The sequence below is a fragment of the Lonchura striata genome, chromosome 4A (genome assembly GCF_050655825.1).
Source record: "Lonchura striata isolate lonStrDom1 chromosome 4A, ASM5065582v1, whole genome shotgun sequence".
Taxonomy (NCBI): Eukaryota; Metazoa; Chordata; class Aves; order Passeriformes; family Estrildidae; genus Lonchura; species Lonchura striata.
In genome coordinates this window covers 8,440,168-8,951,120 of record NC_140742.1, presented here as the reverse complement: position 1 = coordinate 8,951,120, position 510,953 = coordinate 8,440,168, and the positions used below count along the sequence as shown (strand labels likewise).

The 510,953-nt window shown below is 41.1% G+C and overlaps 5 protein-coding genes across 23 annotated transcripts; 2 read left to right on the top strand and 3 right to left on the bottom strand.

The window, feature by feature from the left end:
* Positions 1-6,507: 6,507 nt before the first annotated feature.
* LONRF3 (LON peptidase N-terminal domain and ring finger 3) lies at positions 6,508-26,384 on the bottom strand. 3 transcript variants are annotated; one of them, XM_021548342.4, is made up of 12 exons: positions 25,748-26,384; positions 24,427-24,545; positions 23,748-23,870; positions 21,470-21,625; positions 19,814-20,057; positions 19,061-19,151; positions 15,825-15,939; positions 15,293-15,414; positions 14,459-14,617; positions 13,297-13,459; positions 12,336-12,485; positions 6,508-11,498 (listed from the first exon to the last, which is right to left on the bottom strand). In XM_021548342.4, exons 1-12 carry the CDS (start codon positions 26,367-26,369, stop codon positions 11,340-11,342), a joined length of 2,223 nt encoding a protein of 740 aa, XP_021404017.1. In that variant the 5' UTR covers positions 26,370-26,384; the 3' UTR covers positions 6,508-11,339. The 3 variants fall into 3 exon arrangements, with proteins under 3 accessions (XP_021404017.1, XP_085427003.1, XP_021404019.1); XM_085570877.1 differs by lacking the exon at positions 13,297-13,459; XM_021548344.4 differs by lacking the exon at positions 21,470-21,625.
* A 6,337-nt stretch (positions 26,385-32,721) lies between these two features.
* COMMD5 (COMM domain containing 5) lies at positions 32,722-48,827 on the bottom strand. Its single transcript, XM_021548382.3, has 7 exons — positions 48,476-48,827; positions 46,370-46,530; positions 45,265-45,293; positions 41,593-41,643; positions 37,519-37,614; positions 35,763-35,838; positions 32,722-33,252 (listed from the first exon to the last, which is right to left on the bottom strand). The coding sequence occupies exons 1-7, from the start codon at positions 48,810-48,812 to the stop codon at positions 33,151-33,153; spliced, it is 852 nt and encodes a 283-aa protein (XP_021404057.3). The 5' UTR covers positions 48,813-48,827; the 3' UTR covers positions 32,722-33,150.
* FAM199X (family with sequence similarity 199, X-linked) lies at positions 36,707-62,863 on the top strand. 2 transcript variants are annotated; one of them, XM_085571066.1, is made up of 6 exons: positions 36,707-36,768; positions 51,611-51,830; positions 53,927-54,076; positions 54,399-54,560; positions 55,547-55,807; positions 56,649-62,863. In XM_085571066.1, exons 1-6 carry the CDS (start codon positions 36,722-36,724, stop codon positions 56,817-56,819), a joined length of 1,011 nt encoding a protein of 336 aa, XP_085427192.1. In that variant the 5' UTR covers positions 36,707-36,721; the 3' UTR covers positions 56,820-62,863. The 2 variants fall into 2 exon arrangements, with proteins under 2 accessions (XP_085427192.1, XP_021404046.1); XM_021548371.4 differs by lacking the exon at positions 36,707-36,768 and adding an exon at positions 48,702-48,998.
* Positions 62,864-81,371: 18,508 nt separating this feature from the next.
* Positions 81,372-89,139, bottom strand: ESX1 (ESX homeobox 1). 2 transcript variants are annotated; one of them, XM_021548392.3, is made up of 5 exons: positions 88,877-89,064; positions 88,587-88,791; positions 88,463-88,508; positions 83,707-83,993; positions 81,372-82,810 (listed from the first exon to the last, which is right to left on the bottom strand). In XM_021548392.3, the coding sequence occupies exons 1-5, from the start codon at positions 88,974-88,976 to the stop codon at positions 82,585-82,587; spliced, it is 864 nt and encodes a 287-aa protein (XP_021404067.3). In that variant the 5' UTR covers positions 88,977-89,064; the 3' UTR covers positions 81,372-82,584. The 2 variants fall into 2 exon arrangements, with proteins under 2 accessions (XP_021404067.3, XP_085427193.1); XM_085571067.1 differs by lacking the exon at positions 81,372-82,810 and adding an exon at positions 85,113-85,174 and having other exon boundaries at positions 83,856-83,993; positions 88,877-89,139.
* IL1RAPL2 (interleukin 1 receptor accessory protein like 2) lies at positions 83,988-494,810 on the top strand. 15 transcript variants are annotated; one of them, XM_085571056.1, is made up of 18 exons: positions 83,988-86,416; positions 86,563-86,678; positions 105,696-105,825; positions 143,360-143,399; positions 144,068-144,146; positions 144,397-146,793; positions 146,903-147,025; positions 165,770-165,870; positions 302,374-302,409; positions 329,190-329,463; positions 342,539-342,725; positions 348,081-348,234; positions 399,992-400,066; positions 469,040-469,169; positions 473,877-474,022; positions 479,178-479,321; positions 482,848-483,018; positions 491,464-494,810. In XM_085571056.1, exons 8-18 carry the CDS (start codon positions 165,789-165,791, stop codon positions 492,159-492,161), a joined length of 2,097 nt encoding a protein of 698 aa, XP_085427182.1. In that variant the 5' UTR covers positions 83,988-86,416; positions 86,563-86,678; positions 105,696-105,825; positions 143,360-143,399; positions 144,068-144,146; positions 144,397-146,793; positions 146,903-147,025; positions 165,770-165,788; the 3' UTR covers positions 492,162-494,810. The 15 variants fall into 15 exon arrangements, with proteins under 15 accessions (XP_085427182.1, XP_085427185.1, XP_085427181.1 ...); XM_085571059.1 differs by lacking the exon at positions 302,374-302,409; XM_085571055.1 differs by lacking the exons at positions 83,988-86,416; positions 86,563-86,678; positions 105,696-105,825; ... (2 more) ...; positions 144,397-146,793; positions 146,903-147,025 and adding an exon at positions 153,266-153,431.
* Positions 494,811-510,953: the final 16,143 nt, after the last annotated feature.

The following is a 510,953-nucleotide window of genomic DNA, read 5'->3' as shown; positions in this document are numbered from 1 at the left end:
TTAAGTAAAATGCAGTAGGTAAGGTAAATAACATCTATATATAATAGACATAATTTTAAAACAATCTAGCCTTTGACAGATAAGTGACAAAATTAAGACTGAAATCCTCAAAGTTATTTAGGTGTCTCATTAATGCAGTGGAGAACTGGATGTCTGAATATTTAGGAACCCAAAGTTAAATCAGAAAATAATTGATGTCTTGAGCAAAGTATAATCAAAGATTAAAATAGATCAAAAACATCTTCCTTTAAGTCTCACAATTTTAAGGACTCCTTACAGGCTTATTTGTGTTTAGATTAAGGGTAAATAAGATCATAAAATTAAATGTTCATTTTTATATGTGAAAAGCAACTGGTTGCATAACTACCGAGTTATGAAACCTATATTTTTGTCTTCTGCATTCTGAACATCTGTGGCCTATATTTAATTGTAGTTTTCATCTTCAGTTTGAAGAAACAATGTTTAGCCTGAAGACAAAAGTGATCAGTGTAGTGAAATCAGCTAAATAGTGTGGCTGAGTCTCAGTTGCTGATGGAAAAGGCATTTTTATACATGTTTTAACTTAGAAATTTTATTCCTTTGATAGCTTAAATACAGTTTAGACTACTCTGCTATTCTGAACAATGTGAAGAATGAAGGTATTAAGACATGGAGGGATTGTACCTTAAGAGGAACAGGTGCATTAGGATAGAAACATGGGACCATATTGCAGCATCAATTTTTAAGCAGAAATCTGTACTGATTCCAGTAGCACATAATTCTGGTAAAATATTGATGAAATTACATGATATGACCCATGGGCAGGAAATAAGGAAATGTGCAAAGTACAGCAAGCCAGTAGAAGAAGGGAAAATAATAGGAAATGAAGAAACTAAAGGAATGAGCAACTTCAGAAGTAGTAGTCCTGAAAAGTCTGGAGAATGATACAGAAAGAAGGTTTTACATAGGGTGGTAACATGATAATGTCATCACCTTTCCCTCAGCAGTCCATACAATCAGAGAGCTTCAGCCCAGATTTGCAGCTGTGATCTGTGTTTTGCAGTTGGTCCATATAATGGACTGGATGAGGTTTCTGTTTCAGTCAGCCTCCTTTTTTTGATATGTAATTCAAATCCAAATGCTAATCTGCATTTGTGACTCAGAAATCTCTAAGTGACATTCTTACCAAAGAAAGAAAAGATGGAGCCTTCATGTAGAAACAAAAAGGTGATGTTTGAAGGACGTTTCTTACTTTTTAAAATGCAGGTAGTCAAGAACTTCTGAGATGTTTGTGTTCAGTTTGCTTCCACATTATTGTAGCTGTTAAATTCAGGGTCTCCATAGACTTCTTAGTCCATGTCTGAGTTGCAAATCAAGCTATCTTCAAGTATACACTGCTGAAAACAAAGCAGGTTAGGAAGTTTTAATTTTAAAACAAATTCTGTTGTTAGATGTAAATCTCAGGTTTCCCAGGTGCAATCTTGAGGAGAGATCTTGAGGTAAAACTACAATTTTCTCTGAACACAATAGGATTTATTTCCATGGAGGTAAGGAATTCTAAACTCTAGTTTCTGCCTGCACATCTCAAGAAATAGATAGTTGGGTTTTTCTGGCTTGGGATGGGCTGTTCAGTAATGAGGTCTTGTTCTTAGCCTTGGCCATTAAAGAGCCTTATCAATGAGGTATCCCAGTTAACTGAATTGAAGGTGGAAATATTATCACCTGCTATTAAAATGTAACTTCTCATATTCTGACACAGACATAATAAGCATTTTGAGAGTTTTCTAACACATTGCCATTCATTTCCCCACATTGGATCTGTAGATTGAAAAGAACACAGAAAAGGAACCTTCAAACATATGCCAATAACACATGCATATTTATGCAGCCAGCAGTTCCCTTGTTTAAGAAGAATACTCAAAGAATTAAATTTCATAATTTTCTGAAATAGCAAGGACATTTAAAGAGCATCTGTGGATTAGTCTGAGTAAGTTTGTTCTGTGAATTGGTTGAAAAGAAAACAGACTCTTCCTAGGTATTGCAACAAATTGTTCCCAGCACTTCAGCTTAACACAGTAAATGAAAATTCAGAGGAAGCAGCACAATATTGGATGAACCTGCTTCAGAACATTGGCTCAGGCCACAAAGCAAGTAATTAACAAGCTGAATGAAGCATTTAAGCCCACGCCTTATCATTTATGTAACTAACCTTTGAGTTTTGGACGCACTGGTATGCTGCAGTGAAGCCTACACAGTGTTTCTTTTATGTGTGTGTATTGAGCAAATGGGAAATGCATACCCTGCCATTTGTTTTTCACATTTTCAGCACTTATCAGAGTTCTCTGGCTGAGTGATCTTATATTGCAAAAATGTACGCCTCTTGGTCCTTTTTTCTGTAGTGCAGTATGAATCTAGACAAGTCTCAGCCTTGTTGTGTGTGGGGGGTGTATTCTACTTTTAAGGGTGCTTTTGAGCTTGTTTAAAGCATTATTAGTAGCACTAGAAAAGAATTAATTGAATGCCACTTTTCACCAAAGAAGTGAGCAACAAAATTAGTGATGGGGATGCTGAAAAATCCTTGTTTTTGGACGCAGCCTTCAAAAACAGCTTTGAAAACAAATCAGGAATGCTGTGAACCAATGAGGTCTCAAAAGATCTAGTGTCCATCCTTGTCACACATCTGTTTTTCCCATCCTGAGAAATACTGGGCATGTTAGGAATTATGAGACTGCTGCTGACAACATTAGTTTCTTACAGAGCTTGTGAGACAGAAGTGGAGTGTAACATCACCTCTGCACTTGGGAAATGAGTCATTTTGCTTATTAATGCTCTCACTTTTGTCTCTCCCTCCTGTTCTTTTCCCCATCACTTTATAACCAGACTTATTTGGAACTCTTCTGAGACAAATACCATTTCTCCTTGGCGGGAGGAAAATAAAATAGCATACTTAACATGGTTATATAACACACTGCTATGCATGCCTAAAATGAGGTCATTTTGATTAATATATTTATCTGGTGTGCAGCTGTAACAGGACATGTAATTGTGATTAAAAGACCACCGGTTTTAGTCTCTTTGCAATGGCCTTTGGTTTTTGTAACTAATATCCCTGAACCTGATGGGAGTTAGTTGCTGGTTATATCATAATTTGTGCCCTTGGGCTATGGTCCTAGCCTTCCAAACCTCAGAAAATTAGTGTGGAAACAAAGTTTCCTCTCTTCTTTCCTCTGTCAGAAGTTAGGTAAGAATTCTGCACTAATTATATTTAATAGAAGTAATCCAGCGACATAGGCATAGGAAGAGCAAAGAGAATGGGGCAAACTGGAATTCCTTAAAGAAGGAAATGTTGCTGGATGATGGAGAAAGTAACATGATGAGATGAGTGATAAAGCCAGTTACAGTGAGCCAGGAGAAAAAGTGGAGCAGCATGCTTGCTGCAAATGTCTCTAGTATCATCTGTGGGAAAGAGAGAACTGGTAGAATCTGCTTTTGGAATACAAGCAGATGTAGTTTTCTTTTGGGATGTTGAACTGCCATTCTTCAAAGTTCTGACGCATCCGGTTCTATTTCGGTTTGATGACTCCTAACGAGACACGTTAGGCGGCTGCTGCTCAGAAGCCAGCATTTAAAAACACTGTTTTTCTGTTCCTCTCTTTCTGGCAAAAAGCTCGTTATTCAAGTACTTGCTCTAACCTTTAGTTACCCTGGTTGCATAACTGGAAAGCAGCATCCCACCATGCACTTCTGTGACCCAGTTGTGCCTTTCCAGTAGTGACTTTATGAGTTATGAAAGGTGTGTCTGCCACATTGCTACAGAAGCATTTACTCTACTGACCCTGATTTCCTAAATATTATACAGTCATTGTTCACTAAGGAGTAAAAACAATGTAAAAGCGTGTGGAAAAAACCCCTAATTCCGCTATGTTGAAAATCCCTGTGTTACGCTCTTTAGCCTTGATAGTGTTTGGACTTCTCATTGATAAAAAAAAAATACTTGTAGAACCAATTTTAAAATCATTAATGCTTCAGTTATCTTTCAAAATGAATTTTAGATGGTACATTCAGTACTAATAGTCACAGTACAAATCATTGACTCATCCAAGGAAGAGCCTGAATAACAATTGCTTTGTTGAACTGATTTGCAGTCTAAATTGTGATGTGCAGCTTTCACATTTTCTAGACTGTCTGCAGACTTGCTAAAATCCTTCCACATTATTGTATCATCTATTACCCTGTATTCCACTCATGATAAAACCTCCCTGTGGATGAGAATGAATTTCTTATGTCTCATAGAGAAAACTGTTTATTGCTAGCATTACTTCTACAAAATCTTTCTGTAGCTCATAGAAAACACAAAAGAGACATGTGCTTGCTTTTTTTTGCCATCACATAATACAGCATAAGTCAGTTATATAAATAAAGTCCCTTACATAAATAGCTTAATTCTACTTTCATTTATATGGAATTATAAATCATGAGCAGATCTACTGAAACAAAAGATGTTACACTAGCATAAAACAGGTATTGACAGCATGTGCATAATTTCATTATATAGATTCTTCCAGCCAGTGATTTTTGGGCCTTAGCAACTTGAAAATGATCCTGTCCTGAGAAGTAAACTACTTAGTATGTGTCAGCTGAAGGCTGGTCTTCATAGCAAAGCTTGTCCTTTCCATCAGTTTTCTAGTAGCCTCTGTATATTAATTTTTGGTATCAATATACAATTTATCTGTGTAGTTAAAATGTAACATTACTCTTGTCTAGTAAGCATGAAGTAGCCAGTTCTTCTGTTGTGTAGGTTTTAGAGAGCTTGATATTGATGATTGGTGACTGATGATAAAAGCCTGTTTGAAAATCAGGAAGACCTTTAAAAACCCATCCTAGCCCTACAATATTTAGTAAAGCAGATTCTAGTCTTTCATCTGTACATGTGGCCAAGAGGCTGAGATGGCATTCCTTACCTTGTGCTTGGTTGGGAATAGCATGGAGCAAAGACCAGGCAATCCATGGTTCCTACAGTAGAGGCTAAAGAATTGTTGAAAATAAGAAGTCAGCACCTCTTTTGAAGTTAAAAACTGTTGCCACTATGCCTTTCACCCAGTCACACAGAGAACCATGGCACTTTAAGAGAAGTTCCAGGGTTTTGTGGCATTTCATGTACAGAATACAAGCATGTTACTGACAGCATTTGGAAGCTGTGGCAGGTCCCATGTCCCTTTGCCCAGTATGGCACAGGGTCCTGATCCCATCACAGCAAAGTCAGCACAGGCTCTTGTGTCAGGGAACTGGGAGCAAAGGCTGACTGGAAGCAGTGACTTTCCTTTAACTGCTTTATAGGATAGAAATCATCCAAAATTGCTAATGATCATTTTAATATGAAGCATTATGTAAGTGTGGATGACTTTAGCATATTTCAAATACCATTTGAATCAATCTGTGTAGGTACGGTTATAAAATGAGGACATAGTGAGAAAGTAGTTGGGAAATATTTTGCTATCCTATATTTGGATTAAATTCTGTTTCATATTGCATCTAAACCCCATTTTTTTATAACCACTCTTAAAGCTTTCAAAACTAAAGTTATGACTTAGAAACAATAATTTAAATCAACATGCTCCCAAGAAAAGGTCCAGTTTTGGCTATTTACTATTTCCTGATGAAAATGCACTTCAACCAAAATTTCATCTGATCAGACACAAATATATTTTGTTATAGATAACAGAGGCCTTGACATAATGAGTTGTAGGCTCACCTTAGCCTATGCCCTGGATTCTAAACTAAATGCAGAGTCTGAACAAGCTTACATAAGAGGCCAGGAAGGCAACCTATGACCCCAGCAGTGGCTGGGGCTTAGGCAGCAAGTCACAAGCATGCTACAACTTGCTTAAATAAGGCAAATGAAACAGTCCATACATATATAAAACTTGCAAAAAATGTTAAAATTTTCACTTTTTTGTAGAATAAACTCTTAGTATTAGATTTATGAATAAAGGTGTTCTCTAGCTTTCTCTGTGAAGTTGAGTTTGGGAGCCCTATGGAATTTCTCAAGTGGTCATCACTGAAAAAGAGTTCTTTCATCACCACACAGACACAGCTCAGATCTCATGCCTGAGACAGTAAATGAAAAGTTATCCTGGTCACAGGGTTAAAGCACAGCAACCTGTAAAGCAAATAGCAATGCAGCAGAGGAACCAAAGCCCACAGAAGTGCAGGGTAGTGCAGTCAGTAAAAGCCAGGCCTTCTCCAGCTCCCATCCTTTTTACTTTACCACAGCAACAAAGGAAGAGAGAAGGGGAAATAAAACCAAGCCCAAAACCTCCCCAAAAAACAGCAGCACCTGCTGTCCTCTTTCACAACATCTGAGGTTTGAACAGCTTAATTTCTATGGTTTGGCTTCTTGACTTCAAGTGTTGTTGTGTGACTGCAGGATATAGGAGTTGTTCTTTATTCCTTTATCTAAAACACCTGCAAAAAGCAGCTCCTGTGTAATATTTGTTTGCCTCTGTAGTTGTTATGCAAGCCAAAGAGTAAAGAAGACAAAAATTTTAATTAGGAAACAACTCTCCACACAGACTTTGTTGGTACAACATAGTTATAAGTACATCTACAAACACATACAGGTTCTTTGGACTATGATTTTTTTAAAATATATTTTATATGACAATGCAAACAAATCTGGAAAAAAACAAATTACTTCAAACTTATGTAGAGGTAGCTGAACAGTATTCTGTCCAGTGATATGAGAGTATAACTTAAGTTTCATTTCAAGTTCATTACAGTGCACAAAAGGATGTTTTACAAACAAATGGAATATACAAGTCCACAAAACATTTTATTTAAAATGGCTTGATAGATATATTTCTGGCACTCTTGTAACCACATAGCTTGATGGAGTTAAATTGGACAAGTATATGGTTCCAAATTAAGACATCTTACACAGATAGTCTTTTGCGCCTCATTTTTGTACTTCTCCCGTTCCTCATCAGGGAATATAGAAGCTATTACATTGTTTTTGCTACACTTCTGCTCTGTAAACCTTTGTTCTGCAAACTGAATGTAAAGATTAAAAGCTGCATATGTTTTATATTTATAAAATATATGGCTATGACTATTAAAAAGCTCAAGAATGGCAATAACAGAATACAGGCACTTCTATGTGAGGGTTACTTTAGACCTTATGAAAATCCAACATCAGTAAGCACTTCACATGATACCTGGATGAGTAAGTCAATGTAATAGTTCAGGTTTTTGTTATCCACCATTTTAATCCTGTCTAAGCAGATTAGTTTCTTCCTTCTTTCAGACAATATTTATTTAGTAAAGTGTTTCAAGAGAGTGACTTTCTTCAAACTACCATTTTGCTATTGCCATAAGACTTCCAGTGATTTACTGGGCTTTGGAAATGAACCCTAGCTCCTAAACTACATGCTGCACTGTTACAGAATCAGTTGAGAAATGAGAACTAAGCAGGGGTTGAAAAGAGGGATTGTGTTCGTCTGATGTAGGACTTAGGGTAGTGCTCCCCATTTCCCCCAGGTACATATAGGTCCATGGGGTTTTTATGCACAAAAACCCTATAGTTAATTTTAACTTTCTTTTTGAAATAAGTGTTTGTGAACATGTTCTCCATTCCTAAACATTGCATTTAAATACAACTCCTGTCACTGATTTAAACACCAGTAAAACTTCAGCACCAAGTAGAAATCATTAAAAAGAAAAAAATTCACAATGAGAACAATCAGCCATTGAAGTAATCTTCCCAGAGAAGTGTTGGATTTCCCAACACTGGACACTTGTAAGATTTGACTGGATAGCCTGCTGGACCACCTTGTCTAGACCATGCTTTTGCCAAAAAAAGTTGGGCCAGCTGATCCTTGAGGTCTCTTCCAACCTGGGATTCTGTGATAAGACCATCTAAACCAGAACTCAACTCTATGAAGCTCTTTCTCTACAGCACAGATTAAGACAGACCTGCTACATCCAAATCCACTTGTTTTTTAGATTAAAACAATCTTTGGATTAATAAATCCATGGTCGAGGTGTTCTGTCAGTGAGCAGTCACGCAGGATGGGCGAGCCACATGTCTGACAGCTGCCAACTCTTATTGCTACATGGTCATGGAAGATAGCAGCACTTAGAGTAATTACAGACAAAAAGCAATAGGAACTTTTACAGCTAACACCAAAATGCCACTTAAGACTTAGCATAAAGGCCTACCACACCATTTTATCATTTCATTATTACAACTACTGAACTACTGTCTAAGCAGCCTATGCATTACCTATGCCCCCACAATGATTAATCAATACTTCTGACCACACAGGAAATGCAAGTTTGAATCATGATTTGATCCGTTTTTTGTTTTTAGCAGATGAGCAAGACTGGTTATAAAACTGGGTTTGGTGTCTAGAAAAATGTGAGCAGCTTAAATAAAATATTCCCCCAATTAGTGTTGTATCTGATCAATGCTATTTCTATAATTAAACGGAAGGTATTTTTAAATCTGTTCAGCTGTTTATTCATGCCTGTGATAAATGTTGCATTTGCATCCTTGCACTTATTTATGCAACTGAAAAAAATCAGTGGTAGTGTGGCAAACCTAGAATTTTTTTTTTAATTTTAAGCATCATTACTGAAACTTTACCATCTCAATACAATGAAGCTAAGGATACTCCTTGTCCAGTTTTTCCTGGACAGCATATATCTTTCTCAGTATTGATTTTAATTTCTAATGGAATTTGCAGACTTTAGCCATTAATCTAGGACATATGGCCATAGAGCAGCCCCATCAAGAATACTACTGTACCTGTACAGATGGAATTTTGATTTGTTGTGCACATGCAGATCACCTGTGCAGTAGGTCCAGTGTTTCCAGACTGCAACAAATGCCCTGGGTGTTCACAATGCAGGGCATGTACACAAGTCTCTGCTTGGAAATTCTGGCAGCTTTACTCAAGGCTAATAGAAAAGACAATATTCATCTTTAAAATCAAAGATTCTTTCCATGACATCTTTTCTAAAACAACAAATTAGGCAGAATGAGTATGTAGGAGACACAGCGTGCAGGATAAAAAAGTAATTACATCAGTGAGAAAACAGCTTCAATTAGGTATTTAAGCTCCTTTTCTCACAGATAAGAGTAACAACAGTGAAAGCTTTTTTTCCTGTGGGAGCAATACGAGACACTTATGCTCTGCAACAGTACATAATGGTTTGTGGAAGAATTGCATTTAATGCAGCTTCACTTCCAAACAAGTAGAAATCACATTGCTGACTTATGAACACAAAATGCCATAGCAGGTGTCAGCCACCATCACTTGGTACTGTTCAGAACTTGTAGGTGTTTTTATACATTGTTTTCAGCATGCCAAATACCACTCGTGGAGGAAGTGCAGCAATCCAGCAGTATGGAAAGAAGTTACAGCATTTCCAAAGTAGCTCAATGCAAACAGGATACAGATTCTATGTGCACCACAAGGGTGAAACATGTTTGTCTTCCATTTGTTTCTTTGGTACCCTAATAAAAAATGTCAACAGAATTTAACAAAATGGGAACAAAGGTAGCTTTATGGAAACTGCTTTTAGCTAACAAATATTTCTGATGAGATAATGGAAAAACATGCAGAAAAATTACATTAAATTCTACTGCATTTTTTTTTCATAAAGGCATGATATGGCAGTGCTATCCTGCATTAAAAAAATGAAGAAATTTATAGCATTCCATAACATTCTCACTTCATTCTAGTTTGTGCCACTGAAAAGGAGACCAGTAGCTTAGAATAAAAGGCCCAGTTTTGCTCACATTGAAATCAGTGAAAGACAAAAATCAGATGGAGGGAGCAGTCCCAGAAAGTGGTACACTGTAAGCAATACAAGCAGTAAAACAAGTATATGAACTGTTGATTTAAAAAAAAATCAAAACCAAGATACTTCCTGTTCTCATTTCTGCCCTATTTTTACCTGCTTTATAGCTAGAAGTAATCACACTAAAATTCACTTGCCTTTCTTGGGAGATAACTATTATTAGCAACACTACCCAATCTCTTAAGAGAAAAGCAATGGTTGGGTAGAAATTTGAAGCTAACAGAAACCTGAAGATTGGAGTGAAATAAATAGCATTTATTACAATATATTCCTTCTTATGTGACACAATCTACTCTGAGTCCTACAGTTCAAAATAACTCCCCCCTCCCCCTCCCATACACACACTCCAAAGCCAAATCCCACCAAACAATTAAAAGAAATAAAACTCATCTTAACAGCAACAAGAGTTGATGAGAAAAAAAAAAAATCTATGTATTAACCTACAATGAAATGACACCAGTACTTCCAGTTTTCTCTAGGATAAGCCACTTTCCATATATTGCAGCTCTTTCTTCGCAGTTGTTTGTAGCCATTGTCCATTTTTGCAAGAAAGAGTTCAGGTATAAATTCAACTTCAAGTTATTCTGTTCTGTGAAATATTAGGGGTTAGATCCTTCTGCCACCACTGGTATCAACCATCAGCACTTGAATTTACCCAAGCACATAAGCTCATGCTTAAGCAGGTGCTTGGCTGGTTGTATCAGAAACCTCGCCACAAGCATAGGATGAACCTTCAACAGCTGTGCTTGAATTAACTCAGACAATCTGTATTCAAAGACTTCAAGGCAGGATGTTTTGGGGGTGTTCTTAAGCTACAGCAGAACTGGGGATGAGTAGAAAAACATTCAAAGTATTTGAACACAAATAACTGAAAAATTATCAAAGCAGTTGCTTTTGCACTGCAAGAATCATCCTTTTTGCCCCCAGTCATAAATACAGGGTAAAACCACTATAAATAGAGCAGCTCACTTTCCTTTAGTGAATGAACACATAAATAATATACATTTTTAAACAAAAAAATCATAGTGCAAAAATAAATTATCAAACAGAAGTTGTGAACATTATTTTACACAATGCTATATAAAACCTGAACCATTTGAATAAAAGACTTTGCAGTTCACCGAAATAACACGTTAACCTTATTATTTCTGCTTCACATTAAACTGCACAGTTTATCCTTTATCCACTAAAAAATAAAAATAAAATAAATTAAAAAACCCTTAAGATTTTTAAAAGGTTTATGGCAAACAAGATCACTTTTTGTTCTATCACATTTGTTATTAATTTAGCAGTGCAGTGATTGAATACTCGTCTCAGTTCCAAACGGAAACTACTGAAGTATCCATAAACATCCCCTGCTCTTTATAAGTCATTCTCTTTGAAATTCAGGCTTGAAACACCCTGACACTCAGATCTGTAAGACATTATTGCAGTTAGATGAAGGTACAAGAGGCAGCCAAGGACCGCGGGGGCCGCCCCAGCTCTGCTCCTCACCGTCACCGCGCCCTCGCCCGCGACATGAACGCCAGCACGCGTCTGATGCCGCTCAGGCGGTCCTTGAGCGACTTCATGGCGAGGAAGGGCAGCTGAGCTCTGTTCTCAAGGGGGAGGACAGCCAGGACCCACCAGCACCAGGCTGGCCCATTGGGGTTTGCCTGCAGTTGGGGGAAAAAAAATAAATTAGAAGTCAGGATTCATACAGCTGGTCAGGTCCTGGTTTTGAGGATTTGGCTCTGAAAACAGTTTTTGGTAGCAATGCAGCAAGCAGATCATTTCATTGCCAGCCTAATGGCTTGTGATTACTGGTTGGCCTGAAGCAGGTTACAAACAAGTGGCATCTTTCCTAAAAAAAGGATGTTAAAGGCATTTCTGTTACTAGCAACTCTTAATTACTACTACCAATTTATAAATTACTAATTATATAAGTTATAAGTTACTACTACAACTTATAAATTGTTAGCTAAATTTGTAATTAAAAAAGCCTATAAATTGTTAGTTACTATTAACAACTTATAGTCTGGGCCTTCTAGATTTTTTAAAATCTATTTCCTTCCCATGTTATTACTGACCCAGATCTTCAGGAGTCCTTCTCCTTACTTTATGACACTGCCTCAATATTTAGCTCTTGTTGTTATATTCTGTTATTTTAGGACCCCACCATTTGCAGTCCTTTAACAAAAGTAAAAAGTTTCTAATTGCGTGTTTACTCTGAGTCATTTAACTGGGGAAGTAGAGCAGGCAAAAAGGCCATTCAGTCTCCTGGGATTAATGCAGTGAGATAAATAGTCTCAAAGTTACCAACATTAAATATGAACTTTTTCTTTACAACTGTGCTACCACTGGTGTGTGGCAACAGAATTTAGAGGCTCAGCTTACATGGAGTAAATGCAGAGTATTCATATTTTCATCTTAAAACACAATGCCTGCCAGCTTATCGGATATTCCTGCTATTTCTGTCTCTAAAAGTTACATAAGCCACTGATTCTGGATACCTGTGGGTCAGGATCCTTAGCTGGCATTGGACCAAAATGACTGAGAATTCTACTTTTGAGTGCTTGCTTGAGGGAGTTAAACCACGTATAGGCCTGATCATAGACAGAGTCATGGAGAACAAGTAATGCAGCATACTCTTGTCCTTGCACCTGGAATGAGAAATGAGAGGGGAAAGTCACTGTTAGTTCAGTCTGCATGTTGGGGAAGGCATAGGATTTTCAGGGGTGGGTAAGGGGAAAGGAAAAGAGAAAAAAGCATGCCAAAAGAATTCTGGAATAGTGAGAGCTTATTTGGTGTTTCCCCTTCTGATGACCCTCCCCATCCAAATTCTTCACTTTGCCTGTATTCTAAATCAAAAATACCTATTTGTAGAATTTGCAGTTTCTGGATTGTTGCATGAAAAAACTTTTACACAAATATTGCACAAAAACAGGGAAAAAAAAAAGATTGTACAAAACTTTAAAAAAATTCAGTAGAGCTTCAGAGTAGACATTTTATTGTCCCTTTACATACCTAAAGCACTTAAGAATTAATGCAAGCAATTTTGAAGGTTGTAGTGCACCCAACCCTGCTGCTTCTTACCTGAGTGAGAATTATTAAACTGGCTTCCATACAAAATGGTGTAATGTTCCCCCTCCACCCTCTTATAAACTGCAGTTATTCTGTCTAGAAGAGCAGCAAGATCTCATCCTGGATTCACTTAGTCTGGTCCTCTGATAAAGACCAGAAACACTCTTCAGTACATAGGCAGTGTGTGTGCATGCTTGTGTAACTAGTATGTGTTCCACCTTAACCATGAGCAGTTATTAAATACCCCAAATTTGTTTTATTAGAAACATCTACCAAAAAAAACTCACTAAAAACATGCTTAGAACATGCTTCTACTGAAAAAAAGCTCACTAAATACATGCTTAGAATTTCACATGTAATACAGTTTAAATGAAATATTTCTAAATCTACCTTTTGATCCTCAATGTACTCAATATCTGCTGTATTATATCCATCACGCTGGCTGTGCTGGATCACCTTAAATCTCCTCTTGCCAATGCTGTCTACAACAGAGCGACCATCAGCAAAGAATTCAACATTTCTTATCTCCAGAATGCAGCCATAATCTGCAAACCTATTGAAATCAGAACAAAAGCAAGTAAACAAATCTTATTCTCTCCACCCTGAGTTCCACAGAGCTGCCATACAGCCAGTCCCTACCACAAAGGTATTTACAAATGTCAGCTCATTTCTATTGTTCATAGCACTGACCTGCTGTAGTTCAAATTATTCCACAATTGTTTGCAAAACTATCAGGAAGATTCAGACTGTCTAATCTGATTAATGCTAACTGGATGTTTTGGAATACAGGAAGCATCTTATGAAACAGAAAGATACACAGATCAGAAGCAAACTTTCTCCATAATCCTAATATGTTCAGTCAATTTGTACAGAAGGACATGTGCAATTCAGAATATGAGCATTATGGAAGGACTAGGAAATCTATGAAGAAAACAGTTTTTGCACAATTTCAGAAGATTTTACTTTGCAGGTGGGTATTTTCTGCAAATCATACATTTCACAGAGTATGCATACCATAAGTTTATAACATAAAAAGAAAGAAGAAAAGCTAAAAGTCAAACATTGAAGTCAAATTACCCAAGACTGACTGTAAATGCTCAGCCAGTCCTTGTGAAGGTCCTGTTATACCTCTGCAGACTCCACTATAAATATATCAAGGATATAAACATATCCCATGATTTAAGGAAATTTAGCCCAAGAACACACCTACCTGCCATTTTGATTTCTAGTGCCAAAACAACAGATTTAAAAGCAGGAGAAAAATACACTTTCTTTTCACGTATTACAGGAGGTCTGCAGCTCAGTCACATGTTACACACTGTGTTCATTCATTTGTGAGTTACGAGTGTTTTGAGAGAACAGATCATCACATCAGAATCCAAGTGCTTAAGAGAGAAACTTCTGTTCTCTCAATGTCTTTAACCTGCATGATCAGGAAGAAGCTTTCTCTGCTGGAAAACTACCACAGATGCTACAGCTATGGACCTTTTTGCACCTCTCCACTGGCTCCAGACAAAGTGGGTACCCCACATGGTCCAAGCTTTTCACTCACCCCTTGACAGGGTCGCTGATGCACATCCCAAACTGTTTGGTGCCAGTCTCCATGCACCTCCGGATCATCAGCCGGTAGCAGGGCTCAAAGATGTGCAAAGGACATGGGACTGTAGGATAAGCCATTGTGCACACAAATATGGGAACATTCTTATTTAGGCTGTAAGAAGGAAAGGAAAAATCAGATATGACGTTTTACCAAACTACTGAGACAAGTCTCATATTGTTTAAAATTATGACATCTGTAAATAGAAATTATAGCATCTTTAGAATAAAGTTCTTAATGGAATAAAGAAAGCTAAAATTATTGTTAAAAGCTTAATTCTATTCTTACTGGAATGGTAAAAGCTAAAATTATTTTCCCCTTAACTGACTAAATAATCTAGAAAATTATATACCACTTAGTAGCAGATAATTTTTTCATTAAGCTGTCTGGATTTGCTTGTGAAAGCATTACTGACTCTCTAGTATTGCTTTATTTAATTTCCCCTAATCCCACTTCTTCCCTATCCAGTATATTCCAAACCCCATCCTGTCAGACTACTTCTCACTCTGTGTCTTTCATAGAAGTCCACTGAAAGCAGATGCATTGCTTTGTACTTTGTTTATAAAGCAACCTTCTGGATTTCTTCTACCTCTCTTTATTCTTTAGCACAGTGTCCAGTTTTTATGCTCACTCAAGCACAGTTTCCCCTGGACCCTGTGCTCTGAAATCACATGGTACAGAGAAAGAAGCTCCATCAGCATCTCAGCTCGTGCCCCACAGCAGCCAGAGCCACTCATGGCCAACAGCAGCAGAATTAGAGATGGGATTTTACATAAATGGATTACGTACTTGGAAAGCTCTGCTATTTCCTCTTCATAAATCTTTCTCCTTTCAGTGAGTTCTTCTGGAAGATATCTGGCTATTAGCTCCTCCATTAGCACTGTTTTACAGTATTTCCTCATAGCCAAGCACTGCAGTGAGAACACACACAAGCTGTTAGAGAGAACATCCAGCACTGCACAGAGCATGGTGCCTGTGCAAAGGGCATCACCCATTTCCCCCCATTTTCTGATGTCTGTGATTCTATCACCTGTCAAACATGCCACTGAAGAGTTGTTTTTTTAATTATTCCCTGTGTTACAGACATTCACTTAGGAAATCTGGAAAGCAAAAATCACCTACAGATTTCTTAAGTACAGGCCTGTCCTAAGGTTTGAACAGAGACTAGCCATGCTTGTCAACTCACAAGAGCATTTCAAAAGTCACATTCTTCCTGAGTTATATAATATTTCTTTTGTGTTGGGAAATATCAAGGCTATCGAAGGTGAAGTGGTTCCTATCACTTGCACTTGAACTTATGCTGAAAAAATCCAAGTATTACCTCTGAGAGCCCTTCCTTGCACAGGGGACATTTTGGGTTGTGATCCAGGCATCTCTCCAGACATTTGAGACAGAAGGTGTGTCCACAAGGTGTAGTGACAGGTTCATAGAAGAGCCTGGATTGGAGAATCCAAGAGCAAAAAGACAACAATATCGTGTACTAAAGTAAAAGAAAAAAGTTGCTACCAAAAAAAAAAGCTGAATTCATTCACTAACTTAACTACTGACTACTACAGGGGTAAAGTAGCTTCTTGCTTTTCATTTCTTCAACCAACTTTTGTATTTATTCAGCCTACAGACTTTGTTCTTGCCAGCCAACATGAAAGGCAGCCCATGAACTCTGACTTCAGTGTGTGAGGGACAATACTGTCACAAATTTCCAACAAGCCAGCATTTAATTTTCCTCCATGTGAGCAATAAACAGACCCAAAAGTTGGATCATCTGACTTCACTAATGAAATTGAGCAATACTTGCACAACTATTACTGAATTTTTGTGATTACTTGTATGTGTGGAGCTAAGCACAAAATACCCATTTACAGTAATAGTCCACATGAGTAATTACAATAAACTGGGACTTGGCATGATTCTAATATTGCCAGCTCTAATAGGTATTTTTTTTTAATAGAGTTTTTAACCTTCAAGGGACTGCTTTTCTGGAAAATAAGTGACAGGAGGTTCATGTTTTATCTGGAAGAATATTTAAATATATAAGGCCAGGTCTTCAAAGTATCATGGTACCTATTCTCTACCCTTTTAAAGGACTTCTATGACACTTATTTTCATGTAAAGATTTTTTTTCTTATTATGATTATGTAATATTGCAAAGTCATATTTCCTTTTCAATAAAGACCTTAAGAAGATGTAAAAAATACAGAAGTTTATTAAAAATAGAAACAATTCAAATCTAGAAACTAAATTGTTTGGAATGTGCTGTATTTTATAACATACTGTCTAAACATTTTAAGGTCTTAAATACTAGTCTTATAATTTAAGTGAATAATTTTTCTTAAAAGTATTAGTTTATCAAAACAGTACACTATGTTTTGTTAAACACGTGGAAATTAAAACACGTAAACCCACGTTTACTAGCATCTGTAACAAGATGAGTGTATTTAAGAATGCAATTGGCTTTTAACAAGACTGCCACAGAAAACTCATTAAATGTCATTAGTTACTAAAAACATTGACATTTAAGCAATGGAACACATGAAATAGTATCTAAAATGCCACACCTATCTTATTGCAACTTGATGGTGTAATTTAAAACACTTGTTAACTGTTTCATGAACAGAAACCTCACTTAAACTACGTGAAACACTGAACTCAACCCCGTGTTCTAGTAAGCACTGCATTGCATATGCAATTATTTGGTAGGGACTGATTTCATCTGAAATGTAGTATAAAGACAAGATATTCCTCTTAAGATTCCTGAGTCTGCCCTAGCTCCAACAAAAGCCAGCAGCAGCTTTTCCTAACTCTAAGAGGACCTGGACAAGCTCTTGCAGAAAGAAACACTATACACCAACACTTGTCATGACATTATTTTGAGCTACTGTAACACAAACTCAGATGCTGTGGAATAATGCTCCTTCTTTTCTCACTAGTACATTGCTTTGACTACTTTGTATTTTCTGCTTGCTGCTGGAGCAAAGGTAGATCAATAACATTTTTGCCACTCTATCAGACAAACAGGTTAATAACAGCTCCTGCAGTTAATTGTGAACAGGTCAGTAGGTTACTAGGTAATTAGTCCAGAGAATCTCAGGAACCAAAACCCCAAAGTGCTTCGGAAGAACATGGCAGGAAGTAATTATAATGGATCTGCATAAATAACCAGAAAGATCCTAGGAGAGCTTTCCTGAGCACAAGCCCTCCTTGTGCAGTGATGTTACGAAGCTAACATCCTTCTGGAGGCAAGGCCTGCATTTGGGACTACAATTCCAGGCACAGAACCTATACCATCCTCTATTCTATAAGGGAAACAATAATCCTTGAGCTAATTCCTTTACAAAATTATTGTAGTCTAGCTGTTTCTGATTTAACATGGAGAATGAGAAAATGGGATTAATTAATTTTATTTAAAACACCTGAAAAATGCTTTGTGGACACAATGTTAAACAAACAGAATCACTAAGCCATCTAAGTAATTGTGTGGCTTTCTGTTAGAGGAAAGTTTTGCTCTTTGCACTATTGAGTGTTTTGACAGCTGCAAAAACTTTTGGAACATATTTCAGTTGTAGACAGGCAGAGGGGGCAGATCTGATTTATTCCAAGCAGATGTAAATCAGACAGTACAGGAGTTGGTCCTCAAAGCTTTCAGTTTGTCTGAAACAAATTGAAGCCTCCTCTTCTGCATACAAACAACAAAATCCAGATTTCTCAAAACACAGGCCTTCAGAAGTAAATCCCTAAAGAGGCTATCTGCTATTTAAGAATTAAAAAATATTGTGCAAAACTAACACCAACATGAATTATAGATAAATCTGGGTAGTTAAAAAAAACCAAACCTAAGCAACACCCACTGCAGCAAGTGAAACACCTTCTCAATATTTCTAAGTCACTAAAAACCCCCCACATAATGTATTTGCCAAAGTGAAAATGTTTTGTACAAAGCAAGTAGTAAAATAGATGCAGTTGGCAACTCCTACTTGTTTTACTAAGCCACTGCTGTTCCCAGGAATAACTATTGTTTAACTGGAAGAAGAAATCATCAAGCAAATGGAGTGACTGCCTCAGTAAAGTGAGGAACACATCTCTTAGGCAAGACAGTTAAAACATTCTTGCTTACTTGCAAGATCCTCCTGTTGCAATAGCAGCAACACTGTACTTCACATGCAAACTCAGAATACTCATTGGATGTGGTCTCTTTAGGTATTTTGTGCTTTTGTGACAAACAGCTCCACAGATTCCCAGGTTAGTGCACTGTGTCAGTGGCTGGGTGGGTGTCAATGGTGAGAGCAAATCTTTCAGACACCTTCACTAACACACTTACCCCCACATGACTTTGTGTGCCCTTTCCAAAGCAATCACTAGCCCAGAGAAGGTCAGTCCCCATTCATCAACAGTGCTCAGAGCCAAAGGTCTAAAATGCATCACTGGAGTAACAATCACAGTAAAAGCTAATTTCATGTCACAGGCAAAAATAAGTACCAAGCAAGCTAGAAAATCTCTAGGTCATAAAAGGGAGGAAGATACAGCTGGAAAGCTATAGATATCTGTGAGAAAAGAACACACCTCATACACAGGGAGCAGTCCAAATCTGATGGATCCACAACTTCAAATGGAATATGTTGTCCAGTACTATTTTCCCTGATATCAACTATGTCTACCAATAAGGAAAAAAAAACAAAACGCGTAATTGAGCAGAACCATGCAAGCACAATGCCACCTCATGTATTTACACCAGCATCTGATATTTAAATATCTGTTGTATATACTTGCAAATTACTGAACCATGAAGCATCATTACAGTAATTTCTAGGCAAATTTTCAAATTCAGCCTTGGCACAAATCAGCACATATCCCCTTAATTTTGGTCACATTATACCCACTTACAGAGGGATCAATCTGGCCTTGCATTGGCAATCAATGTCAAAACATTCTTTGTTAGTACTGAAAGTCTAAAGGGAGACAAATTCTTCTCTCATACCATTGTAAATACATTCCAAAGCATAAAAACAAGGCCAGATATTAAGAACAAATAGAGTTTGTACTTTAAAACTTAAAATTTTTATAGAAAGTGCTAAGACCGTGTGCAACACTGATGTTCTTTAAAAGACTCAGAACTCTGCTGAGAAAAGCACAACCCAACCTTCTTTGCCCCTATTTAGACTTTTTCTCTCTACACACAGAAAACTTCCAGAACATGCATGCCTTGATTAGGCAAAAGAGAAAATACAAAAGGCAAAGTGTAATTTGGTCCCTCTTTGTCTGAATCTTTGTTCCATGGGTGGCATGCAACAAAACCTGTCCTGTAATTAAACATACCTTTCTTCATCAGTTTGCAGGGCACCTCAGCATTTCGCATCTCCTCTGAGCAGCACTTCCTTTTCAGGAGGCTGCATTTCTCAGAGAGGAGAAAAGTAGACTCTGGCATGGAGGTGAATTTGTTCTCCTCCTCTGAGCAGTCCTTTTTGCTCTCTGTAATTTGTATAGATTTCCTCAAACTACCAGAAGTAGTTACATTTGGTTCCTCTTGAACGGAAAAACCCTTTTTCTGTTCCACATTGACCTGTGTGAAGAGAGGACTGACATTAGATCAATCTTCCAACAACTTGGTAAGGAAAAAACTCAACCTGTCAAAAATCTTTACTATAGATGAGGAGGGACATTGTAGGTCAAGAAGCAAGAGTTTGAGAATTGCTAATCCTAATTAAAAAAACCCCAAAAAGTAAGCAACCAACAAACTTGATTTCCCTTCCCCACCACTGAGGGATTTTAGACCTTTTGTGTGGCTTTAAAGTTCAAAGGTTGTGAAACTGGACTCAGGCAGAAATGTGGCTAGATCTCCTGTTAAGTATATTGTTATCACTGAACCTATGGGAAAATGCATATTATTTACATTATGTTGATAGTATCAACCAACAGAAAAAACCAAAACAATTCAGTTCATTTTAAGGAAGCAGTAAAAACACACAAAAAATTTTTAAGAGAAAATGCCCAGAGCTTCCTCTTGCATGGCAGATTCCTTTCTCAGAGGATAAACCATACAGGGTTTATCCTACTACAGCCACAGGACATCCTATGAGCAGCCACTGCACAGGATATCACCTGTCAGCTTTGCACCATCACCTCCCTGCAAGGACCCAAAACCAGACACTGCAGATTGTGATGTGTAACATGCAGAATGATGAGTGAGCTGTTCCTTGAATCGCTTTGTCAAAGTCATGCAAAAGGGTTTCTTGTCAGAATATCCTAACAGCCTTTCCATGAGGTAATGTCACTGATTGTTTCTTGTCAGTCTCAACAAGGCAGCTCAAAACCTCCACCTCTGTTTGTAAGGACTAGCCAAGTTTTCTCCTAAATATACAATATATGCAAACCCCACCCCAAAGCTCAGGTCCCAGTGAAGCAGAAGTGATCCTTACCAACTTATGAATGTAAACTTCTGCAGCCCTTTACAAAACTACAGCTTTTGTCATGACATTATTTTGTTATGAAGATATGAAGCAAGTTATTTTAATTAAATTAAGTTATGAAGTAGCTACCATATTTTATGTGGCCCTCCAATAGCCTGTAAGTATTGCACAGACTGAGTACAGAATGACTTCATTACTGGCATCACCAGCTATAGCTCAAGTTGAAGCTCTAGATTTTAGCATTTCACAGCTTTTTAGGGTATCTAAATCCAATCTACAGAAGCCCCTTTCCACTACCAACTACTTGAAAGACCTAAAGACAATTACAGGAGTAGAACCCACTCATTTATGACATAAAATTTATCAGAACAGAGGACTTCCAATAAAGAAAAAAGTCAAATAGGAGACTTCAGTAAGTTAACACTATTTTGTATGTTCTGAAACTCGGTTAAAATTTGAGAAAATGTATCCTCCTGTTTCCCAGAGGAAAAAGGAGAGAAGGTTTCCCAATGTGAACACAAAACACACAACAATTTAAGAACCACACATCAGACTTGATCTTTACCTTGAGCAACCTTTGTAGGTTATGGCTGGTGCCTCCAGATCCCACTGAATTTAGGAGATTCCCCTTTAATCTAGAGTGATGTGACAACAGCTGCAGGATATCGGGTAAGTGTTCCTGAGCATTTCCCGGGATCAGTGAAAACAAACTAAGTAGAAGCTGTGATATAAAACAGAACACTTCACTGCTTAGTTCCTTCCTTGCAACCACTAAATGAAAAAGCAAGTAAGGGAATAGCTGAAAGAAGCATCCAGGATTTTGTTAAAACCATTTAAAGAGCCCTTTAAACTAGGGTAGGAACAAAAAGTGCAAGAGCTAATGCAATACAGGCCAAACAGGCAGCAAGAAACATTTTCAGAGTTAAACAAGCCCACAGAGTTATGAACCATACTCTGTGATGTGACACACACATGCCTTTGTCCTCTTTGTCCTGCAGTTCAGGGCTTACCAGAAATTATTAACATCTTTCTTAAATGTTTTTGAGTTGTTGTTTTGGTTTGGTTTTTTTTGCTGCACATCATCTTTCAGTGGAGTTTACTAGTACAGAAAGCACTCATCTCACAGGCTTAATCCAAGATCAGTTGGGTAAATGTGTCTGATATTGTAAACAGTAGCTATTTTTAATTCACTTATGTGAGAATAGAAAGAAGGTAGGCAGTAGAAAAATGCCATTTTTTCATTTGCTCTAAGAAAATAAGTGAATCTGTTTCAAGTAGCAGCTTGAAGCCTCTTATATGGCATAGATTATCAGATGAATATTTAAGGAAAGAAAGACCTAAATAGAAGATTCACACTTCAAAAACTAATTTCAACATACTACTGAGGTGATCCTGCTGATGCCTGAGGAAGCCACATGACAGCTGAGATTTCTATTTAAAGCCAAAAAGGATTTCACAGGATCACACTATGTCCAAACTAACACAGGCAGACAATTAATACAAGCAGAACATCACAACTGCACCCAAGGAATTTGGTAAAATGTAGTATGTCACTGTTATGTGAACAGCCTTGGAAAAGACCCAGTAAAATAATGCATCATGGATGAGCTCTGTGTCTGATGAGTGCACGAGTAATTCTTTCAGTCATAAGAAGTCTAGTTTTTCTCAGAACCCTACTGCCCAGAAATTAAATGTCTTGGAAACAGCTATTTGGAGTCAGAATTTAGAAAAATATCTGTTTGTTTCTGGTCTTTTTGCTCTAGTGCACAGAAAGTCTTCCAGCATAACTGTGAGCACAAATCATGACATAATGACAATGAAAGACTGCATGGAACCCACTGGGGAAAAAAGCAAACAAAACCCTCAAACATCAGTGACAAAAAAATCCTCAGAGGCTGAAATCTCAACCATATATAAAATGAGAATTTTGATTTCACTACAACCGTTCAGGTTATACTCTGTTACTTTTGTGAACAGAGTTTTACTGTAAGAATTCTACTGTGCTTAGAAAGCCTTATGTGCTACAGAATATAGCAACCCTAATGTTCCCATCCCACCCGTGATTGAGAATGGCATAAATACACTGCCATAGAGAAAATAAAACTATTGTATTTTTATTGTCATAAGTAATCACTGCAACACTAAGCTTTTTAGCTATGGCAACAAGAAAAAAATTATCAAATGTCAAAATACTGATTTACAGGCTATCAGAGATTTGAGGGGTGGGAAAAATAGCAGTATTCACAGAAGCCATATAAGAATTCACACACATTGTAGGTTGCATCTGAAGAAAGCCTCACTGCAGATCCTTTTTTTTGCTTATTTAGCATTAATTATTAGCAACCCTAAAAAACTATTTTAAAACTGCTCTTCCGTTTTGACTGCTTCCTCTTTCACACCTCCTGCACACACTGACACTCGGGCAGCATGACTGGCAGTAGGAAGAAAGCTGCTGCTCCCAAGTGGAGTTTGACGAGTGCTGCGTGTTGTGCTCTGCCAGTCACTGGCCTGATACATCATTCAATAGCAACTCCCCCTCTTCTGCACTCCAGCACTGGGAATAGAATGCCAGGCTAGGAATCAATTAGAAATTTGAGAATCACAATAGTCTGTTGGGGGCAACTATTAACTGTTTCCACTGAATGGCTGCTGAGTATATTTTCTTGCTACCTTCCCATCTTCAGATCAGCAATACATGACTCAAATGTGAACAACAGTCTGGATGTGTATCTCCATCCAGCTCTCTGCAGTAATGAGAGAGAGGAAAAGAAAAAAATCATATCCTCCTTTATGAGAGGCCCCTGGAAACAATTGTGCAGTTCCAGATGATTTAGTGAACTCACCTTTTGTGCCTCAGACTTGGCTGTCTTGTTCCCAGTATCTAGAGCAAGGCAGAATAGAAACTCCCTTAAAGCTTCTTCTGTTTTCCCCAGATTAGCTAATGCTTGTCCTTTCCTTAGGTGACCCTGCAAGGAAACATATCCACAGCTGCAGCTTTTGTCAAGAGAGTATGCAATAAAACCACAGAGAAAGTACAAAAGATCTTTCTGAAGAAGGAAAATTTAGACAGGAAAAATCACTATAACCATGTCTTACACCTAGACACCACCAGTGCCTGAGATTCTAAACACAACACTCCTGAAAACTACAAGCATAAACAGGATATTCTTTCACTCAAGCAAGTATGATTCTCACAGCACCAACTGATATTGGAAACATCTACTTCCCCTACATCTATCTTCTAAAACAGTAATTTTGTCCTTAGCATTCAATTTTTAGGGAGTTCACAAAATTGATATTCATCCAAGTCAAAAATAAGAGCCATAGCTCATTCTCCAGGACTAGCACTATCTTTCTTCAACCCAGGAAGCTCAAGAATCTAATAGTTAAATGTCTGTAAATTGCACGAATCCAAGAAGTTACAGGACTTAAAGCCTCCCTCAGATTTCACTGTCTGACCATTGTAACCATTTCAGGGCACTATCAAGGCTTTAAAAAAGTACAGCTGAAGTCAGAACTTACTTTCAACCAGTATGGCTGGAGCCTGCACGCTGTTTCTGCATCGTGCAACGCATCTTCACAAGCTTTCAAAGTGGAGTTAATCTGGGACCGGTTGCTATATAGTAAGTGGTCATTTGGAGCTGTAGGAAATAGAAAAAGTGGTTGATTAGGTAAAAAGAAATAAGTTACATAAGCTTTGTTCCTAATTTTAACATCTTTTTTAAAACACATGTGCAACATCCCCAAGTTGCACAAACCCACAAACCATCCAGTTTCTAAATAACTATGTACTAAATTAAATCTGGAAATCTCTTTGGGCAACTCTAGACAAAATGCCAGCTATGTCTTATATAACTGCAGAGAACATTGCATAAATAAATGCTGAGACACTCACACAATAAATTACCAGCACTGGCTGAAGATCAGATGGTTGGTAGAAACACACAGGAGGCATTTAAGACAGCAGAAGGAATGCTGCTATACTGTAGGGAGGAGTTTCAAAATTGGTAGCATCAAAGTTTTTAAGTGATAAATAAGGGTCTTCTCATGCCACAGCTCAAAACATAGGAAAATAAGGAGCAGCAAGAAGAATCACGTAGCGTTACAATGATCACCAAGTTACACCCACTGCAGCCCTGAGACACACCGTGCGCTGGGGGAAGGCTGGGCTCTTCCGAACATTTTCATTTGAGTGAAACGCCTCCCTATAATTCCGTGCCTTTAACTTCTACATAGTACTTGCAGCGTGACTCACTTTTCCTCAAACGCATGAAAAGGACCGCATCAAAAGTTCTCCCTGCGCAGCCCCGCAGGCGCTCCCCGGCGATGGGGAGGGAGCGCGGGGCCGGCCGGGGGTGCGGGACACGCCCGCCGCCGGGACACGCATCCCCGGCGCCCGGCTGCGAGCGGCTGCTCCGCCGCCGGGGGGGTCGGCGGGGATCCCCCGCGCCCGGAGCCCTGCCCGGGGCGCGGCGGGATGCCCGGGGCGCGGCGCTCCGCTCCCCGCGGGCTCCGCCGGTTACACAACGGCGCCGGCCGGGGGGAGCCCAGCCGGACCGCAGGCTCGGGCTTACGCAACCGCTGCTCTCCTGACCCAGTTTCACCGCGGGCCGAAGAGCCGAGACCCCTCCGTGGGGCTCCCCTCCGGGCTCTCCGGACGCCCGGCCCAGGGAGCGGGCGGCGAGCGGGAGTGCGGCCCCGGCACGCTCCCGGACACCGGGGTAACCCCGGCCGAGCGGGGCGAGAGGCGCCGGAGAGGCCGGCAGCGAGCCCCGGCCGGTGGAAAGTTATCTCTCCCCCGGCACGGAGCCGGGGACCAGCACCGGGGAGAGGGAGCCCTTACCTAGGCTGACCGCTTCGTTGTACTTCTGCAGGGCGGCTTGGAGCTTCTTCTCCTTGTAGAGGAGGTTCCCTTCGTGCCGGAGCTGCGAAGCCTTCACTTGGCAGGGGAACCACTTGGTCAGCAGGTTGCTGAGGATGACATTGACCCGCAGGAGCTGCCCGGCCGCCGCGCCGCCCGCCTCCTTGCACAGGACGCAGCGGGGCTCGGGCGCCCGGTCCCTCTCCAGGCACTTTTTGCAGAACGTGTGTCCGCAAGGCAAGGAAACGGGCTCGAAGAGGAAGCCCTGGCATTTGCGGCACCTGAAGACGTCCCACTCGCGGGGTGCCGCGGGCTGCCCGGCGGCGGGCAGTCCCTCTTTGATCCGGACGCTCTGCGCCAGGCACTCCACCAGCTTCTCCAGCTGCTCGGCGCGCAGCTGCTGGTGGCGGGACGCCAGCTGGTACAGCGGCAGCGCCTCGTGCAGCCGCCCGCCGAAGGCCAGCGCGTCCGCCCGCCCGAGCAGCACCTGCCACTCGGGCCCCAGGCCGCCGCCCGGCGCCTCCAAGTTCTGCGCCTGCAGAGCCCCGGCCGCCAGCTGCAGCACCAGCTGGGGCTCGGGGCGCGGCGGCAGGTGCGAGCCCATGGCGGCGGCGCTAGCGCGGCGGGCGGCGCGGGACGCCGGGCGGCGCGGGCGCGGCGCGGCCCCGCCGGGCCATGGTGGTACTGCCGCCCCGCGCCGGGAGCGCCCCGCGCCGCCGCCGCCGCTTATATAGGGGCGGGCACGTGACGGCGGCGGCGGCGCTCATTGGGCAGCGCCCGCAGGTTGTTACAAAACCAGGCGGTTTTGTAACGCGCTGGGCCCGGCCCGCGCCGGGCGGGGCCGCCCCGCGCCGGCCCCGGGGCTCGCCGGGCCCGGCTCGGCTCCGCCGCGCCCCCGGCACGGCCCCGCGCCCCCGGACAGCCCGTCCCGGCGGCCCTCAAACCCCGCCGGGAGCTGGGGTGCCGGGCTGTGGAGCGCTGCCCACCCGGCACGCCGGGCGCGGAGTTCGGTCGGACCCGCTACTCCGCACGGGCGCCCCGGTGAGACGCGGAATTCGCTCCAGGGCTCGGTGGTTTGGTACCTCCGGTAATGCGAAAGAAACGTGGGTTCGAAGTGATTTTGAAAAGCGAGAATGCCGTTTCCTGCTAGAACTGGGATCGCCAAGCTTTGTAGCTACACAGTTAATCATTTTCTTTAAGGGAAGCTACGTAGTAGTGAAGCTATTTTAATGTCAGGTACTCCCGGTTTTAGAACAACTAAGGAAAACATTGTTGTGTTTATTTAGTTTTTCAGTGTGGCATGCTGCACAGCTCTACCTGTCCGTGCCTAGATTTAGATGAAAAGCACATGCCTTCTGATGTATCTTTGGTTTATTTAAGAGCAGCTCTGTTGACCGTTTCAATCTGCATGTTCCCACCAATTCTTGTTAGATGAGACAGTTGCACTAGTTGTGTAACTGTCTGTGCTAAATGTAGTCTAGGGAGAAAATCACCTGTGCTACTACAGAAAAGAAGCTGTTCTAAAAGAAGTTGTGTAATGCTTTTTGTTTGCAGCTTTATGCATATTTACAGTTACCAGAAATGTCCACGTTATGTATACATACAATCACACTCTAAAAATATAGAGCGCTTTTCACACTGTCTTAAAATCCACTGCAGAATTTGAAATTTCTGATGATATCCTATTACTGATATAATCAGCCTCCTCACAAAGCCCAAAAGAGGGGATGAAAGAATTAATTTCCATTTTCTTACTTGCAGAAGTGTCTGGACTCCCCAGTTTAGACTGCATGAACTAAGCAGGTGTTAAGGGACAAGCCCTGCCTGTGGAGCTTGAATGGACAGGAGAAAAGATGAAAGAAAGGAGATACAACCTGAGTTTTGCAAGACCTTGTTTAGGGAGAATACTTGAGAAAATTCAGATTACCCTAAATTTAAAGAGAAAAATTAGTTTAAAGCTGCTTAAAATCTGGATTATAACTTTTAATAATATACACTCTAATTCTGTGATGTTTGTGTCTGTGTGTAGGCAACATTATGCTTATACAGAAAATCAGATATGTACCTGGAAACAGAAGCCAGCCATCAGACCCTTAAATTGTCTTTTGATTCCTATGATGTGAAGACATTTTGCATCTGCCAAAAATTTGGTCCTTTTCTCTAGGGTTGTCGAATCTTTAAAAAAGAATAAAGAAAATGTTTAATATCTAACGGCTGTTCTCAAGCAAGCCTTTAATTAGAAAAATAATTTAATAAGCACTGGTTTCAGTACTTCTTTCTGCCATCATTTAAATCAGACAATAATCCAAATTATGGCACAGGCTGCCAGCAAGTAAACCCAAGAAAGGTGTGACAGCTGAAGCACTTAAAATTTCAGTTAAGCAGTGCTTCAAAAGAGTTAGAAAGAATGAGCATTTGTGCTCTGGAGTGTGGGGTTTTCCCTCCAGGCTCCAGCTTGCTAACATAGACTTCTTGTTTTCCAAACTTCCGTGCAAGAAAATCTCATGCTATTAAAGAACAAAACCCTTAAGAAAAAGAAGAAAAATGCTTTCTTGTAGCCTTGAGGTCGACAGTTGTCTCTATTGCAAAACTATAGTCTCAGCAACCCCTCAGTGTGTTATTTTATAACCATTGTCCTGAAAACCACTATGAGTCAAAGCCTATTCAAGCGAGGGAAAGTGACATAACCACTGGTTACCAGTAGCAATGCAGTGACAATCTCTATCAGAGATACGCCACCAGTATTTACATAGTTACATAGCAGACACTTAAAGAGATAACTCTTGGTATAAAGAGAGGGTTTCTAGCAGAACATGAATTCAAGATAGGGAAGGGAATAGATTTATCATAGGAAATGCAATCAGCAATTTGTGCTCTGCAAGGAGCTTCCACAGTTCCTATTCTCAATGTATGAAAGAATCTGCAGAGCTGGCTGGCAGTCTGAGCACTCTGGACTGAAAGGAGTCTCAAAAAGGCACTGGGAAATGCACTTCTGGGAATTGTCTCCTACCACCAGGACATGGCTGAAACATTTCAAGGGGAAAGAGCAGCTGTGCTTATGAACTACTCCCCGTGGTGGGAGCTGTGTGCTTCGGAGGGTTCAGAACACAGACCTGACCTTATGACAGATGGCCCATAGGCAGCAACTCTGTGACCCTCTTTTTCAGGGGAGAAACCAGCTGGCTCTGCCTCTCCTGGTTCCTGGTATGTGTGGTGTTTGGTAAATGTTAGTACTCGGTGGGGTGTGACAGGTACAGAGTGAGCCGTACAGTCTCTAACAGCAAAATACTTTAAAGTCAAGATACTAATTTACTGTTCACTAAAAGTCAAACAACTACTAAATATTTGATTCTGACATCAGGCCTGGCTCTGCAGAGACTTTTTTAGCAAAAACAGCTGTGTGAATTGATCATACATAATCTAGATATGCTGGGGTGTTTTTATATAACACATCCTGAAAGCATAGAGTTTTCATACATTCATGCATATATTCATGGACTTGGAGCAGCAGTAGGTCATGAGGTGTACTTCATTAGAAGGCAAAAGGAAAAAAGAAAGGTAAAAAAGCACCCTCCTGCCTACCTGCATTGTTCATGAGATCAAGAACAGATTTATCCTTTACTTAAACAGAAGAAGTTAAAGTGAGGAGGTGACTCACTCTGCAAAAGCACATCTCCCTTGTATGATTTTTCTGCAAAAGGAGGTTTAATTTCTTCCTTTTAGTGACAATGAGCACAATACCGATCTTCCTCCAGCAGTTAATGGCTGGCATAACAGGCAGCATGAGAGCATGACTACATTCCTCAGCCTTCTTCTGAATCCATAAACTGCATCAGGCTTTGAGTCCACAAAAGCCACCAATAAACCTGTGTCTCTCCCCTCTCAAACACAACCAACCCAAGTGTGAAATTCCAAACCACCAGTCACACTGACTGAACAACTTCCCTAGAGGAAGAAGGGATGTGAAAAGTCACATCACAAATACAGCTGCAGATGGCTTTTTATTTCCATGAGCTCTGCACATGCTGTAATAGTCCATAGCAAGAACAGATTTTGACTGATGGCCTGTGCAGTTGAGGCAATTTCAAAAAAAGCACCAAGCAGGAAGCCTGACCATTATGTCAGGAAGCTGCACTAACATATGCATAGGGAACAAGAGGAGAACATGTGTGTTCTTCTGTGTTATTTTGCCACTGAACCTCTGAATGACTTTTGGCAACTATCATTATCTCTTATTTTGCATTCTGCCTATGGTGACTACTCCTTCATGTACTGAGCATCCTTGCTATCATACATGCATGTTTTACTTTGAGAAACTATCAAGTCCAAGTTCTACTTTAAATCTGTTTAAAATTAATTAATCTTGAAAGAAAGGACATAATGTTCTGTCCTCTATAAAGCAAATTAAAGAAAAGGTGTAATAGAGAAGTTTATGTTCATATGCCATAGTTAGAAAATCACTACAATTAAGACAAAAATACATCCAGTTTAAATAAATGCAAGGCACCAATAGAGAGAGCAGTGCTTTCACAGGGTATTGTTTCTCAAGGAAAAATACCAACAGAGCCTGCAAAAGGTTCTTGTTACCTACTGGTCCATGAACTGTGTAATAAGAAAAACCCCAGTGCCCTTCCCACACAAACCCCTGCCTGCCTAATTGATGACTGGCTGGTGATCAGCTTGACAAGACCTCAGGACCGACAAAGCAAGCATCCCACTCAGGCTGTGTCTCTCGCTGTGTGATACTGAAAGGGGGATTCACAATGTGTCCTTGAAGCGTAACCAAACCTAGAGTGACTTGGATAAAGTAATTTCTGTTCAGACATACCCAGATTCTTTGAAGGTTCCTTTTGTTCTGCATTGGAATGAAAGGGCTACAGCCAGAAACTCAGTGAAATCCAAATTCAAGGGTATTTCAGTTGGGAAGAAAGAAGATATTTCAGCATTGAACAAATTTTTAACAAGTAATTCATTATGAATTCTGAAAAACCTAACAATAATTTGAAGAGTCTCATTTTAGCAAAACTGAGGAACTATCTGCTATGCACTCCCACTAGCCATTTTGGTGACAACTTCTGCTTTATTATTCTCTCGGAGGAAAGGCCAAATTAATTCTTAAGTACAGAGGAGCGAACACCCCAAGTTTTCAAGCACCCATCAGCATACATAGTAACCCTCCAATTACAGTAAACTGCTGCTTAATGTGTAGCAAGACAAATTCAAGACTAAGTGGTCCAGAGAACATAACAAATCCAGTCAAGAAGTCTTTCCAGTTCTGGAGAACATGAGCAAGTGTTGTTACAGAACCACCAAATGAATATATTCTGTCTAGAAGGTATTCATGGATTCCTCTGCTCTGACCAGTAAGAAATGACTTTGCAAATGAATGCCTTGAGCAACAGGTCATTTTACCTCCGTGCCGCAGAATTCCCTTTGTCTGAAATGACTTCACTTAGGCTCAGCTGAGATTTTCAGTTTGAAACAAAGTAAACTTAAGCAGCCAGAAGGGAAACATAACGAGGAACACAAGGATGTACGTTTTGTTTCACAGCCTGGTAAAATACAAGGAAGACAAACAAGCTCCATAGAGGAGTTAACGCAGTCTACAATCCACTCGGAAGTTAAAAGACTAAGATGCAGTATGGATCAAAGCTGGGAGTTATTGATGAGTCCACTACAAAGCTAATGGAACAGGAAGCTTCTGAACAATTTGAAATCCTGCTGATGGTTTATTTGAAACTACAGGACACATTCTTGCACAGGTTTTAAAAGCTTTCTGGACCACAGCTATTCAGCTATCTTTAGATTTGTATGGACTGCTGTCAAAGTCTCCTCTTTAGAAGTATGACAAATAAGTCTTACTATGCTTGTTGTGATTTTTAAATCCAAAGGCAAGTCATCCTTTCCTACACAAACATCTGTGGGAGTGTAAAAGGCCTCCTTAACCCACAATTTTAATTTCAGTAGTTTTCTGCAGGGAGTGAGGGAGATAAAGGCAAGTTCTACAACCATAAAACATGAAAGTGACAACAAATATGGGTGGTATTACTGTGATAGAAACCCTACAATTAGCTGGAACAAGCCATGCTTAACAGTAACAGTGGCATGTGCTTTCTAAAGTACATCTGACTTCTGACAAACAGCCTGAGTTCTAGAGCCACAGCCTGCTGTCTTTGGGCAATTGCTCACAGCCTCCCTTTTTTTGCTGCTGGGGAAAATTCATTCAGGCAAGGAGTGAGGAACTCATCCGTTTTTTGGCAAAGCTCTTAGGGACATACATGTGGTCCCACAGCATTCAAATGAGACTTGAAACATGTTTCACATTAAGGGAGTCCTTGCAAGGTAAACTCACAGACCAAAGGAGTAACTTAGAACAGACTATTCCAGTACAAAGGGAGGAACCTACAGTGCCCATCCAGACTAACTGCCTGAGCAATCCAGGACACTTCAGCCTGTGCTTAACTGCTTTCTCAGCCTGGGGGCTTGGAGATCCTCCTGCCTGTGACTTCCATCCCAATTGTAGGCAGCCCCTTCATCCTGGGGTCTGGCCTGCACCACTGATGAGCTGTAGCGGGTTACAAGATCACTGCCTCTTGCTGCTCACCACCAGTGCAGGGCCAGAGGTTTCTGCCTAGTCATGTCAGCTGATTTCATGGGATCAAACACACAGGCAGCACATGAAACAAGAGGCTGGCATTTCCAGTTACGAGATTGTGGCTATTTAGCCCATTCTGATTAACCAGATAAAGAAATAGATTTCACCTTTCCACTGCTGTAATTTCATGGAATTAGTCCTGAAAGCCCAGATGATACTTCTTCCTTGATCCACAGACTTTTGATTTTCTTCCAAATTAGCCTTTAACTATCCATAGTTAAAGTGTAGTCACTTAGTAAGAAACGAGGTAACAATTTTATGCAAAACTCAAGATCACATTTGTCATTCTAGAAGGCAGGAGTGGGTTTGTTATTTTATTTTTTATTTGAAATATTGCAGAGCTTTCTTATGATACATACACATTGATAGGGCTTCCGGTAGCACACTTTCAAAAAAATTAGAATTATGAATCATAATCAGAAATAAATGACTCTTACCTCTATTAAGACAGTTATTTTAAAAAAGTTTTGATGAATCATGCAAAAGTATAATGCTGTTCACAAACAGCATTATACTTTTTCATAGATAAATGTTTTGTTTTTCCTAAGTCTTACAAAAAGAACTTGTGCTTTTAATACTTGAATTGAAAAAAAAAATATTTACAGCAGACATCATAAATGCCATATTGAAGTTCACAGAGGCAAAATGGTGATGGTCCCCTGTTTTGCATTCACCAAACATGCTGGGGGTGGTTTCAGATCTCTTCCATAAACTCCCAATTTAAAAGTGTTCAGTCTTGGATCTTCAGTATGCTTCTCTTCTCCAAATCATTCATTTCCTTCAGTATAAGGGCAACATTGTATCTCAGTTCCTGAAACTTTGCAACTGGAACCTGAAACAGAATGCTCAGGTTAGAAAACAATTGACATTCAGGAACTGGACTACGGCATACCTATGGATATGGAACATTCTGCAGTCTAAGGCCAACCTCTCTTAAAAGACTTAATTTTTGCAGACTTAAGACAAAGGTTAATAAAATTCAGGTAATTCAACTAAATCCACATGAAAAAGGAGAATGGGAAAAAACCCAGGAATAACACCTAGATTGTACATTTTCTGTACTGCCTGATGAGAGAAAGGAAATACTCAAGGATGTAAACTGAGAGCTGCTTGGGTGATATAAAAGTCATGGACAAGAAGGAAAGGCTTCTGGAAAGTTGTGGAGACTACAGAATTCTCAAGCAACAAATCCAAGATATTCTGCTTGTCCAAACTTGCAAAAGAAAGGAATCAAGACTCGAGGCAAGACACTTGGCAGCAACCTTAAGAGCAAATGGCACTTCCACTACATGTGGAAGGCAAAAGACAGGGTTAAACATACAAAGCATTTTCAACTGTGCAGGAGACTCATGGGCTCTCCTTTACCACTTCAAGCCTGAGAAGCCCAGTGGTTGGAAATCTTATCTATGAAGACAGAGACCCCCAGCCAAGTGCAGACACCAACTGTGGCACAGACTGGTGACACAGCCTGGTGGCACCAGTGCAGTGCACAGACACATGCTCACACAAGTGCCCAGTGCAGTCTGGCTGGTCCCACACAGTCTGCACAGCACTGCCTCATTAACTCTTTGACTGCACTGAAGACAGCAGTTCTTTTGGCAGAGACCCTTGTCATCCTTCTGCCCACTCCAGCACAGATACCAATTATATGAGAGGAATCCAAAACCTGATTTGCATCTTCCACATACATCAGAAATGCATAAAAAGGCACTATGTCCTTTTCACTTTTGACATATATACAAGACTCAAAATGCTCCAATTCCCACTGCTTTAAAAAAACCCCAAACTTCTGACTGAAGTCACACTGTGATTTAAATACCAAATGGGGACCAAAGTGTGTAACTTCTCCGTGTGCTATAAACATTTTAAAACTGTTCACAACAGAATTATTCTCTGGACTTATCATCTTACACAAGCCCTGTTAGTTAGCAGGAATGTGTTCAAATAAAGGAAAACTGAAGATCTGAGGACTATATTTACTTGCATATGGTACCTCAAACCGAAACACAAGTTTATTCCAACAAGCTAACTGTGGGAAGACAACTCATCAGATCTAGAAATCCTGTCTGAAATCACACCCTTGGCATTCAGATCCAAGCAGCAGCAACAGCAAAGAGCTAATTCTAAGAAAAGCCACTGTTTGTTATCAGATATCTGCACTCCTGCGTGTGGTGGACAAACACATCTCCACTGCAGCATAACAAAAGGTCTTCCACAGACTCACACTGAGGAAAAAACCACAAAAAACAAATGCTAAAATCAAACCAAACCAGTCAGAAACAATGGCACCAAGATCAACACTGGACATGATATGTCAGGCAATAAAGTGGGAATAGGATATAAACTAGATTTTATTCTCACAAGTGAAATTTATCCTTTTGTAAAGGGTTAACCTGAAGTCCATGGCATCATTTAAGTTCCATGGAAGTCCTCAAATACAGTGTATGGGATGCTCTGAGCTAGACTGTCCAGAGGGGTAAATTTGATCTCCTGTGAAGTGACACCTTCAACAGTTTGCAATGTAGCACAGAATTTATGCCCTTCTCAACAGATGCTTTTCTTGCAAAACAATTTAACAGTAAAATCAGTCTACCTCTTTCAGGCCATAGGGCTTTGGTGCTTCTTCCAGACTACTACTAATGAGGGAACTGAAGCCAAAATCTGTACAGATTTCAAGTGTAATAATGCCTGCTGTACATTGAATTCCTGTACGCAACACCATGCTATTTATAGCACAAATAACATTCCTTTTCAAAGGTTAAAATTATGGAAGAGTTTATGCCATCTTCTGGCAAGCCTTTAGGTACAGTGTCATAAATATTGCCACTGACTAACTCTGTAACAAGCAAAGAGGATTTTTTTATTTTCTAGCAGCCACAACAGTTCTGAAGAAAAGAATAAAACTACCTCTGCCATAGAAAAGAATGTTACCATTCTCTGCCAAATGCAGAAGGTTTAGAAGCGTATCATACATTATATAAACTACCCCAGCAATATTCCTGCCCTCAAGAGCCACCATCAGGTTTAAATGTTACAGGTCATAACAACCCCATAACTTTTAATCAAACCAGATACTATGTAACAGTGCTTTCCAGTAACTAATATTCTTCTAATAAATTGCAGTTCAGCAGAACATGTGTAGGAACAAGGTATGAAATGATTTTGATTGGTATTTCATTAAATATTTTATGTGGCTACATTGAACATGAAGGATCCCAAAGCAGACCAACCAATGGTAACATATCACGTTTACAAAAGCATTAGTATTTTAAGTCATAATACAGTTTTCTAAATGAAACTAGAAGTGGTTTCCTTACTGTTTATTGTGGCAATCAGACTTACTTCGAAGCGATGAGCTGTCCCATCTGAAAGCTTCATCATCATCAGAATGGATGGCTGGAGTGCACGGGCCAGTGAACTGAAATTATTTACATGATTAGTATTACAGCAGTAGAAATCAGCAGTATGATGACTACAGCATTGCACAGCAACAATTTTAGATGTTCATGTAGGCTTTACACAGAACATGAGTAATTTCAGTCACAGAGTCTGGCTGGAAACTCATGAACACTACAGTCTTGTCCAATTTACCTCAGTATTGAGACTTAACATTTTGTTAATAGTTTAGTAACTGCAAGTTTAGAAGCATTTTCATTTTCACATAATTGGTTTAGTAGAACTATGATAAGAGCTAACCAAGTACTGCTAATAATAATGCAGAGTTTTCTTATGCAGTTTACCATGTTGCATTAATCATTTCCGTCCCTTCATACGTTCAACTGCCACCTCATTTGGGGAATCAACCTCTTCCAGGCTTCATCCTAAATTTGTGTGTTATTTTATTTGATGACCCAAAGAAGGGAAGTGAGTCATTCTTGTGCAGCTTCCAACAACTGACATTGCCAAAGCTTGCTCAGGTACCGACAGGCACTACAGCCCAGAGCTCCCATACCTCCCTGCAGAGGCTGTTGCTGGATGATAAACAAAAAATCCCAGGGGGAAGATTAACTGAAAACAAAATTAAAAGGAAGGAAAACAAAACTGGTAATGTATCGCTCCTGTGTTGTTTGGAAAACAAATAATAGGATTTGCTTTCAGCTTGGAAGCATTGTGCCTGAGGATGTTTACCTGGACATTTTGCTCTCTTACCAGCATAGATTTTTCTTCTAGAGAGAGATACCTATGTGGTGCTTACAGCACTGCTCATCAGAAAGTCATCTGAACTAGTAGTTTGTGGTCATTCCAATTTTCTCTTAGGAGACTTTTTTTCTTGATTTCAGGAAGACAATCCCTGATCAGCCATGGGCCTCTCTGGCAGCAAAGAGACAGCATTCTCTCCCAGATGCAGGTATTCAACATGCAACGTGAGGTCACTCATGCTAACAACTGACACTACTAACAAAGACTGGATCATCTAATTCCTTTTAGCTTGGTCTGTCTTGGTTACGACTAGACAGGGACAAAAGAGCACAGACAACAGGTTTCTGTTTCCTTCTGGGTCTAGCCTAAGAGCCATCCCCCACATGCCTCTGTTGTGGCAGATGGTAAGAAGCTGTTCACTGCAGGCACAGGCAGGATGATCCCAAAGGCTTTTACTCCTGCTGTGAAAGAAACTAGGAGGTAGTTCAATGACCAATTACATAACTATGGCAGTGTAAAGGTGCTGAAACTTCTCTTTGTGGAAGCAGAGTACAAGAGATGGAAATTCATTTAACATATACAAAAAATTATGGTCTGCTTGAGAAGTTGACCGGATGAATACCCTACCCTGTTCCAGTAAAACTAAGAGCTTGCCTAGCTGCTTGAGGCTCAATCTGACTAATTTATGCCATCATCACCAGGACTTGTGGATTTGTATCAGCTCTGTTAAGTTTTAAAATAAGAGACTCAACCTTTGAGTGAAATGTTACCAGCAGTAAAGTGTGTATAAATTGACTTCTACACTGTTCAGAAAATTCCACCTGTATCTTACTGTTTAATGCTACCTGCCAATCCCTAATAGCAAGGAACATTTTTACCCCATTAAAATGTTTAAACAGCACAAGAAATCAGTTTAATCTTAGTTCATTCCAGGGATGTGTATGATTCTCTTTTATACCTTGTGGATATAGCTACATCCACTCTCCACTTGAAGTCCTGGATACTTGGTAGGCGACTTCTTGGTATCAGAGCTGTGCCTTCGGAAGTGGGACGCCTGAAGAGAGAATCAGAAATAAGAGACTGCAATGTAAATCCATATAAGAAGAAACAATCTAGAGAAAATAGGATTCCTCAGTACAAACCTGTCCAGAATTTGTTTCTCTCCTACATCTATCCTCATTTAAAGAGATCTAAATAAGCAGAGTTTTTGTGGATTTAAGGCCGTTGTGCTCAGATTATCTCCTTTTTCTATGCTTAACTATGGTGCATGTTGAAAAAAGAGACCAAGTGACTGTATAATTCTAGTAAACTGATGCCACTATAAAGTTTAGTTCAGAGTAATTGTGGTGGCTGGCATACCTATTATTTCAATTGTATGCAACTGTGAAGCACAGATAGGGACTGCAAACATATCCTTACCTTCATGCAAATCCAACAGGAACAAGCAAGCAGAGACAGGACAGGTGACTTAGGCAAAACAGTTGCATAAGGTCACTCTTCTTCTTCATCAAAAATAATCTAGTGTTTTATTTTAAAACATTGCTGCTTACCAATATTAGTGTATTGAGTGTATTTTGAAGCATACTTAAAAAACCCCACAGTGGTTCTTGTTGATCCAACATAATTTACAAATTTTAAGTTCCTTACATAATGTTCACTGCCAACCTCAGCTCAGCCTTCAAGATTTTTGCCTAGTCTAATGTGTAAGAAGCCAAGCATTTAATTTGTTACTCACATTGCAGGAAGAATCAGGCTGATCAAGCCCTAGTTTATTTCTGTGTGGAAATACAGTTAACAGCAATTAAACTTCAGATGGTTGACAATTTTCAAAGTTTTAACAGCATCCTACATCCTAAAATCTGGGTAACTAAATGGCAAATCTGATACTAATACATAACAACCATTCATTCTTAGATATATATGCAGAAATAATTTCAGAATGAGATCACTGTACCGGTCCATTCAGGAGGTGGACTTCTGGACTTTGTGTCACTTTTTTTTTTTCCTCTAAGCATTCCGTGTCCCTAGAATTTATTTTCGGTACATTTCAAGGCTACTCCAGTACTTCCACTAAGGGCAGGATAAGAAACATTACATCCTTTATCCACGGTGCTAGACATAATCTAATTACAGACTTTGCATCAGAAAGGAATCCTCTCTGAACAAATCAAGCACTATAGGAATGGCAGCCTCACATCACTACTGAGATTCTTGTGTGCAAGTTAGAAACTGCCCAGAAAGATTAATGATCTGATAAGGTACACAGGACTCAGAGGCTGAGATCCTCCAAGAGTGCTGCATTTTGCAAAGTGATATAAGAAAGAATTTATCTCTTTGGTGAGGGGAGGTTGGGTGGTGTCAGAAGTGAGACACATTCCTAAGAGCATGGTAAAGGAATGAACAAAAAAAGTAGATCAGCTGGTTCTTACTCATTGTCAACTCCTGGATAGGAAGTAGGTCACCACAGCTGGGTGCAGCCATGAGGAGCTGGAGTCTAGAACAGTCATTAGCAGGATTAAACAGTAAGAACAGGCCTTTCCCTCAGTGGAGAGCTGCTGCCAGAGTATTGCTTAAGTTGGAGACTCCCTAAAAATAGCCACACTGCTACTGTTTCCTTAAAACACTAACTCCCATCAATGGAAGTTGGTCCATTCATGCAGCACCAGCACTCTGGGGGAGTTTTAAAAACAGAAAGGTACTCTACTTAGCAGTGGTGGGAAAGATCAGAAATTGTGACCTCCCAGAGAGGAAGCTTTGAGTACTGTTGAGAGATGGCATTTCTGTGGTCAAACATGAAGCTTTATTTCTGGTCAGGACTGCACTTCTGTACCATTCTCCCAGGAAGAGTCACAGCTCCTATAGCTTAGTTTAAGCTTCTGTCAGGACCTTCCCAATTTGGACAAGACCACAAGGGGAACTGCAAGAATCCTGCAAAGATGACAGAATGTGAATGGCGGCCAACATGCAGACAGAAATTACACAGGCTGCTAATCAAACCATTGATTTCTGAGAGGAATAGCAAAATGGAGCAGAAAAGACTCAATGAATCGTACATCCAAAACCTATATTCTGTAATTATATTTTGTAAACACTCTGTGCCAGCAGCTGCAATATACTGTCAGCACATTGTGCAGAAGGCAGAAGTCAGAACAAGCAAAAGACCATGGATCAGGTAGAGACCATCCTAGAGACCATCCCTGATGGAAAGGATGATACACCTGGTGACAAGAACATCACCTGCTAAAGGATGCAACTTGAAAATGAAACATTAGAGGATTTGGAGCAGCAGTTGATCTACCAGTATCAAAACCAAAGACAAGTTCTGGATGGTTCCCTATGCACATAACAAGACATGCCTAGCAGGCCACTGAATTGGAAGGCTGAACAAACTTGTATATGTCAAATGCTGACAAACAGCACATAGAATGCGCCCTCCTGGTAGAAACTAAAGCTACAGCATTAGAAGAAAATCCAGTGCATTTGCTGTAAACATCCAGAGAGGGTGAAGTTAGTGTTGTCCTTTCCTTTAAAAGACAGTTTTAATTTCATGTAGTTACTTGATGTGGCAAGTTTTTCTTTCAGTCTACATAGCTTGATGGAACTGTGGGGACACAAATACAAACGCCAAATACTTCAGAGCTGTTGTTTAGTGAAAAGAACTCCAAAAATAAGATAAGATGCCAGGAAAAGTATTAAAAATGATTTTTTCTGGGTTATCTAAGCTCATACTGAATTACTGAATTTTTGATCACATGCTAATGCACCTCTTACCATCACAAACATATATATTTACAACTCAATACGCATATGTATGATTCAGTGTTACATTTAAGATTGTAGACGCAGATCTGTCTAAAATCAAACCTGAGGTGTTCTTCTCTGGTCTCAAAACATGGAGCAAGATTACACTCGATAATCACAGCTTTCAAAATGAGAAAAAGCTAAATTTTCCATCATCGTGATTTCACAGTAGAAAACAGACAATCATGCGTGCTTCAAATTACATCTAAATTTATCCTCCTTCCATACTGCAAGCAATATTTCCACTTTGCACCATGAATTTTGCATTCTTAACACCTATAATTCAAACAGAAGAGCAAAGAAAAGATGAGATGACTGAATTTATTTTTACTCTAAGAACCTTTATCTGCAAGCCAAGATCTTAATCAAAGAAACAAAAAGTATTTTTAGCTTTGGTAGCAGCACTCAGACCCTTGAGGGTAACTGAAAAACCACAACTATGATTATTGGGATTCCATGTAGAGAATCTGGAGCAGCATTGGGTTAGTGATGTCATGTGCTGAATGATCTCAAGTTTCAAGAAGGAAAGTTGGCCCACAATGATCAACAGAGTCCAACTCCTCGCCCTGCACAAGTTTGCATATCCAAAATGTTCAAGATTTTAAATTTCTAGATGTAGAATAGGCTAAATATGGTTGAGCAGAGAAAGTTCTAGAAAAAGGGAATCCCAAGAATGGACAACAGAAACAGGCTGTTCAAAAAGCTCTCAGTTTAGAACTTCTTCTAGAATTACTGAGGAATATTGCTTAAAAAGTGAATTACAGTAGGCAGAGCACTTGATATCTTGTATGTGTTGTCATCAGGTCACTCAGTGTGAACTCCCAACTGACCTGTACATTAAGACTTGAGAAATTCTATCTGAGAAAGCTGCCATGAATCAGAGCATGTAGAGAGCTTCTGTAGCCTGCCTCCTCTGCTATAACTTGCAATGATAATGATGGCAAAAGTGAGTAATTCTGCACTGCATTTTTCATCTGTAGGTATTGATTGACCTCACAGTCTATAGAACATTATAAAAACTGATGAACACAGAAAACCTGAAAACTGGCAAGAAAGCTACTTAATGCATGTATTGCCATGCATGATGGACATCATACTGTGCTGAAGCAAACTAATGGAACAAGTCTTTTCCTCATTAATTTGGAAAAAATTGCTGTTTCTTCAATATACCAAGGACTTGTGTCAGCAGAACTCTGTGCAGCCCTGCTGTCTGCACAATGAAGACACTAACCTGTTACCAAAGACTACACTGGAAAAATCCACAATGAAATCTTCTGGTATTCTGAAAGAGAAGAGCAAGACAAAACAGTTAGGGATTTTTTATAACCACAGTTATATGGCCTTACCTGAAAAAACTCTAAATCTATTACAGAACACAAAAAATGTGTCAACCTTTTCCATCTTCCATTGCTTAAAATTGCCAGCTGTTATGTAAGCACTTCAGTATTGATTCAGTCAGGACCCTCAAAAGCACAGCCCATGTTTGTATATCAAGAGCCCTAAAATCTGTGCTACATCTTCCCATCTTACCTTTTATGGCAAGCGTATTTCAAAAGAACCCAGTATTTGCTTAACTTCTCTCAGTAAAGTCAAGAAAAATTTTACTGATGGCTCTGACAAGTGCAGAAGGCAGGCCAGTAATGCATGCTTTCAAAAATCCCAAACTTACATGTTTCATTTCACTTTCACCTCAAGTGTAATGAAGACAGAAGTAATTGCCCCCTCAACATTCAACAGAGGCCCTTGTAGCCAAGGCTACCTACAAAAGGAGCACACATGGGGACTGGTTGAAGAGATTAACACACTCCATCTACCCTACAGCCCTCCACTCCTTCACCATTCCTCTGAAACTGCTGTTGCCTTACAAACAAGCTACTGTTGATTTTCAGTTCAATAGATCAGGCTGTGAATTGCAAAGATCACAGAGCAAACACTATCCATTCAGCTGCCTTTGCCACAAGGACAGTAACCTCCTACAGAGAGGCAAGTTGGACAAGTGGGAGAAGTCACTACTGCTGCTGCCACAGTTAAATCCAGCACTCACCATGAATCAGTGCCCAAAGACAATACTCACCAGTGGCTTGAGACACACAGCAGTGTATCAAAGAAAAATCAAAGCAAACAAGGAAGTTATATGTCCTAAAGAGCTTACAGTGTCTAATGACCAGAGAAAAAACAACTCATCAGCTCACACAGTGGGATGATGAAACAGCAGTTACTACAGCTTGAATTCAGAAAGGAAGAAGTGGGATTAAACCACATTTTAAATAGTGCTTGGATAAAAAGAAATCCATTTTAGCAAGCATTGGAACAGTGCTTTTTTGGCTGCAAGCGTTTGTCTTTCAGAAGAGACAAGACTATTTCTGCAAACATACTTTTGTGCAAGTGCATCATTTAGCCCATCCTGACACTGACTGGATATCCTGACCATGTAGTGGAATAGCTGGAGACAGGGGGCTGTAATATGATTACAATGCTGTGCAGTCCATGATCTTGCTGAAAATTCTGTTCCTGGCTCAAGCAGCACACAAGAGACCAGTCACACACAACACAGATAAGACAAAACATGGCATGGTTCAGCCTGAACTACAGATTGCAATTACTTGTCATTGGAACATTCTGAGGAAGGGACTCAAAGGGCAAGAAATGTTTGAAGATGTCTCAATCCCATGTCATTTACCTGAGTCAAAAAGATATTAAATAATCTGTGAGGGGAGGGGAAAAAAACACCCATAATGTAGTGTGATATTATTCCCACTGGCTCAGCCATTCCCTAAGAAATAGGGAATTGCAGCTCTTTTAAACTAATAATACTGATCTAGTTAATCAGAATTGGGCATGCATTCCAATCTCTCTCTTCATCAAAACCAGAAGCCAAGATCAGGTACCTCACCAGAAAATTGAGAATTACAAGATATTATATGGGCAGAATTAACTCAAGCTTCAGATTCACTGAAAAAAAAAAAAAACCCAACCAACCAGAATGCAATAAGTGAAAAACATAAGGTTACATGGCACAGAGTTAAAACCTTTTAAAATAAGACAGAACAAAAAAGAAGGCTATAGGCCCTTTTTCTGCCTTAAAAGGCAAAATACCTTCCCAAACACTGGATGCCAGTAATGCCAAGACATCGCTCTTCAACCAATGTTAGACATTGTCCTTCATGCACTTGATCACAGGATGGCCACTGCAGCAGGCTGTCTGCATGTAATTAGTAAGTGCTTTGAAAAGAAGCAAGTATTTAATCTCCAAGCCCAAGCCCATTGGGAAACGTAGGAAATGTTTCCTAGAGGAACTGAAGATGCTAAAGGTGCTACCAAATTTCTAAATATCACAGCTTGAAAGTAGAATAAGCTATTTAGTCTTCTAAAAGTTTAGCCACAAGGTGAAGAGAGCTATTTATAGGAAGTAAGACTGTCAGAGATAGAAGTTAGGAAGAGTTTCAATACTGTGAGAATAACAGGACCATAGCAGCAACTAGCAGCACATAAAACACTCAAGTCTGCAAGCAGCACAAATGCAGTTCTGCTGCAGATCAGCCCTATTAACCAGAACAGTAAGATAAAAATATGTATCAAGATATAAAAGGTATAAAAAAGATCATCAAGACTGAAAAGCGTCTGAGTAAAATGTATGAATAAACCATTAAGTGACAAAAACCTCCAAAGGACAGGGACCTAGGCGTCTGCATTTCTAGATACACCCAGCCTATACCAACTTTCTCCACTGCTCAGAAGAGGAATATTCACTCAGACCCAAATAATTTGGCATGGAGCTTTCAGTATTCATTATTCCATAATCAAATTTGGCCCATCTGTGCACACCTCAAAAGACACCAGCTCCCATTGGGCCAAAAGCAACACATCAGTTTCTTACTGACCTACTTTAACCTGGGTGTGAACTCCATGATGTGGCAGAGGCAGCAGCTTGCATTTGAGCTCTCAAGACAAAAGGCAGGCCAAACTCCAGCAATGAGCCACAGACAAAACTGTATCAACTTGCAAGGCACCTTTCACTGTGGCCCAAATGCCACCTTTCATTGATTACACTCCAATTACATCTGCAGTTTTAGTTTGCCTGAAGTTGCTCATAAAGCAAATCATGCTTATAATTTAATTCCTTATGAAGAGAAAGCCATTGTACAGGTTGATGGAAAATAAGGATGAAAAACGACAGAGTCGGAAACATCTATTTCTTCTAGGTAGCAATCAGAATGTTAAAGAAATGTGTGAAAATAGTGTTTTAAAATAGCTAAGCCTTGGTGCAGAAGTTTCACTACAGAGGAAAACATCAACTGCTGTTATTTTCTCATGCTACTGAATATAGAAATAAGGGAAAACCTATAAATACTACTAGCATCTGATCTCTAGCTTTTAGGATATGATCCTTTCAGATATACTCATGGAAGACTGATACAGATTTTGTTGAAGGCTGTAACAAAGGTAATGATTTCTTGGATAATGGGCACAAGAAATCATAGCTGAACATGGTGGTAGGGTTTCATGAACGTTATATCATTGACCTTTCAAAGAAGGACAGAAGTAAGGCAGTTCTTAGCTTCTGAAATGCTTCCACTGTCTTACCAAACGCTTAAAAAAATATTGCATGGCAAGGTGGGGATGGCAGACAGAAGGTCACTCAGATTTGCATAACCTACATTACAGAATAAATCAGACCATTCTCCCCAGCAGCTGACATAAAACTGCTCATGCTCAGTGCTAAATCAAGTCTTGTTTTTTTCCCTCTAGCTTTATGTCATGTTTGGCAATAGATGCATTAAGAGGTATTGACAGGTAATTTTTATACCAACTTTATTGTGCAAAAAAGTTAATTTGGGGAACCAGTTACATAAAAGCTATGAAAAAAAACAAACATTAAATGATCTGGTGTAAACAGGCATACCTGAGCTCCTTCAGATTTTCTTTAAAAACCTGAAAAGAAAGATGAAATGTTACCTGATACAGCCTTAAATGATCCTTTCTCACCTACTGACACAATAATGGTTACTTATTTGGTATCTCTTCCCAAAAATTTTAGACTTGAGTGCCAGTAGTTTTGAAATGACTGGTAATATTTTGAAAAGAATTTTCAGAAGTGTTCAATGAAGCTGTGATTTAAACACCTAAATATCTTGGAAGCCTTTATTTTTCAAAACAATATCTCTGCCACTTCTTTTATGTGGCTATTCAGAAACATTTTTCTTTTAGAGTAACTATATGCCCTCATTCTCAAATACATTTTACAGTAACTTGAAGATAAGGTCTGAATATTAAAAGCATACTTCCACTACATTTCCTGTAATATGGGAGCTTTCCCAGTATGGCTGGGTAAATATGAAGCTGTATCTTAAACAAGAGGTACTGGAAACCCTGAAGTGCTTCACTCACATAAAAACAAGAAAATAAAATTGTAAAGTAAAGAACATGAAAAATTAAGAAAATAGCCATGAAGAAGGGATAGGGATGGGAACATGGTGGGTGTGTACATATTCACACCAAACATCCACAGCATAAGTGGAAATTGCACTTTCTTCCAATATCCACTATATTGTTCTGGCCTTAATATCTTCCTTCCTCTACGGAAGAAATGTGAACAAAGGAGGCAAACAAATATGAGAAATTAAAAGCATGGACAAAAATGAGTGGTATGTGTGAACACCCAGTTAGAGTGAGTGTTGACGCCTGTGAAATAACATTTTGCTATGATTTCTTTAGTGGTTTTAATTTATGACTGAAAACAAACATGCATTGTAAACAAGATGCTGAAGCAGAAGCAAATACAGGAAAATATTTCCTAAAGCTTAAATATTTTTTCAAAAAGCTCACTCTACATCTCCCCAAAAAATTAAATAATAAGTTCCATATTTTTAACAATTTCTTCCAACAACCTTAACTTGGAGAATAATTTTTATGTGCAGCTTCCCACCCAGGCAAATGAGATTTAGAAGGTGACTTGAGTCTGATGCAGCTTTTACCTTATCAAGGTTCCAAGTACTCCCAGAACTTACTTCTTGTTTGAAAGTTGATAAGGGTAGTCTCAGTGCTTCTCGGAGGAGGGTGTACATGCCAGAAATGAGGAAAGCAAGTTGCTCTTCTGAGAGATTAGCACTTTCTGCAATCAGCCTGACAGATTCCCTGCAGTCTTTTCCTTCCAATGCATTAACAGTGACTGTGAATAAGAAAGCAAAGCAAGATCCTTAATTTACTCAACTGTGTAGCTCCTGACTTTGATGGTCGAAGGTGCATTGAGAAAACTCTCACCACAGGGAGAAGCCTCATAGACAAAAATTAAATCAATCATTGAGACGGTGTATCAGAGCCTGCAATAACACTGGCTGGATAACCTTCAGACTCTGTTACATGCAGTTTTTACATCGTGAACTGACCAGGTACATGAAACTGCACCTCATTTTTTACATTAGTCTTTGTTTAGCAATAGAGTAACAACAACAGCCTCGAAAAATGAACCTGGTGCAAGCACGAGAGCAATGTCGATAAACAGTGTTGAAATCCATCACACCTTCAAAGATTACAAAACCTTCAGAGGAAAAACTCCAGCCCTGCAAACCGTGAGTCACGGGCCAGCAAGAGCAGACAGTGATGGGAGATTTGTGCCAGCTCTGCAGAACTGGAGGGAAGCTGTGCCCACCCACTGCAGGGGGATCTGCACTGGGGTCACTGCCCTGGCTCCAGGCAGTTGGTTTTGAAGGACTGTCTGCCCCTGCCTGCTATGGTAGGAAGCATTTATTGCACAACTGAAAGCAGGTGATAACCTACACCAAAATTAAACCCATACAGTCAGGCTTCCTGGCACTGAAAAGGCTTTTCAGTCTCTATGTCCCTGCACTAGACAGCAAATATAGTTCAACATGTGTACTTACCTCTGTCCCAAATGCCTCTGCCTATACACAGCTTTATTATTTCAAGTATTAACCCTGAATACATTGCTCATTTCTGTTACTGTGCAGCGACACATTTAGAGACAAACCAGCTACCAGATGTTTTGAGTCCTTCAAATCCAAAAGGAAATCCCTGACAAGATGTTAGCTGAGAGAACATGCCAGGGTCACACCATGCTGGGCAACAGCTACCCTCCAGCAAGCTGTGTTTTTGCTCCACTAATCACTTTTCCATTATTCCATGATTATTTTACATACCCTAATTTACTCCATTGTGTAACTCTTGATTTTGATGGTCAAAGGTGCCTTGAGAAAATTCTCACTACAGGGAGAAGCCTCACAGACAAAAATGAAATCAATCCTACAGCCTTAACCTCAATAGGACACCTTCACCTTGTGGTTGCTGTATTGTCTCCTGCATGTTCTGTAGGTGCCCACGGGTCTCTGACTGCCACACACAACCTGACAATAACTGGGCTGCTGGCTCTGGGACACAGGGATGAGAGAGGAATGACTTTTACAGCACTCAGCTGACACTGGGGGCCATCCACAGCAGCAGAACTCTGTTCCTCATTACCACAGATTTCACAGAATTGTAGAATACAACGAATCGAGCACCTCATTTTATTTAAAGCTCAGCTCTAGCTTCCTGTTGGGAAACGCAATGGGAAGTGCTCCAGGAAGCTGCAGCCCTCCAGCTGTCACAGCATCACAGAACATTCCGAGTTGTAATGGACCCGGAAGGGTCACCGAGTCCAACTCAGCCCTGCACAGGATACCCAAGAATCCCACCGTGTGCCTGAGAGAATAGTCCCAACACCCCTTGAAATCTGTCCTGCACCACTTTCCTGTTCCAGTGCCCAGCACCTGCTAGGGAAAGGCTCTTTTCCTCGTAGCTAACCCGAGGTGCCCCGACACAGCGTTGCGCTGCGTCCTGTCACTGGTCACCAGCGGCCGTCAGTGCCTGTCTCTCCGCAGCCTCTCCTGAGGAAGCTGTAGCCAGCTTTGAGCTCTCCCTCCGGGCCGAACAGACCGAGGGACCTCCGTCCGCACGGCTCCCCCGCTGTGGCCTCCCAGCACACTCCCGGCTCTCCTCTGGAAGCTCTCCAAGAGCTGTCCTTGCCTTCCCGGGAGCACCCACGGCTTCCCCGGGGAGCGCGGCTCCAGCCCACGGGCTCTGCCCGGGCACCCTCCGCGTCCCCGCACGGGCCCTACCTTTGAGGAGCCGCCGGAAGATCTCCTTGCCCACGTCCTGCACGCCCCTGGCCATGGCCTCCACCTCGGCCGGGACCCGCGGGCCCAGGAACCCGCGGCCGCCGCCGCCGCCCTCGCCGAGCCCCTGCGCCGCGCCGGCCGCCATGGCCGCGCCGCCCGCCCGCCGCGCGCCCTCCCCGCGGCAGGGGGCGCTGCGGGGCGCGGCGCCGGAAGGAGCGGCCGCGGCGGCGCGGCGCGTCCGGCCCCGGCCGCTGATGGCGGCGCCGCCGGCTCCGTGTGCCCGGGGCGCTCCCGCCGCCGCCTGAGGCGCGCCCGCCGCCCAAGCGCCCGCCGCCATGACCGAGGAGCCGTACGAGAAGTTCCTGACCCCCGAGGAGCCCTGCCCGCTGCTCTCGCACCAGCACCCGCCGCGGGGCGGCAGCTTGAGCCTGAGCGAGGAGGGCTGCCTGGACGTCAGCGATTTCGGCTGCCAGCTCTCCTCCTGCCACCGCACCGACCCCCTGCACCGCTTCCACTCCAACAGGTCCGCGGGGCGGCTCGGGGCGGCCGGGCCATGCCGGGGGCCGGGGCGGGCGGCGCGGCGGGGCCGGGGCCGGCCCGGCAGGGCCGCGCGTCCTTCCCCCGCGCCCGCCGGGTCCCGTGCGCTGCCCTTCCCTCGGCTCCTCACCTTGCACTTGACTCTGTCAGCGGGGTCGGCTCGTTAATTTTTCTTTCGTAGAATCACAGAATGGTTTCGGTTGGAAGGGAGCCTGAGGGAGACCTTCCCCTTGGATCAGGATGCTGCTGGCCTCAGTCCGAGTTTCTTAATTTTCGAGATTTTGGATTTTTGGGGGCTGTAGGCAGCTACAGAATGGTGTGTTCATAAGACTTAAAGGCCTTGCATGGTCACCAGACACACCTTTAGAGATTCAGAATGAGTTGGGTGGCTTGGTGACGGCACTGACTCCTGCAGAAACATTTCCACCTCATGCTACTAATTAAGGGTAAATTATCCTGTGTGTAATTTGAAGTGCAAATACAGCTCTGCAAAGGAATTCCAGTTGTGTTCATAAAATCAAAATCCTGATTTCCTAAGAACCTCATTCTGTTAATATATAGTATTAAGCTTGGATATAGCAATAGCTTTCTTTGAGAATGCTCTATGAGATTTCAGTCTCCAACATACATGTCTCGAACATTCCTGTTCCAGTCTTGCAAGATTCTTTTATGGGTTATTACTATTTCTGTGACACAATTATGAAGAGTGAATTTGTATTAAGTCATGGGAACTGCACTTTAAAAGTGTCATTCACAGGGGCAAACTCTTAATTATATATTCATGATTCAGCATGAAGAGCCGTGATCAAACATGATACACTTTCATAATATAGTTCTTAAGTCATAAGACATGAGCAGCAAGATATATTCTTAGAATATCTGTAAATAAATGTGTGATAGTCACCAAATTTGCATTTAATTAATTTTGTACACTTCTCTGTGTTGCCTTCCCCAGTGTGTTGCTCAGGTTTGCTCCTTTTACAAGCCCAGGTTTGTTACCCAGGCATCTCGAGGGTTCTTTGACTTCTCTGGAAAGGGACATGCCCAGTCTTGAACTGATTAGGCCATTGCAGATGTGCAGCTCAATCTGTGGTGTTCACATGAGGCTTCTGTTTTTTGAAGTCAGGAGGAATTTTAATGTAGTTCCCCATTGTTGTTAATCCAGTTCAGCCCAGGGAGCACAGCAGCCCCCCAGCCATGAGAAGGTGAGGCTGACTGCCTGTACCTGGAGTATCTGTGTAGTTTGTTGGTGCTAGAGCCCCTGTACCTCATGCTTTGTTTTGATATATCTGGGAACTTTGTCCACTCTATCTCCAATTTCATTATTGTTTCATGAATTCTGAAACTGTATTCATGTTGAGTAATGTGCTGTGTCACCCCAGTTTTGTTCTGCTCATTACCAATGGATTGCCTTGCCCACAAGAGTCTGTACAAGCAAGGCATTGCACATCGATAGGGGATGCAGAAAAGGAGGCAGGGCAAGAACTCCTGAAGCTGCTACAAGGAAAGTTTTGGAAATGTCTTTAACATTGGATAAATACACATCTGGCCAAGTAGATGTGGCAGTGAATCCATCACAAACACATTTAGCCAGCCTGGTGTGCAGCTTAATGAGATTGAGGACCAGCCTTTCTGGTGATAGGGTTGCTCAGTTGGGTAGAAGAGTGTTTTCTAGTTAGCCAGGCTGAAGTGCACAGGCTGATGGAGCAGGAGTTAATTGTGTGGGTTTGTGTGGTGCATTTTAGAAGCCCTTTTCAAATTGTTTTGGCCATATTGCAGTGCTGTGCTGACTCATATTTGTCTCGACCTACTTTTCTCCAATATGTAAAATAAGTTCCAGATATGGAGACTGATTTCACGAGCTTGTTACATTCTGGCTTACTCTCATTAGAGTAAAAAATCTGTTCTGTGAAATTTGAGCTCTCAGTAGCTTTCCTTTAGCAACAACTTCAACTAGCTTTGTAATAGGGTGAAAAAAGTGTTTAGATCTGGCATGGTATCCTTTTCACACAGGTCACTTCCCCATCCTGCACTGTCTCATTCCAATAGCATGTCCAATGTTTTTGACATTCAGAGTTGTGATCCATAATGTGTTTCCTTATTAAGCCTTAATTTTGTGGAGAACTATCAACCTGAAATTTCTTCTTAACTTCTATTTGTCCTGAAGTCAAATTGATTAATTACTTAGTTCTGTTTATTCCAGTTTATATGGAAGTTTAAATATCCCAATCCATGGAAAAAATTATTTTTAGATCAGCACCAGCACCACACCCAACCAGCAGAAAAAAAAGGGTCAATTTCCATGCTACAGGAGTCATAGTTCTGGGGTACAAACTGGTAATATATGAAAATAAAGGCATAATTATATAACTGGATTTTTGCCTTGATATTTGTAACACTGTGTTCCCTTTGGTGTTGTTGATGTACTTTTAAAAATAGAATACTTCAATTTACATAATTATAACTTATTTCAATAAAATCAATGTGTATTATCACTGAGTGGCAAAGTGGAGATAGTTTAAGAAGTCTTGAAGGAATTTCTTTGGACACATGATACCAAGGTTTGCTGCTCTCTAATTGTGTTGTCCTGTTTTGCAGGTGGAACTTGACATCTTGTGGGACGAGCGTGGCCAGCTCGGAGTGCAGCGAGGAGCTGTTCTCATCCGTGTCCGTGGGGGATCAGGATGATTGTTACTCCCTGCTGGATGACCAGGAGTTCACCTCTTTTGATCTGTTCCCCGAGGGCAGTGTCTGCAGTGATGTCTCCTCTTCTATCAGCACCTACTGGGATTGGTCAGACAGCGAGTTTGAGTGGCAGGTAAACCTGTTCCGCTGGAAATGTAAAATTTTGTGTAGACTGTTGCATGCTGGATTTAGCTGTAGTTGAAATGTGATAGAATAGAATATCCTGAGTTGGAAGGGACCCGCAAGGATCACTGAAGTCCAGCTCCTGGCCCTGCACAGGACAAGCCCAGGAATTGCACCCTGTGTCTGAGAGTGTTGCCCAAACACTCCTTGAACTCTGCCAGGCTTGGTGCTGTGACTACTGCCCTGGGGAGCCTGTTCCACTTCCCGACCAACCTCTGGGGAAAGAACTTTTCCTGATACCTGACTTTAACTTCCCTTGACCTGGCATCCTGCTGCTCCCTTGTGTCCTGTCACTGGTCACCAGAGAGGAGAGATTGCTGCCTCCCACTCCTCTTCCCCTCATGAAGAAGCTGTAGACAGCTGTGAAGTCTCCCCTCAGTCTCCTCTTCTTCTGAACAAACCAAGTGACCTCAGCACTTGTTTCTTTGTGACTACTGAACATAGGAGCACATATCTGAATCTTGATCAATAGAGAAGATGTTTTCATTTTATTCCAACCTCCTGAATCAGGAGGGGAGACTGAAGGTCAGCTCTCCAAAGAAGGTTGCTTATGTATCATGGTTGTTTGGTCTTAGGGACCAGCATGTGTTTCTTGTAGTCATGAGCTTAAACCCTTTGTAATGAGGATCTGCCTTACTAATGAATCTAGTTCTAGATATCTGGTCCTAATGATACTTTCTAGGTAAACTCTTGCCATAGCCTAGTTCTATCCTATCTTTTTCTATGCCAGTAAGAGTACAGAGCTCATTTTGTCTCACCAGAATGGGAAAGTGAATCACATGTTTTTCCCAAGTCTGTGCTGGATGCAGTTCTCATTGGGTATTTCTAGTTTGTGATAGTCTTCCCCGTTCAGCAGTTTTTCAAATGTGTTATGCATTTTTAATGTATTATAGTCCTAAATTGACTTTTGGATTAAAGACTTAAATCAACTATGGATGTATACTTAACTTTGAAATAGGCGACACAGGGCTTTAGAATTTATTGGGGAATACTTTAAAATTTTGTCATAAAGCTTAATCAGAGCATGTAGAGAGTCTTGTAAGGACAGTACAAGAACTGAAAACTGCTTTCAAAAAAGCTCAAATCCTGTTCCAGAAGCTGCAAGTGAACTTGAGATGTGTATGGATATCAGCTTTGAATTTCTGACTGGTTAAGTTCAGCTGCTGGTCTCAATGTATGTTGTATCATTGAAGTTACAAGTGTGTGTTTATAATGCAGGCTGTAGGAACAGGTCAGGTTGGATCCCAAAGATTCAGAGCTTTATTGAATTGTGAAATTTCAATTGCCTGATAAACTTGGCAATTGATTTGAAACGAAGCCATTTCCTATGCTTTAGCTAGCTGACAGTATGTTTGATTAGTAACCAGCTTTTTTATTACTCTTTGTTTTTTAAAACAAGCTTTTCTCAAGCGACTTACTTCATTGGATTTGTAGGATTTGTATGATTTTGGAAAGACTTTTTTGTAGCTCTTTATGGTGTTATCTGGCAGAATCTGAGCACAAGTAATCCAGCTGTCCCACTTTACTGGAAGTGCATTCAGAAATCACATATCAGTTGTATAAATGTAGCTAGCTGAAGTTCACAGTTGCTTCCCGACATACAACAGTGATTTTAATTGATTTTTCTTGTGTAATTACAGAGTTTGTTAGGAATTACAGACCTACTTGAAAATTATCTTTCTTAAACTAGACTTATGCTCCAAAATGGGAGGTTTAGATTTAGGTTTGGATTGTAATGGACAGTTTCCACTGATGGAGAAGGGAAATAGTTGAAATGCAACTTCAGTCTGCTGTTTTCTTAAACACAAATTTTAAAAAAGAATTGATAAATACAGAATAGTGTGAATTGAGTTTGCTGCACTTGTTGTTTGCGGGAAGATTCAAGGGAGTGTTGCAGGTTTATGAGTAATTAGAAAGAGTTTGTTAAAGTACAGAGATAATCAATGCTTTGCTAATTTGATGGTATGTTTTGAATTGTTAATAGTGTTAGAATAATTTACAATCTGTCTATTCTAAAGCTTTGTTCTTCTTTTTGCATGTTACAAGTTGCCTGGCAGCGACATTGCAAGTGGGAGTGATGTGCTTTCTGATGTTATACCGAGTATTCCAAGCTCTCCCTGTCTGCTTCCCAAAAAGAAAAACAAGCATAGGAATCTTGATGAGCTTCCATGGAGTGCAATGACAAATGATGAACAGGTGACTTTTTTCCTATGTGAGAACTGCAATGTACAGAAGAACTTCCAATTAAAAGACACAACTTAAAGGCCATCCTGTTTGCTGTAGGTGTAAATGCAGACCTGTGCAGTACTATTTGATTCTTAAAACTAAACCTTGTCCTTTGGATCTACAGGAGGCAGTTTAGTGCCTACTCAAGTTTTCTCCCTAAGTTTTTAAGGATATTCAAGGGTAGAACCATAATATTTGAGCATGTTTTATTCTGTCAGTTTTTTCTTTTTTTTTTGTCTCTCATTTAGAATCAATAATACTTCAAAATGACCTGCCTTTCTTTGGGTCCTAGGTTGAATATATTGAATATTTGAGTCGCAAAGTCAGTACAGAGATGGGCCTTCGAGAGCAACTCGATATTATTAAAATTATTGATCCTACTGCTCAGATCTCACCTACAGATAGTGAATTCATTATTGAATTGAACTGTCTCACAGATGAAAAGCTGAAACAGGTGAGTTAAGGTTTGTACATTTGACTTCAGGGTTTTAGCATCTGGTTATATATTGCAAAATGTTATGGACTTGCGATCAATTTTTATGCATAATCATTAGATGTAGAGAGAGACACTAGAACACTATACTGTCAGTGACAGAAAATAGAGTTCAAAAGCATATTGTTATGTATTAAATTTTGACATAAAAGACTGGTTGTATATTCTTCATTTGCTCACTGAATGTAAAATAGCATTTAAAACTCCAAAAGATTGGAATTCATTGGGGAAAACCATAAATTTCATGTAGAAAGGGATAGAGAATAATGCATTTTCAAGATGTTCCAAGATATGAAGAAGGGTGCCTGGCTGATAGGATAGATACATTCTACTGTTTTCTCAGTCATTGAATTACTGAGATGTGTTGTTGGGGAGAGGTGCAGTGTTCATACAACCTGAACTCCTCAGTGTGGCACTGATAATGATGAAGATAAAGTTGAAAATGGAAAACATTCACTGCTTTTATGAGCTTGGTCTGTTTCATATTTCAAACATTTTATGTGTCATCTTAAAGTAGAAAATTGCTTGTTTATTGACACAGACTTTGGTTTGAGTATACCTAGTAAAATAAAGGGGTTTGATACATTAAGTAAACAACTTAATTCAGTTGAACTTGACTGATATTCCTGTTTGGTGTTAAAATAATAACATATTGTTACATAGTCACAAACCTGACAGGCAGAAGAGACAAGAACCCTGCAGCCCTTGCTACATATTTTTCTTCCTTCAATAACGAAATATCACAAATGTTAACATAGTTAAGTTCTCTGGGTGACTCGAGATGGCTTGGGATTTATGCAGCCACAAGAAAATGTTTTAAAAGCCTGACTGAACTCACCCAATAACTTCATCATTATTAATAGGCAGATTGTGTTTTTCCCATGAAAAGGAGTATCTCAGTGCAGCATTTATCAAACTATAGTAATTTTTCTGCCTCTGTTCTAAAGGTGAGAAACTATATCAAGGAACACGGACCTCGCCAGCGGTCTGCAAGGGAGAGCTGGAAAAGGAGCAGCTACAGCTGTGCAAGTACCAGTGGTGTGAGTGGGGCCAGTGCCAGCAGCAGCAGTGCCAGCATGGTCAGCTCAGCCAGCAGCAGTGGCTCCAGCGTTGCCAACTCTGCCTCAAACTCCAGTGCCAACATGAGTCGAGCGCACAGCGACAGCAATTTGTCCACAAGTGCTGCAGAAAGAATCCGGGATTCCAAAGTAAACTTTCTGGTCATCTATATCTGTATTAATTAAGCTGTCTTAATTGCTGAAGCTTGCTCAGGCATGGGATCTTGCCTGGGATGTTTGTCCTGAAGGAACAGAGTAACTGAGTTATCTCTCTAAGCCAATGGCCATAAGAAGTTTAAACTTGTGCTCTTCCCATCACTTCTGTGGTGTTTGTATGTAGTAGATATTCTAATCTTTTTTGTTTAGGATAAGTTGAGTGGGTTTGAATAAGGGCTTATGTGTTTAACTTAAGAAAAAAATTGTTTAAGAATGATCACCCTAATCTAGGCATAGTTTCTGGACAGTAGAGACACCCATGATTGTTTTTGGTTTTTTCTCAACTGGAAGTTTCATCAGACTTTTTGAATCTTCTTTATTTTTTGAGCATATCTCATGAGATTCCTTGGTGAGAAGGGACTCTATGAAATGTGTTTCATTTAAAGTAAAACTTTGGCACTCCTTCTGTCCACATAATTAAAATTTCAAGTGTGAAGGCGAGGAGCAGATCTTACTTGCTCTTCAGCATCTTGGGTTTGTTAATGTAAGACTGTAACATTTCTCCAGCAATAAGGACTCCTCCAATCAAAGACGTGACTGTGCAACATCACTGGTTAATGTTATTCCTCAGAATTCAGTTGTGGGCGATGGTCTAGATATTTTAATATTAGATATGATTTTGGATCAATGTTTACACCACTGCTGAGAATTCATATTTGTTATTTTTCAGAGCAGATGTTATTTTAGAAGTTAATTTATATTTGCCAGCATTAGAGGTGTTTTTTCTAATTTACAGAACAAAATATTATGTTTTGTCTCTTCTGTATTTTGACAGAAACGTTCCAAGCAACGGAAACTCCAGCAAAAGGCCTTACGGAAGAGACAGCTGAAAGAACAAAGACAAGCCCGTAAGGAAAGACTGAGTGGATTATTTCTTAACGAAGAAGTGCTGTCTTTAAAAGTGACTGAGGAGGACCATGAAGGAGATGTAGATGTTTTAATGTGACAGGGGTGAATTTATCAGTGTTCTTTCTAAGCCTTAAATGTATTATCCTTATTGTTTACATATATTTCTTGACCAAATTTCAATTAGTATTAACTATACAAACCAGATCTTTTCTCAAGTGTAATTTTGCTAAGAAGGTCTAAGTATTGAGTAACTTCAGCTTTTTGAGACTAATTTTGCAACAAAGAATTCAGAAACATACCTATCTTCTGAAAAGCTGCTGAATAGATGTGGTTTTAAAGGAATTTGAACTTGGCTATCATGCTAACTTACTTGCACGTAAATCTAGTGGTGCTTTTGGATGACACAAAGCATGCATAATTATGTTTTAGCTTTTTTATTTTTTTTCCAGCTTTGAGTTAGTATTATACTTTTTTTCTGAATTATTCTGAAGACTTTTTCTGTCTTCCTTTCCCATTATTAGGAAGATTGTTTAGCATGAGGAAAAATCTTTTTCTCTATGGGGCTTTCTTCAGCCTTGCTCTTTGTTTGTACAAAATCAAAGTACTGTTGATACTTTTCTAAAAGTTATGATTTAACTCAAACTACACAGAAAACAAGAAGCAGGACATCTAATGCAAATCTGTATAGAATACTGCTTGATAATGTAGTTCTTAGGAACCAACTAAAAATTTAAAAAAACCCTCAAAGTAATTGCAGACTTAGTCTTCAGAAGGTTATTTTTCTTCTCAGTATCTTAAGATTGTTACTAATGGTTCACTAGTACATCCCTAGTATTTCTGTGAAAAGATTCCAATAAAAACACATTTATCCATCGAAAATACACTAATTAAGTTGTCAAGGACACTACTTAAAGTAGTTAAAAACACTACTGGAAACAGAAGTGCAAACAAGTGGCACACAGTGGTTTTCTTCCCCAGAAGCATATCTAAATATATTTGATTCATATTATTGACAGGAAAACTTAATTAATGCAGCTGTACTTTTAAAATTGTATGTTTAGATGAGGTTGTCTTCTGTGTGGGTCGTTACACCATGACATGTATCAGAATTCTCCTTTTGTTGTCTATCAACTTTTGAAATTTCTCATGATAAGACAGGTAAAATTGTGGCTTTCAGGTAGGGAAGTGATAGTAATTTCGAACTTTTTCTTAATTCTGACAAACTTTAAGCTGATTTTAGTTTTTATCTTGGAACTACTTTTATGGAACTCCTTCCCCCCATGGCTGAGATAAAAATGATAGTTCTAAATTTTAATTTGAAATTTAAATGTGTATAAAAATATTTTTGAGTTCTGAGTTAAGGAAATAAATTTTATTATGTTGATGCTTCATTACTTTAATTTTGCTCTTGAATTAAGGAGTTTAACAGTTTAGTGTGGCCACTAATTGCTGGATATAGCTCAATCCTGCAGAATGCATGATCAGCTTTAGGATTATTGACATCAATGTTCCATGTCCTGCACAGACTTACTAGCCCTGACAGCTGAAATATTTTTTCTTACAGAACTGGCATTCCTTTTAGCCTCAAAATAAACTGACCAGTAAATTATCTGAACAATGGCCTCTGAAAGGGTTTTGATAAGAAATAAATAAAGTCCATAGTCAAACTAATATGTTTGAACTTAGTGCTGCTCTACAACAGGTCCCCAGGCTTGGCCATTGACTGACTAAAAGCCAGGTAATGTAATTTTAATCTTATATTAGCTATCCTATATGGCCAATTGTCTGTCCACTAACCACAAGTGTCTGTGACCTGTCAGTATTTGCTTGTACTGTGCTGTTGCTGATTGATGCCTTCCTCCTGTATAATCAATACTGAAAACTTCTTAACAGTATACACTTTATAGAGAATTTAGATTGACTTAAATCTGGAGCTTCTTTTAAATATCTTGTATGGAAGATAAAATTCAATTACTATCTATTTGGCTAATTTCAGGGTGTGGTTGTTAAACTCTTGCATGTTAATGGATGAATTCATCATGAAATACTTCACCATGTGTACACTATCACAGTTCAGTACAACCTTTATTTTCTGCAGCGACTTGGAAATATGATTGATTTTTTTTTTCTGAAGAAAAATGCACACTTTGTACTGTAGAGAATTGAAACTCTGAAGTGAATTGTAAGAAAGGTGCAATATCTCAGTGTGGTGGAGCATGAAAGTGTGTCACTTTATTCTGTTTCAGCAGTTATTCAGAGTTTAAAATGCCTCAGGGTTTTGTTGAGAGAAGACCCCATCATTTTGATGAGGTACAGTTCATTCTGGTCACCTGTGTACTAGCTTCCAGAGATCATGAAGTGAGGGAGGATAGTATTTCCATCATAGTGTGAGCATGTAAGTATAAATTATTCTAAGTGATTAGATGGGTCCAGTTGCTCATCTGTTACATTGGACTAAAAGGTCCTGGGTGCCAGAATAGCTGATTGTGCTGTGTTGTCTCCAGCAGGTACTTCAGTCATGGGTGTGACAGTTAAAATGATCGAAGAGAGTGGATTTCCAGGTATTCCATGCTAATAATTTATAGCTCTGTGATCTCATAGATCCAGGATGCTCATAAGAATACAAAGAATACAAAACTCTGAATGTTCTGGTAAGAGTGCAGAATAACATTTTGCTTACCTTGAATATTCTTTTCCAAGTACTCAGAGATAAAATGTTGTCTTTCCCTGATCTCAGAGAATCAGGCCTGAAGTGACTGTGGGACTCAGGAGTTCTCACATACTTCTACATATTTGGGTTTTTTTTCCTTTACCTTTCTCATCTTCTATAGTCCCAGTGACACACTCCTTTTGTGGTGGGGAGAGGTTTCTTGTCAGATTCATGTTTTTCCCTGCTGCATGCTCAATATTTACTCAGGAAGACCCCACCCATGGTGGTTTTAAAAGACAGGTAACTGTGGCACTTCGACATGGTTTAGTGGTGGGCTTGGCAGTGTGAGATTTAGGGTTGGAGTTGATGATCCTAAAAGGACTTTTCCAATCTGAATCTATTAATTTCTATGAAATACCTGTGGTAGTAGTCAAACAGTTGGAATGTCAGTGAAATCTGGTCTTACTGATTTAGGTTTTGGCCTTTGTGGCTACAGGTGTAACTACTGGGTTCTGATGAGGAGGAGTAACAGACAACTAAAATAATGCATCCTTATTGTGTTTTTTCTTAAAAAAAATTAATCAAATCCCTGCTTTTTATTAATAGAGGAAAAATGTCAAGCTTAAAAGCAGCACAGTGACACACAGGAAAAAGCTCATAGTTACATGTCTTCATGGTACTGAAACTGTGTCTGTAGCAACTTTGTCCCCACTGCAATGTGGATACAAACAATTTACATTCTGTAATGATAACAGTTTGCTTCCATGGTAACTTTTTCGCTTAAAAGGCTTAGAAGGAGCACTGAAAGTCTGATTGCAATAGGACTGTAAACAAGAGAGAACATTATTTTCTAATATGATTTTAAATATGAGGAAGAAGGCTGCCTGACAAACTTGGCTGATTTCTGTGTATCTATCTAATGTCATGTTTTGTTAAAATACTTTTTTTTTTTAATCTGGGAAGCTGATAAAAAGATGGTTACAATATGCTCAGTATGGGGTGCTTACTTGGAAGAGCAGGAAAAGCATTTGCAAGGCTTTCCTGGGCTCAAATTTTAGTTCTCATATTGTGGTTTGAAACCTGTGAAGATCATTCTCTGGAGACAAAACAAACCAACCAACCTGCTTGAACTTACATGAATTTACATCAGAGTGCATATACAATACAGAAAGATCAAAATGGTAATATTTACTGTTCACTTATGCTGAATGGCCTGAAGCCATTTCTTTTCTCCTAACACTGTTTCAACTTTGAAATCAGTTGATGCATTAGTCTATAAATATTAATAAACATGACTCTTTTGGGAGCTTTTTTAAAGTTCATTCATATAAGCCAGATTTTCATGGCAGATGTTGTTAGATTTATTGGTTTAATTTTCTTAAGCTTACTGATCTTGTAATTCTTGGGCAAGAAAAGTCAACAGTTGTCCATTTAAGGATTGCAAAGATTAGTTTATTAATCTATCAAGAGCAAATCTAAGTAATATTCAAAGTTTGTCTATTTTGACTGTTAACTCTGATGAATCATATTAGCATTCTCTCTCATCTGGCTAACTTTAAAAATAAATTCTCCAGTGTAAAAAAAAATAATTTTAATATGGAAGCCTTTAGTATAGTTAATAACCAAAGCAAGGGGAAGGTGAGGGGTTGATTTTTTTTTCTTTTTGTTGGTGGGGGAGAGATGAGGGTATAGATTAGAGTATATGGTATTGCTTAAATTGAGTTGGTTTTTTTTTCCAGGTTCTCTGCTAATTGTATTGCTAAAATGCACTTTTGTATAGAAAACTGTTCTCTGTACATTCTGTATCTACTTTACACAATGTTTATAGAGATTTTTCTGAAGTTGTGAAGGATTTACTGAAAGCTCTGATGCTGTTGAATTCAAGTTTTCATTGTATTTGAAAATAGTTATGTGCATTTTGAAGTACAGGTTGGAATTAAAATTAATGATATAGCAAAGATATTCTTAGGAAATGATGTGATGTTTTCTTCAGAGCAGGGGGATTCATGTACAGGACCTGTGAAGTCACTCTTCAAGCAGAAAATACAAATAAAATTGCACATCTTAACTGTTCTTGATGGCAAAAAGCAAACTTGTCCCCTCTTAGCTAAAGGGGTTTGTTAACTGCAAAATCTGGCAAGAATTGTTTCATAGGGAAGCAATTAATTGCTGTGAATTGTATAATCCAAGGTCACATACTTAAAGCTGTCTGTCCTTTGTTTTGATTCCTGTGCCAGAGATGTTTTTTATATATGTGCTGAGCACCAGCAAGGATATGGCAGTCTTTGAATAGGCAAGAGTGAGGACATTTGCCAGCTTATAGAAGTCATGTCCTTGAACAAAATTTGCCTTCTGCAACACTGAAGCTTGAAGTGTAATATTGCAAAACCTCCATTTTCCCTTTGGAATCCAGTAAAAAAATCCTGGAAACCTGAGAAGAGGATAGCTGGCATAAGCATGTATTCCTCAGCATGCAGAAGGTTGCCTGCAGCATCTCAGGGATCTAAAACTGCCTTCTTTGTCTTGGCTATGGCTCATCAAACACTTCTGGGAGTTCTCATCGAACACTGACAGAAATTAAAACTAACCAAGTGTTGCTATCCCAGTTTCTGTAGATGTCAAGTGATGGAGAAGGACAGGGTGAAAAATGTTGCATATCACAGCAAGTCTTGTCAAACTGTGAGAGATCTTTAATTGTTGTGAACAGAAGTGTGGAAGCTCTTGCTCTTGTGGTGCTATGCCTTCACCTGAGCAGCCTGCTTATGTGCTTTTTCTGCTGTCGCCCAAAGGTGGGTGACAGTGTGAAAGGTTATGCAACAAAAACCAAATTGCAATGTTTCCAAGGACCTTGACCCACTGGGATGCTGGCTTGTTGTAAGGGCTGATGTCTCCTTGCACAGCATCCAGGAGCTGCAGGGAAGCTGGTGTTTGCACTCTCTGACTCCCAGAACCCTCCCAGCCTGTCCTGTTGCAGCAGTTCATTGTCAGACCCACCTGTGCACCAGTTGCACAGGTGGGTCTGATCTGCTGGCAAGCAGCTGCCTGTCACCAGGGTTACATGGGCACAACCAGTGATGTTATGAATCTCTTATTAGCCATCCTTAAGCATTTCTTCATTTCTCTCTCAAGTGTAGCCAGTTTCACTGCATTGAGGAAGTCTCATTTGATGGCTGATCACTATTCAGGCGCAAGCTGAATGAAGCAAAACCAGTTGATAAGCTTGCTTTACTTAATTGACAGGGAAAGGTGTCATTGGCTATGGGCTTGCTGTCCTCAACCACTCTTACTATACTGGCCTGAACTGTACACTTCACCCAAACATTTTCCAGTACAAAACTAGTTACAGTTTGGTTTCCTCAGATCCTTTGTATATGTTCCTAAAGATCCCATGCCCTACTGCGTAGAAAACCTTTTTTCACCTCCTTCTGGAACATTCATCCATTGAAAATTGTTTCTCTAGTGTTGAAATAAAATATAAATATAAATCCAAATCCACATTTCTGTTCTGAAATCTCATTTCATGCTTTTCCTCCATGGTGCAGTGACTTACACCTGGCAGCATCACTGGTGTACGAACTTATTTCTGATAATGCAGAACACATTCCTGAAGCTAAAGCATGATAATTCATCGTGGCATTAGAGTCTTTCTGATGCTACTTCAGGGGAAGCAACTGCACTATAGCTACTAAGTTTCTCGGAGGAGGAGGATTTATTGCAGTGGCTGATGCTGGAGTGTGACAGCACGGTGCTGATTCTCACGGCAGGTACCTTGGCTCATCTCTTGTCACCAGGGGGAGCACCGTGGTCATTTACTGGATTTTAAACTACAGCTGCCAGCTTTTCTTTATTCTGTTACACCCTGGTAAAAGATGGTAGGGGGATTTGCTCCTCCTCTTATTCTGTTTTTGAAGTAGAGATCTGTCTGTTAAGGGTCAGTTTTACAATAATAACATTTCCAGTAACCAAGAGAAAAGTTAGCCTTTTCTATTCATGATGATTGCTAATTCTTGTCTGATCATGCTTATTGCAACTGAAAGATGGAAGTACAATTCTGTTTAGTGTTATGTATGCACTGCTTTGCTGTTTAAATTCCCTGGTTTCTATTTTGCGTTCAGACTTCCTCACTGGGAGATGAGAATTTTGCAGCTGAAAATATTAGGTGATGATAGAAAACAAACAGCCAGCTTGTAATGTGCTGGGTCTCATAATGTGCATAGCTGTCTGTCCCTGGGAGGCAGTGCAGAAAGATGTACCTTGACTAGCTTTATTTATTTATTTTAAAAATAATAACCTCTGAATTTGGCTTCCTTTGGAGCAAAGGAAAGTCCTGCTTCAAAGGGAGTTGTTCTGTAGCATTTCTGTTTCTCTCTTTGCTCATCTGACAGTTATTGCTGCCTTTCAAAAAGCTTACTAACATGTGTAACTGCAGAGAACATGTGAGGAGTTCTCCCTGGTATCTTGGGTTCATTCTCGGAAGTCAAGCTTTTAATGGTTCTGTGCATAAGTAGGAAGGCTTTGAGCACTTCTGTGTGATTGCACAGCCATCTCTGTTGTCATTAGCTGTCATAAACACAGTAGCAGGTTCGAAAGTCTTCAACTGTAGGGTATTTCCTCTAGGAAAGTTGTGTGCCCAAATAATCTTGAAAGGAGGGAATAAAGTTTTAAATCATAATCACAGAATAAAGAGATTTAAAATGAGGCAGATAGCTGTTTATTTCTACATAGCTTGTTTTTCTTGACACCTGGTTCCTGTCTGTACCTCCTGAGAACAGTGAGTACAACATGGCAGTTCGTTGCAAGAGCTGCTGAAAACATAGTTTTAATTCATTATATCCTTGTTATTTAGGGAATTCTTATTTCATGGTATTTGTTTCCTTTCTTAGTAGTTTAGAAGTTGATTTAGTCCTTGCTTTCTTCAGTGTAGAAATAAATAATTAGTTACAGGGTTTTGTTTTACTTTCCATTGTGCCTAGTAGGAGCAAAGGAAGAGGTGAAATTAGTTCACTTTAATAGCTGGTCAATTTTCAGGTATGGACAGCATCTAAACCTAGTTCAGATAATTTTGTAGGCTTCATGTCTCCTGCATTGCAGATGCATTTAAAGATGCAGTGGAGCAGTTATGATCCTGAGGAGCACTGGAAATGTACAAGAACTGTGATGATGGGCTTATGCTTTGAGCAATAAATGCTCCTCAGGCAGGGCAGGCTTGTGCATATCCAGAGATTTTGTTCTTGATCTTGTTCCAAAGCCAAGCACAGTGTTGTGTTCACTACCTGCCTGGTACTTTGTGGCAAGAGCAGTGTCAGCTGCTTAGCAGTTACTGTAAATTCTTTTTGCTTCGGATCTCACAGCTCCTGGGTGGTTCTACTTGGCAACTCCTCTCTGCTCTTCTAGCACACAGACCACTTCTGTATCTCATCTCCTTTTTACTGCTGAACAAAGCAAAAACATTGTGTGTTAGGAGGGTCTAAAATGTGATTATGGTGCTAAGTGACTTTCACCACACACTCAGAAGTATTTTTATTATATTGAACTAATTACTCCCTGCTGCAAGCATAATTAAACACTTAAGTTCATCAGATAATCATGTATTTATTTCATGTTCTTTAAAACATTTTGATATTCAGCCAGCTCTGCTTTGGAATAATCCCTCTTTAGGATAGTACAGAGGACCAGGGCCTATCATGTCTAGGACTGGATAACCTTTTGCTCTTGGTAGATGGAAATGATCACTTCAGTGATGTTTTGTATTGACTAATTTGGTAGGCAGATAAAAAAATACATGAGTTTACGTGAGTATTTAATTTTATTAAATTCAAGGTGATGGAGAAAGCACCATGGTGCTAGCAAGCCTTTATGAAGTTGGAAAGAATATTGTTTTCTTCGTAATTTTTAAATAAGGTGAGTTTATTTACCAAATAGAAAGTATTCACAATGTGTGTTTGACTTATAAACATGTTGCTCCACAAATGCATGCACTTCCTCCTGAAACAATTTAGGTCATAAAACTGTTTGTAGAAGTTAAAAATGTTAGCCAAGCAAAAATGAAGCAGTCTGAAATCTTAGCACAAACCCATTTGTGGACTGATAAACCCGTTTGTAGACTGATAAAATGAGTGTTATTTATGGTCGAGATACCTTACTGGCATATGTATTAAAGTTTGGGGATATGTCTATTTTTCTTAGTATTGCATTAGCTGTAATTTCTATGTAATGCTTCAATTCATTTATATATTTGCACAACAGACTGTCAGATAAAAAAGTGCCAAAATGTGTATAAGGAGGTCATCACTTTAGCTTAATTGCACACAAATTTCCTGCAGACTCTGATGCTTAAGACCAATAATGAGACTGCTACAGCTAGAATAAACGCATTAGCCTATAAATTTAGAGCTTCTACCTGCTTTGTGAAGGGAGAATCATCTCTAAATGAGCCTAGTAACATGGATTTGTGATTAATCATTTTACTTGGTGACTCATCTATGATCACAGTACAACAAAAATGTCATGTTTGCTTAGTGGCATTAGCACAATTTATCTTCTCTACATTCAGAGAATTGCCTTGTTGTCAATGTGGGTCTGGGAATACAGCTGAGGAGTACTTTTGTTAAAGGATTTCTGATGTCACTTCAAAGCAGAATATAAACAAACAAAAATTTTACAACTGCTCCTTTCCTTGAAATGTAATTATTCTACTTGGTCAGGCCAAACCATTTGCAGTAATTATCTTGAATTTATAGAACAAAACTAATTTAACCTTGAACACTGGTATTATTCAAGTTGTCTCTGAATTTTTCTTTTTAAGGCCATGCCTGCAAGTTAACTCTGTTTTTGAGACAATTTTACTTTCCTTGTTGCAGAGTAAACCCTGCTCATTACTGGAACTCTCAGGGCCCATGGACTTGTGGATGTCAAGTTTGCACAGGTGTTCTCTAACTCAGTCTTTCTTGACTAAGGGAAAGTTTTCCTTCCAGCATTCCTCCACCCTGGTTTTCTGAGTCAGAGATTCCTGAGGGTTGGTCTTGTCAGTGAAGACAATGCAAAGGTGATAAAATTACTCACTGTGAGTATCAAAACTGAGAAAAAGAAAAGCCAACCGTCAGAGGAAACTTTGGTTTAAAGAGCAAAATGTACAACAAGAAACTTTGGAAAGAATGAAGAATTCACACCTGCCCTGTATTGCCTATTCAGTGTCTAAAAAATCCCAAGTTAAATCTCTGCATTAAGAATTAGGTTAAAAGAAAAATGATTAATACTTGCATGTATGCATATATATAGCTGGTCTCTGGTTATGTATGTACAGCTTCAGGGTTTCTTGTGACTATGGAACTGAAAGTTGTGTTTAAAGGAAGAGACACAGTCCTGCAATTTCATAATGGCATCGGTGAAGCTTTAATAAAAACACTATCTACACTGAATGCTTGCAAGCTTGGAAAATGCATCTGGAGAAGGGCATACATATCTGTGTGATAAAATCTGAATTCAAAGAGAAGCCAGGGGCTTGTTGCTGCTCCCATTATAGTGTTGGTTTTTTCCCTCATCTTTACAACTGAGCCTGCTGCCTCTGTGCTGTTTAGCGATGATCGATGTGAATATGCTGGAACTGTTTGCATGAAGTGATCTGAATCATTCAACCCAATATTCATTTGTTTGACTAAAGCCTCTTTAGAGCCACTTGTGATCTGATGACTAACGTGGCACAAAGATGCTAATGCTCAGTGTATACATAAATCATTAACTACTTAATATGGATTTGTAAATCTGAGGCAACAGAATGCACCATGGAGAAACAACTTATATTTATTTCTCTCCATCCTGAACCACCTGTCTCCAGAGACCTGGAATGCATTAGAAAAATTAATGTAGTGATTGAACTAAATCTAGATCCTCTGTTCCAGAGGAAAGCAGCATTTTTTGCAACTAGAAAAGCATGGAAATCTAGGATCTGTTCTGCTGAGACCCCAAAAATTAACTTTAGCAATACTGCCAGAAAAAAGAATTGAGAAGAATCTGAGCCCAGCTATAATTTTTTAAAAAGTATTTTTGGAGGTGGTCTAGGTAAGAGTGTTTTTGTAAAAGAAAAGGGAGTCTTGGTCCATCTTTAACTCCACAGAATAGAATTTAAAGTCTCACTTTAAATTGAGACCTAAAAGCCCCACTTTGGCAGTATTTTAGCCCATTCCTGAAGGCATATTTAATTACATTTCTTTGGTGAAGTGTTTTGGCACTGATGGGGAAAGTGTATCTTTCAAACTGATAAACTCATTTGCTGGATGCATATGATGTGAACAATTTTCTGCCACTGAGGTTTCTCTTCTTGTCACTCTTGTCTTGTTCCTTCCCCCTGGTTAGTTAATAAACTGTATCCCCCTGACTAAAATACCATAAAGAATATTACTGATAATGAAGCCTAATGGAACATGGGACTCTGTGCTGCTGCAAAGCACTTAAGCTCCAAACTTCATAAAGGGAAATTTGGAGACTAGTTATATTTTTAGATATAAATTGCCAGTGAGAGACACTTCATAATGTCAGTGAAAGAATTCCATTCTCTGTTTATTTTGTGTTACTTAAACAGGTTAGACACTTGCATCTAAGTATGCATAGAGCAGCAAAGCTGCTTCTGCACCAAAGCAAGTGGATCCTGTGTTTATTTCTGTAGGTCCAAGACGTGTTATTGCCCAGTTCTTAGAGAGGAAAACACAATGCTCTGAGCTAACCTGGATTCTGACACATGTTGAAAGGGAAGCAGGACCTTCCAACATTCTTCCTGCCTTAATAATTTTGCTCCTTCTTTAAAACTGCACTGCTACCAGATTGGACCTTTTTTCTTCATTTGAGTTAATTTGATCCTCTTGTGTAAAAGTATGGTAAATGTTGATTTTTTTTTTGAATTTGAGCCATGTTGTCACTCTGTTTTGTTAATGCTGCGTGTGAGTGTTTTCAGAAACAAGGATTTTTTTGCTATTTCAATAGAATGTTTTTTACTTGAATGGAAAGCTCAGCCCTACAAATCTGAATGTTAGACACATTTTTTGTTTAGTAAATCAGACATTAAAATAATTATTTTGTTTTTAATATCAGGTGGTCTGCCCTATTCCTAGAGAATCATTACTTAAATATTTAAGGCAGATTCTCTCAAAGGGTTTGATATGTCCTAGATAAAATGTTTGCTTCAACTTTAAATATAAAACATCTAAACTCTACTCCTCTAGAACTTTTAGGGTACTATAAATTTGGAAAAGTGATATGCAAATAAAGTGTTGAAGGGCAAACAGGAACTATCACATGCTTTAGAGAAATCAAAATCCCTACAATATAAGGATTTTACCAATAAACTTTTATTTAGCTTAAAAGCTGGAAAATCAAGTTTAAGGGGCAAGTCAATGTTCTCACAAGGACTTGTTTTACTTTATGATATAAAACTTGGAGATTACTTGTCAGCTACATTCGTTTATAAAATCTGTTTTTACAGTGAGTGATATATACACTTTAGAAGAAATAGTTCTTTTTCAGGGATAGCATTTTAATTCTATTTCAAATATTGAGTGAAAAAGGTCCAAAGAATATAGTACAATAAACCTTTGATATGTTCAAGACTGTAATATAAGGGTTGTTTTTTTTGTTTTTTAGAGTTGCTAATAGCAACTTATGTGGCGAACATAAGTACAGCAATTTAAAAGGACACTGTGGTAATGTGAATTTCTTCAAGTAGTTAAATACTAATGTCTTTCACCACATCAATGTCAGCTCTGCTCCCAGTCAAAAAGCTAAGGACAAATGAACTTACCATTTCCATTTGCTTTTTTGAATTGCAAGGTTTTCAGAAAACTGACAATAGCCAGTCTGGTCTGTAATTTTAACTTGATTTATTTGAATTAGTGAAATCTTCAGTAAATACATCTGGGTACACTTCTTAAATATTTCCCCAGAGAGATTAAACATCTATTTACTTTAACTCCACAAGTACTCACAGACTTTTAATTGCAGTGCCTGACAAACTCCTCAAGAAAGGAGAAGTGAAGAAAGAGGAAGAGAAGGTCACTCCTTTAGAGAGCTGCTGCCCTGAGTGGGAGCACTGGCTGCCATGCTCCACCTGCTCATCTGAATGCCAGGCAAGTGTGTTTGTGTGGTGGGAATAATTTACTGAATAATTTAGACTACAGGTTTCTTTTGTATGTGTTGATCTGGAGGAACATTTGTGTTCTTCTGAAGAACTTGCCTTTCTACTTTCTACTGTTCCTTGCTACTTACTGCATGTGTGCACCTAAGGGTGGCTGCATTCATGTCTTCCACCTTAATCTCTATTTGAGATGACTGATTAATAGAAAAATGTTTAAAGCAAAATATTAAATGGGAGTCCCATATGTAGTGTCAGCAGAGACCAGACCTGTCAGAAGAGCTTGGCAATAAATTTGAGTAATTGCAATGTACATCCTTGAGGTGGAGTTCTACCCATGTTAAAATCAATGTCAACAGTTTAGTTGATTTTAGCCTTGGGTTTATTTGCCCTTTGCTGCTGGTAACCATGGTATGGCATGCATGGTTCTTAAAGAAGAATATGTGCTGTTGTCTTAGCTTGAGGCTTTATTGCAAAGGCTGTGGAAGGTGACAACAGGATTTTTCCTACCCACAGCAAAGTCTGGACTAGGTGATGTTGAAATGGAAATAAAAAGGCCTGTTCTCTGTCCTCCTTCATCTCTGTAAAATCCCTCACTAGCTCTCTCTAAGCCATCCTGCTTGAAATGGCAGAGACAAGTGCAAGGAATCTCTCTCAGCACTGGCACTGCTGCCCTCTCAAAGATAATTCCACAGGCTAAATGTCTTGGATTGAACCAGAAGTATTTTCCAGAGTCCACCTTTAATTCTCTCTTTCTTTCCATTGCTGCTTCTGTTGTCCCAGGAATCCTCCCTTTAAAGAAGTGGTATCCTGTCTGCCTGTTCCCTGGTAAACTCAGCTACACAAGTAAAGAGAGTGAGACACACAAAAGATGCCTTTTGAAACAGAAACAAATTGCTTAAGAGAGAATACTTGCAGACTGGAGGCTTCTCTATCAATGCCTCTTGTGCAATGCTCTCTCCCTGGTTTTTGGAGGTACATTTAGAGGCTGGATTCAAGGAGTGAGGAGCTGCCCTTGCTGATTCAGTGCACCAGTGTAGTTGTCCTTGAGACATTGCTTGGCTGCTATAGGCTCAGAATTGCCTTCGTGCTCCCTTTCAGTGTTTCTAAACAAATCTGACCATAAATGAGAATATAATAACCTACCCTGGTAAAGTTCTGGGAACTTTACAAAGGAAAAGGTATGGTCAGTATTTTAAAATATAGATGAATTTTCTGCTATAATTAGGTGGAATATGGATATAGCGTTAGAAGTTCAATTAAAAGCATGTCGATAAAAGGCAGTTGTGTGCTACATAAAAGATTCTTTTGTTGAAAACTGGCCTGAGTTACGACTGTTTTATACACATTAATTTGCTTTGTACATACAGAATAGAGCTGATTGAACAGCATGATTGTCTGATGAGAGCTGAAAAGCAGCACTTGCTGTAGGTAATTTAAATTGAGCCCTATTATCATTTACGGATTTATTCTGCTTAGAATCAATAAGATGAAAAAGGGTCTGAAAGCTTTACACTAATGCTAATCACTTCTGGGTCAGTAACTCCTTTTGTTTAAGTTATGCATTTCTTCCCTGTATTCACAGAGCTACTTGGAAAGTGAAATATTTTAAATATCTTCCACTGAAGAGAATCTTCCCACTTCTACTTCACAGAGCATTCAGCATTGATAAATATTTTGTTGTACTGAAAAAGTTCCCTGAGAGGGAAGTGACACCAGCCAAATGAACAAAAGAGATGCTCTGGAAAAAAGCTCAGCACAGAATGCCCTGAAAAATTTGTTGTAAAGCAGCATTCTTGGTGGCTGGAGATTCAACTTGACCCTGGGATGCAGAGCAAAGCTGGGTTTGGGTAGCTGCAGTCACTTTACTTTCTGTTACAGGAACAATTTTATTCCTGGATAATTTATCTTTTCATTTTAGAGAGGTATCACCAGGCCCAAGGCAAAAGAGAAAAGCCAAGAGAGGCCAGAACCAATATGATTTTGGTAAAGATATGCAATTAAGAGGGAATACAATGAAAGGAATGTATGTGTATAAAGCAGAAAAAAAGGTAAAATAACCCTGAAAAATCAACTTGACAAATTGATTTGTCCAGTAAGACCTTGCTTACTCCCTTTGGGGCTTTGCTGGAGGTTTGTGTTTGGCACTTCTTTGTGCTGTGCAGAGCAGCAGGGTGAGTGGTGCTCCTCTCTCTGAGGACATTGTGCTTTGCAGACAGAACAGAGTGTGGCAAATGGAAAAGTGTCTTGCCTAAGACATGTGGAGGGGCAGAGTCAGAAGTAGAATTAGTCTTTCAAATCCCAGGTGAGTGTCCCAGCCTCTTCACCCTGCTGCATCGCTGTTCAGGTATGGGAAGGTTAGTTCTGGATGATTAAACCATCAGGGCTATAATAACTACAGACCATATCCACTACTGTTGGAGCTTGTAGCAATGAGACATGGACCCTCTTGGTTCTTGTTCAGAGAGAATCCTTTATTGCAAAAATCCAGGCCATTTTATGCTGTATTCAGATGCTAAGTTCTTATCTATTTTCATTCTTGTGACAAGATAACATTGTGCATTGGCTGCTTATAGTAAAATGCTGTGTCTGACTGGTGGGAAGAATGATGCTCTGACTCCAGTGATTTCAGAATGTTAATTAATTACTTTATTATACTAAATTATACTGTAACTGTATTACACTATATTACACTAACAAGAGCTATCACTAACTAACTAGAAAACCCATGATTCTGTCCTGAGAGTCACACGTGGATCCAACTGGTCAATGAATCCAAAACACCCTCACCAGGATCCAACCAAGCAATCACCTTGGGTAAACAATCTCCGTACCACATTCCACATGGCCACAAACACAGGAGCAGCGAATGAGATAAGAATTGTTTTGATTCTCTTTTCTCTGCTTCTCTCACAGCTTCTCTCAGGAGAAATCCTGAGAAAGCTAAAATCTCTGCTCAGAGGGCGTGTGAATACCACAGCTGCCTGCCACTGCAGGGCTTGCTGTTGTGTACTTCTAACTCATCACTGTCTGATTGTGCAGTGTTGACGTGTACCCTTGACCAATCTGAACCCAAAACACGAGGTGACCATACCTGGTTACAGCTGTCATGGTTTGACCCTTGCTAAAAGCCAGCCACCCACAACAAAACCCATTCAGTCATTCTCCTCTGCTATAGTTGAGCAGAGCAGGGGGAAAGACGAATTGAAGGGCTCATGAGTTAATGATTAGGAGAAAACACTGAAAGCCAAACAGACTTAAACTTAAAAGAGGATAATGAGAACTAAAATAAACCTTTAGAACACCTTTTTTCCCCCCTCCAGACCCTCCTTCCTTCCCACTGACAGCACAGGGAGACAGGGTGTGAGAGTTTTGGTCAGTTTTTCACTCAAAATCTTTCTTCAGTTCACTTAGAGAGAGGAGTCTCTTCTGCTATGCCATGGGGTCCTTCCCACAGTTCTCTGTGAACTTTTCCAGCATGGCTCTAATTTTCATGAGTAGCAGTTCTGCCTGACCTGCTGTTACCTGAGTCCCTCCCATGAGCAAACAGTCCTCCCAAAACTGCCATGGTGTGGGTCGTTTTAGTTCCTGGGGTGTAGTCTTTCAAGGATAAGCTGCTCTAGTTTGCACTCAAGAGCTCTCTATCTCTGGAAGCAGGGGTCTTCTCTCTCTGTTTGAGTTTCCCACTAGATTACATCTTTTCAGCATCCACCCACTCCAGCATGAGCAGCTTTTCTCACAGGCTGTGAATGTGTCTCTGCATCCCCCCATGGACTTCATAAATTACAGGGACACAGTTTGTTGTATTATAGTCCTCACTACAGTTTGCAGAAGAATCTCAGCTCCTATGTTTGGAGCTCCTCCTCCCTCCTTCCTTTCACCGACCTTAGTGTCGCCTTGTTGTTCTCCTCACGTGTCCTCACCGTTTCCATTTCTCTGACTCAGAAGAAAATTGCTGTCCATAGGTTCTTTTGCTCTCGAGTTCTATCCATTGAAAAGTTCTTGTAGGGTTTTGCAGCACTGAAAGGTTGATTTTGTTTGGGCTCCATATTGGGGAATTGCTTGCCATGCTGTGGGATGGCCCTGGGAGCGCGGAGCTGTGTGTGATTTTTTCCTCTCTCAGATTTGTCATCACGGAGGTGTGAGCAGCTTCTCTAATTGGGCCACAGCATGTTCATCTTCAGAGCCATCAGGGCCCTGCCAGACATAGTAGGAGCTTAGAGCAGCTTCTCTCAGAAGCTGCCTCTGTGGCTTCCCCTGCCCCCCCCAAAAAAAACCAGGCTGTGTTAAACCAACACAACAAGTTGTTTTCTAGGGTATGTAACTTGTTTTCTACTATCCTGTTAGCAAACCTTTTCCAGAGCTCTTCTTGGTGAGCAGAAGTGACAGAAAGGAACAGAAGTGATGAGAGGCCTGTAAGGCCCTCATCCATAAGATTTTTCTTATCCACTACAGGAGCTGATTGTCAAATCTTTGTTGTTTCATCAACCAAGTGGCTTTCCCTCCTTATGCTCAGTTTTTCCAAACACCCAAGAGTGCTACTTCCTAGGTTTAGCGTTTTTTTTAAGTGTTCTAAAAAAACACATGGTAAACTTTATATTAAAACGGGCTGGAGCAGCTAATACAATCATTTTTTGTAGTAAATAGCTATAAAAACATCAAAGGTTTTGATAACTGTTAGATATATATTTTGTAATGCCTATTGTATTTCCATTTTGTTAGTTCTATTTAAAGAGCAGTATTATCATGCCCCATTTCCTGTAAGATAGTTCTATTTGTCTGCTCTACAGGAGGTAGGAGATTTTTGGTCCAAAAGAAATTATCTCTCAGTAAATTACTCCTAACTCCATTATGGAATACTAAGTACTTTCCCCTTACTGTGTGAGCAGCTTGAAGAGATAACACTGCAATTTATTTATTTGTTTTGTCCCACATATATAGATGACACACGAACTCATCTGAGCAGAGACAGTGATAACTGACAGGTACATTAGATCAGACACATATAGCAAAGTTTACTTTGATTATGTAGTAAGTGTCAAGATGTACAGTAGCTGATGTCAGTTTGATCTCTCTTATAGCATATAATGGCTTGTCTTTTTCATGGTTGAATGGACACTAATTTTTGTCTAATAAGTAAGCTATCAGTTGAGTGTTTTAGAGAGTAGGCAGAGTTTTTTATCTTTCTGAAAGGGAAACCATTCGTGAAATTATTTTAAAATTTGTTTGGATTGCTTGTTGTATTCATTTCTCTCCTTCTAAAGTTGCCTGTTTACTCAAAGGTACTAAAGGTACAATATTTTCTAAAGACCTGCTGTGAATCTGTTGCATTGTGTATGAGACCTTTCCATATTGAAATAGTAGCAGAGAACAGAATATTTTCTGTCTGTTTTGCTGTATAGCTGCCAAACTGCAAAGTCTGTATGTAACACTTTCTAAATTTTAAAGGGAGAAAAACAATATTGTGACATAACAACCCCCATTGTTCTCCCCTGTAGATAATGCAGGAATTATCTAAGACTGTAATTTTGTAGGTTTGTGTTATTGTTATCATGCAGCCATGATTTCAGTTGAGTTGTGTTTATGAAAATAACTTTTAAAAGTGTGTTTTGCAAGGTATATTAACTGATTAATATTGGACTTAAACAAACCTAAAAAACCCAGACCCTCAAAATAACACTGGCAAGCTCTGGAAGTGAAGGGTAATATTCTGGGGTGTCTAATACGGCTTAACTTCCTGGCACAAGGCCATTTCTGGGGGAAAAAGATATTTACAGCAAAAAGTAACTTCTAAATTTTGGGGAAATTGCCAGTTAAACCCCTAACTTTCCAGCTACTAAAAGTATGACAGTAATTTTAACATCTCTAAACCCTGTGCTGTTCACAGTATACATCAGTGGGACCAGAAAGTCTCAGTTCAGCATGGTTAGGTCTTCTCATTGAGCTGGTTTAGCTCTAATTCAGATGATGTATGGCTGTCATTCTACAGGCTGCTGAGACCTGTATGCATGGAGCTAGGTGTTTTCTTGTTCTACTTGTTCATATGTTTGTTTTTCAGTCTAGAAGTAGATTTTTCTTTTAAGTAATTCCTAATGTATAGGAAGATTCTGTAAGAAACACTGGTGTGGATGCCAGGAAGATATAACAGTGAGAAGAAACCACCTAGTCAAAAGCAGAATGTGAATAACTAGTTTTTAAGTATTAACAGTGGGGATTTTGAAGGTGCTTTTAGATTTGCTACAATAATTAAAATTACTTTCACTGTCAGGTATGTTTTCCCTAGATATGCATGTCTAGGGAAACAGACTGGGGTTTCTAAATGGCCTTCCCTGTTTTTTATTTCTCTGACCAAAGTGCTCTTCCACAAGCAAAATTGCTGAACACTTCAGTGTTAAGGCTGTGGATAATTTCAAATATTTGACTTCAGCATAGCTATGCATTTTTTTCTTAACAGTTACTTTGAAATGGCACCTTCATAAGGTAGAATTCTGTAAGAGTCAATAGTAATGGCCATGCCTGTGCTGGAAATAATAAATGAGGTTCTCTGCTGCCTTCTCTTAGGATGAGAAATTGAAATGCAGATGGGGTTCTTTTTAAACTGAGAATTTTGTGAATGCTCTAGTAATGCTTGGTCCTGCTTTTTTTTCTTGTCTTCAAGACTGTGTCTTGGCAGTCCTTAGTACTTGCCATCCACCCTGCTTGGGGAAGGTTATTTGTTTTACAGCCAGGGCTCAGCTCAGAGCTCAGCACAGTCCCAAAGCAGAAGCTCTGCTGTTGAGCTGGGAAGCAAGTAAGAATCTGTCCCATTTGCTTCTGTGTTTCCAAACATGGCCCCCTCACTGCTTTGCTTTCTCTTTGCTCAGCCCTGTACAAAGAAGTTCAACGTACACAGGGGCAAACATCACCTGAAAACTTTGTTGCTGCTGTCAGCAACTTCTCTACTAGTTCAGTTTGAGAGAGCACAAACAGAGGTAAGACTGAGATGTTCTGATAACTTACTGATGAGAGTATCTTCAGGCTCTTCTCATACATTAACATTTCAGCCTGCTTCACTTCTCTTCCTATATTCACTTTGGGGTATATAGAAAATAAGGCTATAATAATGCTGTCCTTTCTTGTCTTCTTTCACAAACATTAATCCCGTGATTTTTTATCGGTACAAAATAACCCTGGAGATAGGGCAGTCTGTGGATCAGCTTCTATGAAACTAGAAAACTGAAATTATTGTGTTTAATTGCGTGTGAAAGTCAACTTTTGTCAAAATCTCTAGCTGTGTCTGGGTACTTACAAAATGCAATGTATTCTTTTCTTTAGCAGATCCCTTAAATACATTTCACTAGCAACCCTTTTGAACCAGATGAAACTGTAATTCAAGCTGTCTTGTCTGCTTCTGCTTTAGTTCACAATAATGTCACTATGCTGCTCACACCAAAGGCTGAAGTTTTTATCTGTAACATCAGATATTTTTTCTAGTTTTTCTGCAGGTCATTTCTGATAAGGTAGTTTTTATAAAATAAAGAAATTCAACCAACATCCCAACCAAACCAAACCAACAATCCTCCATTCAGTTATATTTTTAATGTAAAAGTTTGGTTACTCAACCAGTGTGACTTTGCAAGCTCATTCCAGTTTTCCAGTGGCTTCTCACAAGCCAGCACAGTGCAATTTTTCAGCTGAAATATAGGAAACATTGCTCCAGCCAATAAATGAAGTTAACAGAGAATATGATGTTCTTTCCATGTTTTGGTCCCATTGTTTGGTAAAGTCAGTAGTTAATTGGTAGGGGCAGTGTGACCAGAGGCTGAGGAGACAAGCAGCTGCTGTGAAGTCATGCCTGAGCTGCCTTGTGCTGTGGCTTCTCCACCTGCAGCAAGGACAGCCCTGTTCTCAGGCCTGGATGGGGCAGGAGGGATACCCAAAATCAGGGCAGAATGTGACACAACCCACTAGCTCAATTTCTTTACAGTCCATATGTAGAGTTGCTTGACTATAATGTCTACAGAAGTGCCTTGTCCTTAACTGCCTTTTGTGTCTTTTGGGTGGCAGTGCAGCTGAAGTAAGGTGTGTGTGTATTATCACAGGCTTCTTCCCACATGTGCTCTTCATACACTTCCTGGGAAGCCAGAAGTCAGACATTTGCTGGTAGGTAATTGTATTGCTAGGGACACACTGTGCAGAATCTTTCCCTCCCTCTCTGCTTTTTCTTTTCTTTTGGCAGTGTAGGTTTTATCCGGTGATCAATGGTGTTTTATGACAAAAATATCAAAAAGGGGAAAAAAAGGTTCTGCTTTGAGGAAAAATGTCTGAAGTTTGGGGGTGTTTCTCCCTTATGTTCCTTTTTATTTGATTTCAGTCATCTTTCACAGGATGAACAAGCAGATCAAAATTACTACCTGGAGAAGAGAAATCTTTATTTACCTGGTTTAACTTAAAGTCAGTTGATCTCTGCTTCCAAATGGCAGTGCATTGTACTTATTGCTCAAACTAAGGAAAAAAGTAACATCCCACTCTACAGTTGGCAAATTTGCAGCAAGAACCCCATTGAAAGCTGGTGGCTTACGTCTCATATAACTTGAAATAAAGGAGTCACTCACACATTCATAATCAATACAATTACTTCTACTTTACATGAATTAAGTAATTTGTATGGCATTACTGTTTGGGGCATTTGTATCCCTATTCAGAGCACTTCTTCAGTATTTCAGTCCTACTGATGGTAAAGGCAGGTGCATGCCAGTTACCCACAAAACCAAGGCAAAGCTCTATGGGGAAAGTCTTTTATGTCCATCTAGATTTGAATTTGTAGTCCCTTTCCAATTACTGTGCTAATTGTTTAAGAGATTGCTAGACTAAAAAAAGTTTTTAATCACTAATCTGTTTTTGAAAGGAACTTATGGGCTCAAAACCTGAACTACATACTTCTTAAATTAATTTTCTTCATGAATACTTCTTTCTCAATACAGATTTGTGAGTCAGAACACCCTACTGTGCTTGTTTCTTTGTCTTTTCTTCAAACACCTGGCCTATTATTCTCCTTTTTCTTTTCCCCCAACAAAATCGCTCACTCTTTGTAGGCAAGGTTCTGATAATATAATGTCACTGGAAATACGGAAATTTATCCAACTTCCTATGGCACTAGAACTGAACTTGAACCAGAGAACAAACTGAAAAAAATTGAAAATTTAGCCAAATGTGGGTCCTCCAGCAGAAATATTTATCAGTGTTTTCTGAAGAGATACTAACATGCTTGCAAGATCTTCCAGCAAAACACCTCAAAAACTTGTGATGTGTAAGGTAAAGTCAAGAGGTTTAATTTGAAAATAAGAGTATTTTTCCTCAGTAGTTGTAGAAGATGACTGGGGTGGGATTGTATTCAAATTTCTCTGTGGCTTTGGAAATCCTCCCATGTATTTTTGCTTTCAGGAAAATCAGATAAATCCAATAAAACAACCAGGGCTTCAGGCCTGCCTCAGTTGAAATCTGTGCCAGGAAACAATCTTAATGTCACCCAGAGAAGATTTAGGCTGCAACCTTTCTTTTTCAGAAGAGAGGCATAGGGACATATCCTGCAGTCTCAATCCAGGTCAGTGCAGGCTTTGCCTAAATTAGGACTAAATAATTTATTGCACAAGGCAAGATAAAATGTCAGGAAATAATTGCAATGTTTGGTGTGAGACACACTCTGTAAAATGGCTGACTTATTCAGGATATGGGAGGCTGCAGACCCCACTGCCCTGAGAAAGACTGGAAAGCAAGTGTCCCTGCTTGATTAATAGCAAATAGTTGATCCCATGTGCAGCTATGAAACTAGGCTGAAGGTTTTTCAGCTCCCCAGCATTTTTTAAAATGTAACTTTAGTACTATATCCATAAAAGCTGGGAAATAAGCTTTATTTAAAATTTAAACAGATTGAATAAGTAAGCCTTGTTCCCTTGGTGTGATATTTCATTGTAAGGTGTGAATAATTAACACAAAAAACTTTCCGAGTTTTGGTTATGAGAACTTTGTGCTTCCTAACCTGATTTCAAGTGTTGTCCTGCATATTTATTTTCATAATGCCATTAACTCTCACAGCTGGATTTCAAGTCACATGGAAGAATGGAAATTTCTTGGAAGGACTCATTAAAGCAGAAAAAATGAAATCACCTTAAAAAAAAACTTCATTTCAAAGTAAACCCAGATGAAACATCTGGAAGCTGTGTTCTCTACCTGCACACATTGGGAACTGCTGATAATTGCAGACAGTGGCTTCTGCCCAGATGGCACAGGGATGATGGCTTCTCCTTAACCAGGAACAAAACAGGCAATGCACTTACCTTTGCTATTCTGCCAAGTGTCAAATTGGACACAGTATCTTGAAGCTGCAGAGCCACGCAGAAGTGTACACCAAAGGAGACAGTCCTGGCCTCAGTGTGACACTGGGAAGAGTTCACAGCTGGCAGGGGAGTGGTGCCCAGCAGGCTGTGGTCCCAGCAGGAGAGGAGAATGTCTTGGAGAAGCATGCCCTCTTGTAAGGAGAATTAGGACAGAGCAACACCCAAACTGGCAAAGGTTTGGGAGCCAGCCCTGCTGTCCAGCCCTGCAGTTCCCACGCTGGTGCTGAAGTGGCTCGGTGTGCTGGGTGGAGGTAGCAGCTCCCAGCTCTGGCAGGAGCTGTCATGCACATGAGTGAAGTTACTTGCCTCTGTGTGTTTAATTGCTGTCCCTGAAATTATTTATAACCATAACTATTGGAAAAACTTTGTTGATAGATAAATGTTATCTCTGATACAACTGCTGAAATTTAGCTTGTGAATTTGATTTCCCCATACCTGTGTGAGATATCTGTGGCCCTCTGGTCAGTGATAAAGATTTTGGTGGTAACACAGGACCTACTATTTCATGCAATGTATTACATTAGCCTTCAGCTCTTATTTTTCACATGCTGCTTCTAGTGAACTTGTCTACAAATATAATTTGGCAAAAATACCCAAGTTTTATTATCATTGCAGAGTTCTTTTCTTAATGACTTACGGCAAATGCAGGACAGTTTCTGCTACTTTAAATGAAACAGTAAGAACCTCTCTGCATTGCACGAGAGAGACACTTGTGGCAAGGAAAGATACCACAGAACCTTGTACAGAACAGGAGTTGTGTAATGACAGTTTTCAAGCCATTAACCTACTTAAAAGGTTTATTTGGAACAAACTCAACACTTGAGTGGATACTGTGTTGTGCTGCCAGTTGGCAGCCTGGGCCATGAGAGTGGACTGGTGGAAGCAAATAGCTGCTGTGGAAGAAACACACTCAAACTTTGTGTGAGAGGTCCTGCTCACTTCACTTCTGCAGTCTCCTGCTGCTTGACACACAGTGCAGCCCTGCTGTAACTCGAGTAGGGAGCTGGCATTTCCTAACAGCTGAAATACCACCACCTTCCCTGCCTGTGCTACCTATGAGGTCTGTGAACCCAAACAGAAATACTTCCACTCTTATGGAAAGTGATGAGTATTTGTGTTTGACCCAGCAAACTTCCTTCCCTGTCCTGCAGCTAAATACAAGCTTGGTGCAGTCTACAGAAGCAGCAGTGATGTAGCTGGAACTCTGGACCTCAAACTCCAGCTGAGAACTCAGCTGTGTAGTCTTAAGAGTAGGCCCAGAGCTGCCTTGAGAAAGAAATTCTAAAATACACAGAATCTTTTCAGTGTAAATGTGGTTGAGGACAGTTTTGAGAAAGCAGGCAGCATCAGTGGAGGAGTTCCATGCTGTCCCATCAACTACAGGAACAGAGTTTGCTTGGACTGCTGCTACAGGTGTGGGAAAGGTGATCTCTGTGTGCAGCCAATTATTGGGCTTTCTTATGTTGCTGTGAAGCAAAAATTATCACTTATATAACTCTGCCATTTGCACAGTGTTTTGTTTGTTTAATGAGTCCTCACAACAGCCCTGTGAGGTAGGCGAGTGAGCTGCAAAAGGAGCATACAATGACCTGTCCTTGCTTTTCACCACAGCACCAGGAGGATGCTACGTGTTCTCACTTTACACTGAAGCATCAGACCTGTGGAGAATTGTTCTCAGTCCCATGTCCTGGATGGGGAAGTTCAGCAAAGACTTTAAAACAACCTGCCATGGAGTCCAGGATTGTGATGGATTGTAGACTCCTGCTCAGTAAGGCCTCTGTTTTCACTCATTTCAACATTGGTCCAAGGAAGATTTTAACACTTCACATTGAGTACTCATTTAAATTCTGAAACTACTCAAGGCATGAAATGTCTCAAAATATACAAGTAATCTTACTGGTCTGGTAAGGTGTGCCATAAATCTTGCTAACAATAGTCAGCAACCTCATATTTACAGCCATAAACTACTGATTGACAGGTATATACATACACAGAAAACTACAGACAATTTACTGCACACTGCTAACCTACTTTCACAGGATACAGGTCATGTACAGAGGTTAAACTTTCTTAGTTAAGACATTGCCACCTGAACATAAAGCAAACTTTTTAAAAATTTGAAACAAGGTACTCTTTACACAAACCTAGTTCTGAATCAAAAGCCCATACTGAAAATAGTCCCCATCTTGTTCCTGCTAAGTCTGTCTAGAATGTAATATTTCACTGGCATGTGCACTTCAACATGAAGCATGGTCTCCAAGTTACTAACTGTGTACTGATTCTCAAGTACTGCATGTAAGAGTTCCTCCTGAGAAGTTAAGAATTGCTTAGAAAAGTGGTTATTCCTACAAATAATTTTGAGCCTTTGGACTAGCTTCTTGTGAGTTCAGTGATTTCAAAGCTTCAGATACGTGTTAGCCTGATTTACACACATGAGATAATTCCTGCTTCTGTTTCTGCAGTGCAAGAAATGATACAAGCCAATTTACTGCCTGATTTCATGTCGTAATGAAGGAAAACAATATTTAGCAGGTTTATTTCCTTTCAGTCTGTTACTGAAGGTGCAGGAAATACAGCTCTGTGTGTGTGTGTGTGTGTGTGTGTGTGTGTGTGTGTGTATGTGTTTTCTTTTTTTAAATGTGTCTCTCTAATGAGAGCTACTTATTGGAGAAGGCATTCACTTTCCCCTCCGTGGCTGTAGTCTGTGGGAGAGCTCCTAACAAAGTTCTTTGTTAGTGTTTGTAAGACTGGAGATGAGGTTTAATTGAGGGATTTGTGCTGAATGTTCTTTTGCTTTGAGTCTTAGAGCTGCAATGCTTGACGTTTTCCTTTCAACTGCTGCTGGATCAGTGAAGGCAGTGAGAACAGGGTCTGACGGGGGTCCAGGAGCTTTCATTAGTACTGAAGCTGTTGTCATGAGAGGATTTAAAGCATTGAGAAACCTGTATTTGAAAGAAGTCAATATTACCCAAATTAAGAATTGTTTTGGAGTACAAATACTTACTGAGTTGCAACTTCCCCCCACCAAAGTATTAGGAAAAAAAAGTTCCAAATTTTTCAATTTCTTCCAAATGTACAGTCTTTTAGCTTTATTTTGCAGTATAACGCCTTGCCCGTAAAAAAAAAAAAAAAAAAAAGGCAGAAAATCCCACCCAAAATAAAAAACCAAAACACTTTTAAATAAAATGAGCAAGAGATGATCAGACATGGCATGCAGATATCTAAATCAGCAACCATTTACTTAACCCCTCATGCTAAATCCTTTCTAAACAAACCTTGGATGCTGTAGATCAGCCTGTTCTGTGAAAGCAATAAATCACCTCATAAAAAGGCTAAGTTATATAGCTGTTTATGCAGACAATTTGTTCAGATCAATTGATTCCATGTGAAAAGCATTTGTTTGTCTGTTAATGTAGTACTAAGATACAAGCTCTTATTTCAGCAAAGTGCTATCTTCTATTTTTTAAAATATTTGTATATACTTACATATAATATATAATGTATTTGCTTATTTTATATATAATGTATTTATACTTGAGAGAGAGTGAGAGAGAAGGATGGAGCTGCAGCCACACAGGTCACAGCGGTCTTCATGAAGACTAGGGTTCCGTGAGACCAAAATCACAGTAAGTATGCACAATTTGTCTTCAAAAAGCAATTACACATTAAGATTTTATTAGCATGACTTAAACCCAAATCTTGCTGTTCCTAATCAAGTGATCCTACACAGGAACTAAGCCATTTTAGTAAGTTTATTGAGAACATGCAAGCAGCAAAATAATATAAAGGCAGCATTTTTAACAGTTTTGAAATTTAGGAAAAAAAAAATATTCTATACCTTCCAAAATGTGGATTTAATATAGGATTTCTGAAGAGAGAAGTCCAGGTAAGACTGCTGAGGCCAAATGGCCCTAAGGTTGAAGGACTAAAAGCTGGGGACATGGACGGCACAGCCAATGTTGAAAGAGGCATTGACCTCCATGTGTGATCTAGGAGGGGAGAATGACTCAGTGGAACATCCAAAAATAGACCAAGTGGGTGCGTTAAGGAGATTCCTGGAACAGTCCCCAGAATTTCATTTTTTTCACGTTTCCTCCACTTTGCCCTTCTGTTTTGGAACCAGACCTTCAATAAGAAATTATAAAGGCATTAGCTGAACTTAATCTGCAGTTTGTCTTACCAGATACTACAGCACGTATTGATATGGATGGCAAAATAATTACTGTTAAACCAAACCCCACTTCCTTAATATAAAAGATCTTTTAATAAAGGCCTAAGTGGGTTTATTACAAAATAAATCACTTTTAAATATTGACAATTTGACTACTCTCTGACTGAAGTCACATATGTTTTAAAGCCATTGTCATATATTAACCTATCACCTGAAATGCAAGAGCAATTATTAAGAATGATCATTCTTCCTTTCATAACCTATTTATTGAAAGTTAAATTTCAACAAAGCCATTCAAGAGATGGCTGTTATAATACAGTACAAAAACTGTTTTCGAAAAGTTTTAAATAGCATCTACAGCATTTAAAAATCAGGTTTTGAGGGACCCAGCTTGCTTTACCTCAGCCATGCCCTATGACCATTTCCAGCAGTGTGACTTACCTTCAGGTAGCTTGAATGTCACAAAGTGTGTTTGGGAGAAAAGCCCTGCACACACCAGGACGCTGATCCCCAAACAAGGCTGTGGCATGCCCCAGCCTTGCTGTCCTGAGCCTGATGTTGTTTCTCTCTGTCAGTGGACAGAGACACAATTGACTCTCTCAAAGCACTTGTTCTGGGGTTCTCGGGATCCAGCTGAAGAAGTACTGTGCCAGTCCTTTCATTGCAGTGTATTCACACTGGAAAGCTGCTGCTCTCCTGGCAGAGGGATTTACACCCCTCAGGTAACACAGAGCTCTCTCGCTCACAGGCAGCCAGCCAAGGGAGGTGCACTCAGCAGAAAATTACAACATCAAAATTTTGAAGTTGGTACTTGAAATTCTTGAGTGGCAAGACTCAAGAAGTCTTCAGTTTTTCCTCCAGCAACCATTAGCTTTCAATAGTCAAATGTCTTACAAAGGAATATCTGAACCTGTGAAATGCCAGGCAGCTATGCCTGCATGGCAGTGAAGACTAGATAATCCATCAGTCTTCATCCAAGACAGAGGTCTGGTAAGGAAAACTAAATTACTGGGATCAGATGAATTTAAATCCCTGTTAACCACTAATCCCAAGTATTTGCAAGTGGAGCTTACCTAAGATCTCACAGGAGAAGACCATAAACTTCAAGGTTTTAGTGTTTTATATGAAAAATATCCTGTTGAAAAGGCAATAAACATCTCACACTGAGACATGCAGATATACCTTTCCTAAAAAGGATAAATGCTGCAAGGCTGTTCATGTCCTTACTAAATCTTAGCACTGTTCTTCAATCTGTTCTTCATAAAGAAGCCTAACACAAAATTAAATGTCTGCTTTTCTGCTTTCTCTGTCCCAAAGCAAATCCATTTTATCACTCAGATATACACTTTGACTACAAAATATTTTTTTTAATGTTACAGGTAACTTTGAGCTTAACTCCAAAATGTAATAATCTCTCAGATTTTGTATTTCTCAAAATAGAAGGAAATGCCAGCATAGATAGTTAATAATTACCATTAGAAAAAAAAAAAAAAAAAAAAAAGCTGGTTTTCCATTCCTTATTGGTACAAACCCATCAGTTAAAGTGGTAACAGGAGTAGACCAATGCCTCATACCTTAGACTGACATGACAAACAGCTTTCAAAATTTGCTGTACACATTAACATTCAGATTAGTCATCTTGAACCATTTGTTAAGCAGTTTTCCTTTGCTTCCAATAAAAGGCTTAGCTTGCCTTTATTCTATTTTCAGACACTTCTGAGGTGACAAACTAACCATAACAGAAACAGCTATACCAGTCTTAAGATTTTATGACTGTAATATCAATGGCAAAATACTCTAGAGAAAAGTATTACTTAATACTCAAAAATGAGTTTTAAACCATCAAGTTTTGAATTGCATGCTAAATGTTACCCAGATTATATTTGCAATTACTAGCATTGTGCATATCTGACAAGAGATTCAGGTCTTTTATAAAGGAAAATGTGAGCATGAAAATTTGATTGCTTTCTTGCTGTAATTTTCTGTAAAAATGTGTCCTATTTAATTGATGTAATACCTAATGAGACTAGAAAGATACATACGTGTGCATAACTGTATCATGTTTCTGCTGTAAGTGAGTAAGAGGATCATAATGAGAAAATATGACAAGGATTTCTTGATCAGTTATATCTGTAAGCAAGTGTTTTAAAACTGATGCAGTTTATGGCAATGAAATACCCATGAAACCTTTTATACCTCACATTAAACAAGATAAAAGATTCCTTTAACTTTTTCTTATTTTCTTGCCATCCTAACAATAGGAGTAATGAGAAACATGAGTGACAACAACAGATGCAAATGCTACTGAAGAGTAATCCCACCATGAGTCCAAGTTATGAAAAGGTTTTGCAGGCTCTGTGACTACCTCTTTCCCAAGGTAAGGAATCTTATTGGGAAGGAATTCTCTTTTATTCTATAAAAGTAAATAAGGGGGGGTGTTGGATGAAGATATCTCTTTGAAATGATGATGGAATGAGCATATATTTATGCCATTTTTTTCTTATTTGTTCATTTTCATGTAAGACTAAAGGCCAGAGGAGGAACAATGCAGTGGCTGATACCCATTTCAGCTTGTTTCTCCTCAGAGAAGCAAACTTCCATTTGTAAAGCACATGGAGGTGAAGAAATGGCTGAATTGGGTAAGATAAATTTCTTGAGTTTACTTTTGACTAAGTAAAGAGATGCCACTTTCCATGTCAGCTGATTTAGCCAGGTACTGTGGGAGAGGATTGCAAGCCTTCATTTCACACAGGACGCCTTATAGAGCAGCTATGAGCATGGGCATGTGTGGCAAGTGTTTGGTAATTAAGGTAGTTTAACTACAGTGCATCACTGTTATTCCTACACATCCCCTTCCCTCCAGGCTGAGCCAAGTTTCCCACAGGGTGGGAACTGGGGCTTGGCTCTGTGCTCTGCAGGCTCACACTAAACAACTGTGCTGGCTCTGTGCTCCATGCTCAGGAGACTTGTGTTAAGATCTAACAGATTAAGGAGGCAAAGAGGTACCAGGAACAGCTCTTTGCTGTTCCTTCCATCCCCTGGGGATGCATCAACTCTTATTTTGCTTGTTAATTCCTTTTTGGCTCCATCAAACACAAACTTTTCATTTCTTTTTTCCTAGATGAGTCATTAAGGGATGAGTTCCTCTTTGCCATGTACCATTGCACCATTCCTTCACGGGGTCTACAAAGTATGTGCCCCATGAAGGGAATTTGACAGTGACAGTTAAAGCTACATCTTTTCCCCCATGTCTTTTTCATTGTTAGATGCTATGTGCAATTGTCAGAGACTGGGGCATGTCAGTGACTAGAGGTTTTAGTCGTTGTTGATGTTAGGAAGAGTGGAGGATACATGATTTTCCCCAACTCCACAAAAGAGAGCTAAAAAGCTCATCTAGGTGTTCTTTGAGTCAATTATAAAGTACTAGTACTTTATACTTCTAATGCCTTTTTTGAAGATGGTGCATATTAAAATAAAAAGCTAAAAAAGTTACAGTTTTACAGACTGTAACTATGGTGTGAACCATCACAGATCCAGTGACTGGAGTAATGACAAAGTATACAAACAAGGATCTGGCACTAACAGTATCAAAGCTATGCAATAGTAAGCAGGACTGTCACATTGAGCAGCTGCACCAGTTCTCAGTCTTTCACAAGTAGGCACATACCCAGAGTTGTGCTGGAACACTCAATATCTGATCTACAGCACAAGCCAAATTTAGTACAATTGTCATTTGCAGTTTATAAATACTTGAAAGCCTTCGCACCTTTTGAAAAAAAAAAAATCTTTTTTAAAATTTTTTTTCCCCTGTAATTTCTGTATAAAAAGGGGATTTCTAGGTTATCAAGAAATTAATCTAAAGAAAAGGGTTTTTAAGGGATATTGTTGACCAGGAGTGCATAGAGTCAGGAAAAGTTACTAAGAGTCGTTTTTAGTTTAAGCAAACTGCAGGCTACAAGGGATTAGTGTCTTTCTAAGTATGCTGAAGTTCTACAGGCATTGCTGCAATCACAGCCCAGCTGGGCATAAAATTCTCCTGCACAGGACCTGACTGTCATATATGAATGTCAAATTCACCTTCCATTTGTTTTAACCGGTCATTTAGAAGCGTTTTTAGTTTTATTGAGCTAAGTAGACCAAGAGAAGGATGTTAACTCTGCAGTCTCAGTAAATAACTTTGAATACCCCAGAGAACCCCTCATTTTCTGTAAACAACCTAATTTATCCTTTTTTATTGCTGCCTTTCGACCCACGAAGGCGGCGGCGTGGGAATGTCCCCGAGCCGCCGCTTCCCCGCCGCGGAGGTGGCGCGCCCGTGCCCCGCGCCTTCAGCACCACCCGCCGCGGACAGGACGCGGCGGCTGAACCGGAGGGAGAACGCGCTGTGTCCAACCCCCTCTGGCCCCTCGACCCTCACACTCACCTGCACCCGGGCTTCCGTCAGGTCCAGCCGCAGGGCCAGCTCCTCTCTGCGGGAGGAACGCTCGGTTAGAGCCGGAGCTTGCCCGCCGGCCCGGCCCGGCCGCGCCCGCCCCTCCCGCCGCTACCTGGTGAACACGTCGGGGTAGTGGGACTTGCAGAAGGCGCGCTCCAGCTCCTCCAGCTGGAACGTGCTGAACGTGGTGCGGTACCGCCGCTGCTTCCTCTTCGCCGGCCCCGGTGCCTCGGAGCCGGCCGGGCGCTCCTCCGCCGGCTGCTCCTCCGCGGGGCTGCGCGCTCGGCCGGGCCGCGCCGTCTGCGCGCGTTCCGCGCCTGCGGGACACAACGGCGGAGTTACCGGAGCCCCGCCGCCCCTCGGGCCGCCTCTCAGCGCGCCGCCCTCCCCGCCGCCCCTCACCGTGCCGGCCCGCGGCGGGGCCGCGGCCCAGGATGCTGTCGATGAAGTAGGAGGTGAGGAGGTGCAGGGCCGGCGGGGCGGCGGGGGCCGCGCTCTGCATGGCTGCGGCAGGGCCCCCGCGCCGCGCCGCGCCGCGCTTTATGGGCGCGGGCAGCGCCCGGCTCCGCGCCCCGGCATTAGCATTTCATTAACGCGTGGCGTCAAGGCCGGGGGTGGGACGCGCCGTGCCCCGCTCGCCGGGCCGCCTCCGCCGGGCGGGCACAGAGCCGCCCCAGCGGGGCTGCCCTGCGGCCGTCCCGCCGCTCCCTCCCCTCCCGCAGCCCGGCCGTAACTTTCGGAAGCCTCGGTCGGGGCGCGGAGCGGCTGCGGTGAAGTTGTGCCGGTGCGGTGCGGGAGAGCCGCGGCCGGCGCCTCGAGAGCTGCGATGGGTCCGCAGTGAGGGCTGAGGGACCCCGGCTGAGACCCAGGAGTGACGGAGAACAGTCACTAGTGTTTGCCTTTATTGCTCCTCATAACCTTACACTTGTTGAATTCAGCTTTTTAAGGCTGACATTGCAAAGTACCGTGTGCCAGCAGGTGAAGGGGAAGTGCACAAATCCGTGCAAGGCTGAGTCTTTTTTCCTGGAGATCGCTAATTCCACTCCTGCTGTAATTATGTTGTCTCTGCTGTTACAGCAATGGTTCCTCAACAGGAGTCCTGGAAATGATTTCCTGCACAGGGAGACTTCCAGCAGTTCTGTGATCTTTCTGTGGTGTCCTGATAGAGGCTGTCATAAATGAGATGACAAAATGACTTGAGCCTGAGATTTTGATTTTGGGGGATGAGAATGAAATACTACTTTCTAGAGAGTCTTACAGAGAGTACAGCAGAAAAGGGCTAAGAACACCCAAACTCCAAAACTAGTGGCTGAAAGCTGAAGCCATAAAAATTTAGATTAGAAATGAGGAAAAGATTTAAAAATCGGTGTGTTTATATTTAAGTTTTCAAGCAAAAGTGGAGTTCTGTGTTCTCTGTCTTCATATCAAGGCTGGATTAGTTTACCTTCTAGCTGAAGACATAGAGGCTGTCAGTGCAGAAATGCTTCCTGACTCTGTGACCTGTCAAAAAAGTTTTGGTTACTCCTGGCATTGCAGCCCACAGGCAATTTTTTTTTCAGTTTTTTCCTCCTCTCCTTTCACCTCACTGGGGATGTGTGACTGAGTAGTTCTATCTTTATACTGACAGAACTCCTTGCTGTCTCTCTGTTCTGCTGCAGGGCTCTTTGACTCAGACCTTGACTTCATTCCTTTCACTACAATTTGGTTTGGCCTGGAGCAATACCTTTGTGAACCTCTTCCTGTAGCATTCTCTATGATAAGGTTTGGGACAGCACTTTGGGCTAAGTCTCGAAAAAGTAAGGTTCTTGTATGAAAGATGACTCTGGGTAACATTCACAGAAAGTGTTTTTTTTAAACATGGTGTTTTCTTGACATTTCTTAGTTTATTGCCCTATTCGTATCCTGATCCCAAGTTATAAAGCTCAGACTGCCACATTCAACCTTAATTGTGTTCAAAGGCCTAGGGACTCATTTGTGTTGGGGAAAACAATGATTCTATGCATCCTATGGACCAAATGGTGTCAATTCCAGGAAACAAGATTTGAGCGATCTAATTTCCTCTGACTAAAGAAACTATCAGAACTTCATAAGGAAAGTTCTGGATGTGAAATAGCCAGTGATATGCTTGTTTTATAGTTACAAATGTGTTACAGTTGCACATGTGTTTGTGGTCAAAGAGAAACTCCTGCATCTTGGAGAGCATGCCCAGGAATTCCAATGGTATCTCCCAAGAGCCAGAAGGAATAAATTTTGTTACTTCTGTCTTCCATACAAACCAAATCCATGATCAACAGCAGATAAAACTTCTGTCAGGAGCTACAGGGGTGGTTTGTGTGAGAACTTCCCCCACATTCAACAAGCCAGTGTCAGCTGGCTCCAGGATGGACCCACTGCTGGCCAAAGCTGAGTTCATCAGCAATGCTGGTAGCACCTCTGGGACAACAGAATTATGAAGAGGAAAAAATCTGCACAATGGCAACTGCAATCAGAGGGAAGAGTGAGAATATGTGAAGAACAGATCTGCAGACACCCAGGTCAGTGAAGAAGAATGGCAGGAGGTTCTCCAGGTGCCAAAACAGAGATTCCCTGCAGCCTGTGGTGCAAAGCTGTGGTGAGGCAGCTGTGCCCTGGGAGCCTGTGGGGCTCCATGGTGGAGCAGAGATCCACCTGCAGTCCAGGGAGAACCCCTGGGGCAGGTGGATGTAGCCAAAGGAGTTTATGACCCCGTGGGGGCCAGTGCAGGAGCAGGTTTGCTGGCAGAACTTGTGACCCTGTGGGGGACCCACTGAGGAACAGTCTGTTCCTGAAGGACTGCAGCCTGTGGTGGAAGAGACCCATACTGGAGAAGAGCCAGGACAGCTGACCCCACCTGACCAGGTATATCCCAGACCATATGATGTCTGCTCAGCACTAAAGGCTAAGGGAAAAGGGTGTAGGGCATTTATTATTATGAAATTTGTCTTCTAGAACAGCTGCTGCATGGGCTGAAGCCCTACTTCCCCAAAAGTAGCTGGACATTGTCTGCTAATAGGAAATAGAGAAAAAAAATCTTGTGTCTTCTTTTGCTTCTGTGCCTGGCCTCTGCTTTTGCATTATTAAACTGTGTTTATTTTAGCCCATTATTATTTTCATCCTATTTTCTCCCCTCTTTATCAAAGAGGGGAGACAACAGCTTTGTAGGCAACTTGTGTTTAGCCAAAGCCAATCCACAATACATTTGTATTTTTCAGATGTCTTCAGGCTGGCTACATTTACACTGCTGACTGATGTTTGAGTTGTTATTTTGGATTTGTATTGTGTCTTGTCATGAGCTGAGCAACCTATGTCATAGTTGCTGAATAATGCCATTGAAAAATGTCCTAAAAGAGTATGTTTTAAATACATTTTCATTACTTTGTGTTTAACCAACCTTGTTGCTACTGCTTTCTTGGTTTTCTCTGTCTCCCATACAAAGTAAAATGTGATAGATTAATCATAAAGCTGACCTTGTCCATGGAGTGTTTGAAAGATGAAGGGAAGAATATGCATCTATTTGTGGATGACAGCAGAGCTCCAGCTGCATGAGGGGCATTGGTATTTGCTGTGCTTGAAATGTCTCTTGGCATGTTGGTAATGTATTTCAGCATTCTTTAAACCGCCTTAAATATATAAATATATGTTAATGAAGTTTAATATTTAGGCTTAGAAAGCAATCCTGTCCATATCTACATTGAAAAAACGTTCTGAGATGAAATATGTGATGATGTTTACAGGAAAAATTTTTTGAGCATGTCAAAGGAGTTGGTTTGATAGCTTGACATGGATCTTTATTGGCTTGAAGAAGGCAAATAGCTACTATCTTGAGAATTAAGTGCAAAACTTGGGTGAAGCAGAAGAGTTCCTGATGAGAGCTGCATTGAGTGTGGTTGATGTCCTACGTACCAGATGAAAAGTGCTGGAAACCTTTAATGCCAGTACACCTCTTCAGATTGTTCATATTCTTATTAACACAACTGGTTTCTCATTCTGTTTCTGTTTTACACAGAGGCCTGAAGATCTGCATGAACTCAAAGATCAGCACCTCTTTCATTTTATGGGATTAAATCTGGGCTAAGTGTGTGGCAATCCTGTAAATACTGGGAGAATGCAAGACTGAATGTTGTGGTACAGCCTTAGTTGGTTTCTCTTAAGCCAATTGATGCTTATTATAGCAGCTGCACCAGAGTGCAGTAACTCTTTTGTAATGGAATCACAGTAAGCTGGTTTCCCATTTCAGTTAATAACTTGTGAAAATAATGTAAGTGCTTTTTGCTGATTAGGCATACGTGACTGCTTGGAAAATAATGTGTGTGCAGTAGATGGCAATTCAGCTTCCCTTTCTGTGCTGCATATTCAAAAGCAGCACAGAAAAGTAAAATATTAGTTGAAAGAAGAATAAGATAAGAAATGGAATGTTGGTGACTATGGAGAAGGCACTGTGTTGAGACACTGCTGTCACCGTGCTCATTCTGACCAACCCGCCTGGAGCAGATGTTCCTCTGTTGTGTCCTCATCCAAATCTCTTGGCAGTGTCACTTTCAGATCTCTTCCTTCCCCCTCTGCAGATCTTTGATTTTATGCAGACAAATAAACTGAGAGCTTCAGTCTTCCCTTTGTGCAGTTGGTTCTTGAAGGAGATGGATTGTTCTTGAAAAGCTGGTATGTAAGAGGTTCCTGTTGAAGTGACATGAAAGTGTTGCAAGATACCTGGAACGACCTGAACATACTGCCCTGAGTGTTCTCTCAGCACCTGCAGAAGTGCACTGTCTCTCAAACCCTTTAGGTAGAAAGTGAAGAACTCTTCGGTGCACAAGTACTTCTAGCAGTGTCGTTATGATAAATCAATATTTACTGGATCTGCTAAAGCCACCCCTTTGGGGTCACAATTAAATGAGGCTCTCATATCTTCTAAAAGGTAAAAAAGTTGTATGTTTTAACATCTCAGAGTTTCTAGACTCTGCATTTATGGAGCAGAAAGCCAGTAGCACCTAGGGTTCCAGAAGACCAAGAATAAGGAAAAAGGATGCCATATTATTTTATTTTTTCCATAGAAATTGTTAGATAATAGACTAAAAAAACATTTTTTATCTCTGTTTGAGTTCATATTTTACTATTTCTGAGGGGTGACAGTCCTCTATCATGTTTACATATTCCTAGAGTGAAAATTGCTTTTTTTTTCCAAATTACTTTATTTAGGGGCTGACTATGAATGTTGAACTAGACTTGGAAGACCACATTTCTTCTTCCTTTGCTGGCCCTTGACAACAAATCATCACTTACATGTGCATAATTTATTCATATGTGAAATTGGAATGGTCGCACATTCTTTGCTATTAAATTATCTCTGGGAAAGCTGGGTATGTTTAGAATAATGTTTAGAATAAACACAGCTGATGCTTACCCATTTACAATTGTAAAATATGTTGTACCCATAAAAAACACGCTACATAGGGCTTTCTAAGCCCTAAATATAACCTTGTGTTAGTTCCAAAATGACCACTGGAAAATCTGTTTCTGATTACTTTTTTCTGTATTTCCATGATTATTTTAGAAACAGATCTTTGCCAGGTATGTTCTTCAATATTTCATTTATATAAATACATATAAATGTTATAAATTTATATTAATATGTAGAAATAGTCATTTATGCAGATATAAAGCTATCCAGTTCTTCCCAAATGCTGTGGGTTCTGTGAATAATTCCAACTCACTTTATGGACAGGAACCATAGTCAGGAGACTTCAAAGTGTTGTGAACTGTCCGTAATGTGCAAGGGAGGTTCTGCTACAATCTGTGTTATCTATGTCTCAGTCTTCTGCAAATGTAGTAAGTAATTGTTGTTTCATCCTAGTATTTATCACCATTTTGCTACTGCCATTATGGAGATTTGAGGCATGGGGAGGTGGAATGGTGAAGTAAATTTGGACAGTTCTCTGTATTTAAAGCAGTTGCCCATGTTCAGCCTTATTGACTGAACCATCCAATTTTCCTTTTAATATACCCTCTTTAGCACACTAGAAATTTTATAGGAGGCATAATTGTAGAAATCCACAGCATCTGTATCTGTTCCTATAATAAAATATAAGTGAAGCAGTCAGTCAATATATGAGGGTCTGTAGAGGTGTACTGTATAAAAAATATTCTGTAATTAGCTTTTTGGAATTGAAATAGAATGAATCATTAAAAGGAAACAACTAAGCAGTGAAGACCTGAAATGAGCAAACACCTTCACCTCATGTTGGAAACCAATTGTGAAGAGGAGTACAAATACAGCTTGGATTTGAATCAGGTAACACCAGCCCAGAGTGACTTTATCCAAGAGGAAGGTAAGTGTGAATCAGAGAGTTTTCTTCTCCTCCTAGGAAGTTTGTGTCCATCTTTATGAAGCAATGTTTAAGGATATGTAAGCTGCTGTGTTTGATAGGAGTGGTAACAATGGCATGGAGTGTAACTGCTACAAATTGGAAGTCAATGTGCTTAAGCATCTGCTCAATTGCTCTGCTGGAATAGAATAGTAACTGCTGCTGTTAACAGCAGCTTCATAATATTTCAGCAGCCACCTGTAGGTGGCTGGATTTATGTATAATCACTATTACTGTTCAGTTTTGTAATGTAAAAAAGAGATTTGATGACTGTAGGAGAAGGTAGGTGGGGTGAGGGGAGAGAAAGAAGGAAAGAATGACCAGGGAAACCTTCCTGTATTGCAAGCTTTTCCCTCTTTTTTGTCATGTGTGCTACAGAAGAGGAGATTTAGGTTCTTTTTAGGGAGCTATTTTCTGTTAGTGTTTTTATGAGAAGTCACAGCTGCCATTAGAAGCAGTACGTGCAGTCAGAAGGGTGTGTTTTCCTCATCTGCCCCTGCTCTCACATGTATATCTGATATGCTAGGAAAGGTTATAAATTTCTTTCAAAAATCCTATTCACAAAGCTTTTGTGAGCCTGAAGGCTTCTTCCCATCAGGATTGTCTTGATTTTATCCTCCTGTGGCATCATCTGTGCGTCTCTCTTCTTCAGGTGAAATCTGCAGCATTGGCTGTCTTTGAAGAGAGCAATGCAAGTGAGAATGTGAGGTAACATCTTTGTCAAAAAAGAAACCTGATCCTTTTCTTTGTCTGAGCACCGGTGTGCTGTACAAAACCACTCCCATCTCCTAGCCTGACTTCGGTCACAGTTTATGGCTACATCGAACAGTTTTACCTCGTCTTTGGAACTTAAGGAAGGTGAACTCTGCGCTCCCTCTTGTGGTACATGTAGAAATGTGAAGAAAGTTTGGGGAAAAACTGCCCATGACAGTGAGGGAAGCTGAATGTGCTCGTTTTAGTTAGCATCTTGTGACAGAATAAAGTGAGATTTCTGATGTTACCCGAAGTCGTGTGAAAGTAAAAGATTTTCATAGGTCAAAACACAGACCTGAAGCAAATAGATTTCCTAAAGCAAGGCTAAATGCTGGATTTTATTGTAGCTTTCCAATAGTCAGGGAATTCAGAATTGTGAAATACAATTAGGTACATGCTCTGTTGATTGATTTTTATGTATACACATTAAAGAACAGCTTAGGAATATTTACCCCACACTAGTTAAATTTTTATGTTGGTTCCTGCACACCTTTGTGCCAGTTCATTAATCTTCCCATTTCTTTTACTTCTTTGGTGTATTTGGTGTATTTTTCCCTTTCCCTTACTTCTTCAAGTTTGTGATCCAATAGCAGAAATTAATTCATTTGGTGATCCATTAGCCTGCTTGCCCCTAGATTTTACAAAACATTTCCATAAGATGTGCAAAGATACTTATCCCATAGGTGGAAATTATGTGCACTCTAGAGATGAGAAAAGGAATAGCAACAGAGATTACAACAGCCCAGATTACTGCAGGTTGCTCTAACTCTGTAAAGATGCTGTGTTTTCTTGGATTCCATAATGCCACTTGTGATAATTTTGTTTTTCTGGAAATATTTATGCCCTCAGGGAAGATTTTTTAAAAACTTTATCATGAAGCATTATGCAAAGCCATTTGCAGGGTGAGGAGCCTGGTTTGAAGGGGACTTCACTATTTGTTCATGTTTAGCTTCATGTCTTTGCCATGGGCTGCAGTGTTGCTGCATACACACATGTGGGAGTGCCCAAAGCTCCAGGGCCCCCTGGGACCCTACAACACTGAACTGGTGCAAGGTCTGATCTTGAAATTACTGAGAGGCAAGTGAGGAATATCAGAGTTGTTAAAGATGTAGTTATTAAAGATGAAACTGGTGTTACACAGTTACAGGAAAAGAGAAACACGTCTAGCTCAATTATACAGAACTAACACCACAGAATGACTGTGGTTTTGGCCCAATAATAGTTTTAAGGAATGATGGTATCACTGACTAAACAGGCTAATAATATTCTGCAGGTTATATAATGGCTTCCCTTCTCTGTTGACCATAATTGTATCCATTAAATGTCTGCAGCCTCCAGTATCATCCAATATCACCAATAGTCTTGTGGACAGTATGAGCCATTGCTGTTGGTTAGATATGGTGGGATTTTGAGAAGGTGGGAGGGAGTTAATTTTTTCTACAGTAGTTGTTTTGGGCCCATGGTTTGGATTTGTGCTGGCTGCAGTGCTGATAACTCAGAGATGTTTCTGTTACTGCTGAGCAGTGTTTACCCTGAGCCGAGGCCTTCTCTGCTCCTGAGCCCAGCCCAGCAGCGAGAGGCTGGGGGTGCACAAGGAGTTGGGAGGGGACCCAGCCAGGACAGCTGAGCCCAGGGATATCCCAGAGCACAGCGCCTCATCCTCAGCACAGAAACCTGGGGAGAAGGAGGAAGGGGGGACATTTGGGGTGATGGTGCTTGTCTTCCTGAGTCACTGTATGTGTAATGCAGCCCTGCTGTCCTGGGGGTGCTGAGAACCTGCATGCCTTGGCAAAGTGGGAAATAAGCTCCTTGTTTTGATTTGCTTGTGTGTACAGCTTTTGCTTTCCTATGAAACTCTTTTACTCAACAGGTTATTCTCATATTTACTTTCTCTTTTACACATTCCACTGGGTAGCTGTGTGGTGTTTAGTTAGTGTCTGGGGTTAAATCACAATAGTGGTGAAAAATTTTAACATTAATGAAAGATTATGTTTTTGATGTGGCTCACTTGGCAAAATTGCTTTGCATTTCTCTTTGCTGTGATTTAGAAGTTTTGAGTTTGCCTCAGAATGCTTATGTAGATATTTGTAGTTTTACTGCTGGGTAGAGGAAAAACCATGCAAAGAAATCAATAATTACCTTATCTGGATTAGAAGCCCTAAAGTGCTCTAAGCAGTGCAAGCATTGAGTGAGCCACTGGGACTTATTTGCAGGGAGTACAAACTGTTGTAAATGTGGAACACCCTGAAGTATCTTGATTTTAAAAGTCACTTAGGAGCATCATCCAGAGCACATTAAAGTGGTAGGTGTCTTGTATTTTTCAAGGTGTGGCTGTCATGAAGCTGGGGATTTGCAGAGATACAGAAATAAATATTTCAGTGGTGTGAAGTTTTGCTTAATGATGGGATACGGTTCAAAACATACATGAGATCTTCTGGAGTGTCCATGGCCCAGGTAACCCCCTAAAACCCTTTCATTGTATGAGCAGTAGAATATGGATGCTTGAGGAAAGAAGTGGACTACCTATATAAGTGGATGAAAGTTCTCACAGGGAATTGGAGCAACAAAACATAATAAAAGATGTTCTACTTAATTTTAAAAAAGTCAGTGAACCAGACTGAATTTAAATAGTTTCTGTGAAAAATCTATCTCGTGGGTGTTAGAGGTGTGGGCTGCTGTTTGCCTTTGTGGTGCAGTTGTTCCAGCTACTATCAACTTTGGAATGCCTAACTACAATTTGAAGTGTAAGGGACAAATCAGTTTCTTTCTTTTCATCCTTAAATGCCTCAATGATGTTATCCCCAGGCATTTACACCTCAGGGGGAAGAAGCCAAACGATTAAAAGAGTGGCCTGTAGAGCCCTGAGGTTAAAATAAAACCTGGTGCCATGAGCTCCTGTTTCAATACTTTCTGTCTTTGAGCTGTTCAGGAAACACCTTTGTCCACTGCTCCCAGTACCTGCAGGTAATATATCTCTTTTTCCTCTTTAAAATGAAAACCTGAGCTTCTGACGGGATCATGTGAGTGTAGTAATTGGATCTTTAAAACAGACCCATGAAATAGTGCAGCACTTGTGGTGAGTTATGGGAGTGCTGACAGTGCTTTAAACAAGGGCTCTGTCATAATTCTTGCTGCCCATTTCCTGGTGAACACAGACATGTGCTGCTCTCTTTCCTAGGATGGAGGCGAGGGTGTTACAATTATTGAGAAATGAAGCAGAGATTTATTTTTACATTAACCTGCTACATAAATATCTTTTATACTGTTCGGCTGATTCACAGTCCTCATTAATGGATTAAACTTGCTAGTTTGTCTCTTTATCATGTTGATAGACCTGTTAAATGAAACCCTGAGAAATCAGACAGTTCAGTCCTGTGGCCAATGGCAGCATTTCACAGCAAAGATTTCTGGCTGGATTGTACGTGCCAAATGTTCAGGCAGCTTGTGCTTATCAGCATCCATTATACTTTTTGTTGACTTGGACCATTAATAACCTGTCAGATTAGGTAATTAGGCTGTCTCAAGTAGCCAGGGAAAATTGTTTTTCCTAACTGATGGTATGGGTTTGTGCAGTTGTGCAGATAAGCACTTGGTCAAATGGCAGTTCAGGCAATTTTTAACTGGCCTTGCTGATGAATGCAAAAGTAGTGCTGAGACAAGAGGGCCAGATAACAACAGGGGGACAGGCACAAAGACACTGCATACTGTTCTGGTTCTGAAAATCTGCATGTAGGAGCAACTATGTTAATTTCAATGCTGTGATGGTTTTATAAGCATTGTTCCCTTATTCTGAATGAAAACTCATCCCAGACTTGGTGGAATTAGAGGGATTCTCTCAAGAAGATGTCATTTTACCCCTGTAGTAAAGGAGGCTGCTGGTAGTACCCATTATTGTTCTGAGATTCTCTTTCTTCAGTGATCTTTTTTCTTTGTCACTGGTGGAGTCCGTTGTGCCCAGGAAATGCTTCAGCAGTTGGTAGGTGCAGGAAAGGTCTGTTTATTCTGTTGAAGTTGGGATCCCAGCTCTTGGGTGAAGGACATTTACCTATTTCTAGAAGCAATCTTCATTGTGAAAAGGCTGACTGTTTTGTCAACATCCATCAAATAAGTTTAGTTGTGTGAAGACTTTCTGATGGAATAGACAAGAAAATGAATTTTCCTGAAAAGCCATTTGGGTTTTCCATGATCAAGGGCTTATGTTCTTGAAGCTCGCTCTATTTGGGCCAATTTATAAGATGGCTGCAAGAGTGATAGAGGCAACTTTATTCTGTAAGTTTGGTAAAATGAATGAATACATGAATAGAAAGCTGTTTTAAGAGGGAATTTAATATACTCATTCCCCTGACTTGGAATGATGTCTGTGAAGGAAGCAAACCAGCACAAAAATAGTGATTGTTCAGATTGTACTGATGCTGACAGATTCCCACAGTGGGTTGAGATGGTGGCACAGGGACACGCAGACAATTAGTTGTGCTTTTGTGAAGGAGGTGGGTGGATGAAGTGGCAGAGGGATGGAACAACCTCTACACTTGTAGATCTACAGTGAACATCTTCAAAGACATGACTTGTTCTGGCTGACACCACCTTCTGCGTGCTCATCTTGCAGCCCAGGTGGGTGGAGTGGATCTGCACCCTGGCTGCCCTTGTTGAGCCTTGTTCCTCCAGTCCAGGTGCTTGACAGAGACTCATAGCTGTCTGCCATCCTTTGCCAGCTGAGAAATCACTGATATTTATGTGACATAAACTTAACCACCTCAAAGTAAAAATACTTCCTGACAGCCAGCCCTGCCCAGGATATATAGTAGAGGAGACTGAAAGTTAATTCCTCCAGGGAGAGGTCACTGAAAATGGTGTGTTTTCCTTGTTCTCTGATCCCTCCTTAGTAGATATGCACAGGGCAGCAGCCAGGCCAGGACAGGGCAGGTCCTTGCTTTGCAGGTATAGTATAGGAACCCTAAGGAGAGCTATGTGTTCCCTGCTTGAGTGCTGGCACATGCCTCAGTGTCCAGGGAATTATATGCTTTTGCACATTTTTGCAGCACCTGGTGGGATGATGAAGATTTCTAAATGTCACTGAAGAAATTTTGGTGAACTTCTAGCTGATAAAAATAGATGTGTTTAAATGGTCTCATTTTGATTTGCTGTCTAAGGTTTATTGGTGTGGGCTTCAATGCAGCATTAGGCATTTAGAGTGGATTCAAAGGTAGGAGACGGTTGATATGGATAATAATCCATTGGAAGCCAGCTTTATCCAGCACTGAGATGGTCTAAAACATGGTTGGTTTATGGAAGTGAATGGATTTGGTCTATTGAGCTTTTCACTTAAAACAGGATGAAAATCCCCTTGCTTTGAAGTTCATCAATTGGACTTGGACTCCAGCAGTTCTCCTTTTATTTTCAGGACAAACTTGACTTTTCAGTGCAATTTTTCCTTAACACAGCTACAGGGTTTGAGCACCTAGCTCATTCATACAGAGCCTGCACTCCAGCTTCTTTTGCCTTCTCTCTTTCCCCCTTGTGGCAGTCCCTGCCTATTTCCGAGATCCAGCCCAAACCATTCTGTGATTATCTGTGGCCCGTTGTGGCTTTCCCATGACCTGTGCTTGTGCTGCTTGCTGGCGATGGAGAGCTGGGAGAGCCCGAGCCCTGCCCGCTGCCTCGGAGGGGCCGGTGGCCGCTGTGCCCCGGCTGGTGGTCCCGGTGTCCCGGTGCCGGTGTCCCGTTCGCGGTGTCCCGGTGGCTGTGTCCCGGTGGCTGTGTCCCGGTGGCTGTGCCCCGTTCGCATGTCCCGTTCGCGGTGTCCCGGTGCCGGTGTCCCGTTCGCGGTGTCCCGGTGGCTGTGCCCCGTTCGCATGTCCCGGTGCCAGTGTCCCGGTGCCGGTGTCCCGGTGCCAGTGTCCCGGTGGCTGTGCCCCGTTCTCATGTCCCGGTGCCGGTGTCCCGGTGCCGGTGTCCCGGTGCCGGTGTCCCGGTGGCTGTACCCCGTTCGCATGTCCCGTTCGCGGTGTCCCGGTGCCGGTGTCCCGTTCGCGGTGTCCTGGTGGCTGTGCCCCGTTCTCATGTCCCGGTGCCGGTGTCCCGGTGCCGGTGTCCCGGTGCCGGTGTCCCGGTGGCTGTACCCCGTTCGCATGTCCCATTCGCGGTGTCCCGGTGCCGGTGTCCCGGTGGCTGTGCCCCATTCGCATGTCCCGTTTGCGGTGTCCCGGTGCCGGTGTCCCGTTTGCACTGTCCCGTTCGCGGTGTCCCGGTGCCCGTGTCCCGTTTGCACTGTCCCGTTCGCGGTGTCCCGGTGCCGGTGTCCCGGTGGCTGTGCCCCATTCGCATGTCCCGTTTGCGGTGTCCCGGTGCCGGTGTCCCGGTGGCTGTGCCCCATTCGCATGTCCCGTTCGCGGTGTCCCGGTGCCGGTGTCCCGGTGCCGGTGTCCCGGTGGCTGTGCCCCGTTCGCATGTCCCGTTCGCGGTGTCCCGGTGCCGGTGTCCCGGTGCCGGGGTCCCGTTCGCGGTGTCCCGGTGCCGCCGGCTGTGCTCGGCACCGCGCGGTGTCGCCGCCGGCCGCTCGAGCGCCGGAGCCGCGCGGTCGCCGCTGCCCGGCCCGGCTCCCACGGAGCCCCCAGGGCTTCCCAAAACATAAACCCACTGGTGCTTCCCCGTGCGTTTATGTTTTGGCAGCTTTGAAAATGCCGTCGCTGCTGCTGCCCGCCTGCTTTTTGTGATCGCAGGATCACAAAATCTTTGTTTTAATCGTGTTGGAAAACTTTGCTGCAGTGTTGCAGGAAAGCAGCTGAAATTATCTTGTTTTGGGGCATCAAATAGTGTAATAATTAAGAAAAAATCTAAAAGCAAATGGACATAGGGCAAGAAGGGAGCTGCTGTGTCCTTTTTTATCTAAGCTTGTTATTCAGTCTTTATGAAAACTATGCTGTATTTAGTTTCTATGGAATGTCCAAGGAGGAAAAAGACAAAAACAAATGGTTTAGTAGAATCTAGAGGTGAATTTTACATAAAATTTAAAAGATTATAGATAGCTTTTATAAAGGTTGCTGTAGTTTAACACCAGCCACTAACTAACACACAGCTGGGATGTGGAGGAGAATTGGGAAAAGGTAAAACATTAATTGGGATAAGAACAGGTTAAGTTTTGAACAGTTCTGGTCAGGAATAAGCAAAGCTACAATAATTTTAGTACAATAAAGAAAAGTTGTCCCCTATGACTTGGAGGATAGGAAAAAACCTGCAAAGTGCAGCCACAGGCTCAAAAACTTCACAGTCAGAGGTAACAGAAAGTGCTTATCTGGATCATTCACATTTCAGGTCTGCACTTACACCAGAGGCAAATGGACTGACTCCAGTGTGTATCAGAAGTTTGCAGGTATAGGAAGGTATAGAAATCTCTAAAAAAAGATTACTACATGGTAAGGAAAAAATAAACAACATTTAAACTCCTTAATGGATGCTGTAAATCAATACAAAAGGATCATTCAAGGATGAAGAAAGTACAAGAAAGAGCTGGGGCATAATACTGGAACATCTAAGATATTGTTGTTTTATAAGATGTTGGAAAATAAGAAATTAAAATTCTACTGCAAAGAAATGTTAGCCACCCTGGGGTCCAGAACATCCTATGAGATCAACAAAGTTTTGTATGCTTCTTTCTACTGCAGATGGTACCAAGATATCACTGTCCAGGGAAGGGAGGTGCCTCTTGTTTGCAAAGAGTAAGATGACTGAATTTTGGACAAAGAATAAAAATTCAGTCACAGCCTGGACCAATCAATAATTTTAGAATGGCAACATGTAAAGGACAGATTGTGCTGGGGAGAAGAGTTGATCAATGCTTCTTTATTCTCTGGCCCTTGATGTAGAATACTGCAGGATGCTCCTAAATGCATGCATTAAGTGAGGAGCTTTTTGCCACAACTTCTCAGTAAAAAGGCAAAAAGCAACAGGATCCATGTGTAACCTGTTTTTTTGTCAATTATTCTGTCCACTCCTGTTGGTGTTCTAACTGCACTGACAGTTACTTTGTGGTGAAATAACACTCTAAACCACACACTGACAAATCCTAGTCCAGTATTCACTTCCAGCTCTGTCTTGTGGCTGAGGCAGTGGAAGAAATAATTAAAAAATCATAAAAAGAAATTAAATTGAATTATCTCTCTCTTCATTTTTGATTACCTTTTTTAGAGCATCTAAACTAAACAATTGCCATGATCATCCAAGTCACTGACATCTGAAAAGAGGCAATGCAAGCAGCCTCATTTGAGGCTGTTTTGCTTAAATATATTAATGGTATTTCCCACCTTATCTGGTTTTCCTGACCTTATGTTTATCTATCTCTGTGTAACTGCTTGCCTGCTGATAATGTGGTAAAATGTCATTTTGAACACTGGAGGCAGAGAATGTACAGCTGACAAATGGTCAGGCTTGTGCTGAGGAACAGACAAATTTGGGATTAGTTTCCAAGTTTACTGCAATTTTCCTAGTTTACTGCAAGTGTGTTATCTCTTCTTCAAAATTTATCTCCCTATGTGGTTAAACAACAGGTGATAAGCCTTGCCTGTAAGGCCACTTTTAATGATTCTAAATAATATTACAACATGCCATCTTTTTATACATACATGTCAGTATCTAAAAGACTTTCTATGCTTAGAAAGTTAACCAACAGTAATGCCAAATGTACATAAATTCTTGTTTTAATGGTTTTTATCTCAAGTTTTGATCGTTAAAATCTGGAAAAGTGTGACAAAGAAATTTTCATTCTGCTTTTCATGAGTTAACATGTCCCTCCCTATTAATCAAAATGAGTTTTCACCCAGTTTTAGCTCTAGTAAACTGGTTATACTTATGTAAGTCCTCTGTCTTACACTGAAGTCCATTCAGGATCAGGAAGTCAGTAATGACTTCACTGTGCAGGAAAATAACAAGAACACAGGGAGCTGCACCTTGCTTGTGAAAGGTTAAAACTCTCCACTGTTAACTTCACATTACTTTGGAAAAGGCTTTTGACCTGCTTTTTTGTAAATAGCAGTATGTGTTTATACTTGATGTTTTTCTTGGCACCTTGTCTAGACATTTACACCTGTGAACTGGGAGTGTTGAGCTACCACTGAGGAAAAAAGAGAATTCTTCTTTGGAAGAATTACACAGTCATTTTGTGCAGGCAGAAATGAAAATATAAGGGCTGTGGCAAAGGAGAGTCAGACCCAGAAATCTTCTTCAGCTTCATGAAAAGGATCAGGCAGAGCCTTTCCCCATTGCAGAGCACAGCCTGCCATTGGTATGCTCTCTGCATTCATCCACCGAAGGCTTTGCACTGGGCAGCCAAGAAGCACCACAGGGATATGTGTGCCTCAACCCTTGCATCTCTGTTAGCTCCCCTCCTTGTCACCCTGAGAATTATATGACATGTCATTTTCTGTCAGCTTCTTTTCTCTGTCTGGGGCACTGAGGCAAATAATTAATTTATCTTGTTTTAGAGAATGTCACTTCGCTATCTCGATAAATTTCCCTGGCTGCTGTGTCCCTCCGAGCCATTCCAGCTGCTTCACTACTAGCACCCCATGTGCCTTCTGGACTTGAAATTTTTTCTTTATTTGTCTGACTATCTTTCATTATCTTTTATTTGTTTTACCCTTTTGCTTTTCTTATTTGTTCACAGCTTTAAACTTGCCAGTCATCAGCATCTGATGTTTTACTGTCCATATGTGTCTAGGACTTTTTATTGCTTGGTATCAGTCTATATTGTCCTTCCCAATATGTCCAAGGAAAGCTTACAGTGAATTCTGTCCTTTGAGCCCAAAACAGTCCTTACACACCACAGAGCCTGCAAGCCACTTTTCTCTGTCTGCTCTGGCAGTCTTATTTCCATGCAATTTGTTCAGTTCTCTGTGGCTTGGAAGTCTTCTCATCTTAGCAATATGAAGATCTTGAGTCCCATGAAATCATGATCTCACGTGCAGAATATCCCACCGACCCCTTAGCAATGCAAAAATTCCTGGTCCAAGTTTGGATGTTCCTCTAAAGGAAAAAGAGCAAAATTTTCCCATGAAGATCCATGAAAACTTTATACATTTGCTGTTTTCCCACAGCTTTGTTTGATGACTTGGAAGACGGTGGAGCAGGCAGTACTGTGAAAACAGGAGGCTCCACTGATGGAAGATGACATGCAAGAGATAAGGAAGAGGAAAGAAAGAAGGCTGAGGTAGTGGTCGGTATCAGGTATGGAAATCAGAGAGCAGTTTGTCTATAGACAGCTCCTAAAAGCACCACTAGGTTTGGTAACATCTCTCAAAGGGAAGAAGACAGATGTGGTTAGGATGAGTTTTAGGATTAGAGAATCACCAGGTGAAACAGAAGGTTTAGGTCCAGTGCATTTACAGCATTATGACTTTGGTCAATGTATTACTGCTATTTGCAGTGCAACTGTTCCCTGTGCCTATGGAATCAGGTCTGACAGCTTTAGTGATGCCCTCAATTTGGGTTGGATTTTGGCCCTGCTGTTCCTGTGAACAAGGCTGAGAACAGTGGTACCTTTCTGTTCAAAATGCTCACTTCATCCTGAAGAACACTTGGAGGAAGGGAGGCTGGCAGCCAAACTCCTGAGCTGTCAGAAACTTCCCTGCATTTGGTTCTGTTCCCCCGACTCCTCCTTTGAACTGAACATGTCCAATCTGGAGTCACTCAAAGACAATGAGCATAGAGTCCTATGAAAGATTGCATGTCACATTTCAAAGTAGAACCCTAAGCCTGTAAAAGACCAAACTGTGAGTAAAGGATTGAGAAGGCAGAGTGAAAGGTAACTATATTGGGGGAGGTGATGGCAGGTGAGGGTTATGTGGGAGTAAGAGAATGAATTCACATTTAAGGCTCACTCTGACGCTTCATGCCCTGACCTGTGGTGGGTCTAAGTTTAGAGAATAAAGGTAAGATCTTAGCAGAGGGGAAACAGATAAAAGAAACAAAGCACACAGAGAATGTGCTACCCTGGAGGCCTTAATTCTGTAGTACGGAGCTGTGGTGCAGCCAGCAGATATGACAGCTTAAAGGAAATCACTTGGAGGGATCTGAGTGAGCTTTCCCCAGAGCAGCTACTCATTAGTGTCACTAAGAGAGACAGAGAGAATTATGTAAGTCTGTTTCAGGTGAAAGTGATGTTACCTCCCAGCAAGGAAAGACTGTGCTGACAAAGAATATCTGTTTTAAAAGCTCTGCTATGGACTTAAATGAGCTGCTATCCAGACTCAGCAATTATGAGCATCCTTCTGGGATGTGGCTATTTATACATGTAAGGTAGCTGGTGAGAGTAGGGCCAGAACCAGCCTGGTTCTCCTCTTTGCCTGCAGTAAACAAGTGAGCTCTCCCTGTCCCAGTTATGCACAGAGGATTTGTAGCTCTGTTCCCAGGAGGAGCAGAGGCTGTTCTGTCCCAAGGCAGTGAGGATCAAAGAGCTGTGAAGAGCACAGGGTGCTGGATCTCTGGCCACCATCCTAGCATACCAATAGGGTTCTTGGTTGGGAGATACACAGGAGGTGGGATCACTCCCCTCTCTAGTATTGCTTCCTCAGCCAGGTTGCAGAAGTCTTCATTCCACGTCTTACGCTAAAAGGAGCAGCTGCTTTTGAATTCTCCCCTTTTTAAGTACTTGCTTCCCTGAAACATCTTTGTGAACAGCCTTGATGAGGGTACTAGTCGTCACAGCTTTAATGTTTTGAGGGAAACTTGGGGTTTATACTGTTAGCCCAAGGCAAATTCTAGTGAGAATTCAGGTGTTGCAGTTTTAATGTGCACTTTTAATGTGGTCTGGATACACCCTTAGCTCTGCCCCAGTCTTAACCAGACTGCCCAAGCCCATGCATTAGAGCCTGTATTAGCAGCCTTGAACAAACAGTTTATCTGTGGTGTAACAGAGCATTTAAAGACTTTGACAAGAGGTATGAAGAAGGTAGCCACTCATTAGAGCTCTCATCTGAGTCTCTGATTTCCTACCTTGTCTCTTAATGGGCTGGGAGAAGTTATGGTGCTTGCACACTCACAGGAAAAGCAAGATAAATCTCTCTGCTACCAAAAGATGTGAGTTATGGAAGAATTTTCTGAGATTTTCTCAGCAGAGGGCATATAACTTTTTCTAGTTATTTTCTTACACTATGTTTTGGTAGGTTATAGAATGGGCTAAAAATTGTATTCAGAATTTAGTGGCAACTTCCTTTCTTTTATTGCAGCTTTCATTGATACTTGCAATTTTGAAGGACAAAAATAGTGTGAACAATGAAAACTGTGTAGTTCACATCATAAATCAAGAAGCAACTGGAAAGAAAGAGCCAATACACAAGATTTCTGCTTATCTGAATCCTGAGATTCTACTTTAGTCAGATAGACTGAGATACCCAGCATAGGAAAGGTCCCTTTCAACCTCCTGTGAAAAAGTAAGGGCTGGTTTGTACAGAGTGAAATACAGTGCCTGAATATCCTGACTATGACTGTGACAGGACAAAAGACTTAAATTAATGAACTCATTTCTGAGCTGCTCCTCACTAGGTAGATCCAGACTGTCATATGCTGAGAATGGATGTGGATATCTTGGCTGTCAGTGAGACAAGATTTAGGCCAATATATGCTTGTTTTTTTGGTCTATGAGCACTTGGCACAGGATATGTTGCAGTACTCTGAACCATCCAATGTAATGGGATTTCCATATGTTTGTTTTTTTTTTTCAAATGTAGACTTCATAAATACAGTGTTTGGCCCATGCAGCAAATGGATCTGACTTTCCCAAAGCTAAAAGCTTGAGTGTGAGCAAACAGATCATTCCTGGCTGCTGTAGCATCACACAGGGACTGTATAGATCTAAGAGCAGTAGAAAAAGACAGAAGTCATACTGAAATGAAGAGTGAAGGAACTGGCAGATAATATAAAACCCTAGTATAAAAATTCAGACCATTTGGCTCTGATCCTACATGAGAAGTGTTTATTCAAGGACTGTGTTTAATGGTTAGTGATGTGAGGCAAAATAGAGCAGAAAGAGAGGGGCCATGAGAAAACTGGATGCACAACCACTTGTGCCTCTGTGCCAGGCTGACCCCTCTAAATTACTGCTCTGAATATTTTCTCCAGCTTCCTTTGCTCCACATCTGTGTGGAGGTAGGAGTGTCTTGCCCAGTGCAGATTGGTAGCATATACAGGCCATGTTTGTCAGTAGGGGAAAAGTGACATATTTAGTAATCAAACAAAATTGATGAGAATGTCTAAAGAGGTACTAAAACTTTCTGAACAGGCCCAGACATTTGTTTTCCCAGCAGCTTTTATTGACTGGCCTTATTGTAACACCTTGCTGGAACAGTTGTAAAAATATATTTCATGATGGTGGTGAGTTTGAGCTTTTTTTTGGATGAGTTGAGATTTCAATGATAAATGTCATTGCCTTTGAAAACATTGCAGTGCAAGAACACACGCACACTCTGGTAGCTTTTCTTCTGATTACATGGCTTGCTTTGTGTTAATGTGGGTTTTCTAATCTCATGTAAGCAATTTTAATTATGGACAACTTGTGCTCCATGGATCATCTTTCCTCAATTAATATAAGCAATGATGGGAATTGGGCTAAATTACTTGCTACAGTATCTTTTCCTGCTTGACAATAATGCTCCATCGATCATTGCAAAAAAAAACTTATGAGAAATCTGACTACCTCAATGTGCATGTGAAGTTTGTCACCTCTTTATTACCTAGGTTATGTACATAATAGGAATTTGTTAAGTTATTCAACCAGAGAGAGAATTTTATAGTAAGCATACAGATAGAAATATTGGAGCCCGGAGTGTATAGGACCAGGATACAGCTAAGTGTTAAGCCAGTATATAAGTAATTAATTTGATGTTACTTAACACAAAACCTGAAAATACGTTTTGTTTATATAAGAGAGATCTGGTGTTTTGTGAGTTTGTTCTGAGGAAAGAGGGTATTTTATTGAGAAGTCAGAATTTGTATATAAACATTAAGTTGCCTTTGGGATGGTCAATAACATCTTTACTGTAGTTAAGCTATAAGGCTGTAGATGTTTTTGAATATAGAATTTTAATAAGTAAAAGCTGCTAGGTATGTAATGAGTAATACCTGCTGTGGCTTTTGAGGATTTTTGACTGACTCTATTATAGTAAGTTATGGTTGAAACATAAGAAATGAAAAAATAAAGGTTTGAGATGACTAGTTTTCATACTGTAATGAAGCTGGAGTTGTCTTAATTGAAGTGAGCTAAAGTCTATAGCAGCAGCAGAGGGGCTGATGGAAAGTGGACACATTTCCAACTCTTAAAATGACAGTGTAGTTTCAGCAAACAGAGATTATTCCTAAAGTACGACCAAAGAAAGACAAAGGAAGCCATCAAGATGTTACCTCTGGAGAGGAGGGTCTGGGAGAGGAGATTAGATTAGGAGTAGAAACAGCCTAAGTGGAAGGAACTGTAGAGTACGCTGTTTTCTTTTTCTTCCACTGGTCTTCCTTTGTTTGGAAAAGCTTCATGGAGGGGTAGGATGACGATGAAAGTAGCATTGCTAAAGAAGGTAACAAAAAGGAACATAAACAGGGAGTGTACCCACCCCATTCACTGACATACTGTGATAGGACTCTGGAATGGAGGCGTGCCTCACACCTGCTTCTTCCCTTCTGCTTGGCTCAGAACACCACAGAGCAGTCAGAAGCTCTTGTTTCTCACCCTACTGGCTGCTAGTGTATTGATTAAATTAGTCCTCTTTGAGCTGAGACTGAACTACAAAAAGTAGTTTGTAGCCCATTGTTCTAGGTCTTACTGACATGCATAAGAATGTGGCCAGATGTTGACTTAAAGCTGTTTCTTTCCAACTAAGAAAATCTTTATATTAACTTAGTTTTTTACAAGTATTTCTTGTAAAATATTTTATGGCACTTCACACAGAGAAATGTTCTGACATCACAAGTCTCTTGTTTTATTCTTTCCCTTCTGAGTTTCTCGTTCTGTTGTAGATGAATCAGATTTGGAGTGATAGCAGATATTTCAACATAACCTAAACACAATGATGTTGAGGAACTTAACAAAATATCAGTAAATCAAATGAACTCCTGAGAGTGGAATCCCAGAAGAGTAAATGCTGTGCAGGTCAAAATGAAATTTTGGTGTCATCTTGGCTGTGCTCAGCCACCCTGCTGTTCAGTCAGTCATGTGACTTTCCTTTTTTTCTCTTAAGCCAGAATATTCTACGAGCTCATGTGGAGTTGAAAAATGTTGCATTCAGATTTGTGAGCTTGCAACATGAACAGCTTTTATTTGTGACCTTTTATTTTACGGACAAATAGAGCTTCCAATAATTTAGGCATGTTCTCAGACTTGTTGGAGCAGGCTAGGCAGTGCCTAAGAAGAGTTTCTTTGATATGAAATGACATAAAAAACAAGAGAAATTCTTCTAAATCAGAGCCACACACAGCAAAGCTATCTTCTGATGAGCTCAGAGAAAAGGTCTGTATTGGAGAAATAGACCTGGTCTCTATAAGATTTCAATCTCAATTGCTTTGGATTTTCAGCTCTAGTAGAATGGTATGGTTTTACTCTGCATGTGATACCTGATCATTCACACATATCACAGTACTCATCAAAACAGCATCATTTCCTTGTGAGATTTGATTCTTCATGCCCCTAATCTGGTGAGAAACAACTTCATTTTCCTACAGGGTTGGAGGCACATGCAAAACATAAGTATTATGTACAATAAGACCTGAAATGCTTCCCATTTTACTGTTATTCCATGTGATTTAATGACTCATAATGGGCATGTTAATACCTGTTTTGTAAAGTAATTGTATTGCCCATCTAGAATATATATCATAGTACATTAACTTCCCAAAGAAGCTTAATTACAGATTTTAAAAGATCAGTACAAAAGGTGCAGATAAAAATATGTTTTTAAAACACTTAGGTCAATTTAGTGCATAATGTCGAAGGACACTGTGTATTATATAACAAGGTATGTACTCAGGTTACAGAAATAAATTTTTAATTTGAAATTATGAGATCACTGAGCATTAACTGTTTTCCCAGTTTTAGTTAGAGATGAAAATACCTTTGTCTGCATTTTGGGAAATCATTACATTAAAGTCTCCCTCAAGCAAATCTGTTTTTTTGGAGTCACTAGAGTTTTCTGTTTAAGGGGAGAGAAACAGAATTTACAATGTATGGTAGCTACTGTTAAAATTTTAGAATCTCTTAAGGGCCTGGTGTGTCAGCTCTCCCTAGAAGACAGAACATTTTTCTCTGGATAGGGGTGAGTCTATGTAAAAGCTTTGATAAATAAGAGCCGCCTGTGAAGATGGTCAAAGAAAGAGTGGAAAGCAGAAAGACTTTGTGGAAGTAGTTTTTTCAATGGTGGGGGAAAGTGCTTCTCTATTTTTGTCAGTGTTTTGAAAAATGTCATCAGCTCTCAAGGACTGTCAGCAGGTTTTTGAAGCTGGCACATTGGAGAGTGATAGAAAGAGAGCATTTGGCCTGTTCTTCTCACCTAGAAACCCTGCTCCTCTCGCCAACCCCTGACAGCTGAGATTTTGCTTCTTCACAAGGCGGTGAGGAAGGAGGAACAAGACCAGACCTGGAAGGGGACTGCTGATGCCTGCCCTGGCTCAGGGGCAGCTGCCTGGGCAGGGGGCGAGGGGAGCAGCCCGTGACCGCCCTGCCTGCCCCGCTGCCCCAGGCTCCTGATGGGTCCAGCCCTTCCAGCCCCCGGAGCCCATCCTGAGCAGATCTCCAGAGCCCCTGAGATCTGCACAGGCTACAGCACACGTGGCCTTTCCACCTAACACCAGGAGGAAGGACTTCTCTTCAACAGAGATCCTCTGCAGGCACAGAGAGCAAAAATACAGGCCTGACAGACCTAGTGACACGTGAGAACAGAGTAATTAGAGATTTCATATGGGGCAGGCACACAAGTGTCTGAGCTGTGAGTGGATGTTCAGAGATTTGGTCACCCCCGAGGGTGAGTTGAGGCTTCCCCAAAACCAGGACTTCAGTGTGCTATGCACAGCTTAGCACATGGCCCAGTGTCTTTTGGAGGAAGATGTAGACATGTAAGAGGTGGGGTAGAGGTCTTTGAGGAGCTGAAATCCAGACATAAACTATAACTATTCCTGTTGAAAAGGTGGCATGTGTGATGTCCTGGACAAGAGTGTGTTATGAATTCAAGTGGCTGTTGTTGATTTAGGTTAAGCTCAATCTCATGACTGGAATTTCTGCCAAGTACAGGTTTTCAGGAAGGTCTTTGTGAAACAAGGGAGACTCCAGCAAAATGTGCAAGAAGAGAATTCTCTTGCTCTAAATTTATTAAGCTAATAAGACCCTGAAGGATGGCTCAAGGACCCAAGGGATGGGGGAGGAAGAAAACAAGAAAGCAGGTTTAAGCCATAGCCAAGGCAATGAAAGCATGATAAATGAGGTAAAGGTAAAATTGTGTTGCCTTGGCTGCTGCAAGCTGAAAGAATTGCAGATCAGTGTATCCCAGCTGGGGAGGATGAGGAACAAATAGACTTGTGAGTGAGGTTGTGAGGTATGGAAGCCAACTTATTAGGTGTAGCAGCAAAAGTTTCTCTCTTGGATTATTAAAGCCTTTACAGCACTGACTGATGTCTAGGTGAGAATTTGAACTTTTTGAAAGACTTGGTGGAAAGACAAGGTGTTTGTGAGTGTATTACTGCCAGTAGGAGACCCTCTGAGTAGGAGTGCCTCAAAGGACATGGTCACAGAGCTGGTTGGGTCCATTTTCCATGAAATGATTTTCCTGAGCCCAGATCTGGTTGGGATATTGATGTACCCTTTTTGCAGGCAAGTAAATGGGATCCTAAGCACTCTCAGGCAATGTATATTCTTAGGCTCCATGGACATGAATTCTCACTGTTTTGGGCTTTTAAGATCAGAGAGAATGAAAATTTTACTATAGATGTTATCTTTTCTAGGGAAAGTTCTTGGGTGGGACTGCTCATCAGTGGAGTACAAAAAAGCCTGTGACTAAATTTCAGAGTGAAAACAGTTCACTAGTAACCTTTCAGAGATGTCTCCCAAATTTTTGCCTGACTCCTGATAAAATCAGTAGTAGTCTTGATACAAAAAGTAACCTATGCAGTTGGCTTCAGATTTCTGCTAAGCTCACTGTATTTTGTCTATGGTTTTTAAAAAAGTCTGTTAAGCTAAAACAGGTCATTTATTCCACCTTGTCAATGCTGAATTTTTCTGGGGTGATGCAAGTGTGTTTAGCTCTCTGGATATTGAGTTAATCACGTACTCACTGTCACTCCACTAAGTCATCAGAAATGAAGTTACCCTTTAATTATGGAAAGAGATGTGCCTTTTCAATGCTTCATCAAGCCTCACATTGCTGACATTGGACCTTTAGGCATTGTTGGGAATGTCTTATTCAGAATGCCTTGGGGAAAGATTCTGCTTATTTTTATAAATGCCCTTCATTTCTCATACTTTTGAAAGACTTCCTTTTACAAAATATGCCTTTGTCGTAAAATACCACCAAGTGGCACGCCAACAAAGTTGTCAGAGTTTACAGCTTTTAAGAAGTGTGGTTAGTATATGAGTGCCTAGGGGAGTGTCACAGGGGAGTGAGGCTGGTGTGGCAATTGCTGACCATGTGGAAGGCTGAGGGTGATGGCATGAAAGAATATTAACAGGAGATTGCTGCTTACGGCCATCCACATTTCCTCTCCTTTGCATCTTGGTCATGAGCAATAAAGACTTTCATTGCAGCTTTTTTTGTTTGTGCTGGTTTGTGCACTGTACCAGCATTAACCTCATCTTCTGCCTTCTTGTGGGGTCTTGAAGTGTTCAGGTAGTTGCTGCCAGAGTTCTGCTGCCTTGGAGTGTTTGGAGAAGTCTATTAAATCACAGTGCTGCTGCAGAAGGGCTGGAAGCAGTGTAATGAGGCTGTCACAAGATCTAGGACAAGGAGACTGACTTTATGGTATTAGTACACACTGGAGGGTAGAGCTAAACTCCCATCTATGGCCCTGCACAACAGGCTTGTGATCCTGATTCTGGATAAAAATGGAGATTCCTTTGTTTGTCCTGCAGCAACTCAATGTACAGTGATGGCAATGGAACCATTAAAAAAAGCTGGGATTTATACAAAGATATTTTACTTTGAATTAAGTTAAATTTAACTGCAGGGAATTTTCAAGTTGCTTAGAATTAAGCACAGTTCTTCATGTCTGTTTTTCACTTTAGCTATGGCAAAATACCTTGGATGGCTCCTGCATGCCATGTGAGCACTTGATCTCTGTATAAAGTCACTGAACAGCCTGCCGAAGAGATGTGTCAACATTTCATATGGAAAGAATAACTACAGTAGGAGAGCGCATGTAATCAGGCATAGAACACCTTATTTTTTCTTTAAAAACAATTTTTCAGACTTCAGAATAGAATCTAGTGTTGATTACAGAGTAATCAACTAATCTGAACTAATATCTACAGAACTGAATTGGTTAAGAGAGATCTTGGTGCTTGGAAAATGATCCTGGCAAACAGATGTGAAACTCTCTTTAGAGCTGAGAAGAAAAAAGGATGTGTTTTCAGATTTTTCTTTTCTTCTTAGTTTTTTCTCCCCTTAAATGAGCTCAGAAGATGATATCTTGCTGATTTTGAGGTATTGTGCAACTAGAAACTTCTCTATATATGTAAAAGTATATACTTTTAAAAAATAAGTTGCTTCAGGTAGACCTTTTTTCCCTTTTCCCACTGAACCATTGATCAAAAAACTCTGTTATTTACACTTTTTTATTGGTAAGGTGCTCAGGTTTGTCATGGAATTACATTATATTATAATAACTTCTCCTCAGCAATTCCTCTTTTGGGTTTTTCTTTACCAGTTGTCTTAGAAATCTGACTTTTAAAATGTAAGGATCCTGTGTAATCAACTTTACCCTGGACAAAAACTTTATTACACAGTTTAGCAAGAACTTAGATTCCAGAAAGTATCTTAAGGCAGCTGTCTGGCTTCCCCTTAGGCATGTTTGGCTTTTCCTCTGACTCAAATTAGAATGAGGGAAATAATTTCCTCTTCACTTCTGTTTTAGTAACCTTCTCATCAAATACAAGGAATTACATATCTTTTGTCTTCAAATAGTGTTCTCCTTAGGCAGTAAGGTTCTGCCTTGAAAATCCTACCACCTTTCTTTCAGATTCTTCACTTTTTTGTATCTGCCTGTCTGTGAATCCTTTGTGACTGGGCATGTATTGTAACAACATTATTTCTGTGAAGTACAGGAAAGAGCTGTAGAATAAGAGTTCAAATGTAGATAGTAATTCAAGATAAATCAGCATTTATTTTCAGCTGGTTAAAAACTATGAAAATGAAATAAACATTGATTTCTCCCCACAATAATTTTGAAAAATAGAATAATATTTATATTTTAGGTATTTGCTTTGTTTTTAAACTTTAGAAGTACACTTAAATTGATATGGCTATTTAGAAGTGGTTTTTTAATTGTGTGGCTTCCAGTTGGTTTTCTATGAAGAGGATACAGACTTGGGTGTTGGGGTCTCAGTGGGGTAAAAGCAGGTTAAGAGCTCTTGCATACCTGTTCAGGCCCTAAGTAATGGAACAGTCTTTACTTGGATGCAGCTTGCTGGAGAGTCAGTCAGACTTGAGTGACTTGAAGGGAAACAGTATTTATATTTCTTCCCCACCCTGCCCTCTACAAAAGCTTTTCCTCCAGTGCTTGGGTCTGCCTGGTCTCCTGCACAGTCTGTGCTTATGTGGGGAGCCTCCCGTGAGAGTGGCCAGAAGTTACAAATCTCTTGCTGTGCTCCCCTGAATTTTGCCTGCTGGCTGATGCTGAGGGGCAATTTGTTTCTCCAAAACAGAGGTAAAATTTCTGCTTAGCAGGCAGGCACTGGGCAGGGATCCATGGTACCTGGCAATGCCTCACTCCCATGTGTCTTAAATCTGGGTATCTTCTGATACAGCCTTAGCACATTACAGAGGAAGGTGACAGCTGAGTACATTCTGTACCTGGATTGTCATCACTTCTTGCTCCCATACAAAGGACTTGTGCCTGTGAATTTCAGGGCAATACTGAATTAAGAAATCATTTAGCACTGAGAATTTTCTGCTGCCTCTGTTTCGACATTCCTGTCCCAAAAGAAGAGTTATCCAAGAAGTTTGTGATGGTACCATGAAATATTGAATTGGGGAGGCAATCTTAATACTCCACCAGGTACTGTAAGGAACACAGGGAAATGATTAATGAGACCAAACCTTACCTCTGTCAAAATCAGATCTGTTGGGCTGTACAGTTTCTTCTTTTTGGAATATTCTGCTCAGCAGCATGTTGCCACACAGAATCATCAGCAAATGAGTAGCAGATGGAGCAGTGACACATTTTATCATGCAGCAGCAGGGACATTTTATGTGCTATGAGAATTCAGAGAAGTAAGTTTCATGCAAGTAGGTGATGAAAGAAAAGCTGCCGATAGCTTCTTTTTCTCTGCAGAATTGCAGATGGACAGACAGAGAGGAAAGTGGTTTTCTCAAGCAAGGCAGTAACAAAGAATGAAATGTTCAAGAAGTTAAAATTAAACCTCTGCTATGGCAATGATACACAGCTCTGCCCCCTGTGCCCAACTGTTACACCATGCCTTAGTTTTTTGTTTCACAGTGTTCTTTCCATCAGGCCTTTATGAACTGATAGGTAGAGTTACTGTACTTCAAAATTCATATGTTGCTGGTCATCATCAGCAGTTTGGGGCTTTGTATAAATTTATTCCTCCACCACTCATTTTTGTAACGGATAAACGTTGTAAAAGAAAATCTGAAAAGTAACAGAAGTTGAGGCTTTTCCAGGATTGTTTGGTTTCTGTGTTCTGCTCACATATGCCTTTTTCTCCTCACAGCTCCATGTACCATAATGTTTACTAGAATACTTAGAGTGGAAGTTGCTGATTGTGAAGTTGAAGCCTGAGGCTGCATCCTGAAGGTAGCTAGACTGTGAGAAAGAGTGAAGCAGACATTACAAAGCCAGCTCTGTGTTTGTCCATATAATTTCTAACTCTTGAAAATGCAGTCATTGTCCAAGGTTTTACTTATGCTAGGCCTTGTAGTAAGATATCCTTTTTTCTCTATTTGCAGACATGCTGAGGGATGTTTCTGGCCTGGTTTGTGTGGGCAGTGCTTCCCTTTCCTTTTCCCCCTACATTCATGTTGCATCCAGGGATCTGGCAGGTATTTTTTCCCAATGACTGTATTGATCTGTATGGAGAAAGCATATGCAGTTGGCAGCATACTGAGTGCCTTGCTGTTTACCAGGCACAAGGCTCATCCATAGTTGTCAATTTGCTGTGCAGTGCTACACAGTATTGGTGTATTTGAGCCAGTGAAACCCAAAAATATCTCAGCCCTCCCAGGGTCTGCTTATCTTGAAATAGAGCTTGTTCAGATGAAGAGAGATCTGACAAGGTACCGGTAATAGCAGGGAATGGGTCACCATAATCCAACTGTCTTTTTAAATCCTATATCCCATCCATGCAGTGTCTTCCACTATAATTAATATCCTCTTTCAGTACCTAAGTCATAATTAAATAGTTTATTCTCCTCCTGCCCTATCCCATGACATCCTTGATGCACAAAGGGCTGTGATTTATAACAACAGACATATGGGAACCATGTGCTGGTGTGCAAGCTATGGCATGCTGTGCAGAGAGGGAGATGCTGGCAGCTAGAGCCAAGCCTGACACTTCCTGAGTGTAAAGGTGTGACTGCATTGCATCACCAGTCTCTTTGAAGCCTGCAGTGTGAAACAGGAGGGGACAGAAGGCAGCAGGAGTGGGATGTGCATGTCAGCTCCAAAGCTTCTCAGACAGTAAGGATGCTATGGAGAAAAAGTGTTTTCCTCTTTCCAGCCCAGAGTCACAAACATTGGCCAAAGGAAATTCCCAGTTCCATTTGGGACAGAGATTCCTTAGCAGTATCTTGATGATCTTTCTGATGATTGTGATCTAGTAAGAAATAGATGGATTTTATTCAAAGTTCAATACTTTGTTGGAACACACAGAATATTAGCCAAAGTGCCTACCAGACACACAACACTGTGCTTAGTGACCATGAAACCTCACAGTCCTGCTACAGCTGGGCAGAGGTGCAAACAGATGTTTTCTTAGAAGCAAATAGCAGAGACTTTGCTAGTGATGGAGTTTTGAGTGCTGCAATGTGATAAGTTCTTATAGAAAAAGTTGGTGGAAAGGAAGAGGCAGCCCTTTTTATCCAGAGAGTAATGAGAAATCTGCTGGGAAAGAAAAGTTGGTAACTGATTTTTAAAAAAATTGAAGAGTTCCCTTTTTACTGTTTGTAACTCTCCTTCTGTGCTGTGGTGACTGGAATTCTCTGCAAAACTAACTCCTAACATTATCATTAGTGTCTCTGGCATAGCTGGGAGGAATGAAGGATGAGCTTTAGCTGAACATTAATTTCAGAGTAGTCTGGTTTAGTAAAAAAAAAAAGAAAAGGCAATTCCATAATTTCTGAAAACCAAAGGGAGATAGAAAACTATTAATTTAGCTGTAAATCACTTTAAATTGCGTGCTCTGGTTTGGAATATAGTTTATGTTAAATTTTTCAGTGTACAAATGAGGGAGAGAGAGAAAGGGGAGGGCAGAGACTGTTATTGCAGGACTGCTTTCAGAACTCTTATAATCTTGTATATTTAGAACAAAGTGAAATCTTACTTTGTGGTACAACTAAAGATTTCTCTAAAGGAAGAGGAAGGAATGTTTGCCTTCCAGTACTTGCTTTGAAATTAGAGCTCATTAGAGCCCTGAAACAATATTCAGTACAATTTCATTACCAGTTGGGTGAATTTGGATTTTTCATTCAAAATTATTATTTTCCTCCCTTTAGCATTCAGAGAGATTCTTAAATACCCTTTTCCTTCAGAGTGATCAAAATATTAGTGGAGGTTTGTCAAGTTTGGACCTGCTGCTCAGCACCAGATTCAGTAATCTTTTGAGTTTTTGACAGATGTTAACCAAAAGAAGCTGCATGTTAAAACTCCCCCATAGTTATCAACACATAAAAGTATTAGGAATGGGGGAGAAAAGCATAGAATATATTATGTGCTGTAAATGTGTAACTGAAACATATAAAACAACTAGGAAATAAAACATGCAACTACAACTTGGGAAGATTGTTATAATGTTTGAGGAATATCTAGCAATTTAATTTTTTAAATGATTATAAGGGTTTGTTCTGAATTTTTAAAATAAATATGCAGAGATAATACAAAGCTTAGCATTTTATATACAAGCCTGGAATTAACTTGTACAAAATTCCTCTAATAAAAATAGATTTCTTTTATACTCCAGGCACAGATGCTGCCAATTCTTTTGAAATTTCCACGGTTACCAGGAAAAATTATGAGACAAGTCTAATAGATCATGGAGTTAGTCACTTAAAACTGCAGGAAACACATTTATTAGGGTTTAATCTGTACTATCAAGTAATGATAGGGAATTTGCTAATTAAGCATAAATCATCGTCAATCATGATCTCTAAAAAGCAATTCATGCTCACTGTGCTCTTTCAGTGTTCACTGCAGACAGAGCAGGTGAAACACAAGTTCTAAATATGTGTGGGTTCAAAGGGGAACATAGTCAGTCTTTGACCCAAGCACCATTCTTCTCACTTTTGGGGAGTTCTCAGCCTGCAGAAAGGCTGGGCCCTAAGGCACCACATGGGATCAGGGGGAAATTGTGCAGTGGTGCAGCTGTGGCTGCAGGGAATCACTCAGAGGGGTGGCTGCTCCTACGCAGTTCCCTGTAAATGCTGCAGTGGGGAGATGTTGTCCATGCAGGGGGTGGGCACACCACAGCCCACCTGCAATGTGCCCCCAGTGATGACCAAGCACTGATGGGCATTGTCACTTGATCAGGGGGACAGGGGCACTGGCAGTGAGACAGGTGGAAGGTGAGTTTTGGTCATGTGTTATGGGCTGGGGGAGAAGGTGCAGTTGTGAACCCTGCTAAATACTGAAATGCAACCCCTGAGTCAGGGACTCAGGGCTGGCCTTGTGCAATATAATGTGTCAACAGCAGAGCCCCTCACAGGCAGGAGGTTTTGTGCTTCAGACCTCATTCTGCATTATAAAGCCATTATTTCATTATTGGAAGGCACCATTCCTGGAAGGCCAGGGCCTCATTGCCATGAGATTTTTTGCTATAAACAACCAGTAATTTTCAACCTGTGTGTTAATGAAGTAATATATGTCTTAATAAGTGCTTTTCTTTGAAGGCACACTGAGGTCTGGTCTCCCTGGACTTCTGCATGTTATGAGGAAGAAGAGATTTAAATTTGAGTATGAAGAAGGGTTTACAAGAGCAAGTAACTGGGCAGCACTAAGCAGTAAGTGGCAGTGTTAGCTAAGGACAAAATGCTTTGACCAGTGTGTCTTTTTTGACATCATTATTGGCATGAGTTGGATCTTATTTGACAGCTGTCAAGGGCAGCATAACAAGGAAAAGCCTTATGATTCTGCTTGAGAACAAGCAGAAATCTTCAAGAGGGACAATATATGAATATCTTGCTCCTGGCCTGTCCTGAAGGATGGAAATTGGCATTTATGTAATGGCATTCAAACAACACCCTGAGTAATGTTTGAGTTCTGTCCCTAAGACATTTTATAAAATCAGAGTACTACAGAATTTTTTAAGTAGGAAAAGATCTCTAAGGTGATAAAGTCCAGCCATTGCCACAGCACTGCTAAACCTGTCACTGAACCATGTCTGCAGGTGCCACATCTACACATCTCTTCAATATTTTCAAGGATGGTGACTCAATCATTGCTTTGGGCAGCCTGTTTCAGCGCTTGACCCACCTTCCAGTGGTGGATTTTGTCTTAATATCCAATCTAAACTTCCTCTTTTTGCAGCTTGAGGCTGTTTCCTCTTGTCTTATTTCTTGTTACCTGGGAAGAGAGACTGCCCCCTGTCTGGCTGCACCTTTTGTCAGGGAGTTTTAGAGAGCAGTGAGGTCCCCCTGAGTCTCATTTTTGCCAGGCAGAACACCCCCAGCTCTTTCAGCCCGTCTTGGAAATGGGTATAACATTTGCAACCCTCTACTCAGCTTGGACCTCCTTGATTACCCAGGATTGCTGGTAATTGTGATGCTTTAAATTTTAGCTTTTATATTTTTCAGATTCTGTACTGCCTTAGTGTGTGACTCTCATATAGAGTGTTAGCAAGTTCTCTTCACGGTGTAGTCAGACAAAACAATCCTTTTCCAGCCTGAGAACCAAGGACACCATTGCAGCTTCAGGCCCAAAAAGTACAAACAACCGTGAATGGAAGAGAGCAACCTGGGAGGATGGAACTTTATAACCTGGGGTTGTAATTGGACAATTAACCCCAATATGGAAATGGTACAAAACTTATAAAAGAGTGAAAACTCATGACTCAGGGTCCATTTGGTCCATCTTGGGCAGAGCCAGGGCCGGGCTCTTGCACTGCCCAAGGTGTATCTTTTAAAGGCCTTTTAATAAATCCCTACTTCATTCCTTTAACACTGTCTGGCCTTTTTCCAGGTAGCCTCTTTAGGCATCAATTGAAAGAAAATGGCTAGGACAGCTCAGCTGCCAGCTCCCTCAGTACCCATGGGTGGATTCCACATAAGTCATTCTTTTGATGGCATTTTGATTTCATTCTTGTTTGTTTTAATATACTCTGAATTCAATTCTCAATTGCACTAAAGTATTTCCCCTTCTTTGACAGCATGTCAGAGACTACAAAGCATGATCATATTAAGTGCTCTTAGTACTGTAAGAATGACATGAAATGTCTTAGGTTGAGTGAGAAGGTCTTTTCTTGGGGGCAATTTAGTTCTCAGGATTCCACATAAATAAAGTCTGCTGAAATAAATGTTTCCTTTCAACAGTGTCTGGAAAATAAATATCTAGTATGATCATTTGACTGTGGCTGTAATTCACATTTAATTCTCCCACCAGATCCAGGGAATTGGAGACAGAGACTTAAAAGACTAATCTGCAGTCTTTCATCTACAATCTTTTCATTGACTAATAGCAGGATTAAAATCAGTCTGTTACTCCTCCTCTCTCTATTTCCTACAGCCTTATTAAATCTTTCAGATGGCTTCCAGCAGAAAGAATTGAATTTTTTTGTAATAAATAAGAGTAATTCGGAGTTAGAAAGTATAACACTATGTAATGTTAAAAATAGACACAGACCCCTGTGTCAGTGTTGCTTCCAGTTCAAAACTCTACTTCTGCATCTTTCAGAAGAAACCCTTGGTTTAGCATGGTAGGGATGTAATATATTGACATCAGTGGCATGAGCATAACTGAGATGAATTTAATTCTGCTCCTTGCACCACTTCTTTCTTCAATCTATATTTCACTTGAGAAACTTGATTTGGTGTCAAGCAGTGTTGCATGTGGTAAGAGGTTCTGGCATTTTATTGCTTCTGCCTAGATGATATTCCTAATGTTTCAAGGAGTGTTGTAAGGCAGGAAAGCAAGACATAAATCTCTAAAAGTAGCCTAGCTGCTGTAAAAAAAAATAAATGCCAACCATTTGAATGTCCTGCAATGATGTTAGAAAATAACTTGACTATTTGACTGCTAATTCTGCTGATTGAAAATGGGATCAGATACATATCAGCCTGGTGAAATCTAACAGGTAAGTTACTTCCTTGTTCTTAGAGTTGTGCAATGCAACAAGGAAATATAGAAGGAAGAAACACATGCCTAGATTTTTGTGTTGATACGGGGCTATCAGTTGGAGCTCGCCAAAAGGCAGATTTCCCATGCTATAAAACAACTTTTTTTAAATTGTATTTTGTGTCAGTTTGAATCAGACTGCTACTAAATATTTTGACACTCCCTATGAACTGGATATCCTGGCAAAATATCATTCTGTAAATATTGAAATATGTCATTGTAAATTTGCTCCCCTTGGCCCACGCTCCTTTTGGGCAAAACGCATTTCTGAGCATCGGCACTGCTGACACAAGCTGTGAAACAGGCAGGAGGAGCTGGGGGCTGATGCTGCAGTGCTTGCTCCACAGAAGGTGCTGTGAGCCATGGCAGGCTCCTGGGATCAGCCAGGCAGGTGTCAAGGCAGTGCCACCGCTGGCTGAGGCTGCTCCATCTCCTCCTGTGCCTCCTTTCCTCCCCTGTTAACTCCCTTTGCTGGCTCTGGACTTTCAAACCTACTCTGCTTTTGGGAAGCTTTCTTTCCTGTGGGCCTTGTTCCCTGAAATCCCATTTCAGCCTCAGGTTCATCTTCTGTGCTTTGTCCTGTTCATTCACACATTTCCACTGACATTTCAAGCTCTATCAAGAGGGAAGGGTTCTGAAACACTCAGTTGTTTTCCTTAATATATTTACATGATTGTCTTGACCATACTGATGACCTGCAGAGTCTGATTTCCCTGCCATTATAATCTCCATTTTTGCCCATTTGTATTGTGCAGTCTGGCTCATTGCAGCTAGAGCTCAGGGAAGGGTTGGGAACTATAGCCCTGCAATTGAGACTAAAATATCTGACAGGCAGGTGCTGCACTTCACTAACTGGGTCAAGACAGAGAGATTACTTCCTTACTTTCCTGAACATGCTTGCCTAGCTAACTAAAAAAAAATCCAAACCAAAATCAAACACCAAACCAATATAAAAATCCAGAAAACATCCTGAAATGATGTTTGATTACTTTTGCCTCATACAATGTTAATTACTTCAACTGGTTAGTTTGGAATATAAAAATTGTCTTCAATTTTTGATGAGAAACATCCTGTCAATGATAAAAAGCAGAGAAACTGTTCACAGATTGGAAGATAATGGTAGGCTCACTTAAATTCTCATAAGTTACTGAAGGATTCCTGTGCCTACCTCAAATTGTGCTTCCAATCCCTAACTGCCACCACAAACCATCAGCTGCCTGACTTTCAGTGCGTGCCAGAGGCACTAAAAAAACCCAATTAATTGAAAGAGATTTATAAGATATTATTTTGCAAATTTTTCTGTTTTCCTTTTTCATTTTTATAGGTTAGACCATGTTGTCCGATACATTACTGATAGTAACTGCTAATGTTTCACTAATTGTGGCAGTCCTCCTCTTCCCAGGAATTGTAATCTTGATAAGGTAACTCAATAAGGTGGTGTTGATAGTTTAAGATTTAAGATCAAAATATTTAATTTACATGATGCCTTATATTTTGGAAATTATGGCTTTGTGAGCATTGTAAATTATATTAAACAGGGAATAAATATTTCCAAATAAAAAGGGAGATTTTTTTACATTTTTTAGCTTGCTCCAGCTGCTGTGATTTCTGTGCTATCTGACTTTGCCCTGAAAAATAATTTCCCCAGCAGGTTTGGCTGAAAATATTAAGAAATAGTAGAAATTGCTATCATCACAGTCTGCTAGGACATACCTAAACTTTGGCTCAGGTCTGACCTGAAGGTAAGAGCAGGAGGCTGCAGAGCTAAGGATGCTTCAGAGCAGATGGATTTAACTTGTAATTTCCAACAAAGCTAAATACAAGTGGTAAGAAAGGAGAGCACTCGAGACTGCTGAATAAAGCTGCCATTAGGTGCTAAGATGCAAAGGCCAACAACAGCTGCTTTGCTTGTGCTATCTAACGAGCTGTACTCAAAATGGCACAGAGAAAAGGGGAAATTAAATGTATTCAACTTAAAACAATGCAGCTGATTGCACTCTGAATCTTTGAAGTGGTGGAAAACAGAGTAGGCTGAAAAATTTCAGTCAGTGGGAAGTGGGAAGGTATAGGTGGAAAAGGGAGATGGGGCAGGACCTGAAGACAAAGTGTGTCTTTCCAGCTAGAGTGTGTCTTTCCACAAGAAGAAAAAATAAGTGATTCCAAACTGGGGGAAGTGTGGGTCCATGACACACTTGGCATTTTATATATTTGAAAGTGAAAATGCTATTGCACACCATTCCATGATATATTTGACCTAAGCTTTTTTTCCTCTATTATTGGTAAAGTATTTTTAATTTGCCTGCTAGGCTTTATTCCAACTGTAGCACTTTTAGAGCCAGATATGGAACACTGATGTGGAGAGAAAAGTTCCACTAAAACAATATCTGTTCATGGGATAGTTTGCTGTGTGTAAGATTAGCCATGCCCTCAGGGCATGTTGAGATTCTGGATCACAGAGGGTCAAATATGGGCAGTGCTGAAATGAGTGAGAAGCAGGGCAGTGATTTGGGCTGGCTTGGGAGCAAGGCAACTCCCCTCTACTTTTCATCAGTGCAGTGCTGGAACTCAGGAGTTCATTACCCTTTGTGTTTTTCTGCCTCTCTCCTGCTTAGTCTGTTCACATGGCAATGGAGCATTCGTTGGTGCACAACAAAGCCATGACCTTCACTGCTATCTCCATGTGATCCCACTGGCATAAATAATGTATATGGTTTATAACAGCACTACCTACAGCAGTCAGCAAAGACAGGCACTTTTTAAAACCCAAAACAAGAAAAGATACCTTCCCTTGGATGGGAAGCTTTTCAGAGCAAGGAGCTGATGTTCTTCTGGAGTAGGCTGCCCTTAAGGAATAGAAGTGGATCCATATGAATTATTTCAGAACCATAACACAACATTTTAGGTCTGTATCTGTGCTTTGAACTTGAGTCCAGGGTCATTATATGTGGTTCTGTAATAAAATCTACACAAAGAATGCCACATATAGTATTGATTTGAGTAGCAAATCTATATCATCATTGTTGTACCTTGGTGATTTTGCACAGAGAACTGTTGAGACAGAACTGTCAGTTTTCTTAATGATTCAAACTAATGCTTGTAGTAGTGTGAGTTCTCTATGCACACACACATATTTATATACACATGGATATTAGTCCAAGGCAGAAATCTCATGGGTCAAGAAATTCAGAGAATAAAACCCTACTCACGTCAGCTGGCTCAGCAGCCAAGCTGGGAAATCAGCCTGTCTTCCCTAATACTTTTCATAGCCATGTGTGGTTATTTCTGTTGCAACTCTTGCAATTGCAAGGGCAAGGAAAGGAATGGCAATTCCCTTTTACACTTCAGTTTCAACACAAGGTCAAGGGCCATTTTCAGAGTGCCTGCACCTTCAGTGCCTTCAGGAGTTTGTGCTTCAGTCACTGGGCTGGTTCTTCAGCAGCTGGAGATGTAAACATACAGCAATCAATTATTTAATTTAACTTTGTGGGGCTGCATAACTTTGCAATTCAGAGGCAACTGGGATCCCATTAAAGGGAAACACTGATTTTTAAATATACATTCATTCTACCAAAGGGCTGGAGGAACTTTTTAATATTTATAGTGCAATAATTGATCTTTTACCACTGTCAAAAGCTGTTAAAGAATTATCAGCTTGCTATTTCAGCACCATATGTTCTACACAAGTTTCTCACCATGTGTCTTTCCTGCACTTTAGAGGAAGAACATTTGTTGGACTATTAGAACTGAAAATTGCCTTTTCAAGCTATGGTGCCTATGCAGATGTGTGAGACTCCATCATAAACCTTCATTTGTGTCTTGACCTGTTGAGTCATGGAGAGGTTGGAGGATGTACTGTTGGGTCTTTTTTAAGTAGTGTGTTAATATTATTTAATCAGAAAAAAATTGTATTTGGATTCTCTTTAATGCTGGCTACAATAACTTAAAGCAGTGCTTTAAGTGTTGTGATGGTTCTGAACAGTGGCCCTGGATTAAAGCAAACACTCTTTGCACTGCCATGTTAATCTCATTTAGCTCCTATTGTCACTGCTTCAGTCTTGATCTTGCATGTTGTTCCCACACTTTCTGGAGTTTTACCTTCCTGTTGCCTATTATAATGTGAGCTCCTGGGGCCCATGGGGCAGTAAGGATCAAGGTTTTTACAGACCACTGAATCCACCTAAAATAAATCCTTTACTTCTTGTCCAGGCTGCTGCATGCAGATTGATACCCCAAGTAAGGGATAAATATGAAATATTACATGCTAGGCTAAGTATTTGGCTGTTTGCACTTCTGTAGATATCAGGCATTAGGCTTAATTTGATCAGTCAGAAATCTCCTCTGGTAAGGAGAACTCATGTGTGGGACATCATCTACAGAAGTCAGTGGGGAGAGAGTTTGTGCTCTGAAGATCTCAGCCTGGGAATGTGGAGCATGTAGATGTCTGCATTGCATTTTTGCTTTCTAAAAAAGTGAGAGAGAAAAGAGTGAGAAAAAAGAAATAGTGGAGAGGGAAGAAAAGTTAATTTAAACAAATTTCTACTTATTTTATTGTACAGTGAATTTCTAGAGAAAGAGGGATGGAATTAATTTCCATAGTTCATTAAGATCCTGCCTAAAGGGTCAAACATACTGCAGTCAGCAAAGAGGAATAAACTGAGCCTTTGGTGAGTTTTATGTCCGGTCATAAAATAATCATGCTCTTTCTAAAACCCTGAAGTATTGGAGAATTACAGGACTCCTTCAGCTGTGGCCCTATAGTATACCTCACTTGAGAGTCTGGGCTGTGTCCATTTTTTAAGGACTGTGATTTTGTTTTTTACTATGACTTGTGAACTCTGGGGCAGAAAAAAATGCCTGTGGATTTTCAGAGCACCCACCACCAGCAGAGTCCCTGCAGGATTTGGGCCAACATTTAGGCCCCATAGTTTGCTGGGGCTCTTCACCAAGTAAGACCAGATGATGCTATTAGGGATGCCTAATTGTACTCCTCCCTTAAAGCAAGCTGGGAGACACTCAGTTCCTGTTGCTTTTTATCTGTGTGGTTTGGTGCCCTTCCTGTTTCAGGCTCCTGTGAAAAATCCCTGCCAGAACATTTCAGAAGCAGGATACTGTGGCAGCCTTACCTCTTGCTTTCTTGCTGTGCTGCAGATATCATTGTGCCTTATTATGAGACAATCTTTGAAAATTGTGGAGCTTTTACAAATCTGCTCATTCTCCACAGGGAAGAAGTTCTGATGGGTGATAGTGTCTGCTCCAGCAGCTCCATCAAATTCAGAGCTCTCCTTTTAGGTGAAATTACAGCTCTACTTCATTTCCCTGATCTTTCATCAGGTTTTCTTCCTCTCCCTAACCTCTCAGTGACCTATTCTCTCAGAGAGCATCTAAGAGGTTTTATAGACCTCCTGTAACTCCACAGAGCCTTTGAAAACTAGGATGTTAGACTGTGATTTTTTTCCCTGCTGGTTTTCCTCTAAACCTTCCTCTCTGATTTTAGCTGTGTTCTCTGCATGTTCCTTCCCTCTTATGCACAGCCAGCTGTCAGAAACAAGGGACACTTTGGAATCAGCTTGGAAGTAGAAGTTAGCTAGGATAAGCTTCCTGACACCAGTCTGCTGACTGATTTTTCAAAGTCATGTTTTGCTGTGAGGACTCTTTTGAACTAAATTAGATTATCTGAGTGTGAAACAATCTAGCATGATCCTTGATGGCTGGATAGCTCAATGCTGTGAGTGATAGAAGAGATGTAACAAACACTACCCAAAACTATTATGTGTCTATGGTTTTATATTCACCTGTAAATGGTTGGTGTTTATTTATATGCAGGAAAACAAAATGATGCAAGAGTTCTGAGAAAAGGCACAAATCAATTCCAATGCACTAGTGTTTGTGGACTGCTTTCTAACACAACTGGCAAGACCAAAAAATTACAGAAATCTGGGAGGAATTATGATGACCCTTTTACCTCATGTAAATTGAGGTAACACCTGACATGAAGACTGATGAGCTTCAAACTGCAGCATCTGTGTGTCTGGCACAGTGATGTGGTGCTGTAAGCATAGAGCTGGGAGCCAGGACACCTGGTTCTGTGCCCAGCCCCTCTACTGCAACCCTAAGGACATTCCTCACCTTGTGCTGCTCCTCCTCCTCAGAGTCTTGGCTGCTTCAGCTGCTGTCCCTGCACCTGACACAGTGGGGATTTGCTTCCTCATACAAGATTCCTGAAGCTCAGTAATGACACCTGATGCTGAAGAAATTCCACCCTTGAGTAATTTTGATTTGGGGATGAGTCAGTCTTTGTCATATTCCATAGGGTCACAGCAAAGCAGTTGGTCCCATCCGTGTTGCAGGGGAAGGAGTTTGGGAAAGCACAATGTTGTCAGGCTCCACATTGTGGTTCTAAGGGCTGCTTTTGACTAAATGAAGAGGTCTTAAGATTTCTTACAGATGCTTGGATTATTTAGAACTATAGCACAATTATGGCAATCCATCCATGGGAAGCCAGTGGATCTGTGGTACTTGGTGCAAAGATTACAGGTTCAGGTCTGAATCCCTGCCATGATGGACTTCAGGATGGGTTCCTGTTTTTCACAGCAAAAGGCAGAATCATGGAGCAACTGCTGTGTAGGCACACTGTGTGTGTAAGGGAAATGTAACTTGCTCACTCCTGGTTGGTGGCTGGGATTCTTCCCCACCTGTCTTTAGAGGCTTGCTTCCCTTTTCTCTTTCAGAGAATGGAGATTGAAGACAAAAAGGACTTGGGAAGACAGATAACTTATCAGCAAAATAGTTCAGTGGTGCTTTTAGTCATATTTCAGTGAAGGCTGAGCTCATGGTATGGATTTCTCAGACTTAGTTGTGGTATGATGTGATTGAAATCCTCCAGACAAAGCCAGGGCTCCCTTGATCTGGAGAGATCTGGAAATCTGTAAGAATTGCAGGACTGAGCCTTATGGCGCCACAAGTCCTTTATGCTAATAATTTACAATGTCAGGCAGCTCCATGTTTATGTAGGTAATAAATCAATTTATATTTCAATAACATAGCATTTTTAGTGAACATTAGCAGTGCCAAGGGAGCACCAGCTCAGTGTTCTTTCATTTGCTTTGTTTCCTTATCAGACTACACCATTTTTACTTTATTTGAGGTTTTTTCTCCAGAGATGAAGAAAGTTTTGACAAATCCATAGAAGTGCATTGAAATTAGGAGGTTCAACACAAAAGTCAGAGATCACAAACTTAATTAATTACTAATTAGCTGCCACTGTTGAATAAGTTAATTGATTCAATGCCTCATTTATCAGGCAGACCTGGAGAAGGTTTATCCAATGTAGTCCCCACTGCAGGCACTGCAGATGTGGAGGCACTAAATAAAGTCAGCTCCAGTGGAAATGACCAAGATACATCTTAACTTCTCACCTGGTCATTGATATTTGGAATTGTTGGCTGAAGTCAGTGACTGCTTGTTCAAGGACACAACAGCACAGAGCAAGGCAGAAGCCATGCACTTTTGGCATGTGCATTTCTAGGGGCAGATAAAGGTTTGTGACACTGCTTTTGTCAGGTAATTTTTCTAAGTTATAAATTTGAGAGCATGAATCTTTCTTAATTTGCATTTTCTGTATTTTTACCACATACAAAAATGACTATAGTGAGTAAATGGTTGTGTTGGTTTGATTGTTAATCTGAATTACATTAAGCAATAGAGATCAGCATAGGACAGGAAGAGGAATAGGAGAGGATTTGCCCCCAGTATATTATCTTCTCTAATTAAAGTTTGCTTATCTTTTTTTTTTTTTTAATGTCTGTCTTAGATACCTTTAATTTTGCCAAACTTGTAGGAACTCAATATATTTTCGAATTAGAATTTTTCTTCTGAATTTAAATAAAACTGGTCATCAAATGCAGTAATTCCTGGGCTTGTGTGGACAGAAACCACAAAGAGTGCCTGCCTCTTCTTAAGAGATGAGACTAGTAAAAAAATTCATGTTTTGTTTTCTCCTCTCAATTAATAATGTTCCTCATAAAATAAAATCTACTTTCTTAGAAGTATTGTTTTAGAATTTAGAGCACATGGCAAGTGACTTCCCAAGGCAATTGTTTTCCTCTTATAACATCTTAAATATGTGTTCCTAGGTTTGTACTAAAATAAAATAGAGAATTTACTCTAGACAAGTTATTAGATGATGTGCATAACGTAATTACTATGGAAATTACTATAACCAGTACAACTAAATAGAAAGTTTGTTTCTTGCCTTTAGTAATTTACAATTTTTTTCATGACTAGATGATTCTGAATTAGAAGAATTAGATTCAGTTGAACAAAAACCCAAACAACCCCAACCCCCCACCCCAAACCTAATTGCATGCAGTTTTTTTTAAAAAAATACAATAACAAAATGATCTTTATTTTTCTTAAATAACCTCTCATATTTGCTCAGTCTTGTAATATTTTTATAAACTGCTAATACTGTAAAGTCAGTCTGAGTTTTAAAAAAATGAAGGTGCTGTGCTCCTGCAAAACATCATATGTAATTAGGAAAAACTAGTGGAAGTTTAAAGAAGTAGAATTTTGACCCTATTTCATGCTTCTAGCACAGAAAATATGGATTTTTTTCCCTGTGTTTTTTGTTTGGCTTAGTTTATTTTGGTCTTGTGGTTTTTGTTTGTTTGTTTTTCTGCCTTTTTTTTTTTTTCAGAGCCCCACCCTTTCTCCTGGGCTGAACTCTAATAATTTGTTTGGAAAATATGACCAAGATTTGGAGCTAGAAACACACTGACTCCTGGTGAAAGCTGTGGAGTGAATCTCAGGGGTGACAGGAAGGAAGCTTTTTCCTCACTCTTTTTCCAGAGTGCTACAGTGGGTCTGGTTTCATCCAAAGTCTCTGGAGCCCACGGGAATGTCACTGACAGGGAGTGTGAAACCAGCACCTGCATTGTATCAGTAACTCTGAGCAGGTTTACACCAGTATTAAATTTCTACTGATTGACAAACCCAGTGGATTAATTTTTATCTATTCTGTACATACTTAAAGGCTTTCTTGGAACTGCTGGTGAATTTATTAAGACTCATAGCTGGCTTTTCTTTTTGCACCTCAATTATAATTCCTAAAAATATTGGCTTTGTCTGTTGATTGCAGAAAAGATTGACTTTAAAGCTGGTAACTGATAAAATCTGTTGTAGAGGAGAAAATTATATTCCTATCATTGCTTTTGGGGGATAATTTGAGCTAAAAGTTATCTGTTTTCTGTTGGGGAACAGCAATTAGATTTATGGTATTTATTTTTGATCACTGCATCATTTAGATATCATGTTTAAAGCCTGCTCTGTTTAGACATCTGTTTTTCTCATTAACTTGATAAGTTTTGATGCTCCATCATCCATTTCTGCCATAAACAGCTCCATGTCTCATTTTCCTGCTGTCTCCTGTTCATAGGACACATTCTTATCTTCATATTCTACTCCTTCTTACCTTAAATCTCACATGAAAATTAATTTAGGACTACCCAAAGAAAGAAAGTAATAATCTTTGTCTTAGCTCTGGCTTTAATTTCTTCCTGTAGTTTTGGACTTGCTACTCAGCAGAGGAGGTCCAAGGATGGAAATGTTACTGTGTGGGAGAGTCAGGAATGGGAGAGAGGGGATGGGGGAGACATTGAAAGACACGGTGGAGGTGCAAAAACACCTGGGCTGGCCCAGGCTGAGATGCTGCAGGAGATGATGGAGGAAAGGTGACTGAGATGCTGCAGGAGATGATGGAGGAAAGGTGACTGAGATGCTGCAGGAGATGATGGAGGAAAGGTTACCCGGGTGGGGAGGAGCAGAGGGACAGACATGCCACCTCTCATCCTCCCAGGGCCTGTGGCACAGTCACTCAGAGAATGGAGTCCCAGGGCTTTGCACAGGAAGAAGTTGCTCCAGAGATGAACTTTCACCTCAGGACAGATGCCAGACACAAAGGCTGAGACTCCAAGATCTATCTGTGGTCTCCACAAGATGTGCTGGTTTAACTGAGCCCTTTGTGCCGAGTCAAGCCTGGAAGTCTCCTACTTTTCGATTTTTATTGATGTTAAGTCATGCCCAAGGGGGATGTAAATCACATCAAGAAAAGCTCTGGGCTGAACTCTTCCGATGGCCTATCACTGCTAAAAGATAAATCTGTTACATAAGCAGGAAAGCCCTGTGGGACAGAGGATGTTCAATGAAATTTGTACAGATAATCCATAAACACTGTCCTGCTGGGAAACAGAACAGAAAACGCTGCTGCTTTGGCCATGAAAGATCTGAGAAAAACACACCAGATCCTGTAATTAAATGACTTGCAGTGTTCCTAAATGTTATGTTTCATCTAGACTTCTTAAGTAGAGTTAACTAGAAGCTAATTGAAATAGCCCTCTGCTTTCTTGCAATGTATCTGGTACTGACCGTAGAGAGTTTATCTATTCACAGAACATCATGAATCACTCCCCTGTTTAAGAAAAAAATTGATTGCTGTTCTAATACTTATTGAACACCTATAACAGATGTTTAAATCTCTACAAGCATGAAATAATTAAAATAATAAATCTCCCCCTATTTGACAAGACTGTTAGCAGAAATCAAAGATATAAATAATCGAGTGGAGCCATGAGACATTATTCTGCCAAATATTGTGATCATATTATCATGGAAATTTCAGACCTGATTCTACCATCCTTATTTAGGCAATGCTCCCATCAGGTGTTGCTGTTGTGATTAGGGCAGTGCTTAGTAAAGATGCCAGGATTAGGGCTCAGGACAGTACAACAGCAGGACCTCCAGAGCCTGGCTTCCCCCCACAGAATTAATGTCTCAGCACTCAGCTGTCCTTGCCTATATCTTCAAGAACTGGACACAGATCTCTTTTATCCTTTTCTTAGGGTTTGTTTTGCTTCAGTGAATTAATTGTAGTAGTATGTGGGCACCTGCATTTGCCCTTTGCAGTGCTTGGCTGCCTCACGGGCTGGGAAATGTCATCTTACACCCAGCCCATGGGTAGAGATGTGAGAAGGGGCTCAGCTTCCATCTCCCTTCCTTCCTTTGCAGCAGCAAACATGCACCTCCTGTTTCACCAGCAAAAGCTCCTGAGCTCTCCAGGAGGGGCTGGCACAGCCCCAAGCTGCAGTTCTGCGCAGAATTCAGGACTCACTGAGTCCAAGAGGAAGAGGTTATTCTCCTAAAGCTTGGTGGCCCAGGACAGGGCAGTTGTGTGGCCTGACCCAACTTTTGCATCATTGACTATTTTGTGACCAATATCTGAATGGTTCTTGGAACACAGATTGAATCCATCTCTTGCTTCTTCCAGCTGAGTACCTGATGGAAATCCCAAATCAAGGGGTTCCAAAGATTCTAAAAATTCTTGATTGTGGTGAGGAGGTTGTTGTATTTCCATGCTATCCAGTACTCTGGGAATGACCTTTTCTGAAAAGAGTTTCTGAAAAGGAGCTAGGTGCCAGATCAGCAAAAATGCCAATAGGTTATCCATGGCCTTGGATAAATCCTGGGGGTGACTCTGACATGGCCTGAGTTTGCTTTGTTGGCCTTTGGGGCAGCAGCAGTGGAGTTATGTGCCATGGTTCATTCCCCACTGCCATTACCAGAGGGATATCAATCACTGTCACTACACCAGCAAAATTAGTGAATTATCCTGCTGGGCACTGACAATGAAAGCACAGAACACTGCAAAGGCAGGAGGACACTGGCACATCTGTGTACATGGACAGGAGTTCCCGTTGTTGCTTCTCCACCCTGGGTCTTGGAAATTTCTGGTTTCAAAATTTTTATGTGAAGCCCCTGAAGACAGCAGGGTGATATAAATTATTCTCCCATCCAGCCAATCCCTGATTATTGAGCACATCTAACAGAGCTGACAAAGGCTGGGAGAAATGGACATCCATAAGAAAAATGAAAAAATGAAGAGTGATATTAATCCTAGAGAAACCTATAAAACTGCAACATTGTCTTTTTATAAAAGAGCTACAGGACTAGAGGTCTGGATTCACACAACAGGACTCGTATGACAATAACTAGACAAGGAAACACAAAAACCCCTCATCATCCAAAGAAAAATAAGTATTTTCATCTCACAACAGTGGCAGCCTTGTGATTAGTGGTGGCATTCTCTTGTTTTCAGAGTAATGAGTATGTAAAACTGTGTTTTGTATATAATTTCTGGGCACCATGTCAGCTTCTTAAGATCACTTGAAAGGGAGATCAGTGGGAAGGATGCCACAGCAGTGACTGGAAAATAACTTTGCAAGTCTTTCTTGTTTTTCTTCTCCTTCAGCCTTCACACACTCCCCCAGGAATCCTGGCTGGCAGAGGAGACAGAGAATTGTTAAACCTGAGGCAATTCCAGCCTGGGTGGTGTGAGGTGCCCACCTCAGAGCTGCAGCTGGGCATGTCCTTGTGCTGGGCATGTCCTTGTGCTGGGCATGTCCTTGTGCTGGGCTCATCCTTGTGCTGGGCTCATCCTTGTGCTGGGCACGTCCTTGTGCTGGGCATGTCCTTGTGCTGGGCACATCTTGTGCTGGGCACGTCCTTGTGCTGGGCACATCCTTGTGCTGGGCACATCTTGTGCTGGGCACGTCCTTGTGCTGGGCTCATCCTTGTGCTGGGCACATCTTGTGCTGGGCTCGTCCTTGTGCTGGGCTCATCCTTGTGCTGGGCACATCCTTGTGCTGGGCACGTCCTTGTGCTGGGGACATCCTTGTGCTGGGCTCGTCCTTGTGCTGGGCTCGTCCTTGTGCTGGGCACATCCTTGTGCTGGGCTCGTCCTTGTGCTCAGTCCCTGGCAGCACCTCTGTGGTCCTGTGGTTCTTTGCTGTGGTATTTGTGCTTTCAGGTGTTTTAGTAGCACTGCAACTTGTGGTTTGGGTTTTTTTTTTCCCTTTCCACTTAGCTGTGCTAGCAAAAGAAACCTACAAGCCTTTTGTTCATCACTTTTTTTTCCCCCTTCCATGGCAAATATTTACAAGTAAACCAATCAGTCATTGTCAAGGGAACTCTAATGGTATGCTCCTATGTGGATAATTATTACTTCCTTGTCAGCAAAAGGTTATGAAATTTTTTCTTTTGGGAAAATGCAGTAGAGACTTTTTCCTGGCAGGCAAATATTGTACAAATGTTTTTCTCTGGATAATACAGCTGAAAAGCTCCTTGTAGGACTACCTGACATAAATGCTTCTGTTAGGCCAATTTCTATGTCACTGAAAGACTGTTGACTCTTTTCCTAGGAGGAAAAAGAGCTTTCTATGGTTTCTTCCTACTGGGAAAACATTTTTACTGGTTCTGTCAGGAAAATACAAATAAAATCAGCCCTGTTTCTTTTTTTTTTTTTTTTTTTTTTTTTTTTTTTTCTTTTAAATGCATCAGAAGCTTGGTTCAGAAAAGCTGTTAAATACATGATTAAATCGGTATTTACAGGGACAGATTCTTGCCTGCTCATCTTTTGAGTAGCTGCTCATCAAAGATTACTCACTGGACCAGGTTCTTAAGCTTATGAGGGGAGTTGAGTGGAATGATTTACTATCTGACACTGGCAGCACTTGCAACTGGCTTGGCTGGATGGACTTTTTCCTGGAAACAGCTGTCTTGCATTGAATCAAGGCAAGTTATCTGAAAGAAACATAGAATCACAGAGTTCAGGTTGCAAAGACTTTAAAGATAATTGAGTACAGCCAGTGAAAGAATACTGCCAAAGCCCACCACCAAACCATATCCACATGCCACATCTGGACATCTTTTAAATACCTCCAGGGATGGTGATTAAGCCACTGCCCTGGGCAGCCTGCTCCAGTGCTTGGCCACCCTTTCAGCAAAGAAATATTTTTCTACTCTCCAGCCTAAACCTCTCCTGGTGCAGCTTGAGGTCATTTCCTCCTGTCCTGTTGCTTGTGACTTGGGAGAAAGCCCAAGCCACACCTGGCTCCAACCTTTCAGGGAGCTGTAGAGAGTGACAAGCTCTCTGTAAGCATGAAGGATTCTTAGATGCCTTCTGCCAGGTACCTGTAGCAGTCAGGCAAAGAGGGGCCCAGAAAAGTGTGTTGGTCCAGGGCAGTGTGCCTGTGCATGGTGGCTGCTGTCTCTGACATTTATTTCTTGGCCTGGTTTTGTCTAAATTTGTAGAATATATTTTAGAAGGTGTGAGGTTTCCCCCCCCCGCCCTTTTTTAATTCTTCTCTTTTTTACCAATGATGGTGGGGAAAGTTTCTGGCATTTCAGATACTTTTGACTATCAGCTATATAAGGAAAGTTTGAGAATAGAGAAGGCCTTCACTGCTGACATGAATCAATGTGTGGTGCATGATGTGTGTACAGGAGAAAGAGAATGACACACTCTGGAAAATTATTGCTTTTCACCCTCTTAATTACTGCTGCTCTGAGGTCTAGGCTGATGTCTAAGTGCTGTTTCTCAGCTGCTTTTGTGTACAAGACAGAGTAATATGATTCTAAGAATTAAGAGGAAGTAGAAAATGATTTGCAGTTCAAGAGGTCTAATTCAGCCTCATTCCTTTCTGTCAGTCTGTCCCCTCCTGGTGCACTGCCACACACACAGAGGGGTGGTGGCATCCCTGTGCTCCCAGCAGAGCTGAGCAGCAGGGGCAGCTCTGGGGAGGTTGCTGCACAGCTGGACTCACCAAACTTCACACTGATCTTTACAGAAGGACAAAATCTTGGTGTGACTTTGTGAAAGCTGCAGTCCAAGGTGCTCTGCTCCAGTCCCATCCTGGTGCTCAGCAAAACTCTGCCTGTCTCAGAGGAAGGGTAAAACTTGCTGCTGGCTCTCTTCACCATGGGGAAAGAACACTGTGATGAAATTGGGCAAATGTTGAAGCCAGTGGAGCTCACCTAGGGCAAAAGTAACACACCCACTAGCTGAGCAATTTCCTGGAACAGCAGACAAAGCTGCTTATTTAATAGCATTGGACCCTCATGTAATGAACATATTTCTCTGTTCTCTCAATTTTTTGTTAGTTGATTGAGATCAATGGGGATCTTTGACCTGAACCATGAGCAGGGGTGAAGCATGCAGAATTAGAGGGCATTTGGCTGAGCAGAGCCAGCAGGAGTCCTCAGGCTGCTGAGCACATGCAGTGAAGACAATTTATATGCGTGAAAATTAAGTGGAAAAATTAGCCTTTAAAGAAGCAGCACACTAGGGAGAGTGAGGAAGTTTGATGGATTCATGTTGCTTTCCTATGATTATAACAACATAAAATCCCCAGAGGTACTGCAGGAACTGAGAGGCTGTTGAAGCAAATGCTTTTGAGGGAAAATACACTGTTGGTGCAAAACATTAATTTGGCTTTCAGAGTGACCATGAGATCAAAAGGTAGCACAAGGGCACCTGATGGGCAGAGGGACTGGGAAAAGGACATTGCAATTCCTGCTTGTGGACCGTTGCTCTTTCCCCAAAACTTAGAATGAGTATAAATTTGTTCCAGTCTCTTAATTTCCCCCCCTTCTAAGAGCTGTCTCCTCTCTCTGCCTTTCTCACTAGAAATACCTGCCTGCAGACCAGTTTAAAGTTTGTCTATGAATCCTTGACAAAGAAGCATCTTTAGTGGATTATCCTCCCCAGCCAGCAGTGGCATATATGAACTCAAACATATTTGGGTAGTTACAAATAAGTAAAGTTGAAGTTGGAGGAGGAAAGAAAATACTTACTCAATTTCAAGTAAATGGGGGATACAAAGTAAAATATTTTCTCAGGTTTTCAGCCTTTATTCTGTTTATGGGAAATGTCACAACAGGCTGACACCCTGGCCAGCAAACTGCAGGGTCACATTCCTCTCGCTTGTGTGTGAAAATTTCCCTTTTCAGAGCTAAGCTGCCACTTGAAATAAACTTCTTTAAGGTACTGGCAGGTCCTAACTTATTTTTGGAAGGGGCTTTCAGTTTTCACATATTTCTTTTCAGCAGTAGATGGCAGCAATTTTCTTAGTCCTAATCTGATAAGATCTGTGTGCTAATTACTGTAAATGACTATATTTCAAAAGGTAAAATCTTCAGTTGCCCTTTTCAGCAGACATTTTTTAACTAAGATATCGTTCCTGCTGTCCTGCAGTTAGTGCAGTGCTGGGCAGTGGCAGACCAGTGTCTCCCAGGGTGTCTGTGCTGGAGGGGCAGCAGGGCACTGACTCAGCCTGGTGAGGTACCAGGTAGATCAACCTCACCCCTCTCTGGGGTTATTCTCTGGGGATAAAAGAGATAAGGGAAAATGGGGGCCCACAACCTCACCTTCATCTGGGAGGGGAAGTGAAAAGCTTGGCAAATAATGAAATGCAAAAATGCTATGATGAACTGACTGGTTAAAGTCTGAAGAAAATGAAAAGAGCAGAGACGCTCTGGCTCAGAAATAATCAATCTATGCGTATTGCTCTAAACTGAATTTTCCTCTTTGTAAAGGCTGTACATTTATTTCCAGAAAAGGATCCTTAGGAGACTCACTTTTAAATGAAAAGTTTGTGATCAGTACAAAGGTTTACAACAAGAGGCAGAAAGTGTGAGAAATGGATTGAGCAACATTATCATATGAAGCTAAAATATAATGACATCTGCTATGTGAGCACAGAATAATGTTGAAATTAGGGAAGCTTCATCAACTTTGAATGAATAACTGATCTCCAGTGGACAGAAAAAAACCTGATTTTAATGATTGTTTTAAACTAACATTCGGTGAATAAATGTTTAATGCATTTGTTCTAAATCAGAATTAACTGCAGTGACATGTCTTTTCCACAGCTCAAGCACTGCTTCTGTTCAGCTGTTCATCTATCCTTCCTATCTCCCAAAGTCTGCAGGAAGCTGGGATTTTTAGAGCTTATTATCCATTTTGAAATGACTGATAAATATATCCCTTACTACTGCTTTTGATGATGTGTCTGGTAGATTTGGCTGTGTCATGGGAAACGCAAGTACAAAATGAAGAATCCAACAAATTTGTGATGGGGTAATTGTCTTAAAACCATATTAAGCCCTCTTCATCTTGAAACACTGCAGGAATTATTATTACCTGTAGCTTTGCAGTCACCTGTGTTCCATTTCTCACTGTGTGTTCAAACCCACCTGCTATTTCATAATTAAAAATCTGCCCGTGGTATAAAACAGACAGATGAAGGAGACTAACGTGCCCCAAATCAGAAAAATAATTAGAAAGGGCTGGGCATGGGGTAAGAGAAACATCCTTGAGTAACCTGAGCACTGTCACCATTTAAATCATTGTGAATGCTGACCTATTTAGGAAGCAAAGTAAAACTTTTTCCTTAATCATCAAAGAAAATTTGGTGTAAGACGTGACCTTGTTGGAACTGGTAAAAATTCCTTATTCTTGGCTGCACCTTCAGTAAGTGACTAGTTAGTATTATGCCTTTAACCAGAGACAAATAATCAAGGTCTGGCTACCCTGGTCTACTGCAAGGTCTCTTTAATGCCTCAAGCATCTCCCCCAGCTGTGGTTCTGCTCTTTGCCTGCATTTGTGTTAGTCCCTACGTGCACTCCAGGGACAAGGGTGCTTGTGGGATGGGTGCTCGTGTATTGTTGAAGACGTTTGTCCACTTTTACAAGCTCCTTTTTGACCTTACCCTGTTTTTCCTGCTAAAAAGATCACGTACACAATGAGCAGAGCTGCTGTAGAGCCACCTTTATGCTTATTCAGCAAACATCCTGCCTGTTCCTGTGGTAGCAGGGCCACTTCACACACAGTCCCCAGCAGAAAAATGCAGGAAAACGAGCCTGACTTCTTCCAGGGGCTCTTGCAGGGTCTCTAACACAGAGCAGGGATGAGAACAGGAGGCAGCCCTGGCACAGGGCACACGAGTGGAGTGAGAAGATGCAAAGCAGGAACCTGCTGCCAGGTGGGAGAAGAGGGATGAGCTCAGGCACTGACATGGCTTGTCCATAGCTGGGGACAGCAGAAAGCAGCAGAGGTTGTGAGCATCAGGTTTTGTGTCCAAGTCAATTAGGGGTTTCAATTTTTACATTATAATTGAGATTAAAATATTTTATTTATCTGCTTGATGTTTTTGAAGTGTTCTCTCCTCAATGACATTGCCAATGTAAGCACTTAAATTTTCTGGGAACAGGCCATTTAATATCTAATACATTATCCCCAGGGCCTGGATTGGAGTGATTTTGGCCAGTGAAATACTTCATGCTTTAAAATGATAGCTACATGTGGTAGGAGGTCTGTGCTTGTCTTCTCCATGACTGCTCAGCAGCCTGGCTGCTCCCTGGAGTACTGAGGAGTTTTTCTACCCCTCCCTGCTACCAGCAGAGTTCTCTGGTATATGGTGGCCTAATTTTTGACCACGTGCAGATGCTGTGAAGGGTTTGTTTGTAGCTTTGTGGCAAATGTCTTACAGGGATCTGTGACAGCAGGGACCATCTCCCTTTGTAGAGGATGAAATGAAAGTGCTCTCGTTATCAAACACGCACCATGCTCTCACCGAGTGCAGGCTGCAGCTGCTGGGACATCAAAAGGTGATGAGTTTGCATTAGGCAAGTAAACTTGCAATAGGAATTCTCCCTCTCTAAGATCCCTGCATCCCTCATGATGCAATCCTTTGGGCAAGGACTGTCATGTACTACAAGGCTGTGTAGCTTATCACAACAGGACTCTGGCTCAGCTGATGCCTCCAGACACCAACTTAAAATAAATATTAATAACATGGCAGCCTCCATGCTTACTATATTCCTGCTTCCAACCTCCTTATTACTGATCATCTACAGCTGGAAAAATGGATGCAAAATCATCTTCTTTCAAATAAGGCTGTGCTAGAAGTGGAAGGGGGCAAAAAAAGGCAACTGAAATAATTGCAGGCATAAGGGGGCTTTGATTTGAGACAATATTAGGCATTTAATTCTCAGAGCAGACTACTAAATGAAATTGTGATGGAAGGATGTATAATAATGAATGGCACAGAGAAGGTCAGCAGGGCTGACCCTGTGTGTTTGCAGTGTATGAAAGGAATGCCCAATGAAACTTAAAGGTGACAGGTTTGAAACAGATAAATGAGTTATTTTTATGCAGTGCAAATGTAATCTGTAAATCTCAATTCCACAAGAGGCTATGTTGTTATGAGATACCCTTAAAACAGACCTGATGAGTTTTTTACTCACCACTCTTACTAGAGCTATTCAGTTCATTTAAAAGGATTTGAGCTTCATCTTTTAGCTAGAAATCAGAGGTGGCTGTGTTTCAGGAGCAAGCAATTCCAAAATCTTATAAAACCTGAACTGAAGACTGTATCAAGAACATTTAACACTCAGAACTATGTCTTACCCTTTTTTCTGCTAAGAGGTGCTAGGTATGGTAAAGGTGGGTGAGCCTTGTTGAGCCATGTGTTCTGAAAGTACTCTGCAGGCTCAGAAATATTGAATTCACAATTGATTTTTGTACTTTCCTTGGAATCAGCTATCTTGAGAAAGCAAGCTCCCTGTTTTGTTATGATATAGCAAGTGTTTTACTCGTTTTATCAGAGGAGATTGTGCCTAGCTAAACCTTGTTCCTAAATCTTTATTTTGGGGGTCAAAACCAGATTAAAACATCTGGTGATTTTTTTTCTGGAGTGTTTAGTACTAAATTATTTCCAGTCACGCAATGTCTTTGTGGCTGAGAAAATGCAAATACTGATGCAGTGATATTCTCTGTAATCTAGCAGTTTATTTAACTTCATCCCATTAATACAATTAAATCTGAGGTGATGATCACTGCACTGGGCAAAGCAAAAAATTTGTTTTCTCAGACATTGATGCAATAAAAGAGAATCCTTTCTGTCTCTGGAGATTTCTGATGCAGTCAAAGAAATCCATGTTTAAACCAGTAAAGAACGTGGTCCTCTGGCTTATTTTGAGTGAAGACTCTAACTGCAATACTAGTGGAGTACTTACTTCTAAAGCTGTTATAGAGATAAATTTTGGTCAATGAGATGTCTTCAGTCCCACTGAAATGTTTGCATGGAAAGCTATTTTTTTTCTTTTTACTTTATGGTCCCACAGGTGCTTAGGAAAAGAAAAGGACCAGATCAAGAGGAGAAAGGTAAAATATCATACATCTCAATCAGTCCTTCTCAGTATCAAACATGGACATCTACTGAATACAGAAGGCAACAGAAATAACTCTGGTGTTTGTTTTACAAACATCTAGTTTACACAGGGGAGGAGCCAGGGAGTTCAATGTGCTGGCATTTTTAGCCATTTAAATTTTCAAATGCAGCTGAACAGTGAATTTTGATAATTGGTCTCACTAACATTCTTACTAAATACAAATTAAGTCATTCAAAGGACTTGGGTTTGCACCTAATTATTAAAATCACTGAATTGAAAACCAGTTTTCACTCACAGTTTTGAACCTTTTGCTACACATGAGTCATGTCACCCAGAAAAGCCATCCCACAGAGTATTCATCTAATCCATCTGGTAGTGCAAATAGTGGAGGGACTCAAAATAACAAGAAAATTGTTTACATTTCTGAGTAGGATATGAAATTACTTTCTTGCCTCTTTATAGTAGCTCAAACATTTACACAAACTTGTTAAGCTGCTTAGAGAGAGGATTATTTGGGCAGGTAATGCTTCTTTCAGTAAGTTAAGCTGTAAGGAAAGCATATGCTTGACTTCAAGGAATTTGGAGAAATTGCCTCTGGGAGAAATTTAAATAAATTAATAGAGAGCTTCTGCTCTCCTTCCTTCTCTGTCTTTATTTTAGACAAATTATTCCCTCTCTGTGAAGATGGGTCTGTGCAATATGCACAAGGAAGTTGGTTCATTATGTAAAGCTGCACCAGGTAAATGTTATTTAGAGATGGCTAAAAAACTTTGTATTACACTCATTTGCCAAGAATAATCTCCCTCATTTAACAGTTAAAGAAGAGTTGTTTTCAATTGTCATTAAGGTAAGATTGTATTCTCCTGCATATTTTTACCCATTTTGACTGTTATCTTTCGTTGCATTTTTTAATTGTAGCCCTGCAGGCACTGTGCACATAATTGAAGTAACCAATCTGTTTTTGTTTATCTATGTTTTCCATTAATTAGATATGTGGAATCTAAATTTCCTGCTGCAAAACACGAGGTGACGTGCTAAGGGACCAAATCTGCTTTTCCTCACCAGGCTGCACTGCCAGTGTTGGAGAAGATACTTCCAGAGCAGGAGCACAGCAGGGTTTGTAGTCTGGGCTGGCCAGGGAGTGGAGGTGAGCAAGGGGCTCTGGAAAGGGCTGGAGGAGGGATGTGAGAGGCCCCAACTTTTCCTTGGGAGTGAGGCTGAGCCTTCCTGGACCTTTATTTGCTGCAGGCTGGGGGTTCACATCCAAGGACACGGGGGAGCTGCAGCCTTGGCCCTGGGCAGAGTGAAATGGTGCCCCAGGAGTTTCACCTCCTGCCTGAGCTGGGCTCACAGCAGTGCTGATGTGGCTCCTGGATACTTTTCTGTAGCCACATTTCTCACTGCTGACACAGCGGCTCAAAACTTCACTTTTATAAATAACCAATGTGCACCCCCTAACCTGACCCATGGTAGCACAGGTAAGACCTAAAGGTGCTGCTATTTGTTCATCTCAGTGGTTCTCAGAGACAATTTTATTTAGAAATGGCCCAGCTCTGCAGTGCTCACATATTCAAAACAGGCTAGTGATCAGCTGTCAGCTTTACCCAAGAACTGAAGAATTTGCCAAGAGTGAAGTTCCTGGGAACAAATTAGAGAGATCTTCATGTAACAGGCAAAGTCACACTATTTTCAGCCTGCCCACAAATGACCACTAATAAGAAAGGGAATAGGCTCAGTTCTGGGTGTGCAGAATGGCAAGTACGTGGAGAATTCCATAAAGGAATGGGTCAGTGAATACGAAGCTCTAATGTAAGTCCAGAGACAATCATCAGGGAAAAATCTTTGGAGCTAAAAGCAACTTATTGCTGTTTTTTGAGGTTCTTTTGACACTTTGTTATGGATTGACAACATTTTCCTATGTGCTTTGTGAGCGCAGGGTTTGCTGGTTTTTACTCAAAAGGATAAATAAGTGGTTCTTTGCAGCTAAAGGCCTCTTTCACCTGTATATATATGCCATAATTCCAGCAAAATCCTGTAAGAGCCTCCCTGATGTCAGAGTGGCCTTGCACACACATTAATGACTTATCAGGTACTAACTCCCTGCCCAGCCCACACCTTTTCCCTCTTGCCTCCCCTCTGTTGCTCAGTCATTTTTCTTTGCTTGTTGCTTGCCTGCACTGATGGGTACATGTCCTTTTCCTCACCTGGAGTATGGCAGTAAATCATTTGTCTGCTTTTCTTTTTTTTCTTTTTACATTCTGGAGTATCTACTCTGATTATTTTGAAGCAGAAAAAAGACCAATAAATGGTGAGAATCCTGAAGGTAAGTACTTCAGTGAGGACTTAATGTCAAGGTACAGTACACATAGAAGCTTTTACAGGAACTATTTAAAAGCTGTTATCCACTGTATATTTTAAAGGAAAGACATAATTCAGATATCTGATTGACTGCCCTTGAACTTTGATTTTTGCTCTAAGACTTTCAATTTTCAGAAACCTTGATTTAAGAACTTTTTGAAGGCATCATATACTGCATTCATCACTCTGAGTGGATTACTTCTGCTGCCTTAGCTGCACCAGCTTTGTGGGCACAATATGGCAGAAGGAGGAATGTTAAGCTCTGTCAGAGGAGAAGTGGAAAAGTCACCTCTGTAAATTCAGAATTGCTTGAGAATTGTCTTCCCTCTTCACTTGGAAGTACAAGAGGTGCCCCTGGTCCTGGGCAGTTCAGTGGAAGCTGCACACTGGAGGTTTGATGGAGGTGAAAGCTGGAGAGCAACATGTGCCTGGGTGGAGAGGAGATGTCTGTGTACTTCCCTCCACCTGTTTTCTGACAAGGAATAATTATACTCCAAACAGAAATTAAGCAAGTAGTTTCAGCATGCATGTTTTGTTTCCTTTAAGACAGGGTATAGCTGTAATGTGCTCTGCATTTCCAAGTACTGGCATTTTTACATAGGTAAGAAATATTCAAGTCTGAAATACACTTAACAGCTTCTTATAGAAACTCAAGCCAATTTTAGAATATTACCATGTTATCGCCAGCCAAAAACATTGGCAATCAAAGGTGTTTTTAAAGCCATTAGCTCCAGTTTAATTGACTTGTTTTAGTTTTTTATCTTTGATAACATGTTGTTTTTGAGGAAATGAAATCACAGACAGTTTGGAGGGCAGGACTGACTCAGGCATAGTGAGAAAAACTATAACACCACTGTTTAGTCTTTGAGTCTGAAATTAAATCATATCCCTTTATTTCCATAAATGTTTCTCTTCACAGATGTACTGGGAGAGGGTAAATCTGTACCTTGAAATGTGTAGAAAACTGAGGATGACAAAACCTGAAAACAAATGTCCTGAAAAGAATTTATTACCAGGCATTAAAACAGGTAAGGGTGTAAAAAATGTATTTTAGCTACCAAAAATGCATTTGACTGCTACCAATATATTGGACTTATTTATTTCCTTTTTTTTTTTTTAATCTCATCTTGTTTACAGGACATGCTCACTGATGCTTAAAGAAACACTGACACCAGAATTGAATTACTGATGGGCTGAATTGGAGGACCACTTGACCAGGTCATGCTGGAGCAGCCTGCCAGTGAATGGGTGGATGTGGAGGTGTGCAAGGGCAGAGCACCTTGGTCTTGCCAAATGTATTTCTTGTGTGCACCCCTAGAAAAACAAAGCAATGTTTTCTGCCAAATTGCTGCATAAAAGCTCGAGGATCTTTACCCTCATGGTGAAGTGAGGGCTTGAGAAGGGGTCTTGGCACCTGAGCCCCATTGCCATGGCCCCAGAGGGGCCAAGCCAGGCTCCTGCAGCTCCTGGCTCCAGCCCTGGAGCTGGGCAGGAGCTGTGCCAGGGCTCAGCTCACTGACCCTGCCTGGCACTCCCTGGCAGCCCTTGTGGCTGTGCCCCTTGTGAGACATAAATGGGAATTCTCCTTTTCTACATGGCAGGCCAGCCTGGTGCTTCTGCTCGAGTCAAACCCAGTTGTCTTCTTGGGAAGTGAAAGAATCAGACTGTAGAATTTAACCTTGAACTTTACATTTTAGTAATGGAGCCAAAAAAAGATATTTGTTCAGTATGGGATTGAGGTATGCAGGTTTAATACAGAATTTATCTGTCTGTGAACAAAGATGTAAAACAACACTTAAAGTTGATCATTATTATTTTTACCACATACCTCCCTTGCCCTGAAACTCCATTTCATTTTCATCTGAAACAACATTTTCTTCTCCTTTTGTCACATGACCTGGAAAATCCATTATCAACCAAATATAAGCTATCCCAAATACGTGTAACTTCTGTCTAGAAAACTAATTTAGGCTTTTATGCCATCAGTCCAGAGTTTCAGACCATTTGTGATACTCTTCCTTTCATACTTATGATTTGCTCTGTTCTGCAGCCTGAAATTTGATAATCTGGGCAAAACAGAAATGCAAAAGAGGACAATTTTTACAACCAGATTTAAAGCTTCTGTTTTGTGCTACAAACAAAAAGAAGTAAAAAAGGTGTGCTGTATTAATTTCTTCTTTTCTAGAAGCACGAGCAAAAAATGGAGAGGGGAAAAAAATCTGTAACAGAAAAACATAGATCAACATCAGTATTTGTTGATTTCTAGGCTTTATTTCCTTTTAGTTTTTAAACTAGACTTTTCAAACCATTCACTTGGAGAAATTTGCATTTTATGTGAACCAAATGTGATGTGATTTTAGGTAACTTACCTATTTTTCCTCAGTTTGTGGCATCTAAAACCAACCGTGCTTGTCATCGTCTCAGTAATTTCTCATCATTGAAGTTAAAATATAATCTAAGTTTGCACCAAATGAGCTGTTCCAAGATGAGTTTGCCAAACTCTGTATTGCTGTGGGATTTCTGCAATTATGATTAGATGCAAACAAAAATGATCTCTGGAATACCAGTGAATGCAACATTGATTAGCTTCTCTCAATCCCACAAGAGGTTGGGGGAAGCACAACTTGCATTTTGTCTGTGTCTCTGTCTCTGCCAGCCACAGTTGTGCTGGCAGATCAGCACAATGAAAAGGGGATGACGGGAGGAGAAGCAAGGACCTGATGGAGGACTTTTATATTACTAAGTGCTGATGTGCTTTAGGATGTTGGTACTCACCAGAAGTCTCAAATTGATGAATTGATTGTGTAGCTGCATCCCATCCAGAGGACAGAAATCAGCAGTACAAGAGTATGAGAGCCTGTGTGTGCTTTTACTGCCCCCCATGTTTTTTTAGCTGATTATTGGTTCTCCCACCAAAATGTGAAATAAACGGGCAAAGGCAGAATTTGTCTTAGTCTTGCCTGAGAAATTCCCAATGGCAAATAGAAGCATATTTCCACTATCTATCAGTGGATTTTACATTTCTGCTCCATAAACTATTCTCTACCTGAACAAAGCTCCCCATTTGAGCGGTTTCCCTAGCAAGGCTGTTTGTTTAAGGCTGTTTTCTGGATTAAGGCAAAATTATGATTTTTGTCTGATTTTAATTAAACCCAAACAGTGATTCCCTTTCTGCTGATGGCCAGTGAAGAGAAACAGGTAAATAGTCAATATGTTGTATATTTTTACTCTTTTACAGAAATAGAATGCCTACTGCAGGAAGATGTTATCTGTGCTGTAAAGCTGTTGTATTTTTCTTAGAGGAAGAAATTATTTTCCCATCCATATACCTATGCATGTACCTACTCTGTACATGCAAAATGCTTAATAATTTTATCTTCAGCTTTCAAGCATAAAAGTGAGAAACTTATCCTACTCCAAACTTAACTACTTGTGTATGTTGTTGATATCAAATAAGATTACTGCTTGGAAGATGCTGTGTTTATCTTTCACTTGAAATAACCCAGGAGAATGTCAGATGCAAAATGAATTTTGAAATCTTGGCATTTACTGCTGCTTTATACTCTGTGTGTGCAACTTCAGTCAACTGCAGTGACATTATTGTGTGAGTCTCTCCAGCTGAAGGGAATTGGCACTCTATTAACAATCCCTCTTTGCAGACCTGAATGGGAAATACGTTCCTACTCAGGTCTGTGTTTGTCTTCTGAAAAGTGGTGATCAGAATCATGGCTGCCACCAGCCAGGCAGGATTCTTTCCTTGTCAGTTTATTCCTTCCTGTAGCTAATCCTTCATCCAGCATTATCCAGCTGTTGATGTGCTCCTCATTCCCTTCACAACAGACACTCTTTGCTTTGGCTTTTGTCCCATGCAAACACAGCCCTGCCAAGTCCCTCTGTGCTGAGCTCCCTTCCGTGCTCTGCTGCTGCAGCATCAGCATCTCCCCTGCCCGTGGCTCAGTGCTTCCACCTCCCCCTGCTCCAGGGGTGTGGGTGCTGCTGGCAGAGCACAGAGCCCTGGGCAGCAGAGGGGCTGGAGCTGGTGGAGGCAGCCTGGGTGATGTCCTGGAGCCCTGCAGCTTTCACCTGGGCTGAGGCAGCCTGGATGCTTGTGCCCACCTGCAAGGGGATTGTCTATCAGCTTTGCATCACTGCTGAAATTAATGGCTGGGAAGAGTTGATGGTGTTTCCACAGATGGACGTAGCTTTCAGCCTTATTTCTTCTTTCTTATGGTGATCATCACAGGGTGTTGTGTGAGCAAGAACATACACCCACACACACCCACACACACCCACACACACCCACACGTATAGTTTTCATGTGTGGCCATATTTCCCAAAGATCAGACCTGAATCTGTGCTGCTATATAGCAGCATAAAGACTAGACATAAAGTCAATAAATGTGACTCTACACAGCTGTAAATCCTTTCATCCTGTCATCTTCCCATCCAGGCAAGAAATGTGTGAGAATTATGTAGACTCAGAAGCAGAGGTTCATGGCAAGGCTGGGGCTCTCCTGACCATGGCACAGAGGTTGGCTCCTTCTGGAAGTAGCTGTGTTAGTTGTAGGGTTCATAAGGGCAACTCACGTCCCCTAAATGTTCTTCTTCCTGCTGGAGGCTGCTCACTGTACCCCAGCAAGCTGCTCATGTGGAAGCTCCTTAATTTCTGCTGTGTAAAATCAAACTGAACCTTTCTTATTTGACTGAAGAGGAACAGAGTTCAACACAATAAAGCAGCAGATCCATCAGTCCTTGGGAGGTGAAAAAAGAGCAGCTGGGAAAGCAGCCTCAGCTGGTGGCTGTCTGATGAGGATGTTTGGCTACAATCTAATTGTAATGGATGTGGGTGAGTCCACACATAGATTGTTTAAAATTGATTAAGAAAGTCTACCTGACTCTTTCAAAGCTAACTGAAGTCAGTGGAAAACAATCCTTTTCCCTGAATTCTCTGATAGTGACTTAAAGCCCTAGAAATAATTTGGTTGGCAGAAAAAACAGAGACATTTAGGAAATCAAGGACTGGAGAATTAAATTTGAAATTATACATTTGGTTCCTGGCTCTTCACAGGTTTACTGCTTGGCATTGCTCAAGTTCACTGGTCTTTTTGGTCATCCCTTCCTAATATGGACAGTGAGAATAATTCTCTCTCCCATTTTTATCAAGGTCAACTCTCTCTTCTTTTGGTGTGTCTACAACACAGTGCACTTGGGAGGTCCCAGCTGGGGTCCCTGTCCTGCTTCAGCAGACATGATAAAACAACACCAAAAGAGCTCAGAAACAAAGGCCAAAGCAAGTCTCTTTACTTCTTTAGTGGTACATCAGAAACAAGTGTAAGGTTTGGTGCATGGCAGGATGCTCCTACAGTTCATCTGAAGGCTGATCTCTTCTGCTCTGTATTAAACTCCATGAATATCACATTCCTCTTTGCCTTCCTGCATTATTTTCCACAATAGGCTGATAAAACATCAGAATAAAGGAAACAAAGTTACTTTCAAAAATAAATTATCAGTCAGTGATATGTTCCTCTATTTTTTAATGAATGATAGTCATACAGTGACCATAATAATTGTTCTTTGACTTGGTATAAAATGCTAAAGAATGTCTAGTGCATTTAATGTTCAAGTGTAATTCCAAAATATTGATAAATACAGCTTTACCTAACTGTATGTTTCAAAGTTCATGGGATGTTTTATTTCTAAGCTTTAAGTCTTTTAATTAAACTAAAAAGGGACTTTAGTAAATGACTTGATATATAATGAGAGAAATAGCACTCTTACACTGTAATCATGCCAGGAGAAGTGAAAGAGTAGCTGAAGTGTCAGAGGTTATAAATTGCATTGAAGGAATCAGTGTCTTGGTGAATTCTGTGTCACCTGGAGAAGCAAGGTCTCCTGGCAACATTTTGTCTCTTTCAAATTAGTTAAAAGAATTAAACAGGCAGTAAAATGTTTATTGATCTTTGTCACATTCCTGCTCTACAATAATTTTGCTCCTTTACTGTATGTAAAAATACACTGAGTGTGCCTGAGTCCTCCCCACAGCTGGGCCTGGGAAAAGTCACCATGTTTGGTTGTTCCTGGCCTTGCAGGTCAGTGTGGCTGAATGTTGTCTCCTTGAGCCTACAGAGGCTTTAAAGGATGGTTATACTCAGAGAAATGCCTAAAAACACTGCTACTTTTGTTATCCTTGTGTGGTATGTAGTTCAGATTTGCTTTGTAGGTAATGAGACAATGTTTCTAATTGTCAGCTCTGCATATGTGATAAAGACCCAAAAGCAGAGCCGAGTGCTTTCGTGACTTTGACATTAATAATTGCAAAGATGCTGATGCATAGCTTAGGTGAGCAGTGTGCAATTGAGCAGGATCTGACTTTTCTCATCTGCTCTGCTTGAGGGCAGGGTGCTGAGGGGATGCTGATTCCACTGGTGAGGGTCTCCTAAGGAAGACACTTTTCTGTGGCTGGCTGGTGTTTAGGATTTAAGCTTCTCACTGCTGAGTTGCTCAGTGTTTATAGCTTCTCAGTGGTCCTGTGCACATCGTATGCCCTGTGACACAGCACTACTCAGGCCAAGAAGTGGCACTGTAAAGTCCTAAAGTGCCCCTTACAGAAATTTGTCCCATGATTTTTCTGCCTGTATCTCAGCTGCCTGACAAAATTGTGTCCTCCTGTGAATCTGAGCAAAATGCAGTAGATTATAGTCTACATGGAGCTATTCCAAGATATTTAAAAGTGAATAAAAAGCAGCACAGGGAAACTAAAAATAACACTACCATTCTGTGGAAAGCATGAATGTGCCATGACAGAAGCAGAGTTAGGGAGGAGAAACTTAGCCTGGTCCAGTTCAAGGCAGTCTGATTAAATTGATGCTAATGATGGTGTGAAAATGCGAAGCGGGTTTGAAAGCGGCTTCTCCGTGCAGCTCAGATGCTGTAGCCCCCGGGGCGAGCTGTCCCGCTGCCCGCAGTGAAGCCTCTGAGAGTGTGCGGGCGGCCCGAGGCCAGGGCAGCACTGCCCGGGGCAGGGCCGGAATGGCCCCGGGCGATGCTCCAAGTGTCAGCGCTCCCCTGCGACCCTCGGGGAGCCGCAGCCCTCGCTCTGTGTGCGCTGCCACCGTGCAGTACCCCCCGCGGGAGCTGCTCGGTGCCGCCCGTTCCGATCCGTGCCGCGCCAGATCCCCCGGTAAGGCACCGACCCCTCCGCCGCCTTTTGCTGCCGCTCCATCCTTCCCTCTCTTGGCCCCGTCTTCCGCAGAGACCAGAGCCCCGTGCGCGGCCGCACGGGTCCTTGCCGGTGCGTTCCCCGTGGGTGCCTGACGGGGCTCTGGGGGCCGCTTTGCCCTCCGCGGGCGCGGTGCGGGCGGTGCCGGTACCGCTCCCGGTGCCGGTCCCGGTGCCGCTCCCGGTGCAGGTCCCGGTGCCGGCCCGGGGCGGCGGTGCGGGGCTGGGGCCGCAGGGCCGAGGCTCGCCGCCAGGGGGCGCTGCTGCTCGCGGCGCGGGCGGGCGCACCTGGCGCGCGGGTCCCACGGACACGGACACGGACACGGACACGGACACGGACACGGACACGGACACGGACACGGACCGGGACCGGGAGCGGACCGCCGGCCGCCGCTCCGGGCCCCCCCAGCCCGCCGGCATGGAGCCGTAGAGGGGAGCTGCTGTGGAGGTGAGTCCTGCGCGCGGCGCTTCTCGAGGCAGTTATCTTTTTTTTTTATTAAAAAAGAGAAAGAAAAAAAAAACTCCCTCAGAAAAGGAAAAGTTCTCCCCTCCTCGTGCCGCCGCGCGCGGGACGGGACAGAGCTGCGGCTGCTGCCTCATCCCTCCCGGAGCTCCGGGACGGGCGGAGGGACCCCGGGGTCCCGCTGGTGCCGCGGCGCTCCCGAGGGCCCCGGGCAGGGACCGCCGCAGCTCCGGTCTCCGTCCCGGTGCCGCTGTCTCGGAGCGGATGCTCGGGGCCGGATCCGTCCGTAGCGGCGCGGCCGCTCCGCCGCTCCCCGAAGCGAGCCGCGCTGCTGTTGGAGGCGCCGGGAATGTTTTCTGTCACGAACCGGGAGGTCTCGGTTGGTACCGAGGGTCTCTCAGCCTCGCGAGCACGTGTGGGGCTTCCCGGGAAAAGCGTTACTGCCGGGGATTTAAAATAAAAACGCTGCAGCCGTTGCCTTTTGGGATGATGCAGCGCGGTGGAGTCTGTTGAAGTGGTGCCGGTGCTTTGGAGGCTTGGCTGCTCTGAGTTACCGTGGTGGGTGTTAAAGAACGGGACTTCAAACCTCTGCCTCTGAAAGTTCCGCGACAATAAAGCTGCTCTGGTCTCCTTTGGACTCTGGTGGAAATCTGCTGAAGGGCACCAAACATTTCTGAAATGCCTTGGATTCAGCTGCTGTTTTCAGCGAGCCCGTCCCTGGACTGCTGTCTCTGCTAGAATGCAAAGAATCAAAAGTTTCGTAAGCTGCGGTTTCTCAGAGTTATAGTAAGGTTTGTGTACTTTTGGCAGTTTCTATGCCTGTTGGGTTAACGCTCTAACTTGGGTTTGTACCGTAAGGGAAAACCCATTGTGGCAGGAGCCAGCACTTCGTAGTGCTCCTCGGCAGTGTTTACAGTCTCTGATATATACTCTGAGTTTTTACCCTGATTATTTAAAAAACAACAACAAATTTTCAGCGTTTGTGTAAGCTTTGTGGATGTTACAATCTTACTACCAGAGTGTGGGTAGATTTGAGGTTTTTCAGGGGATTGTTAGTGGTGGGGGCAGGCGAGGTGAGCTGCTGTGGGCTCGGGAAGGGCTGCGGGGGAGGGCAGTTCCACGGTGCCCAGGTGCTGTGGGAGTGTGGGGCTGCTGCATTCTCGCCCGAGACAGGCTCTCATTCGCCCTAAACGTGCCGAAAAGAGGATTCTCATCAGGGTTAAACCTCTGCAGCTGCGTGCCTCTCTGTGGTGCCCGTAAGAGCAGGTGGATGCCTGCCTTGCTCCTGGGGAGTTCCCTCCGGAGGCAGGAGCGGGCCAGCCCCGATGGGGACGTGGTGCCTGAGCAGGTTTGCGGTGCCGGACCCGAGGCAGGAGGTAAGTCCGGGGAGGAAGCTGAGAGCGAGAGAAGCGCTTGCTTTGCACTAGGGTGACTGCGGAGGAGACAGTGGGGCACGCAGGGGTTTGGGATTTTGGGCTCCCTAAGCCAGTGGGGTGTAAGGCATGTGTAGCAGCATGAGAAGTGAGAGTTGGGGCAGGTCACCGAGGCACAGGCTGCAGAGGCGAGCCCGTGATGCATCAGGGGCTGTAGCTGGCCCTGTCAGGGTGGCTTTCTGAGGAATTACTGAGGATCGCATCCTTCTGAGGGTGTTTCTCTGGGCACAGGAGACCTCTTGCAGTGGGAGGACGGGGCTTGGGCCGACCTCCCTGCAGAGTGCCGGTGTTGCTAGGCAGCAGCTTGCACCTCCAGCGTGCTCCAGATCCGAGTCTGGAGGGGAGACCTTCCTCTCCTGAACTAAAGCTTTCTAGCTGGTGACCAAGGCTGGAAAGCACATCTCCTGTGGGTGTGGGTGTGCATGCACTTCTTGCTTGCTCCTGGGTATTTGGGAGGGGTGGTCAGCTGGGGAGGTTCAGGGTTGTTAGATGACAGCAAGACTTCTTTATACTCGCCCACCTACTTGGCCTGCAGGTGAGCACAGGAGAGAGAAATAAATCTTTGGATGTTCCATTTGTAAGGCTTAAGAGTTCTCTGCAGAGCACCTTTTTCCTTTCACAGTTCCTGGAAGCTCATTGGAGCTTTCTCTTCAGCTTGTGTGGTGATTGATGCTTTAGCAGTTAAATGGGAAGGGGAGGGAAAAGGGAGGGAGGAAGGCCAGGTGTGCCACATTAATGCACTTAGCCAGCATGAGTCAATTTTAGTGGATGCCCCACAACTGCTGGAGATCATTGCACGAATGGCATCAGCCCATGCTGTCTGAACTGCTCTGTATCTCACAGAGCAATGGAAAGCCTTTTAATTTTCAGAGCTGCCAGTCTGGGGGCTGCACTTTGAAGCAGTGCAGTAGCTGAAGCTATTGGAAACCAGCAGGAGTGGGACTGACCACTCTCCAAACAGAAGTTGGATCAAAAAAGAGCCTGAAAGGGTCAGGAGGGCTTCATAGGCTGGTGTGGTGAAGGTGAGCTCAGCAGAAGGGCTGTTCTTGCAGCACAGATCACTTCTGATCAGGCAGGAATTGGTGGTGTTGGAGAAGGAGGAGAAAAATTCCTGGTTTGATGGATGCTGGAAGCTTGGGCCTCAGAAGAAGCTGGACTTGGCAGACTTAGGCCTGGATGGGGCTGCAGAAGAGTGTGGAAGTGGAGGCAGGTAGGAGCACACTTGCTGCTCTCAGGACCTCATGGGTGTTGTGCTGTTCTGCTGTGGGATAAACTTGAGCCATGCAGGGTTTAGGAGTGGGTTTGTCTGGAGGGCTCAGGCAGCTGCTGGGGGCAGTGTGTGTGTGTGAGAAGCCCAGCAGAGATGCAGATAGGCTGCTACAGAGCAAGAAGGGCATGGGGACAGCATGTGAGGCTCGTACCCCTTGGGATGCTCTGCCTGCTTGGAGAGGAGCATCCAGGCTGTCTGCATGGGATGTTCCTGTAAGGGGGTTTGGTTGGTTTGCATAGGCAGAGTAATTTTTTTCCATGACTGTTCTCAGCTGTTTCCTGGGGAGAGATGAATACATGTTACAGTAATCACTTAAAGCTATGGGGAGCAGTGTGACATTTGGAAGGGGGAGGCAGTTCAAAACTTTCTATGATCTGAGTTATGATGCCCTTGTGGGACCAGAGGTGGAGGAAAAGTTCCAAGGAGCATGTGCAGCTGGTCATCCCTGCTGGCTGAGGTGGGAGGTTGCCAGGGATGGCTGGGGCAGGTGGCCTTGACCTGTGTGTCTGAGGGAAAAGGCTGAGAAGTTGTACTTGCTGTGAGAAGTACAAATAAAGCATTTATAGTGTATGGACTTTTCCTGCTCTCTGAAACATTTCTGCTACTCAAACTGAGGCTCAAGCTGGAAATATCAAGGGATGATAAATTGTGGACAATGTTAAAAAGCCTTAAAGAGCTGTATGGGAAACTGTGTCTGCTCTTAATTTCTAAGCCTTCCACAAACAATGAGAGTCTGAGCTATTTATCAGGAGCTCTTTTAGTGCTGGAAGGGAAAGTGAGCATTTAAAGTGTATCACAAAATAAAGAGGCACTTTAAGAGGCAATTTGCTTTTCAGGATGTCCAACTAAAAATAAATCTTTCTTTAAACAGCCTTGAAAAGAAAAGAGAGAAAAGATCTTGCCCTTGCTGAGAATAAGGAAAATCTTTTTGCTGGCTTTGATGGTGAGGGTTTTCTCTGGCATCTGGTACTAGATCCAGGTAAACCCTCTTGGAATTGGTGGAGAACTGAGGGATGTGTTATATTCAGTAACAAAACTGGTGAGAGAGAGAGACTGCATATTAGAAACTTCTGTAGGGGTTTTGGCTAATCCTTTACACCCCAAAAGCACTTCAGATTGTTTCTTCCATCCCTCTTTTCTTTGTTTTATGTAATAGTTAATTAACAAATATTTGTTAATTAACAAGGAGAGTCATTTCAGGGTGCATAAAATATGTATTTTACTCTTATTTTGGCTGCATCAGAACAAAACCCATTGTTTTCAAGATTTCCATAAAACGTGTCAAAGTAGCATTCTATAAACAGTTTCCCATGGTTCTCCAATTCTGGGGGGATGTTGTTTCTTTGCTTACTTAATTATATTCTTATTTTCACTCAGACAAATCTGGCAATATATGTGTAAAGTCCAGTCTCTGGTTATGTAAGGGGAAAAAGAAATCCCTATTAAGAATCTGCTTATCACTTTAAGGAACAGTGATGCTGCCGAGTTCAGTGAAAGCAACTTGCCTCTGCTGACAGCAAAGTGCCATGTCTGGCTCTCTGGGACTGTTTTCTAAGTGGAAAACTGTAGATGAGTGTTTTAGAAGGAGCCTGACAACTGGTAGGTCATTTTTCCTGTTAATTCTGTCTTCTTTGAGCATTATGTATTAGTTAGGAAAGCATGGGCCTGTGGATGAGCTCAAAGAATGTATTTCTAAGCACATCACATGCAGAACTGAATTCTCACAGAGCCCGTTTCATTAACGTGCAGGAGTGTATTTGGACCAGATTTGCCATGAATGGTGCAAATGTTGTTGTTTTGTTAATATTGCAGAGCTGTGAGTGCATGTAAGAGCAGGGATAATGTCAGTACGGCTGACAGTTACAGCTGTAGCCTCTCTGCTGTGTGGTCATGGAAAAAGGACTGTTTTAAAGGCTCTGTAAAAGCAGGGAACATTTCAGCATGCAGATGGCAGCCCAGTCTAAAATCTAGTTCTGTTTGTGCTGAGCACCGCCGTAATGAGCCTTGAGAAGCACAAGGGGAAGGAGAGAAGTGGTGGGGGGAAAGAGGAGGGATGTGCTATCTTTCAGGGCTGAGACCTCCCTTTGAACTGTCTCTCTCCATTTTTAATAGCTTTTCTGCAAGAGCTGCTTGGGGAGCAGGGTTAGAATGGGTATGAAAGAAGCAAAGCATCTAATCTTTTGGCTTAATAATGCCCTGGCGTAGGCAGCTGTGAATTGGACAGACTTCCTTATTGATATAAGAGCAGAGAGTGAAATTGGTGTGGGTGAGAATGGTCTCATCTCTTTTTATCTGAAATTTCTCCTTTTGTAGTTGAGGCTCTGTAGAGAGGACCTGTGATCGCTGGCAGGGCTGTCTAAAGCACTCAGGAGAAAAAGGCCATGACCTGAGCAGTGGTGTTTGTTCTGGGTGTCAGCAACTGAAGAGCTGGAGTCAAGTGCAGCCTTGGTTTTTCTGGAATTTACAGAGTTTATCAGTGACTCTGAAACCTAAGACTTCTCATCAGCAACTTGTTTTTTTTTTTTCTTTCACTCAAGAGATCTGAATAGCAGGAGCCAAAGTTATTTTTTCCTGTGCAGGGCTTCTCTGAAGCCCAGGGCAGGCTGGCTGGACTTGGTCTGAGAGTAGTCTCTGAGCTTGTCTCAGCCCAGAAGAAATTTTCCATCCTGGGACATTGCCCAGCAACCTTGTCAGCTTTGATAAGCATATGTGGTCACCCATGGCTGGGGCTCCTCTCCCTCCTCAGATGGCTGTGATTGCTGCTGCACCTCACTCTGCATTGGGAGCTTCCTGCTGTAACTGCATCAATTCTAGGATTTAGGCTGATTCAAGGTGATTCTTAAAATCTCTCCCCTTTCCTCACTGCTAGTGTACATGTTTAGCTTTCCAAGTGTAGATTGTCTTCACATTTTCTTCTCTCTCCCAGTGGGCTTTTCTGTAAGCTTTTAAGTACCTCTGCAAGGTGATGAGAGGCTAAGCCCCACTCTGTAAACCTAAACTCTGGCTCTGAGAGTCTTTAAATTTTCTACAGTGCTTCATGTTGCCTGAAGTACTGTATTGATTAAACCACAATCTGCAGGAGTAAATATATGTAGAATATTAATAGCTTCTACTCTAGGGGAAAAAAAAGGCTGTAAATTAATTGATCCATTATGTTGACCTCATAAACCATGAGGGCTTGCAGAACAGCTGTAATCCTCCTCCCACAACATATATTCCACTTTTAATGTCTGTTAAAGGTCTGGACTACTCAAACTTTAAAAGCTGTGATGCTGGACACACATCAATCTATCCTAGGATGTGTAGGTAGAATATTGCAATGTTAAGGCTGAACAATAGTTATCTCTAGAATCCAGGGTAGTGCTGAATCAGTGCATCACTGATGGTGCAGCTGGGCATGAGGCTTATAAAACAGTAGCTAACTTTCCCACTCCTTTGTCGTTCTTGTTCCTCTTTACAGTTGCTTTCTCTGCTTCCAAGTGCAAGAGCTGCTGCAATGGGGGGTGAGTAGGATTTGGGGATTTAAAATCTGGTTTGAAGATATAATGAACTGGAATTCTGTGTGAGTTGCTTAGGGAATCGAGGTCAGTGTGTGGTGTGAGCTGATAGAACTCCATCTGCTAATCAGTGCTGAGTAGTCCTAGTTCTGGCTTAAGATGGGCTGCTTAGGTTTTTATAGAAGTGGCAGCAATTTAGATGCGTGTGTACATAGTATACTCATCACTCTTTAGTGTTTTGATGCTATAGATATTGTAATCTTTATATTCAGAATATTTCAGGGGATTTTCCCATTTCCTGCTTGCCTTTTTTTTTTTTTTTTTTTTTCCTCCATAAATGAGCACTATTTTAGGCAGCTATTGAATCAGAAAATTATTGTAAGAAAATGTTCTTGTGTTAATGCTTACAGGGTTTTCTCTACAGGGCAAGCCAGCAGTTTGCTTACTGTTGAGTCTGACTGCCACTTTACCATAACTAAAATCACTTCTACACTCTGCAGCCAGATATGTTAATAGAGTGTTGGCCATCCACAGTATTTTTCTTTTGTGCTTGGCACTGAAGCCCATTTTTTTTATTTCTTTGTTACACTGTAAGTTTATTTTTGCAACTTTAAGATTCTGCACTTGGTGTCTTCTACAGTTCCATTTGGAAGACATTTAACCTTTTAGTGGAAACATTAAAATATTTTCAAACAAAACCTGCATGTTAGCACCCACAGGGTGATGCTGTTTTTTTCTTCTGAAATAACTGGTAAGATTCTGAGTTTATTCCTTTCACATCACAGAAGATCTGTGAGTTTTAGGTTTCTATTCCTTTACTTTTACACCCAGACATTTCAGCCTTTAGGGGAATCATCACAGATAAGTATTATAACCTTGTCAGTATTTAGCTGTGGGTTCCCTTTGCTTTGTCAGGACAAGACCTTGCTTTTTCCTTGTTTTGTTACTGTCATTTGGGTGATACACTGCTGAGCCAGTAATAATCCCAGACAATTTAGATGTTGTCTCTTTGTTGCTCTTTACTTCGTTTGTGTAACACAAGCACTGTGTTGAGCAGGCACACCCTATTTCCCACATGTCTCAGTTTTAGAGATGAATTTTAGGAGAAAATGCTCTGGAATGAGCACTTTGTCTAAAGAGAAAGGACTTCAATAACTCCCTTTTCTTCTGCCAATGAGAGAAATGGATACCAGGGGATGGAAGTGAAAAAAGTAAAACTGTTTCTTAACAAAGCAAGATACCTGCAAAGAACAGGGAAAAAAATGGAACCTTAGACCTCAGCCCTGCCTCTCCATGTGGCTGAGAGGCAAAGATGAGGCTGCCCTCCTTTGTCTTTGGGAAGGGAGGAGAAAAGGGCTCACAGCAGCTGGGAACTTGCTGGATTTCTGGTGTGGGTCTCCTCCTCACAGCCAAAGTTGGTGGATTTTTATGTCCTTTCTCGTGTTGGTTCAGCTCCTCTGAGGTCTCAGGTTCTGGGCAGTCCCACTGGCTCCTCAAGGGGCCGAAAAGAAAAGCCAAGCCAAAAACAATTCAAGGGAAAAACCCCAGCCAAAACCAAAAAGTTGTCAAAAGGATTTCCAGTACAGCCTCCAGGCTGTAAGGGAAGGGGAAAAAGCTTTTGGTTTCAATCTAGCAAAAACTAATCTGACAAAAGGAACAATGTAGGGTCCCCAGGACATGCTGTCTGGAGCACTGGATAGAGAGTTTGACCAGAGCCCCAGCCTGGGTTTGTCTGTAAGATACAGCAGCCATTTCTGGGCATAAAGCAGATGATTAGGGAATAAAGTGTCATCATAAAATCACCCTAGGACTCCTCATTTTAAAATTTCTTTTTAAGTTTCACCTGAACAAGGAGAATTAGGCAGATGTGGGTTTAGTTAAGGACCTGAGAGGTCCAGTGGAGAATTAAATCCTGCAAGACAAATGCTGAATGCACACTGCCTTGTAGAATTAATGCTCCTTGTGTGTTTAGACAACTTAAGTGGCTGGTTATGATGGTGAAGATGCACGATGAATTAGGCAAAATGAAATATTCTTTGATGCTCATTGAGCAGCAGAGCGAAGAACACTGCATGACCCATATCAAGTAGAGCTGAAGAGACATTATTTGAGCTAGAATGCATCTCTGATCTTGAGTATTTTATCTCTGATCTTGAGTATTTTTTCTTTATGTTTGATGTATCAACGAAAAGGAACTGGTGCCCATTGTGGATTTCTTCCAACCAACATATTATATAGGTTGAAAATCTTTTAGTAATAAACAGCTCAATGCAGTATGTTGGCAAAAGAGGAGACACGAGAGTGAGTTCATATTAAAATTTAAAGCCTTAAAAAGCGGGCTAGGGAAATGGTTCAAAAAGAAATGAACAGGATTCACCATCCAGCCTACTGTAAAAACAATGGAAAAATTACTGTTGCCATTTCATCCTTTTGGGGTGAAAACAGTAATTTATTTTTGTGAGATATCTGAGCAACAAAACCTGACAATTGGAAATCACTAAAGAGGTGGGTTGCTGTTTTTAATGAGTGCCTTCTGCATCACAGCTTCTGTGGAGAAACCAGAACCTACAGAGCCTCGTGGAACATCAGCAAATCTCAGCTGTGCACAGACGTGGGCCTGAGTGCACATGCACTGCTTTTCCTTTCTTGTTTTCTTTCAAAAAGGAGCACTGCATAAACAAAGCTGGTGGTACAAATTAGAGTAAAGCTAAGTTATATTTAAAGCATGAACTTGGGGAGCTCTGTGCTGGAATTTGTGCAAAATATTAATGCTCTGATTTTCTTCCCATTTCTAAGTGCCTCCTTCTAATCTTGTCACTTGAAGTTCCTTTGAGTCTCAGAAGCCACACTAGCTGAAGGGGGTGCTGGAAAGACAGCAGGCAGTACATGAAGGAAATGAGAACAGTTTCCCAAGCTCTGTTTCCTGAGGATTTGGGTGGAAGAAATAAGTTTTTCAAAAGAGATTAGGCAGCATATGGGAATCATGGTGGTTTTTGTTGTGCTGCATTTCAGCCTGGACCCCTTGTAGTTTGGGTGCTTACAGGACACTGTGACAGTTGCCTGAAATCAGGTCTGTAGCACAAAAGGGGTGGAGAGGGAAGGAGAGACATTATTGGCAGCTCAATGATGAAGAATTAGGTTGTCACACCTTGCTTCTCCTATGCTTCTCCCTCTGATAGCAGCAACCTCCCTTTACTTTCTTGGATTCAAATACAACCTGTCTGGTCACAGCAGGGCTTGGACTACTGATTTTTTTCACCTTTGTCAACAAGCACTTCAATTTTGTGTCTCTCTTCCCTCCTTTCAGTGATTTGAGGCAAGTTGGCTGCAATTGGTATTTCTATGTCCTTATTGAGTAAGATGTCTTCTGGGAATGGCATGAACTTGGTTCCCCTCTTATGAAGCGTATCCAGGGAAATGCTGCTCAGTGCCTGTGAGGGGAAAGTTTTGTCAAATAGCAAAACCAGCCCCTGCTTGCAGGGAGGTGGCATTGAACTCTGGCTGGTTTAGTCCAGCTTGTGTTTTGCCAAGGTGGCACAGTTTGTTCGTGTTCTCCATCAGACCATAGGCATCCTCTGGACATTCATGCCCAGAAGCCCAGCACAGGGCTGGCTGCTGTGCTCCATCCCACTGCCTGCCAGGTGAGTGCAAGGCTCTGAGACCAGTCCTGCTGGGGACATGCTGAGAGTCTTGGCACACTCAGCTTCAGACATCTCCTGAGCACATTTAGAAACTTAGTCTTGAACTAGTACAGCCTTTCTTCTTCTGGTTCTTGGATGTTCTTCTGGGGGAAATACAGCTTATTTTGTATCTTGTGTTCTTTGTTAACCTGAATGTTTAAAAAGTCAGCATGGCTAGGGCAGTGTGAACAGCCTGGTTGTGTGGCTGGCTGCTGTCCTAGGACAGACCCCAGCTGACCCACTGGTCACACTGGAGTGCCTGATCCCCCTTCCTGCTGGAATCTCTGCCCTGGTGGAGGTGACAGCCCAGACTCTGATTGTGTTTTCATGCCAACCTCGGTGGAGTTGTGTCAGATGTGACAAACTGAGGCTTTGGACTTGATTATGAATGACTGAGTGTTACTGTGGTTTCTTGCCCTTTTCCTGCTCTATTTTCCTGATCTGTGGAGGTACAGAGACTGTCTGCCTTCAAAAAGTCCAACTCCTATCAATGCTGACAGAACCAAGAATTTTATGTTCTGCCTAGCATTAATATTGATTGGCAGAACTTTTTGAATTTTTAAATGTATTTAATGCAGCCTAGCTTGTTTGGGGTGGAGATGTACAGACCCACATGAAAAAGGAACTAGGAATTCCATATTTCAGCTGTTATTACTGAGGGGAAAAAAGTGGAGAAACTAATTTGCAAAGCTATACTTGAAAATCATTCTAGCATACCATCATCATTACAATTATCTGTCAAAAGATTTAGTTCAATTACTTTTTTAAAAGCCCTCTTGTCAAGACGGTCTTACTGGTTTCAGGATTGTGTTACTCCAGGGAGAGGTCAAGGAAGAGTGAATGCTTATTCTGTCATTAACCACTGTCCAAGAGCCTTCAGTGCATATTTTTTCTTGAAAATGCCTCAGCATTGTTACTGTGAGGAATCAATAGGCATCAAGTGCCACAGAACTCAGGCAGGGAAAAAAATCCACTGCCTGTTTACAGATTGTAGTACAGTAAGGTGAGAGGAAGAGAACTTCAGTTTAAAGTGGTAATTTTGAAATAATTGAATAGCAGCACAATTCCTGTAGTGTAGAAGATTACACAGGGTTACTTACATTTTCTTCATACAACAATAGACCAGTAATAAAATTACAAGGGAAGAATATTTGATGTAATAAACTCAAATTAAATTGAGTGTCAGTGAACAGCAGGACATTAACTTCTTGCTGCTTTTGTCATGTTGGGTAGATGCTCAGAGCTGGAGAGGTCTGGGCTACTCCTGGAATTGAGGGTTTGGGATCTCTGAGCGAGCTGGGTGGGCAGAGGTGTTACAGCATTTATGGGAGGATTCCATTTCACTGGCCTCACTTTTGACTGCTAATGCTGGTAGTTTTGTGCATTTCTGCTTAATTGAGACTGCTGTGAAATGTGTGCTGAATTTTTGGTGCAAATAATACCTTCACAGTGATTTTGATGGCTGCCAGATTTATCTGATAATAAGGGTCCTGATCTAAAGTCTGTGTCTTATATGGAGATGGAGTTTAAATATATCAGGCCACTTAAAGGTCCATGACTTCAAGCTAAACATGTATTTGAGGACTCTAGCTTATAATTAAGCATCTGTCTTTGACAGGGATGGGCTTTGATGAATTCAGATTTCTTCTACCTGTTTTTAAGTGCAGAGAAGCAGCCTCAGTTTGCTTTTGCTGTCTTTTCTCAGCCTGGTAGTTGCAAATGAAAACAGAATTAGTTCCAGTAATTATATAAAATTAAAAATTCGAAACTAGATTTTCCCGTTTTCCTTTTTAATGTGTATAATATAAAGTAAGTAGTGAACTTCACAGGTGAGACTCCTGAGACTTATTGATTATTGATTTCTGAGTTTTGTTCACCTTTACCTCATTGTATAGGAGAAATTTCTGGAACTGCATTAATTGTATACATTGTAGGAGCTGTTACAATGCCACTAATGGGAAAGTAAGGTTGCCAAGAGAGATTGTGTGAATAACTTACTCTTTTCCTGAATAATACGATTTTTTTTTTAAAGTGTGTGGCCTGTTTGTATGGGACAAAGCTAATTATGACCCTCAGGGTTTTCCCATAACATACAAAAATAACATACAAAATAATTAACACAAAAAATCTGCCAGATTAGACCCATACTACTTCATAAACTGTTACATCTTGTGTTTTTTTTTTTCCTTTGAGAGCAAAATTATATTTTTGAGGTGTCATTTAAAAAAAACCCAACCCTTTTGTGTAACAGTAAGAGGTAAATCATTCATACATGGTTACTTTCAACTGTTATATTTTCCCACTCCTGCCTGAACATAAACTGAGAAGTTGTTACATTAAGCCACTGCCCTGTTGTGGTTCTTTGAGAAGTGTTTAACTGTAGCTGTTGCTTTGTTGTAGTGAAAAGCTGTGATTCAGACTTTGTACTATGTTTGCATTTCAGCTGCCACAGAAAGTGAAAGATGAAGCCTCTTGTTTTCTTGGTTCTTGTGATCTGTACTGCAGTCAGCATGAATTTGAAGCTCGTGTCAAAGAGAAATTCTGGTAAGTCACAGAAAATTATTTTTACTTTTGGATCTGGACCTCATGCTCAGGCAATCAAGCATTTTATATAGTTGCATTTTGTTTTGCATGTATACTACTTGTTCTGTTCTGCCAAAAAGAAGAAAAGTCATAATTGGTATGGCTTGCTTAGTAAATGAAAGCTGAAAGTGTCCTTATATTTTCTTTTTTAAAAAAAAAAATGAAAAAAAGGAAATGTTGATCAGGTTGAAACCTCAACTGGAGGTATTACAAAGGTAATAATGACTTTGGCATTGTTCTAACATCTGCTGTTTTACTCATGCTAAGAGATTTTCTTAACTGTGGATATGATCTGTCGTGAGTTTTAGGTCTGGATGCCTTTTTGTATGTTAAAAGATCATCTTTGAAAACGTTGTGTTGGCCTGATATGTGATCATATATAGGGTTAACTGGGAAGGGCTCTCCTGATTTGATAATCTCTGATTATTCTGTCAGTGAAAGAGAGTAGGAGTTGGTTTATGTTTACATCTGGTTTTGAAACCTTCTAGTAGTAACAGAACTCTTCAAAGAAGCATTAGAATGTCTCCTTCCAGGGTAGACATCTCCTCTGGACAATGGTTATCTGCACTTGAGCCTGGAGTGACGTGTGCTCCATGCAGCTTTGCCCTCTCAAAGGAGTGATTTCCTGAGTCTGTTTTATTTCCCAAGGAAGCTGTGAGTTTAGGAGACAGTGGGCAGACAAGTAGGTCAGCTGCAGTGCTACACAGTGGTGTCAGTCTGCTGCAGCCTGGTGTGTGTGTAAGGGTAAAGGCTGCACTCTGAAACTTTTGATGGCATGTTGTTTTTCCACACTGTTTGTGTGCTGTGCTTGTATGCGTGAGGGCTTCCACTGATCCTGCTGTCCTCAAGGTCTCCAGTCTTTTCAGCACTGCAGCTACAAATAGAAATTACTAGCTTCAGTTGGTGTGGTTTATGTTAAGTTTAATTTCTACATTTCTTGAGAACAGAGGAGAAAATTATTGGGCCATCTATTAGAAAGAATTACATGTCACATCTCAGGCTCTGAGAACTGCCAGATGCTGGGCTGAGTTCTTTCTGCTGGCATGGAAAGTGTAAATGGAGGTTTCTAAACTGAACTAGCCTGTAGCCTTTTGTTGTGATTATTGTGCCCAGAGCCCAGTTTGTGCTGTGAGCAGTCAGAGATTTTGGGGTTTAGCTACAGTGCAGTCTTGGTCTAAACTCTGCTATGGGTGATGGTGCTCCTGTTCTTCAAAACTGCTGTCCCTGGCCTGGATGGAAACCCTCTGTGAGATCCACAATCAGTGTACCTGAACAGCCTCTCTTCTCTGATGCCAGGCAACAGCACCTGGCTGCAAGCAAGGGTCTGTGCAATTCCTTTGCCAGGAGCACACAGCTGTAGGAGTGACATTCTGATGGGTCTACCATCATTCACCTGGTAATTTACCTTTAATTAGATTTTATATTTTTAAAATCTTTGACTCTGCAGAACTTTGACTCTTGTGGTTATAGCCGCTGTTGACAGTGTCAGTTTTAGGTTCAGAACAGTTGGGAAAAATGCTTTAATATGTTTAGGCTGTCTCTTCCTAAATATAACCCACTAGTCAATAGGTGGTTATTTTTCATTTCATTTGATTGTGCCAGTATGTGTTGAGAATAAGATGAAGAGGAAAAAATGCACAAAAAGTAAAATTATAGTTTCTTTGCAAATACATAATCATGTAGTTGGCTTTTACCTTCAGTATTCACTCTGGTTGCTGCATGGACCAAACTATTGATTTCCTTTTTTTTTACTTTTTCCACTCTATTGTGTGTGAAATAATTTTCTGTTCCTGTGATATCAGCGTTTGGAGTAAAACTAATAATTTGACTCCTTTTCTGAAAGGTCTTTAAATTTCAAGGACTGTTGTTTGATTGCTTGGGGCTTTACTAAATGTTATGAAGAGAGAAATGTTCCAGGGACTTGTGAACTTTACCTGTTGGTATAGTTTTAGTGGAAGATGAGGGACAGTGGGTGGATGCAGACGGGCAAATGTGCAAAGAAACAATGTCAGCATATTTTCCATAGGGTAACAGAAGCTCTAAAATGCTGGTGCTGTAGTTCAGAGTTTCAGGTTTTTGTTTTTTGTTTTTTTTTTTTTTTTCCTCACTGAAGTTTTGATGAAGGATAATGGAAAGGATAAATTAATGTAATGGTTCTTTGTGGGCAGCTGCACTGCAGGCTAAACTGCAGAATGTCTGGAAGCAGGAATAGTGTTTTAGCTGTAGATGAGAGCTGAGGTGAGGGGAGTGGATGAAGGGCCCACAAGATGCTCTGTGGACAGGATCTCTGCAGCAGTGCCTGGGTGGGTATTGCAGTCTTGGGTCTTGCTGGCTGTTGGTGTGGGGATGTCTGTGTTTGATGAGCATCCTTAAAAAGAGAAGGGAACTTGTGCAGACAGTTATGTAGAGCAGTGTGAAGCAGTGCATGGAAGGTGCTGACACTGATGATAAAGACAGATTTGGGCTACTAGAACAATAAACCAGCGAATTTGGTGTCTTTGCTGACTTATGTAGACTGGCATTTTATTCTAAGCAACACATAGAATTATTGCATGAATGGCCAGAATTGTGATTAGTGTCAAGTACAAAAGCAATTATGGAGTTGACTGGCATATATGAAATATCACATAATGGAATGTATCTTGTTTAAGGGGTAGGGAGGATCCAAAGAGAGCTGAAGAGGAGCAAGCAGAAGGTGAGGTGTTGTTGACAGGTTATACAGAGGCATCACTCAATCGAGGCAGTCAAGAGTGGGTCAGAATGTCCAGAAGGGCTTCATAGGTTGCCTTAAAGAGAGGAAAGGAGAGCATCTTCAGTGGCTGGTGCAGAAATTCTCCTTCAAAGTCAAGGAATAGAAGCCCAAGCGTGGAATGCCTATGTTCCTTAGAGACAGAAATTTGATCTTCCCTCTCTTGTGTTGCTAATAACTCCCCCCTTGATCTGAACCCTAACTCCACCCCTGTGATACCCTATGAAAACCCCATGACCCTGCCTTTGCCTGGTCTTTCTTCTCCATTCCTCCCCTCCTCCCCAGGGGTAATAAATGGATTCTGGAGCTTTCTGAAACAAAGACCCCTCTCGTTTGTTCATGCTTGGTGCCAGCAGCTGCACCCTCCCTGGACACGAGGAGCCCAGTTGCAGCATACTGCAACACTCAAGGGGAGAAAGTTGAGGATGAGAGCTCCAGACAGCAAGTGCAGGCAGTAACAGAGGCTGAACAGGCAAGAGTCATTAAAGAGAGGTCAGGAGTGGAAGATCTAAGATGTTAAACAGAAGGTGATGAAATGGTGCTCCAGCTGCAAGCACAGAACTGTAGTTTGGTGAAGAAACAATCCTCATTGAAGAGAATAGAAAAACAGAGCTGAAAGATTTTTCTTGTGTCCTTTACTTCCCCTTTGTTACAGATTTAGGTGTCTGTATTTCCTATTTGGAAAAGAGAAGCAGGGATGCATATGAAGACTGCAAATAGATTTAGAGTACCCTGCAACGCCGCAAAAATGACACAGAAGCTTGTAGCAAGACAAATTTGGCTGCTTCTCACTTGAGATGTGGTGCCAAAATAATTCAAATGGGTGAGCTAATTTAATTATGCTCATCAGATTCTTCTTTAGAGGCAGCAACTTCCCAGTGCTCCAGAAGAAATCTGTCATGTCTACAGAGAAACGATTGCTCTTTGTGGTGGGAACAGAATAGTTTGCCTCAGGCATCTGTGTGAGTGTAATGTTGACTTAAGTTTCACAGGCATTTCTTAATATTAGGAAGCATTTTGAAAACTGCGGGTCATCCTTTTTGCCTGCTTTAAGAAGTAAAACTGAACAAACAGCAAATGTGGGGACTGCAGCTTTAGCAATATTCTAGGAAGGGTATTTTTCAGGTGGAGGTTATACAAATGAATTGAAGATGTGAGAGTTGCTAGGTTCCCAGCTGATAGGTGATTTCCTTTTAATCGGATTAAGTGACTTCTTTTCCCCAAGTCTTTGTATATATAGTGCTTTAAATAATCATAGCAGGGAATATAATAAAAATTTAAAATCATTGCATTTTTAAAGCAAAACATTTATCAGATTATAGGTTCCATTTGACTTACTAGACATAATTCCATTAGTGAATAATTGATGACATTTATTTTTACTGTATTTGCTGAGCTGAAACCCTGTCTGAGCATGCTAGAGCTTGGGAGGGCATGCCAGCCCTATGTGGAGGAGCAGGGGCAGACATCCCCAAGGTTTCTGTGAGACTGCTGGCTGCAGGGCATTTAGGAGCCTTTCTGCAGGTTAGCACAGCTTCATTGGCTCAGGTTTGGCAGGGTGCAGCAATGGGGAACAAGGACACACAGACCTCCTTCTTGCTTGCTCTGAAGATAATTTATTGCAACAAACCAGGCCTTTCGATGTTGAAAGCTGAACCAAGAGCAGCAGGCACTGCCTGCCTGCCCCGTGGTTCCCTGTTCACAGGCAGCCTGTCCTGTGCTGCAGAACCCACCCAACTGTGCAGCCTGTCCTGTGCTGCAGAACCCACCCAGCTGTGCAGCCTGTCCTGTGCTGCAGAACCCACCCAGCTGTGCAGCCTGTCCTGAGCTACAGAACCCACCCAGCTGTGCAGCCTGTCCTGTGCTGCAGAACCCACCCAGCTGTGCAGCCTGTCCTGTGCCACAGAACCCACCCAGCTGTGCAGCCTGTCCTGTGCTGCAGAACCCACCCAGCTGTGCAGCCTGTCCTGAGCTACAGAACCCACCCAGCTGTGCAGCCTGTCCTGTGCTGCAGAACCCACCTCCCACCCCACTGTCAGCTGCACCTGTCCCAGAGTGCTTTTTGGTGAGAAGGCTGAGCTGAATTCAACAGGATTTCTTATATCCCCCAAGCTACAGAGTCATGTAGTCTCCTCTGTCTGATGGATTTGCTGTGGGATTCCAGCCTTCCTTCTCCCCCTCTTTAGCTTGGGAGCATCCAAAAGGCATTCATGCCACAGGAGCAATTGTATCCTTGATCCTCCACCCACCTTGTCACCCCCCACCTGCATCTGACTTTATCACAAATGGCTTGGGAGGGAGAGGGCTTGACTTGGCACAGGGCCTTGCTGTGTATGGACATAGCCAAATTGTCTTAAATTCTCATTGAAATTGCAGTGCCTTTTAATACATTAATTTAAAACCTATTGGTTTGTTACTTTGTGCCTTTTAAATGTTATGCAGCTGACTTACTCTGGTCTGCTATAGATGTTTCAGAGACCTTCACTTTCCTGCAGTTGTCACTGCTTGTGCCTATGATTTCTGTCTGCTCCCTTCTGTGAAGATCAATCTTCCTGTGTTGCCTGACCACTTTGGCCACAGAAACTGCGGCATACACAGAAGTGGAGGTGTTTGTACTTCAGAGATAACTCATGGATTTATGCCTGGAGTGGGATATTCTAGATGAGCCTAACTCTGAAGTCCACTGCTCCAGCTGGAGTGGGCCGGAGGAGCTGCTGGATGCGTGCTCACACTTGCCATTTGCTTTAGTTTGCAGTTGCATCTGCCTGAAGAGCTGACTTCTGACCCTGATGTAAAATTCATGGCCACGAGCCCTCCCGTGTCTGAGATACAAGGGATGCAAAAGAGGCTTTTGACTTTTGCTGCCTGCAAATACTGTGCAGACAGAGGAGACAGGAGTTTGGCAGCGCTCATCAGTGCATGCTGATCTCTTACTTTTCCCAGAAGATGTGAAGTTATTCACAGCTCCAGCAAACAGAGTCAGAATCTCTTCTGCTCTGAGCTGTCATCAGTGCAGCAAAGTACAGCCTCTCCTGCATCAGCTGTGTCTGCTCAGGGGTTCATGGCTGCTCTCCATCTGCTCCGTTTGGATCAGTGGGAAGCAAGGAGCTGGGCTCCCCTGCTCAGTCAGGTCTCGGGGAGCTACCAGCAACTCAGCTCAGAACCTCTGGTTGCACCTCATTGCAGGGGTCTCAGCCTTGGTTTCTTCTCCTCTAGACAAAAAGTGGCATTGCAGCTGGACAGCCCTGTCTGGAAGAGAGCTGGCAGCATTTCTACAGTCTGTGTGCAGGTGGAGAGGAAGGGACACGTACACAGAACAAGAAGGGAAATAAATAATCTGCTAGAAGTTTGGGGTTTTTTTTAGTGGCCTCAACTTGACAAGCTTTAAATTTTGAACTTAGTTAAGAACTCAGATTTTTAGCTATTGCACACATTTAAAATGAGTTCATATATAATTTAAGCAATTAAAATATTGAGCTGATATTAAATATTAAAGCAAGATTCATTCCCAAAAGGGAAACCTTTTGTATTTGAATAAAATAAATTCATGCAGTTAAATGGTTTTAAGCTGAAGTAAATCACAAAGGTAAGGTCTTCAGAGGATAGGGAGAAATAAGCAAAGCATGAAAGAAATGCCATTTCTTCAGTTAAAGATTTTTAATCTCCCAATTTTTCAATGGGTATCTCTATCATCAGCTGTTTGGATATCTGTTCTACATCTAGATTCAGCAGGTAGAAGGTCATTAATAATATCTGAACTGCTAAAATACATGTCATCATGACTGAGATTTTTTCACCTCTCTAAAACTGGGCTTTTCAAATGGAAAACCCTCTGATTTATCAAGGTGCCTTTGCTTTATTTTCTTTAATATCCTAATTAGAAATTTTAAGAGATGCTCATTTCAATATTTCAGCATGCTTACCTTGAGGGTGAGTGTCTTAGGTTCGTGTCCTTACTCTGAAACTGACTGTCTCAAGGGACAAGAAAAGTTCTTCTGGCATGTTTTGTTTTTCATCTTGTTCATGAAAAAAATTTTGGAAGGTTTGTCTTCCATAATGTGCAAATGAAAGTATGAATAATACAGCTGCAGACTTTTCTTTGAGCTCAGCATGTTGGCTCGCCCTGGAGATGAATGCCTGCTCACCTGGGAACATCTCCTCGTGCTGCAGGGGCTCAGAGGTGACTTAGGGGGACATGGACCTGAAGGAGCTTTAAGGAATCTGTGGTGTAATGGCTTCACTCTGGGCCAGCTCCTGACCAAGAACACTCTGAAGGATGCTTGAGGTTTTCTAACTTGAATACATGTTAAGGCAGGTTTTACACCCTGCTGAATATATTTGAAGGAAAAGAAACAGGGTTCCTTAGATTTAATGAGGTATGAATATTGATACACAATTTCATATCTTTGTCCACCAAATTTAAACTTTTTATTTTTCACTTTCGGAACTTTGCTTGTTGTTTGACTGACCTGCCTTTCAGGTTTGAATTGCTAGTCCCTGCCCTGTAACACAATGTATCAGAAATGTCTATTTTTTTTACCTATTTGCTACTTTTTTTTTTTTTTTTTTTTTTTTGGACAGTACTTGTATATACAAATGTTAACACATGAACCTGTGTGAGATTGTTGTGTGCTGTTGTAATTCACTAAAATAGAAATGATTGCCCATCTATTAGTCAAAAGCAAAATTGATCTGAACTGCAGTGTCACCTCTGGAGGGTACATTTATCACCTTATTAATTTCTAACCCTTTAGAATCCAATAGATTCTTTCCTACAAGAAGCATGATCAGTACTTAAAATACATACTGATATGTAAACATACAGTGCTCTGCCACTGAAGACAGAGACTTAGATTCAAGTTAATCTTCAGACCTGAGCACTTTGCTTTTCCCGACATGGTCACCAGGCTGCCCATGTCCCCCAGCCTCTGCCATCAGTTCCTTCTCACTGGCCCTCCCTCTGTGGTTCCTTGTTCAGGAACAGAGACAGCATGAGGGTATTTCTGTTAGCTTGACTTGTTTCAAACCTCCTCCACTTCTTGGAGTTACAGAACTGTAGCTCTATTTTGCTGCACATGACCTGTGGAAACTCACTCCCAGTTGCTTTTCTCTTTTTTTTTTTTGACACTTCAGTATAAAACAAGTGGAGTTGGTTTGCATTTTTCAGGGATTAGGATTACTTTAAAAAGGTATCTGCTGAGATTTCTGCATGTGTTAATCCAGGTGGAAAATCAAATAGTAACTGAATAAGTAGGAGATTGTATGATCCAGGAACATTGCTCAATGGTTTTTGGTAATGGAACTGGAGCAGTGGCAGTACCTGATGTGAGTTTTTGTATCTGTCTCATTCCTGTGGCTGTAACAAACTGGGAGGAAAAGGAAGCTCCATCAGTCCCTGGCCTGCCAGCCCCTCTGGAACTGAAGGCAGCAGGGAAATTGGTCCATGTCAGCTCCCCTTTCAGTGAAGGGGCCTGAACAGAGCAAAATGGAAAGTCTGAACTTTCCAAATTACTTTCTTATGTTTTAAAATGCAGTATTTTGGGTGTCACTCTTGTACATGTCTGGGGGATGTTGCTGGTGTTTAGACCCCAGTAACCACGTGCACAGTTCAAATGTTTGTTAGGGCTGTATAGCAGAGGCCTTGAAACATGATGGTAGCATTATTTTTTTTTTTGACTTTCCATGTTCTAGTTGTACTTTGTTACCTGGGCAGAGTTTTTTTAAAGTTTCATGGGCCTGTTTTCAGTAAACATCTGCTATCATAGTATTTCATATGAGTGCTTTTTGTCTCTAATGATTGCTTCATAGTTATTCCCACTTTACAGATGGCAGAAAATCAAGAGAGAAAACTGTATTAAGGTTGCCCAGCACACTAAAGGTGATGCAGGGAATAACACATTTAATAAATTAAATGTTTCCCTCTGTTTTGTTGTGTTACTAAGGCCTTAGGCAAGGACAAAGAAAGCAGTCCTGTCTTATAAAAAAAATTTGAGGCTAAATAAGCATGTGCATAAAATGTGGTTCTATGTCCTTGGATACACAGGCTAGAGAAAACCTTGTTTAATTTCTGTTATTTTTCAGTAGAAGATAGAAAAATGTGTCAGCTAGAAATGGAAGAGGAAAAGGAGGAGAGGTATTTGGTTATACCAGGTTTTGTGCACTAGTTTTAGGCTTAGAGCTTTTGCCTTTGAATATTACAAGTCTGTTGTGTATACTATTGGCTATTGGCTGTGCTTCCAGTGAGGAGTGGGGGCACAAGAAGAGGAAGAACCACTTAACACTATAAAATGACACCTGGAATACCTGAGGAACCTCAAGCCCAGCAGGTGCCAGTCACATCTCTTGGGTAACCAAGTTTATGGAAACCTCTGTGTATATTTGCTGCTCTGCCCTAAAGAACATTTGCTGCTCCTGAGCTGCTGGGGCTCTGCAGGCTCAGCTGCACTCTGGGCTCCATCTGTGCTCACCAAGTCACTGCCCTTAGATTTTCAGCAGTACCAGGAACTGCAGTTCTGTCCTCAGATGAGTGACTAGCCCAAAACACCTTTGTCCAAGGACACCTCAGTGTATAGTCTAACCAGATGTTCATGTTTATTGAAGGAAATGAAGGTCCTATCATCACACTGTACAAATACACATAAAATTTGAGGGCAAAGTTGTTTCACAGATTTAAAAAAAAAAATAATTATTTTTTAATATTTGAAATTTACTTTTCTGGCATGTTGAAGATAGAATTGACTCCTTATTTGTGAAGACTAATGTTAATATAGCAGATCAGATTTTTCACAAGGCAGCAAGAGTTGTTTGTTCTTAAATTTAAGCATTACGGTTTTGTTTTGCTGTGACTCTTGATGCACTCTGTGATCCTTATTTGGATCACAAATGTGCAGAGCCACTTCATACACCCTTATGCTGTGTTACATGTGCAGAAAAATATATGCATGGGTGGGCTTGGAAGGAGAGATGCAATGTAATGTGAGATACAATCATTGATGTCCTTGAGTTATTGATAAATGCAGAAATATAATCCCATTCTACAGAATAGAGCTCATCAGAATTTCTTTTCCAGTGACACAATTTCATTTTGGACAATAAATTCCATGAGACTCTTACATTTAATAATCAATGGAAAAGTGCTGGAACGTGAATCAAAGGCAGGGTTATTCCCAGGCTCTGGAGCTGAACAGCAGCAGGTCTGTCATCCTTCAGGGGGGTGTCAGAAGAAGCTGGAAGATGAACAGAGACTGGTCAGGTCTCCACTCTTTGTGGGATTCCCTGAAGCATTAGCCTGTGTCAAATCCCTCAGTTTTCCTGCAGAGGAGGTATGGAAACTGAAAGTGGGAGCACTTCAGTGGAGCTGAGATCCTGCAAGCTTCCTTGGCTTCGTGGTGCAGGTGGATCTGTGGCCATCAGTGCTGCTCCCTGGAAGTCCTCCTCCCTGGTGAAGAACCTCCTCCAGGACCTGCTTCTTCCTCTGTTGTTGCAGGCTCCTATTGCAGAGTGTGTTTTGCTGAGAAAATAAACTAACTTTTAGATGTTTCTAAAACACTTGCTTGTTCTGGTACTTGTGGTTTAGAAAATAAAGCTTGAAACTTAATCCAAGAAAGTAATTATTGAAAATTAGAGGTCTTGAATGTATTATTTGTTTTTGTTGTGACCTTGAAAATCTTGCCCTATTATATAAAGGCAGAGAGGTGTGAATAATGGTTTGGGCTTAGACATAAGGAAGGAAATTAGGATGTGTATCACTGATGACACAGTGGATATAGTATTTCCATTCAAAATGACATCTGTAATTTTAGGGAAATTGGGGACTACAGTGGAAATGCACTTAGGAGTGGAGTGTTTCAGCTTTATTGGAGCAGATTGAAAGCCGAAGCTTTTTGGCTGACTTCTGATATAGGTCAACATAATTCCTATTTGCTGTGACTTTACATCATATTATTTACAGCATTATGATTTTTTCATCTGCATTGGATGATTAAATTTGCTTTTTACCACTCAGAGTTTATTGCAAAGGGTTTTGTTCCAACTGTACAACATACCTCTGACTTACTGCATGAGAGATAAAACCTAAATCCAATGACCTGAGATGTCTGGCTGCAACTGTTGTGGACTTTACACAGGGAGACAGCTCTATTGAGGAAGAAGTGTTCACTATTAAACCCCATTTTAGCAGCATTTACAAAGGAACTGTTCCATTTGCTGTCCTTCATGAAGAGCTATAATTGATAGTTTTCTCTGAAGGATACAGATCCCATGTGAGCAGTTGGCTGTTCAGAATGCTGTTGTGTGGAGTCACTTGCAGAATGTGTCACCAACTTACTTCATGTTGTAGTAAGGAAGACTCCTGATGAGTTGTAGTAATTAGTTGTCTTTTTTTTTTTTTTCCCTAGAAGTGAAATATTGGGTAACATGATAATGAGAACTTAGGTAATAGAAATTCTACAATGTGATTGTAGAATAGCTTGGTAATGCCACACACAGTTGAGATGTTCCATTAAGTCTCTCGTTGGTGTGTAGATATGATCATCCTCAGGAAAGAGAAGTTTGTTTTTTCTGGGGACTGCTGGGTAAAGCTATCCCCTACAGTATTTGAGTATTTTCACAGCTACAGTTGGCATGTTTTTCAGGTTTAGGCAAGACAAGTGCATCCTTTCCTGCACATAGTGTTGCTCTTTCAGAAAGATAATGTGTAATATACTTATTAAAATGAGATCTCCTTTAATAGTTTTATTCTGCATGTGAAAGTTGTGCATTATCAGTGTAGTTACTTAAATAATTTAATGCTCTTTCTATGCTTTACTATGGTGCTTTCCAACAGGGAGCTGTACAAGGTAATTTTGATCTCCTTAAACTTTATATAGATTATTAAGAAATATTTTCTTAATGGCAGAAGAGGGAATTCTATTTTTGCATAATCTAAAAGCCCCTTAAGACCCACCTTTTAAAATCACATTAAAGAGATAAGGGATGAGATGGGAGCAGTCAGTCATCTTGCTAAGTGCTCAGGAGTTTGTGAGCCTCAGCACCCATGGGTGATGTTCCCCAGCTGTGGAGCTGTGCAGCATTTGCTGACAGTGTTGGGTGTTTCCAGTGGTTGGGAGGTGAGAGGGAGTAAAACCATCAGTGGTCCTGTGTCAGCATGGCACTGGCTCTTCCAGTCTGTCCTTTGAGATGCCATTAAAGGTCTCTTGGTGCCCCAGACACTTTAGGGGCAGGGAGGTGGCTGAGCTGTCTCCTTTCCAAGGTCCTGTTCCCTGGCTCAGCTGCACTGGGATGCAGCCCCTGCTCAGGGTGGTCCCAGCAGGTGCTTCTCCAGCTTCTGTCCCACACACGGGGTTTGGGCTCTGCTCTAGGGAGCTGGACTGGGCTCTGATGTTCCATGTTCCTCTCTTTTATTTTCTTATTTGACAAACTTTCTTTAGAGTAGGGTATGCTGTAATATGCCAGGAGAATTAACCACAGGAAGTGTCTATGTAAAGTGAGAGAGGAGCTCATTAATTGCCTAAAAATTAGGCAGTTTCCATCTGAGTAATTGGTGTTGGCTGGCTGGCCAGCCTTCCACAGTCTAAGAAGTAGCTCATTAGTAGAATACACACAGATGGTACTGTGCTCTGAGGTACTTAAAATACACAGGGAGAGAGCTGTGTTAATAAGGCAAACCTGTCCTTAGCCTCTGTGACTGAGTTTTCTACAAGCAGCAGAGGGAATGGTGTCATTTGGTAAATATTATTAGGCAAATGCATTTCCATAAATTTATTTAGTTTTCACTTTTTTTTTTCCTGCAGATAACAGATTATGATAAATACTTAGAGTAATTTACTGTTTCTGGAAAAATTCTATTGCAATAATAGACTTAGCATAACTGCTTCATTTCTTCAGTAGCTGATTTACCCATATAATTGCCTAGAGGGGGAGATGTATTCAGAGCCCAATTTGTATTTGGAATATATATAGATTTTTTGTTCTCAGTTCTTTTGCTGTGCAGGTTGTTAACAGTTAATTCAAAGTTAGACTTTTTCCTGAGTTGAGTCCCTTCTACAAATGTTAATGGATAACAAATAAGGAACTGTCCACCTGGGAAGATGGTAAATGCAGGGCCTGGAGGAGGCTCTGACACTGCTTGGGGGTGACAGGGCACTGTGGCCTCCTCCCAAACTGCCTGTGCCACTGGGCTGCACAGCCCTGGGCAGGGACATCCCTGCTTCCCCTCACTTCAAAGCTCTGGGGCAAACTCAGAGGTGATAATAAGCATGGCTTCATTTTCAAATGGTGGGCTTTCCCTCTGCTCCTCATGCTACGTGTCTCTTGAATGGAGAACTGCTCCATCCCTACTCTGGGCAGTCTCTTTTTTGCCAGAGCAGGGTCTGAGCCCATCTTAAAATTAGTGCACTTGACTGTGGGCAGTGAGACACTTTCTTCACCCCATCTGTAAATTCTGAAGCATATTGACTTTGTGTTTAAGAGGCTTTTACCATTAAAACTGGGCTGGGGGAGAAATGGGCTTCCTTGGGTAACTATTCTTCCCCAAACAGTCTGAGTTTGGTTTCCTATATAGTTACATTTTGTTTAGAGGTGCTTTTTCTATCAGTGCTTGCATGTCTTTGTCATGAGCTATGACAAATTCTTTCTGATGAAAGAATTTAATGTTTCCCTTGTTGATGCTCTGCAAGCACTTTGTTGCAATTTCAGGCGATGTAATTTATGTTGCTGCTGTGCTCTATTTTTCATTTCTCATAGATTGGATGCCTGTTATTGGAGTATATGCTGGTGTTGAAAAGAATGGTTCCACCTCAGCTTGATTAGTCTCTGCATTCCTCTGTGTGTGTAAGATACAGAACCACTTTGGTAGATCTTTTGGGGTTCATTTTTATTTTTGTGGAGTGTATTTTAGAAATACTGTCTGAATGAGGTAACTCAGGAACACATGCAATTTATAAAGAATAATTTAATAGTTGCATGCAAGTGTTTTGAATCATGCTGTTCTTCCCTGAGGTAGAGTACTATTCATTTTAAATCCTGCTTTAGGCTTGGGTTAAATCCTTGGCAGCATGCATAGTTTCCGCACTGCACTGGAGGAAGCAGACTGTAATGAAACAGATTATTTTGTGGAACTCAGACATTTGCACCTGAAAACATTGAAGAAACAATGGAATATACTCATTGGGCCAATGGGATTCAGTGCTTCCAAGGTCATTTAAAGATAAGGAGTATATTTAAGGCTATGAGTAGGAATGCAAGTTAGAGGTGTATGGAGAGATGGGAGCATGGGATAGATATCATATAGGGAGAAGCAGGAAAGATTTTTTGCAAGGATGTGTGTAAAAGAGTCAGGCTTTGGAAGAGAAATCTGAAAATATTTACTAGATTGTAGATTTGGCTTTAATGGGGAAGTGGGGTTTACAAGGACAGGAAACCACTGAGTGGCATGATTTCTAAGGAAATTTCAGGAGTTTGGTTGCAGTGGAATTCCATAAACTGTTCAAAGTGGCAGTGTATGCAGTTCTGAAAGAATAAGGTCTTTTAACTGATTATGTTGAAAAATAGCAGTTTTCATTTTAGCTTTCAAATTTCAAGGTAATTTGATAAGGTTTACTAGTAACCCTAGGCGGTGGGTTTTTTTTTTCCCCGCCGTAAAGCTATTGAGTTTGGTGGAATTAAACTAGAAATTAGAAAACATGACTGTGAAGCAATGTGATTGTTTCTCCCTTCTGTGTGCCAAGCTTCTGCTTATTTAGTGTGATTCTGCAAAAACATCCATTGATTTTGGTTATTCAGCAGCTAATTACCTCATAACCCACAGGATCAAACATCAGAGCTGCTTATTTAGCCTATAACAACAATTCTAATTGTGGTGCCCAGTTGTGCTGGCACTTGCTGCAGGGAACCCCCATTTCTGTCCTGGCAAGGTGGCAGCAGAAAGGTCTCCTCCTCCTCTGGGCAGCAGCTGCCACTTGAGTAGTGAACACCTGATGGGTGTGCTTGTTCTGGAAATGTGAAGCCTTTTAAAGCTGTTTTTTCCCCGTTGGTGCAATTTGCTGTGTGCCGCAAGTTGCTGAGGTGAGAGCACAAGCTGGAGGAAACCAAGGTATCAGTAGAAGGCTCTGACAGGTCCCTCTCCTGCTTCCACCTCAGGCATTGCAGGGGATATAAGTGGAGAGGAAAATACAGATGTGTCAGAGTAAACCCCCAGGAAGAATCTTTGCCTTTCTAGGTAGTGCCATGATGAAAATTATGCTGCATTTATTCTGTAGGGACCTGGCTCTTCATTAAAATAAAAGTCAAGCATGTCAAGAGGTGTGGCAGCAGGAATTCCCCCAAAATGACACCTTGGCTGTAGTTTGACTAAACACACGACAAATTGTTTAGTGCAGGCTGAATTCAGATGTGCTGTGCAGATTCCTTCAGTGCATCCACTTGAAAAGTCCTCTAATGCTAATCCATTTGGATACCAAGGTATTGTTTCCAAACACAAAATCTGAATTTTAATTGCAGTTTTGTGGCCCACAAGAGAAAAGTAATACATATCTACTGTTATTTCAAAGACAAATCCTTTGTGGGGATTGCAATTCCTCAAACATCTTTAAGATTCTCAACAGCAAATCAATACTTTTCTCAACAATTGTCCTTGGAAGCCTTCCAATTAGATATGATATGAAGAAACAAAGCTGTGGTGGTCTCCAGCTGAGCATTGCCTGTGAAACTGCCTTTGCAACTTGAAACCTAAATGAAATTGTAAAATAGAACTTGACTGTATCAGTAGGCAGCTCTCTTTTGTCAAGTACATATGGGTATAAAATGGAGATAAAATAATCTCTGAGGCTGGAATTGTTGACTCATTTAAACTAAATTCCCATGAATTGGCATCGTCTCTCTTCTGTATTTGACTGGAGCTCTGGAGTGCTTCAGCTGTATGAAGGATGAGCAATACTTTAATAGTGCTAATTGGAGAGCTATAGCCTGTCCTAAAGTGGTCTTTGAACATAGTGATAATGATAAAATATTAATCTCTCAGAACATTAATTAAGATTACTTATAGACATTGGGATCACTTTGAACAGAAGAGTAGAAATACTGCAATTCCTGGCAGGACTATGTTAAAAAAATTCAGAAGCAACAACTATATTACTGATATTATTTGTGATTAACTTTTAATGGACTTGTGATGATTTGAGTGACAAAGAGCTACATGAGGGGTCAAGATTGCTTGGTAATTCTTCCACTGTGTTTGCCTGACTGAATCCAAAAATTAACTTAATTCTGCAGGAAAATACATGGAATTGCATGGTCATCTCAGTTCTGGCCTGTTCTGTTTGCAGCAGCAAATATATATATATATATATATATATATATATATATATATATGTAATAGTTATATTTAGAGACAGCTCTTGGAGAAGTTTGTTGTGATGGAAGAACCCAGTACTGTGTAATGAGTGTTCATGTTTTAGTTTCTGGAGCACTGTGGTTGGATGTTGCTAAAATGGCAGCAGTGTGTACATCTGGCCATATAAAGCAAAAGTGGGAATACTCATAAATAGCTAGGAAAAAATTGGTTTTGTTTCAAAAAATATTCACTCTGCTCAACCATGAGTGTGTGAACGATGCCTCTGCCAAAAATATTGTTAAGTCTGCATTGTTAGGAAGAATAAGACTGGAAATATCCATTGTGTGCTGTTGTCACTGTGGCTGTGAAGAACCAGGAAACTCTTGGAGACTGAAGCTGAAAAATAGACTTCTAGAAGCCAGATTCTAGTACCTTCTTCAAGCAGTTTCATGTGAAGTAAATGGAATGAAATTGCCATGGGAGCAGGGGATTTTTAATAAGGTGAGAGAAACCCAGGTTCATGCTTTCAGCAATCACAAAAAAATAATTTTATCTTAATTTCTAAGTTTTCTTCCTGTGTTTAGTCATCTAGTCTGGCTTTGTTTTCAGCTTTCACAGTTTGACTTCAAGTCCGTGTAGTTTGCATTGCTAGCTGACAAAATAAAATGTGGCGGCCTCCTACAGATATTAAAGGATCCCTAAGTCAAGAAGGATTAATGAAGTCTCTGGGTGAGACTGTAAATTATGGCTGCTTTCTTCCATAGTCTTTGATGGCACAGTCAGATATTTGTGCTCCCAAGTGATTATTGCAAAAGCATCACTGATGCTGTCCCTTGGTCTGGTGACTTTTTTGTCTCCCCATGCTGACAACAGTCCTTCAAGCTGCCTCTCTAAACCAGAAAAAAAAGGTCAAAAGCCCATGCCTATGTTTAATTCAGCTGATTTAAAATGCCTGAGTTGAATTCTGTGGTGGTGCACTGCATTGGAAAACTCTGTGAGAAAATGTCTTCTGCAGGGGATCACAGAATGATGATAAAGCACTCAAGGTCTCCTCGGACTTGGTGGGGTCTCTGACCTGTTACACCTCAGCAAGCATTTAGTCTGCTCTGCCAGCTCTGAAGGGGTTAAAGACTTTCTGAAAGCTTCTGAATACTAGAGCAGTTATTTTCCCTGTGTAACAGTGAAAGAATGACTATGCATAATTTAATTTTGTACCTCATAAATTCTCACATATAGAATAATGCCAGAAGCATTTGAATAAGCTTTTTTTACTGAACCTGTGTTAAAACTCTGCCATCATCAGAGAAAATATGTTGATTCAAAGAACTTTTACAAAGCTCCATCTTGACTTCTGCTTTTGTTGTTCTAAAAACACATTATCATGATTAATTTGTTATTCTTCTTAAAATCTTAAGCTCTCCTTTGATAAGATTGTGCTGATAGCAAAGCCTTATATGCTGCTGTGATTTCTCTGTATATTAGTTAAGAGCTATGTAATTAGAAATGTAAAAGTAATTCTCATTTTGTAAACAAATACACTAAAAACCTCTCAATGGATAGTGCAGTTTTGCCATTTAATTTCTGCAGTAGTAACAGAGAGAGGGCTTTGTTGTGAGATCCCATCTAGCAGTACTAATACATAGATCATTGCTAACTAAACAGATTCTTAGAAGAGGGGATAAATTTGGGTTTCAAAATGGTGGTGTGAGTTCCCTGATGTATGGGAAACAGAAGCAAAGACACTCCAGGGAGACTGTGTGTTTTTCCTGTGTTTTGTACATTTTTTGGATGCTCCCTACACTACTTGTGTTTCTCTCCAGGGACATACTTGGTTGTATCTTCTCTTTTCAATTTCTGTAATGAAATGAGGGGTTCCAGTGTTCCTGTCTTTTCTGAACCAGAAGGCAAAACATTAGGGAGAAAAGGAGAAAAAAATCACAGTGTGACTTCTGAGAAGTGCTGAAGGCCTTCCTACCTTTCAAAGAGCAGTAACTCCCAATTTTTGTTGACTGCAATACATTTTGAAATACCAACCCTTTAAAAAAATGTGGCCTTGAGTTCCTAGGACTTGCTGTGCAATTGATGAGAGTTGCAGAACCTAAGCACCACTGAAAATCAGACTTATCAGTCATGCTCACTGGCTTCCTTTGATGGAAACAATATGCCTTGGGGAGTTTAGGGAGCTTTACTTAAAATTCCAGCACCTAAATGAAGAGAAGTTTCTGTTCATTTCTTTGCTTCTGGTGCTGTTACCAGTTTCTTTGCTTCAGGAGCTGAGGCTCTCCTGTGAGAGCAGGCACCATGGGCTCACCTGGAAACCCTGAACCCACACGTGGCCGCTCTCCCCAGTTCTGTGCTGGAATAGATAGCCGAGAAAGTGAGCCCAGCTTCTAATGCTCTGAGATTTATTTACTGGGTGCTGTGACTTAGTGTTAACAAGGGGATTTTCTTTTTCTCTTGAGAGACAACAAAGGTCCTGTTTGTTGTTTTTTTTTTTTTTTTTTTTTTTTTTTTTTTTTTTTTCATGCAAGAAGCATTACTCAGGATGGAAGATCTTAAATTAGCAGGCTGTACCTCCTCTTTTGCTGCTTTGACTTCATAAACCTTCAAATCATATAAATGCACTTTAGGGTATAGGGCTTTGGTAGCTTCTTTATGCTGAAGGATGCTAATACGTGAGGTGTTACTTACTGGAGTAACTAAGCAAAAAAAACCCAAAAACAAACAAACAAAAAAACCCCCAAAATACCCAAACCCCAAACATTAGAGTGACTTCTTTTAAAGGGCCAATGATACCTGTGTTCAGAATTAGAAATTTAAACTTTGAATGAGCTGGTTTTCTTTTTTAACTGCAGTACTACCTGGAGGAAAAAACCCAACTAAGTATGGAGTGTTACATTCTGACACATAAGGCATTTGTTGGAAGGCTGATATGGTAACAAGTGGAATACAAGAGCTTTGCAGGGCCTCTGCACACGTGGAGCTGCAACTGGCTCATTCACAGCCTGGCTCTCTATGTGCTGTAAGCTCCTGCTCAGGAAATAGGAAATAGGGTTCCTGGGCTCTGCACACACTTGCTGAGTTTGGGGGTTGCAGATTATCTTCATTGCAACCACTGGAAAGGTGAACCAGGACATAGCAAAAAACTGGGCAGGTTATAAACTGTATAAAAGAATGATGCTTTCAAAAGTGTGTTTGTTTCATGGGTGAGGGAAGGAAGGAGGAGGAGAAGAATAAAGTGAAAAGTTTTACAAAGATGATGGCTTGCAGACTGGATAGGAGAGTGCTGCTGCACTTGTGGAGAGTAGGAATGTGCTGTTCCTCACAGCCTGGCTTAGAGTCTTGGGCTATGTCCTCACAATGCCTTGGGAGAAGAGGGGAACTTGCTTCTCGGAACACAGAAGCTTTGGTTGAGCCCAGAGCCAACCAAGGTAAACAAACAGCTCCCAGCCAGCCTTGAGCCTTGGCTGAGTATCCCTTTCCCCGCCACCCCTTCTTGTGGAGAACTGCAGAACAAGGTAAACAAGTAGAAGTTGGAACTCCTGTGAACTGGACCCCAATTGGACTTATAAATTACTCTGCACAGAGGTAGAGGAGAAAGCTGGGCTGTCTGTGGACTGAGGAGAGGACTTACTCAATGAAAAGCAAAGAGATACTGAGGAGATTAGAAGGGAAAATGTCAAGCAGATGACAATAGGAATGTCTTGTCTAAATATAAAATAGGGTTGGGAGAGCAACTGAATTTTTCCTGACCTTACAGTTTCCATTCAGAACATTTAATTTTTTTTTCCCTCGGCTGAAGCAGGGCCTTGGTTCAGTGTATCCGAGGCAAAACCTTTATGCAGCTCTTGTTGGCTGCAGGGGGCATCAGGGCACAATTCCTCCAGCTGAGACACCGTAGCGCCTGCGGGGCTTAAGATGCTCTGGAATCCCCACCTGTCTTCATGAGCATCGCTGTATGCCCCCCTCGGGCTGTCAGCAAACACAAATAAAGGGCAGATTCCAATTAAAAATGCACGGGGTCATTGTAATGTAGCTAAAGAGGCTCTCTGGGTTGTACTGCTGCCAGCCTGGTGCCGGCTGCATCTCGGCGAGATGAACTGAATGGAGAAGCAAAGCTTTTGTTGTCTGGGCTTTGCTCTCCGTCGTTCCCAGCTCGCTCAAAGCAGGCTGAGCTCCCGAGGGTTGGCTCGGCAGCTCTGGCCCCCGCCAGCGCTCCGAGCGTCCCGGGCTGCGCATCTTCGAGCAAAGGGCTCCTCGTGTCCCCAGCAGGGCCAGCTCTGCCCGGGATCAGGGACTGCTCCGAAGGGAAAGCGGATTTGCATCAGCAAAGCACAGCAGAGCGCTGGTTCTTAGCCTCCAGCAAGCTTTCCCCGTGTTTGAAGGGTTTGAGCCTGATGCTGGAAGGTCATTTGGCTGGCTCGCACATTTCTGCAATACCTGAGTGCTTGCTGGATTTCACTGTATAGCTGCTATTCGAGGCAGAAACCAAACCCGAAGTATAATTAATATATAAAAGCCTCTTTTCTTTGCCTCAGGCCTGTTTCTAGTTTGTTTGTTTCAGTACGTTTCAATGTGAATTTCTCTTGGTTCACCGACTCCAAACCAATGGCTGGCATCAAAACATAAAGCCTCACAATCACTTTTTTTTTTTTCCCCTCTTTCATCTGTGACTGCCTCAGAAATGGTGGCTCAGAGCACTAGAAATGCCAGCTACAGGCAGTTCTGGGGGCTGCAGCTCTCCTTCTAGGGGTACAGTTGTAAAAAACCTTTGGTAGTGGGATAAGTTGTTTCTCCTGGGTGCAGGGGACTGTAGCACTGACTGCTGCTGTATTGAAATAAGGTTGTCTCCTGGATCTGAACCCTTTGCTGTCTATCACTCGAGTCTATTGAAAAGAGGTGTTTATTCCTTGAGGGTTTTGTGTATTTTATAAAATAAGTAGACGTTTCTTCACATAGGTTTGATTAAAAAGAAAAATCAGAGTGTCTGAGGGTTTTGTTTTTGTTTTTTTTTTTTTTTTTTTGAGGTATTTCACGTGAGTTCACACTTGGTTAACTTAAATACATCTGCCCAGTACTTTTAGATGTAAAAAGTCAGTGAGGTTCACTGTGATTTTCTTCTTGACTTGTTTAAATACATTACTGCAGCTTAAGGCCATCAGTCTTAAATAGAAACTCAGGAAATGAGATGAATGAATGGGGGATGCTGGTGATTCTGCTTTATGGGAGCTTGTGGGGTTCTAGCAGGGCCAGTCTATACTCAGGACTTTTGTTCAATAGTACTTTAAATACTTTATATTTAGTTTAATTTCCAGTTCAAAACAAAACCTCACCTTTCCTCTAGTTAGAATGACGTAAATCTTTCAAAGGTTTTACAAATGGGAAATATGGTTTTACTTTAAAGACTTGTATTAGTAAAGGATTTCCAAATGTGGGATTTCCAAGTGCAGAATTTTCCTCTATGGCTTTTCTTTATGTGCATTGGTTTTATGTTATTTTGAAAAGAGGCCCAACACACTACAAAATCATTTTTAAACAAGGAGGAAAACCAAAAGGCAAAATTCTAAATTTAATCTGGAACTGAATAATTTTTTTAGGACCCAAAGGTTTCCATAAGAGCCACTTGCAAGTAGTTTTCTCAGTAGAATTAAGAAACTGTAAAGGCTTGACTCCATCAGCAACTTCAACCAAAATCCATGCAGGAAAAGCCATCTGCCTGGCTCTCGAATTGCAGTCTGTGCAATGATGCTGTGTTTCAGCAGGGATCAGTGTCAGTGTGAGGAAGGGCTCCCAAGAGAAAGTAAAACGTGATATTAAGAATGTCAATATTTCACTTTCTAAACTGAAATTCTTGGTAGTGTTGAGGTAATCCATATGTCTTAATCAGCTCCTGGTGTTTGAGTGGGAGGAAGCTCACACAGTAACTAGTTGAGGAGGAGGAGCAGTTAGTCAAAATAACTGCTTTTCTCCCTGAGGACTTCTGGGTTCTGGAGATATTTAACAGATGAACTAGCAAGAGCAGCTGTCCCGAGGGAATTATCAGAGAGGCATTTGACACCATGGATCATATAGATTGCTAAATGAGTGTTTTGTCTGCAGAGGGCCCGAGGTGTGATAGCACTGAGTGGGTTTGGGGGGATTTTCCTGGCTGTTGGGATTGCCAGCATGGCAGTGGAGGCTCTGACAGCATGGGCTGGGCCTCCTGCCCTGTGGTCTGGAGGGGGATTTGGGGACAGGAATGTGATGGAGCCCCAGCCTTTTGAAGTGACACTGAGGTACAGGTCTGCAGAGCCAGGGGGAGGGATGCTCTTGTGCCTCTGGGGCTCTTTGCTGCTGTTGGGACTGCAGGAGGGGTAAGCAGAGCACCCACGGCTGTTCAGCTGCCCCTCTGAGGGCTGGGGCTGGGTGGGAATTCCGCTGTGTCCCCAGCAGGTGTGGGGCAGGAGCTGCAGCTCTGCCTTCTCCTCGGGAGAGAGCACCCCTGCATCCCTCACTCCTGCAGCACTGGGTCACTGACTGCTGCTCTCCTGGGCCAGCTCCCCTGCCACACTGCTTCCCTGCACACCTGGGAACGGGCTGCTGCCTCCGAATTAATAATTTAACTGATTATGAAGGCATGTTGGCAGATACCATAGTACCCGTCAAATCTAACTGCCTGTAAATTTAATTAGTGTGCAAAAACCAGCCTTGGAATATCCCAAAACTTAATTAGTCAGCAACTTAAGGTTGTTAGCACACTCTCCAGGGTAATAATATCCAAAAAAGGGTACATGAAGGCTGTGATAAAATAATTAAAAGTGTAAGATCCTCATGGCATGTTTTCTTCAGAGCTCATCTCTGCTGTTTATAAATCAGTATGGAGGAATAAGAACAGCGGCACCTTGGAGCTGAGCTCTGATGTGGATGTCTTCCCTCAGTGGTGGGGAAGCAATTAATTAGCAGGTGTGGTAGCTCAGGTCTGGTCAATCCCATGCAGAGTTGAGCCTGTTCCAGGGAGCTTCCTGTGCCTTTCACCATCATGTGTCAACCTGCTGGTGGGGAAACCCGTGGTCTTCACAAAAGTGTGGACTGGTAATTAACAATTTGGGAACCATGGAATGGCTGGGGGCTTTCTAACTGGGCTGATGGGGAAGCCTGTAGTTAATATATTAAGCCTTTTAAATGAGTAATTTTGGAGCGAGAATAGAAACTCTTCAGGAGCATTATCAGCAGTTTGAGTGGTGGTGTTTTGTCCCAGGCATGTTCCCAGCACTTCAGGTATCACTCTGGGTTACCAGAGTGGCTTTGCAGCAAGGGACAATGGCTTTCAGCCTGGGAGGAAAGCAGGTTTACAGTTTGTCTGCCATGCAGTGCTTGCAGGGAGAGAAGGATGAGTGACTGGCAGCCAGCATTACTGCAGGGAGGTTTTTAGCACTGATGGGGAAGGCATGGTGTAACAGTGACTCACTGCAGGTTGTTTGAGAGGAAAGGAATGGGGTTTAGTAACACTGAGTGTGCCCCATCTGTCACAGCCCAGACATGTACACACTTCTCTTCCCAATGTTCTGTTTCAGCCCTAAGCTGCTGCAAAATGGTTTTATCCCAATTACCTGTATTTTTGTGTGAATAGCCTCTCCTGTGAATGGAATATGGACTAAAATGAAAGCAACAAAATTTTCTTCAAGCATCCCTGTGCCTGACTGTGGTTGGTTGCTAGATGCTTGCCCTCTGAGTGCTGCTGGTCTCTCATTATCCCCATACATCATGGGGAAAGAAGGAAACAATTAACTTTATGATCCCTGAAAGAGTATGTAAAAGTCAACAGTGTCTAAGAAATGTCTGGAGGCTGAAACCACTTATCCACTTACATTCAAAAAATGAAAGAATTAATAAAACATATTTCGGCTCCTCCATTCCCGCTCCACATAGCAAGACAACAAATACAGTTCCTGTGCCCTGCAGACCTGAGGGAGGAGGTATTTTGGAGTCACGTGAAGCTCCCCTGCTGCCACAGCTACTGGAGCCTCCCTAAACACTCGTGGCATCGATCTCGCCTGGCCAGACTCTCCCAGGCAGTGCAGAACAGGGGTGGTGAGTGGGTGATCTGCTCTGGCACTAGGAGAGAAAAAAGCACATTGCCCAACAGTTCTGGGTTGCCAACCTGGACTGATGTCTCCAGCCCCATTCCAGAGTATGGGATTAGTGGAATTATGTTCTGGGAAGGGACCTGGAACCATAGCAAAGAGCCTCTCTGGGCTGGTGCTTCATGGAGTGGGACATTCTTTCACAACAAGCAGCCCGATGGAACCTTGTAAAGTTTTCCTCTAAATCCTGTATTACCATGGGGCAGTGTATCCATGTGAGCCAGGGTTTGGTTTTTGGAAAGTTGGTGTAGGGATAAAACAAGAAGGAGAAGCAAGGCTGGGTGCTGTGTGTGTGCCTGCATGCAAACATACTTTCCTCTGGATTTAAGACACATCTGTTGAGGTTCATTTCACTTTCTGTAGAACCTGAAAGCTCAAAGCTGATTTTTTTCTGCAAAAGCTCTGTACCACAGGCACAAGATTCACTTACACCTCAGCTTGGACCTGCTGAATAAGATGATTTGTTGACAACCCTCTGCCCAGTTGTGTTTGGATCTTGATTACTGCTGTGACTGTCTCATGTAACATCCAGCCACCTTAAAGTCTATGCAAATTTGAGATTGACTTTGGTAAATTAGGATTTGAGGTTTTTTTTTTTTTTTTCATCACAGGCCTGTGACAAAGTGAAGAATGGCTGAGTGGATTCAGTAAACCCCCAGATTTCTGAGAGACAGACTGCACACTGCTGAGTGAGCTTAATTTAATGAACTGAGGGATGCCATGTAATCTAACTGCTTATTATGTTAAGAGGCAGCAGATAATCTAATGATCCACAGGTGGCTATTTTGATTTTACTGCTTCAAGTCAAATATGTGCTTAACTCCACCCCACTGAGCAGTGTTTGTCTCCTGTGCTGAGGTGGTACAGAGGGGGGCTGGCAGGAGCCCTCCCAGCTCCTGGCAGGATGGGGCATCCTCAGGCTTCCAGGATCTTTATTTCTGTGATCAGGAGCTCTCAGTTTTAGCAAAAATGCTAGTGATGATGTACTCAGGAAAACTTACTGAAAACCAGAAGATACTATTTTTGTATTTTTAGGAACACCTGGTAATTTTGTGCCTTTTTATGCATGTATAGGTGCTCTGGAGAAATGCACGTCACTGGTTATTTATATTTGTAGAATGCTTACGTATTTTAAAAAGTACCTATTCACAGCCTGTAATCAGGCTTTAATCATGGCCTGTAATCACAATCAATAAATTAATAGATTAATTAATAAATTAATGCCAATGAAATATGATTTTTCTATTGATTGTATGTTTATTGATTTTGGTGCCTGGAAGTGCCAGCCTTTTTGTGGGGTTTTTCTCCAGAGAAGCAAGATGAGTTTTAATGAAATTTGTGCCAAGAACTTAGAAACACCACTCTTCAGTGTACCCTGCTTCCATTTTTGGGATCGCTGATGTTGTTGATGTAAAACTGTTTCTGATCTTTAATATAAAACTCAAATTTACTTTTAATTGCTTTTGGTTCAGTTCAGTCTAACTGTAATAATTTCATTTTTTTGTTTAAAATTTCCATCATACTTGCCATATGGCAGGCATCATTTATACATAAAAGCTACTTGCTGTTTTACCTTTGGAAATCATCAGGGCCTTCACAGTAAGAGCTTCCTAACCATCTGCTCCCCTCTCTGACCTCGTGTTAATGTGGACATCTGCAGTTGTGACTCCAGGGTTATTAAACAGCAATGCCCAGTCAAATGCCCTTGTGCCTGGCTTTCCAAAATTCAGTTCTGCAGAAAGCCTTAACTGCAGCAAAAGCCCTTCAATTTGCAGCAGTGGTGGGCAGGCCCATGCCCCCCTGCAGGTCCTGCTGCACACAGAGGCAGGACAGTGGATTTGGCTGGGGGGACACGGCCATCCCAATTAGCCATGGGTTCAGATTGGTGTCCTGTAATCCTCTAATGCCAGAGAGGCTCCAGCGTTAGCCCCCATGCTAATCCATTTTTAGAATGTGCTGCATGCATAAAGAAGATTATGCCATTTAAAAATGAGCTAATTATTTGTAGTTAATCAGAGCATCCCTCAAATTACAGAAGAAAGTGCTGTAGGTTGAAATCCTGTCCTCGATTAAGTCAGCAGCCAGACTCTTCCTGGGCTCAGTGATGCAGGATGGGAGTGCTGGAGTTCACTTACTCTGCCCGTTCCCAGTGCTGGTTACCTCAGCTACAGCACGCCCTGCATGGCAGACTTTGGGCTGTTTTGTTTAATTTTGCTTATTTTTGCTTTTTTTCTATTGAAATATTGTATGTGAATGTTTGTCAATGAAGAGGAAGAGGTGGCTCCAAGTAATCTACTATCTTGCAGGACCTGAAGATAATGGAGCTAATCACAAAATTTGAATGTCTTACGTTTCTAGTGTTCTGAGACTTGGCACTCTTCCTTTGGGTGCCGTGTAAATTGCAGATGAAGACAAACCATTAATTTGAGCATATACGTTTATTTAAAAAAAAAGGAAAAGGAAAAGTTAATTCAATGCTGTGGGTAATGTGCTTTTAATGATTATCTTTTTAAAAGACAAATATTGCTTACTAGAGCTGTTAAATTTTTTATATACATTGTTGGAATTGTATTCAGCCATAATAATGACAATTAGACTTAATGCATTTGCGTTAATACTGGTCTGTTTTTCCTAAAGCAGAATGCCTTTAAGCACATGCAATAGTTATGCTATTGAATAGCAAAAATCTTGGTAAATGATTCAGGTAATATCTTGGTCTAAAACTGATTCTTATACACATTAGTCCTTTTAAATCACACAGCAAGAAAACTGTTCTAAGATATATTTGTTTAGTGGATTAAATAGGGCAGTTAAATGCTGGGATTTCTGATAAAAGCCCTCTGCTTTTAATGGTCCATAAGCATAAATAAATCTTGGTGAGGTGGTAGGGGTTTGGGGGAAGAAACCCTGGGCTGGCAGGTACAGCTGCTTAAGGGTTGTTTCCCCAGTTTGTCCCTGTCCCACCTGGGCAGGATGAAATGTCAGACTCACAGAAAGAGAAATACATGTGTATTATTAGGTGGTGGTAATGGAGAGCATTTTCTCCCTCAGTTTCTTTATTTTTCTTAAGTTATCAGTCACATGGATTTGATTTCTGAAGTAGATGAATTTCTTTATGCAAGTAGTCGGTAAGAAAATCACTGTAGGAAGTTACACAAATGATCAATTTGTGTTACCAATGTGTCTGTTCAAGTCTGCGCAGACATGAAAATGTGCATGCTTTCTCTGAAAAGAGATCAGTGAAGACAAGTGTCAGAAATGCTTTTCCATTTTTTTGTTCTTGATCAAGTTTCATAAATACTTTAATATGAAGTATTTGGTTTCCGATTACCTCAATGTATGGATTTTTTAGGAAAGTTGGTGATGTTTGTGTTTTTTGAGAGGATGTGGGTAGGAGGGGGGTGGCAGATGGGAAAGTCAGAAGAAGGTTAGGAGATGCTTTTTAAAGGAAATGCAAATAGAAATGAAACTTAAAAATAAAAATGAAAGGATGAAAGGATTTCTGAGGGATCTGCTGGCTGAGTTGGGATGCTGTGCTCTCAGACAAGGGGTGAGGGGCAGTGGTTCAGCTCCTGTCACGGGTGCAGAGCCCTCCTTGCCAGGGAGGAAGGAGCTGGGGATGCTGGCTGGCAGCAGGTGGCTGTGAGCTGCCTGTGCTGTTCTCCAGCTCCCGCAGCCTGGCTCTGGCTGGGGGCTCTTTAGGGAGCATAACTGACCTTGAAATGTGCTGGGAGTGTGCAGGACAAAGTCTCTCTCACACTTCAGGGATCTTGCTCATTGCCAGTTGCTTCTTGTTCCTAAGCCTTCATTTAATTCCTTTCAAATGCCTCTTTTCAAAAATCCCTTTAACAGCTTCATGTGAATCAGGGGGAAATGGCAGTTCAGGTGTTAGAGGTGGATGCTTGTCTGTGGGGAGGGAAGAGAGCCCTGTGAGCAGGGATGTCCGTGGGGTTTGCCCATCTGGGATGCCCTGTGAACCCAGAGCTGCTTCTGTGGGAGACTGGATCTTCATGGAGCTCCCCTCCCTTCTGTCATGTGGAGACCAGTAGTGGGGCTGGATGGAAAGTGGGAACTGCACGTTAATTTTGCTGTAGTTGTTTTACTAAAGCTTCTCTCGTGTTGATTTGGACTTGAAATAGGTGCAACCACTGTCTCTGTACCGCATAATAAGAGATGAGCGGAGCATGTTTCCAAGCTGGCAGCATGCTCCTAAAAATGGTTGTGAGTGTGAAGATGAGATTGGTGCATGATGTTCTCTTACACATTGAGGCAGATGTTCAAATGATCTGCATGTGATTCAGGAGCCATATCCATTCAAGCCTTTGCTGCTTCTGCTGCAGCTGTTCAGGTGATGCACTACAAGTCCTGTATTCCAGCCCCATGGTAAATTATACAGATTTTGCAGACTACAGTACCTGTGCTCCTTTGGCTCCTGGGATAAGAAAAGAATAATTTGCCTAAAGCTGTGAGGTGGCTGAATACAGCATGATATCTGGAGTGGGATGGGTGAGTGGAATGCCTTGTTCCCTCTAGGAACTCCTTGAGAGCTCTGCATCTGTCTCCTTCCTCAGCCTCTGTCCTTTGCTGTGTACAGGGCTGAGCTTCAGAGTTCTTCAAGTTTTCTGTTCAATATTAAGTCTGAAATTACTTGGCACAAATTTTTAACTGCTTGTTTCCATTATTACATTCTCACTATAAGCCATAGTGCAACACTGTTGACTATTTCAGGATGACATTTTCAAGTGGTTGTGTCTTTTACATTTTGCTTTAAAAGCCCTCTTTGTCTTCACCCGCCAGCTTGTTTCTGGACTAAACCACCCATTTGTACTACGAAATAGTGCCATTTTGTGCAGAATTATTTCATCACAGAGTCTCTTTTGAAATGGTTTAATACAATTTCAGGAGTGGAAGGTGTGTGTTTTGTCCTGTTACTTCAAGAATAAACTGCCACATTGTGTGATGTGACTGCTGGCAGTTTAGTTAAATGAACTTTTTTTTCTGCCTGAGGTTCAGCTCCTCATGTTTCAGCTACTCATAACAAAAACCAACAAGAGAGCTGGAGAGGAACTTTTTGCAAGGGTGTGTAGTGGTGACAGGACAAGGGGACATGGCTTCAAATAGAAAGACTGTAGGTTTAGCTGGATATTAATAAGAAATTCTTTACTTTGAGGGTTGTGAGACACTGGAAGACATTTCCCAGAGAAGCTGTGGATGCCCCATCTCTGGAAGTGTCCACTTTGGGCAGCCTGGTCTAGTAGAAGGTGCCCCCCCATGGCAGGGGGTTTAGAATTAGGTGGTCTTTAGGGCTGCTTTCAGTCCACACTGTTCTGTGCCTCTGTTACTCTATGTGGTGGTCATTGCACAGCCAGAAAATTCAGGGCTGTGAATTTTCACAGCAAAGAGGGAGAAGCAAAGAGACTTGACTATTTCCATTCTGAGGAGGGATTTTGATCACAGTCTACTAAGCAGCAATTGACTCTGCTAAGGTTTAGGAAAGGAGTTCTGTAGAAGTTCTGGGTCCATCCTCTGCTGGAAGCTTGATTTAATCTTTGTGCAGAAGGGAGCAGTGGCATTTTGGGTGTGGCTGATCAGATTTTGTCCAGGAGGCAGGAGAGGTTCCCACCTGGAGCCCTCCTGAGTGGTTCCTGTTCCCAGGGATCTGTGAGTCTGCCCGAGTGCACCTTTGTGCACAGTTGCTCATTTTTCATTAGGTAGTGATTTGATTAGATAAAAATAAAAGTTGCTTGAGCATTCACTTTTGCAGTGATGCATAACAAATTTATGCAGATTCAAATAGGACTAATCTGCATGCAAAATATAAAATGTGATTACTAACCCGTATGCACCTGTACTGAAGTTTAATTGGGTACAAATATGAACAGGAAGAGAAAAACCTAACAAAATGTACAGCCTTGAATTCATACAGGGTATGAAGTAATGCAAAGAGATCCTTATAGTGTTAATGATGATTCAGGTGCTTCCGGAGTAAATTAAATCTTTCAGTAATTTAAGAACACTTATTCTTTAATTTACATTGACTTTATTAAAAAAAACACAGTCTTGTTTTATGCAGACTTTTCACAATTTACTTCCTTTAGCTGTATTGTTCTAATGGCATTCAATTAATGCCCAGGATCACCCTGAAAACACAGACGATTGATTCAGATTGTGTGCAAATCAGTTGACAATGGCTGTAGTTTCCTTGACATAAAGGAAACATTATGAGTGCTAACAGTGCATTGGGAGGTCAGGACTTAAAGTCAGGAGAGCTTTAAAGAACATGTTATTACTCATTTTCATAATAATTTTGGTGATGTTCAGTGATTCGTTCATCTAACACTGCAGCTGGTGTTCAAATATTAGAGCACATCACTTGCCTGTGAAGGTCTCCATGGTCCAGGGAGGTTGGATGTCAGTGGAAGTACATTTCAGCTGATGTTTCATTCTTCCAGGATGCTCTGAGAACACTGTTAATGTTTCATGGTTAGGCAGAGGAAGTGAATTCAGGTTGTAAAAGTGAATGAGTTATGAGAAGAAAAGCTGAAAGTCAGTAATCCCTACCAGCTTCTCATTCTCGGGGCACATATCTGAGGGGAGACTTCAGCACTTGTGGTACCCATCTTCAAAAACAGACCCCATGTAATTTCTGTGAGGAAGTGAATAGAAAGTATTGGGGCTGGTACCATTCCTGCACTGAGAAGGTGGTGTTGATTGAGCCAGGTTTTGTCACTGAAGCTGGTACAGTGCTGGGAAATAACCCCTTGCCTGCATGAGGAGGCCTGGGCAGCAGGAGCATAGCTTGTGCATGGTGTAGTCACTCTGGTCATTAGAAAGTGATATTACTGCCTAATACTTAATTATTTCTAATAATTACTTCCATGTAAGAATGTTCCTGAGTGGGTTTCTTGGGGACCAGGCTCATTTCAATGAGAGAGATGCTGTGGTGAGGAGAGCCATTCTCAAGAAAACCTCCCAAGTGAACATTGCACATTGTGAACACCAGCAATTGCAGCTGAGTTCTGCTGAGCCCTTTGGGTTAAGAACAGCTCCTGCTAAGAGATTTCTGACACATTTTGATGGAGACCAAATGTAAGTAGTGGGAATGCTTTAAGTAAACCGAGCTGACATCAAATAATCAAAACCACTTAACACTGTGACACAAAGTGACAGCATCACAGAATTTCAAAATTTAAGTTGACACTCTGTCCTGTGCATTAGTGGATACAGGAGCAAACAGCACCATGGCACGGGTTAGTTATGGAGTGCCAGGATTTCCTCTGAGTGGCTGTGGCACTGTGAGGCTGGCCCATGACCCTGGTGCTGTTTTATACACAGCAGTGGATTTGTATACAAATGAACAAGGCTGTGAAAAGGTGCCTTGACCAGCAGGCTCCCAGTGGAGCACTGTGTGGGAGAGTGGCTTGGGCTGTTTGCTGGAATGGCTGCTGTGCTCTTTGAAAGCTGTGTGGGATGAGAGAGGGTTTGTTTGTGACTGGAGCCTTGCTATGCAAATCTATCCTTGTTTAATAAGAATATCCCCAAATTACTGTATGGGGAGCCATAGGTTCAGATTTCTCTTGAAGTTATTCATCTGAGACCTCTCCATTTATACCTATTTCCCAGAGGAAACAGCCTCTATTACTTCCTTTAAGCAGTTACCCAGGATATATGCTACCCACAACAGCTGCTACTTGCAAGAACCTACATTTTGTTAATGTTACCTTTGCCAGAAAATATTCAAAACAGAAAATGAAGAATCTGTAGTGGTGTGTTCAACTCAGCAGGAAGCTGCATTGGTGCCAGAGCAGAGCGAGACAGAATAGTAGAGTTCTGTACCAAATAAATTATTAATCTTTAACATGCAATAAGGGGAGCTGTAGGAAGAAAGAATGGCATGATCTGGCAATGCCTGCAAGCACCTGTGAGTCTTGGGGCTGTACTGAGTTTCCAAGAAATATCTTTGTTCTAGGCCCTTAAGAAAATAACAGTGAGGGAGCCATCTGATCCATTTATCCACTGCCAAGCACAGTGCTGGCTTTACCAAGCCTTGCCACGTCTTGGTTATCAACTGTTTGATCAGGCAGATGGGAAAGGGTTTTATTCTGCTCTACCATCTGTGAGGTTTTAGAGTTAATAGTGAACTGAAGACAAGAATAAGTTGTTCCACTGGAAGAGCTGGTAATTACTTATCAACAAATGACAGAGTGACTTGAAAGCAGAAAAATGAGAACATGCAAGTGTTGTAGGTGAATAGGCTCTGAGAGGTCAATGTTCAGGGAGTATTTGTTGGGCCTCAAGTTCCTCTGACAGCACTGGCCCTTTCAGAAGGCATTTACTAGTGTCAGAATGGTATTTTAGAGAGGTTAATGAGCCCTCGAGGAGAATGGAGGAATTTCTTAATGGAAAAGGGGGAGAAAATATACTGATGAGAAAAGGAAGCAAGAAGGCAGTGAGGAAGGCTTGTTGTTTCTGTAGTTTTTCTGTATTTAGGTGGACTCTGCTCTAGTATCTGCGAACAGTCTGTGAGTATAAATGCTCCAGGAAAATGCTCTTGTATTTCAAGACAAAATACTCTGATATTCCTGGCTCAAGTGAGATCATAGTGTATATATAGCAAGATACAGCTTTGACTGTGTCACTGGCACTGCCTGGGTGACGTGGCATCATCCGGCAGTGCTCTAGAACATGTTCAGGCCATGGAGGTGTGATGTGTGGGCATAACAGTGAATGTGTATTTAGAGCTTGACTTTACATTTGGGTAGAGAAAAACTGAGTTTTCCATTTTGGTTTACCTAGGGTTTGGGTTTGCAGGGTGGTGTGGGAGTACCCTGAGCGTTTACAAAAGGGAATCCAATGAAGTGCTAGAAAGTCACCATAGAAACATTAATGTGTATGACAGAAGTGTTTCTGTAGATACTTCCTGAGGTTTTAAAGGCTGCTGATACTTTTCAGAAATGGTAGAGCACATCCAATTAATTGAAATTGGACATTTCAGAATATTAGATTTGCGTAGGTATGTGGAGGGATGGAGATGCTTTTAGATCAAGTCTTCTGCTGTAGTGGGCAAATAGGTCACATACTCTTTTCAATTTTATCAAGATATTCTGCTCATAGGCAGTTTGATCCAGGCTCCCAGTACTGCTGCTCCATCAGAACCACTAGGTTCTGCTGACTAGACACCTTCTCATGCCCCAAAGACTTCCATGGTTACTTTGAGCAGTGTTTTACTACTTTAATCTTGTAAAATTGAATCTCAGTTTGCCTGGTCTTCTAGATCATCTTTCTTAGCACTTCTTTCAATGTAAATTTTTTCAATCAAGGGTGACTGGAACTGTGCAGTTTCCCCCATCAACTTGTCATGTCCCATAAATGCATGAAGTCTGGCAGTAGACATGTCCAGGAGCCAAGGGTACCTTTCTTTTTGGCAGAAGCTTTGAGGTGGTTTTTATTTGAGTACCTTATAAAATGAAATGAATTGTCCTTTACAAGAGGTCAGAATTGTTATTAGTTCACATGTCCAATGCTGTGAGGGAATATTAAGCAGTAATTAACCATTACATCTGTTTAAAATTCCCATGCCAGTTCTTCTTCGACAACAAAAACCTCTTGCTCACTGGCAGTTTCTGTGGTTAAATGATACTTTGTCTATCTTGTTTTGGAAGAGTAGAGAACTCATAGAGCCCTTAAAAGTCATTTTTACTTGACAATTGTTTTGTGAGTGCTGTTGGCATTGCTCTGTAGGGTTGTCTCATCAGGACATCTGGAAGCTCTGGGATGTTCTTGGAGAACAGATGAAGAGCTCAGAGTTTACGAAAGTTCTTTGCTTCAACCAAAAGTTGCTGAGGCAACTGGAAACTTGCACAGGACAGCTGGTGGGAATTGGATTAGGGAGAAGCCCATTGAGATTTTGTATCTGACTTGGAATTTCATCCTGTGTTGCTTTGTTTTGGTTTTTAAAACTGTTCACCATAGGGTCCTGTAGGGCCTTTTTTTGAGGTGTGTTAATTGCTCTAGCCAGTGGCCCTATCTTTGATAGAGCTTTCATCTTTCAGAAATGTATTTTATTATTTCACAATGAAATATTTAAGATTCCACCTTCATAAAAACTTTAACCAAGAAGCTACTTCTTGTCTTGGACAATCACTCTAAGTTATCCACCAGCCTCCTGGTTCTTTTCAGAAGTAATGGCTTGATCCAGTTACACAGTTCATTCTTTGTCATTTTTCCGAGTTTCCTGGATGGTCATTTATTTCCTATCTCATTGAATATCAAAATTACCTGTCCTATATTTTTCTAGTTATTTAGCTCCCAGTGGGTAATGGGAGTTTGTAGAGGCTTTCAGTACTTAACAGCCACATTCCAGTGTGTTTTGTAAGTTCTCACTGGAACTGTTTGGTAAGGGCTTTTGTGTTGTGATGAACTGGTGCTACATGATGCTGCACAGGTAGAAATCTTCATCAGATGCCTTGGTTTTAAGCAACCACTGAACAACATTCTGAAATTTGTTTTCACTGTTTTTTCCTCCTTCCCAAATATTGCTAAATTATCTCTGTGGTAGCTAAATCTTGTTTGTTTTTTTTTTTTTAATTTTAAAAAATGTCTCATTGAGTATTTGCGGCTGTAATGTCATGTTCTCTTATTGCTAATACTCACTGTAGATTGTATATTTCTTCCCCAGTATTGTCAAAACTGGAAGTGGGTGCCTTGATAAATCAGTTCCAATGAGTGGCAGTGGGCTCCCACTCTGCATGTCATCCTTGCTGTGAATTTTGAAATGGCATGCATGGTTCTAATACAAATTTTTTTCTGTGCTGTTACTTTAGTGCTATTTTTTAATGTAACATTTACGAAAACATTGGCAATCAGAGAACATGCTACCATGTGTGCTAATTTCAGGAGATGATCACAGGGCTATGTAATTAGCATTGATTAACCAAGGAGCTGAATGTGGAGAGAGGCTACTTATAAAAGGGAAGAGCAGGACATTTTCACTGCTAGACAAGGAATGCTTTACAGTATGTTAATGAATCACGACAGCTGGAGAATTCGTGAAGGCCAAATCAGAGATGATTGCTTCTGTTACAAGGCAGTAGGTAGGTCACTGGGCATTATAAGATACTTAGAGTGGTATCCTGTTGTACTATGGGGAAAGTGAGAGATTTATGTAATGGAAATCCTGTTTCACAGCTCTAATAAGCTTGTTAATAACAATTCAGTGTGTCACGGCACTTAGTAAGGATTTCAGATTTTGTAATGTAGAATGAGGTGAAATATTCAAGTGGAAAATGAAGAAAGATGTTGCAGTGAACATTTTTTGTGCAGCAGTTTGTGCTGGCAGCAACCTTTAAGGAGCTTTCAGGGACTGCAATTTGAAGTCCAGTTGCAGTGTGAACACAGGATGGTTCCACTTGTGCTGCCTCTGAGCCACCTGCCTACCCTGAAAATATGCCTACAGTAACAGAGAATTTGGTGGTGGGAAAAGTTTCCTTTGTCAGTGTGTGACAAGCCATTGCTGTATGAAATGGCATGTGCTGAAGCTTTTCTGAGCTCTCATGGGAAATGCCTTGTGCAAACAACTCAAAAACGTGTGTGCTTCCTCCCTCAGTTTGTAAACAGGGTGCTGTGGGTGGGGTTTGTTAGGTGTAGGCTGGTTTTCTCTCCTTGGCATTCACCCACCTGCAGATTGATGCTACCACCTGGGAAAGGGGCAAAAATTTAGGGTGTTGAAATCTAGAAATGAGTTTAGTGAGTTCTGTATCCCCTTGCAGTGGAGATCATGCTATGCAGTGGGGTACCTAACTCATTCATACTGTAGGAATGCCTGAGTTACTGTTTGGGTGAATCTACCCTGATGCAGCAGCCATGAAACCTTTGAAGAACTCTGGTTCATCACCCAAATGAGCAGAATGCCTCATTCCATTTCCCATCTAATCCTCCTCAGGGTTGACTGCCCCTGTAAGTTCTTCAAGGGCCATTCAGCTCCACCTTTCTGCTCAGACCCAAAATCCCAATGTCAGGGCAATTCCCAAAGTCAGTTTTCTCTTCTGGCCATCAGAACTTGTCCATGAGGATCACTCTTTCTAATGGATGTTGCATCTGGAACTGACCACTTGTGTATTCTACACCAGTGTGAAAGTCTTACATTTTTACTGTTTGGTGTCATTATGGCACACAACAGCATCTGTATGAATCTGCACAAAACTGTCTGCAGAAGGTGCTTTTGTTTCACCTCTTCACTCAAGTTTTGAATCCTCTGTATAACCACAGTTCTGCCCATTCAAATGTTGGTTCAACACTTCAGTGGTGGTCACAGTTTTTCACTTGTTGGTCTGTCTGGGGCATGATATGACATCTGTGAGACATGAAACCTCTAATAACTGGAGAGCAGCCTGGAGTAAAACCTTGCATGTCTGAACAGCTCCATAGCTGCAGAAGATGGGATGGAATATAAGTTTTCTGGTGGGGCTTTCTGTGACTGATTCTTTTCTTCTGATTAACCCAGCTCTTGGGATCTCACAGCAATTTTGTGTGTCAGAAACCCAGAAACTAGGCTTGTCTACAGAGGCCAAGGGCTGTGTTTTTTGTTAGAACCTGACTTCAGTGATGTAGCACAGCATCTTTGCTCTTGCTTCCAGATCACCTTCTTATTTCTGAACTATACAATGTATTGATAGGGGTGAGCATATATGAGTTTACTCCAGGTTGCTTGTGCATTGTTGTGCTGTGTTTTTCTGCCTTGGATCCAGTTAAAGGAAGAAGTCTCAGGGCTGTAGAAGTTGTGCAGTTTTTGGTCTGTTGCCAGTTCCAAGTAAGGTCTTTTCACTAGGAAAAGTCAAGCTGGTAAATAGTGATCAGCTGTCAGCTTCATGTTTTTCTTTCTTCAGTTCTTCCTTCCTTATCTTTTATTCTCTCCTTCTTGAAGGATTATGATGACATAGGGTTGTTCCCTAATTGCAGCAGAAGCTGAGGTGGGGAATACATTAAAGCACGAACAAACAGGAATCTGCTAGATAAACATTTAATTTTTGCCTGCCTACTTCAATTTTAAGTCCCAGAGGACCAACTTCCTACTATCACTGAACCTCATTATAGTTTTATCTCTGGTCTTATAATAAAATCAAAAGCATTAAGCAACTGGAGCTGTCCTAGGCTATTTAGGATCGATTCAGATAACCACTAATTGCAGTTTGCCTCCCAAATGCTGTGGAAGTTGAAGGTCTTGTTATATGTGGCGGCCAAATATCTTCTTGAGACAGTGCATGAAGCAAAGTTAAATAGCAACCAGGGTTATTTAATATCCTAAATAAGGATACAGAGGAGGAAGTGGAAAGCAATCTGGCAGCGTCTGCTGAAGCTGCTGGCATGGTTTTGTTACAAATTAACTGTATCAGAGTGAATTAGAAAGGGGAAAAAGGGTTGCAAATGTTCATAAGATTTGGACAGTGAATTTAGATTGGCTTGTGTATGTGGCTATTTTCATGTTTTCTGTGGAACTAGTTCATGTGGTTCCAATTATTCATTTAAGTTCCATATTATTATCTTCAGTTTCCTGAGTGCATGATTTATGTATCTAAGACTATTAAAGCCAAATGCACAAATTGAAATTCACTGCACATTGATTAAATTGGCTGTATGCATTACTTAAGTTAAATAAATTACGTATGTTAAAAAATGACTCTAATAGTTACAATTTGCAATTTGAATGACCTAAAAACCAAGGATTATTTGCCAACAAAATGTTTGAATAATATTAAGTAAGAAATATATTAGAGAATTTCATGAGTTCATCACAATGTATGAATAAGGAAAAAATACTTATCAGATGATTTTCCACTGAACAAATACTTACATATTAAATTCACAACGGTCTTTGGAAAATCCAGCTGAATATCAAGGATGCATGAATGAATGAGGTGTGATGAATGCACCTAATTGCACATAATACTGTTTTAAGAAGGTTGGCTTTCTGCAAATATGCACCTTCTTTCTGTGAAGAAAGAGAAAAATTGAAGACAGTGGTCATGCTGAATCCACAGAATGTTGTGTTGGTGTGGTTAAAGTGCTCACTCCTTTTCAGCTCCAGAATTACAACATGATCCAGACTGAATCTTGTCTTGATGGTGCTCCCCTCTTCTCTACAAACCTGATCATGGGCTTCTTGTTTGCTCAAGTGCTGAGGTGTTGGGGACTTCACCCCCCGGTGGGAATGTAGCTATTCTGGGAGGGCACTTCAACTGCTGTGTTGAAGCTTTTTAAAAGAAGTTATTTGCTAAGGAATGGTCTAGTTTCTTTTCCTAAAAGTTGGTTTCTATCAAGACACTTCTGTTTCAGGTGCTGCTGTTAAAGTGAAGTATTGGAATGGGTAGGTCTGGCTTCAAAAAGCTCTTCTCTTATTGTTTGCTCTAGTCCTTTTGAAAACAAAATAGTACCCTAAAACCTGTGGGCTGTTGAATTTTTAGTGTGATGGAAAAATTATACAACAAACAAACCCAAACAAGCACAGACTGTCCCCTCCCAATCTAACCAAACTATTTTTTCCCAATACCAGCTTCTAAATGCCAGCAATCCATCAATATCCAACCTCCCTCTAGCCTCTACAAGAGGAACCACTGTGTTTTACAAACCTTCCCAACAGTTCATGTACATAGCAATAACACTAATGAAAAATATAGCTCTTTTTTTTTTTTTCTATACCAAAAGTTTTAACTGTGAGACATGTGAAAACAGATACTTTAGGAGATTAAGTGCTCAGAAAAATTAACAACAGATTGTATGGGGATCTTGAAAGGTCACACCAGTAATGATTGTATTAAGAGGAAAAGGTCATGTTAGCAGGTAATGGGCATAGATGGATATCAAATCTTGGATGTTAAAGTATTTCATTTTAGCCTGGTAGAGAAATCTCTGTGCATTACTGAAGATGTGGTGTTCCTTATCGCCTTCCATCAGTCCTCATTAATTTCTCAGAAAATGCAAAAGGCAAGATTAGTTCCAGCTGACTGAGGGTGGAACCTTTGGCATTTATTTCCCACTTAATGCATGTTCACCTTGAAATTTATTTGGTCACACTGAGAGACAGACAAGTATGTTAGTGTCTGTTGTGTGCTGTTGACAAGCCACACAAGACCAGTGTGTTATTGGCCTTTTATTTGTTGGGTTGGTTGGTCTGTTGTTTTTTAAAACATCCCTTTATGTTTGTTTATATTTTCCCACTGGGGAAAAAAATGGAAAGAGATTCTGAGCTGTTGCAGTCCTGGATTTTAGGTAGTGCTGCAGGACTGCCTAAGCAGTCTGGGCTTGTGCATCTGGCCAGGAACAAAAGATGCCACAATTGTGTTTCCCCCTACTCTTCTCACTGAATGTTCTTTATTCCCCACCACCACAGTCTCTACAAAAAGCATTGTGGCAGGTCTAAAAACCAATTTATTTGTTGGAATAGTACTTGGCAATATTGCTGAGTTCTGAGCTGAACAAAGATCAGCGATGTGCATATGGAGAGCAGCAGCTGAAATACAGAGTGTAATAAATTGTGGGTAGCATTCTTATTTTCCATTTATTTCCATAATTTCTGTCAAGTAAAAACCTTCTGGGAGGAGTGAGTTAACTTGTTTTTGAAATTTTCTTTAGAACTACATTTTTGCTGACTCTGCAAACCAGGCATTTCTAAATAATATTGCAGTCCTCTTATAGTGAAGGGAATTGTATATCTGTCCTGTGAAGCACCACATGCCTGGCTCTATTTGTTATCTTTCACTGTCATGGAAGTGTATTTCAATAATAGAATCTGCAAATACAGTTTAGGTAGAAGAGAACAAAATATGAATATGAACAGTTCTGAAAAAACCCTTGTAAAATAAATAGGTTTTATTGTAAAGAAAGTGGGGGCCTGATATTATGTGGTGTTGAGCATCAGTGGCAGTCAGCCCCTCTGAATTTTAAATCATAAAGTGACTTGATAGTCAGCAGCTGGGCTGTTATGGGACTGCCAAAGAACCCTGTTCCCCCTATTATATTTAAACTGTGCTACCCCAACAGTGTTGGTGTGTTGTGAAGATTAGGCAGGCTCAACATTTAAAATTAATTTTATTTGTTACATTTAATTAACTATTATAATCCATAAAATGTGCTGTGTAAAACACACAAAATGAAAATAAATGACCATCTGTGGCAATTTAACAGCTCTTCTGTGAGTAAAAAAAAAAGAAAGAGGTAGCTTTTTCTTGAAAAATTACCCTCAAGGCAAAAAAGGTAATATTCCCCCAAATCTGGCTACTGGAAAGGCAACTGTAAACCTTTGTGAATGTGTCCTAGCCAGGGCTCTTTCTCTAATGTGGGGCTGCTTTTACTAAATTCTTAAGAGAAGCCTATTAATTTTGATAAAACTTCTTGTGCTAGGAAGTAAATAAAGATGCACGTACTGAGAAGTCTCATTGCAAACGTGGTCTTTGTCAGAGCCTGCTGGACTCAGTGGAGAAGACTCTCTCTTGTTTTTATGTTGCTTAGAACATATTCTGAAAACTGTTCACAATCTGGATGTGTCAGCTAGTGACTCTCATTCCAGGTGGTTCCAGTAGCACTGCTAGGAACCCAGAAAGCTATTAGGGACAAAACTATTGCAGTTATCTCTGATCATAAGACATGGGATCTATCCTGGCAGAAAAAGATCTGGCTTGTGCTTGTAGTGCTAATTTTATAGCAAATGTTTTTGCTCAGTTTAATGGAGCTTCAGGTACTGAAGGTTTTACAGCAGACTCCAGGCAGATGCTGAATTGTTCACCTCCAGGAAAGTGTGAGAGAAAAGTCTGGGCTGAGCAGGAGATGGGTGACCTGGGGGTGAAATGTCAAGAGCAGATCTCAGTGCTGGCAGGGGAACTGTGCTGAGGATGAGCCAATGTGTCCTGCCTGGGTCAGCTCTGGACTTGCTCTCTCAGGGGACATCCTTGTGTGGCAGGGTCAGAACCTTCAAGCCAGGCTCAGGACTTCAGTGGCTGGCTGATATAAAACTCATTTAAAAAAGCCTTTTCATTATGGGCAGTGGGCTGCCTCTCATGTTTTTGTGTGCTTTGAAGATGTTATAACCTTCAGAGTTATAACACCTTCAGACCACACAAAAACATTAGATACAGATAAATCCTGTATCTAATTTAAGTGTAAGGATAAGGGATATTTGGGTCTGCTGGTTTCTATAAAGTGCAATTTTACTTTAGTCACTCAGTTAATCTAAGTTGCTCGAATCTGCCAAGGCTGATTGGAAAGAGCAGGTAGCTTAAATTGTTGAAAAAACAAAACCCAACTTGATGTGGAAGTTACAGAATTCACTGTCCAAAAGTGACACGGTTGTAGTGAAAAATTGCTTTGTGTGCTGATGCTTTCTAAGCTCATCTGCTCTGCAAGTGTCCCTCTGTGATGGCAGATTTGAAAAAAAAAAAAGAAAAGCACTTTGCCTTTGGAGAATTTTGTGTGTGGAATATGTTGAGCCCTGGCCCCTGTGAACAAAGCGTAGCAGTGCTGGCACCTTGACTGGGCTGTCACATCCATTAGGGGGTGTGTGAGCAGGGCAAGCTGCAAACCTGAGCTTGAGAAAAACATTGACATCAATGTCAGCAGGACCAAATCTGCCCACCTATTAACTTGCCTGAACTGGGAGGCACTTGGGCTGGAGCTGGATTTAGCTCCAAGGCCCTGTCACTGTCTGCAGGAGCTGAGTGCCTCTTGCTTGGTCCTTCCCTTCCAGCACTGCTTGGGAAGTGTGCCCAAGGGCTGCATGTCCTGTCAGGCCAGTGCAACTTTACATCCCTTGCCTTCCTCCTTTGGGTATATTTTCTGAAATTGTGGTTGCTGGCTTGTACAGAGATAAATGTCTGCTGTGCTTGCCTTTTTACACGGGTGTTTCTAGATTTTCCTCCCTTTGCTAGCTCTTGTAGGTTTTATTTTGTATTTGTTCATCACTGGCAAGATCTTGTGTTCCTTTATTATTAAAAAAATACAGATAGGTTTTCAAGTCATTGGAGTAAATTAAAAGCAAGTGAAATTTAATGCTTTTCATTAAATATGGTTTGTCGAAAACCAAGCTGGGTACTTCATTTTTCTCATCAAAATTAACTGTTTTTCTTGACCTAAAGAGGTTATAATATTTAAGCTCCTACTTGTAATAAATCCAGCTTCTGCCTGCTTTTCTCACACTATGTTCAGAGCAATTATTTCTCATGTTTTAGGAAGGCTATTAAAATCCCGCTCTGAGTATATTTTTAAACTTATAAGAGAGATCCCCTTGTTTTCTGTTCTGCTGTGGAGGGGTGTTTCCCGTGCCTCTCCCGAGCTGTGCTGGTTTTTGCGGTTTTGCCAGGCTGAGGTGTGAAAGCAAGGCAGTGCAGCAGGGCAGGAGGTGCTCGGGCAGGGCAGCAGCTGCTGCTCCGCTGTGCCCTCGGCAGCGCCAGGGCCGGGCTGGCTCCGTGGCACGGGACAGGGCACGTGTGTCAGCAGGAGACGCCTCGCTCCCAGCACCAGCTGCTGTTGGCTGTCTCTGCTATCGCATCCCCAGCAGCAGGAGCAGCAAGTCTGACTTCTCACGTGTCTCCCACAAGCTGGAACAACCCAGGCTTGATCCATGGGCAGCAAAATTCAATTTTGCCTGCACGACTGGAGACCTTTAGCGGGGCTGATGTGGCAGCTGCTGCCCACCCTGGCACTGGTGTGAGCTGGAGAAGGAGGCGCTCTACAAATGCTGCTCAGTGGCTACATCTCGTGTAGCGCAACCACGTTCAAAAGGGACCTTGCTAGAATGTGTACAAAACTATAACAACTTGTCCTCACTCTCTTGCTAAAGTATGCTGTTCGTCCAGTTTAATTTTTCTAGACATTTCCAGAAGAGGAATTGGGCTGAATACTGGGTGGCCACATGGAAATCAAAGTGCTGCCAGGCATTGAAGCATGTGAAGAAGCTCGTTCTCTCTTTTGGCTGCACTTTAATGGGGTTGCTCTGGGTGCCTTTGCTCTGGGAAAGTGCACATTCAGGCTGTGACTCAGAGTCCTTGAATGGGTTTGTGGTCTGCAGGGACAGGGAGTAGCTCAGGAAGAGACAATTTTCTTTTTCCTCTTGTGTATTTCTTAGAAAAGCATAACAAAACAACAACAACAAGAATTTCCTGTCCTCAGCTGCACAGTGTGGTGAACTCTGGTTGAAATGCCAGCTGTATTCACTTGTGTTTTCCCTCCTGTGCCATCTCTTCAAGCAAACTTTTACAGCTGCTGATTGCACAAAGAAAACAGACAGAAGCTGATGTGCTGCTGGAGCTGCTGCTGCCTAATGCTGATGGGGTATTTTGGTGCTGCAGCCTGTTGAGTGTATGTGATAATTGGTTTCCCTTTTGGTCTTTGAGGACAGAAGATGCAATTAGCATGTCCGGCATATTTTCTTTCATACATTCTCAAAATTGCAATTCTTTTTAGGAACACCGAGAAATCTTTAAATTGGGATTTGGTTCTTACATTGTAAAGTACCTTTGCTTTCTGAGCATCAGACGAAGTTGCTTGCCCTAGCAGCTGCACTCTTGGTGTGTTTTTTTTGAATTCAGTTGTGGAGTTGCAAGTGCAAGTACAAAATCCTATTGAAATACACCAAAAGCATTAAAGGTATTCTGCAAAGCTCTCGAGATTTACAGCAAAGCTCTTTGGGGCTTGCACCAAAGGATAGGTGCCAGCACTCTATTCGTCTTTCAGGAAAGGCTTGAGGAGCTTGTAGGTGGATGATGGGGAATATTTACATGTTAAACACCAGGCAGGCTTACACAGTATACTGAAAACAACTTGTGTTGTTTACCAACATCTGATTTCTAGCACCTTGCCTCTTTTGAACAACAACACACCCAGCCTACACTGCAATCTGTCCATCTGAGCAGAAAAGAACAAAACACGAGGGATGTATGGATTCAGGTTTGCCCATATCTGTGTACAGGTCTCCATGAGTATATGAGACAGTTTTCCTTACTAGAGAGGCCTGGATGCTTTCCTGGGATGCAGGAGGGAAGCTGGTAAGATCAAAGGCTGTATGCCCATTTCCCACACATCCCAGATTTGGGAGGACACCCCCAAACATTGCCCTTTCAGACCTTGATAACTTCACTAACCTGCCTTTAAAACGACACCATTTAGCAGCAGCCACTTCAGATTTGCTACAGTTACTGTTCTAATTACAGACAGAAACTGTTGTCTGAGAGATAACTGTATGGAAACTGTCAAATGCTGACATTTCATGGCAACCATGAGAGCTGGAGATCTGTTTTGGAGGGGTTCCTAAAAATACTCCATAAAAACTGAGTTTAAGATGCATTACTGCTATATGTTTTAAAAATCTTCTCAGTCAGTGAATTTAGTATTTCATTAGAAACTACATATCCTACAATAAAATAAAAAAGCGAAAAGTAGAAATAAAATATGGTGTTTGTGTTCATTTAGCTGTTTCTTTAGAGTTACTACTAGCAAAGCAAATTTGGAACAAACCCTATTAGGACTTCTAGTCCTCTCTGTAGAGTCCTAAGCCTGGCAGATAGCCATTAATTTACCAACTTTGAAAGGATTTTTATCTAATAAAAAGAGAGATGAGTAAGAGCCTGCACGTCATTGCAGGCACAAAGATGCAATTTTGAAGCCTTTATCTGAAGCCCCTTTGATACAGCCTTGGTGCTCTCTGGAGAGGAGGAGGCACTCGGAGCTTTGCTCCCTGAGCACCGCAGCAAGCCCGCCGTGCCAGGGAGAGGGAGGAGATGAGAGCTGGGCTCTGGCAGTGCTGGCTGGCAGCTTCCTGTGCACAGCTCCTGCTTAGGCTAACGAGAGCCAGTGCTTGGAGTATCAGATGTGTTACCAAGAAGGGTGGCAAGGAATGAGGGAGCAAAGGGGAGCCTTTGCCAAAGGCATGACAGACAGGAGTCAGTCACAGCTGGAGCAGGTTCATCTGGAGCTGCACATGAGGGTTCAAATCTGCCAGGAGTTAGCTGAGCTGAGCCTAAGTGGGCTCAGGGAACTGTGGATTGACTCCAAGGCATGACAGGGATCTGTCTTGCACAGGTCTCAGTGAGCTGATCCAGTGAAAATCCAGAGGAAGTGACACGGTTGGGCCCCGGAGGAGGGTGGTGGTGATGCTGTGTACAGGCTGCCTGTTGGGACACCATCTCTGTTTGCTGTTTCTATTTTCAGTTAGTTTGCCTTGGAAACAAGGTTTTAAACAAGGCAAGCACTGAACATCAAATTGTGCTATGGAGGTGTGTGGTGGTAGGCATGCAGAATCTGGGATTGCCTTGAGCCAGGAGAGGAGAGGATGGATCCCATCAGATGGCAAAGCCAAGGTGCATGTTGGGGAGCAGCAGGTATTGGGTCTGAGAGAGTGGCTGGGAGAATCCTTCTCTGTCTTGGAAGATAGGAAGGAGAAAACCACTTCAATCCAATTTCCTCTCTTTAGCAAGAGAAATGTTATTAAATACAAGAAATGGGTAAGGTAGGGTAAATTATGTCAGAAGAGTGGCTGGGGCTTCTGTTGTGCCCTGGATTTTGTGACTAAACAGGTTAGAAGTGTGGAAAGAGTCTCATTCTGCTGGGCACCCTGCAGGTCATGTTTGTCAGCTTGGCCATATTCAACATAGTCTGGGTTTGAAGATGCAGCATGGTCATTTTTCAGCTGCAAGGAAGAGCGTGTACAGCTCTGCTGGGCCATTTGTAAGAGGAGATCTTTTTTGCCCTGTGTATTTTGTCACCTGGGAGCAGTGACATTGTCAGATACCAGCATGTGCAGTGTGCATGCAGGTGCTTGGTGTTTGATGGCTGCATTCAAGTGTTGGTGCTTTTGAATAATCTCTTGTTGTCTTGAAGCTTTGATGAACCGTGGGTCCTGCACAGGAGATGAATTGCCTTCTGCTCTTTGTAGCATCAGTGTTGTTAAGAACTGTGCTTCCTCACCTTGCAGAGTGGTTGCTGCAGTAGCTTCTTCCTGTATCTCAACTAAAAAAATGGTTTGACCTTCAGTTTAGCTGGCAGAGGGTTAGAATGTAGGTGAAGAGCTGGAGAGGGAAAGGTGGCTTGGAGAACATAGTTTTTGGATGAGAAGAATGGTGACTGCTGTTGCTAGTCTAGCAGTGGTCCAGTTGCATAAAATAGGATAAGGGAGATGTAGATAAAAGTATCATGTAGTCTTCCTTCAAAATTTGTCAGAATGGTGGGATTTAGTATACCAGTTCTTTCCTAATAGAAAAGGATTGGGACTATTTTTCTTCCACCAAAATTATGACATTGTTTAGACCTCTCCCTCCCCCCCCCCCCCAGCCCCCCCACCTTTTTGTGCCTTAAAAAAAAATCTAGCTGTGTGGGCTGGAATACTCTGAAATGCAGCCAACTGGATGGAAGACTGTAAACTAACTTAAAGCAGTAATTTTATAAAGCTGAAATAGTAGAAATTCCAGGAAAAACTAGTGTTTTGCGTGCACATCTTGAGATCTGTGGAGTGTGTGTGTATAAATGTGTTTGTTAGAGCACACCTGCCTGTCCTCTAAATCATGTGAGGTTTGGTTTCTAGTCAGCTCCCTCTGTCCACCTGTCCTGCCCCAGCTGTGGGTCTGGCATGGGGCCACTGGCATCATGGACACCTCTGGCTTTTGTGGCTTTTCAGCTGGTACTGAGCCCTGTCCTGGCCACTGAGGTGACTTCTGTACCAGCCCCCGTCCTCCCTGGCCAATTCCTCTTGCTGAGACCCTCAGCCTTTTCTCCTGGCACTTCAAATGTTGCTTGAAAACATCTCGCCCTGTTTATTCTTGAGATGCATCTGAAGATCCTGCCACTTACATATATTCCATAAATCTCCTTGTTCTGACAAGAGTGTGACCTTTAAAGATGCAGTACATTCTTGCCTTTATTGCAAAGCATTTTTTTCTTTCCTTTCTTCAGTGTTTCTGAAGTTTTCTGTTTGTACTAATGACTTGACACCCAAACAGGTCAATGTCTTGCTGATTTTTTCTGATATGTGTATTCAGCTTTTTCTAGTGAGGAGGTGTGGGGGGGAGGAAATCCTATGCCTCTTCAGAGGATTCTTGGCAGGTGTAATCACAGGATTTGTGATTCATGTCCAATATCCGTGAGAAGAGCTGACATCTTGGGGCAAGTTGCAGATATTAAGGGGGCTAAGTAAAACCTGCTTTTGATGTTTGTAGATTTCTCTCAGCTAGATCAAAAGTGAAGTTGTTAATTCAGTCGATCAAAACTCCAGTCCCTTTCCACACTAGTGCTACTGGGTTAAATGCTGTCTTAATCAGCTCAAATCTCTGCCTTTTCCTTCTGCAAGGTACCACTGAAGTTAGATCAGAATTAGTTTGTTGCAGCTAGAGGATGGGACTGCTAGAGGAACTATAAAGCTTGAGGTAGTAATTACACGTAGTCTATCATATTTAATGATGAAACCTGGCTGTAGGTTTTTGCATGTGGAAGGTTTTTCAGATCTCTGATTACTGGTGCTCTGAAATTTTAGCCTCTTCCTGTGCTAGCAGGTTGCACTTTCTGTCTGGTTCCTTCTGTTGATGCTCACAGTGTGTCTGTGCTTGTCACCCTTTGCCTGAACTTGGAAGGAACTGCAGGACTGGGTCTGGTTCTGTATTACCATTCTTTGTGCTGGAATTAATCTGTGCATTTCTGTTCCACTGATTTCTCTGTTTAGAAATCTTCAGTACCATAAGCAGGTAACTGTTGGAAGGGTTTTGGAGTCCATCTGCATTTCTGAAATTAAAAACATCATGGGGGTCCCTTCTTAGCAGTGTAAGAGTAACAGGAGTCTTGCCTGTATGGAAGGTTGCAGGATCTGTCCTGAATCATCTGGGGTGCTCAGCTGCAGCGGTGGCATAAGGTCGTAGAGGAAGGGAAAACTTTTCATGTGGAAATCACAGCAGCTGCTCAAAACACAGGGGTGTGTTCCTTCGTGGAGGGTTCAGCTTTGGGTGAAGGCCAGCTTTTTTGGCAGATGAAACAGGGTGAAGGGGCCATGAGGAGATAGAGGAGCAGTGACTCCAGAGGGCAAGGGACTACATTTCAGTGGAAAGAATCAGGGTTGTGTGGTAAAGAAGAGGGGATGTATAGAACAGACTTGGAAGCTTTTCTACAGAGAAAATGTATAAAGCCTCAAATCCTGCTCCTGGGATGTTTTTTTGCAGTCTTACTGAAGGAAAATAAAAACCTGAAAAAGTGTAGGATTCCAGCAGTTCTTGCATCTGGTTCAGTGGGAGCTGCAGCATGAGGCAGCTCAGGGGTGCAGGGCAGTGCCTGCCAGCCCCTCTGTGTGGGGACTGTGTGGCCTTCCCTGCTGTGCCAGCAGCTGCAGCATCCCCTGAACATGCCACTGCCAGGGCAATGTGTGCCAGGGCAGGGCCATGCCCAGGCTGTTCATTGCACATTAGAATTTTCAAACAGATTGATTATAGCACACTTTTTAAAAAGAAACAGAACACGCCAGTACTTATTAAAGCTTAAACTAGGCTGTGATGTGACCAGTTTTTATTTTACATTGGTTTAATTTATTTATTTTTTAAACTATAATGCTGTCAGATGATGCATTATCAATACCTAGAGGCCTGCTGTTCACTGTGCAGGTTATCTCCACTATGACAGCTCTGTATCTTCAATGTCAGGCACACAGTTCTTGAGCCAGAGTAGATTTACAGATTCTATTATACTTCTATTGAACAGCTCTTAATCTGGGCAGAGGAAAACATGCTGCAACCAGCACGTTTTATCCCTTGCCTTTAGTGCTAGAGCCCTCTTTGGCAGCGTTGGACTTTGTATTACAAATAGTCCTCTACCACCTCAGTCTTTAAAATTAAAAATCCCATAATCCTGTAAATGCTGGATGTTCCTGTCACTCCCAAGCACAGTCTGAATAAAAACTAGCACTGGCATTAGTTGAAGGTTTTTGTGTAACCTGGGTGTAGTACACAGGTCACCTAATGTTGCTTTCTGCTCTTGTGCTGCATTCCTGTGTTACAATTTCCATATAAAACAAGACAGTTGTGAGCGTGAAAATAGAAGCTGTCTTCAGCCCCTTATTGTTTTGGCAGCTTTATTTTTGACATCAAAGTTTCTTTAGTAATTGAAGATTACATGTGTGAAGAAATGTAACTACTCTGTGCATTAAAAATGACATTTGTTTTGCTTGTATGATTTTGCAGACAGTTACTGCATTATTTAGCTTCTTTGAGCAGGATAACAAAGGGTGATGTCCTTGACCTGTAAGGAATAGCAATGGCATTGCTCTGTGTATGTAGCACCTTGTAATTAGCAATGTTTCTGTTCTCATTGTAAGCAGCATAGTATGAATTAGCAGTAAGTAAGCAGGAGCATAACAAATACTCAAGGAATGTTATGAATGTGAATAGTCTCTTGTGGGTTTTTTCTTTTTATTCTCACCCTTCTATCTTTTAGCTTTCTTCCAAAAGCTGCTTTGACCTTGTATCTACCTTGAGATTCGTGCTCCTTACTACCTTTTTTTTTTCCAATTTATCCCTCCTGTTAGTTATTTGAATGCCATTGGCTCAACACTGAGTGGTTATTCCTATAGCTCAGCAGTTCCACCTTGTTTCAGCTGCTGAAATCTATCTCTCATCTTTCTCTGCTTTTTGTTCATTAAAGAGAAAAGAAGGTGAGTTTGAATCCATCACTGGGAGGGACACAGTTTGATTTCATTCTGTCTGAAGAGGGAGAGGACTGTGGCTCTTCCTTATGTGCCAATGTAGGTCATGAAAATAAATAATCAGCTTACACATGTATCCACATGCTGACAGGAAGTAATCCTACTCAGCATCACTTTATGGGGTTTGGAGTCTTTCTGAATCTTCTAATCCATAGTGATATTTAAATAACATGTTGTGATCACTGTTTGGCTTAATTCACATAGAAAAGATGTATTATACAGATGTACTAGCATGGAAATACACATGTGCCAAGACACACACACAGATGGAATGTATATATTCAACATGCAGAATAATTGCCATTTGCAGACTCTGGGATGTGCTGGGGCAGCTCTCATGACAGGTGCTCTGGGGTGGTTGTGTGTCTAAGAAAGCACAGATCCTACACTGGTGATTGCCACACTATTATTTTTAGACGGAAATTTTGTTCTAAAACTAGAACGGCCATGACTGTCCCATTTCTGCAAATAAAGCTCAGAAAGCATTTGCTACTTCAGCACTCAGGATGAGACAGGTGCATTGTTTTTTCTCCCCAGTTAGCTGGATTGTTAGCCAAAGGGGGTCTGCCTTGCAGATTCGTGATTTGAAAATAGCTGTGCAGTGCTGCTCAGTGAGTCATGTGCAGAAGGCAACAGAAAACATCTCAAACTTGTCCAACACCCACATAACCCACTGCTGCCTCCCACCTGCAGAAACCTTTCCTGCAAAGCACTGAACCCCAGCGAGGTCTAGAAGTCCTGAGGGCACCACTGGTCAGGATCTTGCCAGGAGGAGCTGTTTGTGGTGCCTCACCAGAGGGAATCAGAGGGAGTGTTGCTGGCCAGAGTCCCTCCCTTGCTTCCATCTCCAGTGGTGAACTCTGAATACAAATATTCCTCCTCCAGCTCCCCTGTGTTTGGAACAATCTGTGTTTGCTCCATCAGCTGTAGAGTGGAGAGAGGATACACCAGTCTCTACCTTTGGCTCAGTACTTCCTGAGGAATTTACTCAGCACATGCTCCAAGCATGGCTCCAAAGCCTGCAATTGCTGTTCTGAATGAAGCTGCAGTCCTGTCCTGGCATGCTCCATTGGTCAGTCACATACCAAAAGCTGGACACTGTGCACTGGGAGTGCTGGTACTGACCCTGTCAGAGCTGATTGGCAGCCTGGTATGTTCACTGCCTATAGCCCTACGTTCTTTTTTAATGCAACTCCCACAAAAGGTGCTTGAGAGGTGGACTTGGATGTAGCAAAGCACATAAATGAGTAAATCCACCCATCTCTAAATGGAACAAATGCAAGTGGTTAAGCTGCACCCCCTCTCCTTTGCACTGCTGGCTCTGAAGCCAGCCTGCAGGTAACACTCTGGGTGCCTTTGGAAGGCATGGAACAAACAGGAGCAGTATCCTGCTTGCATCCAGAGGGAAACCAGGTTGTGGTTCACAAACACCAATTTCAGATGCATGGCATGCTTTCCTGATTAGAATCAGGTCCACACAATGGTGTCACCATGAATTTATATTAAAAGTCCTTTCCACTGGCATGAGAAATTGCTATTGCAGTAACACCCATTCCATTGTTAATAAAAATTGAAGAGCTTGAAGTAATAAAATACTAGCTGATATTTAATTATTATCAAATCAAAGTTACTTAGATAAAAGCATTTAATTAATCTGCATTCTATTTCCTAAGCATCTAGATCACCATTCAATAGAGGTAAATAATGCTCCTCTGATTTCCAATACCAGCTAGCATATTCATTTCTTGAAGCATTACTTCAATAACCTGCATTTTAGGAAGATGTGTCCTGCCGCCAGAAGCTGTTCTACTGAGCAGTTGAAGAAAAATTATTAATTTAAAACAAATGTTCAGTTATACAAAAAGTTGCAAATACTGTTGAAAGCTTCCAAGTACTGTTATGTGAATCAAGGTTTCCCTTTTATTCTGAAGTGGTTTTTTATTGTTATGGATATTGATACTTAGAAGTTCAGATGATTTCTTTGACAAAGCAAGTCTTTACTGTGTACTTAATGTAAATTTACATTTCTCTTTGTTTTCGTCTTTTTTTCCCTGTAAGACTCTTGTGACCCTTGTCTGGCTTTGCACTGAGAAGTATTCAGAGAGGTAGCTCATGTCACCATGATAAGCACACTGCAGTCTCTGTCATTTTTCATTGCTGCCTGAAGGACATCTGGGGAGGGAGATGCTGTTCACATGCAGAATCTTTATCCTGAGGAAGTGTGATGATTCAGTGGGTTGTCTGACTGAACTACAGTTCAGTCATAAATATAAAGAAATGGTGTTTAAACCATGTTAAAACTCTGACACACATTGACAAAGGAGAAGTTGGTACTCTTGATTAGGACTTGATCCTAAAAATACTTGATTCTCCTACACTAAGATTGTGACCAGCAAGTGAATATTTCAATTTCTCAGCCCTGCAGCTCAAAGTGCAGATTTCTGCACCTGCCCAGAAATTTGCTGTACTATTTGGAGTAGCTGAAATCTGGAATGTTTCAGGTTATTAACTTGTTTCTTTCTGCATATGGAGAGAGAAAAAAAATCTTTGGCAAAAATGCAAAAGGGTTTTGTTGGGATGATTGCAGTGTTTTTTGTGGTATCCCAATAATTAAAAACCACAATAATTGCATGAATTTCATTTTGAAAAGAGCTGGATTTCAAACACTTAAATCCCATTGATTTCCTATAGATCATGGTCTCAATTCACCAAAGAAATTTTTGATTTTTTGTCACCTTTTCTATGCAAAACTTGCTAATGGATTCCAGTGCATATGTTGTCACCAGCTTTTAAAACCTATAATTAGGTCTGGTTCAAAACCAAACACATTTTTATTAGATGATTATGATCTTCTAGCAAATAATTATTTAAGAAAGCATAACAAATGCAACCATTTATTAAAAGAGTGCTGTTGACAATGTGAGCACTTACTGTGATTACAGAACTGCTTATTTTAGTCTGTGTTGAGCACCTTCAGGAGGTACCTACTCCTGGTAGTGTTTGCTGGCTTGTAATTTTAATTACTGAAATTTCTACTGAGATTAGTGAATATTGGGGAGTAATTTACATCAGATATTCCTTGTTCTACAGTATTTTGAGGTTTTTTTACTTAGCAGTTTTACACATGTTTTGTTTTATCTGTGATAAACCAGATATAATTGGTATATTTTATGCTGAAGATGCTCTGAATTTTTGGTCTTTAGAGAAGGTGCTTAAATGATCAGACTGATAAATTTCATGTTAATGAAATTTTCAGCTATCTAATTAGAAAAAATATAATAAATATATAATATAAAAATAAATATCATATATTACACTGTATATATTATGTATCATATATATAATATATAAAATTTATAAAATTATAATTAATTCTTAGAATAATTGTTCAGTAATACTACTATTAGAAATAATTATTTCCTTCAGACTATGTCTTGCAATTTGCAAAACAGTAAAGAAGTTTAAAGGAGTAAATTGCAGTTTCAGTGCAAGAATTGGCAGGGTATAACAATTCCTGAAGAAGTGTGCTTTCTGATGAAAATTATTTGTTTTTTCTTGCCTCCTATAATTTTTCTGCCATTACTCCTAGACCTGGATCAGAGCAGAATTCTGTGATCCAAATGCTGAAAATTTGAGAGAATTTGGATTGTGATAAATATTTTGCAGCTGACTCATTCTGCTTATGAATGAACTCTGCTAGAAAATCTGGCTCCCACAATTAAAATTTAGAGAGCTAATTGCAAGGCAAAGGGGAATTGTAAGCTCCTATTTTTGTGACAACCAAAGTAATTTTAGATTCTGGATCCAAATGGCAGAACATATGGAAAGTATGGATTCAGATTTGGGCTTACAATGAACTTTGCATGGCAGAAAAGCCCAAAAGCAGTAATGGAGAGGAGCTGATGCACAAGAGCTGAGAATGGCTGAAATGTCAGTGCAGGGCACGGACAGCAAGGAGCTGTACAAATGACAGGGAGCAGGAACAACACTATCCCTTAATTTTATGCTGTTCTTCACTGCTCTCCTAAGTAATTAGTAATTATTCATTAGAGTAGTAGCCACAAGCAGGAGCTGAGATCAACTCACCTCCTTGAGTTTGTACCAGACAGAGGAGATGGGACACCAACGTACTCAGCCTCAGTGGCCATTCTGTGCTTGGCCACTTGTTAATTCTGTTGGTTTTCCTTCACTGTACAGTTGTGTAACACTTCAGGGAGCAGAAGGTGCTGAAGGATGTGTAGGAGCAGAATGGCTCCTGCCAGGAGCACAGATGGTTGGAGAACAAGCCACCCTCAGCAGCCACACTAGGGATTTTGTGTTGGTATTTTCTCCTTTTCTTTCCTTTCAAACCATAGTTTTAAACTGGGAGTAATTGAAACAGGAATAATTGGATCCCTCCCACTCCTTCCTGGGTCTGTCTGTGTGTGTGCTCTCTAGGCATGCGGTGTGATGGCAGCAAAGCCCAGGGGTGCTGTCCTACAGGAGGGAAGGTCTGGTTTTCCCATTTACCCAGAGAACAGGGAGCAGCTCTGCCCTGAGCAATGGCACATCAGATCCTTTGGGGCTGTGCATGGAATTGTGGACGTCGTTCCTGCTGATTTTTATTGTTGTCATAGTTCATAGAATCTGTGCTAAGTATAAAGGCCTGGAGATGAATCTTTTCAGATACTGGACAGACTCCCTCCTTCTCCAAATATTCTTGTGTCATGCACAAGGCTTTGAGCTGTCATAGGACAGCATTAAAAAGACACAGCTCAAGGTTCCTCCCAATGGGAATGAGGAGGCAAATTTGCTCTGGCAAGACCTGTGCTGGTGCATGGAAAGAAAGGGGAGGGAAGGAGGAGAGGCAGGGAGTGCAGCGGGGAGCAGACCTGAGTGCTTGGGTTTGGATTGTCACTGTCTCAAGTGCTGACCCACAGAGAGCCTCTCCTAGTGGGAAGGAGTTGTATGTGTTAATGGAAAGCCAAATGCGATGTGATTATTTCTTAAAGGGGTACAATTTTCCCCTGTGTGTTGGCAGATGTATTTGTGCAGGTTATTTTTCCATTAGCATGTGGGTAGATGAAGGCAGCAGTGCCCTGCAGGTTTCCTCGTGGAGGTGTTGGTACACAGCTGCTGTGTACATAAAATAACTTGGAATATGTATGATACATCCCTGAGTTAAGATGAAATGTGCTGATGGAAAATATACAGTTAAATATTTTATTTTTGTAGCGTAAACTGTATGTGCACATATGTGTGTATGTATATAAGTTGTGAAGATTTTTTTTTTTAATTTTCTTGGTGATGAATGTTTCCATATTGCATTTGTGTTGCTAGACTGAGTAATTAGGAGGTCTGATAAGGAGCTGAGATTCCTGGCTTTTTGTGTTTTATAGCTTTATTTCTGATTTCCAGCACTTCTGCCTCATACCTGAGGTCATGAATGTTCTGCCCATACCTGAGTGGGCTCCTGCCCTGCACAGCAGCCTTCTTGGTGAGCTAGGGAAAGGCTTTGCCTTTGGATGTTGTCCTGTAATAAGCTGCTCATGGGATGGTTCTGTTTGTGAGTTTTGATGCCTGCAGATGGGAATATCCTGTCCTGATGGGTGAGTGGGCAGTGGTTGCTGTCATGTGTGTGCTGGGGAAGGCAGAGGCTGCAGGAGGCTTGGGCCACCCTCTGATTTATCCATCCTGCAGCCTCCTGAAGATGAGGAGGTGCCATCAGAGCTGCTGTGTGTCCCACACTGAGCCTCTGGAAAGGCACCAGTGGGTGCTGGTCTGATCAGCAGCTCAGGAACTGGGGCAAGAGCTGGAGGTGCCCCAGAGTGGTGATGCCTCTGTTCCTCTCCTGGCATCACTTTGCTGTTCCACAGTGCCTCATGAGAATAATGAAGTGTTTCTGGAGGGAGAGCTGGAAGTGCACTGTGGCATTGGAGGGGGCAGAGCAGGGGCAGACAGTCCAAGCATTGACTTCAGCCATGATGTGCCCCTTCAGGAGGGGAGGACAGGGACCAGGGAGGGGGGAGGGAATTTGCCAACAAATATGCAGACATAAAGACGCTGTGGCTGGGTTGACAAATTAGTTCTGCATAGCATTCATTCCAGTGCTCTGTGACTTAATTTTAAAAACAGAAAGCCTCATTGACCTTGGTTGTGGGATACAGAGTTCACAGCCAGCCCCAGGACTGGAGCAGGGCACAGTGGTGGCATTGCTGAATGAGGCTTGGAAAATCTTGCCATCCTCATAGTCTAGAGGATTTATTTGCAAATAATTTGGGGTTTGCACTTGCACTCTGGAAATGTTCAAGGCCAGGTTGGATTGAGCTTTGAACAGGCTGGTTTAGTGGAAGGTGTCCCTGCCCAGAGCAGGGGGATTGGAACTCGATGATCTTTAAAGGTCCCATCCAACCCAAACCATTCTGTGATACTCTCCTGAAATTAGGGAATTCAACCAACACATTTTGAAGAGGAGGGAGGTGGAGTCCTGGGAATTGCCGTTCTAGAGAGCTAGATGTGAGGAAAGGATGTATCCACGTTCTTTCCCTAGTGAAATGTGGAGCCCCTTATTTCAGCTCCCAGAGACTTGGTTGCTGCCAGAAGTCCTTCCTGGGCTCTGGAAGGAAGTCCTTCCTTTGCCAGGAAGAGGCAAAGAAAGGGGCATACTGCAGTGGGAATAGGTGAACTTGCATTGGCAGGGTTAAAACAAGTATAATGTTCCCCCTTTCCTACCTATGTTAGGAGGTTTCCATTTCAGGAAGGAAGTGTGGGTCTGTTCTGTCATACCTGGGGGTGGGAGAGCCCAGTGGTGTAATTAATGCTGCACGCCTCTGCTCCACAGTTGTAGACTGTAAACAGAGCTGATCAAATGATGGTGTGGGAGAGGAATTGTTTAAAATAAATTTTAATAAATTATAAATATGTATGACTTGCTTCAAGTCTACCTAGCCAGGCAGTATTTCCAAGCTTACGAAACACAGCCTCCTATCAGTAATGTTCATGTGAGCAACTACCCTGGTGGTTGGATGCATCTCATCCATGTTAAGTTTAACTGTTGTGAACAATCATAATGTTTTAAGTCCCAGTCAAAGAGCAGGGTTTATTTCTTGTGGCACTCAGCAGAGGATGGTTCTTATCTAGAATTGCACAAAAACAAAATTCAGTGGCCTTTTTGATGTTAGGATGGGGGGAAAGGAGATGATTTCAAGTCCTGCTTTTAACTGCTTTGTTTGTCAGAGGCTTGTGGAGTAAAGAAAACTAGTTTATTGCTCTGGTTCACAATAAACCATTAAAATATTCACAAATAGACCATTAAAAAAGAAGAAATTAGGAGGAGTGAGAGGAGCCAGAAGTCCTTTTGATGAAGACAGCTCTGCTGTGATTTGTGCTCCCTCCCTTGGCTGACCCAGAGCAGGGCTGAGTTTGGGGCCTCAGCAGGAGGGACTGGGGTGAGCACAGCTGGGGATGCATGAGATACCGTGCTGAAGTTAGGCTGCTGCTCTCTTACTGAACTTGGGAATTCCATTCCCAGGTGCACAGGCATTGCTTTCCTTTTGTTGCCAGAGTGCAAATAGTCTTAAAATGCACAGTTAGGCTAAAATGTAGGGATAGCTGGATTCAGGGAAAAAAAAAAAAAGGGGATGTTATTTAGCTATTATGGAAAGGAACTAAATAGCATGAGTCAGACATTTGACTTTAGAGGTAGCTAGACATCTAAGAATCCTTGTGTTTCAGCCATATACTTCTACATTTCCTTCCAGCAGGAATAACAGCTCTTCCCTATCCCCAGGGAAGTTGTGTGGATGAGTATGTAGTGTGATGGAAGCTGTTTAGATAAGCAGACCTACCCAGTGTGGATTTGCTTTATACTAACAAAATCACTATCAGATGGAATACAGAACAACTCACTGATGCTGCGAAAGCCAACAAATACCTTTTTCATTCCCGTAGATGACAGAACCCCTGCTTATTTTTCTTTATTTAAGAGGTATTCAGGAGGCAAAACAAAGCTCTGCTATTGCCTCCCAGCAAGTGACCTAAACCATTTAAGCTGAAACATATGACTCTGAGGAAGTATTTTGCAAAAACAGATGCACAGAAAGTCAATTTCCTATTCATATTTTGTTGTGGCAATTGGTAGTTTCAAGAGATGGCAGACTTAAATTAGCTGGAAAAGTGACATCTTTAATTAGGAAAGCCTCTCTGCCAGCACATTGAACAGTTGCCAGTTTCTCAGCATTTAGGGACCATTGATTGCCAACAATGGCAGCTAAACTGCTTCTGGGTAGAAACTAATTGAATTTTCTCAAGTTAAAACGAGGATCTGAAGTTAAATCAAGACGAACTCCTTTGCTTGCTCTCATTTTACTTACTGCTGTGATATTCTCAGCAGTCCAAGGGCTGTGCTGGGTGTTGGTGAATGGAGCTGCCTGGGGCACAGCTGTACAGATTCCTCCAGCCTCAGCAGTCCTGGGACTCTGCTGTTGCCACTCACAACACAAATCCCTGTTGGTCCTGCCATGCCATTTTGGTGGTTGTGTTCTGTTCTGGAGGCCTTTTTTCCTGGGGCAGGTTGCTTTTGCTTTTCTTCAGCCTCGTGCTGTTGCAATGGAAGCTGGTGGAGCCAGTCTGAGGAGCTGGGCTCCACCCTATTCCTGAGCATCCCTTCCAAGCCAGTGCTGTTTTCTCACTCGGGATGGGTAAATGGCCTGTGGGTGACATGCACAAGCTGTCAAACTGGGTTGCAAATTTGTGTGGGGCTTGCCAACTAGACCTTCAGTGGCATGTGCGTGGTGTTGGTCCAGGTCTGCTCCCTTTCCTGTCAGAGCTGAGGGCTGAGCACACCCTGAGGTGCAGCCTCATGCCAGGCTGGAAAAGACCTGGGCTCTGAAGGATTGCTGCTTTTGCTGGCTGCAGTGTGGATGCTTTAGCTGTATTTCTGTCCCTTCTTTGGCTATTTCCTCATCTCAGGTGTACCTTCTCTGAAGCATTTTTAGCACCTCCTGCACCCATAAGCCCAGGAAGATTTGTCCTCTCTCTGAGCAGGTTCTCTTACTGCTCCTGGTAATCATCCAGGCTGAATTCTGGCACAATGTCAGTTCTAATCCATCCCATCCTTCCTCTGTTGCTATTGTGTGGTCTGAGGAATCATTCCCTGAGCTCTGCTATAAATGCTGCTGAAACCTTTGGCTGCATGGAGAACCTGAGAGGAGCTCTGCTGATAATAATGACAAATCTGAAAAGTTTAGGATTATCTGCCCAACTTGTGTGGAAGCTAGAAATGCTTAGACCTGAACTGTCTGCCTCAGGCCTATGCTTAGATGAGGAACTCGGAGATGTAATTACATGTTTCCCAAAGGGCAACTCAGTTTCTTACTTCCTTTTTTACCTTCATCCTGATTTATCTCCTTTTGCCCTCCTTTTCCTTAGCAGGGGTTTTGGAGGATAGTCTCTGCTTGCTTCCTTCACGGTTTGAAATATAACTCCAGCTGGTCTCAGGGGAAGGAGCCTGCTGGAAGATGATCTTGCTCTAACCATATGTGTGTTTATTAAAGCTATTCAGCTCTGGTAGACTGTGCTAGTGCTGTAAGAAAATGATTGGGGTTTTGGTGTGTCTTCCATTTAGAATCAAGACAAAACTTCAGGTTTTGGTCAAAATGGAATGTTTGTTTAGTTTTTTTTTTTTTTTTTTCCAACCAACCTGTTTTACCCCCAGGTATCTCAATAACTTTGTTTTTCTGTTAAAAAAAATCAGGAAAGATTTGTAGGAAGGGTGACTCCTGCCTTGCTATACTGCCTTACTCCTGCCTTTTCTCCCTGGCAGAATACAAGGAGCAGGAGAAAGGAAGGCTTCTTGGAAGTAGCTGCAAAGGAAGGGTTTATTTGGAGTACTCAAGAAAGGCAACTTTGTGAGGCATCAACTGAGCCTTTGGTGGGAAATGGCTCCCAGCTGTTATCAGGATTAGAAAAGCGTGTTTTAAATGTGACCCAGAGTTGTGGGTTCTCCATCCACACAGCCCTGCCTTATATGTCAGTATTAAAAGAAGTTGTTCAATGTGTCTTCTCATGAATTATGTACATTTGCTTTCTGTTTGAATCTCCTTTAAAACAAAAAAAACCCCACAACTGTCAGAGTGGGAGAGAACTTGAAACAGACTTGAAGATTGCACAGGAAAAAGAATTCAGTTAAATCTTTTGTTAGAAAGAATCCTTTTCTCAGCAGCTAAGGATATTATTCATCTTCTCCCATTGGCTTCCAGCATTAATCCAGAACAGAAATATTTTGCTTATGAAATGCACATTCTTTCAGGTACTTTACAAGTGGTTTATTCCCATTACAAATACAGTGAAAGGAAAGAAGATGCTTACCCCTCTTACAGACCCAGTCAGGGAGCTGCTTCTTTTGTTTCTCTTTCTAGTGGTAGATAGGAAAAGTACAGACTTCTGAAACTATATTCTCTCTGAAAATGTTAAAGGAGATTTTCTCATCACTGTGTGAAATGGCAGCAAACATTGCCCATATTTGGAAGTAAAGTTTAAAGGAAGAGACAGCAAAGATGTGATTGTTCACTTAAGAGAAGTGTTCTGGGAGTCATCTGCATGGAAAGCAAAAAGGACAAATTGCTGGGGAGTGTATGAGGGTTTTAAATGAAGCCTGTGAAAAGTCTGCTCAGCTGTTACTAGGGAATGGCAGGAACAGATGAGTGCCCTGAGGAAATTGAAATTTCCTGTGTTTCTGCCAGCCCAGGCACCAGGATGTGGAAGGCCACAAGAGTCTGATGCCACGTCCTGCAGTTGTGCTGAAGATGAAGAAGAGGATGCACAAACAGAGGATGGCTGCTGATGTGGGGGTCAGAATTGACATTGCTGACATTGAAAGGAGAGAAATGAATGCTAAAAAATCATCATGAGGCAGCAATCCTGGGGAATGTGTGAAGTGTTTCTGCAGGGGAACAGGGAGGTCCTGGGTGGTGATACTCAGAAAGACCCTACAATAAACAAAGCTGTGCAAGTGTTGCTAAAGATGGAAGCCCTGGTCTGTGACGTGGGTCTGAGGAGTTCCCCAGCAGGCAACAGAACTGCAGACTTTTGATTTAATTTGAGATTTTTACTGTAAAAGAGCCACTATTTTAACTGCTAAACAGCAGATTTCTAGTAGTCAAAGCAAGCAAAATGGCCAGATTTTTAAAATAAAACTGAAAAGATGGGGGTGATTAACTGAGAAAAGGAAGTGTTTTCTCCCTCTCATAAAAACGCAGAGGTTTGTTCAAAGAAGCTGTAAAACCCAGCAAAAACTAGTATCAAAAAGCTTGTGGTGCCACAGATAAAGCCTTCCCTCCTCCTGGCAAGGGCTGTGCTTCCCAATTCTTTGATCTTCTGCTTAATTCACGTGGAGTGTGTGGCATAATTCAGATTTCCACAAAGGATCCAAGTGATTTGGTGTAGTCAAAGACAGAGGTTTGGAAATAACACAGAGCACGTAAGAAGTGGTTAGTAAGGGATGGTTTTGATAGGTGTTTTTCTGTGCTCTGAATCTTTTGAAGTTCATTGTGTGGGGGCAGTGGGGAGAGAAAAAAAACAATAAAACTAATCATTGAATGAAACATGAACAGGGGTTTAAATGTCAAAAATCTGAGAAGGCACCTGGGGCTCTCTGTCCATAGAGCTGTCGAAGTTGGCTGGTGAGATAAAAAGAGAGCTCTTGTTAGTCTTTGCAGTCAAAGCTGTTTCCCACAATGCTGATGAAGATTTACCCATTTATTTTGCCAGTTGGATTTTGCTGGTCAAAAATCTAGGATTGGTGCAGTCTTTTAAGAAACTCGCTCAGATTTGAGGTGGGCAGTGCAAAGACATCCCCTGTGTGGACAGCCCTGGTCCTCTATAGACTCTGCACCTCTGTGTGTGAGTGTCCTGTCTAGCGTGTCTCTAGTCCATGTTCAGTGTCTGTGTCCACCTCTGCTCGTTGTAGGAGGAGAATCCGAGCTCTGGTGTCATGCTCAGGGTCTGTGTAGCTCATCACCAGCCTGGAAGCAGCTCTTGTACTGTTGGGACAAGACAGTTTGATCCTGGGCAAGGCTGTTTGAACTAGAGAGGTTTTCCTCCTTTTCTGTACATTTGAGAGATGAGTAATGCACTGCCTAGTTACCTGCAAGGGTGCAGGTTTCCATTATCCTGCTCAATTTGATGCTTCTGTCCAGAACACAGCCTTGTGAATGACCTTTTTGCCTCCTGAGGTTTGCTACTAAGTGTGATGCTTTGAGAAGAAGTTTGCATTTAAGACATACAAAAACCAGACCCTGTTTCAGTGTTCAGCGCAGAAGCTTTTAGTCTTTCTAATATTTTTCCTTGGAAAACTACTGATTTGTATTGCAAATGTGTATGTATAATTCCTTAAAGTCTGGTAAGTTTTCTACACCAAATGGAATTCTTAAAGTATAAATGCAGTTGCTTCATCAGGAGAACTTCAGCCATAGAAGGTCATAAAACTTACAAGAGTCAAGAGCAAATTTTAATAAGGTCCCAAGGTCCCCAATTAATTCTCCTTTTTTTTACATATATTCATCAATGCTGGGACACCAATTGCATTGAGTGTCCATTAAAAATAATTAATACTGTAATCCCTTGAGTACTTTCAAGGTAAATAAGTTTTGAAGTTAATCACAGTTTATGGTAAAGAGATAGAAACTGCTTTTTTCTGTACTTGTTGTATATAACTATAGGCCCATATAGATAATCAAACATTTCTAGGCAGATCTGGATCGATTTAGAGATTACAGCTGAAGCAGGAGTTGAATTGCAGCTGGATGTTGTTGAAATTGTACAAGCTCTCTTCTTGACATTTTTTTATATTCCAGCTTCCTCTTGCTATTTTCCTCTTCCCTATAAAATCTTGTATTATCTGCAGGTTTTGAAGACTTCTTTTTCTAATCTGGGCTGCTTTTTTTGTTTTGCTCCTTAAATAGAGATTTGAGAAAATGTGAGAGTATTACTTGACAACCAAATTATGTTGGAGTGAAGTGAGTTGACTTTGTTGCGTGAAGCATCAGCTGGTCTTCTGGCAAAGCACAGTTCAAGATGAAAGAGTGAAAAATGCTTTATATTTAAACTTCTGGGGAAACACTGGACATGGCCTGGTTGTTATAGTGAAATTCTCTTTAAACACCAGTGTTTAATGGAAACGCATTCTTTCTGCCATCATTTTTAGTTTGGTTCAGGAATGTATTTTTACATGAACCTCGCATGTCCTCACTTTCCCGTTTCGGTGTGCTCTGTAGGATGGACTCAGTGCAGGGGCTGAGTTCCTTTCCAGTGAACACAGATGTGGAGATGGGCTCCCACTGTTTGCCTGGTTCCCCCTGCTGCCAGGCGTTCGGTGCTGGGGCAGGTCAGTGCTGGTCTGACTCAGAATGGCCAGAGGGCATCAAATGTGGGGTTTGGTCCTCAGCACCCTCTGCTTCCCTGCCCAGACCCGCCCTGTCACACTGCACTGCTTACTAACAAACACCAAGCTGCAGATATTTGTTCCATTGGAGTCACGGGCTTTTCTTTACCACTGGGTTAAAGACAGAGCCAGTGTTTCAGTGTCTGCTGGAAACGCCATCCCAGGTGTAGACAGTGCTCTGCTGAGAGCACTGCAGCATCCTACATGCTTTGGTGAGTAGGAATCTGGCTATTAAAAGCAGCTGTTCCAAATGTTTAAAAAGGAGCCTTGTACAAAAAAAAAAAAAAAAAAAAAGTGTGCTGTAAATATTTCACATTTTAATTACTTGTCTAGTTAATTTGCTCTGTTTCCTGCAGAGTCCAGGTTTTTTCTTTTCTGGAACTTTGATGTGTCTTGCTTTTAAGAGGGTCTTTTTACTTGTACATATGCTGCAACCTAGAAATACACACCTGAGAAATTCGTCTATAGGTGAGCAAGGCTGCATTTTTGTATTCTGCAGATCGAATCAAAACTCATTTTAATAATGTGATTTGTCTTAAATTTTCTACTGGGTCTAAACCTTTAGACTTTTCAATCTGCTTTACAGTCATTATAGGCAGATTTCTGTATGAATAATGCATAGTTTTGCTTTAAAAATCAGTCTACAAAATCCACTTTATTTTCACTTTTTATTGATTCCAACTTTGGTGGCTTGCATACATCAGAAATTTCACAACTTAAAAATGTGTCTATCCCTACAAACGAGTCATTGATCAAAAAAGGTTAATTTGACTGACTCCCTTGAATTTTTCATTGTCTCTCTTTTTAGTTTCTATCTAAGTAGGAAAAACAATTTCCATTTAGAAACTTCAGTTTTCAGAAGAGTAGGGTTTTGCTTTCTTTGCTGAATGTATGGGCATACAGTGTATTCATCTAAATACAAATTCATAGAAACAATTCACAAATACAATTCACAGAAAATTTGAACCCATTGCAGTACTTTATTACTATAAGAATGCTCAAGTCATGCCTCCATTCCAAAGAGATTAATCTGTTGCTGGCTGCTAACATTTAATTCATTATAAAGTTAAGTACAAGAGAATTTGATAATTTTTGAAATGGTAAAGGAAACATTTTTGACCACTATTAATGAGATTGCCATAATTTGCCTGTTTTCTCTTTTCCTCTCCTTTTCCTTTGATCTAATTTGTTTTTCTTCTTGAATTTCCTCAGCACTTTTCTTCCCAGGTGCTCTGTCATCCCACTTTTTAATTGCCTTTTTACTTTCTGAGGTGGATGTAGGAGGGACCCAAATGCTGACTGGGAGATAACAGTGGCTCATCCTGGTGGGCTGGGATCTGGCAGGCTGGGAATTCCCACCTGAAGTCCTGGTGAGCTGTCATTGTGGAGACAGGGCTGCTGCTGGGTCTTTGCTGACCTACTGTGATTGTTTGTGGTGGCTAAGGTGTAGTCTGGAACCAGTGTCCTGTGATTGCATGATTTAATACATTTAAAATTGAAAACACTTCTCAGCTTACACAAATCTCTGTTTCACATTGGCAGCAGCCACTTCAGACCAGGTTTTCCCACTCTCCTCGAAGGTGACTGACAAAATCTGCAGAGAAGCTTTGCTGGAGAGATGGAAGGTTTGGGTTCACGTTTCCCTTCTGAGTCCTCAGTAGGAGGTGAAGGAGAATTTCTGCTCTTATTTTAGTAAAGGTGATTTCTGTAAAATTTCTGCCTTTCAGCAGGGATTTTGAAGGATCTTAGATGAAACATAGAATTTTACAGAGGATGTGGCAAAACCTGCCAGTGCAGAAGCAGCCCCTGCACAGGGAAGAGGGACCTGGCAGGCTCCATCTGGGAGCAGTGGGACCAGTTGGGCTCCCCTGGAGCAGTGCAGATGCTGCTGTGAGTAGAAGAACATGTCCCTTTGCTGTTGCTGGTACCTTTCACTTGCATTGGAATAGAAACTTTTTTGATCATGATGCCTGGAGAGGCATCAATCACATCTGAATTATTTGCTGCCTCAGAGGTTTTATTGTGCAACACCTGTTTTTCTCTAAACCCAGGCACTGTGTGATCTGACCAAAGCCTGGAGGGAAGCACATACTGCCATGCCACTTTTATGTGCTGCCAAACCCCTTACAGTGAAGTGCCTTTAAAGCAAGACTGTCAGTGTGGCTGGCTGAGTGACAGAAGATCCGTGCTGACCACTTGTTAGATGCTTGGCTAGCTGTGAAATGCCAAGGGGTTGTTATCCTCACCTGTAAGTTCCTTAACTCAAACGTGCCATAAGGACCCTGGCTCTCCTGAGGTGGCTCTAAAAAACACAGATTCTTTCATTAATATCAGGAGGCCGAGCAGCATCAAGGAAAGCTCAGGCAGTGTTAGAGAAGGACAGTAGGGTGGGGGATGATGCTGTGGTACACAAGTGCTGAAGGAAAGATAAGCTTTCCCATCTCAGTCCATCTGGGGCTAGACCATTGTGATGGATTGCTAACATGTTTGCAAGCAGCAGCTGTGTGACAAAAACCTGTTTTCTGTATGACAGGTTTTGTTTTCCCTATAGAAGGGCTGGCTGCTTGGACACTGCTTTCATGTGGCTCTGGCTGAGATGTCCCCATGGCTGTGTTGATCCCTGTTTTGTGGGTGAGGGGACAGGAACCTTCTTGCCAGTGGCCACAGAGCCCTCCCAGAACACAGAGCCCTGGCACTTCCCCTGCTGTTATGTCTCTCATTGTGCTTGATGCTTGCAGGGCCTGGTACTTAAATATGCTCATGCAGCCCCAGGCACTTTTGCCACTGATGAAGTGGGTGATTTAAATAAAAATGGAAATTGTTCCTGTGTTTCCTTAGTGGGTCAGTGGGTTCTTTGGAAAGCAATGCCTGAGCTGGCCCAGCAGCTGGCTCTGTGCTGAAGCAGAGGAGCTGCTGGAAATGACCCATCCCAGTAGGTGATGCCTGCTTTGAAATGCTCTCAGCCCTCCCAGCTGCTGGGGCCTGATCTCCTGCCCGTGTCTGTGCTGAGCTGCCTGCCTGGCACACAGCCTGCTAACGTGTCCTAGCAGTGCAGGCTCTCCCTGCTTCACAGTGTTATACCCTTCCTATGAAACAGAAATAGCAATGTGGATGTATTTATTCAAAGCATCAAGGGAAGAGGCCTTTAGCAGCTTGACTAGTTGTGTGACATTTACCTTCTTGTGTCTGTCAGGATTTTCATTGCTGAAATTAGGCTGGTGAACTGCTCCTCTCAAGACTGCTTCTTCAGCCAGGGCTGAAGCATTGGGATGCTAGATAATAATCTACTGACTTCATCTTATGTAGTGAGCCACTGTCCTACATATTTGGGACACTTCTGTGGCTTGTTTGTCATCATTCTTCATCTCGTGTCTTTTGGTCTTGTAAGATTGACAAAGGAATCACTTAAACATCCAATTTCATGTACTCTTTCTTAGGACAGCGTTTGAATGAAAAGTTGATGTTTATATTGAGTCCAAAGTAAGGATTTTTTTCTTTCCCTGAACTGGGCTCTAAGAACTGGATGTAACTGCAGACTTCAAAAGGCAAAGATGTCCCATCTCAGTACTGGGAGTATTTGTTTATTTGTTCATTCATTCATTCATTCTGGCAAGGTCAAAAAGATGAAAACACAGGGCTGGATTAAAACCTTTGTGTTATAAGTGAGAAGATATACATTACTTAAGTGGACTCAGTCTATAGGGAATGCTGGATTTGAGGCTTTCTAATGGGCCCTCCTGCCTGTCCCCAGGAGAGGCAGAGCTGGGTTCACTGGGTGCCAGAAAAGAGAAGAGATGCAGCTGGAACACTCTGGGGGTTTGTCCCAGCTGAAGGTACTGCTGCTGTGAAGCACAGGAAGTTTGGTTAGGCATGGGAAAGTCTGGGGCTTGAAAATGCTCTGTGGTGAAATTTCGTGAAGGATGCTGCCTTACTTTCTGTTCAATTTGAGTGCATAGGTGATGAGCATGACTGTAAAAATAGGAGCCAGGATAGAATGACTAGGAGGATTTGTTTACTTTTACTAACATAGTGGAGTTTTCTTTGCTAGTTTTGTTTAGCTTGTTCTTGTTTCAATATGAATCTGCATCATCTCAGTACTTTAGAAATCGGTGCCTTGGAGATGTGATCAACAACTGCCTGATGTTTCATTCTCTTTCTGCTCTTCTAGACACTACATAAATGTGCACCATCATACTTATTTTCTGACATTATAGCAAGATTTCTTATGGTTTCTTCCTGCATATTGCTCCTAGCATTGGACAAGATCCTAAATTGGAAAAGATATTAAAAAATGAACGTAGGAAACAAAGCAAATAAAAATAAGGAAGAAAGTGTAGCACGTAGATTCCATATAATTTTTGTACAAACTTAATTATTTTCCTTAAGCACTGGCAAGGTTTTTCCAGAGAAAGTAAACACTGCTAACATTTTATTAGCACCTTGGTTACCCTGGCCTTTTCAATCTAACAGCAGAGTGTAGCTTGAGGGAGGGTGTTAGAGCTTATCTTCTACTCTTTTGGCACCTTGTTCAAATTAATGACAAAGCCCCACATAATGTGCAAGTGAAAATGAGGTTTTGCTGGTACTTGAAAACCCTATACTAAAACTCCAAAATGAAAATTCTTTTTTCTTGAGCCCCATGACCTAACCCCCTCCTTGAACAACTGGGGGAAGGTGGGAGAAGAAAAAGGGAAGGGGGGAAAGAAAAAGTAATTTTAATTTTTTTTTTGAGATTGTGACTCATTATTCTTTAGCTCTCTGGAATGCCACAAGACTTTTTTAAGCATCCATTATTTGTCACTTGGCAGAAAGAGGCTGATAGCTTGAGATTTGAATTGTCATTTTATACATAACACACTGACAGATCCATGCAAAAACAAACCTACCAAAATTACATTTTAAAATGTATAAAGACACCAAATAAACTTAAGAGAGAGCTTGTCAACACTATTCTTAATTTCATGATAAAAGACAGGACAGAGCAGGACAGAAGGACCTGCTGGGATTGTGCCTTTTACATTTGCACTGATTTTTTTGAGCCTGGTCCTGCTGCTTTCCAGCTGCTGTCTCCTAAAAGGAAATGGGCTTTTCCTAACATCAGGTAGAGGGAGGGAACTTGTATTTTGGCTCTTTGGAGGCAGAACTAGCAAGATTCTTTGGAGAATCCAACTAGCAGGCAACTGCTTGAAATTGGGATCGATATCCCACATTGAGCAAGGTGTTGTGTCAGTAATTTGCTGTCAATATGTTTCTGAACTTGAACATGAATTTGCTTTTGGACATGCCAGCACTTTTTCTTGTCTTTGTCCACACACAGTTGGAGGATTGGCTTTTAATTGTGTGAATGTCAGACTGGATGTTTGGACTCTTAAGAAGCTGCTTTCAAAATGATCTTTTTTTAACAAGGGCTAGCCAAGGTATTTTAGCACAGAAGGAAGAAAGATTTCCTCAACACTTCTTTGTCAAAGCAGATATTGCAATGTGGGGCAAGATAGGGAAGGGTCTCTCTCACCCAATTCTTTGCCCAATGTTTGTACAAACTTGTCAAAATATTATTTTGTGTAGCCAACCTGTGCATTTTATTTTTGACCACTATGGTAAGGAGCTTTACTTTGTTCTGTAGCTCCCCGTGAAGTATCAGAGGTCTTTTTCATGCTGATACTTACGTGTGCAGTTTTTTGCTCTGTAATTCTCCAAAGTTTTCTTACTTGCTCTGGATGGCTTTTGCAATGGTCTGATTGATTGCTTGGGAGTTAAACACTCCCATGAAAGTACTCAATCCACTAAATCTCAAACTGAAGCTGTGCTTCAGTGGCAGTTAATTGGGAGTTATTTATGGTTTTCTGCAGGCAATAGGTACTATCACTATTTTCCTTGGAGTAGCATTTAAAAGATTCAGAGATTGGGTCCCTTCTACACTAAACAACATTTAAAAATATGGAAAAAGGGCTTCTGTTCCAGAAACTTTAGAGGTAAGTTATGTTTTTACCATGAAAAAGCAATCCTGAAAATAAATATTAAATGACTATTTCAGAGGAGCCAGGGAGAAAATTATTGGTCATTCCACCTACTTCTGGATAATGCAGTGCCTCGAATTTAAATGGGAAGAACTTACCTGGCCCTGTTATCAAGGGTGCACCAAACTGAATATTTAAAAAAGGTACGCTTTGAAGTCAAGCTGCAGGTACACACCAGTAGGCTGTATCCACTGACTTGACCCTGGCTGTTGAGATCCCATGGTAACTCTTGGAATATGTATGCATGTATATGAGAGGAATAAACAGAGCTCTCAGATTTCAAGAAGAGAAATCACTGTATCACTGCTTTCTGTCTGACCTTGAAAGTTCTTGAATTATTAAAGAGTCTCTTAAAACTGCAACCTAGTTTCTAAACCCTCTAACTTTAAAATGGCATAACCATTGTGAAATTTAGTTCTGGAACCATTTAGAGCAATTTTTTTCTGCATTACTTTAATTACAAAAATTGGATGTTTCTATGCTTTGGAACATTTTATCATTTTAATTAAAATTAATAATTTTATGTACACTACCGTACTGTGAATTCAGGATACCAAAAGTTTTAACAGCTCCTAATACTCTTGCAAAAATATCCTTGAGTAGCTGAAATACTGGGGGAGTTTCTGATAGCTGAGTACCACCTGAGTTATTTACATGCCTAAGTTACAGAGGGACCTAGGTAGCTTTTAAATACTCTGGGGTACAAAGGTATTGTTTATGCTGCCTGTGAGCAGAAAGCAGACTCCACTGTGAGAACTGAGGTTGGACCAAACTTTGGGCTGCTCAACAAACACACCTACATTTGGGCAGCTTTGACTTGAGCAGATTTTGAAATAATGATCTAAGGACCACCTCCATCCTCTTCCTTGGGTTAGAAGTTTTCATACAAGAAAGAGTTCCCATGTTTTTCTGTGATGCAGGTGGTGATATGTTGTAGTCTTTGCCCCAGATTTGCCCTTGATACAGTGAAGGGGAATCAGGACTACAGCTGTTTATAGCTTATTATTTTATATTTCATTTATTAACATCAAAGAAGTGGCATGTCTCCCCAGTTCTGAGGTTTGGGGTATTTTATGTTCTCTTGTACATAAATGAGTTTTATGTGCTGTAGGAGAAACTTGCAATGGAAAATTCATCCAACCCCCTCCTCACAAGTGTGAATCTGTGTCTGTCTCAGCAGAAAATGCTTCTGCTACAGGAGCCACTTGCAGGCTGTGGTCAAAGCTGAACCTCGGCTGTGGCTCAGCTTTAGGTCTTGCAAATCCCTTCCAGTTCCATCTAACAGGGAGGCCTTTGAATTCTGGGTTATTGTCAATGTTTACAGCAATGTGATTAGAGCCAATTAGTGACTTGTGCTTTGTGTGTGCTGTAATAACAGAGATGTTGTTTTCCCACTTTGCTAAATAGGCACAAGGCAAAGAAACTTTCTCCTCCCTGAGGAGGGAGCCTGTAGTGAAAGTCCCCCTGCATCAAGCACCCATCTCTCCCTAAGGAAAGCAGGGAACGTCCAAGTGTGTGCTGAGAGGAGGAGCAGGGCAGCTCTTTTCAGTGCAGGGTGTGGGCCAGGGTCTGCCACTGCCTGTGTTTTGTGGTTCCACTGGAATAACAGAGCAGGGCAGTGTTTGATGGCTGATGTGATTTGCTGTGTGTGAATACAGATGCACTTACTGCCCTATAGCTTGTGGCCATATAGAGCTCCTGCAGCAAAGGCTGGGGGAGCTGGGAAGGGGTGGCAAGGAGCTATTAATTTTGGCCCTTCAGGAAAGCAGCATCCTGTAGATTCTGCTGTCATCACATCCAGTTTTTCTCCTTGTGCATTTGTCACAGATCAAGCCCTGCTACCCACTTTTAAATGTAATTGCTGTTAATGAGGCACTCTCCAATTTCAGGCTTATGCACCAAGTCAGAGCTATGCAAAAGTCCTACAGGAATCAATCCTCCATGTCTCAGGGACAGAAATACTGCCAAGAAACATGAACTATCACTTTTGTTTCCCCCACTTAATAAAATAGAGACATCTTTCAAAGTTAATTTCAGAATGTTCTTTGTTATCAGAAGTAATTTGGTGGCCTCAAAGGGCTGAAAACCCCATGCCCTGGAGAGTCAAATGCACTTTTGGATATTTGTGTTATGATTTGTGGTGTGTAAACAGACAGCTTCCAGACTCCATGCTCTCTTTATCTGGATCTGCAGACTAAAAACAGTGTGTGTTTTAATTAGGAGATACAGTTAAAACTATTCAGAGATGAAAAATTGAAGAGAGACCTGCTTGCAAGATGCATGTCTCCCCTTTTTCTGACGTGTACTCATGAGCATACCCTTGGAGAGCAGGAGCTCCAGCTCTGGCTCTGTTTCTGGGACTTGGAGCTGCTGGCTCTGATGGCTTAACTTAGGGGTGGCCGAATTCTTCCACTGAACAATCTCTGCTGATGCTGGGGATGAGGACAAGGCTGTCCTTTGTTGGCAGAGATGAAGCTGGAGCAGGCGGTTCCACCACTGGGGTCTGTAATGAAAGCTGCAGAGCTCAAGGCTGTGGCCCCTGCTGGTGGGAAGTGCCAAGGCTCTCCCTGTGCAGGGCAGTGAGTGTGCTGCAGGTGTTGGAGGGTGTGCAGCTCCTGGGAGAGGAGAGGAATGCCTTGTGGCTCTGGACCTGTCCCTCCTAAACCTTGCACAGTAAGGGGGAAATAGTAACAGTCGGTTTCTGCTCTGTGAGAGGAATTAAGCATAATAATGTGTTAGCCTAGACTGCTACCTGCCAAAGTTAGACTCAAGGCTGGGATAAAAAAAGACTAGAATTTGATTTTTCCATCTGGATGAGCCTGCAGTCGTGTCTCGGGGGGCTGGTGCAGAGCGATGCTGCTGCGCTCCGGCCCCGCAGGGGAGCACGGAGAGCGTCCTGCAGGAACACGGATGCTGTTCTGGGGCAAACTGAGATGCAGATCCAAACCTGCTGATGGGAAACAGCCTGAACATACACACAGTGACCGAATGGTGCCTCTCCCCCAGCTTGCTGCTCACAAAACTCAGGTGATTTCATTTTACAGAAAATGTTTTCATCCTGCTTGCCACCAGTTTAAAAATATTTTAGAAAGAAAATGAAGTGGCAGTTGTAAAGTATTCAGCATATAAATGCTAAAATGATATGACCAGAATCCTGTAAAAAAAGGATTTCTGTTTTATATCTAGAAATTAAACTGTATGCAATTATGACAATACCATTTAACCTTTGTCCAGTCTACCTGTCCTTATCTGTTTAGTCAAGCTTCCCTGAACAAACTAGTTTTATAGCAAAACCACAAAAAGTGATTAGCACAGAAACGGTATTTATTCTGATTATCCTCTAGTGGCTAGAGTATTGCAAGAGTTAAACCTCATTTGCATCTTTCTGCAAACAGATGTGGCTGTAGAGAGCTGTGGTGTCACAGACAGCAAGGCTAATGTGTAGGGTGTGTGGTATGTCAGCTTTCTGATCTGGCTGGTTAGGCTTATAATTTCCTGACAGTTATAACAGCCTCTGGTTGTTTGATTGTAAAGGGAAAGGCACTTTGGGGCTTAGGTAGAAGTAGAATTGATTTACCCGAATGTCTTTCATCTGAATGTGATTTGTTAATTTTAGATTTAAAGACTATGCTGGTCTTTCATTTATCTGCTTCAGCCTGTGGTTTGCTTCCTTGTATGTTTTATTTTTAACTGCAAGGTTTTACAGCCATATTAATAAGTCATCCTTCAAATATGGTAGCAGTAAATAATTTGTACTTTTCAAGTGAAATAATTGTCAGAGTTTGTGCAAATAAAATGGTCTGATTTGCTACAAGTGAAACAAATATAACAGAGCATACTCCAATGGAAGAGACAGTCTTCAGAATAGCTTTTCAATGATTCCTTATTGCTTTGTAATGTGTTTTTTTGGGAAACAGGAAAATGACTTCAACTTACAGCCTAACCTGGTCATTATTTAAAATCACCAAGTCATTTTTAGTCTCCAACTCTTCCTCTTCATAAGTAGCTTTTTGGATGGGCAGCATGGAAGCGCTAACTGAATTTCAACTTTTAGGAAGGCCTTTAGTAATATAACTAAGGGTGATAAAAATCCTATTTAATGGGGAGTACTCTTTGCCATGGGCTTGATCAATAAATTAAATGGGTTAATTAAGTTGAGCTGTCAGAACCAAGGACTGTCATGAAGTCAGGCCAGCAGAGCTGGCCATTTGTCAGAGGCAAAAGTTTGTCAAGAAAAGGCAGCCTTTAATGGGTTATTCTGGAGTGCATGCAAATGAGCAAGTACCTAAAAAATCTAGCAAGGAATGTCTGTCATCTAATCACAGGCAATATAAAAGGAGGTTGATACGTCTGTGCAAAGTCATTAAATTTGGTATCAACCTTCTTACTGTGAATTCTTGAACTTCAGGTTCTGAGAAGATGAATTGGCTTGTGAGTAATAGTCTTAGGTATTTCCATTTTTCACTCTTCACTGAGAAATTCAATTTGTTTTATATTTTGAGATACATATACACACAAACATATACCCATATATGTATGAAGTGGTTTAAAATGCAAGTTCATTAAAAAATGGGAAAGCTTTTATTGCTTTCAGAGCATTTGTAGGAATTATGTTCTGCAGGTAGAATTCAGTGCAGGGATTGGAGGCAGACCAATGTATTCCTGTCATTTCAGCACAGGAAACTTCGTGTCATTTGTGCCTGGCTCTGTTTGCTGCCTACAGGAGAGTCCTGGGCTGTGAGGGTCTCACAGCTGGGTGCTGTGGGCATCTGCATGGGGGACCCTGATGAGTGACCCCAGCTGGCTTTGGGCATCATTGGAGAGGAACAGTCAGCAGAGTTTCCGTGTCCACTTAGAGGGTCAAGAGGCAGAAAGTTGAAGGTGCTCCACATCTTTGGTTTTCCCTGTGAGCTTTAGGCTGCAGAAGGGCGACAGTCGGGCACAGTTTCTCTGGCAGCCAAAGGTGTGATGGCTGATGTGCAGCTCTGTGAAGCTGCTGTCTGAGGAGCCCCCCGAGGCTGGCATGGTGTGAACAGCAGAGCAGCAGCAGATCCTGGCTCTGCCCAGACCCCTTTGGGACCACGAGCTCCTCTGCGGATGTGGTAGGAGTGAGCCTGCGAGTGCTTCCCAATGTAGAAAGCGAAGCCGTGCATATAATTGCATCCAAGTTGCATCTCTGTTTTGGTACTTCCAGTTTAGCTCTAAAGCCCTGGCCATATGGATGCACTCCTACAGTCACTCTGGAGGCAAGCTGAGAATAAAATGAGCTGTGTGCAAGTGCTGCAAGCCTGTGTAAATGAAACCTGCCTGACAAACCAGGAACATGCCTTTTTGATGTATAACAAAAATAAAATTCTCTCAAGGCATAGAACTTTTATGTATGTTCAATTCCTGTTGATTAAATAGTTCTCAGCTCAAAACAACAAGGGAGTGAGTCAGGGATGCTGGTACCAGGGCAGTGATTTAGCAGGAGATATGTGAAGATGACAAGGCCAAGGTCTTCACTGTAGTTTGGAGATGTCATGGTTTGACACTGGCAAAATGCCAGGAACCCACAAAAGTCACTCATTCCCCCTCCCCTGCCACAGCTGAGCAGAGGAGAGAAAAAATTAATGAAGGCTTCATGAGTTGAGATAAGGAACAGGAGAAAACACTTTAAGGGCAAAACAGGCTTAAAGGTGCAAAGTGAATTTATTACTGACAGAATCAGAGGAGGATAATGAGAAGTAAAACATGCCCTTAAAAAGACCTTTTTTCCCCCAACACCTCCCTTCTTCCCATCCATGGATCCCAGGGGCTGTGGGTGGATCTCTGCATCCCCCGTAGATCCCAGGGGCTGTGGGTGGATCTCTGCATCCCCCGTGGATCCCAGGGGCCGTGGGTGGATCTCTGCATCCCCCGTGGATCCCAGGGGCTGCAGGGGCTCAGCTGCTCCACCCTGGTCTCACCAGGGCAGCAGAGGAATCTTGGCTTTGGTACCTCCTGCCCCTCCTTCTCCCTGACCTTGGTGTCTCCATGGTGTTTCCCTCACATGTTCTCATCTCCTCCTCTTTTCCAGCTAGAAAAAACTGTGCCCCCTTTATTTTGATTTTTTTTTTTTTTAAGTATGCCATCACAGAGGTGTTACGAACCTATCTGATTGGGCCACCAGCCTGTCCATTTTCAGAGCCATCAGGGATTGGGTCTGCTGGAAGCTTCTAGGGTCTGGTGGAAGTTTCTAGCAGCTTCTCACAAAAGCCACCTCTATGACCCCAAAAACCAGGCTGTGCAAAACAAGCTCAGGACACAAGACCCTCTCTTTGCAACAAGGGTGAGAAGGTGCAAGAAGGAGAAGGGACTTACTCTTTCCTTGAGGTTGTTCAGGAAGGGTAGAGAACAGGGTGTGCCTGACTTGCTGAAAGAGAAGGAGGAATTGTCATGGAAGAGGATGAAGATGAGACAGTGATCGGTGATAACTTCTGGATTGCTTCCACTCCCTGCTTAATGGGACAATAATAATCACTGTCCCATGCTGTAGTCTCAGGTTTTCTCTTGGGGACTTGGGAGAAAAGTTAGAAATGCTCCCAAAAGGCTGAAGTGCCTCAGCCATGGTATGAGCTGGGCTCCTTAGAGGGTAATTTGTGACACTGGTCTGTGGGTTCTTGATGAACATTTTAAAAAGGCTCTGGTACTTCAGCTGTAGGAAAGCCAGGCTTTTTGTGCCTTTTTTTCTTAAACTATTATCAGCAGCTGTGAAGTGATGCAATCCATATGCCGTATGGAGCACCTATATATAAAAATCTGACATATGGATGTTGTGAAGTTCTCGGAAGATTCCACATGCCTGAGATCACCCACGTGCTAAAAACATTCTGTTTGGGAATTAGTTGTTGAGATTTATGTTGAATTCCCATAGTGAAATCAGGCAAATTGTGCTGAGAATATTTGTAGCAGGGAGTCAGGTCTGAATTACTCTTTTTGGTCCCCAGTGGAATACCACAGGTTTTGGGAAGTATGTGTTTGGGCTGAATGTTTCCAAGGTGTCTCTGCAGATAACTTATATTGGATCTCTTAACCAATTGAATCTGAGCTGTTTCTAGCTTGTGGTTCTTCACTGTCACCTCCTGCCCTCCCCTATTTGAGGTTCTTTGTCTCCATGGGCAATGTGGGAGGGGGAGGATGAGGCACAACATCAGTGAACACCTGGTTTCTCAATTAAGTCTTCAGCACTTGCAACTCAGATGTCTTGTTTTGCTGCATAGACCTTAAGGCGGTCTACTGGCTGCTGTTTCTGTGGGACTTGAAGAAAGTAAGGTATTCCAATGGATCCAGAAGTGAAGCACACAATTTGCAAGAAGCTTCTGCCTTTGCTGAGACTGATTTTCTATGCTGCTGTAGCTGATCATGTCAAAATGTTTATCTGGAAGTTCTCCATGGCTAGCTAGCATGAGTTGGCCAGACTTTTTTTCTTGGTCTCCTTTTATAAAAATCTTTTTTTTATCCACTAAGATGGGAATCCACCCTTGTACTGCTGACTTGTCTGGTGCAGTAGGGCTGGCTGCACTAACCTCCCCAGAGATTTCGCCATCGGAGCATCTCACTGAGAGGAAAGGTGGGCATAAGGCATGGTGGGCATGTTGGCTCCACACAGATGGAGACTGAGGATTGAGTGAGCAAATGGTAAGGAGGAAGGTACATATAAACTGAAAAGTCTTTTCAGTTTTACTCACTGTTTAAGAAGCACATAGCAAGTGCTATACAAATACAGACGAGTCATATGTAGTTGGTTGATCCTCCCCTGGCCTCAGCAGAGGCTGATGGAATTGGACCCATTTATCTGCTGGTTTTGGGGCTGGTTCAGGATGAGTGTGAATACAAACTCTACTGTTGCACAAGGATCATGATCTAGGGAGGGCTTATACACTTGGACGTGCTGTGCCCCCAGATATTTGTACCAGTCGCTAAAGTTTTCATGCAAGACATCTTAAATTGCTGCTGCCCTGTCTGTTGATTTTCTTCTTGTGAAATGGCAGAGGATTGGCAGTGAGGTGGATCCTGCTTTCTGAAATGCTTAGTTCAGGGCTTTAGTGATGCAATGATGTGGAGTAGCTGCAAGCAGCACACTCTGGTTATTTAGGGGTCCATGTTACAGATGTATCTAAACCCCTTTCTCCCCAAAGAGATGTCAAGGTGAAGTTAATTCCACTACCAATATATGTTTGTTGTAATGTGTGAAGCAATAGCAGGAGGGTGAGCCTACAGCACGTGCCTGTACATCACTTTAATTTGTAATCAACCTGGAATGATTTCTAGTTCATAGCTATGTCTTAGTTATTTGCACATGCTGTGCTACAGTGGATTCTACTTGCTTAAAATCCTTGTCAGGGAAGAAATTTTTCTGGCTTTTATTTGCAATGAAAGCTGTTCCCTAGAGTCATGTCAGCTGCAGAAATCCAGACCCCAGCACAAGTGTCTGCATTAAAAACTGAGCTTTGGGCTCCATTAAAATACTGTGACTGCACATGTCACAAACAGAGACAGGCAGTGCAGTAGCACAGGCACTTGAAAGATCCTGCTTTGAAACCGAGGGGCTTTTGAAACTGTGGGGCTTTTGAAACTGAGGTTGCAACCCTAGAGAAAAGAAACAGCTATCTCCTCTCTTTGCTTCTTCCAGCCTCTGTCAGCTTCTGGCTTTAAATTTTCTCTGAAATTATGCACTTGTCTCTTGGTAATCTTCCCCCATATTTTAATTGGGGATGGCAGGTAAGGCATAAGGTCAAAGAACTGGAAATGACCTTGCAAAACTGAGACAATGGATCCAGAAAGATGGCCCTTCTGTTAAAACTGGTGATAGTAACTGCCAAATTTTTTGGGAATGTTTGCAAAGTCGTGATTAGATCAAGCAAAATTACATAAAACTTTTGACCTTTGAATATAAACAGGGCTGGAGGACTCTGAGAAGAGAATGGCAAGGCTCCAGTAAAGAGAGACAGTCCACACTGTGTAGGCAGCAGGGCATGCTGATGGGTTAATGCATCTTTTTCACATTTAAGAGAAAAGTACATATCCTCTTCCTTTTTGTACAAAATGTTTCATGTTTATATCTGTGTGTATGCATGTCACTCCCATGCATAGGTGGGGTGCTTGCCCTTCATTGCCTCTAAGACAAGGGTTGCTTGTTCTGGCTAGTTTTTATAGATGGCACATTGCCACGATGTAGAAGTGCCTTTTATTTCTGTAGCAAGCCCTGTGGTCACCACTTGTTCAATATTAAGTCTGTTTTTCCTCAGTTCCTTTTGGAGGAGGGTTGGAGCAGTGTTTTGGTCAGTTTTGCTGCTCTGTTGTGGTGTGGCTGCAGTGTTTCTGTTATTTATGGATGCTCAAACCAAGAGAACTTTTGACGTGGAAGGGTTTAGGGTTTATGGTGAGGTCACAGTTCCTGGTGGAATTAATTCATCAGATCCCTGCCCTAGCAGGCAAGTGTGTGCTCTGCTTTTAACCATGTGAGTAGTCCATGTTGAACCTGGGTTAGAAACTTAGATTGCTTTTTGACAGTGTCAAAATAAATTAGAGAGCAATAATAAACTCCAAAGAAGAGATTACAATTTAAAAAACTGAAGATTCTTACCTTGCTCATCCTCTGCTCTTGTTCAACTCTTTTTAACTATGGAGCAAAAAGAGAAAAGTGCTGAAGGCTGTTCAGATTTTCGGTGCAAAAGACTAATGTTTTGGTGAGATGAGCAGGAAATAATGGCCAGAGACTTGTAGGAGAGCATTGAGATTTGCATTGATTTTTGAATCCCTGTTTAGTACTGCAGGTCATTCAAGATCCAAACTACAACAAAGGGCTTTTCAGAGACAGAAAAACAGAGATCCCATAGTTGCAGAGTGCACTAATCTGCAAGCAGGTTATGAGTGTTATAGATTCTTATTGCTTGATGTGGGACTGTGCATACTGTTGGGTGTGTGCTCTTAGGCAGAATGAACAATTTTCTCAAAGATTTTCCAAGGTGTTCATCTCAGTAACGCTGTGTAAGAGCCAATTAACTTCTTGTAACTCTTTGGCAGCTTGGGAAAGCTCTACTGCAATTCTCCCCTTCCCATCCTCACGAGCAAAGCAGAGGCTGGGGAAGTTGAACCCCAAGGCTGTTGTTGTGTTCCTGCAGCCAATGATGGTGGGATCATTGGAGATGGCAGACAGGAGCCTGTGGCTGCAGGCAGACCTTATGTTGTAGGGACACCCAGGAGGTGAGTGGGAGTCTGAAATTCGTGGCTTAAGGATCTTACACAGTGTCAAAAAACCCCCTAGGGCAAAGAAAAGGATAGAAGGCAGTTCTTCCAGGCCATGCTCAGCTGGTGCAAAGGGTGAACTCCTATTTTGCCAGTCCCATTCCCTGCTTTGGCACCAGGTTTTGTTTGTATTTTCTTCCAGGCCCTGAAGGAAGTGAAGTGAGGCTCAGGAGACAACTCTTTGGTATCTAGACCAACTATGGGAGCAGAGAGATGTCCTGTAAGGAAATGTCCTTTTGGGTGTAAATAGTAGATGATGAGGGCCAGCAGACACAATCCAAAAAGCAGCCTGGACCTGGACTTTCTGAAAGTCTGCATCCCTCTCTCAGCTCAGGACGCCTCATTTCCAAAAACATTAAGAATTTCCGTACAGCTTTAGACTGTCTCCAGATTCCTACCCACTCAATCTCTAATTAAATGTAAGAATTTCCACTTTATGATTAATCGTTCTTTTCAGGGCAAGTTGCAAAATAGTTGAAAAAGTAAGACTTATCTGTCTGCTGCTTTCCTTCTGCCTTTTTAGTTTGCAAATGAATGTAGGGTCATCTTATATCATTCGTCTTCTTAGAACTTTTGCCAGTTTTAATTCTGTAAAATGCAATAGTCATTCCTCATACTTATCTGTAAATTGCATTGAATCTTGTTGCAGTCATATTAGGTGGTAATGATTTATATGCCTTCTAATAATTTATTTGATTATGCCAGCTATGTTCCATTTCTAAAGAATTATCAAGTTAATGCTCTTGCATAGGGAACAAAGAAATATTTTCCATACTTCTTACTTTGCCTTTCTGCACTTTGGTACAGTGCTGCATTTTTGGTTTATTAATACAGTGGTGTGTAAGGATGAGGCTGACAATTTATTGCAGGTATTTAATGTTGTTAGACCCCAGGTTGCACAGAAGTTGCATATCCAGAGGTGGTTTCAGTGTGGTGATTGTCACTGCTTGTGCACACCCCCAGATTCTGCAAATCTCTGATGGGAGTATCTGTGCTGGGCACAGATGGGGTTGATGGCTCTGAGCTCAGTGGGAATGTGAAGGACAAATAACACTGTCAAAAATTTCAGTGGCAAAATATGTTGGGTTTTCCTTTCCTTTTCCTTATGCCCCAACAGTTCTGTGCCAAGCATAAGGAGCTCTCTCACCCCCCTGATCGACAAAGGGCTGAGGGCAGGGAAATAGCTAAGCACAAGGTTTAAATTTAGGATATCCCATAGATTTCTGAGGCAATTGTTTTCTCAAAAAGAAATAACTAGGAAATGGGGCTGCTGGGGAGGGACAGGTAGAGAAAAGCATAGTAGGAACAAAGAAAAATGATTTTTCTATCTGTAATGTTTCATACACTGGAAACTTTCAATATTTCCTTTCTTGATGGACTTTCTACCCTGTCTGTTTTCTCTCCCTTTTGGAAATTTGTGCTTATGTCCTGGATAATATGCCTCCCACACCAGCTGACAAAACACAAAGAAGTAGAAAGAAGCTTCAGCTCTAGGGAAAAACTTCTTTTCATGAAAAAAAAAAAAATGTAGTTTTTCTTTCTTTTTCATTGACTTTAATATTTAGAGAAGCACAGGATGGAACAAAGTATTGCACAAGTGCAAATAATGTCCAAATTTTTATTTTCACTAAAATTTCTCTTTGAAAAACACTAAGTTTCTTTCTGAACATGTTGGCATAAAATATCGATTTGTGGCAGTGTTTGAATGCTGCTTTTTTTGTCATTTGAAATTACTGTGCTGCTGAGACTTTGCACTTTTGAACAGGATGAAATATGGTTACTTCTTAGGAAAAATGCTTGTGATTACTCCAGAAGCCAAATTGTTGCATTTTTCAGAGTTCAGAATACAGGCTGGTACTGTGTATGCATGAGAGTAGTACAACTCAAAGGGACAGAAATGATAGGTGGAAAAACAGGAAGATATTTTACCCAATGCACAAGCACCTGGAATCATGCAGAAAATCAAACAAGAAATTACTTCCTAGCAAGAAATTAAAGCATCCAAATAATGAAATTAATAATCAAAGAGATATATTATACCCTCTCCCTTTAAACTGGGTTTTTCTTCTACTAAAGCACTTGAATTTCTGGACAATTTGAGTCTTGACCCTGTAAACTGCCTTGTTCCCAGTTCTGCTTTTGAGTAGTTCAGCCCCCTCTTATGCATTGAAACTGAGGAGCCAGATCCACAGCCTAGATCACTGCCTCTGCCCATGGTTACAAAAATACACTCCATGTCACCTCAAATGTTTTGTTTTTCTTTTCTTTACCATTACTTGTTATTGCTTTGTATTGCTATTATTGCATTAATTTTACCACTGAGTGTCATTGGGATTGGGCCTCCTTAGCGTCTCTGTGTGCTTTTCAACATTATTTGCTTTTTAGCATTAGTGAAGACAGCTGCATGCACACAGAACATCTGGGGGCCTGCTGAACTGTAAAGCCTCCTGACACTGATGTTTAATTTGCATTGACACATTTTCACTTTTACTTTATACCTGCTTACAGCCTTGCATGTCTTTTGGCTCTTTGCTCTTTTACAGATATGAAGTAGCAGGGAGCTGAAACAGAGGAATACTCTTGGTTTTCTGCAAAGCTGTGGTGTATGAATAAGGAAATTTCCCCAAAATTTTTCCTCAGGTTGCTGAGGACTGTTTGTGTTTAAACAGCCACTTGTTTGCTGATACTCTCTTTTTAAATGTTATTGTTTCATAATGGTCATTTGCACTTGGACAACCTCCTTGTCAAGAGAGTGGTTGATGGTTTGCTAAGAGGCTGATTTCAACCAGATCTTTTCACAGACATGGTTATTAGGGAATGCAGCAATCTTCTGACAGATTTTCTACTCTATTAAGCAGCCACATAATCTCTGTGAATAAAAGTGCCTACTTTTACAAGAGTTGGCTTTGATGTCTTGAGGCCATTTGGGTGTTTACAATCAGCTGAAAAGCAGCTGGTTCTGCAGGTGGCAGCTCTCTGGCTATCCCCAGATGCTTTTTGGTGCAGATCTGCAAACACCATGTCTGGTACTTTTGTCTCCCTGTGCAGAGGGGCAGTTCTGTTAAAAAGGCACAGTAACCCAACCATTCTATGATTCTGTGCATCCCATGGCATTTTCTGGACCTGTCAGATTTGTGCAAGCAAGGACTTGGTCCCCTGGCAGCACGGCTGGTCCCCTGGCTCCGTGACTGCCCAACAGGGCTTTGGGCCCTTCCAGTGGGTGATTCTGTTTTACCCACTACTTCCTCCCGAACCATTGTTTGCCTGTTGGCTAAATCCTTATTTCCTTGGCTCTGTAGTGACCCTTTAATGAAGTTAGGACTATTTATCCCAGAGATGTGTAATATTTGTTCTCCATACATGTTGGCCTTTTGCTTATTCTTGAAGGCGTGATGTAGCTGAATTGCTTCACTGTTTGTTTCTGTTCTGTTGTTGATTAATCTGTTTTTCCACTAGGGCTCTGTTATGAGAGAAGAATAATATTACAGAGAAGATAGTTGTTTGTTTCAAATATTTTGTTTCCTTTCTCTGTTGGGAATACTAGTATAAACACCAAGCAATCTGAATTTAAATAGCTGAAGTATTAGTCTTGCTGTTCCAGTTGCTTGTCATTACACTTGAGGATAAGGTTACAGCTGATTATACAAAATACGGGAACCATAGGTTTTACATTCTCAATCAGCATATTATAGATGAACTATGCAAATCTGGATAGCTTTTTTTTGATAATTGAGAGAGATTTTCCTTGGCGTATGCAAGGCTCTTGAGAGAAGCTGAATTGCTTGTTTGTAATTCTGTTATAAGCTTTACTGGTATTTATTTAACATGCAGTTTATTGCTACTGAATATTTTTCTTATGGCTTGCTGTCAAAAGTGTCAAAATACTCAGAAGGTTGCTCCCAGTTTCGATACCTTCTGCACAGTGGTTTGTTTGTTAGACCAGTCTGAAGCATCCTCCACAAGCCTGACTCATGTGCAAGGCAGCAGTGCACTTAAGTGAAGAAAATGTAAATTGTTATTGCCTGAGTGGGCCCCTTCATCTCCCCACTCGACATTGAGGGTGATCAGCCAGCCCAGGGCCCAAAATGCAAACTGATTTGGGCTTAGATTTCATCAGCCCTTGTACTGAGCCCCTTGGGGCCATCCCAGACCCAAACTGCCAAATGTGGCAGATCCCCCTGGTCCTTGGCTTTGGAGATTTGAGGCTGGGAGCTCTCGAGTCACTTCTACAGGTCTGGGCTCATGTCCTCTATGTCAGCAGCATGGGAAGATTGGATTGAGCTGCTCTTGCCTTGGGGGTGTCAGTACCTCACACGTGTTCCCCCTAGAAAGCCATGTGGGGCAGCCCCAAGGTGCTCCCTGGTAGCAGAACACCAGCACTTCTGGCAGTTAAATGCTTTTTAACAGGATGAGGGAATTTCTTGTGCTGGGACTGTGCAGATAAAGGCCAATCAGGCCCTTCAGCTTGGAAACTGGCTGAACCCACAGCTTGTTCTGGCACCAGGAGGCTGAGCTCTGCCAGGGATGGGGGCTCATGCAAGCACCTGGGACAGTCAGGTTTGGAGACTGAGAGATTTGGAGACCTGGCTCCATCCTCACCATCTGCAGGCACTAGACTTAACCAGAGATTCTGCTGGGTTGTTACAGCCCATTTCATGTCTTCTTCTTCAGCTCTTCCTTGCGATGATTTCAAATAAAAGTGATTTGGGATACAGGTTAAATTCAGTTTCAGAAGAAAAGGTTAAGTATTAAATTCTCTATATAAATAAAGCAAGTGAAGCACTAATGCAGTAAGAAGTTGCTACTCATTTTTCTTTGCTGGCACCTGTGACCAGGTTACTTTATGCTTGGCTGTGTTTTTTTTGTGTAAACTCACAAGCATTAGTTTCTCTATAGGTTAAACTCTCATGCTCATTAGCAGGAGAGCACTGCTGCTCTTGTCCCTTCTCTCAGCATTTTAGTAGATGTTTTCTACAGCTGGATATTGCCAGGCAGGATGGGAGAACTGCCTCTGCCAAGTGGGGTGTTGTGGGGGAACATTGGGGTAGCAGGACATAGCTTGTCCAAAATCCTGAGGAGGCTGAATTTGTATCTCATGTGTTGTCACAAGCGAACTTGATGTGTCATAAAGCAAGATCTGTTCTTATTTGGATTTTATCCTGCCCTGGTCTGTGGCTGCTGGAGCACCTTTGTGCTCCTGGGCAGCCTCCCTGTGCTTCAGCTGGAAGCTTTGTATGTTTAACACAAACATTGCTAAATAGACATTTCAAGGGAGCAGATTTGTAGTGTGGTGGGGGGGAAGGTAAAAGTAGTCTTAAATTTGCAGAAATCTTTGACTGCAGTAAATCTGTGTACCATGATGTTAAAAAATTTAACATGAAAACAACAGGCTGGCAGCCTGCAGTACTGCAGACTTAAAAATTAAAATGCCACCATGTTTAATGGAGCGCCCAAAAGTAATGAGAAAAATGTAATTACTTCTGATGAGACACATATTCTATTAAGTAAAGAATATGGTAACTCTTAGTCACCTTTGGTAGCCTAGGTAATTTAAAATTAGTTATATTTCTTAGAGCTCAATATGAAAATGAATTGGAGATTATATATAGTTAATATTTGCAGGAAAAACAGACAATTAAACAATTTAGGTTGATTATGAACAAACCCAAATCCCTTAGAGTGATTATGGCCACGCTGCTGTTTGGGGTCAGTTTAACTCAGGCTTGACATTGAGACCTCAGTTCTAAAAAGCACTTAGCTGCTAGGTGACTGGCATAAGTGTTTATGCAGTTTTTAATCTCTCGTGTGGCCTGAATGCATTCACACTTTGACTCCATAGATACATAGGCATACAGCAAGAACAGTTAATTTTCACATTTAATACAATTTAATGGACACAATAATAAAGCCCTGACTTTTCTACTGAGTTTCAGACTGTTAATTTTAAGACATGCATCTTTCAAAGCTACTATCTAATTGGATGCTTAACTTCAGTCAAGAACTAACTTGTTTGTACAACAGAAACCATATTATCAAATGACCAGTCAACTGCCATGACGGAAACAAAATAAAGAATGGTTTTCTGTAATTTGTTCAAGTTAGGATTCCACAATTTTCTCAGACTTTTCTCCTTTATATGCATGGTTCAAAAAATCCCAACACCCAAAGGGCTGAAAAACACAGAAAGAAAGTAAACATGCAACATTATTTCTGGCAGGTCTTTTTAAACCACAGAGAAGTCTGATGTGAGGTAAAGCAGGATCAGACATGCTAAGCAAATTTCAGTTGATAAGTGTAACTGGAATGGAATTCGCTGAAGCTGTGTCTGTAACAGGAATGAACTTGGCCGGGCGATTGCACTACATTTTAATAGAAAATAATGAATATTGATTAAGTCTGTGCAGGTGTCACTGCAGCCTGCAGCAGTAGCCAGAGGAGGTGGAGGTGCAGTAGGGTACACAGCAGGTGTACAGCCCTCCTGCTGTACTGGCCTCATGGTGCTGCTCTGCCCCAGGGCTCAAACCAGGCTTGGTGTGAATCTGGGGCTTTCTGTGCTGGGGCTCCTTGGAGTTTGGGATGGGAAATGGGCACGCTGGGACCATCTCTGTGACTGAGGAGGGGGTTCAGTGTTAAAGGCTGGGATTTGCTCTCAGTGTTAGAAATGGGGGGATTAACATCTGAGCTGTCTGTATGAATGGGAAGAAATGGATAGACAAGAGTTGCTTGTAGTTTGGTAGCTCTTGGACATCCTAAGAGAGGTTGACATTCTAATGGACTTGGGCATTAGTAAGAGGAACCTATATGTGTCTGCTATGGAACTGCTGAGCATGGAATATTTATTGTTAGCTGAGCTATAATCAGAGCTATGGAGAGTTTAAAAATAGTATGGCCTGCTGAGAGAAAAAGGTAAGAGTATGTATTAATATATAGTATTTATACCCACAGCATGCTTTTCTTCTGGGAGGTGAGTTTTAATTATAGTACATTACACAAATGGAACAGATTTTGGAGACACCTGCATGGCTCTGAGGATGAGGGACAGAGTGCCATGACTGGGAGAATGCTTGGGAAGGTGAGGGAAACCCAGCAGTGGCTGTAGGCAAGAAAGGGGCAGTGGGTCCCTGCAAGACATTTCTTGTGCTTTAGTGGAGTGGGATTTAAATTTAGAACTCGTATGTGACCCAATGTCAAGTCAGAAATGTGTGGTTGAAAGTGTATAATCAGCTCCAAGTGGCTGCCTTGTAAATCTCAGGAGTGGAAACTGGCCTCGGGCTAGCAGCCGTCTCTGCTGCATCTCTGCTTGAGTGAACTTTAATCTTACTCTTTATCAAGAAAAGCAGTGAGAAAAAGAGGGGAAGAATGATGAACAGAGTGTGAGTTGCCCAAAATAGGCTTTGTATGGATAAAGGTGATTTTACTGGAGACTTTGCAAAGAGTTCTGTGTGCCCTCAAAGAAAAGCAAAGTCCTGTTACAAAGTGTAGTGAGAGAGGAAGGGCCAGGAGAAGCTCAGAGAAATGCTCTGACTTTGGGAGCTGCTTCTGACTTTATTGGGTTGAATGTGTGCACAGCACTTCCAAAAGTGAGGTGATGTCAAACTGGAATTTTCCAATCTGGGGCCAGTCTGCAAAGCACTCTGTACTCTGTGCAGGGCTTTGTTTGCTTAAGCTGCTGCCAAGTCGAGCATCTCTGTGAGCATCCGCAGTGGCACTGATGACCAGCGTGCTGTGAGCATGCAGAGCTGTCCAGGGAAGGGGTAGGGGCATTAAACACTCTGAAATTTTGATCTGCTCCTGGCTAGGGAGGTTTTTTGTGATACTACAATATGAAGTCTTTATTATGAAAAGAGGTTATCAATGTTGTGAAACCTGGAAAACCACATCAGCTCTGCCTTGATTATTTGTGGGTATATTGTAATCTGCCATGCTTGAGACCAGGGAATATTTTGAGCCAGCAGTTTTTCACAAGTCTCAAGACAGTGTAAAATAAAGTTATTAATGACAAATGGAAATTTTATCTCAGGCCTGTTCAGAGTCCTGGGAACTATGTATTTTGGAGCAATGTGCTATTGATTTCAGGAGAAGATGCTTCATTTTGTAGGCGCTAAACATAGACTTATTCAAAGGAAAATGTTCACTATGTCAGTGAACCAACCAAGATCTGAACCTCAATTTGCTCTCAAATGAGTCAGTTACTTTTTATAGTTATGGTCTGGAAATTTGACTTTTTATAATTTTGGGTTTAATATTTGTAATTTAGGAAAGTACAAGTTTTGCACATCTTCACATGTTGACAGCAAACATAAACATTTATATAAAGTAACACTGAAAATCTGTGTTCTTCACACTTTGGAAGGTGTCTGACTCCATTCTATTTTCCCTGAAGGAATAACAAAACCATTTTTTAAAAGGAACCTGGACATAAAAATAGTGGTTAGTGAGTATTCACTATATGTAGATCCACTAGAAAAATTTGTTTTCCATTTTTCCAGGAAAACATGGGTGACATAATCCCACTATTTGCACACATACATTGTTCATGGCCTAGAACCAAAGCATGAAAATAAACAGAAATTCAAGGAGCTCAGTCTGCTCAGCTTTTTAATGATAGCATAGTTTATAACATTCACTCAAAGAATTATAATCTCATCAGTGCTGTAATCTCTTCTCGTGTGGGTTTTTCCCCCTTACGTAGCGTATAATTGTTTTTTCTTCAAATCAGCAAAGTGCTTGAGAAGGCAGAATTACTGAGATTTTCTAAACAGTAGAAATTGTCTGCCTACCTTTCCTGGTAGTTTCAGTTGCATCATGGCATGACCAGTGTTGGTAGGAGACACCTCTGTACTCCATATAAACTTATACACAAGTTCCATCATGTTTGTTTGTATTTCAATTCTTTAATACAACCTCTCCATAGAGGGCCATGGGAGATGTGAGAAACATGGATTATGATGAAAGATTTAACTCATCTCCCTGATACAGATCAATGCACCACCCATTGATACTCCTACTGGTCTACAGTAAGAAGCAGAATGACTTTGATAGACTGACCAATCCTCTTAATTCAGCTTAAACTCTGTTCATGTACCCTAGGTCACGTTTCTCTCGCAAGCACTACTTTCTTTCAGGGCTCTGCCTGTTACCTCTTTGTGTAGCAGTGCATTGGTTTGTGGTTTTTCTGTGTGAAAATGACACCTTCTAACAAGACCAGCAAATCCAGCATTATTTAATATGTATGCTTGAGAATGTGACAAGCTGCCTTCAGAGTAGCACCCACTACTTGAATGGCTTTCCATGGTACCCATTGCCATCTTTCTTTAATTGTAATTGTTGTTTGGAAAGGACTGTGTTGGTTTGTAGATCTAATTATCTTTTTAAAAAGCAAAAGAATATTATGTTATCAGGAATATAAAAATATTTCAGAGAAGAGAATAATGCTTTATGTCTGTTCAGAAGTAGGAGACTGCACTTCTAGCTATGCAGAGCACCTTAAGAGCCTCAGATAGTTAAGAAAGCATCCGGGGAATGGGAAAAGCTCCGGATATCCAGTTGCAGGAATCTGATGGGGTCAGATGTGAGAGCTGGAGTAGTTCTTCATCCCAGTATTATGGGACCTCTGTGCAGGTGACTGAAGAAACTTGCTGTTGGCAGAATGAGTTCTGAGGATGGCAATGTCTTCCTGTCTGTGTCTAGCAAAGCCTGCTTGAACACTAAAATAGGTGAAATGGTTGGTTGTATTTGCTGTTGTTATCTCTCAACTGGCTGTAAAACAAGCCATATGAAGTCATGTAGATCTTGGAAAGTACTTGATTGTGCTTTCTTTATCATTTAAGGAAAAAGGTCTTGTACCTTCTAATAATCAGGCTGTTTGAGTGTGAAAAATGTACCTTCACTAGTCTACTAATAGCTTGTGCTGTTCTTAATAGTCCTTTAATCTTTGCTTCTTGTAGGATTAATGATTAAAACTCTCTTTGTGCTCCTGACTCCAGCTGATATAAGTCTTTGCCTTTGTGTTTCACCCAGCCACTGTGCACATCCTCCCACTCATACACTGCTGTAAGTTGAAAGCAGCCTGTTTTGGGCAATTTTGGACAGAGGGGGATAGGCACCTGCTGTGTCCATATTGCATCCTTGCTGCCTGCTGAGATTCATTGCTTTCAGGGCTGTACAAAAGCTTGGTTTCACATGTTCTGCTCTGGGTGTAGCTTTCCATTGTCTAACAGCAAAGCAATGACAGCTCATGAGATTTTTTTTATGCTGAGAATAATTTTAATCGATTGCAATCACAGAAGTAGAGGGCTTGGGGGCTGGAGGGTCAGTGGTGGTTAGTGATTGTACAGTAATAACCTGGCATGAAGTTCTTGGAAAAACAAGAAAGTGTGAGCTGTGGCAAAAATACTATCAGTGCTTTGGTGTGTTATGGGAAAGATCACTCACGAAACCATCTGGACTGTGCAGAGTTGAGTTTCAAAGATCAGATCCTGCCATAGGGCAGCATTTCAATCTTGACATATGTAAATCCCCATTCTTGTGTAACACCTGTGTGAATCTCCCTGGGAACGATGTAAAAGTCCTGCTGAAATTGAGTGAGGTCATGTTAGCCTACATATGAGGGATTTGAAGATCTCTAGGAGGTGATTCCCCTCCGTTAGAGCTGTGTGCTGCCCACGTTAGGCTGTTGTTCTGAGAGAGTGCTCTCACATGGTGTCTGCTTTAGGACACTCGCAGGAGCTCAGACATCCCAATGTGTGCTTTGAAAAGAGCCATAAACCCAACTGCTTGCTGCTGACGCACATAACCTTGCACAAGAAAGGCTCACAGGGGAAAGTCAAAGAACTTAAAGGGAAGTTATGTCCCAGCTCAGCTTTAGAAGCATTAGACAGCTTTCTTCTTCTTTATCAAAGAGTGATAATCAACTTTCTTCTCAGTGACAGAAGTAGCTGTAAAATAGTTCTGTTCTCTCCCACCCTGCCTTTTTTCTTGTGAGTTTCTTTAAAGTTTGTTTTCCTTGTATGTACACAACTGCTTCACTATGTGACTTGATGGAGAGACTCTTTCCTAAAATAACCATTAAAAAAAGTCTGTAAAGCTTTTGTTGTCATACACAGAACTGTACTTGCTTATTATTTTAATATTTAGCTAAAATTCTGGGATTTTTGTTTTTAAATAGTTCATACAATCAAGATATAGGATAAGGGAATGCAATGTCAAAAATATAATCCTGGAAGGTTATTAATTCTTGCAAAGAAACAAATTTTGTTGGAGTGTTAATTTTTTCAGTGCATTGGGAAATGATACCAAAGAGAGAAATACAGGGTGCAGCAGCTCCTTGTCTAGATCAAGCTTAGGTCATTTTCTTGGGACTGAGAACCAGTCTATAGATTAGAAGTCTAATGTTGTTACCAAAGTGTCAGTGCAGAATCACTGACAATGGTTTCCTGCAGCTTTGAGAGGTGACGGGACAAGTTTGGTATCCCAAGAAGAGCCAGTGTGGCCTAAGTCTGTATCAGTCAGTTGTGACTGCTGATGTTTTCTCAATCCAAATGTTTTTTATTCATCAGCCAAACATTTTGTATTACTGTTTTTTACTATTGACAGTGTTTTATCTATATCTTTATCTGATATGACTCCAGGTAGTTTTGTTTGCTCTGGCACATTAATTGGCGTGAATATTTGTGCAGCAGTTCTTCATCTATTTTGACATGTGTATCTGTCATTTTATCAATTTTTTGCCAAGACCAGACTGTTAGAATCTTCATCACTGTATTTGTTCTGGAATTGTCTGTGTGAACCACTTCACATGAATTCTCTTTCTTGGAGGCTGAACAGCGCTGTATTTTCTGAAAAGGAAGATTTCATTTATTTATATGCTGATGGAGCAATTTATTAAAATACTGGCAGTAGTCAGTCACTTGTTGATTGTTTTCATTTCATTCCAGTGCAAATACCCTGACTGATATCATAAGCTTGGCCAAGTGCTGGGCACACTGAGAGAGCCTCTGCTGCTGTATGCAGGGCAAGTAGAAAAAGAGCAACCAAGACCTAGAGATCCAGAGAGGTTCAGCTGCTTTTGCCCATGGTGACATAGGAAGACTATCTGAGCTGGGAGTGATGTGGAGGTTTCTGACTTTGAGCTCAAAGTACTGCTTTTGTTCATTTCTCAACCCTCCTGATCTCAGAGTCCAGCTCACTCTTCCACAAGACATCATTCTGATTTTGGTTATGAAAGGGTCTGTTAAATTTTTTTAAACTGTTCTGGTGTTCTCCACTATAAGCTTTTCTGCCTGAGTAAGCCCAAACTTTCCTATCTTTGTTTCTGTTAAAGCTGACTGAAAAATATGTGTGGATGAGGAGCTGGCACAGCCCAACCAGATTTGCTTTTAAGGGTACATTTAATGACTTAACCTTTTTACTCCATTCAGAGTTTTTTTAATATTCAGTCCCTCTGAGACAACCAGTATCTCTATAATTTTTCACATCCTCAGTAGAAGGAGTTAAGCAGTCTGAGGCTCTGTCTGCTGGACTTTCTGGAAAATGTAATTTCTGCTTCTTGCACATTTATAAAGATACCATTGGTATGATTTCTGTTAGGTCCTGGGCATTAGTGATTGGGGTTCTGATGATGCTGGACATGGACTTTACCCTTGTAATTTGCTTCCAATAGATGTTCGAAGCAAATTACAAGGGTAAAGTCAATGTCCTTCAGTACTCAATCTTTGGCACTGGGAATAATCAGGCTAATTATCTTGCTCTTGCGTTTGGGCTTCTCCAGCATGTTTGAAGGTTTTGTTCCACTAGCAACACCAACTTTGGTGCTCTGCCTGCAAGAAGGTACCTGTCTGCTTCCTTAGTTGTGTTGGTTTGGAAGGGGAGTACCAATGTGAGCCTTTCTTACCCTTGTACAGCTCCACTGTGCTCCTCCTTCATGCCTCCCTCACCTGCTGCCTTCATCCTTTGGTCTGGAGCTGCTTAGGAGTTGTTTCATGTCTGTCTTCCCCTGTTGCTTTTTCTCTGAGAGAAAGAATAATGGGAGTGTTGGAGAAATAAAAAGCATTCTGGGAACAGAGACTGGGGGTAAAGGAAAGGTTGTAGATCAGACAGGGGAGATGTAGCAGGATACAGCACAAACAGATTCCAGAAGTTTCTTTTCTGCTTAACACATTTAAACCTGTGAAGCTTGCCACAGCTCTAATCTCAGTCAGGTACTTCAGTCATATAGACAAACTCTGAGTTTGTGTATGAGGAGTCTTTCTCTTTTTTGTTCTAAATTATTATTTAGAGAGTTCTAATGAGCCATGATTGTGCTTTAGGCTAATAGCTGTCCAAGGAATTAAAAATCGTGGGGAACAATTATTTGAGTGCATTATTGCTTTATCTTCATTACTGCCAAAATCTGAAGGGTACTATTACTGTAAGATGACTGTAATAAGTTGCATCTGATTTTCTTTTAATTAGTGAATTGTTACCTCCTGAAATACTGGTTAATGCCAATTAAGAAACTGTAGTGTGATAGGTCTGATGTTGTTCTGGTGCAATTCCTCACTGTCTGAATAAAGGGAGGGGGGGAAAAGAGTAAATTATCAAGTTTTTTCTTGATGTTTTTGACTTCCTTACACACTTCTTTATTTAATAAGTGTACAAAGGGATTCAAATTCTGTGGCTGCTGTTGAAGGTTACTTTGGGATAGCTCTGTTCCCTAGCCCTCAATAATTCTTCCTGTTCAAAAGGGTGTAGGGTTTGAGTCTGTCTGTTATGTTAGCAAAGTTGTAGGCAATATGGAACACTGGAGTTTCTATGTCAGTCCTGATGACAGCCTTCAAAGCCCCAGAAAGTGATGAAGGGATAAATCCTCACAGAGACTGACTTCTTAATGCTGAAAGAAAAATTCACATGTTGTCTCTGGGTGTACTTGACACATCTGGTGAGATTTTTTTCTATACTGGATATGGCGTTTATGGTTGATGACCTCTTGAGTCAGTAAACAGGAGGTGGAAAGCAGGGCTTCAGGAGCTACAGTAACTTCAATAAGTTAAGTTAAAATGAGATGCTTCGCCCTAGCAGAGTGATCTTTATACTTTAGAAACAGCAGGCCTCCTAACACATATCAGGGGCTTATGTAACAATCAGTGAAAATAGGTAAAACATACATAAATTTTAAAAATTGACATGCCATTGTCATAATTTTTACATATAATTTGAAAGGCAAATTATGTTCTATAGTCATTTCCTCTATTCTCTGCAGCTTTCATTCTTGGCTGTCAGCAAATGGCTCATTAAGAACTAATATTAAATTCGCTAGTGTATAAAAAGAATGGGCCCCTGAGCCACTGATTAAAAAGCAAGGTAGAGAAGGCCAAAGCATTTAATTGGAAGCATGAGAGCTGTTAATCCTTTTGTTTTTTTCCAGTCAACAAATTGCTGTTAAAATGAAAGAGAGAGAGAGGCTGTGCTTTTTCAGAACGTAAAAGGGTTGTGGAGAAATCCTTCAGGCCCTCCTGCCTTGCCCCTTGTGAATGCAGAATAATTCACTGGGAGGGGACAGTTATGACACACCAGAAGTGCTTCAAGTGTTGCAGAGTGTAAATATGAAGGTTTGAAAATGAGGAAATGACAGATAATGCACACTTGTGACTGTGTGTGTGACTCCTAGCAGTTTTTGGTAGTGACATTAATGTTTTGAGAAGCATTTGACAACATCTCCTGAATTGCTTTTTGGGACAACTGGCAGTCAGAAAAAGTGGCAAGATGTTTTTCATCTCTTGATTCAGCCCTATTTGATGACATATTTTGTTGTGAAAGGATGAAATCACCCTTCCCAAGTTCATGGCTATGCAGGAGGAAGGTGCAGCCACTCTGGTTACTCCAGAAAAAGCCTTTTGAGCATTACCTTTGGTAAATGTCCAGTGTGGCAAAAGGCTCCTGCAAGGCTAAGGCTTGTCTCCAACATGGTTCAGTTGTGGCTTGCACCATCCTTGGCTCTGTTGTGTGTTGTTTGCTGTGTCTTTTCCATGAAGTGACCATGGCTGGGTTGAGGGATTTCTACTCTGAGCACTACAGTCTAGTGTCTGGCAGAATGGTGTCAGCTATAGTTTGGCCTCTAAGCAATAAGTCCATACAAATTTTAAGTACTAATGTGTAGTAGTAAAAGGGATTGAACAAAAATAGGTATGTGGAGAAACAAAGAGGACCTATTCTCAAGGGTTTTAACAAGGGATTCCCCCAGGAAACAAAGGGAGCATGGAAAGGGCATCCTTAAAACAATGACTGCAACAAATAAACTGCTCATATATGAAGGAAAGAAATGAGCCTTGGAGCATGGGAGGGAGATCCATTGAATAGTTCAACTCTGCAGACTTTGATTTTAAAAAAATGAAAAAAAACAAACAATGAGAGAGAGAGAACATGTAAACATATAATGGACAATAAATCACTGGGTTATTCAATTATTCATATCCATACAAAACCCCCTACATTTATTCTAAGAGAGAAAAAAAAAACAAAAAAGGATTATTTCTCATAGCTTTCTTTATTATAAGCAATGAAGAAACAGTGGTAAGTAATCTTTGTTTCTCAGCATTGTAGTGTCCATTTATTTTGAGTACATTACTGAGTCAGTTCACTGGCAAAATTTTTTAAACAATAGCATTGACCTTTCAGCAAATGGCACAGAATAATGGTGGGAAACAATTTTGCTTTTCAAATCATGTATTCCTGGTGGACAGACACATGCTCTGTAACCTTGAGGACATGTCAGAAGTTCTCCCGTCCTTCTGTGGATGCTTTGCAGTATTGTCATGGGTAGGAATTATTCAGTGAATAACTGCAAATAAAAATACTAAGAATCCTGTTAGCATTCATGCTGAAAACTTATGATTAATTAGATAAATATTTCAGTATGAATTATTTGCTTAAATCCTTGTAATGGGACAAAATTTCCTGCTGATGTAGTTTGATTGATTTCAGGGAAGGTGAATCACTGCAATGGAGAACTTGGCCTGTGATTTCTTTATAATACATTATTGGCTCTAATTTACCATCCATTTTTTATCCCGTTAATCCCAAATTAAATGCCTGGCAATAGCCATTGTATGGCAGTGGATGACTGGCCAAGTCTGAGAGCGTGTACAGTGCCAGCTGTCGTGGTGCCAAGCTGACCTGGAGCATGCAGCCTTCAGCAGTGCTGCCATCTCTACAGAGAGGAGTCTGCTGGGAAACCTCAAGAATTAATCCCTCCCCACCTGTAGGAAGTCAGATCCCCACAATGTTTAATTGTTCCTGGTATCTCCCGGCTGATGATTCCTTGTCTTTCAGGCTTTGGTAGAGCTCCTTGTCTCCTCATGCTGGAGCGGTTGAGTAACATTTGCTGTGTTGAAATGCCTCTCTGTGTACCAAGCAGGCCTTGGTACATACCCTGAGCAGGAGAGCGCCCATTCTGTGAGTCTTTGCTGTTGCATAAACAAGATCTTTAATGCTATTTAATGTGGCAATCTGTTTATGAGTTATGTACCTCTACATTTCACACACTCTGGTTATAGTATCTGAATTTTAGTCAGCCCTTTCTAACTGCTGCTACAGATTTTGGTGTTGTAGCGAATACCTCTAGCTCCTTCTACAAATAGGATCAAGTCTTCATCTAAATGTGGGACACATTTTACCCTCTTTGTTTCACTCATCTCAATACTTGATGACCTCTGCTAAGCGAATATCATGCTGAGCTCAAGTATTTTTGATTTTGAAGTGGCATTTTGTTAAGGGTTCTTTCTCTGGCTTCCTGGGGAAACAGCCTTTCTCATTACTATCACTTCAATATCTTTATATGCCTACTTACAGCTTCTTATATTTACTTTTGAGTAATCAAGGACATGAGCTGTATCATTGGAGTATTGTTAACAGGCACAAAGGGGGCTGATTCAGAAATTTTTGATGTCGGGTCAACTCTTTTAGTTGATCTTTGTGAGCCTTGTGTAAGATTGATAGTAATGGAAGTGCACTAAGTAACTCCCTGTCCACACTGCTGTCAGTCTGAATGCTGAATCTCTTTGATTATGGTTGAATCCTGTCAAGTTTTCTAGGAGAAATTACTGTAATGGCCCTTGCAGCTTGGGAGGAATAATTCAGAATTTGTAGCTAAGTCATTACTCTGGGAAACCTGCTGCTTTGAACTTTGCTGTGCAGCCCTTCCCTGATGCCATGAAACTGTCTCCAGTTGATACTTAGCTTGGGTTGCACACTCTTATTCATTGCTCAGTGAAAAGAGCCTAGAGACTAAATATTGGCGTTTTCTTCTTTTTTTTTTTGTGTTAGTTTATCTGTTTTGTTGTTGTTGTAGTACATAAACTGTGTAGAAAACACTCTCAGAACAGGGACTGGCTGCACTCTTGAACCTCGCAGGGTTTAGCTCTGAAAATACAGAAGGAGAGCTTAATTTTTGAAGATGAGTGAGCAGCAATGCAATCACTCACTAGTTATGCACACTTACTCCTGCACAATTGAAGCCTTCAGTCAGAATATTAAGCACTTAATTGAAACACACAAAGCATTGGTAGCATTTTCATTGTTCTCAGCTTGCTCTTCAAGACCTGCTTATTTCTGCCAACAATTGAGTAAACATGAGAAGTCTTTATTTCTTTCAGGTTGAATTGAGGAGTTGTTACATGAGTACACAAACACATCCCTGTGTATCCTGTGTATTTTGTACCCCTTTTCTGTCTTGATACAACAGAAATACAACATTCAGTACATACCTCTGTTGACTTCTGTCACTAATCCTGTCTCAGAGAATGCAGGCAATGTTGTTTAATTAGGATATAAGGAAGGACTTCTAGACTGCCCCTGTATTCATTACTAAAATTTTCAAAGCCATTTCCTCTAAAGTGCTTTGAAGCCTGGTTCTCAACACTCAAGTTAAATATGATGGAATTAATTTTGTAGATGGCCTCATCATAGAATGCATGATAGCATCAGCTCTATGAAGAGTATTCCAGTTAGTGTGTTAATTTTAATTATATGGAAAAAAAGATCTGTTTTACACTGATAAGTTGGTGCTTGTCATTGCTATAGATTTTTTTGGATGTTCTCCAGAGCAGGTAGAAGGTTAGCTATTTCTAACATGAATAGAGAAGGGAATATTGTTCATATCCTCCCCCCAGACAAAACTATTTAACACTGCTTGGACGAGAAAATTATAGGCTGCAAACAAATGATACTGTTCACACCTAGACTTTACATGGGTCTTTGAATACACAATGATAACCACTTTCTTCAGTATTCCCATAGCAACAGGAAAATAGTAACACAGATGTAAAGTGATATATTGGTGACGTTCCTCTTATCTCACCCTTTGGGTAGAGTTTCTCTTGCTCTGTGCTGCAGTTGAGTATCTTCTGTCCTGTGCAGAGGCTCTGCAGCTCAGAGCTGCTCAGGTGTCTCTGTGTGCCACTACTCTGAGGTGTGTCTGAATCCTCCCTGGCTGACCACACGCTTTTGTCCAGGCAGGAGAGGAGCTCAGCCAGTGCAGTGTGTGAGTGGCCTCAGGCTGAGGATGAGTCTTCCCCTGCCATCATGGGCATGAGGAGCCTTCTTTTCCTGGTGACAACTGGGCTGAACCCCTCAGTAAGCTGGGAATAGTGGGAGAGAGGGGAAGTTTACTCCTGTACCTTGTTTAAAACTGGCTTTCCCCTTGAGGTGTATTTTGCTCACTTACAGAATGAATGAATGAATTCACAGTATCCTGTTATGGATGTCTTCCAGTGTGAGATATCTGATATCTGAAGGATTCTTTGTCATCTTTATAATAAGGATGCATTGCCAAACAGGTGCTGCTTGTATGCACCTCTTTGTTTCCTTGTTTGTAGTTAATTCATGTTTGATGCTGTTTCAGTCTCTGTTCTTGGCAATACCAACTTTTTTTCCTACTAAAGACACATAGAAAGTATTGATATTTACAATATTTATGGAAAGGTGCTAGTTGAAATGGGAAGCTAAATTTCTGAAATTCCAGTATTTGTAAATTTATTTTCCTCCACTGTAGGCCACCAAGACATTTAGAAGCTAAATATGTGATACAGATATTTTGCCATAGAGTTATGGACACTAGTAAAATCAGAATGTTTTATTTCACTTTCTGTAGTATTGTAATTTATGGCTGTATGAAAGGTGAAGCATTTTGGTCACCTGGTAAACAGAAAATTAAATATTCTTGATACTGTCACAATTAAAGACCAGGAAAATTCTGTTCTAAAGATCTAAGAAAAGTATTTTATTTGGCCAGGTCAGAACACTAATTAATAAAATTTTTAAGTGCCATTGGAAAATCTGTTTGCATAATGTTCCCGGGAGTTCTACTCGACGTGAACCCTTGACATTAATAATACCACATACTCTTTAAGTTCCACAGGTGGATAATGCATTCTGTCAATTTTGCAGTCTTCTGATAGTCTTGAATGTTCCCTTGATCTTACTTTATGAAAGAGACTGAATGGTAGACCTTGATTTATTTTTGCTGTACCTTTTATCATATTGTCTTCTTTATTTTCATGTCATCTCTACCTTTGCTTTTGCTTCTCTGATCTAAGAAGTCCCAACATCTTCAGTCTCTGCTGATACAAAAGAGTCAGCACGACTTTAATCAATTTTGTTGCCTATCTTTGGGACTTTTATAATTCTACTACGTTCTTTTGGAAGTGGTGTGACCCGAATTAAATAGAACACCTAATTCTTTTTTATGTGCTCTCCTCCCCTTTGAAGTACATTTTGAACATGAGTGTTTCTTTTTCTTCTTTCTTCAGTTGCAAGAAAAAGATGCATTCAGCAAGGCAGAGACAGTATCTCTTTTGAATGGGAAATTTTTCCTTGCAAAGACTTTGGGTATGTCACTTGAAATCAAGTGGAAGACAGTGCCAGTAGCTTGCAAGTATTGCACCCAATGTGAAAGTACAAGTTCCTTTTGAATAATGTATTACTTATCATGTATTAAACTATTAATAGAGTGAAGAGTCTAAGATTGCCTAAGAGAAAAGTTGGGAATTTGGTTGGAAGGAAGAATGCTGTTGTTAAATGAAACTTTGACCCACATTTTTGAGGATTCTGTTGTTATTTTGGAAATGGATTTCAGTTAATTTGGGGAATGGAGGACTGTTTGTCATTTCTATATTTATCTTCAGAGCCTAAATGTCCTTACTAGCCACAGCAAGTGCATACAAGACAACTGGTAAAAATACTTTCCTAGCTTCTTAATGAATGAAGGAATAAGAGTAAAAATTCTTATTACTTTATGTTTTGTGGTTGGAAGTGGCTGTCATTAGCCACTGATACGGCTTTTGCTTTTTCCAAAGCAAGAACCTCCCCCACTTGAGGGAAAAGACTGAGTCCCCTGCAGAATGCAAAACCTTGTAGAACCAGGGAGTCAATGCCTTGCAAGATTAGTCTTGCAAAATGTGCCCAATTTTGCTGTGTTTCAAGTTACTTGCTTGCACTTCAAGTTGAATCATGTTCTGTGGAGGGCCTCAGTTTACCTTTTTTGGATGCTGAATGGCTGTTTGTGGAGATTTATCTAATCATTGAAGTTAAAAGAGAGGAGTGAAGAAAAGTAGATACTTAGAACTAAGAAGGCTGAAGTAAGGTTTTCCTAACACTAGCAACACTGATTTTGCCAGCCTGGAATGACTCCTTGCTCATCAGGGAGGCTTTGTTGAAATGAGACCAAGGAGGAGATGAGGACCCAGCCAAACTTATGGGACTGATCTCTGAGGAGTATCATAAAAGCCTGTGCTTATCCTGTGATTTATCTAGTCAAATTTGAGACTGGTACAAAGATGCTTGAATTTTCTTGTGTCATGATAGTGAGAAGGACAAATGCTATAGTGCAGAAAATACCTATCCTTCTCATCTCATCCATTTTAACCATGTGAACTTGTTTTTAAATGGAAAAAATAGGATTTTTTTTTTTTCCTCCCCACAAAGAGCTTTCAAGTGTGAAGAATTCCTTGTGCATTCCTTTGGTTTGCTTGTTTTGAATTTCCAGTAACTGGATCCAGGAGCATGACTGATGCATCATGTCCAACAGAACCATTGGACATGTTAACTGAAGAACTAGTCTGCACCACTGACTAACCTAATTCTGGGAGCTTTAACTGGTCTGGAAGGAGAGGAATGGAACTGTGAAAACTGTCTTGACACTTGGTCATTTCTTTTTGATGCTAATGGGGTTAACATCCCCCTATGTCACCGTGAATTAAAAATTTTTATCATTTGGTTTTTAGCCCACAGGGCAATTAAATGGATTCATTAAATGCAAATGAAGCCCCTGGTAAAGTCTCTTGAAGTTTTTCTCTTAGTAAAATAATGACACAAAAGTATACATTGAAATGTAGATCACTGGAAGGTAGCAAGAAACAAGAAGCAAGACCAGAAACAGGAAATAGCATGAGTGATAAAAATAGTAGTTGTGGTAGGGAAACAATCTGTTTTCTCCCAGTATCAGTGTGGTATGGAACTGTCCCTCAAATGCTTGAATATTTAGGTACCTACTGTTAGGTATTATATTGCATTTAGATTGGAAAAGACCCTGAAGATGATCAAGTCCAACCACTAACCTGGTACTACCAAGGCCACCACTAAACCATGTCCCCAGGTGCCACATCAACAAGTCTTTAAACACCTCCAGGGATGGTGACTTTATCACTCCCTTGGGCAGCCTGTTCCAGTGCTTGGCAACCTTTTCAGTGAAGAAGTTTTTCCTAATATCCAGTCTAAGCCTTTCCTCTGCATATACACACATCTACAGACAGATTTTTGAGGTACAAAATGTACAATGTTAAATGAAGATTTTTCTAGCTCCAGCCCTATTTTATGTTTCTTTGAAGGTATCTTCCATGCAATGGAAAAATAAGGTGAAACAATATAGCAGCTGAAGTAATTCAGCCTGTCTCACACAGGAATGGCTTGTGATTGTTTGTTTGCTTGGTTTTTGGGTTTTTATTGAGGAAGGTGTGTATGTGAGAGGCAGTTTAATAACACGTCCTGTGGAAACTAATCCTATTACCACCCTTTCCCATAGAAAACAGGCTCAGACATGTGGTGCTCTCATCACTGCAGGACTTCTTCCAGCACAAAGACATCTTCCAGTGCCTGTGGCCTGTGGGTAATCTCTCTCCTGTACTTCTGCCTCCAGGGCACTCTTCAACGTTTTGTACTTAGCATTGCAATTTGGTGAATGCTAATTACCACTCTAAAGATGGCCCTTGTGTGCTGATTAGGACGTGTCTTTATCCCTAACCAAAGTAAGATTGCCTATCACTGTCAGAGCGTTTAAGCTGGTGAATTTGATTGATCATTCCAACGTGTCACTTGGTACCGTGCAGCGTTTTAGTACGCTAAAGCTGATGTAGATGACTGTAGAAACATGATGAGTAAGGCTGTATGAATCTTTCATAATGAAGCATGAAATAGGATAGAATTCTCTTGGACTCCAATCTTGCAGACACTGATTTAATGGAGCAATATCCCCTAGTAAAAGAAAATTGAAGGCAGTAATAAGCACTGAAGCTGACTCAAAATTTGTTGTCAAAACTGCTTTTGAATTACTAAAGAGAAAAAAAAAAAAAGCGGTGTGGACTATAAGTGTATGTGTGTGTGTGTGTATATATATATATATATATATATATATGCAAGTGTGTTTTTGTATTCAAATGTAGTTACCTTTCCAAAACAGGAATTTTCTCCTATGATTTATGATTTAAAGGAATTTTTTTTGTGTTTTGCAGAAGTTATCACAAGAGGGGAAAAAATAGCAATTTCAAAAAATTATTTGGAAGTTAGTTGGGCAAAAACACCTGGTGAAAAGGAAGCTAAAGTGTCTGTAATAGTATGAGTTTTCTTGAAATTTATACTTAGTCCAAAAATGTCAAACGTAAAAGGACACATTTCCATTTGCTTGTGGGAAATATAGTTATGTGAAACATCTCAATTTATATAAAATTGGCATTTGTTTTTTTTGAGTAGAGGAGTCTGAGTGTCAAGTGAGTCAGCTTATGAACTGTGTGCAAGACTGTATTAAGAAGTTATAAAATGAAAATAATAATTTCAAATTATTCACAATATCTGTGGGTATCATATGTGCTCTCACTTGCCAGAGCCATCCTTCTTGTTTAGGAAAACATGGAAATAAATGGTGAGATAAAGAGAAACATGACAGCTGAAGATACTCAGGTTTGTGGCAGATCTGGAAGGCAGCCTCTGCAAGTCTTCTCAAATACAGGTGTATTTGTGGGTTGTAGCTGTGCCCTTATCTGGCCACTCTCCTACCCACACAGCTCTACCTGGCTCTTGGGTGTCCTTGTGGAGTGGCACCAACTTCCAGTGGAGGCTTCTCCAAGTCCCCGTGGAGGGGCTGGCACATCCCAGCCCAGAGACTGACCAGGCTCTATTTTCATTTCCCCTTCCTTTCCCTGTCCTTCCTAGCCCCTGTTATTTATACAACAGATAAGTAAATCTGGAGCTGGAAAACATTCTGTTTTTCCTGCTTGTGTACCAGTCCTTTTAATAAATAGTGCTTCTCTTGTCAGGGATTTTATTAACATCTCTGAACTGCTCAGGCTGTATTTAAAAAAAAAGGACAAAAAACTTGTTATGTTGTTTTTGCTGACCTTCCTCCTTAAAGTGATGTGACTGATGACATAATAGGTAATAGGGAGAGATTGTACATTAATATTTAATAGGGATAGATAGGTTTATTACTGAAACATGTAAAATGCCCTCAGAGCTGCCAGCTGTAATTACTGCCTCTGTCTAGAAGGTATATATGCATTTGTGTGTTTATGAAATTAAGCTTAGAAAGTTAAGATGTTCAAAGTTAAGCACTGAAGTAGCCTGTGTTTGTCAGAGATAGCTATTATGATTGGAGGATTTTGAAAAAAAAACAGAGCATATTTCATAGCATTAGGAATTTAGTTTTTACCCTTATTAATCCATCCTGTTTCAGAAAGATGGAACTTAATGCAGCTTTAAGGATTGATGCTGATTTTGAAGAAACAGCAGGGCTCTCTCCAGGTTACTGAATATTGTCCATAGTAAGGAGAACCCACGTTCATCATGGTCTTTGTCTTTGTGGGTTAGTCTTCAGCTGGGGTTTTCATGCCCCTTAGCATTGAATCCTCTTCATGCCTTGTTTGAGATTCTGGACTTCAAATTCCAGTTGTGCAGGGGGTTTGGCATAACTTTGAGGTACTGCTGCTATATTCTTTGGCAGGTGCAGAATATTTGCATCCCCAAAGCAGAAAAAGGCTTATGAAGTGGCTGAAACAGAAAAGACCTAAACCAGATTCACAATGGAAATAGATGGGGTATTTCTATTGCAGATAAAAAAACCCTGATTTTATTTATATTTATTTGATGTTCAACTGACAGATTTTAGCAGCCTAGAGGTTCTCTTGAAGTGTTTCCATTCCAACAAGCATATAGTAAAATCAAAGCTTTCCAAGCTTTCTGTCACTTCTACTTTCTGTCAACATATACACAATCCAAGATTGTATCCTGTTATTAAATGAGTGAGAACAGTGTGCTGGAAGCATGGTTATTCTCATCCAGTGGGCAGATATCTTATGAAAAAGTGTGTCTCTTCACATAACAATGTTGTTTGTTTGTTTTTCTTTCCCTTGAAATCCCACCACATTGTTATGAAGTTAATTTAGTTGCTGTTGCTTATGATGCACACTTCACAGGAATGTATGGTGTGGCTGTGAAACAGCTTTTATGCTTTTTAAAGATCAGTTCTGTCTTAAAATAGAACTTGTGTTTTGGGAGAAGGAATAGGGATTGTATTTCAGGGACTGAAAAGTTTCCTTATTTTTTATCAGTAATCAAAAGGACTTCTCAAATCAAATTCAGATAATTTTCAGTGCCATCAGGATGCCCACTGCATGGCTGCTGTACACACCACGGTGAGGACTGTTCCCATTTCTCTTCTGTTTTCTGCCTAAAGTCAGCGGAGTTTAATATACACAGTCTGACAGCATTTACCATAACAAGCACATCCCCTGGACTGTGCAAGTAAGGCAAGCTGTGCTTGTCAGCCTTGAGCAGCGCTCAGACACGCAGCTCTTGAGGTGCTCACACTCAGACAAGTATTGCTCTGCATTCCCCAGGGAGTTTTTTTTTAAAAACCTTTAAAAGTGGGAATGAATTAGACATCTCTTCTCTGGTTCCCACAGGTTTGTGGTCCCTGAGTTTCATATTTAAATGGGTCCCAAAAGCAAGCTTTGTGAAGTTTTACCTTCATAAAATTCCCCAATCCCCTATCTTAGCCCTTGTCATTTGGAATGCAGCCCAGATGTGCTACAATGCTCATACACCTTGAATTTCTCCTAGTTTTAAGGAAGTTGTCCTAGTTTTCTTAGGAAATCTTCGTGGTCTTTGCCCAGTGTTGAAATATATTTTAGTCATACAAAAAAGCAGACCTGGTGCTTCTGGATAAAGGGCTGGCCTGGAAGGATATGAACTTTGAGGGGTCATTTCAAGAGTCAATCTTTGCTGATATTTTGTATATGTACAAATATAGTATTCGTATATGTTCCCAGTATCTCTCTTGAGATGCAGAAAATTCCAAATGTAGAGGACAGTCTCGATCTTCAAATGGGCCACATGCCATCCCAGCTGATTGGTGTATTCCAAAACAGCTGGAAGTGCAGTATCCCTGCAGGTCCTGAAGGAGCATTAGAGGAGGGGATTCCCATGCCTCCCACACCCATCACTTTCCCAGACTTCATGGCAGATCCAGAGCCAACATGCTGGCAGCAGGGGTGGGCTGTGGCAGTGTGAGTGTAATTGCTGCCTGTGTGGATTAATCTAATAATCGTGCAATTATGCAATCATGACACTTGCGTGACTGCATTGTCTGCATGGTGCATGGAAATGATATGATGATTACAAAGCCATTATCCAGTATAGCAGTGTGCCTGTGAAATCTAGTGCCCTCCCTGCACTGTTGATAGTATCTGCACTCTGCACAAGGGGTGGCTCTTCCTGGAAGGTTAGTGATGTTTGCTTACTTTTATCTGTTACCCTTTGCTGTGAAAAATGTAACCCGTTTCCTCAATTTAGGCTTTAATGATTTTCTCTAACTACTGGTCTTCTCTTGTAGTGCAAAGAGATTTCCTACAGGATTTCCATTTTAACATGGTCTTGCCATTGCTGCTGTATCAGTAGTGTTTTCCTGTCATCTTTCTATTCACATGTGCTTAGGTAGTGACTTGGAAGATCCATTTATGGACTGTATCTGAATTCACTTGGTTATGGCATCTGAAGAAAGGAAGAGCAGATAAAAGGTTTTCTGTGATATTTTTAAAGGAACTGTAGAATTTAATCTAATTTCTGTAACTTATCAAAATTAGTATACAGCAACATTTCTTGCTGTAAGAAGTCAAAGAGAATCACTTGTTTGAATCACAATTGACTGGACATGGTCATGCCTAATTTTGTCGGCACAGAATTTCATTTATTTCAGTAGGACATAATTTACACATAAAAAGATTGGTCATTTCATATAAAAAGTTTTCAAGATGTATTTTATATGACAAATGGTAATTGCTTAATATTTTTCCATTTCCTGAATTAAGATTTTCTGATGATTTTACTGTAAATGAGCTACTGCTGTTTGGAGCCCAGTGACTGTTTGGAGACTTCCAAAAGCAAATCCAGACTGAGGAAAAACAAAATAAGGCCTGAAAAGTAGTAAATCTTTAAGAATGACAGTAATCTGGTATTTAGAAGAAACTGTCCAGTATGGAGACTACTTTGTGTATTAAACTTAAGTGGGGAAAGGAGCTGGTTGAGCATAGATGTACAGAGGGCTGATTTATTTCAGCCTTGTGATGTTTTGGAGCTTGGGGCCTTTGGGGTTCGGTGCTGTCAGGTGGAGGCATTGCTAGAGGATGCCTTCTGTCTAAAGTCCATGCCTGGTGATTGTGCCCTGCTCAGGCTGTGTGCAGCCAGTGCCAAGGACAGCACGATGGAGGATGTGTGGATGTAGCATCAGGGAGTATGTGCTGTGTGGCCTGATGTGTTTAAGCAAAGAGTTACTGTACAGGAGTGAGACCTGGTCTACAGCAGACAGCTCTGTGACTGCCTGGGTGCTAGACTCGGGGGCAGGCAGAAAAGCAAACAGAATGTTATGGGTTATTAGGACAGAAATAGGGAACAAAATAGAGAAACACTCATGTGCCACCGTATCTATGTTGCTCCAGCACCTTGAATATCTCATGTGGTTTTGGTGCCTTTTTAGCAGAAAGAGTAGGATAGAGTAGGAAAACCTTATGGGAGGGCTACAAGCCAGTTTGGGGCAGGGATCCAAGAGTTGTAAGGATGCGTCCTAGGCAAGCAGGGAGGGAATTAGGAAAGACAAACCTTGGCTGTAATTGAACTGGGGAGATAGATTTCTTCCTGCCATTTTGTCTGTACAGCTGTTGGGCTCCCCTCCCTTATTCCTGTCTGCTGCTCTGCAAGGACACTGCTAATGGTGTCATAGGAAACCAAACTCCCCTTTCTTCTTCTGTTCTTTCCCTCCCTACACTGATTTCTCCCAGCTCAAGCCTCCCCTTTATTGAGTGCTGTGCACTTTCCATACTTTCCCCCATGAAGTTGCCATCCCAGTTGGGGTGCCTGACTGTGGAGCAGCTCTGTAGGGTGCTCTGTGTAAACCCACCCAGGCAGCACAGAAAAGCCATGCAGGGCCACACAGCACATCTGTGCAGTCAGCATGGCAGTGGCAGGAGCAGGTCTTTGTTTCCAGACAGCATGGATGAGCTCAGAAACCTTCCCCAGCCACCCTCAGTCAGAGTCTCGCCAGGCTCTGGGGGACAAATCAGACCCAAGTGGGCAATTTGGCATTTTGCAATGGTGCATTTTTGTGGATGGTCAAATGTACTTTGGAGAAGAAAATGCTTGTGGAGAGCCACATTTTACCCAAGTTTTATAATTGAGTTATTACGGAAGTGTGTAAAAAATGGGGTTTAGAATAGAAGTGCTGACACTAGAACAGCACAAACACAGCTGTTATAATATAGTAAATTTGTAAGAAATTGTATAGCTAACAAAGTAGGTCAACAGCTTCAGAGGGAAAACTATTTCAGATGCCAGGCTACTCTATCTTAGAAATCTTGATGTTTTTTCAACATGAGAACAGAGATATTTTCCCTTCTGTGCTAATTCCTGTCATTTTCTCTTTTAAAAATTTTCATGCTGAAAAGTGGAGCTGACCTCCAACTGTGAGTGAATTCCTATCCAGCACGTACAGGTACAGCACAGTGGATCACAGACCAGGAGACGTAAGGAAGACTGTTCCATGCCAAATCACAGGTATCCCACTGTGACAGTGGCCAGTCATGGCTGGATGTTAACAAGGGTGAGAGGGCAGCTGGCTTTTGCAGCAGTTTTATCAGAGCAGTCTCCAAGACAGAAACAACTCTTATTTCTTAGAGACTTCTTAAATCAGAAGTGCTTCTTTTGTACCTAACAGCCCTTATGGTACCCATTAATTTGTCCAGTATCTCTGTAAACTTTTTCAGACATTCAATAGATTCCTGTGGAAAGCAATACTAGCACTTGGGAAGGGACTTGTGACTTGATTTACCTAATTTCTTGCCTGGGCAATGCCTCTGTGCTCATTCTGGACAGGCAGTCCCTGCCCTGCCCTGCCCTGCCCTAGCTGTTTTTTGCTTTTCCTGCTCAGTTTGGAGTTCTTTGTTCAGCCATGATGGCTTCTGCACTTTGGGGTGGGCTGTTTTTGTCCTCCACTGAGGTAATTCCTGGAGATCATCCAGTTCATGTGCTCCTGGTTCCCCTTCAGAGAAGCTTCTGATTCTCTGAAGGGCAAGAGATCAGTTCTCCAAGAAGCAATTAATGTATTTAGCACTGCATGTCATTTAAGCCTCTGAAGTGCTAGTAGTCTGGGTTTTCCTCAGGTATTCTTTATTGCTGCTCCCTAAATATGCCTTTGCATTTTATTGCATGTTCCAGCTCTTGAAAAGACTGCTCCATCTCCCTTCAGCTGGGGAGTCCCCAGGACCCCAATGCCCTCTGAGGGAGATGTCCCCCAGCAGCAGTGATCAGAAGAGCAGGATGTTTTCTGATGAACCAGAAGATTATTAAGAAAACTCCCCATGATTTACAACTCAGAGCAAATTATTCTTCCCCTGTTTCTCCCTCATTCTTGGAAGTGTTTACATTGCTGTAAGTGAGCTAACCAACATTCATTTCTATTAGCTCATAACAAAGCTGACGACTTGAATACTTTTCTCAAGCCCATTTATCTGGACATCTCTGGTCCCTTGGGACCCACCTCAAGTGTCCACTTTCCAGTTTGCTCTCCTGCTTGCCCATCTGGCTTACAGCCCCATGTAGCTACTTAGACTTACTGGGTTTAGTGAATGATTACTGCCAAACTGTTCTAGGGGACAAGGTTAGTCCAAATACTAAGTACAGCCATTAGACTTTCCGTGAACACTTTCTTGTGATTGCATTAAAAAATATTGCTGCACAAAGGTGGCACTTCTCAGTCTCTCAATCCATCTGCACCTCTGTTTAATTTCAGTGCCTTGATTCTCATCTTCCTTGTCCCATTTGACTTTCTCTAGTTTGCTCGTGGCATAAAGGTTTTGAGGTGTTTTTCTTGCCCTCCTTCAACCTTCCTGTATATTTCCATTGCTTTCCAATGTGTTGCTTTGGGATGTGTCACTGCTGCTGGGAAGGTTCAGCAGGGATTCCTGCCTGGCTCAGAACAGTGTATTTATAGGTGCAGCTCTTCTTGGGAACCTCCAGTTCTGAACACATAAATACCAATGGTTCCTTAACTGACAAGTTTATTACTTAATGTCATAATTCCCATGAGAAGGAACTTGAGTGCTGAAGTGATAACAAGATTGGGACCACTGGTAAGATTTTAAGAAATTCTGCCTTCTCAAAAGTGATCTATTTAATGAGGAAGCAAAATTCAGCTGTTTTTTGATGGGTTAAAGACTCAATGTTGCAATCACTCATGGCAGTGACACTTAATTGCTCTGTGGAGCCTATGATCTTATGATGATTTGGGACTTTTTAAGCAGCATCCAATTTAATTCAGAATTTTTCTTTTTATTTAAGCATTTCAAAATATCTAGTATTTTATGACAGAGGAAACAATGATGCTTGTTGTATTTTCTATATTGTGGCTTGAGCTTGTCATGCCATTTTGAAACAATTTCTTCTCAAAACAAAATTATCTCTTAAAAAAAAATACTGCAGGATTTCCAATTCTTATTTCTTTTGTTGGCAGTCCTTGGATTGCTTTCGTATCTACAAAACTTTCTTTTTTAATTTTTTAAATAAACTGTAAATGACTGTAATTTTGTGATATGCTATGAAAGCTCTGTTCTCTGTGGATAATATTCCTACTATTCACATCTTGTATGCTACCACAATCTGGGAGATTAATATTTCAGTGAAATAGATCTGTTCTTTGCAGAAGCTAATGCCAGTAGGTTTTTTTAGTTTTGTAATAAGCCATTGTTTTGTTTGCACAGAAATGGACCCAGATGTGACTTGCAGTGCCAGTCTCAAAATCCGAATTATTCCATGTTTGAGTCATTTATTTTCATGCTGACTTGCAGTTAGATGTTCACACTATTTTTTTCCTTGGCTTACATAATCCTTATCTAGGCAGCTGACATTGCAATTTAAGTTGCAGCAGTACTTAGCAAGGAGTAGAAAAATGATTGGAATGATATGTTTTAACATTTCAGAGTCACAGGATGTTCAGCTTATGCCGAGTAACTTTATTGATAACGGGAGTGTTACTGAAATACTGACCCTCTTTTTAATAATACAGTAAAGTCATGCTATTATGTGCTACCATGTTTTACCAGTAAAGAATTGGAAAAATTATTTACTCCTTGGTCTAGTAAATAGCTACTATTATAGAGAGAAAAACAAATAGCAAGAATAGAACCTCTTCCTTGCAATGAGATTTATGTTGCACCATCAGTTGTGTTTCAACTTAATGTTCTTTGCTTTGATTTTATATTTGCAAAGAAGTTTGTTCACAGAGAATGTAATTTTATATACATGATGTACAACAGGTAATGAAAGACTAATATTCAGTACATCAAGTACAAATAACGTACTAGAATTGACTCATCAACATGAACAAGCATTTTGGCTGCATGTAAGTTTTAAAGGCAGGCAAGCAGTGGCTGATTAAGAGCTTACTAGAAACCTTACCAAAGTTGTGAGTGAGTCAGTAAACTGGGACCATTCTTGCCCAGACCATCTGGGTCAGGGGCTGCGAGCAAAATGAAATACTTATTTTTGAACTGAACACTCCTTTGCAATGTGTGGAGAATATACCCTTTCATGTGTGAAAGCCTTGAGCTCAGCCTTAGTCATCCATCACTTCACCCTGCCCAGCTGGAGAGCAGCTTTACAGAAAAGGACCTGGTGGTCCTGGTGGGCACCAAGTTGACCGTGAGCCAATAAATGTGCACTTGCCAGAAAGAAGTTCAGTGGTACCTTGGGCTGTGCTAGAAGCATTGCCAGCAGGTTGCAGGAGGTCATCCTTTTTCTCTATTGAGCACTTGTCAGGCTGCACCTGGAGGGCTGTTCCCAGTTCTGGGCTCCCAAGTGCAAGACAGACATGGAGATACTGGAAAGAGACCACCAAGGGGCCACAGTTGAAGGGACTGGAGCATCTTCCATGAGGAACAGCTGAGGGAGTTCAGACAGTTTAGCCTGGACAAGGGGAGGCTTAGGGAGATCTTATCAGCATGTGTGAATACCTAAACGTACTGGCTCTCTGCTGTAGAAGGGGCAGAGCTCATGAGTGACTAAGAAGGTTCAAAATTAATTTTGAAATTGTGAGTATCATTGAACTGTATGAAAGTAATGAATCCAACTTGTTTGGAAACCTGTACATGTCATGCTAGAATCTGTATTTGTGGCTTGAGTGTGTGTTAATGCTGCTATGGACAATGGGCACTCCACTCATTTTCTGAATCTCAGATACTGTACTGAAGTGTGGAGTTTGAGTAGTACTTAATCAGTAATAATCATAATCGAGATTGAATTTTAATGAAGCTCAGGATAATTAGTCATTATCAAATGGCTTTGGTTGAGGGCATGTAAAATGCCTGACAGCCCAAAGCTGTGTTCCTCTAAGTTTCATTCAAGAACATTTAGCACATTACTTAAATGAGCAGTTTTTGGCCTGTAGCTCATTTGCAAATAGATTTTGAGCAAGTTTATGATGGGTCATGTGTAGGTTGGGAGAGGTTTATGTTGTCAGCATCTGATATATTCAATTCAGACCTGAGGTATAAGATGGGCGGAACTCTGAATTTGCAAAAGTACGCATAGTTTGTGTCAGAGGGGTTGTATCCAGGTTCTTTGCATCCCTAGGGTGCTGGGAGAAGATGCAGCAGAACAAAACAGAGACCCACTGAGATTTTTGAATAACCATTTGGATCTGCTAATTGCTGCTAAAATGAAATTTTACAAATAAATTTTTGTGGGACTGATGAATTTGTGAAAATCATTCCATAAAATCAATTGAGAGAGTGCCACAAAGGACACCATGGGAGCTGGGAAGGCGTTCAAAGATGTTTGAACAGATGCCCAAATGTCACCCACATTACCTAGCAAAAAAAGTACCAGGAGTAAGGAAAACAGGTAGTGTATCTGAACAAGGATATGCAAAGTAAGGAAGGGAAAAAAGATCTTTATGTTTATAGCGTAAACATTGCGATTATTGCAGACTAAAACAGTAATGGGAGATAAGTGTGTGCAGAAAGATGGCCAGTGAAGTGTTGGTGTGTTACTGGGATTGTGTTTGCAGATCTGCTGGGGGATGGATCTGTTTGCTGGGTGAGATGCAACATACAGCACTGTCTATGCTTGTTCTGGGGAAAATTATGCCATATTTCAGGGAAAAAAAAAGCCTTCTAACAGGGACAAAGTGGCCTTCTGGTTTCAGTTCCTCAGAAACTGGATGATCTCCCATCTGGTCAGCTGCAAAGCAATTTTGGGAAGTTTTCTGCACTGACTAGAGTTTTGGCTGAAAATGTGAAATGAGCATTCACTGCAAACATGAATCTCTGCAGTCCTTCTGGGTCAGGGAGAGGGTAGATAATGCTGTAAAGAAGCAGGGCTGAATGCCTCTGCATGGCCCACAACCCCCAAATTATTGTTGAATCAAGTACTTGGAAAAAAAGGATTATATAGGGCATTAAGGAAGATGCAATAACAAGATCAAGGGAAAACATGAATCAAGGAGTTGAAATTTGCTGGCCTGTTTGGAAAAGACATTTTTTCCTATTATGGGTAAATAAATTTTTAGGTTTTTAAGTTTTTTTGGACCCTGCATAAGATTAAAAGCCACTAAGAATATTCTTTGCTAAATGAAATCTCTCTTATTTTTCACTGTTGGAATATCTGAATAAACTCTCACTGTGTTCTTTAGATTCTATTTCTCTCATTTTTCTTAAAATATTTCACTTACAAGTTTAGTGGATTGAATAATGTCTATTTGAAATGAAAAATTGAAACCTGCTGCTTGATAAGTGCAGAGAAGCAGTGCTTTGTTTGCATTTTCCAGATAGTTTCCATTTTTTCTAAATAAGAATGTGAAAGTGGATCTGATGCTGTGAAAATCAGCTGTGCATTTGTTCATCTGATGGGAAATGCTACAGGGGAGTTATTTTTGACCTGTTCTGAAGGAGGGGTATGGAGATCATTCAGAGCACGCATGTTTCTGAGGCTGGAGCCTTTCCCTGGGAGCCAGCTCTTTGATTTTGTATTCATATGTGCTTCAAAGGACCATAGCAGAAATGGTAGAGTTTCAAGGATTTTGTATTTATTTTTATTTTTAAAATCATGCTCAGTGTAATCCAATTTGTCTTGTCTGTCTTTGGATTCTTATAGGGCAATGGTGGTGATGTGGGTAAGGCAGGCAGACATTAACTCATCTCTCATTTAAAAGTAGGGATATCAAATGCACAGATGTATTAAAGTCACACTTCAGCATCTTATCTAATTTTTATGGTTAGTTATTGCTGTAACTACCTCAACAGAAAGGAAAGAGAAAATTGGTATGGCTTCTAAAATCAATGAGCCATTAAATAGGTGACAATAATCTTGATATAAACTTGGAATATTTATTTGGCACACAAAATGCCTCTAGAGAGCATTACCATTTCAAGCTGTTCTCTAAATGCCAAGTGTTTATCCCCTGCCCATGAAGTTCAAGGGCAGCCAGCCCTGATGGGCTCACCCCAGCCCTGCTCCCGTGGGCCATGGATCGTGTCTCTTCCTGCACATTTCTGTGTGTCTGTGCTTGCTTTTGGGATTTTCTGTCTTCACTTCTGTGTGAACAGCTGGGGCAGTGACATTCTGCCAGATTATACCAACTGGTGTAAAGGCCCCCGCTTTATTTCTTACACTGCATTTTCAGGTGTGACTTCGCTGTCATGCATAACACAAGGAACATGATCTCCACTGCACTCTGCCAGAGAAGCCTTTTTAGACTGGCTGTGAGCAACAGCTTGGGTTTGGTTTTCTGGTTGGTTTGTCTTTGGTTTTTCTAGCTGATGTTCTTCTTTGTCCCAAGTGCCACCTGTAATAATTTCTGATTTTATTGCACTGGAGAACATCTGTGCCCACAGAGGGTGCTCAGCTGGCACCATTCTTTGGTTTACATTGTAGAATGTATTTCCATTTTGAGCTTGATGTTTCAGGGAAAAAACATCTGGACAAAGAAAAATAGGACAAAATATTGAGATGGCAAGTAGAATGCTATGGATTGTCCAGACAAGTAGAGTTGGTGGAATCAAGGGTGGATCTCATGGTATCTGAACCACTATGACCTGGTGGCCTGACCAAGTTTGATTATGTTGACAGCAAGTGCTGTCTAAGGTTGTTTTCTGTTCTTGATTTTTGCACTGTTGTCCCTGTTTCACTCCCAGTTTACAAACTTGTTTCATATTGATAATAATTGTGGGGTTTATGTTGTTCTTAGTTGGAGCATTGAGCCTCTACATTATGCTGCCTGATCTTCTAGAAGTGAGACAAGACAGCATAACCAAGACTCAGAACTGAAATCATATGCAACTGAGATTGATCCTTTCCCCCCAGAAAATAGGAATTTTAACCTCTCAATATTGTTTACATGGAGATAGACAAAAATGTTTAATGCAAAAACCAAATCATATAAAGAAAACATTATATTTAATTCTCCTACAGTGCTAAGTTTTCAAAGCCTTTCTCCCTTGCCCTGAAAGCATTTTCTCATGTGTTTGTTGTGCTCTGTTGTTGAAAATCTACCCTGGGAACATGCAGAACCCCTTTATTAAGTTGCCAAATCATTTTAGCAATTTTATTTTCCACATCTGGTTTTTAAACCTCTTTGAAAAGCAGCCAGGCCTGTGAAAAGAAGTCATGAATTGCAAATGTGTGTGTCCCTGAAAGTTACCTCACATTTTAAACCTAGCACTGCTGCTCTGGCATGGTGCAAACAATGCCTGCACTGAGTGATGCTGCCAGCAGCCCGGTGCTGGAGGCTGCAGCTGCAGAGCTCTGCAAGCAGTGTGGCTCAGGTAGGAAAATTCACTGCAAGGGCATCTCTGATTAAGTGCCTGTGTGCTGGGGTAACCTCAGAGACAGGTTGCTTTTATCATCTATTTCTCTTGCTGCTTCTACTCACTCCCTGGTCTTCTCAGGGAGGGTTTTCAAATGCTTTTTCTTCAGATACTGGGTTTACAAATGTTTACTTTACAAATATTTAAAGTAAATACCTGCTCATCAATAGTTTCCACTATGATTCCTTCCAAACAAAACCCTCATTTTCTTTCTGTGTCATGAGATGACACAGTGATGCCAGTCAGGCCCTGTAACACACAGCAGAAGATATGTATGCCCACAAGCCCTCTCTGCCACCATGGAGGAGCAAAGGAACAAAACAAAGGACCTGAAAACCCCAATTTCAGCTGAAGTGGCTTACTGATCACCTCCACTGCCTGCCCAGAGCTCCATTCAGAGCTCAGAGAAGCACAAACCTCTCCTCTTGCAGAGTTGATTGTTGTGCCTTTTGATATGTTGGGACAAAGGAATTGCTTCTCGGCTTGCTGTTGTGTGGTATAAATCTGTGCTGTGGTTCGTAGATGATTCATTAAGCTGCAACCATAATAACCAAAACTCTTAAAATCTGAAAGCAGCTTTGACCTCTTTATTACTGTACAGAGGTTGCTAGTACAGCTAGTACTAGTGTGTACATTAGCAATTAAGAAGTCAGAAAAAGGGAGACATGAACAATAGTCCAGCTGTTCGACAGAAATAACTCTTAAGATCAGTATGTATTTAGGTGCTTCTTTAGTACTTAAATTGCTCTAATGAATAATGTTCTTGTGGTAGAATTGCCTTGTTAGGTAATAAAAATTCTTTGGGAAACCCCCAAGAAGAAGACTTATCAAGTTCCAGGCAAAAATTAAACATAGATTATTTTTAATGCATCAAATTAAACTTAATCATACTTTAGGAAATACGTAATGTTTCTCAGAAATAATTTAAATCCCAGTGCTGGTTTTTGTACAAGGTGGTTTCATACTGAAATGAGTTGCAGTACAATAGAAGTTACTGCCAACATATAATTTGTGAAATTCAAAAAAGTGTTAGCATATCATTTAGATAATGAAACCTTTACACCCATCTAGATTTGTAAGTACCAACTTGAGCAGAGGAAATGCTATTTCAGGGCTATTATATTAAATTATATACATTTGCTGGGGGTTTTAGATGGCTGTATGTTTAATTTACAAGCTTTTCATTCCAAGTTTTTCATTTTTTCTTAGCAATTAAGTGGTTTAAAAGATTACAGATAGTAGTGTTAAAATCAAGTGCACATTCACAAGGCTGACCAAGGTCTGAATAATCAAAATAGTCAATAAAAATGAATAATTTCCTAGATATTTTTACTAGCTATTTTTTCTGAATGTTTTAATTGCACTTTCCTCTTTTGAGCCACCATCACTCTCCCCTTTTCCCCCATTTGATTTAAGAGCAGCAGCTGAATATCTTGCTGCAAGTGAGAGCAGAGGGAGGAGTGAAGCCCTCAGCAGTCTCTGGCTGTGGCAGTGCTGGTCAGAGGTGTCAGCTCAGCCCTGCCACTCGTTCTTCCATGGACATTTGTTCTTCTTGGGTCCATCCAGCTCCACCATCTGCTGAAGATTTTTTGCTGGGGGGTTTTCACAGAGCAGCCTTGTGGTCTGACTTCTCCATTCAGTGCCAGGATGTGTCCAGGAGCTGCTGGCCAGATGTTGCAGTGGGGGCACATCTGGCTCCCAGAGGACACACCTGTGGGGCTGTGTGAGTCACAGTCACCCGTGGGGAGCACACAGCTCTCTTGCTGCCATCTGCCATGTCACTGCCCCAGCAGGCAGGCAGCAAGTCCTGCCGCATGGTCTGAGTCATGGGATCTCTCAGATTCAGTAAATACAGGGTTTCCAGGTACAGCTGACACTGGTTTGATCTGTTGTTTCCAGCACAGTCTGGTAGTCTCACAGGCAGCTTTGGAAAGGATCTGTGAAAGATGATACATTTTCAAAAATCTCATGTGTTGAAGTCTATGCTTGGAAAGTACTAAGAACTCAGAACTAAAAAGATAATTTATTGAGTCTTTTCTGTAACTGTTGGATACTTAAATATCCTAGTGATAGATGCCTAAGAAAAAAACGCAAAACAAAGGGTTCAGGAGTTAGAGTCTGCAGAATTGTTTGTAAAGTCCTGGGAGATTCTCAAACACAAGTGAGAATTTGCAGCAGGTTTTGTTTATTGTAAGCAATCTCTTTATGGCCGAGTTTATTTTTATGGACTTGCTGCATTGTTTGCTTGTTTAAAATAGTTTCTGAAGGTAAAGCTGAAGCTTGTAAAGTGGTAGAAAATTTTCAGCCTAGGGAAAAAAGGAGGAAAGTTTCAGCAGTGCTCAACCCTCCAACTCCTAGGGCTTTTGAAGTGAATGGCCACTACTGGGGTCCTGGCATCATTGCAGACTGGTTCTAAAAATGGTAAATGTTTTTGAGATGCCTACACCTCATTTAATGGGTTTTGTGCATGTTGAATGCGAGTAGTTGTCTTGAAGTGATTTGTGATGATAGTCTATTCCATGATCCTCTGCTTTATGCCCAAAAGTATTGTCTGTATCTGAAGACTTGGGCCCAGGAGTGTGTGGGGCCATGGAGGAAGGAGCCTTGGGCTTTTTGGCAGGAATTTGTGAAGCCTCACTGCTCAAGTACTCTGTGATGCAGTGCAGTTGGCCAGCTTGGTTTTGCTGGCCCAGGCAAAAAGCTTTTCCCTTCCTGGCTTAGAGAAGCTGCCTTGAGGTGGACTGAAGAGCTGCTGGTCCAGGGCTGGAGGAGTGGGACTGGTGGGAGCAGGGCTGGTCTGCTCCAGCCCCAGCCTTGGAAAGTCAAACCAGGGAGAGAAAACACAGAGAGGCTCCAGCCAGGCTGCTCTGTCTGCTGTGATGAGGAGGTTGACACCAGAGAGTCTCCAGGTTTTTGCCTCGTGCTGGAACTCCTTCATGGAAGCTCCACTTCTTCAGAGTGAAAGCCCATCTTCCACTACATGTCAAGAAGGGGTATTTCTTCAACACTTTCCACATTCTTCAGGCATTTTTGGGCCTTTGTTCATGTGTGTGTGTGTTCCTCTGTGTGTGTGGGGTGAGTTCTGATAGTTCAGTGTTGAGCATGTTACTTACTATTTTTCCCTTGCCTTGTGGCAATGTGTTGTTAGTAAACCATTGGATTGTTTTTGGGTTTTTTTGTTTTTTTTTTTTCACTTTCCTCTATTAGTATTAATTTTCTATTGGTGGAGGGGGATTGTTGAAACTCTTTAGAGGAGACTACTCATTGCAGGGTGTCTTCTCCTAAATTTGTCCCAAAACTGAGGCAGTAGTGTTAGTGTGTGTTCCAGCAGAGCTAAGAGTTCAAGATTGCCCACAAATAAAGAAACTTTGAAGAATGAATGCAGTAAATGAATGAATGCTGTTTTAGTACCAGAACCAGGTGACATGGCTGTACCTGCTCATTTCTGGTGCTATCTTTGCCTTCCAATGCTGTTAAGAGCCCATCTTGGATGTATCATGGCACTTCAGAATCTGCCCGAGTAGGAAATGGTCAATAAAATGAGAAGGAGCTAATGGATACAGTGCATTTCCACAATCCTCATAAGTTGTCAATTTGAACATGGTTATTTCTGTTAGTATCATTGATGTGCTGTCAGCATTTTTTTAAGTCATCCCCCTTCTAAGGAAGGATTTCCTTCTGTCTAACAGCTAAAATAATTTTGAATCCTAGCACAAACCACAGCACTCTGTTTGAGGTCATTAATTTTTATTTTATTTGAAGAACCATAAGGTGGTCAAAAGATTGAATCATTAAAGCAAACATAGTGCAGAGATATTTCAGGAAAGGATTTCTTGTTCTTGTAATTTCATCTTCCAAGAGAAAAGGAGTGATTTGCAAGGATGCACTTTCCTATTCATACTCAAAGTAAATGCATTGCAGTGTTTCATAGTCAGACATCAGTGCTCAGTGTCTCATGGAGAGAAAAAATGTTGGGAAATAAATGTGGAGATGCAAAGTCCTTTGTCCAAAGATGCACAGTGGATTGAGAGAGCTTCTGGCGTGTAATCAGGTCATGGACCCTCGTGTGGTGTTTTGTCTCTGAATTGTGTATTCAGCTGTGAGCCCTGGACTTGGTCCATCCCTTCCTCCTCCTCTTCTTCATCCACAGCTCCCAGTGTCCTGGTGCTTGAAGCCAAAATGTGGCTGCTGACACTGCAGGGGTGGTGGAAGAGGGGACTGGTCACCATGGATTGGAAGAGAGAGCATGGAGATGCCAGATGCACACATGGCTCATGCCATCATGGCTGGGCTATGCAGTGACATTTTGAAGAACTTACCATCCTGATTTCTCTGTTTAATCTTTATTTTGTTTTGTTTTTTGGAGGGCAATTGTGTGTGAGAATGAATTGGGAAATAAAACTGGCTCCTGCAGAGCACACTGAGTACATCCAGTCTGTCTGGGCAGAGCACCATTGGTAACTACCTTCAAAGAAAGTTATTTTACTTCCTTTTGAACCATCTCTATAGTTGGTCATAAAGAGTTTTTGACCTTATGTCAAAAATCCACCTACCAAACTTCCGAAAGTGCTCCCAGAGCAGCAATGTAACAGGGGCTGTGACAATGCAAGAGGAGGAACTCCAAAAAGGTCCCGAAAGGGTTTTGTGAAATGCATTGTGGTGGATTGTTTGAAGCTGTTAGAACTGATCTATAATAGTTGCACTCTTTAGAAGCTCCTGAAATCCATTCATGTTTACAAGATGAGACATGAATTTCAAAAGTCTTTTTTTTCCTCTTCATTTTAGCTCCTGCGTTAATAAGCACGGCTCCTGCAGAGAGATGAGCACTCCTGAGGTCAATGATATGTCTTTAATGTCACCTGCCAGGATAATCACCTGTGCTGAAGTTCACCTTGACCCAGAGGGGTGTGCAAAGCCCTCACATTAGGGTAGTCCAGTGGAAAAACCCCAACTTCTTTAGGATAATCCGCCACAAAATGCCTGGAATGGCTGGGGAAGAACCACTGCCATGTTATCAGGTGGGAGACTGATGCATTTGGGTAAATTACAAGGTAGTGTTGCTAAAAGAAGTGATGAAGATCTCCACAAATGGGATATCTAAGAGGTATCACACCTCTGGGCTGGGTTTCATAGAATAAAGGGAGAAATTTGTGTAAGATTAGGCTCATTTGCTAGAACTTTGTGGAAAAAGAAATCAGCCTTTTATACATAGAATTGTAAGTATTTTTTCCAGTACTAGCTGAAGGTGGCTTATTTAGCTTGCTGGTACAAGTAGCCCTCTGAGAAGTGGGTTACCTAAACTGTAGGAAAATTACTGGAAATAAACTATCTACTATTATAAAAATCCATTAAAACTTTAATATGGAATTTAAGAACCACTTCAATAATCTTCAACTTTTGGCTTCAGGTATTTGGCAGACTGACTCAAACACATTCTTAGATTCTTAGGCAAATATTTTTCATGTTTGTGTTATTATCATCATTTGCAAATGAATAGTTGGAATCTTGTTTTGTGGTAGCATAGATTAATAAAAACTGTAGTACCCTGAGACAGCACTGACAGCTTTTAAAAAGGTAGGATGTGGAACCAATATTGCAAGAGGAAAGCTAATTACTATTAATTAAAGGTAGGCAAAAATCATAGACTTCAGGTCACAACCTAACAATGTCTCCAAGGCTTCTGTGGCTTTTTCATTAAAATGAAATTTCAGTAAAGCAAAACTGATTCTGCAAAGAAATCTGGTAGTCTTATCCATAGTTCCTCAAGCAAAATTTTCATTAGCTTCACTGTCATGAGCATGAAGACTGTAGTTCATAAGCTAAAAAGTGTAAATATTATTTGCTTTAAATTTTTGTCCTAGATCTAGTAAGTTTGACACTAGGAATAACTGATTTGAGAAGGTGACTAGAGAGCAAATATTTATTGTTCCTCATTATAAAAAACCCAGAAGGCACTTGGTTAGGACTGAGACAGCAGATTTAAATTAGTAAGAGCAGTATGTTTTAGACAAGTATGAGGGTAAATTGTGGTGCTCATTGCCACTGTGTGTTATGAAGATCAAATATATGGAGGGGTTAGAAGTTCATTGGCTGAGTTAATGGGGGATAGATATGTCAAAATCTGTTAAACATGGTGCTCTGAGTCCAGCTCCTGCTTTGGGAAGTCCCAGGGCCTGTAATTCTGGCAGCGAGGAGGCTCTGCCAGTCCGTGCCCACCCCTGGGGCCTGGCAGAATCCTGAGCTGGGGCACTCACAGTGGGCAGCATGTCCCTGTGCATGGGGCTGAGCCCTGCACCACTCAGTGCAGGCTGCTAAAGGCTCCTGTGCATGGGGCTGAGCCCTGCACAGCTCAGTGCAGGCTGCTAAAGGCTCCTGTGCATGGGGCTGAGCCCTGCACCTCTCAGTGCAGGCTGCTAAAGGCTCCTGTGCATGGAGCTGAGCCCTGCACCTCTCAGTGCAGGCTGCTAAAGGCTCCTGTGCATGGGGATGAGCCCTGCACCGCTCAGTGCAGGCTGCTAAAGGCTCCTGTGCATGGAGCTGAGCCCTGCACCTCTCAGTGCAGGCTGCTAAAGGCTCCTGTGCAGCTGCAGACCTGCAGCCTGGGTGGCTTCCCCCCGAGTTGTCAGCTGGGTGTTAACTGGGGCTGGCAGTGAGGGACTGGTTGGGAGGGAACGTTTTGGTTTGAATTGGTCTTGACAACTGATGTGTTCAGCTTCAGCTGAGACAGTGTGCATTTTTTAATTTCCACATGTTCTTACTAATGCTTTTCAAAGGTTTCACTTATGGAAAGTGGTGAAATTCTGGGGAAAATGATGTTTGGACAGTGTATCACTTTAAATGTGTGTTCTGCAATAATTAGCTTATTTAGGTATAGGAACTTACCTCTCTGTACAAACACAAATATTCTGATAATTTGTTGGTGAAGAATACTTTGACAAGCTGTCACAAGAATTTCAGCTTTTTTAGATGCCTTCTATTTTTGTTGCTTCTGCCAGGGGATTTTTTTTAACATGAACAAAATTCCATAAAATGGGGCAGATTTCTTTCTAGAAGATAATTTTAAATGTTTAATTAGATGTAGTGGTTTTCCTCCAGTTGTCACTGCTTCCTTGTTCTTACATTCCTGAGAAAAGATTTTAAAAATAATTAAGTGTGAGTGTATCTGTATTAGCCTTTCCTTGCAAGGGCTTTTGTTTATTTAAATTTGTCAGCTTCTTGTGTTTGTACTGCAGACTCTGCACACACTGTTTCCCACGGGTCACAGACTGGAGGATTATTATTCAGTCCTCACCCTTGGAGTGTGTTTTGGAGAAGCAAAGAGGGCTGTTGGAGATAGACCACAAAGTCATGCCGCAGGTGCTGTGTATGGGATTGCCAGATGAGTAGTGCAAACCACCTCCTCAGCTGCTTTGGAGGAGTAGGAATAGATCCTGACATGGTATCCATCAGCAAGACCATAGGGATGTCATCCAGAGCCTTGATAAATTTAATGGATTTAGGCTGAAAATGCTTCTGATGGAGGTCTGTCTCCATGGGCATGGAGCTATAAGGCAGCAGGGAAGAGAACCTACAGCAGTAAAGCCAGGGCATAGCCTTGGATCCAATTCCTCAGCATTCTCTGATTTGGAAAACTGAAATGAAATGACAAAAAATACATAAATTTCAGTAGCAGTATTATTACAGTGAGCCCATGGGCACTCTGTGCTCCCTTCCCCAGGGCCCTGTGACTCTGATCAAGATAACCCTGGACCCCTCCTTCCTGCCCCAATGGGGTTGGCGGAGAGCCAGGGAAGCCCACCCTGTCCAAAGTCTATATTGACCCCTGACATTTCCTGTTCGTCCTCTTTTGCCCCACTCTCCACAGGACATCACAGAATAAAGAGAGCTGAACCAACATATATTGGGGTAATAGCCTCTTTTGGAAATCTTTGCCATCTCCTGATATTCCTCCCCTCACAGCCTCGGACCTCTGGGCTAGCCTGATATTCAGGGGGCTGTGCGAGGGGGGGAACGTTGAGACGTGTTGCTTGCCCTGTTCCAGCGAGGCTTGGACATCTGGAGTAGTTCAATAATTGACTTTTGCAAGTTTTCCTAAGAGAGGCAGCAGGAGCATCCCTGCATTGCTAAATGCAGATTAGTCAGGGCTGCTCCGAGCACAGGCCCTGGGAAATCTGCTCAGAGCCAGGGAGGTTCCCCACAGCTCTCTGCAGGCACTTCACTGCAAGAGTTTGGCTGCCCCTTTTCTTCTCCCCATCAGGAAAGAACTCACCTTTGGGGCTAGGATGGAAGGAGCAGGTGGGCAGAGCACTCGCCCTTGGGAAGGCAGCTTTGTACATTTGAGAGCAGTGCCTTTCCCTCACTCTGCTGCAGAACAGTATTTCCCTCCTGGTGCTTTTGGCCCTACTTGCCTTGGTGTTTGGGAGCTGTGACCCCTGTGCAGAGCACTTGGGGAATCACGCAGGCATGAACAATTCATCTTTTAAAAGGTCTGTTGCTTGGCAATGTGCCAGGGAAGTCAGTGAAGCCCCACTTTATAATATCAATTTTTCATTATGAGAACTTTGCTAAATTCAGTCTTTGATAAATCTTAGAGTTGGGTTTTCAAAGTTTAAAATCAAATATAATCCAATTATTTCAGTATTTGATTAAACTAAACTGCCACTTTGGTAAAGTGTTTAAATAAATCAGTATTAATATACTTTTCTACAGTAAATAAAGTTATGTCTGTGTAGTTCAGATATGAATATTCACACAGAGCTCCTGGAAATGAAGCAGTGGCAATTTGCACGGAACATATATTAACTTAAGGAAATAAATATTTTATTTTTCTTTAAAGGGATCATGATCTTGGTGATGATGACTAAAAATGCTGGTTTTAGAACAGTGAAGCCACTAGCTGTAAATATGTTTTAGGAAATCTATTGTATTTTATTCTGTGAACTCTGAAGACCACGTGTTGTAAATGCCTGAGGACTGACAGACTCTGGGAGATGAAAATGGGCTTTTTTCACATTGCTCTACTGGCATTGGCATTGCCAGGAGACTTTAAATTCAATTCTCAAACACAAAATAGGTCTTCACCCAGTGAGGCTTCCTGGCTCCAGCTCTGGGAGCACCCTGCTCTGTTTGTGTGCAGGGATATCCCCTCTCCAAGGGAACCTCATCCAGAGCCCTTTTTGCCCCAGCAGGAACCTGCCAAGTGGCTGGGACAGCTTTGAAATGCATCTTTTCAAGAGAGAGATGAGCACCAGGGCCTTAATATGCAGTTGAGTGCTCATGCACACAGAAATAATTCCAAAGAGTGACAATTAGAGGGGCTGCTGAGCCCCTCAGAGCCATCTGCAGAATGCTTGAAACCTGCTCTGTCAGGAGCCATCAGCCGTGGTGGCCCAAGGCCTGTGCAGTTTGAACTTGGCTGCCTGTGGGGTATAAAAGGGCACAACCAGCTGAACTCTGTGCAAAGGTTTCTGAGCTGTCAGGAATTCACTTGCTGACTTGCTTTCAGTTGCTCCTCTCCCAGCTTGTTTCAACATGATCATGACCAAAGACATGATCTTCTTGTTAAGGAAATTATTGGCCTTCCAGAAATGCCATGAAAGGCAAATCTACCTATTTTTGTGGATGATTTCATTTTTCCAGGATCATAAGATTCAGAAAATTAGATCCTTAGTTCCACATCTTAGCTCTTCAGTTCACGGTAATCTGAAGAAGTGGGCTTTGCTCACTACTTTCAGCTTGGCTCAAGGAAGTCATTAGTAAAAATAGACAGCAAGAAGACATTACCCCAAAATTATAGAAAACTATCACTGCTTTTGGATTTGTCTTACAGCCCTTGTCTCTACTGTCACAAAACATGTCTTTATTTCCAGGAGTTTTACTTTGTACTCCAGGAGCAGCTTTCTGCCATCCAGAGGTTCTGGGTGTGTTGTGCTTTTTTGAGGCTTCAAAAGTCTGTTCTGAAATCTTTCACATTTCAACTTGTACCTGTTTCAAGCTGCTTAACCTGGTGTAACCTGTATCCAGGATACCATGGTACTCTGTCCTCTTTTAATTGTGTCTGAAATTCCTCACTGAAGTGTGAAAAAACATCAGTCTTCTGAAGCTAGGTATGCTTCTCTGTAGCTGCCCATTAAAAGCACATCTTCATCCCAGGATGCTGCTGGAACATTCTTTGAAAAGAGACTAAAAGTTGGAGAATATCAAGAGATACTCAGTGAGCCCACTAATTAGAGTTGACAAATGAAAATTACAATAAAGCGAAACTGCACAAATGCAAAAAACTGGGTCTTTCTCTGATTGCTTTTATTGAGAGGGTGATAAAATTATTTCTCAGAGCGGGAGTTTGAGAGACTAATGTGTCATTACTTTCAACTCAAGAGATAAAACTTCTTGTTGCTTTATAGAACATTCAATATTTTAGCATTATTTTATGATGAAAGAACATGTGCAGTCTCAGCTCTTTTCTTATGTAGACTTTTATGCTCACTGCCTGTTTAAAGGTATTTTTTCCGTACAGGTTTATACCATTTCTTTTATTTCCTTGGGCCATCATGGGTAGTCATGCTGGATGAGGTTTCTTACCTGGCTTCCAGTGCTGTACAAATATGCATGAGAAGCTTTTTAACTTAAAAACCAATTCAGTCCCACAATTAACTTTGCAGGAGGGAGTAGAGAATCCCAGAAGACTTGGAACTGCTTGGTTCCTGGGTGCGTTATGGAAAAGATCTCCTGAAGAAGTGTGTAACTTGACTTTTTGTGGTTGATTTAGGAAGTTTCAGTATTTGATATTTCTGTGAGATTTCCCTTATTTTATAGCAGGGGACCTGGAGACGTGTTTGATCCTTGAGATGAGCTGCTGCTTTTCAGCTGCAGTATATGCTGCTTTCCTACGTTGCTTTATTTTCTGCACTACTTTTTCTTTTCCCCGTCCCTGACATGCATATTATAATCTCTTTATGATAAGTTTCAGCCTTATCCTGCTAGAGGAGCATGGCTGTGCATTCAGTTTCCCAGCGTCTGTGGCACTCCAGAGTCAGCTTGGTCAGGGCTCTGAGCAACCTGATCTCATTGAAGATGTCCCTGCCCACTGCAGGGGAGTCAGACTGGATGACCTCTAGAAGTGCCTTCCAGACCAAACCAGCCTGTGATTCTGTGTGCTCTCAGAGGAAAGCCAGTAGTTCTGTTTTGCTGACTGCCATCCCCTGCCTGATCAGTCATGTGAAACTCCTCTTTTCTTCGCTCATGGCTCACAATTAGTTAAATTCATGGAAAAATGTTTAAAAGGCATACACAGCCCTGTAAGGCTAAGGCATGGGGACAAATGGAAAGTCTGTGTCCATTGGGGGGAAATAATAAAGTGGAATTAAATCAATTCAAATGATGGCACTGATGTGTGGAAGGAAGTTTCAGTGAAAGGCTGACCGTGGTGAGTGATGACCTGTCAGATTTTAGAATAGAATTACAGTTATATAGATAAAGGCAGAGGACCATGTGAACAGTATTCCTGTCTAATTGCCACAAATATTCATAGATACAGCCCTGGCCATGCATTTGGGTGTCTGGCAAGCAAGAGAAAATATCTTCTTCTGTGCTATCAGCCAGAGATCTATATATTCCATAAGTAAACACAATTGATGTATAATTTTGCTTCTTGAAGAGTGATACAAATGTGGCTGTGATTCCCAGCACTCCTAAATGTGTGTTGTCTGGCCATTGTTCATTTTAATCTGTGGCAGAAATCACTTACATCTTTTCCAAAAGAGCTTGTCAGCATTTATACCAACAAGATCTCTGGAGCACTCAGGCATACATTGGCTTAAGCAGTTGAACTTCAGGCTTTGACTCTGATTTCAAGTGTTACATGGGCAGCTACAAGAGCTCTTTGTGTTTCTCAGTTTTATTGTGGGTTAAAGCAAATCAACACAGGATTTGAGCCAAAGCTCATTATGGTCAATGTAAGTTTTGTCCAGTTGGTTTCTAAACAATGATTCTGTTCATGTAGCAAGGGCTGTATTCAGGGAAAAAATCAAACAGCATTGTGTAATCTGCAGAAGTGGAGGGTCCTGCTACTTTAGTGACATTAGTTGCATTTCTAATTAGTGTTTGCTATCTTCCCAGGCTGTGAAAAAGTTAGGGCATAACCAGTGCTAGATTTTTTTCCATCTCTTTGCTATAATATAAAACAAAAAGGAGTAGGAGGATATTGCTATTATGATCATACTTTTTATCTCCATAATTAATTTGCACGCCAGATAATTGTTTTGATAGGGTTACAAATAGGCAGCAATGTATACCTGTGCTTATGAATCTGGTGCTCTATGTGTTCCCAGGATTGACAATATTACATCAATATCTTCATAAGGGATCCTGCTCAATAAAAACCCCATTGATCTGGACAGTCACTAATTTAATGTGACATTTTACTGATGGGATATCCTGCGTGAATGATTATTTGCTGTGGTTAATTTGCAAAGTTCAAATTAGAAGTTCTTACAGCTATAGTCTTTAGAGAAATGGAGAATTATATCTCAGATCACAAGTTATGTGAAATAGTTAGAGACCAAAAAAGTACTAATGTTGTGCTTTTCTCAAAGGACCAAAATTTAATGGGGAATAACAAGCAGCTGGGATGTTCTGCAAAAAAAAAACCGTGCTGGTCCTACCACACTTGTTTTTCAGTGAAGTAAAATAAAAAATTCTTCTCATCAAGTTGGTAAAAGGATTAGATGTTGGCAAAGTGATAAATAATGATTGATGCAAGCTCCATCAACAGGGTTACATTAATTTCTTTTGAACAAATTTGAAGATACATCTAAGATTAAGAATGTAGCTTGTGCTTATGTGGGTGGAGAGCTGTGCCTGGAGAGCAGCAGCTCTGAACATGTAAGCTCACATTGGAGAACCTATTGAACATGCACCCAAGATACAAAGTTGTGCTTAAGAGGAATAGCATCAATACGTAAGCACTGAAATACCAAGAGGGGAGAGAGAGAGGCAGCTTGTTTGTTGTATCCATTACTAGCAGTTACTGCAAGATATCCCATTATGGTGCTTCAAAAGAACTGGGATTAATTAGGAAAATAATTTCTAATTAATAAAGCTGCCTTATAAAGGGTTATTAAAGAATCTTGATGTATTTATCTAGCACAAGGAAAAAAGTCAACATAAAAATAGAGGTGCTTACACATCAAGATACATCAGAATATGTATTAATTTATTTGTGGCGACATTATCTGATTATTTGAAAATCACAAGTAGACCTGAATCTGGTCCTTGAAAAGTCTACTAGAAAGCACTTTGCTCTTCTACCACATTATCAGTTTTCCACCTATCCTGTCACATAAGACTCCGACTGAATTAGTGTTAGTCATCACCAGTAGGGTATGAGAGCCAGATCACATTAGAGACTGTCACACTGAATTAGCCAAAATTAATATGGAAAGAATATGACTTCAAAAAGTGCCAGTGTCTCAAATGCTGTATCTTATTAGCACAGGAAGCTTTCTGCTCATAAAGCCAGTGTTTCTTCCTCAGTCCCTCTTGTTGATGTGAGATGAAATGCCATGCTCCATTTACACAGGATGCTTAATGCTCTGCACAGAGGACTTCTCCAGGGAGCTCAAGTGACAGGAGGTTTCAGAGCCTGGTCAGGGTTTGGACTGCTCTTGACCTTAACTTCATAGCATGCAAGGTAGGAATGTAGTTATCATCTACAGTTCCTGACATGCCACTTTACAGCCTGACTTGTTAATGTAGGGCAGCATCAGTTTTTTTCATCCTGTAGCAGACTGTAGTTTGCAGAGTTCAGCAGGTATCACATGGGGACCAGGGGGGACAACTGGGATTAGCAAAATCCTTCTTCCATCCTGGGGAAATAGAAGCCAGAGCTGAATTACAGTGAGAAAACTGCTTGTGGTTATGTAGCATGCCTGGCCTTACACCCCAGTTTCTAAGAGCTAACCAGCATGCCCTGCTTGTAGAAGGGAAGGCACAACTTTTCATGGAGTTGCTAACACCTGGCTGGCTGGTTCCAGGAGCTGCCAGCTTTGGGCTGCAGCAGCTGCCTGGCACTTGACAATGTGAGTCACTGTTCCTGTGTGCTTTAGACATAGAAATCTCTTGCCTCTTTGGATGAAATTAATTAGTTTTTTCCTATAAAATTGAAATAGATTTTGTGGTAATGACATAGTATTTATCTGTATTAGCTGCACAGAAAAATATCCTATCCTGTACCTGATGCACAGTTATTGTTTTAAGGCTATCAATATTAATGCATGACCGGAAATCTTGTTCAGTTTTACTCAGAAGCTCTTTTCTCCGAGACACTTTGTATTAGTGAAACTCATTTCAAAGCTGGACAAAAAGCTTTAAAGAAAAAAGTGAAATTAATTGTGGGAGGGAGGAAGCCCTTAAAACTTAAGGCAGAAAGATTTCCAGGCAAAAATTGGTTCCAGGCAAAAATTGTTTGCAGGCAAAGTGGAAAAGAATTAGTGAGCTGCTTTATCAGCTGCATGAAAGCTCCTACAAGCTGATTGCTGAGATTGGGATCTTCATTTTCCCCTCTGGGGAACCAGTAACTCCCAGCTTCCCTCAGCTGCTGCATGAGGCGCTGGCTGGCCCTGCTCCTGCTCCAGCTGTCTCTGCTGTCACAGGAAAGCTGGTATCGCAAGGTTTTTCTGGTTTGTTTTGCTTTTTTTTCCCTGGAGGTAAGGGTGATTTTGCAAATTGGTGATTTCTTTTGGAATGCCCCAGTGAGGAGAGCTGTGCACCAGCCTAATTCTCCATCAACAGTGTTGTGTTGCCCACAGTGAGCCTGTGGACAGGACTATGGGAATGAAGGAGGCTCCTGTTAAATCTCAGGCATGAGGGGATGCACTTGACTGAAGTGAAGATCTGAAAAGAGACTTGAAAAACCTGTTTCCAGGAGCTTTCTAAATAACTTGTTAGTACAGGTGTGGATGCTGTTCATTTGAGGTGAGGCCGTATGTCAGAGACTGATGTCTGGTCCGTGGAGCCTTTGTCAGTCCGTGGAGCCTTTGTCAGTCCGTGGAGCCTTTGTCAGTCCATGGAGCCTTTGTCAGTCCATGGAGCCTTTGTCAGTCCATGGAGCCTTTGTCAGTCCGTGGAACCTTTGTCAGTCCCTGGAGCCTTTGTCAGTCCATGGAGCCTTTTCCCTTGTCTGGGAGCCAGCCTTTGCTGGTTCTGAGGGGCTGCAGGAGCTGCCCTGTGCCGGGGCTCTGAGGGGCCGGGCGGCCGCGCTGCTCTCACAGTGATCAGCTCCGAGCTCTGCTGGAAACAGTTCAGAAATAAGGAGACACGTCAGTGCATCTTGTAAGGGGAGAACAACTTGCATAAAAAGGCCTAATTCCTGTAAACATCACAAGAGCTCTTCCCTGCATCCTGCCTTTGACTCAAAATTAAACAGTGAAGGGGCTTGGTTTTCTGTGCCCTATTTCTGATGAGAGAGGGTGATACCATAACAGTCTGGTTATGCTTCAGCAACAACGTCCAGTTAAGATGAAGAAAGGTATTCCACAACCTATTTGCATGAGTTTGTGTGGTTGGACTGTGCTTGGACTGCAATTTGCATTGTGCATCCTTTTAAAGTTCACTGCTTGTAACGCTTTGGTCACTGCTAAAATATGTACATTCATTGTATTGATACATCAGCCTTCTGTGTAAACCTCTGGGCTGGCTGCCTCCTCTGCATAAACCCCTACGGACTGAGGCCAGGTCCTGTGCTTGTGCAGCCTGACCTGTGGGAGGGGATATGAAGCCAGTAGGGTTTAAAAGAGCCAGAGCTGCCACGTGTAGGCCTCGTTGGATCTTTCAAAATATAAAATGGGATGAAAAGTGCCAGATCTTTTATCACTCTGAGGCTTGTGTGTAAGTTATCACAGGGACTGTGTTTTTCCATGTAATCCCTGCTGCATTTGTGGCCAGCACACTGAAACATTCCCATCAGCTCACAAACATGCATCAGTTAATTTTTAGGGTATGTATGCCTGTGCTGAGGCTCAGAAAAGAGAAGAAAATGCTGCAGCTCATCTTTAGTAGTTGCGGCACACATAAGTAGATTATGCAAAACTATTAATTTTTTATTACTAAATAGCACTTTAGGGAGTGGAAGGCCTTAACACTCTGGCTAAAGATGCTAGTCACACCGGATTACTATTGTTATACATTAATAATAAAAATAGCTGGGTCTGATTAGCGTCAGTTAAAGTTTCCCGAATGAGAGATATAACTCTTTGAATTAAACTGCTTGAATAGCAGCTAAAGATTCCTGAGGAATAATTTGTATTAAAAAGTTAAGACCTTCACTACTTTTCTAAAGGAATAGCTATGGCTAGTGTGGGAATTGCATACCATTCACATGACAGCATGAAAAGAAAGGATCTTCACAGACCATGAAGTGAAATAAAGGAACATCCAAAATTGATTTTCATTTAAGTGGATTACTTGTGTTTCTTCTAGATTAGGGAAAGCACACTCTAATTGCCATTTACTTTTCATGAGTAGACCTACTGGTTTGATCCAGATATCCATCATTAAATGCACCAGGCCACTCTTTCCAAGTACATGCCTGTGACTTGGGACAGACCTGACAGGGAAATCTGGAGGGAAGTATGCATGGCATGGGTTGCTGGCAGTTTTGAAGGTATGATGACAGACCAGGAGCTAATCCTAATTTTGGGTTCTGTTAATGTTTTTTTGAATTGTTGCTGAGTCCAGTAAACAGACCCATGCTCAAAGCTATTCAACTTTGTAGATGCTTTAGCTGGCTCACTCATATTTGTTTTTAAACCACAAAATTAGCCCTTTGGTATGCTAGCCTCTTTCTGAGGTTGTTCACACTCCCTCTTCAACAGGTCTTTTACTAGACAGAAACATCTTCAGAGGCTGCTTTTATCACTGTAATGAAGATGATTGTACTGACTGTGCAAAGAGCTGGAAATGAGACCATTGCTATTTCCCTGTGCACAAGCAAACAAGTCGCTGTCCACATGAATTTTCCTTGATCTCTCTGACACATCTGCTGTAGGCACGTCAGGAGAACAGTCAGTTTGCCTGGGATCGTGCATTGCAAACAGGTTTTTTTACCCACTCAAAACACAACAAAGGAGACTAAAACCTTTGTAGTGAGGATGCATGCTTAGTACCCATAAAATTCCAAAGAAATCCAACAACTTAAATGGAATATGGTCATACTGTTTTAGAGAGAACATAGAAACTACTTTTACTTGGTTGTAGTGGCAGGATATGCAGGGGGCGGTGAGAGTGGGACCTCTCCTAATCTTATAAATTCCCAGTTCGAGAATAGCTGTAAATGTTTATTTGATGTGAAAGAGCTAATTGTACAAATAATTATTTTCAGCCTGATGTGCCTCTGCCGTTTATTCTGTGGCAGTAATTAATTCTATAATTAGAAAATGTCCTATTAGATAATTTCTCTAGGAACTCGGGCTATTGTCCAGTGCAGGAAACCTTCAAGAAGCTGAAGTGGTTTGGTTATGACCTTGGCAATCTGACTACCTTTATTGGCAAGGGCTAGTTTGCTTCACTGGGGGATCATTACTGAAGAATTTAGCTTTTATGAGTGGGACTGGAGATGAGTCTCTTGATGCTGAGATTTGGTGCTGTGGATGAATGGATTTGCCCTGGCCTTGTCCATCTCTAGAAGGGGACACCTGACCTACTTGTGAATTTGTGTCTGCTTTTGAGCCATCAGCATCTGCCATTCTATGAGAAGTCTGGATGAAATGAATGTACTTCATAAGGTATCAGTGAACACAAGAAAATCAATAAGCAATCTGTGTGATAATTAATTAGCGTGCCAGGATGAATTACTATTTCTTCCCCTTCTGATTTGGGTCACAGTCACATCTGATTTGGGAAGTTGTCAGTTTTTCAATTATGGCTTGGTCTTTGTTCTTGGTATGGCTTTTCACCTTTTTTTTTTATTTGATGTGCCCAGAATGAAGGACTGGCAGAGAGAAACACTGTGCAAACTTGCTTGTTATGGGAAGGAGACAATATTGAGCTCAGCACCTAGCAGAACCTGTTGAGGAGGGGATGTACTGTGGGCTGTTAAAGCTGGCCTGAGCCTGAGTGTTTGAGCCCCCAGGAGCAGAGGTTTTTGGTTGGGTCTGACACCTGCTCAGTCTGCAGGCTCCTGTCTTCTAATTTCCCTGGGACTCAGATGCCATTCCTGGGAAGTAGAGTCTCTCCAGCCCATGTACTCCTGGAAATTCACCCACTGCCATCCCAGAACACACAAGTAGTTTGGCCTGCTCTCAACTAGATTTAGCATGGGAATAACTCCCCAGGGTCAGCCCCAGGATTTTTACTGCCTTCTTAAGGAGGAGGGCTGGTATTGTGAGCTTTCCAGAGACTCCTGTGAAGGCAAAGCAGCTACCAGCTTATTATCAAGCTTCAAGCATAAATTCCAAGCCTTGCTGTCCTGTTTTCTTTCTGTGGTCACAAAAAAGACTAATTATATGTGATAGATTAATAAACTCATTTTGTAAGTACACCAGATAGTGAGATAGATATCCTATTTAACTTTCTTAGTGAACTTCAAGAACCCAGATTTCCCTTTTTACAACAAATTGGTTTCTATCAACAGAATAAAGTCTCTCAAAGTATCTCTGCTGGGTCTCTAATGATAACAAATAACTGCTTTTTACTGGATAGTAGACAAAGCAAAAGCACTCTACATCTGGCACTCTGAGTGTTCAGAAACGATAGGAAGTAAACTGGTGATGATCATGCGGAGCTTTAGAAATTATAATTTGCAATGGAATAGTGGGGGATTTTATTTGGGTTTTTGTGTGTGTGGGTTTGACAACCAATTCCTATGGTGTCTGAAAGAATTAACAGAAAATTAAATTACTCTGGAAATTTCACAAAACCTACTTCAAAAAGCAGTTTTATTTTTATTCTTCATGATTCCTAAATTTTCAAGGATTTTTCAGTTTGCCTTCTCTTAAGTTATTTTCTTTTTGCTTTCAGAAACCTTGGAGAATATGGAATTTATTTCCTGTTTGTGTCACTATTAAAATATTTTCAATATAGCTCTCATGGCACCAGGAACTCATCTTTACTAAGGGTCACATATTGAGAGACACTGATTACCTGAAATTTATGCTAGGGATGGTCATCAGTGTAGAGTAATTATAAGAGAACAGTTTTAGTCTGAAACAGTTTGCTTGATGTGTAAGAAGTTAATGATATTTTTACAGGTTTTTTATGACCTGTAAAAATATCATTTTTACAGGTCTAACCCTAACATGTAGCTGATGTTAATATTACTCCTGCTCTCAGTCCATCTGTGCTATTTCATGTGATTGCCATCCTTGTGGTATTTTAACTACCTCTGCTTTAAATGGACTAAATGCGGTTTCAGAAGTATGACTAACATGTGAGGAAGGGAGATCTTATTTTTCTTTGTCATGCATGGCATCGAAAAGAACATCTTGTGTATACAGTAAATATTCTGAAAGACTTTTACACACATCCAACACTTCCTGGCCATGCTAAGGTACCTCTGTAGCGCCTTAGTTTAAAATTTGCTGTTTTTCCTTGGGTCAATTCAAATGCAACTTTGGGAAGAACCCAGTGGAGGGTTTCTTCCATCAGCAGACCGCAGCTGGTGGCCATCAGAATAATTCTAACAGGGCTATAAATATATTCAGGGAGAAAAACCTCTAGCCCATTCATGCTGTTTCAGAATCAGAGGCATTACAAGGAAGCTGAAGTTTGGCCCTTGGCACATTGTGGAGGCAGCAGCTTCTTACTCAACGTCTGTCTGTTATGTCTGTCACTTTTTCAGGAACTGAAAGCAGAGAGTCACATGCTGCCTACTCAAACCCAACTAAACTGCTGCTCCATTTGTAAGGAGTCATTTGGTTTTAATTAGCAGAACCTCTTGGCTGAGTGTATTGATACAGTTGAAAGTCTCTGGTCATGTGGAGTCAGGTTTTCTCAGGTTCCTGTGTTAGACTTCTTTTTTTTCCCCTGTGCAAGAGTACAAGTCTTATTTATAAAGCAGCACTTGCTGCAAGTTTCTTATCCAACCTCAGCTAGATAAGTTTAGGTTTCTAAGCAAATTGTATTTGGCATAGGTTGGCTGAAAGACATCAGCTCAAATGTGATGTAACTTCTATTTTAGATTGAAGCCAAGTAATTGCTTAGTGTCTCAATGTTAAGAAACAGAGGGTGAAAGACCTTAATAAGAGTAAAGTGCAAAATTATGGTATAAGGTATTACTGTGAGCCAGCTTAAGTGATTGGAAAGAAATATAGAAAACCTTCTAGTTTTCCCAAGCAATGATGGACTAATTATCCTCCAGTTGCCAATAATCCAGGATGAATGAAGGGATCTAAGCAGGAGCTGAAAGCTGGAAGTAGTCCAGAGTGATAGAAGTGCACATCTGTAATGAGCCTCCCTCCCCTGATCTCTGACTGCTGTGGAGAAAAATTGTTTTAGCTTCAGGCATCATGTTCCCAACACGGTAGCAAAAGTAATAGATGTTGGGTAGCTTCTTAACTTCAGAATATCTCCAAGATCAAATTATTAACTTTAAATCATGGCAGTTACTTGTGAAAATGAAGCCAGAATTCTCAGAACTCTGAGTAGTTCAGACATAGCTAATTTTGAACTGAAATGGGGATGCTCTGAATTGAGTTCTGACAGCAGTCCTCAGACTCTTTTTTCCACCTTGACTTTACCTTTTCAGGCACAATTTTCCACCTGAAATTTACTCCTGACCCTTCACATCTTGCCTTTACTCATCATCACTCTATCAGCTCATGTCACAAATGTGAAGTTCTGCTTTTGTTTTGAGTGAGTACTTCCAAAACTTGAGCAAAATCTATGTTTACAAAAAAGCCACAGAGTAGGGTTTTGATGGTGAAAAGGTGTGTAAAGACTCTGGGAGAGCCAGATTCCTGGTCAGACTGGTGAGAGATGTGTAATAAATGGGAGGTGCAGGCCATCCTTCATCCTCACCAGGCAATGAACTTGAGCCATGCATCTGAACAATGAAATAGATTAGAAATATTTTATAAGTGTTTTAGTCCAAAAAACTCAAATTACAAGACTTAAGTAGCATAATTAAATCTTCTGAGGGATCAAGCAACAAATTCTACAGGAAGCAGCACTGATTATCTCCCCACTCCTCTCCCCAGCCTGTGAACATTACTGGCTGCATCCAACTCTGAAACGTGAGTATTATCTCAGTCTTCCTATTAACATGAGCTATTTAAAGTTTTGCTTCAGAATTGTTTTGCTTGTGATTCTTTCATGATAATTATGCAATTAATGTTAATCTAATATTAATGCTGAAAATCCATAAAGTGAGTGAATTCCTCCAGTTAAACATACTAACAGTTTTATTTGGCTTCATTGTGTTTTATAAAAACTCTGCACACTTGATTAGAGATAATAATAAATAAAAAGAGAATTTCAGTAAAGAAAATCGATAGAAAATGCATATTTTTGCAGACCAGTGCTCTTATTATCCTAGAATCACAAAATCATTTAGGTTGAAAAAGACCCTTAGAATCATTGAGTCCAACCATTAACCCAGCACTGCCAAGGCCACCACTAAACCATTTCCCTAGATGCCTTTTAAATGCCTGCAGGACTGGTGACTCTACCACTGCCCTGAGAAGACTGTTCTAGTGCTTGACAACTTTTGCAGTGAAGAAATTTTTCTTAATATCTAATATAAACCTCCCTTGATCAGGAAAGTTTGAAATTCTGTGACTGGAGATCTCCAGTTAAGTGGAAAAAGTGATAGAGTTTTTGACTGGTGATTCAGCATCCTCAACTATCTCCTCATCTTCAAAGTAATATGACCAACCTAACCTCTGGGTCAGACTAAGATGCAAGTTTTTATCCCTCAATTCATGAGTAATAGGGAGAAGGGAAGATTTTTTGGATAATTTATAACAGAGAAAAATCATGTATCATGTAATTTCAGTTAGGATGGATGTATAAATTGTCATTCATTTGAGATATCATGTTTTAATATTTACACAGACTATAATTTGAATAATGTAAAAATGGGGGAAACAAAATGTTATCAAAAAGATTCGCATAATACCAGTGTATTTATGGTGATAAACTTCTCTAGCTGTGAACGCTTTTTGCTAAAATTGAGTTAATCTCAGTAGTGGTCTATTCTGTTTGTATTATCCATAACTTTCATGAAGAGTTGGGAGTGAGTGTGGGCTGCCAGTTCCAAAGCAGCTCCAGCATGGGCAAAGACTTGTCCTGGTGCAATAGCAAAATCCCCATGGCTTCCAGGGGAGAAAAATGGAAAATTAAGGGAGGGCTGACATTTAAATAAGTTTTATAAATACTTACCTTTTTTGCTAGGAGGCTTTGGCTGTGATCTTTTTTTCTAAAGAGCAACTGAGAGATTTATTAACTGTTTGTTCAATGGAAGTGGAGTGAGGTGAGCTGATGGCACCTGTGCTTACATGTATGTTCCTTAGTCAAGTCAGGTCATCCCCAGCAAGGTGCCTGTATTTGGGATGAGTTTAACATTTGGGCTGTTGTTTTAACAAGCAATGATGCTGTTGTGCTGTTCAGAGTCTTCCTCTTCTCCCAGTGTGTGAAGCTCTGTGCTGCTTCACATACAACAATGTGGCTTGATTTGAACCCAAATTCTTGGGTGAATATTTCTATGGAGCTAAAAGGAATGATATTGCCTATTGTACCAATAGCCAGCTTCTTGTAGCCAATTTAATTTAGGCTGTATGTAAGGATGTAGTAGGATCCAGGTCCTGCCTGTAGTAGCAAATAACCTCATCCTGTATTATCCTGTGCAGCCTGTCTTCCTTGTTGTGAAGGATGCAGCACAAGCTGAATCCTGAATTTTGAAATGTCAAACTGAGTAATCTAAAGCATCATTTAAAACCTATGTGGGCATTTTTTCCCTGTGTGATTTTTTATATTTGTCAAGTGGAAACATTCCAATTTTGCCTTGTAAGTTTCTTCTAGTGAAAATGCAGTTTGGCTTCTAATCATAACAACTAGGTGTTAGATAGAAGCATTATATCTTTCCTGCTTAAACATCCCCAAATAATTTCTCTTTTAGGTTATCTAAAAGTCTGTCCTGTGTTCCTGAGATGAAGGAGGAATTATTTGTTTCTTGGGAGAGGCATCAGTGGAAAAATTGCCTTTCACCTGTGCTTTTTTGCTGTGATTGGGAAATATCTCTTTCAAGTTTCCATTTGTCCTTGGGGAGTTGTGGGGGTGTGGAATCACTTCTGGAAGATGTTTTTGACTTGTGGTACTTGAAGCTGACTGGAAGGTTACTGCTGTGTCTCATTAATTGGTGGCTCTTGTTTGTCTTTCAGAAAAATGCACTTCGTTGTGGAAAGCCATTTGGATAAAACAGGATGATATTAAATCATTCCAAGACAAGTTTGACAAAACAAGATGCTTCATACACAAAACATCTAGGTTTTGTATATGAAAGTTGATAAACTTTGACATGAACATTGCAATTTTTAAATGTCAACAAGCATTACAGATTGAAGTAATTTTATAATGCTTAATTGTGACTGTTCAAAATACAGCTAAAATATGCATGGAGTAAGGATTCTGTAATGTATGATCTTGTGAGGGTGAAGTGCAGCCCTCTGTATATAGTACTGGATTTTGTAGGCTCAGAATTCCCAATGAGATTTAGTTCCCTACGTCTTTCAAAAGCCCCAACCATAAGCATTTCAATCTTTTTACTCCTGATTTTTTACATTTAAGTCAAGTAAGTCTTAGTGGAAACATGGGAAAAAAGCTACAACACTGAGAAAGTAGTACCCTCTACAGCCTCTCTCTAACAAAAATGTAAGTATTGAAACTTCAGTTCTGTGTTGTGTCAGGGTGGAAGTCTGAAGAGCAGCAGTTAACTTGGATCTTCACACTAAGGCCCAATTGTGACTTTCTTTGTGTGGGGTAATTACTGCAGCATTATGTGTGGATTCCATGGATACCAGAGTAGATATAAAGGGAGCAGCCAAAACTGACCTCTGCTTTGTCAAAATCATTCAGAGGGGACGTTTCTGTGGTTTTGAGTTATAAACATACAGTACTTAGTTTCTTTTTTCTTCTCAGCATTGGAGGAAGTATTAAATTGCAGTTTTATGTGTGTTTGAGACTGAGTGCAGCAAGAATCTAGGTAGAGAGAGAACCTTGTGAGGAGCTATTCCTTTATATTCTGCTGCACGTGTTCCTCATTTTCTTTCTGTGTTTGATGTTATTTTGTCAGAGCTATTTGATTCTGGTTGTTCTTGGCAGCAGGGCTGTGCTTGCTGTGGATTCAAACCCCATCACTGGCCACACTCTGGTGTGCCGTGGGTCTCAGAGGTGAGGAAAACACTGAGGAGTTGGGAGCACCCACTGGCAGACTCCGTGGCACCTCTGAGCTTGTCCCTGCTTGCCTGTTGGTGAGATGGGGTTTGGTTCATGCCCAGGAAACAAATGAAGAGTGATTGCACACCATCCATCTATTTTCACTAGGATTATAAATTTAAGTAGTTAAACTGCAGGCTGATGGTGATCATTTGATAATGTGGCAGTGTGAGAAACCAGCCTCTTAAATCAGACACTTCAATGTTTTACGCAGTGAGAACTTTTCAGAACTGTTACATTTTTGTTCATGTGTTATTTTGGTTTTTCCATCCTTATTTTTTAAATTTAAGTCAGATTTATCTTTAAGGAAAGTAGAGGGAAGAACAAAAGGTGTCAAAGATGTTATGGGGGTCCTAAGTAACTTTGGAAAGAAATTTGACAGTGTGCTTTGTCAGGTCCAGTAGCTGCATTCAGAGTCCTTTGTATTTCAGGAAAAAGCTGAGAGGTGATTAAAAATTACACAATCTGGTTCAAAACTCAGTTTTCAGAGGTGATATTTCTACAAGAGAAATTTTCTATTTCACTTCATTATGAAATATCAAAGTTAAGCTTTTCCCTGAAATTTCTATTTAGAAATCATAGAAACCAAACACTTTTCTGTACTATTGGTGGTAATTTTTCCCTCTTTCTGTCATTTCAAACTTCTGCCCTGTCCCATTCTGGCTCAGCAGGAAAAAGCTGAACTGCTTAGAAAGAAGGCAGTGGAAATGAACCACTTTCTCTCACAATTTGACAGCTCTGTCCTTTTTCCATTTCCTTCTTTTACGAAAATAGGCAAAGATATTAAATAATCAAGTAGAAGCTGTGGTTTCTGGCTTCCTGTTTTTCATACATTTGGCAGTGATTTGGGGATTCAGTCAAAACATCTTTTGGGCAATTTTAGTGATGGTTCCAGGCCAGTTAGAGTTTGCCTTACCATGATGGCAAATGGTTCTGTAGTTTGTGTCAGCATCTCTAACATATCCTGATATCTGATCTGAACATTGAACAACTTATCAGCATTGCAAATGGAGTGGTTGACATAGGTCACTGCACTATTTAGAGAACCTGAACTACCAATTTCTTTTGGTGTTCACCTTTCCTAAAGAATTTGCAGCAGAAGATAAGAGATAAGTGCCAAGAATTTAAATCTCTTGTTGATAGGTAGTTACTTTGCAGGTGTGAACACTGCAGTGATTTCTGTAAGCCGAGGATTTCAAATGGAGCAGTGCTATGATAAGGTGATAAACCTTCTATGCTTCCAGGTAGTGTTAGGGATTTTGTGTGATCCACTCTTCCTGGTGGACCTATTTTTGCTATATTTGCTAGCACAGCGGGTGTGTTGTGCATATGGGCAGGCATATGCCATGAGATGATTCTTTGGGGTGTGCTAGTCTATGGAATACAAAGCGTTTTTGTCACTAGACCAGTCTGGCATCTCTCATCTCTCCCAGGGTAACTCGATGGGCCTGACATCATTACTGCAGGAAACAGTGGGTCAGTTTAAATACTAATGTTTTGGAAAAGATCTTGTATTTGATATAGAATTTATGTTCTGTGATTCTTTCAACATTAGTGTGGATGTGCCGCTCTTGGACTTGATAAGAAAGTTTGGCCTAGTAATGCCCAGGTAAGAATAATTAAATTCTAGTGTATGTATGTACTGAAGATCAAGTAAAGGCAAATGAACCAGATCACTGAATTTGTGAGAAATAAAGTTATTGGATAAAATTCTACAGTACATACCAACTCCATATGCTGTCTTACTAATGCTATAATTAAGCCAAAGAGTCTTGTCAAATTGGCCTTTTCCATCTGCTCTGTGATCTGCTCAGGGAGCAATTTGGGAAGAATGACAGCTGACCTCAAAACTGACAAGTTCAGTTAATGTATGATCCACCAGAACTGATACTTGAACAGAGCTCATCCATTTTCCTATATGGGTCCTCATTGTCCTTTTTTTAATTGGGAAAATCAAAATAAGGCTTGCCTGATGCAGGCTTGTTCAAAATTTTCGTTTCAGTAAATGCCTCTTGGTATTAGCAGAGCCATTTTATGGCTCATAAAAAAAATTCTTCCATTTTATTTGCAGCTATGCAAACTGCAGTGTGGTGGTACAAGTTTAAAATAGCACTGTTGGGTTTTTCTCTTCATTTTTATAGCTTCTGCCAAAACAAACCTGTTAATAATAAAGTCTCAGAAGTTCACATGAGTAATTGACATGTAAGACACGTGAAATTCAACCTGTATTTATAATACTAAGTGATTTCATTTATTTTGCATCCCCTGTGAATTTCTCACTGCCAGTCTTGTCATTATCTTAATGTTGTTGTTTCCAATAACACTCAGAAAAGTCGTTTTGAAGGCAGGGGGTCTTTCAGCACAGATGCATCAGGTGTAAAGCTTCCTTTCCTCTGAGGTGATCAAATTGGCTAAAGGAAGCCCCGTGGAATGGTACAGCTCAAAAAGCAGGGGCTGTCCATCTGTTTGAATCTGTCTTACCTTGTGAAAATCTGCTTAATGCTCTCTCCCGCGAGTGCCTGCATTCAGATAATGCAGGTAGAGTTTTTTGGTGTGACAGGGAATTGTGAAAAATATTACTGCTGGAATCAGTGCAGTATCTGGAAGGTCATAGTCATGATATACAAACCTAAAACACCTCCTCATATGTTTGTTCTGCTGGCCTGAAATAAGAAAAGTACTCTGAATACTTTGATGGAAAAGTCTAGTTCCCATTCCTGTTTGACAGAGTTAAAATGTAGATTTTATACCCTCAGTTAATGGTGTTTTGCCTGTCTGGCAGGTGGGCTCTGCCTTGGTGTCTGATGGGCAGTGTCCTGGTGAGTTGCCATTCTCAGAGAAACAGTCATCCACAAATTTTAGTATCTGCCAAAATTCAAAGTAATCTTTAAAACAGAATTTGCCTTTAATCAGAGGTTTTCTGAGGTCCCCTCCCCTCCATGCTGCTTTCAGCAATTCTTTGGCTTTGCTATTTACTCTATAGCCCAGTGCCAGTGATTTTGCTGGAGAGAAGTGCAGCTGGCTCAGGGCTGGTGTCCTGGGACAGCTGCAGTGACTCAGACTGTTCTCTACCTGCTGCTCCTCTTGGCATCTCAGAGAGGAATTTTCTGAAGTCTTCAGCAGCTTGACATTGAATGCTCCAAGTCACCAGACACAGTGAGGTTTCACCAAGGGCTTTGTTCAAGGTGAAATTCAGGCAAAGAAATTTGAATGAAGTATGCTTTTTTTTTAAATTTTTTAAGTTTCTGATTTGATTTAATGGACAAAACTTTGGGAAATATTTTCCACTTCTGTTTTCTCTCCTTTTCCTGCCCTTTCTTCTAAAAGATGAATGAACAGACATCACCTGCTGTATCCTCAAGTCTTAGAAGACAGTAAATAAGGACCAGCAAAAAAATTATAGTTAGGAGTGAGGAATATCCTGACATGTTCATGTTTTAAATACCAGATTGAGATACTCCTTTTTCTTTGCCTCATGCTGTCACAGGCTGAAGGGATGCAGGGGGTGGCCCTCCTGCAGCAGTGGCACGATGGGCACAGCAGTGTGTGTTTGATGCTGCCTTTTGCTGTGTGTTGAGAGGGGAAAGGCTCCTCACTCCCACTGTAGTTACCCGGGAAGCCTCAGAGCTGCAGTGTCTCGGAGCAGCTGGGGTAATGTTTTCTCAGAGCACAATTTCCCAGCTCTGCTCCTGGAAAAGCCATGTTGAGCCCCACTCACAGTGGAGACTGCATTAGCAGTGTCATCAGTAATGAGTGCACCTTTTAAGTAACAAGGGCTGAAGCAGCATGAGTGGGAGTGAGCCAAAGCGTGCCTGGAGTGACCTGCTGAGGCTTTCTGGGGGATGCCACAGGTTTGAGTGGCCACGGGCTGGTGACAGCCAGGCAGCAGCCAGCACCTCCATGCAGTGTCCAGCTTCTTTGCTTCAGCATCGATGTGGAAATGGAAGGGACGGGTGTCTCAGCTTCAGGTGCATGTTACAGAGCTGTTAACTCACATTCTGTTAATTATGCTGCACTGAAGCTTTACCTGTTTGAGGTGGCAGGTTTGCACTGAAGACTGTTGTCATGGGTATTATGCAATGGTCTGTTATTTCAATGAAGTATTAAATAAAATTGTTTCCACATCAGGAAATAGGGATATGACCTGCCAAAAAGCCTTAGATAAACTTTCAAACATGCCTGAACCTACTGACCTTCAAGATACAGTGCAAGGCTCATCTTTTCCTTTTCCTTCAGACCTTGGCTAGATGGGATGGCTGGAGGCACCATATCAGTGCACGGGGAAGGGCCTCTTAATGCTGTCCCCATCATTTAAATATTGATCAGGGCATGCAGAAGAACCATGTTGGTTGTGGGAGGTGGGTGAGCACAGTCCCTGTAGGCTTTTCTCTGCTTCTGTGAGCAGGAGCTGTGTGACCAGTGTCTGCTGCCGGGTCGGTGCTGGAGCTGTGGATCACCAGGCCTGTGTGAGGAGGTCGCTCTGCAGATGGGAGGGGAAGGCTCAGCTGTCCCAGGTGCTCGGTGGGCTTTGCTGAGGTGTGCAGGGACGTGGCACAGGCGGTGCCAGCCCCAGTGCCTTGGCAGCAGTGCCAGGCCCTGCTCACGGGAGCACAGCAGGGCTGTCAGCCCAGGTGTAGCAGCTTGCAGGGCAGATCTGAGAGATGTGTATGTGCTCTCATGTGAGGTTCAGTACCTGCATGTCCCCTTTGACACTGCTCCTTCCCTGCTGCTCTGGGTGTGCAGCCTCCTTAGTGCCCAGTGGCTGCCAGGGCTGTGCAGCAGGACCAGGTGGTTCAGCTAAGAGCAGCCAGTGTTGGTAGAGGTTCACAAGCTCACATCAAATTCTCAGCTGGACTCCATAATCTAAATGATTCTCTCTTCATTTGTAATTTTAAAATAGTTTTAAATAGGTAGATTTGTGTAGCAGCTGTCTTCAGAAGCAGGCTGAGATGCAGGAAGTGCAGCTAGAGTATTCTTGTTCATAGTCTGAAAAGGAAAAGCTGGTTGGGAAAAACCAGGGAGCTGGGATCTAAAAATGCCAACAACCCAACCCTGTAAGGGATCATCACAAGCCCATCACACAGCAGACACAGAAGTTCAGAGAGCTCCTGGGTGGGGTGTGAGGGATACTGGTGGACAGAGGAGCCCTCAGAGTAGTTCCAGGCAGCTCTGCTGGGGAGGGCTCCAGCAATGGACTCTCACAGTCTAGAGATCCTTCAGGGCTCAGGGCTTAGCAAAGACCTCTGCGGTGTAAATCTAAATTGTGGCCTCTGCTCTTGGACTCTGACAACTCTGAGGTGAAAATAATGTGGAAAACTGATGTTTTCAGTCTAGGTGTAACTTTGATTATTATTGTTTTATCAATGTGAAGTCTGAACAACTCATGAGCAGGAAACTGTGGACTAAAAATTTTTGTTTGGATCCCTTCACTACCATTACCTTTGACAGGAGCTGTTTGAACAGTGTGGTTTTTTTAAGAGTTGCAGTGTGTGGAAATATTTTCTTGCCTTGAAGCTTCATTATTTCTGTTTTCTTTAGGAAATGGGGATAATTCCTTTTATCTGCTTTTTTAAATCAAACTTTTATGTTCCTGTGGATAAGCCTATTTCTGTCTGTTAGTTAAACACCTTGGCATGGCCTCTGATTTTTATTCATCACACTAAGTGGAGAATGTTCATTACAATCACACAGAGGAGATGACCAAGTGTTATGGGCTGATCCTCAGTGGCTGTACAAGTACCAGTTTGCACGCTTGAATTGCAGAATTGATGCTTTTTGGAAACTCTTGTGCATTTTAAAAATGCTAGTTAGGAAAGGATGGCCATTTTTGTGCCCTTTATAAATGTAGTTCCAGTGTCACAGCAAGACACTATTTTTTAAGTGCCAGAGTTCCTCAAGACTTCCCTTTTCAGCTTCATTTAGGTTTCTGAGCTGAGACTTAACAGCTGCTCTGTGTGCTCAAGTGACTGCCAGGGCATATTTTGTGTGAAAGCATGGAGAAATGACACATGTAGAAATTGTCTTGCCCCAAATGGTTTTTCTAGGATATTAGTTTACTATTTTAATAACCATTTTTTAGTAATAACCATTTTTAGTAATAACAATTTTTAGGAAACCAATAATAAGATTACTTTTCACCTAGCACATTTAGTCAGTTTAAAGTGCAAGTGTATTCTAGGTAAGTCAAAAATGAAAATAAATTAGCACAGTAAAAATAATTTAAAAAGTGACCTCCCACATACTCCCATGGCCAAATATTAGAGGTTGGGAGGGAAATGCTGTAGTTCATTGCTAAGTGGCATAAAAGTACAGAACAAGGGGATTGGAAATGTCATATTAGCATAGTTGTTTTTCAAGTGTTAGTGTTAACAAAGCTCTTTTGACAAAGTCTGTAATACATAATTTTTCTTACAAAAGAAATCAGAGTTGATTAAAGCATCTTTAGTGGCCAATGGATTTTGTTAGCATATTAATCTGTATGGTGGGCAGACTTTGTCTCCTTGAGAAGGCTGTCCTAAGATAGCCTTTACCATCTGGGTGGACACAAGACCAGGGAATGCCTGGCCTTGGCAAAGCTGAAAGAAATGATTTTCAGATGCTTTTTGTAGGAGGACTTCTTTCACTTGCAGCTGATGCTTAAAGAGCTCAACACTTGGTCTCATCTGACTATGAAACTTTTGTCGAAGCTCAAAAGAGACTTGGTAAAGTTACAGGCATAAAAAATGCTTGAATGATTCAGCCACCTCTTTGTGAACACTGCCTTTCCATCCCCAAAGAATTCCCATCTTTCTTGTACATCACTCCACCAGGGAACCTTGGGTCTGTATAGGCAGGATATTTTTTGTTGTTGTCTCCCTGCAATAAAAGCAGCAGTCCTCCTGCTGGCAGAGAGGAAAGGTCAAGGTACTTGTAGGAATTCCCACTGGAAAGTATAAAACAGAGCAAACACTCATCTAAGGGCTCTTGGGGAGGAAATCAAACTTCAAATTCGAAGTCTTGAAGTTTTTACTATTGTACAGACAGCATGTGAACCTGGTTAAACTCTGAAACAATGCAAAAAAAAAATAACCTGTAGGAGACACAAGGGAGAAAAAAAAAATCTTATGGAAGCCTGTTACTTGTGAAAGTTTCAAAAGTCAGAAGGGATGTGGTAAACTTTCTTCATTGAATGTAGGCAATGGTAATTAAAATCAGGAGGATGTTAAGAAGAAGTACAAGGCTGCCTACTGTCAGAGCAGCCTGAGCTGCTCTGCACAAACTGGTTTTCTGGGAAATAGGCTTCAAAATGGGAGTTTGTGAGCCGTGGTCCATAACACACCAGAAAGTAACCTCTGAATCAGCTGTAAAATAACAGAAGAGAAACAGTGTGGTATAAAGTGGAATCAAATAAAAGCAAGAAAAACATTTTGGTTGTTAGGGCTTACATGGATGTGAAAATCACTATGGCAGCAGGGTAAGTAGCAGCTGTTTATTGCTTCTCTCAGACCTAGACTAATTTTTTTTAGTTTAGGACTGTTCCAACTGCCAGCTGATGCCCTCAGTCCACCAGTAATTCTTAGTCCCTTTGGCTGTAACCAGCTGGGGTTACAGGGGACACTGTGTCCATCCCCACTGCTGTCCTGAGCCTTCACAGGGGCCCTGGGGTGCATCTCACCAACCTGCAATGTACTCCAGTCACATTTTTGTGGTGATGGAGGGACTTCCTTCTGTTCTGTGAAGAGTTTTGTTGAACATTACTAAAATACATAGTTTAGAGGAACAAGCAATGATAGGTTAGTTTCTATTAATTATTTCCCTTAAGATCTATTCAGAGATGCAGCTCCTGCAGTTTCAGTTGGTTTTCTCATGCCTTAGGCAATACCACAAATATAATGCTCATGTTTATTAATTTACTTCTTTATTAAAGAATGGGAAGAACAACGTAGAAAACCAACCTAGTGTACCTGAGTTGCCATTTCCAAAATTCCACCCAAAGATTATGTGTTTGAGAGCTGCTTATCTCTGGGAGGCAATCCACTTTATGGATTGGACTGGGAAAGGTGAGGGAGGGTCATGGTAGGATTTGATTCCAAGCTGCACTACTGCTCTGAATTGTGATGACAATGTGAATAGGGTGACCATCAACATGAGAAGGTGGCCACAGCAGGATGGTGAGGGTAAGGGAGGAGATCTGCCAGGGATCTGTAAATCAGCTCAGAAAAAGGCAGATGTAATTCTTAGTTCTGTGAAACAGGTGGATTAAGTTTTATTCAGTTACTTTAAAGAATCTCTTCAAGGCACAGTCTTGTGGCAGGTGAAATTAATGTGTATGAATGTTCTTTATTAAAAATAAATGCATCTCTTTGTACATCTATCTTTTGCTTTAACAAAGCAAAGATGAAGTCCAGCCATTCAGACATGTTTGGACAAGTATTATCTCCCCTGGGAAGTGCTGTCCCAGTGAATTGGATTGAAAGAGAAGTGCTGTGCTGGGATTCTGGTACTTGGTGTACCATATGGGGCACCTTTACATGTTCTTTGTCATCTTGGCATGCACGAGCTTGAAACCTTTGTTGCTTGCTTAATTGAGAAACTGCAGTTACCTTTGTTCCTGGTTTGCTGTTGGAGAGAAATGTTTGTCTTTAGAGCTGGTGAGGAGTTAAACACCACCGTGGTCATCAATAGCAGGTGGAGGGCAGTCTGTGTGTGAGCTGGTGACACACTGGCAGCCCTGGGAGGTGATGCTGAGGCTTAAACTGGGAATCTGAGCAGATACCTCCCAGGGTGGGAGCTGAGGAACCAGGCAGGGGGCTTGGGGTTCCTCCAGGTGAACTTGGTTTCAGCATCTGTAGGGAATTTAGCAATTTAAATTTTAGCACTTTCACATATCTCAGCAAATGAATTGAATGTTCTTGTTGTTCTTATGGGTTTTGTCTGGAGCTTTAATTAATTATGAGGTGAAATTCTGTTTGGACTGAGTCCAGGCATGCTTACTTTTTGTAGAAGTAGTTGGGTTTAAATGTCATTTGAAACTTGCTTGGGGGACCTTGCACTTCATCTGTTTTCTCAGCAGTTCTTGGAGAAGAAACTGTGCATGATCACCAGTGTTCCATATTTAAATGTCATAGGATCACAGTATTATATTCCTGAATTGTAATGCTATGATGAAGTATCTTGTGATGAAATTATGTTTGAATGGAAATATATGAAAACTCTCAGCTCAACAAACTTCCTACCTATTCAGGGAATTTACAAAGAGTCTGTGTATTGCCTTTTCTGGCAGTAATATTTTTGTGTTCATAGTGTGTAAAAGCTGCAGAGCATTCATAGGAGGAGAATTTTTCCAATAATCAGTTACTTAAACTGAAAATATAAACATTTTTTAATGAAGAATAAAGTGAAACACGATTCATTTCCATTTCTCAAATGAAGAATAGATTATAAATGCAGAAACCATATAGGTGTTTAACTCTTCTAGGGAACTGGTACTTAATTATCTTTACAGTCTGGGCCTTAGAAATGGTAATTTCTTTACTACCATAAACAGTTCACCCAAAACTGTGATTAAGGGCTTAGGGAATGTGTAGTTAACTCATAAAAATATGTACATAAATTCTGCTGATTAATTGGACTGTAAAGCACATCCTTATTTATTATTACAAATGAAACTCTAATGTAGTTCATGTAATGTCTTAAATGAGTGCCATTCTTTTTCATTAGGTAGCTCTTTAAAATCAATAGTGTTTTCTTTAAGGGAAAGCTTTGGCTGTTACTAATTTAAATCTCATTAACTTCTGCCTTTTTTTTTTCCTAAGGTTCAATTGGAGCTCCATTTTTCATTTAGATTTGGAGCTGCAGGCTATATGTAATTCCATTTAAAAACCCAAGGTAGATAGGAATAATGTTGGGTTAACAGTTATTCAGAGAACTAAAAATTAATAATATTTAGTATTCAGTCTACACTTGTCATTAGCAGTAAATGTTTTTCCTAGCACAAAGTTTGGAGATGCTTTCCTAATTAATGTAGAGTTTGCAAAACCAGGTTGAAAGTCACTCTTCTTGCATTATATTCTTGTAACCTCAGCCCCCTCTGTCCATGCCTGTGTTTGCATGTCTGTTGGTCTGGTGGAACACTGCTGTCATCCCTCACACCCTCATCTAAGCCGTGCTCTCTGGAGTGCCAAGACTATTTTTAAATGCAAAGAGAAGCAAAGAAGTGCCGGGTCTGTGATTCCTGCTGAGTGGATTTGTCTCTTCTAACAGGAGAAGCTGTTCAATAGCAATTGGACTATTAGTGGTGCTTTTTGTTATCTAAAGATCCTAGCTCGTTAATGAGGTTGTATTTGCTTATCTTTCTTACTGAAGACACACTAATCAGTCCCAGGGAAGAGGAAAAATATCCGACTCTCATGATTTTGGTGGCATACTTTGGAATATTTAGCATTAAAGAATAACAAAAAGAATTGCATTGTAAAGGTTTATGCAGCCCTAGGCAGTCTGGAGATGGAAAGCTTAGTATACAGTTTTTCAAAACAGTGGTTGGCTAGAAGGGTTCTGGCACCATGTTATTCACTGCACATCAAAATTAACACATTACAAGCAGTGGTTATTTTCAATTATGTAAAAGCAGACAAGTCTATGGAGAGATTAAAATGGGATTTGTAATGGCTTAGGAGAATTCTTAAAATTGACAATTTGACACAGCATGATTTCAGATTATGTGAAATCTGGCATGAGGATATTTATATTTCTGTTTGCAAAGATTCTGTTCAAAGTCATCATGATGGAAATATTTACAATGAAGACATAATAATGTCTTTAATATGTAAATCATTCTAATTGCATTTCTTACGCTGTCAACCTCCCAGTGAAATATCATTTATTTCCCAAGTGACACATGAAAAAATATGATTGCATTTGTGATAGTTTTATTTTTAACAGAAATATGACAGTCTTTATCTTTGAAAAGTCCCCTTTATCAGCAGTTCCCTTAACACAGTTTGCATGACGCCTGCATCTCTATTTCTGATTCATATCCCTGCTTCTAACAGAGCCTCTCTCTGTTTTATTCTTCTTCCCCTCTCACAAAGAGGGTTTGCTGTGGGGACGTGCTCCCTGGAGTGTCGTCCCCCAGCGCTGCAGGATGCAGAGGTTGTGTGGGGTGCACTGATCTCTGTGGGAGCTGGATGCCATCCACACCTCTGAGGCTGGAACCTGCACCCTGTATCTTGAGAAAACAAGAATGATTTGTTGCCATTAAATTCTGCTTCAACCTTGATTAGGGCAGATTCAAAATGCTTTTTTTTTTTTTTTTTGTGCCCCAGTGACACGTGTTAGTCTGTCAGACACCTCTCACTTGCCTGTCTGTACCCAAAATCTCTACCCTGAGGTTACATGCCTCCTGTGCTTTTTCCACTCCAGCTGGGAACAGTCATTTTCCTCTTCCTTCAGATGTAGAGCTGGACAGATGACAGCTCTGTCATCCCAACTGAAAAATCTGTCATTGCGAGCTGAAAAAAAGAATGCAGTCAAAACAATAATAAAATTGGGTTGAATTAAATAGAGCATTTTTAATTTGGAATGCATCCATTCACAGCACTGTGTGTCATAATTAATCCTCCCTCCCATCTCCAGCTTCCCCACTGAGAAACTTCCCCGCTATTTGCTGAATTGTGCTTGGGTTTAGCAGAGGCAGTGAGGGAAGGATCAGGGACCAGCAGGAGCACTCTGAGAGGAGCAGGGACAGCCTGCCCTGAGCAGGGATGGGAGTCCCACAGGCACTGCACATTTGCAGCCTCAAATTTACTGAGGTAACTTCAGTCAGGCTTGGAAATGAGCCTCCTCTCTATGAAGAAGATGGAGGGAAAAAGAAGGGATCCAGGTTTGCATTTCTGTCATGTCTTCCCTAATCACTGTGAGGTTTTTTCTGTTTAAGAATTGAAGTACTGATTTTCCAGGTTTCAAAGCAGGGTTTCTTAAGTGGAAAACATAGTGGTTTTCTTTGGGGTGATCTTTACAGTAACCAACCCAGATGTAGTTACATCTGTGCTTTACTGTATTAGTAATTTAAAAATATTAATAAAACAGTTGTCTTCAAGCTATCATGGCAGCCGATTCCCAAGGCTGGGACAGGAAATGATGAAATGTGGGTTAGGATTAAGAAACTGGGAATGAGTGAGCAAATGAGCAATCTCCACATTGCTCACTGAGTATTGGGTAACCAGTGGAGAGACATTAATTAAACATGTTGCTCCAGTTATGTGATTTTTCTGGTTTATCAGTGGCTCAGGTGGAGGTGTTTACGGTGAGTTTCAGAGTGTTACAGTTGTGCTGTGATGATTTAATAATGATGTGCTGATGGATTAGGGGGCTGCAGGGCACTGTTCCACCTGGAGGACGTGTTGACATCCAAAGAAAGGCCTGAGGTTCCAAGAGCTCCCCAGCTCCTCTCCTGTATTCTCAGTTCCCACCTTTGTTCAGCCTCAGCCCTGGAGCTCAAACATCTTCATCTTCCATCCCCTTTCAGTGGAGCAAGAAGCAGCTGCGTGTTTTGCAGAGTTGGGGCCATTGAGGATGACAGGAGGCCCATGAATAAAACACAGACTTGTTTGTTTTGTGCTGTTCTGAGCAAATGATGTATTAGTAATGAAGTATTTGCAGTTTGTTACTTTCGCTTACTAATAAATGGAATCTTCCTGTTGCCAGTTTTGTTTCTGGCTTATGAAGTTACAGGGAAATGTGAGAGAAGGATGAAAACTGGGCTGATTTGGGTCTGTCTGCTTTATGGTGGTTCTCATTTAAAGACAGCCACTGCTTTGTGTCAGCTTGAAGCAGGGCCAGTTTTTGTGGGATTTCAGTCAGTGTTGCCTCTGCTCTGAATCTCCTGAGTAAAGATTTTGGAAAGTGATTTGAAATAGGATGAAGTCCTTGGGAATGGGAGCTGCAGTCCCACTGATGGTAATATGGCCCCTCTACCCCAATAAGGGATGATCACTGGGCTGGGCCAAGGGAGGAGCAAGGTGTCAGGAATGGGAGCTTGGGAAAGGGCTGAGAGGAGTGGTGGTGCTGGTGATCAGTTCTGCTCAGTCACTGCTCACAACTCATCTGGAAGTGGGTGGGGATTTGGGGAACTGGCAGGCCATGGGAGGGGCTGTGATGGCAGTCCCTCCCTTGGGCTTTTTTTTCCAGAAAATGGGTGGATGTGGTCCCATCAACATGACCCTTGTTCTCATTGAAGGCGAGAAGCTGCTGGTGGATGCAGTGCTTCAGGATGTTGCAACTGGCAGCTTTTAGAAAATGGATATATAAATGTAAAGGTGTTCCTAAGCAAATGTGCAATTCTGTGTTCCAGAGCACAGCACTGCATTGCCACTTTACCTAGAGAGACATGTCTGTAGCAGAGGTAGCTCTTGTAATGGCTCATTTTCCAATCATCTCCATTTTTCTTTCTTACATGTAATTATAATGCCTTGCAATTAGAATAACCCTGTTTCTTCTAAATAGAAACAAGTCTTAAGAACAATATTTACTTTTTAAAATCATTTCATCATTCATCACTTACAGAAATTTCAATCAAATAACACACTAACATATTCATAACTATCCTATAAAAGCAAATATTCTTTTGATATGTGAATGTTCATTTTACTGAAACTCTGTCTAGTGTGTTCTGCAGTCAGGAGAGTTTCCTGTTTAAATTCTGCTGCATATATGCAGATAATGAATTAAAATGAGAGGAGGAATTACAACCTAGGTTAGAGTGTGGGTCACAACCTTTTCAAACAGAGGTCCTCCTGTCATGCTAGTGGAAATGGTAATTGGCTCACTGCAGCTGAAATTATCTATGCCAGATAACAGAAAGAATGGCAAATCAATTGTAAAATGGCAAGTGTGTCTAGATATCCAAAGGTAAATATGCAGAGTTGAAGCAAATGACCAATGCTAGTTATTTGTTGCAAGTAAATTAGATGAACTTGACTTGTTCCCTTCTATTTATGTGCATGTCCTGATTGACAATTGGGTGTTCTCTCTCTCCCTCCTTTTTGTTTTTTTTTTTTTTTAACATTGCTATGTGTTCATCCAGTACTTTACAGATATTCAAGCCACAAAACATTCATTCTACCCAGTGTGTTTATGATAGGGAACCAGTTTTGTAATACATTTGGTAATCTTCTGTTAGATTGATTGCATCTTCGTAAGGTAGAATATAAATACTAATGAGTAGAACAGTGCAGGCATGCACCCAGATCTAGATGTTTGTGAGAAAGGCTCCTTTTATGGTTCTGTGGATTGTGGAGGGCTGTGTTGGTGGTAGGACAAACCATAGAGTCAGGTGGGTTGGAAGAGACCCCTGGAGGTCTGGAATTTGGCTCTGCCCCAAGGCCTGGGATGATGGCACAGTTGGCTGTGAGACGAGCAAGAGCATTGGTGAGACACAAGCTGCCCATGGTAAATGGGGAGTCTGGGTTACCAGAAATGTCCCTGCTGAGGTGTCCCAGTGAATGATTGCTTAAAACTTGCACAAACACCACTGAGATCATCCCCAGAATAACTCAATCCCGCTTTCCTCTGGTGGTGCACTCTTTTGATTTCTACTTGCTCTCTTTTCCTGTCGAGCACTCTGCCTCTGCCACAGGGGAGCTGTGGTAGGAGCTCTTACAGCAGACCTGTGTCTCAAGGATTCTGCTCTACAGACAGCAGAAGAAATGAATTTAGCCCTGTTTATTCAACAGGGAACCCATCTTCCTAACCTAATCCAAACTCAAGAGGACTGTGGCCTCAGAGCAGATAATCCAATTCAAACTGTCCACATACTTGAAAAACAGATGCCAGATAAAATAATCTTGTGTATGTACACCAGTTATTCTACCCCACAGGGGCTAACAAGTTAATAGAGATTCATTCTCTTTAATTTTAAATCCTTATTATTCACAATTCTTTCCTACTACTCTCTTCTGGGAATAACAAGCAGTGGATATAGAGTTTTCTAATTTTGAGATTGCTTGAGACTGCAGCTGCTTGATCTGGGAGCTAGTTTTCATTTACTTTACCTTCAGTAACTTTATTCAAAGAAACTAATGAAAAGAGACTCATCAATTATTGAAATGAATTCAGCTTTGTTCCCAAATTTTGCATGGTGCTGAAGACATGAAAACAGAACTGTGTGAAATGTCACATGGTTAATGTAGTTTGTTGGAGAATATTGAAAGTGTCTTAGTGTTCTTAAAGAGTTCACAGCACTTAAAATATAAAGAGTCAACAGTACTTAAAATATTAAATGCACATACCTTCAGATATAAAAGTGTGTCTTCAGTGTGTTGCTCCTTACCTGAAATTGTGTTAGGATAAAACTTTTATTTATAAATGCAAAGGAATATTTCCAGTCTGTTTTACTTGTTATTGGTATCAGTAACTGTTCTCCCTTAGATACTGATTCTTCTATCTCTTTTGCCTGAATATAGTTCTGTGCACCAAAGAAGTATCAGAGATGCTGGGGAATTTCTCTTTGAGTTTTTCCATCATTCATTAATTCCTTCAGGAATCCAAAGAGCTAACAAAAATGGCAACAAGCACCGTGCAACATGCTAGAAAAAAAAAAAAAATTTTTCCCCCATTTTGAAGCTTGGAAAAGAGAAGTATTTTTGTTTACTAAATTTTCTGGACAAGAAAACAAAAACCCATCTTTAGATGGGTTTCAGATCTGGATGAACACTAGTTTAGAGCCTTTGAGTTCATACCAGTGTTTGCACTGACTATTTTTGTTGTCTGAGTTGTTCATTTATAGAATTTAAAGTTTAGGATTTAAACAGGAAAGTTTTGTTACTTGTTCAGTCCAAGAAGCAGATGTAATATCAAGTATCTGTTCTGGTCACTTCAATCTAGAGCAACAGTCTTTCCTTCTTAAGATAATGTTCCCAGGCTACTTTGAAGAAATAGGTATTTATTTCTAGATCCTCAAAGAAGAAAAGAAATTTAGTATTTCAGACACCTTGTTGGCTACAGATTGCCTGCTTGGCTTTACTGCTGTGGAGCAAAGAGGGAGGCTGGGCAGAGGCAGGAGATTTGTCATTGACCACACTACAGCTCTTCCAAATCTGCTGCCCCATGGCAGGAGGGGAACTGGAGTGGGAAGGACGGGGGGCGGGCTGAGCAGGCAGGACAGGCTGCACATGCCTTGAACCCATGGCTGTGACTTCACAAAATACATGAAAGCGTGAGACCATGAAGCATGATTTTTTTATTGCTCGTGTCCTGGCTCTACTGCTGTTGAATGTTCAAGGTGCCTTTTACATTGTTTTCTAACATGGTGACAGTTGCAGAGAATCAACTGAATATTTTAAACCCAACCACTTTTATAAGTTCCAATTTATGTACTGTTTACTTCAACACAGGCTCTTTAAAAATCTGTGATTGAAGTGATTAGGAGATCAAGGTCACCAAATACTCATTTTTAGGGTGAATATGCTGCATTTTAACGAGCTGCTTTAGTGCCCTCCCCCTCTCTTTCTCTGTGCTCAGCAGAGCGATCAGCTGAGCGCAAAGAGCACAGCTTTGGAAGGGCACTTCAGGTTCCATCTGTCTCTGGGAACATCTGACTTGGAAGAGGTAGCAAAGAATATGATGAGAACAGAGATTTCCTTTCCATCACAGAATGTGTCTCAGACTTCCCTGTCTCCAGCAAAATCTTAACCTGCCAGCTGCGATTTGCTCTCCTCTCCATCAGCAAGTGTTCCAGAAAACCCCTGTGATAAGGTGCCACCTGAAAAGCTGGCTCTGACAAGTGCTACAGGATGAAATGCCCCTCTCCAGTCACTTCTACTCATGCTGCTGCAGCATTTTCATTCTTCTAGTATAATTTCTAAGCCTTGACCTCATTAATATGCCATCGCTCCTGGAAGCTGAGACTATGTTCAGGGGTTTTTCTCTCTCTTGAGAATTTTGGTGATCTACCAGTATGTTCTTTCTTTTATATTTTCAATACAAGGCTAAAATGCTCCTGGCTTCATATGCTTATGTAATTCAGGGCAGAGCAATCTGTGGTTATTTGAACCTCTGGCAGTATATATTTACAGTGAGTTTGACCTCAAAGGAAATGATGAGAGTTCGGCTGGAATATTTGACATTTGAGTTGGGTTGTTTAGCTCTGGATCATAAGAAAAGCTGGTTGAAAAAATGAAGCATACACAAGTCTGGAAAAATTTTTAGTTCATCCTTCAGAAATTTGGAGCTTTGATCAAAATTAGGAAAAAAGGTAGTGTATATGGATGTTTAAATTCATTTCTCCTTATTTTGGCCCCGGTTTGGAGAAACATTTGCATGTTAACAAATTTAGTGAAGATTTTTTGTACTCATCATTACTTGACTCAGGAATTTTGGAATATTTGCACTTTTATATGCCTTGAAAGTCCAAAACATTTTCACCAGTAAGTTTGAATAGTCTAATTCTTTTTGGAAAATATTCAGAAAATTAAATCAGAGTAGAGAAAATACAAAGTCTTAGAGTGATCCTATTCTTAGATATTGTGTTTCTACAGCAAAAAAAAAAACCCTTGCTTTATTGCTGAAATAAGGTGTTACCATAATAGAAAAGAATTAGTAAAAGTTACTGACAGGGTTGTAGGAGAAGCATGGCAAAATCCACCCATCGTGAACCACAACAAACTTGGTTTTGCTCAAAAATTGTTATTTTCTAAGTGGTCATATCTCCAACAGATACATTTTTGATTTTGTGTCCCTCAGGACACAGTTTTCAGGGGAAAACTATTTGATTTTTTTTCTAAAATGCATTTTAATATATGGACATAGAGTCAAAACCTAGAACCTACTTGAGTCAAAGGAGGGTAAAACTCACAGAAAAGAGATTTCAGACATTTTACCTGAACTTCCCCCTCCTCCCCTCCCTGCCTGCTCTTGGCAATGTTCTCTGCTGCTGGACAAGGCCACCCTCCACTCCCTCCTGGAGTATTCCCAGCATGGGCTTCTCCAAGCCAGGAACTTGCTCTTCATGTCAGAGATACCAGTTCAGATGTCTCTCAGTAGAGTGAATTTTCATTAACAGTTCTGAGAGTGTTCTTTCATCATCCAGTTTGGTCGGCCAGCTATGAGGGAGCTCCATGCACAGAGCTCTCACCATGCTTTGGAGGTAACATCTGTGATTTTGAACAATGCACAAAGGGTGTGTTTGCAGTGTGTTCTCTGACCAGCAAATATGGCTCTGAGCACTGGAGTATTTCAAGAATGCTTGGAAGGGTGTGGTGGTTGCCAGCAGTTTTTAGGTAGCTCAGGTCCCCAGCAGCTCATGGTGTGAGGAGCAGGGAAGGGCTCTGGGAGGAGACAGGGTACACACACTGGGCTCTGCTGATGTTCACACCTCACACGGCAGTGCCAGGCTGTGATGAGAAGCTGGCAGAGGTCTGCAAGCACTGCAGCAGCATTAGCACAGTGCAGTCAAAAACCCAGGGATGTGAAACCAATTACATATGAGGAGGCTGATCCAACACCCTGACCCTCGAGACAACCACGACGAGCCAAAGCTGCTAAAGGCTTTACTGTGTGTGCTCAAATGCAGGGCATGCTTCCTTTTCTCCAGAATCAAGATCTGAAAATACCAAGTTGCCAAAAATTCATAGGCTATAACTGATTTCTCCCCTCTAAGACTCTAAAAAATTTGCATCTCTCTTTGGACATTCTTAATGGAGTGCATCTATCATTGCTATGTGTCTGCAAACCCCGAGCATGATGGATATCAGTTCCTGGACTCTGCTGTTCTACAGCTAACATATACATAAAAATATAACTCTTGTATTAGAGGAATGGTGGTTTTATTTCTGACTATGTACCTACCGTCACAAGCATTGCCTGCTTTGTGGAGCAATAAATTTAATACATTAGCTAGTGAATTATTTTTTTAATGATTTATTTGTAGATGATTTCAATTTAAAATGAGATTTTTCAGGTAACAAGGTAGGCAAACATGTTTAACAATGCCATGATATAAATTGCTGTAGCTGACAGATCCCTATAAAAATTATAACAGGCAGATGCGCAATGCAAAAAATTATTCATGTGACAGCAATCAGAAAGACAAATTACTTAGAGACGACATACATGCTCCTCTATAATTGCTTATAAATTATTATTGTTCATGTTAAAATGCATCTAGACTCCCTAGACAACTAGATTTATTTAAAATAAGAGTAATGGGAAATTGCCAGGAAATGTTGAGTAGTACATGCTTTGGGTGATTGCTGACATAAAAGTACAGTAACTTATTGTCAGCCAACTCAATCTATATTTTCCTGAATAGTTTTGTAGCCTTCATTTTTCAGTTCACTCTCTGCTCAGGTTGCAGTAGCCTGGGTAGGTGACTGGGATGGGCCAGTGGGGCTGTGCTGTGGTTCACTGCTGCTGTGTTCCCCAGCTCAGGGCAGACACAGTGGGACACTTCTGTACCCTTGCAGGGGAGAGCACTCCTGAGCACTTCCATGTTCTATGCAGTAGGGTTGAATTTGGCCAACTGGGGTAGAAGTTATGCTAAGGGGATGGGAAGATTGACAGATAGGTGGGCAAATGGCTTTTCATTAGGAACGTAGGACAAAAATGGGCGTTTTCCATATATTCTTAGTGTTCAAAATTAACAAAAACCCAGCTTTTTGGAAGTGTGTAAAGTACATCCACAATAGACAGGATTTAATTTGAATAAGCTTTCAGTCAGGCACTTACCAGGTGATTGTAGGGTAGCAGAGGAATGGTGTATATACATTTAAGTGCCTCTCTAATGCTATTATTTTTCTCACCAACCTGATTATATTACACATTGAGAGCCAGCCCAACAAAAATGACAGCAAACTTTGTTCTGGATAATGGAGTGCTGAACTCCACCTAAGCAGCTCTAGTCATTTGTGATGACAGCTTGGAGAATACTCCAAACGAGTCTAACAATGCTCACGCTCCACTAAATGACAGCATGGCAAGAGAAAAAATTCCAGTTTCCATGTGAGTGCAGGGAGCCTGACCTAGATTGTAGCCTCTACAGCTTCAGAAGAGGAAACATTCTTACCTGTGTATTTAATAAGAAATAAAGAGCAAGGGGAAAATGTCATCTCCTGTTTGATTAGTCTTTCTTCAATAATTAAGATTTTGCTTATTCTGTGAGACTTCTCCCCTCCACAGATGTCACCAACATTATAATGACTGGTTGCTTTGTTCCCTGTGTGCTCTTTTCTCTGCAATTACCCCTCCTGGCCTGCTGCAGGGAGAGCTGTCACAGGGGAGCAGCTGGGGCAGACAGGGCCATGGGCAGCAGCCTGCCTGCACCTTCCCCCTCCACCCCTGTTGGGGTCAGCCTCCTGTGGGCTGCTCAAATTCTTTAGTTCAGATAATGTTAATAGGGAAAAAAGTTTCTTGTGTAAATTTCCTCTTCTTTCTTTTCTTCCTTGGGATGTGGGTGCTGTGCTGGGCTCAGGTCACTGTGTCTGGTGCCTCCACTGGAGCACTGGCAATGGCCAACAGAGCCCCCCCATTGTGTTGCTCCCTGGGGGCAGCTGGAGATGGTTTTTAGCCACTCTGATGGCCTGCTTGTAAATTACTGTTCAAATGCTTTTCATCTATTCCACTGTGCTTCCTATACTTCTACAGCTCAAATTTTGCAATTAGAAGAGTAGAAAAGTGCACACGAGAAGGGAAATTTTCAAATGAAAGTGGAAGATGAGGCAGATTAAATGACATGGAGGGTTGCTTAGTGTTCATTTGAGCTGTGCTTTGACAAATTGTTTGATGTAGATATGGGAGAAATTTCATTGGAAGCAGGATATTTTCAGCTTCCAAATTTGGATTTCCATATTGGGTCAGTTCCTAACTATAGAACTCATACTGATTGTGACTCTGCTCTGCGAAAAAAATTAAAACCTGGCACTGCTGTCCTTGATCCACAAGCTTTCCACGTGTGTCTCATTGTTAGTTATTCTTTGGTGTGGTTTAACTTCTTTGAACCAGCACAGGTTTGAAAGCATTAGCTGATGTGACAGGATTCGATTGACACAAGAGTGACAGAATTAATTAGATTGGCTGAATTAATTAGATCAGCTGAATTAGTTTGGATCTAAATTCCAGTTCTGGACACCTGTATTCATTCCAACTTATGACCCTACTTAGACTTCTGTGACTTTGCTAAATCACAAGAGAGAGGTATTCTTTTGAGAATACCTGTGTGTTCTGGAGAACAAGGGATGAGCCTTCTGGAGAGCTCAGCATTGCCTTGCACATCCCATGCTGAGAGAAGGCAGCTGTGAGCTCTGCACTGTCCTTCAATTGTAAATCACACCAGCCTAAAGAGTGGGACTTTAAAAAAGCACAAAGCTTTTCAGAGGAAGATCTGTGTGGAGGACAATGATACCTGCTCAGTGTAAAAATCCTGTCACCTATATAAAATAATTCATGGTGTCAGAACCAGGCATTTAATGTAAAAGTGGATTGGATGAGGTTGTAGGACTGGAAGAACCAGGCTCTTTCTCCAGCTCTGCTGTGGGCTGCCCATGCCTGTGCAGCAGCACAGAGGGAGGTCAGTGTGATGTTTCTTGGGGTCCTGGCAAGGGCATGCTCAGGTTACAATGTGCAGCTTTGGTCGTGGTGAAGGATGTTATAAATCTGGAGGAGATACATTGAGAATAAATGCTTCAGTATAAGATTTTCAAACAATGATTATCCAAACTTGTCCTGTTGTGTGTGGCGCTGTCAGAGGAAGGATACAACAGAAGCAGCAAGGAAAAAGAACATCAGTAAATTGCTGCTGGCCTTTCAGTTGATGTCATTAACAGAAGCCATTAAAAGCAATGAATTTTAATTTAAATCAATAGATGTTGTCAGCAAAATGAGAATTAAAATCAAAACTGAAGTTAACTGAACAGCATGTACATAAGTTCAGGTGAAGGGTTTGGTTTGGGGGATTTTTTGATGAAGAAAGAAGTCAGCTGGCACAAACAGCTGCTGCTTTTGCACCTGCCTGTGGGGTGAGGGGCAGGAACATGAAACACCCTGGGGGTAAAGGTGCTCCATGATATTCCTTCACCTGTCAAAACTGTCATGAGTAATGTTTTGAGTAATGGACTTTCCTTCCCTCCTGAGCTTTTGTTGTTTTTCTTTTTACAAGTTTGCTTTGCAGCAAGATTTACATGGAAGTTTATATACCAGAAAACCATTGAAGTGGACAGTATCAACAAGTTTAACATGTGGCTCATTTGATCACAGTGCACTTAAAGCTGATTTACTGTGATGGGAAAATTAAAACCTTCCGTTTGTCACAGTTACTTTTGAATTATTAAAGCGAAACATGAAAACATGGTAGACATAATTTAGAGGCTGTAAAAGTCACTAATAGTAGTATCAGACCTGATATTCCATGTACGGAAATTTCTGCTGACTACCTTTGTTTAGGAAGAAAGATAAAAAATCACTTGATGATAGAATGCAATTGACAATGTGTATGAAATGAAGAGTGTATGAGGATATCCAACAATTACAGTTTGAGAATTGATACTGTAAATGCAGAAGAAGCAACTTGAGAGTTACCTGCTTGAATCTGAGGTGCTGCAGTAAGGGTAAAGGTATTCCATTTACTTGTAGCTTAATATGATCAATAAAGTCTAAACCCTACATATTTAATGAAGTCTATTAACTTTAGGTATTGTGTTTGCCTTTGATGATCTGCCTTTGAAATTTTTCTTTGGTTTTCTTCCTGGCTGATTTTCACACTGATAGTTTTTTTTTTAGCAATGGAAAATGATTGAATTAAAAGGTCTTTGATATGTGATATGTTGATACGTGTGCATGTGCTAGGGCTGTATTGTAACTAAGATAATAGCAATGGGAGAAAAAATTGTAGAGAGAAGTGATCTTTTATTAAACTGTCTGATGTGTGTTAATTTTGAAGTATTAAGAAAACTGTTCCAAAAGTTTTTGCTGAACAGAACATCAAAAGTGGTCCTTTTTATTTGAATGACTCCTATATTAAATTTGATTGCATAAGGCAGCATGTTGTAATTGTATCCTGTTGTGTATAATACAGACCTCTATAGTTTGAGTAGGCTGTAGGGAAAAAAAACCAACTATGTGGAACTGAAAAGAAAATAACAAATGTCACATCTGTTATTTGGGGATATTTTTTTGCACAACATAATTAACAGAGGTGGATGGAAAAGTTTTAAGGGAGAAGATTGGCATCAGATGCCAATGTACATTTTCTTTCAATGAGGAATTGGAGAATTCACAATTGGTTTACAGAGGCAAGTAGTTAAGGTGCAAAACATTTGGTTTATTTAATAAAGAATTAGTGTTTTGAGGATTAAGATAATGATATTCTAAAGAAGTGGAATTGAGCAAGTTCAGTGTGCTCTATTTGTCACAGCTACACATAATTAAAAAAAGGTGTATGAAACCCCTTAGTTGCCAATAACTGCTTTAGGTTTTTTGTATTACCCTGAAAAAATTCAGCACATGCCAAAAGCCATCTCTTTTAATGTACTGTATTGCATTTCCCAAGCTGCCTTTCACTATATTGGAAAATGTATCTGTGTCTAATATTTCTTTATTATTGTTTTGCTTTCAGTTGATGGTTGCATTGACTGGTCAGTGGATCTCAAGACATACATGGCTTTGGCAGGTGAACCAGTCCGAGTGAAATGTGCCCTTTTCTACAGCTATATCAGAACTAATTATAGCATGGCCCAAAGCACAGGTCTTAGGCTTATGTGGTACAAAAACAAAGGAGATTTAGAAGAACCCATTATATTTTCCGAAGTTAGGATGAGCAAGGATGAAGATTCCATATGGTTTCACTCGGTTGAGCTGCAAGACAGTGGTTTCTACACATGTGTTCTAAGGTGAGTATTGTGTTAAAGTCTAAATAAGAATGTGGGGATTGTTGGTTAAAAATGTATGGAGTATTAGATATTGGTTAAAAAATTAATTTAGAATTTAGATATTCATCCAGTTAATACATATTAATTTTTTTATTCTCATGATTATATATGTCACATAATGCTTTGTCTCAAAATTAGTTTCCCTAGTAATTACAGTTACCTAGTGCAGCAGCTATAATTAATGTGCTTTCACTTAATTACTTCTTTTTTTTAAGTACAACATTTGCAAATTCTCAATTTTTTGTAAACCTTCAGAACCTGATACTTCTTAAATCATGAAGTATTTTAAGTACTGCACTGTTTCAAATCCTCTGAGTTATTACTGAGTTGCAGTTTGAATTATTCTGATGGGATCAGGCCACAGGGAGTTACAGTTCTGTCTGGTTTTGAAGAAATGTTTATTTTAATATACAATTATGATTTATCATAAGTTTAAGCAGACCTCATTTGGTAAGACACAAAAATGCATTTCTCAGAAGTGTCTTGGAACTGTTGGATGCGCCTTAAATTAAACATGTGCTAGAGCTCGTGATTTCCATCGTGTAGATGTTGATGTCATCTCTATGCCTAAAATGAGAAGATAAAAAAAGGAGGACTTTTAAAGAATGAATGAATAAATATTCCTTAAATGATCCAGTTTTGAATGAAAAGTAGTTTGCAGATACTTTGTATCATTTGGTTTTAAACTATTCAGTTTCAGATAATAAGTTTGCTTCATCCTTGTCTGCTGTTCCTACTGAAATTAGGCACATTTCATGAATTAAATAACAAGTATTGCAGCAAATGACAGCACTGTTCAGAACCCAGAATTTACTCTCTGTCCATCTCTGCTGAGTCTTGCTGCCTCAGCTGCCTCAGACCATTGTGATCCTGAGGAATGCTGCTAAAATCAAAGATTGTGCCCTGGATTGTGGTGGTTTGTACTTGGCTCCAATGTCCAGTTTAAATATTGGATATATCTGCCTAATGCAGCAGTTGGATTGTGTTGCAGCCTTTTATCAGCTGTTGTTTTTTTATCAGCTCCTCTCTCGGAGGTTGGGTGTGATGTGAAGGCCCTGATTTTGAAATGTTACGGGAAGATGGTGATTTATATGATTCAAGAGAGCCATGCTTTTTTCATAAGAAGTCATTGTTGTGATAATCAAGTTAACTAGTTTAATACTCTGAACCATTCTAATGCAAATCCTCTGTGAAAAATAAAGAATTGATCTTGGATCAAATTCTGGGGCATATTTTTTTTCTGGGAAATTTCAAAACTCTGCTCATTTACATGACAAAGCAGTTTTGGTAACAAATGGGCAAGTTCTTGAATAATTCATGGCTTTTAATTTTCAGTTAAAAACTATATGACATGCTTATTGGAAGGCATTACACAGCAACAAGATCTTCCTTGTCAATTATGCAGTTTCCTTGCTTTGACTAGAACTTTCTTACATAATTACAGATATTTTTACCTTTTTCAAATTTATGTCAGCGTGCAGAATAATATGTGTAGTGGTTACAGATAAATGACTATATTTCTTCCTTTATCAAATTATTTTTTTCTTCCTAAAGCATGGCAATGTTGTCTTGCTGTTTTTGTTTATAAAACCATAGGAGGCTTAAAATAGTGGAGGATGCAGCAATAGTAATTGATTTTAATTTCATTAAAATTGAGCTAGATGTAATGTTCTGAAATGTGATCACATTTCTGTGGGAGACTATCCACACCATTAACTGTGTAATTTCAGCTTTATTATTCCTTTTTTTTTTTTTTGGGGGGGGGGGGGGGGTGGATAAGCAGATGTTTGTGTTTTACTCATTAACCAGAATGACCTGCTTTATGAGAGTTAAAAGGTCACAAATGAGAGCAGTAATTTTAGAATATTATTTTATTTTCCAGAAGCATTAACAATCTCTGTTACAAATGCCATCTTTTGTAGAGTGAATTAGCAGAAGCTGGTAGATAGAACTTGATGCAGTGAAAATGAAGAGGTGACTGTATCCATCAGTGTGCAACACTGGGTTTAGGGTTGCATGCATAGCTGAGTTTTTTGGTTTGGTAGCTGAAAGAAAAAAATCTGGGAAGGAAAATGCTTTTGATTCGAGATAAATTTAAAACTTTTTCTCAGCAGAGAATTTTTCATTCAGGCTCTTTAGAGACAATCAGAAGCAATTCAATTCTAAATTTATGTCTTCCTAACCACTTACCAGGGACATGTGAAGCTCTGGTACATTTCCCTGTGCTGTCCAAAGCATGAAATTCCACATTTGCATGTCCCAGTGGCCAGTTCCACCACTTCAAGTCACCACTTCCAAGCTTGGAAGAGCTCTGTTATTTGTGCTTGTCTTTGCAAGAGGGTGAGAGGGGATGGGATGCTTAGATGTAGTGCTAGGGACAAGTGGGATGAGGTGTCCTGGTCCCAGAATTTCATGAGTTGAAATGATGGACTCGATCTGGGAAGGCAATAGTGAGAGCTTTAATTTACTCTCCTCCAATTTGTGACTTTTTTCCAAGTCAACACAAGATGACAGATAAGAAAACTGTATGGGGAAAATGTCAGCTGTACTTTTCACTGAATTTCTTATTTGTTGAAATGTTTCTTTTTGATTCTTTAAAAAAAATAAGCAAACCTGTTTTTCAAGAAGCTGCATTTCCTGGTTTCTCACATGTGCTCGTAGGATCAAAGCATGACTATCAGTGAAGCAGTGTGAAGGAATTTTTCAGAACCTGCTTGAAAAGGGTGGGTATAAGCAGGTGAAGGATAGGCTGCTATGACAGTGATTTGAAGATGGGTAAAAATTAAATGTGTCAGTGAATCCTTTCTTATGCAGAACTGTCATTTCAAAAATCATAATGACTCTTTTGTAAAAAAACCTGTAATACTGCATATAATTAAAGAGTATTAGATCAGCCTTTATAAATTAGATTGCTTCTCTGGACTGAAGAGATTTGATATAATAATTTAAATGTTGCCTCTCCTTTATTAACCAATTAAACATTATTCCATAGACAGGTGTGGGGGTATGTGTATAACAGGAGGAAGTTACTGTTGCATTAAAACCAACTTCTCCCTTCTCACAATGCATTTTGGAATTGAGCTCAGATGTAAACTGAAGTATGATATTTTTCTCCAGTGTTAAGCATATGAAAAGGGCCTGATTCTGCAAGGACTTTTAAGAATGCAGAGTCCAGCTGTGTTACTTAAGCCATGTGAATTCCATGGATCTTCTTTGTTCTTGGATGCCTTTATTTTGTCAAATCAGGGCTATTGCTGCTACATCCAGGAGGCATCCTAAGTAATGGATAGCTGTGTGTTTCATTCAGTTCCCAGGTAAATGCTGTGATGTTTGTATCATGACTTTACAGCCCAGTGTGGAAATGCTGTGTTCTGGAGGTCTCCTTCCAGTACATACTCTGGAAATGCCATTAATCTTCCAGCACCCAGCAATGCTACTTTCAGATAAAGCTGTTGGCATTTCTGTTGCAGAGGTTTGATGTTCTGGGATTTTCACATCAGCACTCTAGATTGCAGATTCTTCACTGAAGAATTCAGAGATGAGCTTTAAAATTATGAAGCATCAAATCAAAACATGGAAATTACACTCAACTTAAATGCATAGAGTGGGCCTAAAGTTCTGAGTATGTAGGACAGTCTTTTGCCAGGTCATGATCTGCTTTTGCTCTCTGAACAAATACATCTGTTTTTCTGTGTTAAAGCCTGTTTTTTAAAGACAGAACAAGAACTGGGCCAACTTAGATCATCTTCACCTGGTGAAAGAAAAGATTATGAGCTGAGGAAGAAATCTCAGCAAAATTTAGCCTAAATTTGCCATCACCTAGGAGCTGCTCATGGAAACCTTCTTCTAACTAGGCTCAGCTCCAAACTAAACTGTAGTCAGAATTTAAAGAATAAAACCAGTAAGAGTAAAAAGCATAAGTACATGTTTGGTGTTAATTAGCTGTTGGTGAAATAAACTTGATTCCCATAACATGAATCAGAAGGGTAGAAAATTTGGGCCTCAAGAGGGTACAGGGGAGCAGGAGGTGAAAATTTGTGGTCATCAAACTGGCTAATGAAGCTAAGCCTTGATTTTTGTACAGGATGCAGAATAACAAGGGAGTGAGGGCCTTAAATGCCTGTGGGGGAGTAAGCTTGCAGATCTCTAATACTAGCATTTGATGCCAGAGAACTGCTGACAAATCAAGTTAGAAAATCTGTGTATCCTTTTTCCCTTGCTGTATCCCTGCATGCACAGTTCTTGATGGAGAGCAGCATTGCTACAGACATGCACAGAGGAATGGAGCCTTTGTTGAGCCATTGGTGAGCTATTGAGATACCACTTCCTGAGCAGTAATAAAATAGAGCAATAGCAGGTTTTAAGCCTTCTGGCTTCTGAATGTCTGTGGAGTGCATGACCAGCAAATCACAATCAGATTTAGACAGCCTGGAGGGACTGGTGGTAAAATCTGCAGCTCAGCCTGTGCGCTCTCACTTCAGAGGATGCTAGGCAGGGCTTAGGGGCTGTGCAAGTGTCTGTCTGGACTGCAGAATGCACCCATCAGCCCAGGAAAAGCTGCACACCTCCTCTTAGTGCTGAAAGTCTGGCTTCTGAGCAGCATGAAAAAAGCATGGTTTTGGATCCAAACAGAAATGTTGGACTAAGTCATAAGTCATAAGATGAACATGTGTAGGGGTAAGATTGCTTTCTCTGCAGCCATCTCTTGTGGTTCTTACAATATGTATTTTAATGAAGTTCTTCATTTTGTTGATGGCAATACAGAATGTTTAGCTTTTTTCAGCATTCAACTGCTCATAACAAAGGTGATTTTGTATCTCAAACCCTGTTGGATGCAGTGCTGTAATTCCACTTTTGCCATTGAATATTTTCTTCCATATCTGTTACTGGCAAGTGCTTTTTCCCTCTTAGACTTACTCTGGAAAGATTTAAAGATGATACTTGCTTGTGGGCTAGTGTCTTTAATTATTGGACATCCAAGAGGAGCACATCAAAGTAGCTGATGGATTACATATCTCATAGTTACCTCTCAGTCTTTCACACTGGTATATGATCAGCTTTCCTGTACACACGTCTGTAGAAGCAGCAACATCTCTCATTTGGAGCAAGTGGATTCAGTGTGGCACAGGCTTTCCAGGCTCTGTATGGCACTAGCATTAAATGCCACACACTGAAAGTGGGTGACATTTCCCACAATAAAATTGACTGATTCTGTATAAACAAAATCCCTGTGGGATATAGTATTCAATCCTTGAATTCAGTGCTACAACAGATACATTAAAAAGTCAGTATGATCTATGATAAAATAAAATTTTTTGAGGTTTTATCACTGAGATATAATGTTTTGGCATTATCAAAATGCAGGGGAAAGTGGAATCAGAATGCTTCTACATTTGTATCTAAAATAGTGTAAAAACTGATGGTGTTCCTGCAAATAATTTTGATGACATTGTCTTTATTGAGAGAAATCCGTTGTGTCTATTCTTTGCAGAAAAACAAAGATTTGTTTCTCTTCCCTGGTGATATGTGTATTTCTGCTCACTCACCCTCCTCCTCTAAAGCTTTAAAAGAGAAATTATTCATCCTCTGTCGCTCTGAAAAACCATGTTTACTGTTGTGAGAAGCTGCAAGAACAGTCAGGGCTTCAAGCAGAAATATCCATTTGTGGTTGGAGGGTATCCAGTGGCTTCCCTGTTGCAGTGGCATGGATAAGAATGAGAATATTGTGAATCCTTTGGTTTTCCTAATAGTGCAGTCCCAGATTTAGATACTTTTAAAATGACTGACCTTACTTTGTAGCCTCTATAGATTGTCATAACAAAGCTCCCTGTGCTGCAGTGCCTCAGTAATGTTTCAGCTCACTGTCACTGGTTGCTCCTGAAGTGCCTTCCCTGGTGGGCTTCAAACCTTGCCTAGAGCAGAGAAGGGATGCAGAGTGGAGGGACTGCTGCCTCATGCAGTCAGACTTGGCCTGCAGGAGAGCTGCTGCTGAGATGTTTCAACCCTCCCCAGCCATCTCTTCTCCAGCATGTCAGGGAGTTTTCATTTCCCTTCTGTTCTCCAAATAACAGTGACAATGTGCTCACCCAGATATCATTCCTGTTGGAATCCCCATGAAGCCAGCTGTAACTACATCAGTAGGAAATGTTGTCTGTGTCCTGTGAGTGGACAGACAAATGGAAGGTTTCCTGAGAAAATCCGTCATGCCCAAAGTGCAAGATGACAGAACCGTAGGAGTTAAACTGATATTTGGTGAGTGATACTGGAGGAAAATTTCTTCTTTTCTGGCCACCATTTTAAGGGAAGGCACAGCCAGGAGGACTCAGCTGCAGGACTCAAACAGTTCACATTGTAAGGACATTCATTTCATGAGTCTTTCATTCCTTGTATACCCTGTGAGACAATAACCGATCCACTGGTTTTCCTGTTCAATTGCCCGTGTACAAACAGAGCAGGACCTGCCTTTCAACATTGCATCTGCAAAATAGGACTTATGTGCAGAAGGAAGGCTGTGCTCCACAGGTTTTATTCCTCCAGGAAATAAAATCATTGAGGTTTAGCAATGCAGACAAGGCTGATGGGTGTCTTGAATGCAACTTTTTGTTTTGTGTGCTAGGTGTCTAATTAAAAAAAAAAAAAAAAGCATAGAGGAATAGATATGCTAATCTACACAATGTGTGTTTTGAAAGACATAAAGGAGAAAGCGTTCAGTCCTCTCAGAAACAGAACAGGGTATGGCAATTGCAAAATTATTGGAAGGGGATTTCTTAATACTGTCCTGGGAGCAGTTGTTCCTGTGCCTCAGATTTATGTCGTTTGTAATGGGGCTTTTCAGTAAGACAATGTGATTTAACATTAATATCCAAGTTCTAATAGAAAAGTATCAGGAAATAAATGAAAAGGGCCTAGTCATTTGCAGTAGTAGACTTTAAAGCAATTTGCTGCCTTGTAATTCTTAAGGACAAAGAAGGAATTTCCCCCCTGAGCAAACCCAGCCAATTACAGGATTTCTTTTGCTAGAATAGGGTGTCTGAAGCTGACAGAGACCACCTAGTTCATGAACTGAGGTGTGATATGCTGCAATAACTTGGTGTTCTTTTGGCTTCTGCATTTCTTCTTTGTTCTGTATCGTATTTTCACATACTCAATTGCAACATTTAGTGACTAACATTGGTGACAAGTTTGGAAAAAACCCCAAACCCCAGAAACACTCTTGGCCTGTGTGATTCAACTTCAATGTTGGGATATCTTCTCTGTGTCTGGGTAGTCCCTGTTGGAATGACTGACTGGTGATTTGCTTTTTGTTTGCATCTGTCACAATGCAGAGGTCATCGAGACCAGGGCATGTGTGTGTGAAGGCACCCAGAAAAGAAATAGCTCCTCCTGACCCTAACCATGCAAGAATCAGATGGCTGTCACTTATTCTTCTTTCTTAAGACACACTTAAGAAACATAATACTAATAGTACCCATGAATTTTCAAATCATAGCCACAAATTTTCAAATCATGGCTTTGCTGTTACTGGCTGTATCGCTGACTATAGTAGGCACATCCTGACATTTTTATGCCACATTTCCCTCTTAAGATGATGTCCAAATTAAATATAAACTCTAAGTTTGGTAAGGTTTGGTGAGAGAGACCCACCTATGTGATGCTCTACCCAATTGCCATATCCCAACATCTTTTATTTTTCATCCCAGGATCTAGAAGTACAAAAGTTCTCTAAAGATGGCTAAACTCATAGTGAGAAGTACAGGTCTTGCTTTTAAGTGCCTCTGGTGAGAACTAGACTGTTGACAGGTGACTTAAGGGAGACATTCCTGGATATCTATTTTTTCAAGCTGTCATTAATGTGGCCTTTTAAAATTACCTTTCAGTGACTTTGCTCAGAAGTTATTTTCTTTTGAATAGAGAGAGTATAGCCTTTCTCACTGTAAAACATGACCCTCTGGGACATGCAGTATGTTTTAGTCAAGGTCAAATTGTCTTGTTTCTAGTGACTCTTATGTAGAGATTGGAACTTAGGAGAAAAGAAGTGCATAAAGAATGAAAATTCTTGATGAGTAATGGATTAGTTCCACACAGATACTTTTTCTGCTTGAAGAGAATGTAGCCTTGAATGGTACCTTTGTCTGGCTTTACCACCTCTTCCTCGGTTGGAGGAAATAGAGATAATATAAGAGCACTGGATTTGTGACATTGTGCTGGTTTAGCACCTAATTTCTGAGATCATACTTTCCAAGGTGTTGTTTTCTTTTACCAGGGTTATCTTGAAAACTTGTCAGATGGTAAAGGAATGGTATCATGGAATTAGGATTTCTCCCTTTCAGGCATTGGTATTAGATAACAGCAACAAGGAAGCAAAATACAGGACAGGAGTGTTTGGAGCAATACCAAGGCTAGGTACCACACACAAGCCACAGAATCACTGCACCTCTTGGCCTTTGGTTCAGGGAGCAACAGTCAGCCTGTTGTTCTCTCACTTGACATATTTATAAGAATTAAAAATCAAAAAAATGTCAAGGGTCGAGCTTGCGCCACAGCGCCCCCTGCAGGCGCGGGGGAGCAGCGCAGCCCGGCCGGCCGGGAGCCAGCAGCGCCCCTGCTGGCCGTGCCCGGAACTGCAGCGCAGGGAGCCGGGCTGGGTTTGGGCTCTGCTCGCTGGGGCTGCGGCGGCACTGAGACACACGGACATGCTACTCCGTGTCTTTGCCTGAAAGCCCCTTCATTTCAAGGTTATAATAATTTGGAGGGAAGAGGGCCACATTTTCTATTCCAAGGGAGGTTCTTGCCTTCTTTGGCAGACACCTGTCCTTCAAACCAAGACATTACTGTAGTTGCTCTAACTCAAAATGAGCTAAGATGAATGTACAGGTTGAGCTATTCAATCCTGCAGTCAGTGAGCCAATAAAAATGTCATTAAAATAGCCAGAGTGTTCAGGGACATGGAGAGAGCACTAAGCCTGAGGTGTGCTGTTCCCCGAGCACTGCTTTGATAAATACACTTCCCAGCTCTTGGATCTACCGCTGAAGTCTTAGAATGTAATAAAAAACCCAGTACAATGAAAAATGAATCTGTAAGGGAAAAAACCTAGTGTGAATCCTCTTGTATAAATATGCAATTCAAAATTAAGTGGAGTTTTTCAATCTAGTAGATATAAAATATTCAACCACATTTCTGTCACCTTTCCTCTTTATAAGGAAATCAATAAATTGGGGTGCTGGGGGTGATACTGAACATATTAGAGACAAAAATTTTCTACTTGACTCTTTTAACAGACCACACTCACTTAGCAGAAACACTGCTAAGTGTTTTGCAGAAACAATGCAAAAAAAGTGGTTTTTTTTCAAAAGTTGTGAATATTTACTTTAATTTGAATTCAGCCTTGGGGCTGATTAATTGTCCTGAATCCAAAAAAGGATGAAAAATAATTTAGGGACTGAAACTCCAATTTCAAAGGTCCTTATCCACTTCTTTACATCTCCCTTTTTGCCTTTTGTCCCTGCTTCGAAGTCAAGCCAAACACAGTTTTTGCTTGCTTTTGTTTTTAGACCCGTTAAACTCCCTTGGTTCTCCCTCTGCTTTTCTATTGGATTTGAAGCTGGCTTCAGTTTGTGGTTCAGAGCCAGCTCCAGGTGGCCTGGGGATTATAGATGCCTTGCCACCAGAACAAAGGAAACTGTTTTGTGAACTCTGGCAAAGCTAAGCCCTTCTTCCCATTTCCAGTTGAGAGAGTAGGTCCAGTAGGTAACTATTCCCTTGGAATAGAGCATTATAGATCTTAGTTTCAGTGTGAAAATTCAAAACAATTTTTCTTTGCACTGTGGAGTGAGTGGGTCTTTCTTTTCTTCCCTCTTCCTGTTCCCAATATGACCACTACTACTTCTTGTAGAATTAGAACCCACTAGAAATCAACTCCTGTGGAAAATGAATGGTGTGGAAACATTTCAGAAAATACAAATTGTTGAAAGACCCACTTCCAGACCCATGGGTTTGTATTTCCTTTACATGTATATAGAAAGTTTGACCTGACATTTTCTTGTGGGTTCCAACATTTGCAACTTAGATACAACTCTTCTTAACCTGGCCTCACAATACTCAGATCACCACTGGAAGTCCTTCAGCATCTTCTTCACCCATCTGGAAGCTGCTTGCTTTTCATTCCTCTTGGCCACTGTTTCTGACAGCAAAGCCCTGGTTACCTGTAGCTTATCTGTTGGTATCTTTTGTTCTTCTTGTATCTGGCTTTCCTCATTAAAAATGGCTATATAACCTTTCCTGCCAGCCAGAGACTGCTGGGAGCACTGACCTCCCGCACCAAGCTCCATGACCATGTACTGAAAACAAAAGTGGATCCTCCTTTTAATAATTCATAGGCCATCTGTTTAGCTTCTGAAAGAAGAAAAGCAAAATCATGGGATTTGTGCTAGTTTATCTACATACCTCTACCAACAACAACAACAAAAAAACCAAAAAAAAAAAAAAAAAAAAAAACAAAAAGGAAAAAGATCCTTATCATAAGCAACTCAAATGCAGGTCATGAAGGAGAGCACTTGTGGACACAGGGGTCCTGAAAACAATTGTAAAGAAAGAACTGAATGCCTTCCCAACACAGCAGCTCTATGGGCTTACTGAGAGAACTCTTTAGGTGGGCTCCTATCAGTGCCCTGTGTGACCAGGCCCACCCAGTTCCTGTCTGCTGGCCAGATGGTAAAAACAAAGTTGTACCAATCCTCTTTGTGATCCCCCTTCTGAGTTCTCCCTCAAGCTGTCAACTTTAGAGAGGCCCTTTATGCCTCCAGAACCCACAAGGCAGGGAAGACACTGAGAAAAAAAAAAAAAATCAGCACAGATACATCAGGTGCTCAGAGAACTGAGAGATGAAATCTAACAGCCCAGCCTTAGGGAACAGCTTGCCCAGAACAGCGAGGAATGGCTCACAACTTAGCAGACTTCAGCTCCCAGACTTCTTCAAAACTGAGAAAAACAGCAAGGTTGATCAAACTACTGATTGCTTTTGCCCATGCTGTGAAATATCACTGTTTTCTAGAGCTGACTAGATTAAAGGAAGACTCCTGCTTCAGTCACTGACATTCCTGCAGAATTTGCCCTTTTCTGGATTACCAGCTGTAGCAGTAATGTCAGTGGCTGGTGAAGAACCATCCATGAAGCTTTCAAGTCTATTGCTTTTGGCTTAGTGAGGGCTTTCTTCATCATGAACCTGAATAGATTTATTGTCTTGGTCATGGAGTGTGAACAAAAGTGATAGTACTCCCCAGGCACTTAGTTTCCTCAATTCTACTCAATTCTAATTGTAACTAATGAAAAGCATTCTGCATTTTTAGGTTGTGGTTCCAGGAAGCATTTTAAATAGAAATGGCCTCCAGCGCTGTTCAAAATGCAATCTAAATAATGCAAGATTGTTAGGAGAAAATACAGCACTATTAAATAATACCAAGTAATGGACAACTATTCAAAGACATTATTTTTTATTAGCCTGGATCATTATTACTGAGTGCATGTGACCTTACTTGCACTCAGTAATACTTACAGTCATTCAAGAAAGCTAAATAATCATTACTGATCAATTACTATTGATTACACTGAGTGGTTGTATCCATATTTTGTGGATTTTCAGTGCTGTAAAAACTCTCAAATACATTTTGTTTTCTTTCTACAAGAAGGGCAACCCTTTTCAAAAGATAATTTAGGAGAAAGTTGACTTATTTTCCCTAAATTATATAAGCCCACCCCAAATGATGGATTGTTTTCAGTTCAGAGAAATTTTCTTTCAGTTAAAATAATGTGTTTTGTGCAGTTTGTGAGAATGAGACTTTATTATAGACTCTCAACTGAAACGCATCCCGTCAGCGTGCAAAGTGAGCCTTTTCACTCAGAGGTGAGGGAATGGACAAAATATCCACCAAAGTTATTACACAGATATACAGGTGGCATTTTGAGGACAAGTGAGAAGGAAGGACGAAGTCTGTGGTTTTGCTGAATGCAAAACACTAAATGGGATGTTTCTGAAGATTGCCTCCTGATTTGCCTTGCTAATGGCTCTGTCTGCCAATGCCTGCTCATGCTACACCTTTGACAAGAACCCATTTGTAGTGTTTTGCCAGCACTTGTTTAGAGTAAAGCTTTGAACTCTGGTGAAGTGTCCCTGTAGACCTTTTTTATTTTCTTCCCGACTACAGGCTCCCTTGACAGAAGGAAATGTAAGAGAAGATCTGTCATGGAGCATTTGGGACTTTTTTAAAATAAAAAACACTGTCCTGGGTGTAGTTGGTGGGAATGAGCAACCAGCATCTTTAGTGTCAGAAAAATATTTTAAAATATATAAAAATATTTCTTTTCCAAGTGAAGTCTGTTTTGTCTGTGACAGTAATAGGTGAGTCTTGTCTTCTTCTCGACACATTAACTTTTTCATTTTATTTTCTTCTCCCCATCCCGTTGAAGGGAGTGAAGGGTGAAGCTGGTGGGAGGCTGGCAGCTGGTCCAGGTCAACCCACCACAGTATGATGTGCTGTAGAATTTTGTAAAAGGGTTCCTTCTCAGGGAGAAATCTTTCCTGTGTGATGTGATTTACCATCCAGCATGTAACCCTTCTTCTCAAATGCATAGCAGTGTACACAGGAGTGAAATCTCCTGAAGGTGGGAGAGAACAAGGGTGAGGATAAGTGTGGGGGGATACAGAGGAAATAGGGTGGTGTATCCTGACCAGCATTTGAGGTGCCAACAGGTTCCTGTGCTGATAGACTTGCAAGCTCAAAAGAGCTGCTGTGCTGGGTTGGATCACTTGTCAACAATATTTCTTCAAGGTTCTTCATAGTCTTCACAGTCAGTCAGAAGTGAGCCTTAATGTTTCCTCATAATTCTTCTGTGCTGGAAATGCATAGCACGGCTGTTACTATTTGAATGTGTCACTCAAGTGGTTGTGAAAATGAGGGCTTGACAAAGAAACTTTCTGTGCTGAAACAAATGTAGTGAAAAGAAGGCAGGATAAATGAAACCATCTTTCTGTCCCTGCAGAAACTCAACGTATTGCATGAAGGTGTCCATGTCCTTGACTGTAGCTGAGAATGAATCTGGGCTTTGCTACAACAGCAAGATCAGGTACCTGGAAAAATCAGAAGTCACTAAGAGAAAGACAATCTCCTGTCCTGATATTGAGGATTACAAAACAGCCAGTCAAGAGCCAGATGTGGTGTGGTACAAGGTAACTATTGCTGTCTTGTTGCTGTTGGGCTGAAACTGTTCAAAACTTCCACTTTTTTTTCAGACTGAGGCTTAAAGCTGACTTTCTGTGAGGCATCAGTGGTTTGTGACTGGTCTGGAGAGTGTTTTCCCAGTATGACAGTTTTGCAGGTAAAACTGCCCAGCAACGTCATTGTCCAACAGAAATCAGTGTCAATGAGGCTGTTCTGTGAGAGAGCTCACAGGATTTCTCTATCAGCAGCCCCACATTCCCAAACCACAGGGCCTCTACCAGTTTGTACCTGGGTGTGGTGTCTCCCTGCATGATCCTGGAGTAGAAACAAAGGGAGGCACCTGCAATGGAGCCAAAGGTCTATCAGCACCACCAGCTCCAGTTGTGCTGCCAATTAATTTCTATGGAGTCCATTGGCTAATTTTACCAGTGCCTCCTGGAGTCTGCACAGAAGTCTGCTGAGGTTCATTGAGTAACTGTCATGAAGTCAGTGCATTTTAACTGAATCGCTTCATTCATTCATGAAGTCAGTTCATTTTAGCATTTCCAGGTAACTCATCGGCCTGCACCTTCTCCAAGGACTTTCAAGTATCAGACACCACTTTCATCAGCAAATGCATTTGTGATGTGTTTCTGTAGCTCCCCAAGAAAGCAGGAGAATAAGTAAAATATGGGTTGCCTGGCAAACATCAAGTAATGAGACCACAGCAAGGTCTGGCAAATTTTGCCTGTTTTCTTGACTGGGGTTGAAGTCTGGTATTTGAAAAGCCCTCAGGCTAATGATGCAAGATATAGTAGAGAAGAATAAAAAGCTGAGAGTCAGAAGGAACCAGAAATAATTGGGCAACAGGAACAGTTGAGTTTGATCTGTGGAAAATAGAGTTTGGATTGTAGGAGTTTAGAATAAGCTCGGTTCAGGTAATACAGACAGAAACATACCAACTAGTTAAAAATATAAATTTGGAGTCCTTGATTTCCCAACCTGAATAACATTCTTTAAAGACAATTATTTTGAATGAAATAATTAATATGGGCAGACTAGCAGATTTTTTTCCTCCTTAGCAGGTTGCAGCTGAAAAGAGCAACTATAAAAGTTGTCATTTATTTGTTTTTTTTACAGAAATCTCATATGTCATGTCTTATAGTAACAGAATGTGTGCCATAATCCACTGTTACTGTGAACAAAGTTTTTATTTCAACAGTTGAAACTCTTTCTCTCAGCATATGCATTGATATCTTCAGTGCTGTTCATATGTCAAATATATGTGTTTAGTTAATCATAGAATATCCTGTGTTAGAAGGGGCTCACAGGGATCATTGATTCCAGTTCCTGGCTCTGCATATGAAGTCTGAAATCTCAGAGCAAAGAGGATACTGAAGAGAAACTGCTTCTTGCCCTCTTTATCTTGGTATTACTGAACACCAGATCACTGAAGATCTCAAATTTTTTGCCAAAGCACACTGAAAAATAGTTTAGCAGAAATGATCTTCAGCTGTCATGGAGCAGAAACTAGTCTAAAGAAGATGCATGTGCAGCCCCACACCAGTGTGTACTGACCAAGAGAGGGAGTGGAAGGGTTCCATAATCCCACCCTGCTTGTCTGGGTGTCACACACAGGTTTCCATTACCTGGGCAGGGAGCATAAGTTGTTTGAAACAGAACACTAGATAGATAAATAAGTATGAGGAAGTCTTTGAGATTTCCTTCTTTATTCCTTCTGCTGAAAAGAGAAATCCTTGTGTTCATGAGAACCTGCCAATTCACTGGTAGTCAGGGAGTTTGGACTTGACCTATGAAATACCATCAGACAGGACAGTGATGATGCCTGCCCACTGTGTGCAGAACCTGCTCTGTCTTCCAAAAGGCTTCTCTGTGTTGAGGGATTAATGAATCTGAGCTAGTACTTGCATCAATTTACTGGGAATTAACTGTAATTTAAACATGCTCTTAATTATGCCTGAATAGAATTCCACGTGCACACCCAGTATGTAACATAGCATTTGCTTTGAGGATTTGTTTTAACAGTAGGATGAACTTCACTTCTGGCTAGAATTACACTGCATTAAATATTTATTTTTAAAGGTTTCCCCAGTGAATGCCATTGATATATGCTCAGCTCAGTTATGCCTATTAGAACTGTTTTGACAAAATGTGTGGTATTTTTTTAAGTAGATGTGTGTGTCAAGGCGTGATTGAATGAACGGGATTTAAGAGAAAGAGCAGTTTCATGAAAAATCAGCTGGCAGAGGGAAAAGGTATATTATATCATGAGTGTGGAGTCTTAATCCATTTCAATCATGTCTTTTCTACTGCTGGGTTTAAAGGAGGGCTAAGAGAACAATCAAAATGTCAGGTGAAGGACAGGGAGTTGTTAACTACCCAGAAAAATAGACTTTTGAGGTACTGCCACTTAGATTTCAAGGAAGAGAAAAAGAAGCATTACTTAATTACTGGGAGAAAAAATTCCAAAACATTTCAGATGCCTAAGGAAAGTAAATAGTCTAGAAAAAGAAACTTGCAGATTCTTCTAGCAGGTAAACATATTGTAAAAGCAGAAAAGAGCAATTAATTGGTTAAAGCCTTTGGGGGGAACTTAGGGCACCTTCCAGTACCTGGAGGGGACTTAGAAGGTTATTGGAGAGGGACTTTCCACAAGGGCATGTAGTGAAAGGACAGGAGGGAATGGCCTTGGACTGATGGAGAGTAGATTTAGATTAGATATTAATTTTTTTCCTGTGAGAGTGGTGAGGCATTTGCACAGGTTGCCCAGAGAAACTGTGGACTCCTGTCCCTGGAAGGGTTCAACACCAGTTGGATGAGTCTTGTTGCAACCAGGTTTACTGGAAGCTGTCCCTGCCCATGCAGGGGAGCTGGAATGAGATGATCTGTAAGGTCCCTTCCAAGCAAAACTATTCTGTGAATCCATGAAATGAGTCTTACAATTGAGCACTTATCCTTTTAGGGAAATTAGCAGAAATCCAACAGTAAAATCTAGATTGTTTTCAGAATATAAGAACTAGTAAGAATTTTGTTTCTCAGCCATTTTCCAGCTTCTCCCCTTTTTTGCTTTTAGTTTTGTGTATTAAATATACAAACAAGCATTTTAACATACTTTTGTAAAGCCTGTGTAGTCAGCAGAATAAAAAAATGATTTGATGAAATTTGGGAAAGAAAGGCTTATAAATAATCTCTAATAGGAAGGAGGTGCTTCAAGAAGATACAAAAAAAAATAATAAGGAAATTAGTAGTACAATTCCACCAAAACAACTCCTCTATGTAAAACCACAATAGCACAAACAGTTTTTTTGCTGAATTATTACTCTTTGTAGTAGTAAAGGTGTCATCCTTTTATTGCAAACTTGTATATAAAAATGTAAAACATATAAAAATGTATCTTCTATCTCTTTGTTCCCATGCTTTTAAAAATAAAGTAGAGAATGTAAAACTGGTAACACAGCTTATTTCAGTGCTGCACTAAAGGGTGCATATCTGAAATATGCTTACTTTGTGTGTTCTGGGAATTATATTCCTTCTCAATTAGGATTGAATAGGACTGAATCATATTCTTTGCTCAGTGGTCAGATTTAGTTACACTGAGTAGGTGGTTGATGTACCTTTCAATGGAACCAAAATTTCGAGCTCAAATCAGAAAGGATTTAATGGCATTTCCTGGCTCAGATTTGTATTCTGAGTGAGTCTCAGCACAGTAGATGGGATCTGGGTTCTGCTCATTCTCTATCACCAGTGTTAACTAAAGTTCACTTGCAAGATGAGATGATGCTCCCCTTACAGCTGTACTTTGGAAACAGAGAGATGTGCTGATCACTCTGGTACCTGCAGTAGTGTTGCACAGCTTCCGAATCTGAAATCTGATCATTTTGTAACTGAATTTGGCCTCTTAGGGACAGGGAGAACTCTTTAGTGCTCCCTTTCCAAGTGCAAGGCCAGAAATTCTCAGTCCTGTCTTTTTATTTCTCTATCGCTGTCCTTGAATTTAGAATCTGACATGGATTTGGAATGCGTATGGAGTCCATGAAAAATTAATGTTTGTGTCACGCTGATCTCTTACTGTGGTACAATATATTTGCATGCTGACATATTTTCTTGTTTGGTTGTTTTCTTAAGAGAAAGCTTTGTTCTATTTTGTTTTCTCTGCTTTTGACACTGCTGTTGCAGACAAGCAGAAAATGGGGCATAGGTGTGGGCATGTCACCAGTCTCTGAAGCTGCTGAGCCTGATGTAACTGATGTGAGACTGCAGCAGTCTGAGCTTGTTCCAAGCTGCCTCCTTGAGAGAGGGAATGGAGAGGCACTGAAGGTACTCAGGCCCATGTTGCTGTGTGTTCCCAGGGTACAGGATTAGCCATGGCCTCTGGAGCTGCTGGGACTGCTGAGTGCTTTAGAGAACTCAAAAAGTATGGTTTTGTTGCAGGAGAAAAGGCTTGATGCTAAAGGTATTTAGAAACAATAAATCCATAATCTTAAGGTGACATTTTCGAGAGACAATGATTATATTTGGCCTGTACTTTTAATTCAGAACATTCCAAGAATGATTCAGTCATGAATGCTGCCCACAAGGAAAGTGACTGATCTCTCTGCAAGGATCCAGTATACTGGGAAAGGGAGAGCCTCTTCCTGCACTGTACCACGCCCTATCCAGAAGGACTCAAGGGTGGTTCCAGCAGGATCACAGTTTGCAGCAGTGAGCCTAAAACTGCCAAACAGCTAAGGACTGTGTGGGTGCAGTCTGTGAGAGCTGCAGCCATCAGTGCCATGTCCTGCATCACAGGGTGCACGGGGGTTGCAAAGTGCCTGCTGATGGGAAAAGACTGAATCAAAGCTCATCAGGTGCTGGAGAAGCCAGTGATGAGAAATAAGGCTGTAAGGAAACCAGGCTGCTGAATTCTCTCAAAAAACTGCTGTTCTTCCTGTTTTCTTCTATTGGTAAATGGTTCTGGCCTGGAACTATGTATAAAATTTGCCTTCAGGCCAACTCTTAACAGATGTTGCCCTTACTCCCTTCAAACAGAGATGTATTTTAATGGTCCATCCTAAAGGAGAGGTCTTGGCGGTTGTTATGAAGAAAAAGATACTTAACCATTGCTTGAGGGCACCATGTATTAAACACAGCCCATGTGATATGGTAGTATAGTAGTACAGTTAAAAACATTTCTGTTTAATTTCAGTCTTTAAATTAATTCCAGTTTCAGATCTCTCTGCTTTCTGAAATTACATTTGAATTTTAATTGCAAAATATATCTAGGTGGTTTTTTCCTTATGTATAATACTGAAAATCCAACCAGGCAATATTGTCTTACGTTGTACAAGCTCAGTAATTTTGTCACTGGTTGTTTTTTTCTGCAGGAATGTGAGCCAAAAATGTGGAGAAGTGTTGTAATTCAGAAGGGAAATACTCTCTTAATTCAAGAGGTCCAGGAAGAAGATGGAGGAAATTATACCTGTGAACTAAAGTTTGAAGGCAAGCTTATACGAAGGACAGTTGAATTGAAGGTTACTGGTAAGAATATTTTTTTCTTTGCCAATAGGAAAAAAAAATAATGCTTTGAAATAATAAGAAAAAATGGTATTCACATATCAGTGAATCTGTTTGACAGAAGTAAGTCCAAAGCAAAGCTGAGCAGTCCCAGACTCAGGGAAATTTATATCAAGACCTTTTAAAGTTCCACAGAAGAGTACTTCTACCTTTTGATTTGTGCAAAACCTGGAAATGCTCCATATTTTTAAGCTTTCCTTTAGTTTTTGATGATCAGCTTTTCTAGTCTAGGGATTATATTTAGTGAAGAGTATGGCACAACCTATTCCAAGAATGAAATTAGCAATATTGGACTGTCAAAACAAGGTAACCTGCTTGTCAGGAGGTCATACACTCTATGGTTCTGACTCCATATGGTATTTACCAGACAACAGTATTTTTCTGTCTATTTTTACCCAGTATCAAAAAATGAACAGCTAAAATAAGTATTGTCTGCTGATATATTCCTGCTCCCTTTTCATCTCATTGTACATTATGACATATATCATTATTATTTTGTCTTCCGTGTCTGTGGAAAACAGTTGAGGTTTTCTTCAGCCTTTCACCCAAAACCACATAAACAAATGGTTAAGTATTTTCCTCACATTTTGATTAAAATGGGGCCCTACTCAAAGTAGTGACTGGTAGAATTCCTCTTCCTTATATCAAACTGAATTATTCCATATGATGTTTCTAATATGTTCCTGAAAAAAAAAGTCTTCCCTTTATTTTGCATGGAATATGATTATTTTTATTCTTATCATTATTCCTCATTTTCAGTGAGTTCTTTTCCCTGTGTGCCTTATGTCATGTAACTCTTTATTATCCATTTTTGGCCATGGACAGAGCTCTAAAGTACTGATTTGACCCACCTGATCCTAGACCTGAGATATGAATGATGGTATAATGTATGAAGATATAATACCTGCTTTGGGGTAGTTGCTACCCTGAGTAGCATGTTTGTCTTCAATCAGAATGTGAACTAAGTTTGACAAAGTGAAAATGAGATGGATTTAACTAAATTCCTGACAATGGACATTCTATGCTCTCCCTCTCATTATGATCTTGATAGTAGTAATGTGTTCTCTTCATTATTTAAACACTGTGGTGTATTTATACTTTACAATTTAAGGAATTTATCCTAAACTAAATATAGTATTTATTATGGTTATTTCTCTTATTAAAAAGTTTATTATCTGTTTTATTTGAAATGTAAGTATAAAATATGTAAGTGTTCTCCTTTTTGCAGAATACTTGAGAAGCAGAAGATTTTTCCTCTTTTAATTTGGTGTGAATTCATGTTGCATTAAATTTTGTTTAGATTATAAAAGCACGTATGTTTGTTAACACCTATGTTTGGGAGATATATCTGATGCTATGTGTTTGTTGGTTGAATCTCTCTAGATATCTGAATGAGGCTAGTAAGTTTATGTAAATGAAAACCTAAAAATGTGGATAAGAGCTACAAATGACAGCTTGAATGAGCCAGTTTGTTTCTCCTGGTTTTGTTTTGTTTCAGTTGGTGAATTTTACATCTGTGTACGTTTAGATCTTTGTGGGGGAGAAGTCAAAGAAAACTTTACAACAAACAGCAAAGTGTGGCTGCATTGTGTGGCTGTCCAAGCCAGGTGGGGGGCCCTGAGGTCAGACCACAGGCTGGGAACAGGTACACGACATCTTCAGGGACTTGGCTGAATAAATGTTGGAGTCCTTCACAGACTCATCCCAGCATGTCCAGGTCTTTCTTGTAATGGAATTGGTGTTGCACTGGGATCATTTTCCATCCGTCTGAAAATGAGCTCTCATCAAAATATTGTACCAGGAGAAGCTAGAGGGAGAACCAGAGCTCCGACTTCTCAGCCTGCTGGTCTTTAAAATCCCTGTTAGCAAATACTGCTGAAGGCTGGGGTAGAATCGTCTCTGCTAGCCTGAAGCACAGATGTGGAGAAAAGGATCTTGCCTGCTGTTTTCTTCTGAAGAAGCTTTGTGATGCTGTTTCCATTACTAGTACTTATTACCATGTCTAAATTGGCATTTATTGGCAAGTGTCTGAGTTCCTCTAACATAAAGATTTTGAACAGAAAGACTCTGTTGGGCACTGCTAGCAGCCATGGTAACCTGAAATTGTTATTGAAGAGTTATTCTGGAAGTTAAATGGGTAACTCCATGTCTCCCTTGAGCAAGGAGAGCTGAACTGCCTTGGAGAGAGGGGAAGCTGTCTTAGATTCCCTGTAGTCTTTCAGGCATTTGCTGAAGTACACAGTACAAAGTACACCAGTTAGGTGGATGAAGTTATTTTTCTCTTGATTGTAAGACAAGGATCTTTTCTTCTTTGAAGTCACATCAAATATGGTACATGAGGTTTTTAATCCTTTGTGAAGATTCTGGTAGTTATGTAAGTAGCAATATGAAATATTTGCTGTTCATAGCTAAATGCAGAACGGGCATCTAAACATTGAAACTTGAAATCAGAATAAATGCAGGGCTGTCATAACAGAAATTACATCAAAAGCTTTAGGAAAATTTCAAGGTGCAGGAGCCAGATGAACCATTTTAACTTGCTGTTGGTAAAACTAATCAGAATAGTTAATGAGATCCGAGACAAATGCAGCAGTTCTGCTGAAGATGTGATCCCACAAGCCCAGCCTGATCCAAATTAACAGCAGACAAGAGAGCACCTGTGGGCCGAGTGAAGGATGTCTGCCTGTTTGCTATTTACATCAGTGTTGCCTAAGGATTTATTTCAAGTAGAAGCTTTCAACTGGGGACACAACCCTGCTGATATTTAGTTATCCAGCAAAGTCCAGTGATGTCATTAGAGCTATTGGGAGGTGTTGCCATAAGTGCCAAAGTGTTGGTGCAGTTCTCCTAGTGGCTTCAGAGGCTGTAGCTCTTTGGGGTTCTAAGGAAAAGGCTTGCACTCTAGAATATATTTGAAAAATATTTTGACACGAAGTATTTACCGGGAAAAAGTCCTGAGCTACAATAGAGCACTAATGAGCAGTGCCTAAATCTTGGTGTTTGGGTGCATTTAACAATAATAGATTGTCAACAAACCAGCTTTTTCATCACTAGTTCTTCATGGGTTTGTTATATTATGCAGACAGATGTGAAACAAGTCTTGTCAGCCTTTTTTGCTGAAGAAACATGACAACAGTGTTATCTCTTAGCAAATAACATGTAACTCTTCAGTCTATGTAAAAAAAATATATTGATACCATTTCACTTTGCTTCTTTGTAGCTTTAGAGTGACAAACGAGTGAGATTAGAAACTGATCTAGGGCTCTAAAGTGTAAAAATGTAATAGAAACTCAGTTTTTAGTTAGATAATAAATTAGACTGTAACCATTTAGAAAAAACTGAGTACACTAATATAAAGCTACAGTTAATCTACGTTATTAGAATTTATTAAAATTACAATTATTCAGGAATATCAACAACCAAAAGCATTTTAATTAGTATTGTAAATGCCAAAATTTATTAAAGAACAGATATACTATTCAGATTAAAAGAAAAAAGAAAACCAAATGTAGAATGTAACATTGGTTTTGAAAGGCAATTTATGCATCTTCCTGTTTTCCCCAGCCCCACCAACAAGTTTACTCCATCTTGATGCACAGCAATGTTTCAATAGCTTTGAGGGTGAAAAGGTGCCATTGTGAAAAACACCTGCTGTGTTTATCTGCTCCTTCAGCACTCTTTTTGCTTTGGAACAGTGGTCTGTAAGGGCACAGGCCAAGAGGGAGATGCAAGGAGACGTAACTTGGAGCTGTGGGAGAGGGGGTGCCTCTGAGAAGAGAGCAAGACCTGCTCTCGGGGCGTGCCCAGGTGCCCCTGGCAGATGAGGATTTTGCAGGGATGTGTTTCTTCAGGGACAGCTGTGCTAGTGGGAGAAATTGCCTTGCTCTTTCTGCTGCCTGTGGAAAGAGGTGATTTGTGAGCTTGTACTGGTGAATTATTTTCCAGCATGGCAGCAGAAGGTGGCCGTCTGACCAACTTCATAAACTGCTGGTGATGGATTGGAGTGGCATGCAGAAGTTACTGGACCGCTCTGTCCAGGAGCTCTGTCCTCTAAGTTTCCTTCATCCTCTACTCTGGCATATTCTTCACAGGCTGCTAAAATGCCTGGCTGTTCCTAAAAATCATTTATGCAGCAATATCTGTTTTGACCATCGCAAATGACAAATTATTCCACATGGCTACTTGAGTTGAATGATTCTGCCCGAATTCACTCTTTGATCATAGTTTTTCAATTAAATTCTTTCAAGTCTCATTACATCTCTCACTTTTCAAATTACACCTGCTGCTGTTGCTAGATTTTGTTTGTGGGTTTGGAACCCCTTTATTAGCAAAAGTAATAGATGGTTGTTTGCTATTGTTAAACCAAGGGGATGAATTGGATTTAGAAGGCAAACAATTAGTTGGATCTTCCAGCAGTTCTAATACCATAGAGAGAGAAGTTACCACAAAAGAAGTGAGGATATGAGCTAAAAGTATGTCCAACATTTGTTAGTGGTTGCTTTTCTGCCCATTTTTAATCCTCTGTGAACTGGATATGCTGTTATATATTATTAAAAGTCGAGGCTAGTGACACATTGGCAGCATTTACTGGGTGCTGATCAAAATCAAATTTATACCTGCAGTAATCTGTCAGTGCACTCTAGGCCTTATCAGTTTATGGTGGGTAAAGTATTGTCACCAGAGTCATACAAAAGATATGTTGACTGACAACATTTTTGGCTGCTGACACTTTCCAGAACAACCACAGCAAAAAGTATTTAAGATAAATTTAAGCTTATTTAAACCGAGCTGAAACATGGAAGTCCTTCCAAGTCCTTTGGAATTGAGACTATTATAAGGGATTTACTTTAATGGTGTCAAATATAAGAATTGTTGTTTACTTAAAAATCTGAAAACATGTAATTGTGATTTCCTCCCAATGGCATTGTGTTTTGGCATAAACAGTTTAGTAATGTGCAATGAATTTATGAAATGGTTCAGTGTTGCTTGAGTAGTTACTTATCCAAAAATCCAGTTTAGCTCTGAAAGGTCACTGAGCTCTGAATATGATTTGTAAATGTAAGTAAAAGCAGGGCCAGCATAAGAGTCAGGTTAAAAAAGCAGGTGGCTGGGGAGCAGAAGCTGAGCTGAACATCCCCAGCAGTTTCGTGCAGGGACAGATCCTGTGCTTGGCCATGCCTGAGCTCTGGTGTGCAGGGGTTCCTCAGTTAGCTGTGAGGGAGCTTCCAGCAGAGCCAGTTAACATTTTTGCATGACTTTGGTTATCCAAACTACCTCTGACCTCTCTGCCTGGCATTGCACTCTGCAGAGAAGGCAGAGCCTCTCCAGATTCTGATGGAGGCTGGACATGCTCCCATTCTCCCATTGTTGCTTTATTTTCTGAGCTCCAGAGCCTTTGGAGATGGGATGAAATAGCTATTGTTAGCTCCATTTTATCATCAAATAAGGCAGTAACATAAATTAGAGCACTGTGTGAAAATAACATTTATTTTATGTAATTTTATCAGCAAAGGTTATATTGCCACACTTCATATTTCTGATTTTGTTATGTCAAATTACTTCTTTATTGTAAGCCAATATATTTTATTTTGACTTGTGGCTGTACTATTTTAATAACACATATAGATAGTAATGAATATTACTGAAATTTTTCAGCATTTCTGAAATGAGGTGTTTTGAATGTTTCTGTTAATTTTATTTTAGTGAAGTTTTGCAGGAAATTTTTTGTGAAATACCGAAATTTTCCCCAAATGCAAGTTCTGGTTCCTGTCAGCACTCAATATCTCACCTAATCCCTGGGATCTGGGAGTTGCTTGAACTGCAGTGGTGTTTTATTGTCGATTTTGGCCAGCAGCTCTGATGAGAGCTGTTAGCTCCCCTCTCCCTTATTTGTTTGTATTTTCAAGCATGGGTCAGAGAGTCTGTTGTCTCAAATAAAGCAGAAAACGTTTCAAGGAAAGCCTAAAGCAGCCTGTGAATTTTCCTGATGAAACAGCCTGGAAAGCACTCCAAGGTAAAACATGGTGACATGCGGATGGCAGTAGCTGGTCTGGTCTTCAGGGTTTGCTCCTCCTCACTCCCTTGCATCACCAGTGCTGGAGGGCATGGGAAGCGTTTGCTGTACTTGGAGCTGTCTCCCTTTTCCTGGAAGCAGATGCTCCTTCTTCAGAGCTCTATTTATTTAGCTCCACATGTCCAAAAGAAAAAATTCCCCTGTTTAGTGTTCACCAGAATTCTAAAGTGATATTGAAGCTGTCAGCAGCTGTAGGGACATGCTTTTTATTCCTTCCTGGCTTGGCAGCTTTGGCCTTTCTTTGCCTGCTGTGGATAATGTTCAGCTCACTCCCAGTGCTTGGCAGTCCCCGTCACTTCTGACACATGGCCCGGGATGCCTGTCCCCTGTTGTATCCCAGGCAAGTGTTCCAACCAGAGCTCCCCTTTGGCAGGAAATGTGCTGCTTCCAGCTGAAAGCCCCACTCCTGCTCCCTGTAACTTCACGGGGAGCTGCAGGAGTACAGGCAGGGAACACTGGAATATCGGCACTTTCTACTTTAAACTCATTTTTGTTCTCAACAGGCAATTTTATCTGTAATTTGGAACACCATCCCATACTTTGTAATACAGACAGCAAATCCAGTGCAGAAAGCTCCTGGAGCAAGGGGGTGGTGGATGTTTGCACCCCATTTCCTTGGCTGATAGGAGGCTGGATCTCACATCTTGGCCAGGGAGAAGAGGCTCACACTGTGGCTCTCCTGGCATCTGCCTGCGTGCCATGGTGGCTTTAGGTATCACTACCCAAAAACTGTCACAAAGAGACAATGATTAACCAACCTGGGCTGCTGAGCTCAGACTAAATTGTGCATTTTCAGATTTTCCTAAATATAACGTAATCAGTGAAGGGGGATCAAAACTGGTAAGATTTTTGGTTTCATTTTTACTTCCTAGCGTTAGTACATCCCATTGACTAATGAACTGCAGTTATAGTGGTAGATGCATAAAGGCCTTCATTCCTCTGGAAAACATTTTTTTCATAACAGAACTTTTACCAATATTTGAATCCAAAAGAGAATAAATTAAAAGAATCTGGAGAAACCAATTGTTCAGGAGAAGATATTTACAAAACAGTGGACAAAGAGAAAAGGAGCTTGCTTGTGACTGCAGTTCTAACAACTGTGAAAATTAGATTCTTGTTAATTTGGAAATGAAATCTTAAAATGAACAAGTTAAATCTGCATAAGTTTTTTTTACTTCTGAGAGGGGTACTGCAGATTGTTTGGGAACAGAAAATCCTTCCTGTTCGCTTCTAATATTGACATATCATATCTCAAGTGACATTTACTTGCTCATATAAATTACATCTTTCCATAGCAAGATTTCATCTCTTTGCAATATCTTGACACAGTCAGGGAATCACTTTTTCATTAAATGCAAGGGGCAGCAAAAAGCCTGCCCAAATTAAATTTTTCCTGAGAGCCCAAGCTTTAAAAGATCTGTGGTAGGAGATACTGTTCTTAGCATTTCCTCTGCTGCACTTTCTTATAAATGATGCCTTGTATCTTCTAGTATTTTTATTTTCTAAAGGAAACCTTCCTTTCTGTGAGAGACAGCAAGGCAGAAATGGGTTAAGTGCTGACAAATACAGTACTTAAAGACCAGGAAATTAATTTCACAGCTGGGTTCTCAAACCACTGCCAAAGTAACTATCTATTTAAAGCTACATATAGGAAGTGCCAACAATTAGAGTTTTCTTTTGATATGTTTTATGTGATTTGTATTAATTTTACCAAGGTCTTTGTTTTGTAAATATTAGTTTTCTGTAATACAGTAAAGTATTTATCTTAAAACTTTAATTTCAATTCTAGTTTGTTACATGTCTGGCATCCTATTAACTCCTGTAGATAGCTAAGCATGTTTCTGTGGTAAAAGCAAACTTAATTGCAACTGATTTCTGTAGTGACTAGTTTTTCTAACTACCTCAGACGAAGCTCAGTATGAGCCAACAAGAGAAATATGTCCATTTGCTTTTGACCCCATTTGGAAAATGGAGCAATTTCTCTGCCTTTTTCAGAGTATTTCTTGTTCAACCATGCAAAAACCCTGTTGTAAATCTGCAGCAACTTCTGTGTCTGCAAAGAGTCAACAGGAAAATTCAGTTCAGAGCATGGTATCAGTCCAATGAGGGTGCCCATTCACCTGGAAGAAGTGCCAGTCCTGTTCTGTCTTTTCAAATCTCTTTTTCACCTGACATCCAGCAAGGTCCTGATAAATTAGACCAACTCTTCTGATTTCAGGAGCACCTCATCAGAGTCTGTAGAGCTGAGGATCTGGACAGTGTCTGAGGGATGCCTGTGCCCATTCGTGGTTGCTGTGTGAACTGTGTCACTGTTGAAGTGACAACAAAATATATCCACAAGGATAAAAGCTCCTTCATTTGCAGTCCCTCAAGTGACCCAGATTGATGACTTTTCCATTCACCAGAGTGACCTGTTAATACAGGGCTCATGAAAAATGAGTTTGGAAGATAAACATTAAGTATTGCCTCCGTATCTCCTGGAGAAATTGCAAGTTCTAAGGGCAGTGAGGAATGTAGCAATATGCTGCAGTCTATGAATTATATATAGTGTCAGTACTCTTGGCACTTTACTTACAGCTCCACAGCCTGCCTTCCTGGCTCATGAACATGCAAAGTAATTAGAATGGCAAATAGCATTAGTTTTTATTGACCTATGTTGCCCCCTAGTTCTCTGTCATGTTCTTGAACATCATGGTTTTTTCCTTCCACCTTAAATCAGCAGTTTGCAGTTTGTAGCATTGATTATTTGGTATTGTCTAATTTATTGATGTGGACAGCCAAGGCTTCCACACATGTTATGGGTTGCTCATTTCTCCAATGATCTGTCTTTGTGCACAGCAACTGTAGCTCGCTGAATCACTGACTATAGACTGTAAATGTCAGACAGATATGAGCTCCCACTTTAAAAACTGCTGTTCATTCCTGGAGCTGCTGAGCCACATTCTCTAAGTGTATTGTGCTTTCAATAGTGGAGGTGACTTAGTATAAATTATAGGATTGTGGAGGTTTTGCCCACAACAGAGAGATAAAGCACACACACTGAAAGAAACGTGTATGTTTTCACTGAAAGAAACGTGTATGTTTTCATTTTCTGTGTTAGAGGAGGTTTCCTTCATCATGAAAGTGTAGGCTGGATGCTCTTTCTTCTTTATTAATAATAGATAGGCAGATAGATGCAAATGCACAAAATAACACTGCCCCTGAAACCATTTTGCTAATGGTAAAATAGATACACATGAGTGAGCAGATTGCCTTGTCCACTGAAAATGCAGCTTTCCCACCCAGAGAAACTGCAAATCTTGCCTAATATTTTGTCTCATAAGAAAAGCTTGAGAGCCAGAAGCAATGACTGTCTTGTTCCTTTGAAATGGCTGGAGAAATTTTAATAGGTGAAAAGCTCTGCTATAACTTGAGCTGGAGATAAGGAAAATATTTTCACAACACAATGTTGAAGCCTTTCAAAACTGTTTTGTGCTGTCTGGCACTTGTAGCTGTACATCTGAGATGAAAAGTTCTGCTGTGGAAGGAATAGTGCTCACTACTGAATTGTCAGCATAATTTCTTGCTGCAGTGATGTGATCCTCAAAGGTGCCTTATTCAAGTGCCTGTTTGGCCTGACCCTGTTTAGCTTATGAGATCTGACAGTGGTAGTATTGCTCCAGGCTCTGATGTTGCTCTTATGAAGTTCACCAGAAGACTGGAGCTAATAACTTACCGATGTTTGCTCTGTGCCTTGCAATTTTTAAGTCGAAAGGACATACAAGAATATGCTGGGTGTGTTAAGTACCTTGTTTGTCTTTGATATCATGGAGCAGCATGGAAAATATGTTCTTAATTTTCATCAGCACCAACCAAGCTGTTTTTTGTCTTTGATAGCATTGATTGACCTTTTCTAAGCAAGAGAAAAATAAGCATTCAACTGAATTTGTATTTAGGTGTTTATTACTCCAGTCTATTTCAAAGGGCTGGGTAACTACTCTGTTACATTAGACTTACATATACTGACTTATTTACTGTGTGTTGAGTGGTTTTTGCAATGCAAGCATGTTTCAGTAAATAAAATCAATTTGCAGCCAATGGGAATGCAACAGTAAGTGATTTAACTTTTCATCTTTTTCTTCGGCTTGAAATGAAAAGCTCTCCAAGGTTTTTTTTATGACAAGCCCTGTATGCTGAAGTACTCTGAGAAAGTGCAGGAAATATAAAGTGCAAATTGCAAACGAAAATGATTAAGCAGTAAAATTAATAAACAATATAGTCATAAATTTCTAAGGCAGCTTTGGGTTCTTATCCTCTGTTTTTTTTCTGGCATAGCCCAGCAATGACCCTAAAGGCCTGTTTCTCCTCAGAAAGGGCAGTGTGCTCTGTGTGCTCTCTGATTTTATTTTATCTTGGCTGGATCTGGTTCTCCTGTGCGGGTACCTATCTGCCAGGAACTGGTCTGAGAATTTCATAATCAATTGAGATTATAAAAGGGCTTTGGTTATATTGAAGGAAGCTGGATCCAAGCACCAGATGGTGTTTCATCTTTATGCAGTGCAAATCACATCAGCAATCCAGTTGTGGAGAGTTGAGCCACCCATCCTGGGCCAGGAGTGGTTATAGTTTCTGGCAGGGAAGGAGCCAATTTGCCATAAGCTGTGTATGCCCTTATAGCTTCTCTGGAATACACTACCATGCTGCTTTTTCTTCCTTAGTGCAAGATGAAATGCACCTGGAACAAGACCCTGCCAGGGCTATGACAGCTCTGTAACCTCTAAGTGGCTGTAGCAGCTGTACTTAGGCAGATGTTTTCAAGGAGAGTATTATCTAAATATTGGTACACAGCACTGTGCAGTAAAGCAATCTGGTTTAGAGGTGCCATTTGTGCTTCTCTCGGGGTATGCACATGTTGGAGAAGTACAGGCTACTTAATTTGTAAATGAAATAAGAGGGGTACTCAGTGGGTCCTTCAGCATGGTGTGAGTGCCAGTGCGAGACGGATGGATCTCAGAAATACAGTGAGAAGAGTTAGATGAAGAGAGAGAAAGCCCTTTGTTACTTGGTTTCCTGATATAAAAATCTGTTTGAAACTGGTTGAAGACCTAACCAGAGTATCAGGCTGATGAAGAAATTGTGACTTTTCAGAAAAAAACATGAGCTTCTTCAGAGATGAATGTTAGCATTTGCCCCCTTAAGAAATTCTTTTTTCCCTTCATAGTAAGAATTCCATTCTGGGAAAAACCACAGCTTTTCTGTGTTGTTCTCCAGAGGGAGAGAATTCACTGCTTTTCTAGCTAAAAGACTTTTTCTAACACTTGACAAAGAAGCTGCCCTAAAGCTTTGGGCAGTGCAGGACTCGGAGGAAATACTGTGATCACAGACTGCTGGTGGGAAGAGAAGATGGTGAAGATGTCAGTCTAGAAATGTGGAGTCCTCAGGGGTTAGAATTGTAGTTCCTACACCTCCTAGCAGTGGCAAAGCCTGTTAAGTTCTCACCTTTAACAGGTTTCATACATCTCACACAAATAAATGTTTCATTGTTTACTCATATACTGAAGTTAATTCACCTGGGACTGTTTGTCTTAAACAACTTAGCCATGAGAAATTTCTCTTCCATGTTAGTGGCTTCCTATATTGGACTGTTCAAGTTCCTGTGGATCATGGCCTCATGACTGAAGCAGAATGCTAAAGCACAAAAATACTTCCAACAATTCCCTCGAGGAAAGTTATCATTGCCTTCATTACAGAAAAGCAGTTGTGGAAACTGAGCATATCTATAATGTACCTGTTGAATCATTCCATTTGTGGGGTTTTTTGTGGTTTATTTTTAGTGTCTGCTTTTTTTCCACTTTCCAAAAATGAATAATTCTATTCCCCACTATCCAGTGTTCTGGCACTGCAATGTGAATTGTGCATTTCATAAGCAAATACTGAGATTTATTTCAGCTGGAGCCCATGATGTGGGGGAGAGGTTAATGGGACACATCATACTCTGGAGATAAGGAGAGTGAATTATATATATTAGTTTAATGTAGAAGATATGGACTGGAAAGAAAGTTGGTTCCTTTCCATTAAGTTGTGGGAGGGTCAGAGAAACAGCTCTGAGCACCTCCAAAGTCTCTGGCTATCTGCCACTAGATCTATATTCCCTGTTCAGCCCAGACCTCATTTTAATATTTAAAATGGTACTTGCTTTCTTTTTCTAACCCTCAAAAGGGCTTTAATTCTTTCCCTCATTCTGTCAGTGCTCAAGCTGCTACAGCTGTTGCTGTCACATTTAATAAGGACTTTGCAGAGTTTAAATATTGTGTTGTTCACCAGCTTTCCTTTGGTGCTAGAGAAGAGCTTTGTTGTTAAGTTTGGGTGTTTCTCACTGACACAGCTGCTGACATGGGGTGTCAGCTGAAGGTGACAGGAACTTGTCACTTGCCCTGGTACTCATGTGCAGCTCCCTGTGGTGCCTGACTCCACAGTGCAGCCACGGCTGGAGGTGCTGCAGACAGACCCCATCCAGCGTGGAGCCCTCCTGATTTTCCCCAGGACTGTGGTGTTTGAAAATGTTTTGTCTTTCAAATGAGAACATAAAATTGACCACACTGCAGTTCCTGACATACAGTTGCACCATTACCCTGACTTTGTGGTTACATATTTCTCATTTGCAAATCAGCAATGATCCTGTGGTCCTTTTTATACAGTGAGCAGGTAACTTTCCCTTGCTCAGTTGTCGATGAGGTGGGAAACAAGGCAGCAATGTGGACGTGAGTTTGACATTTCAAAATGTCAGAAGCAGGAGGAATTGAGACTAAAACTTGATGTCCTCATGCCTACAGTAACTTAGCTGCTTATTGAAATATTCTTCTCCCCAGCCTTGTGTTCTGTATGTGTCAATCCAGCTGAATATAATTGGGGTGTTTACTGTGACAGACAGTCAAAATTTAAAAAAAAAAAAAAACAAACAACTCGGAAGAAAACACTCAGGTCCCAGTCTGTAGTGTCTGCTAGATACCCTCCTGTGTATATTATATCTCTCCCTATTCTCCTTTTCCCCAAATCCTCCATCTCTCTGCACAGCCAGGCTAGATATTTACATTAATTCTCAATGTTAACCTGCATTTAAAATGCCCATTTCCTTCCTGAAGCTATTCATCTTCTCTCTGGACCTTTGATGAAATCCTCTTCCTTTGATTCCAAATCATTCTCATGTTTTCAGTATGACAAAGAGTGATTTTATTTTTTTTTTTCCCCCTAACACTGAAAAAAGATCAACCTCTCTTGTTAGGATTTCTTTTGAAGTATCCAGGGTGAAAAGAGCTGAGCTGTGGGATAGAAAAGTATTGCTAAAACATGACATTTTAAAAAATTGATAATAAAGTCTAGGTTAAAAAAAATGTTACGGTGCAATGCATATGTTTTCATCTGAACATTACAGGCTGGTTTTTTGTTTGAATTTTCTGGGTAATGAAGGGAAATAGATAAGTGCTCATTTTGGTGAAAATACTACATTTCAAGAATATTATCAATTATATTTGGACACCTCATGGCATGCTTCTATCTGTTAAATAGGATTGATTTTGGCTTAGCATGCTTTTACTGCTTTGATTCTGCCTTAATTCACAGACATTTGCATTTTTCTGCTTTCCCTGTTGGTGGCATGCTTAGTGAGTAACAGCTTGCTGGGTTTACATTATGAAAATAAAAATAGGAAATGAAACTGCAGATCTTTATCTTCGAATGAAGATGCCTAAATTAGAGGAAATCTTTCTGTTGTTGTAGTGTTTACTAAATATAAGAGGTAGTCAAATCCCAGAGGCTAGTGCAAGAAACAGATACAAGTATGGAAAGTGGCAGTTTAAATTCCTAAATCCATGACATAGCCATACCTGTTAACCCAGAACAAAGGAAAGTTAAATCCAGAGATTGTTTCCATCTTTGAGGTTCTCTGTCATTCTAATGCATGCTTGAATGTCTGGCTGAGAACTTATAACCAGGCTGTGCTGCATCATCATGGAGGAAAAAAGAGTCTTCAAAGAATGGGTGCAATCTGTGACCCAGCACCAATAGTGCAAATCAGCCCAAAGACCTGGTGGAGTTATGGGAGGAGGCAACTAAAACAGGTGCCTAAAAGAGCAGCAACCAGCTCAAATCAGCAAATGAAGGAGGCAGTGCTGCTTTGTACTGACCTTAATGTTTAATTCTCAGTTGGTTATTATGGAGGTGGGTTTAAGAAGTTGCTCCTGTTGATTTAGGTTCAGCCTGCACTTTTCATGTGTGCCAAGGACCTTGCCACCAGACAGGGCGTTGCAAGATAATACAAGTTACAACAAGAGCAGTCGTTCTCCTCTCATCTGAAGCCCTGGTTCACCAATAAATATTGAAAATCATTATTTAAGGGGTTTATCATAAACCCTTTAATAGCAGGAGCAATTTTGGAGTATTAAATGCTATTTTCCTTTTAGCCATAGCAAGGATGAGGGGAGATGGAGTCTCTCCAAAGCTGCAATTCCGTGTATGAAGCTCATTTGTCAGTGTAACAAATGTGGTGCTGCTGTGGTGGGGTTGCTGTCCTGGGCGCTGTACATCACTCCTGGAGGCAAGGTGCACATGTAATATAAAGCAGTGGAGGAAGTAGCTCTGTTCCATCTCTGTCAGAGAGTGTGATGGCTGTCCCAAAGGACAGGATAGATGCCACCACGCTGTCATGGTGCTGCATCCTTGCAGCACAGTCTGCTGGGCTGGCCTGCACAGTTCCCTTGTCCTGGCGGCTTTGGTTTTGCGTTTCTGACCTTCAAAAGAGAAAAAGACCATCTAAACTGAGATTTTCCTAGCAACAAAAATGGCAACAGCAACAGCAAAATCAACTCTGGTCTCAGTTCATGCTTGGGAAATTTCAGCCGAAAGGGAAAGACTTTTATGTCATTGGCTTGGCATGAAAGGGGCAACCTTGTAGTATATGTGTAGGTATAGCTGTGACTAATGTAACAAGGGCTCATGTGTGCCAAAAAAAACTCAGAGTGGTAAAGCGTGTAAGTGATAGGAAAGTAACTGGTGAGGAAACAGTACAGGGCTTACAAGAAATTAATTGCAGCATGAAACTGAAATTAGGGTATTTGCCAGCTTCCTGAGGTGAAGGTGACTGTGCTCCAGACAGGCAACATCAGGAGGAAAATCCAGAATACAAAAGCAGACATGTAAATCTGGTTTCATCTAGGGCAGTCCCTTTGACCTGTAGCAGTTAGATGGATGTGCCAGTGCGGGACTCAGTCTGTGCCACTGGAGGGGCAAACATCTGAAATGAACAGTCTGGGTGTGCAGGTGCCAGAGGAACCTGTGCTGCTCTCAGGAGGGTTCCACCAGAGGGCAGGTGAGTATTTGCTCTGTGGCAGTGCAAGTGCTGGAGAAGAGCTGTTCAGACGCATAGGCTACAGGGTTAGAAAAGTAAGAGGTGAGGTGAGCTGGCAAGAAAAACCTTCCATTTTCATGGAAAAGAGTGGATTTTTGGTGGGTGTTAAATTCCTTTTGCCATGGAGAGCAAGCTTTTCAAGCCATTCTTTGTCCCCAGCTAAAGAGAAACATGCAGTTCCAGCTGTGGAAATTATCATGCAGTAACCAAGTCTCAAATGACTTTGCTACTTCATTTTGTAGTTATAATTCTGGAAGCATATCACAGCAAAGGCCTTCATCCAGGGCTAAATTCAAATCAAGTTCTGAGTTTTGAAATTGAAGTTTATTGTGAAATCCCCAACCATTTAAAAATAAATGCTCCTGGAGAATTTAGCAGAAAAATGAAAAATAAAAATTTTATGTTAAGCAGTTCATTCAAAAGATAACAAAGAGTAGGGATGAAACAGTTGTTTCCTACAAAACACTCTGTTCACTGAGGTTTTGGATAATCTTCTCTGCAGAAAGATGTGAAGACACTAAATTAAAAGTAGATGTAGGAATGCATTTATACCCAGAGTAGGCATGCACCCCCATCTGGCTGTGTATTGTTAAAATGATACCACATATGTGAGCTCCTCATTCTCTGTTTGTGTAGACAAATGCTTTGGATCTGCTTGAGCCTTCCAGTTTCAACTCTGACATGGGCTTTAACTGATTTCTTTGGGACCATGGTAAAACATGAACCTATTCCCTGTCCCTTGACCAATTGTCTGCTGCATTCAGCAAAACATAAGCAAGTGTTTTATCCTGCTGGAAGTGGAGAAGATTTAAGCACAATGCTTAAGGGCAATCTCAAGATTTGGGCAGAAGAGAAATGGAGCTTCAGAGGAGGGTACATGTGAAAACCTGTGTAGGGTTCTTCTGTCTCCCAGGGCTGCCTGTGGCCACCTCCAGCAGTACATGTCAGAGCACAGCTTTTCCAGCTGCCACAGCACCCCAGCTCCAGTCCTTTTCCCTAATGCCCTCTAATCCCAAACACTTGAAAGTGTATATGAAACTTATGCTTAATCAATACCTTATGAATAAGGAAGCTTTTCTGACAGAGCTCTTGATAGAAATGAGTGTTTGGGTCTTCTGTTGAACAAAGTGCACTTGTTGTGCAGCAGCTTCATCTCTAAATGGCATTTTTGACTGCAGCTACTCAAAACATAAATGGCAAAACCCCATGCTCTGTTGTGAAGACCATTTTGAAAATAAAACTTGTCTTGTGCTCGTGTAATAGTGATAATAAAAAAGCTGTTCAGAAAGTGCTACTACTTGAATTAGGCCTGTCTTCATCTTGTTAAAATAAATGTATTTATTAAGTATGCATATCTTTATCTCTTATGTAATGAGAAGAACAGAGGCGTATCAGAGATCTGCAGTGTCTTTTGTGCTCTACAAATTCAATGTGACAGTCACCAGACAAAAAGTGATTTATTCTGTGTCTTGTAATGGGTGGAATAATTAGCAGTGGTGGCATCCATCACTTCTACAACATGCTTATCTCAGAACTTTTGATTCAAGAGAAAAGCAGGAACAGAACAATAAAAGTCAGTTATGTACTCAGTCCTTTAACTTGGTGTGCCTGATTTGGACACCTGATTAATAGGTCTCTACAGCTTGAATGAAGTGTCACTTAGTAATGTGGACACAGTCTGGCTTCAGTTTGTAAGAAATTAATTCAGCAAGGCTGAAAACAAGAGAAAAATAAGCACCACAATTGTGCATGGGATGTTAAGGCTGTCAAAGGAGTTTCAATTCTTCTCTCTGCACAGACACTTTATTCACTGGGAGCACAAATAGCTAAAGATTTTGGAAAAGTTTTCTGTCATTGTAAAGCATGTGATCTTGGATTTGAAGGAGGAGATGGTATCTTAACAAAATAGTACAAGAGTAAATCATTGCTCTGTTCGGTGTAACTTCTGATTTACAACACCTGTTTGCTCCTCCAAAAGTTCAAGTTTTTGTAAGTGAGACTGATTGGGAATCTGTCTCTGACTCCATGCACTTCTTTTCATTCTCCTGGCACAGACATTTGGAGTTACTCTATTTCTCTCTGGCTTTTTTCTTTTTTTCTTTTTTTTTTTTTAACAGCTGGTACAAAGCTGCTTGCCATTAAACTGCGTGGAAGTGGCAAATCAGTGCAGTAGTATCTTCTGACAACAATTTGGGAGCAAATGTAATGTTGCATTAGATATGAGGCATGCCTTAGTGTAACCCACACTCCTGTGCAGGTTCCTGCAGCTTTTTTCTTGTTTTCTGCCAATAGTCTTCTGTTAAAAAGTAATGTTTATTTGCTAGCTTTGTTGGTTTTGAAAAATAGGGAAGCAATAATTAAGTACAAGACATGGAGAAAATGGCCCTCAGAAAACCACTGTAGAAATCAAAATGAGTGGGATTATTCTGTGTCTGCATAGAAAGTAAAACTCAATGCCACATTACAAGTATTGGAAATGTCTGGGAAGGATTGGGTACAAGATCTGTGAGTAGCCCAAGTGCAGTATGAAATTGGCTGGCTAAAGATAATTTCAAGGTTAAAAAAAGGAAGGAGATAATTTTCTGGCTATAAATAATACTTGTAATTATGCAAAGTAAGTTTTGGATCTTTGGCTTCCTCACCTGAGATAGTTCCCTTAATACTGGTGTCTTCCTCAGCACTGTTTGATACTTCATCATTTGGTGAGAGGTAAAGGAGGAAAGAGCTGGTTACCATGAGTAAACCACATCAGATCCACAGATTTTTAATATTTTCCACAAGTAGATCTCAGATTAAGGATGGGGCAGTTCCATGCTTGCTCTCTAGAAAAGTAAAAGTATTTTTCAGGCGTACCTGTGAGAGCTCAGAGGAGGAAGTGGATTTATCTCTGAAGCCCACGCCCAGTTCTGTGCAAAGAATGCACTCAGAGGAGCAGGAGGCAATGGTACAGGTCACCTGAAACCATTACATATTGATGTGAACACCCACTGGAGAGCTGAGCCTGAAAAATCACAGTATCTGCTTCCAAAAGAAGGAACACAAAGGAAATATTTTGTTCACTCCTATTAAAATTGTACAATTGCTTGTGTGATTTGAGAGTTCCTTTCATTATAATCCAATCGGAACAAAAATTCCTTTCAAACAAGAATCTTTCTGGCTGATATAACTCAAGTCACATTCAGATGAAGAAGGAAGAAAAATTTTAGTTCTGTTGTCCTTGAATAACAATGGTCTTTAATTAAAGATTGATATTTTTGTGAAATACAGAACAGCTTAATAAAATATCAAAGTTAGCTATTGATCATTGTAATTCAAAGCACTCTGAATTCTAGAATTAGTACAGAAAGAACTGCAATATAAGTACATAATGTCTGTCACTGCTCTGGTGCCATGTTGGTTGTATTCTTAGCTAGAGGCTGCTTTCTGTGAATCTGCTGACTGTTAAATAATTGTGTCTTTTGCTGATTTCCTGTAATAGCAGACACATAATCATCTGTTCAAAATAATTATGTAAGATTCTAGTTGATCTAAAGAGTCATATAACTTTTTAGCCTATAATTAGCATACATATTTTCCAGCTTTGCTTTTTCAGATAGAAATACAAGCAGTTGTGTATTTTACTACACTTTTCTCTGCTAGAAGTCTATGTTCTAAACTCTTCTGAAAGCTGTGAAGGTTTTACAGACTTGGTGTTGCAAAGCTTAAACCCTAATAATTTCTGTGCAAGAACCAGAAGGGAAGGTAGGATCCCACTTCACTAAAGGAGCTTGCACTGCACCTACCTGGATTTTCTTTCAATAACTTAAGAAAATAAAAAAAATATGAACATTCCCTTAAGGTGCAAGTGCCTCTGGTTTTAGTGGACTTAACTCATTGTGTGTTACTTAGGTGCTTCTGGTCAGTGGATTAGAACAGATGGAAGACAAACTGGCAGAGAAAGAGTCATTGTTCCCCACCAGTGGTTGACCCAGCATGATAAAAATACATCTGGTTGGAAGTAGCATCACTACTTACCATGGCTGCTGCTTGGCTGTGTGGAGATCTGAAGCTGCCAAAAATGAAACCTTCAGGTTTTTGGCTCTGCTGATCACTCATGGCTTTGAACAAATTATCAAGCTGGGAGTCTGTCCTTTCCCCTCTCAGCAAGAGCTCCAGCACACCTGCTGTATTCACAGAATGTAGGATACCCAGTGAATTCATGCTTCCAGTATTCTGTATGTAGAAGGATAGAACTCAAAATAATAGTTGTTATCTACTGGGGCAGGAACTGAATTCTTCCTGCGCTTGGTTTTGGCTAAAAATTTTCACGTTTGGATAAGCCATCATGTAATCTCAGAGGGTGCTTTAGCTGGGAAAGTGGAGCTGATTGTAAAAGAGTCCATGCCCCAGCAAGTAATTCTTATATCCTTGGTAATATGCCAGCAGGACAGCATTCCAGTAGCTCAGATTCATGCCAGTACTAAAAAATGGAAGCTGGGGAAGAACAGTAGCCATGTTCTGCTGTACAGTGTTACAGTGTTTGTCCTGAATCCAAACGCCTTTAAGACTGGTCATACAAAATTCAGGTCTGTCCTGCAATCAGAAAAATGCTTATGGATTCAGAAATGTTAAATCAGTCATCCAGGGTGTGAGAAGGATTGGTGCAGAATTTTCAGTTCTGTCGTGTCCCTTTGGGTTCAGAATTTAATGGTACCTAGTAGCAAAGCACCTGATCCCAGGCTGCCCCAGCTTCTCAGGTGGTAACACAAAACCCAGGACTGTACACAGTGATAAATAACATCAAGGAGTCAATTCATCATGGTGTCTGTAATATCTTGTAAAAAATCTCTATTCATGTAGTCCCATAGTGGCTATTTTTTTTCATAGGGAATAAAAATATCTGGATGAGAACCATATGATTGAACCATATATTCAGAAGTTAGTCCCCACAGCAGTAGCAAAAATTTGCTGGAGAGGTCTACTGGTGTTAAATCTCTCTGCAAAGTGGCATCATCTTATTAGTGGACTAGATATGATGTTAAAAATTATATCTGTTATAGCCATCCCAGAGGCCTTCATTCAGAAGAGAGTAATGGAGCACAGCTAACAAAAGAGATTTGTCCATTTGGACATGCTGAAGAGCCTTGAGATAAGAAATAATTCTCACATAAGCAGTTTCCGAGTTAAAATATTAATTTATAGGAAATACTTGAAAAAGGTCTTTTGAGGAGATTTTACAAGGCTCAGGTTTCTCATTTTTGAAAGCTTTAGAGCTTACCTCACCTGGTAAGAATTTACAAATCCAATGCCAATCATTTGTGTTTTCACATTCACACTTTTGGAAGCATAGTAACTTCCTGAGCAAGGAGTATGTTTTGTTCAGGACATAGCCATGCTGTATTGCTGACATTAGTTCAGGGAGCTCATTATTCTGGTCCTTTCAGTGGACAAACCTTTGCCTGATGGAGGCTCATTCCCTGAAAGGTGCAATGGGGATGGATGGGCATCACTGCACAATCCTGCCTGCTTTGCTTACTCCCTGAAAGCCCTCCCTGAGCAGCTGGGTTGGAGGCAAATCTCTGACGGACTGAATTGTTTCTAGAATTACTTAGAGACATAGGAACTACAAAACCAATACAGCAGCAACCCCCCTTTCCTCTTTGGAGGAGCTTGGTTTCCCTAGTGCTCTATGTCCCACACCACCCATTGTCTCTCTAAGGGCTGTGCTTCCTCTGACAGGGGACAGTTTGTAACTCCCCTTTTACATCCAATTTAGCACCAAGATTTCAGCTTATATATGAAAATATGCATTTCCATAATAAATTTATAAGGTGCACTATTGGGTGCTTGGCTGACATCTGAATTTCTGACCTGTGCTGCTGCCTGTCTTTACTGTTACAATTCTGCCAAACAGCAATCAGCTTGTCCAGGGTGTTTAATTCTGTGTCCCCTCCTGCCTGCTGCTTGTGTAGCCATTACCCAGTAGGTACACAGAGAGTGCTACTTTGAGGGGTGGAGGAGAAGGTGGGAGAATTATTTTCTTCTTGCAGCTTGCTAGGAGCACTGAAAACCATGAAGGCTACTGGGCTTCTGTTGATCTCAGTTTTTAGTTGATGTAGAGCTTGCCATTCCTCTAAATGAGTCAGAGATTACATAGTCCAGCTACTAAAGCCCCATGTCAGCAGTCTACCAGAGAGAAGTGCACTGGTTTGCCCTTTGTCTGTTTTTGTGATTATTTCTTTTTAACTTCAAGAAGTCTGGTTCAAACTAATAGAAAAGATATCAGAAATGTAGCAGCTAGAAGAAATTGCCCCTTTTGAAGAATTGCTTTTATATTAATAAGTTTTTAGATGTTCGGAGACTTTTTTAATGGAAGAGACAGTGTCAAAGCCCCATTTGTGCCTGCTTGCTTCAGAGTGCAAATTAAGAGTTCTTTTAAAATTATGTTGAAAAATGACATTCATAAGAAAATGCAAGGAAATTGGACTGTGTAAAAATAATTCATTAAAGAGCTTGGAGACAGGTATTATAGCTGCCATATCTCCTTATTTTGGTTTTGAGAGCATCTGATGTCAATCTTGATTGCACAGGTGAAAGAGAATCATCCCAAATTTCAGCACAGTCCCCCTGTGCTTAGGGTTACTCTGCTAACAATTTTATTTTCAGGAATTTGGAATAGTTTCTCAGAGGTGTTCACTAAAATGAAAGGTTTCTCTTTGTTTTGGCACATTTAAGAGGCCTCCTCGGCACTCAAAGCACTCAGTAAAGTCCAGGTTTTTTTCTCTGCACCTGATGAAAATGGTGTTGCATTTGGTGAGATGTTCCCAAGTAATATCTGCTGTTTACTCAGTGTTATTTGCTATCATCTGGGCAGATTGTACTTACCTCTCCAGCCTGCAAGAAATATGAAATTTGCCTCAGGCTCTTTAGATTTTATATTAAGCTATTTTTTCAGTCTTTAGTGAGGAAAAATCTTTTTCCTGCTGTTCTTTCCTTAGTGCTGGAAGTGGCGGCAGTCTGGTCCTGCCATCTCACAGCCTCTCTTCCTGTCAGCACTTCTCTTACTGCTGTGAGAGTTTTTTGTTCCTCACCATGTAGCTCAAGCAGAGACTCCCAGCCAGTCCTAGCAGCCTGTCCCTGACGTGCAAGAAGTTTTTGTTCTCCCCAGTGCCACGTGCTGTGTTTTGGGGTGAGTTTGTCTGCTGATTGTGTGCACAGAGGTAATTCTTCTGTCTGCTTCAAAGTATGGTATCAAAGGTTTTGCAGGACTAAACCCTAAGCCTGATTTTCTTGAGAATAAGACACGGAAGCCTCTTCTTCCTTTGTACACAGGCTGGGCTATTCCAACAGAGCAGGAGGCCAGGCCTGGAGGTGTGGGTGTTGGTGGCTGGAGCAGCTCACCAGAGCTACTCCTCATTGATAATGTCAGGAATCTTCTTACCCTCAGATGATCCCATCTTCTTGTGGCAGCAGCTTGGTCTGCCTAGAGCTGTTTTGAAGTTTTCCTGTGGCTGGGAGTGGGGTGAGGAACAGGAGAAATATGGAATTGGGAGTGATGGCAGGTTTTGGCAGTAGCAGGAGAAAGCTTGTTTGCAAATCCCAGTAAGTGTGTTCCTGGTTTTGAAGTGAAAATCATGAGAAAAACTCAGGCACAGTCCCAGATATGGGGAGGCAAAGCAAAAAGAAAGAGGAGAGCATATTTTCATTCTTGTTTTTATGAGTGATCTCACACAGTATCATCTACCCATGTTTTCTTTTTCCAGATTTTTTTCATCATTCTGGAATCTGTTCCACCTTTTTCATTTCCCCAGATGTTCTCTGCAGTTAAGTGTCTGCAAGAAGAATGGATGCATAATTCCCTCACATTGCCAGTTTTCACTTAGAGGGGAAGCTTCATGAACATGCACAGACACATAGACACAGGTGTGTAAAAGCATGATGGTGAATTCTGCAGGCTCAGGAATGGGCATCCACAGTGGAGCTGCTTCCACAGATTTGAGCTGCCAGCTTACTCAAGTTCTGGCACCTGCTTACCTGTACTCCAACTGAACACTTTGTTATTTGCCATAAGGAGTAGGGGTTTGAGCACAGGTTTCACACTTTCCAAAAGGAGCTCTTGTGTGTGGTGGCGTGTCAGGAAAGGCTGCTGTGCTCTCCCCCTTGGCCACTGTGTTTGAGTCTGGGAGTGGCTCCACGTTCCCATTGCTCTGTGGTCCCCTTCAGGTGCTTTTGATCCTGAGTTTATTTTAATTGCCTTGCATTGTCCATTGGCTATCTCTGTATTTACAAAGCTACTGAAGTGTCTCTCTTTATGCAATTTAAGTAGGCTTAATTATGAAATTATAGTGTGTAATGAATTCATTTTGAGACAGGCCTATGATAAAACTCACAGCTGCTTCTTTCTCTGGAAAATCCTTTTTTATTTTTTACATTCAAGGTTGGGTAGGAGGTTCCACAAAGCAGGTGAGGGGCTGTGTTTGCCTGGCAGGAAGGCAGGTCAGGAGGCTGCCAGGGGTGGGCTGTGGGTTGTCTGTGCAGGTGTGTGGCCAGGTCTGGCCAGGTGCAGCCCTGCCACACCTGCACCCTGCAGTGTGGATCATCTCAGATCTGACAACCTTTCCACACTTGAGCCTTAGTGCAGCTTAGCAAGTAAAATTCCTTACAGAAGCTTTGTCAATGCCTTCAGCTTCTGATAGGAGAATGGAAAAGTGAAGCATCTTTTCAGTGAAACAAAGGAAGCTGATAAAGTACATCCTGTGAGTTGAATGTTCATTCTGTTACAGAGCAAACACTTGACAGATTGAGATATCCTATTGAGAGCAGATCTGATCACAGGCCTTTAAGTGAATAGAATACCTTTTAACTCATATCTTATTTCCATTTAGAAGTAATTGAATGACTTTCAGATTAAAATGGGAATTATTTTGTGGTGATTTAGATCTTCATGCAGACAAGGCATGAAAGTATCCCATTTTTTATCTGTATTTTAGCAAAAATGTATAATAAAATTGAAATGTTGCTTTTTTTAGAAGCTTTAGGTGTTACTGAAGAAGTCAGTTAGGATTAGTTTAATTCTACATTTTTTTAACTTTAGCAACTATATTTTAACCCAGTCTTATGCAATAACATGATTAAAATACAGAATTAATTTAAATAAAATACATTTTTAACTGGCAATACCTTTCAAATACAAATTTTATTTTTGGTTTGGGAAATGCTGTCTCATCAATGTGGACCTGCTCATGGAAATTCATGGATTTTTGTGGAAATTCCAGAGTATTGGCAAAAGTGAGTGCATTATAGAAACAGCCAGGAGGCTGATTGTCCATGCAATCACCTTGTGGAAATGGAAATTCTCATCCTCAATTAATTGTTTGCCCTTTCTGCAAGACCACTGCTCCTTCTATTCTGTTGTCTCCTATTCTGATGTTTATTCAGTGATTTGGAATAGAAGGATCAGGATTTGCTTATAACTTAAAAGCAAAAAAGTCTCCTCTGTCTTTTCTGCCAGATTGAATTGCTGTTTTCTGATGATCCCTAAATCAGTGCAATTGTAAAGAGTGGAAACCAGACAGGAAATATGTTTAACCCAAACTTTCAATCTTGGCTTGCACACTGTACACACATCAGGCCTTAGGGTATCTTTGGGTGTCACAGCCTAAATAATTTCAAGGTCTGAGAATGATCCCATTTAGTGCTGGTGTCACAGGTGACAAACATCACGAGTCCTTTCCCATGGCAGAGTTTCATTGTCTGCTCTCAGCTGTGGAAGAGGAATTGTTTTGTGCCACCCCCTCTTTTTGGGCTGGGTGCATCTTTGAGTGCTGGGCACGGCTGAGCTGACTGCTTCCTGACAGCTCAGAGACATGTGGAGGGGACAGATGCCTCCTGCTGGGAATTCCAGTGTAGCCCTGGGAAGGGGTGCACCAGAGATACCCCTTGGGAATTTAACTTCTTCTACACACAGGCATGCAGGGCAGGTGAATCACATCCTCTGGCAAAGGAATTAGCAACTCCCTACTCATGCTGTAAGACAACAGATCAAAGAGCCCAGAAATCTCTGTAACTCAGAAAAATTCTGACAATTATCAGACAAATCTTACCATCTCTTCAACATTTTGAGTAAATACTTAAAGATGTGAAGCAACCACTTCCCTAGGAAGAAGATTCCTCTTTTGCTGGATATTTTTTTTCTTGCAGCATATTTCTCTCTAGTCTTAGGCACTATTTTGTTGTCTTTAATACCCCTTGATTGCATCTTGTTATCATCTTGTCTTGATTGGCTTTGTGGCTCATTATACAAAAAGGGTGCTAATCTTTGTTAATTAGTTCCTTATTAGAGTCAGCTGAGATTTGTAGCACAATAAGTGAGCTGTATTTCTGATGATAAATAATTGGCTGCCAAGGAATCCTTAGCGTGAAATCGTGTCAGTATAACTGATGATACTTTAATATTTTATGTGGGTTTGTATGTGTTTACTACAGTACTTGGTTCTTCCAGCTGCAATTCCCAAGACTTCTTTTTTTTGTCTTGAAGTTCTGTTACTAGCTTGAACATTCCTTACTCCATGCTGCATGCTATGATTTCATTACTTCATTGCTAGACAGCTATTTTGTTCAGAAAACTGTCTACTGTAAATGGCAGGAAGGACTTTTTACTATTGCTTTTCACACTTGTCTGTATTGTATCCTGGTTTTGCTGTGTCATAGCACTGGATATTATAGATCTTTGGAGAACATTAACACCTGAAATCTTTTCTGGAGAACTGGTAATAGGAAATGGGATGTAAGGTTGTAGTGATACTTTAAATCAGTGGAATGCTCAGTATTTCAGCAGAAATCCAAGTCATTGCTCTGTAGATGGCCACTGATGATGGCCAAGGCTCCATGCTGTGGTATCTCTCACAGGTTCCCTGAGCTGCTGCTTAAGAGGGAGAACTGTGAGAACAGGGTGTAAGGACTAACCCACCCCATGTGTGCTGACCTCTGGGACATACCCCAGGAGATGAGGCTGAACCAAACCCAAGCCTTTTCCCAACTTTCTGGTATGCCACAGTATTTTTCCTGGGAGGCAAATGAAGATGTGCTTTACAGCATTAATCTATATCCCAACAAAACCTTGGGAGTCAAAGCATTTTAAGACCTGTGTTTCCACCCTGCTCAGCTACAGCTCTGATGCACTGACCTGGGTAGTGCTCCTTTCTCTTCTGTAAAATGAAATACAGACACCCCTGGGAGCACAGTGATGAACTGGAGAGAAGTTGAGTTTGTTTCTTGGCTGGTGCTAGTGAAGGATTGTCTGAGCCAGAGTGGGCATCTCTGCAGCAGAGCATCTCTGCCCTGGTATGTTCACACAGAGAAAGGCAACTATCAGTGGGTGTTGATTCAACCAAGCAACAGCAACAGTGTAGCAGAACGCAGGTGTAACCTCTAACTTAGTTTTCAGTCTATTTGTAGCCTTTATACTTCTCTCTATTTGTTTGCTTAACATGCTCAGTGAGATGCCAAATGTCCCTGCTGCCGTGTCAGTCAGCAGGGCTGTGTGCACGAGTGGGATTTCCCTGATGCATGTCCCTGATGGTCTCTGCAGGGCCAGTCTCCCTGCAGTGCTCCACTGCATCCCTTTCAGTAGGGATCCTCGTGGCTAAGTTTTGCAGAAGGGTTGGGGACATTCCTGGTGTGGATATCGTGATCTGAGAGATGTTTGGTGAGGGCTGTGATCTAACAGGCTGCTTCTCCCCAGAAGCAGCAGGGACAGCAGTGTGTGATTGGTCTCACATAGTAAGCATGATGTGCTGCATGGAAGAGAAGTGGAGCAAAAAGGCTGAAGAAAGTAGGAGAATTGTCAGCTCGAGCAGTTGGTTGAGGAATCCTTGGGTTATATGTTCTTCCCAAATACTGTCACGTTTTGAATATCATTAGCATACATTTTCCAGAGCAGAAAAGTAAGTCAATTATTTTAGTCCCATTGATGGAGTTTTGAAGTAGTTTAGCTAGCTTGCTGCTTGTTTTCAATTTCCTTACATTATGGATGGAGCCTAGAGGTGCCCCCCAAATATATACTTTATGTTTTGCTTTTTATTGCCCAGCAATAGTTCAATTTTCTAAAACTACCAGAAAATTTCTTCTGTTCAAGTAACACACATAGAAAAGTTATTATTATGATTCTCCCCAGAACCATATTTATTTTGCACATAGCTTTGACATGGTAGAGGGGCATTCTGGAGCATGTTATTCCATTACAGGAAAGTCATATCTCTCTCCTGCACAAATCCTATGGGAATTCCATTTTCAAGGAGCTACAGCTTCAGTTTTACACATTGACACTTGGCTGCTTTTTCTCCAAATGATAGGATTTATACAAGTAAATACTGTAATCCAAAGTGGGAATGTATGCAGCATGCTTGGTATCCATGGAATGGGCTTGTCTCCTCTGTACAGAGGCTGCAATATTCCAAGGCCATGCTGAACTCCACTTGTTTATCCAGTGCCTGCTCATCTTAAGAGGGACACAAAGCATTCTATCCCCCCTCACACCTCCATTTCCTGTGGGAATGGAAAGGGGGCACCCATTCCATTCCCAGCTTCAGCAGCACTGGGGCTGTGGTCTATCAGCTTTGCTGTTAGTTCATATGGCAGATCATTTTTAAAGAAGCCACTGTACGTGCAACTGATGTTGATCATATGTACAAATCTGTAGAGGTTTGTGATAAAAAATCCATTCTAACTTTAATCATAAAATTACGTTCTTCTGCTGCACAGTACCTAACCTGGTTTGTACCAATTTATCAGTCTTTCAGCTTACATTTCTAGTCTCTAGTCTCTCTAATATACTGTGTGAACCACAGTCAGGTCATGGAGTTTTATATCACAGTTTGTAAATGTTACCATTTCTTCCAAGCAATGTAATTTCACAACAAACAAATTTAAAAAATAATAATATAAGGCATCATATGCTTATAAACAGGATGACCTCTGGGCATTCCATTTTACCGTGTGGTGTTTGGAACTCATCTGCAAAATAATGCTGGGTTTATTTCTCAAGGATATGTACAAAGTCTCAAATAGTTTCAATATTTGAATTGCTAAAGGATCACAGTACATATCAAAACTATTTTTAGTGCTTGAGAAGCTGCATGTAGAGTGATGCAGATTTAAATAGTGCATAAGGTATTTTGAAAATGAAATATTTTTTAAGACATACACTGAATGTTTGTGAATTATGAGTTTTATCCTCAGTAGTCAGAACAATGTGTTTATTCCCATTAGTGAATAAGTCATAAATTAGAGTGGCAAGATACCTTGCTCTCACAAATGCTTGTGTGTATGCAGATGTCTGTACTCTTCTATTTTCAACTGAACAGTTGTGTTTATTTCATTATCCCAAACCTTATTGGTGAAAATCACTGTAGCTTGCATTGCAATCTAGTGAGACGAGTTGCTTAGTTCAGTAAATCTGGACTCCTGTCCATAGAGAAAAATAAGTCAGGATCTTATGGCATTGGATTCTATATTAATGGGACAATTTGTGGCAGTTTCTCAAAGATGATTTCTGTGATAAAAGTTGAAAGTCCCTAATTGAATGAGGATACAACCTGCTGTGGGCATTCTGACTCTTTCTAGTGCTGAGTATTCCGATGCGTGTGCTCTGTGTTGCTGCTAAAGCACAGAATTAAAAAAAAAAAGAAAAGAAAAAGAAAAAATCTGGTTCTTGCTGCATGAGTGGAACACAAAATGTCACCAAAAGATCCCAGAAATGACTGGTAATGACCCACAGAACCCAGGAAAGACTGCTGATTTGGGTGAACAAGAACGTGGCCATACAGCTGTCCCACAGTAACCCTTTTGAGTCTCTTTTCTGTTCTGGATGTGGAAGTATGTGTCTAAAATGTACATTTTAATGTAAAATTTGAAGCAAAAGTGTCATTATGGGATGAATCTTGTCAAAGGAAGTTGCCTCATTTTAATCATTGCTTATCTAATGAGTTAAGAAGGTTTTTACAGCAAAACTAAGAAAGCACAATGCTGGACAAAGTCACAGTCTTGTAAAATAATAATAAAAGGAAGATTGTAAAATAATCCAGTAGCTCTGTTGTTTAAAAAATGATGAATCTTGAAGACTGTCATGAATAAGATAAGGATGAAGCTCTCAGAGAAATACTTCAGGGAATTTCTTTTAATAAGACCTGAAAAATATGCCTTGGGCATAATATCACAGGAGAGATTTGAAAGCCTCGAGCCAACTTTCTCTTTTGCCATTGTAATTTGACCCAGCTATTGTAGTTAATCACTGAATATAAGGTAGCTACAAGTTCCATCCTTTAGGTAACCCATTAGAAGTTCAATAATTAGAAAAGTTTCAGCTATTCCCCATTATTGCTAAAGAAGAATAACTTTAAAACCCTTTCTCGAGAATTTTAAAGAAGAAATGTACTTAATTGAGAACCTCTTGTTCTCAGTTGTTCTTTGGTGGCATGTGAAGAAGAAAACAAATCTCAAAGTGTTGAGATGTTTTAGTGAGGTGCCTGAGGGAAAATAGGGAACACTTGACATGCAGTGAACCCAAACTTGCAGGAATCCGATAGCCTCATCTCACTACAAACCTAGGTAGTTTTGTGCCAGTGGGAGCTGAAAGTTCTTAGCCTCGTGTGAACAATCTCTGAGATTGCAATTTACTCCTGCACTCAGGGCTGCTGGAAAGGGCCTGTGGGTTACAGTGGATGCCAGGTTGAAAATGAGACACCAGTGTGTTTGATTGTAAATAAGGTGAAACACACTGAGATGTGTTGTGAGGGGTAAAGTCAGAAGATAAGGGAAGAAGGCAATGCATGCCCATTCTGACTTTCTTCTTGGTATGGGAAAATTGGTGCTGACCTACTGAGCTCTTGGTTTTGATTAACAGCATGTGCACTATCTGATTCTGAGTGTGTTTACTTGCATCAGTGTACTTGGAGTACTTTAGTTGGGCTAAAATCCTGAGCTCAATTTGAGAACAGCTGAGCTTTGTACAAAACATATGAAATATCAAGGAGCCTGCTTCAGACAGTGACTCCATGTCACCTTGGATATCTTACTGTAACATTGAAGAACTGGCTTGATCAACACTTGTCAGGAGAGCTGTGGTTATAGAGGACTGTTGAAAGAGGAGCTGATCTTCCCTTGGGGTGAGGGAATGGTAGAAATGGTCTCTATAGGTACCTTGCCTTTTTTGGTCAGCCCTCAGTAAAATGTAGCAAAGATAATCTGTCTAGTTGCTTTTATTTTTCTGTCTGTCATTAGTTCTCCTCTGGAGACACTTTCAAGCACTACAGGTCCCTGAAGCAGGAGGAGAGCTCCATGGTATATATAAGTGTATATAAGATTTGGCAGTGTGTCAGTGCATGTGAAGGTGCAATCTGTGATCACATCAGTCTCACTTAATCCTTCCTAATACTTGGTGTATGAGTTGCCTGGTTATCTGGCTTTTTGAGTGTGACCAACAGCTGCACTATTGATTTTAATGTCCCTTGTTCTCAGAAATGTGAACATCCTGTTCATTGTTTACAGTGGGTTCCTCTGAAAAAGCTGCAGATTAATATACTTTCTTATTGTAAGAACCTTACTAAAGGGAATAACATCCAAATGCAGAGTTTGTTTGAGAATCAATAATGTCATTCTCCATGGTGTCCTCAGGCAAGGAAATGACATTTTGAAAGATTGGACTTTAAAATGTATGAAAGACCCGGCACCCAAAATATTGCAGGAAATCAAAAGCATTGTCTGCTACATTAATGCCTTGATTCCAGACTCTGGAAAACTGTTTTATGAAATTTACAGCTGCAGTTCTCTTGCAGAAAATCACGATATATTAAAAAGTCTATGGAAATAGACAGGCTCTATGTGAACCTTCAAAATAAAACCAAACAGATTGTGAGACCAAGTCTGGCTGGATAGCACATCAGTCATCTTTTGGAAGTCATTGTTTAATATTAGATGTGGGATAGTCTCTTAGAATTTAAGTCAAATGTATTTTAAATGGAATTTATTTATTTGTTTGCAGTTTCTCTAGGAAAGGCAGCATTTACAGAGGGCACCTCTGAAACGGTGGTTTTCATTCTGTGTTTTGTCCTGTGTTTGTGAGAGCTGGTTGGAGTGAGGAGAATGATGCCTTCTGATATTTTTAGTCTTATGCTGTTTTGCAGTATGGTATTCACACAAACCATTGGAGAGGTCATGTTATAAAATGACATAAACTTTCACATTTTCACAGTGAATAGGAGAGCTGTTCTGTTATTACATTTTTCCAGTCTTCCCTATTCCATCATTCTAAAACAAAGCTGATGAGGGAATTCACTTTTGTCTCATACTTTGAGTTACATAAAATACATACATGTGAGCAACATGAGTTTCCTCAGTTCAGCAAGGTGAGCTCTACTTCTCAAAATCTGTTTTCAGGGGTAGATTTACTCTGCCTTTTCTGCCTGCATTCCCCATTGTTCTGCAGGGCCATGAGCCCTTGTCCTACAATGTGCACTGAACTTTGTCATTGTAAATAGCTTCAGAGAATGCCTCCCACCTTGTGCTTGTGTTTGTGCCTTCTCAGGATGGCAGGGAGGAGCTGTGAGGAGCCAAGATAAACAGACAGCTTTTCACTTAGCAGTTGAACAGAAATGAGAAGAAACAGGATATGCACTTTGGTTTTTCAGTTTTGTAGCCTTCATATGAGCAATGCTGATTTTCCTCTCTACTGCATATGCACTACTTTGAGCTCAAGGAGATGTGTTCATATTTACAAGGACACTCCTTGTGCTATAGAAAACATTTACACAGAGCTGGTGCAGTTGTTTGGATATGTCATGATTATCTCACTCACTTTCGTGATAGATCCTTGACAGAAAACTTGGTTCAGACTAGGATTAACATCAGTGAATGCAGATACCTCCTGGATAACAGTGAAAATACTGAGTGCAGCCCTCAAAATCCTTTCTCCTCTCATTTTGTTAGTCTCAGAATAAAAGTTAGCTTCTAAAGCAGGCCTCAGTGCAAATGAACTTAGGCTGTATTAGAAGCAGTTTTTAGATTTTGTGTAAATCTAAGGATGTTGGAGGTTGCTGGCTGGACTGCTTAACAAACAAGTTTCCCATGGCCTTGAGGCAGTTGCTCCTGAAATGAAATTGGAACCCACTGTCTGCTGACCAGTGTGGATGCACAATTCAGGGCTGCACAGTGGGAATTTGTGATGTTCCCTCTTTTCACTTTTACCTTCTTCTGTCCCTTGATGGTATTCAATTCTGAAACTCCCATTAAATTTCTAATACTGCTTGTGTGCACTGGGTAATTATGAATTTCGTACTCCATGGCCTGACAGTCACTATTCTGCATGCACTGTCCTTTGTCAAAAGGGCAGGAAGGGACATGTGCTCACCATAGATGAAGCTGTCTGCATGAAAGGATCTTCCAAGTCTGTCTCTGCACCGGGGATGCCATTTGAGAGTCACAACTGCATTTTGGCTAAGTCAAAATGCTCACTGGCTGCATGTTCCCCAAGTGCCAGTGAACAAACTTCAGCATAATCAAGCACGAAAGAAAAGCCCCAATTCTCAGATGGAAGAGTGAAGGCAGATGTGCATGTATCACCCACATAAGTATGTAATTACAGAGTTTGATCCTTATCCCTGAGATACTTTGGGATGTGCACAAAAGCTTCCTCAAACCATTGTGCTGAGTCCTGTTTGGATGTTAAGGATTCCTCTGCAGGCACTGTGTAAATCAGCACAGGGACTGTGCAGTGCTCAGTTTACAGCATGGGGAGAGGGAAGTGACAAATTTTATTTAATTTTACAATAAATAGGCACGTCTCCCATATGATGCATTTCCACTCAGGAGACATTCATTTTTGCCACAGAATTTGTGTTTCTTAAAGCAAAACATCAGACCATGACTGTCTCACATAAACAAATACAGGTGTTAAAATTGTTCCTCACTTTGCTGTGGGAGTTTTTTTTTTTCCCTGCTGTTTATGTGAATTTTCTTTCTCAGTGGAAATCCCATTTAGCTTAAACTTGTGGGGTTTTTTCTCCATGTATAACCTCAAGCTAAACTCTTTTGCTTATGTTGCTATTTTTTTACAATGGTTTAAGCTGAAGTTAACCTTCCTATTAGCATTTTAATGGAAAAGGAGATTCTAGCACTTAGCAAGACATTTTGTCTGCTTTCAAATGGAAACGTAGTAAAGGTATGAAATGCTGTTTTCCATTGTTTGCAAATTCTTTTTTTCCTGCTGCAAGGCTCTTTTTCCTTTATTGATATAAGAACAGCATTTGACAGGGACATCCCAGGTCCTCTGTTACAGTCATTCTCTTTATGACAACAACAAATACTTGACTTTATAAGCTAGTCAGTCCTGTTTTAAATGAAATTGAGGGGGTTTTGCTTATGCTTTCTAAGCCTATTCTGTATGTTCTCTTTTCTGGTCATTAAAATACCTCTTTATAGCTTAAATAAATTTGTGGTCATTTATAACTATTTGTTTCAATGTCATGTAATGTCCTTTAGCTGAAATATTGTTCTTTTAAGTGAGGATGACTTTCCAAATATGGTTCTGTTGTCACTGTCCTTGCTTACAAATGTCCCCATTGTGTGACACTGTATGGGGAGCCTTTCCTTAGTAGGAATGTGAAAGTGGATCAGGACACTGTGTGCCTAAGTGAATAATATTGAATGTACTGTCAGCTTTTCAGAGGTACTGCAGGGTCTTTCTAACATCCTCCCAAAACAGTGGAGGTTAAGCCATGTGAAAATCAAAGGGCAAGCAACAGATTCATTGTACAAGCAAGAATTATTTAAGTTCCCAAGACAATAAAGATTATAAAGTAATAGTTAAAATAACAGCTTAGTTCCTGCCTTGCTAGGATTTCCATAACATGTTAATTCTATTATTAAAAATTTAAATTGTTTTATTTATGATCCTGCTTTCTAAGGAAACACCTATTGATCAAAGCAGGCCTTGCTTTATCAAAAATTCAGAGCATTATCCAGATCAGTTGCCAAGCTGGACATATTAAACCAGAAGGTGTTTTAACAGTAGCAGACACAAAGTGATGTGTCCAGCAAGAAGGAAAGCCAGGCACAGCTACAAAGTGTACCCCAAAAACCTGGAGCACCTTCAGGGCTGCAGGGGTGAGAGCACATTGTGGTGCTCTGCCACTGGAGCTGGAAGAGCTCCTTGGAGCGTGGCCAGGGCAGTCTTTGGCAGGATGAGGCTGTTGATAACAGCCTGTTGAAAGGGCTTAATAGTGTAAAAATGTTATCTCTGTGCTGGTAGAAGTGCTGGGAAGGCGCTTTTCTGGCAGCGTGTGGGTGCTTGGACATTGAAGGGCTCGCTGATGTCACTCAACAAGGGACAGCAGAAGCAACAAGGTACCAAGTGAAGGCAGACAGGAGCACACAGGACACAGTGCCCTGTGGTGGGGATGGTCCTGTCTCTGTCCCCTGGCCTCTCCTGCCTGAACAGGGAGGACAAACATCAGCACATGCCAGCCCTGAGCTCTGGCAAGGAGTGGCATCTGCAACGTGCATTCACATGGGGACAGCAGGAGGAGGGCTGGCTTGTTCCTGTGCTGGCTGGAAGACCAGCTGATAGAAAGCTACATTTTTCTTGTAAATTGGTGGAATAATGGTGTGTTTGGGGAGAATGTTGGATCTAGCACACGAGTATCTGATGAGGCTGTGTTAGAAACCTCCATCTGCTGTACAAGAGCACTTCAGTGTAAGTGTCAGAACAGCAGGTCATCAGGGCTCGACTTAGCTGTGCCAAGAGTTATTTATATTCTTTCATTGAGAGCAAGGTCTACAAAGCTGCTGTCCTGAGGAGTCAGAAATTCAAATACAGGAGGATTTCCAACCAAAAGATGAACATTGGATCAGTAAATTAAATTCAGTTATAAGAGGATAAACATACTTTGTCAGTCACTCCACCTTTCCTTTTCCAGCTGGTTTGGGGTGGTGTGGGTTGGTGATGTTGCATTGCATTAATACAAAAGATTTCTGTGAGGCCAGGTGACTGTCCATGAGATTATCCACTCTGCCAGAGGAAAAAGTAGCTGTTAATGTACTTTCTGGTTTGGATAAACTATTTTGTTAGGACAGAGAGAGTGTAGATTTTCCAAATTGCATTTCCATCCTTTTAAGGAAAGAATTGTGAGGACAATAAAGCCACAAAGACCATGCTTTAAGTCTTAAGATTGTTCTTGCTGAAGAGTTAAATTGTTTGGGTTTAATAATAATTATTATTATTATGACAATAATCACTATTATAATAATTTTATTTAATATTAAATATTAATGAAAATAATTTCAAAAATGGTGATATCTTTGCCTAATTTATGTGAATTTTGTCCAGTTTTCAAAATTACTAATTTTAAGAAGCAGCATTTAAATTTGTTCCGTTCAAGGACAGTAACCACAGGCAAGTACCCCAAATTCCCACATATAAAACTGTCATTTTCATTTAAAATAGCTGAAAAGTGCCATTTAAACCACTCAGTTCTGCCCGAGTTCATCATACTTGGGGTCAACATTTTGGCAGCAAAGCTGTCAATGGTGTCTTAAATTATACTTGTTTGATTTGTCTGTATTCAGGAAGCAAAATTAGAGGCATGTAGCACAATTGGATGTGGATCATGTATGCAAGAGGAATGTTGTGAGTATGCAAGTGCAAAGGAACTGGTGTTTGCCAGCTGTTGCTGTGACTGCTCTGCTTGCAGACTGTTCACTTTGTGGATATGTAATGATTTTTTTTTCAAAGAATCAGCGATCATTGAGGCAGCAATAATTGGCACTGGGGAAACCTTTTAGCAATTCTTCCCTAGCAGTCAGTGATGTGTTGATTTCACTGGCTTTTGAATAGCTAGAAAGTGTGCTAATTTTCAGTTGTGTAGTAGCACTTAATTAAAAATGCTACAGAGACTTGGAGGGTGGGCTCAGCCTTGGGCTAAGTGAGCAGCGTGTACTGACAGGTCTGAGAATGAAGTGCAGCCTCAGACTAACTGAGCACAGCATTAATAGAAGAGCATGTCCAGCCCAGCAAGGTCTTTTCAGAACAGAGAACTGATTTATGCTCCTGCTAAACATCAAACATATGCAATGGCTGCAGGTCTTAGAGCTAAGGCTCAACCAAAGAATAAGCTTAGGGTTTGGAGAAGGTTAGAACAGAGAGAAAACCTAATTTGTAGCTGCAATTTCATTTCACCAGGTACCAGTGTGGAGCAGCCTCGTGCATGGTGCTCAGGAGCAGAACAAAGCAGAAACAGGAAGTACTTCTTTTTATTTTATTTCCAAAACACTGCTGTAGTTGTCTTTACTCCCACTTTTCTGGCCACAGATTTAACACAGGGTAGAGCAGAAGGTCACTCCTTTACCTTAAACATTGGTATAAAGCAGATTGTGGGTCACATGTGGGTGACTGAACAGGTTTATTACAAAAGAAAAAGGCAATAATTAAGGCTCTAGCTGCTGCTGTGAAGGAAGCTTTCAGAACTTTAAATGTGTTTAAACTAGGAAGTTTTATGTCCCTGAATCTGAAACTTGAGATTGTAAGAGTCATTGCAGTCAATTTAGTTGCTTAATGAAATAACAAAAGCATCATATGAAATTATGCAAAACCAGGGGAAATTCAATATCCTGAAATCTTACATGCAGATTAATCAAATTAATGGCAAGGTATAAAAGGACACATTTGGGAGATTATGAAGAAAGTCAGCTGTACAGAGTTTAAAGCCTTGGAAAGGGAAGACAAGCCATTGCTCAATGTTGTATGGCAATTTTCTCAGCATAGTATTGAAAGATAATATTTTGGAAGAAGAAGTAATACTTTGGTTTTTCCTTTTTTTTTTTTATAAAACCTCCACAGCACATTTGTTTTAGCTTAGAGGAAGTTAAATAACCTTCAAAGGCATTGTCTTAATTTTCTGAAGAAGAATGCATAAGTATGTTTTATATAGCAGAAATATCAAACCAAGGGGTTTCTATTTGTGGAGATATTTCTCTTCCTTTTTGTTGGGTTTTGTATTTCTCTTTGTTTGTTTGTTCTTTTGTTTTTGTCTTATTTTGTTACCTAAAAGTGAATTTGGTATTAATGTACAAACAGTTTCAGGCAACCAGTAGCACATTTATTTTCCTTTATAAACCATTTGTCTGAAAAAATTAATGGGGCTCCTATCTTGAATATTTGAGAACTTCACAGTGTTCAAACTGTGTGAAAATATAATTGGAGTCTCCTAGTTTCTGCTTCTTCTCACTGTCATATTTTAAAAAGAATAAACAATATGTAGAAATGAAAACGAATGAATTATTACCTGAGATGTGTTACATTTGGGAAAAGATGTAATATATCCAAACCTTATATAAAAGTTATGAATTAAATAATGTGTTCACCAAGAGTACCAGCAAAAAAGAACACAAAGAATCAGATACCTTACTGCCAAACTATGGCACCCAAAATTTAGGAACTTGGAACTCAGGTGCCAAATTTACTCTCCTCAGTGACAGGCTGCTGTGCCAGCACTTACACCAGAGAAAGTCAGGAGACAAAAACCATAAAGGATCAAGATAAATAGCAGCACAACAATAATCTGCCCAAATCTGCTTGCCCTGAGTTCTGGGCCCAGGGCAGCAGTGTCATCTCTCAAAGGAAATATCTCCAGAGAAAATTTACTTCATAGAGGGACTCAGATTGGAAAGTTCCCCAGTCTGAGGGATTTTGCCTGCTTTTAAAGACCATTCTTCCTCTTCATCAGTCCAAAACACATCAGCTGAGATGAGACCAGGCCTTTATGTGGGGTCTGAGTAAAGAACTGCTTCACCTGGGGTAGAGAGCTGGTTCCATCAGGGCACCCTGTCACAGCCCAAATCTCATGGCTCTGATCCCTGCACAAAGTCCCTCGAGGAAAGGCTCCATCCCCACATCCCCGTGGCTTGCACTGTACTGTAGGTGCCTCTCCTGCTCCCAGCTGGGATCCCTCGTGCTTGTTCCAAAGCAGACATTTCATTCTGTGATATTGGTAAATCACTGTCCTGAGAGACACAGGCAAATGGAAGGGAGGAGGAACGGGGCTTTAGGGGGATGGAAGGAGCACACTCTGTAGTGCTCTCTGCTCTCACCATAGTGCAAATCTGAAGATTTTGAGCATTCCCTGGTGGATGCCACTCGTTCTCATCCAGATTTATCAAATATGATGAGAGAGCAGAGGTGAGCACCAGGGAGAAACCTGTGCTCCTCTGAAAACACTTCATCACAGCCTGTTCGTTGTGACTAACAGCCATCAGTGTACAAAAGAGGCATCTCTTGAATTAAGATTAGGATGAAAGAAAAGAGAATAAACCAGTTTTATCAGATGCAGCCATAGCTCCTTCCAAACCAGTTTGCCCACCCTGGCCAGCTCAACTCAGTCACAGAGAAGAGCATCTGCCTCAGCCACGGTGTCAAGGTGAGAACAGAGATGTCTGACCCTACTGAGCTGCTGCTTCTCTCATGACTCACATCAGACTAGGTTAAATCAGATTCTGCACCCTAAAAGATATGGCTGCAGAATAACCCTTGTTGGTCATTTCCATTCCAAGTAAGCATAAATATTCTTGCTAAGTCCTCACAGAGCTGTGGGTGTTGTGCTGCTGGGAACTGGGCTCTCAAGTAGAGCTCCCATTGCCCCAGGAGTTAACTTATTATTAAAGGAAATATCAGACTGCCAAAGGTGGAGAGATGGTATTTTGGAATAGGCAGGTTTGTAAAATTTGGGAGGAAAATATTGGGGAGAAAGATGAGGGAAAGAAATACTCTGTTAGATATCTGTGTCTTGAAAGTGACAACACCTAATACTACTAGCAGGAAAATTTATCGTGTGTTAAATTAATGTACTGTATTATGGGATGCTTTTATATAGCAATTTAGTTTTCTTGGTGAAGTTTTGTATTGAGAAGTAATAAAGAAAATTCTAGTGTAAAATATGCTACCTTCAACATTCATAAAACACGCTGTACTTTAAAGGACCCAATCCTCTTCATATCCACAGAAATGGAAGCTTTGCCATTGACTTCTATGGAAGCAAGGTCAGCTACAAAATGATCAATTAAATAGGATTCCAAGTATGATTTATTGTCCTCATGATACTCATTTTCACCCTATTAGCGTTCCTTTTCCTTACTGTGACCTTCAGTCTTGCATAGTGAAATGTTTATTGCTCCAAACCAGAACCTAACAGCTTGAGAATCCAACTGATAAGGCAATGATGTGAGTCAAACAAGATAGTGCCCATGGGCAGGAGCTTCTTGTCCAGCACACTGGATTCCTGGCCTCCAACTTGTAATGATTTTGGACATCCTACCAGTGTAAAATCTGTGTAATTCTAATAAATCAGGGAATGTGTAGGTTTGAACACCTGCCTGCCCATGGAATGAATTCTTTGTTTTGATTTTCTTGTGAGCACAGCTTTTGCTTAATGTATGAATTGTCTTTATCTCAATCATGAGTTTTCTTAGTTTTACTTTTCTGATCCTCTCCCAAGTCCCAGCATGGGAGGAGTAAGCGTCTCTGTGGGTGTGAGTTGCCAGCTGGGGTTAAACTATAAGGACTAAAGGATAAGCACTAAAGGATAGAATCCAGACAAATATTTTCTTGAGGGGTGAAATTAATGTTAGTTTCCTTTTTCAAAGAAAAATAACAGCTTTGGATCTATCAAATGGAAAACAAGCAAAGGACTAATCCAAGTGGATCGGAATTCAGTTACAAATCACCTGTATCAGAGACCTGGGAAATCCTGACTTGCAGTTTCCATTGAAAGATCAAGGTGTTTGATGTTGATGTAGTGACAGATGACCCTGTACTATATGTTCTTCTTCTGTTGCTGTTGGAATTTAGTGAATTAGTCATGATTGATGATATTGTTTTAAGGACTTGCTAGTTCTTCCTAGGAAAAGATGGCATATTTTAGCAATATTAATGGTTTGAGACTTAAGGATAGCAACATATATTTTTGTAGTCTTTCAGCAGCAAAGCCACAATTTATACAAATGGATTCACTCTGTCTTTAGCTCAAGCAACTCTGACAAAAGATGTCATTTGAAGTAATGTTGCTCATCATTCATAGATGCAAAAGCTTAAGGGTCCATTGCTTTGATATGAAAGTGTGCTGCAGTTTTCTGCTTCTTTTAATATCAGTATATGGTGTTAATGATACTTCAACTATTTTAAGCAGCTCCGGTTGAGACTAAGAGTACAGAAAGGTGCTTATTTGCCAGTAGAAAGAGACACACTAACTTGGGAGTATGTAGAAGGAGAAAAGCAGCATTCCAGCAACAACTCATAATTCCCTAAATGTCAGCTCTGCAGCAGTTAAAAAATAGTTCTACAATGTGTTCAGCCAAAACTGCCAATTTACAGCACAGTGCAGTATATTAGATCCCTTTACAGCACCTTGGTAAGGAAGGAAATCATTGCAGAATAATACCAAGGGCTGGGAGAGGTCTCTGGCTTGCTCTGGTGTATTTGCTGAGTGCAATCCTGCACTTGCATTTGAATGCTCCCTGTGGTTGTGATATCAGTAATGCATGCATGGGGACCCATCACAGGATGGGCAACAGGCAACAAAAGTATGGTACAAAAGGTGGTCTTTAGGTACAATCTGAGAGTAATAACAGATTAGGACAGATATTCTGCCCTAAAAGGATGTTTTACAGTGCTACTGCACTGTTTTTCTGCTTTTGTGATACAGCCCTTTTACAATGCCACAATGCTTCTACTGATTAAAAACCCCCCAACACAACAACTAAACAAACAACCACCAGCTCTTCCTTTCTGTATTTAAACCACTGGTTGTCTAGAAAGCATTGATATCATGTAGTTTGTATATCATTGATAGATCCTTATATATATTAAAAGTGTGCTGACACACAGATTTTCTTTATTTACTAATTGAAATCTGTGAGGCAAAGTGCTAATATTTCCCATCTCTAATCCTGTATTTAGATTATCTCCATAATGCCCTGCAAATAAAATACTTTGTCCTGTAATTATTATTTGAGATATTGTTCACCTCCTGAAAAACTGTCATCCTCTTTAGCTATGCATCTCACATCTTTCAATTTAAGCCCTTGCCTTGCATCACTAGAAAACAGACCTTAGAGTTGAAGTAAAACACTTGCTGAACAAGACAATTTTTTTACCTGTAATAAATAAAAAGGTATTTGATAGCTGTTGTGCATCAGAAGGAGTTGGTGGACAAGTATGTGTTGATTAGAGAGAACTGAATGTGGTGGATTATGTATCTTAAAGCAGACAACAAAACGGGAAAAAAAATTCAAATGAGGGTAGGTGGTAGGTAAAGCAATCACATGTACCTGGGCAGGTTATGACACTCACTGTATGAAGAACATGATAAGTAATGCAGCCTTTACTGTTTCCTGCCCTGACACTGCTGAATTTGTGCTCAGCCAGTTTATTCATCCACCAGCCTTCCCATCCTTAGGGACTGAAGTATGGTAAGAATTTTTTTGTTTTTATTTGGAAGGAATTTTTTGGGTTTTTTTGGTTTTTTTATTCCTCAGGTTTTTCTTTTATTTTACATTGGAACAAAATCCAAAATTCACAAAACTCCTGCCATAAAGGCATGTCTGAAAAATGCTGTGTGAGAATGCTGTTTCAGAAAGAAATAGAAGTTTCAGAGTGGCACAACTGGAAAATTGGAGAGTGTCTTCTTTAAATGTCTTTATTGCTTTAAAATTGTTCCATGAGCTGGGGCAGTAACACTACATAATCACACAGAAGATATAAAATGGCAGTCAAAATAGTATGTTGAGTTTCAATTGAATGGTGTATTTTAAGTGTAATGGCAGTTACTACCCAGAGCAGATTGAATTGTCTTGTTCTCTTGTTGAAAATGTCAAAGCAAAATCTGAAATTGCTTCAACACATGACAAACAGAAGACACTTTGAACAGGAAAATGAAGAGTCAAGCAGGTTCTTTACAAGAAGCTGACACAATTTCATGAGAAATTTCTCAGAAATTACATTCCTGGTGCAAAACTCTAATCTGTCTGCTGGGAAAAAAATCAGCAGAAAACCTGAAAGATGGGCAAGGAATGTTCCTCTGAGAGCAGCAGGGCAAAGTAGGAGCTGAGGAAAGTGGTCTCTGTTTGAGCTGCTTCACCAGCACTGTCCAGGTGGCTGAGGGACAGGAGCAGTGCTGGTGTCTGTCCTGGCACTTGGTGGCCGTGCCAGGAGGACAGAAAAGCCCTCTCAGGAATGTTTGTGTGCAGTGGTTCAGGCAGAGGCAGGTGGAATATTTGGGTATTGGGGCAGCCCTTTAGTGCCGTGCCCATGTCCCGCTCACAGGGAGCTTGTACTGCCTTTCCCACTGAGGCTGGGGGAGCAGCTTCCCCTTCCTGCAACTTTGGGTGTATAAACCTTGATTGAGAGGATTTGTTAATAAAAATAGAATTTGTTGCTCTCCTCTTTTTCCACTTGATGATTTTTGGCTCTTTCAATTTTTTTTTTCCTATTTTTCCTCTTGATTTAAAGATTATCCTCATCTTTTAATAAAGGATGGAGGAAATATACTGAAGGATTAAATCCTTATCTGCAGCCATTTGAAGTGCCTGTGGGACTGTTTAATCTTACATTTCAGAGGATTTGGAAGCTAGACTTCTCTGCAGTTTCTGCTGTATACAGTATATATGTGCTTAAATTGACCTGTGGGACAGGTACAATCCATTCCTCACTCGCTGACAAGTTTATTTTATTCTCCTCTGATAAAAATGTCTGCTGTGTTGACAACCTGCTTCACAATGGTCACATCAATTCAAAACAAGTGAAGTGCCAAAACCCTTTTTTTGGCCATGTCTTCACTGTTTTCCATTGCTTTTAGCATTGCCTTGAGGTCTTTGAACAGTTTCACTGGGAAGCTCATTTGCTTCTCTCAGCTGTGCTGGGTGTCACTCATGGGGCTGGTTAATGGGACTGTCCTGAGATGCTCCAGTGGGCACTGGAATGCAAATCCTCAGACTTTTTCATGAGTGGGTCCCTGTGCAGCCTTTGGTCACCTTCCTCTTGGAGGTTTGCCTGTAATTCTTTGCATCCCTACTGACTAGTAAACATTTTCAGGTAATCTGGTAATCTTAAAATATCACATTTACTGTTGAATACTTGCCCTCTGAAAACCTGATGCAGTGCTTTGCACATGTTTGGTGTATTTTTGTGAAAAATAAATTGCATTATTGGATCAGAGACACTTCCTTTTCTTTGATAGTAGCTGATAATGAAAGGTTCAGGTCCCAGGCTGATCACCAGGGGTTATTCTGCTTCTCATCAGCTACTAGAAATTCTGATGTAAGTGGTAAAAGGCAGCAGAGCTGACTATGAAAATGGGTCGTCCCGCCAGAGATTTCCATGGATGCTACTTTTTTTGTTAATTCTTTTAAATCCTTTGCCTCAAATAAGAAGACAAATTTCCTGGGATAACTATCTCCTTCATTTCTTAAAGCATTGTCTTTCATCAGAAGATTTACATTTTCTTGATCTTTGGTCATGAGGCAGGATAAACAATAGCAAGTGTATCTATGAGTTCCTTATGTGCTTATATTATGCCTGCTTTTATTCATTTTCCTGCTCATCCAACCCATAATGACATGATTCGCCCTAATTTTTTTCTTAATGATGCTGCATGTGCTTAGTGAGTATACAAATCAAAACTTCAGTAGAAAAACCAAAAATATAACAGACAAACCTGGTAGAATATATTTTTCAGCTTTTGAAGGCAAATTAGAGACAAAGAACCTACATAAATATTGCATAAACATTTTTTGAAAAGGTTTTCCTTGTCACATAAAGTAACATTTTTCATCATTGTAACAAGCTTAGGAAGCCAGGTGCTAATCCAAAGAATGCATCAGAATTAATAGACTGGATAGGGCAGGTGAAACCTTATCATTAGCCCCCAACAGAGCAAAATCATTTGGCAAGAGATGACTTAACTGAAGTTTCATGTTTCTTACTTGTGAATATAATTAGTCTAAAAGACTTATAGTTGAAATTCCATCTAAAAATTATTTGTGGTATGGCAGCTTTGCAATCATAATGACGCTGCTGAACATCAAAGCAGTTTGAGTTGTCACACTGTGCAACATCTAAAATTGTCCAAAATACAACTTTTAATGGTTGCTACTGCCTTTGAGACTTCAGTGAAATGCATTTTTACTGTGGTTCTCCAGTAGTTCTGTCCTTTTCTTTGAAAGCTGCCCAGGGATGTTTGGTCTGCAGCAGGGGTTTGATCTGGGCTGTCTCAGGACACAGCTGAGCTATGGGGTTGACTGAAAGAGCAGAGCAGGAGGTAGCAAAATGGCATTGGCTCTTCCTTCAGCAGTGTGTGGTGAGCGCTGGCTGGAAGCTGCTGTTGAGCTTGGAGATGGTTTTTCCTTAAGAAGAGCACTCATTGTTTTACCTACATATGGTACCATAGGTGCTTAAAATTTATTTCATTTGATATTCATTATCCACAATAATTCTCTACTGATACACTATCTGTACCTAATACAAGTTTTTTAGTTCAGGAGAATAACGGATTGCTTTGAGTTTTGTTAAAACAGTGCATAAAATCCACTCTGTGACAATTTAAGTGTCTGGGGTTGTGCAGTACCTCACTGTGCACAAGTGGTCAAAATTGGTCATAGAATATTAATGGGTTGTGGACTGCAGGCTTTTGGTAGCCTGGCTTCAGGTTGACAAGAATGATAGCTTTCATTTGCATGCAGAGTCCAGCTGTTCCTTTAAGATGGATGATGGGATCTGTCTTCATCCGTCACCACTTCTTTACTTTTTTATAAGACATAATGAAAAAAAAAATTTAAAAAGCCAAACCATAAATGTCATAAAATGTTCTTTGCAGATCTCCTTGAAATAGAGGGTAATTTCAAGCATCTTATTTCTGCCCAGAGTCCAAGAGAAACATTTTGAGTGCAAATGAAATTATGTGTCCTTTGTGCTAAATACACTCTGTTCATTAAATAAAGCACATTCCATCTGAGATTTTCACGAATTATATTGAAGGAAAATGTAATTTACATTTAGTAAGACTTCATTACACTTTTTCTCTACTTCAGAGGAAATTCATGCTTGATTCTTAAAAGCAAGCTGCATGATCCACATTTAGGAAAGGAATAAAATGATCACAGGAATCATTTTGGTTGGGAAAGAACTTTGCATAATCTAACACAATCTGTGAAATATAGAAATGCAGTGAAAGGAAAGGTATGTTGGCAACTGTAGGAGTAAGGAAGCTTGATAACATGATACAGAGAAAGCCCTGCTAGCACAGAATTCTTCTACTTTCCAGCACCCACCTTGCAATGATTCTAGTGACAGCACCAATGGTAACCCCTGCCATCAGTGCCACTGAATGTTTCACATCAGGAGATGCATAACAGTCAATGCCATGGGCATTTAACACATATATTGCAGTCGTGTTAAGTGTTCAGCCCTGTTGTAATTACTTTGTGATAGGCACCTTGTGGGATTTTGCCATCTGTGCTTCAGTAATGTGCAATCTGTGCTATTGTTTCTACTCCACTTCACCAGAGTCCTGAGCCGTTCTCTATTGCATAAGTTCCAGCAATCTCACCAGTTTCTTTTCTACAACCCTGTGTTACTTAATTGCCTTGTGAGAAGGTGGAAGAAGGTCCAGTACAAATCTGAAAAATAGAAGATCCCAAACCAAAAATCTAATTAATCTCTACTTCTCTTAACGTGTTCATGAATTCAACAGAGTTCATCCAGCACCTTCTCTCCAAAGCCATTTGGCTCTCTCTGTGCACTCTGATAACATCCCATGTGCAATTGATGGAGACAGGTTAGGAGACTGGCAGCAAGACTCCTTATTTAGAAGTGATCTTGCCCATGCAATGATTAGCTGCTCTCAGTAGTTCTAAATAGTCACCATGGGTTAGTTACAAGGTCATGCCTGCAGCAGAACCTGTTGGAGCAGCTGGAAAGAACAGGAAGGCACAGCCAGTAGTTCAGGATTTTCACTGCTCTCAAAGTCAGAGGAGCTGCAGTCATGGCCAGCTCCATCTTGGTGCCAGGAGCATGACCTGTCAAACACGGGACTGTTCCGAGTCATTGAGGACTTAATAGGTTAAAATCAAAACCACCAGGAACGAGCCAAGATCATCCGAGTGCCTCAAAATTCATTTCCCTTTCAGCATGGTCACAGCATTTTGCTTAAAGCTGTGATTGTGTTGTCCTTCTTTCTGAGTCATAAAAAGAATTCATGTGATGAATTCCAGTTATTTACTGCTAATATAAAAATGCTAAACTTTGTGCAGAAAATGTCCCACAAAGGTAGTCCTAACAGTGCTAGGCAGGGTTTTCAAAAAGTGGTGTTCATGATGGTAGTGGCCAAAGGGGGAGGCATCCAGCTGCTGAATCATTCCACAGCATTTTCCCAAAAGAAGCATTTCCTGCTTGAATGGTAATAAATAGAAAAAAGCTCTTTGTTATTGGCTAATGACTCCACACAAGTTCTGAGTTTACCAAGTTGGAGTTTTTTGAGACTAAGCATTCAGTGTTTATTTTAAAAGATAGAGATACTTATCCTTAGGCAACATCTCATTGCAGTAGCTTTATTTCTGTTAGAGCAAACAACAAATGGAGGTGCAATCATTTTGTCAGCTTAAACTGAGAGGAAGGAAATAACACAATAGGCAACTGATGGAGAAGTGTGTTTTGACTGACTGGTGGAGCACACTACAATAGAGCTAATCAGGAAACAGGGTCCCTGTATAAACACAGCCTCACAAAATTGCATTTTTATGAATGAGTTGCTTCATGTGATTTCCTACTACTTTTCACCTTGTGTGGTAATTTTCTGCTGTGCCAAGAAAATGAAAAGCAAGGATTCTTATCTGGTAGCAGGACTTGCTGGTATAGTGCTTTAGAGGTTCTGTCCCCAAGGTCCAAGGGAGAACCCTTGGCTTTTTAAACAAGCTTTTAATTTAAGTGAAGAGTTTGTTCCCTGTCAGCCAAACTAGAGCTGTCACATTTCCATTTACAACTGCACAATTGGCTCTCACGTTTGCTTCGTTGTAAGCAGCAACAAACATGAAAAGATAAAGCAGTAGCACGTCAGGCCTGAAGCATTTTACTGCAGCCTCTGAGAAACTTCTTGGCACAACCTGGGATTTCAGGTGAGACAAAGGGAGTTCGGTACATATATTTTTTAAAGGTAAAATGCTGAGCTTCTCATAGCAACATATGCCCTCTGGTTAATATATTGATTGAGAGTTTTGTATGCAGTTAGCTCCGTCGTCATCTGTGGAGTGCAAGCTGCAGTATCACTGCCAAGGTTTGTCTTTGCCAAAGTAGATCTAAGCCATGTCTGGAAGCATATGTATTTGAACTGGGAGTGAACAAAAGCTTAACTTTGGGTATGAGCTTGTTTCAGATTAAGGATTTGGCATGCAGTTATTTGCCCCAGAGGATGCTATTCAAACAGATCTGTTCTGCTGTCAAAAGGTTAGCCAGATTCTTGATTGAATGATACTAGAGGCTCTGTGTTAATTAATGGTGGGAAAATGCCAGATCTTTTGATTGAAGGAAGTAGGTTGGCATGCAATTTTGTTAGATTCCCTGCATTCTGTTTAATATTTAATAATTTTTCATTTCATCATTGCAAATTAGATGAGCAAATGTCCAGGAGGTACATCAATAGCAAAATTATAGAACAGCAAATGTACTTTGGGTGCTTATCTCAAGAAGAGGGAAGTCATTATCCACCACAAGGAAGGTGAAAGCTGTTCCCCAGCATTTGACAGTTCCTAGCTACATGGGAGTTAACATTTTAGCTCCCTTCTAAGAGTTATCTGGTCTGGAAAACACTCCAGCTCTGCTGAGTGGCCCACACACAAATCATAAGCAGCTGGATCTCAGTGCATGACTCTGGTGCTGACTGGCTTCACACTGGAGCAGTTTAGGGCCTGGAGCACAGGTGATGCCTGTTGGTTTGAGCCATGCCCTTTTACATGGAACAGGGAAGGGGGATCTGCATTCAATTCAGAAGTTGTGTTTAGCTGAGCCACTCGAATTATGCAGTAAGAGACTTGAGTTCATCGTAGCAACAGTTTGGGCTCCCTGTCTGTCACTGTGGATGCTGTAAAAGTCTGACTGGAGTGGGGTGGGTACTGTGAAGCTGCTGCAGAGGGAAGGTAGGAAATAGTGTGGGGAAATAGAGCTGTGTCAAATAACAAACTGTGAAGGAACTGGGGCTTACTGAGAAGCCTGATAGTTTTTCTAGCTGGTTATCACTGCTTTTCCCTATGTAAAGATATCCTAAGGCTGTTTGTTTTCAACTGCTTTTTAGTTTTTCAAGAGAACTCATTAGTGTGTCTGAATATGGAATGACAGATTTTTGAAACAGTAAGGCTGTGTTGGGAGAAAATGAAATGAGCCTCCAGGCTCTCAGGCTTCACTGGCACTTAAAAACAGGAGCCACTCCTTTAAGGCAGTTTTCTTCTTTAGTTGGTCCTGTGAGTAGCTAAATGTTGACCTGTGCAGCACATCATGCTCTGCTTTATCTGACAAAGATCACTGTGTAACTAATTGGAGAGACCAAATCTTTTACAGGTCTCTTCTCTGCTTTTCTGCAGCATTTCTGGTATGACAGCATACTCCTTGAGACTATGACAAAGAGAGAATAAAAGCATCATGTATGCTGGGAAGGGAAATGCACCTGTGTGAAGAGCTGCAGAGGATCACAGAGTATTGATCTGTACAACACTGTCTCTTTAAAACTCTTATGGACAAATGGAGTGACAAGCATTGTTGAAATCACAGCAACGTGATTATTATCCTAAAGTCTGTGTTACTTTTGAATGGGGTGAATATAAGCATGGGAGAAAACAGCACTTTAGACAGTTCCTGAGCAATCTGGCTGCTAAACAGCCTCTGGCCATGTTTACCAGTCTCTTTTGGGAGGCACTTGCATTGCCAGGTGCCTCTGGGTAAAGAAATGTCTTTCCAGCTTGTCATCCACCACCTGTGACTTCCTGCCATGCCCCAGGTAGTGAGTGCTGTTCTCCTGGGACAAGGTACAGAAGCCTTCCCTCAGTCTCAGTTCTGTATCTGCCCGTGTCTTCCATAAACAAATCCAGCCAAGGCAGTCCCAGCCTAGATGATGAAATCCTGGAAAGACGAGGAAAGGCAAAGCAACCCCTTAGGCTGCTGCACTGTCAGACCCAGTACCTTCCAAAGGTGGGTCTGTCCAGGTGGCCACAGGAATTGCTGCCTTGGGAAGCTGATGTCATCCTTACTCTAGTGGCTTCACCATGTAATTGCTGCTGCTCAGAGCAGCCCAGGGACATGCCACATTCCATGGCATTTGGAAGGGAAAAAAAAAAAATGTGTACACAGCTGAATCCCAGCTCTTCCCTTGATGAGGTAGATTCAGTTTCATAGCAGAATTACTGCCCCTTTGATAATAGGAAGAACATTTGCAGTACATTTAATTGTTTTAATTTCATGTAGCTTTGTGGGAGGTCAAGAGTTTATACTCTTAGCTTTGTTAAATACATGTTGATACAGTAACAGCACTAACTTTTTGTTCTTCTTTCCCTTGAGCAAAGCTGGAAATCAGTGCCACATGTCTATAAACTGTTCCGAGAGTAAAGAAACTTCTTATAGAGAAATTGGAATTTGAATAAATGTTGGTTTTCGACTTCTGTCAAGTACAGAGATCATATAAGTCTATAGCCCCTTGTAGTTGAAAATATCTTGTATTGCCTTTCTGTTTAAGAAGGATCAAAAGTGAATTTCATAAGGTGAATAAGTGATCTGATGCCTGACCTCTAAAATAAGAACAGCCTTTGTTTATTCAGTAAACACATCTGACACTGAAGAGCCAGCAGTTTGTTGCCTTCTCAGCTGAAAATCCCTTTGAGCCATCTCAGTTCCTGTGGAAAGAGCTCTGACAGGCTGCCAGTTCATTATGGTGATTATTCTCCAAGAAGAACATGGCAGATCATAATCATTTGAAATGTGACATGTAGGAGCACATTTAGAAAACTTCCAAATGTTGCAAGTAAAGCTGAGGGAAACAAGCCCTGGTCAGATTGGGTTAGAAAGGGTGTAGGTGGGAATGGGATATGAAGAGAATATTAAGTAAGGAAAGCCTGAGCACACTGGCACAGCATGGACGAAGCTGCTGCAGAACTTTTCTGCATATTCTGCAAAGAACAGAGTACAACTTACTACCAGAAAATAGAAATAATAATGTAAAGAAAGCATAAAGGTAGCAAGAAAAGCCTGAAAAATTGAAGAAAAGACTAAGGAAAAAACCCTGTTGTAACTATACCAGAAACTGACACTGATGCCATTGTGGATGTAAAATTGGTTTGTAGGTTGACAATTGTTGTTTACTTCACAAACTCTGGTCAAATAATTTCAGGTGATGAGTTTTTACAGGAAGAGTTTGAAGGTAATTTTTAAATGCTTAATTTCACATGGTGCAAAATACTGTACTTTATTAAAAATACTTCTCCCCATTTTTAGGAATACACAGTAATTTATTGCAAGCTAAACTAAATTTACAAAACCTATTTGTACAGTCTGGCCCTAAGTTTCAAAAGGGGCATGAAGTCTGTGCTTGTAATTATGCTTTCTAATAGTTGTGCTATTTGCTTGCTGGAGCAGTCCCTTGGCAGGACAAGGCTGGGGTATTGTTTCCTGCTCTCAGATGGAGATATTTCTGCACAGCAGGAGGCAAGGTCCCCAGTAAGGCTTTGAGGGGAGGTCTGGGTACCCCACCTGCTGGGTGGGAGTCTAAGCTCCTTGGAGCTGCTGGGGTCCTTCAAGCACAATTATGTGCAAGTTTTCTATGTATTGTTTTGGACATGCATAAATGGGACACGTGGGACAACAGTCCTGCATGCTGGGACTGGTCACACTGAGATAGATTTGTCTGGCACTTCAAATTCATTATGTTAACTTTGCAATGTGAGGGTCTAAACTCTTTGTTCTAGTTATTACATGTAAGTTAAAAGTGAGAAATTGAGTTTGTTTTACTGCTTTGTGCTAAAAATGTAATTCTTGAAACTGGTCATTTCTCTTGAGTCAGGGGATCACCATGGCCACAAGGTAGGTGGTAACAGATTGGCTGTGTAACAGCTGTAGTAGGTAATGAATGTTTACATGCCATCAAGTATACAAACATTTGATTGCTTTTCTTTTGCAGTCATTGGTCTCAATTTTTCCATTTCATTTTCTTTTCTAGCTTTACTCACAGACAAACCTCCAAAGCCATTGTTCCCCATGGAGAACCAGCCAACTGTTATAGATGTCCAGCTGGGTAAGTCCCCTTCTGGGAATAATAGATCCTAAACTTCCACTCTGGTAGCAGATGGGATAAATTCAAAGTAGTAAGAAAGGTTTAGTGGTAGTTATTACATGCAAATCAATTTGCAGCTTCTCATTTATAACCATAGAATTTACTGCCACGGCAATTTAAGGGAGTGAACATCAGGGGATGGCAGTACTAATTGGTTACAATGGGTATTAAATATAAAACACTCATGCTCTTCTTAATATATGAGTAAAATATGTCTACATTGGTGTTGTATTGGTCAGTTGATGTTCAACCTAAGACAAATGTTCTCATAAAAGAAGTGCTGATTCCTTTAAAAGTTAGTGTAAAGCATTGAATTTTTAGGTTGTTCTGAATGTGTACCAGAAAGGGCTTTTGACTAAAATGCTTGTATGCTTTTCTCACTCCTGTTATATATTCTTCTGTGAATGCACATCTCTGAATCTCAGCTAGCAGCCTGTATTTTCTGTCATGCTAGAAAATAATGTTAGAGAGTTCTGCTAACTTGGGAGAGCTGTAGGGCATTGTGATACTGAAAGAACTGCTCAGCATTGAGATTCCAGAGGGTTTTTTTCGGTGAGTTGAAAATAGATTTCTAATTTTAAGAGACAAAATTGGAGTTGCTGTTAAGGACTGTGGCACCATGAGTTTAAATTGCAAGAGGTGTATTACATATGGGGATTATTCACTCAGTGCTGAAACTGTGGCACTTCCTTGTTGAGCTTGACTCTCTTCCTCCTTTATACCAAAGCTGTCTAGAATTCAGAGGTGGAATGGTGTTTAATGACAAGCAGAGTCAGTGTGAAATATCCAAGGAGGGCTGGTGACATTGTGGTAAAGCTGTTTGTATTTGTGAAATTCTATGGGGCTCTACTTGAGATAAGTACAAAGACACATCCTTGTTCTTAAATGGGTGCCAAACAATGTCAGAGGAGCACTGTGGATGCTGTGAAGTATTTAAAAATGGGGCTTGAATTCTTGAATGTGAGAATATAAATTATTTGTGACCCTAGTGAATGTTAATGATTAGCTTTCTTTCATACACCTCAATTGACTCAGGAGTCTGTAAGGGCTTGCACAGGAAAGACAGCAGTGGATCTGGCCAGCAGCCAGGGCCAGATGAATTCTGCAGACAGGTGCATATCTGCATTTTTAGATTCCCCTCCAAAGGCCTCAAATATCTGTAACTAAACAGAAATTGCCCCTAAAAGAGAATATAAAATGGATCTGAAGACATAGTTAAAATCCTACCTGAGTTAAAAGCAAAACACAGTCACTGAAGTTTGGATCAGTCCAAAAGGCTGAATTCAGTCTCCTGGTCTAAATTCTTAAAAGTCAACTTGCTAATGATTTCCTTTGGGAGCATGCTGTCCCTGCATACATCTGTGTAATAAATGCACTCAGAGTGCACATTTTTGTTTCCTGCATTTTCATTTCATCTTCATTTTCTCTTCCAAGTTCCCCTGTTCCAGCAGGACTCTGTTGATTTTGCACTGAATTCTTTGTTGTTGTTGTTTGTGTGAAAACATTTTGTTTTGGCTGATTAAAAAAATTAAAACAAACCCCCTCCTCTCCATGGAGATGTGACTCAGTAATAGGATTTTGGAATATCTCTAGAGGGAAGTACAAATCTTGCATTTTTATATGCTGGAATGTAATCCATTAGTTGTCCCTTAAGATCAGAGAATTTACATATGGTGCTTTTTTTTTCTGATATGTTAATAAGTTTGGTTATTGCCACTAAACCATATTGATATGAGAGATCCTTATCTTCTTTTGCAGTAAAGTTTATTGATTTCACTTGTGATTTAACATGGCAAATAGATAAAGCTGGAAGATCTCAGGGAGCACCTTCATCTCCTGGAGGCCACCAGCAGCTTGGGGCAGGAAGGCTGAGCTGGCCTCTGGAATGTGCCTGAGCCTTGAGGGACTGGGAAATATTTGCACAACAGAAGGTGGAGGGAAGTTTTATGTAAGGACCCATAAGGTCACTTCATTGAACTCTTATTAAGCTCCTAGGAGTTTTGAAAAATTGGAATTATTCAATATTTGATTACATATTAAAAGAAAAATTCTGTTTTAATTGCCCTTTAGCCCATGGAGTCAAATCACACAATATGGCTGATTTTTCAGGAGTTATGCAAGTATGAATGTGTCACTAAGCTACAAAAGCAATGGAGTTTAATCCATCTACTTGTTCTTCAGAGATTATTTTAGTTTTCTATTGGAAAGCTAATCTTTAAAGAAATAGCTGTCTTTTCTCTATAAATAGAGGGGATTAATAATTATTTACTGTCTTTATCCTTAATGATTTGCACAACACAATGCAAAATCTCCCTAGGCCTCTAGGCAGTGGCCTAACTATTTAGCAGCTTTTTGGCCTGTCTGCAAACTTCAATATTCACCTTTTAGCTTTCAGATCTTATAGGAAGTTTTAGTGAAAATAGGTATGCACCATTCTTATTGACTGTGGATAAAAGAGCTCCTTCAAGCTTCAAACATGGTTAAGGAGCAAGAGTGTATTTTGTATTTTCTGTTTTTCTTTGGAATATGACAGAGATCTAAAACCAATCTTGTCAAGATTAGAGAGAAGCAGAAACTGGAATTTGCTTCTTTTTAGTTTTCTGTATTTGCTTGTGGTGGAGAAACAGAGCCAGAGACGGGGGAGGGTTGACAGGAGGACAGAAAAGAATCCCAGAGGAATGGAGAAATAGTCCAAAACAATTTCACTCATTTGCTTTACCAAGTCATATAATCATTTCTTCTCTGGGCCAACCTAGAAAATAATGGCTGATTTTTTGGTTATTTTTCTGTTGTTGGTGTTGTCCATTTACTGCTTCCTTTTTGTAAAAAAAAAAAAAAACAAAAAACAAAAAATTAGGAAAAAACCCCAAACTTTTTTTTTTGCATTGAGGTCAGTATAAAAATAGTTCTTGATTGCATGGTATGTGGCACATTTAATCTTTCTCTACCTTGGTATTAAGAAATATATAGTGTATGTTTTGCAAAGATATGGCATTATTCTGATAATAAAATGTTCCTCCTCAAAAAAAAAAAAAAAAATTCCTGAGTTGTCTTCATAACATTAAAATAAAATTTGATAGTACAGGCCAAAATACACAGCTCTTATGCCCAGGAGATGGGGTGGCTTTGGCAGAAGGCCTTGAAGACCATCTCCCATGTGCAGCTCTGACTGGGAATTTATTAAAGTGTGATTCATGGTTGAGTTGTTCAAAGGCCCCTTTTTCAGAGCCCCTTTTATGTTACTTTGACCATATAAACCTAAGTGTGTTTATGGATTGCTGATGCCAAATCCCTGAGTTTAGAGAATTCCTTATGTCATTTAGAAGAGTAAAAATCGAGACCTCAGTCAGGTGTCTTGGGGCTGTGAGCAGTAAATTTAAGATCTGTTATCTGCTTTCACATACAGCTGCCTGACAGCAAGTGGAGCATACTGTGCTGTAAGGCCAAAGATGACATGTTGGTAACATTGCTCTGCTGATTTCTTAATTCATTTGTTGCATTCTTTTCCAGCTAGCTTTGTTGACTCTTAGTGCTTTGAGAACATGGAAAGAAGGAAAAACACTCCTTTGTGTTTTGATTCCTTGATTACAGAGTAGGTTTCTCCTCTGAATTTGCAGTTTTAGTAACACCAAGAAGCAAAATCCCACTGATCCCTGGGAGCTGTTGTGCTGCCAGCTCTCAGCTGGTGTGGAAACAGTGGGGCAGAGGCATTTGTGGGGAAAAGGAAGCACAGTTGTGCTCTGCTGATTTTTGGCTGGACACAGATGTGTAAGGATCTATATCTAGCCAGTCTATGTATAAGCAGCTGCCAGAGTTCTCTAGCTTGCACCATAGCTGCTATTTTTCATTTGTGTCTTCCACAGAGTATCAAAAAAGGTAAAAATACAATATCAAAATAGGTGCTAAATCTGTTAATTCTGTACCATGTATTACAGTGAGTGCAGTGTTAAGTTTGTCTTCTTATGAATGAGTTAGATAACTGGAATGAATTTTGCATGTTAGGGTCTATATTAATTGAATATATAAATTACATATCATTTGCTTTTCAGCTATGTCCTGGTTTTGCTTTCAGGTGTTTACTTAGGAAATGTAGCAGGAGTCTTACAAAACAAAGCAAGAGTCCTCTGTGTTAATTCATTTACTGAACAGAAAGGATGTCAAGGGGTTTAACTTGCTTTTGTCATGGTACTTTCTCTGTTTCTAAAGATGCTGAGAAAAGAAAACACGTAGTTTATGAGGATTGTCATTATTCCTAATAGCTGAACTGTTCAGAAAGATTTTGTTTCTAAAAGATTTAACAGCACAATTCCCTGGGACTCATTATTAGGCAGATCAATAGAGATCAATAGAGCTACTGTAAAACAAGTGCAAGGGAATGTACAAAGTTACATCTGCTGACAGGTATAGGAGTAGACTAAAAATAGTCAGGAGTAAAAAAGCCCTTTTGGTTAGTAGCAGTGGCTGGAAGGAATTATTTGAGGAGTGAAAATTCATGCATTTACTGACATTTTAAATATACCACTTCACTTTCCACAGTCTTAATTTTCACAGAGATGCCACTTCTCTTCTTAAATAATAATTTTTAACAAAGAAAGCCCTGCAAAATGTTTGAGGCATTCATTTCATACCAAGCCTGTCTATTCAAAACAATCCAGCACTGTCTCATTACAGATTTGCTCATTAAATTCTTGCATTCTTTCATATTTAAAGATACAGGTACTTGATAAGCAATTGAATAGAGTGGTGATCTTGGACAGAAAGCAATACAGATAATTTGAACTGTAAAATGCTTCAAATAGAGCAAGTGATTTGAAAGTGAACTTGGTAAGAAATTCTTATCTAGTGTGCTTGCAGTGTGGAAAGAGCACTGATACTTGTCCATGGTGAGACCTCTTGAGTGTTGTGGACATGCCTTTTGATTTGAGGTTTGATTAAAGGGCCATGTGTGACAACTGCTCAGGGATGTAGTGGGTACCTAGAAAAACCAGGGTTCCTGCATGTTGGTTACTCCATGCTGCCTTTCTTTCCTCTCCCAGCTCCTCCCAGACATTCTCCAGCCTAGGGCTTGGCAGGGGCTCTCAGAGGGAGGTCTGGGTTTCTTTGAGCGGGGTCAAACTGAGCTTTGCACCTCCCGGCTCGTCTGGGATGGCAGATGAGAGGCAAACATTGAGGAATCAGAGGGGACCTGATCCAAGTGGGTCCTGAGTCAGCAAAGAGGCTGTCTGAAAGTTACCCACAGAGACTCATTGTTCTTTCCAAGTGCAAGGCCTGAGTGGGGGATAAGTGACAGTCTCACCCCAAATCATTTCCTACTGCCTTATTCCGTCCGTGTGCAGTGACCTACGTCACCTCAAAAATTCAGGTCTGAATGACAGAGCAGAGGGAAGGACTAAAGGCAGAGGAGACCTGTGGGTAGTGTCCCCTCCACCCCAACACCAGCAAAAATTTGGTTCCCTCTATCCCCAGTTGTCCCCACGATGAACTTTCATCTCAAAGCCGTGTCTCCCTGTACTGTTGCTGTCTGGAGGAGCAAGCTGGTACATTCACTGCTGTCTCCTCCACATGTGCTTCCAGTCATCCATGGCTCTTCACTGCATCCACCTCCTCCCACAGATAAGCTGGGACATCCCTGCTCTTCCCACGGGTGGACCAAACCTGACACGTTGTTCCTCTCCCTTCACCAGCTCATGGACTTGCTGTGTGAATCACCCCAGGCTTGGTGCTGGAAAATCCTCTCCTCCCAGCAGTGCGGACTCATGTACCACAAGCTCCATGGTTCTGCACAGAAGTACATAAAGGAGCAATTTTCACTAGGAAATAAGAAACTGAAGGGATGGTCTTTAGGACCTGCCTTCCTTTGCAGCACAAAGGATACAGCTCCACAGCTTTTTCAGCTGTACATGCCTGTAGGAAAGGAGGCAGGATTTACATCTATTGCAATCATTCTGTACTAATCTACAGGGAATATTAGAGACAAATTGTCTGACATTTAGGTTTAGAAGTAGTTCCCTAAATACCCAAAGTGTAGTACTGCTAATGCTTTGATGCTAATTTGGTCTGTTGTTAATATCCCTGCTTCTCTTGGGATAATGGTGAAATGCTGCACTTCAGAGATCTGGGCTGGGATCTGTGGTTCAGCTGGTGTAAATCCACTGTTGTTTTGCCTTTTGTATGGTTAATCCATGTTTTTATCTGTGGAACAGTACAGTTCATTGGATGCTTCTTTCTTTTTTTTAATGGACTTGAAAAGACAAGACAAATTCTGACTGCTGATCTGTGATTTTTACACCCATTGGGATCCATGGGATTGGCACAGATATGTCAGAAATCAAGATTTAGCACTTTCCAGTTTTTTTTCTGCACTTCTATAAACTATTGCTTATGTTGGGTTCAGTGGATGTTAGGTCAGTATATGCTCTTAAGGCAATATGAGTCTGCCTATATAGAAAAAATTGATTAATTGGTGTCAGATAGACACCCTTGCAGTTAGTTTTGAAACAGAAATACTATAGATCAATGTGTTGTTTTCTTTTTGTTCCAAGAAAGTGGTTAAGAGGAAGCACTTCAGTATATCCTGACTTACAGTTGTCCCAAGGAACTCATCCAAGGGCATTAGCTAACTTATGATGATTGAGGAATGCCTCAAATCACCTTGCTCCAGTAAATCTTCCTCTGAAAGTGGTGACTGTAGTGTGAGGGTATCCAGGACATGGACCAGTAGCATTTCATTAGGATTAAACTGCCATCAACCAATGCAAACATTATTTCAGCTGGCACAGACATGCAGCTGTGCTGAGCTTGGCTAAAGGATCTCTTGTTTGGTTTCTCAATTTACTTCATTTAACTGGTGTCTAGGAAATGGGCACAAATTTGTTTCTGCAAAAATGAAGTTCAGTCCATGAGAAGTAGAAAAGATGGTCTTGGTGAAGAGCAGGGGCTTAGGGCTGTTGGTAAGAGTTGTGGGGCTTTTTTCTGCTGTAACTCTCCTGACCTTGACCAGGGCCCTGCCCTCATTTAAGGTGAGGATATTGCTTCTCTGGTTTTCAGGAACATTGTGACAATAAAATCACCTGGTATTGGGGAAGTGCTCCAAGAAGGGCAAAGGAGGAGTACAGACAGAAAAAGCTTTGACCTGGATTTTTGCCTCAGGGACCTTGCCTTTTTGGGCTCTGAGCCTGACTGCAAGCACAGACATTTAACTTCACCATCCACTGACATATGCTATTGTGCATTGGAAGTCAGACAATATTAATGTTCCAGAAAAGAGAACCACAGGGCAAAGTTTGCACCATTTTCCATGCTTGTTGGAAGCACTGACACTGAAAGAAATTCATGTGCTGCCATTTTACATTCCCTCTACAGTGTTTGTCATGTGAATGAGTTATTAAGCTATGAATGCCTCATATATTCTGTAAATTACAGAGTAGAAACATTCAGCACTACTATTTTGACCTTTTCAGCATTCTGTGATTTGCTGGACATGCCATTCCACATCTTTTGTTTACAGCCTCACTAAAACATAGGGATGGAGCTGAGTGGGCAAACAGTCAAAATATACGGGGCTGGGAAAGGTCAGGGTCATGCATCACAGCACTGCTGTTCAGTGGGCAGGGAAGATTAAAATCTAGACTAAGTGTTCTCTTGATTTTTTTCCTCCTTCACTGAAAAATAATAGAAAATTGTATTTTGTAATCTGTTCCAAAGGCAGCAACGCAGAAAATGAAGACTGATGGTATAATTTTTATTTCTTAAAATTTCAATACCGTAATGTCATGATCTTAGAGGCCGTGAAAATCAAAGCTGTCATAGTCCTTCAAAAGAAGTGAAATGGAATTCTGCTCACCAAATCTTTGCTTCATTTAATCCACGTTTGATAAATGTTGCTCTTACCTTCATCCTCAATACCCTTGTGCTTGTCTCATCCAACAGAAACAAATAGTTTGTATTAGGTAATTGAACTTCGACCATTAGAACGAGATTGAGCTACAGTTTTTGTGTTAGATATTGCAATCCAATGACGACCAAATGAAAGACAGTCAAAGCAAGACTTCTCTTGAAATTAAGAGATATTTTTATTACCTACTGAAGACGTGTTACGTGACTTCCCAGATACCAGATGGAAAGTAAAAAATAGAGGAAGCAGTAATCTGAGGAAAGGCAGCGGAGGTGCTCTGATTTCTACCATACTCTTTTAGTGTAAAACAAGCCACGTGGTGAATGATGACTGGAACTATCTGCTACTGAGTAAGTTTTATTATCTGCTTATACTATATGAGAAGCTTACTAATTTTAGCATGCTTGGCTCTAGTCCCATGAGTAAATGAATATAATTAGTCATGAAAACTTCCACGGAGATCTCATTGATGCAGTCAGGTGTGCCATTACTTCAGCTCACAGGAGCCTAAACACTTACTTGAGCAATGTTTTACATTACTTTGATACAAATTTCACTGATGGTCTTGTACACTGCATTAATTAAAAGGCCTAAGAAAATTTTATTTTATATCCAGTAGAGTTGCAAATTTAAGTGAGCTGAATATGCCACTGCTATAATATCAGTGATGAAGTTTGTAAATGGTGCTACATTGCTTTCCTGGCCAAATATGATGAAACCATTTGCAAACTCAAGTATTTTTCATGTTACTTTGATCAAACTCAGTGGTTTGAGTTGAGAATTTAAATACTTAGGATGAAGTAATTTTAATTTTAACAAGAAAAACAACTGGTGTGTTAAGTGTACTTTTTCATTACTAGTGAGATGATCAAATATTAGCAAACACTCTATTCTCTGAATTTTGTCTCTGTTTATGAAGGAAAAATTGTCCATGTGGATGTTCCCTTGGATACATCCTCTAAATGCTTCTGGACTTTACACACTATTCTGAATAATGTATTGTCAAGTCCTGAATACTCAGAGTTTGATATGTGAAACTGTTGTGATTGGACAGGCTGATCAAATCAGGATTTCTGTTTCCCAATCACACTACTGTAAGCTCTTTTTAATTATTTCCTCATCTGTTTTGATGAATTTGAAATCCAGTTTATAGATCATATTCTGCAGCCTTGTCATTCAAATTCTTGATATTAAAAAACATTGCATGCAGAAAACTGCTTTGCTGTAACATTTGAGCACTGCTCCAGTGGAGTGAATGCATATAGAGTAGGCAGAGAATTTCATTAGTAAGTGCAGTGCGTACTTGTGGCTTGGTTTTACCAGAACTCACCTGCCTTTCCTGCTTAACTCACTTTGGAAACTGAGTTGAAGAGACTACACTGCGTGCAATAAGGAATCTGCTTTACTGAGGATCATTGACCAAGTGCTTTTATTTAGGACTGTGGTTTACCTTTTCTAAATATCACCTGGCATGGTGAGTGGTGTGTAGTTATCAAGTTGTTATTCATCCTGTGGTCACCATGCCTCTGAGAGGGGATCTGCTGCATTTGAGCAGTTATTCTGAGGCAGGCAAGGTTCAGAATATGCTGCTTCTCTGTGTCAGGGTTTTAAACCCTGCCTCTCACAATTCAGCTGATGCCTTCACAGCCTAACCTCTCTTGTGTGAAATGCCTCCTCAGTCAGAAGCCTCTTAAACAAACTTGTGATTCCAAACACCTGAATTTTTTAGCGTAGTTTTGCCTGTAAAAAACGCCAGGAAATCCACAAGGGGCTCACACCACTGTAGTGTGTAACGATGGGTGTGGCTGCCTTAGAATAGTTTTTTGAGGAGGTATCAGTAAATCCTCTCCGGGAGTTTGCAAGCATCTTGTTTTCTGTGCTGATTTTGTATTAGAACATTGGTTCCCGCCTGTCTTGTACAATATTCTGTGCCAGCTGTGTAGTGAGGTGTTCTATCAACATTTCAGCAAAACTGACCATGCAGATTCATTTTTTTCTGTGATAGAAGACTCTTCTGTAACTAACTTGTAAATATTGGTGTATTTGCATCATTGGTTTATTTCCTCTTCTGTAGTTATTTATCTTACAGTCTCAAACACTGAAATCCCTGTCAGAGTTTCCATTAATCTTGTTTCTATGGCCACATTAATTAAAATTACAAATATATTTTGATTGAGAGAGCTTTGGCAAACTTCTGCTGCAAATAGTATTTTTGAATTGTGATTCTGTTATCCTACATAACTAAAAAGTACATCATGTTCAGGAACATCACTTTAAGCATTCAGGGAGATATTATCAGAAGTTTGGTTTATGTCAACTTTTGGCACAGCAGAAATTAGCTGTCAAATGAGAGTAGCTGAGGGTTTAAATTATGAACAGAGATGTAAAACAGCATTGATACCTCCAGGCCCAGTCTAGCTCACTGTGTTCTGTTGCACTACAAGCCAAAGGAACTTATGTCTAGCAAGGGTATGTTCAGTCCCATGAAGAAACACCCATCATTACTGTGTTACAAATGTAGAATAATTGTTGTCTTTTGTTGTGTCAAAAAATTGACCTGATATGTTTGGGATGGTATTCTATGTTACTGCCACCATGGCATGCCTTTAAAGAAATGATGCAATCATGTGAACTCCCAAAGTGAAGCCTGCTGCCCATGGGATCTGAGTGATGACACTTCAGACACACCTTGATCTCAAGGATCAATGGGAATGATGTCTCCTGGGAGAAGGGTGCATGGACTCATGGTGACAGTGTCGTGTTCCTGCTCTGACATGAGCCTGATTTCCATCTGAGGAGACATTGCTCTCCTTATGTTCCTGTTCCTTGTGGTATGAATAGGATGTATTTTGGCTAGATCTTTGGGAATTTTAGAAACGTGTGAAGAGTTTGCTTGCTGGATTTTGTTGTTATTCTTCTAATGGAAACCAGAGAAACATTTTAAAGAAGGTTTTTGGGGATTTTTTGACCACAATAATGAATGATTAGGAGATCAAAAGTGGGCAGCAGAACAGCTGGCATGAGTAAAAACTTGTATTTTTTTTTTGCCATGTCTCTGATTGAAATCACCAGTTTTCAAAGCTGATGCTGACTCTGTTGAATGTAATTTAGTTCCTGCATCAACTCAGTTGAAGCGTAAGTGTAACTGGGAAGGGAACCAATGTTCTCTAGCAGAATGCCACATCTGCAGTGTCAGACACGTGAGTCCCCACAAACACCTGTTTTAATAAACAGCCAATTAGCTAATTCTCAGTTATGCCCACAAATAGCATCTGTTTCTGGCCAGTTGTCTACCTGAACATAGCATCCTTCTTAATCAGTGAAAGCCTCTGTTGCATAACTAGTCTGACTCATTTTCTACCCAGAGATGGGAATTACCCACTCTGCTCTCTGCCCTTAATATCCTTGAGGGAATTGGTGGAAAATAGAAAATCTGCTGGAACAGTTCCACCCTCCCTTCCAAGGAAATAAAGCTGTCAGGGCTTTGATATGTACATAAAAATAAATACATCTTTAGAGCTGGGTGTTATTAAAATACCACATTGGGTGAACGATAATTAGTGATGGACCAATGGAGCACCCAGGGCATTCCCACAGTGGATGTTGCTTTAATGATGGATTCAAACAAATTTACAGACATTTAGAGTGAGGTTGGATGCTGCTGAGAAAGAAACAGAAAAACCTTCCTGACACCTGGAAGCCAGCACCACACTGTCAGCTGAAAGGAGCCTGGACAGCTGATCCAAGCAAACCTGGCATCCCACTCTTCCACTGTGCTAAATATGTGTCCTGCACTCTTGGTCCATGGACTTTGAAGGGAGCCTGGCATAAGGACACAGGAAAGACTTACTGTTCTTCCTCAGGCAAATTTTGTATCTTTAGATTGAAATCCTGTATCTAGTAATAAATTTTCTGTATAAAGGCTGTGTGTACAGCCTTACAGTGCCAATAAAGGAGGCAATAAAACTATAATACTATAAAATCTCTAAATAATTTCCTGTCTTCTCCTTTGAAGGAACCAACCTCGTGGGAGGAATTGTGGTGATAGGGCTAATCCTTTTCTCTTCCTGCCATGCCCCATTACTAACTATAGAGATGCAGAAGAAGTGCATTCAGGTATTTTACTGTTTTATGGGATTACAACAGAGGCTATTGCACTTAGGAATAAAGCAACTTTTGACCTCTATGGCCTATGCATGTAGGAAGTAATATATTGTCTGCAGTTATTGCAAGTAGTAAATAGATGATACCAACTATCTGGCAGGAGTGAGGGACTAGAGAGACAAAGCAATAGCCAGATTTTGGCAGTTTTGACCTTTCAGGAGCAGCTTAGCAGCTGACCATGAACCCAACACAACAACCTGAAATAATGTAATGATATAGTCAGGGAGAAGTGACTCCCTAGCCCAGAAAAAGTGAAGCCATGTCTTAAACTTTGACATAAGTTTTTGTAAGCCAACTTGTGCTGCTTGTGAGCAAAAGACTAAATCTTTCATTCTCCATGGTAATTCTGTCCAGCAGATTGTATTTCATGGAAAATCAGCTCAGTGAAAGCCAATCCAAACTGCTTGTGGCTTGAATTATATTATTATATTATAGAAATCAAGCTGCCCAAAGTGCAGCAGAAAACAATGTGGTTCAGTGGTCCCTGATTAAAAAAAAAGTGATGGATTATTCACTTACAATACATTTTCAAAAAGCAGTATTCCTGCAGTATAAATTGTCTGATTAGTGAGAGATGAAGCAACCAGTCTCTTAAACCTTTCCTGTAACTGAGCAACCAGCAGTGGTAGATGTTTATGTTTTGAGTCCATAATGCACCCTGACAAGGGAGTTCACTGGATGGAGGTAGGCAGAAATAAAATAAAAATTGAATAAAAAAACCTGAAGCCCAGGGACAAAACTGCGGCATTCTATTTTTATTTTTGAGACAAATGGACTCACTGGGATTTTCTGAATGTCTCTCACTGAAGTTGCATATTAAGTACCTTGAAAGCAAACAATGCAGCCCAGGAGGGAGTTGGCTACTTGCTGTGCACTGAGCAGAGATTTCTCATTTCATCCATCATTCACAATGTGCTGCAGTATTTCCAGAACTACTGAACTTATCTAACATAGGGTGGAATAAGACCAAGAGCTCCATTTGCAATGTGTGCTCTGCTCTGAACTGAATATAATTGCTGGGTTTACTCCTATGGAATATTGTGTGGCTGTGCACTTTGCTTTTTAGGATACATGGAATTATTAGCTTTCAGAAATCAAGAATTGGTTATTTATAAATCACAAGACTGACTTAGATATCAGACTCAAGGGACTTTTTGCCTTTTGTTTCCTGTAAATGCAGATAGCACTTTACCTGTAAGTACATCACTAGAACTGCACTTTAAGAAGTGCTATCTAGCTTCTCCATTTCCCACAGCGTATCCCATAGAGCTTATGTTAATGGATTTATGGCTTTCCACACCATCCCACATCTGACTGTACACACAACAGAGAGCAGGCTGTATAATAATTTACTCAGAGTAGCAGTAAAAAAATGCAGCTAAGTCTTGTTAGCTTACTAATATTTGGCCAATCTTGGGAGCTGGGGATGGCTGAGCTGATCTCTCATGACCTTTCCTGGTTCAGCATGCACTGTGTTATGATTTAAGAAGCTGGAGATTTTAAAAATATGTTGATGGATTTGGCAGTGTACCTCTTCTCTCTTTCTGTTCACCACTTCGTAGCAGTTAATTTAAATTTCATAATCAAATTATTAATATAGTTTTCATTTGTCAGCTTCTTTAATACATTTCTGATCTTTGCTGTTGAAATGTATCAAATGTGTGTGGTTGGAGAGGTACAGTCATCTGTAGTGCCCAAAATTATGGAATTGTAGAATAGTTTGAGTTGGAAGGGACCTTTAAATGCCATCTAGTCCATCACCCCTACAAGGAGGAGGAATGTCTTCAACTAGACCAGGTCACTCAGAGCCCTGTCCAACCTGACTGTGAGTATTTCCAGGGAGGAAATGGAACAGCCTGGCAGCCACAGCAGGTTCTTACACCTGAAGAAATTGCTTCCGTCCCTGTAGTTTGCTCTCAGTCAGTGTGTGCCCAGTCCCTGGATTGTTTAGATTGCTGACAGACAGAGCTTTGGCTGCTTTGGTGGTTGAATAAAAAACCTACAAATTGAGGTTTTTTGGGGGGAAGGCAGGGAAGGAAACATGAGGACTACATTCTGCATATCCCCTCTTTGTTGCATCTTCTTGGAGGAGATTTTGGGGACTATGTCACAGAGTAGTTTCTACCACTGATATGAAATACCTCTAAAAAAACCTTTTTAGCACTTGCAGCCTTTTGCAACAGACATTGTTTTATGTTTTAGTGTCTGGCTGGCTCCAGCTGTCACATCAACCTGAGCTTTAAAAAACATTATTCTATGTGGATTTTGTGCTCCCTATTAGGACAGTGTCTATACAAACCCAGAGCACATGCAGCAAGGTTACTTCAAGATTTATTTTACAGCAATTTCATTTCTCTGGGTGCCTCGTGAGATTAAAGTCAAACTTAAAAGAATCATTTTCCAAAAGAGAAAGCAAACAGTGATTTAGATAGTCCATACCCCATCATTCACCATTCAGGCTTGGGACAATGGCAGCATTATGTCACTGTCTTAAGTGTGAATGTTGCTCTAAATTTGTATTTTCTAAAGATGGAAAGTGAAGCAGCCTTTCTCTGATAAAGGCTGGTTGTCTTTGATATCATAGATAAATGCTTTGATAGTTACTTTTTAATTGCTTTATTGCTAAAAAATTTCAATGAAGCCATAAAAGAGAAAAAAAAAGATCACCCTAATTGCCTCAAGATGGATATGTAACGCATAAATCTCTTGTTTAATGGATCTAGCAATAGACCACCTGTTTCAGTTGCCTTTACCCATTCAGAATATGAATGAATGATTCTCTCAGATGTTCACAAAGAGAAAGCACAATTGCACCATCAAAAACTCAGTGATTTTTCTTTTCACTTTTTTTTTCCTTGAGATTTGTTCATTCTTGTTCTGTGTATCAGCCAACTTTGGTACATTTAACCTTGGGAAAATAAAACGCTTTGGTGTGATGTGTTAAGCTTCATGCATTTTTGTTTTCTAGTTGTGTTTCAAATGAGAATAGAGAGCCAGCACATTAATAAAACATTGCCAAATCCCTAGAGAGTTGCAAGTATTCCTTCATGATGTGGTCCATATATATTCCCCAGTTCTGTGTCTTTTGGCATTGGTATTACTTGGCTCTGGTAGGATTTGGTTGTGTTGAGGGTATTGGAGCTCTACAGCCTGTCTTGTGATTCAATATGTTTTTAAAATAATAATTTATAAAAAAGGACTGCACAGCTTTGTGGATATGGGGTTTTCCTTTTTTGTAGTCATGTGGAATTCCTGAGCTATTCTAAAGAATAGGGAATTTTAGTAAATAATCTTAGATTTCCTCTTGCAGTTTTAGTATTTTTCATTGTAATTTTTTGAGGGCAGAGGGTTTGGGTGTTTGGTTTTGGTTTTTTTTGTTTTTTTCCCCACTAAGGATAGCTTAGAATACATTTCCGAAATGCTGAAAGGGCATATATTGCCAGTTACCATGTCCCAGTCATGTAAGTAACTTTCTAAGACATGATAACTTGCTGTCTTTTTAAATTAGGAGCAGCACAGTTCTGAGGTAATCTCCTCCTGTTCCAAGTCCTGGCACAATCACTTTGAGCACATCCAGAAAATCTGTTTTATGTGGTTCTTCCATGTTCCCTATGGTAACTGTGTTTAAAGATGTGCATTTTCCTTAGGAAAAATCTTTTTTCAAAGCTCAGTCCCACAACAGTTGAAATTTGAGACTCAGAGGGCCCTCTCCTGCCACTGCCAAAGAGCTTGATTTATGGTAAGTGTCCATAGTATTTTTGATCTCCATCCAGTAACTCCTGCTCTACTTCCCTGTGGGTGTCAGCTCCACAAAATCATCCAGTAGGATTTTGTGCTCACTTTGCTAAGAGCAGCTAGGCTGCCTGGCATGGGAGTGCAAGACAGAGAGAAGAGAGAACCTCTGGTCCCTGCTTTTTCCAAACTGTAGTCAACCAAATGGTAGTAGCACTGGGAGGCTCTATTGTATAGATAAATTCTATTTTTTTTTTCTTCAATTTTGTTGAAAAGTTTCAGCTGTATTGCCTGTGACAAAATTCAAATCAAAAATTGCAACTTTAAAGGAGCCACATTCAGTGTTGACAACAGTGCTGTGGTAAATCAGCTTGTGGGACATAAAAATGGCAGCTAAGAACTGGGGAAAGTTAGAGAACACTTTAGTAAAAGCTCAGAAGCCAAGAGTCAGGAAGGCTTTGCTCTGGAGTTACACTGAAATGGGGACAGTACATAGTGACACAGAGGTACAGACAATAGGCACTTTGGGACAGCAAAATCAGCATGGCCATGAGACTGTAAAAAGGATGTAAAAACAATGAGGGAGTCTGCTTGGGAAGTGTTTGGAAGAGCTGCTGTGACCAGAAGGAGTAATACAATCCCTAGGGAATACACTCATGTGGGGTTGCAGAAATTTTATTTTCACGTCTGGCACCGTGATGGGATCCTTGCAGCAGTCAGTCTCCAGGTCTGGCTGTTAGCACTTTGAGAAGCTCAGTGTGAGGAGGGCAGTCTGGGAGGCCCACAAGGAAGGATAAAGAGCTGGGAAGAGTTAAAGAATCTCTGCTGTGTCCAACACACAGCACATGGCTTAGTCTGTGAGTTACATGTACAGGGAGTTGGAACTGCTGATGGAGAGCTCTTGTGACTATTGGGTTGACATGTGTAACAAGGAGTGATTACATTGTGCTGATGCTATGAGTGCATCCCAGACTTACAGCACAGGATTTTTCCAGAGGAGGTGATAAAGAAATGCAGCAACTCATCAGCCTGTGGCTCTCCATCAGTGTCAGTTCTCCAGTCAGGAACTGGACTTTGCCCAGTTCAAGATGTTCTGCTCTCTGACCTCCTCCTGTGGCTTGTGGAATCAGGGCTCAAAGTGGGAGATCAGAGGGCCCTTCTGCCTCTGTCCCTCCAAAAAGCTAGATGTCCAGTGTTAAACTCTTGAACCTGAAGTTATATAAATTACTTGATCTTAAAACCCTTTCAAAGTCAAGGATCTGAGCCTTGGTACATAGCCAGAGTGAAATTCCTAGTCTGTAATTGTTAATTATGTGTGAATGTGCCTTTACACGTACACCCTGTAGAGGACCAGTGCATGAGTGAAAATAGCCTAGTTCAGGCTAAAATGTGCTATTTTTAATAACTGGTCAATGCAGACTGTGTTCAAGATGTAGACCCCAGAGCCCTGGAGTTGTCTTGCTCCAGAACAAAACAGAGGTCATATACCATAGGATCCCACCCCAAAATCTCTCCTGAATCTCCAGTTTTGTTTGCTGCAAGCTAACTTGTAATAGTGGGGAATCTGGGAGATACACCTGTGTGGCAAAGGTATGATTTAATAAGTTTCAGGATTTTAAAAATTGAAGTGTTTATGCCAGCATACTCCCTGCTATATAGTTCTGCTAATATAAAGGTATCTTATTCTTCAAAATACTTTCTTGTTCTTAGTGCTGATTGTCTGTGCCTGTATGTGCACATTCTGAGGTAACAGATAGTTTTAATAAACCCCTTTGATAGTCTGAGTTTACACAAAACAAATACCACATTATGCTTACTTTTTATGCACCAACCCTATTTCTGGTTTTATTTCTCTATAAATAAAGAGCTAAGCTCTAGTTGCATATGCCTAAATGTCTAAAAAGAGGGATTTGATTCCAGAAGCTGTTGTTGTAATGAAGATATCTCTGATTTTTCTGCTAGAAAATTCCATTTGGAATCATGTTAAGGTAAGAGAGTAAAAAAACACTGTGCAAGTTAGCTGTTTCTGGTGTTCAGAATAACCTGCTTTTTTCACCCATTCTCTATTTTATGAAGTAATAAGTCTAAACCCAAAGTTTTATTTAGCTATTCCCAAGGAAATGGAAGCGTATAGTCTGATTCTGCCTCCTACCAGAGAACAGTAATATATAAAGCTTGTGGTTTGCCTAGGAGCCTGCAAAACCTTATCCTGTTGAGTAAATCTCAAGTTTGGTCTGTGCTACCTGAAAGATGAGTTCATAAATAGCTGTACCAGGAATGGACATGTTCATTGTACCTGATGGTTTTACCATCATCTGCAACTTCAGGCACTGAGATACCCTGATAAAAAGAAAACAGATGCTCATAGGTTTTTTATCTGTTCTTTCCCTATTTAGTTCCATGAATTTTAATTGTTGCATTTTAGGCTGTGGCTTTTTTTAACATAGTGTAGTGCATGTGTATTCTGTGTGTCTGCAGGCAATGTGCTTTTCCCCAACTTCTCAGAGGTAAGGACCCAAATTTTCAAAAGTATTGCAAATTATCAGGAAAATAATAAATCTGGACATGGTATTTTATCAGGGCAGATAAATAACCCAATTTATTGGCTTCAAGTGAATTTTCCCAAAGGCAAGTTATGCTTTTCCAGCTAGTCCTCTCCTGCTTCCCAACGGTCCCATCTGTGGCAGAAAAGGATGGAAACTGTATCAGAGCCATTGCCTTGATCAAACATCTTGTCCCTTTGCCTGCAATGTGCTGTCATTGGGTATTCAGAAAAAAGGGCTAATTCATTATCACCAAGCTGTTGTTATTAACAAATAAGTTGGAGCAATTATGCATTATGTAGACCCAGAATATCCTACATCCATTGCTGTATTCACCATGAATTGTATTATTCTATGGAATTCTATCTGCCCAAAAAATGAAGAACCAGTTAGTGATGAGGAACTAAAGCTTAATAATTATGTACAATCAAATGTTAAAGTCTTGAAAGGGATTTCATAAAACCTGTAGCTCCAACTGTAAAGACAATCATATGCTCTTCATAGTTGTTATTCTGTTCTATTTGTACCACTCTGTTTACATGGATTAGTTTCCATGCTCTACTCAGAGAAGGATTCACACAAAGAATTCATAATGCTCATGTTAATACATCTAGGTGTCTCAAAAAAATTACAAGGATGTTTTATAAATTATGAAAATGGGATTGGGGGGTTTGTCCTTTTCCAGGGATTCTAAGAAGGATTCTACACACAGGTTCTCCTACCACTTAAATATTTTGTTAACAGCCAATGAAAGGTAGCGAAATGAGAACGATGGTTACAGCAGCAGAAGAGAAAGGGAAAGATTGGAGGAAATTTAATAAAAAGTGGAGCAGAGGTTGAAGGAAAGGAAGGAAAAAGCTGTCTGGGGGGAAAAAGAAAAGTAATGTCAGAAAGGCAGGAGGAGACAGAAAGCTAGAGAAACTTATTATCTATCAGCAAGAAGAAAAGCAACATGAAAACATTCTGGTGGAGAAGAAAGGATCTTTTTAAAAGGAAAAAAGAAAACAAAATGGAGAGACTCAAGAACAGCCTCAGGAGAGCTGTTCTAAAATTGAGGTATGATAATAGGATACATCACTTCTCCTGGCCATTTACTCAGATGTGTATTTTATTAAACTCTGAGTAATAGCCTCACATTCTATTCAAACACTGGCATCTATGCTTTCCACTCCCTGAAACCTGGCAGGATTGCTTGGACACTGACAGAGATCCTGACTCTACTTCTGTTACATGTTTGTGGTTAATCTGTACTGGTTGAATTATGCAGTGTTGGAGTTATCATTAATTATTGCCAGTGAAGTTGAGCATATGGGCTTAAAAGAGTTCTAAATGATTTTGTTTTCTCTTTTATTGTTACCCATCTGATATGTACAACCAGGCAGCATAAGGCACTTGATTCTCTTCACCAATCCCTGGTGTACAATATTGAAGGAATTCAAAGCAGTGCATATTTTAGCTGTCCTTTAGAGATGATTTACTGCTGTTTATGCTTCATGCAGACGCTCGGAAAGAGATTTCTGCATATATATCATATTTTGCTTGCAAGTAAGTCTTTAAAGCCACAGTTACATGAGATTTAAATCTAAATAATTCTGAATTTTTTAAATCTGTGATGAGTTTTTAATTAGCTAACAACAGTAAATCTGAAGTGAATGAGGGAGATATTATGAACTTAGCTTTTTAACCATTTCAAAATCAAATCTTAAGTGGAGAAAAAAAGTCAAGATTCAGAAAATTGTCCTTTTCAGTAAGCGTGCCCACAACCCTGTAAACAATTTGTGTAAGAGTTCAGGTGTTCCTTTCACCCTTATTTAGACTGAGAATTCAGTGTTGAATCTGAAATATTGGTCCTGTAGAAGGGAAAGATAAAGCTGGTATTAACAGAATAAACATTTTATTTCACTGTCTGTGTATCCATATGGACAACTGAGCCACAGAATTCTGATTTTGGGCAGAGTAGGTCAGCAAACACAGCCTCATCCCTGCCTCACATACATATATTCATCTCTATATACTGTGCTTTTGAAAGTTCTGCATTCATATATTGCAGTTCTACAGTGATGTTAACAACTGTCCTTTTTTCCCCCCTCTCATTTTCTTAAGTGCAGTGATTAAGGAAACTGTATGGATAAATCACAAAAAATATCTTCTGTCCCTCTGCCTTGATAGGGAAAGACACTGCAAAGCTTTTTTTTTCTTATGTACAGTATTGTGTTATCTGTGTCTTTCCCTTACTGTAATCTCTTTTTCTGTGTCACTTATTAAAAATTCCGACTTTCAAACAGCTGCATAAATTTCTTTAAACATCTCCTGACTCAATAAAAAAGCAAGGAAGGGATTAAATTGAACACTCAAGCTTCATTTAATCGTCTCACAAAAGTGTTCAGATAAACTATGAAATAAATCTTTCTGTCCTGTCAGGTCATTTCAATAGCTCTGATATTATTTATGGCCTCATCTATATAATCCTCACTCAGAAGTAATCGGAAAGTTCCCCTCAGTCAGCTTGCATGATCTTTAGAAGTGGAAAGTGCAAATGTTTTTGCTTAACTTCAGCTCAGATAAGGGACAGGGATCACAGTAGTAGGAGTGCATGGTTATTCTCAAGCAATATTAATGTTCAATGAAATGAAAAATTCTGGAGATGCTTCACCCCATTTCAGTTCTGTAACATGGCTGGAAGTGGGCTGCTGCTGCATGAGCTTTTCTAGTAAAGGATTCTGATTTCTATTGTAATCATGGTGCTGTGGGAAAAGAGGCTCATTGGGAATATGTGGCTCGCAGTTTGCTTTGAGCTGTGAGATTTCAAAGGGGCTGGGGAAGAGAGTGTGGATTTGGTTGGCTTTTGCTGTATGAGCAAGATTTTTTGAGGGAGAGGCATAATTCCAGAGCAGCTAAGAATCCAGAGGACATTGTAAGGGAAAGGAGAACAGCTTCAGAAATCTGGCCTGTTTATTTCTGACCTTTACTGTTGGTGCCTCTTAACCCTGACTTGGGTTTAACCAGAGGCCATTGTTTGATTTTCACCCAAAACATGACGTTCATCCACACACCCCAGGGGAAGCTTGTGCCAAAATGAGCTGCTGACTTCCCCATCCCCAGCAGGTTCCTCACTGGAGGCAGTGGTGTGCTGGGACACAACTCTCAACTGCAAAGGGGGTGTTAAAAATAAGTATCTGGTTATAAAGGAACCTTTGGAAAACTATTAGCGTGGGATCTGTGCCACAGCACATCAATGTACCAAAAAAAGGAGAGAAAAAGGAGAGGAAAGTAATAAATCTGGACATGGTATTTTATCCAGGGCTGCTAATGACCGAATTTATTGGCTTCAAGTGAACTTACCCGACGACAAGTTATGCTTTTCCAGCTAGTCCTCTCTGCTTCCGAGCGGTCCCATCTGTGGCAGAAAATGATGGAAATGACTGCAAACATCATTGAGCTCTGCTCTGAGTGCTCTCCCTTTCCCTTCAAGGAGGCTTTGAACAGCTCCTGGTGGAAGAAAGTGATACTTCGTTTATTGATAGTCTTTAAAGGCTTGAGAAATATGGTTTAGAGAGTAGGACTATTACTCCTTAAATTATGCGTACTAAGATTATCTGAATTTCTAAATACTGGCTTCAGACTTTTTCAGTCTCTCATTACGTAACTTGGCGTCACTGAGTTCAATACTTTAGCAGCATGAAAATAATCATTGTCATAAAAATAAGGCTTTGCTACAGGTAATATTTGAAAAATAGATATGCACCTCTGGACTAGTGAATACTTATACTTACAGCAAATATTCTCCTCCATGCCTAAGAGAATTATTATGGGCTGCTGCATGAAAGACCTTCATTTCATGTTTTTAAATGTAGATGTCGTTCCTGTGAATACTTTAAAAATTGAATCTCATCACATCTGTTTCATGCAGTTACAACACTGTTAGGCAGCTTTTCTGCAGGTGTTTGCTGATTTTTACTTTTGTTTCAGTTGTCCCAGTTTGATTCTATCTGAAGATCTTTTGGTTTGATGTCATCCCGTACAGTGTTGCTGTCATGGTTTTGACTGGCTGAGATGCCATGGTGCCTAACCCTATTAAGCTCCATAAAGGCAGAATTCCTCAGCATAATCTTAGCCCCTAACACTTTTCTAAGCCATTTACAAACAGACATAATATCATTTGCCATGTATATTTACGCTCAAGCAAATAACGAAAGAGATTTTTCTTGTCATAATTCAAACTGCAGTTCTAAGTCATTTTTCTGGACAATGATAGGAAGGTGGTGTTGAACATAGGGAGCATTTATATGCTTCTGTTTAGTGGGTTTGGTAACACAGATTTATGAGGGGGCATCTTGGGTGTTAGTTACTTGGTGATATCCTAGTTTGCACCATTCTATTTTAAACTGTAGTTCCCTACTGTGCCATGTAGTAAATCAGATCCTGCCACTGTTATTCTGGCAGAATCCCACAGTATTATGCTTAAAAAGGTCATGCACATACCAAAAAACCCAGATGGGTTTTGGGTGGATATATGGCTCTGAGGACGAGCCTGCCAGCTGTTAGTGATTTTGAGGGCATGCCAGTGCCTTTCCTGCTCAGACATGATGTGTTTCTCACCTCTCTACTTTCATGCCCCGGCTGAGGAACAGTCCCTTTGACAGCAGTGGGGATCAGGTCAGCCCTCAGGTTATGGCAACGTGAGATAGAATTTTGCACTACAAACAAAAGGCTCAACCTTTACTTCACAACTAAGTGGAAGCTTTGAGTATACCCAGCTGCCATCCCTCATTTAACTTCTTCTCCCATTTACTTCACAGTGACTATTAATTGCATAGCTCCTATTCTCTTCTCTGGCATCTGTTTTCCTGTGTGGTAGATAATACGGTTCTTGGGTGTGTTGATTTGGCACGGCCTGGTTTTTGGTAGCGGGGCTGCCACAGCAGCGGTTCCTGTGAGGAGCTGCTGGAAGCTTCCCCACGTGTGACAGAGCCGATCTCTGGTGGCTCTGAGGGTGGACATGCTGCTGGCCCGTGAGAGAGGCTGGTGACGCCTCTGTGAGGACAGCTCTAAGCAGAAAAGCAGAGCAGCTCCGGGCAGCGTGTCCGGCCGGGAGGTGCCCGCCGGGGCCATCCCGGCACAGCCCCGGCGCTGCGCCGCCGCCGCCGCCGCCATCTCGGTGCGGCTGCGGCGAGCCCGGCCCGCACGGCCGCCCCCGGCAGCCCCGCTGGGCAGCAGGGCCGGGGCGGCAGCGGCGGCTCCTTCCCGCTGCCCTGCCCGACAGAGGCGGCGGCAGCGGGGAAACCGCGGCCAGGGACCCGGCACCGACCGAAACCGCGTCAGCCTGCGGTGCTGCGCGGGCCCGGAGCAATCTCGGAACTGCTGGAACTCGGCAATGGCACCTACGGGCATCAGCTTTGCTTCCAGCCAGGGAAGAGCAGCAGGTGAGGACATGTGAGGGAAACAACATGGCAGCACCAAGGTCAGTGGAGAAGGAGCGGGAGGAGCTGCCCCAATGGCCGCAGATGAGATTCCTGTGCAGGCCATGGTGAGGAGCGTGGTGAAACAAACTGTCCCCCTGTAGTGCGTGAAGTCCACGGGGGATGCAGAGATCCACTCCCAGCCCAGGGGAAAAGGGCTCACGCCAGAGTGGGAGGATGCCAGAGAAAGCTGTGAGCCCGTGAGAGACCCGAATGGAGAGAGAGGGCCCCTGCTGCCAGAGACAGAGAGCCCTTGCTTCCAAACGAGAGCAGCCTGTCCTTAGAGGACAGCACCCCGTGGAGGGGTGACCCATGCCACGACAGTTTTGGGAAGACTGCCCGTGGGAGGGACCCCACGGCACAGCAGAGGAAAGACTCCTCTCCCAGAGTGAACAGAACATCTGAAGTGATGAACTTGTGTAAAACCTATGCCTTCTCCTCCTACTTCTGTGCTTAACATGGCTTTGACGAGTGGATAGGTCTTGATTTTGGTTTTCTGGTAGTGGTCATAACTGGCACACCGAAGACCTGGGTTCCAACATCCCAAGTTACAAACTCATTAGTGAAAACTTATAGGGTGTACTAGTTTGAAAGCAAGCCAGTGGGAGATTCCAAGTCAGAACTACTATTTAATAGAAAAATTAAAATAAAGCAATAATACAGAAACGCTGGCTTAAACTGACAGAGTCAGAATATGACCTGACACTCTGTTGGTCAGGATGGTGGTAGCAGTCCCATTAAATGGTGGCTGCAGTTCTGTTGGAGTGATGGATGTGGTTCTTATACACCTGTACAAAGGTCTGTAGAAGGATCACTTGTGGTGATCCTGTAGACAGATCTGATCCTTCTCCAGTGGTGGTTCTGTAGCTCTTCTCCTCTGGGAATCCAGTGGTAGGTGCTGCCCTGGTGTTCCAAAACTCAGAATATACACAGGTAGGAATACTTGGTTCCTCTCCTCAGAGTGGGGCATCTCACAATGTGATGCTGTAATTCTTTGTCATGCTGTGAGATCTTGATGGTCCTTTAGTGAAGATGGACTCCTGGAGTGAGTTATCAGGGCTGACTCATGGAGAAGATAAAGAACACTGCCCCACCTGTTTTAACAGCTTATGAAGATGGTCATAGAATACATACTTTTGGTTACATCTTACATTGTAACCTAAAACAGGGCAAGCACATCTATGGCAGATTGTGGAAACAAACAACCCATGTTTGGAGACTGCCTTAGCCACAGCAGATGCTTGAGTAAGTATATTGTAGACTGAATAGGTATTACTGAGGTTTTCTGTTAAAGATAAATAGAAATATTAATGTACTGCATAAAATTGGCATAATATTTCACTGTATTCCTTGCACCAAAATAGATTCCTTTCAACATTAAAGTGCTAATCTCAGAGGTATTTGTTATTTCCAAAGAATTAATGATCATTTAGTCAGCTAACAGCCCAAGGCGAAGCAGAAGGGTTTAACATTGTGCCAAGTGGTAGCTTCTTGTAGGAACGACTGCTTTCAAAGAATTAGCATTATGCAAAATGCTTTCAGGATGTGCCAATCAGCTCAGTGGTTTGTGGCACTAATAGTCTGCTTGTTTTTCAAATCATTTACCCATTGTAAATGGGTAGATTTAGATGCTGCAAGTTACATTTACAAATCTAATCACTATTTATAGATGAACCAGTAATTATCTAACCAGTACATTTATGAGTTTACTCTCAATCAAAAAAACCCAGGGCTATGTGTGATTGATGTTGGAAAACATGCCTGTAGATAAATTGAACCTCTTGGGTAGATTTTTTGGAAAGCTGATCTAAATTAGAGTCCACTGAAATCAGCATTTCTGCTTTGCATCTTTGTGGGTAGTGGCAGAACTGTTGCAGAACACGTTGATGTGCTTTATTCAGACAGAACTTTAAAAGCATAGACTTGTTTAGAAATTTCATTTTGAAACACCTCCAAGCCACAGAGATGTAGTATTTCCATATATTGCAGCATCACTGGGAGCACTACAGCTGGAGAATACTTTCAGACCTTGAAAGTTAAGACAAAAACACTGTTCAGAAATACTGCAACTGCCTGATTTAGAGCCTTATTTCTACTCATAGAGCACCAGCTCAGTTCACATTCACATGAATATAGCATTATATCACTTATTATCTGCCTTTATCTCAAAACTGCAAATTGAATATTGCTTGTGCTGTCAGGTAACAGTTCAAAGTGTGACTTACCGAACTCAGAACTATTTTTTTTGTGTCTCCTGAAGCCCAGATTCACATTTTGTTAATGGAAATGACAATCTCTTTGTAATTTTCTCTCATGTTCTGTAGTTTGGATTTTCTAATGTTTTTTTTTTTTTTCTGGCCTCCACATATGAAGTACAAACTGTTGGTGTAAAATCAATGCCATCAACACATTTGCACTGATAGTAAAGATGACATATCATACATTCATAGCTGTCTGAGTTGAAGTCCACATTTAGCATTTGCAAACCAGGACAAATTCATTACTTTAAATTTGTTAAACTTGTTTATGACCTGTGAGGGCAAAAGAACCATTTTTATAGAACATGGCTCATTTCCTCAGCTCTCAGCCTTGGGAGCAAAAGTATATCCTGGCTCATTTGACAGGACAAGGACTGTCTAGCATGACCTGTCAGTGATTAATAGGTTCCCATTCCCTCACAACTGGGCTGGAATGAATCCTGGACTGGTTTTTCCATATGTGACTGAACATGAAATCTTATACTTTTGTTACTGTATCTTTCCAAATGGTGCTAGAATGTGATAGTTCTCTTTCTGTTCATACTGTTGTTTTATTATGGTGGTTGTATATCCTCCACTATAAGACATTGGTTTTATTTGAATTTGGGTAAAATATACCTTTGAACTCAAATTTCCCATTCTGGGCGAACATGCCTTCAACAATTAAATTAAATTCAATCAACTCACATGTAACTGAGACCAATGCAAAATCAAACATTCTAACTAGGGCTTTGTAAACAAAAACTTGACAGTTTGGAGAGGAAGGTTAATACAGATTTCAGGAACGTGTTCTTTGGATTTGCAAAAAATACCTGTGTAATTTGACCACATTACAAACCATCACAGTGCGGGTGAACATCCAGACTCTCAGAAGTGTTGTTTGTTGTCATATTTGGGGCTTACCTCCATGGACACACTTGGATCCAGCTGGCCAGACAGGGACAGGCTGTGCTCTGGGGCATGGACAGTTCTGTTTCTTCCAGGTGATGTAGAGACTGGACAAAAAAACAGGTTTAAACCTTTGCTTTCTTGCTGTCCATAGAAAATTTTTCATCCCATCATCTGACCTATGGAGAGGATAGAAAACAGCCATGTGAGCTGACATTGATCTCACCCATGAGCCTGTTGTCGGGAGCCAAATAGAGATCCCTCCTTTAAAGACTTGGTGGTCTCAGATCAGGGCAAACTTGGGGATGTTGGTATCTTTGCCAGTGTGAATTTTCCAAATCCCACAAGTGTCTGGGATGTTTCTGGAGTGCTAAGAAAGTACACAGAGCATCCCTACTGGCCACGTAAAGAAAATTTTTGTGATGAGGGAAGTGGGCTTGTCTTCATTAAAGGGAAACTAAATCAGCTTAAAAATAGCCTTGAAGTGGAAAAGGGCCAAAAGCCAAAAAATGTTTAAAGTTGTATTGAGGCCAGACTGCCTTGTATTTATGTAGTTGAACATAATTCCACAGCAACACAGTAGTTGTTAATCCTGAGCTGGATTATCTGTTTTTTCAAAAGTACTCCTTCTGTGGCTGCTGCCCACAGCTGCATCCTGACCCTGGCTCTGCTCCAGCATGGGCATCACCTCTCCTGCTCCACAAACACCCCCGGGGCAGGAAGGAGCCCAGCCAGCAGCACAGGATGGAGTGCTCCATCCTCCCTTCCTGGGAAATGCTGATCATTACCCTGGGTTGGAGCTGCCTGTAAACTTCAGTCTGGTATTTGCTATGCAGTTATACTTGTTCCAGCTTTTTAAACTGAAATAGGCTTCAAAATAGTAAGATACTAATTCAGTGGTTTGTATTTCAAAGCGTTTTTCCATTGCTGTGGCAAGAGCTGATGTCTTCATCATATTATTAATCTTAGATATTTCCTGTGTGCAAATCCATAATTTAATTTAAATGTCTAAGGCTTCATTTAGAAGCAGTAGAATTTTATATGTCATCAGTCTTTCCTGCATTCTTACCCTTGAAATATTAGTTGAAACCCATGTGAGCAATGTTTGAGTTTTTTTTCATCTTTTATTCCTTATTTCAAGTCAGGTAATAATCACTTTTATGTTTTGTCGTTTCTTAAGTACGTACTCTTCATTTGAATGAAGCTGGGATGTGTAGAAAGAACTGTTATTATTGCACCATGCCTATTGTGCATTGTTATGGAGAGTCCTGCCTCCATTGTTCAAGGGAATAACAATAACAGCATGAAGCAAAATGAGAAATGGAATTAAAAAGAAAATAGCTGTAGACATCCAGGAGCTGATTCAGCTTGTATATCAGAAGTCAACACTACTACATTGCTCAGCAGGAATTGGTTTTAGTTAATGGTAAAAAAAGGAAACACAGGACTTTTGAAGTGGGCAAAAGAATTACAGACTGTTATGGCAGAAACAGGCTGAGAGGGATGAGATTTTCAATGCAAATACAGTTGTTGTAGGAGCATGAATATCCCTCAAGAAAGCCTCTTATTTCACCATGCAGAAATGAGCCTGACACTGTCACTGTGTCACCAGGCAGAGCTGCCTGAGCTCTGTGATAGTTCTGAGCAGTCTGGCAGTCACTGAGTGCAGGAAGGAGCATGAGCTGAGGTAGCAGTGCTTGTGGTGATCAGTGCTCACACACCTCGGTGCACTGAGGCAACCTTCCCCCCTGCACGCAAAATCTTCCAAGTCAAGGCCTTTTTGAATGTTTTTGTTACAGATAATCCCAGTAGTAGAGAACTACAGATTAATTCTGCTATTAAGTTCATTTGGTTTGTGTTGAAATGTTGAAAAATATTTGGAGCAAGACTCAGTTTTTGCTCCTTTATAGGCAACTTTTAGTGAGAACCAAGTAATCTCCTAATTATGGTATTTGTGCTTGTGTATGTAGATTTGTACAGTGGTGACATCTGCTATTGCCTAATCAGCTTCTAAAGAATAACAACAATAATCACAGGAAATGGATTTGGGAAATCTGTACTTTAATTAAATCTGCTAAGTGTCAAGTTTTGTTATAGAACTTCTACTTACTGACTGTAAGTTTTGTTTTGTTCTTACAAAAAAGTTAATTATAACCTGATGCAGAATTATACCTTAAATTTGTTTTACTCTGCTCAGACCTATTGACTGAGGAGGTACTTTCATTCTGCTCAAAAAATCAAACATATTTTTTACTGAGATTCATCAGCCTTCCTATTGGAGTCTGTGCTGCTCTTCACCCTCTATCTCAGCCACATTGTAAAGCTCAGGGGGAAACCTAGTGTAAAGCTACTGACTATTATGTTTTCCTTCTGAGTGAGAATGATATTACTACTCATTTTAAAGAGGGCATCTCTGTGTTGAACTCATATTCTCAATATTTAGCAGTCCACAATGAGTTAGGATCTGTGAGAATTGCCATGGTGCAAAATTGGTGTTCCAGTGCTTGCAGTGTCCTGAGAACTTCTCACAGGACTGGGATGCCATGTGCAGGGGACAGCACACACATGGGGACACAGGCAGAAGAACTGCTGCCCTCTCCACTTTCTGGGAGAGACACAGCATTTTTTGATACAAAGCATAACTGGGCTCTACATCTGTTCTTCTTGAGCTCCTATGCTTTCAAACAAGGCCTCCCCAGTTCTTGGTATTACTGTGTGATGCTGCCTCTTCTACACTGGAGGAAGTGGAATTTAAAAGCCTTGTTTTTAAAAATATTTTCTGGACAGGCCTGACACTGGTGTCACCTAGCTCATTTGTCCCCAGGCGTTAAATCTGTGCAGCAGGCAAAAAAAAAAAAAAATTAAATCAGAGTCTTTCTGAACTATAAATGTAACCAGCAAATATATAAGAGTTCAGTGTCCTATAATAGGATGTCTTTTCGCTGACTAGCAGAAAAGGAGTGACTCAGCCTGACTGTGTACACACACTGAAATAGACTTTTTCAAGTTTGGAGACAAAGGCCTTTACATGCATTTATAAAATTGCCTTTAAAATGCTTGTGAATGAGTTAATCACACAGCCATCTGATTAGACATGAACAGCCTCCCTATTTTTTACACGATTAGGTCATCCCAAGAGAATCACAAAACAAAATAGAGACAGATGTGTCATCCAAGGGTGACTAATAAAATGTAGTTGAAAACAGTGCAATTAGGAAAATAGTGCAAGTAGGAAATTTTCAAGCCAGTTTCACAACTCTGTGTCCTTCATCTTCCCTCCCAGAGCCTGCTCTTCAGGAAGTTGATAGAAAAAGTTGCCCTTGCTTGCACAGGTCCAAACAGGTCTTTGCTTTCTCCTTGCTTCTTTTCTTTCCCTCCTTGGGGCTGCCTCCAGCTCTGCAGTAGCATTTTGAGCATCTGAGTCTCATAGAGTATCCTCACTTCCACATCAGGATTGTACTTTCCCATGAGCTTGATGAAGTGGGAGCTGCTGCAGTGGAGATTTGGGAGAGCTTGGATGGCACTTAAAATCTGGGGAAGAAGAGAGATGACACAACTGGCACAGTCATAAATGTGTGTCTCAGTAGCAAGAGCATTTTGTGAAGTACAATAGAGAGGGATCTTTCTAACTTGCAGACTTTCATCTTGCCCTGAGCTCCAGCGATGTGGAGTTTTTGATAAGCTGAGATCGTTGTCTAGGCACTTGTAACTTACTAAATGGGTTTACAATTACAAGCTCAGAGAGCAAGAGAGAGGTGTCAAAAGAAACATGATCTTTATAGTTTTCTTGCAGTTTTAATTGAGAATGGCACCTAATCTCTAGCAGGCAGCTGTGAGATGCAGTCCTGGGAAAGGAAAAAGCCCCTAGACAGCTGAGAATTAAAAAGAAACATGCAACCGACTTGATTACTGGTGTAATCTTTGAGGTGTCTTTGCAGTCCTAAGAACCTTGTTTTACAGCTGTCAGCTTTAAAGAATGAATGTCATCTTTCCTGAGCCTCTTTTTCTAGTGGTGGCAGTTGTCTGGGAAGATAAAAACTACACAGACTGACACAGCTGCAGATATGAAAAGGCTTTCGATGACTCTCTCACCACTGCTGTAATAAAATGAAGAACTGAGTCCAGGATATCTTGTAGCAGATTTCTAGTGAGTAAAAAAGCTGCCCAGAGTAAGTCGGGCAAGTTCTAAAAGTTTTTACACTTTAAAAGTTGTTGGTGGAGGAAGAGGTGACTGGTTGGTTGCTACATTACAATATGGTTTTGTACTAATGGAAGCCCTGAACTAGGTCTGCTCGTTCTGAAAATGTGATGAATACTGCTAGAGAAAAGCTTACTGGTTCTAATGTGAAAATATTGGGTACTTGCACTACTGAGCACTTTTATGTGTTCATTGTAACATCTCCAGAGGGACTCCCTGACGGGAAAGTGCTTCCCTGCTCAGCAAAGGTTGTTTGTATTTATTTAGCTTCTCTCCTCAAAGTGATTTAAAACTGGGCAGACTAAGTTGCTTGAATTGAAAGGACTAACTGGTATTTTACTCAGTGCTGGGGTGTGCCAGCCACATGGTGTTTGGCAATAAACACTACTGATTTAGACATCTGTGGGAAAAATCAATGGAACACCAAGTATTAATTCACTCAGGTTCTTTAACAAATGTACCCTGGGGTTGTTCAATATGCTCTGGTTTGCTGTGATGATCTTAGAATTAGGCTGGCCCAAGCCTTTTAAGTGTTATTAATAGCACTACATTAATATTGTGTGCACAATCAGGGGTTGCTTAATTTAAAGTCATGTTAGAATAATGTAAATGAATTCTTATCATGCTGACTGATGGCACTCCATAATTCAATTAGTACACATAGTGTGCCACTGTTTTGCAAATTAGGGATTCTGGGATATTGAGTTTTTCTGCTGCCAAAATTTACCTCAAAAATATTGAGATTCACTGTAGTTAAATGAATAAGGAGAGAAGCATCCTTCCTGGCTTTTTCTTATTTTCTAACATTCTTTCTACTTTTTGGAAGTCAGATTTAATTTTTGCTTTTCATAAGATGATTATGAATTCTTATTCTTGCCAGAAATGTAAAAGTAATGAGTTCAGGTCTTAAACATTTGTTCTCCTGTCAAAAAACAACGCCTCTAAAATCATTCCCCCTAGAGAAAAATGTGAATAATCTTAAAGAAGAAATCTGTAGGCGGAAGAGAGCTGCTAAATAAGTAGTCCTAAGAAAGAGAAACAGTGAGCTGCAGCCTTCAACAGCTAGAAAAAGTATATCTTATATAGATACTAACTGTGGTTTGCTATTCAAAGAGCTGGAGGGAGAAGAAAGCTAAGGCTATAGAAAAATTATTTCCTCAGAGAGTCTGCAGGATATAGCGTGTTGCTAGAGTTTAAGGGAAAACTGAAAAATCTCATGTTTGATTCAGAAGTTGCTGAAAAGAAGAAAAAGAACAGCTTTGGATGTAGGGTCTTTTCAAGAACTCATATGTTAATATCCTGCATTCTTGGGAATAAGGAACTGACTCCTTCCTGACAGACTGTGATGGGCTTGATCTGATCTTAGGGGCATTTAAATAAACCCTTTCCTTAGTTTTACCTTAGAGCAGGACCACGTCTCAAAGTCAGAGCAGTCAGTCAATCTGCATTTGCTTTCCTTGGCTGGAGAAGGACTCCAATCCAATTTAACACAATTATTCTGTTGGGCCAGGTTGTGCTGTTTGATGTTCCATGTGTGTTCCAGAGCAGAGCAGGTCAGAGCTGTGTGCTGAGCAGGGCTGGGGAGGTGAAGTCAGTGGCTGGGCAGTGCTCCAGGAGTTCAGGTGCTGTTTGGGATTTTCTGGATGAACGTGGTGCCTTAGCAGAGGACAGAGCCCCTGGTGACACTGGTATGTAATTAGAGAGGTGGCTCAGAAGTACCTCAGGACACTAATGACAAATCCTGTAATTGCTGAATTCATCCTCCTGGTTGACCAGAAAGGCAGTTTGAGATGGTGCATTGCAATTAACCCACCAAAAAACAGGCTATTAGTAAGAGCAAAACATCTTGCAAAATACCACTGACAATAAAACCATTATTTCAAAAGCAAAAAGAGGTTGGGAGTTGATGTGTTCACTTGGAAACTAAGCCAGTGAGGATTTGCATGTTCAAATAAAAATAAATAAAAAATAACAGAACATTTTAAAGAAGCTTATTTCTATAATAATGCAAAATGTTAAGCACAGATTTACAAGCATAAATAAAAATTCAAGTCACAAAATGGGTAGAGACATTATACCAGCAACATTAAATAGATGAAATAGCAGCAGTCAATTTAATAAATAGTTTTCCTTTGCTACCTCTGAAGCCAAAGAAGTCATACAGCTTTAGGGACATGTTCAAAAATATTTCAGAGAAATATCTGCTCTGCCTTCCTGCCACTGCCAAAATGCACCATCTGAGGTCACAGCACCAAGCCACTTTTTACTGTTTGCCATTGCACACATGGCAAAATTAAGCTTTTAAAGGGCAGCAAAAATGGTGAGGAAAATGTGATGGCAGCAACTAGGGAATTCATCCTGCTGAAATCAATGGCTGTTTGAATTAAAGTTGCTAAATTTATCTGCCTACTCCAGGAATTTCTGAAACTTACTTTCTTTAGTCCAGCTTCTTTTTAACCATCTGGATGCTGGTTTGCTGTGCTATTTCCTCCAGAGGAAAAATAGCATCCCACCATTGCTCGGGGTGGTGGAAGCAGCGATCATTTTGTAGCTCTGTGGGGACATCTGTTGTTGCATCGCTCAGTCTGTGAGTGAGTGCCAGCAAAAGCTCAGGTCAAATCCTCTTGTTCTGTTCTAGTAAAACCAGCTTGGAATGCCAGTTCTGATTATCACCTATTCTCAAACCAAATCCTTTCTTTCTTTTTTCTTGTCCTTAAAAATGACCTGGAAATCACATCTTTGTGTGAGTTTAGAGGGAGCACAGACAAGAGCTAAGGAGGGATAAGGAGCTGAGTGCTGGTGGTGTGTGTGACACATTGGGCAATATGTAAATGTCAGAGTCAGTAAAACTTAAAATTTTAGGGCTCAGTTTGGCAAAGGTTGTGCTGAAGCCCATTTCTGGATGCTTGAATATATGCTTATATCCCCTGGTAGGCAACAAATCTGAGTCGTCTTCTTCTAATCTGAGTTTTGTGCTTTTGCAAATGGATCTGGACAGCTCATTTTGGGGCTCAAAAGTAAAAACACCTCCCTCTCCAGCCAGGGCTTTAAGACACCATTTTATGGTGCAATTCATTAAATGAACTGCTGGCAAACCTCTTCTTTGCAAGTCTATTTGTGTGAAAATAAGCAAACTTGGATATTTTTCTTAAAATTTTTATAATTTCACTAGAAGCCTGTGTTTTTAAATAGCCTCCTGCCTTCCAAAAGCTCATATGATAAGGGTTTTTTGACAGATAATCTGCTGGTGCCTGCAGTACCTTGTATTGAAGGAGTACCTCTCCATTTAGAGGGCTTGGTCATGTTTGATGTAGAGAGCTCTTCATTTTATTTAAATAAATGATAGCTTTGGCTTCTGTAACAAAAGGCTAATTCTGCTCTGCTTGAGGGAGAGAGGAAGACATCTTAAATCAGTGCAAAGCACCATCGATCTCTCTCTTGTCGTTTGACTCAGTTGTCCCAGAAGTCAGTGAGGATCACACGAGTTTATGGATCAGGAGCAGCCTGGAATAGAGGAATTCCTCACTGTCACTCTCAGTGCTATGATGGTGAGTGTGCTCTGAGAGACCAAGCCCTGTCAGGTCCTGTGCTGGTGTCCTCAGTGGCACCCTTCCTATGCACATAAGGTGTGAGGGATTTCCATCTGGCACCTGCTGTTGTTCTGCCTGTGCATTACTGAAATCCAGTTTGGGGGGTTGGCACGAGACGTGTTAAGCTTTGTTCAGGCTCTTCACCCAGGGGAATAAAAGCACTTCTCAGTGATTTCATGGCAGAGTAGAGGCTGCAGAAATCCTGGGATGGGGAAGCATCCCATGCCCCATTACTGCAAGAACTCTGCTTGCCAGCAGCTGATGTGGGCATAGTAGACAGAGAAAGGTGTAAGGCATATCTGAGCAGCTTTTATACATAACAATATGGCAAAATGAGTAATTTTCAGCTTATTTTACAATTCTGGTTGGTGTTAGGTTAGTTTGGTTTGGTGGGGTGGGGGTGGGTTTCTGTTTATTTATTTATTTGTTTGGTCTTTTCCACATGGAGCTAATTCAAGTGAAATCAGCTAACACCTTTGGAGACATGACCAGAGCTGAAACATTAGAACATGTTTTATGTTGCAAAGACAATGCTGTTTCATTTAAATTCTTTTCTCCTTTTGCAGTGCCTCATTTAAAAGGAGTGGATGTTTTCTGTTTCAAAGCCTGTTCCAAATTTTCCTGGCTTTTTTTTTCTCTCATGTAAAATAATCTCTAAGTCCATAAGGGTTTCATTGGAGAAATTAAAATTGTTCAAGAGAGGTAATTTAAGGACATCCCTATCCATTTACAAAAGCAAAATGGATATGAGTTTAAAGGGTTCCCAATGCAGTGAGGGGCTACATAATGTGTATACAGACATAAGTTTTAGGTCTGGATATTTTATCATGTTTACCCCAGGCTGGCTGCTCAGGTATCCTGAAGAGCTGAATCAGGTGTTCCCAATAGAATTTGTTGAGGTTTTAAGCATGGGATTTCGTTCTGTTCTGCAGTCACATGCTGTGGATTTTGCCCCCACTGTCTGTTGCTGTTGACAATGGAGCCAATCCAGAGTAATGCTGCAACTCATCTGGTGAGCTAAAAGTGAACTGAGCAGCTTTGGAAGCCCCTAAAATGCTCCTTAGAGGAGCTAGATCCACTCCAGAGAAAAGTATGAAATTTCCAATAAGAAATTATGGGAAATATCACCAGGGAGGAACTAACAATACGAAATGGGCTATGCTTCACAGAATAATATTAAAAGTTTACTGATATAACCTGTCCCCTCAGCAGCAGTGATGGCAGATATTTTCATGTCTAGGCATTGTAAGTGGTGTCATTGTCTGTCAGCAGCAAATTTGTCACTAGAAATAATGTGTCCCCTTTGCTGTACTGCAGTGCTTGATAATTAAAGGAAACTATTACATCTGTTTGACACTTGTGAACAGTCCATGTATGTGGATAAATTTATTTGCTTTAGGCTAAGGGAAAAAAGGAAGATAATTGCATATTAAAGCTGATCCTGGCTCTCTCAGACTGTACCTGAGAACTTGTGCCTGTGCAATACTTGTTCTCCAAAGGCATCCCCCACCTGGAAAGTAAAGAAGTGCAGAACTCGATGTGCTGCTTGGCTCAGTGTTCAGAAGCAGTGCCTTGTTTCCCAAATGAATTTGTCTGGCTTCTGTTCCCAGCCATCAGTTCTTCTTGTGGAATTTCTCTCTGCTGGACAAGAGAGACTCTAAGTACCCAGTGTTTGTTTTCTCCATGGGAAAGTGCTTACACTGTATAAACCAGTCACTTGTCAATCTTCTGCTTTTTAAACGAAATGTCTCGAGATTTCTATGGTCTCACTAGGTGGAATTTTTCATATTGTACATGTAGTCAAGTTTTGGGGGCTGCTTTCTGTATTTTCTCCAGTTTTTTTTCTAAGACAATACATGAACACACTGTGTTCTAAGCCAAGGTCTCACAAGTGCTGTCTACACTTCCCTGCTTCTCATTGCCCTCTGCTTTTCAAATTTAAGGAGTAAGTTTCCATTTTCTTACAGCTGGGATAATACTGGGAGCTGCTAGGGCTTGTTCTCCTCATGATGTCATTCAGCCACAACCTGTCCCTGAAAATGTGTCAGGACATGATCTTGTCTTTGCTTGCAGGTCATTGATGAGAACAGTAGCTCAAGTGTTGCTTTTTGCAAGCCCCCTGTGGAGCACCCACACCTCAGGCTCAGTCCTGGCTGACAACATTCATGCCCATAGCTGACATCCTCTTCCCTGGGATTTCTACAGCTCTGTCTACATCTTGTAAACCATTAGAAGGTTCTTTTATAGTCAAGTTTTGCTCTTGGCTTTTGCATTTTACTGAAACAGAGGAAGTAGTGGAAGTCCAGATCTTCAGAGCCTTGTGTATTTTGGGGCAGAGCTTCTTCACAGTGACGTGAGTAAACAGACCTGTCTCATGGTTTTTGAAGATCTCTTATATTCCTGTTGCAGGAGAATGAGTGGGTGACAGATAAGTCAAAGCAGCTCACCAAACCTGCCATAACATAGCTGCTTGCCTAGCAAAAGTTACAGCATTTAAGAGTTTTGTTTCACAGCTGGACTGTTAATCTCATTATTATATTCACTTGTCAGAGCATGTTAATACAACCAAATGAAAAATGCTTCTAGATACAATCTATTGAATATTTAAAATGAAGAATTAAATGTGACTTTCAAGACATCTAAAACAAGTGATGCTAAATCATGGTGATCTTTAAGGAAGGGTTGGTTACCCTGTATGTGTTCTGAGAGTTCTCCTAAGTATCAATCACAGAAAATTCAGTTAGAAGTCAATTGAGTAATGAAAATATATTATGATCTTCTTTTAAATCTCCATTTTTTTTGTTGGTATCCTTTTTGGTAGGGGTATTCCTTAAGGATTGAAGTGGAATGGTAATTCTGCACATGAAAAATATAAGCTGAAAATTTGGTAAAGAGAATTATGCAGGCAGGAAGAAATTCAGATATTAACTTTGTTGATAAAGCTGCTATATTTCTGTGCTGTGTCCCTGCAGATTTGATCCTTGAAGTTAGTAGGAACTTTGTAGCTGTGTTCTGTAAGTGCTCATACTTAGCACACTAAACCCCTGCTCATCCATACGGTCATTTATTTTTCTCCATAAATATTCTGGTTTAAATCTTTTTAGATAGCAAGATCCAGGTGTTTAACAACTTCTAAAGCCATCAGTAAAGCAAAATACCCAACTGTACAAAGACTCACTGGAGACTAATTTGTTGTAGTCAGTGAGTACAATCCTTGAAGATTACATTCTCGTTGCCTCCAGCAACAACAGGCCAGGTCTTGTCTGCCCGATGGGTTGTGGTGGGGCCACTGCTATGGATGAGCAAGGCTCTGACAGAAAGTGTGCAGCACTTGGGTTCTGAAGCACTGAAAAAATATTCCTTTCTCCAATGGAATAATTCAAACCTCTGCATCTTCTCTCTGATGGCAGGAGGAGGTAGATAATGACACTTCCAGTGCCATTTCTCTGTGTGGCAGGGGAGCTGAGCCTTTGCCTGGGCATGCACCCTGCTTTGGAGCAGCACAGAGTGAGGCATCTGCTGAGGCAGCCTGGGGCACTGGCAGACTACAGTCCCTAAGTGAAGCCTGGGGAAGTCCAGGGTGGACACAGTGAGTGCTTCTACTGGAGGCAGTGCAGATTTTGGGAAGGTTCATACAGAATTAGAGCTCATATGCCCATCTGGCTGTAAATTATTCTGTTCCACAACTATTCAGTCTTCAGAAGATTTTCCATCACTCTGTCTTGCTTTTATCCATTAGGCCATGAGGTGCATTGATCATCTTTCTGTGCTTTACTTGTGTCCTTTATTCAGTGGAAAACTGGAATTGCTAGCATTAGTGCATTGTGATTTTCCCAGATAAAATGTACATACACACATATATTTAGATATTTATATTATTTATTGTTACCTTTCACAGGCAGAGCCATTTGAGAGAAATCCTTTACCACTAATTTAATCCACAATTCTACATTGGTGGTCCTTTGGGCAATTTTAACTCTCATGGTTGTGTTTCCCTTCCTTCCCCTGCACATTGAGTACCAGTGTGTACCCACATAATCTATTGTACCTCTGTTTATGCAGGTACCTCAGCACAATGTAGTATCTATTAAAAAAAAATTATAAATTAAAGGAAACATCAACTCTTTACTGCAGCTGCATTTTCCAGGAAAGTAAATACACTGAAACAAATGATTAATGAGGGATTTCTTCTAATTGGCAAGATGGTCCTGCGAATATTCATTATAATTTCATTGAAAGTTGCACATCCAACTTCCATTTTGGGGTACCAGGTCGTCATTTCATTCCATTTCATGTTTTTGGTAATCAGCCATTAATTAAAATGTCATGGCTTCCCAGCAATAGCGCAGCAGTGGTTTGGTCCAGCCCCACTCGTGCAGGAAATGTGCAAGATGGATCAGCCAAGTGTTTGGTTCAGGTCAGTGCTGGGCTGTGCTCAGCCCCTGCCAGCGTGCTGGGGGTGGCTGGGAGCAGCATGAATAATTCAGGGCACCACAGGACTGTGACGGGAGCTTTTCCGGACAGCGCCTGGACAGATGGAGAGCAGGGAGCAGGCAAGAGATCCGTGCCAAGCCTGGGACTTGGTTGCCAAATCTCATGCAAAGTAGGGCTGTGCAGCTGAAATAGAGACGTGAATTATAGTTTTTTTAATGTTCATTAAAACTTTTGGTGTTTGTAGTCCTGCTGAGATGAAAAATTCCAGAGCAAATAGAAATCCCTAGGAACTCACCATGTTTTCTACAAAGGTCGCCTTCAATCTCTGCTTTTTACATTTGCCTTCCTTCCCAAAAATGTTTAATTGCCACATGTGTGATGGCTTCAGGCTTCAGACTGTGTAGGAAATTGAGACTGAGTCTTTAAATGTAAACAAACCCCTCATGTCAGGAACAAATCTAGAATTATTTCTACACATTCCACTTCACAGTGCTACAAGCAGTTTTTAGTAGGTACAGGATAGTTTGACAGATTGTGATAAAAACAGTGATGAACATATTACTATTTATACTGTAAAAACTGACTAGATAAAAAACCCAGAGCATTGTCCTAATCTGACTTTCAGTATAGAAATCCTCTGTCCTTTAAGCCTCTTTTTTGGGGGATTCTGGCTGGGAACAGAGCTCTGCTTTTACAGGCAAAATACACGATCCTCCCAGGAAGGGGCAGGGGGCAGTGAGGGATGCAGGAGGACACTTGTAAACTGGTGGTTGGCAGAAAAGGCAAAGCTCTCAAGAAGCTGGTGCTCAATAGAAAAGCCTCCAGTATGTTGAAAGAAATGTTTTCTTATCTGTTTTCTACCTTTGGGCTGTTGGTCGCACAACCTAAACACACGTTGTTTTGCCCAAGGTGGGATTCCAGCACTCAACAGTTTGGGGTGAAGTACAGACAGTTCACTTTATCATCTTTATCATCTTTATCTTATTTTTATCTTTATCATCTTTATCTTATCTTTATATCTTTAAGCTGAGTTCCTCAACTTTAAGATATTTACAAAAAAGACAGGTTGGCCTTGGAGAACACTTAGATCCCAGTGGTGCTGGTCTGATCTAATGCAGATGGATCCAGAAGCAGAATAAGTGATAAAGCTTGTGGAGTTTGTGCAACTTCACAAAATGTGCCCTGTGGTAGATTTGTGGTGCAGAGGGAAAGTATGATTTTCATTTTATTGATATTGCTTCAGGTTCTTAAACTTCTTTTGGTAGACAGTGATGGGGAAAGTTACCCAGAGAACAATTCTTTAAATATACCAGAAAGTTTTGCAAGTACACCACTGAATTTCTTTGAGAAATGTGATGCATAGCCAGGAGGAACAATAAATTCCCAATTTGATTTGGGCACTCAGATGCACTGGACATCATCTTCGGTGCCAGAGCTGCTTGTCCCTTTTAGTAGCTTACAAAGCTAGGTAGGCCTTTGGACCACTGAAATGTGCTGGATTAAGATAATTTTTTTTTGTTTTACACACAAAGCCACTTTGGAAACATGTACCCCATGTGGTGTTCAGGGATGACTTAAATCACTTGTTTTTTCTTTATTTGTTGCATATGTTATATGGCAGCAAGTGCAATTTGAAACTGGCTCTGCCTTTTCATCTTAAATTAATGAGAATTTCTTGGCTGCTAATGCTGGCGTAGTTGAACTTCTTCACAACTTGTACTAAGCACACTTCTGCAAAGTTTTTCCTAAGAGGTAATGTGAGTTTTGGGTTTGTTTTTGAAATCCACACACTGCTTTTCTATTGTGCTTCTGAGCCTTCTTTTTTTCTGTGATTCAAGACCCAATTCAACAGGAATGCTTTCCACCAAAGCAACAGAAATGAACAATTATCTAGCTACTGTGAGAAATATTTTACAGAGGCTTGTATGTGCCAAACAGACATTTCAATGCTCATAGAAATGTACCCAGAGGAGTTCAATTTTCAGAAAATGCTACCATTTTTATATAAAATAAGCTATTCTTTTGTATTGCTGCTCTGCAGAATTCTTTGGCAGGGAACAATTCTGTAGGGTTACTACAAATTGAAGCTTCAGGCCAGATTTCTAAATACTTTTTTACAGAGGGAATCTGTTGACTTTGGGTTTTGACAGTATATTGGAAGACCATCAGATACAGGATATTGCAGTGAAATTTCCTCAAAATGAAAGCTGCATTTTCTGCTTCAGATTGTATTACATTCAGTAGTGAAAATACACATAACAGCTTTTTTTATGCTAATTCTGCTGGAATTCACCACTGAGACATTATTACAAATTGCTCTTAAAAATGTTTTACCAACTGCCTCTCTAGCCCATACTAGCCAGCAGGAGAAACCATTGCCCATAGGTGGGTCTGCTAGGAAAAAAAACCTGGTGTTTTGAGGACCAAAATTTTCTACAGGCTGTATCAGTCTAATTTACTGCCCTGCTTCTGCCAACAGGATCTGCCAATGGATCAGGACATGACTTCCTTGGCTTATGAGTGAGAATTAGAGCTCTGTCAGTCACAGGGAGAGGTTTGATGTTGGTGCTGGGCCACTGAGGCTCTCCAGTGCTGGAGGTAAAGCCAAGGTGGGACAGAACAGCCCATGCAGCTCACAGCCTTTATTGTCAAAGAGGAGCTGGTGCCATGTGAAAGTTGTATCCCAGGCTGGAAAATGTGATGGAGAATCACAGGCTTGTCCCTTGCTCTGCCATCCCTCTTACCAGGGTAGTAGCATCTGCCTGGTGGCCAGGCAAACATTTAGGGGATGTGCCCTCCTAAACTGTAGGGAGTTGTGGATTTCAGGAGGATAGTTATGTTTCTGGCCACAGCAAGATATTAAATATGTTTCTGCAGTGATTACTTTGTGCCCTTCTAAAATCAATAGCTGATTTCCTGTGGGATTCAAAGTGACAAACAGAAACTTCCAGGAGCATTTAAATATACAAATATATGCCTATGTGCAAAGTGTAAATTGTTTATTCCAAAGAAGTTCCATTTTTCATTACCTTAGGCTAAACCAAATTGCAGTGGAGAGTAATTTATTACAAACATGATGTTTTGTGGCAGTTAAATCCATTTACTAGCAAATATGGAAGGCAAAATTCTGTAATTGCAAATGTCTTGGCATGGAAAATATTAAGAGAAAAACCTGTAAGGGCTGAGTAGTAGTTGTTGTGAATAAATATGCATGATCAAATAATGAGTGAAGTTAAATTAGCAGGATCTCTCTATAATTTAATCTCATCTTCCAGTAAAGAAATACCTAACTATAAAATCAACTATCAGAACAAAATACTGAGAAAAGACACTTAATACTCATTTAAACTGTGTTCAGCTGAAAAGATACTTGCCTTATTATTTTTAATTCCTTCATACATTTGGAATGATATTGCTTTCATGGCCTTGTTATAATTAGCAGTAGCTATTTCTTGTTAATGACCTGCAAATCTGTAACATTCATCTGACAAACTGACAGCCTGACTCATTAACAAGGTTTGACCAGAATCTGAAGTCCTCTGCAAAAGATTTTCTCCTGTGACACTACAAAATGTTCTCTGAGGTACCATATATAAATGTATCAAACTCTGTAAATGGTTTCTGCAAAGAAGTTGCAAAATCACTCTGCTGAGAAGTTTGTCTGTAACATTCCTCTAGAATAGAGATTGTTACCTAGAAATCCTATTTTGCACCACATTTATGCTGTGATTAAAACTGTGTTGACACACTGATATTTATAAATCCCTAGCAATCAATGGCATTATTTCTAGGTGGTTTGCAAAAATATATTTTAAAACAGAGAACAAACACCAGGCCACGTAGCTTGAAGAAGCCTCTTGATCCCTCCACTAGTGTAAAACACACTTTTGCAAAAAAGTTTGCCTGTTTTCAACAAAAGCTGTACAATCAGCTTTTAGGGCCTGATTAGTCAGTCCCCCACAGAGCCATCATTTCTTACAATTCAGTGAAATTTGGATCTGTCCCTGGCCCTTCTTGGCTGCACATTGTTACCTAATGTGTCCTTTTTGACTTTTCTGCACCCATGTAATTAACTGGAATTAGTTTCTCCATTTCTAGATAGCGTCTTTTACATGGCATTAAGACATGTTCAGTAATGTTCAGAGACACCCTGTAAAGTTACAGCTGCTCTGTGTGGATTTATTCATACAAATGGCACTTTACTGTGGAAAAGGCAAAGCCACTGCCCAAGGCAGTTATGAATCCAGCATGATGTGATCTTCTGCATAACGTGTGGTAATTTTGTGTGGTCCAGATTCAGGACACACACTTTGCCTCTCAGACTTGCTGTGAAAACTAGACTTTTTTTATTGTTTGTCCAGCCATTAGAAAGGAGTGGGATTAACCCAATAGAAAAGAAGAGGAAATTACAAACTGACATCAGTGTAGTGTTTGAGTGATGTGAAGTAAATAAAGCCTGGAACTATTCAGTGAACAAAGGGGCAAAAACAATTTTTTTTTTTCTTTTTGCAATGCTTTCTGTGGCTGTGTTTTGGATGTATTGTGGGAGCCACTTCAAAACTTGTCCATAATGAAACAAGAGCCAATCACAAGACGTGTTGTCCAAATACATAAGACACTGACCAAAACAAGACTTGACCAAATAAGTTTTTCCAAGGTTAATAGTCAAAGCAAAAGATGAAGGGAGCTAATTTCATCTCAAATTCAGTGACTGCATTTTTTTGGAGGTTCATGGTGAAGGGGGAAGGAAATCCTTAGAAAGCTTTGTTCCACAGCCAGCTATGTTAAAGCCTAAATGACAGGTCTCATTTTGGTCACTAAGATATTGATACACAGGGAAGGAAGACAGTCAGTAAACAAGACTGGCACACAAGTGGCACTGGGGAGAATGTGGGGGTGCAGTCACAGCTTCCTTGGTGAAGCAGCCAGAATGGATGAGTGCAGCTTCAGGATCAGGTGTCCATAAAGGCAACAGAGACCTCTGGGAGCATCCGTGGCTCAGTCCCACATTGATTTGCAGGGTGAATGATGTTGTTATTACTTGGGTGCATTCTTTGTTTTTTGTTAAAAAATACTTTCTTCTACAGAATTCCAATAAAAATGAAGTTTGTTTTATTTAGATTTCAAGTGATAACTAATTGGTACATCCAGGTGGATTTTATCAGTGGTTTCAGCTTTATTTTTCCTTTGGGGAAAATTCATCTATCTTTACCTGCAGTTCAAGGAAGGATTTTCTTTCTGGCGATAAGGGAGGAGGTCTCAGCTTTCTTACCTTGGTTTCTTTCTTTCTCACTGCTGTTTTGTTTTATATCTGTCTGTTATCCCATTCTGATACAGAGGAAAATTGTAAAATTCCCTATTGATGTAATCTCTCATTTTTTATTTCTGGAAGAGAAGCTTTTTGACAGATTTTTGATGGTGGCACACTCCTTCCCTTGTAAAAGCAGTGACAGACACTTTTAGCTGCTCAGTTTGCTTTCATCAGTGAGGAACTCTCTCACCACAAAAAGAAATAATGATACTGCTGTGGCTGGGGACTGGGCTATTGGGAGAGTGTCCAAGCAAACACCCTCAAGAGCTGATTTTGTATTTTATCTCAGCCCAGATAGTTGTGGTGCATGTGCAGAAATAATGTGACCATTGCAGCAGTGCAGGTATTGCTGTGCTGTGACACCCAGTGTCTGGCCTGGCACAGGAGGCTCGATGTGGGGAGAGACCTTATTGCAGTGAGACGTAGCCCAAGTCCTCTGCTTAGCAGGACTTTTAAGCATGCAAGTACTTCATTGATGTTGACACTTAATTTCACACACTTTTAGGCACTCTGGTGAGCAGGGATTTGAGGAGAAGCTGTTCTAGTATAGAACAGAAATCATGTGAAACCCTGAGAGAGAGAGAATGTATAAGAGGATGTATTAGCTAAAGCATTTTCAACTTTCAAGGCATTTCTTTTGGGTTTTTTATTGGCTTTGGCCCTAGGAATGTTTTTGGCCCTGCAGAAGAATGTTTGAGGTTTTAGACTGAATAGCACTCTCTGACTTTGTGCAAACTTGGTGCCATCACTGCTGTCTGATGGTAGGAAGCTTTTGTTTTAGGGCACTACATCATTTAAGAAGTTTACTCCTTAGTGCAGACATAATAAATTGCCTGGATTTCAAGGAAGAAAATGAAGAGCAGCACCTGGGACAGCACGGGCTCTCCACAGGTCCCCCTGGGTGCAGCAGTGTCCTGCTCTGGGCTCTGGAGCTGGAACACAGCACTGCAGCCTGCAGAGAGCTGTGCTTTCACTGCAGGAGCCACTCTGTCCTCTGCTCCGGCTCTGCTGCTGCAAATGATGTTCAGATTAACTCCAACATGAGCAGTGCTGCTGGTGGAGGAGAGAGGCAGCAAACCTGTCTTTCACTGGTGATTTCCAACAGGTAGAGTGTGCTCTTAAAGCACCACCAGGTTATCAGAATATATAGCAGGATAGATTAACTTCCCCTTAGGACAGGGGACAGCATGATGGATGAGAGAATCACACTGACAGCTACCAGGACACTTCTTGGATAAATATGTCATTTATCTTCTCACAAAGCACATCTCTGTTCTAGGGCATCAGCTGTGTCAGTATTAGGAATAGTACAAAAATCCGGGCAGTAAAATCTCTGAGGGACAGGCAGGCTTTGGTGCTAGCATGGCTTCAGCTGCACACCCACCTACTTGGTGAGTTATTGTTATTGTACTTGTAATGAACTCTACACAGACAATTTTTATCTTAACCAATGCAGCATATTTGCTTCCTAACAGCTTTAGCAGCCTGATTGCCTATAATGTGTTCAAGCCATAGGGACGAACAGCTTCTCTTCTTCTCCCCATCACTCACACGTGTCCCTCCTGCCTCTTGCCCTCCTCAGAGCAGGAAGCAGGAGGGGAGACAAGGGGAGCAGCCCTCACTCTCCTTGTCCATGGCTCCTTGGGTTATTCCAGTGCAAGGACAGGGCAGGTACTTGGTGTGGCAGAGCTCCCACCAAGGGACACTGTGTCCACCCCAACTATTCCTTCAGAGAGATGGGCTTTTCTAGAGCACTGCTGTCTGTTCAGGCAGGTCACAGCCCTTGGCTTTAAAGCCACATTTAGAGAGGATGAGGCCTGAGCAGTTTTTACCCAGCCCCCGGGTTCACACTGAGCCAGAGCTCAGGCAGCTCCGGCTCAGCACTGCGGGAATCCAGCGGCCCCGTCAGGGGAACAATGCCACTGGTTTATCCCATTTACTGAGTCCAGGAGAGATTAACTGTGTCATAGCACACAACTCCAGGAGTGCCTGTCCTGCAGAAAGCTTCAGGTATCCACTTTACAAAAGATAGGAAAAATATGAAACAAAATATAATATTCTTTCAGGCAGCCGAACAGGTATCAAAGATACCTGGATTTAAGCTCTGGAGAAAGTATGGCTCTTAGGCTCTGTCCAAAGAATCACAGTCTAATAAATTTTAGGGAGATTAATATGTAAATAAACTTTAAACCACAAGGAGTAGTTTATTTGTCATCACAAGCTGACTTTTGTGTGTGATAAGACCAGAAATATTTGGGTCATTATTATACATCTACTATGTAAACAGGGAGAATGGTCATCATCAAAGCTAGTTTCATTTGTGTGGTAGCAGATTGGCATTTCTGTGCAATTGATTCATTTTGTCATCTGAGACTGTGACCACTCTGCCTCTAGGCACTATCATAGAGAGGCTCAGCCTGTCAGAAGGGCATGGGGCAGAGGCTGTGAAATGTGACTCAACCTGCAGCTCAGGAAGTCCTTACAATGCTGATTGATGAAAGGATGAAGTGTGTTTCAGGGGAAGGGTGATTGTTATCCTTTGGCATTCATCCCAGCCACTGTAAGAGAAAGGATAGGAGGCTAGGTGAACTTCTGGCCTGATCCAGTATAGCTGTTTTTATGTTGCAAGGATACTGTTTAATTATTCAAGACCAAGAAGTCTTTAGAATGGTATGGCATCAGTGAAAAATGGTATTGGACTGAGACAATTGCACAGGTTTTGACTGAGGTGTTGCTGATTTAATAAGCAGTTGAGACTTGATGGAGTTCACTGTCACTCCAAATGCATTTTCAAAGTGTGGCTTTAATTTTTGGAGTAAGATCTCTCCCGGTTGAGAGCTGTGTGCCACATCATTTGTTAGCAAAGTGCCAGGTGTACCAGTAAGTACATCTGCGAGGAACTTGATGTGGAAGTGAAAGATGGCGAAGACTTTAAAAGCATTAATGAGTTGGAAACAGGTCAGCAATAGAGTCCTGGCTCGTTAAAGATGTCCTCTTGTTTCAGAATAATTGCTAGAGTAAGTTGGGCTGACATTCTCAGTGCCACAGACTGAGATGAACTGCAGAATTAGAAATTAATCACAGTGTCCACTACTTTCTGCTGCTAGGAAGCTGGGGAAAATGTCAATTTTTAGCGTTAGTGGCTAAAATGATGCTTTAATTCTTTCACAGCCTTTTGAAATGTAACCCACCCCTTTAAGAATTGCTTCATCATTGTGAAATTATATTGGGCTAGACCCTCAGAGAGTGTAAGTCCCAGAGAATTGTCTATATACAGCGAATGAGAATCTGTCCCATTAATCTTATTGCTCTACTAAGAAAGCAGTCACATCATCTAGACCTTCCTTCAGGCCAAAGCTGCCAAGAGAACTCAGAAAAAAAGGCCAATTTACAGATAAGAAGGTTTTCAGTCAAGCCTGGGGAGCATTTTTTCTATTTGTTTGCTTCTCCTCTTAACCTAAAACTAATTTAAGGGATTTCATGTTTTGTATTTTGAATAACTTTTCTTCTGTAGATAGATTGCTAAAATGACCTTTCCCTAAATTCTGTTTAGTAACCCCTACATTTAAGGGTAATATGTTTTGTTTCTACCTCTAAAACAAGAAAAAAAAGCAAACTATGTGTGCAGAGTCATGAGAAAGAAGATTTCATTAGATGTGGGAAATTCTGAAGATTATGAAAAATGTGCTAAGATTAGACTTGGACAACTGCACTTCAGTAGTCAAGTCTGCAGAAAACAAAACAAACATGAGCAACTAAGAAATTCTCTTGGAAAAAAACCACCACAAACTTTTTTCTAGAAGTTGTCATAAGTCCCCTTGGTTTTGTTGTTTCCTCTAAATTAGGATAAAGGTCATCTTGCTATATTGCAATGGAGTATGTAAAATAGGTGGTATCTGTTGGGAGAAATTTTCACTAGTCATGCAAGCTCTGATTTATTTGGGAATTTTTCACACAATTCCATCAACATTAGTCCGTAGACTCTCAGAGTTTCAAGAGAGTTTGTTAGTTCACCTGATTTCATCTTGTGTGCATTATGGGCAATGAAATTTTCAGTCACCACTTGTGCTGAGCCCAGGGTAATGTGTTTTAAAAAGATTATATAGTTCAGGGAGACAACTTGCCTTGATCTCAAGGTGTGGAGAGCTGGAGAATTCACTATTTCTCAGTCATCTCTTCCAATTGTTATTTAGTTTCACTGTTTCAAACTGCTATTTTGTTTGCAATTAAAACTTTTCTGGGTGCCCCTTTCAGCTCTTAAAGTGCCTCTCCGGTTGTGCCAAAAAATCTTCCACTGTCTTGCTTTTCTTCCCAGGGAAATCCTTGTACACAGTATTGTGGGCACCTTCCAGTTCTCTTACCAACAAACTGAACATACAAGTCCTTGCATTCTTCCTCTGACCTCTCCCTGGCCCTCTTAAGGTGTTCTGCCTGTCTGCCTTTCTCAGCTGGTGTCAAGCCCAACATCTCAAGACTCAGTGGCTGTAACAGAATTAGCTGCATAATTAAGGAAACTTTCACATAATCGTGATCTAAGCTGGTAAATCTTGGATTTGGCTAGGTAGGTGTAATTCCATCAGCCTTGAGTCCCTGTTGGATAGGATGGGAGCTGGACTGTGCCTCTGCATGGGTGTAGCATTAGGAGAAGTGTGGTTCAGCACTAGATGCTGCCAAGTGGTTCAGTTAAATTTGCTGCAGTCAGCCAGTCTGCATTTAGCATACAAAGAAACTGCACACAACTTGCTAAAATGTAATCACTGAGTCACATCATTGACTGCTTAATCTCTAGGAAAGTGAACTTCTTCGGCACAGGGTAGATCACATCAGCAGGATTCTTTCTTATTTATTCCCAGGTGCTGCTAATGCCTTCTGCTCCTCTTGGAAGAGAAACTGTGGGCAGTGCTGTGGGAGCTGCTTTAATGTCATTTCACATTGCTTTTACACACACATCAAAAATGCAAAAGCACAGCTTGTTTACTATTGCTTGACAAAGGGACAAGTACACTTAAATCAAAAACTTGCCAATACCAACATCTGAGCATGTAGGCTTCATTATTAGACAGATCTTTGGGGGCTGTAAAACATGGTGACATGTAACAAAATCCTCAGATGCCACAAATGAGGCTATTCCCCTTACTATACTTGGCAGGAATCTGTTAAATGAGAAGCTTTTCCTTTGGCAGCTATGCCAGGAGGAATAAAATGCAATGAAAAGGGTGTGCCAGTATTTACTGACTGCACAGCTACACTCACGGGCAGAGTTACAAAGTCATTTCTTGTCATGCCTCCTGTGACAGTCAGGCTCCTGCTCAGCGTTCTAATTTCCTTGATGCCCTCTTCCCAATGTGTGATGTTCCTTTGAAACGTCACTATTTATTCAGTTGACAGTTGCAGTGTCAATGACAAGGAAAAATAATAACTGTGTGGTGCTTTATAAAAAAAAGTTGGAAGTGAAAAAGTCAAAGTGCTTGTTGAGTTTTGAATTGTCATCTCTCTGTTCTAATCCAGGAAGGTTTTCCCCATCTGATGACCCCCAGAATGACTGTATATTCAGGTCATGTATATTAGACCATCTTCTGTTCTTCAACATTAATGCTTTTCTGACAAATCAGCAAGGAAATGGGAAGACTGTAGCCTGTAAGGCAACAGTGGTATTTTTGCTTCAGTCACTTGATTTGACATTTCTTTTTCAGAGAATCTGTCCGAAAAAAGCATCCCCACTCCTCCCCTTAGCCTCTTTTGACTCCAAGCAGAGCTTCCCACCTGTATTTCTGCCTGCTTTCGTTGATACTTCATCCTGAAAGTGAGAATGGGCCTAATGGAGGAGTTTCTTGTCTTTGATTCTGTTTTGGATCTGAAAGGCAATGAAGAAGATTTTCTAAATCCCCTCTTATCTCTGTCACTTCAAGCCCCTCTCAAACAAGCAATGCAGAGCACTTGCAATTAAACCCCAGGCGGAATTTCTGACGACCTTCAATGTCCACAGGCATTCATTATCCTGCAAACCTCCCCCAGACTGTTCAGACTAAAACTGAAGTGTCTACATGGAAGGGGGAGAGGAAAGGAAGGGGCTGAGCAGGTGTGACACAACTGTAATTAATCATAGGAGAGCTTTCATCTTTTTTGTCACTCTTGGGACCGTGGGGCTTTAACAACCAAATGAGTGCAGGGGGCTCCAAACATAGCTGAGAGTTTTTTGTACCAGGTTTCTGTTCACCTGCAGCTAGACAGTCATTATCTGATTTCAAAACCCTGGCAGCTTAGCCAGCTCATGAATCTCTTTTTTGAGGAGAAGAAAGGGAAATCAAGCTGCATTTTCTGAATTCTTAAATCCTTTTTTTCAAAGTAGTGGCAGTTTTGACAGAGAAAAGCAGTTACTATGTAGCAGGTAGCCAGAAAGAAACACAGATAATTTCATGGACAGCTTTGTGCTTACTCAAACGCTTCCTACCAGGGAAGCAATAGAAGTTTAAAATGACATTTGTAAATGATGTGACAAAACAACCATTTTCTTTCCTGTGGGTGGTGATAGGGTTCTGATTACAAAGCTCAGCTCTGAAGACACAAACACAATTGAATTGAAATACTGTTCTTTCCTAGACTTCTTCGTAGTTCAGAATAATTAGTTCAGGACACTAACACAAACATATTTAATATTATTTTGTGTTTTGGAAAAGCAGCAATCCAGATTTCTCTTTTTCTTTTGTCCCCTAGTGACTGACTAGCTCCATTTTCTTAATAAGTTGTCTCCTGGAGCACTTGTTAAGAAAGGAAGCTGCTGAGTGCTGCTGGTGCACCCCTGCATATTCCAAGGAGAGCGTGTACAAGATTATGATGGCAAGGAGATGATAATAATAGTAATGATGGGTCGAAATCACAGAAGGGATGAGACTCTGGAGCAGCTGTGCAATTCAGTGAGAGCATTGAGCATCTGGTGAGGGTATAGGTAGCCCATAGGTATCAGGTATGTAAACACAGGATGTTTTTCTGTGAATACATAAATTCCCAGAGAACTGTCTGTAAGAGTATTAGTGCCTTACTAATAGCCTGGTAATTGTTTGCTATTGATCTTCAGATTTCATAGTCAAGATCAATTTCCTAAGTAATGTCTCTGACATTTGTAAGTAGTACCCAATATAATAATTGATCTTGGGTCATCTTGTCTGGGACTGACAACATTGTAAATGTCCACTGGTCAATATATTTCCAAAGAGTGCTTTAGTGATACTTTTTGAAAGCAGATATGTGTCTCATAGAAGTGATATACACTGCAGGAGCTGTTTTGAGAGCACAGGAAGACGTGCCCAGTTTTCCTTCCCGACCCTCACAACTGGTCCCTGTAGAATTGTGGTTTTTCCCTGGACCTGTAAGAAATACTACACCTGTATTTAAAAACGAGTCTTTTTTTGGAAAACAGCTTGGTGGGCATTTTAATAATGTCCAAAAATTCCAGTTTGGATTAGACAGTAAATTCTATCACACTTCAGTGGAGATGGTTTGTCATAATTTTCTCAGCCAGTACTGCCTGTGCATGAGTCCTTCTAGGACATCTCAGCCACCCAGTCTGGAAATGAAGAGAGAAAGATCAGTCATGATTCCTTCCTTTGATTCACTGCCCTACATCGTGCTGAGAGCACCTGATCTGATTCCCTGCTGATTGTACTTCCTTGAAGGGAACTGAAACGTGTGTTATTCTTTTCTATCACTGAAAAGAATAGAAGAAGTCTTTTTAACCCAAAGAGTTAAAACAGAAGTCAGGCTCCAAAAATGCATGAGAGAGTTTTAATATATATCTAAATGCCAGAACAGTCTTCAGGCATTGTTGGACACTTCATCATACTTGAATTAGATCACTGAACTTCAGTTTTCTCTATAACCAACAGAATAAAGCCAAAAATTCTCCTCTAGATCTGTACCACATGGAGGCCAAGCATTAGAGCACCAATCTCTGCAAAACATACAGTGGGGTCCCACAGTACCATCCCAAGAGCAGGCATTGGCACTTTATCATCTTCTGAAGTTTCAGCATCATCAGCTTCTCAGCAGAGAATACGATTTAAAGCAAAAATTGTTTCTACCTTTCAGCTTGAGCCTGTTCCCTGCTCTGGCTGGGTTGGTAAAGTGGGTGAAGGATGAGAGCATCAAGGGAGCCTCTGGGCATGGTGCTGTCCCAAACTGCCTCTTCCCCTTGTTCCCTGCTTTAGACACAATGGTTTGTTTTTCAACTATTCAACTTGAGAAGTTCACTAAGATTTGCACGTGGAAAAAATTACCCCAGCCTGTTCTATGTGCTCTATAAACTGTAACATAAACCAAATCAGATGTTGTCGTTGTAGCATGAAGTTGTTCTGGTTTGAGAGGTTTGAAGTGCCCTCAAACACAGGTCATGCTTTGGAGTGCGCTGAGGACAGGATCATGGCTCTTGGTCTCCCCTTGAGCTTTTCAGTCCCCTTTGAAGTTCTACTGCCTTGTGGTTTTTCTTGCAGTAAACACAAAAGCCAGCGTGATTCTGGCTGATATCATTAAGATAAGAAATAGGCAGCTGTGTGCTGAGCAGCTCCTGCTCCCTGAGGTCACAGAGCAACCTTAGCAGCAGCCTGCACTAGCACTGCCTGCCTGCTGCTATCCCTTTTAATCCCTTCTGTCATTTGGATACCCTTGCTGAAGCCAACAGACTCAATCACATCAAGTTTACCTCAATGTAACACTTCCACTTGTCCTCTTGAGGCCAGCACTGTGGACATTTGTGTCCAGAATGAATCCTGGATTATGGATGTTATTTTAATCTTTATATGCAAATGCCCAGCACTAGATGGAGGTTCCTTTTGATAAAAGTCTTTGTGAAAGTTTTGTACCAGCTAGGAAGACAGTGGCAGCAATGCTCTGGCTCTCTGCTCATCTGTCTGAAGAGGTGAAATAATAGCCCTTTGCTCATGATAGGAAGGTAAGACTAAAGGGAGTCAAAAATATTGCAGTAGCTTGTTTTCCTCAGTCCCATGCAAAGAAGAGGATCTCTCAAAGCACTGATAGTTGGCACACAGGCCATTCTCTCTCTGAATGAGAGTATTTTTTCAGCTTGCTTTTTTAAGTTTTAGGTAAGTCTCTGTTAGGTTTCCGCGTCAGTACCTGGATTGGAGCTCAGCATTCTGACTCCTCATGGTGACAGAAGCTTTGCTGCCAAACACAGCAAAAGGCAGGGATGCATCAAAAAGACAAAGCTCATTTCCTTGGACTTGCAGGCTACCTCTGTGAGAGATAGAGTGACAGAAACTAGGCATACTGCAAAAGGAGCAAGATCCTTTTCTTCCTTCCCTAAAACCAAATAAGTTTTCAGAAAACAAGGATCATTACAACTGGTCACTGGCTGTCAGTGTGACTGAACAGGAATAACTGCTTGGATTGTTACCAAGGGCTCTGACAAACAGGGTAAGAGCAGGGAGAATTCCCCAACAGGAAGTTGATGGATACTAACGATAACTACAAGAAGCAGTATGTCATCTGGTGACATGCTCTGTGCAGGGTTAGTTTCTCATTACTACAAGCCAAGTCATGTAGAACTTGTAGTTTCCCCTTTACCATAATTTATATCCACTGGGGCTCTAAGCAGATTCATAAAAAATGGCAGCCAATCCATATCTATCGTGTTTTATGTTTAGGCAAAGAATATGGATATTACTTTTTTTAAGTTTTGTGCAATATCTGCTCTTATATTCATAGTGATAGATGACTCTGCCAAATTTTTATTTTCAGGTGAGTTAGGGGCAGTGTGCAGAAGAGAGGGATGCTAAAGGAGAGAAGGATCTTGAGTACAATTTTTATTTTACTGAGGACTAAGAAGTCATAAACCCTTCCTGCATTGGGGGCAGTATATGCAAAAGGCTCTCTGGCATAGCCAGAGCTATTTATAAGAGGATAATATTTTCTACAAGGCTTCTTAAATACATTTTGCCAAAGTAAATTGATCCTGACAGAAGCCCTCCTGTCACCATTATGTTCTCTCTTGATCAGGGCCTTTCAGCTATGCTGAGATTTGCCAGATTTACAAATCTCTCCTGGGAACTGGACAGGGTCTTTTGATATTAGATGTCCGAGTATGTAGCTGTATTTTTCTTCCAAAATACATTTACTATATATAGTAAATGTATATACTATATATAGTCCCTATATATTATAGGGACTGCAGGTAGCTTATTCTTTCCTAACTGATACTTCAAGAATACTTTGTCACATAAGTATTTTCTCCATGAGCAAATAAAATGAGGTAGAAGGTTTCCATTTGATCACCTTATTAATCTGGTGTTCTCTTTCCTTCTTTAAAAAATTCAATGTATGAATAACCAGCACTAATATGAGGTGCTGGGCTCTGCTGTGGTGCCAAGGGGGGCACAAGGTTATCAACCAGCCCACAGAAGAGGAGGGAACACTCTGCTCTCTTTGTGCCATCAGTGTTACACCAGAGCTTTTCTGAGCAGTGGATCAGAGATCCCAGAGCATTTCCCATTCCAGACTTCCAGACACTCAGCCCCTTTCCAAATGCACTCTCATCAATGCACTAGGAAATGGGCACAGGGGAAGGGTCAGTAAGAACACCTTTATGAGCAGGGGTAGGTCTTGATTACCTGTTCTAGCCTTAACCTCTGAAGCCAGCAGAGAGCCCAGTGCAGCTATCAGAGGAGCAAACCAGCATTAGACAAGTGAACTCCTTGTTTTTTATTAAAACCACACAGAATTAAATAGCAGGAGAGAGATTCAGTTTTCAGCCTGAGTCATATTGAGAGGCAGCATGCTGTGGTAGACTCCTGCAGATTTCTAAGACCTTTTTTCCTGGATCAGCCCAAGCATTATCCTGTTGAATCTTTGTTCTCTGTCCACAGTGTAGTTTCACAGACTGTAGCTGCCATTCACATTTTACACTTCAACATGGTAAATTTGGGTCAGTGTCTCACGAAGCACAGCAGTAATAGCACTGCTCTATCTGCAGTTGTTTAAGGAAATAAGCAAGGCAAAGTGCAACACCAGTGAGAATCCTTCCACTGCTGGCATGGGGAATGTGCAGAACAACCCAGTGTTAACAGAAATAAAGGTCAAATTTTTGCTTTCTTGCAAAATATAAGGTGAATAAGTTAAAAAATCGCTAAGTGTTTTTTTCAAAATTGTAGAGCAGTATCACACCTAGCACCCTAATCTGGGAAATGCATGTCTTAGAGGCCAATCTTCAAATCTTCTGAGGCATGTAGCATCTACTTTGTGAATATTAGCAGGAGTGAGACTTTTCTCACATAATTTTATCCTTTCCTTTTTAAGAAAATACAATTCTGGAAGGCATCATTTAAAGGATTGAGGGATTTGCTAGCTAAATCTACTATCTGTGTACTGCTCTTGGAGAAGAGCTTGAGTTTCCTTGGGACAAGAAGTAAGGAACAGTGCACTGTTCTGCAAGACTAGGACAAAAGTGTAAGACCAAGACTTCTGAGGCTGGATGTCTTGGTCTAAGGAGAAATTGCATTTTGCAGAGTAGGTGGATGCTCCTTAGGAAAGATAGTAGCTGCAAGACCTCCCACAATGCAGCCAAGCTTGCTTGTCCTCACTGCCTCTTAAAGCAGATGCTAGAAAGTCTGTGGTACAATGGAACCAGACAATTGCTTCTGTATTTGAAGCAAAGCCCAGAGCTTTCCCCTTCTTTGCTTTCCTGCATGGATGAGTGGTAAGGAGCAGCCTTCTGGCTGTAGAAAACATCAGGTAAAGTAAAGACTCTGTCCCAAAAGAAAACCTGCTTGTTTTGTCTTCCTTCTCTGTCCCATAGCCAAATGGCTGCAAGCATGAACCAGGCATTGTGTGCTTTGGTGCTCTCAGAAGTGCCCTCAAACACAGACCGTGTCTGTAGACTGACATCCTGAGATCCCATTTTTAATACACTAAAATTTTAAATACTAGCAATCAGAGCAAAATGGAGTTTTGGCTACCAGCCCTCAATCCAAAGAGGCAGCGGCCTGGTTTGGTCTGCCTGAGTCAGGACTGAGATTCTGAATCCCAGCACTAGTCACTACCTTTTAAAATTTAAGCATCACTTATACTGACAAATTGCTTTCTAAAGTGAAAACCTGCTATGAGAGCAGCTTGCTGGAGTTCCAGCAGGGACAGGGAAAGAGGTGCATGTGTGTGCCTGTGACAGAGGACTGAGGGGATGATCCATGTCTCCTAATCATTGCTTGTTGTAAAACATAAGCTGAGCTCCTGGCAGGGTGGGAAGATGTGCCTGGGTAAGCCTGAGGAAGATGGTGGGGGCAGAACCCCACTTTTGTGCTGTTCAGGAAGGTGGGGGGCTCAGGTTGGCACCTGCCCCAGTGCTTTTCCTCTTTTTGGAAACAGATTATTCAGTGTAACTAACTCTGGAGGAAATGAAGAATAGCAGCAGCCGGTGTGCTATTGTAAAGCACCAGATTCGGGTGTTGAACCTAAAGAACCTGGCCAGTCCTGGGAGAGTGATTCCTATGGTTAATTTTCTCATTTTTGTGCTACTGATTTTCCTTTTCATTGTGTTTGAAATTGGGAACACTTTGTTCAACCTTAATAGCCAATGGCAATAAGCTGTAGAGATGAGACTTTGCAGAGATACAGGGCAGGGGGAAAGAAGAGGTGTGAGAAATAGAAATGACAAGGTTGTATTGGTGACTACTGATGTGGAGGAAGGAAATTTTTACCTGCTGTGCTTTGATGAGTAGTTAGAAGAGAAGACTGTAAAAAACAGGAAAATCTTTAGAGGCTGAGTTCGCATGTCTGGAGCACATCTGGTGTAAAACAAAAGAAAATTGAATAACTTCTGTTTTAAATGAGTCTCTTTGGGAGATTTTTATTATCCTCTTTTTCAAATTGGAAACATCTGAGCACATTTTCATTTGGGAGGGACCTGATATCAACTGCTGACTACACCTCTGTGTCTATGCATGGGAAGTAAGCTACTAATATGACTCACAGTGGTTCCATCTGTCACCTGTGATGACAGCAGGTCTCACTACTCAGGTTTTTATGTGAAATTGAATTCACTGAAAGAGGGATCATGTTTTTGAGATCTTACCATTCAAAGTCTGTTTGCAACCAAAAGCTTTATTGTGTGAACTGTCCTCATAAGGCTTCTCTTCCTTTCTGTTCAACAGTGGTCTCAAAGTGCAAATAGTGTATTTTTCTGCTCAGGAGTAAAGATATATTTTCATTTTATTGAGAGAATACTTTGACATTACTGAAAAACTAGATTTTTCTAGAAATCTAATGTATTGAAAATGAAAATATTGTGGGGCTGTGGGAGAGTCAAGATATTTCTGATTGAGCTAAAATGGGTCACACCATGCTCTGGAATGACTTAGAGTATCCTTGTACTTCTGGTGTTTCTCTCAGGTACCCCAGCTCATATTTATAGGTTGAGGGACGTATTGGAACAACTGTGCAAAAAAGACACCTTCCCTTTATACAGGAGTGGATGAGGAGACAGACAGAGGGAAAGTCTGGGATTGGATGGATGGATGGATGGATGGATGGATGGATGAATGGATGGATACACACACACCACCAGGTATACCAGGTATCTGTAGTCCCTGACACAGCCAAGAACCCCTGGCAAAGCTGCTGGCCCAGCAGCTAAGTCGTGCTTACACCCTGCCAGGCACTCAGGTTTCCCTGCCCTATGAACCAAGCTGGCTCACACTAAAAGCTAGTGACCATCAGGGTGGTGACCTGTTAGCTGTGAAGTGCCTCAGGGTGGCCAGGAACAGAGGAAAGAAAAGCACAGACAAAAGCAGGGCAGGCAGCAGCATTCTGTTGGACAATTCACACACCTTTGGTTGCTTTTGGGTTTGAGGTTACATGAATCTTGTCTTCATGTTGTCCAAAGTGAAATTTCTTTCTGTGAAGCAGACTTTCCCAGGCACTGGTGAGGCTCAGGGGCTCAGATCTGGTGGAAGTGCTATTCAGGCTCTGCATTTGCTTCTCTGCACAGTCGTGCATGTCAGCCTGGCTTTCACTTCATTTCCATGTGAGCAAGCAAAGAGCATCATCACAGAGGCTCTGAGCAGCTTGCAGATGACTTGACATGACAAAAGCAAAGTGCAGGGTGCCAGCAATCAGTATCTCCCATAAACTGCCTGTCACATCTCCTCTATTTTGCTTCTAAAGCCAACCACAAAAGTAGGGCAGGCAGTGTCAGGGGGCAAGGCTGCTTGAGGCCCCTTCTCCTGGTGGGGCAGGCCCACTTCAGCAGTGGTTGTGCACAGAAGGGCTGAAGTTTCTTTAAAATATGTGTTAGCTTGAGTACCTGCCCAGCAGGGACACAGCACAGTGGCCCAGGGTTGGGCTGTGAAGAGGGGAGGCAGCAGCTGGGGCTGAACCACCAAGGGTCATCCACTGCCCCATGCTCTGCTGTACTCACCACTACCCCACGCTCTGCTCCAAGTCTGGGGGCAGCAGGAACAAGCAGGCTACTGCCATGGCATGGTTGATCCTGCCAGGCAGCAATGATGGGGTTCCCCTGGCTGTGTCTTCCCTTGCAAGCCCAGCTCAGAGCAAATTCCCTGCCAGCCATGGGTTTGCTGTTCCATTGGCATGTGGGGCAGATTTTTCTTCTTTGTCAAGGGTGACAGCAGCTGAAGGCAACCATCCCCTGCCAGCCTCTCTGGAGAAGTGTGGCCTTCATTAGCAGTACCCTTTGCACTGTTGAAACTGAGCTTGAGACTATTTTGGTGAAGCACAGGCGAGGACCTCCAATGTGGCAGCCTTGGGAATGGCAATGCTGCTTTCAGGCAGGGCAGGCATAGTGCCAGGGGGGCTGTGCAAGCAGCCCTCCTGGGATTTAGGGAGGCCTTTTATTCTCACAGTTGAGTGTTTTGCTAATTATTGTTCAGGAGTATGAAAAGCAGCTGAGCTCTACCTTTCTGTGGCTGGGGGCAAGAGCTCTCTGAGAAGGTCAACAGCTCCAGCAGAAAATTGGTAGGGGTCAGTAAACCTAATAGGGCTGAAAAATTAGTACTACAGGAGTCAATATAGCAAGTACTTAATGTATTTTCTGACTGTTGGGAAAATAAGAAACAATTAGCAAAAAAAAAAAAAAAAGAAAACCTCAACTTGTTTGCAAGCAGAGCTGTGTTTCTGTGTGGAACTGACTTTTAAACAGGGTTTCATTAGAGGGACTGAAGCAGAGTGGAAGTGTCTGTGTAGCTAATTTGTTTGGCACTTGGGAATAATGAGGGCTATTGGGTCTGTTTAGCTGATAACTTCCCAAGGGATCCTGGTTTTCAGAGTACAGTGCTCTGCAGGGGACTGTGCTCATTCTCTGGGCTCAGCTCTGAGCTTATCCTTTGTGGGAAATAGGAAATGACACAAATATAGGTAGCACAGAGCACAAATCCATCCTAACCTTCCCAAAGGAGTGCTGCTTTCAGGCTCTTGCCTGATACCTGCACAACTCATAGGAGAGAATGGTTCCTGAGAAATAATGGACTAAAATAGAGCAGCTGTAGCATATAAGGCAAAATAGTAAGAGGCCTTCAGTGAAATGCCAAATGTCCATTCCCGAGTCAACTACAGATGTAGTATTGGAGATTCAGGCTGTAGGAGGGCTGACTCTGGAGTTAAGGGCTGAGGGGAGGAGCATTCAGTGAAGATGTTTCCTGAAAAATGTAAGTTATTGTCTTTTTCTGAGTCCTAGCCCAAAGAAGAATGAATCAGCTATGGAAGGAGATAAGGTTTTGACAGATAAATAGAAGAAATTAGCTCAGACATATTCATTCTCAATAAGGCAGCACAAAAGACAATTATCCAAACAGAGAGAAAATTTTACCCAGCCTTTTCTGTCTCTAATACTCAGCAGAGTCAGCAGAAGACTTAGAGAAAGACCTCTCTGACTTCAAAGGGCAACAGCCCCCTCAGGGCTGCTATCAACTCTTCCCAGGTATCACCCTGCTCTGGGAGCCCTCTGCCAGTATTCCCCTGGGTGCTGGAGTGGGAAATAACAGCAAAGCACTGCCATGTTCCTGTCACCCTGTGCTGGAGAAATACTGTCTTTCCTGAATGTGAAAATACATTCTGGACTATAGCAGGTTTCTTCTGTTGTATATGTCTCTATTTGATATTGCTACATGAGTTTTTGAGAGCACATGCAGCATCCCTTTAAAAATCCTTAGAGAAACATTGTCAGGGACAGGGTTTGCCTCAGCCTGTGCCAGCTGCAGGCACAGCTTTATTCAGAGCTCTGGGGTAGCAGCTGCACATCTCTGAAGGCCAGTCCTTTGCTTTCGCTCCTGCCCATTAGACCATCACACTTCCAGACAATCACAACTACCTGGGTCCTTGTTGAGTGGTAGCAGGAGCTTTGCCAGGGCAGAGAAGATGAAGCCTGTAACCCTCTCTAGTTAATGCAGAGGTGAAGGCCATGTAAAGGTTTCTGGCACTGGAACGAAAGCTCAAATAACAATCTTGGTGCTGAAGTGGCCGAGGTTTCACATTAGACCTTGCAGGGAGCAGCTTAATTTCCTTCTTGGCTCTAGCACAGCTAAGAAAAGAGATAAGCAATAAAGAAGGGCAAAGCTTTTCTCTCAGGATGTTTTTTTTAAGATCTTGCTCTGAACTCCTAAGATAGTGCCCTATAGCCAAACACCATGGGCAAGATGAGGGCAGCGGGGAGGGACGTTCTGAGGCTCTAGGGCTCTATAAAATCAAAGCTACTTCTCCAGAATAAGGGAACAAATCATCTCTCTCTGGCCCAGGCATGGCCTCATGCCATCACAGCCATCATTTCTCCCACTGCTCTGAGAGAAGAGCAGGAATTATTCAGGGAACGCTTGCTTCCTTAGATTGCTGTCCCATGGTGAAAAGGAGGAACAGCCAACATTTTCTTCGAGCTACAAAGAGATGCTCCTGTTTCCTCACATCAATCTGCTGTGGCTACTTCCCCTCACATTGCTGCTACTTGCTAGCTTGAGGAGTTTCCAACTCTCCAGCTTGCCCCTGAATTGAATTTTCTTGTGTTACATTTCAGTTTCCTGAGCAAGTACCTTAGCTCACCTTATTCTGGATGTCACTGCTCTGCTGCCATTGGGCTGCCCCAACCCTTGAAACCCCACCACCAAGGGACATTTTCCAAGTACCTGCAGGACATTTCTCTTAAATAATGCTTCTGTGCCTCAAAATGCACAGAAATAAGATTTTCAGAAGGACCTGAGCATTGAGCACAAGTTAAAGCTAGCACAAGGCAGCTGTCAAGCTGCTTCTGTAAATCCCACTAAGCATTGTAGGTGCATAACTGAAAAGCTAAAATCCTTGTCTTTCAGTTACACCTGAGCTCTCAATGACTAAGATTTTAAATTCTGACCCCAAGGCACTTCTGAAAATGGGATAAAGGATTTTACAGGATTTAGGTGAGGTTAACTTTTTTAGGGGGTGAGGGGGGGAAAGGTAGCAGTTGGGTTGTTTTTCTGGATGTTATTTTTTTTTAAAGAAAGCTGCTCTAGGTGATCTTGATTTGATTGATTCATTTTTGGAACATCTGATAAATTTTTATCAGCAACACTTCAGCTTTGTGTGTGTTTTTTAGTTTTGTTTTTCTCTCTCCGTGGGAGCTAAGTCAATAGGCAAGCCTACAAGCAGCCCTTGCAGTGGATCATGATTGTGTGATTTAAATTAGCAACAGTTGGGGCTGCATGGAATGACAGCAAATGCATTGACTTGTCTTCTTGGCAACAAACTGTCTAGAGGCTCAGTTGCTTTGTTTCATGTTTGGAGTTCTGCTTGCTGTTAGTGTTATTTTTATCCTACTTTTTATATGTGCTATTTGCTCACTTGAGTGAGACAGAAAAGCACAAATATCTCATGGCTATGTGTTTTCTGATGTCTCGGGGCATAAGAAATAAGAGCAGAGCAAGAAAGAAAATTAAAATTAAGATTGTAAACTACAGAGGAAAAAAAATACTTAAAGATCTTTTGCATTTTTCTTGTCAAGTTTTTGCCAGTCTTTTTTTTTTTTTATTGCCAAAGACTTGTCTTTGTCAAAAAGTTCTTATATGAGTGAAGAGCCAACTAACTCTAAGTTATGTACTACTGCCATTTATTTTTCCTGTACATCATTACAGCTGAGAATGTTACTGTAGTGGCTGCATGTGCAGCTCATAGCACAGGGCCTTGCTCAGGGGAAGAGCACCTCCTTTAGTCTTCTTTTAGGCTTCTTTAAAAGCCTGGAGACTAAATCTAATAAAATATATATTATATGGGTGTGCTTTCAAATGCTCTTAAACTGTTATGAAATGAATATCTGGAGGCTAGTTAGGTTTGATTTCACTATAAATTTATCTTATTAAGAAAATTATTATCACTATCTAAAGCAGGTTTCTTAATTTTCTTTAAAATGCTTTCAGTTCATTAATTCCTGGCTGAGCTTTAATTATGCAAATGTTTGGAAGGCTCATATCCAGTCATGAATATACTGTCTGCTGGAATAGAATTTTGAAATATTATAGAATTTTCTGTAATTATGGGGTTTTTTTTATAAGGGAAAATAATTTGGTTTGAGTACGTTTTATTTTAACTAGATCCTGTAATTATCTAACTAGTCACTGAACTTCATGAGACTTTTATCTAAATGGGGATAACATGGTCTAGCACACAGCTAAGCCTGTATTCTGTAGAATATCCAGGTAAAAGAGGAAGGACGAGAAGCCCAGGTACAGTAATTTGCACTGTCTTTATTGATCTTGTTGAAAAAAGCACAGCATGGGACCTCTGATCAAATGGTGCTGGGATATGGCATGGGGAAAATAAGGGATCGTCTATCTGTGGTTTTTGTGGAGGTTTTCCTGAATTCAGCAGTGGGTAAAACTGTGAAAACTTTCAGTGCCACCTAAGCAGATGAGAGGAGCAGAGGCTGAAACCCCTGATGTGAGTGGTGCTGCCCCTGCCATGTACCCCTGACTACTGCAGGACAGTGGTGAGCCCTGGACAGAGGTTTTGTGCTTTGCAGCTCAGCCACAGGGCTGGGCTCTGATTGCAGGAGTGACCTTCTGTGGGCACCATTTGCTCCCCTGGCCACCCTCCCATGCCCAGCAGCAGCTCAGCCTGGTGTCCAGCACCAGCCAGCCAAGCCAGGGCCATGGGCTGGGCTGGGCTGCTCCCTCCATCTGCTGCTGGCTCTGCTGTCACTGCCCAGCACAGGACAGCAGCTCAGAGGATGGCATTGCAAAGCACTTGGAGACAATTGACTCTCTGCTAACTGCATAGAAGCTACCACACACAGAGATTGTTTTCCTTGAGTCAAGGTCTGTGCTGTCCCTGGCATTTTTTTTGTGGATAAATTGCAGGCGTAAGCTCTGTGTCCCATATCTTCTTATCCAGGATGTCCTTCTGAAAGAAAAGGAAATGTGTTCTTTACTTCGGGTTTGTATACAGCCCAGCTTTGCCTTGCCAGGGGAATTTAAATCACTCTGCTGCTCTTTGGCCACTTTCTAGCACTTGTAAAGCATATTAGAACAATAATGTTCTTGTCAGTGACATGGTGATTTGCCTTGCAAGCCTCACAGCCTGGAAAGTCAGCTTCGATTCTACAGACAACCTGCAGAATACACTTCCTGAGAAGTGATAAGTAACCTGCTTTTCTTGTCCTCTGTCTGAGGAAATGAAAGAAACAAAGCCCATGAAGTGCCTGCAAAACATCTGCAGTGTCCAGTGGGAAGCTGCTCCTTTGGCAGTGCTCTGAGTTCTTTCCTAGGCTTACAGGGACAGAGATACAAGCACCATTATCAGAGAGGAGCTCCAACATGCAAATACATCGATAAGAGGGACTTGGAGTGATGAAATGACCCTCTGGTGGCAGCACTGCACTCTCATCTGCCCTTCCATGTGTGGCAGCACACAGCCCTGCAGTAGATGAAAGCAGTGGACTAGCACCCCATTGGAGTGGAAGACGTAAATCCAGCTAGCAACGTGTGCAGATCTGACTTTTAGCACAAAAATAAGCCTTTGGCACTTTCAGTCAGTTCTGCCACTAGTGGGGAAGGCTCATCTGCTTCAGTTCAGGCTTGTTGAGAGCAGTATTTTATCTGGCACAAAAATGCAAGAGAAAAGGAAAACCAATTCATTTTCAAGCCATAGGAAAAAGCATTGCACCCAGGGATTCACAGATGACTTTGGCTGCTTGATGGGGTTACTCTGAGTGTGCTATGTGAGTGAAGGTCTGATTTTCTGGAAGCAAATTCTCTTATGTGGGATTCAAAGCTACAAAATACACCTCCCTGTGCAAAATAAATGAAAAAGAACAAACTATCCACCTGCATTTAAAAAAAAATCCAGAAAAATGCCTTGGCATAAGCCAGATGTGAAGAGCCTTTGCCTTCCATGCTGGTCAGTCACTGAGCTTCGGCATTTAAGTTTGTAAAAGACAAAACAACTTTTAGGTATTTTATGCTTCATTTACTTTATGCTTGAAGCATGTCTCATTCAAGAGAAACCGTGCTGCAGAATTTGTGATTCTCTGTCAAAGCATGCTGGCCCTGAATTAAGCACGTTCCAAACCATTCTGAACTAAATTATTTTTCAGACCCTTTTCCCATCATTAACCAGTACCATCAGGCAATTCTTTTGCTTGAATAATTGCATTTCTCTGGAGTTCTCTTTGCTAGAAAAATATGTTGTTTGAATGTATGGTAGAGTTCACACAAATTTACTGGGAAAATGGACAGGTGAAAATTGTACAATAACATTTAGCAATAATTTTTTTACTGCCAGTGGTTGTGTCTTATCAGCTGGGAGTTGGCAACAAGCCTGCTTGATTGACAAGATAGGGAGAAAAGCTAAAACAGAGACTTCTGCTGAACCTGGTCCTTTACTGTATCAAGGTGACCCCAGCAAAGCAGAAGACAGTATGTCTGCAAACAAGCTTTTCTTCTTTCTTTATCCTTGTTGCTTCAAACACTTTCTTAACTGTTGATTCATTAGAAATTCACTAATAACTTTCTCTGTTTCTCAGCAAATTATTTTATTAAGTAAAAAGGCATCTGAAATGTCTGTCTGATCTAAACAGAATCCATCTGTCAGTGGAAAACTTTTAGGATACTATTCATTCCAGGAATTTTGATGTTGTTAATTAATTGATGCAAGGGGAGTATTTCTTAATAAGACCAATTAGTAGTGGAACTACTGAAGGTCATGCAGAATAGCAGTAGTGAAAGTTTGGGCCTTACACAAGATGAATAGTTGAAGTTACAAATTGCTTGCTAGTTCCTTCTGCCTGGAACTGTGGCTCAGTGCAATATTGCATGGTTTTGAGCCAGCCCTAAAACCAGGACCTGCAAAGGGACACTTTCCATGCTCAGTGCCTGTTTGTCCACATATTCAAGGATACATTTAAGGACTACAGAATTCAGCCTCATTTTTGGTATTGCAGTATTTGGGGGCGAATGCAGTGAAACATGCCATGTTCCTTTCTGGATGGGAATGGTTGGAGCTCCCTGAAAAGCAGTAGCAACAGGCTGTTGCTGTAGCAGTGTGGTGACACAGCAGGAGAGGAGGAATCTCCCTTACTTTTCCATATGGACACTTACTTGGGGAGATGAAGTGGTTCTGCAGGGAAGTCAGTGTTACCTTTCTGATGGTATCGCCCTTCCAGAGGCAAAAGGAATGATGAGAGTTATAAACCAGAAGCTATTTCAGAAGCTGTAGAGGAGTGAGATGTCCTTACCAGTTTGAAGAGTATCAGAACTGCAGGTGAAAATTTGAGTTTGGGTGGGCCCTTGAAGTATCACCAAGCCCCAAATTCTTTCAACTCCAGGATATTTCAGGTCAACCCAGACCTGCATCATTCTGCTACTGAGATAAAAATTATGTGTTCCATGAGAAAAGTTGTTTATGCCACCCTCTGATCAGTGATGGGTTTGCAGATGAGATGAACTATGGGGTTTTTCAGGTGTTGCTGGATCCAAACTTTGAGCTGGGAATATGAACTCACTCCAGATTTTTCTGTTCATGGTAGTAGTTTATTTTGCCTGTTTCCCTGGTGGCAAAGCTAGGAAATAGATCTGCCCAGGCACATTCAGAGCATGCAGGTTGTCATGGTAAAGGTTCTTGATGCTTTATATTGGGCTTGTTTATTACAGAAGCTGTCTACCAACAGCTGGAGTTTTTAAGTTTTCCTATCTGTGTAGAAAACTTCATATTTCTTCAAACTAGACATTATTACCTCAGGGTATTTACTCTGCATGCATAGAAACCTTAGTCTCACCTTGGAATATTTTCATTTCTCAGAGCTTGTTTTTTAAGTAAACATCTGCTGGTTTGAGGAAAAGAACATTCTGTAAGATATTTTGCCTGTAACACTTAATGTCCAGCATGGTGTGCCAGGAAAAGAGCAAATACTGTCAATGCTGATGGGCCTTGTCTATCCCTTTTCTTTTTCACATTGCTACAATGTCTTTTTCTATTAATATCAAGCATGGACTGAGCAGCCACATGCTAGGAATCACTAAGTGGTATTTTAAAAGATGTGTATCGTGACTCCAAGGCAAGCAGCACAAAAAGACCTCACACCATGCAGGCATTCAGCATGTTAGGAAAAGGTGAGGTGGATACAGCCAGAGGCTCCAGTTGTCCCCTCTACCCATGGAGGACACACAGCACCTCACAGGCTTGGTGAGCTTGTAGTGGAGTTAAATATCTGCCTAGAAGTGTTTCTGACTCTTCATTAGTTTGTGAAGTTTGGAACTTTCTCTGACAGTTGTCAGTGTTGTGGGATGTGCAGATAACTGAATACCCACCCTTTCCTCTCTTGTATGTCTGGTCTAGTTGTGTAATCTGCCAGCAGCTCCACGTGTTCAGGGGCCAGCTGTGGTGCCAGAGTTCATCATGAATATGGAGATAATGAAAGAGTCTGGAAAACATTTTCAGGACAAACATTTTCAATTTTTGTCTTTTGCTATTTGAGAAACAGAGACTCAAGTGCAGCCTTTAAATCTTTTCTTGCTGTATCCTAATGTTTCAAAGGACTTGTAATTTTGGATCTTGACTTGGAAACAATTTAAAGGCAGCTGATTTTCCATGGCTGGGAGTGTTGTGCTTCCTGACTAATCAGACTCTTTAGACATGTCTTAAATTGGGCACTGAAATAATAGATAGACAAGTGCAAGTAGTTGACTCAGCTCTATGAGGGTTTAAAAAGCACTTTAGCACAGCTCTGAGTGTGCACACAGTTGTCACTCCTGGGCAGACAAGAGGTGAATGATTAAGGCACAGTAAGTCAATCATAGGAAACAATTAGCCCATGCTCGAACAAGTGGTGTGCTCCAAATGAATGTGCTCCAGATATCCTTGAAAAGTGTAGGTCTCTCCTATTTCAGTCAAGAGAGTCTCCTGCTAACATGGAGGATACCTGACATAGTAAAACACTTCTTTCAGATACAGTAAAATTCATTCTTTAGGCTTTCCATGCTTGCTCAAAGCCCTGAAAGATTCAGCAGGAGTCTCCACTGACATTAAATGAGGTCTGGTCTCCCAGCTAAGGTGCTGATTCTACACCTGCTCCATAACCTGGAGCACCTATGTGAAGTAAAATAGACAAAGAAAAGTGGGTGCAGCAGTTGTATGTGCATACCAAGGGAATGGACATGGTTCTTCCAAATTTCCTGACTTGATGGATGTTTTTCTGGGGTTTGTTTGGGTGTTTTTTGGGTTTTTTTTAAGAGAAAAGAAAAGAAATAAGAAATTTGAATAATTTCCAAGTTTTGTTTGGTGGGGGTTTTTTTGTTTTGTTTTGTTTTGTTGTTGTTTTGGTTTGGTTTTGGGGTTTTTTGGGGGTTGTTTGGTTTTTCTGGGGGGATTTTTTTGTTTGTTTTTTTTTTTTGGAAGTATCTTTGCAGAAGTGAAAGGAAGAATTCTGGTCCTTAGCCGAAAGCCTGTTGACAGTAACATCAGTGATGGGCTGACTGGCCCATCATATATTTCTTGGGAATCTTTAAAAGCTCTCTGAGCAGCTCACCAAGGCTTGATTAACATTTGACTTCTATCTAAGTGAGGAAGGAATTATTCCTCTGTCTTTTTATGCATGGCTAAAGAGCAGCCATTCAGTGATTTACCTGCCTTTTAGAGACAAATCTCTAGTCCTGGTAGAGATCCAAGGAGTCTGACAGAGAAGTAGGGAAGTCACCTCTTTCTTTTTAACAACCAGTCTGGTGTCACCTTATGTTGCCACCATTTCCATACCTTCTCATTGTTCATGTACTATTTTTCTCAGAAAAAAATTAATTATGGATAACCTCAGAGTTTAATTTTACATCTATTTCCTGCAGATGCACTCCTTTTCACATGGCTTATATTTATTTTTTATTTTCCTCCTCCAGTTTTTCATAAGGAGTTTTATCCGAGGCGTTAATATTTCTTATAATAATTTTCTCACTAGTAGCTATGACAAGTCTCTAATCCTGTTTCTTCCTTTTGTCCTCAGGAAATCCACTGACTGTGGCCTGCAAAGCTTTCTTTGGATTCAGTGGAGAATCAGGCCCCATGATCTACTGGATGAAAGGGGAGAAATTCATAGAAGAATTAGAAGGTCATATTAGAGAAGGCGAAGTCAGGTATTTTTTTAATTATTTACTATAAAACATACTGTATGTCCCACAAGCCTGTTAAGCTGACAAATTTTTAATTGAAAGTGGAAATCATTTTCTGTCCCAAGAGTGATGGATGACTTGGAGCCAGGGCTGTGTGAGTTGCTCCCTAAAGACAGAGTAACTAGTGTATGTGCCTGACAATCTGTTACCAAATTCCCCTGATGGTTGGAAGCTGAAGCATCTCCTGAGCATTCTGGGGGTTGATTTTAGCCCTGCATGGGAATGGTGCTGTCCACTGCAGCCATCCCATGGGACCCACCTTGGCAAGATGACATCTATTCCAGCACCACTGTTAATCTTGAAGACAAATGATCTCCTTGATGGTGTCAAAGCCACCACACTTTTTCTCTTATCCTGAATGTGTTGTGTGTGTGTGATCCAGCTTGTGGTGTCCCTTAACCAGAGCCTTCAAGAAGCAGCATTTGTTCCTCCAGGCTTAACACATAAGGGAGAGAAAGGAGTGGCTGCGTCCAATATCCAGCTTGTTCTGGGCTTTTTCCCAGGTGCTGGTTATCACTTGATGTAAATTGTAAAGAAAACACACTTGTACCCCCAAGAACTTCCATGGAATTTGCAGCTAACAGCACCTTTCTCTCCTCCTTAATAATTACCTGATTATTGTTCTTTGAGCCAAGACTAGATTATGGTTATGGTTATACTATGGGCAAGCTGGACCCAGCTCCAATAGATACAATGAATATCGATTATGTTACAATTAATATGGATTATAAAAGAAAGCCAAGGTATTTTCATTTTCCAGTGCACATTTTTTAATCTTGTGTCTGAGATTTTTATTTCTTGTAAAGGTGATTTTGGAGAGCAAGAGGAGAGAGATCCCTTTGCTTTATTACTGGATCAATAATGTGATGTTCAGCCATTTAGCCACGAGTTGTTAAGAGATACATAATTGCACAAAGATTAAATTTATCTTAGATTGCCATTGTACAGTCCTCTTTGTGCTTCTGACCACAAAAAGCAATTATTGGAAACTTCTACTGTTGTAAGCAATCAGCACTTAATGGCATTGTGTTCTCTCTGGTGTGTATATACATGAACAGAGTGATTTTGGTCATGTTCTTCCCCTGCATCAGGACAATTTGAGGCTTGTATTTAAAGAGTGCTCCAGCTTTTTTTTATATACATTTATTAGTGAAACTGAGTTTGAAAAGCCTGTTGCTTGTCCTTTGTTGTGTCATCTCATTGCACATTCATGTTTCAAATTAATTTGTGACAAGTCGCTTTTCTCATTCCACTAAAGTGCTTTGCCTCAGTTTGCAGAACCTTCACAATTCACTGAATCTTCTCTTCAGCAAAGCTACTTATCACGTACCTGATCTCCTGTGATCACCACTAGCATTTGAAACAGCAATTTCCAAAACATACTGCATCATTACCAGCAGTGTCCCAGTCCATCCCTGTTTTATTTAGAAGTAGCTATGGCAGCTGAAGTGGTAACTTTTTGCAAATGATTTTTTGCCCATAACAGCCCTTGGTTTTATGTTCCATTACAGGTATGCTGCTTCAGGGGAACTAAGCAGCACTAATCGTTCTGTCAGTGTCCTGAGGCAGCCCACATCTTCCACCCAGATGTATTCATTGATGTATTTTAAAATTTGTATTTTAAAATTTGATGAGTCATCATTAGCTTCCTGGTTAGATGTCTTAATCAGTTTGCTTCTCTATGGTGTTACTAGGACATTTGATTTTGAGAAGCTAAGAGTAGTGCAGAATCATTACAACCAGAACAAGATACTCCATGAGCTGTTCCTTTTATACATTTCAACTCTGCATCCCCTATCTTGAATTAATTCACAAATTTAGTAGCACTCTGAACTGATGGTGCTGTCCTTACCCTGGGCTGTGCCCATCCATTGTGTTGCTGGATTTTCTGTGTATGAGGAGAGGTCAGGTTTGCAAATGAATGATGTGTGGAAGCACAAACCACCCATCCCCAGTGAGCAGGGTTAACACTCACTGTGCCGTCATGAAAGCACTAAAATAAGGATGCATGTAACCTAAGCATTCCTGTTCAAATCCAATCCATGGAACTGGGTTTTGGTAAGCACACTTCACCAAGAGTAATATTGGTGTCACTCTGGGCTACTCAGGATTTATTAGACATTTTTACAAAGCCTCATAATAAAAAGTAACTCATCAGCATTGCAGGACTCGGAGGCAATGATGCCCTGCCTGAGCTGCCCCTTGTCTTCTCTTGAATTAAGATCCCCAGTTGTTAGACATGCGTGGGGGGGAAAGGAGAAAGAGACTTTGCTTGCCAGGTGGGTTTTTCACAGCAGTAATAAAAATGTCATGTAAATTTAACCAGAGTTATTAAAGAAGGAATCATAGTCTTTAAGCATGTCTGCAGAGTTGTCAGTTGTACCTAATTATCCAAGCAGCCCACAGCAAATTCCAGCACTGGCTCTCTGACATGGCAAAGTATTTTCAGATGTAAATATTGCTCTCTCAGCCACCTATGAGTTAATATTTTTTGTTCTTCACCAGGCAACACTGCTGAATAGTCATAATGCTCATCTTGTGAAGTATGTTTGTCCTTGTTTTGTGTCTCTTGTCCATTTTTGAACTAGAAATAGTTTAACTCATTCTAGAAGCATGGAAAGAGGTGAATGGAGACATTTTGAATGGTAGTCTTATTTCTTCTGATTGATTGATCACCCACAGAAGTCAACAGATGGTTATGAAATGCTCAGACAAGATGAGGATGTTTCCTGTTAGGAAGTGGTGCTGGGGGCAAGAGGCAGAACTCTCATAGCTGGTGTGCTGGGTACTTTGCAGAGAAGTATGGAAGCAACAGCTTTCTCTGGAAAAGCTTACACTACTCAAGTAGACAAATTCAGGGCAGAGAAGGAGGAACACAGAGCAGAAAAGCGAGCGGGAAGGTCACTGCCGTGTTGCCACCTGGATGACTTTGCTGTGGAGAGGTGCTTGTGTACACACTGAACTTCCCTTTCATCTACAGCCTGTTGTTAAGGAATAGAAGGAAGGGAGTAGACTTCATAACCCTGTTCACAGCTGAGATCCTCAGCTTTATAAAGAATGAAAGTTTCATTTTTGCTAATCCCAACACCCTTGCAGGTTTGTAAAGGTTTGCAATTAATGCCTTGGTCTTGCAGAGAGACCCAAGTGCAGCTTTCTTATGGCCTTGTTATCTGTGGTCATACAAAGACTGAACATTTTTTGAAAATATGGTTTCAAAGTAAAAGTGTTCTAAATTCAGATTCAACTTAGTGCATACAGGCACTGGGAAAATATGACCAAGGATTTGAAAAATCCAAGCCATTGTATAATTTTCAAAGAAAGCATCTCTATTCTGTAATGACACTTCCTTTTTAAAATTCATATTCTTACCTAAAAATTATTCACTAGACAAAATGTTTTGTTTCAGATCAAATAAAATGCTTCAGCCTGAAGAAAAATAAGGCTCTGAGTGTTGTTTCTACATCACCCACCTTTTATTTCTCTCTTTTCATCCTGTTTGTTGTGAGTTGTCAAGCTCCATTGATTTAGCTATGCATTAAATGTCGTAATTACTCTTACAGTTTGTTCAGCAACCCAGAGAGAGTGAGTTATTATTTTCTCAACTTGTGGGAGCTGGCATGTGTTGACAGTGATGCTGCTGAAGCTTCCCCCACCTCAGACAGGGACAGAGCTTCATCTTCTGGGTGTGCACCAAATGCTGTTGTACCTTTAAGGTCTTACTTGTTGATATTGTATAGTGCACCATGTCCTCTGAACCACCACCAACAATTAATTAATCAATGCAATTAATTAAGGGCTGCATGCCTATTAAAAAAATGCACCAACTGTGCATTTCTGTGGCAATAATGTAAGCGTAGAGTAATGTTAAAAGAAAAAAGAAGAAAAATGAAAAAGCAAGAATGAAAGGTTTAACACCACTAAAAGCTTTCTACACTTTGCTGCCAGCATAATGCTTAAATGTTTGTCAGCATTTTCATGATAGATCCTACTCTATAGATTTCCCTTGCTAAAAATTGCTATTAAAAGATATGTAGGGAAAAAAAATGCCAGTCCAAATATATTGGATATTCTTTTTTTAATGAAAGCTCCTCTTTAGCTGATTTTATATTATTTAAATTTAGGTTAAGGGTCAGTTATTTTATCTTACATACATGTAGTTTAGATATAGATAAAAATAGCAGTCTCTTTTATCTTAACTGTAACCTGTCTCCATTTTTTTCTGTGTAAAATATCGTGATTACAGTACACAAGAAAATCTGAACATTTGCAGAATGCTCCAGATTAGTTTCCCAGATATCTTCACAGGTTCTTTCTCCTTGCAGCATGATTGGTACACCAAAAGTTGTTGGGTAAACTGTTTACCAGGAGAGAGTCTTTATATAGATATAGATGATGGAGCGAAAAAAGAAGCTACACATAACCACTCTCCTCATGGCCTCTATTCCTGCATTTGGTTCAGCTCCTCACTAGACATGGCAGGAGAAAAAGCCTTCTGGTGATATGAAAAATGCCACTGTGAAGTCTCTTTCAGGCAACATGAGTCTCCTTTTAAGTCCTCCAGGAGTGAAGGAGGCCAAGGAACATTGTCAGGTGCTGAGAAACCATTGTGCTTTTGGGAATCTGCCATCCATATTAATTCAGTTAAAGCAAAGGCTGTATCCTTCCTTTCAGACTCCTCAGAGAACATCTTGGAGAAAAAGAAGTTGAGTTGACATTGATCTTTGATGCTGTAGAGGAGGCAGACCTGGCCAACTACACGTGTCACGTGGAGAACAGAAATGGACGGAAACACGCCAGTGTTCTTCTGCGCAAAAAAGGTAATTCTCCTTTTTTTTGTTATCTGTGAACTCACCTGCAGCAGCAACACATCAATCAGAGGCTCTGCTGACCTCTCTAAGCCAGGCTGCACTCCTGTGTGCCTGCTTGGACCTGAAGTGTGCTTGTGTACAGCTTTAGTTTACCATTTGTGGGGAAAAAAATCATGGCTTGTTCTTCAGTGTCTAGAAAATTGGCCTTGCAGGTGATGCACTTGCCTGGAATACAGTCACCCATAAGGCACCAATAATCAGGGGAAGTATTTTGGACTAAACAACCTATTTGACCCAGAACTGACTAACTAGGCCAGTTAAAACTCACATTTCTTAGAACAGGTGCCCTGACAGTGAGGTCAGATGTTCTCATGCTTCTCCACTTCCTGGCTTTGTGTTTCAAATTGAAAACTTTAAGCTGTTTCCATGTATTTTGATTTCTAACTGCATCAGGAATGAAAACATGCAATGGGAGCTACAAATACATAGAGAGTTACCCCATCATGGTTGTCTTGCTTGATACTGTTCCTGAATGGAGAACACCACTACTGAAAAATTGCCTGTGGCAGAAAGGAAAACGTTTGGATTTGAATGTGCCCAATGTAAAAGTGCTACTGTGCTCAGTGTTCTAAAAAGTCACTATCAAGGGAGTAACAGGATCTCATGGCAGTTCTTCTGTTGTTTGTTCAATCAGCTGTCCTCTTCATAAGAAGTGGGCTGACATTTAGATGGGATGCTGATCTCTCTGAGATGCAGACTATTAGGAAACACAAAAGGTGTAAGATAGTAATTGTTGGGAAAGCAAGGGAAGGTTCCACCCTTGGGGCAAAGCTGTTATGTGAAACCGCAGAACATCAGCACAGGAGATTGACTAAAGATTTGATTCAATATCCAGACCTCTGCCATCACTCTTGGATATAAATTATTTTGCCAAAACAGGAGAGGAAGAATTGTTTTCATGAGGCAAACCTGAAAGGGCAGCTCTAGTCCTTTGTATGCTTTCACTGTGGCAAAGCTGGAATGAAGAAATGTTGGTCTAGCAGATTATTCTACTATCTGCACATACAGGAGGGCTCTGCAGAGGCATCTGGACTGGCTGGATCTATGGGCTGAGGCCAGTTGTGTGAGGTTCCACAAGGCCAAGTGCTTGGGTCACAACGAGCTCCAGGCTGGGGCAGAGGGGCTGGAAAGCTGCCAGGTGGCAAAGGATGTGGAGATGCTGGAGTCACCATCCCTGAAGGGATTTAAAAGCCATGTAGATGTGGCCTTCGTGGACATGGTTTAGTGGTGAGCTTGGCAATGCTGGGTTAATGGTTGGACTTAATCATCTGGGAGGGGTTTTCCAGCCGAAAAAATTCTACAATTCTGTGATCTAAACTGACAGGTTGTCACAACTTTAATTAAGGAATTTGGTCATCATGATGAAGGATTAGTGTCTAGTGCAAAAAGCGTTCTACTTTTCTTTCCACTGAACCTCATAAATATACAATTGATAGTAAGTATATCTCTGTTGGCACTGGTAAATGTTCTGCTATGTGCATATAGTGGAATAACAAGCTTGGTTTATTTATAAAAAAAATGCAGATATTTCAGAGCTCTGCTGGAATTATGGAAGAAGCACTGCTGAATACAGATTTTGGAGGTGGAAAGGATCACTTTGCAGCTACTATTTCATTTCTCTCTGCACTGTGGCTGTAGAAAACTTATATTCCCCTCAGGCACTCTCAGTAGTTGATTTTCAGGCTATTAAAGTGTCATTTGAAATAACCACTGTATTTTACTCTGTCCTTTGACTGCCTGTCCCATTGTCCTGTTTGTTATTTATTAAGCTCTCACAAATACTTGACCAAACTTTTCCTTTCTGCAACTTGATTTAATTGCTTCTTATCCTAACTTTCTCCAGCTTAGATTTTCATGAGATATTCATGAGTCAGGAAATACTACTGTATTTACTGAGCTGGGACAAGATTTAGGGCAGGACTTGCAGAAAGCTTTGACCAGCATCCTTTGTGTGTGCCAAAGAAGGGATTTCTATTGCAATGTGCTGCAGCACAGATCTCTCAGTCAGAGAAATCCTCCTCCCTCCAAAGACTTAACTGTTAAGAGCTACAATATCCACGTTTGACAAGAGGCACTTGTAGTTCTGTTTTGTCTCCAGACCTGCCCTCTCTTCTGTTTTTTTGGGGTTGTTTTTTTTTTTTTTTTTTTCTGGCTTGGATGAAAAACAGGAATAAACCCAAAATCTAAATTGTAGATGTTGTGTGATATTTTCTAGAGTTCTTGTTTTGATATCAGATGGTTATTTTTAACACATAATTTGTGCTGAAAAAAAAAAAAAAAGAAAAATTAGCTGTTCAAATGTTTCAGGGAAAATATATTAAAGTCTTTTGCTGTATTAGTCGTATAGTCCTCTCAAACCTTCAGGAGAATACAGGAGGGGCTTTTTGCACAGCTCCAGTGTAGCAATAGCCCCAGAGCATGTGCCATTATTTAGGATAATTTTTATTGTTTGGGGTTTTCACCTAAAAAAGAACCAAATCAAGTTTCAAACCCAAAGCTATCAATGCAAAGGCAGAGTCAGACATGCTCCTAAGACCTGAACACAACTGTCTGCTGTCACATCCTCCTTTACTGACTTAATTCAAGACCACATTGTAACTTGCTTTCAAGCAGTTCAGAAATAAGTTCTGGACAATCCTGGGTTTGGTTTGCTTTTTTTATTTTCCTTTTTTTTTTTTTTTTTTTTAATCTCCATGCTGTGCTAGCATATTTGGTGCTCAAATAACATGGAAATACAATATACACCCAATTGTCCCTCAGTTGTGGGAATAGTTCATGATTCCCTTCAAAAAGGTTTGAAAACAGTCCAGAATTTAGTGACTGAATTCTACATAGTCTATAATATAACTTTCCTGAAAGATAAATAACTTGTCAGTAACCACAGAATAAAGTAAGACCATGTTTTTAGTGGCAAGAACTAGTGAATTGAGATAAAAGTAAATATTATGATGACTTTTCCTCATGATTTTTTTTCAAGGAGGCTGCCATTAATTAAGATATGCAAGGAACTAATTTAAAGGGGGATGAGTTTGATACTGATACGTCACTAAATTATGAGGAACTTCTAAAATGTAGTTGTCTCTCATTTATTGGGTATTTATGAGACTTTTCTATTTCAAAGACCATGATCCTCTGTAATATGTGTAATATGTTGTGGCAAGGTCCTTCCACATTATTTTACACTAGAAACTATCAATATTATTATTTGCTATTTTTCAGTCACTCTTCTAGCACAGAGACCAGATTCAGCTTCTTTTCTAGTGTTGGATATGCTGCTTCCTTATTTATCTCAATGAGGACCACTTGAGGAGGAAGGAATTAATCAGATGCCAAGGCTAAGTAGAGTAGGCAAGAAAATTGAACATCCTGGATTTTTCTCATTGCCTCCACTTTGGGATGGAAATAAGGAGAGCTCAGAAGCCTCATCTTTCTCTCTCCTTGTGTCTGTACTCTAGGAGAGATCATGGGGCAGAAGGACAAATACTGGACTTGAAAAAGCTGATCAATTTTGCCTTTCGAGCTGGATTTTGTGGGTTTGCTTAATATCCTGCTATTCCCCCCGCAAAAGTGGACAAAACTCTGTGCTCCTGTGTGGGCTGCAAGGCTCAGCATTTTCTTTCCTTCCAAGCTGGCAGTTTTGCCATCATCTCAGTTTCCTAGCAAAAAAGATTCAGTAGAATGAAAAAAAAAAAAACCTCAAAAGGGATTTTAACCTACTCTGTTCTCCATTTGCCTAGATTTATCCCCCAGAGCACATACAGGCTTTATCATGCAGTGTAGTAAAAGTCCCATGAATTCCCTGTGTTCTCAGAGAGATTAAATAGCTATTATAATAGAGTTTTTCCATCTATTAGTCCATGACTTCTTGCCAGACAGACATCAGAGATACTGTAAACTGGGAATAGCTTGACATCTGATGTTAATTATTGAAATAGAAGGCATGGCGAGGCAAAAATAACCCCCAAAGATATGCAGCTAATTTGCTTTTTATCTTGAAAGTGACACAAATGACATATGAGTAATTTCTTCTGGCCTAAGTTTTAGAAGCATAAAGATCACAAGAACTTTGTCCTGCCTGTATGAGTTTGGCAACTTCTTGCTGTGTTTGTCACAGCAGAAAATATCTTCATGACGTCTTATCTGAACCAATACAGGCTGTGAGAGTCAAATTGTCATCCTCTGTCTTTTATGGCTAAGTAATATGCCAGGTGGTGTTAGGAGCAATATTGTTTTCAGAGGACATTTCAGGATAAAGAGCAATGATGTTCAAGTTAGTCCCTTGCATCAGATGGAGCTCTGGACTGGTATCCAAAGGGTTTTATCCCATTTTGTCATTGGTTTGCTGAATGACCTTGAACATGCTGCATCTCTTTTCTAAGCCTGTTTCCCCAGCTGTAAAAGATGGATCTCTGTGTCTGGATGCATTTGTGAAGTCCTTTGAGTTCGTGTGATGTTTCCTAACAAAAGCATATGAGTAGGAAATTCTAACTAACACTAGGTCCCATTAAAGTATAATGTGACCTCTACAAATATGTGAGAACTCTGTTAGCAGCCAAACAAACAAAGTGGCTCTTTGCAGCCTGATGCGTGCTCCTGGCTTCTTGTGTTATCTTGGGCTTCCTGCAAGCTCAACTCAAGCTGAAGCCCCGGCTTGGCAGCTCACATCAGCTTGTCCACAGGCTTCACAAATAGAAAACCAAAGCTGTCTAATTTGGAGGGGAAGGGACCAGATCCTGCCCAATCTGTTCTCACATGCTGCATACAGCATTTGATGCTTTCTGCCAATGCAGAAGTTTCAAACTCCACCAGCTCATTAAAAGTTGGTTACTCCTCTGTGTAAAATCACTGCATAGTTCCTGTGTAGGAGATTTACATATATAGCCTCAAATGCATTCTGGATTTCAGATGGTTATTTCACATGGGCAGTAGATGGAGTAAATGAGTAAAATTAAGTAATAGTCAATAGACAAAATTATTACGCATTTTTAATGTTATGGTGGTTGTAATTGGAACCTGCACAATTTTATGTGGAATTGTACAGTGGATTAGAAAAAATATAGCTTGGAAAGATCATAACCTTTTTGCCTTTCCTTGCTAATTTTAGATTTGATCTACAAAATAGAACTTGCTGGAGGACTGGGAGCCATCCTTCTTCTGCTTATTTTGCTCGTGACCATCTATAAGTGCTACAACATAGAGTTAATGCTGTTCTACAGACAGAACTTTGGAGGAGATGAAGCAGCTGATGGTAAGCAGTTGCACAGGAAACTCAATATATGCAATGAGAATATTTCAGAGACCCAAAGTGGTGAGATTGAAATGAATCCTAAAAGACACCTGCTGCCAGTTTAAACTGCTAAGCACCCAACAGTGTAAAGAACTACAACTCTCTCCCAAAGTCCCCTGAGATCAATGAGTCTTTCCAGAGAAATGTCACTGGGGTCTGCCATGAGCAAAAGGGAGCCAGAAGAATTGTTCATGTGTCTGCTACAAAGGCTCACGTGTCATTTGTGAACTCTTCATGTTCATGTGTGCAGTGCCACATGTACCCAGGGTCCTTTCTCCTGAGATCCACGCTGTCCATCTGAGCAGCCTTTCTCCAGGTGTTCTTCATGAAGCATTTTCACTGAATTGCCACCAGGCTTCCAGTGACCTCCTCTGACTAATGAGAGGTGATATGAGGCTAGCTGGTTACCTCAGTTCATTGGGACACTGTAAAAAAACTTGGTGGGAATGTGCAGCTTGCTTGGGGAGTATATTTAGGAATAAACTAGATTGTTTTCCATTTTTCTTCCCCCACCTTCCCTCTCATTAGCATACATTCTGTTTTGTGCCTAAAGCTAAACTTGTATTTTTAAATTGAAGCTTTCATTCTCCTGAATATAGAACATTCCTTCTCCTATGAAGTTGGAGTAAGCCCTGTAAACTAAATCCCAGTCTTTAAATCCTATTACTATGTTATTAACATTTATTTTATAATTAATATGCTATTAATATGCATCTAAGGAGTATCTGCTAAAGAGAAAATGTGCAGCATTCAAATACAGGTGCTTGTCATACCCCACTGCAACACTTAGCAGTCACACAGGCTCTGAAATGGTACATCCAGAAACTCCAATGTATTTGAAAAGAGAGCAGGGAATATATTTTCCACAGTGCCAAAACAACGTGCAGTTGCACAGACATGTTGCTTTCTGCAATTGGCTGTTCCGTTATCACAGTGATAAATGTTTCTGTTTCACAATGGGTAGATATGGTGTGAAAAGGTTCCACTATGACGAAATCCACAGGAGTCGTGGAGAATGGATGGAATGACATCTAGGGAATTCTAGAAAGAGGAAGGGGAATCCTTGTGGGTCCCTTCCAGCTTAGAATACTTTGTGATTCTGTGATAAATAACAGGAATAGAGATCAGGAAATCGGCACTTTCTCAATTCTCATGTATGACTGGGAAAAAAACTAAAATTATGCTTTTTCCATACTCTACAATACTGCACAATATTTATACTGGTACCTAGAACAAAGGGAAAGGTGAGATTGTGTGGTTTGAGAAGTACTTTACCTGAAACACCTTGGGATTATACCAACATAATATCCCTACTTCACACCAACCAAAAGTATTAACTTCCTCCAGCCTGCTCCAATTTGCTTATCCTGTGTTTTCAGTGTGAAGCTGCTGCATTTTTACACATGTAAGTTCCTTGGTTCAATCACTTTTTAATTTATGAAACAATATTATTTTCTGGTTGTTTAGAGGAAGCCCCATGAGTACATAGGGGATTTTGTGTGCCTATAAATTTTGAAAACAACCTTTTATTTTTCCAGTGCATAATTGTAGACCTTTCACAGCTTTGTGTCTTGTTCTGATCCTGCAGGATGAAAGATGAAGGCAGAATGTTACAGAAGTCAAAGCATATATGGGGATGTTTGTTTATTCTCATGTGGGCAGTAGTAGGAAAATACAGAGCTCCCATGAGTACTCAGATGTGTAGATGCAGTCACAGGGTCATTTTCCACTTTTATGTATATTTCTTTATAAAAGAAGATTTGGAACTCAACAGATATGCTTTATTCCTATTTCTAAAAATATTCCACATAAGCAATGTTGGACACACTTCCTGTGTTGTGTGTAGCATTGCTTTTAGAGAAAATGAGGATTAAAGGATGCATTTAGGAAATGGCTTCAAACATTGCTGCTCCCAGAGCCCCCAGAGCCAGCGGTGGGCGAGTGTGGGCAGCTCCTTCTTCTCTGCCCTGGTGCCTGGAGCTGGTGGGGAGCCAGCAGAGGCTGTGGAGCTGTAGCACCACTGCACCAGCTGCCAGCAGCCCGAGGGAGCTGCTCTGTCAGCATCCTGCTGGCTGGCACCGTGAGCTGGGGTGCCTGGGCAGGGACTCAGGGTGCTCTGCAGCCCCCAGAGCTGTGCAGGGATGCTGCCCTGGGATCACTGGCTTCCCTTAAAAGGTTTTGGCAGATTTCCTTATGGACAGAGCAGCAGGTTTTGGATAGGCCTCTAAAGCTGGCTGGCCTGTTGACTTCAGAGGAATGTCAGCAAGCCAGGTGGGCATCTTCCATCGTCCCCTACAGCCATGGTGGCACTAGGCAAATTGCCTTTTACAAATATGTGTCTATTCATAGGCTTTGACCCTCATGGGTCAGGCTTTGTGTCACTAACCATCAGTTCAAGGTCATCAAAAGATATATTTTATTATGATTAGGTATTTGTTCTTTTTATCAGGATATATTGAAGAATTTTAACTGCTTTAATTATCTTTCATGTGCACTATTCTTTACAGATAATTGGTACTCAGAAACCCTCCATTCATGCAGTTTTCTTCTCACAACATTAACTATTTGATTTTTCATTTTCTGTAAATAATGGCAGCTGGGCTCTTCCCTGGAGGCTGAATTGCTGAAGTTTGACTTTTTCAATATACTGTTTTCCATTACTGCAGAGGAATACAAAGAGAAATGTCACTACAACAGTCTGATCCCAGCATGGGTCCCCAGCTCTGTGGTGGCACCACTTCTGTTCCTGGCACACTGATGAGCTCTGAGCTCTGTGTTTCAGAAGCAGAGCTGGAGACAAGCCCCAGTGCTGGGCAGGAGGAGGAAGAGGAGAAGGAATGTTGCCCTTTATGGGAGCTATTTGTCTCTCTTATAATGTGATCCCCAAATATTTCAAATCTCCTGGATTTGAAAGAAAGTGGATTGTGATCTAAAATTATGGTATTGATTTTTAAAACTATGGGATTTTCTTTAAAAAAAATGCTTTAAACTGTTTGTATTTGGCATTGTTTTCTGAATAGTCAGTATTTGTTTGAATTAAATCATGTCTTTTCTCACAGTTACTTATGGAAAGAAATGTTCCTTGCTCAAAACTTTCCAGGCTCAAAAATTTTCCAAGCTGAAAACTTTAACATACTCCTAGAACTCTTGAGGAATAGAAGCTGAAAGAATTGCATTACAAATATGTGAAGGGTTAAAATAAAAGTTTCCACTTTAGTATTTGTATGAAAATTTTGCACATGATCTTTCCAGCTGTGGCACATGTCTGACCACATGGAGCAGAGTTACTGCTCAGCATGCAGGAGAAAACTGAAAGTATCCATGAGATTTCTGCCTGGAAGCCAGATTATATATTCCTGTGAAAAGTCCCCATTTTTTTGGGAAATGCTTGGTGGTTTCAAGGAATAATACAATTTCCCAGTGCTCTCCTGTGATCCTTATAGTGCTCTTGCAAACAGCAGGCTGAACATGATTTGCTTTTTTACAGACAACAAAGAATATGATGCTTATCTTTCATACACCAAAGTGGATCCTGATGCGTTAGATCGTGATAATAATGAAGAGGAGCAGTTTGCACTTGAAATTCTGCCAGATGTTCTAGAAAAGCACTATGGATATAAGCTCTTCATTCCAGATAGGGACCTGATCCCTAGTGGAAGTAAGTATTTCTGACCCTTCAGTTTAATTTCTGTCTGATGTGTCACAAAGGCCTGGACTCTGCAATAAGTACAAGATACAGAAAACCTTGGGAAGTGGTTGCAAAGATTGAAAAAGTTTCCTCAGCACTGCAAATTTGAGTTCTCTGCTGGAGCTTGTTCCTGCACCACTGAAATCAGAGGGAACAGCCATTGATTTCAGTGGGAGCAGGAGCTGGACTTTCCTACAGGGTAGGCTGCAGCACTGCAAGCAATACCAAGTCCAAAATGTCTACATCAAACACAGGTAACTAAGCAGGAAACTTTCTAAAAGGATTTTATCATCTCTGTTACATGATTGAAAATGGGATTTTTGGGTTTTTTTAAGTGATTAGTTGTTTTCTCTGCAGCTGCTTTACAAGTAAAAGTCATCTTTTCTATTGTCTTTTGGGTTTTTCCTTAACTTGGAAGTTGCATAAGATTCAGCAGCACCTTTGGATGTCTCTACCAAAGGTCAATGCTTTCCTAGTGGTAGTTATGTCATTTCTTCTACCAGACTCATGTTGAGCAAATCAAAAAGACCACAAATCATATCTATTGTATTGATGAATTTTGAATGCACAATATGTTTGCTTTAATATCACATTTATTTTAAGTGCTACCCTTGTGAATAATAGACTTTTTTTTTCCTTTTCTTCTTCTTTCCTTTTTTTTTTTTCTTTTTTTTTTGCAAATTCTACCTCCAAATCACTTTCATAAAAACAATAGAAGAGAACATGAACTTCTCTCTGTATGTGCTACTGTGTGTGCTACTGTGTAGGAAATATGAACAAGAGAACAAAGCAATGTCTGTAGTGGAGCAGATGTCTCCAAACATGGAATAGTTGGAGCATAGCTGCATTACAACCTGCTTGCCAAAAAACTTGAAACTGCTGCCTCAGTGTGCCAAGCACCAGTGCCTGACCCAGGAGTCAGAGCCTGTTTCTTCTCTGACCTTTGAGAGTGCTGGAAGCAGAGCTGTGAACCCTTTCCACTGAGAAAGAGGAGTCAGAACCTCACCAGAGATCATGAAAGGCCTGTGCAGGAGCCTTCAATTTATCACATGCATTTTCAGCTCCTACTTTAGAGCTGATTCACTTTTTCTTTTTGCCACTGCAAGGTGTAAGTTTTTCTTCCACAGTGAGAAATTACAGAAAGGGGACTTGGCTCATAGCTTTCTTATTTCTTACAGTACAAGCAAATTATATTAAATTTTCAGACATTATTAAGAGAAAATACACCTTTTTATGGTAAAACCCACAAAATTGTTAGTTGTTTCATATCCAACAATATACAGAGTTATACACAGCAATTATGCAAGTGAACTAAGAAGTTTAAAGTTACTCTTCAATAATAACTATGCTGAAGCACAGATTAATCTGAAATGAGATTCTTTTTTCCAATTGTTGTTCCAGCCAGCATGGTATTTTATTTTTGTCTATTTTTGTCAGCAAGGCACTCAGCAAATACTTGCCATCACTATGGATATTCATTAAACCTCTCCTGAAAATGTAGGGTACCTGAAAATATCAGATCTCATTTATGAGCATTCACAGATTTAATCCTTCTTCTTTCCTCTCAAACTCACTTCTTCAGTATTATGAAAAGGCCTGATTCTAACACATGGAGCTTCAAGAACGCCTAATCAGACATAATGACAAGGCAGAATAAAATGTGGAGCTGAAATGAGTGTGTTTTGCATGCTTTAGCTTTGAAAAAGCATGGGGGAAAGCACTTTATTTCAAGAGGGGCTAGAGAGAGGGTGAGGGGTGGGGAAGGAGGGAAGACTCTGCCTCCTGCATTTGTGAGTTCTCCGTGTGCCCTGGAGTAGTGGAACGTGCCTGTGTTCTGCCCAATACTCACCACTCTCACAAGGACTTGCAGTGCTCCGTGAAGGCAGTGTGATGTCAATGGGCCTGCTAGAAACTTCAGAGGAAAATATAACATGTTTTAGAGTGACTGTCTCAAAAAGTGGCAGACGTGACAAAACAGGGTAAATTTCTGTAGAAAAATGGGGGGTTGATCACAGCTATTGTTTCATTTTAGGAAATATCTCTTCTTACGTGTTTCACTTCCTCATCTTTCGGGGTAAATGGCTTTCATCAGTGTACTCGTTTCCCACTCTCTGCTCTGATGTGTGTCCTGCATCCCGTGTGCGGCCCCAGCAGCGCAGCCGGGAGCTGCGTGCGGCCGCCGCTTCCCGCAGCCCCTGCAGTTGTGAGGAGCTGCCACGGGAGGGTGTGCACCATTCGCTTCCTTCTTGGCATGCAGCTCCTCCAGCTGCTCCCTGCATTTGAGAGCAGGCGAAAAATAGATTTGTCAAATACTATTTCATTAATTTTCTTGTGCGGTTCTGCAACCAGCCTAAAAAGCTGACTTGGGGAAAATTCAGGGACGGGTTTGATTGTGTTTTTGTCCAGCTGGCTCATTGCTAACCTCTGGGGGAAAGCTGTGATGGGCTCTGCATGTCCCTGTGAAGCTGAGGGAGAGATTACAGCCAGATGTGCTGTGCCTGGGACATGTCCAGGCACTGCTTTCAGCTCTGTGTCTGGTTCAGGAATGTCCATGGAGCGACTGCTGCTGTCCCCAGGAGGACAGAGGTGCTGGCTGTGGGGACTGAGGCCACCTCTTCACCATGGGGAAGCAGATCCAGGGTTGGGGTCAGATGGGGCTGAGTCATGTTTTGCAGTAGGTGTTGCTTCTGAGCCCTGCTGGGATACAAATTTTATCCCAGTAGAGCATTTTGTCCTAGTAGGAGGGAGAGGCACCATGAAGGATGCCAACAGCAACACCCAACACACCGTGGCCAGCAGGGCCCTTTGTGATGGCTTTTGGTGCTGCCTGAGAGCAGCATGGATGGATCCAGCTCCCTGAGCTGGCAAGATGGAACAGAATCCCACACAGCCATGGAAGGCAAGACTGGTGACCCAGCAGAGAGACATGGCAATGGAGACTGAGTTTGTAACCCAGGAAGTGAGTTGCATCTTATGCAAAGTACTGTAGCAGCTATTCTTTCTTAAAGAATACTCTTTGGTCTCAGCAGAATGAGTGTTCTTCATTCTGTCAGAGCTGCCAGCACACACACCTCCCTGCCAGGTAACTTAGGTGTAATTGGACAAGTTACCCCGTGTAAGGAGGCGGGGATCCCTGAGATGCACTTGCACTTGTTACTGAATTCCTGAGCAGCTCTCATTATTTTTACCCTATTCATTTTCAGGGCTCTTTTTACAAACCCTTTCCCACAACAAGCATTCAAGCTCTGTGAGATTTTTTAATTCAGGGTTAGGAGACCTGAGGAGATTGAGAAGTTGGCAGGGGGATAACAGGACAAGTTACGTTTTCACCTGAGACGTTTTTTGTCTTGTCAAGGATGATGTCTGCAGTGAAAAATATCTATTTGCACTTCACTCTTCTAAAATCAGGACTGCATCAGAGGAAAGTGCTTATTTCTGTGGTTTCTTCAATTTATTTTAAAACCTGAAAGTTAAGAGGTAGAAATTGTCAAGTTAGAGTTTTAATACCAGCCATACATATGTATTAGAGCATCATCTAGTTGTTCTCTAAGCATATGTGCATTTGGTCTTGACAGGATTGAAAAAGCACCAACAATTCACTCTAGCTCAGCCCAGGGTGCCCAATGAAGATTGGGCAGTGAAAAGAACAAGAGGGATGGATAAAAATATTTGTTTACCTGAAAAATTAGAAGTTCTCAGCACAAGGGGAGAGTGTCTAAGGCATGTGATAAAAAGCACACAATGGTCAATATTGTAGTTCTGACATTTTGTAGTTTTGTCTGCCCATCTGTGTGGCTTTTGCCTGGTGAATTCTAGCTTCCTGGGCTCCTGCATGAAGAAAACCGGGTTGGACCATGTGTCTGGGGTTCCCAAGGAGACTAAGTCAAGTATAGGATACCATTTCTTTGATATCCAGCTCCACAAACTCCTTTCAGGAGTCCCTGGTTGTCTGCTCTGTATGACTCTTACTTTTAATATCAGGCATGGGTGAGGGTAGCAGGGATACACATGGATGTCAGCTGAAAGAGGAATAAATATGAATAAAAGGCAGAAGGGCTGCCTGTCCTATAGTGTACTAATCTGCATTATTTGTGTCTTTATGTTAAATTCATCAGCTGTCCCTCAGCTCATCCTGGGATTGGGCTCTCTTGGGAAGGGGCCATTACTCTGCTTTGTGTTTCAGCTGTTCTAGTCCAAGCTAAGAGAAGCAAAACATACTTAATAAATAGGAAAAGCAAGACACAAAATCGTTGGTGTTATAATAAAGTAATCAGACTCAGTGTTTGGGAACTATTCAGCTAGGAAACCAGGACTGAATTACTCTTCTATAAATAACTTTCTCAAGTGATGGTCACACTGCCAAACACAGAAAGGCTGGTTATTTTCAGAGTGCCAGAAAACAACCAGCATGGGTTTGATGGTAGATGTTCTTTGGTTCTTGTAGTGCTGCAAACCATGTTTCCCAAAAATATCCATAGGATTTTATATTATTTCTAGTGGTTTTTTCCTTCTCCCTCAACTCCTACAAATCATCTGAATCTAGTTAGTAAGTAATTTCTTTGTGTAAGCAACTCTGTGCCCATAGTATTCATTAATTTCCTTGCTCCTAGTCTGCTTGCATATTAGGTTTCCTTCCAGCCTTGGTTAATGTAGCACATTAAGGATTCCATAGGCAGTTACACATGATTTAATTGCAAACGGGATGCATTTCTGGAAATTCTCTTCTTCGGTGCTTCAAACTCCAGTTCAGCATTATTACATATAGATGGTGTTTGGTGAGCACATATTTGCTGTCAGGACAAATTTGCTTGCCATTTGCTGGCAAGACTAAAACAATGTTTGGGTTTGGATATAACACTTCTTGCTATCCATTCCTCCTTGGGCACTGCATTGAAGGTGATGCAAAGTAAGTTACTGATAGAGCCACTCACAACATAAATTTTCTGTTTTTACTATGGCAATTGCTAACAATTTGAGAAGAGTTTCGTACCATACTGCAGAATGGTGTTTCAAGGACAGGGGAAAATGGTCAAAATTTAAAATGTGTTTTTTCAGTAAAAACAAGTGGGTTCAATCTAACACTGTCATCTTAGTTTTACATTCTAATTTATGATAAAATACAATCCCTGGGACTTGAAAGTGAATAATTCCATACTGACTTCACCAAGACAATGTTTTTTTCCTCCCCTTACAATGAAATATTGTTGAAGTTGACACCTCCTGCAGCAAAAGTGAAATTACAGTGAAATTATATTTATCTGATGGAAATATGTTGCTCTGGATCTTTACAGTTGACACTAGTTGGTGACATTATTCCTGAACTCCCTATTCGATTTTTTTCTTGCAAATGAAACTGAGCCATTGCCTGACAATAATTTCTTAGCTCACTGGAAAGGTGAAAGCAGCCCTTTCTCCATCTCACATTGCAATACAGATTGCTTGGATTTAGTACCTTCTAAAGGAGTGAACACTTGAGACAGACATCTGAACCCGAGGGGTTTGGGGAAGTCTCCAGTTCTAAAGTAAAAGGAGAGCAGATGATTTAGCAGCTCAGAGGTTTATGCAGTCAGATCGGTACCAGTGGGAAAAATAAAGCTGGAAATTCCAGGGACAGGAATCTGTCTCCCCATGCTTTTCTTCACAGAAATGTTCAAGTGGTGCAAATTTGGCATATTGTAGAGTGTACCCAATGGAGCCACTCCATTGGCTCCTGGAAAATTACCACCTGCCTTCTGTAGTAGTCCCAAGCTGGAGTTAGTGGGAGTACTAAGTACTTCTGGACCAGATGGTTGGAAATTTGGGGTTCCAGTTTCTTGTAACTCACTCTACTTTACCCTCAGTGCATCAATAAGTCCCCTGTTCATTGGCCATGTCCACTAGTGACCAGCTCCAAACATGGAATTTGAGGGATCATCTCAAGACCGTTTGTGAAGGCGGTCATTGCTCAGCTGAGGACAGAGCTCTAACGTGTAAGATACTCAGTAAGGAAGGTGGGCATCCTAAAGAGATGCACAGAGGAGAGAAGTGTCCACCCAAGAAAATAGCTAATTTCTCCCATCTTCTTTCCACCCTGTTTGCCCAAGGCTGATGACTTTTTGATTGCGATGGTGTGATGGATTATTGCTGGGGTGTTGCTATTGAAATGATTGGTGCAGGATATTTGAAGAGATGAAAGTGGAGTGGTTTTTTTGTTTGGGTTTTTTTGTTTGTTTGTTTGTTTTGTTTTGTTTTCTCAATTGGATGCATTTGAATATGCATGGCCGTGCTCAGCACTACCCTGGACATATGGTACTGCCCAGGATTGTGTCCTGCAGGGAATTGTCTTGTGCATAGCAGTGTTCTGAGTGTTTGGAGGAGGGATGAATATGTCTCAGGAAAGATGCATGATAGTTTGTTGTTTTACTGTATCTTGCAGATTCAACCTCTAATGATGAAGCTTCCCACCTAAATTCTTTCTTTTTGGGAGCAGAAAGAAAGGAAGAAAATGAAGAGTCTGAGCTGTTGATACATTGGGATAATATCTTTCCATTGTATTGAACATTTCTACCTTTCCTTAAGTTTTGTTTCACCAGTTCTGCTTATCATTTTCTCATTGTTGCTGATTCTCTCCCCGCTCCACTGCCTCTCCCATGGATTTAATGTTGAATTTTTTCATTAATGAGTAACTATTTTACACAGAACAATGGGGGGGTTTCCTCATACAGTATTTCAAGAAACAAAAAACAAAAACAACTGTAAATGCTGCATGATTAAAAAGTCATAAACCATTAACTAAAAGTCAGGATTGTTGCATAGACATTTGTAATGTATGTGTATGTCTTAAATTTTTGTGTGTCTGTGGGATGTTTGCAATTGCCTCTTTTTTCCATTTGTGAAAGAAATTCTTCTTGCTGCTAAGTGGTGAAATAAAACATTGGTAAAGGCAGATTTGATGCTAACTATGCCTTCAGTCTCATGAAAATAAGCTATTTTAGAATGTTCCTGTTGGCCTATTTTGTAGCAATTTACTTTACTGGAAGTGGTGTGAATAAGCATGCTGTGGTATGGTGCCTGGCACTATAAAATGAGTCTTGCAGTAACAGATGTTGATTAATGATGTTATTTGTAATTATTGTTCCTGCTAGAGGGCAGATGTGTAAGAGAGGTCCTGCCCTGTGCTGAGTAAAGATCTGTTCTGTGCAGCTCTTGTGTCCAAGTCTTCATTTCTAACACTTCCTCTGTTGTCAGGCAGCACATTCCCAGTAGCATGGTCAAGAGGTTCATGTAGTTTAAAAACACAAAGATATCCTGTCTCGAAGCTTGCAGTTGTAATGCTATGCAACCAATGAACATTTTCTGCCCTTAGTGGTTTTGTTCAAGGGATTTATTTTTTCTGGTCTTGACCTAAAACCCATTGAAGTTTGTTGAATGAAGTCTGTTCATTTGAATGGGTTTTGGATCAGGTCTGTAAGTAGATCTCTTTCCCATCCTGTTCCATGTCAGGCCAGTGTATTTGGCTTCTCTTCCCTACCATCCCTGGGATAAGTGAAACTCAGGGATCGAAGTCCAACTTCACAAACATTTTGAAGTTCAGTAAACTGGCATCATGGAGCTGCTATGGGGCTGACATTTCTGCTTACACTGATCATTTGCAACTACTTGGCATGCATGAATATAAGAATTCTACTATTTTCTTTGTCACTGATGTCTCAACAAATAAATACTTCCAATATGTTTAAATTTTCCATTTGTTCCTGTCACTTGTGAAGTCTCTGTTAATACCTTGGGGTACATAGAAGCACAGGTTTGTGATATTAAAACAGACCACTGAGCCACAAAGAATGTTCTTGTGCTTTTGTGGTCAATACCTAAAGAAGAAAAAGCTACCATGATGCTTCTATGCAATAGCACAAGTTCTGCATGTGATGAGGGTTCATTCCTTTTTGAGCTTTTGCAAGTTATGGTTCATACACCCTGCAGCACCCTCATGTCTTTGCATCTGGAACACGGGAACCACTCACAGATCCTGCTTCCCCCAGCACAGTGTTAATCATAGCTACTGTTAATGTTAGAACTTACACAAACATTGCATTGATTTCGACCGATATTTTTTTCACTAAGTGAACTGTGGTTTTTTGTTCACTAATGCACCTACACAGCAAGGGTATTATGTGAATGTCATCCTGCTGCAATGAACAGGGGAAAATAGCAAAGGATGGAGGATGTTATTTAAGGAGTTTTCTATGTGTACTCCATAAATAGAAATATTTTGTGATACACAATCCTATTTTTGTTGGAGTATATTGAAATGCCCATTGTTTTAAATGGTGTGGATCAGTAAAATGCAGAATTTTATTATACTTGATTGCAAGCCTGATGTTTTAATACAATAGACTTCTTTATTCTTTACTCTTTCTCTCTTTCTATAATTTGTAGCCTACATTGAAGATCTCACAAGATGTGTTGAGCAAAGCAGAAGACTCATTATCGTGTTAACTCCAGACTATGTTCTCAGGAGAGGATGGAGTATTTTTGAGATGGAAAACAGACTCCATAACATGCTAGTCAGTGGAGAAATCAAAGTTATTTTGATTGAGTGTACTGAATTAAAAGGGAAGGTGAATTATCACGAAGTGGAATCATTAAAGCACACCATCAAACTTCTCTCAGTGGTCAAGTGGAAAGGACCAAAAAGCAGCAAACTGAATTCTAAGTTTTGGAAGCGCCTAGTCTTTGAAATGCCGGGGAAGAAAAAGGAGGTGGTGTCTCGGCATCAGGTCCTGGATTCTGCAGAGCAGGGCCTCTTTGGAGACCTCCAGACTGTGCCCTCCCTTGCCGTCACGGGCACCTCTGCCACGCTGGTGGAGTCGCGGGCGGGGCTGGGCGATTTCCAGCAGGCAGACTCGGTGCACGTGAGGCACTACTGCCGCGGCTACGAGTGCGACGTGTCTGCGGCCACGCTGCCCCTGGCCTCCGTCAGCAACCACCACCCGTACTGTAACATCCCCCTGGCGCTCCTCAACGGACAGCTACCTCTCAACAACGCCGTCAAGGACCCCCAGCAGTTCCACAGGAACAGCCCCTTGCTGCCTTTGTCGGCCAAGGAGCTCAGCCTCACCAGTGATATCTGGTAGAACGTCAGGGCTCTTTGGAGATGCTTCATGGCCACCATGAAGAGACGCCTGTAAAGAACTTTGCCCTACCCACATGGGGTGAGAAAACCTATTCAAAGCAGCAGCACACTTGTTTGCTTTTCTACTTGAACTTTTTTGTTTACATTTACAAATTATTGACGAAGGGGGCATTCTTTTGTAGCTCAGTAATGTCCTTCCTGTCTTTTAATGTACAGTTTTATTGCTTCTTTAAAAAGGAGGGGGGAGAGAAAAAACTCATTCCGTCACTTCACAGTAGGTTTACAATCTGGGACGGATAAAAGGTCACTGTGTACGATCTCCAACATCCATACATATTTAAGTAACAGTATCTGGAATACACAGAAGTTGTTGGGTTTTTCATACAGACTACAGTACAGTTTGAAATTCTAATCATGCTACAAAAATTAGTATCTCCTGCACAGAACACAAGGGGTGAATCATCTTGAAAAGGAAGGGGAAGGAAACCTTCCTGGTAACATTGTCTTGCAAATACTTCTTAGAAGATGCCCAGCTGAAACAATGCAGACAAAGCTTTATCAATAAAGTGCATAGTAACAGTTACTACAAAATAAATCACCTGCTCCCATCAGCATCTCTTCATTTTATTATTGAGGCATGTTGTATTCCTAGTCAATGGTTAGCAATGTGGTTTTGTTAAACAGCTTACTAGAATACTGGAAGATGTTTAGGAGGATTTTAAACAAATTTTCTGTCAACTATAGATTATTTCACAATTTTTTGCAGATTTTTAATGACTTTTTCCAAACAGTTTGAGTATAAATTTAGCTGCCTATTGGCCAATTAATTAATCTGAAATTTCTTAAGATCTAAGATTTGTAGTAAAGTAATTTTATGTAGGAATTTTTTTCCAAAACCAGTAGTTAGAATTTCAAATTAACCTCTTTTTTTGTGAGAACATCAGCAATAGAAAACTACAGCAATATTCAGAGATTAAGTGCTGAATTATTCAGGTTTACTAGTAAGTCTGACTTCTGTTGCAGTGATAATCGCCTGAAAGACTTTTCTCTGTCATTTATCTACCTGCCAATTTATGTACCTTTTAAATATGGCAGAAGCAGGAATATTTCCGCTCTCTGTGCAACTAATGAAAAGTGATATTTTTAAGCAACTGGCAAGGTCTTGCATTTCCCACTTGGGTGAGTGATCCCATCAGTCACATAGGACCCTGTCATTTAGCTCTCATGAATGGCATTCCTGCTGCTGGGGGATGAGAATTGTTCCCCAGGTGCCCAGCATCAGGCATTGCTGCTCAGCGAGTACCAGGGTGTCTCGTGGAGATTTCCACACTCAGCTGGGTAAGGGTTGCAGAGTCAGGCTATGGAGGCAACTGTATTCAAGGAAAAAGCTCTAAATAATAAAGGCAAAAGCCAGTTTTGCAGGTTTTGGCATGGCTCTAATGAAAACACAGCAGACATGAGAGTTTTGTCTCAATAAGATCTGCTGAAGCAAGCTCCCAAAAATATTTTTAAGGCAGGCAACTTTGCCTGTGCTTCAGTATGTCTTTAGCATTTTTCTCTTTGATTGCATGAATAAAAGTTAGCACTCTGCACTCAGCTGCCTGTGGTTTCATCAGCAAACAAATTCAGTAAATCCTTGACATTTTGCAGTGGTTCCTAAATTGTACCCTACAGTCAAATGGAAACAAACACTGACCTAAGACTTAAAAGTATCCAGAATTGGCCCAAAGGCCATGAAAATTATCTCAAATGTGCAATAATTCATAGAGGTCAGTATTTTTCCATTGCTTCTTTCCCCAGTTCTTTATTCTGTGCCCTCCTTCACCAGTCATTGTCTGTAAGAGTTTTCATTAGGTTCAAAATAATACATGTTTCTCTCATTTCTTTTAATATTATGCATTTGACACTAACACTGAAAGTGGAAATCTAGAAAATATATTAATTTATTACACAGTAAGAATTATAACTTGCTCTTTTGTGAAGTTAAGTTCCGAACATAGGTGTTTAATAGACGTATTTTTCTACTGAGAAAGAAAGCAATTTTACCTCCATTATAAATATATGTATTTCAACTTCCTCCCAAAAATTTACAAAATTTGCACTGTTTTATAAGTGTTACAGACTGTGTTTACACTGCCTATGTTCTTTAATGCAAAGTGTAATTAAAAAAAAAGAAAAAAAAATCCTAAATGAAAACCCTGCATGAAAAGAGCTGCATATGTTTAAATGAAAAGCTGTACTTTTCATTATTTTCCTTCCCACATTACTCTAGAATCTGATTAATTCACATAGAATGCTCAGTGAGATTTTAAACCTGCTAGTTCTGTATTAAGCATGCAAACTCAAAAAAAAAAAGAAAAGAAAAAACATATGCAGGTTGGTCTGCTTCTTTTATTTACAAGGATTTAATATCAGTAACAAATTCATTTACCCTATGATAATATGTCTCAGAGCAGTAGTTCTCCTAAAGCAAAATGCAGTCATGTTTGTATTGAGGAAATATGAAAAGAACAGGTTTTCAGTCGTTTTGCAAAAGCACACTGAGTGTCTGTGTATTGATATCTTTTAGTTATAGATGCCAAGTCACAATCTGCTTTAAGATTTCTGAGTGTATGTTGAGTACTACAATATATACATGAATCAGACCTGCTGTACCCCTCTGCTTTTAGTGTGGGGGTGGGGGCCTGAGCTCGGGGGCCTCTTGTTGACTCAGTTTTGTGTGATACCAGTAGAGAATCATAGAATTGTTTAGGCTGGGGAAGATCTCTAAAATTATCTACTCCAACTGTTAACCCAGCTGTGCCAAGCTCACTACTGACCCAAGTCCCCAAGTGCCACAGCCACGTGGTTTTGGTACATCTCCAGGGATGGTGACTCCACCACTTACCTGGGCAGCCTATGCCAGTGCTTGACAACCCTTTCAGTGATTAATTTTTCCTAATCCAATCTAAGCCTCCATGGCACAACTTGAGGCCATTTCTTTGTGTCCTGTTGCTTGTTACTTGGGGGAAGAGACTGAGCCACACCACACCTGGCTACACTCTCCTTTCATGGAGTTGTGGAGGGTGAGAAGGTCCCCTCTGAGCCTCCTTTTCTCCAGGTTTAGCTCCCCAGTTCCCTCAGCTGCTCCTCATCAGATTTATGCTCCAGACCTTTCCACAGTTCTGTGTCCTTCTCTGGACATGCTCGAGCCCCTCTATGACATGCAAGAGGCCAAGTGATTCCATAGGTAGCACTTAAGGGTCTGGAAAATCACTGTCAAACAGAGAAATGTATCCACCTGTGGGACCTGGGTGGCACAGGAGCCATCAGCTTGTCCCCCTGTGGGAATGCTCCACAGCAGCCCTCCAGTGTGGCAGCAGTGACAGCCGGGTCAGGGCCTCGGTGGCAAAAGTGTCCCAGCTCAGTCATGTGAAACTCATCAAAGTTTATGAAATAAAAGGGCATATGGGCATTTTGTGTTCCCCTGTCTCACCAAAGCCATTGGGGGCTTTATCAGCTGGGGTCATCAGGGGAGAGGCCAGGACTCCACCTGTGCAGCCCCACCACCCCCAGCTTGCCAAGCTGTGCCAAAAACCACCAGCAGCAAACATCCTTATTGTAACCATGGGGACTCCTGGTTTAGGGCACATGCATCTTAAAGATGGTTTATGATGTTTGGAAGCTACTGTTTTTACCTTCATGTGTGTTGTACTTCAGAGGAAATTGTTGTTTAAAGATTGTCTATAAAATGAGCCAGAAGTTGGAAGCCTATCTAGTGCCACAGATTTGGTCCTCCTAAAGAATGTTCAGCAAGAAAACAGGGTAATTTTAAATTAGGTAACACAGTGAATATTGACAGTTCTTGGAGGCCATGTGTTGGGATGGTATTTTAACATTCCTTTTTCTAGACAGTAGATGAGAAGCCTCTATAAAGATATTGGTGACTCTGTTGCCAGGTCTGCTCCAAAATCCATTCAAGACAACAGAAAGAGCTCCATGAAGTCCAGCAGATTCTGGATAAGGTCATAACACCTAATGCTTGCTGTGTACAGAGGAATAAAAAAAAAAAAAAAAAAAAAAAAGAGATAGAAGGCAAGAGACTAAGAAGCATTTGCTTATTTATTCTGTCTAAAACGAAGCTTATTTTTGTCCCTGTTTGGTGTGGATATGCTCCAGGACCATCCAGCCTTGGGAAAGGAATTTTGTTCATTCTTTGTTATAAACAAGATAAGAACTTGGGAATAAATAACAGATACTTTTACAGGGGAAAAAAAAAAAAATCATTATTTTTAAGGTCCTCTGCTCTCAGTAGCAGTTCCCAGTGTCTGTCCCTGAGCAGAGGCGAGGAGCTGCCAGTTCCCAGAGTCCTGCTCACAGAGGGGAAAGCCTCCAGTGTCCCTGAGCCTGGCAGTGACACCACATGGGAACCCCTCATGCTGGGGAACAGTGGGGTTTGATTGTCCCAGCTGGGCAACTGGGGCTCCTCCCATGGGGTGGCTTGGCTGGAGGCTCTGTCCGCAGGACACCTCCACATCCGCGCAGCAGCTGGTGCCTCCTCTCCTGGGCACCCTCTGAGGTTCATGCTGGGGCTGCAGAGCTGCTGGGACGCTAAGAAAAAAAGTGGGGAATGGGATGAAGGGAGAGGAAGAAGAGAGCAGAGTCCCAGGGTTTTTCCAGGCAGAAACACGGAGTGAAAAAGGGGAATGGCAGCTCTTGTATCAACACATTGTGTTTGTCCACTCTTCAATGTGAAGTTCCACAAAAAGATGTCATTTCTTCCCAGCCCACTTGCTTCAGAACCTTTGTCTTGATAATTTTAAAATTAACATTTCAGTTTTTGTTTGAATGGGAATATTTTGGTTTCATCCACAGGAAAAAAAAAAAAAAAAAAAGAAAAAAGAAAAATCTGCTTCTTTATTCCCCACAAAATAAAACCTCACACTTTCTGAAGTCCCACAGGTTTTCAACTTGCATGTAATGCCAGAAGTATTTCCTTGCTCAGGACCAAAGGTAAATAGGTATGTGAATAATGCAATAATATTGATTTAACATAATCAATATTGTTCTTGTTTATAAAATAATCAAAAGTAGAGAAAAGTACTTTACTGTCTTGGAAGTATTTAAGGTTTTGAAATTTCATAAATCACATTGATTGAAACAGATCCAATTTAGAAGTAGTCAGCCCAGCAAATGTTAAAAATACAACATTTTGGAATATTTTGTTATAGGAAGCAAGCAGAATTTGAAAATTGAAAGTAATGCCATGTCACATTCTTGCAAACACAAAGAACAATGTTCTGAATTATCTTTTACTTCCCTAAAGAAAGGACCTGCAGCATTTGTGGTGCTGAGGGAAGGACAGCTTTGCAATGCTCACCACAAGAATCTTTTTGATCATTTCAGTGCCACTGGAGAAATTCAGAGATTAATAAGGCTGCTCCAAAGAGGTATAAAACAATGTCTAAAGAAAGGGAAACCAAGTAAAAGTTACCAAGCTTTGCCAGGATATTTGTCATATAAATATAAAACATCAGCACTGCCAATAAAAGCAGAACATGACCTGTCAGCATTTTGTCTTCTTTGCAATATTATTGTATAGCTACAGACTAAGCAGTAAAGCAAATAAATAATAATAATAAATATACAGTTTGTCAAGCTGAGGCAGATTCTCACGGTAGGTATTCTATAAACTCCTCTAATTCATTTTGATAGAGTGTAATTTGCTTTACAAGGTTTTAAGGGTTTTCTTCTCTTCAGGACAAAGACAGAACAATGTATTTTATATTAGATGTGTTTTGCAATTTCTAAGACTGCAAAGTAATTCCTTTGTACACAGCAGTGGGTGGCAAATGTTTTCCTGGCTGTGAGTATCCACTGTGGATATTCAAGGTGGTTTGCTGCTGGACCTGTTGGAGCAGGTGGGGCAGCAGAGTTAAATTTGAGGGCAGTGGGGTGCCCACCATGCTCAGCATGGCAAGGTGGGCTCAAGAATTTGGCTGGAGAATAGAGCACCACTTCAGAGTGTGATCACACTGGATAGAGGAATTTGCAAATCTCTGGTGCTCTCTTTTAATGGAGAAATATAGTCAAGCCAAGGCAGGAATAAAAATTGTCAAAGGAAGAATGTGCACCTAATTTCTTTCTAAATCAAACTCATTTGGGATTCAGAGCATGCTTTGGGATTTATTATGTGGAGGAGAGAATTAGTGATTCTTATGCAGAGGGCACAAGGGGTTTTGCTTTTGCTACCAAGATGTATTTCCGTGAGAAATCCAGACCCTAACATGGCCTGGACTTAATGTAAATTAGCCTCTTATGAGGTGACTCAAGAAGACAGGGTCTAATGAGAAGTGAAGAAGCTTTCAAAGCACACTCTAATCAGCTTGTGTGTGAGGCTGAAAGGTAACTTCTGTCAGCATCTTGAAGGGAGCATTTAATATTTAGTCTCCAAATAACATTAGAGAATCCATGTTCTGCATGGGCTCCACACAGAGAATTAACATCTCTTCCACAGATTATAACAACCTTTAAAACCCTTAACAGCTCTTTGATTAAAGGATATCAAAGGCTTTGTGATCATGAAACAATCAATCTAACACCTAACTCCTCTGGGGAAATATTTTCATCCACCCTTTAGCAAATGAAAAATAGGATTTAGAACTATTTTACCCAAGATGCTACAAAAACACCAAAGGCAGAATTTGGGCTGTGCTCACAGTCTCCCAGTCTGAAATTCTGACCAGTAGATAATATTCCCTGGACTGGGCTGGTAACTCCAGGACAAATTGCTTCATCCTGGCTCTGTGGCCACATCATCTCAACCAACAGCCAAAGTTTGTTCCAGCCTGTGTGAGCAACCTCTGGGTGTGCCCCAGGGGGTCACAGCAGGGCTGTTTTGGGGGTTCAGCAGAGCTTTCCCAGAGAGAATCGTGATGCTTCTGTGGGGGATCAGCAGCTCACAGCAGAGAAGGGAAAAGACAGAAGCTGACCACTGAAGTGACTTTGGAAGGACGCAGGCTGACGGGATGACAGGAATTCTGTGCGCTGTAGCAAGTCATTGGCAAGAGAAGACAGCAGGGGAAAGCACTGAACTGACACATAATTTGTACCTAACAACCAGCCTGAACCTCTATTAGGGCTCTTATGCTGCCAAGCTCAGGGAAAATTTGAACAAAGTTCAAACTTCATTGCTTTCACCCATCAACAAAATGAACAGAAGCGGCATCTGTGATGTGACAGTGACAATCTGCAAGGAAGGTTTCAACCCAGGGCCAAAAAATTTCAGTTACCCTCTGCACAAACTGCCCAGACCAATGCAGGTGTGGGTACAGGTTAGTGCAGAGATAATTCAAAGCAGCCCCTTTATTGTGGAACGGAAGTGAGCAGCCTGAGACAACAAAACAAAGGAAGATGTTCATGAACTTGCTCGACCTGGCTTGCCCTGGCAGACCCCCAGATGTGAAATACAAGCACGAGTGCTCTGTGAGGAGAGTGACGTGGCAGCAGCAGCCAGGCTGGGTAAGTGTGTCCAGGAGATGGTACAGAAGAGCAGCTCAGGGCAAGAGGGGCAGGAGCTGATGCAGGAGGAGAAGGAGCCCAGCAGCACTGCCCAGCAGAGCTGCCCACGCTGCAGCTGCTGGGGATGTGCAGGGCAAGGGTTCTGCTTGGAGACAATGGCATCAGCATCTTGTGATCATTGCAGCCTGCTCTAAAAACCACAAAAAGGTTTCTAAAGCTATTTATACCTAATTTCTGAGCTCCTCAGGGTCCAAAGAGAGGTAAATCCTATCCAAACAGCTCTGCCCTCAGGAAACAGGCTAATAAGGGGCTAATAAAGGAAACAATAACAATAGTCATTAATTTGACAATTTTCTTTAAATCCCTTTCTTAAACCATTAACTATATCTTAAAAAATTATAATCTTACTTGTTTTTAGCATATTGAAGTCTAGGGAGAGGGTGTGGGAATAGCATTGCACAGAGCAGAAAATGTTTTATGTGCCAATAACACTGGGCATGGTCCTTCAGATTAAGTGGGAGATGAGACATTAGGGCTGGGGTACCCCTTCAAGGTCTGGGTACCACTTGTGGTGTCTGGGGGCTGCTGCCCCTGGGAGGAAGAGAGGACAAACAGGCCCTGCAGGGCAGCAGTGCAGAGCTCCCACACAGCACCACAAGCACTGGGATGGGGCAGAGAGCTGGGGCAGCACAGCCCAGCAGGCAGAGAGCCCCTGTGGGCAGCTGAGCACCACAGCTCACACCCACAGCCAGCAAAAGAGAGGCAGCCCATGACAAGGGCTTCTCTTGCAAAATACAGCAATGTAACCTTTGAGCTGCTAATCATTTTTCCTTTCTGGCAGCCAAACAAATGTTACGAAAGAGTAATTCTCAACATCCATTGTACCCTGAGGGTTAAACATGTGTAAGAAGAGATCCAGATAGAGAGCTGGCAGCATCTGCTTCTCCTTTACTGTATGGAGAGCTCTTCTGAGACTTGAGGGATGATGGGAGTTGTCTTTTTTTTTTTTTTTTTTTTTTTTTTTTGAGAAATAAGGTCATGGAAATTGTCAGAGGATCATATGGAGTGATTCTAGCAAAAGCACAGAAGTCTCTTCTTCCTCATATTAAAAGCCTGATTATTGTTACTTTACAGTAAAACTGTAAAGCACAAATTCTCTCCAAGAGAGCCAGGGAAAGTGCAGAGGTTTGTGCAGGGTGGTGACAGAAGCTGAGGTGGGAGTGCAGAAGGGCACAGTGTGTGAGGGTGGCACAGGGCTGCCTGTTTGGGGCCAGCATCCAGGGCACAGGGCTTCAGGAGCTGTCACTGTCCCTTCCACGGAAGAAAATGCAACTGCATTCCAATAAACCTCTTTTAAATCAGACTGGGTCTGATTTCTAATACTCCCCCTAAGCTAGCAAAAAGCCACAGGAATAGCAGTGGAGGCAAAGCTACAATGCAAGAGTGGCTGAGGTAACCAGGTAACCCAGCCAGGGCCAATTTAACTTCCAGCAAGTTTTTACCTTCTTTAATAGTACTTAAAAACTGTGGTGTGGGAGCAACGTTTTCCCAAAGATGCTGGAACAGAACAACCTCACATAATCATCAGCCTCAGTGTATCCACATGGCTTTGCCTGGCACCACCGGGGATGAGACTTTCCCTGGGCTCCAGCCCACTTTTTCCCAGGTTTACCATGTGCTGGGGTATCCCTGGTGCTCCCCTCAACCACCCTGCACCATTTCCCTGACAAAATAATTTAATATATAATTGGTACTTTGACTGAGCCATAAGAGCAATTCCCTGGCTCTGGGAAGGGAAAAGCTCCTTGTAGGCAACTTGAAATGCAGCACTTGGGCAGTGAGGCTGACTGTGATACTCAGAAATTGCATTTTAAGGTACTTGGTTGATTCAGAAGCTTACCAGGTGCCATCAAGAAATCAGTCTTCAATGATTAGCCTCTAGCCTCAGCCTGAGTGTTTTCCGTATGGAATGAAATTAGTTCAGTGTACATGTGAGCAGTGAGACACCAACAATAAGCTTTGTTAGAGCTGAGCATTTCTTTAACTTTGCTGTCTTCCCTACAGGCCATGGAGGAAGTGACTAACTCCTGAGCAGGCAGCCATGGACCTGCTGAGAGGTTTCAGGTATGTCTTGGAAGGTAAAAAATGTGCTGGTGCCTGTTAGTCAAGCACTAATCAGCACTACATCTAAGAAAGACTTCTCCAGGGAAATCATGGACTGCTAATTTGGAGGGAGGAAGCAGTGCAGATTTTTTTCCACTAGGATGATAAAATAAAGGTCTCCAGCTGAGATACCCATTTGGGGAGATGAACGATAATTTGCCAGGACAGGGGACAGCTGAAATTAATAATGATATTCTGCTGTAATTTATACTGCTCAAAAGTCAGAGTCAAATCAGTGTAGTCACTAGGGATCTGTACCTGATTTCTCTGAATGAGAATTTGTTCCATTAATCTGGGTGGCTTAAAGGGAAGACTGTGATAATAACTCTGAGCACTGGGCTTCAGTTGGTCCAATGGTCTCTTATCAAGGACAAAAAAAGACCTGTGAGTTACAGGGTCTGTGTTTTTGTAACTAGATTAGTTCGTGTGATGTGGCTTGGCAGAACTTGTGATTCCCTCTAACATGGAGGGAAGTTACCAGAAGTATTTTCAGTTTGCCAGCTGCAGTGCAATACCACATTCACCCCCTTCCCCAGTTTTACATGGGTAAATGTTTACATCAAGTACTGCACCAAATTTTAAGAAGTGAGCTTCCCACACAAACCAACCAAATCTTCCCAGAGTCAGCTGTGCTCTAAAAGACTGCAAAAGTCACAGGGGCCAGAACTGTCCCTCTTGACCTTAAGGACAACCAGGTCTCACCTTTCCTTTGGCTTGTTCCTCCAAAAAGAGCCTCAGCACATCAGAGCCACCCCACAGCTGTGAGCCCTCCCTGCCACACTCAGGTTCCTGTCTCAGAGCTGGAAAGGCAAAACTACGTCAAATGCTCTCAAAAGGTTAAAAATAAAAATGCAATAGAAATTCTGGCCAAGGAAAGATCAGCCCTGGAAGCTTTTTTATTCTCAGTTTGAGTTTGGACATGTGGAAAAAATAATAGTCATGAAAGGATTCACAGGCTCTCCCAGTACAGATGAACAATAAACAATGCAAAGGCAAAAAGAAAAATAATAGATAAATTTTTATTACCCTCTGAGCAGTTGTAACATGGAAATTAGGACAGGATAACAGGCAATTTAATGCCAACATATGCATTGGAAAATTGGAGGTGGCCACAAAGAGGATTAAATATGACTGGAGAAACAGCCAGCACTGGTATGGGAGAATAATCAAAATAAGCAAAAAGGAGAAAGGGAATGAGGATAAACACTACCAACCTTTACTACACTGTTCACAGAAATGTCAAGGGAAAACTCAAACCCATGCAGCCACACATAAGGAGAGCAAATTATCAGCCTGAGCAGGAGGACATGCCTGGACAAGAAAGAAAACAATTGATCTCTGTGGGGTGACCTAAATCCTGCAAAAAGAACAAAAAGGTTCAAGTATTGCAGAGTTAAACTGAAAAGTTTTCTGATTGGGTTTTTTTTCTGTAGGTTTTAAATTTTTTTTTATATTGATCAGAGGAAAAAAACCTAAGAAAAAGAATGGAAGTTGTATTGCTGCTTCAAAGCAAGAGAAGGTACAAAGCACGTGGCTGAGAGAGGAGTGTGAGCACCCTCAGCGTGTGCACGTCTGCTCACAGCCAGCTGAGACTCTGCTTTGACAGAGCAGATTAAAGCAGTGCTGAGCACAGGGTGCCAATCCCACCAGGGCAGCCAGGCTGGGGAGATAACCCCATGTGTCCAAACAGCTCAGCGCAGCCAAGGCCAAGGGCAGCAGTGCTGGGGTGGCCAAACCACCCAAAAAAACACTACCACAAAACTGCTAAAACCACCCAAAACCACCCCAAAAACATCGAGTCACAGCTGAGTGCCCCAAACTGGGGGTGGGAAGCTCTGGAGGAGGTGTGATGGACCATGGTGGAGGGCATCACTCCTGGTGCTGCAGCACAGAGACACGCTGAAACTGCAGTGACAGCTGCAGGTCACCAAGCTGCACGAAGGTTTTGGTGAGTTGGGTTCAGGTCATGAAGAGCTCAAAGTGCTTTACTGGGCAGGGCTGACCTGGGAAAGGCCATTCCAGCAGCCTCACATCTGCTGCAGGTCCAGGGGCTGCACCTCAGTCACATCCTTCAGGGTGAGGGGATGGCACTGCCAGGGCACTGAGCAGCAGAGCTGGCTGGGATGATTTGTCACTGTTTAGAAGAAACAGAGAGGGTGACCTTGAGCAGCAGCAGCCCTTCACCTTCCCTCATGGAAATGTTCCTTTTCAGGCATAAGCACCACTGACCTCAAGTACGTGGGCAAACTGTGTATTTATTGCTATAAAATGACAGCAAGTTCACTGACAAAAGCAGATTGGGCAGCTGGTGGGGATTTTTAATCACAGAGAAGATTCAGTGGTCACTGACTGTTAATCCACAACTGTTTATAGAATCATGTTGTTACTGCAGCATGTTGGTTTTTCTTTGAAGGAGTTAAAACTGTATTCTGACAACATAATGACACATGGTTATTAGCTGACTTTAAAAGAGCATTTAGGAGATATACAATGATTTTTTAAATGTATATATAATGTAAATCCGTATACTTTATATATAAATATATCTAGCCATGCAGGATATGTCTTACAGGAAACAAATACATATGAATATATCTAGCTATGCAGGATGTCTTACAGGAAATAAAGGGGGCTGGTGATAGCTTCTCATAAAATTTTATGTTGTGGTTTTCTGGCTTTTGAGATGCTGCTGATTTCTCCATTTAAAAACAAGTAGAAAGAAAAAAAGCCTAGAACAGTACTTCAGAGACTTGGTTCTAAGCTTTCATATAAAAATATCGAATGACTGTATTACTGTTCTCCTACTTGTAGTGTTAACTAATCCAAAGGAAAAGAGACAGGAAGGAGAGATAAGGCACTGGGATGGGACCTGAGGGGATGACACCAGTTCTGTCTGCCTACACTTCCACAGTGGATGTGTAAAATGAGAATAATAACTGCTCTACTCCCACTCTCAGTTTATGAGCCCAAGGGCCATCCATTGCTTTATAACCTAGAGCTGGGGCTTCTGGAAAGGAATAAAGGTGAGTTGGCCTTTTCCAAACCAGCAAGGGTTTGCTCTCAGGATCGAGGCCACAGAATGCAGCACTCTGAGTCTGCAGAGGACTCCAGACACCCCAGCTCTGCCTGGGATTGCCTGGCCTGTGACCTCAGAAGATGCTCAGATCCTAGCTGGGTGCAATCAGCTTTCAGCCTGCAAAGCCATGTAAGCATGCAAACTGCTCAGGGAAGGTAGGAGAGCTCAAGGACTTAAAGATGTTTAATTGGCTTATGGAGCTAAACTCCTTAAAGCACTTAAGCTGCTGTGAAAAGGGAAGCTGGTTTAAATCCCCAAATCTCCCTGCTGGAAAGTGAAGCCCAAGTGTGCTCTAGGGTGGCAGCTGAGGGCTGGGCTGTGCCTGGCTCCTGCACAGCAGCCATCAGCCTCCAGAGGGGACAGAAGCTGCTGTGGCCGGGACATCTGGCTCCCCAGTGACTTTGGACTCGTGAAGCTGTCTGAGAGTAGCTCTAATTTTGGGAGGTCTGAGCACCCTTTCACACCCTAGGATCCAGAAAGGGACCCATGAGACTCATGAGAAGTGGAAACCAGGAGGTCTGTGAACATGTGGTGCCTTTGTTTCTACTTTATTTAAGTTTTTTTTAGTTTTGGGGAGGTTTATTGTTTTTATTGTTTGGTTTCTGCTTCAGCTACTGGCTGTCATTATATCTCATATGGCAATAAAATGCCACTATTTTCTCCTTAGGAAAAAAAATTAAAAGGTCACTTATCTTCTTAATAAGGTTAGAGCTTTAGCTATTCCAAGTGGGCACATTAAACCATTTTGTCCTCAGCATTAACTTTTGTGTCCCCTCCTTTAACTGAATCCAAGTCTTCTTTTCTGCTCTGTGCATTACTAGAAAGATGCTGCAGCTGCAGCCTCAGCCCAGCAGTGTTGGAGGGAAAGTCCCTTCCCTTGTCTTCCCTTGCTGATGCAGCTGATCCCATCAGCATTGCACTGAGCTGTTCCCTCAGGTTTGACACAGTTTGTGTCTCTGGGGCTCTGGGCAGTGTGCAGGCATTGGGAGGAGGGTCTGTCCACAGCCCTTCACCCCACAGTGTGCAGGCTGGGCTTGCACATAACCTGGCACGAGCTGCTGTTCAGGTGAATATTGTTTCAATGGGTTAATTTGGCAGTGGTCGCCAAGTTATCAATAAAAACAGTGAATACACCCAGGCTCAGACCTGTGCAAACACATTGCCTCGCCACAAAACTTCCATGACTAAATATCAGTGAATGACTGGCAGATGTACGGAGCCTTCCCCTTCTTCCCAAACCACTAAACAACTTGTCTGATTCAATTTTTAAAATGTTTACAGTCTCAGCTGACAGCTGCACTGTGCAGCAGCAACGCCAAGGCCAGGGCACCTACTCAGTGCTCTGCCCAAAACACTGGGAGCTCACAGAGCCCCACGAGAGCTCCTGGCAGGCTGAGCATGGTGCTACAGGCACAAGTGAAACTTGGCTGCAAGCTGGATGCAGGTTATTAATATACAAAGACAGAGAATGTTTAGATAGGACTGGCAGAGATCTACAGGAAAAGACACGGATTTATTCATTAGTTACTGTTGGAAGAGGACACTGTTGCTCAATGCCTAAATGAGCTTCCCTTTGCCTTTCCCATCCAGAAGACACACACATACAAATCAGACAGCCTCCCAAATACAGGATACATTTCCCTTGAGGAAAAGAGGAGAATTTAAAAGGCTCAGGCACTGCACTGGGGCACCCAAGTGTGTTTGAAATGGTCAGAGTTGGCAAAATACTGAGATGAAAAGCAGCTTGGAACTAAATGGAAGTTGGAGCAAGAATAGAAGAGACTTCCCCAAAGATGTTTAATAGGTCACAGAGGGCAGGTTTTGTTCCAGAAGGCTGGATAGAGGTTTATAAATTACAGTTCCTCTTTTACTTTTTTTATTTTCTCCTCTAAGAAAAGGAGAAGCAGAGGGCCTGGGAAATGCAGATGTGTAAGAGGGACTTGAGCAATGAGTTGGGCTTTCTTTGTAGCTAAGGCAAGGTTAAAATTGTGTAATTTTGTAGGGCACAGGTTAGGCTTACAACAGGACTGAAAAAATCTGTTTAGTTTACTAATAATGTCCCCAAACTGACACACAACATTGAGATGGTTAAAAAGATAAGATAAAGTTAATTTTTTTAAATTATTTTTTTGAGTAAGAAAGGTGTCCCCACATTTAAACTTGTTGATCTTTGGTTTTTTTTTTCCTTTGGGAAAGAAGGGAACAGAAACCAAACCAACTCCCTGCCCCCAAAACCCCATGCCCAAGACTTTAATCTGACAATTCCTCCCAACTAAGGGTGATTCAGATACCAGTTCCTTTTTAGCTAACCACTGAACTTCAGTGGCTTGGATAAAAGGGAACCATGGTCTGAGTCATCCAGAGTTAGTATTTGGTTGGCAAAGCCATGCCTGCAGGATTTTCTAAAGTCAAAAAACCCATGCTTGTCTGCCAGAATTTCCACAACTTGTCTTGCTTTCAGAAGAAGACCGTCTGCCATGTGATATTTTGACTGATAAATTTAATGCGGTAGCAATTAAACTGTGCACTGTAAGTTTTCTTTTGGTTTTTTTTTTTTTCTTTTTTTACTGAGAGATCTGCCTGTAAAGAAGCAGCAGCTATTTTTTTCCATAATTGCATCTGTTTCAGAGAGCAGACAGATGTTGGGCTAAAATTCATTACGGTATTCATAAACTCCACTGGGATCTGATGACCTAGTAACATATAGCTACTGTTCCTTGCAAAGTGTTTCAAAGTGTTCTTATTTTGAATGAAGAAATAAATTTGCAGAAGATGGGAGGGAAGGGAAAAACCTCTAACAAGGCAGATGGCTGCACAACAACAAGATACAATCGTTATACAAAATGTGAGAGTTCAATTTATTTCAATACATTATCTTTATTTTGCAAAATTGCCAGCCAGCCTTTGTGCACTGGTATCATTGTAGCAGGCAGATACTGACTTGGTGTTCTGCTGTAAGGCAGAGCCACAGTGAAATACTCAGTGACAGAGGAAAGAAAAGAAAATCAGAGTAGGAAAAATTCTCATGGAGAGACAAAATAATAAAAAGAGCTTTGACACTGGCAAGCAGTTTTCTATGTAATTCATGTATTATGGCACAAAATCACTGCTGAGGATTCAGCTGGTGCTGTAACAGAGTCCAAAGACAGGAGTGCAAAACCCCATCGTTACAGAGGATAGGACTCCTCTCCCTGGAAGGGCTGGTGTGGCTGTTTTCAGGGAGAGCAGGGCTGTGTGCTGGGCTATGGGAAGCTGGAAATCTCCAGCAGCAGCATTTGTTTCCTTGAGGAACTCAGGGCTGAGCTGAACCAGGGCTCTGCGGGGCTGGCTCAGGGTTATCGGTGCTGCTCCTCGTGCCCCGTGCCCTGTGTGGGCACAGCCTGGCACGGGCTGCCTTCTCTGGGAAACACAAAGAAAAGAAACTCCTGCAAAACTCCCAGTGAGCAGCATTTGGAGTAATGCACGTTCTGGGGGAGACCTATACGTTAAGTTTTAGCCTTGGGAAATGAGGCGGACATCCTGGCCGGGATTACAGCAGTCACAGGCACTTTTTCCAGCTTGCCTGGCCACTCAGGAATCCTTTGGGAAGGAAGCTGCTTGGTCTCATTTTGGATATCCTGTGAAACTGAACTAGCATGTTTGCCAGGAACAGGAAAAAGTTATTTCATTTTTAAAGAGCTGAAAACTACTGTATGTGCTTCTGAGTACTGTACGGGAAATTACTGTTTTGGTTTGTTTGTCTGGATTTCTGGTATTTCCAGTTTACTCAGGATAGCAGCCCCGTCTTGATCCTAATGCAGCAGTCTCTGCAAAGTGGAAATCTGGAGACAGATTCAGGTTTAAATATGACTTTCTGGCCCAGCCTTACTGTATTTGGAATGAAGTGGGAAATTTCTTTAGTTCAAATAGGAGAAAGCATGAGAAATATTCAGAGCACAATCCAACAATGCATTGAAAAAAACGACACTTTACTGTGATTTCCAAGCACTGTAGGGATGGGTCCCAGGAATGCTGAAGATATGAAGTGGATTGTGTCAGATTTTGTTCATTTTTTTTTTTTTTTGGCATCTTTTAACGAAATTGGAATGTAAGTGGATGTCCATGGCCTGAAAATTAAGCCTTCCCTTCGCAGTCCTAAAACATTTTGCAGCAGCTGCACTAAGTTCTCCTGGTATCCTCCAAGGTGTGACCTGATAAAAGTATTCTCTGCTTTTCTGTGGCCATGAAATAGTACTCAAGGCACGGTGTTACTGCTACCAAGCTAGCACCCAGACATATCCAGCTGCCCACAAGCCTCTGAAGATTTTTAATGTGTAACCTTAGCCAGCCAAGGGTTGTCCTCTAAAGAAGCACTAAGGAGATGTCTAAAATCTCTAGTTCATATAAATTCCATGAAGTATTTTTATTCTGGAAGATAAGTGCTGATGTTGGAGCATCAGCATCAGTCTGATCAGGTGCCTCAGGCATGGGCATAATGCAGGTTCCTTACAGAAGGTAAGAAAACTTCCAACAAAAGAAATCTCTCAGGGAGTGTTCCAGTGCCAAGGAAAGCTGCTGTTCATGGAGCTCCTGTCTGACACTGGTGCAGGTGCTGGGGAGCTGCTGCACACAGGAGTCCTGGGGAGGGCTGGCACACTGGGACTGCTCTCCACCACAAAGCTGGGAGCAGGGGAACCCAGAAGCTTGAGGAGGGATTTGTCTCCTACCTCTATAATAGGGAGCCTAAATTGAGTTTGGGGTTTCTGATCTTCATGTTGGATTTGTATCCTGAAAATGCTGGGAAATATATGCAGAGGGTTGGCTCTGGGTCACAGATGTGGCATGAGCTGCTGAGCCTGGCCGTTCCCACAGCAATGGGAGTGGCAGGGATGTCCATTCCCTGAGCACCATCTGGGTGATATTTCAATAAAATCTTCATGTGTGTTGAAGTTTTTCTGAATGATAATTTTCTGAATTTATAGTTCAGAGAACAGAGAAATTCTGAAAAGAGTCAGTTTGTCCTTTTCAGGTTAAGCCCACAGTTTAAGAAGCTGTTTATTTCCTGTAGACCAGAAATCTTGTTATCTTATGAATTATCTTGTTTATTTCTCTGCCAGCTTCACACCTGTAGCTAAGACCAATGTAAACAAGCTAGAGGAAACAAGCCAGCATGTCAATTTGAGCCTCAGCTTTAAACACTGTCTTCCTTTACTGACTGTCACATCTGGCAGGGGCAATTACTCTTGGTAGGATTATTATGGTCCCAAATCTGTGTTAGGATAATGACAGAAGAGCTCAGAATTAGCCCAGTACTTCTGGGGTACAATGGCATTTCCTTTGCTGAAACAAAGGAAGTTCTTTCCCCTTCATTCTTGCACTTCCCTTTTAATACAAAACATCCTTTGCATGCACATAGACATTTGAAAGGATTTTATGTTCAGGTCTGTGGTTGTCAAATTTGGCTTCAGGGTTTTGAACACGGATCTTGGAGAGGAAAGCTGTACAGAGCATTTAATTGTCTCTTGTGTTTGTTATGCTTTGGTTGTTTGATATTTTTAAGATTGAATTTATTATTAAGGGAACCTGTTCATTTTTTATTATTGCTAAGGTGAATGTGGGTTTATTAACAATTGCACTAGTGCATGGAATTTCTGATTCCTGGGAGTTACTCTGCCACACAGCCTCTTGCAGAAGAGCAAGGTGGGAGAGGCTGCTCACAGGTCAGCAGCAGCACAAGCAGCCTGTTTGCTCAGGGCTTTGGGAAGGATGTGCCAGGAGCAGGGCACGAGGCTGTGGGGGACACCTGGAGCACATTTCTGTGTCTGTAGAACCAGTCAGCAAGGTGGTGAAGAAATCAGGCCTTGTAAATCAGGTTCTACTGTAAAATACCCTTGTCCTGGTGGCATTTGTAGCCTCAACAGATCTGCTGTGAGCATCGGTGACAAAAGCAGCTGTGGCTTCTGTCAGACCTGCAAGACCTTGATGGGGAAATGATGCTCTGCCTTCCTCAGCAGCAAGGGAAGAGCTGCTCAGAGCCCTGCCTGAACCCACAGAAACTCCCAGCAGGGTGCAGGG

Coding starts and splice junctions, on each gene's coding strand:
- LONRF3 (XM_021548342.4), bottom strand. CDS start 26,369: ATGGGCTCGCACCTGCCGCCGCGCCCCGAGCCCCAGCTGGTGCTGCAG. Junction 24,546..25,747: donor CAACGAAGCGGTCAGCCTAG/GTAAGGGCTCCC, acceptor TATTTCCTACAG/CTCCAAATGACCACTTACTA. Junction 19,152..19,813: donor CTGCAAACTGATGAAGAAAG/GTATGTTTAATT, acceptor CCTTATTGGTAG/ACATAGTTGATATCAGGGAA.
- FAM199X (XM_021548371.4), top strand. CDS start 48,811: ATGACCGAGGAGCCGTACGAGAAGTTCCTGACCCCCGAGGAGCCCTGC. Junction 51,831..53,926: donor ACAGCGAGTTTGAGTGGCAG/GTAAACCTGTTC, acceptor GCATGTTACAAG/TTGCCTGGCAGCGACATTGC. Junction 54,561..55,546: donor CAGATGAAAAGCTGAAACAG/GTGAGTTAAGGT, acceptor TCTGTTCTAAAG/GTGAGAAACTATATCAAGGA.
- COMMD5 (XM_021548382.3), bottom strand. CDS start 48,812: ATGGCGGCGGGCGCTTGGGCGGCGGGCGCGCCTCAGGCGGCGGCGGGA. Junction 41,644..45,264: donor GAAAATCTGAAGGAGCTCAG/GTATGCCTGTTT, acceptor CTTCTCTTTCAG/AATACCAGAAGATTTCATTG. Junction 37,615..41,592: donor AGTGTAGTCTTTGGTAACAG/GTTAGTGTCTTC, acceptor TTCTCTCTTCAG/GCGTCCCACTTCCGAAGGCA.
- ESX1 (XM_021548392.3), bottom strand. CDS start 88,976: ATGCAGAGCGCGGCCCCCGCCGCCCCGCCGGCCCTGCACCTCCTCACC. Junction 88,509..88,586: donor TACCCCGACGTGTTCACCAG/GTAGCGGCGGGA, acceptor TTCCTCCCGCAG/AGAGGAGCTGGCCCTGCGGC. Junction 83,994..88,462: donor TGACGGAAGCCCGGGTGCAG/GTGAGTGTGAGG, acceptor TTCTTATTGAAG/GTCTGGTTCCAAAACAGAAG.
- IL1RAPL2 (XM_085571054.1), top strand. CDS start 201,057: ATGTGGAGAGAGGCTACTTATAAAAGGGAAGAGCAGGACATTTTCACT. Junction 469,170..473,876: donor ATTAGAGAAGGCGAAGTCAG/GTATTTTTTTAA, acceptor CCTTCCTTTCAG/ACTCCTCAGAGAACATCTTG. Junction 474,023..479,177: donor TGTTCTTCTGCGCAAAAAAG/GTAATTCTCCTT, acceptor TGCTAATTTTAG/ATTTGATCTACAAAATAGAA.